The sequence below is a fragment of the Rhinolophus sinicus genome, linkage group LG01, assembly GCF_036562045.2.
Source record: "Rhinolophus sinicus isolate RSC01 linkage group LG01, ASM3656204v1, whole genome shotgun sequence".
Classification (NCBI taxonomy): Eukaryota; Metazoa; Chordata; class Mammalia; order Chiroptera; family Rhinolophidae; genus Rhinolophus; species Rhinolophus sinicus.
Genome location: NC_133751.1, coordinates 15,599,404 through 16,176,119, shown reverse-complemented (window position 1 = coordinate 16,176,119; position 576,716 = coordinate 15,599,404). Strand labels below are relative to the sequence as shown.

At 38.5% G+C, this 576,716-nt stretch overlaps 6 protein-coding genes, 2 long non-coding RNA genes, 1 other non-coding gene and 1 pseudogene across 28 annotated transcripts; 2 read left to right on the top strand and 8 right to left on the bottom strand.

Moving 5' to 3' along the window:
- Window positions 1-82,933: 82,933 nt before the first annotated feature.
- On the bottom strand, window positions 82,934-102,573 carry MRPL39 (mitochondrial ribosomal protein L39). The gene is made up of 10 exons (XM_019729846.2): window positions 102,418-102,573; window positions 101,471-101,677; window positions 99,631-99,770; window positions 97,536-97,635; window positions 96,512-96,579; window positions 94,323-94,435; window positions 90,737-90,802; window positions 89,659-89,812; window positions 85,646-85,693; window positions 82,934-83,037 (listed from the first exon to the last, which is right to left on the bottom strand). Exons 1-10 carry the CDS (start codon window positions 102,473-102,475, stop codon window positions 82,990-82,992), a joined length of 1,002 nt encoding a protein of 333 aa, XP_019585405.2. The 5' UTR covers window positions 102,476-102,573; the 3' UTR covers window positions 82,934-82,989.
- Window positions 102,574-120,238: 17,665 nt separating this feature from the next.
- On the bottom strand, window positions 120,239-130,768 carry LOC109446466 (uncharacterized). Of its 3 annotated transcripts, none has more exons than XM_074326474.1 (3): window positions 129,153-130,768; window positions 128,439-128,505; window positions 120,239-123,838 (listed from the first exon to the last, which is right to left on the bottom strand). In XM_074326474.1, exons 1-3 carry the CDS (start codon window positions 129,306-129,308, stop codon window positions 123,771-123,773), a joined length of 291 nt encoding a protein of 96 aa, XP_074182575.1. In that variant the 5' UTR covers window positions 129,309-130,768; the 3' UTR covers window positions 120,239-123,770. The 3 variants fall into 3 exon arrangements, with proteins under 3 accessions (XP_074182575.1, XP_074182564.1, XP_074182569.1); XM_074326463.1 differs by lacking the exon at window positions 120,239-123,838 and adding an exon at window positions 123,845-126,243 and having other exon boundaries at window positions 128,366-128,505; XM_074326468.1 differs by lacking the exon at window positions 120,239-123,838 and adding an exon at window positions 123,845-126,243.
- Window positions 128,395-178,483, top strand: JAM2 (junctional adhesion molecule 2). 9 transcript variants are annotated; one of them, XM_019729855.2, is made up of 11 exons: window positions 128,412-129,091; window positions 155,137-155,202; window positions 160,686-160,793; window positions 162,201-162,353; window positions 164,780-164,982; window positions 167,486-167,585; window positions 171,450-171,557; window positions 171,685-171,710; window positions 173,325-173,340; window positions 176,119-176,158; window positions 177,793-178,483. In XM_019729855.2, the coding sequence occupies exons 1-11, from the start codon at window positions 129,025-129,027 to the stop codon at window positions 177,818-177,820; spliced, it is 915 nt and encodes a 304-aa protein (XP_019585414.1). In that variant the 5' UTR covers window positions 128,412-129,024; the 3' UTR covers window positions 177,821-178,483. The 9 variants fall into 9 exon arrangements, 6 of the variants coding, with proteins under 6 accessions (XP_074182547.1, XP_019585415.2, XP_074182556.1 ...); XR_012494151.1 differs by lacking the exon at window positions 171,450-171,557 and having other exon boundaries at window positions 128,400-129,091; window positions 171,586-171,710; window positions 173,699-176,158; XM_019729856.2 differs by lacking the exon at window positions 171,450-171,557 and having other exon boundaries at window positions 128,404-129,091; window positions 171,586-171,710.
- Window positions 146,316-157,353, bottom strand: LOC141570196 (uncharacterized). Its single transcript, XR_012494164.1, has 2 exons — window positions 156,514-157,353; window positions 146,316-151,827 (listed from the first exon to the last, which is right to left on the bottom strand). It is a non-coding gene; the product is annotated as an uncharacterized LOC141570196 (long non-coding RNA).
- TRNAI-AAU (transfer RNA isoleucine (anticodon AAU)) lies at window positions 157,460-157,533 on the bottom strand. Its single transcript has one exon. It is a non-coding gene; the product is annotated as a tRNA-Ile (tRNA).
- A 4,344-nt stretch (window positions 178,484-182,827) lies between the features above and the next one.
- ATP5PF (ATP synthase peripheral stalk subunit F6) lies at window positions 182,828-192,240 on the bottom strand. 2 transcript variants are annotated; one of them, XM_019729861.2, is made up of 4 exons: window positions 192,004-192,240; window positions 188,705-188,881; window positions 183,529-183,653; window positions 182,828-182,959 (listed from the first exon to the last, which is right to left on the bottom strand). In XM_019729861.2, exons 2-4 carry the CDS (start codon window positions 188,866-188,868, stop codon window positions 182,922-182,924), a joined length of 327 nt encoding a protein of 108 aa, XP_019585420.2. In that variant the 5' UTR covers window positions 188,869-188,881; window positions 192,004-192,240; the 3' UTR covers window positions 182,828-182,921. The 2 variants fall into 2 exon arrangements, with proteins under 2 accessions (XP_019585420.2, XP_019585419.2); XM_019729860.2 differs by lacking the exon at window positions 192,004-192,240 and adding an exon at window positions 191,871-191,997.
- GABPA (GA binding protein transcription factor subunit alpha) lies at window positions 191,965-228,245 on the top strand. Of its 2 annotated transcripts, none has more exons than XM_019729849.2 (10): window positions 191,965-192,085; window positions 197,466-197,568; window positions 200,830-200,974; window positions 204,552-204,636; window positions 206,614-206,859; window positions 215,066-215,260; window positions 218,446-218,499; window positions 219,411-219,551; window positions 219,779-219,971; window positions 224,370-228,245. In XM_019729849.2, the coding sequence occupies exons 2-10, from the start codon at window positions 197,492-197,494 to the stop codon at window positions 224,596-224,598; spliced, it is 1,365 nt and encodes a 454-aa protein (XP_019585408.1). In that variant the 5' UTR covers window positions 191,965-192,085; window positions 197,466-197,491; the 3' UTR covers window positions 224,599-228,245. The 2 variants fall into 2 exon arrangements, with proteins under 2 accessions (XP_019585408.1, XP_019585407.1); XM_019729848.2 differs by lacking the exon at window positions 191,965-192,085 and adding an exon at window positions 192,439-192,577.
- LOC141570198 (uncharacterized) lies at window positions 206,849-295,404 on the bottom strand. 3 transcript variants are annotated; one of them, XR_012494166.1, is made up of 3 exons: window positions 295,262-295,404; window positions 228,396-228,554; window positions 206,849-214,031 (listed from the first exon to the last, which is right to left on the bottom strand). It is a non-coding gene; the product is annotated as an uncharacterized LOC141570198 (long non-coding RNA). The 3 variants fall into 3 exon arrangements; XR_012494167.1 differs by lacking the exon at window positions 295,262-295,404 and adding an exon at window positions 234,678-235,155; XR_012494168.1 differs by lacking the exon at window positions 295,262-295,404 and adding an exon at window positions 232,073-233,330.
- Window positions 295,405-298,686: 3,282 nt separating this feature from the next.
- Window positions 298,687-543,277, bottom strand: APP (amyloid beta precursor protein). 6 transcript variants are annotated; one of them, XM_019729863.2, is made up of 18 exons: window positions 542,695-542,951; window positions 489,490-489,657; window positions 469,930-470,059; window positions 443,071-443,183; window positions 440,934-441,127; window positions 408,431-408,633; window positions 392,982-393,149; window positions 390,645-390,701; window positions 378,673-378,806; window positions 373,017-373,091; window positions 372,133-372,291; window positions 357,968-358,096; window positions 357,013-357,112; window positions 325,431-325,652; window positions 318,076-318,129; window positions 312,109-312,209; window positions 309,150-309,296; window positions 298,687-299,904 (listed from the first exon to the last, which is right to left on the bottom strand). In XM_019729863.2, exons 1-18 carry the CDS (start codon window positions 542,749-542,751, stop codon window positions 299,803-299,805), a joined length of 2,313 nt encoding a protein of 770 aa, XP_019585422.1. In that variant the 5' UTR covers window positions 542,752-542,951; the 3' UTR covers window positions 298,687-299,802. The 6 variants fall into 6 exon arrangements, with proteins under 6 accessions (XP_019585422.1, XP_019585424.1, XP_019585423.1 ...); XM_019729865.2 differs by lacking the exon at window positions 390,645-390,701 and having other exon boundaries at window positions 542,695-542,950; XM_019729864.2 differs by lacking the exon at window positions 318,076-318,129 and having other exon boundaries at window positions 542,695-542,929.
- LOC141568044 (U6 spliceosomal RNA) lies at window positions 346,300-346,397 on the bottom strand (annotated as a pseudogene).
- Window positions 543,278-576,716: the final 33,439 nt, after the last annotated feature.

Genomic DNA, 576,716 nt, shown 5'->3' with positions numbered 1-576,716 from the left:
AGTGCCCTGCACTGGGTGGAAGTGATTACTACTGGGGAAAACTAGTGGGTGAGAGTATGCCAAGTGTTACAGACTGAATGTTTGTGTCCCCCCAAAATTCATATGGTAAGACCTTAAATCCCCATCTGATGGTATTTGGAGGTAGGGCCTTTGCAAGGGAACTAGAGTTAGATGAGATCATGAAGGGGGTGTCCTCGTGATGCCCAGACAATAATAGGGAGAGATGTCAGAGCTCTCTCCTCTTCTTCCCCTCTGTCCTCCTCCACTAACAGGCACCAAGGAAAGGCCAGGTGAGCACAGAGCAGTCATCACATTTCAGGCAGATGTCTACAAGCCATGGAGCAGGTCCTCACCGGACACTGAATCTACCAGCACCTTGATCTTGGACTTCCCCCCTCCAGAACTGTGAGAAATCCATTTCTGTCATTTCAGCCGCTAGTCCATGGTATTTTGTTAGAGCAGCTCGGGTAGAGGAGGACACGAAGGAGACAGTGTGAGATAATGCACAGAGGTGGGAATGGATCATTCGTGTGCAGAAAATGGCAGGCAGTTAAGACAGCGAGGATGTAGAATTCGTGTGAGGGAAAGCAGGGAAATATCAGAGGACCTGAATGAGAACTGGGAAGAATTCTGGAATTCCTCAGGCACCAGTTTCTTCCTAAGTGTCTAATGTTTCTGGCAGTCACTGGCCTCTGCTTTCTCTTGAAATGACCACTATTTCTAGAAGAGCGATAACAGTACTCAAATAACTAGCCAGCAATCAAAAAAGTGAAAGTGACTTCAGCTGCTCATTCAGAGAAAAGCAGAGTTCGATACTCCAATGGCAGAAGAGCAGTGAAAACACTACATCCAAGAACTCTATTATAAAGTCCCAAAAGGACCTGCACACTGAGACTGTGCAGAGAACTATTATTATAAAGAGGTACTGAGGCGTTTTTTTTCATTAACATCAGACCACAAGTTGTTGATCCTTTTGCTTTGAAATTGACCCCTAGTGATTTGCAGTTAGTTTTGGAAATGCCCTTGTTTTAGTAGATACACCTATCCCTCCAGCCCATTTCACTTTGTGATGTTATGTTTACACTGTGAGAATGATGCAGTAAATATAGCAGGTATCGCCACTACATTTTAAGTGAGATATAAGAAATCAGTGTAAATTTGTACTTAGGATATTAGGGTCACTCGTTGGTAATGGCATTTGAGATTCTTGCTATTCAAAGTCATCCACACAGCAGAAGCAGCAACAGCATCAGGTGACAATTATTAGAAATGCAGAATCTCAGATGCCACCTACTTACTGAATCAAAATTTGTATTTTAACAGGGTCCCTTCACAATTCATATGCACATTAATATTTGAGCAGTATGGACCTAGGCACTCACACAATTTTAGCATTGATTTAAGAAAACCTTCCCAACACCTCCCTGGCCCCCCAGCACACGCATCAGTTTATTACACTTTAAAAAGTGAAATACAATAACTTATCACATTAAGATTGTGGGAATGTGGGAGATAGAGATTTCTAAACATGTAAAGGCACAGGCATGTAATAGCTAGAACACACCATACAGTCATGTTCAATTGCTCTAAGGTTCCTAAACCAACAGAATAAGAGGAGAAATTAGCCAAGTTTTGATCCAAAGATAGTTAAGTCCCTGAATTCTTTATTGTTTAAGCCATCTGCTCCTGGCATAGGTAGATCTTCCAGGAGATTTCTGTATATCACAGAAAACATGAATGGCTTAGGTACACTGTGTATTACTGGCTAGGGCTCTGAGCTCCAAATATAGCTTAGCACCCCTAAACAACCACCTAATGTGGATATCCTGTGAGCCACGGGTAATAAAGATCTACCTGCTCCTTCATTCCTTTACCCTGGACTCCACACTGTTTTCTCTGAAGTAGAAGGTGGTCCAAAGCCAGACATCTTACCCAAAAATGGAAAATCTCCAAAAGAGGCAAAGCAAAACAAAAAGGGAAATAATCCAATTTGGAAGTGGGTGAGAGAAACAGAGAGAGATCAAAATTAAAAGAAAACTCCATGCTGAAGGTAAACATTAATTCCTCTTTGCTACTTCCTTCCTCATCACCCAAGTCCAATTAGTGGTCTTGTCTCATGGCCTGTATCCTTATCTTTCTCCTTGGAGATGGATGGAGGATGACAGAAGGGTTCCCTTCTAGAGCGGCTGAGTTCTCCTAGAGGTTAGAATCTATGGCCAACAGGAGCTATAAAACATATACAGCAGGAAAGCAAGCTAGCAAGCTATGGGATCAACCCCTCAACTCTCAACCACTGCTTTTATGACTTTTCTTATTTTAAAGAAGATCCAAAAGTATTGGCCAAAGTTATAGAAAATTGTCTAAACATTAAAGCCAACAATATGTCATCAAATCTCAACCTACTTTTGCCAACCGATCTCCCCTTATCTCCTTAAACTTTTCCTAAGTTCCAGTCACACAATGCTCTCATTAAACCAAGCTCATTGCCTGATACACAGTAGAGACTCAACAAAGATTTGCTGAGTGAACAAATGACTACGAGGTCAGACAATTAAGTTCGCGAACTCATCCTAGAAAGTGCTACATACCTCACTGCTGGATATCACTATGGTCACCTTCCAAGTACTCCCCTTGGGAGGCTGTGCATCGACGTCAGCGCCTAGTCCACCCTTCAAAGCGATTTTGGAACTCTTTTTCTGGAATGGCCATCAGAGCTGTCATTGTATATTACCCTTGATGTCCTGAATGTCATCAAAATGCCTTCCTTTCAATATTTCCTTTATCTTCAGGTAAAGAAAGAAGTCATTGGGGCCAGGTCAGGTGAGTAGGGATTGTGTCCCAATACAGTTATTTGTTTACTGGCTAAAAACTCCCTCACAGACAGGGCCATGTCAAATGGTACATTGTTGTGATGCAAGAGCCATGAATTGTTGGAGAAAATCTCAGGTCATTTTCATCTAACTTTCACATGCAGTCTTTTCAGCACTTCCAAATAGTAAACTTGGTTAACTGTTTGTCCAGTTGGTACAAATTCATAGTGAATAATCCCTCTGATATCAAAAAAGATTAGCAACATCGTTGCAACAGGTTCACAAACGTTGTGTGCACCTTCCCTCAGGGCGGCCAGCATCATCCCAGGTTATTGTCCTCCCTCAGCCCCACCCTTAGCAGTTTTGCTTCTTCCTCAAGGTAGACACGCATACACACACACACACACACACACACACACAGACATCTTTTCCATGAAGTACCTCCTGACCCTCTCTTCTTTGCACTCCCGGTAGAAATGGTTTATAATGCTATGATCAAGCTTGCTGTGTCCTTCATGACCCATGCTTACGACACTTCCTCTGATGAGGAAAATCAGCCCCTCCATCACAATCAACAGAAACTGATTTCATGTATTCAAAAGTTGGCTCAACCTACAGACACGATCCTATATGTTTCATGCCCTGAATGTTGCAATTCCTTCTGTTCTCTGGAACAAATAAGGTGCCTTGTTTTGTCTTTTAAGTCAACCAGAATATCTTTTCACAGGCATATTTTGCATTGTTTACTATTACTCCCCCTTGTTTTCAAAATGTAATTTTAAATCCCTTCATATATATGTGTGACCTCCATTACGTGAGCTCTACCCTTTTTTCAAAATCTGTACCTGAATTTATTTTCAAACGTATATATTGAATTTATTTATCTGTGACTACAAGGGCCTCCACCACCTTTGGGTTCAAACACAAAGCCCAGAAAGACCAGGGACTTTTGAGTTGTATTCATATATAAAAATAGAACTGAAGTATAATAGTCCTTGGCTTCTGGCTGGAGGTCAGTTCTCCGCATTTCTTTGTGTGCAGATTTTTAAGTAAAAGTTGAGTCTGTGGGCTTCTACCCACAACAATAGGTACAGCTGACAGGACCTAGAGCAAACAGGCCCTGATGGTAGTGGACCGGGCTATATGATAAGGACTAAATGAGCACATCAGACCTCTCATCCTACTTTCATGGTCTCCTCGTTATCTGCCCTCCACTGCCAAGGGATTCCAGCCATAGCTCCATCCCTGAGCTTCTCTGAGTTCAAAATGGCTTTTGTCATTTCAGGTAGGGCTTAAAGAATGAGCCCATCTGTTTGTCTAGACTCTGTCACACCTCTTTACCTTTAAAAAAAAAAGTGAAAGGGAAAAAAAGGAACAAAAGAAAAAAGGAAAGGGAATCAAAATTTTAGGATGGATTTTTTTTTCTATTTTCAAGTCTTGAACGTATTTATAATCATACTAATAGAGAAGCTGCAACAGGAAGAAAATATTTAAAGAAACAGCCAAGAGAGGAAATCGGCCATGTGCTGACACAGAATTCAGGAATGCTCTCCTCTATCCCCCTTTTATATCTGTACATGACAGTCTCCATAAAAGCAGGGAGTCTCACTGTCTTGCTAATCATATCATCACTACTTATCACAGTGAAAGCACGCAGTAAGCCATTCAAAGGAGAGGAGGGACGGAAGAGAGGAAGAGAGAAAAAGGGGAAGGAGGGAGTGAAGCATTATTTTGCCTTCATTCTATATTGCAAGAAATCTTTTCCTTTTGAGTAACAACCACAATCAAACCTACATCAAGGGATTGATCTTAGATAACCATTATAGAGGTGTATAAATATATTTTTCATATCCACGTCTTAAATGTATATTGATTTAACCAACCTCAGTACATTTGCCCTTTTTATTTCATATTTTCCCTTAGATAATCTTTACTTCTTTGAATATTTCAAAATGCTTGGTCATATTGATTGATAGTATTTCCAGAGTCACTTCCATATATGGTGGGCCTCTCAGATACTCTCTTAAAAAGGTCTTCCCTTCTCACAGTAAGGTTAACAGAAAAAGGCTAAAGAGTGTTCACAAATTCTGTGAATATGTATAGGCTCTTCTTTAGTAATTCTTGGATTTAACAGAACAACTTAGCTTTCAATACCACTGGGGGGTTGCTTATGGCATGGAAATGTATTTAGAAAATACAACTTAAAAAGCTACTGATTGAAAAAAATTCTTCTTTGAGACACAAGTTATATCAATCATCAGAAATATAGTTAGTATTGCTAAATTATTATCTGTTGTCTTGAGGGCAAAAAAAAAGTCTTCCTTGTCTGTAATTTTAAATTTAGTAAATGCCAGTGATAAATGATACATATATATGCAATGTCATGCAACATATAATTAAAATTTAAAACCATTTGAACAGAAAGAGGTTTGGAACTCAGTGAGGCAATTTATTTGAAACAATCTAAAACTTTAATGTCAGTTTTTTACAGCTCAACCACATCAACTCATAAATTTCTATTCAATATGGTGTTGAATCAGCACAGGAAGATTTTGAATAACAACATGAACCAAGACTTATCCTAAAGCACATAAATCATTTTTGACATATATGTTCATAACAACAGCCTTCAGAAGAAAAGGGAACAGTGAAAGTTCTAAGAAACTGGGCAGGAATACTTCCTAACGTTCAGTGGTTTAGATGAGTTGCTAAATTGTAAGTCGCAAAAGTATATGTAGTTGTCATAAAAAAAATAATTTTATTCACTCTGCAGACAAAAAGTCCCTTCGAACATGTTCTATTTGGGGGTAATTTTGTGACTCAAAGAATTCTTCATATTTCCCCAGGGATGCTTTAATCATTTCTTCCTTTTGCCCTTCAAAGACCTCAAAAAATCCAGTTATGTGTCATATGTGTACCACAGCCATTCAGAACGTATGTTTCCTGCCAAGTAAGAGTGGAAGAGCAGGCCTTTGTGAGCTAAATGATAGCTTCCCATATGGTTGAGGACAAGTCCCTTAAACGCAATAACTCCATAATACTCATTAAGGAATCAATATCCAAACCAAAGAATCATGGTTCTGAGAGATTTTCTATATTGCATGATTCAGCCAAAGGGCACCTTTTGGAGCAATATCTGACATCTAGGGAAATTCAAAGGAAAATATATATACATATATATATATATTTAAAAATTAACTAAGCCCATATCTTCTCAACTAAGCCAAACCAGAAAATGTCTGGATTCAGACACAGTTGCTATAACCCAAAGGAGTATTTGGAGGGGAAGTAAAAGCAATTTCTGTGTGTTCTTAAACCAGAATTCACTACAATATCCCATATAGGTCGTTTCTGGATAGGACAACAGTCTTCTCCTTCTGCACTTGCCATTATTTCTTCTGATACTTCCTCCTCTCATTCTCCACTTTTCAGAGAAAATAGTAAATCTCTCCATTATCAAAACTTTCAATTGGTTCACGAATTTAAATATAGTTTAGTCTGGAAGCATAAATTCATATAAAATGACATTCATGTATCTTGAACTTTATGCCCTGCATTTGCTACTGCTTATATTTCCAGTCTGAAAGGTGTAGCTTCTTTCTGTCAACTATTATGTTAATGCTAACTTCCACAAGTGGGCAATTGCCTCTTCCTTGTTGGTGTAAATTTCTTCTTCTGGTTGGTGGTCTGAAAGTCCTTTTAAGCTGTTAGAATTTTTCTTTCAGCCACAGCTTCTTCTGGCTTCACACAATTCTTAAGGTTCATCTCACTCATTACACTTCTTCAAGAGCATTGTCCTCCTCTGTCTGTATTCTGCTTGTTTTTCTGTTAAAATTTAAATACATCTGAAAGCCTTTTAGATGCCCCTTCATTCTTGTTAGGGATTTATGGTTGTTGTTGAGAAAGAGTCGTCTAGTCCCTCTTGAGCCACGTTATATATGCACTAGGATCCCTGATAGGGAATTACATCACTTTTTCATCTTAGCTGTATTTGAAATTAGTTTCACAAAAGGCCAGAATGACATTTCTGAGTGCCTGGAATTACACTCCCTTCATTGTTTTGATTTTCAAAACAGGGCTTTGCGTACACTGGTACCTCTGCTCTGAATGTCCTTCCTCCCCTTCTTTTTCTGGCCAACTCTCTGTCGTCCCCTGTGGAGACCTACTTAGTAATCACTTTTTCTCTAAAGCCTCCTAGTCCTCCATCTCTGGTCTTCAACATATTACACGTGCCTCTAGTAACACTTAGCACATTTCACTAAAACGAATGACCTAGAATGTGAGCTCTTGAAGGAAAGGCTATTGACCTTGAAGTCCCCAGTGCTTACACATTATATTTCCTTCATCCACTTATTTACTCATTTAATCATTCACATCAATATTTTTCAAGAGCTTACCATATGCCAGCAGTCTTTGGGGCTCCAAAGTTAGCAGTGAATAACACAAACAAGATCTCTATTCTTTGGGAGATTTTATTTTAGTAGGATGAAGCCTGATGATGAGCAAGTAGACAAATAAATAAGCAGGATAACTGTTAATTGCTATGAACAAAATACGTAAAACAGGCCAGCAACAGTGTGAAGGGAAGGGTACTATCGATAGGGTGGTGAGACAAGGTCTCTGAGGGGGGTAATGCTTCAGCTACAGTCTAAATGGCAGGCAAAAACAGCATTAAGAATATCTAATCCGGGAAATGCAAATCAAAACTATGAGAAAATATCACCTGTTAGGATAGATGTTGTCAAAAAAAAAAAAGAGAGAGACAAGTGTTGGCAAGAATGTGGAGAAAAGGGAGCCCTTGTGCACTGTTGGTGGGAATGTAGATTGGTGCAGCCACTATGGAAAATGGTATGGAGCCTCCTCAAAAAAATTAAAACTGGAGCTACTATATGACCCAGCAATTCCACTTTTGGATATGTATCCCAAAGAAATGAAATCACTATCTCAAAGAGGTATCTATACCCCTATGTTCATTGCAGCATTATTCAATAGCAAACATATGGAAACAACTTAAGTACCTATTAACAAATGAATGCATAAAGAAAATGTGTGTGTGTGAGATATATATATATGTGTGTATATACATATACACACATATATACATGTATGTATATACATATATTCATATATATATATATATATATATATATATATATATATATCACACACATATATGTATAAAATATGGAATATAATTCAACCATAGAAAAGGAAATTCTTCTTTTTGCAACAACATGCATAGACCTTGAGGTCATGATGCTAAGTAAAATAAGTCAGAAAGAGAAAGACAAATACTATATGTTCTCACTTATATGAGGAATCTGAAAAAGCAAACTCAAAGAAACAGAGAGTAAAATAGTAGTTACCAGGACCGGAGGGGTGGGGCAATGGGAGATGGTGGTCAAAGGGTACAAACTTCCAGCTATAAGATGAATCACTTCTGGGGAAGGAATGCACAGCGTGGTGACAATAATTAACAGTACTGTAGTATATACCTGCACGGTGTTAAGAGAGTCGATCTTAAATGTTATCACCACACACACACACACACACACACACACACACACACACAATGGCAATTATGTGAGAGGACAGACATGTTAACTAACCTTATTGTGCTCATCATTTTACAGTACGTATGTGCATCAAATCATCACATTGTACACCTTAAACTTACATATGTTTTATGTCAATAATACCTCAACAAAGCTGGGAGGGGGGGAGATTCTGAAATAAATTTTTAAAAAGAAGAATATGTGGACACAGAAACTCCAGGCCTTATAGCAGGAGCAAGCTTGGTGTGCCCAAGGAACAGAAAGAGGACTAAATGTGTGCATCACAGCAGGTAGGAGAGACAGAGGCAGGGAGAGGACAGAGCAGGGAAGGTCTTGAAAGCTATGGGAAAGAGTTTGGATTTTATTCTACTGCGACTGCAAGCCACTGGAGGGCTTTTTAAGTAGTGATACAGTGTAGCTCACATTTAAAAACATAATTGTTCCATATATGTTGAATGAATGATAAATTATGTTCCCTTCATTTCTATAAGAAGGGAACCTTGAATTGTTGTTTCAATATTCGAAGAAGTTGGAGAAGAAAGGTGACGCACTTATCCTGGCATCCCTCTTCCCAAAGTCTGTACTCACGTAGTTGTTTTGATCTCCAAGAATGGCTGATTCACACACTGTCCCCTTGCCCAGCATGGCCTTTCTCCCCTTGTCTTTCTGACCAACTCTTGATCATCTCTCAAAGAGACCTGCTGAGTAATCAACTTCTGAAGGCAGGACATATCATGAGGTTGGTGGGTGACAGTCATTTGTCTGTATTTATCGACTAAGTAGAGATAATACTTCAAAACTTCTACACAAGAGGGATTTGGGATCTTTTGGCCCATCTCTCGTGCTCCCTCCCCAAACCCAGCAAGACAGCAAGCAGCCTTAGTTGCTGATAAACTTTCCTTTGGGTGTGGCTCCACCAAAGTTTAAATTGGGGCAAGCAGGGTGAGGGCAAGTGAACTGAACAAAAATCCCATTGTTATCATATATCTAAGTCATAACCTCCAATCCACACTTTCTGAGTAAGAAATTTGATTATTTTGGACTCATTTGCTGACTGTCATGTCTACTCCAAAACTAGTTCTGAATTAAGAGCAAGAAAAAAAGGGTTTCAGAAATACCAGCAAGAAACAGTGTGATGTGGGTGGACAACAATAAAATAGAAAGAAGTTCAAGGACTCACTAGATATGGGATCTTGGGATAACTCTGCTTCTAGCTAGCAGTGAAACTTCAGGTCAGTCACCCAAAACTAAGAACTAACTCTTACTCTATGTCAGGCACTCATTAAGCACTACATAGATTATGTCATTAATCTTTAAAACAGTTCTGAGATAGACAGAATTATCAACCCATTTCAAAAATGAGAAACAGTAAGTCTGATAGCTGCAGTGTGCACCCAGACAGACTAACTAGAGAGACTGATGCAGCCTCGGCAAGTTTCCATTTTACTCATCTATAAAATGTGCATGGTGGACAATTTCTAAGATGTCTTTCAACTCTAAATTTCTCTGACACTCCCACTGCCTCGTCTACCTTCTCAAAGATGACACATCCACGTTCAGTGCTTTGATTTTGGCAAAACTACCCCACGTCTCTGTCATTCCCTTATGAAAGATGGGGCACCTCCTTCATGCTGGTATTTATTTCTGTGAATAGTTAGTGGAAGGCAGACTATTTAGTTTGACAATTGTAGCTGAATATTTATCCATACCTCTTAAAATGAATGCAAAGCTAATTTTATCAGGTCAACAAGTCTGACCTACATATTTTCCCCAATATTTACCAGTTCAACTCTGTCTCTTGCCAGAAGTTGATGACTGTAAAAATCAAATCCTATGTTTTGCAATATCTGTCTCTCTAACTACTTAGACAGACAGATCGTATATATATCCATAGCCTCTTTCTCTTCCTTAACAGTTATAACTTTCAACAGGAAGAACCTATTAATAGTCCATACTTACTTTTCCATCCCATACTTTAAAAATCACCAGAAACACATTGCCTCTTCCTTCTTATGTTGTTTGTCTGCATGTGACATATATGCTGACTCTATCCAACTATGATTATTTGGAACCATAGTCACATACTCCTTACCCATCGCTCTTGTTTAAAATTACTCATCCTGTTCCCCACTAAAGTCTTTGTTGTAAGGGGAGTGGGCTGATAAGTCTCGGCCCCCTTGAGTTTTCTATGAGTTATGATGGCCCTCACTTAAGAGCTGCCATCACGCCACGCATCCTCCTGGAAACTGTAGCAGAATTCTCCCATAATCTAGTATCCACTGGTCCTTTTTATTGGTGAGTTGTAGAGTACATCTTATTTTTTGAAAGTACAGATTCACACAACGGGGGATGAACCAGAGAAGTGATGGCTAGCTCTACCGAGTTCTGGTTGTTTTTCTTTTATTTCTATTCTTCCAAGATAGTGGTTACCTCTGGGGCTAGTGGGGTAATGCCTAGATGGGGGCAAAAGGGATCTCTGGGTACTGGCTATATCTGTTTTGATCTGAGTGCCGAGTACATGGGAGTGTTCCCTTGGTAAAAACTCAGTGAGTTCTACATTCTATGACACATGCACTTTCTGTATATATTTTAGAGTTTAATTTAAAAAGTTTAATAAACTGAACAAAAAAAATATATAATACATAAAACTGAAAACAACTAATTGATACCATTTATTAAGTAGTTGCTTTTGTGTCAGTTGATGTTTATCTATGTCATTTTTATACGCTCTTTATCTGCAGTAATGGAGCCAAATCCAGGATTCGAAGCAGACAGTCTGTGTGCTGGTTTGAATCTAGACTCTGCTAATTTCTAAGTATTTTTTTTTTGGGGGGGGGGGAGGGCGGGTAAGGGGGTTGTTGTTTTTCATCTATTGTTTTTATTTCCTTAATCCTCAGTTTTTTTATTCATAAAATAAAGGCAATCATAGTAGTTACCTCATAGATATGTGTTAAGTATTAAATTAGCAAATTCTTGTAATGTACTTACCATAATGCCTAACATGAAGTAAGTGCTCAATAAATCTTCACTAAATTATAGTTTCTGGTTTATCTTGCCTAGAAATGCTCACATCTTGTGAACTGAAGCATTGTGAGATAGTCCACACGCCTTTCATATTAGAAACTAAATACGAGAGCAGCATGTCATGCTCTGAACAGGAATAAATGAATGGAAGGAAGGGAGGAAGGAAGGAAGGAAGGAAGGAAGGAAGGAAGGAAGGAAGGAAGGAAGGAAGGAAGGAAGGAAGGGAGGGAGGAAGGGAGAAAGAGAGGAAGGAAGGAAATCCTAGTATGTGAAGATGGTGACGAGATAATGGTAAGAATGGGAGCGGACAAATTTAAAACTATCAAGATACAGAACTGTACACCTGAAATCTATGTAATTTTACTAACAATTGTCACCCCAATTAATTTTTTAAAAAAAGATACATCATCATCATCATATTTTTTAAAAGAAAAATTAAGGTAAGGAGTAAGAACAACCGTGCGTCTCTCTAAATCCTGAAGTTCATTACAACTTTGTATTGACTAGGCACGGCAGGCAGCATGTATAGTGAGGGGTAGCATGTATAGTGAGGTGACTCTCAGACAGAGCACTCAGATTTAAGTCACGGCTACTATATTATCATCTAGGCAAATAACTTCTCCCTTCCTCAGTTTCCTCACCTGTATGAAAAAGATACTATTAATAATACCCACTTCATAGTTTGAGGTTTAAAGCAGTTAATATTAGTAAATAACTTGGAATAGTTGGGAAAGAGAAAACACTAATAACTGTCTATGAAAGACAATACATGAATTAAATATTCAAGGTTTACTCTGGGCAAAATTATAAAGTCAAAATTTTGCACAAAGACCTCCGTGAGAAATATTCCACCCAGACCTGCCTCCTCCTTGGAATCTTTATAAAATGTAATTGTGCTATGTTTCATTCTACTCAATCTGAAAAAAAAAAAAAATGTAATCCTTTCTAATAGATAATAATGGGTGAATTTTTCTCAGAAAACATTTCTGATTTTAATAAAGTTTTCCGAAATCTGCTTTATAACCTAAAATAACATGAATGGTACAAACTTCCAGCACCATTTCTTGCCAACTGGGAGACATTTTCAATCAGAAAAATTTTGTCCTTCTAGATCACAACAAATATATGTCTACCTATGATACTCTAATTATTTAGGAGCTGTAAATTGCTAAATTAGAGTAATTTTCTCTTTGCTACCCTTTCATATCCAAATAAAGGGGGAATGTGGAGAACTAAGAGAAGGAATATGTTCTAATTTTCCTGCTAAGTTTTACTTTCCCCGGGGAATGGCCAGAAAGCTGCTATATGCAACCCATCATCTCCCAAGTTGAAAAATTCTATATTTCCCAATAGTCTGGAAGCCTACGAGATAGTCCCTTCCAGAATCCCACCCTGAATTTCCCTAATTGATTCCAGGGGCAACCACATGGCACATAAGGACATACACACGCCTACATGTGCACATGAACCCACATACACACAGGACTGCATCACCATACCTGTTCCAGCCTGACGTATATTTCCCCAAGTGAAAATAAAAAAACAACAAAACAAAAAAATCCTAATTCTGATGACCCAACATGCACAGCCTGGACCTCAGTGATAACACTGGAATCACAAAAGAATTTAATTAAAAATAGAGACCAGCCTAAGTTGCAGAATCTCGGGTTTTATTGAACACACAATGCTTAGGTATCAAGAAGTAAATAAAGTGATAACCCAAGCTCAGTTCAGAAGACCAGCCGCCCATGTGGCATGTGTTGCAACCTTCAGATTGGCTCACTTAATCTGCAGTTGTACTTTAGTCCAAAAAGGTATTGAGACTGTTATCAGTAGGTAGAAGAGTGTCTCCAACTTTAGGAAATGATTGAGTGGCGGTTAACCCCAGAGGTCCAAACCCCTGACCCTTCTCTCCCCCACCCCAGGCATCGATCACATGAATCCATCAGCGTCTGAAATCCCTATATGGGTCAGGGGCTCCAGACATTTCCTGGCACTAGGGATACTCTCCAAAGAGCCAGCATCAATACAACAAGATAGAACCAACACCAAATAATATTGAATGTCAACTATAATTGAAAATTTGTAAAAAGTAAGTAATTCCTTTTTAATTACTTATTTTTAAAAAAAAGGATCGTTCCAACACCAACTTTTCCTAGAGCACAGGCACCAATCATGGGGCAGAGAAAGAATGTAAATTCTCATCATAATATAGTCACAAAAAAATGACTAGGAAACACTCTGAACATTGGTTTAAAAGGTGTATCTGATGATGCAAACCTGCACTAAACAGTGACTCAGGAAGGACCAGATATAAGCCATCACCCATGCACAGCAGCACTTCCCAAGAAGCTGAACAAGGACAAGGCTGAAAGATGGTTCGGGACATCCAGTACAGAACTTTCTCCTTCTTTCAATCTCTGGGAAGAAAGGACTGTTGAAAAATGCTTTTTACAGCCTTTCAATATTCTGGATTTCATATGCACAGCTTACACATGGGTGTTCTATAATCACTAGGCTGTTCCAAAACTCTTAATCCTTAACGTCCCAGTGTGGTCATCTACCCTAAGGTGGACTCACTGGACAAGAGCCATTTGCGGTCAGTGTCATGTGGCCCACTCCAGTGCCTCCACACTGACTCAGCCCCTAATTACCTGCTGGCAGAAGTCCACAGCCAGCCCCATTGGCCCCATTCATTCTCTCACTAACTTCTGTGTTTTCCATCCATTCAAACTCTGATCCAACCCCCAACAGTCTCACTCCTCCGTAGACCTCTGTAATGTGAAGAAAATGCAGGGTAGGACTCTGGCTGCTGTACCTGTGGGGAAAAATCGGTAGAATTTTTGCATACCCATGGCTCAAAGCAGTGTTTCCCTTGACCTGGATGAGGCCCCTGTCCTGTGCCCTGTGCTTCCGAGGGCTCACGCTGGCCCCTTCAGCCACGCTCCTCCTAAGTCAAGAAACTGTGGAAACAAACTTGCTCCTATGGAATCTGTGCCTCCCCTGATAGACTAGACCCTGGGTATCTGGGACCCTGGAATTATCACACCCAGACATCAGTAAGCCTGTTTCTAAGGCCAAAATGAAACTCTTCACAAGATGTGCCTCCTAAAAGCAGGTGGCACCAGCCATTTTCTCCTCCCAGGAAAGAGTGGCTAAGGACTGCTGTATTTAGGGACTACTGACACAGTTTGAAGTGTTCACACATGTGGTGAGGACTCTCTCAGTACAAGAAGGTGTTAGTGCTGTGGGGAGAAGAGCAGGCAGAGGCCTGGGGCAGCTCTCAAAGTGTCAAGATGCCACCATTTTAGCATAGAACTCTGAGAAGTAAGAGAATTACAAATTCTCACCTGACCTCCCAGGTCAACAGAAAGGTGTATTTGTCAAACGGAGAGGACAGAACAAATTTTATCTAACAGATTGTTCACTTGAGTCATAATTGTTTTTAATATTTAAGCATGTGGTTTTTGGACCTCAGTTTGCACTCTTGTTTTAGAGACAATATTAGAGACAGATCTACTAAAAGGTGTATTTGCTTAAAGTTCACTGTCTTTAGAAACTAACTTCTGCAAGGGACCTACTCCTAAGAAGTCTCAAGTCACAATTAAACTCTGAAATTTCCCTAGGACCAGTAACATTTCTCTTCAAAATAATGTGGTACCTGATAAGCACTATTCCTGTAGATCTCATCCTAATGTGTCTCAGGCAATCTCCAGGACTCAGTCCTGAATCCATCACCTTTTCTGCTAGCTCTTCTCTTGTATCACATTCTAAAAATCAATTGGTGTCACTTACAGTTAAAACCAAAATAAATCCCATTGTGCTGTATTCACCTAAACATAGATATGATGGGAATAATATTAAAAATCACATCTCGCTTGCTCCCATTAAAAAGTATTATGTTATTAATGATCCTAAAAATTTAATAATTTATTATGAAAATCAAGGTAGTAAGTAAGAAAGAAATACTGAATAAACTAAAAAGGCTAGCTGAGTTTATACTGGAAAGGGCAGAGATTTAATAGAGGGATGAAATGTATAGATTGGAAAGGAAGCAGGGGGGTGTGAGAGAAACAATCTGAGAGACAGAATTGGTAGGGGGCAAGTCTGGGCAGAGTTGGAAGTGAGAGAGGAGAAAGATTCGGGAGCAGCTACTTCATGCATGAGACATGGAGAAAGACAAGCTGTAGTGGACTAAAGATGGCCACAAACATTGCCATTACTTCTTGACATTTTCGCTATTTATTGAAGAGTCTTCTTCAATTCCTTCAAATCTGTGACTTGCTTTAGCCAATAGAATGTGACAGAAGTGATCACTCAAGGCTGAGCCTCAAGTGATCTGCAGTGGTATCTTATACACATTTGTGACAATTCCTGTTAGAACCCGGCTGCCATGATGTGAGAAGCTCATATCTCACAGAGTAGCCAAAGTGAGGAGAACTGAGATGTTCTGACTGACCATCTCATTTGAGTTCTCTGTGGACCAACTGTCAGCCATGTCAATGAGCCATCTTGGGTGTTGCAGCCCAAATGAGCTTCCAAATGACTACAGCACCAGCCAACAGAACTACCGCCCAGCTGATCTCATCAACCCCGTTACTGATGTTAAGCCACTAAATTTGGAGGTGGTTTGCTACACAAAAATAGATAACCAAAATATGAAGAAAAACGATTTTTAGTACACTTAACTGGACATTATGGATATACTTTCTCTGTATTCTCAAGAGATTGTACCTAAAGATAATTAATTTGTTTTTCAGTTATTTCTAAATGTCAGCTTAGTGTTGCGATGGAGCAGTAAAACATACATGCCTTTAAACACATAACACCAACCAGAAGCTCTGAATAAGTAATACAAAAGTCATGTTTTTCATACCCATGCAAAAAATACTGGATTTTCATGCTAGCAACTCAAAAAAAAAAAAAAAGAAAAAAAAGAAAAATACAAGATAGAAAAGAAAAACAACTTGGAAAAAATCTCCAATGATACTTAAAATTTGTAGTAAATACAGATAGTCCAAATTCCACGGTTATCTCTATATTCCTCTCCAAAGAATACTACTGACCAACCATCTCACTGTAAAGCATGCAGAAATTAAGGACTTCCAAGTGGCCTACTGTCCTTAACAAAACACCAGTTCTCAGCATCTAGATCCGCGTGACTATCACTGTCTGTTAACAATCCTGGGCTCTTCAGCCGGAGGGTCCCGATGCACTGCTGAGCCTTGATTTCTCAAAGGACCCCAGGCCAGTATAGTTAAGAGAGGTTTAAAGTGCTATTCATTCCGATTTAGGTGACTATCACACACTGGGATTCTTGTCCCTCCATCCAATCCTTTTGGCCACTTGGAAATGACCACAGCTGCTATGAGTCACTGCTTTTTAATAACAGTGTGCAATGCTGCCAAGTTTGGATCAGTGGATTTGTTATTTTCTCTATGCGATTCAGATCTTTGTTTTATTTGCATCCTGGACTGCCACACCTACATGTTTAAAGATATTTAACATTAGTCATAGCAGAGCCAGATAAGGACTTAGCCATGTCTGCTTGTAAGTAGGAATTATGAGCTCATGACTGATTCAATGCATCTGCCCACCCACAGATAAATTACTTGGTGGTATCATTGAAAACACAGTCTCTCTTCTCTATGAGCAGAATGACCAGAACTCCTAACCCTAGTAGTTCTGTATCATGTAAACTAGAGTTGCCACCTTCTGCTTCCTCAGTCAAATTCTGAGGAACTCCAGGAAAGCACCAGCAACCACAATCCCAAACTGCCTCTTCAGATGTTGGAAACATCTCAGTCCATAAAGTAGGAATTAGCTAGAACCTTAGACACAGCATCAGAACAAGGGAGACTAGTAATTTGGTTCCCCTTCAGATCAATGTTATTTAAATATTTGTTCAACATTTTTTAACAGGAATATGGAGATACTCATTTTACCTTCTCAAAAATCATATACAACTTTTATTTATATTATTTGTATTATTCCAATGAGAGAATCTATTGAGGAACAGATGAAATTATTTCATATTTAAAAAATAAAGTAAACCACTATAGTTCAGTCCTGGTAAACTGGTTCTTAAACCTCATATCCACTTTCTTCCCATGCCACAGCTACTCTCATATCTCTTTTATACACAATCCCTAAAAAAGGAAAAAGAGAAACTTTTCCTCCTGACCCACTATTGTCCGTTCTGTCATCATCCTTGCCTTCAGATTATATATCATAAGAGCCCAAAAGAATCCTTCTGTCAAGTTAGCCCCCGCAAAGGGTGCAGAGAGGGATGTAATGGACCAAAGACACCAGAATGCTCTAGACAGGAAGAGGGAGATGAAAGCCTGGAAACACTCATACATGAATAATGTGTAAACCATCATATTTCACTTCAGAACTTGAGCTGCTGACAACTGCCAGCTTTGGGCCACTATCAATTAGCTGGTCTTAGAGCTGGTGACACTACCTGTAGTTATACTGTATAATTTTCATTTGCACAGCACCAAAATTCTAAACAAAGATTATATATATAATTTTTTTTCTCAAAATGTCTAATATAATGGTCACAAAATGGCTACCTCAACCTTAAGTATCACATCTATGTTCTCAATAGGCTTTATTGAACAGGAGATGCCCTATCTTAGTTCCTGGGAAGAGGTACACATTTATACAAGGTATGATAAAAATATATGATGAATGTTTAAATTTTTTTAAAAAATTATTGCAGTAAAAGACACATTGCCATTAATCCATCTCAAAATACTCTACCTCACTTTGAACACACTTATCCCATCATTGTTGTCACTTTCTGAAGCAGTTCTGGAAGTGCTCTTTCATGAGTATCTTTAACGAGCATATAAGAAACAGCCTGAGAAATGGGCAAATGGTTTCATCCTCCATCATAACAATGTTCTGTGTCACACATCACTTCTGGTATGGCAATTTCTGTCAAATAAAACATTACAGTGTGTCCTCATTCGCCTTATTCACTGGATCTGACACCTTGCAACTTCTGGCTCTTCCCCAAAATCAAAGTGACCATGAAAGGTAAATGTTTTGAATCGATTCAGGACATCAAGGCAGCCATGACAGCGCAACTAAAGACACTCACAAAAGAGGACTTCCAGAACTGCTTCAGAAAGTAGCAAGAACAATGGGATAAGTGTATTGGAAGTGAAAGAGAGTATTTTGAGGTGGATTAATGGTAATGTGTCTTTTACTGTAATAATTTTTTTTATTTAAACATTCACCATATCTTTTGATCACACCTCATATGTTACCAGTTATTACATGTTAATAATTATTTAGTGTGTGGTTTGTAGAAAGCTGAGTTAACTGGCACCAAATTTCCAATATATACCACTAGCTATTTAATGACCTTATAATCATCTCTCTGGGCAGTTGCTCCTTGTCATTCAAGGAATAAAAGAATATTCAGCATGAAAAGCAGTATCCAAGGAGAGAGAAATATAAGACAAGCAAGGAAGGAAGGGGACCTCTGTCACTGAATCAGCTTCTGCCTTGTGGTGCCCTTACCCGACACCTCAGTCATACTTAGGTGCACCCCCAATGCTTAGATGCCAGGGACAGATAGTTCAGCAATAGTGACCTGAAATATTCTAAGGTTAGCACCCCAGAAAGACTTCCTGCATTTACAAAGATCACTGCATCACTTTTAGTATAATGTCCTAGGAGATCATTGAAAATTAGCTTAGAAGATCAGAAGCCTCTTAGAAAGGTGATGTTCTAATTTCAGTAAGTATATGTTGATCTTTCCCATTATAACACCTTCACATAGAATTGCCTGGTGTTTCTTAGAAGTGTTGTTCTATTGGTAATGGAACATATAAATAAACATTCAAACAAAATAAATACCTTTCAGAATTTCTGTCATTATTTCACATTTCCAGTCATACTTTCATAATCTTGATCACAACCTTTGAATTCAAACAATTAATATGAATCTACTTAGCATAATGTTTGATACTTATTAAAATTGAATAAATAATTGTTAACATTGTTATGTTACATAATAATAATGTTATGTTATAACTTTGAGTTAAGAAGTAAACAGGAAGGAAGCCATGCTGTCAGAATCCATACCTCTTCAAATCTATACCTCTTTTTATTGCTTTTATATCCAGCATTTCATTGCTACCAAAAAACAGCTGCTCTCTGAATGTACTACCATGGCATTCCTCCTTAAATCAACTGCCACTTCACTTGATTAACCAAGAGGAGAATGACGCACTATGTCAATAAGTGTTCTGAATCACAAACATAATGTAATAGACATGGCAAACAGCAGTGAAACACATTTAAAAATCATACGGTATTTAAAAGGCACATTTAGGTCCTAAAGTGTGTCAATCTTTGGACAGCCAAACTACAAAGGTATAGTAGCTTCCCTCACTCAAAATTTACATTCTAATGGAAGCACTTTCATGTGCTAATAAGTACATCTTTTCAGGTCACTGCCAAGCCTCATTGCTTGGCAATATCATACTGTTTTAAAGACCCTAGTCTACTAGATTAAAGCGGTACACATAAATGATGGTGGTATATTTTAAGTATACCAGGAAGCATTTTCTCTTTAATAGAACTGTTTCAACATTTCTGAATCATTTGTAATTTACATGGGAAAAAAAAGTGAGCAACAAGAATGACCATAGAGATTTTCCTTAGCTTATACAGAAGGAAGAACATTCTAGCCTCAAATTCAAGATGGCTACCTCTCTGAATTCTGATAAGAATCACTATACTCTTGGTTCTACCACAGGATTTTGCTCATGGTTAACAGCTATAAATTAGCAGTCTGTCCCCAGAGTCTGTGATCTTACCTGTTATGCTGACCTATTATAAACACATGTAGTCTACCATCAAGAAACGTGCACTCTTCCTACTGAGAAAATAAAAATAAAAAATTCAGATGAAAAAAGATGTTAAGAAAACTCACAAGGTGATTAGATTGAACAGAAGAGTAAAGGACTGGTAAGTGTCACACTGTGTTAACAAGGAAAGCATTTTTATCAGAGAACACCCCACCAATGCAGATAATTTGGCAGGAAGAAGAAGCTTCTGATAGAGCAGTATGGCCTTGCAGACTATCCAGTAGCTGTAGGAACACACTTACACATCACGTGACCAACTCACCTGGGTTTGTCCAAGAGGTTCTCAAGCTTAGCACTGAAAGTTCCACGTTCTAGGAATCTCCCTTTCCTGGAAAAATCAAACAGTTGGTCATCCTAGATCCAGTGTTGTCTTCAGTCTTGAGCGAGGCAGCTGAAGGTTGAGGCAAAGAAGAGAGGTTCAGAAAAAGACAGACTTGTGTTCCAACTCTGACTCTGCCATTTACAGTAAAATTGGGGACAAGTCATTTAACCTCTGAGGCTCCATTTTCTTTATCTGTAATATGAGGAAAATTGCCCCATGATTTTTTTTTTTTTGAGAATTTAATGAGAAACCATAAAAAGTTCCTGGAAAAGTGCCTGGCATAAAGTAGTTACCCAGCAAATAGTAGGTGTTATTATAATACCATATTCCAGGAATTCTAAAATCAAACAGTAACTATATAAGCAACTGTGTCTAGACAGGGTTTTTTGTTTTTGTTTTTGTTTTGTTTTGTTTTTTGTTTTATGTGTGTGTGTGTGTGTGTGTGTGTTTGTTTATTGGGGTGGGGGCGGTGCATCTATGATCATGATTATATCAGTTTTTAAAAAGTCAATTCATCAACACAGGAAAGATGGCACCAGTCTGCCAGCTGCACAGGCAGAGGACTCCCCCTACCAGGAAAATGCTGACTGTCCTCTAGCCCCTGTCCTGAAGCTACACAACTCAGTCTGCCCTCACATGTCTTTGACATCCCCTGAGCAACTGCCCTCCATTGGAGCCCAAGTTTCTGGCAAGACTCTGAAAGGACTGCTTTGTGACCTACCAAGGCTTGTTTACCATCTGAGTGGAGTAAACTAACTAGAAACAGGTCCGCAGCCAGATACCAAGGGGAAGATGCTCTTTACCAGGTAGTCCTGGGGCATCCATACTTGGATCTGCTGAATCTTGAGTCAAGAGTTATGGCTCGTTCAGATGGCCAAAGATGTCAATCAAGTCACCCAAGTCATGAATGAACTCTTCTTTGTCAAAAGTATCCAAGAATGGGCTTTGCTCGTCACTTAAGAAAGGTAAAGCTTTCTTCCTGAAGTTAATCAATTGCTTCAAAACTTGTACTATAGAAAGCCAGTGAACTTCAGCATTTATTTCTTGACAAATCCTATTGATAAAGCATGATTCAAGGTCCTGACTCTAAGTTAAAGTGGACATGACTTCTTAAAATTACTGTCTATATTACGTGGCTGTAGAAAACAAGAAGTCAATCTGATGTGTGGAGTTTCTTTTTCAACAATGTGGTAAAGCTGGAGGCTTTGTGGAACAGCATTGTGCTTCATCTGTACCCATAGTACAAACATTTTTCTTCCAAAATTTTGCTTGGCAAAGAATTTTTCCATTATGTCAAAACTGTCCTAAGCATCTGATGCTTCCAAAGGAGGCTCTCAAATGGGCATCTGCATGTATGTAACAGAGAAACCAGGAATTGGATATACTGAGAACCATCAATGCATTTATTCAATTGCATGCTGAAGGGAACTCACCTGGCTCAGATTCCCTTAAGACCTTCTTCAAACAGAAGAAAAGCTGGTAACTCTGGATAGGGTAACACTCCTTGACAGAGATGCCACTTCACTTTTTCTTCCTCTTCTCAGACTACAGATTCCTTGACTGCTTTAGGGCAAATGGCTCCAAGGTCTGCCAGTCACAAGGCTTCTTTTGCTTGGCTATGAAATAAGCATTGTTGCAGGATGCTCTAAGTCCAGGCTGTTGGTATACATTTCTCTAGGTTTTTTTTCAAGTAGACCTATCTTCTCATGAAAATGGTCCATTCTGTACCAGGTATTCCCACAATAGACAATGCCAGTTATTCCTTTGATTTTGCTGACTTTATGGTTCCACTGAGCAAGAAACTTGCTGCACAAGAGGGACTATGCTTTTGGTGTCCATCACATTTGGGATGACCCGAAGGAAACACACTTTCTTCTACTTTATTTCCTTTGATGTTCTCCAACCTAAGCCAGGCCATATACTATGGATTGATGCTCATAATCCTAATGGAAGCTTACATTTCCCCGAGGGTGGGACCTAGCCGGACCATCAGCTCTGGTGCGTCTTTTGGAGCGGGGATTAATGTAAGACCTGGTCTTATTTTAATACAATATAAGACTGGGTAGAATAGAATAGAATAGAATAGAATAGAATAGAATAGAATAGAATAGAATAGAATAGAATAGAATACCTGGTCTTGTATAATATGATGTAGGACCAGGTCTTATATTAATCTTTTCTCCAGGAGATACATTGGGGCTGATGGTCTGGCTGGGTCTTATTTTGGGGGAAACATGGTAAAATACATATATCAAGAGGAAAGCACTTTGACAATGATGACTATTTGCTACCCAACAAAGTACAGTAATATCCAATGCAAGTCGACACTTGTGCATTCTGAAATAATTCTTTAAAAACAACATTTGAAAAAAATTATTTTTTCCACAGAGATTTTCAACTTATTTGGAAGAAGCTCAAATATGACATATATTTCATACGCTTCACTGATTCCTTGAAATCCATTCAAGGATCCATGAACACTTAAATCTAGAGAAAGACCCATTTTGCTGGAAAAGTTTTGAAAATGCTGAAACTAAAACAAGAGGGGAAAATATATTGCTTCCATTATTGTTTGAATAAAACACAAGAATTCAAAAAAGAAAAAAAAAGTCAATTCATTTGACAGGATTTCTTTGTCAAAAATCCATGCTGACTCATGCCCAATTATAAGAGCAAGCACTTTCAAAACTCACTTATGAGTAAAATTCAAATCATCTTTCGTAAAGTAAATATTTAAGTTAAGAATAAAATTGCCTACTATTCACAGAACTATTTCCTTTCAGTGGAATTTTAGGGAGAGGTACACAGAAACAAAATTATTCAAAATGTCCAATTACCTCAGTTAAACTATAATGTTTTCTGTACTAACCTAAGTTTTTATCTAATAAAGCTCCAGTTTATACTAAGCACATTTAAAAATGTTAACTGGAAGAGAACCAACATACAATCCTATGCTTTACATTCTTTAAGTTGACAAGCAATGATAGGTTTCCCAAAATAAGGTCCATTAATTCTATGATTTTAATTTTTGTATTCACAAAAAAAAATTCATGTTGCACCAGTGATTATTTTTGTGTCCTATATTGTTCTCTATATACCTACTAAAGTGAATACAATTTGCTATACTTGAATTTTTTTTATTAAAATTTATTGGGATGACAATGGTCAACAAAACTACATAGATTTCAAGTGTACAATTCTATAATACATCATTTATATATTGCATTATGTGTAAAGAAACAAAAAATCATAAACATATACTTGAATTTTTACTTACATAAACAGGAGGCATTTTTGATTAATCAATTTTAAAATTTAATCTCTGATTGTACCTCTTCTACTATACAAGATCTTCAATTCACAATCCCAACCAAGTATAGATGGAAGAGTAATGCACTGGAATCTAGTTTATCTACCTAGAAAGTCTTTTCTAGCTATTGAGTAGTATTACATTGAGTAAGAATTTTCAAATCTTACCAAAAATTTCTATTACTAAAATAATTTTTCTATTTATTTTTAAGAATTATTTTATATTTGAGCCCATAAAATTTTCAGTTCATGACATGATATAATTCAAGCTAAGTAATTAAAAGATTCTGAGAAGGAAACTTGAATTGCTCAGAGAAAGTGTGAAATCCCATGTGTTACTAAAATCAAAGACTGTCTTGATCAAAATTTTCTGAATACGTTGCAAGTGGATAATTCATTCTAAAAATTCCCCACCCACATTGTTCTCTGAAGTCCCAACCCTCCCATTCCTTAGTATAGAAAAATCGTTGGTTTCTTTTTCTCAACATGTGCTTCTTTAAAAGTCAAATATATAACATTCAATCTTGGGACATTACAGGAAGTGTGATTTAGATTCTTCTCATTACTGCAACATGACACACACACACACACACACACACAGAAACATAAAAAATCCCCTCTCCATACTGCTTATGTTCCTTCTTAAATATCAGCTAAAGAGCTGATTATATAAGTAGATTACATCAATATTTTAAGAAATAAAAGATTGCTTTTTCCATTCGTATATTTTTATATTTCATATCATGGCTTATTTGTTCTCTGTTTCCAGATTTCTGACACCTGTAGGGCCTAGGAGATGAGTCCAGGTGATACATTCAGTGACCACCCTAAGCATTTTCAAACCAAGGCTCAGAAAGTTTGAACATGTTTCACATTGGGTAGAGAAGGTTCTGAATAAAAAGTCTTCCTCTTCCTAATATATTACACTTGTACAGAGAAACATTAGATCTGTCAGATAAGTAAATATTTTACTGATCAAATTTGCTACCAATGTTACACGCAAATTACTTTACAAATGGCTGATTTGTCAATGGAACTTTGAGAGTACTAAGAGCTGCTGAGGGGACAGCTTTACTCAGACGCCTTTAAATCTTATTGTATAACCAATTCCATCTACTAAACTGAACCAGCCAAGCAAAAACAAATTCACCTGGATGCCTCAGAGAGCTCATCATAAACCTGTAGTTCAGTTTTAATCCTTAAAAGAAAAAAACAAAATTATTATACAGACTGCTGCAACTATTCTCTAGTACCCCCAGGATTTCAAACTTTCACTAACATCAAACACCCACCACCAAATAGAATCCATTTATTGGAGGGACAGGGTAAATAGGTAAGTTTCTGAGAGGGTATCTTGAGACATTTTACATTTTCAAGGTTTAACTTAACTCTTTTCTGAATTGCTGTTTATTGGCAAAAAAAACTGAAAGTCCATTAAAAACTTTCTATCCTTCCAGTTCATTTGTCTCCTTGGTCTTAGAGGTAGATAATACAACCTAAGAATAATTAAAGAAAGAAAACCAGGTCTACTTTTATTTTTTTATCTAGTACTTATTATGGTATGTATATTGTTCCTGCTGATATCCTGATACGTTTTTTTAAAATGGGGAAAAAAAATTAAAACCATGAAAGTACATATTATTTTATCATTTTTCCTCATTTATCACTTTTCATCAAAATGTTATTGTATATTTTAGAGAACCTTGAAACTGAGTTATTGTAGTCAGAAAATTTAAACATTTCTAGGTAGGTTTAATTGTTGTCAACAACAAATTTAAGGTGTAAAAACTTAATTTATAGGAATAAACATTGCTTTGCCTGTTAAAGGAAAGTGGGTGTTAGCTGTAATTAAAATAGTAGAATATAATCAAATTTTCCAGGTTGTCATTTCAGAAAGTTGATATCATCAGTGTGCATTTAGGTCATTTTTCCCATTTATTGTAAATCCAGATTTCTAATAGAATTGAATACTTAAATTGTATAGCAAAATATTCCCAAACCACTGAAAACTTCCTCACCTATAAATCCAACAGGTTTTTCTTATTTGTTGTGAAATTGTCACCTAATATTTCATGTATGTAAGTGTAAGCTAAAAGTTTCTTTACTGTTTTCACATGATTAACGACCTATGTGACTGGCATTTTCTCTTAAAATATTTTTTTCTCTACTAAACTTCCCTCTATGTGCAAACAGAAATAATCTTTATTATAAGTACTTTGCACACCTTATAAAAATTTTAAACAATAATGTGCACTGCCTCTCACACTCTCTGACTCTGTAACTCTTTCATAATCCATCTCTAACATTGTTCTTAACTGTGGTAAAGCTAATTGAAAAATAAAGCGATAAATGAATTACCATAAAATTTTAAGAACAGTGGCTATTACTGCATAACACCAAACAGGACAGTATCTGTCCTTTTTCACTGATGGAAACCATACATGGGCTCATTGCAATTACTCACTATGATTAATGGGATGGCTTGTCCAAGGACAAATGATGTGCCTAGAATTCAAAAATTGTGGTTGATAATAGATGAAAGAGAAGGCAGACCAGAAAACGTCAGGCCTGAGAGTCACCTGGGCTGATGGGTATGGAGGTGCATTAGGTGCAGAAGGGATGGGCTCAGGGGTGGGTGGGGGTTGGGTGACATGGAAGACACCAACTCCTATAGAGAGAGCAGTGTCTAGAGGAAAAAAAACAAGAAATCAGACTGTGATATCACCCAATAATAAAAGACAAGAAGCATATCGTAAGGGATCGTATGATAGACAGAATAATGCTCTCCCTAAAGATGTCCATGTTCTAGTCCCTGGAACCTGTGAATATGTGATGTTACACAGCAAAGGGAACTAAGGTTGCTATTCAGCTGACCTTAAAATAGGGAGATTTCCCCTGGATTATCTGGATAGGCCCAACATCATCACAAGGGTCCTTAAAAGTAGAAGAAGGAAATCAGAGAAAGAGATGTGACAAGGAAAGCGCATCTTGTTGTTGGTTTTGAAGATGGAGGAAGCCTTCCCTCACTCCGACGCCCCACCCCCAGCCAAGGAATGTGGGCAGTCTCTAACCACTGGAAAAAACAAGAAACCAGATTCTCCCCCAGAACCTGGAGGAAAAAATGCAGCGCAGCCAATACCCTGATTTTAGCCCAGTGAGATCGGTGTCAGACTTCTGACCTACAGAACTGTAGGATAATAAATTTGTGTTGTTTTAAGCCACTAGCAATTTCTCGGGTGGTGAGAGAAAACTAACACGGATCAGTGCCCAAGAATTGAGAGCAAACTAAAGGGATCAAACAGCGTATTCAATAAATGTTTGTTTGTTTGTTTTTTAAAAAAAGGAAAACCTGGGTGGATAAAGGAACACAGGGCAGTCAGAGCCATGTTCTGGGGTCTATCAAAAATAAGAGTCATCACCAGCCACACAATATGATGAGCACGTGATCCAGAGACTCATCTGAGCAGGCATTTGCCCTGAACTTTACCATTCTGTTGCCTGTGGGTACAATGTGTCTAGTGAAGATTATGGGTTCAAAATCAGGCTTAATCAGGTCCATAAAAAGGTGTTCAATGTCACTAATCATCAGGGAAATGCAAATCAAAACCACAATGAGATAGCACCTTGTACCTGTTAGAATGGCTATTATCAAAAGATAAGAAATAAGTGTTGGTGAGGCTGTGGAGAAAGAGGAACCCTCATAGACTGCTGGTGGGAGTGTAAATTGCTCTGGCCACTATGGAAAACAGTACGGAAGCTCCTCAAAAAATTGAAAATAGGACTACCATATGATCCAGCAACCATACTCCTGGGTATCTAGCCAAAGGAAATGAAATATCTATCTCGAAGAGGTATCTTTACTCTCAAATTCATTGTAGCATTATTTACAATAACCAATACATGGAAACAACCTAAGTATCCATTGAAAATGAATAGATAAGGAAGATGTGAGACATAGATAGATACATAGATAGATAGATAGATAGATAGATAGATAGATAGATAGATAGATAGATAGATAATGGAATATTATCCAACCATAAAAACAAAGGAAATTCTTCTGTTTGTAATGAATGAACATGAATGAAACTTGAGAGCATCATGCTAAGTAAAATAAGTCAAACAGAGAAAGACAAATACTATATGTGTAATCTTAAAAAAAAAATTAACTCATAAATACAGAGAACAGGTTGGTGGTTACCAGAGTGAGACGGTGAGAGGAGAAGAAGGGGAAATGGCTGAAGGTCGTCAAAGGGTACAAACTTCCAGTTATTAAATGAAGAAGTTCCAGGGATGTAATGTACAGCATGGTGACTATAATTAACAATACTGTACTGTACATTTTGAAAGTTGTTAAGAGAGTATATTTTAAGTTTTCACCACCAAAAAAATTGTAACTATGTGAGATACTGGATGTATTAACTAATCTTATTGTAGTAACTATTTTGCGATATATACATATATAATATCACTACATGTACATCTTAAACTTACACAATGTTGTTTTGTATGTCAACTAAATCTTAATAAAGCTGGAAAAATAAAAATCAGGCTTACTTCCCAATTCTCCAAGTTATTGTGGTAGTTGATCAAGACTAACAATATTGTAATACCTTATAGCTGCTGACCTTTAGTCCAACAATTAGCCCAATCTGAGTCCACTTTCTTCCTCCCACCACACAAAATATCTATCAGTCACACCACCTTAACATGCTCTGTATCTCCTAGGTCTTCAAGCTTACTGCTGTCTCTGCCTGGCAGGCTTTCCATGCCTCCTCCTCACTGATTGGATTTAGTCCTCTATTGTGTATTCCCATAGATGCTCATATACTCTACTTTTGCATAACATTTGTTTAGTGACTGGTATTTCCCAATGCACCTTAAACAGGAACACTGGTACAGCCCAGTAGTACAGAAGAGTGCCTGGGTCAAACATATTTATATCAATACAAATCTACCCTTGCTGGCTTAATTGGACCAAACCTGATCTCCTGGGCTGTTGCAAATGCTCCAAAAATGCAGGGATAATGTCTACCTTGCCCAGCACCCAGTACTACATCTGTCATATGATGAACACTCAGAAAATTTTTGTGGAATAGCAAACCTAAAAGACCAAAACAATAAAATCTAGGTCTTTTGAAGAAATTAATTCTTGTATTCCAATTTTCATTCCTATCACTAAGATGAGTATTTGGAGCTATGGATAGTCTCTTCAAAACTTAAAGTGATACTGGTTTTTATGCTTTCCCTTTCTGAGAGGATTAAAAAATATTATATGACCTATATTTTCATTGTTAGTATCAGAATAAACTGAAAGTATATTATATATGTGTGTACATATAAGTATATACATAAACTGTATTAGTCAGGGTTCTCCAGAAAAACAGAACCAATAGTAGATAGATGATAGTTGATAGATAGATAGATAGATAGATAGATAGATAGATAGATAGATAGACAGATAGGTAATCATAAGGAATTGGTGCACATGATTATGGAGGCTGAGAGATCCCACAATCTGTTGTCTGTAAGCTGAAGACCCAAGAAAAACAGTGGAGTAATTCCAGTCCAACTCCAAAGGCCTGAGAACCAGGGGAACCAATGGTGTAAGTGCCAGTCCAAGAGCAGAAGATCAATGTTCCAGCTCATGCAGTCAGGCACAGAGAGCCAATTATCATCCCTTACCTCAACTTTTCTTCTATTCAGACTCTCAACAGATTAGATGCTGCCCACTCAAACAGGGGAGGGTTATCAGCTGTACTTGATCTAAAGATGCAAATGCTAATCTCTCCTGAAAACATCTCAACAGACACACCCAGAAATAATGTTTAAGCAAATATCTAGGTACCCCATGACCCAGTCAAATTGACACATAAAATTAACTGTCACACGCACATTTTAATTTATTTTATTTTCAAACAGCCCTAATTTTTATTAATTTGTTTTGATTCTAAACTCAGGGAATGCTCCCTCACACTCATTTCTGAAGACTCAATGAGCAAAAGATCTTGGGATTCAGACAGCTGAATGAAGCTACACTACTGATTCCCTTTCTCTTCCAATACCACAGGAATTAAAGCATATGTAACTAAAAACTAACAAAATATGTTCACCAGTAGTGAACTCAAAGAAAGAGAGAGACAGAGAGACAGACAGAGAGAGGGGGGGAAAGGAAAGGAAAGGGAAGGAAAGGGAAGGGAAGGGAAGGGAAGGGAAGGGAAGGGAAGGGAAGGGAAGGAAAGGAAAGGAAAGGGAAAAGGAAAAGAAAAGGGAAAGGGAAAAGGAAAAGGAAAAGAAAAGGAAGAAAGAGTCTAAATATATCAATTTCTCAAAAAAAAGGTAGCCAAAAAAAAGGACTTGAAGTAGAATCGGCAGCACAGCATGTAAGTCCTACCCCTGCTCCTTCACATCCTGATCAGACTAGTCAGTCATGAAAATCATGACATTTCTAACCAATACTCCATGTGTTAGTTTTCTCTTATTACCATAACAATTACCACAGGTTCAGCAGCTGAGAACAATACACATTTATTACCTCACAGTTTTGTAAGTCAGGAGTCTGCTGAGCTCAGCTGGTTTCTCTGACCTGGGTTTCCCAGCCTGAGATCAAGTTGTTGGCGAGCTGGTCTCTTATCTGGAGGCTCTGAGGGAGAGTTTCTCTCAAGCTCATTCAGGCTGCTGACATAATTCAGTTATTTGGGCTGCAGGCTGAGGTCCCTGATTCCCTGCTGGCTGTCAGCCAGGAGCCTCGCTCAGTTCCTTAAATCTACCTGAACTCCGCATCATGTTGCCCCCTCCATCTTCAAACCAGCAACTTTCTCTCGCGTCCTCCTCCTGCTTTGAATCTCTCTGACTTCTCCTTCTGACACATCTCTTCTTCCTCCAGCTACAGAAAGTTCTCTGCTTTTAAGGGTTTATGTTATTAGATTGAACACTCTTGGATAATCCAAGATAATCTCCCTATTTCATAGTCAGTAACTTTAATTACGTCTGCAAAGTCCCATTTTCCACATAATATAACATATTCACAGGTTTCAGGGGTTAGGGCATAGACATCTTTGGGGGAGAGAAGGGACATTCTGCCAGCCACACCTCACATCTAAAAGGACCTAAATATGGCTGAACTTGGCCTACGACTAGGGCCCTCTCAGGGCCCAGGGCTAGTTCCCGGTGGCCAGCTTTGGACTGAGCCAGAGCATCACCTGGCTTCCTCCAAGGAAAACACACCCAAAGGGCAGACTGGGCAGGCACCAGAGCCCTACTAAAGCAAATCCTGCTCTGTAGGGTCAGCCCCTATACAACAGCTCCTCCACAGTAGTAGCCGCCAGTCCTCAGCCAATCAGCCCAAGTGTCAATCCCTCCCATTGACATGCAAACAGCAACCAAGGCTCAACTATGGGAGGGAGGCACACACAACCCATACAAGGGACAAACCTGGAGCACCTGGCTCAGGTGACCAGGGAGACTGTGCCATTGGGCCCCACAGGACACCTACTACATAAGGCCACTCTACTAAGACTGGGAGGCACAGCAGCCTTACATATGGTGTTTCCCAGAAAATAAGACCGGGTCTTACATTAATTTTTTCTCCAGAAGATGCATTAGGGCTTATGTTCAGGGGATGTCATCCTGAAAAATCATGCTAGGGCTTATTTTCCAGTTAGGTCTTATTTTCTGGGAAACACAGTAGGAACAAACACAGGGAGGAAGCCAAAATGGAGAGACAAAGAAAGATGTCCCAAATAAAAGAATAGAACAAAGATTCAAAAAAAGAACTAAACAAATTGGAGACAAGCAATCTGCCAGATGCAGAGTTCAAAACGCTAATTATAAGGATGCTCAATGATTTCAGGGAGAACTTCAACAAAGAGATTAGGAAAAATAAAAATGAGATAGAAAACAAAAGAGAAAGTCAGAAATAAAGAATTCGCTAGAGAGAATCAACAGATCAGATGAAGCAGAGGATCGAATCAGCAATTTAGAAGACAAGGTAGCAAAAAACACCCAATCATGATAGCAAAAAGAAAAAAGAATTTAAAAAAATGAGGATAGTTTAAGGGGCCTCTGAGACAACATCAAGTGTACCAACATTAGCATCATAGGGGTACAAGAAAGAGAAGGGAGACAGAGCAAGAAATTGAAAACCTATTAGAAGAAATAATGACAGAAAACTTCCCTAACCCAGTGAAGGAAATAGACATACAAGCCCAGGTAGCACAGAGAGTCCCAAACAAGATGGACCCAAAGAGGCCCATACAAAGACACATCACAATTAAAATGCCAAAGATTAAAGACAAAGAATCTTAAAAGCAGCAAGAGAAAAGCAGTTAGTTACCTACTAGGGAGATCCCATAAGACTATCAGCTGATTTCTCAACAGAAACTTTGCAGGCTAGAAGGGACTGGCAGAAAATAATCAACGTGATAAAAAGCTAGGACCTACAACGAAGATTACTCTACCTAGCAAAGCTATCATTTAGAATCAAAGGACAGGTAAAGAACTTCCCAGATAAGAAAAATCTAAAGGAGTTCATCACCACCAAACCAGTATTACAAGGAATCTTAGAGGGACTTAAGACCCAAAAAAATCAAAAATCAAAAATATGAATAATAAAATGGCAATAACTACATATCTATCAACAATTACTTCAAATGTAAATGGATTAAATGCTCCAATCAAAAGATAGGGTGAATGGATAAGGAAACAAGACTCTTACATATGCTGCCTATAAGAGACTCACTTCAGATTGAGAAACACATACAGACAGAAAGTAAAGGGATGGAAAAAGATAGTTCATGAAACTGGAAATGAAAAAAGGAAAAACTGGGGTAGCACAATTTTATACCAGACAAAATAGACTTTAAAACAAAGGCTATAACAAGAGACAAAAAAGGACCCAGTAATCCCACTACTGGGTGGGATCCAAAGAAAGTCAAAATGTTACTTTGAGGGGACATGTGTATCCAAATGTTCATTAGAGCATTGTTTACAATGGCCAAGATGTGGAGGCAGCCTGGGTGTCTGTCCATGGAAGAATGGATAAAGAGGAGGTGGTACATATATACAATGGAATATTGCTCAGCCATGGAGAGGAATCGGTTCTTGCCACCTGAAGTGGCATGAATGGACCTGGAGGGTATTGTGTTGAGTGGAGTATGTCAGACAAAGAAAGACAGATGTGATGTGATTTTATTTTTATGTGGAATCTAAAGAAAACAATAAACAAACAAACAAAACAGAAACTAACTCATAGAGAGAATATTTTGATGTTTGTTAGATAGGAGGGGGGTGGAGGATGGGTGAGAAACAGTAAGGGATTAAGAAATACAAATTGATTGTTACAAACTAGTCATGGGGATGTAAAGTAAAACATAGGGAATATAGTCAATAATATGATAATAGCTGTGTACAATGCCAGGTGGTTACTAGACTAGTCAGGGGGATCATTTCTTAAATTATATGAATGTCTAATCACTATGCTGTACACCTGAAATTAACATGAAATAATACTGAATATCAACGTAAATTGAAAAATTTTAAAAGCGGGGGTGGGGGGGCGCAGGGAAATGAAGGGGAATAAGAGGTTCAAATTTCCAGGTATAAAACAAACAAGTCATGGGGAATATAGTCACTAATACTGTGATAGCATAGTACGGTGTCAGATGGTTACTCGGACTTATCATGGTGATCACTTCTTTAGGTATGTAAATGTTGAATAACTATGGTATATACCTGAAATTAATATAATATTGTATGTTAGCTATATTTTAATAAAAATCTTTTTGTAAAAAAAATAGATGGATCACACACAAAAAATCAAGAAAATAAAAAGTCCAGCATTCAAACTGTAGAGCAGCAGAGGAAGTAAATATGTCAAAGGGTGGGAAGGGATGTGAGAATCCTCCCACATTCTATCAGAGCACGTAAAATTTGGGTGGACAGAGCCACCCACGCATGATTAAGCTAGAAAAAGGAACGTCATGGCAAGCATGTAAGCTACACAGGGAATGGAAGAAGGAAAGCAAGGAAGGAAGGAAGGGAGGTAAGAAAGGAAAGGAAAGAAGGATTTAGGGAGAAAGGGAAGAAACTAGCATGTAGAAAACAAGAAGTATTTTTTTTTCTTATTTCTACGTGTGTGTGGGGGGTGGGGGCTAAGGGAGAAAAAATTACCCATAGTGCTTCAAACCATTTAGAACATTAACAACAATGCTCAAACATAGATTTAAAACAACAACAAAAAATAAGAAGATTGCATGTTTAATGAAACAATTTGAGGACCTAAACAATATTATTAAAGACCCAATGGATAAATTTTTAAAAGCAGGAAACATAATACATATGGCTACAGACTGAGTCATTGACATGGAGGAAAGACAGAAATCGTCATGTTGAAGACAGATGAAAACGAGAGAAATTAAAGCAATCAGAGAGAAACTAAAAATGATGGAATCTAGGTAAAGATAGTCTGGCATAATAGATGTCTGAAGCAGAAATCCCTCCTAATAATGTTGAGATAATCCTGTTAGTGAAAAAAATACTCAATAGCACTTGTGAAAGATGGTAAGGCAGACTTTATTCAGGCATAGGGACAACCACAGTGGAATTTTTCAGTGGGAAAAAGAGATTGGGCTCAACACCGAACACAGCACAGGCAGGGGGGATTTTGCAACCAAGGAGCAGGGCAGGGGTCATTGCATGGAAGATTACTAAAAGGAAATCTCAGAGTACAGGGGACTCTGACTAAACCAACCTGACAGGATTCTTTGCTGAAGACAGGCCATGGTGATCAGACCCCCCTGGGAGGTGGTGAATCATGAGGGATCTGATCAGATATCCAGGATTAGGTAGGTTCTGGTTTAACTGACTTAAACTGGATTTTACAAGGAACGGCACAGACGGGCTTAGGAGAAGGTTCAAGAGACTGTCTAAAGTTTGGTCAAGTAAAGAATCTTTGACCTTTGCCTTGTCTTTCTATTGACAGGAGGGAAGCACTACTCAATTCTGTAAAAGGAAAAAATAGGGAACAATTTTACCTTTACTCTGTCCTTTCATTCCATTTTCTCCGTTGACAGAGTGATTTATCTGATGGGTAAATTTGGATTAAAGGTCTGGAAACAGGTGGATCAGTGCCTTTTGGCCCTTGTCTCTGATCTGCCTGTTTGTGGAGAGGTACCGCCTGCTCTCCATCTCGCCGCAAGCTGGAAGGCTGTCTGCGAGGCATGAGACAAGGAGAGTAAATCTGTCTAATTCAGGAGGAATATAATCAATCCATTTGGTGTCAGCTGTCAAGTCATATTTTCCAATTTACAATAATAAAGATAACATATTAAACTTCATTAATCTGTCTCCTAGGTCTTATTTCTTTCCTGCTTTCAAATTTAGGAGGGAAAGAAATGGGTGATAATCCAGAGAAAAATCTTTCTAAAATGAAGAAAGAATGTGACTTTGCCAAGTAAAAGAGTGTATATGTGTCAGGTACATTTGGTGCAGACGAGAGCTCACTCATAACTATCTTTTTTTAATTGATTAAACAAGAATAAAGAAATAAAAAAGTTATATATCACCACAGTAAAAGCAAATCTCTTTGAAGAGGGCATAGATATCAGGCCAAGATATCCTGAAGACAACTATTCACCAAATCCTGGGGAGGGATTTTATTTAACAGAAACGGCAAAAATGAAGACTTTTTTGTTTACTTCTTGGACATTGTACTTAGAACGCCTTTCACAATCTTCATGATTATTTAACTGTTTGTACCTATTTTTTTTTAATATGTCTGTTTTCCTTTTCTGTTTAAACAGTTAATCCAACTGGAATTTGCCTTAGTTATTATGGAAGCACAGGATGAAATTTAGTCTTTTTCTGAATTTTTAGCAACTGTCTCAAGATAATTTTTAAATGATTTATTCTGTCTTACACTGAAGTGAAATTACAACTCAACGAAGATAATAAAAATATCTATTTAGAACTACGAGTTTCACTATGCTAAATTCTCTTTAATACATCACTGATCATAATACACACAAACACCCACACATCTATTTCTGGACTTTATATTCTCTTTCTTTAGATTAACTGTGTATTCCTGGATCAGAAATACACTATTTTTATTCCTGTAGCTTTCTGGTATATTTTAATACCAAGAAGTTTAAGTCCTAGTCCTAAATACCCCCTCTCCCCAGCTCCCCCACCTCCCACACACAATTTTTTTATTTAAAATTTTCTTAGCTAGTCTTTCTCATTAAATTTTCATAATGAGCTCTAGGTGCATGAAATTGGGTTAATCATAATTCTTGGTCAATCACAGCTATTGCAATAGACCTATGTTACTTCACGTATGTGTGTAAGTATGCATTTATTCATTATTGTTGAATAATGATATGGATATTCATTAATCCATCACCCGGACCAAGAACAAGAACATTAACATTAACTTACACCTACCTATGTCCTTCTCATCCTGTTTTCCTGTTTCTCCTTCCTACGCATCTACCTGGAGACAACCACTACCCTCAATACTGTGTTTATTGTTTTCTTACTTTCTAAAACAAATTTTACATATAGGCATGTTTAATCAAACACTGTATATTTTACTTGTTTTTTTCAATGTTTTAAAACATTAGTTTTATAAATGATTTTAAAATCATTTTGTCAAATCTGTCCCTGAAAAGAATTTTACAACTTTAAATGAAATTCATATATTTACAAGTAATTTTGGGAAGAATTATTACCTCTGCAATAATGAAACTTCATACATTAGTGGTTATGACCATTGTCATTCATAAATTTATAATCTGTCCCTCTCTGTCTCTCTCTCTCTCTCTCTCTCTACCTCCTACCTCTCTGCTATTGCTATTATTGTTTTTGTTGTTTTGCTTGGTTTGTCTAGTAATTGATCCCTTTGAAGTGGGTTTTGAAGGATACACTAGAATTTGTTTTTAAATTAATAATTTCATGCTTTAATCCTTTTGCTCTATCTTCCTAATGTTCTTAGATTGCTTATAGTGTCCTCTTTTAACTTCTTATAATAAACAGCCTGTTTATTCTTCATTTTTTCTTACTTATTAAATAACATTTAAAATCCTTGAGTATAATCTTACTATTCTGGTTGTCACTCTATTCTAAATACCATATAATTGCAATTTTACTTTCCTCTAGACCTTGAAGTTACTTAAGATAATTTTTTTCCAAGTGATTGGGTCTTTAAGTCAAACTTACATTGTTAATTTCTGTTTTCCTCCATGTGTTCAGGAATTATGTCTTATAAATGTTCTGCTTTTTTATAACACATAGAGTTTATGTGTTATACTATGTGACCATGTTCTAACATTATATGAATATACTTGGCTTAAATGATACAAAAATTGCTAATATCTACATTATTTAAGTGGTTATTAGTGAAAGAGTAAGATGTCTGGAATATACTTTAAAACACAACAGCAATAACTCACTAACTGAATACACACATACATAAAGGGATAAAGATAGATGAAAAAAGGATGGCAAAAGGTGCATTTCACCCTTTCTCAATATAAATTGGTAATGGTTTTCCTTTAGATGCCAGCTTTTTTTTGTTTGCATTGACCTTTGCTCCTTCGTTAACTTTTAACTTTTTAGGTGATTGGGCTTGAATGGTATCTTTTTTTTCAACATTATCTTGTTGACATTTTAAAATCCTACATGAAATCATTGTTCTTTTAAAAGAAGCACTTAACTTCTTCATAAATATTGTTATAATTTATATATGTTATATTAATCTATCCTTTATTGCTCTTTTGGAAATCATTTCTTGTTTATTCTTTACCATATGATTCAGCTATCTATGATAGTCCCTAAAATATAGGGGGAAATGTCCTATTTTTTAAAAATTATATTTATAGTTGTTTATGCTTGTATATAATTTTTAATCTATAAATCAAAATTTCAGAATCAAGAGTGAAACTCATATATTCAGTCAACAAATAGACATGGAGCCCTTACTCTATGCCAACCACTGTGATGGGATTTGAAAAATCAAAGGACAAAAAAGATAAACCTGTCCTTGTCCATATGTCACTTAGCATCTGGTTGAAATATAAGAAATTGTACAGATGTTTACATTCCAGTATATTAAGGGCAAATATGGGGAAGCAAAAGATGCTACAGAAGTACATAGAAGAGACCAGACCTCGACTAAGATGTTCAGAGAACATTTTATGGAGGAAGCGACATCTAAGCTCAGGCCTTCAGATTGAGTGGGAGTTAGTCAAGACCTTTTCAGCCATCTTATTTAACTTAGAATGCGTTTCATCCTCACCCCTACCATCACTCCATACTGCTCAGTTGTTATTAATATGTTTCATATTTAGATATTTGCTATGAATTTAACATTTTTGCATTCTATATTTCCACTTTCAGGAGAAAATGTTGACATTTTTTCCAGATTTTTAACAAAATAAGTTAAATGTATCTTCATTTCAACTGCATTGGTCTTCATACCCTGGACTGTTAAGCCATTATCTCCCTATTCTTTAGTTATAGTTTTTCCTGGAAAACTCTGGTTAAGTATTTTTCTCTGTATCTAATTCTTCCTCTGTGTCTTTAGGAATATTACTATATTAATTACTCCTTCTTGACTGTATCTCTAGCTTTTCCACTCTTTCTAGCTCTTTTCCTTCAGCACATAAATATTCTTATCACTTTTTTCTACTTGAAAAGTCTTGCTCCTTCACTTTCTTCTGTCTTATAACTACAACCCTACATCATTCTCTTCATAGCCAAACTACTTCCTACTTGAAAAAGTTGTCTACACTTTTGTGTCCCCAATTTGTAAACACCCATCTGCTTTTCAAACCACTGCCGTAAGCCAATTTCTATCCTCACCTCTTTCCTGATACTGCTCTCTCATCAAGGACCTTCTTGTTGCCAGATTCAAAGATAAAGTTCTAATTTTTATGTTAGTTGACTTCCCTACCACACTTAACTCTGTAAAACATCTCACCCTGCCACAAAATTCTCTCCTCAGTTCGCTTTTAAGACTTTTTCATGGTTTTTCTAATTTTCTTGCCTCTCTACTTTTTCCTCTTCCTTCAGTCTCTTAAGTATTGAGGTTCTCAGACTTTTGAATAAGTCTCACTTCTCCTCTCATCTCTTCTCACACTAATACTTTTCCTAACTTGTATTATATAATCTCCATGGCATCAACTAACACTCTATACCAGTGACTCCAAACTATGTATCTGAGCTTCAGACTGTTATATCTAATTGTGCACTTATATTTCCACTTGAATATCCAATAAGCACCTTAGTTCCATGTGATCATCTTTCTCCTAATATTCTCTTCATATAGTCCCTGTGTTTTCTTCTTCTCCCAAACCAGAACCCAAAGAATCATCCTTGACTCATCCTTCTCCCTGACCCATATGATCAGGCATCAATTACTATTATTTCTACCTAGCAAATGTATACCTTCTCTGACTCCCTGCTACTGACTTAATTCAGGTTCTCGTAATTTACAGATTGGATCATTGTCAAGGTCTTCCCTTGTCTCCATTCTTACTTCACTCCAATCCATTCATTAGATTCCTCACAGAATTATTTCCCTAAAACATAAATATGATCATGCCAAAAGAACTTAGAAAAATGCTAATTAGTACTCTCAGAGAAAATAAAATAAGCTGAAAATCTAGGTTTTGTGTAATCTAAAGTTTAACACTAGGGTTTTTTTAAAAAAATACAAAATTAGAAATATACAATCAGGTACCAAAATAAATATTGCTATATGAAAAAAATATGTCACAACTTAAATGACAGAATCATAGAGATTCCAATCCCTTTCTGTTGAGATCTACTTAGCCAGAAAAGTTTTCATAGGAATGCTTCCTGATTGTAACCTAGCTTTACATTCTCACTTAGAACACTCTACAACTCCCAGCAACTTCCAGAAGTCAAGTGTTTGGTCAGCAGCTTCATGGTACTCTGGCAAAAGAAGGGGGAGAAGGTTAGAGGACAAGAAAGAGGTATTTTTAAATGTTGTTGACCAAAACTAAACATCAATAAACATTTTAGTAGAGAGAGTTGAAGATAGAGTTGAAGAAACCTCTCAAAAAAATAAGACAGAGGAAACCTCCCCCAAAAAAAGATTAGACACAAAGAGAGTTAATCCAAGTGACCCATCAGCAGACCAAAACAAGTTCCAGAAAATAAGATTAGAGACATTAGATCAGTGCAAAAGTAATTGTGGTTTGGGCAATATTTTAAAAAATCGCAATTACTTTTGCACCAACTGAATAGAACAGAAATAACTATAGAGGAGGATAATTTCCCGAGCTGAAGAAGGTCTCAAATTTTCAGATTAAAATATCCCTCCATATGCCCAGAAATTGATAAGTAAACACCCACATCTGTATATATTACTGTAAAATTTTACAATGCAAGAATTAAAGAGAAGACTCTAAACGTTCTCAGTTGGGGGGTTGGGGCCGGTGTACAAAGAAACAAGGATTAGTCCAGCACCAGACTTCTCACTAGCAACATGAGATGCTAGAATACAATCAAACATGTTTTCAAAGTTCTAAAGCAGGGATTGACAAACTACAATCCACAGGCCACATTTAGCCTGCTGCTTCTTTTGAAAATGAAGCTTTATTGGAACACGGTCAGGTTCATTCATTTACCTCTTGTCTATAGCTTCCTTTATTCTATAAAGGCATAGTTGAGTGGTGGCACAGAGACCACATGGCCTAAAATATTTACTATCTGGTCCTTTACAGAAGTGTGCTGATGCCTGCTCTAAAGAAGAATGATTCTCAGTCCTAGATTCCTACAACCTCCCAAATGATCATGCAAGCTTAGGGTAAGAAACATGTACAAATGAATCTATCATACACTGTTAGGAATTTATTAGAGAATGGAATATACAAAGTGGGGACATAACACAGGAAAGGAAAGGACACGTGATCCAGCAAATGATGCCCCTAACCTAGGAGAATTGTGAAAAAGCTGTCAGGATGACAACTGTGCAGTGAGCCAGGGGCACCTGGTCCACATTGGATTGGGAAGAGAGAGGAAAGGTCTCTAGGAAACAGAACTTGACAAACAGAATAGACAATATGGTGGAGAGACTGGGGAAAGGGAGAAATGAGGCCATGGTAAAGGCATACTGTTCAAGGAGAGAATATACAGTCGTCCCTCAGTATCCGCTGGGGGTTGGGTCCTGGACCCCCGTCCGATACCAAATCTGAGGATGCTCAAGTCCCTTATATAAAATGAAGTAGTATTGGCACAAAACCTGTATTTGCATGTAGGCTACAGCAGGGTACTCTGACACATCACTGAATTATTCAGCACAGTGCTTGCTGCTTAACAAATTCAAGTTTTGCCTTTTGGAACTGGATTTTTTTTTCCCCAAATATTTTCAATGTGAGCTTGGTTGAATCCACAGATAAGAAAGCCGCAGATATGGAGGGCCTAGTGTATTCTCTCTAATAATGTTCACTAATACTATAAATACTGACTACTGAGTTTCAATATGTGTAGCATCAACCTGTAAGCAAACCAAGATTTAATCATGGTTGCAAAACAGAAGTAAATATCATCAGTCATTACATCATTACAGTGTAAGAGTAAAAATACAGATCAAAGTTGAAGAGAGTTAAGGGGAGAGGAGACTTAAAGGAAAGCTCTTTCTCTCTTTTAAAATCTTCATCTAATACAGAGAACAAATTGATGGTTGCCAGATGGGAGGGGGATATGGGGCTGGAGGAAAAAGGTGAAGGGATTAAGAAGTACAAATTGGTAGTCACAGTCATGGGGATGTAAAGAACAGCATAGGGAACATAGCCAATAATATTGTAATAACTATGTATGCTGCCATGTGAGTACTAGACTTATTGGGGGATTGCTTCATAAATTACATAAATGTCCAACCACTATGCTGCACACCTGAAACTAATATAATACTGAATGTCAACGGCAATTGAAAACAAAATAATTTAATTTTTTTAAATAATAAAATCTTCATTTAACAAAGTGAAGTATGACTCTGATATAACAATAAAGGGATACATAGTAACGAACACAGACATGATGACAGAACCATATTGAGAAGTGAAGATAGAACCATACTCCCTGGAAAGAGGATAAGTGAGCTAAAACGTCTAAATCTGATAAAGTGACTATGATATAAATATGTAATATGGAAATGTGGTTGAAATCATTGGAAAACAGATAAAAGTGTTTAAAATGGCTCTCTGGAATGCAGAAGTAGAAATTGGAGGGATGGGGCAGAATTCATGTTTTAAAGCACAAGTCTCTCTATATTGGATGTTTTTAATGACGGGCTTAGACAATGTTTATTTTAAATGAGTATCAAAGTTGTTACTAACCTCCAGGTAATAAAATGAAATTTAAATAAAGTGAAATAAAATGCAATGAAATGGACTGCATAGAGAATAGATTCACCACTGCCATCTTCATGGAAGCTAGCTGCTACAATTGCCTCTGGGGTAAATAAAGCAAATTTGCTCCAATACTGCTTCTTTACTTCCTGCTGTACTATTATTATCAAATATACAAGATATGACAACTAAGGTCGCGAACTTGCCACAGTGTGCTTACATTAGCAATACTGTACAAACAGCTCAGTAAGGTTTCATAACCTTGGTATATCAGTGTCTCACAGCTGTGTTTGTGTCAACGTGTGGTAGTGTCTTGCTGACTAGCATTCATTGTTGTTGAGTGATTTTGTGTGCCGTCATGAGAACGTCTGAGCTTGTATTAGAACAACAAACAAATATTAAATTTCTTGTTAAACTTGGCAAGAGTGGAAGTGAAATCAGAGACATGTTAGATCAAGTTGATGGGGATAATGCCATGAAGAAAATGGCAGTGTACAAATAGATTAAACTTTTTTCTGGGGGGAGATTATACATGACTGATGAAGAGAGGTCAGGGAGGCTACTAATAAGCAGCACTGATGAAAACATTGCAAAAATTCGTCAAATTGTGCGTCAAAATCATCGGCTGACTGTGAGAAGCATAGCAGACCAAGTAAACATCGATAGAGAAACAGAAAAATCTTAACTGAAAATCTTGGCATGAGAAAGGTGTGTGCAATTATGGCCCTGAAGAAACTCAATGATGACCAAAAGCAAAGGAGAATCCAAGTTTGCCAAGACCTTTTGGAGAGGCAAGACAATGTTTTGGGCCGTGCTATCACTGGTGATAAAAATGGGTGTACCAATACAACCCTGAAACAAAGCGTCAAACTGCACAATAGAAGTCAGGCAATTCTCCATAACCAAAAAAGTTCCGTCAGTCCAAATCAAGAGTCAAAACAATGTTGCAAAACCTTTTTGATATCAGAGGGATTATTCATTATGAATTTGTACCAACTGGACAAACAGGTAACCAAGTTTACTATTTGGAAGTGCTGAAAAGGCTGCGTGAGAAAGTTAGATGACCTGAACTTTTCACCAACAATTCAAGGCTCTTGCATCACGACAATGCACCAGCTCACAAAGCACTGTCTGTAAGGGAGTTTTTAGCCAGTAAACAAATATCTGTGTTGGAACACCCTCCCTACTCACCTGATCTGGCCCCCAATGACTTTTTTCTTTACCTGAAGATAAAGGAAATATTGAAAGAAAGACATTTTGATGACATTCAGGACATTGAGGGTAATACGACGACAGCTCTGATGGCCTTTCCAGAAAACGAGTTCCAGAATTGCTTTGAAGGGTGGACTAGGCACTGGTGTCAGGGCATGGCTTCCCAAGGAGAGTACTTCAAAGGTGACCGTAGTGATAGTCAGCAAGGAGATATGCAGCACTTTTTCTAGGACGAGTTCATGAACTTAATTGTCAGACTTTGTATATTTTCTTATTTCTTATATGTCTAGTAAATTTTGTTTCAAAAATTAACACTTTTTAGATAAATGTTGTTAATATTTATCTAACTATTTTTGTAAAATATTTACATAAATATTTATGTAAAAAAACAGAAGCAATTCTTGACTCTGTTTTATCTTTCCTAGGGTTGTGGAGTTTTAATAACTTTTTTTAGTAACTTATCTGGATTTAAACTGGAAACACTTATGTCTCTGCTTAGCTTTTTAATTCTTATTTTTGTTTTTTAGACTAGTTTCCTAAAGTTTTCCATTTTATGTGAATAGGTTGGTGCTAAATCAACAATTTGGGCAGAGGTTGAGCTCAAATGCCTCATTCCCACAGGGCTTCCACCTCTGTCAATTGATTTTTGTGTTGCTTGCACACTGTATTCAAAGTTACAGCCAGTTGCCAAGTGTCCCTTGGCTTTCATTTTTCATCAGGCTCTCTCAGGTCCCCTCCATGTATGTATAATTTTATAGTCAGCCAAGAATGTATGGAGAGATTATCTCAGCCTTTCTATGGACCTCTCATTTCTAGGGTTTCCCCATTAAACTTCTGGTTGACCTACTATTCACCCCAACCAGGACCGCACTGTCAGGCTTGCAAAACTGTAGCTTTTTACCTTTGTCCCAACCATGTCCACCCCTTTGTAAAAAAGTTAAGTACTACTGTGTATTTCTAAGTTTGAAGTAGGAATGTTAGTGCGAGATAAGACTTAATGATAAGGGTTAACTTGCCCAAAGGGGAAGGAGATGGGCTCCGCAAAGCTCTGTGACAACTGGCTACATCCAGCCACTTAAGCCGATCAATCCTGGTCAAGAGTGAAGTTTAGACCTCAGAAACTCCATCTGTATTAGTTTCCTATGCTGCTATAACACACTCCCACAAACATAATGACTTAAAACAACACAGATTTATTATTTTACAGTTTTGGGAGTCAGAATTCTAAAATGGGTCAGCAGAGGTATCTTCTTTCTGGAGACTATACAGGAGAATCTATTTTCTTGCCATTTCCATCTTCTAGAAGCTGCCCACATTCCTTGGCTCATGGCCTCTTTCCTAAGCCAATAACAGCCAGTCCTGTTTTTCTCACATTGTATTACTCTGACATTAACTTCTCTGCTTCCCCCTTCTACATTTAAATGACCTTGTGATCAGAGTGGGTTCACAGAGAACAAATGAAGGCACTTAACACTCCAGCAAATTAAAGCAAGGGTTTTGTTACAAAGGATAGTAATGCAGTAATGAAGTAGAAAATAAAAACAATGACAGACTAACCCATCTAGAGCCCATATTTACACAACCTAGAGAGACAGAAGCAGTAACACTGGATGGCTAAATAGCTGCAGCAAGAAGAGTACACGTGCAGCTTCTCTCCCTGGGATGAGACAAAAATGACCTCACTATCCTCATGGCAGTGGGCTTCTTCTACCCCCAGAAGTTTCATAGTTACACAGGTAGCTATTTCTTGAGCTAAATTTGCCTGTTGCATAAAAGATTTTTTTTTTTTAATTTAAGAATATGCAACATGCACAAAAATTAACTCAAAATGAATCACAGACCATTTGATCGTAGATCAAAATGGATCGTAGACCACTAAATATAATACAAAACTATAAAACTCCTAGAGGATAACATAGAAGAAAACTTAGATGACCTTGGGTATTGTGATGACTTTTTAGATACAACCAAAGGCACAATCCACAAAAGAAAGAAATGATAAGCTGAACTTCATTAAAATTCAAAATCGCTGCGCTGTGAAAGACAATGTCAAGAGAATGAGAAGACAAGCCACAAACTGGGATAAAATGTTTGCAAAAGACATATCTGATATAAGGCTGTTATTTAAAATATACAAAAAATTATTAAAACTCAACAACAAGAAAAAAAAAACCTGATTAAAAAATGGATTGAAGTCCTTAACAGACACCTCACCAAAGAAGATATACAATTGGCAAGCAAGCACAAGAAAAGATGCTTTATCATCAGGGAAAGGCAAATTATAAAACAACAATGAGATACCACTACACACCTGTTAGAATGGCCAAAATCCAGAACACTGACAACACCAAATGCTGGTGAGGATGTGGAGCAACAGGAACTCTAATCATTGCTGGTGGGAACGCAAAAAGGAACAGCCACTTGGGAAGACCATTCGGTGGCTTCTTATAAAACTAAATGTACTTTCACCAATCCAACAATCATGCTCCTTGATATTTATCCAAAAGAGCTGGAAATCTATGTACCCACAAAAACCTGCACACAGATGTTTATAGCAGCTTTACTCATAATTTCTAAAACTTGGAAGCAACAGAGATGTCCTTCAGTAGTTGAATGGATAAACTGTAGCACATCCAGACAATGGAATATTATTCAGTGCTTAAAAGAAATGAACTATCAAGCCATGAAAAGACATTGAGGAACCTTAGATGTATATCAGTAGGTGAAAGAAGCCCATCTGAAAAGGCTATGTACTGTATGATACCAAATATATGACATTCTGGAAAAGCTGAAACGGCAGGGACACTAAAAAGATCAGTGGTTGCCAGTGTGGGGGGCAGGGGGCAGGAAATAATAGGCAAAGAACAGAGAATTTTTAGGGTAATGAAAATACTCTGAATGATACTATAATGGCAGATACGTGTCATTATGTATTTTCCTAAACCCATAGAATGTACAATGCTAAGAGTGAACTCTAAAGTAAACTATGGATTTGGGGGTGACTATGATATGTCAGTGTAGGTTCCTCAACTATAACAAATGCACCACTCTGGTGGGGGATAATAACGGGGGAGGCTGTGCATGAGTGCAGGCATGGGGGTATATGGGAAATTTCTGTATGTTCCTCTCAATTTTGCTGTGACCCTAAAACTGTTCTAAAAAATAAAGTCTTAAAAAAAAAAAACAAGAATATGCAACTTGTCCTGGATTTTCTTGTTCATCCTTAGACACATGCCTAGTAGATGCATTGTCCCCAGATATTAACTCCCTCAAAGAGTAAATTAGTGTTTGTACACAATTTATTCCTCCCTGGAAGCCAAAGTTTTTTATAGACTAACGTATATACACCTTTTCTCCATATGATATACACATCCCACAAGGAATGTGTAGTCCAATTATTTTGTTTAAAGTCTCTTGAAATAATTTTTCCATTTGCTCCTAACTTAATACACAATTAAGTTCACTTGTTTAATTTGCTTTCAATCTTTACCTATTGCTTGTTTATTTTGAGTTTTTTTTTTATATATATTTTCATAAGTCATTTGCATGACTTCAAATTCAAATTTACAAAACAAAGTGTATCGTATGGATCTCCTGTCTTCTACAGATTGACCCAATGGAAGCAGAACTTTTTGAATAGTTTTATATCATCTCCCAAGTAGGGTAACTTATAATTTCCAAGGATGGTGGTAAAGACAGCACATACATACAGCAGAAGTGTTCATTTAACAGTTAGAAAAGCAACAAGAAGAAAACAACACAGGACTTTAAGATTTAAGACTGTCAAATTTAGATTACCAAGAAGAGTGGTCAAAATTTAAAAAGTAGACAGGCGGGTTTTTCTCATCAATTTCATTTATCTCACGTCAATCGTTGTTTTTCCAATGATCAGAGGTCGGTCGTCTTCTTCCAGAAGTCATCTGTTTGTTTTGTGGATCTCGGGTTAGCAGTCTCCTTACTATCAGGAAGGCATTTGCTCATGGACTGAAATATTCCTTTAAAGTCTGAAACTCAGAGCCTTGGTGCAGCCCTTTCCTCTGTGGTTCTCAGGTGGCCTTTCTTGGATGTCTGTTTCGGAAGACTCCATCATTAGCCTGTAGCTTACAGCAGAGGCCTTCTAGCAGCGTGAAGAAGAAAGTAGGAGCCACATCACTGAACGGCCTGGATTAACTGACTGGAGTAAGTGATCAGTTAACTGAACACAGAAAAATATAGAATGGAAAAGAGAGAAGTCGTCTGTTGGGGTAATACATAAATATGGGGGCCTATATTATTTTTTTAAGGATTTAGATGATGATAAAGCATAATTACATATTAGAAAATGTTTTGTAAACCCATTGACAAATCTTTAGGACTTTTCAATTTCACCCCTAACCTACGAGCCACAAAAGTCACTAATGGATGAGGACATTTTAATCTAGAAATGAAATGTTCATATAACTCTGTTGGGTAATTATGTCAGTTATTACACAGGAGTAGCAGTATATTTCTACCCATCCTTGAAAAAAAAGGTATACACTGAAGCATATTTTTATGTATACTTTCCATGTACCTTTTGTAATTCACTGATTTTCAATGTTTGTCTCTAAACTATAGACTAGCACTTACAATATTGATGAGCTAATTTTAAAATATGGAGCATACCAAATATGTTTCAGTATTTATAGCATCCTCCTTTCATGAGGTGAGGGATTAAACCATTAATACTCCCTAGAAATTATCTGGGAAGCATCAAGGATGAATTGGGTGTCAAAGACACCTGACACTGTTATTTCTCTGAATTTAGCATCTGATCTTGCGAAGGCAACATCAAAAATTCTTGTTAGAGAAGACTGGTCCTACTAACAAAAGATAAATATAGCCTTAGCTATTTCATTAACAAAAGTGACCATGCAGTGTTTCAAAATAAACAGAGCAGACAATAAATTATAAGCATGAAGAATTTTAGTACTTCCTGAAATAAGGAGTCCTTGTTGTTTAACTTAAAACAGGCCAAGAGCATGAAGAGAAACAGCATAAAAGCACAAAGTTGACAGGTGCTCAAGAATTAAAAGAATTCACAAGATGAGGCAGAATAAACCTTTTGCTATCTGAGTAGAATATACAAAAGACAATGAATAATTATTTCTTCACGCGGAGAGCAGACTAAGATCATTTTGTAGTTATTAGTCCTTTCTTTTCTATTATACTTAAGTTTCTCTTCTATTATCAATATAGCATTTGTGTGTATGTTATATATTATATATATTTTATATATAGACAGAATAGTATACTATGAAATAACTTTTAAATAAACTTTTGCTTTAAAAACTGTAAGTACTACAACAAGATACTACAGGTAGGAGTGGGAGGGGGTGGACCTCTGTGGGGCACCCCCATGGAGAGAGTGCTTCCCGAGGCCTCCCAGGTATCTGGTGGGGGTAGGGGTCTTGCTACCATGTTTCCCCGAAAATAAGACCTAGCTGGACCATCAGCTCTAATGCGTCTTTTGAAGCAAAAATTAATATAAGACCCAGTATTATATTATATTATATTATATTATATTATATTATATTATATTATATTATACCCGGTCAGGTCTTATATTAATTTTTGCTCCAAAAGATGCATTAGAGCTGATGGTCCAGCTAGGTCTTATTTTCGGGGAAACATGGTATTAAACTGGCATCACAAGGTGACATCATCACAGCGTAGTGTGACATCACAGAGATGGACAGTTTATAGGAAGCAGTGCCTCTCTCGATGGCCACCTGCTGGAGATTTACCTCCGTCTAGACTTTTGTGACATTGCCTTCTAGACATTCTAGCAGGCTTTTGTTGGTATGTGGTGTGGAGAACATCAGAGACCTGCCCTACCAGCATCTGTAGCCCTCCATGTGACCACAAACAAACAGGGATTTCCCATGACCACCTTGGGAACCTGTGTTTGAATTGGGAGGTGAGAAGGAATATCTGTGGTCTGAACCCAAACCACTTGTGACGATTAATTTTATGTGTCACCTTGTCTAGGCCACAGGATCCAATGCTTTGGTCGAAGATTATTCTAAATGTTTTGCGAAGGTATATTTTTGGATGAAATCAGCATTTAAATCAGTAGATTTTGAGTAAACCAGATTACCACACGTAATGTAGGAGGGCTTCATCTAACCAGTTGAAGCTCTTACAGACCCCGTGAAGGAAATGGGAATTCTGCCAGCACTGTGCCTTGGCACTCAAAATGTAACATCAGCTCTGCCCTGGGTCTCCAACCTGAAAACTCTGGACTTGCCAGCCTCTGCAATCACAAGAGCCAATTGCTTAAAATAAATATATCTCATATATATACTGGGGGTGCCAAAAAAATGTATACAAGTGGACACTTTGGTCAACATTGCTCAAACAGTAGTTTTCCATAATCAGATGTGTCTGGACGCTGATGGTAACCACTTTGAGCACCTCTTGTAATCGCAGAAGTCAAACGTGACTTGTATTCATCTTTTGTTATTGGTATATATTGAGTATTATAATTTTAATACAGTTTTCCTTTCTTAAAATATGTACACTTTTTTTGGCACCCTCTGTATGTGGTATATGAGGTCTGCCAATTAAGTTTGTGAACTCACCCTAGAAAAGTGTTACATACCTCATTGCTGCATATCACTACAGTCACCTTTGAAGTACTCCCCTTGGGAAGCTAGTCCTGCACCTAGTCCACCCTTCAAAGCAATTTTGGAATTCTTTTTCTGGAATGGCCATCAGAGCTGTCGTCATATTACCCTCGATATCTGAATGTCATCAAAATGTCTTCCTTTCAATATTTCCTTTATCTTCGGGTAAAGAAAGAAGCTATTGGGGGCAAGATCAGGTGAGTAGGGAGAGTATTCCAATACAGTTATTTGTTTACTGGCTAAAAACTCCCTCACAGACAGTGCCATGTGAGCTGGTGCATTGTCGTGATGCAAGAGCCATGAATTGTGGGTGAAAAGCTCAGGTCATCTAACTTTTTCATGCAGCCTTTTCAGCACCTCCAAATAGTAAACTTGGTTACCTGTCCAGTTGGTACAAATTCATAATGAATAACCCTTCTGGAAAAAAAAAAAGTTAGCATCTCCGTTGCAACAAGTTCGCGAACTTAATTGTCTGACCTCATACATGCATATAAATATACATATAAACATCCTGTCAGTTCTGTTCCTCTTGAGAACCCTAATACACTGCTTAAATTTGCATTGAGATAATGTTAGCATTAGATCTATTATCTTGCCAATACCTCGGAGATAAGTACACAAAACCCTGAACAATTTAGGCAGGAAACTCTGAGGAAATGGTCACTTCATGAAAACCAGTTTCGCTTAAGGCAAAGACAATTTACGGCTCTGAGCATCAAGGTTTTGGTAGTGTTTCAGACAAACTCCGGCTGTGTGAAAAGCGCTGATTCTTAAGACGGAGGACCATTAGTGGGCACAGAGGTGAGCTGGATCCTAGGACCTGCCTACCCAGCACCAGGGACAGCTGTCCACTCTGCTTTGAGGCAGAAGGCATATGCCATCAGACAAGACTCCGATCTTTATCAGGCTATATTCCTCAGTTCTCTCTTACTCATCCTTGACCTCCTTTGGGTCAACGTTCTTCAGAAAGAAGCTAAATTATTTGTAAAGATACCTTAAAGTGTTTGCATTACCCTTTGAGAGACATCATGTGGATTTCTTGACTGGCTTAATCCCTGGCAGCAATTCCATTCTACTGGTAAGAGTGAAGTTTATCCTCCTAAAGGACCAGCGTTAGCAAAAGTGTGCATCCCATGGTTTTGTTTGCTTATCTGCACTGAAATTTCCCTCTTACTCTTTAGAGAACATAAAGTCAGAAGGAGAACGGTGGTCATTGTAGTGTATATTCTTAAAATAGAGGCAGGCTCAATGAATTCCAGGAATAAAAATGCGGCCATTGCAGCTGAAATACAGTAAGAATGAGAAATGCATCGGAGAGGACGTCCAGCAGGTAGGCGGGCCTCAGATGCTACAGGACTTTGAAAACCAGGTTGGAAGTTTGGAATTTCTTCTGAGTGCAATGGCTAACTTTTGCAGAGTTTTGAGTAAAAATGTAAGGTCTGAGTTGGATTTTTAAAAGATCAGCCTGGCTACCATGTTTCCCCAAAAATGAGACCTAGCCAGACAATCAGCTCTAATGCGTCTTTTGAAGCAAAAATTAATATAAGACCCGGTATTATATTATATTATATTATATTATATTATATTATATTATATTATATTATATTATATTATATGCATTACAGGAGGGAAAGGAGAAGCAATACAACCAACTAAGCAAAAAAGGATGTTGTCTTGGACTAGGGTGGTAGCAGCAGAGAAGGACAGAAGTAGGTGGAGTCAGGCTAAATGGTGTAGAGGGAGAGTCTACAGAGTTTTGTTTTGTTTTTTTAATTTAAGTTTATTAGGGTGACAATTGGTAGTAAAGTTACATAGATTTCAGGTGTACAGTTCTGTAATACATTATCTCTATCTCACATTGTGTGTTCACCACCCAGAGTCAGTTCTCCTTCCATCACCATATATTTGATCCCCTTTACCCTCATCTCCCACCCCCCACCCCCCACCATTACCCTCTGGTAACCACTAAACTATTGTCTGTGTCTATGAGTTTTTGTTCTCATTTGTTTATCTTGTTCTTTTGCTCTTTTTGGTTTATATACCCGATATCAGTGAAATCATGTGGTTCTCTGCTTTTTCTGTCTGATTTATTTCGCTTAGCATCATACTCTCAAGATCCATCCATGTTGTCATAAATGGTCCTATTTCATCTTTTCTTACCGCCGAATAGTATTCCATTGTGTATATATACCACAACTTTTTTAATCCATTCATCTATCAAAGGATATTTTGGTTGTTTCCATGTCTTGGCCACTGTAAATATAGCTGCAATGAACATTGGAGCACACGTGTCTTATGGATAAATATTTTCAGATTTTTTAGGTAGATACCCAGGAGAGGGATTGCTGGGTCATACGGTAATTCTATTCGTGATTTTTTGAGGAACATGCACACTGCCTTTCATAGCGGCTGCACCAATCTGCATCCCCACCAACAGTGTATGAGGGTTCCTTTTTCTCCACAGCCTCTCCAACACTTGTTATTATTTGTCTTGTTGATGATAGCCATTCTAACTGGGGTGAGGTGATATCTCATTGTGGTTTTATTTGCATTTCTCTGATGATTAGTGATGTTGAGCATTTTTCATATGTCTGTTTGCCATTTGTATATCCTCTTTGGAGAAATGTCTTTTCAGGTCCTCTGCCCATTTTTCAATTGGGTTGTTTGTTTTTTTTTGTTGTTGAGTTGCATGAGTTCCTTGTATACTTTGGATATTAGCCCCTTATCGGAGGCACTTTTTGCAAAAATCTTCTCCCATTCAGTTGGTCGCCTCTTTATTTTGTCGATGGTTTCTTTTGCTGTTCAGAAGCTTTCATGTTTGATATAATCCCATTCATTTATTTTAGCTTTTACTTCCCTTGCCTTTGGAGTCAAATTCATAAAATGCTCTTTGAACCCAAGGTCCATAAGTTTAGTACCTATGTTTTCTTCTATGCAGTTTATTGTTTCAGGTCTTATGCTTAAATTTTTGATCCATTTTGAATTAATTTTGGTATATGATGACAGATAGCAGTCTAGTTTCATTCTTTTGCACGTGGCTTTCCAATTCTGCCAGCACCATTTATTGAAGAGGCTGTCTTTTCTCCATTGTATGTTTTTTGCTTCTTTGTCAAAAATTATCTGTCCATACTTATGTGGTTTTATTTCTGAGTTCTTAGTTCTATTCCATTGGTCTACATGTCTATCTTTCTGCCAATACCATGCTCTTTTGATTATTGTAGCCCTGTAGTACAAGCTAAAGTCAGGGAGTGTGATACCTCCAGTATTATTCTTTTTTCTTAAGATTGCTTTGGCTATTCAGGGTGTTTTGTGTTCCAAACAAATCTGATGATTTTTTGTTCTATTTCTTTACAAAATGCCATTGGGATTTTGATGGGGATTGCATTAAATCTGTATATTGCTTTGGGTACTATGGCCATTTTAACTATGTTGATTCTTCCAATCTATGAGCACGGAATGTCTTTCCATTTCTTTGTGTCTTCTTCGATTTCTTTCAAAAATGTCTTATAGTTTTCAGCATATAGGTCTTTCACATCCTTGGTTAAGTTTATTTCTAGGTACAAAAATCCTAAACAAAATTCTAGCAAATCGAATGCAACAATGCATTAAAAAGATTATTCATCACGACCAAGTGGGGTTCATCCCAGGGGCACAAGGATGGTTCAACATACACAAATCCATCAATGTGATATATCACATAAACAAAATAAAGGACAAAAATCATATGATAATATCAATTGATGCAGAAAAACCATTTGAAAAGATACAACATCCATTTATGATTAAAACACTTAATAAAATGGGTATAGAAGGAAAATACCTTAACATAATAAAGGCCATATATGACAAACCCTCAGCTAATCTCATAATTAATGGTGAAAAACTGAAGCCCTTTGCTCTACGTTCAGGAACACGACAGGGCTGTCCCCTATCACCTCTGCTTTTCAACATAGTGTTGGAAGTCCTTGCCAGAGCAATCCGGCAAGAGAAAGAAATAAAAGGCATCCAAGTTGGGAATGAAGAAGTTAAGTTGTCACTCTTTGCAGATGACATAATGCTATATATAAGAAACCCTAAAGACTCCACCAAAAAGCTATTAGAAACAATCAACGAATACAGTAAAGTTGCTGACTACAAAATCAACGTACAAAAGTCCATTGCATTCCTATATACTAACAATGAAATCTCAGAAAAAGAAATAAAAAAACCAATTCCTTTTGCAATTGCAGCAAAAAGGAGAGAGTCTATAGAGTTTCTAACAAAGGAATGTGCAGGGTAAGAGAAAACAAGAAATCAGGTGCTTGAGCAAAAAAGTTAATGGTGGCACCAATTATTAAATGGGCAAGACTAGAGAGGAATAAATTTGGCCACAAAAATCAAGAGCTCTGAACTTTTGAACTTGAAAATTAATTTCTGTTATTCTTCAAGTAAGGGCATTCATGAGTCAATGCAATTTTATTAATACAGATATATAAATATATACTAAATAGAGTGTTCTAAATGCTTTCTTAGCATCCACAGACTCTCAGTTGGTTGACTCAAAATTGTATGCCTCTTCAGGTTACCTTTGAATATATACATTTGCTACCCTTTAGTTGGACCCCTGTCTCCTAGGAAAGTAACCTTAATTCAGGACTTATTAACTACTTTGTGTTTAACAATAAGTACTGTGCTAAGTATCATGAGGAATAGTAATTTAGTCACTAAACCATGAAGATGTCACATTTTCATTGGCAAGGCAAAAACAAACACTGATACTGCAGCTAAATAATGAAATTAAGTGATACAGTATTAAATATAAACATTAATAATAGAGAAATTTGACCATCAGTGCCATAAGAGTTGGGACAAAAAGTTTAGACTGTGGAGGCTGGAGAAATCAGGGAAGACTTTTTGGAAGAATAAATACATGGAACACCAACAGAAAGTTGTGTTCAAAAGGTAAAGTAGAAATCAGCATGTCTAAAACTCTGTTCACTAATACGTAGCAAAGATACTGGTCACTTGTTCAAAAGGGAGAATTTTAGCTACACAGTCCTTTGAGGCTTCAGTGACTATAGCATGATGAAAACTAAGGTCGTTTATCTAGTAATGGTAATCACCTGAAAGGATTTTGTCGCTGCTTCAAAAATCATTGAGCTTGGAACATACTGAATCATGTATGCTTTCTGTTAAGTACATATATTAACACTAAATCACCTTTTGGATATTTCTACACTATTTCTATTACTCATTTGTTTCTACCAGTGATAACCTTGCAACTCAAGACTAGCCCAGGTTTCCCCAGCTTTCTATCACTCTTCACGCTTCTCCCTTGGATACACTGTTCCCCACGTACTAAGCCCAGCACTGAGGTCATTCTCAAATTGTATTCAACAGAATGAACATTAGAGTTCTGTTCTTAAAACAGGCCTGGAGATGCCGAAGAGGGTGCAAAAGAGCCACTGAGATTATTTCTAATTTATCAATAAATCTCTGTAAAGAAAAAACTGGGATTATTTTATTTATATATAAGAATACAAGGAGCAAACCAAAAGCTATTACCATAGTCAATGAATGCTATGAACTCAATTCTGTCCCCCCAAAATTCATATGTTGAAGACTTAGCCCCCAAGGTGACTGTATTTGGAGATGGGACCCTTAGGACATAATTAAGGTTAAGTGAGATCATAAGAGTGTGATCCTAATCGAATAGGATTAGTAGCCTTATAATGAGAGAGTAAGAGGTCTTTCTCCCAGTGCATGCCAGGTGAGGACATGGCAGGAAGGTGACCATCTGTGAGCCAAGAAGAGAGTCCTTACCAGGAACCAAATTGTCTGACACTTTATCTTGGACTTCCCAGCCTCCAGAACTGTGAAAAAGAAAGGTCTGTTGTTTCAGCCCCTCGAACTATGGTACTGTGTTACGGCAGCCCAAGCTGACTAAGACAGTGGACATCAGAGTAGCACTGAGTTTGCAGGATGGTTCCAGGTGCCTGGTGTACACACCCTGGTCTTCAGGCAGAAATGGGACAGTGACGTGTGACAGTGCTAGTGCTTATAGTCTCCCTGGTCATTTCAGGGAGAGAAAAAAAAAAAAGAAAAAAGACAGTTGAGAGTGATTTACTATGAGTGACTCATCAATTCACCAACTGAAGCTAAGAACATTGGGCCAGGCCAGAAGAGATAAGAGCACAGGCTGAGGTCAGATACTGAGTGAAGTGAGGGGGGAGGGAGGGAATTTTCTCTACATGTGATGATGGTAGACAAGGAAGCTGAATGGTTCCCTGACAACGTTGTTCATGAACCAAGATATTTTCAGAATCTCAGTTCAGTCCTAAATTCATTACACCACATGAAACTTTCCAACAAACGATGATACCCTGGCTTTCCAAAGCATAAAAAAAAAGAAGAAATGGGCCTAGAGCAAAAAAAGTTTTCATTACCAAAGAGTTTAACCATTAAGGTTATGAAAGCAGTTATCAACAGAAGGCAGCACATATGCAGACCAAAGGATTCTCATGAGACAATTGGTGCATGCAAATGATTAGACAATTAGGACATAGCTAATCAGAGCCTGCACCTCATTGCAATTACTCTCCTATTCAATCTTTGACTTCATTCCAGTGTGCTTTGGGGGTAAGGGGTGAGTGGGAAAGATACAGTTTCAAGGTTAATTCTCTGTAATTTGTAAACTTCATCTCTTTGATGAAAAGAGATTTTTTAAAAAGGCCACTACTTTAGCTTCGGAAGGCAAAGGCATCCCACCACTGAAGAATGTCACAGGACCCCCCCTTAAACAAGTAACCTGTTTACAGAAGAAATGTGGGTGAGAAAAACAGGCTTCAGATTTGAGCCTCCAAAATGGCATAAACAGTGAAAGGAATACAAATTAAATGGATACCAAAAAAACAACTTCTGATGCCTTGTGACTGAAAAAAAAAAAAAAAAACTATTTATTAAGTCTGAACATCTCTGAGGCAACATTTTTTAGCCTTGGGCATTAATTATGGTTGCAGCACTGGTTCAGAGAGGGGGTCTAGAGGAAGCCGATTCAACCCGCTTCATCCCCAGGGACACAGAGCATCCATCCACCAGTTCACAGAGTACTGAATTACCTCCATTTTACTGTCCAACAGAGTAAAGAGTAAACTGAAACCTAGCGCTACATTAAATAAGCTGGTCCATCCTGAAATGTCGGTCTGTTTTTTCAACCACCATCTAAAAAGCATTATCCACTTTGAGAAACGTCTCTTTCTTATATTCTTCCAAAGGGCTGAGCTTCAAAATGTGTTTATTACGAAGCCCTTGGGATTTTTTTTTTATTTTTCCATGACTAATTTTTTAAGGAGATTGTAGGCTGATTCCTAACCATTCCCTGGGATTACTGTGGTGTCTGCAGAATTTCATGAACTCAGAGTGTTTTTAACAAGACTTCTTCATTGGTATGTAATTGTGCCAGCTGCCACCATCTATTTATCACTATTTATAAGTAATATAACAAGTACCGCTCTTATTTGGGAGGTCCTTGGTCTGACCTGCTCAGCTTCTGGTGGACACGAGGAGTCCTGAGGGGAGCTAAGGACTCCAGCCACATCAGCCCTGGGCACACATCTGGATGAGTTTGCTAGGGCTGCCATAACAAAGTTGCACACACTGGGTGTCTTAAACAACAGAAAGTTATTGTCTGCAGTTCTGGAGGCTAGACGTCCAAAATCAGGGAATTGGCTGGGTTTGTTCTTTCTGAGGGTTTTAAGGGAAGGATGTGGTCCAGTCCTCTGCTCTTGGCTTATAGTTGGCCATCATTCTCTGTGTCTCTTCACATCACCTCCCCTCTAGGTGTCTTTCTCTACACATGGCACTTTTTTTTTTTTTTTTAGGACACCAGTCCTATTGGATTAGGAGGCCATTCTAAGACCTCATCATAACTAATCACATCTGCAAGGACCCTATTCCCAAAGGTCACAATGTAAGGCACTGGGGTTAGAACTTCAACATATAAATTTGGGGAGACACAATTCAACCCATAACAAGATCTACGGAACAACACTGGCCCTTACTTTCTCAAGCTTTTATTTGGAGCAGGCTTTCTGTAGCCATCATCTTATTATATTTAATCATTATATCCCTGTCTTGGTCTGCTAAGGCAGCCATAACAAAATGACATAGATGGGTGACTTAAACAACAAACACTATTTTCCTCACAGTTCTAGAGGTTGGAAAATCCAAGATCAAGGTCAAGCAGGATTTGGTTTTTGGTCAGAACTCTCTTCTTGGCCTGTCCATCACCCCATCGCATACTCAAACGATCTCTTTGTACAAATGTGGAGAAAGAGCTTTGGGGTCCCTACCTTTTCTGATAAGCCCACCAGCCCAATCAGACTAGAGCCCCACCCTTATGACTTCATTTAACCTTTGTCACCTCCTCACCGGCCCTACATCCACCCTGGCAAGGTTCCCAACTCCTTTCCCCACAGCCGGCTGCCGCTTCCCCAGCTCCTGGAGGCAATCCTGGAGGAGGAGGCAGCAGGCTGTACTGTGTGGAGCCAGACACCTGGGGCCGAGCTGGGTTTGCGTCTTGCTCGGCTCCACTTGGGACTGTGCCCTAAAGCAAAGTGTTGAACCTCTCAGAGTCCCTCCCTCATATGATCGATCATAGTGAGGACTGAGAGAGTTCATACCTGTGAGGAGTTTGAGAACCTGACCTGGCACTCGGTAAATGCTTTATAAATGTTTTGTCATCATTATGACAATTCTTTTTTGAATCATAAGGAAGTGCAAAAATAGAAGCCTTCAGAAGAGAGGGTTTTAGAATGCTCCCAAGTTCCTTCACCTACCTGGGCCATTTGTAAGTTAAGTACTATGTGCTCTGACATGCGTTTAGGGGTTCTAGAAACTAATTTTCTGACATCAGCTTAATACAAACTACTCTAAACCATCTTCTGCCTTAAGGATAGAGATCCAAGTATAGGAGACACACTGGAATCCAGCAGTGGCCCTGTCTTATCTACAAAAAAGGCATGAGTCACATGATAATGAGGCTAAGTCCGTTCCTGATGTCCCCTCCTCCTCCCCACCTCCTTCCTCCCCCTTATATTTCTTTTTCTTCAAGGTCTAAAAGATTATTGAACTGAGGCTCAAGAATGAGTTACTCAACTAGGCTTGCAGTCTAAACCTACCATGTTTTAGATTTATTTTAGCCATTTCTATCCAATGTATCAAATGACCTGCTCCAGAAAAATGCCCCCCTCTTTTTGGTAGGATGGGGGAGGGTAAAGAGGGAGGCGATGAAACCCAAATTGAAAATGACTGAAGTTCTATATGCTCCAGAAATATGTCCTAAGAAGTGGGAAGGAGGGCGGGGAAGGAATGTTGGTGGGGCCACACTTAAAGAAGACGGCAGCCCTATATCCTAACATCCCCAAGTATAAATGTGGGTAACAGGCAAAGCATGAATGTACTCAAACCCCATGTGCACATCCTAAACCAAACGCTGACTCTTGAAGGGTAAAGAGGGGAGGGGGTGCATGGAGGAGTCACTTGACCGTTTCTTCCTCTGTTAGGGACGCCCGTGCCTCCAGCTGATTCCGTTGGGGACGAAAAGTCTCCCACTTGATTCTCTTTGGCTCTCTCTTCTTTCTCATCTGTAAGGTTTGTGTAAAGACCCAGACCCCCAGTTGCAAAAAAGTAGCAACTTCCCCTCCGCCCAACCGAACGCGCATTTGAATGCGTTTCCTTTTCATTAAGAACAAAGGTGGACTCCAAGCCTTACAGCGGGGAGACAGGAAAGTACACAGCGTGTGTCAAGAAAAAAAAAAAAAAAAAACAGAGAGAATGACCCACGAGAAAGGGAAAGGGGAAATCACCAATCCTCAGGGCACTGGGCTTTTTCGACTTTTCCTTTAAAAAGAAAAAAGTTTTTCAAGCTGTAGGTTCCAAGAACAGGCAGGAGGGGGGTGAGGCGGGGGTTTTACAGAAAAGGCGCATGGTCTGGTCGGTTATGAGTCACAAGCGGGTTTATAAAAGGGTCGCACGTTCGCAGGCGCGGGCTTCCTGTGCGCAGCCGAGCCGGGGCGCAACACGACCCGCCACGTCGGGCGCCTCCAGTCTGGAGACGCGAGCAGAGGCAGAGCCGAGCTCCCAGCACACGAGCACCGGAGAAGAAGGAGGCCGCCCGGCCCGGCAGGTACGCAGTCTGCTCGGGGCCTCCGCCCGCCCTCCTCTTTCAGCGGCCAGGACGCTGTGGGGCCACGGTCCTGGCGCCGGAGGACAGGGGCGGGGGATGCAACGCACGTGGCCGCGGAGCGCCCAGCCGGGCCCCGCGCGCCTGTGAGCGATCCCCGACCGAGGGGCGCTGTCGGCGGGACCTCACCCGGGACAAAAGGTCAGGTCGCTCAGGAAGTATTCCTGGGGGGAAGAGGAGAGAAGGGAAGGGAGGGTGCGAAAGACCTGGCACTCAGCTTCTCCCAGTTTCCTTAGTTAGGAGGGGAGGTACCCATGATCTGGCCCTGGACCAGCTTAGCTACTGGAGCGGCCAGACAAATGTGCAAAACACACGTAGGGGCACGGTGGCTCAGATGGGACCGGCTTCAAAACGTGTGTCTTTTCTATTTTCTTTTTTAAATTAACTAATAATATACCTTAATTTTATAAAAGTGATAGAATCATAACATGTTAAATATCAGTGTCTTCGTTTAATAGACGTGAGGACTGAGCACAAGTTCAATGAGCGTCTGTACGTATTTGCTCCCACGGTGCGTTTTCAGAGCACACTGGTTATCTTTAGTCTCACAAAAAAACCCTGGTGATTTCTGTGCTACACATTTCACGGCTCCCAAGGGTGAGCCAGGTCTTTTGAATTTTTTATCATCTAAAGCAGGCGTAATGGGATGCTTATGGATAAAATTTAACCTGGGATTACTGAAGTTGACAGCTGACAAAGATAGAAGCGAGAATCCAATCCTTAAAAACGAGGAACCTGAGGCCCAGGTTGGTAAAGTTACTTCTCCAACATCACACAGCAGATCCAGGATCCCATGAATTGAAGAGGCCAAGGGTACCTAAGGAGGCCCAAAGTTAGTTTCTATGTTGTGTCAAATAGGTAAGGTCAAGTGGAGGTATACTTTTTACATGACATTATGTAACTATTTCAAAGTCAAAGTTACTCCTTATTATCTCCATTCATTACCCTGTAAGTGCTTCTTACATGGCTTTAACATCACGTGCAACCTAAATGAACTAGGGCAGCTGAAGTTTTAATAAATCACAGGACTGACCTTTTAAAAATGAATATGCATAAAGATTTAATTACTTATCTATGTAAACAGTATTATAAACTAAGAAGTTGACACAGCAATCCTGTGCCTATTGTCTGTCTAATTTGCGAGCCCTATGATAGGAAATGGGCAGGGGAGGTGGTGTTATCCCCGTTTGCCCATGAGGGCTTGTGGCTCAGGAAAGTGGTGTTTTCTCTAGTAAGGTCACTTGGTCCTTAGTGTAAAGGCTGCTTTTAGGTGCAGATATGGGGTGTGGGACATGGGGGAGGGGAGGTGCGAACCCAGGCCCTTTTGTCTCTCAGAGCAGGCTTATTTCCATTATATTTTGCTGCCTCCCTGAGTTCTTCCAGAGGACCAAAGCACATTTAGTAATTACTTCTGCTGCGTGGACTATTCCCTAGGTTCCAGTAATAACCAAGTTCCCTCACACGGTGGGTCAGCTCCCCCCTGGCCACAGGACCGAGCTTCCTAACCACACACATTAAGAAAGAGCAACCTGAGCACTGGCTGAGACCTATACTGTTTCAAGGCAGAACAGTGACATTTGCACAAACTTCTACTCTTGTTTTTACCTGACCAGTTACAAGAAGTATGACTTACTGGTCTTTAAAAAAAAAAAATCCCTAAGTGCCACATTCCCTTTATGGAAAGGTCATTATCATACCTGCCTGTGCCAGACACGTCTAGATGCTGGAGAGGAGGCAGAAGTGAGTGAGCCCTGCCCTCATGAACCTAAAAGTTAGAGGAGAGACTCACAGGACATGGCTACGTAATTTGAAATTGTTTTAAATGCAGTAACAAATACTTAGTTAGAATGTGCTGTGAATTTTGCCATTCTTTACTTTCCAGTGGCACACATGGAAAATGAATAACCTTCATCTTTCCTCGTAGCTCATCAAATCAGTCTTCTGTGACTCAAAAATCCATCCAAAAAAGTCCTAGGTTTTAACTTTTGAGAAGTTTTTTCATCAGCAATTTTATGTCATGACTAAGATCTACCATTCAATTTAAAGGAGATTTTTCATTTTTGAGTAACAGTTCTTAACTTCTTTTCCCCTACCTCAAACCTAATGGCGGTTATTCATGCTTTTCCCAGAACTGTTTTTTTCTGTGAGTGCATCCTCACACACAATTTTGCATTCATGTCAGTGGGCTCCAGGCTTTCTTGAATCTCAGCCATGACCCTCATGGGGGTAGAGTTTCGTTATCCCTTTGGTAAACCTAAGCGGACTCAGTATTGTGAATGGTGTGTGGGCACTTTCCCTAGCACCCAGATGGAGCGCCTCTGTCCCTGACTCGCTGGCATGCCTACATTTTTGTGAGGCACTGGCTATTGCTTAGCTGAACCTATCGATTTGAACAGCTCCATGGCTTTAACGTGAGGCCTCCAGCCCACAGTGCAGAAGCCCGGTGCTGTGGGAAGAGCACCACACTGAGAACGAGGGTAGGTTTCTAGTCCCAACCCTGTGCCAATTCCTGTGCCTCGTTTTTCACATCTCTAACATGGGTGGCAGGTACTGAGTCATTTCTAAAGTCCCTTAAACTGATGAAATTCTATGATTCCAGTATGACTGCCACTTCATTTCACTTTCATATATTTCCTAAGACACAGCTGGACTATGTGAACTCACAGCCTCTATGTTCAAAGAGAGTCCGAGTTAATAAGAACCAGTATAATTCACTAGAGAATGTATGTCTGTCTTCCACTGATCTTATTGGCTTCAAAACTGTCACACATTTGCTGAAACTGGATAGAATAAGAAAACCCTGAAACATCTTTTTCTCCAAGAAAAATATTAAAATTTTAAAAGCCTCTCTTTATCCTACCTTTTCACTGACTCTATCTTTCTTACATATAGTCCTTTTCTCTAAGACTCTTAAGGAAATGCAACACTTTTAATTTGATCACTGCTGTGCAATTCTCACCTGCCACGCACCACTTAAGCAAGCTCTTTCCATCGGTCTGGCCTGTGGGCTTACAATATTCAGGGCCTCGAGCAAAACCACCCCAAGAGCAGATTTATCCTCCAGCCAACACATCACATGTCTGGGCAGTTCAGCATCCTCACTATCAACTCCACGACGCTCAGCAGCTGGAAGAACACTTTGAACCAAAGGGTGCCGTTCCCACCTTGACACACAGTGACACACTGGCCAGAAAAGGAGGTTTCACTTTGGACAAATGGCATGGTTTTTTGGCAGATGGTGACCACCTGTGCCAATTCTGAACAGTGGCCGCATGTCGGCACATGAAGTTAAGGCAGTGGCAGAAGGACAAATGACTAGTAACGAATAGCAAACAGCTGATGTAATGACTTCGTGCCGCTATGTTTGGGTAAGGTGAACCGACACAGTGACATCTGTGCCATTGACCTGTAAGGGAGGACGTTTTCCCCACAGTGTGGCTTCCTGGCTGGTTTCACCAAGACCATGCTCGTCCCCGCGGCTCGTCCTACAGCACCAGCTCGCGGCTCAGGCGCGTTTCCCAGCAGCGCTCCTCCAGACCACTGCTTAACCTGTTAGCCCGGTGTCTGAGCCTCGGTGCCCCCAGGTGTAAATGGAAAGGACCGTAACACCTACTCACTCCTAAGATCGTCAGAGGAGGAACAAACACGTGCGTGTACGTCAAGCAGTCAAACTAGAGCTGGCCCAGAGGGTAGGTACCCTGTGTAAGGGTTTGCAGTTACCAGGTCCATTTATGAGCTTGTGTATGTCAAGAAACCAGTTTGGAAAGTGGGAACCAAAGCAGTCTGAGAAAGTAAAGTGTGTGTGTACAAAGGGGTCTCTAAAAATTCGTGACAAGGTAAAAAGTTGTCTGGTTTTAAAGAGTTTCTTAACAGTTTCAGAAAGCGTTTTTCTGCTTAACTCAAAGAAACACTAATACAACACTTTAGAAAATTACTTCCAAGGAAACATTTTGATGTACCTTTTAGCAGTTACTTATGACTTAGAGATTACGACACCAAAGAATGATTTTGATTTGGCTGGTATGTGCTTTTTGATAACCTCTAATTTATATAATGTTTCAGTTATACAGTAGTAAATGTATCTAGAGCTGTACTTTTAAAACAGTAAGTGCAACACGTGATAGATGTATAGATGCAGGCACTCAGCAAGTATTCGTGACTGGTGTCAGCAGTGCCCTGGCTGACACCCATGGAGCCCTGCGGATGAGCCCAGCACCCAACTGAGTACTTTCCATTCACGGTGACCTTTTGGGTAGGTTCTATCATTATGCCCATTTTTAGAGAAGCAACTAAGACTTAAAGAGGTTAATTAACTCACCAAATATCACAAGCTCATAGCACTGCTGGGTTCAGGAATGGAACCCAGGCAAGTTGAAAACAACAATAATACTGCTAGGCCCTTCACTCAGACTCAGTAATTGTTGACATCTGCCACACTTGCTTTATTTCTCTCTGTCCCTACCCACCTATCTCTCTGTCTCTCTATGTCCATGGAGATATGCAGACCTGGCGTCTCACCTCTAAATGCTTTGACACACATCTCCTAAGAATAAGGACATGCTCCTGCACAGTAAAAACAAAGGATAGGTCATCCAAGTGTGGTTTTAAAAAACAGGAATGGAAGCTAATCTTTATCCACAACTTCAGATGATTATTGCTGGTAGTATTCTCCATATTTATCCTCTAATGATTATACTTCTCAGTAATTCTTTATAAAGATCTATGCCTGGAATCCTCTAAATGTAAATAGTCCATTATCAATCTGGAATACCAAGAAAACCTCATTCATGTATTTCCACATTTATAAGCTTCTGCTTAACACTGATTCGCCAAGAATCTGAAGAGGAGGTAAAATCTTACTGAAACGCTGAAGTACAGTGTGACGAGTGCTCTGACAGAGGATGGAGAAGACTAAGCCCCTTGGGGGAGGCAGAGAGGGAGGCTCATACCGGGAGCTGAAGGGAACGCAGTCTCCAGAAGCTGGCTGTCTACGAGAGAGAGACAGAAGGCAAGGTGGGCAGGTCCACAGGTGGGGATCACTCTGAAGTAGGTACACTAGTGGCCAAGGGCACGCATGAAGTTACATCTAGAGAGGACATCCTGAGGACCAGACATAACCCTCACTTGGTATGGGAAGCCTTGAGTACACTGCGATGGGGGTATGAAAAGTCAACGGTACCGAGTTTGCCTTGTAACACAGGGTACCCTATACACATAGCATCACAAGAAAACTAACTTTTAAACAAGCAAAATCAAACCTTTTGTGCCCAGAACTTGCTCAATTTGTCTAATGTAGTTCTCAGTGCACAAATTCTTCCTTGTTAAGGGTCATTTGGGTGTGTAGAAATAGAAGAATATGAACTGTGGCTTGTAGAAATAGGAAAGGGGATTTTTTCCCTATGATGCCAGACATATGGGATCCTGTACATATAACTAACAAACAGGTTACACATACTAAGTTCCAAAGGAAGCACTTTAGGGAAAGTCAGTATTAAGAATAAACAGTATGAATTCAAGGACACAGAAGAGATGTCCTAGAAAAGGTGACTCCTAAAGGATGACAAACACTCCAGAGTTTATAATTGCTATTACATTTCCTTTTTCCCAGGGGGAGGGAGAGAAAGAATATTGAAAATAAATTATAAATGGAAAAGAACATTATTATTAAAATCCTCCAATGGAAGTATGATATTAAAAAGTTTCAGTTGTTAGAGACATGGAAAGTCTAGTATAAATATGAACTAGGAACGAATGGCCACGATCTGAAGCAATAGACTGCATCTCTCCTCTGGGCTCTCCCCTTCCTGCGCCTTGTTTTCATCCACATTTGATAACAATTTCCCAGAGTTTCGATCCTGAATCTGAGCCAACGTTAGGTCAGGGTGTTGAGTAAGGACCCCCACTCTGATACACTGGTCGGGATGGGAAGCTGGGCTCTCGGCCGTCTCCTGCTTACTGCACAGAATGGCTCTGGGGGGAAATATTTCTAACCTGTGTTTTCCATATTCTTATCTGAAAAGTAAAGTTATTAATCATTGACTGTATTAAAACTATTGGGCAGATTACTAATTTGTAAATAAGTCCCACAAGTCGTTTCAGTAAAAACTTTCTGGTTTTAAAATTGGGAAAAGCAGAATAATCCTCTAAGGCCAATATTCTTACTTAATTGTGCATTCATAATTAAACAGTCACTCAATATAATGTTTGCATAGTGATCCTATGATATCCACATCAGCTTTCTTCTGAGACAGTTCAAGAATATGTCACACTTAGTTTTAGGTATTAATATATTATTACTAGTATATATCTTTAAAAACACTTTTTCTGAATTTTAAAATATAGAAAGGTATGTTGTGTTAGAACTATTTCATGTGCAAACCAGTCTTTTCAATAAGAAACTCCTGTTTTGGAATAGTATGTATTTTTGTTAAAGAATGCTTCATTAGAACTACCAAGAAAAGGCTTGTTAGATTTTTGTGGAAAGAAAATATCATGATATAGTGAGTTTGTAATTTTTTTCCCCAGCAATGGCTTATACAGGGAATTTTTCTTAAATGTAAAATCATCTTATCTGGATATGGGTTATTCCTGTAGAATAATCCACTTTACTTCTTTTTAGAAGATGGACATGGCCCCCGTTAATGACCATCTCATTCAGTAGCAGGCCATCCCATCAATGCCTCTTTAATGATGGCGCTCATGTGAATTCAGGAGGAAACATAATACTCTTTGTCCCATTCTCTAACACAGAAGTTGAATTAACTTTAAAATCAGTTACTGAGATGTAACAGAATAATCGTATTCTATAGAAATAAACACTCCAAAAACCAGTCATCTGCATATTTCTTTTGGTCAAAGAATATTGAAGGCCTTCATAAAGAAATTAAATACTTTATATAAGGTTTCATAGCATGTAGCAAGATTGAAACAGAGGACTGAACCAAAATTTAGGTGATACTGTTTTACATACGTAATTTGTGGCTATTTTAGGCTGGGAGTGAAAAGGATTAGCTCTCAAACTATTTGGGGTCTATCTTCATCTTTCCTCTAAATCACTCTTTATCTCCTTTAAAACTTACCCTGGGTCCTCTCCCCTCAGTCCTTGACCTCTTCTTTCAAAGGTGACTAGCTAACTAACCTAATAAACAAGTCTAAGTTGATGTGTCAATGGGAGGGGCTTCAACCCCACCCTTTTCCTCCTTCTCCAAATAACTTATTTGTGTTTCAAGAACAGCTTACCTGAAAGCTTACCTGCACCTTTGTTCTCCCACCCAAAGGAGATGGTTCTAATGGTAAGAAATTCAGACTAAGCAGAAAGGAAGGGAAGCAGTATGACAGATGTAAAATTCAGAGGGACAGGTCCTTGGGCATCATGTTTGCAGTCACCTTCATCTTTTGACCCTAGGTCAAAAGGTAATCAAGAAATTGTCATTCTAAAGATTAACTATGACAAGTCCTAATTTTCTCAAAATCTTAATTTTTACATACCTGCATTAATCTTCACTGCTTACTTTCAGGACCTAAACCAAACAGTAATTTGAGAATATAGGGAATCAGAGTTAAGCTCTGGAGGGAAATAGATTTTTTTTATGCAATTATGTTGTAAGTTGCTTTTACTGAATGGATCCAATTAAGAATCAACATTGAATCCATTTTGATGATTTTTTTTAACTGGTATGTAAGAAAATTAAATAAAAATGGGAAATATTTAAAGGAAATTATCTAAACAATAAATTTTCAAAAGCATAGTTACAGTACTTTTCACTTATTAGAATGGCTTTCGAGATAGAATTTGTATGGCTACAGCAATATTATAGGATCATGCCTTTCAGTAGAAATAAATGTACACTTTGTAACAACAAATTGATAGTTTCCAAGTATTTGTACATTTCAAGGTGAATAAAATCAGGGGTGTCTCATGGTGGCTTGGTTAAGAGATTCAACTATTATGACTTTTTTTCCAAAAAATCTTTATGGTATGCAGTTCTTTTGGTATGCAAATATTAAGGGGTTGGTGCTGAAAATAACCAGCAAAATAAGAAAATATAGAAATTTATACAATTGCAGAAGGATATAACTTATGATTCATATATCAAAAGACATCCTTACTGACAAACTTGGTACATATTCTGCTATAAATATATAGCTGATAATATCTTTCCTGGCTAATCAATAAGGTAAGAATAAAAAGATATATTGAAATCATACGGCCCTCCTCCAAAAAAAAAAAAAAAAAAAAAAAAGCCAGCCTTCAGAAATGTATAATTTAAAGTGCTGCCTTCAGTTTAATTCTCATGACCAAAGGAAGAGAAGATCTGCCATATAATTAAGGGTATCTGGCATAATTATTTATGTAGTATATATCTAGTACTTCATCTTTGTAGATTTTTAGTCAAGGTGAGAAGGAATGGTTTTGACATTCAATTACTGAGTAGTGAATTCTTTCAAGTACTACATTTAACTTGGTACCTATCCTCAGCTACTGAAAATTGTGCTATAGTAAAGCTTATATTGAAAATGGATATTGGATATTCTCAGCCTAAAAGTATTCTGGAGTATGAAGGTTTGAAATATGTCTTTAGAATTACCCTCGTCAAGACCCCCACTCTAATTTATATGGTATAATCCATATAAATTTCTTTTGTATTGCTATACATTGTAACTCATGCTTGTCACATTCTTATCCAATGGTTAGCAGCTGACACTGTTGACTGCTGCATCTAAACTGTATATCATTCTTCCACCACTCTACCACCTGGGTGGCTAAACCTATTCCAGAAAGAGCCACTTCATTTCTTACTAGCTCATGACATCGTCATCTGCCCAATGGCTTGGCTAACACACCAGCTTTTGTTGTCTGTAATCACTGAATGTCCACTTAGACACACAGCAGTTCTGTTGTCGGTTAGCTTGAGTCCCTGCAAGCCCCCACCGAAAGTGAGTACATCTTCAACATTGATGGTAAATGGTCTCTGGTCATCCTAATGTCTAAAAGTCTACTGAAGATACTTTTTAAAAAACTATTCTGGGCTATTTCCTCCTTTATTCTGTTCATTGGGATTAATGTTTGTCATCTATCATTATGTTTTAAATGAGATACAAGATTGTATAGCATATTTAGACCCACGGCTCATTTTTAGGAATTCATCATGCCTGAGCACTCTAGGTAACACAGTATGACAGTTTTTGTTTGAGCACTGAGAAGGGGGATGACTTGTGTAATGCTTTTTATTTCAGCAAACCTTTAGTTTGAACCACTAAATAAAAGCTGTTAAGAGTTTTTAACATACTATAACACATTGCAAAAAAACACTTGTTACTTTTCTGAGTACTGATTGGGCAATTCATTATGTATAGTGAAAAAAGATAAAAGAGAAAAAAGTCCAGTTATCATACTAAATGTTATTTATTTTAATACCTGTGCTCAGATATCACCTTTAAAGAACTGGAGGAAAATTTATGGGTAGAATAGTATACAAGCAATTTACCTTAAATACAGTTCAGACATATCTCTTTAAGAAAAGGTGGAATGATATTGGTTTTGGGGAGGAATTAACATTAGGATATTAATATATATTTATTATTTATTGTATCCAAAGTACTGTGGGGGGAGTCCTTATTTTTACAGTCTTTATTGGCTGAAAATCAGTAAGATGAGCTAAAATCCTGACGTGACGTCATTTAATTCAAAGCTCTTCATCATTAAACTAATTCATCTCAGAAAACAGAAAGTTAAAAAAAAAAATTACTATCAGTAAGAATGATATGTTTCCCTGGTTTGGAAATTTCCAAACCACGATATTCTGCCCTGTCAAAATATATTCATTGGGGAATTTTTAACTTGATACATTTCTTTTGAACTTAATCACAATTTTACATCTAGCTGGTTTCGTGATTAAATAAAAGAGAAGGTGATTCCCCTCTTGTACTGAAAGAGACTACATACTTGAATGATACTCTAATTTCTAGGTTCTGCTAGAGTAACACCGAAACCAGAAGCTGTAGGAGATGTCACACTATCTGAGAGAGTAAAATCATACTGTAACAGGAAGCAGCAAATTCATCTTTTTCTTATTTTAATCCACGCTTTGCCCAACACAAGTATTTTGAGACACAGCACTCTTTAAAGTCATACTTCCTTTACGTAGATCAAAACCAAAGCCACTGGGTACTGCTTTCCCCAGAGGAATCTCTAAATAGCAGGTGGGGACATTTTATGATGGATATATTTATAGGCAAGGCCTTCATTGCCTGTATCATATCTCCTTAAAAAAATAAATAAATAAAACCTCAACTATTTATTACAAAATGAAAATCTAGCCCAAAATCTACGTTTGTAAAACAGGTTAATTCAGTTTTAACTTTCATAAATCATAAAGTACTATTTTGAATATTTTGGCCTTTTATTTAAATTGTCTCAGGTGAGATATAAATCAGAAAAGACAGTCCTATGAGAACTCAGTATTAAGACCCTCCCCCCCCTTTGCATTTTAGCATTTGGGGATTTTGAAGAGTGGTTTTGTTTTTGTTTTCAAGATGATACACACGCATAAAAAATTCAGAACTACAGAATCTAAAACATAATTTTTTAAAAAATCTTCAAATACACTAAAAGGTGAAAATGTCATCTAAGTGCCAATTTCTCTACCCTTTTCAACAAATTACTTCCTAGGATTTAATGAGTTCTTTCCTTTAAAGACTACGTCTGCTTTCAGATTTACACTCTATCCAGCTTTGTAACTGTAAGTGCATACATACACAGTCATTTCTCTCTCTTGCAGGTGGCGCAAACCAGGAAGGGGAAATCTGTGGTTTCAATTCTTGATGCCTCGTCCTCCGAATGCTGGAGGCTGTATGCTGTTAATGCTAATCGTGATAGGGGTTTTTACCTCGGACTGACTCCTACATATTAGCATTAACAGGGTATGATGCCTACTACTAGCATTCGCATGGAACAAATCGCTGCCGTGGGAGGATGACAAAGAAGCATGAGTCACCCTGCTGGATAAACTTAGACTTCAGGCTTTACTACTTTTTAATGTGTTAATCATAAGCTGGTCCCTGGGATGTCCCACCTTAAATGAAGTTCTCAGAATCGGGTCATGTAAAACATTTATCAGTGTTCTGAGTGCGAACATTTTTACTTTAATCTTCAAGCCCACATCTTTGTTTTTACTTTTAAAGGAAAATGCATTCATGCCATTTTTTAATTTCAAGTTATGGTTTGTTCGTTATAACTGTGTACAAGCACTTTTAGTGATTCCACTGGAAGACATACAGACGAAAGACATTCCGAAACAAATTTCTAGAATATCTCTGTCGTCAGATATTAGGACTACTATCTTCCAGTGATATGATGGATTGTCTAGCAACATTTTTTAAAAGATTTAGAAATTGGTATTTCCCACATGTAATCATTTTCTATTTAGACAACTTCAGTTTGAAATTAACTTTTATACAAATTGAAATCTACAAAAACAGTCACAGGGATGTAAAGTACAGCACAGGGAATATAGTCAATAATATGATAATAACTGTGTATGGTGCCAGGTGGGTACTGGACTTACTGTGGTGATCACTTCATAAGGTATATAAATGTCTAATCACTATGTTGTACACCTGACACTAACATGATGTATGTCAGCTATCATTGAAAAAAATTTTTAATCAGTGTTTTTATTTGAATCTTAAGGGGGAATTGAAAGGCTATCACACTGAACTTATATTTTAAAAATGAAATATTTTTAACAATTAGCATGGTAAATTATGTCTGAGCGCTAACTTCCTGCCTTTTTCCTACAAAATACAAAGATTTCATTGAAAATTTTCATATTTGAAATTAAGTCCCAAACCTAGGTTCAACAGCTTAGCAACATAGTTATGCCGTGGGGTCAGAGGATCCACTTTTCCTCTCTAAGCCTGTTTCTTCCTCCACAGAATGGAGCTCATCCTTTACAAGGTTGGTGTGAGGCTTACACAAGAGAGAGAACTATTCTGTAAAATGTATAGTGCTACATTAATGTTATAGTAAAAATAATCCAAGAACTATTCCTCCTACTGGTAGAGAAAAAGGTAATGATTTGATTGACAGAATCTTTAAGGTTTAGATCTCTCTGCAGTTTTTCTCCATAATTAATTCTATCACTTACAAATAAATAGCTGTTATTGTTAGTGTATTGTATTACCAACCCTTCTCAACATTTTGTCCAACAGTTACATACTTTAACCGAATAAATGTCTTGAGTCTTTATTTAAAATAATTTTTTCTTATGGCCTTTTTCTTTTGCAAGATATAATCTAATTTCAGAAGTTATTTACACACACGCACACGCACACACACACAAAAGGAAAAAAAAATGGAAAAAAATAATGAGAACCCTGAGGGGACCATTCCTGACTCCTAGGACAGACACCATCTCCTCACTGAGGGTACCCCCTTGGCCTCACCCCCATTTCTGTTCAAGTTGTGTGTGCTGCCGAGATACATTCTCCTCTTAACCCCAGGAATGAACATTTGGCCCCATGGAGTCCCCATGTAGATGTGTCACATGTAGGTGTTTCTTTGGACTATTCATTTTATCTGCACTGTTGATCTACTAGAGGAGTCCCTGTTTTGAGTCCCAATTCTTCAGAACTGCACTTGCTGCATAAAGCCACAACGTCCCAGAGTGTTAGGTCTGGAATAGACTAAGCTAGTGTTGCCTTTCTGCTGTTATAGTGAAAAGCTATGACCATCAAACAGGCAGTTTAAGAAAAAGTGTGCTGTGAAATATCTTATTTGAAAAGGACTAGGATACACTGCATGAAAGGCGAGTTACTTAATCTCTCTCAGCCTCAATTTCTCATCAGTAAAATGACGAATATAGTTCATGAGGATGGTAGGCTTAAATGAAATAGTGCATGTAGAGAGCACAGTATCTATTATGCATTCTTGAAACAAATATTCGTTTTAAAACTTTGTTCATTATAACTATTTCAGTTACCTAAATCAGATGATCCACCATAGCAGATCTCCCCAAGGACACCTTATCCATAATCCCATGATAACCCAGGGAACCTAGATGATGCCAGGGTCTTCTCTGATGCCCAGCTCTCCTGGGCTTCTAGTCCCTGATCTCCTGGTCTTAGATGGAGTCCTCCTGACCATTATACTCAGTCATTCCAAAAACCCATGAGTAACACTGGGTATTTGCATTGGAGGAAAGGTTAAGTAGCAAGAAAGAGTGTGAGAGCGTGTGTGTGTATGTGTGTGTGTGTGTGACAAACTAAGGGTAGTGAAATAAAAGTAGGTTCTGTGGTAGATAGAAAAAGTAAAAAGAACCCAGTTTTGTACACAGAACTGAATTGAGGGAGGCACTCAATTATGCAAGACATGGTTTCTTTACAAAAAGAATCACAGGTCAAGAGGGTTGTCACAAATCTGATCCACTTCCCCAGAAACTTGCTGAATTAGAGACCAGGCCTTTCCTAGTCACTGTCAGCAGCCAGACAGACTCAGTAGCTTAAAAAAAAAAAAAAAAAGGGGGGAAAAAATAGAAGGAGGAAGAGGAGGAGGAGAAAAAGTGAAGTAGGGGGATTGGAAATTAGAATTTTTCTGAAAATAGAAAATGACCAGTACCTCAAATAAAGTGGGAGAACTTGAAGAGAAAAAAGCTTGAGGAAAATAATAAAGTCCATAAATGGGAGACACTCAAAAAAGAAAGAAAAAAAAGCTGACCCATTATATGGTTCTCAACCCATAATGACCAGAAAACTGTGAAACCAAACTTGTACATAAGAGTTCAGCTTCCCAATTTGGACTTCAGATTCTCTCATAGTAATAAGAATAGGAAATAATGTTCATATAAAGGGGATTTTTCTTTCCTGTTACTGCTGTGTTTTAACAAATACAAGTGTTCCAGTATTAGTCTTCACCTGGGTAACACATGTATTCTAACCACCTAAGAGATGGATTTTTCTGAGGTGGGTTCCTCAGATATCACCTAGTGATGTCTTCTCTGTCTTCCATCTCTCTTCCACCCTTCCTTGCTCTGTAATTTCCCAGTTCACTGGCATTTAGTGTACTGTACCACGATTTGTTTGGGTGTGTGAATGACTGTACTAGAGGATGTGACACCCAAGGGCCAAGCCACCATTGTGCACATTCTGATCCCACGCCAATGTTTACTGACTTCATACACCATTATTATTCCAAGTCCAACTGGAAAAAGAGAAATGAGTTTAAGTACAGTAAACATTTCACTTTATACCAATAGGCTCAAAGACGTGGTTTTTGGTAAAGAAAAGTTCATTATAGCAAACAAAGACGGCAAAGTTCTGCGCATGACGAGAGCTAGAGCAGTCGTTCTCACTTCGGGAACTTGTCAAGGCACAGGTTCCCAGGCCCCTACCCCCAACGGTTCGGATTCTGTAATGGAGCTCAGGGAACTACCTTTAATCAGGTTACCCAGGTGATCCAGATGTAAATGGAGACATTGTTTTATACCCAGAGCTACTGTTGATGTGGCAACTAGGAATGGTGCTCAGCAGATCCCTTCAACGTCTAGATGGAATGTCTGTCTCCACACCATCCACTGTGTAATGAGAGGTTCTGCAACACGGGCTGTGACGAGATGTCCTGTCATTGACCTCTTTGGAGGATAGCAGCAATTACATTTCAGGTCCCATTATCCCTCCCCACTAAAAATATCCTAACCATCTCAATAAAATCCCCCCGACTTGAAAGTCCCCCACTGAAACCAGTTACCCTGTGTTCTACCACCAGCTGCAACCAGTCAATGACCCTGTACTATCAAGGTCCAAACTACCAGCTGCTGCTTAGAGCAATAGTTAGGGAAGGTCAATGAGAAGGGATTGGGTGCCAGTTCTTGCCTCACAAACAGTGGGTTGACTAATAAAACAATCATGAAATATCACTGCCATTCTATCTCACCCTCTTGTTCCTGTGCTGCTAAGGCCTCACCAATCATTATACCCAGTCTCCACTTAGGAAAATCCTACCCTTTGCCAAATGCTCACAGCTCAGCACTTTTTGATCCCTAGCCTATGCCACACACCCAGGAAATGAACTCAGAAAAGGGTCCAAGCCAGAAGTGATCTTTCTCAGTTCTCCCAAAGTACAGTGTCTAGCTCTCCTATAAAAGTGCTTCACACTGAACCCCATGTGTTATTTTGTACATGCTGTCCTCTCTTCTAGCTCATGAGCTCCTGTAAGAAAGAATCATCATTTTAAATGTTTCTGTATTTCACTCAGCTCAGGGCCTTACTCACACTTGCTTAAATGGAATGAGAAAATGTATCCAAGTCTCCACTGACTTTGGAAACACAGCTGTTCTGACACTAGAGACTCTCTGTACTGACTTACATGTAAGTCCCGACTTGAGGACTGTTTTTCAACTTGGCTTGTATGGACTCACTACAGTCGGCTCAAGCATCAATTTGGCTTTTCCTAAATTCTGTACAACAAGAAGGCAGTCTCCATATTCACTTTAAGAAAATCCATGATTAAAAATATAAATATAAAACTGTCCTTTTTATCTCTACAGGCAGGATCGCCATAATAACACCCAACTTCTAGATCCCTTAGAAATAACACTGCAGTAGTAGCATCCCCTAAAACTAAAAACTTTCCCTTTCTGTCAATAAATTTAACCATGTATGAAATCTAAAATCTTCTCATTGAATAAACTTATCTTTAAAAGGATATTGTATTTATTATCTGTATTTATCAACTTAAAATACACATACGTCTTTGATCTAACGGATCACCTATAAGAATTTATATTACAGATCTACTAGCACATATGTAGAATCATATAAGTAAAAGCTTACTAAGTGAAGCATTACTTTAATAGCAAAAAATTAAAAATCAGCCATCAATAGGGATTAATGAAATAATGGTACACCTATAAATGGAATACTATACTGAAAGAATAGAAACAGCATATGTAACTTCTAAAATAGAAAGGAAAAAGGAAGAGAAAAATAAAGAAAATCAAATCAATCCAATATGTGGCAAGAAAGGAGAAAAAAGAATGCAAAGAAATGGTACAGTAAAGTGTATATGAATTAAAATTTATCTCTTAAAAGATAGCAACTCCAAGACAGGATTTAAACAGAAAATAACAGTTTATGCTATTATACAAAAAGCAAAAAGACAAACTTAAAACATAATGACATTTTTTAAAAGTTGAAAGTAAAGGGATAAAATACTAACAAAACCCTAATGTAATAATAGAACCAGATTTAAAAAAAAAGAGATCAAAGAAACCAGATTAGGGGACAAAAATCATTATTAGGTATACAGAGGATCCTTATTTAATGATAAAAAGAAACAACTTGTCAGCAAGTTATAAAAATCCCAAACCAGAATATGTAGTGCTAACAAAAATAGTCTCAAAATATAATAAGCAAACATTGATTTAATATTTGGAGAAATAATTAAAGGAGAAATTGTCAAATCCATAATTGTTGAAGGAGAATGGATTTAAGGGGGAGGGGAAGGTTCCTGTATGTTTTTTAAAGAGAAAACCTAAAACATAATGACATAAAATTTGAAAGGAATAGAAAAATATTTACCACTAACCTAAAGAAACTTCATGTAGATATATCAGTATCAGAAAAACAGATTTTAAGACCAGCCCACAGAAGTTGACAAGCTGATCCTACAATAACGATGACAATTTTGAAAAAGAGACTCCCCTTAGAAATCCAAATGTATTATAAAGCTATAATAATTAAAACTGTATGACAGTGGTGCAGAGATAGACAAATGGACCAATAAGCAGACCCAGGCACTTAAAATCTGATATGATTGTATGGCACAACCACGAAGAGTAGGGAGAAATTGTACAGAATAACTATCCATGTGGGGGAAGCGAGGACTCAAAATTAGATCTTCTAACTCACTCTGTGTGCAAAACTAAAATTCAAATAAATTATACAATTAAATATGAAAATTAAGACTTTAAAATAAGACAAAATACAGAAATATGCCTTATAGCTTCAAGTTAGGGAAGACTTCCTTAAATATCTTGAACACATACATATAAATCACAAAAGTAGATGAATAATTTTGTCTATGTTAAAATTAAAGACAGCACAAAGCTAAAAGGTAAGCCAGACCAGAGAAGATATTGATAGTGACAAATATTTAACTTTCTGAATATATAAAGAACTCCTTTTCGTATGAAGGGGCCACAGATCTAAAAAAAAGAAAAAACAAACAAAAAAAAAACTGGGCAAAGGCTATGCTACACACTGGTAACTCACAGAAGAAGAAACCTTAGTGGATGATAAACAAATGAAAAGATGCTCATCATCACTACGTACTCAGTATTAAACAAATTAAATTAAATGAGTTAGGATCACACACATCCACGGACCTAATATTTGAAAGTCTGCCAACGGTAAATGGCAGGAGTGGGGAACAGGAACGATCACACTGACAAGGAGTAAGCTGGTACAACTACGTGGCAACCGATAATACTTAGTCAAGTTGAACAAGCATGTTCTGCCTCTAGGCACATACCTAGAGACAACGTCAAATGTATACACACAAAGAAACATACACAAAAACATTTCCGGAAGTACTGACTGGAATACTAAAACGTCAAGACCATCCTTGATGGTCATCAATAAAAGAATGAATTAATTGTGGGATTAATCACACAGTATACAGGAAATGGAATACTCTCTACATGTATCAACCATCTCTGCATGTGTACCACACATATCAACATGCTAAATGGGAAAATATAACGCTGAGCAACAAAAGCAAATTGCAAAAGGATGTGTATCATGAAATCAATTATATTTAGTTTTAAAACACAGAAAATACTATCCACTGTAAATCATGAAGTGTAAAGACATGCCCTAACAGAACTGTGATTCTTCTTGGCAGGAAATGACATGAGGAAGACTTTTAATGGACAGGTAGAGTTTTCTTTACTTACAAACAAAAGGATCTGAAGGGAAAAGGTTAACAATGGTTACATTTGGGTAGTGACTAGATGTCAACATTCTTGGTTGCAAACAACCAGATCTTCTCTAGCAAGTTTAAGCTAAAGGAATGCCGCACAATCTCAGGCTCGGAGATCAGGTTACACAGCCCTGAAACACGCCATTACACCAGAGCCACTGCCGGGGGGGAAAAGCTGTGGAGCACAGCCTGACAACTTGCAGGGCGCCATGCAACCTCAGCCACTGCTACCTTGAAAGCCTCACGTCACTGTTGCCCTCAACAAAATGAATCCCACATGCCACTCTGTCTTCACAGCGTCACTTCCAAATGTCACACAGGTAGGTCTAATGAGTGAGCCTCTGACACCTGTCTGAGCCCTAACTGCAAGGAAAGTTAGGAAATGAACTTCCAGTCTTCTACTTAGTGAGATTAAGATTCATAAAGTGAGAAGTCATCAAACAGTGGATGTTCAAACAGTGCAAGGTGCCAAAAAGCATGAAAAATGTCCACTCAAATAGGGGTTTAAAGTATTTTCTGTACTTATTGGTATGCTCAAAATATTTCGTAACTTTTCAAGAAAAGAATTCAAAGTCTAAATCTACGAACAACAAAGGGAATAGAAAAGTTGCAGCAGACAAGAAATTTCGACTTATTTCTAAAAGACGGAAAGTGAAGTGACTAATGCGACAGTAGAGGATGTCACCACCTAGAGTACGAGTGGAGTCCATCGGAGAAAGGAGCCAACCTGCCAGCTGGGTCTAGAGGTCAGCGGAGACAGGAGACAGAAGAGGGGCTAGAAAGAGACTTGTAATGACGAGTGGGGAAAAGGAGGAGGAGGGACACGTGCTAGAGTGGGCTAATTGATTTATTTAGCAATATCTAGTCAATTTATTTAGCAATGTGTAATAGCAAAAGATAAAGGCAATTAAGAGAATGTGCAAATGACAGAAAATAAAGGCTGTTAAGACTAAACTATATACGTTGATAACAATGTCATGTCAAAGGAGTATACGTACATATAAGTTTAAGAGATTCCAACATATGTTTACTATTGACCAAAAAATCACTTGGCTAAATACACAAATAACATCAGTAAGGAGTATCCAAAAGCAGTAATGAGCTCTATAGGATAGTAACTATTACAGTAGATGCCACAAGCTCACCAAACCGGGGTGGGGAAACAGCACTGGAAAAGTCATAAAGCAAAACCTTGCCAGGTCTGTAGCTGAGAGAAACTCAGGCATCTCCCACACAACCGTTGGCGTTGTTGTTGTTGGAAGTTAGGACGTCTTTGATACTGCAAGCTGCAAACTGCATACAAGTTCCCAAAGATGCTAGAATGATGACAATTCACCAACAAAAAAAGTCTCTACTGTCCATCGAGGCAAGTTCCAACCTCTTCCTCTGAAATAATCCAATCCTGAAAAGCAGTCCTGAAACAGCGTATCTTCTGAATAGCAATCTCTTGAAACAGCAATCACTCAATATCAATCCACCTAAGGTCTGTCTTATATATCTCTTTAGATGCACCCCAGAGCCAAGTTTTATGTTCCTGCCTCCCCGCTCAAGGAATAGCCAGTTTTGGGAGGGTCCAGCAGTCAATGATGAAAAAAATATATATATATTACTTATCTGGCTGAAGGGCTAGTTTATCCGGATAAGCAATATCTACTGTTTTTGCTTGGGACCATCAGCCCAAGGTCTTCCAAAGCCTGGCAACGTGCCTGTCACGTCGTCCTGATATAACTTAGCTACCTCTTCACTTCATCTGTTGATGTGGGCAAAACAGACAGAACAAAGAGGGAATTCTCTCAACCCCTGATCAAGAATTTCTTTAACCCTAAGCTAACCATCACCTCACAGCACAGACAGAAAAGTGACCTCATCTCATGGTTTCCTGCTTGGGAGAGTGAGACCAAAAGGGGAATTTACTCAACCCCTGATCATAGCACAGAAATCACCTCACATACAGGAACAGACAAAAGCTAATAGACAAAAGCTCATATAACCAAAAAAGGCAAATTTTCCTCAACATCTACCTTACAATTCAGTCTCAAAATTTGTATTCATTGGTAATCACATGTAGTGTCTTATGTGAGAGAACAAAGAGTCAACAGACAAAATTTAACCATCACCTCACAGGCGGTCTCTCGTGAGGGAACAAAAAGCAAACCAAAAAGCTAACCATCACCTCACAACACAGACAGAACAGCAAACATCATCTCATATCTTCTACTCCAGAGAATGAGACCAAACAGAAAAACAGCCTCATCTCATGTCTCCCCTGCTCAGGAGCATGAGACCAAAGGGAGACAGAAAAACAACCTCATCCCATATCTCCCCTGCTCGGGAGAATGAGACCGAAAAGGGAATTTACTCAATCCTTGATCACAGCACAGAAATCACCTCACATGCAGAAACAGATAAAGGCTAATAGACAAAAGCTCACATCAATCAATGAAGGCAAATTTTCCTCAACATCTACCCTACAATTCGGCCTCAAAATTTGTATTCATTGGTAATCACATGTAGTCTTTTATATGAGAGAACAAAGAGTCAACAGACAAAACTTAACCATCACCTCACATGCGGTCTCTCATGTGAGGGGGAAAAAAGAAAGTCAAAAGCTAACCATCACCACACATGCAGTCTCATGTGAAGGAACAAAGAGCAAACCAAAAAGCTAACTATCACCTCACATGGAGTCTCTCATGGGAGGGAACAAAAAGCAAACAGACAAAAGCTCACATTAATCAATGAAGGCAAATTTTCCTTAACATCTACCCTACAGGACTCCAACTACAGAAGGCCCTGAATCCAGGTATTTGCCCCCAGGGAAAATATTCCAGGGATCTCAGTGGAAGAACTGTCTGGGGAGAATGAGAGCAGTCGGTATGGAAACTGACTGCCAAGCCTGAAGATCTCTTCATTCCAGCATTTAGAAAACCCCCATCATAACAGCCTGCTTCATCCTAACTTGCCTGAAACAAGAAAGACTGAGATAAGCAAAAAATCTGTCACTACAGTAAAAAAATGAACAAATGAATGCCATTATTTAAGTATCTTCAGAAAGATTCACAAAGATATACTGTATCTGTTAAACATGAACAAGACATTAGGAACAAGCAGAAGAGCTTTCAGAAAGCAAAATATGCTTGACAAAGGAAGTTCAATTAAAAAGATTAGAATACAAACGCAAGAGCGTTGAGGAGAAACATAACAGAGAGGACCAATACAGGGGATCCAAAATCCAACTTAGCAGTGTTAGAGAAACAGAGAAAAGGAAAAGGAGTCAAATTTTTCAAAACATAAAATTTCCTAGAGCTCAAGAGTCAAAATTGAGAATATCAAGAAGAATAACCAATTAAAGATCTAGACACATATAATGAAATGTCAGCATTTTATAACACCGAGAATAACAAAGTCCTAAAAATGTCCATCGTGTATACACGTGTGTGGCAGGATGGGAGGCAGGCAGACTGGCAGGATTGCAGAGAAGAGGCTACATAAAAAGAAACAAAATCAAACGGGTATCAGATTTATTAACAACAACATCAGATGCCAGAAGATAACTGAGCTTCTTTCAACGTCTTGATAGAAAATTCTAATCTAGCCAAAAAGTTGATCAAACGTAAGTTGCAAAACAAAGCCACTTCAAACATGCATGGGCTCAGCTCGTGGACACTTTTTCTTAGGGTGAAATCTACCACGGTATGACTCTAGCAGATGAGAAACTTAATCGAGGAACAGCAAGATGTGGACTCTAGGAAAAAGGAGATCTCACCCAGGGGTGAAGACATAAGATCTTCAAGTGAAACGTGTGCACCAAGCCCAGAAAACAAAGTGCTCAGACCTGAATGGGAAGAAATGTTTTGGCAAAATATTTTTAAAAGACTGATAATTAAGACTCGTCCAAGGCATGAGGCAACTGACACTCTCAGACACTGTTGTTGGGACTGTCATTTGGCAAAGCCTTTCAGAGGCTCGGATGAGGTAGCATCTGTCAGTAATTCCGGTACCAGAAATCTATTCCTACAAAATGACTTATACATGAGCAGTGCAGAGCAATACATAAGAGCATGTGAGTGAAATTACCGGGATCCAGATTCCAGCTTTTGTACTTGCCAGTTCTGTGCTGTGTCCTCGTTTACCAATTGGAAACACCTTCCCAATAGGCTGTTGTGAGGATTAAATGTAAAAGGCTTAGCACAATGGCCAGTATATAGCAAATACTCAGTTAACTTAGTAAATACTCAGTTAATCTATCTATCTATCCACAAGACACTTGCCATTTTGCCCATGGATGTTTACTGTACCACTTTAAAATAGCAAAAACCAGAAACAACTAGTATGATCCTATTTATGGTTTTAAAAGATTACATTTGTATTTGTATATATATGTATGTTTATACATGTAGAAAAGGACTGAAAAGAGAAAACATGCCAAAGTGTTACATCTGGAGAGTAGGAGGGGACAGGGTTATTTCTGTGTGAAATTTTTATTGTGAACGATCTAAATTGTTTTCTCCTTTAGAGAAAGAAAAAGTAAACACCAGTATAAATCTTAGGAAGAAAGATACTCTTTATAAGCACACACAAACATTACATTAAAAACTTTTATTTTAATTTACTATACATGTTTAAAGTTTAGAAAGTTACTAGGTAGATGCACTTCCCTCTGTAGGTTTAGTTTGATCTTCAGTTACCTGTAAAAACATGAATAGCTTTACTTTTCTAATAAATATTTAGTTTTACCCTTCACCCACCATTCAAAAATCATTCCACAGTCGTTCTCATATAATGACCTGTTTTTCTCCTTCAAGAGTAATTATTACAGAAAGTAGAAAGAGAAGAAAACTCCTAAGGCAAAGTTCCCTATATAAACTATCAAATAAAGAATAGCAATTCTATTAAAGATATAATCTGAGGCATATATCTAGGCTTCTCAAGTTTGTCATTTCATTTTTCATCTATAAAATGAAATCATTAGTATGAGAAAAATACAAGCAGCACTGCAACAAGATATTTTAAATCAATCTGTTGAAAAGTATAATTCTATTTTGAACACAGTACATTATAGGGTTAGTACAAAGAGATCTCTGTATGTGCACACTTGTACTCTCTGTCACTCAGACACATCACACAAAAAAGGCTAATCTGTACTCATCACCCCCAAACCTGCTCCACCTCACACATTAGTTATTTCGGTTAAGAGCTATCCAGCTGCCCACACCTGGCATTAGAGAACCCACAGTTCTCTCACCTGCATATTCAATCAACAGTCCTGCTAGTTCGACTTAAGTGACTCTCACAGCCATTCTCCCTGCCATGCCTGAATTTCAGAATGCCATCATCTTCTAGCCCCCTAATAAGAATGCTGGCTTCAGTGCAGCTATTTTCCACGTTGCCCTCAGAATGAGCTTTTAAACAGGAATGGCTGCCCACTCAGTTATTTCCTTGCTAAAATCTCCAGTTAGCCCCAATCACTTTCAGGAGGGGAATGTACATTCTATCTCATGGATGATGAACCCATAATACTCAATTTATAACAAACCTCTGGAGTCATCACCCACCCTACATGTGACTGTACGTTCAGATTCATCTCACATTCACCATTCTCTCCTCCATGGCTCTACACAAGCATGGGGAAAGAACCCCCAACCCACCCCCTAGTAAATTATCTGCTGGCCCACTTTTATTCATCCTTTACAACCAGATTAAGGGACACCAATTCCTGGGGACCTTCCCTAACCAACCCCCCAGCCTGGTTTAGGTCCTACTCCTCTGTATGCCAGAGCCCCACATGAACACCTAAACTATTCGCTTATGTCTAGGTATGCCATTAAATCAACTTCCTAGAGGACAGCAAGTAGATTTTGTTCTTTGTACCTATAGTTCCTGGCACAAAACTATCAATTAAGTGTGTTGGTTGAATCAAGGAACCATACGTTTTACTTACTCCCCTTAGACAACAAAACAAACAGTGGAAGAAGAAACCTGAACCAGAATAAATGTTTCAAAAACAGCTACTCACTGATTTCTACTAGCTTTCTAGGTTACTGTCTCTACTACTTTCCTGCATTTTTCCTTGCTTTAAAGTATTCAGTAATTATCACTGCTTGAGTTTCCCCAAACCATTTCTTACACACTCATTTCTTTTCTAGTTTTCATCTAAAATGATCATTATGACCAAAGAGACAAAATCATTCCATCCATTCAAATATACTTTGTTCTTATGAAAAAAAGAAAATTACATAAACTTTATGTATTATGGCTAAGTATTACCTAAACAATAAGTTCTACTTGTAAATTTATTAATACAGACTAGGTTTAAACATAATCACAAAAAATAATCAATAAATATTTATTAGGTAAACCCCACCTCCCTGTGTGCCAAATGTTGGATTCAAAATTTGGGGTTACACATACACAACAAACCCTAAATAGGTTAACAGATTGAATGTAATGTGCCAGCAAAATCAATCAGAAAGCAGTATGAGGAGGTATGTAATCAGGCAGAAATTGTACAAACGGATATTTGGTAAGAGATTACTCTGAGAATGTTTCATGGAGAGACTTGGGCGAGGATAAGCAGGGAGTAAATAGGAGGAGAAGGGGACATGCAGTCCAGACGGAAGAACTGTCATGAAGAAACAGCTCAACTTGAGAAGAAGTCGGATGCATGCTGATTAGTGCGCCTGCAAGCTTGACCAGAGTGGAAAATGAGGGTAACAAGGAAGGGTTCACGTGGCTGGATTACACAGGACAGCTATCAGATAATTTAAGTGAAAGAGTACCATTTAGCTGATGAAAGCGTGAATGGAGATAGTGGTGGTCGAGAAATATAATCATTCCTACTTATGAAATCTAATGTTAATGACACAGAATAAGCTACAAAAACACAAGAATTTAAATTTGACTTTTCAGGACATTTACACATTTAACATGTCAACAGTCAAGGCAGCTTTAAAATGTTCATTAAGTATATAAAAAATTACCGTAAGACCTAATTAACACCATTACAATCTTTAAGAACTATTACTACTATGTAGTAATATTCTTATGTCTCTTCAAGTTCTACAATATCATTTACATAACATTCAAAATTAAAATCAAAAGAGAATTACCAAGTTACAATTTTTCTCTTGCCAAAATACTACTGGAGTCAACAACCACGAAACTGCTTTAGCTATTAAGACAACCAATTACTTTTTTTCACTCTTTGTCTTTTTTTTTCCTTTGGTTGTTGTTGTTGCTTAATTTAGATGAAAATTTCTTTGTAGAAAGTACTCATTAACTGTCAAAAACACTTACCATTTTTCGAGACCTTTGCAATAGCTTATCCCATATTGTAAAATGTGCCTTGAAAAAAAAAAATTTACTATGAATTAAACAAGTAGAGTTAAAAATAAAAGGGGTTGAGTATATAGACTTCAAATAAAACAACTACGTAAAAAGTGAGGCAGTACTAATGAGGCTCAATGGTTATAAACGTGGATTAGAGTAGGGACAGAAGGTACCATATAGAACAGCTGCTTTGTTTGGCATTTAAGAAAAAAAGACTTAGGCACTGAATGTGCTATTCTTCCTCTGGCCTTAATCATCACAATCATAGAAAGCAGTCCTCATAATGGGAGCAAAAATCTGCCCCCCTTTCCCGTAGATTATGGTTCTTTCCTTAAATAGCCAATTTCAACATGCTAGAGGTTATTCTTCAAATCATAATCAATCACAGGAGAGGTTCATTAAGAACCAACTGTGACATCCTCGCACTGAAATGGCAGACCAAGAGGATTTAGCAAATTACCCCAAAGAACAAGTAAAATCTAATGAAGACAACAATAAAATTTAGAGCCAATTTCCTTAATCCTTAACAATCTTATGTAGCAGAGGATTATTAGAATGAATTAATGAAATCTGTGCAAAGCACATAACCATATCAATTTTGTTAAGTCCATCAAAGAAAATATCGAAGGATGTGGGTTAATCAGTGACTATTTCACACTGAATCAGCTGGTAAAATGTATAACAAAAGGTAAAATTACTAAATATGTACATGCAAACACTCCTGGAGAAAAGAGCAGCATGGTACACATATGTTTAGAAGGAAAACCATGGGGTCAGCCAGATGGCTCAGTTGGTTAGAGTGCGGTGCTCTTAACAACAAGGTTGTCGGTTCGATCCCACATGGGCCACTGTGAGCTGTGCCCTCCACAACTAGATGGAAACAACTACTTGACTTGGAATTGATGGGTCCTGGAAAAACACACTTAAAGAAAAAAAAAAAAAAGGAAAACTATGCCTGACTTGTACAGAAGAAACAGCTGGTGCAGAAACCTTATGGTGTGGCTAGAATATAGTGGGTTCTGGAGAAAGAGGTATGAGATGAAGTCAGAGAGGTAGGCAGGGGCCAGAGAACGTAGGACTTTACAAGACAGGGTAAGGGTTAGAATTTGATTATGAGAAGCCACTGGAAAGTTCGGGGCAGAAGCATTACAAGATTTGATTTGTGTATTAAAAGGTCATTTTGTCTCCTAAGTGGAGAATGTGCTGTAAGGAGAATGAAAACTGGGAAGGGGAGTGAAGAGTAGGAGGGACTCGGAAGAGGGAAGCAGAAGCAGATGAGATGCTACACAGTGGATGGACTCAGGGTATGTCTTAGAATCAGGAGTTGAAAGGATTTGCTGATGGAAAGGATGGGAGCATGGCTATGAGAGAAACAGAATCAAGGATTACTTCAAACAACTAGGTAAATAATGATGCCATTTTCTAAAAAGGAGAAAGCTAAGGGAAAAAATAGGTATGTAGAGAAAAATCAAACATGTAAAGAGCATGTATGCTAAAAATTACAAAATGTAAATTAGAGAGATGAAAGAAAATTTAAATAAATAAAAAGATATACTGTGTTCTTAGACTGAAGACTCAGTAAAGATGTCGATTCTCCCCAAATTGATATACAGGTTTAACATTCCTATCGAATTCCTATCGAAATTCCAGTAAGACTTGTCTATAAAGAAAAGATTACCATAAAATTAAATGGAAAGACAAAGAACCTAAAGTAGTTGAAACAATTTTTATAAAGAATAACATGGGAGCAAGTACTCTATTTCATTTCAAGACCTATTTATAGCTACAGTTATCAAATCCATGATACTGGCAGAGGGACAGACACAGATCAATTCAACAGAACAGACAACCCAGAAATAGACCCACATAAATATGTCCAACTGATTTTTAACAAGGGGGCAAAAACAATTCCATGAAGAAAGGACAGCCTGTTCAACAGATGGTGCTGGAGCAATCTGACATCCATAGGCAAGAAAAAAATGAACCTCGACCTAAATCTCACATACAAAATTTAACTCAAAATGAACCATAAGTTTAAATATAAAACTTTTAGGAAAAAGAACAGGACAGGGGGCAGCCGGACAGCTCAGTTGGTTAGAGCGTGAGCTCTGAACAACAGGTTGCGGGTTCGATTCCCTCATGGGCCAGTGTGCTGCGCCCTCCACAACTAGATTGAAGACAACGAGCTGCTGCTGAGCCTTGGAGGGGCAGCTGGATGGCTCAGTTGGTTAGAGTGCGAGCTCTCAACAACAAGATTGCCGGTTCAATTCCCGCATGGGATAGTGCACTGCACTCCCTGCAACTAAGATTGAAAATGGCGACTGGACTAGACTTGGAGCTGAGCTGCGCCCTCCAAAACTAGACTGAATGACAACGACTTGGAGCGGATGGGCCCTGGAGAAACACACTGTTCCCCAATATTCCCCAATAAAATAAAAAATAAAGAAAAAAGAACAGGAGTAAATCTTTGGGATCTAGGGCTAGGCAAAGAATTCTTAAATTTGACACCCAAAGTGTTGATATGCAAAAGCCTGTTCAGAGGATGAAAGGCCAAACTACCAAACTACAAAAAGAGAAAATATTTGCAAACTACATATCTAACAAAGGACTGGTATCTAGAATATATTTTTTTAAAACTCTCAAAACTCAACAATAAAGAAAAAACAAAAAACAATCCAATTAGAACATGGGCAAAAGACACAGACATTTCACCAAAACTGATATACAAATAACAAAGAAACACTTGAAAAGATGTTTAACACAATTAGCCAATACGGAAACGCAATTTAAAACTACAATGAGAAATTACTACCAACCCATCAGAATGGCTAAAATGAAAAATAGTGACAATATCAAATGCTGACAAGGATTTGAAAAACTGATTACTCACACAATGCTGGTGGGAGTGTAAAATAATACGGTCACTCTGGAACTCAGTTTGGTAGTTTCTTAAAAAACGGAGTCTGTGTCTACCATTTGACCCGCAATTGCACTCCTGGGCATTTATCCCAGAGCAATAAAAAAATACATTCACAAAAACCAGTACATAAATGTTCACATCAGCTTTATTCATAATAGCCAAAAGCTAGACACAATTCAAATATCCTTTAAGGGACGTATGGTTAAACAAAGTGTGGTACATCCACACCAAGGAATACTAACTACTCAACAATAAAACTGGAATGAACTAGTGGTATACTGATACACACAACAACTTGGATGAATCTCCAGAGAATAATGCCGGTGAAGCAAGCCAATCCCACAAGATTATATATGATCCCATTCATGACATTCTTGAAATGACAAAATTATAGAAATGGAGAACAGATGAGTAGTTGCCGCGGTAAGGAAGTAGGGGCGGGGCAGAGGGGAGTGGGTGTGGCTATAAAAGGCCAACATGAGGGATCCCTGTGAAGGACCTGCTCTGTATCTTCACTGTATCAATGTCCACACACGGTTGTAACATCATCCTATAGTTTTTCAAGATGTTACTATTGGGGAAACTGGGGAAAGTTACTTGAGACCTCTCTGTATTATTTGAATCTACAATTACCTCAAATCAAGTTTAATTCAAAAAGGATTAGCAAGGATGAGAGCAATATAGAAAATGAGAAGCTTTGGGTCACAAATAGATCATCAAAATTAGGGAGAAGAGCATACCAAAAGTAAGGCCAAAAGGCATTCCAGAGGCCTTACCAATGTTCACTCCAATGCTTATCAATGCACCCTCCTCTACACTAATTTGAAAAATTAAAAATGCTATCTCAATTTGATTTAATTTTTTCAACTAATGTTTCTTTTATGAATTATCTGTTCACATCCTGGGCAAAACTTTTTAAATCATAAAGCTGACTTGAACAAAATATTCGTGTCACACAATTTAATGAAAATTACAATGTCCTTCAAATTGGTATAAAAATCAAGACCATAATCCCACCCCTTCCCAAACTGGGTGACCTGAAACTTGAAGCTTTACTTACTCGTAAGTGAACAGGTAAAGAAAGACCTTGGAATCTCCGTACAAGACTTGTCTGGGTGGCGTGAAGATTGTGAACCGCTGACACTTCATACTGGAAACATATACTTGTTCTTGGAATAAGAGGGCCCTCACTCACATCAATGAAGTCACCAAATCTGATTTGATTTTAAAAATAAACAAATAAAACCTCAAAATCTGGCAATTGACAACATACTGGGGGGGGGCGGGGGGGGAATCTATTCATTCTCTTGGCTGCTATGTTCCTAACCCAGAACATTCTATAATACGTCGCTCATTTCAGTCTCTAATAGCCCTTGACATACAATCTCAAGTAAAGAGGCTAAAACTTTGAAAATTAAACTTAAAGGTTCATTTAAACCTTTTTCTTAATTAGCATGATATAACTTGAAAGATTTTTAAGACCACTGAATACATCATGCTGCGGAGCGGATCCAATGTCTAAAACGGATAACTTCTAACCTCATAAGAACTCACTGCAACCGAGTTTAGACTTCAGTATGTAGAACAGATCATGTCCAGAAAGAGCAGCTTTCTGGAGGGAAAAAAGTTAGGCCCAAATCAAGAAAACATGAGGTTGAGTAAATAGTTACAGACCATGAAGTCAATTTTGCATTAAGGCATTGTTGTACCTTTCTCATCCTTGTGTCAAAAAGCACATTCTGGTTTAACTTTACTTACATGTAATATAGGTAGCAACTAATTAGTCAGAATTCACATTTTTGTATACATATGAACATTCATGTGCAATTCATAATAATATTTTGCTCCATTTCAAAATTATCTCTAAAAAATTACATTTTTAAACAATGGTTTTCAACTCTTGAAATGCAGAAATAAAAATAACAATGAGGAACAGAAACTACAACTGTTCCCGAAGACAATTTAAAGCTTCCAGTTACCACCATATTCAAACCAACGAACAAAGCAATAGATAATAAGGTAATAAGAATAACAAGATACAAATTCATCTTTTTCAGCTGTACACTACATTCAGGTAACAATAAAGCTAAACTTAACTATAAATCAGCCTAGCAGCCAATTTCTTTATTTTCACTTACCTGTGTAACGTGACAATTCTCTCAGGGTTCTGAGATGCCTTCTCTTCTATGAAATCTATTTTATACCTAAAGAGCAGGAAAAAAAAAAAAATTCAATTATAAATATACAAAAAGGTATTGTAAGACACCTCCCTTTTCCTCCTCTTCAGCCATAGTTTTTGAAAGAATGGTTTCCACTTGAAGCCTCCTCTCCTCATCCCCAGTACACATCCCGCCTCCTTCACTCTGGCCACACAGCCTCATGACTCCACCAAACTGTTGGTCCTGTCCACCAAAGCTACAGGACCCTCCTCGGTGCCAACCTAATGGACACTTTTGGGTCCTCATTTTCTTAACACCACTGCTCAACTCCACTTCTCAAAATGCTTCTTATTTTAACTCTCTGGCCATTCTTTTTCTCCGCCTTTTCAGACCCTCTTTTCATCCTGAAAGCTTCCTTGCTGGGCTAGCTCCTTGATTGCACAGCTTTAATTATCAGTTATGCATTTAGATCTTCTCCATCTCTGCTTCTAACCCACATATCTCTTCTGAACCCTAGACTGTATATCCAAGATAACTAGGGTGTTCCCTAGCCCCTTTAAACTCCAAAATTCTCAAAACTGAACAAAATATTATCCCCTCTTTTCCCACCAAACTTGTTCTTATTCCTAGCTTAGAAAAAAGATAGCTCAGTTATTATTTTCCTAGCTTAGTAAATGACACTGCCAACCACATGTCCAAAATTTGGGAGATTTCCTTGAGTCCTTCTTTTCTCACCACACCCCATTCCATTACCAAGTCATGACAGTTCTGCCTAAATGTCTCTCAAATCTACCCATTTTGTCATTATAGCTAATAGCAGATATGGAACCTCATTGCCCAGGTTCAAATCATGACTTTACCACTTACTATCAAGAGCCTTGTCTATTCACCCCAGATGCTAAACAAACATTGTGTGTGTGTGTGTGTGTGTGTGTGTGACAGAGAGAGAGAGAGAGAGAGAGAGAGAGAGAGAGAGAGACAGACAGACAGAGACAGAGACAGACAGAGAGAGACAGAGATACTGTATGTCATGCAGGGCGGCCTGCGGGGTCTCTGCTCCCGCTCCCCACACAAGAACGCAGGATATGGTAAGGCCAAAAAGGAACACCCATGGAGCCACAGGTAGGGGAGTCATACCACTATACTCTCTCTGGTGGCTAGGTTGGAGAAACAGGAAACAGGAGCCACACAATTTGCAACCCTCACTGCGCCACTTGCAGGCTCAGCCACCATCTTCTTGCTAGCCCCCATTTTTCTGCTAGCGTAGCCACGGCAGTTATATTAGCGGCCAATGGCTCACTGGTTACAGCTGACGGCCAACTAGCCACAACTGATGGCCATCCAATCACAGTTGATAGCCATTTACTACCTGAACCAGCACCTGTCTATGTGAGGCCGAGAGCCTGGAAACTGCTTTCTAGGGCTCTGCCCCCACACCATATTTCCCCAAAAATAAGACCTAGCCGGACAATCAGCTCTAATGCGTCTTTTGGAGCAAACATTAATATAAGACTCCGTCTTACTTTAATGTAAGACTGGGTATAATATAATATAATATACAATATAATATAATATAATAAATATAATATAATATAATATAATATAATACAATACAATACCAGGTCTTATATTAATTTTTGCTCCAAAACACGCCATTAGAGCTGACTGTCCGGCTAGGTTTTATTTTCGGGGAAACACAGTAGATAGATGAGGTTGGAAAACATTAGTTTATGCAAAAATATCCACCTACTGCCACACTTCTGCCACGGCCTCCCAAGCGTTACTGAAGGAGACAATTCCCTTGAACAATTGTACATCCTGACCCACCTCTAAGAGATGCTCCTGTCCCCTGGGAGCCAAAGCCCATCACTGACCCACCACCGACCACCTAAAACTCTTCAGTCCCCTTAAACTTACCCCAAAACCATCCCCTCCCTCCCTCCACACATTTTACTAAGTTACCAAAGTCCTACAAGCCTCTCCTAGACTTTGACAGTTGAATGTTGGAAAGGGAAATCTCAGTTACATGTAATGAAAGCCTGGAATACTGTCCAATGCATATTGCACACTTATGGGGAGCACGTAAATGTAATTAGTTTGAGTTGAAATGCGCCTTAACTGTAACATACACACCAGATTCTGAAGACTCAGTACAAAAAAGAGAACATAAAATACTATTACTTTTTTATATGTTAATCACAAGGTGAAATAACATTTTACATATGTTATTTAAATAAAATATATTATTAAAATTAACTTCGCCTTTTTTTTTTTTTTTGGCTTTTCTTTTAATGCAGCCTCTAGAAAATTTAAACATGCTCACATTTAAACATGCTCACGTTAAACATGCTCATATTTCTATTGGACAGCATGGCCCTAGAATTTTACATGAGAGGTGACTTGATATATTCTGATAATCCTTTATATTCAAATAGAACTACAGAACCAAACCATTATTCTTACAGAAACGATGGTAGTTTGGTTCTAAAGTACTATTTGTACTCTAGTTCAGTTAAAATAGTATGTACCCACCGGTTTCTCAATACACTGGTTCCAGGATATGCTTAAAAATGCTTCAAGAAAAAGGGTTACACAGGCCAATACATTTGGAAAATGTTGTTTTCTAGTGCTACTTTGGGAGGCTTTAGAGTACACAAGTAAATTTTTTTTATGCCACTGTTCTCCAAATTCAGTCAAACACAGTACTTATTTTCAGCAAAATAATCAATGTCTTATGAAAGAATATGCTGAGGCATATCGTTTTGAAAAATGCCAAGCTAGAATATAGCTCAAGGAGACTTTCACAAACTAATCTAAGAATATATCTGTTATAAACTATCCCCAAGGTGGCCGGTTAACTCAGTTGGTTAGAGCTCATAACACCAAGGTTGCCAGTTCAATCCCCACATGGCCACTGTGAGCTGTGCCCTCCTTAAAATAAATAATAATAAAATAAATAAAGTATCCTCATGAGAATGTGTGCCTCAATTACTAAACACATACAGAAATTCTGCTTTGTGACCTTTAACAATATGCAGGTGCATATTTTGGCTTCAGAATCTAGTACCTATGTTGTTTTTTTTGCAATGCAGATTCCCTTTCTAATTAGTTCTAATTTCAATTACATTAATATTAAAAATTTAGTTCGGGGGTAGCTGGATGGCTCAGTAGGTTAGAATGCGAGCTCTGAACAAAAGGGTTGCCGGTTTGATTCCCACATAGGCCAGTGTGCTGCGCCCTCCACGACTCGATTGAAGACAGTGAGCTGCCGCTGAGCCACCGGAGGGGAGGCCGGATGGCTCAGTTGTTTAGAGTGCAAGCTCTAAAGAAGTAAAACAAAGTGGGAAAATTACAAAAGTGGGAAAGGGGCCTTTTCTCAGTGAAATAAATAATGAGATGAACAAAAGTAAATAAACTGGTGCAGAAAAAGAGACCTTAGAGCTAAAAATAAAAATGTCCTCCAAATATCAAATATAAAAATTCTTAAGAATTTTCCGGGTGAATTTTCTTCATTGCATATAACTTTGGGAAGTTTAATCTTACTGTAAAGGAAGTCAGCACTTACTTGTTGTGTTGAAATATTTCTAATGCCACTTTTGCATCAACTTCCAGAGTTTCAAATGGAAGATCTTTATAAATTAAAGCACAAGCATCTTTTGTGAAGGAACGTAGGTTCTCCTTAAAAATGAAAGAATTAACCTTTTGTAACAATTTACTTAAAAGCATTTCTACATAAAGCAGACAAAATTAACTGTATACTTAATATTCTAAATCTAACTAAAACAAAAAGTAAATCAAATATGTTAGGAAAGAAAGTTATGAGTTTGTAACAATTAAATATTTGGACCATAAAATGTAGGGCTAGAAATTGTTCCCAACTCCATAAAACTTGCAATTGACTTATAATTATCAGCTTGTATTAATAATTATTAAACATAATCCTACAAAGAAATTTTAATAAACATTTCATTCAAATCATACAACCATATAAAGGCATGGGGAAAAAGTTATTGTTTATATGATTCAGAAAGTTTCACTAGGAAATATAATGTTATCATTGGCCCTGTACAAAATATAGCATATTTCCAATATGATAAACTTCTGTTTAATGAAAATGTGAATTTTATACAACTAAAATGATTGATTAGTAACACACATTACCAATGTTTGAGATTTTTAATAAGAACTCTAATTGAATTTTCATTCTGATACAGAGATCACTATAATGCAAATAATTTTTGTAATAAAATTTTTTGCATAAACTTCGTTAGACTTCTTTTAGCATGAAATGATTCTTCTCCATTCTTGAAGAGATAATTTACTGTATAACAAATCCACATTCATGATTAATACAGCTGTTACCTGAATGCAACTCTCCCCTACTTTCTCTAAGCCGTGCACCCAACCCCACCCATGGAACTTGCAGGGAGCTAGTGCATTTCTTTTTTTTTTTTTAAGTTTAATCTTTAAAAAAAGGGAAAGGAGACAGCATGTTTCACAGATAATGAGAGTTGAATCTTGATCTCATGAATTTTAACCCCTCCAATAAAGAAAATTTGGGGGCAAACTTGGAAAGGAAGAAGTTACTGACACAAATCCAGAGATTATGAAAAAACAATTCGAATTCCTTCCTTGGCCTTCCTCCCTGTCTCTCTCTTCACCTCTTTCCTCTCTCCCTTTCTTTCTTCCTTCCTGTTTCACTCCTCTCTCCCTGTTGATATTAAGTAATACGGGTAGGTTTATAAAAGAAATAACTTCCAAAGCCAGAATTTAACCCTGAGTTCAAAACTCTTACTTTTAGAAACTATAGTTTTTCACTAAATCTAAGATGTACCACTAAGGCAAAAACACTATCAATTACAATAATAAGATGCCAACTATAGTAAGACACATTTGTTTCCAGAGATATTAAAATGTGAAAAAAAAATACACAGTGGAACTGATAAAATGGTACGCTATACCATCTCCCCTTTTCTGATCTCTAGACTTCCAATTGGTAAGTCACAGAGTTTTGCTCAGTTAAGAATCGGGCATTCACATATTCTCCCTAGTCATAACTCAGTCTCACGCTTGACCTGTACAAGTCGTCAGCACCCCACATGCAGAGCACCTGATCTAGACGGCCCTTGTTAGGTGGGCCCTGTTGCTACCCAAGGCCCAGACCAACAAGGAGCACCCTCATTACGAGGGCAACCCACTATGGGATGTCTAGTGAGTTGCTATTTAGTCTGTTGCTAATTGGGTTAGCTTTGTCCAACTCTGAGTCTTTAATTCACACCTGCTCTCAGTGTGGCCCTTGCACATAGGGGATCTCACAGTATGCAACAGGCAAATGAGTTTAGGACAAGTTTCCAAACTGTGCTCTGGGGATCCAAGTCTAAGGCTCCAGGCCCACCCCCACCACATCAACCAAGTAATTAAGCTTCTGTATTTTATATTCTAAGCATCTTGAAAACTCCTATCTTAAGGACCATAAGGAACAGTACAAGGAAGAAAGCATTTCAAGGAAATGTCAAGCAGGACATAAAGCTTCCATACAACTGACCACACTGTTGTGAGTACCTTCATTCATATGAGAGTTTTGTCTTAAATACAATGAAAAAGCAACAAAGATAGATAGAAAGAGAGGAAGGTAGATTGATTCATTCATTTAAATAACCTTAACATGCAGTACCATTCAACAATACTAACATAGAAATCATTCTAACACAGAAAAGTAGTCTCTAAAATTAATACTCCAAAGAGTATACTCACTTTTGTTGGCATCCACCCATCAAGTCTCCTATCCAAAACTACATCATAGCAGAAGGCTCCAGCAATTACTGTAAATCGAATCAAAACAAAAAGCAAGTCAAATCTGTTAGGGTAGAAAGTTACCAATTTGCAACAACTGAATATTTGGACCATACACGTAGGGTTAGCAATCTCCCCCAACTCTACAAATTATAATACTGTTACTATTATCCAAGCTACTTGCCAGAACTCTCCCAACTTTCCCCTAACCAAAAAATTAACTCATCTGTTAACTCCAAAACACCAGTATTTTTGAAATGTTCAAGTTTTCTTCAGAAATATTATCATAGAGATTTCAAATAATTACTAGATATAAAAATTTCCAAAGAACAAGATATTTAATAAGGAGATAAATGACTAAATGGACATAAAATGTTGAATTTTTAAATATCTCCTACATATTATATCTTTTTATTGTTTTTTTCTTCTTAGAATCATTTATTGGGCTTTTCATATATATTTGGTTGTATATATTTTCTACATTTTTTTTAATTCAAATGTGATCCTACCACACATAGTATTACAAAATCCTAGTTTTAACAAAATTATAAAAATTATGAACTCTTCCATCTCCCCAAAATGGTGTCCCTCTGGTGTCATGATCATTTCTGGTAACATGGTACCACGTAAGCATATCTTTCTCCAGAAGTCTATTTATACTCCCATTTCCTCATCCTCCACACATTTGATTTCAAAATAAATGCTTAAAGTGGTAAGAAATAAACACTGAGACAATGCAATTACATGAACTTCACATTCCAAAGAAACAGTCTCCTCTAATTCTGTTACACTCATTATTGACCTCCAATAATTAAATAGGATGAACTTTGTTACCCATAATAAACAGAATATACGTATGATGGTAATTTATATTAGAGAAAACTAGAAATTAACTCTACATAACATCAAAAACAGGTCCAAAAACATTCAAAGATTACAAATATTATTTATATTTATATTATTTATATTTATATGTGTACATTACCAGGAACTTCTGGAGCTCTGACCAAACTGACTATATATTCATCTTTGAATGCCCTCTCTATCACACAGCCCATCATCATGGCACACGAACGCCAATAAGCCTAGAATAATAAAATAGACACAAACATACACACTAAGATTCAACAAAGATTATTCAACATTAAAATTTACATTGACTTTTGATTTAGGAAGTACTTTTCAAATATCTGTCCACCCTCACCATGCAGCAACAGTTACCATCAGGCCATGACATTATCTATACCAAGCAAAACCCCTGAAAGAAAGAAGCACCAACTTTGTATTGTTAACAATGTTTCTGTGCAAGGTAACAACCAACAGACAGTTTGACTCTCTGGTAGTAACTTTATTTTTAACCCAGGATAAAGTTAACTTGTTAACAAACTTGTGCTAAAGTAAAATAAGTATATTAATATATATCTGTTTATACCATACATAAGTATGGAGGGAAAACTCCACTTTCAAGAATCATTCATGACTTCTATATGTAACATCATATACATCACGCAAGTTAAACATATATACAGCAAAGCAATTTCACTAATAACCAGGCTTTCGTTTTACTAGCATATTTTGATCCATAGTCATGCATGATATAGATATCCATGCAATGACCTTATCAGAGTTATAAATAGAAACACGAGTCCTGAACAAACCTGCCCATCATATGCCCCATACTGGCATTACTATAACTGGGCACTTGACTTTTATACGCTCTTCTCCACATCTGAGAACTACAAGAGTGAGCTCACCTGGTTGTGTGTGGCAGATTGCTCCAGAATGTATTCTATAAAACCACATAACATACACTAAAAATAAGTACAAACCCAGGCCTCGAAGGCAAGTAGCAAAATGCACTTCTTCACATATCCTACATAAATGTTTTTAATGTCTGTTGAACTTCAACGCCTAGGTTCATTTCCAGGCTCCACCACTTCCTAAACTGGTAACCTCAGTCAAGCTACTGAACATCAGTTTATTTATCTGGAAAATGGGGATAACAGCTTCTATTTTATGGGATTTTTATGACAAATGAGTTAATACCTATAAATCACCTAAGACAGTGCCTGATACATAATAAGTACTCGATAATATTACTATTACCATGTCTATCTACCATTTTCTTGTTTAAGTGTTTCATTTCAACAAATATTACTAAATATCTACTATATGTAGTATAAGGATTGGGTCCAATAAGGGACATGATCCCTGTATTTGCAGAACCAAATTAAATTTAAAATATTAAAAATTAAATTTAAATTTCATATTGTATCTAGAATTTAAATTAAAATATTTTATCTTGAGACACTAGCCAAGTACTGTAAGACCCTAGAGAAAAAAGGGATAATTCTGACAAGAAGAAACTAAGAAACTTCCACAGAGCAGATGGCATTTTAATTGAATTATCAAAGAGAAACAGGATTTTAAGAGAGGAAAGAAAACGCTCAGAGTTGAAGAAAGAGCGTAACAAAAGCAAGTAGGATAACGCAGGCTAAACCATTAGTGACCACGTCCTCCAGTGTGGCCAGAGCAAAGAGGAAGTGGAAAGATGCAGCAGGAGGTAAGTGCAAAGGCAGGCTGGGGTCAGATCACACAGGCCTAGAAAATTACATGAACAGTTGTCCTCTAGGCAAGTTCTTAGGGGTAAGGGTGTCACTTAATAAAACTCTTACAGGACTATCAAGGAAGACTTTAGTATTCAAAAAGGGAGAAGAGCAGAGAATTAAAAAATTCTTGAAATAATCCAGAGACGATGGTCAAAGCCTGAATTCCAGCAGCAGTAGTAACAGTGAGAATGAAATCACCCACAATATCAGGGGTGATCGACTAAGTGTCAGTTAAACAAAGATATAAACGTAAAAGGCATGCCATGTCGTTTTCTCAACCAAAATACTTGGAGCCACTGGTATTTTTTGAACTATGAAAATGCCTAATCTCACAAGCAAAACACAATCTAATGCAGTACATTTGATCGTGGCTATATTTGCACATTTCATACTCCACAGAAAATAGATTTTAATAAAAAGGAGAAGAAAAAGGAAAAACTGGGGCCAGGGGGAGAATATGGAGACAAATACCTTATTAACTTCTCCTGGATCACGATCTTTGAAAGTAAGGAATTTAATTTCACAGGACTTGGTCAAAGGCTTATACATGTCCCACGGCTGTCCGTCCACAAGAGCCAGAATGGACTTCCTGCAGTACCACTCACTTAAATCTAGGAATTTAAAATGGATTGAAGGTCAAAATCTAACAAAACTCAAAGTGAAAAGCTCCTTGCTTATGTGCTACATTAAGGAATAAAACAATACAAGGCAAGATTCTGCAAGCTGTCTTTTTTTTTGAGAAAAAGGTATTATATATTACCTCTGTAACCAATAAAAAAATAATACCCAACACATCCAATGCATTGTGATTAAATTACCCAAACCATTTACAAAACTCATTAAGGCTAAATCTAGTTTGAAATTCATTTGTCGATTATTAATTAATAAAACTATTTCCAAGAGCTATACTTAACATTTCAGAGAGCAGCATCATGGGTACATTTGGATATATGCACACAACTTAGAGGAAAAGGGAAAATATATAACTATACTTTCACAGTAAATCTGTTCTAGGTGGGTTTCGGGTTTTACTCCCAAACTATTTCTTACTTCCTTAATTAGATGGTTTTCGAGTACACAGCTACTCACAAAAGTAGTCAAACTACAGGGTCTAAATTATCAGACACTACATCAGTTCTATAAAGGGAGGGTCATAGCTATTCTTGCTGACTCATCAGTCCATCCAGAGTCCAACACCAGGCCTGAAATATACCAGGTACTCAGTAAGTTTACTGAATAACAAGCAAGTCTCAGGGCTGGTGATTTATAGGCTTCATCCATCTCTCCATGTGATGTGAATAACACTCATTAAGGGCCTGAGCTTTCTCTCATCCTCCTTTGTAATCCTAACACCTATCATATAGCAGAGAGTCAATACATGCCAAAAAATAAAAAAAAAAAAGCAAACAATTATCAACTACTAATTCAAATACCAGAGTAAATGAATATTGAGAATATACACTTTGTAGGCCAACTTAAGCTGATAACTAAAGTTGTTACTTAAATGGAATCATTACTGAGTTTTCCAAAAGTTTGAACAAGGCAACCAGTCATGTATATGAGTGAGCACATGGGTGTATATCTATTTGGAGGAAGGGGTGCTTTATAATTTAAATATTACCAGTTTTATCAAAGCCACTATGCAAGCATTTTGATCAAAAATAAACAACAAAAATACAGAGGCCCTGTCATCTTCATTTCCATACCAAGTCACACACCACACACAGCATCTCCCTTAAGATATGAATACAACAAACGTTTTTACTCCAATCGTTCACCCCATACACATTTCCACTTCCACATTTACCATATACATGTAAATGTAAACAAAAACACAACACACCAAGAGGCAAGTGGTAAGCAGATAAACCGATTTCAGTTAGGCTATAAAAACCAGAAAGGAAAAGGCCAAAACAGCTGGTCATCTGAGGCCAGATGGTCCATTTACCCCAAAGTCCTACAATGAGACCCCCATGGTGGGTGCTCCCATTACACCACAGTGCTGTCTAAAAGGGACAAGCTACTAGTAACAATGCTTTCAGGTCTGCCTTCTTTACCAGAAACAAGGATAGAACCCTAAATTTAGCCAGATTCAATCAAATACCAACACAATCTGTGCATTACAGTACCAACCTTGTGACACCCATAGTACCCTCGCCAGCTAAAGCGGCAGCGAACAGACAGTAAGATGCCAGAAAAAGGAGAACTTCCGGGACCCTGAGAGAGCAATTACAGCATCTTGTCTCCTCTGCACCGGTTCTCCCACACAGCTTAGGTAAGAGTCAGAACTGGATCCGGATTCGTTACTTACGCATGGCACAACTATAAGGAGTTGAAACGTTTTTATTCATCACAAACATAGTGCCAGGGTCCGTTTTCCCAACGTGTTTAACTTCAATCTTCTCGGTTCGGGGGGTTAGTGATAACTGCCTGTTTTTCTCTTTATTAAAGAGGTCATTCTGCATTTCTCTCAGTTCGGTTGGTGACAGCTGAGAAGCTGGCGATGTCGCTGTAAATCCTGTATAAAAATGACGCTGAAAATGAATGACTAGCAGAGCCGATCCCACCGTGTTCTGTTCCCGCATCACCATCCTCTTACAACAAGGAAAGAATAGGAAGCAACAGAATTTTAAACGCCATTCGTCAAAATGCGTTCAGGGGTAAAGGTAAACCACTTTCTAATATTAATCACTAAAACGCCAACGGAGGAAAACCGCTGCTGGCCCAGATCCACGCCTTTACTTTAACTCTGCTCTTTCGCCATCAGATCTCCATTTCCCACTGATTCCCTGTGTCGTGTTCCAATCTGTGCTTTACAATAAGGGGCAAAAAGAAACCAGGAAGTGGAGTCAAAACTAGACCAGTCATTGGGAAGGTGAGCAAAGTTGTCACTTTGATACGGGCTTGGGGACAACAGCAAAGCTCCGGAGACTGGAGATCCCACGCCAAAATTATCAATAGTTGGGGTGAGAAAGGCTGAACTTATTTAACGAACCCTAAGTCAGAAGGTTCGATAAGGCAAGTACGAGCATCCCAGAGGGAAAATAAGGACATATATGCACCGAACAGGGCTCCTTCCCAAAGGCGCCCCAAGCTCCTCCAGCGGCCCCGCCCCTACCTTCCCCGACCCCCTACCCCCGGGACCTGTACCCTCCGTCCTCAGCCCCACACGACTTCCCAGCACCCGCTTCCCGCCCAGTCTGGGCAGACGCCACCCTCTAAGCCTCGCTCCCCGTCCCCACGGCCGCTGACACTCACTCCAGCCAGCCCCGCCACCGGGGGCGGCCCGCCATAGCCGCAGCCCCCAGACCCCCATGGCTATCGCTTCGGTCGCGGCCGTAGGAACCGCCGCGCTCAGGTCCTATTTGGTCCTCCTGCCCCCCGGAAACTCTGAGCACGAATCCTGGGTTCCGTAGGGCAGTTCCGTTCCGGATCCGGAGCTCGGGCTGTGCGCCGCCAGTAGGGGGCGCGTTCGCGCCTCGCTGAGGATTAGCCTCTGGAAGTCTGGCATCTGGAGGCGGGGCACGTTCCAGGCGTGCAGCGGTACCCGAGAAGAGCTGGACCCCAGGGCGGCAGGTTCTCCACCCCCCAGGACTCTGCAGGGAACAAGCGTCTCCTTTGGACCCTCAGTGTCTTACACATGTCACCACCCTCCGCTGTCCGCGCGTTGGAACCCGGCCGGGTAGGCGAAGAATCCCTTGCTTCCCTCAAAGAATACTTACGGGGAGAAACATTGGGGAAAGGCCGCTTCTATTTACTCTCGCTTTTGTGGTTAGCCCGCCTGCCCGCGCCCAAGACATCTTCTAGCTCGTGGCTTAACTCCCAGTTTTGCAAGGATGAGTTTTTAGGTCGGCTGGAGCGGGTCTGCGCCGGGGTGCTCCATTTATTTAGCTCTCATGTTCACTGATATATCCAGAGTTCCCGGGAAGAGTGTGTGACACGCTCACTAGATGTTTGTTGAATGAATGAATGAATGAATGAATGAATGAATGAATGAATGAATGAATGAATGAATGAGCTAATGAATGCCCTTGCAAAAAGTTGCAGAGCGGTGTCTGATTCCTTTGTCATACCAGGATGTGACTGCTGTTGAAGTGAGCATTCCATAGGTGAAGTGTGGAACTGCTTTTATTCAAAGTTCTTTCATGCTGTGACTTAAGACAAGTTGACAATTTCAGCCCATGGCCTTTTCCGCCTCTGCTCTTTGACTTTCAATGGGAATACATCACCACCAGGAGGCAGTACTAGCTAAGGAACAAATGCTAGGCGAAGACTCCCCCAAGGGAGACTTGGGTGAAGGTGGTCCTAAGGTACAAACTTCCAGTTATAAGGTAAATACTAGAGATGTAACGTACAACATGATGAGTATAATTAATAATGCTGTATGGTATATTTGAAAGTTGCTAAGAGAGTAAATCCTAAACGTTGTCATCACAAGGAAGAGAAGAATTTTATAACTATGAGGAGATGGATGTCAGCCAATAAACTTATTGTAGTAATCATTTTGCAGCATGTACCTCAAGTCATTATGCTGTACACCTTAAACCTAAACAGTGTTGTGTTTTAATTTTAAAACTGGAATTAAAAAGACCCTGTGCCTAGATAGATCTGCCTCCTTGGCCTGAATTTTATGTTCATAACACCTGGACAGGGAAAGTGTCATTATCTTCACTTTTAAAATGAGAAATGTAAATGGCCAAGCTTGGATTTATACCTAATCTAAATTTCACTAGACCCCTTGTCATTTAAGATCCTATTTCAAACCAGGAAATATACATACATACACATAGACGTATGATGTGTATGTATGGTGTGTATCTCTTGCTTCCTCCTTAAATTTGCATACTTATTTCCTTGAAAGCTGTTTCAATGGTCTTTTAGAGTCTATCCCCATTTAACCCCATCTAGTTGCCATCAGAACATTTTGAGCAGTATTTAAACAAAGCCTCAGAACATAAATTTAAGCAAGTTTAATCATAAATCACATTAGGAGCAGTAATTGGAAGTCACAAAAATGAACTTGAAAGGACGTTAATAATGATAATGTCTAACAAACATTGAACATATGCCATTCATGCTGAATGTATCCAATCAATCATATTTATTAACCCTCACAACCTACTCACACAACAGGTATAATAATCTCCATTTTCCAGGAGAGGAAATTCAGATTTGGAGGGCTTCAGAGACCTACCCAAGGTAAAACTTTACCAGGAGTTCCCCAAATATTTCCTTACTCTAAATCTCCTTTCTTGACTCCTTCCTTATCGACCTTCTCCCAAAATCTTGATCTCACTCTCTTAAATCTTTGTCAAGTAAAAAGAATCAGGTCTGTATGAGTAAATATCTAAGATGAGCCTAGAATATTTTATTGTGCCAGAAAGCAAGAAAATACTCAAAGACAGACAGAAACATATTAAAAGCACACAGGATCCATCTTAAAAGAAGCTTCCAATTGTACAGATTTAGGACAGTTGAAATAACAAAAAGAATAATGATGAAAGATTATAACATATGTGTTAAAAATCCATTAAGTCCATGGTGGTACTCAAACATAAATGGGAGTGGAGTGTGGAGAGGAAGTTTTCTTTATAATGGAATGACAGATAATACACAGTAGGAATAATAGAATGGGGACAATCACCATTCTGCAAGTACTGATGCAATAACCAATTCAGGAAGGGATCACGTATGGATGCTAAAATCATTGCGGAAAGTTTGTTGGAAATCAAAATCTCCAGTATCTATCACCCCACAGATTCCTGAGGAACCTCAAAGGGATAAAGGAAATTGCGAAGAAGAAATCTGATGGATACCGCCTTAACAAAGTGGTCAAACATCATCACCCAAAATGGCACAATCTGACATTATTTGTGCCTCCTGGTTGTGATATAAACAACATCACCTATGTAGTATTCATACTATAAATGTCTAACCTCAGTCTAAAGAGTTATGAGGAAGAGACATCAGATATATCCAGAAAATGATACATTCTATAAAACAATTGGTCTGAATTATTCAAACATATCACTTTCATGAAAGATGGACCCAAAAAAGGTCAGGGAACTGTTCTAAATTACAGGAGACTAAAGAGACCTACAACTGATAGCTATGTATGACCCTTGCTTGGCTCTTGGGTCAGAAAGAAAAAAAAATTTTTACAAAGGATAGTATTGTGACAGAAATTTGAACATGAGCAGTATACTAAATAATACTGTATCGGTGTTATATTTATTAGACATGGTAGTATTGTGCTCATTTGGAGAAAATCCTTATTCTTAGTATATAATGTTGAAATATTTAGGGGTCCAGTATCATTATGCCTATAACTAATTCTCAAATGGCTCAGCAAAACTAGGGGCTCTGTGTGGAGAGACAGAGTAAGAGAAACTAAGCAAATGTAGCAAAATATTAACAATTGGTGAAGCTAAGCGAGGTGTCGTTTGTACTATTTCAACTTTATTCTGAAATTTTTCAAAATAAAAAGGTGATGGAATAACCACAGTAGTTTTCAACCACAAAAGTTTGCGTAGCTCACACTGCATGTTATAACATGGCAGCAGCTACAGGCCAGCTGCGGTTCCCAATTTTGTTCCAGAATCCAAGTTGTGGAAGCAGCCCCTCCTTGGGACTTGTGCTTCTGTGGCAGAAGAAAGGAAGAACAAGGACTACTCTGTGCATTGGCTCTTTAAAGCTTCTGCTCAGACTCACCTACCATTTGACCCCACTGTCCCCTGTCCCCAGCAAGTTCCACAGCCAAGCCTATTAGCAGTGGGCAGGTGTAAGCTTTCTGCAGGGGACCAGTGACTGAGGTTATAGAATTCTACTTTAGGGATGAAAGTAAGTCACGGAAATAAAGAATCCAATCGGCCATAGGAAAAGAATGAAATCTTACCATTTGCGATAACATGAATGGACCTAGAGGGTATAATACTAAGTGAAGTAAGTCAGACTGAGGCAGACAAATACTATATGATCTCACGTATATGTGGAATCTAAAACAACAAAACAAATGAACAAACAAAATAGAGACAAACTCATAGATACAGAGAACAAACTGATGGTTACCAGATGAGAGGGGTGTTGGGAGATGGGTGACAAAGGTGAAATGACTAAGTACGGATTAAGAATTACAAAATAGCCACAGAGATGTAAAGTACAGCATGGGGAATATCGTCAATAATATGATAACTAATATGATAACTATATGTGGTGCCAGCTGGGTACTAGACTTATCAGGGATCACTTTGTAAGTTATATACATGTCTAACCTGAAACTAACATACTATTGAATTTCAGCTGTAATTGAAAAAAGCTTTTTAATAATAATATCCATTTAGATAGAAAAAAATCCAATTTCACTCAGTAATTTTCCCAAGATCACAAAGATGAGATAGGACTCAAACTCAGCTCAATCTCCAAACCAGACATTTTCTTTTTTCTCACATTCATGTGTTTTTATCCAAATATTTGATTTTATATTTTCAAATGATCATCCATATATTTGTTGGAAAATCAAAAATGTATTATAAGGTCCCCAGTGAAAAGTCTCCCTGCCAGCTCTTTTCCTCATTCACAAGTTCTTACCAAAACCTCATACTGGATACTACTGTTATTAATTTCTTGTGTATCTGTGAGCATTCTTGATGTCTTTCAGCTAACCCAAATAATAGATAGACTTAAATGTGTATGGATTTTATTAGGGGAAATACCTGTGAGATAACAGAGAAGGAGCCAGGGAAGGCTGACCCCAGGTGAAGCGGAGAGGAAAGGAACACGGAGTGGAGGCTTTCTTGAGTGCCTATGCAGCCCAAAGAAGGTTTCTTAAAGGGAAGGGAGTGCCCTTGAGCCAAAGTTCACCATCAGAGGCGGCCCAGTGTCCCAGGAGCAGGCCTTCCTTAGCGTCTGCCCACTCTCAGTCTTCAGTTGGGAGCCGCCTGGGGAAAGCGGGTATGTGGCCTCAGCAAAACGTAATGATGGATTTCAGAACTCTGCAACTGGGGCTTTCGGTCAACACACACACTTTTATCAATTATACCAGGACTCAACATTCTCCACACCCACCTGGCCTGACAGATGAGGATGGACATGCTCATCCTGAGAAATGAGAGAAAAAAGCAGGTGCAACCCATGGCTTTTCTTTTTATTTCTGTGTGATATGTGGCTAAATGGTACCTTCACTCCAACATCATTCCTTACCAGCTCCTTGATGGGCTGAGGTGGCAGTGGTGTGTGTGTGTGTGTGTGTGTGTGTGTGTGTGTGTGTGTGTGCGTGTGTGTATGTTTGTGTAAGTTTCTGGTGAAATGAAACACAGTCAAGTATAAAGATGCACACGTAGTCCACTTCTACTACCACTCTTCCTTCAACCATCCCTTGTTTCCTTTTTATGCCACAAGAAAATCTTATCATGTCTTCCTCAATAGTGAAGAGGACCAAGGTACAGATCACCAAGGTATAGAGTTTCTTCTGGTTAATATTTTCTGTTTCATTTTACAAAAAAAAAAATAGTGTGTGTGTAAATTGTGTTAATAAAGTCAATTTTTATGTTTCTCACCCTTGTTAATAAATGCCAAATAATGTTTATTTAAAATAAGAATAATTCTGTAAGTCTTGAAAAAATTGAATCACAAGTTGCAGATATAGTGAGACTCATTTACTCCACCCCCTCGTTTACTGCACAGAGAAGATAAGTTACAGAAAGGCTAGTATTTGGCTCAAGGTCCTACAGAATACTAGCGTAGCTTCTGGGATAACTAGAAACACCAGGGCATGCGGAAAATGCCAAGACTCCTGAAATTGGCACGCGCTCCCTAAAATGCTCTGAATCAGCCCACGCTGCAGCAGCCTCACTAAATCCTTCATTTCATAGTTTTGTGAGCACTGCAGGAATTCTCTGCCCATTTGCTTAGGGTTTCAAAGATGTACTAATCCCTCAAACACATGTTAACATGGGTGTTCCTTGATGAGAAGGGGGAGATATATTCTTCAGAAGTGAAGCTCCTCCTTCAGCCCCCTCCCCATCCATTCCACAGCGAGAAAGCTTATTAGACTCCCTGCAAGCTCACTTCGGGTCTTCTAGAGTTGGGGTTCATGGCTCTGGGGGATGGGGTGAGAGTTGGCTAAGGTAATGCCCTTTTGGTGAAACAAGTACTTTCCTCCAGAATCCCTCTCCCTTAATTGTAAATCACTTCTTTTCCCCACTTTTTATTGTTGTTTTAAACACCTGACTTCCCCTGTCTTATTCCTTGACTCTTGGCTATGACACTTGCCTGTCCTCCCTGCTCTCCCCACCATCCAATCTTAACCTACCCTGGGGAGAACATACAAGCTGAATCCTGATCACCCAGAAGCTACCTACACCCACAAACTCACAAAATGCAGTATAGAAAGGGCGTAAAGCCTATCCTAGATCCCACATCTTCTTAGGCCTATAATCTTGGGCAAATTGGACCATAATTAATTAACCATACTTTCTTAGATCTGTGCAGTGGTGTACGTATTTTTTCACAAGAGGTTCCTAGTAGTAGAATTGCTCAGTCAAGGTTATATGTGTTTAAAATATTGATAGGTATTGCCAAAGTGCCCATCAAAGTCATTAACATACATGACAAAGCATGTACATGTTCATTATAGAAGATGGTTGAAATATTATAGTGCTAAAAGGCTACACTTTCGTGCATCTTTGAATTGGTGACTGAGGTTCAAGGTCACAACCTCTAGTCTTCCACCTTAAATAAAAAAGATAAACAAAATTGATGAAACTTCTTTCTAAGAAATAACTTTTCTGTTACATAGGCAAGAATTTTTTTAGCTGTCCTGGCATTTACCGGTTGGCATCATCACAGAAAACACAAAGTCAGAGACAATAATTTCTTACCAATCTTTGGTTCAAAGTGCTGGATTTTATCTCTAAATCCTATTATAAATACTTGTACCACACAATCACTTACATTCAATTAGAATGAGTTGATCTAACTCGACTTTTCATAAAGTTTTCCTTTAGATTCTTTCTCTCTTGTTTTTACACTTTTTTTGTTTGTTTTACATTTCACAAACAACATAGTTTTCCTAGAAAAATTCAGACATTAGGAATACAGAGAGAGTAAAGCATGAAAGTCATTCTTTCCAATCTTGCTGCATTCTATATCTATATCTCTTTATAGCTATATCTCAGATATTCTTATTTTTCAATCCATTATTTAATACCCGCTCCATACTGACATTATTCAAGTTATTCAAAAAAAGCTCCCACATAGAAGTGGCAAGGCAGTGAAATATAGGGACAACAAGAATAAAGAAATAGTAACTCTCTGAACAATTCTCTCTGTGACAACTGTGGGAGTATTTTGATAACTGTTGGCAGCAGGACGCTGCATGTGATGTGGGGAAGGAAACCTTGGCATTCAAACAAGCAAATGGTTTGGCGACAGTTTATTAAATTTCTGCCATGCTTGCAAATGCCAGTAACAATTTCTCAGACTGCAGAATTACTAGACATGACAGGTTTGAGGATGTTTTACAATTGTCATCAAACAAATCATCCTTCAGAATTAAAAATTATATGAACTCTTTTCATAATTGTCACTATTAAAACAAAAGCTCTACTGGAATTTATGAATTTAACTTGTTCATGTTGGATGTTGCCCTGTCATAGAATCAGAGGCTAAGTAAAGGCATTCAAGTAAACTTATAATCCAATCTTACCAGTAGTTTTCTATCAGACTATTAAATCTTCAGCCCCCAAATAACCCCCATTCCTTCCTAAATTTATAACTGTAAATGCCTACAGTAAAAAATATTTCAAGGGTCAATAGCTAACTTTTCACCTTCAGAACTAGATAAGAACAAAATAAACCCAAAGCTAGCAGAAGGAAGGAAATAATAAAGATTGGAGCAGAGATCAATGACATTGGAAACAGAAAAGAGAAAAATCAATGAAACCCAAAGTCGGTTCCTTGAAAATATAAACAAAATTGACAAACCTTTAGCTACATTGACTCCCGCCACCCCCCAAAAAAGAGAAAACACAAATTACTAAAATCAGAAATGAAAGAGGGCACATTACTACCAATGTTATAGAAATTAAAAGGATTATAAGGAAAACTATGAACAACTGTATGCCAACAAATTAGATAACTTAGATGAAATGAGCAAATTTCCAGACAGAAACAAACCATCAAAACTGACTTTGAAAGAAATAGAAACAAATAGAATAAGCCTATAACAAGTAAAGAGATCAAATTAATAATTTAAAACTTCCCACAAATAAAAGACCAGACAGTTGAAGGGGAATTAATACTGGTACTTTACAAACTCTTCTGGAAGATAGGAGAGGCAGGCACACTTTCCAACTCTTATGAGGCCAGAATTACCTTGATACTAAAGCCAGAAAAAGACATCACAAGAATATTGGTAGAGAAAATCCTCAACAAATAACTTGCAAACTGAATCTGCAATATATAAAAATATTATATACTGTTACCAAATGGAATTTATCCCAGGAATGCAAGGTATTTTAACATAGGAATATCAGTCAATGCAATACACTATAAAAAGGACCAAAAAAAAAAGCACGTGACAATCTCAATAGATGCAATAATGTTTATTGATTTAAAAAACAAAAGCAAACAAAAACAAAAACAAAAACCTCAAAAAACTAGGACTAGGAAATTCCTAACCTGACAAAGGACATTTATGAAAGTCCACAACTAACATTATACATGATGGTGAAAGACTGAATATTTTCCCTTAAACCAGGAACAAGAAAGGAATGTCCAGTCTTTCCACTTCTATTTAACATTATACTGGAGGTTATATCCAGGGCAATTAGGCAAGAAAAAGAAACAAATGCATGTAGATTGAAAAGGAAGAAGTAAAACTATTTCTATTTGCAGACGACATGATCTTCTATCTGGAATTCCTAAAGAATCCACTTTAAAAAGCATTAGAATAACAGAGTACAGAAAGATTTCAGGATACAAGATCAAGATACAAAAATCAATTGTATTTCTATAGTGTAGCAATGGAAATTCTGAAAATAAAATTAAGAAAACAATTCCATTTATAATAGCATCAAAAAGAATAAATCACTTAGATATAAATTTAGCAAACAAAGTATAAGATTTGTACACTGAGAACTACAAAACATCATTGAAAGAAATTAAAGATCTAAATAAATGGAAAGATATCCCAGGTTCATGGATCAGAAGACTTAATATTGTTAAGACGGCAGTACTCCCCAAATTGACTCACAGATGCAATATCATTCCTATCAAAATCTCAGCTGGCTTTTCAAGAAATTGACAATTTGATTCTAAAATTCATACAGAATTACAAGGAACCTAGAATAAAACAATCTAGAAAAAGAAGAATGAAACTGGAGGACTTATCCTTCCTGATTTCAAAGCTTACTACAAAGCTACAATAATCAAGATAATAAGGCACTGGCATGAGGATAGACATATAGAATAATGGAATAAATTGAGAGTCCAGGAATAAACCCTTACATTTATGGTCAATTGATTTTTGATATCTGTGCCAAGACACAATGGTGAAAGAATTTTTTTTTTTCAATAAATGGTGCTGGGACACCTGGATATCCACATGCAAAGAATGGAGTTGTTTACTGAGATATAATTCCCACACCAGACAACATACACAAGAATTATATTTCTGCCTCACAATATATATAAAAATTAACTCAAAATGGATTATACACCTGAATATAAGAGCTAAAACTATAAAACTCTCAGAAGAAAACATAGGAGTACATTTTTTTTTTACCTTGAGTTAGGCAGTAGTTTCTTAGATAACACACCAAAACCACAAGTCACAAAAGAAAAAATAGATAAATTGGACTACATCAAAATAAAAAACAACTTTGTGCTGCAAATCATCAAGAAAGTGAAAAGACACCCACAGAATGAGAAAAAAACTTGCAATTCTTGTATCTAACAAAGGACTTGTATCCATAATACATAAAATACACAACTCAATAACAAAAACAAAGACAAATAATCCAATTTTAAAACAGGCAAAGAATTTGAATAGCCATTTCTCCAAAGAAGACATAACAATGACCAACAAGCATGAAATGCAATGAGAAGATGCTCAACATAATTAACCATCAGGTAAATGCACATCCAAGCCAATGAGATATTACTTCATTTCTAGCAGGATGGCTATAGTTAAAAAGGCAGACATTAACAAGTGCTGGTGAGGATGTGGAGATACTGGAACCCTCACACAATTCTGGTGCGAATGTGAAGTGATATAGCTGCTTTGGGAAACAGGCTGACAGTGCCTCAAAATGCTGAACATAGAATTGTCATGTAACCTAGCATTTCGACTCCAGGACATATACCAAGTGAAATGAAAAAAACTACATCCACATGAAAAAATTGTACATGAATGTTCACAGCATCATTATTCATTATACCCCCAAAGTGGAAACAAACCAAATTGTTCATAAACTGATGGATGGAAGACAAAATGTGGTTTATCCATACAACTGAATATTATCAATAAAAGAAAGAAAGTACTGCGTTTCTCTTAGGAGGGACAAAAATGTTCTAAAACTAGGTGTGGTAGTTGCACATCCCTGTAAATATATTAAACACCATTGAATTTATACTTTAAATGGCCAAATTGGGTGGCATATGAATTATATTAATAAAACTGTTTTTAAAGATTCCTGACCAGTCTGGCTGGCCTTTTGAGAGGATGCCTGATTCCTCATCCCTTGGCCGGACACTTGACTGTCTCTTACCATCCATCAGCCTTGACATGTCCGGGAAGAAGACTCAAGGTAAGTCCTGCCAGGTCAAATCCACCCCAAACTGGCACGTAAGAGCACAGTTTCCAGGGCCAAGCTGCCTACATTCAGATTCTTCCTCTCCAATTCCTAGTCCTTGACTTTTATTAAAGTTTATTTGCACCTCATGCTTCCAATTAATCATATAAAAAACTGGAGTAATTATAATACTGCCTTGTAGCCCGCACGGATGATGAAAGCAGTTAATCCGTAGAAGGCACTATGTAAGGTCAGCTATTGTTACTGGTCATGGCCTCTTCATCCTCGGAACATCCTGGAACTCGCTCAAATCCAGATCTGGACAATTTCTGACTCTACTTCACGTGGCAAAGGCAGCAATGCTTTTGCTAGGCTCCCTAACGTAGCAGAAGGCACTAGGCCTCTTCCCTATGTGTCAGTTGGCAGCCCAGCCTTTTGGGCATCGGAAGTAGTTTTGTACATAGCCATAATGAAATGGAATTATGTATTATTTGATTTTAAAACATTCTGCATCGAGTGTGTAACAACTACAGGGGTTCATATTACCCCATTCTTAGAAAAACAATTACATGTAAAATAGATTAGGAGTATAAGGAAATGCATTTGGAGGGCAACGCATATTTGAAACACTGAAAAAAGAGCGTGTTTGCAATCTCAGTTTTAAACTGTTTACGTATTTATAATCTCATTGTTTTGTGTTCAACTTAGGTTAATTTTCCTGCTGGTATAAATCATCTCTGATAATCACTGTATATTTTATTCTCATCCATTTTCTTTGCAATCTGCAATATTCAGATGCTTGGAAAACTAGAAAATTCAACCCAGTGTGATCTTACTTAAATAAAACTTTCCATCATTTTTGTCGATGAGAATTTGGGAATATAGGTAGTGATACATAACAGAAATCCCAAATGTTGATAACTGAGTACTTAATTTATAAGCAGGTTGGCTGGTTGATTTTTACTTGCCCCAGTTTTACAAGATTTTATAGTAGTTTAGAGCAGTGGTTCTCCAACTTTTTCTCATTATACCTTCCCCAGGTAGCTTTTTTAGACATTTTTCCACAGGCCCTCGTGACATTTTAATACCATTGATATGCTGTAGATCTGTTTAAGCTTTTTTCACCCTCAACAATTAATTCCCCTACCCACTTCCTGCCCTGTCGAGGGGCAATATTGTGTCCACTGAGAATTCATGATCTAGAATATTCAGATTTTTCCATGGTAAGAAAATGTAGGATGAGCAATCTTCCTCACATGCCACTCTTTCTGCAGCTTGTTATTTTCAGTAGCAGGAAAAGATGCAGCTATTCAATCACATTGGAATATCGCCTTGTTCTTTATTGTGGTCTTTTGATCAGCAGCACCACCGCCATCTGGGAGCTTGTTAGAAAGGCAGGTGCTCAGCCCCAACTGAGACCCACTGGATGAGAACCTGCGTTTTAACAAGATCCTTGTTGAATATGAAGCCTGTTAGAGTCTGAGAAGCACCGTTTTACAGTACAGTGTACAGTCCTCTCCTTCATTGGGAAGCATTAGGATAACGTGTGAATGGAAAAAATATGTGTGGGCCCCCAAAACAATTTTTAAGTCCCCCCCCCACCGCTTACTCTCAAGTCCTGACTAATACACCCTTTCTTTCTTAAAACTCATTAAAATTATTTTTTAAACTTAAAACTGGGTGTGTTTTGTTTGTTTGTTTTTTGAGAAAGTTTGATTTTATTTACTTCTCCTAAGCAAGTGAAATCCCCACGAAGTCACGTCCCGCTGCCTTACCTCCCATTTGCCTTCTTTCCTTTGTTCTGTTTCTCCACAAAAGCAGCGGTGTTAGAATTAGTTGGAGAGAGCAACTTAAAAACAATGAAGAGAAGTTTCTGTTTTTCTCCCCTAGTGAATTGGCCTTCCAACTCTCAGTCAAGCCCTCTGTAAAATTAAACTTGTTTTGATAGCGATCATTTCTTTTGGAGCCAGTAATATAGCCAAGAGATTTTTGTCTATTTTACTATTTTGAAGAGCTAGCAAGTTAGCTTGTGGGAGAGGATACCAAATTAATTCAATACACTTTGGTTCTTTATCTATGAAGAGATTAATTTTTTATTAACTGTTTTTGTTCCATATATGAAATTTTGAAATGTGTGTGAAAGGTTTGAAATATTTCAGCCCTACTGAAAAGAAAAATGGTATACCATATGCTACTTACCCACCACCTGGGTTAATAATTTGCTACATTTTGCTTCTTCTCTTATGTATTTTTCTGAAGTATTTGAATATAAATTCAGATATATTTCACCCTTAATTTTTTTGTGTATCTTTTTTTTAATGACATTTTCTTGCATAAAAGATGAGTTATACTTAACTAAAACTTTTGAGGTTAAAACTGGAGAGATTTCCAGTGCCACAAAATTTCCATTATTATTCCCATCACTTTTTGCCCTACTAACAGGAGACAAGGAAAAAAACTTGGACCTGTTAGACTTGGTCCTAGTACCAGCCGAGACTTGATTTTTTTGGTGTTTCCAGAGGGGTTCTAACAACAGAGTTCTCTTTAATTCTAAACTATTGATGAAGATTGAGGTCAAGTTAGGCCAAAAGCCAAAGCACGCCTCATGGAAAAATGCTGTGGAAAGATTTGGCTAAATAAGTAGTTTTTTCTTGATTAAGAATCTCAGTCAACAATACTGAATCTTTTGAATGCAGAAAGAAGGAAAGGGAGTGTAGAAAAAAATGATGATAAAAGGAAGATCAGAAGAGATGAGAAAAGAAATAGTTGGTCTTATAAACTCCAATTCGAATGTCACAATCAAGCCAGCTCTTTGCTTTTAGCTCCCTAAATCCCTTTCTATTCTAACATGCTTGACTTACTAGGGTAAAATTAAGTAAACCTTAAACAATTTGTAAGAGATAGAGAGAAAGTGTGTGTGTGTGTGTGTGTGTGTGTGGGTGTGTGTGTGTGTGTATTTTAAATAGCTGGGGGCAAGAAGAGAAAAAAATCTGTAGGAGTTGAGTACAGGTTGCTTATTATATTGACAACTTGGCATGCAATATGCTATTGTTATTAGAAGACTTGTTTATTTTTTTGTTTTGAATTTGAAGACTCAAACATAAGAGTAGCCTAGTTTTATGATTGAAAATGCCTTTAAAATCACCTATTCAGTCCCATTTTCTATTATACGAGGAACTGAATTTCCAGAGGTGTTAGGTGGCATATCAAAGAGTATCTCTAGGCAAAAAAAAGTGGTGTTTGTGGAATGACCAATATATCCCCACTTTTGATTTTTCAGTACTCCAGGATGTTTAGTTCCTATTCCAGGAAGGAATGATTAAGGATGGCCATTTCTGCCGTGTGCTCTGGCCCCGTATCCTGCCTATTAAACAGAATCTACCTCACCAGGCATTTTCAGTCTCCACTGTTCCCGCCATTGTGTTTACTGGCTCCAAGCCAGCAGACAAGCATTTGAACTTCTGTGCCTGTGAGGATTCCTGCACTTCAGAGAACCACAGCCTGGCCTTCTTTACAATACTACACTTCCGCACAACACAAAAAAAAATATTTTTGAAAACTCTTCCAATTACTAGGAGTCCTCACTTCTACAATGTACTAGGCAAGCCTTAAAATTCAGTAAAACAAATGGTGAGAGGGTTTTAAAGTCTAATATGAGAAAATATGCCCTTTCTTGACTTCTCCAGAGAAACATAAATCTTGGCTTGTGTGCTGGACAGAATGTTGTCACTGCATTATCACTTGTGAAACTAAATGTTAATCTTCTGCTATTCTTCCAGTCAGCTATTTTTCATCAGGGCCAAAAAGAACATTCTAGAAAGACTAAAAATATCCACCTGGTTTAAAGGGGACAGATCCAAGAACACGGATCCAAGTAGAATTCCTACCTAAATATTTGGGAGTGAAACGCATCATTCTGTTCCTTGTCCATCCCATCGAATTTTTGCTGTAACAAGGTAAATCCAGTTTATTCATGTTCTCTAACCCCTTCCCAAAGATCTTACAGATAAAAGAATACAGTTGAGATGCTGATAAGAAGTCATTCTAGCTAAAAAATTTCATCAGCATTAAGAATATGGTTGGCAAAAAACAAAAATGAAGGTTTATGCAGATACACTGAAGAAAAACGTGTTCAGGATCCATAGTAAACACTAAATAAATTAAAAGCAGCCTGTTTTTGTGACATGTTCTCCTATTTATCTGCCTTAAGTTGGAGTACATGCTAAATTCTGTACTTCAAAAGAATGCCTTCAGGACTAGGCCCAAATAAAAAGGGCTACAGGGGAGTCAATCTTTCTTTCTGTACTCCAAGACAAATTAACCAAAATGCAAAAAATATTTTTTAAGTTATGCTTTTTGTTGTTGGCACAATGGTAGAAATACTTGCTTTCTCGGTAAATAGGCAGGTAACAGAATCCACTGCTAAGACTCAGGTTTCCTATTGCAAATGTGGCCATATGAATCAAAAACTGCCTTACATTTTTACTCACCAATTACGCTAAGGTAAAAATGAGACAAGGGTACAAATATACAAGGATGTGTATCACAGCTTTCTTTTGTTTAAATTTGCTGGGATAACATTGGTTAGTAACATATAAATTTCACGTGTACAACTTTATAATATAACATCTGTTATACTCTACTGGGGGCTTACCCCTCAAAGTCTAGTTTCCTTCCGTCACCATATATTTGACTCCCTTTACCCTCTTCATCCTCCCCCCATCCCCTTCCCCTCTGGTAACCACCATTCTTTTGTATCTATTTGTTTGGTTTTTATTGTTTATTTTATTTGTTCATTTGTTGCTTTCTGTTTTATATCCCACATATGAGTGAAGTCATATGGTTCTCCTGTTCCATCTGACTTATTTCACTTAGCATAATACTCTCAAGATCCAACCATGTTGTCAAAAATGGCCATATTTCATATTTTTAAAGTATTACATTGTATATATGTACCACATCTTCTTTATCCAGTCACCCATTGAAGTACACTTAGGTTGTTTTCATGTCTTAGCCACTGCGAATATTGCTACAATGAACATATGGGTATATATATCTTTATGAATAAGTGTTTTCAAATTTTGAGGGTAGATACCCAGAAGAGAGATTGTTGGGTCATATGGTAATTTTATTCTTAATTCTTTGAGGAACCTCCATACTGTTTTCCATAGTGGCTGCACCAATTTACATTCCTACCAACATTGTATGAGGGTTCCCTTGTCTATGCATCCTCTCCAACACTTGTTATTTCCTGCCTTGATAACAATCATTCTAACAGGTGTGAGGTGATATCTCATTGTGGTTTTGATTTGTATTTCCCTTATAATTAGAAATGTTGAGCATCTTTTCATATATCTGTAGGCCATCTGTATGTCCGCCTTGGAAAAGTGTCTATTCAGGTCCTCTGCCATTTGTTAATTGAATTGTTTGGGGTTTTTTTTTGTTGTTGTTGTTGTTGTTGAGTTGTGTGAGTTCTTTATATATTTTGGATATTAGTCTCTTATCAGAGGTGTTGTTTACAAATATCTTCTCCCATGTTGTTGGTTGCTTTTTGTTTTGTTGATGGTTTCTTTAGCACAGCTTTCTTTATAATGTTAAAAAATCAAAACAACCTAAAAGTAAATAAAATATTAATGTGTTAAATAAGTTATTATATCCCTACAGTAAACACAATGATGCCATCAGGTCTGGTGTTGCAGTCGATTGATTGACTTGGAAAGATGATTGAAACAGTGGCAATAACATGGCATTGTTGTAGAGTAAAGGTTTTAGATATAAACAGACCTGAACTCAAGTCTTCTCCTGCTATTGACAAGCTGGGTGTCCTGGGGTAATCTATTGGACCTCACTCCAACTTTCAGCTCTTTCATGTGAAGAAACAAAGGATAAAATGAAAATAGAGCTTTGCAATGAGATGCCTATATAGATAGTGAAGCTTAAAAGTCCTATGGATTTTTAAAAAGGCTTTGTTGGGTGTTATGGACTGAATGTTTGTGTTCCCTCAAAATTCACATGTTAATTCTTAATCCCAATGTGCTGGTATTTGGCGGTGGGGCTTTTGGAAGGTGATGAGGTCATGAGGGTGAGGCCCTCATCAATGGGATTAGTGTCCTTATGAGAACAGGCTAGAGAGCTAGCTAGCTCTCTCTCTGTCATGTAAGGGTACACTGAGAAGTCAGCTCTCTGCCACCGGAAGAGGGATCTCACTGGAACTCAACCATGCTGGCACCCTGATCTTCAACTTCTAACCTCTGGAACTCTAAGAAATAAATCTCTGCTGTTTATACATCACCCAGTCTACGGTATTTAGCTATAGCAACCTAAACCAGGACATTAGGTTAGAAAAACTTACAGAACAATCACACTCTTGCCAAAGATATACAGATCTATATATTTATCCAGTAGCCAAATATTTATTGAGCATTTACTAATGGATAAACGCTTTGTTAGGCAAAAGAGAATATAATAATGAGTCAAAAATTAGATGGACCCTGCCTTCATGGAGTCCACAATCTACTGCTAGTGACTGATTGTGATTAATTGAGTGTGAAATCACAGCTATGATACCAGAGAGGAAGGGGGTGATGAGAGCTGGTAATAGTAAAATTTGATCCAATTGGGAAGGGCAAGGACATTGTCTAAGGAAATGACAGTTGAGCAGAAGCAGAAGGATGAGTCGGCCTTGACTGTAAGAGATGGGGGTGAAGGAGCACAGTGCACATAACAGTTAAGAACATTAAGTCTGGAGTCAGCCAGGTGCCATTCCAAACCTCACTCTACCACCCACAAGCTCTTGAGATTCTGGGCATGTCGCTCAACCCCTCTGTCCCAATGACTTCACCTATAAAATGGAAATAAAGAATTTCCTTATTTAATATGATTGTTAGGAGGACTAAATTAGATAATGTGAAAAGCACTTAGCATAGTACCTAATATCCAGTATAGCAAATATTCAATAAATGCTAGATAGTACTAAAGAAAAAAAAGAATGAAGATTCAAGTACAAAGAGGGAATGGTATATGCAAAGATCCTGTGGGAGCTTGATGAAAAAAGGAATAAAACCCTGTTGTACAGTAGTCCCCCCTTGTCCATAGGGGATACGTTCCAAGGCCCCAATGGATGCCTGATACCTCAGATAGTACCACACCATATATATATCTCAGATAGTATACACACACACACACACACTATATATATATAGTGTGTATATATATACATATAGTGTGTGTATATATATATATATATTTTTCCTTTACATACACACCTTTTTATTTATATCTGAATTGTCAGCATCACTACTCTTGTACTCTGGGCCTTAATCAGTAAAATAAGGGTTCCTTGAACTCAAGCACTGCAATGCTGAGACAGTTGATCTGATAACCCAGATGGTTGTTAAGTGACTAATGGGTGGGTAGGGTACACAGTTTGGATACACTAGACAAAGGGATGACTCACATCCTGGGTGGGATGGAGTGGGACAGCGAGAGATTTCATCACACTACTAAGAACAGCATGCAATTCAAAAGTTACGAATTGTTTATTTCTGGAATTTTCCATTTAATATTTTTAAACCACAGTTGACCGAGAGTAACTGAAACCGTGGAAAGCAAAACTGCGAATAAGGGGGTACCACTGTATATTCTGCTTTTATTCTAAAAGCTGCTGGAAGCCACTGAAGGTTTTAAGCAGTGGCACTCCAGGGTCACCATCATTCTCCCTCTCCACCTTTGTGCTGCAGCCCCACCTGCCGACTCTCATTCTCTAGTACTTGTCACAGGGTCCTACACATGATGTTCCCTTTCCATAGACTGTTATTTCCACCTTTCTTCTCCTGCTTCCTTCAGATTCCAGCTGAAGTGTTGCTGCCTCAGAGAAGCCTTCCCTGACCTCCCAACTAGGCAAGGCCCTTATGAAAAGCTCCCTTGGTGAGCATGCTTGCTTTGCCTGACTGATGTCTATCTCCCCCACCTACATCTCCATGAGATGAGACATTGTCTGTTGTTGCACATAATTGTGTCCCCAACCTTTAGCACAGTGGCTGGCCTATAGGAGCTGCTTAATTCATAGTGGATAATGGAAGATAGAAAGGATGGAAGAGAAGGAGGGAGGAAAAATAGTGGAGAAAAATGGGGTGGGGTTGGGAAATGATGAGATCTATACTGATTTGGGGACTGTACAGGAAAAACATAATGGGTTCATTCCAGGCCTGGCTCTTTTCTTGCTGTGTGATCTTGAGTAAGTCATTTCACCATTTTGGGCCTTATCATCCTTAACTCTGAAATTATGGAGGGGGCCATGTAGGAAGGGATGGAGTTAGAAATTACCTCTAAGTTCTCCCTACGTTTTAGTTGTTAGGATTCCATGCTTGTAGACTAACTGATGCCTGTCCGTCCTTTGTTTGCCCCTGGTAAGTGTTTGTTCAATGCTAGCTTCTCCCCCAAGTAAATTCCATTTAAAAATCATTTTCATATTACCTAATTCCCTGTGAAATTTCTAATTATCATTCAACAAAGAGACCAACTATTAAGTTGATGATAAATGTGCTTTAAAAAAAAAAGAAAGCAAGCAATAATAAGTAATTTATTGATTGCTGGTGAACTTCACCTAATGGGTAGGTAGAATCACCTTAGTGATGTTATTTAATTTAGGAGCAGAGAACATGGAAGAAGGAATGTTCCTGCTTGTAGTAATTAGAACCAGGTGAGGCTACTTTTCTCTTCATCTTGGAGCACAGTTTTGTTATAATGTACCTGAAGAAAGATGTCACTTTGGGAGAGAGATGAAGGCTACATGCATGCTGGAGACACTGTGGGCTTCACTGAATATGTATATTTGGCTGGAAAGAGCTGTGGTTTGAGAACAGGCGTGAGTGTGCTTGTGGGCACGTAAGAATGGAATGTTCAAATGAGGAGTACTCCAGAAAATCATCTGAGAAAATAATGATGAGGGGTAAGTATGTAAGGAAGATCCCATTAAAGACCTTACATTCTACCCATAGGAGTTTAAAATTTATAGGAGAGGCACTTGAGAATTGTGTGGTGTTGAAAATAGAGACTTCTGCCTCTCTCTTTTCTCTAAATTGCAGTGTGGGCACAATTTCCAGCACCTTCTCCACACCCATGAGGAAAAATAACCCATTCAACACAGAAATACCAAAACCGAGATGTTGTGAGAAGTCATTCAATTTAAACCCAGCCCTCCTCTGCGTTGCTTGTTTGAAGCAATGGGCCTCAACACCTCCTCAACATTATGTAGAATTCAGAATTAGAGTGGGTGGAAAGAATGAAAAATGGTAAGAGGTCCTAAAACACCAAGTTCCCATGTTCACCTGACAAGACTGCTTACAGTGTCAGTGAAAGTGATTATGACACTTGGTGGTGGGGGAGGGACAGTATAATCATGGATGGAAAACTAGAACAGCGTTTTGAGGGTCTCCCATGGTATTTCCTCCCAACAACTTGTCCCCTGTCCCCTGAGGTAGGGATTCTTACAAGCAGAACAACAGTGAAACCAACTCCCAACCACTCATCATGAAACAGCAATAACTACTGTTATTCTTTCACCATCTGCTCTTGCTGTTTCTAGTAATTTCATTGTTTATATACTTTGGTAAATACGGAACACAAGTCTGTAAGTTTTCTCTGCAAGTTGATCAGAGACTTGCTTTCTCTATCGTCCAAGTGGCCAGTGCCTTCATCACTACTAAACACAGAAGACAATTCTCAAATCCTTTTCAGCATTCAACTCCCCTTTTGATTCCTGATTCTCTCCTGGTAACTCTCATACTTTTTGGACTTCTCTCTCTTGTGTTTTTTCCCTAGGTCTTCTGTTTTGTTTGTTTCAATGTTGTTATTAGACTTTCTTTTTTAGAGCAGTTTTAGGTTCACAGCCAAACTGAGCAGAAGGCACAGAGATTGGCCATGTACCCCTCACCCCCACACATGCACAGCCTCTCCCATTATCAACATCCCTCACCAGAGTGGTGCATTTGTCACAGCTGATGAACCTACCTTGACACATCATCACCCAGAGCCCATATTGTACCTTAGAGTTCACTCTTGGTGTGATACATTCTGTGGGTTTGGACACATGTATAATGACATCTATCTGTCATTCTTAGTACCATACAGAATAGTTTCACTGCCCTGAAAGTCCTCTGTGTTCCGCCTGTTCATCCCTCCCTCTCCCCTAATCTCTGGAAACCACTGATCTTTTTACTGCCTCCATTGTTTTGACTTTTCTAGAATGTCCTATAGTTGGAATCATACCACATGTAGCCTTTTCAGATTGACTTTTTTTCACTTAGTAATATGCGTTTAAGTTTCCTCCACATCTTTTCATGGCTTGATAGCTTTCCTTTTTTCTTTTTTCTTTTTCAGCTCTGTATATTATTTCATTGTCCTGATATACCACAGTTTATCCACTAACCTACTGAAGGATATCTTAGTTGGTTCCAAGTTTTGGCAATTATGAATAAAACTGCTATAAGCATTTGTGTGTCAGTTTTTGTGTGAACAAAAGTTTTCAACTCCTCTGAGTAAATACCAAGAAGCGTGATTGCTGGATCATATTGAAATCGGAGGCCAAACGAATCCAGGGCTCATGCTGCCTGCGCCTCTCAGCCAATAGACCGACACAGAAGTTGGGTCATAGAATAAGTGTTTATTATCAGAGCACCGGTGGTCTGAGGAGGCAGCGGGTTAACACCTCCAAAAACTGCCGTCACATTACCAGACTAGCCTGGGATATTTAAGGGAAAATCTGGACATTCCTCTAGAGGCCACGTGATGTGCCAGGGGTCTGCATGGCATCTTCCCTCAGGTGATGTGATGCTCCATCGTGGTCATCAACAAGGAGCAGTGATGGCAGTAACCTGGAAAGAATGCTAGGCCATAGAGGTTGTGATCAGTGGGTAAAGGGTATTGTGACCATAAGCAAGCACAAGTTTCAGGATAATTATCTAAAGCAAGGAACTGGGCAGGGGACATTTCAAGTTCAAACCACAAGGAGGGGGATTTTCAATTGTTAAGCTCTAGTGCAGGGAGAGGCGAGGCAGGGACATTGCAAGGCCTCTTTTCTGGGGGTCCCAACTGGGCCCTGTTTCAATAGGGCATTTTTGCAGAATGACCTCCCAAAATTCAGACCCATGTGCCCGATGCACTAGCAAGCCAAACCAGTGAAACACAGGGGCTTGGAGATAGAGAAAGGTTTATTCGATTTGGCCAAAACCAGAGGATGGGAGAGCAAAATTTCTCAAATCCGTCTCTTCCCAAAAGCAAAAGTAGGGAGTTTTTATGCAGCCAGGGAGTAGAGGGAAGTTCCAGGGAACTGAGAGACAAGTCTGTGTTTCTTTAGTCATAAATAACACTTTTTCATATCAGACTCCTGGGCGCCAGCAGCTGATCGCAGCTACCTTGGAGATATTCTTTCCTTCTGCAAAACAAACTCATAAATTCTCCTCAAGACCCTGAAGTGATCTTCTCCCACTTGACAAAGAAACAGTATATCAGCAACACAAAATTATGAGAACAAAAGGAGTGGAGGAGGAAGAGCAGTTAACATGTGAACAGTGGCCTAATTAAGAATTAAATTGTTTAATTATTCTAGCTGCCAAAAATACTAGAGGCATTAAAATCACAAGGGGCTTGGCCACAATATGTTAAATTAATTAAACAAGGGGGACATTAGACTGAGGTGGCACGAATGCTGTGATGGCTTAGGTAAGCAAACCAAAATCTAAACCTGTAAATGCTTTCAAAGTTATGAAATCAAAAAACGCTGAGGACGACTAATCACAAATAGCCAATCAGGCTGTAGGCTATAGACAGTCAAATACTTTCCTTCCTTTCTTTGCTTCCACACCTCCTCCATAGAAGCCTTTTCCCTAGCTCCTGTCAGTGAAATGCCCCTAAGGACTTCCAGTTTGATGCTGCCTATTTGAATCGATTTTTGCTCAAATAAACTTCTCAAATTTTTAATATGCCTCTGATACTATGATACAATAATATACATTTGGTCTTTCTCCTTGGTTCCTTTCACAGAGGTCCTAAAATCCCTGTAATTTACAGAGTGAGGTGGGTCTTTTGGTGGCTGAGGGCTAAACAACTTCAGGACAGGGACCAGTCACCAGAAAGATTTAGGCACAATTAGAGGGTGTAACTTTCAGTCCCACTCCCAACCGCCAAGGAGGAGAGAGGGGCTGGAGTTTGAGTTAATCACCAATGGCTAATGATCTCATCAATCAAGTCCCTGTAATGAAACCTCCATAAAAACCCCTGAACTACAGGGTTCGGGGAACTTCCAGATTGGTGAACACATCCACAAGCTGGGAGGGTGGCAAATCCCAACTCAATGGGGACAGAAGCTCCTGTGCTCAGTGCCCTTACAGACCTCGCCCCATGGTACCTCTTCACCTGGCTCTTCATTTCTACTCTTTATGATGTCCTTTATAATAAACAGGTAATAGTAAGTAAAGGGTTTCCCTGAGTTCAGTGAGCTATTCTAGCAAATTTTCAAACCTAAGGAAAATTTGTGGGAACTCACAACTTAGTAGTCTAGTTGGACAAAGGTGTAGGTATCCTGGGCACCTAATACTTGGGACTGGCATCTGAAGTGATGGCAGTGCCGTGGAACTGAGCCCTTTACCTGTCGGGTCTCTACTCATTCTGGGCCTTTAGTGTCAGAATTGAGTTGAATTGTAGGAACCCACTTGATATCTGGAAAGTTGGAAAATTGGTTGGTGTGAGGGAAGCAAAACCCACACATTTGGTGTCAGAAGTGCTGAGGGTAGAAAGAGATCGTATATGCTACGAGTATGTTTCGTTTTGTAAAAAACTGCCAAAGTGGCTGTACCATTTTGCATTCCCAGCAGCAATGAATGAGAGTTCCTTTTGCTCCACATTCTCATCTGAATTTGGTGTTGTCAGTGTTTTGGATTTTGTCCATTCTAATAGGTGTGTAGTGGTACCTTATTGTTATTTTAATTTTAATCTCCCTGATAACAAATGATGTGGAGCATCTTTTCATACGGTCACTTGCCATCTTCTTTGGTGAGGTGTTTGTTGAGGCCTTTGGCCCATTTTTTAATCAGGTTGCTTCTTACTGTTGAGTTTTAAGAGTTCTTTGTATATTTTTGATAACAGTCCTTTATCAGATATGAGTTTTGCAAATATTTTCTTCTAGTCTATGGCTTGTCTTCTAATTCTCTTGAAATCATTTTTTGCAAGCAGAAGTCTTTTAGTGAAGCCCAGTTTGTCTCTTCTTTCTTTAATTGGTGTGCCTTTGGTATACCTAAAAAGTCATTGAGGGGGTGGGGGGAAGGGTGGGCACAAAAAGTGAAGGGGATTATGAAGTGCAAACAGCCAGTTGTAAAAATAATCACAGGGATGTAAAGTACAGCATAGGGAATATGGTCAATAATATTGTAATAATGTTGTATGGGGCCAGATGAGTACAAGGCTTATCATGGTGATCACTTTGTTAGGGTACATAAATATCTAATCACTATGTTGTACACATAACATTAGTATAATATTGTATGTCAGCTACAGTTAAAAAATAAATTACAAAAATAAAAAGTCATTGCCAAACCCAAGGTCAGCTAGATTTTCTCCCGTGTTATCTTCTAGGAGTTTTATAGCTTAGCATTTTACATTTAGATCTGTGATCCATTTGGAGTTAGTTTTTTTTATGAAGAGTGTAAGGACTGTGTCTAGTTTGTTTGATTATTTATTTATTTATTTATTTATTTATTGCATGGGTCCTTGTATTGCATTTATTTTCATATATTATCTCTAGATAAATATTTACTCCTTTTTTTTTTCTGATTGATCTCATTCATTCACGGTCACAGCTTCTCCTGTCTTCTAGAAAGGTATCACATACCAGCCCATGGACTAGTTGCATCAGAACCAACAAGGGAGCTTATAAGAAGTACAGCTTTCCAGCTGCCCAAGATTGAAACTTCTGGGACTCAGAATTAAGCAAAGAATCATATTTAAGGATTCTAGGGGAATCTGATGAGCAGACAATCTTGGTGATCACTGTTCTAGGAGATGCTGATGAAATTTATATTTATGTCTTTAGTTAATCCTGAGGGTTTCCTGAGCCCTGCCTGCACCCCCAACAGAGGAACATCCTCTTACCCTTGACCTTGAACAAGACATTTAGTATCTCTCAGCCTAGTTTTCTCATCTGTAAAGTGAGAATGATAACATTTTCTCCCTTCCAGAGTTGTTAGGGGATTAAATATTGCACAATTCAGAATCCACCACTGAGAAAGCACTCAATAAAAAGCAGCTATTATTTTCTGCCCTCCTGTAACACTTATCACGTGGTATTAGAGGTCTTTCCAGATGGGACTCACTCTCGTTCTCCTTAAGACTGTGAGCTGGTTAGCAGCAAAGACGCAATCTTGTTCATCATTGTTCGTCTGTATCTGGCACATTACAGCCATTTGACAAATGTCTTGACTGGGTGACAAATAAATAACTGAGTGAATCAATTATTCAGATGGGATGTCACAGAAGTTTTTTAAAATATTCTTTTTGCGTGTGTGTATCTTTGGGGAAGAACAAGAGACATATAGTTGTGACAAGAATGAGAAAAGAGGATGCCAACAACTTCTCCTGTAAAGCATTACATCTTTCTTGTTACTGCCCAGAAAAACTGGCAGAAGTCTGTTAAATCTGTGCCCCTTTTCCTTGCTTGACTGGAGCATGAGCTTTAAAATGTTTGCCATTTTGACGTTCCTTTCTGGGCCCACTGGATGCTCTGCTCCTCTCCCCGCCTTGGGTCTGTGGGTACTAAGCTTCCGTCACTGTCACCAAGGAAACAGCAGAGATACCTCATTCCTCACAGCTCTGCATATCTAAACTCTGGTCGCCTTTGTCCACTGAGCTAGCTAAATTCTTTGTGTGCACACCACTAAATCAACTGCCTTCTATGCAGAACTTTATCCATTATTCTACTTAAAAAAAAAAAAAAAAAAAAAGATGTCTAACAGTTTCTTTTCTTGGGAATGGCTTTTGTCCAGACCTGTCAATACTCTTGAATGCACCAGACATTTTTGGTCCCTAGGAGCAAATATAAAAATTGCCTGTTTAGCCTTTGCGGTGTGGGCCATGTAAGTGCGGGTCAATTTTAAAACATGCAACAGAGCATGCATAATGGGTTTCCCTTTTAAAAGCACGGTAGACCAAAAATAAACCTGACAAAGGGCAGCTGTAGAGTTTTAACATGTGGAAAACTCCACAGGCAGCAGTTACGTAACTAGAAAGAAACATGATAAATATTTCACACTGTTACATGAACTTCCAACTCTGACACATGAAAAGCAAAGAACACACCTTAGCTCTCCAAGGAGCAAAAAGCTTACAGTGAGAAGGGGCCAAGACTAAAATCTGAGACCTGCCTTCCAGCACGAGTCTTGATTGCTTCCCGCCCCGCCTCTCCTGTCCAAGGCAGAGCGGCGAACCCCATCGCACCAGAGCGCCTCGCCGGTAGCTTCGCTCCACCGCCAGAAAAAAATTTCCCCAAATCTCCATCTCTTGGCTGAAAACCCAAAAAAGAAGTTTTGTACCAAGGAGGGGAAGAGAGAAGTTGGAGCAAGGCCGGCGGAGTTCCCTCCAGCGTGCCCCCCCGCCCCCCGGCTCCGCGCCCTGGGGACAGCTGGCAGCTCCGCGCGGGACCAGACACAAAGCCGATTAATCCCGGCGGCTCAGGGGTGGAAGGACGCCCGCCAGGGCTTCCCTTCCGCTCCTCGCCTTCTGGGGCCGGTTCATTAGGACCCAGCCAGCACCTTGTGCGACTTCCACACCCCTCCCCGCCCAAGGAAGGCCCAGACCCCCCATTCCGCGGGTTGCGGAGACCTGCCTTAGGCTGCCCGCTGAGAAAGCGCCCCTGGCCGGGGGAAACTGACGTAGCATCAGGGGCCGCCCCTCCCCTCCCTCCGCTGCACGAGTCTGTCCTGCGCTCCGGCTCCAGAAGTTCAGGGGCCCCTGCCCGGCCTCCCGCACTCCGGCCGCAAGGACCCTCAGTCTCCGAGGAGCAGACAGCTCGGCCCCAGAGAAGATGGCGAGGAGGAGCCGCCACCGCCTCCTCTTGCTGCTGCTGCGCTACCTGGTGGTCGCCCTGGGCTGTAAGTGGCTCCGTTACCTCCTCCCTCCCACCCGCTCCTGCTGGGACCATCTTCCCCAAACCTCCAGCTCTAGGCGCGGCGCTGGCGCGGGGCTGTCTCCCGGCTCCGGGCGTTGGGTCGGCCGCGGGGCATCTAACTTGGCACCCGGCGACCCGGGAATCGGCCGTGCGGACGGGCGCGGGGGCGGGGGGCCCGAGGGCTTCGGTTTCTTGCCCATAGCATCTGATTTTGTCAGTTCTAGTTAGAGAAAATTAAGGGTCCACACCAGCAGGTTCTCATCTTGCAAAGTTGGGTTAAGTTTTCCAAGACAGAGGGACGTGATTAGAATGCAAAACTCACTACACTAACTCCTTGTAAGATGCTAACATCCCAAGATGGCATCACTCGGAGGCAGGCGCGGGCCACACAAAGTACAGGAGGAGGGGACAGTTAAAACGTTTTCTGGGCTCCTGGGTCCCCATTGTGCCGGGAATATCAGCGCACTTGTGGGGCGGGGCGTGGGGGGAATTCGTGGCAGCTGAGCCAGCATTACTTTTATCCTCTCCACCTGCACATCTACATTCAGGTAAAGTCTGGTCTGGGGACTCTAGCCAAGCCGCTGTGTCCTCGGACGCCCAATAGAACGATTGTTAGAAAGATGCTTGAAGCTGAATGACTGAGTAGCGGGTGAAGGGAGGGACGTGTCCCAAAGCCAATTTCACCGGATGGTTCTAAATAGGATTTTCAAGGATTCTGAGCTCATAAATAAACCTGGAAACGCTTCCTATTGTTTTATTTTAACCGCGTTAACTTTTTAGGAAAATGGAGAAAATTACACTAGATCTTAAGCACGTAAGCAGCGAAGTCCTTTTTCTTTTTGTCGCTTTTCTTTCTCTCTTTTATCTTTCCTTTTTTAATAGAGTGAGTTATTATTGTTGCTCATCAAGTTCTGGTAATATAATACTCAAAATAACCCGCTGGATGAGTGTCTAATACCGTAATTCAAGGACTTTTCCTCACGCCCTCATTGCGGAAGTGAGTATTGCTCAGCTCAACGTGATGTGAGCTTTGTCCCTTGGAGAGGGAGGAAGGTGCAAGTTGTCGCCAGTGGAGGATAATGTGCTGACTGACCTATATTATAGAAAATCAAACCAGGAAGGCAAAGCTTCACAATAAAACCATTGTACAATTTTGAAATATCAATTCGTATCATGTTAAACATGTGCTAATGATGAAAAGCAACAAAGTGTCAGGCTAGAGGAATTGTAGCAGAACTCGTGGGAAAGTTATGTGTGCCACTGACAACCCTAAATTTAAAATAAGACCATGACTTTAGTGTAGAATTGTCACTAATTAAAAACAGAAAAAATAGGTTTACTCTGCTATTCATATTCAGTAATCAGAATAGAAACAATATACCCTACATTTGAAATTGTAGCCAAGAAACAACCAAGAGGCCAACACAGGCTTAGATAGATGGGCAGAATAACCTCTTCCTCAGGCTTTGGGTAAATAAATGTAACACATTGGCTCTTCTATCCCTGACTCCCATAGGGGATTAATTAGGAAGTGTATGGGGATCTTTTCTGTATTGTTCCTGGGATGCTAAATGTCTGGCATTGCAAGAATGTTTTCTTTGTCTTTTTTTTTTAATAAACTTTTAAAAAGTTTATAACAGTTTAGATTTAAAGAAAAATAGCAAAGACAGTATAGAGAATTTCCATATACACCACCCCCACTGTCCCCTATTATTAATATTATAATTGACAGGTTTGAGGAGTATGGAGTACTGGTGAAATATTTTGTAGAATGTCCCTTAATTGGTATTTCTCTGATTTTTTTTTTTTTTTTTCTCATGACTTGACTGGGTTTGTGGGGTATTTTTGGAGGAAGATCACAGAGGTTAAGTACCATTTTCATCGCATCATATTTAGGGTACATACTATGAACATGACTTGTCGCTGTTGATGTTAATCTTCATTACCTGGCTGACATAATGTATGTCAGGTGTCTCCATAGGTTGCCCCTTCTTTGCCCTTTCCACACTGTATTTTTTGGAAGGAAGTCACTATATACTACCAACACTTAAGGAAGAAAAGTTACTATCCACCTCCTTGAAGGTGGAGTATCTCCATAAATTATTTGGAATGCTTCTGCTTGGAAGATGTGTCTCTCCTCCTCATTCATTCATTCATTCATTTTTATGTCAGTATAGGCTCATGAATATTTATTTTACACTTTGGATTATTACCAATACTATTTTACTTTAGTGCTCAGATTATTCCAGCTATGGCCATTGGGAGTTCTTTCAGTTTGGTTCCTATGTTCCTGTGTGTGTGTGTGTGTGTGTGTGTGTGTGTGTGTGTATTTAGCACTTTTACTACTTCCTTATTTTCTGGCACCACAAAATGCTGATCTTGTATTTACGTTTCCTGCTCCAATCCTAGAAGCAGCCATTTCTCCAAAATACCATGGTTCCTTTTACTGGAGAATATTATTAGAAACCAAAATCTGGATAGTGGATAGTGGATATGCTACTCATTGCTATTAGGGTTTGTTGAAAAACAAGAATGTTTTTCTGTTTTGGGGGCTAAGGTTCACTGTACAGTGCTATTTGTGATCTATCCACTCAGGTTTCATGTCCAGATTCGAAAACAGTATACTGAAGGCTTTTGTATATATCAGACACTGTTCTAAGGACTTTCTTGTATATTCTCTCTTTTTAGGGTTTCAATAAACGAATGAGATAGAACATATCTTCAACTTACAGATAATAACCCCAAGGCTCAGGAAAGCTGTTGCTTGTCTAAACTCACTTATCTAGGCTCAAAAGAGATAGAACTAGGATTTGAAGCTCTGAGAATTTGTTCCATAGATAGCTGGATTTTACTTCTCTCCTCATTTTTCTATCTGAGTGCTTTATCCTTTCGCTTGTCTTCATTCAAGAAGAGAATTAAATGGATTTAATGGAATTAGTGGGTTTCTTATGCTCTAATTACATATTCTTCTTAATATTCATCCCAAATATAACTGTTCCAGTTTTTGTCCCAGGCCCATCATCTATAATATCATGTGTGTTCCGTTATTTCCTTTTATTTCTGTTTGTAGTCTGTCTCTTTTTGTTGTTGCTGCTGTTATTTAAACTGTGCTTTCAGTGTACCTGGTGATATATGGACATTTATTTGCGTTAGTTGAATTATCTTTTTATTTCTCACCAAAATGGAAACTCCATAAGGGAAGGAATTTCTTGATGTTTGCTCACCACTGTCTGACCAGTGCTGAGCAAAGAACTTGGTTAATAGTACGTATAAATATGTGCCTGCTGATTAGATGGGAAGGGGATAAGGTAGAGTAGATGGAAGAAATGGATGGGTGGAATTAATGAGTACAATATAAATCGTAAAGCCCTAAATAGGTGGGCTGTCAGATTTCTCTGAGTTGACATTTAAGTTGATACCTCAAAAAACAATAGAAATGGATATTCAGTATTGGGGCAGGGGAGGAAACTGTCATGCATTCTGAGATCTTTCAAAGCCAAGGACTTGAATGTGAATGAAAGCAGTGTGCTGTTCTTGACACCACATGGCTGGTAGCAGCTGGTCCTCAGATCTGGACTGGAACCCATGTGCTGACCTCGTCTGGTTAAAGTGTTTCAAGAGTCTCACCCTTAGCTGTCTACTGTCTTGGCTCAAAAAGTCCTGAGCAAGAATCCTTATGAGGCTAACAGACAGAGGAGTTTTAGTTCTTAACTGAAGAACTCTCTTTCTTATGCCATTGGCATCAAGTTTTTATTTGTTTTTTTAAGTTTTCTGTTTTGTTTTAGTTTTCAAAATTTCTCACAGCGACAGTTTGGGAAAGATTTGTGTCCCTATACAAATAGGAGGAGTGGAAAAGCCTCGCCAAGTCTTTCTCCTTTGTGTGAGGCATTTCCACTTTGCTTGCTCTCATTTTGTCACAACAGTCACCTCCTGTTTTTAATTTTAGCTTTGCTCACACTATGCAAACTTGGTAAATACCTTATTATGGACATAATCAAAGAGAACAATCGATCATTTTAAAATGTCTTTCCTTATATGTTTAAAATAATATACGTATATGGTAAATTCAGACTGTACAGAAAGGTTATAAAATAAACAATACATCTCCTTTCCAGCCCCTCTGACTTCTACTCCACTCCTTATAAGTAACCCATTCTTAAGTTTCTTGCATATAGTTTCAGAAAAACACGGGGGAAATATAGTTGCATATATGATATAGCTTCTTTAAAAATAAAAAGAACTAAAGGACTTTACCTGCACACATCAAAGCCAAACCAGACAGGAACAGGCATTTGCAGCAAAGAAAGTAAAGGTTTATTTAGGGAACTGGCACCAAACCCAGAGAAACAACTCAGTTAGCGGTCAAAGACCTGGATCCCCAATGGCGTGTAAGTTAGAGATTATAAAGAGCAAAATCACAAGACATGGCGGGTTAGGAGTTCAGGGTTGTGCTGTAAGCTGATTGGTCAGAGATAAGGTAAGGGTAATGAATCATTTCTTCAGGTCTTGAGGACAGTTCTGAGGTCTTTCCCAGTATCCCTCTGTCTGGTCTCATAGGAAAGTAGCCAGGGGGTTGTCCCACCTTAGGACTCAGGAGCTCAAACATAACTTAGGTAAAGATGTTATCTTTAGCCAGCCAGAGGTCTAGACAGTGTGACCATTTGAATCACATCCAGCTACTCTGTTCTGCTGCCTCGGGGGTTGGTGATTAGGCTAGGTCTCTGAGGGGCAGAGATAGAGAGATGGAGATAGAGATATGAGAGAGAGAGAGAGAGAGAGAGAGAGAGAGAGAGAGGATTTCTAGAGCTAGGATTCAAAACTAAATTTAATCAAAGTCAAGGACCCTTGGTTTCATGCTTACTGTTCTGCACCTTCCAACAAATCATATCATATGTAGTGTTGTGTGCCTCCTTACAAACACTTATGTTTGCTAGTGGCTGAGCCACAGCCCAAAGCCAGGTCTCACAAACAGTACTCATGATGACATCCTACAGAAGCCTTTAAATCCCTAGGCCAAAGTGCAGAGGGGCTGCTTTCTAGTTAAAACCACCAAGAGTAAGGAGTGAAACAAAGTGGTAGAACGAAACAGAGAGAAATACACTCCTAAGCCAGTGACCAAATCTAGAAAGGGAAAAATTCCAACCCAGACCCAATGAACACGTCTGGGGAAGAGGTAAGTGCCAGCACCCAGAAAGGACAGAGACACCAGCACCAGCTAAGACTCATAGACAAGTGCAACCTGGTTCTATTTTTAAAGAAGACCAAAAATGACCACAAATGAAAAAGGAACATGTTGAACTACTGGGGAAGTGCTAAATTTGAAAAGGGAGAATTGTGCTAATGTTTTAAAAACTGCTCTGTAGACACTTTCAAATAGCAAAGGATTCTAATCAGAAGTTGAACTGACACAGTGGAATAAAGAATAACTCAAGTGTAAATAGACACTAATCTATTTAGTCCTATAATCTCTTATTAATTAATGTATTATTTAATCCAATAATCTAAACATGCAGCCAGCCATATCATAAAAAGTATGACAAAAATTCTACACGAGCTGATTGGAGCCATAGAATGAGTGTACTTTGGCCCGATAGAATGCTTTTGGTCCCAGAACAAGTCAGGTTCTTTTGTGCTCCGTGTGTGTGTGTGTGTGTGTGTGTGTAAGGGAGTGAACATCTATGCCGTTTTACCTAGATACAAGGTTTCTCCTTTCCAACCTCCATCTTCTCTGTGTTGTTGTCATAGTTAAAATGTTCTCCATGTGGCCAAATGCAATTACTCTTTGAAGATCTAAATTCAAAATCCCTTACATCTTGTCTTAAGCCTTCCCAAGTCATCCATTCTTCAAAGCCAAAGTCTACTGCATATTGTCCTTCTGGTGCTCTTGGTGTGTCCCTGGTTCTCTTAGGACACTTTCTGGGTGGCCCTATTCTTTCTACCTGTACATCTCTCTGCATTGTGAGTTTGTTGAGGGCAGAGACAACACAACGTGGTGTCCCTAGCACCTAGTCTAGTGCCTGGCACATAATGGTTCTTTAATAATTAGTTCAATAGAAGTAAGTAACCAGGAGTTTGCTTATTTGTTTCTTAGCTTCATAAAAATCACATTTTACTAACAAAAATTGCAGGCCACATGTAAATAGTCTCTCGTGAATGCATAATTTTACTGCTCTCAGAACTCCCTACCCCTTACTAACCATGGCCTCTCTCGAGTTATAAGGAACCATAGAGCGTGGTCTGCATTTTAGAGTTTTGAGACATTTTACTGATTGCCTGATGCTTCCTTGTATCAGAAAAACACATAAGCTGCTCTAGAGTTACTGTTGGGAGCACTGGTCTTCTCTCTTTTTTGATTACATATCCTACTTCTTTTAGAAAGAGCATATGCCCCAACATAAATTTTTGGTTATAAATTATATACATGTATCTCTGCATCCATATGTCATATTAATTATAAAAGATACATAAAATAAATATCAAACCAATGAAATTAGTTGTTCTAATGGTGTGATAGATATATGTCTTTAATTTGTATTGGTGCCTACTAAAATAATAAAGAAAATTGTTTGATATATAGGATTTGCTTTAAAATTCCTCAACAACAAAAAGAATAAATAAAGTATGTGTGGCAAAATCTTTATAACCATTGAATTCGGATAGTAAATACAGCATATGAGCATTCTTTTCTTTATTTTGGTAGATATTTAAAACTTTTCATGATAAAAACTATTTAAATCCATAAAAACAGAAAAAAGAGCAGAGTGTGATAAATATAGTATAGAAATAATAGTATTTGTTTACTTCACACCTCTGAGTTTTCTTGTAAATTCCACCTTAGAGTCTATTTGTTTGAAGAGAAAATAAATAGATCAAAGTGAGTCTACTTGAAATATGTGAAATATCTATTCTCTCAAACTCTACACGTTAACCAAGGTGGTCAGTATAAGAAACCTAAATTCTACTGAACAGCCCCCCTTTTAATCTGTTCAGTCTATTTCACACTAATAGAAAAATAAAATTCCTTACAACAAACAAACATACACCCTATCATTAACTGGATTCCAAAATGCTGGGTTATACAACAAAGGCCGTCAGCAAATCCACTGTGTAACAGCTACATTTTTATTCATGATGTAGCGTAGACCTTTCAGTTCATTTCTTTTGAAAGGGACTGTAATATTTTATTTCCTAAAATGTAAAAGTACATATTAGATGAATGCATGTCATATTCATAGGCTCATGGCAAGAAAAGGTAAATGTAAAAGAGAGAGTTGATTAAATTCCCAAAAGTTAAAAGTTTTCTCTTGTATTTATTTAATGGCGACTGATTCAGTCAACGCTCTGGCTCTTGTAAACAACAAAAGAGAATGCTTGCAGGCTTCTTATAGGGTAAGGACGTGTCCAGCATTGGACATATCAACCAAAACACACTTCAGAACTGCTCATACTTTCTAAAATATTCATTTAATGTTCAAATCCATGTCATTGATAACTCCGTATCAAGTTTCCAATGAGTTCTTTATATTATTTCCATTCCCATAGTTCCTCTAACCCTGAAGCTCCTGAGGCTCTAAGGATTTTCTAGAGAGGACTGGTTGTTGGGACAGAATGGAAGAAATAGGGGCATCTCGCTGCCCATTAGAAGCCGCCTGGAGTCTGTGTTAGCCGCTCATGCCTACTATCAACGTAGACATTTATGTCAGAAGTTACTTCCATGCTGGATAACACTTCCCCCAAATACACCATGAATTTATGAGCAAGAGAATATAGATGTTAATAGAGGAAAGAGTTTCACTTCACCTCCCATTCCATTATCTCTTAGTTTTAGAGCAGAAGAAAGATTGTACCCCAGCCCTGTAATAAAAATTACATTTAGAGTCCTAATGTTTGAACAAGCAAGTTAGATCTCTCTTGCACCATTTCATACTTTCAACTATTTATCTTTAGCAGCAAGATAACTAAATCTGCTGAGTAATGATGAGACCAGTGATGACCAGCCTTTTTCATCATGTGGACTAGAAGGTCTGAGGAAATTTGTTTCTAATTATTAGAAGATAATAGGACAAGTAGTTTTGGAAGCAGGATACAGAAATATTTTCTTTATAGAGCAAAGTTATCTCACCAGTGAGTGTGTTGAATACAAATGTTTCTTTTCAGAAAACAGTAGATTCTCATCTTTTGCCTGAAAGAGTATGAGTTACATCATCCCAGACAGGGTGACTCAGGAACATGTTCACGCTGACTGGGATGGTGGGAAGAATCACCCTCTCTTTTTAAATTGATTAGTTTTATAAGTTATGTTTCTAAGTAGATTTGACAGTGGTACATCATTAAATTCATAAGTTAAATGTCCAGGCAAAATACCTCTACTGGAGGTTTAAAGGACCTCCTTATACTGTAAACCATAAATGTCAAGTTTGTTCACAAATCAACAAAAAGTATGATATAAATAAAATGGAGCTTGGGAACCAAAGAACTAAGATTATACCAGTTCTGCTCTTAGTAACATGGCTTTAGAAAATTTTATTTTATTATTGTCTTGTTTTCCTTATTTGTAAAATGAGGGGTTTCAGTTAATGATGATTAGAGTTTTTCATTATTTAACACTTTATGTTTTCAAACAGGAGAAAAATGTACCATACTTAGATGATGAAACTATTTTACATGGAGTTGAGAACATGTTCTAATGTTAAACTGCCACTTTCAGAGTTCTTGCTGATTAGAACACAGAATTTATTTTGAAAAGGAATAAAATATGGGTTCCAAAAGTGGTTTGGTATTTGTGGACTTGATTGTATATTATGTCTAAAGTTTCTATTTGATGCAGTAGGCCTCAGGAAGTTGCTGGATGTTTTAAGAGTGAAGCAACATACCAACAAAATGGCATTTGGGTAAACAATAATTTTGACCTTTACATACAGGGTAGACTTAGGAGGAAAGAGGTGACTAGAGCCCAGGTGGTAGGTAATTGGGTCCAGGTTTAAGGTGGCAGCTGTCAAAATTGTTTAGGAAGAATTAAATCCTGAAGACACTGAAAATAGAAATTGGTGAGATTTAGTGGTTGATTAAATATGGGAGACGACAAATCGATCAAAACAGTAATTCCAAGGTTGTAAACTTGAAGAACCAGAGAAATCATAGTATTTAAATTGAGAAGGAATGATTAGTTTCTATAATCCAGGAGGCAACAGAATATCCAACTAAAAATGTCTCTATAGACCATTGGAAAGGGGATGAAATGTGTAAATGATCTGTAGCTATCCCCTGTACTTAAGTGATAAGTAAAAATAGAAAGATTTACTCTGGGAGGAAACATGGAGGTCGATTAGTAGAGGGGCAAAGGACTGAACTCTGGAGAATATGCTCTGTTAAAGAATATAAAAGAGCAGAGACAATGAAGAAAAAGTGCCCAGGGAAATAATAGACAAACAACAGAACCAATGCCGTGGAAGTGGGTAGGAATTTTGCCAAGTCAGTGCTTAACTAGTGGCCTGAAAGAATGAAAGGAAAAAGTGAAGTCATGAGCCATCTGAGGGATTAGAAAGTAAAGAAAAATAAAATTAGTATTTGAATAGAACTTTAGGATTGACATTCACGGAATTGTATTACTTAACTCTCATGTTGACAGCCCGGTGTGGTACCTAGAACTATTTTTATTACAGTTTCATAAATGAGAAACAGGCTTAGCATATTTTTAGGGATGCACAGAGACAGACAGGATTTAAACATGTTAGAAATGCTGACTCCGAATCCTGTTTCTCTCCTGTATGGGAGATGAGGATACTAGAAAGGGTAAGGAAAGATAGAAGGCTGAGATTTTAGGACAAACGAAGGTGCTCTTTTCTGGTGTTCACTTCAGCCTATGAAGGCCCAAGAAGAGGAGAGAGGGCACCTCTGTCCTGTTACGTATAGATTTAGAATTGACATGCAGTATCCCACAGGAATACTGAAAGGATGACTAATGTTTTCTGGCATAAGGAGAGAATCATTTGAGTGTTCTGTTTAGAATGTGGTTAACAGTTTAAATATCTTAATGTGGTATTAAAATACTTTTTGACATTTAGTATATCTGTAGTATGGGTGTCTCAACATATATAAATGTCTTCCACATTCACAACTCAAACTGAATTCAGAGCAATATTAATCTGAAGGTAAGCTGTAAGTAAGCCTCTAATAAATATTGCATGATCTGAAAATATTGTTTAACTAAGTGGGGAAAATATCCAAACATGAGCAGATCCACTACTGTGAGGAATTTAGTATCAAATTTGGTCTCTCTAACAACATCACATCACAGATCATTGAAAAGGGAACTAGAAAACGTTTCCCATAATTCTCTGGCCTTTTTTCTAAAAGTTAATATTAAAAGAAAAACATTAATTTGTTTTAAGCAGAAGTAAAGATTGCTATTTATTGTGCATTTCCTAGATTTTGTATATGCATTATTTTTTAAGTTGCTATGTGCTATGTGATACTGGGACACAAGGATTTGTTTTGTTCTGTGTGTGTTTTTTTCCAGCTAATTTCTTTGGTACCATTTACCATTTTGTAATTTCTTTTGTCTTTTCCTACTTCCCAACTTCAGTTTCCATGGGAACAGGATCATTCATTCAGAAAGTTATTTGGGACTCTTTCAGAATGCTGAGTCCAATATTCCTAATTAGGCTTCAGGCACTTATAGATTAATTAATATGAGTCTGTGTGTTATATCTTTTGTTGACGTGAGAAATGTCCAAACCTGTAGAGAATTTGTTTATAATAAATAAACTCAAACGAGTTTATTTGAGCCATACTGACAACAACGGCCGGGAAGCAAAATCTCAATGGATTGAGAAAATGCTCCAGAGAATGGCAGTTTTTTGCAGCTTATTTTATACATTAAAAAAAAGGAAGAAACACAAGGGAGGAGTTACATGAAATTCATTCGTGGTAGATTAGGGAGGTGGGAGAAAGCGAAGCAGGGGAATCTTTGGGATTGGATGAAAAGCAAAATGGAGAGACATGTGCTTCTTTTACATTGGTGGGTACAGGAGGTTATGTGGGCAACAAGGTACCAATGAGGGGCTCTGTGGTAACCTGCTCTGGGGCGGTGGGAGTCTGGAAAAAGAGATTACTATGACATTTCAAAGGTATGTTATCTTAGATGCAAAATGACAATAGACAGGCTCACTGAAGGTAAAGACTGACCTTTGTCAAGGAAGCTACAGGCCTAGGGCGTGACTACGCACCATGACCCTCTTTCAGTTAGGAATTTTTATGTCCCGAGCATTCTGTGTGGTTTCTTTCAGTCTCTGTTTGTAGGCGCCACCATCCACGCCTCCCCTAAGCTTCTCAGGTTTAATATGTGGCCCCTTTTTGATCTACACTTTGAAGGTGGAGAAAACTGGGGTATGATTTCATGATAGGTTTGCATTTTCAGATATTTTTTTTTAAAGATTTAGATCAAAGAGCTTTAAAATCACTTAAAAATGTGATAGAACATGCCTGAAAAAAATTAAATATTAGTGTTTTTAAACATGCTATTCTCTTAAGGAAATTTAAGAGACACCAGTTATCCCAGTTAAACTCATCAACATTCGTTCAATGTTTCTTAGCTGAAAATGTTATCCTTTGAATGACAGCATATTGTGAGTGAGAACAATTATATTGGGCTACAATTTAGAGCAGTGAGTAAGTAAAAGTCAAGAAAGGTAAGAGAAAATAACAGAATTGAAATGCCTCCAAATTGTACAAAAACATTCTTGCATGAATCCTGTGTCCTCTCCAATTCCTCTGTGGTGGTTGTGTTGTCACCAATGGAATATAAGGCAGATCAGAGGTTTTACTCTTAAAAAATTAACTTTATGGTCATGTTACATCAGCTGTATAAGTGGAGAACATCCTCAATTTATAAACAAAACTTTCAGGTATGTGTTAACTGAGAGTAAATTCAAGGAATTCAACAGGGAATGCCCAGCAGTGCTCCAAGGGGTGTCGTGGAGTTATAGCCAAACTATTTGATACAGTGATGGGTAGGTGCTATGCATTGGCTGGGCAGGGTCCAGGCCTGATAAATATCTGTGTGCCAGATGATGGAAGAAACAGAGTATGTAAAAGATAGTTGTAATGATAATTAAAAAAAGGCTTATAAAGAGTGCTATGTCGGATAGAGGAAGGACTGACTATGTATGGATGGACATAGGAGCCGGGGAAGGCTCTACCTTTTTTGACATTTGAGTTGGGCATTGAATTATACATAGAAGCTCGCTATTTGTTAGGGGATTGTTGGAAAGAAGGGATTCTGGACAGAGAGAATGGAGTATGCAAAGGCCTATGGAGTACAAAGAACAGCGGGAGCCCCATGGTAGGTGACTTGAGCATAGGGTTTGTAGAGGGCAGTGATTGAGGGGGAGGCTGGAAAGACAGGAGCTAGTTCTGAAAGGCCATTTGAAGGAATTTGGAATTCATCCTGAAGGCAAAGGGGAAGCCTCTCTGAAGAAAGCCATGATGAGATTATATTTTAAGAAGCTAACTCCTGTGTGAGTGAGGCAGATGAATTGCAAACTGGTCCACGTCTATATTCATCCTTAGCTATCTCTCTTCTGAATCAAAGGAAGAGGAGTCTCTCCTACTGAAAGCTGATTTCTCACCTGTGTTTGTGATGTTCTTCCAGTTTCCCTGGGTCCTTTGCTTCAGCAGTTTATCCCCTCTCTCATAGGTCTTCAACTTATCTGCATTACTAGCTGTCTTATCACAGGCTGCAGACAGGCTCAACTCTCTACAGTTGTGAGAGGGAAAAAGAAAAAACCCACCCTGATTGTTTAGCTTACCTTCTTGAATCAGTGGTCTATATTTATTTTCTCCATTTTTTTTGCTGAACATCCAGCCCACTTCAGACTGCTCCTTCCCATGCCATTGCTATCATTGTATCACCAATAATTTACTAGTTCCTAAATTCACAGCCTTCTTTGACTCAAAACCTTACTTGACTTCTCTGGGACATCAGACATTGTTGATGCTTCCTCCTTGAAAGTCTGCCCATCCTCGACTTCCATGCCTCATTCTGTCCTAGTTTCTCTTATTTCTCTGATTGCCTCTTCTCTGTCTTCTCTTGGACTTCTCTTGACGTTCTCTTGGGCTTTTTCTCTCTTATTCTAGAGTTCTAACTCTAGTGCTCCATGTGCTAAATTATATTTCTCCCTTGGAAAGTCACAATGCTCCTTAGCATGTTAAAGGCTCTAAAAAGCCCTAAAATAGAGAACTTTGTTTAACTTGTAAACCCAGGGTTTCTCAATTATTTACAACCATGGAACCCCTCATCCTTCTAGGAAATGCTGAAAGTCAAAGGACAATATGAGGGAGAAGAGGCAGAAAAGGAGTATCAGAGAAGAGAAACAGGAGGGAATGGTGTCACAAAAGCCACCAAATGTGACAAATCATAAATGCTATTTAACTTTATCAAAGTGGATTGGAAAGGAAAGTTCCATGGGTAGTTAAGATATTATTTAGAGTTTTGACAGAAGAATATCCTAGAGATAGTGAGAGTTAAGAGGGGCCTTGAAGATTTTTCTAGGAAAGAATTTTAATGGAGGGGAGACAGAGCTTATGCTTCTGCCCACACTTCCCCTCCAAGTGAAGACTGTGTACAAAAGGATAAGGAAGATTAAATAAACATGTCTTTGTTCTTGAAGCTATAGACATGCCTCTGAGAAGTGTGTTCGTTAAGGTTTAAAGGGAAGTAATTAACTATGTATGGTTGTTCTAGATTAGCTTTCTTAGAACATAATAGACTATGAAACATTTCTTTTAAATTACAGTGTATTGTTGAGTCTCCAAAAGGAACTCCTAAGATATAAAGCACACTTGTATTAGACTCCCCAAAATTAATGTATTACTGTAATTCATTATAATGATTACATTAGTGAGAGTTCTCCAGAGAAATAGAACCAACAGGATGTGTACACAGTATATATATAAAGATTTATTTTAAGGAATTGGCTAATGTGATTAAGGAGGCAGTCAAGTCCAAAATCTGCAGTCTTCTAGCAGGATGGAGATCCAGAAAAATCCAGTGCTGCAATTCAAGTCCATAGGCTGTCTGCTGGCAGAACCCCCCTTCTGTTCCAGAGAGGTCAGCCTTTTATTCTACTCAGGTCTTCTTCTGATTGCATGAAGTCCACCCACAGTATGGAGGGTAATCCCATTTACTCAAAGTCCACCAATTTAAATGTTCATCTCATTCAAAAATACTCACAGAAACATCTGGAATAATGTTTGACCACATACCTGGACAATGTGGCCCACTCAGGTTGCCACAAAATTAACCATCGCAATGCTATTCTAAATTGTATATCAAAACTTTTAAAAAGCAAATGATTTTATTTAAAAAAATACAACTTCTCACTTTGTGTTACTAAGATTAGAATTGTTATTAAATGTATTTTTACTTTTAGATGACAAAGATATTTTTAAAACAAGAAGACTGATTTATGGCCTTTAAAATCATGTTTTAGGTATCTATGCAGCAAGATATTTTAGGAGATCACTCTTATTATTTTTTAACATCAAGTATATTCATATGTTTAATTTTTTGTTGAAGCATAATATGAAAATTGATTCTGCATAACAGTGTTGTGACAAACTACTTATTTATAATTTCAAATTGGCTGCTTCACAACCTTTCCTTGTTTAACTTTGTGCAGCTCATCTCTTAATTATAAAAATTAAGCATAACTCTTTGTATTCTATTTTCATTTGCTCCATAATTCACTTCCATGCATTTGGCAAATGTCTACTGACTATTACACACCTAGCATTATTCTTGGCCATTGGAATATTGGTAAGGAAAATCAAGGCCCCTGCACTCGATGCGTAAATACCTAGTATATAGTATGTTAGAAGACGATAGGTGCTATGGAAAGGAGAAAAATCAAGGTAACATTAGGGAATCAGGCGATTGGAAGGGAAAAGGTCAGGGGAAGGTGGGGTTGCGATATGAAATAGAGCAATTGGAATGGACTTCAGTAAGGAGGTGTCTTTTGAACAAAAATGTAAAGAAAAGAGGGAGTTAATAGACATCTGGAGGAAGAGTCTTCCAAGCAGAGGAAATACAGCATGGCCCGCTTTGAGGATAAACATGGAGGCCAGTGTCCCAGAAGGATGCAATAGTTGAGGATGGGAGGTCTGAAAGGCAATGAGGCGAGATGGTATTGGGCTTTCGATGCTGAGGTAAGGACTTTTACCTTTACTCTGGGGGAAACAGAACTAATTCAAGGCTGTGAGCAAAAGAGTGCCATGATCTGATTTAGCATTTTAAAGGATCACTCTAGTGGATGTGTTGATATTCAATTTTAGAAATGCCGGATAGAGTAGAAGATCAGTCAGGAGTGATCCAGGCAACAGATGATGGTACTCGGACCAGGTGGCAGCAATGGAAGTCGTGGGAAGTGGTCAGATTCTGGATGCCTTTTGAAGGTAGAGCTAATAGGATTTGCTGATGAATTGGATACGAGCTATGGTTAAGTGGAATCGTTAAAGATAACTACAAGGTTTTGGGCCAGAGCAACTAGAATAATCATTTGAGGTGGAGCAGATATGGAAAGAAAGATGAGTTTTGCGCATAATGTTTGAATGTCTGTTAAACCTTCAGGTGGTGAGGTTGAATAAGCGTTTTGATATGAGTCCATATTCAACAGAGCCATCTAGATTGGAGATATATATTTGAGAGCTGTTAGCATCACAAAGTGTTTAATGCCATGAGTGTGGATCATTAAGGAAGGAAGTATAGATAGAGAAGAGGAGATGACCCAAGATAAGACCCATCCTGGGAGAGTATGTGGGTGTAGTGAATTGTGTCAAGTTAAGGAAGTTAGGGACGGCTTCATTGTCATAAATCATATTTTACATTAGATGATGAAGTACAGCCCAAAGAGGTTGTAACATTCCCAAACATGTCATAACATTGTCATTTTCTATTTTGATGATCCATCCTAATACGTGATTGTTGTAATCATTTATGAAGCTAAATTTGCAGCACCACATTGCATACATGTGGAGTGAGTAAAAAAGGATGAGAAATAAATATTTGTAGAGAACCTACTATGTGCAAAGAACTAGGCTAAGCAATCATGTACTTTATTCACTTTAATCTGTACAACCAATAAAGAAGGCATTATTAACTTCATCTTACCTAAATGAAAACTAAAGTTTAGAAGATTGAGGCTGTAGCTTGCCCCTGGCTGTGTGACTAGTTATTCATAGCACAGGGTTTTAAACCTTGCTAGGTCTCATTTCTGCTCTATCAATTATGACTTCCTGAAGATGAAGAATGAGTCTGTTTTCATCTATAATAGACTTAGGCCACATTTATAACAGACTCTGTACTTTAATGTGTGTGCGTCTGTACTTTAATGTGTGTGTGTGTGTGTGTGTGTGTGTGTGTGTGTTTTATTTCAGATAATAATTAGTCAAAAAGCCAAGCTGTTGAAAATGGTGCTGGTGGTACAACACTATCTAGTTCTTTATCCCAATAGGTGAGAAGTCAGTGCTGATACGACCTCATCACCAACTGAAGTGCTAAGACTGACTGCATAATATCAAAATAGTTGATTCTGTCATAAGTCCAGTCATCCTACTGCTATGCAGGATAGCAAACAGCCATTTTGCCTGAATTATGTTATGACAGTTAGACTTTTGCACGCGAAATTTGGACACAGATAACTTTGTCCATCAGAAGTTGGATCTCTAATAGTACATACTCGTTTTCTGACCATTTTAGGATTCAGGTCTGAAGGTCCCACTGATTTGAATGCATGCAGATTATCTTAGGCAGTTCAAGCTGCTGTAACAAAAATAACACAGACGGGGTGGCTCAAACTACAATCGCTTATTTCTCACAGTTCTGGAGGCTAGAAGCCTGACATTAAGGTGCTGGCAGATTTGGTGTCTGCTGAATCTGCTGACTTCTCATTGTGTGCTCACATGGCTCATAGAGCTAGCTCGCTCTTTGGAGTCCTTTTTATAAGGTTATAAGGGCACTAATCCCATTTGTGAGGGTTCCATCCTCATGACCCAATCACCTCCCAAAGGCTCTGCCTCCTAATACCATCACAGTGGGGTTAGGATTTCAACATACGGATTAACGGGGGACACAAACATCCAGCCCACAATACAGGTGTTCATTAAACCATTTCTTTTACTGGTCTGGTTGACTGACCCTAAAAGTTGCATTTTTTATTTTTATTTTTTTTTAATTTTACTAGTTTCAGATGCACAAGACAAAGAAAAAATTGCATTTTTATGTTAGCTTGCAGTTGGTTGTAGTAAAACCAGTTTTGAAGTGAAAAAGTGAGTCAGAAAATTGTCTTTACCAAAAGAAAAGGGAAATTATAGTACTTGGATTTAGAGCATCAGAGAAATCAGAGTAACTAATAAGTGAACAATCTTGCCCGACAGTTGTAAAGTACTACAGTTAAAGCATGCCAAACCATTGTTTCCATGCTCTGCACTTCAAAATAAATGGTTCTCGTTCCTTTGGCTTCCTGAAGACTAATCAAAGGAAACATGAAGCAACAATAAGCTGGGAAGGTTTCCCTTAGTTTTCAAATGTCTTCTGGAAGCATTCATGGTAATAGAATGTAATTAACAACATGTATGAAATGTAAGGGACAAAGTTTTTATGAATTATCCATCAGGAGAGTTGAAAAATAAAATTCATACAATTCTCATATTTCAGGGATTGACATTTGATAGAGAGCGAGTGTACATGAGCAGGAGACTGCTAAGTTGTTGGTCATATAAAATCCTTAGTATTTTAAAGGTGGAACTATCAGGTAATGGACTCTGGAGACCACTTTATCGTGGGTGGTCAAATCTTGAAAGCTAAATAAACTCATTAATAAGGAGAAGTCCATAATTGTGTGCAGGGATGGATTATTGGTGCCCTCACTAAGAAAAATTGAGCAAAAAATTTTATTTTTTCAAATTTTACAAAATATGCTTACATTGGTAGTCTCTCGCCACCCCTCACCCCAGGGCCTTGTGAGGTGCCCATGCACGTGAGAGCCCTAAAGCTTTTAAATTCCTGGTCATTCTGCATCCCTTTATGTGTTTATTCATTCATATTTTATAAAACTTCTAATTTGGAGAAAGATTGAAAACACTAGTGCACAGTTTTCATTTGAGAAATGATAACTGCATTTGCAGATAATAAATTTAACAAATTGGTGATATTAGAGAATCTTTTTGACACTTTTTATACGAATCTCTGTAAAACACTATTTGTATTCATAACAGCATGCTGTACTTTCAAAAAATAAAAACTTGACTCCCAAAATTCACTTAGTAAGGCCAAGAAAAAAATACTCTGAAGGTATTAAGAAAATTTAAAACAAACATCTGTGTCGTGGGAGGTGGAGAATGCTTAGTAGATGGTAGAGTGCTATCTTCTCACATATGGTGCTTAAGTGGGTTTATAAATATCAAATAACTGCAGAATAACTATTGCACTCTCCCCTGACCCAAACAGCCACTGAGTAATCTGTTAGAGGACACTTTGTGCAAGAATTCTCAGATTGCCACACCTTGGTGATTCAAGAACCAGAGTTGAGAACACAGGGTCAGAAACTCTATTTTAGCTATTTGCCCACAGCTGATCAAGACTCTGGAGAAATGAGTTACATTGCCTGCTCTCAAAAATTACTTGTTTGGCAATTACCTTAGCGTGTTCATTTCTGCTGAGAAACATAACTATTAAATACTGGACTTTTAACCTTGAAAAACCATATTGAAGTTTAGGAGTTACTAACTGTAATTTCAGATTGAAAGGCAATGAATGATTTTAAATTGAAATGTCACCAAGCTCTCAAAGCTTGAGGAACCATCTCCACTGTAAGGATGTGTCAGAGACACAACCCAGACCACATGAGACAGTGAGTGGGGAGAGACCCTCAGGTTTGTCGTTCTTCACCTCTCCCATTTTAGTGCTCTCACCATTAGTGCTCTTTACATTATGTGTCTACGAGTATTCTGATATCTGACATCTTTAGTAACATTTTCTTATTTTACACTAATAAAAGTTTAGGGCCATTGTTTCTTGGCACCTTAATCTTAGGGAGCACCAATTAGAACATAGAGTAGTCAACAATCATGCCTTCCATTGAATATTTGATATTTATTGGTATTGATTTTAGAAAATGACATTTCTTCATCTTGTCTTGAAAGTCTGTTGGATTTGAGTTGACTGTTGTCATGTATTTAACATCTATAGTTAATACCACAGGTAAATGAGTTGTATTTGGCTGAGATTGTCACTTGGATAATTTCAAAGAAAGATCTCAGAATCCTAGAATGGCTTCTTTTATTTCCTCCTGAGGTGTCCATGGTAAGAAATATAACCATTGATAGCTTTGTGATGCTATTAGCCACCATTGAACACTTGAAGATGTGCTGAAGGCCATGTCTTTGAAATTTTTGAGAATTTATTTTACTGTAAGAAGCTAATTTATTTAGTTCATATCTAAAATCACCTGAAAATTTTTATTGTCTTGTTGTTTGGGTAACAGACTCCCTTAGAAATTTCCAGAAATTTCCCAATGCATATAAAGTATAGGAAAACAACTTTATATGCAGTTCTGAAACACCAATTGTCCTTCTTATATGCAGATGATTTAAAAAGCAGATATGGAGAGGGGGCATAAAATTTTGAGCAGTATATAATAAACATACAAGGTTTATTCAAATTAGTTCATTCATTCATCATAAACAGTTGCCCATTAACGCTTGTTCTGTTAAAAATGGTAACTGATTAGATACTCTCTGAATAATATCTTTACAACCCTAAGGCTTGAAAATGGATGTGAAGCCATCTGCAGAGCGTTTGGCCATACTGGGTTTGACACTACTTTCTCACAAAGCCTTGCACCGGTTGAGAATGGCAGCAGGGCAGCCACACTAACTAGATGTAGATGCACATCTTGTCTTCCCTGCATTCTAGGGCTGTGACCTTGGGCGAGCTACTTAACCTCTCTCAATGCTCACATCTGTCAAAGAGGATATTAACACAGTGGAGTCACATTTTGCTCAGATGCTAGGTTCTTAAGGGGAAAATTTATTCATAGTCAAATCACCCTTAAATTCTTTAGGTCATCATTAACTCACCAGGACATCAGTCAGGGTAGCTCTAAAGTGAAATAGTCTTTTATTTTTCCTTGCAGTTTATGTGGCTTCCTTTTCTCTGAAAATAGGGTATGAAAATCTCATTAAGAGGAAGGGCCAGAATGTCCTGTTTTTGAGAGGCTAGAAGGACATGTCTGTCTGTCTGTCTTTCTGTCTGTCTGTCTGTCTGTCTCCCTTGGCCTCCTCCTCCTCCCTCCTCCTTCCCTCCCCACCCCTCTCCTTACTCTAGACTTACTATGGTTGAATGATAGTGAGATAGATGGGTATATTATCTAACTCCTAATTCCTACCTCATTGGCTTACTTTCTATCCATATAAAATTTATCCGTAATAAATAGTGGGTGGTACTATTTTATTTGTTACTTCTAGCCCTGTGCATCATTTTTATAGTTGTTAGTGTAATAATTGTATATCAGTGATTATAAAAACCACATGGCTATTCATTTTTAGTTTTGAAAATTTACGAAATAATGTATATCCAGTTTTTATAACTAGCTTTTGTGCATGGTAGTCTCTGTAATGTATTTAAAAAACAAACCAATCTCTATAACCTGTCAATTTTTCCTACTCATGTTTTTAATTAAAAGTGTTCATTTAAACAACACTCTTATAGTAAGTTTGTTTTTAAAAGAAAAAAGTATTTATTTTTAGTCAAATCAGATTGTTTTAGATAAGTGAGAGACAATATAAGAACTTTTATTCTTACAGTTGGAGGGGAAAGGAACACAAAGGTTTCATGTGACTTGACTGGGAGTTGTTAACAGTTATGGAAATAATCATCTCTTAACCTCATATTATGAACTTCTGCCAGTGACTCTGGCACAAATCCATACTATTAAAGATGTTTTGTAACTCACTTTAAAACAATTGTTGACCTCAACCAGTGGACCTACATGACAATTGTTTGTTTTCCTATTTAACTGATTCTGGAAATGTGAAGACAAAATAAAAGTCAGTTCAAGAAAGCAGCCAACAGAGACTGTTCCTAACATCTGCTAGTGAAATGTTGATACAAACGCCAACATTTTGTCCTCATAAAAGGAGTTAGTGGGTGCAAGTTAAAAAAAATAAACTGAATTCCAAGACTAGAAAGGCTGAAACAAGGTAGAAATCTTGTAATAAGTAAATGTTTTTTAGAAGATTTAGTTTAAATAAGTTCAAAATAAGGACCACACATTTTAATTATTTTTACCTTATTAACAACAAACCTTGAAGTAAATAGAATTAGAGGAAGCAAGGTAGCTAGGAGGACACTCAAAGTGACAGAAATATTTATTCAGCTACCAAGAAATAGTACCTATTTATTAATTCTTTAAAACTAATCCTTATTATAATTTTTTTGCCTTTATTGTTTTGCCAGTTCAACCAATCCTCACTTTTTTAGTGTCTGGGACACACTTTTTTTTTTTCCTATTCAAATATATACATATAAAATGTATGAAGAACTTAATAAAATCTGAAGTTAATAGCTGTTGACACTTCTAAAGTGATTTTTGAAAAATTTAAGAAATTTTTCTCAAAGGTAGTTTAAACAAGTAGAAAAATTGAAAAGGAAGGAAATGATTTAACACAGGCCTAAGTCTTCCAGTCTCAGATTGGCCTAACGTTTGCCTCTAATGAAAGAAGACCCAAGTGTCCTGAAGAAAATAAACACTGAGTAGGCAGCGTGGTGGGTGTTTGAAAAGTTCAAAGATAGCATAATGTGGTGGGAACAAAGATTATCTTTTCCTATTTTGCCCAGGTTTTTTCCTCGACTGGTTGCTAGGGAATATGAGCCTTCACTGTTTTGTCTAAAAAGTACTAAAATAGTTCAAAAATCACAAGAAATGCCAGTCCTAATTGGAAATTCTCTGAGGGTACTAATTTACACATTGCTGAAGGAGAAAAGAGACTTTTTCAAAGTGCACTTTGAAAGTTTCACAGAATAATGGTTTGAAATGAGACTCATTGGTAAAAACATTCATATCTTTTAAATTTAGGTGTAATGTAACAAGAACACATGAAACCCTGTCTTTTTGCCAGGTCACTTAGGAGGATTCTGGCTTGGCCAGCTTAGTCTCTTCCCTTCCTCTGCTCTCGGAAGATCTGGACCCTCCCTTTGGTCTCTACAAAACTAAATCGGGGAAGGAGTGGGTGGAGACGCTGGAAAAGAAAGGCATGAGGCAGTGAGGGTGGAGTTCAGAGGAACATGGGACATATTCTGCTATGTGACAGAGTGACTGAAAAGGAGAAAAAGGATATTTTAAAAGATTGTGTGGGCCCCTTCATGGTTTTTGAAATACACAAGCCAAAGAGTTATTTTGAAATTACTCCTTGGTGGCCCTGACACCTCTCTAAGATTGAACCACATGGGTCGCTGCTTTATGCAAGTATATTTACAGCTGTCAATAAAAAGGATTAGTTCAATCCTACATTCTTCATGTACACACCAGGTTTGCCAATTTCCCTAATGAAGTTGTTTACAAATTAAAAGTATAGAACCTGAATAGTTGAATAATGTTCGACATGATATTCGAGGCCTGTAGATTTTTGAGCTTTTCTTTTCACGATTTGCTGTCCAGGCTTCTAAGGGAGAGAAAAGAAAAAAATATATATTCACAATAGCGGGTTCCTTAGGAGTGATAAAGTCTAGTACAGTGAAGGACTAATTTCCATGTTAATGTACATGTAGATAAGTAAATCAAAGAAAAGATGCTATATTGTGTGAAAGATTTTTCTCTCCTTCCCAGAAGTGTAACAGATTATTTCATAGTTTAAAAAATCTGATAGGAATTCCTCATAGGACCTTTCAAAATCCTTAAACTCATGGTTCTTTGCCTTCCTTTAGTCTATTTGTTTATTTTTATTGCTGGTTCTTCAAACCAACCTAGCTGTAAGTCTAAAGCAGTGGTTTTTCAGCCGGGTGTGATTTTCCCACCTCTATCCTTAGCATTTGGCAATATCTAGAAACATTTTTGGTTATGACTTGGGGTGCCATGGGCGGGGGATGTTACTGGCATCAAGTGGGTAGAAGCGAGGGATTCTGTAAAATATCCTACAGTGCACAGGGCAGCCCCCACAGCAAACAATGGTCCGGCCCCAATGTCAATAGTGTCAAGACTGAGAAACCCTCACCTGGAGCCTCGGCTCTGAGATTACCTTGTTGTCCTAGTTCTCCCGTCACAGCCTCTTAGCTTCCACCTGCTGTTGTGCGTCAGAGGCAGTCCTTTGCCTTCATTATAACCACCATTTTCTCAATGGTGGTTTCGTCTTCATTAGACCAATGGACCTTTCCACCTGTCATGTGCAATCTTTGTTAATGTGCAACTTTGCTCATCGTTTAGCATGCAGGGACATGATGTGTGGCCCAGGACAGTACAGTAATAAACTCAGTGGGCTTTAGGTAGAGACTGGCTAAGTTCAAATCCCACCTCCACCACTTACTACTCGTATAACCTTGGCCAAGTTTCTTACCCTCTCTGTGCCTCAGTTTCCCCACCTGAAGAAAGTGTGGATTAAAAAATGGTACCCTAACCACAGAAAATTGTTGTGAGAATTAAATAAGTTAATCCTTGTAAAGCACTGGGAACTTTGCCTAAGATCTAAATGCTTACTAAGTGTTAGCTATTGTTATTCTTTCTCAAGAGCCTACTAATATCTATCCAAGTTCTCCAACTCACTTCCTCCTCTCTACCCTTACGCTGGGGAGAAGGTATATTTTTCTGAGGATGATTTTTCTTAAAATTTTATGTAAACTGTGAGTCGTTTCCATTTCCCTTGTGGCCAGGGTTTCTAAATGTGGAAAGGCAGGAAGTATGCTGCTCTTCTTTCTCTGGTTTTAGCCACGTACATTCCCTCCTGAGGCAAAGAGCACTTGGCTGCATGAAGGTGGGGGCGGGGGGTGGGATATCCCACAACATCATGCTTGATGACACACAGCGGTCAGTCTATAGATGGAAACTGATGAGTAAATGGATGAGAAGATGGATGCATCATGGGCAATACCTGACATGAGTGACCATGTGGGATGTGGTGCCTTTCACTGTGATGGGATTTGTAGAAAGGAAACAAAGTTTGGGGGTAAACCTATGAGGTTATTTTTGCCCATGAGTTTGTGGTGCTTACAGGAAATGAAGATATAGATATTCTGTAGAAAGAAGAATTTATGGATTTATTCTCAGGAGAGAAATTAGCTGGAGGTACAGATTTAGGAATTTTGAGCAAATAAATGGTAGTTGAGTAAATGAGATTATAAGAGATTATATAGAAAGGAGTTAGTTGAGTCAGAAAAGCAGTTCCTGGAAGGAAGGATGGATGGATGGAAAGAACAAGAAAGAACCCACAAGGGAGACAGACAGAAGACTAGAAGAGAGTCATGTCACACAATCTAAGGAAGTCAACAGAGTCAGATGTCATAGAGAGATCAAGTAAGATAAAAACTGAAAAGTGTCCATTGGATATGGTGGCAAAGAGGTCATTTCTGCCTTGGTGAAAACAGAGTCTGTAGATCATATGAAGACAGAAAATAGAGAGTAGCATGAGCAGACAAACAGCATTTCTAGTAAATTGTAGAAATATGTCTTTAAGAAATAACCACCTATAAATTTTTATGATCAGTTTAATTTGGTCTTAGATTATTTCATGTATGATTTTTTTCGTGAATAATGAGAGACAACAGCTGGATTGTTTTGCCTAAATTTTTTACTCAAGGTACTCAACAAGAACATTTTGCATTATTCTTATTTTGAAATAATTAATACCAATCCAATATTATATACTTACAATACCTTCCAAAAAGAATTACTTGCCTTCAGGAACCCTTCATCAGTGTCATTTTGATCTGACCCCCTTTTACTGGATTCTTGTCATTAATATACAATAAGAGTAGTATAATTTATTTGTTCAACACATATTTATTGTGCCTTGCTTTATGTCAGGCAGTGTTCTAGGTATTCAGGCTGTATCCGAGAATGCAACATGCAAAACTCTTTCCCTGGTAGGATTTGTATTTTAGAGATAAATACTTATAGGAATAATTTAAATTATTATAAAACATGGTCATTCAATTGGACTATAGAATGATTCCCATAACACAAAGTGAGGCATATCAAATATTGAATTAGAAAGTTTTAATTCCTGGTTTTGCTACTTTGTTGCTTAAGTCTTAGTAATGTCTATTCATAAGGTATGTGAATGTATGATCACTGTGCTGTACGCCTGAAACTAATATAATATTATATGTCAATTGTAATTGAAAACTAAATTTTAAAAACTGTAAAAGAAACTAGTGTCTAGCCTGAATATTGAATTTTATAGAATAAAAAAGTATGTATAAGCACTTTTTAAAATGCAAATTTTATAAAAGGTTATGGGAATGATATCACCTCCACCATCATCATCATCTCCGTATAACTATCAGATCACATTACCCGTCATAATCACCATAGTGACTCATTTCTATATGATGTAGGTATAGTCAGGGATAAGTTTGTAAACAACTTATACCCTTGAATGGGGTGCTAAAAATTATTAGCTTTTACTTGGGGTACAGTACCCTGTGACATTCGATTGTATATTAGCTGATTTAAGGACATAAACTCTTGTTTAACAATTGGGCTTGGGAGAATGTGTTGCCTGCGGTGGGTCCTTAATAGATTCACAGGTTCTCCTTTGGGAAATGCTTAAAGGGCAAAACCACGATGCAGAAGATGGAAGAGACAAGTAACGGTTTGGATTCGTTTTTCTTATTTTGATACTTTAAAACTTATGTGTCATGAATTGTGTGAAACTGTCACCAAACTTGAGGCCAGTTTTCTTTAATATTGCATCCCATTCACACATTTAAAAATGGCCTTTCGTACTATTTTAATTATCCTATCTGTTTTAATCTTCCAGATCATAAGGCCTATGGATTCTCTGCCCCAAAAGACCCTAAAGTAGTCACAGCAATAGAGTATCAAGGTAGAGTACCTTACTGATTTTCACAGACTGTATTGTTTAAATGACTTATGAGAATGACACATGTGATACTGTCTTTCTATTTGTCCAGACCGTCTGCCTCACCTCACACTAATTCTTTTATACCTACAATGCTGCTCCGTGCTTTTTCTGCCTTGAGAACTCTTTCTCAGTGGAAATTTTGGACATTCGCTGAAAGACCTGATGTACAAAGAGGGCCTCTTATTATGTAAATTATCTGCAACAAAGCAAATCTAATTTGTGAAACTGGGAGATGGAGATTTTGCAAAGTTTCCAGCCAGCTAGATAGGGTAAATGGAAATTAACACTGCGAATACTTAACGTATTTAAGATGGCATTAATATAACCTATTTTGGGGTGCTGTTTTGTTATTTATTTTAGCTTCTTAAAATATTTATAAGGGAGAGTTGGTACTGAATGTATGTAAAGTTTCAGTTTTTGCAAGATGGAAAAGTTCTGGATATTGGTTGCCCACCAATGTGAATACACTTAACACTACTGAACTATACAGCTAGAAATTGTTAAGGTGGCACATTTTAAGTTATGAGTATATTACCGCAACTTAAAAAAAAAAAAAATGTAAAGGCTCTGATAAGCAAGAAAAAATTTATAAGGGCTTTTATAAGTTTACTTCAAATATTGTGTCAAATACTTTTTCAAAGGATCTTTTACCTAGAACGCAATTAATAATGCTAGGCAAAGAGAAGAATGACTGTTTCTTGAATATGGTGCTTGGTTAGGCCAGAGATTCTAAACATTTGAGAAACAAGTCCTGAATGCCTGATCCCTCTTTTCAGGCATGTCTTAGGTTCCTGGGTTTGGAGAGAGAGAGGCTTGAAGGAAAGAGACAAAGATTAAAGAAGAAGACCGCGATGGGTAGGAATTAAATGAATTAGTATTTAACCAGCGTTTACAATAGCACGTAATAAATGTTACATGTGCTTATTCAGTAAAAATATGCTGCGATAAAAATCAGCTCATCATTTACAAATAATAAGTCACTAAAATAATTATTTAAGTTAATCAGATTCTTTTAAGTCCTAATATTTTACATGATTAAGCTAATAAAACACTCACTCTTTATCATGACTTAGTTTTAAATGGGGAGAGGTGGGAAAAGGAAATTAATGATTGGGAATAATTTGGGAATACAGAGCGCATTTATAGGACAGATAAGCAGGGCTGGACAAGGTTCCCAAAGAGACTGGAAAGCCCAAAAGACTGAGCGTAGTGAGGAAAAGATGGGTCAGGGTGTCCACGAGGGACAAAGGAAATGAAGTTAATTTCACTTACTTTTTACTTTTCTGGAGGTTCTTCCTGTTGGGTCCATCCAGTTAGATACCATGGATGTACATCACTGTCTTCGCAGGCCCTATGGCATGATATCTGAATTAGGATGCCAAAATTATATTCTTTAGTCTTACGTTAATTTTTAAAAACTGTATTGAGGTGAAATTCACATAATGCTAAAGTGAACACTTCAGTGGCATTTAGTACATTCACAATGCTGTGCAACCCCCACTTCTGTCCAGTTCCAAAACATTTCTATCACTCCAAACTAAAACCCTGTACCATTTACATTACTTTTCATTGTGTGCTTTGTTTTAAGTGTAGAAAATCCTTTCTGTTTTATTGCAAATGTTAGTTTTATTTATCCCCAAGTATTTTCTATTTTTCAATTTTGTCTCTGCTCCTTTTAATCAGAAATTACATTTTGATTCTATTTTATATGTGCCCCAGACACCCCAACTTGGCTCTCCATAAAGCAAAAATAAATATCCTCTTCCACATTTTGGTTTTAGGATATTTTATGCAGTAACTTAATTTTAGTTAAAGTCTAAAATATTTTATGATTTGTGCATGTGTGTCTTCCACCCAACTCATTCATTTTCTTTCCTGTCTTGTCTCTCTGTCAATAAATCGTGAATTAATTCCTTCTTTTTAGTGTACTGTTCTGTATCACTTCCCATAGTGGTGCCAAAAACAGAATGAGACTGAAATGAAGGCAGTTCTGCCAGCCCCATTAATTATATAAGCAGTCTTACACAGAGTGTCCGGCCTCGAGAGCTACAAATCAGAGCCTGCTTTTCTCCAAGAAGTAATTTCTGGTAATTCTTTAGAACTACTTTAGTAGCATCAGTTCTCTCCTTGCATTATGTAAGATTTTGATTATTTATTTATTTATTTATTTATTTATTTATTTATTTATTTATTTATTTGAGGCGAGTGCAGCTCACAGTGGCCCATGCGGGGATCGAACCCGCAACCTTGGTGTTATTAGCACCATGCTCTAACCAACTGAGCTAACCGGGCACCCCAGATTTCGATGATTTTTAACTTGAGCACAGAGAATAAAATAAAAAGATACAGTTCAGAATCCTAAAAGATTAAAATTCACAATGATTCTATATGATTGCTAAAAGTGACTATTTTGCTACATGCAAAATAGTTGTTGCTAATGCTTTTTCTAAACAAAAAATTATTTTTTCTCAATTCAAATGAAACATATTTTTGGCAATGAAATAGTCATCTTAATGGAACAACTTGGTGCATATTTCTGTTTCAATATGCATTACTTTGAGAAAATACGATTTATCTCTATTATTTTCTCTGCTGTCTCAAACAGAAGTAACATTTTAGTTCAAATTTGAATGACTTTTAGGTAAATTTGTGATGGTATAAAGTGTGGATTTTTATTATGTCAAGGCAAATTTACAACTGCAACTAAGAGCAGTTTCTCATGGATGAAATTAATAATGACCATTTATGGAACACATGCTATAGGCAAAGTACCATGTGCACCCAAGTATATAAGTGCATCATCTCTCAATCCTTACAACAACTTGGCGAGATAAGTACTGTTATTATTTTTTTTTTTTCATTTTACAGATGTGAATATACTCTTCAAAAAAGTTATTTGCCCCAAATCACACACTTAGTATATGGCACAGGTCCAACTCAAAAGCCTGTGCTTTAAGCTACCATATTATGGCAGAATAACCCTAGGGCTAGATGCAGAGTTATGCTGGCCCCGAGGGTTGACTTTTGGCTGAGAAGAGAGAGGAGAATCCATGTTAGTTAGCTTCTAAGTTCACGAACTTTATCCCTATGATTCCAGTAGATCTACTGTTTCCCATAGTTCTGAAGGTCAAGATATTTTCACCTTACGATCTTGGCACTGGCTAGTGCCTTGCTTGGAACACTCCCAAAAAAACACATGGCAAATTCTAAATTCGAATTCTAGGGTATTCTAATTTGAATTCTAAGGAATTCGAATTCCCTCTTTTAAGTCTTTGGTCAAATGTTACCTTCTAAGGGAGGTGAACTCTGACTACCCTAATTTTTTAAATTGCACCCCCTCCCCCAGCACTCTGAACCCTCCTGTACTCTGATCTACTCTAGTTCCATAGCGCTCATCACCTCCTAACATACTATATAATTCACTTTGTGTTTCTTATGTGCCTGGCCCCCCCATGTAAATTGTAAGATCCAAAAGGGCAGAGATCTTTGTTTTGCTTATTGATGTAGCTCAAGAGCAATGCTGGACACAAAGTAAGTATTAAATATATTTTGGACAAATTGGATAGAACATTTCTCCACATTTTACATGGTCAGTGAGAGTGAGGCAGGAGTGGAGCCACTGCATTTAGGAAAATCATGGCTTATATTTTTGAATATACTATCTACAGAGGTTTTTCATAGAGCAATGAGGACACAAATTAGGAAGAATTGCCAAGAGGTGTGTTTGTGTGTGTGTGTGTGTGTGTGTGTGTGCGTGTGTGTGTTTAAATAAATGAAACAATATGATTATTTGAATATAAATTTATTCCTAAGAAGGAGTATGGTCTAAAAATGAATGTGGGTGTGTATTTAATTGTTGGAAACTCAACAAAATACGGGAAGGAAACCTATCTAAAACTCAAGACTCCGGAAAGTCACCACCCATTTTCCTTAATCAACAGAACAGAACTGTGTTTCCTCAGACAAGTCCCTCAGCACACATTTGTCTTTGGAGCATAACTGTAAACACATCTATAAAATGTTGTCTCCTTGTAATGTAAAACCTGCCTTTAAAACTTTAGACAGTCTTAAAAACAACTTTTGGGGTTTTTGTTCATGCCTTTCTTTGTCCTACTTTCAATTTTCTGTTATCTTTTATTCTATTTCTATATTTCTAGCAATATGTGTGTAACTAAAACACCTACAAACTACATATAACAAAGAGAAATATCATAATTATGTTATCCAGAAATCATCAATGGGTTAATATTTTCATACATATTTATACAGACTTTTTGTCCATACCTTTGTGTACATTTTTAATAAAATCTGGGATAATATTTAAGTATTACTCTCTAATCTACCATATCACGTAATATCCTGAAGACTTTTTGAAAATGTCATTAAATCTGTTTAACATCAAAATCAGAAATTATATTTGAAAAAATTTTAACATAATTCCTCTTGCAGTTAAACATACTGTGCTTTTTGGTCAAACTATGTATATGCATTGTGGGAACAAAAAATAAATCTCAGGAATATGAAGTTGAAACTCTGGAGAACCTGGCTGAAATATACTTTAAAAATATTTAGACCAGGAGGTTTCCATTTGGCAACTTAAAGCAGCTGGCAGTCAGGCGCTGGGTTTTACCCCCTCAATCATCCTGTTTAGACAGTTAAAAAGAGGAGGTTCCTGGAATTCTTTAATGATATAACTGGAGTAAATTTCTTGTAATAAAGTGACCTTAGTGAGCTACATTGAGGAAGTTAAGCTTGATGCCAAGATTAAATATTTCAATAACTTATCTGGATTGAGGTAAGGGATAGGAATCAACAATTTATCAGTAGACCACATTGGATTTGTATGACTGTATTCGTAGATGGTTATCAAAGAAGGGATCTGAGTGAGAACGTAGCATGTTGAGGGAACGTCTGTGGGTTTCCACAGTATGGCCTGGGCTGGCCTAACACGCTTTTCATAGGCACTAGGTGGGAAGCACCCTCTGCTTATCTCCAACCTTGCATTCATCACATTGGACTGAACTTATGTTATCTTTTTGCCTCTTTTCCCACCCTATAAAATCCTTGAAGACTGATACTGGAAAGAATAAGATAACTAATCATAGATGCCATTTTAAAGTACTTACTATGCACATATTATTGTATTTGAAGATTCACAAGAATTCTATGAGCTACTCTCTTATTTTACAGATAGTAACTGAGGCTCACGAATTAGGGGAAGTAGCATAGTGTCGCACAGTTATTACGTGGAAGAGCTATGATGCTTTCAGTTCAAATTTGGGTTAAGCCAACATGATACCTGTTGAGGTAATTTACAAATGAATGAACGGATGAATTGAAATATAAAGGAATAACTTAAGGATGTTAAACATTCATTGCTTAATTAAGTAAAATATAATTTCAGAGGATAATTAGCAAATAAGTATTTTTGTTGTTGTTTCTAGAGGTTATTTTAGCCTGTAAGTACCCAAAGAAGACCATTGCCTTCAGATTAGAGTGGAAGAAACTGGGGCCCAGTGTCTCCTTTGTCTACTATCAACAGGCTCTTCAAGGTAAGAAGCTGTGGACTTGAGGAGGCCAGAATGAGAGAACAAGCACCAAGTTCAGCCCAGATGCTTTAATTTTCAAATGAGAACAGGACATGGCTGATAACTGAAAATGTTTTTCTAAGTGTGAGATGAAACCAACAGTGAGTGACTGAGACCTAGAACACAACCCCAAAACCAGAGAACAGAAAACAGAAGTAGGTGAACCACTGAGGTCCTGGATCTTTCATGTCTCAGCTCAGTCCTAGAAGGTATAAAATGCAATTGTTCTCACTGGCCCAATACATTGAACTCTCAAGAGAAAAGATAATGCAGGTTTGGGATGGAGGGTCACTGCTCAGTTATAATAACTTTCCATATTTCCAGTTCTCCATCTAGAAAGCTAGGCCCTTACTGGGTAGCTTAGGGAGGGTAAATACAACTACCTTTATCCATTGCTTTCTTTTTAAATTTGTTCTACCTTTCTTTCTGCTCCGTATTCTTCCTATTGAATATATGATGAGATTTTTAATTTGAAGTGTTGATAATGATGAATGAAAAGCTATGATATCTCGGATTTGCTTCAAAATAATTCAGTGGTTAGAAGTATGGGTGAAATAAACAGGCCATGCATTGATTACTGTTAGCTGGATGATGGTACATTGAGTTTCATCTTACTATACTCTCCAATTTTGTGGATGCTTGAAATATTCCATTACTAACATTTTAGAAGTTGGAAATATAGTTTAACAAGTATCATAAACATGTTATTATTTTAAAATACTATGTATTACTTTAATTTTAAAGAACTAAACAAGCAAACAAATGTTTAAAGTTCATATAAAATGTAAAATATCCCTCTGGTTCTTATCCGTGAAGATAAGGCTATAGACTTCAAGGTGCTGATGGCCCAACTGTCTTTACTTGAATTTTCTACACTTGCCAATTCTGGCATCTGAACGTTACGCAAAACACTATTTTAATTCTGTTCATATTAATATAAAAAACTAACCAAATGAGTGTTTTTAGGACCCCTGTCACCTTTTCTTTCTGGCAGTGTCATGTGGGCCATCACACAGCACATAAAGATACTATCCCAGCTACTGAAACGAGGCTCTCCAGTATCCTTGGAAGACAGGAATATTTTTATAAGCATGTTAGGAAGGGAGTAAGGCAGGAATGAGGGTTGAACTCTTTCAAATAAAATATGGGAAGATGGGAAGATGAAACTGAATATTCTTTGGGGAACAGTATGTCATTCTAAAAGAAAGAAATTTGAAATAGCAGCACCCATACACAACTTCTAAGTTTTGACATCGAGTTTGTTAATAGGAAAAGAGATGCTCTGGTTACTGAATGAAGCGACTTGAGGGAGGTAGGATACAGAAGCTTACGTGCATTACTATTAACATCATTGTCTTCTTTTTCTAAAAGGTGATTTTAAAGATCGAGCTGAGTTGATAGATTTCAGTATACGGATCAAAAATGTTACAAGAAATGATGCCGGGAACTATCGTTGTGAAATTAGTGCCCCGTCTGAGCAAGGCCAAAACCTGGAAGAGGATACGGTCACTCTAGAAGTATTAGGTGATGTGCTTGTATCTGTGTGAACACTGTTCCCCACCCCACCCCCATCACCCAGCCCCAGGGGCGATGAGGCAACTCAGGGGCCCCAGTCAGTCAAGTTACAGAGCCCACCAGAAGCACCTCTCCTGCAAAGTCTTGGCCATTTCTCACTTCACCTCATTGGCTGCTGAAATTTTACTAGTACTAATTCACTATCACAAAATCTCTTTTTGTTTAAGATTGAGGTAAATCTTAATGGTCCTACATTGTACATAGGAGCATGTTCCCCAAGAGTTTACTTTGCAATAGCATTCAGCATATGTAGTATTTCTCCTACCACATAAAATAATATCACATGAGATGATAGAAAAGCAATAACACAAAACAGTAGATGAGGTGGAGTATTAGCAATTATTTGGTAAAGAAAGGAGATCAACATTTATTGTGCTGCTGGTATGTGTTAGGCCCTTTCACATGGGTAATTTTCCTTAATCTTCACAGACAACCTGATTGTCACAGACGAGGAAATAGAAGTTAAATTATTTTCCCAAGGCTGAATAGCTAATAAGTGTTTGGACCAGGATTAGCATCTCGATGGAGTTAATTCTAAAGCCAGTATGTGTAGTGTTTATAAGAACCATTGGTAGATATTAACAGCTCATGATGACAATCAGAGGGACATGTTCTTTTTCCTTCATAGATGTTAGTATAAACTACCCACTAAAAGGAATGAAATAACTCGTCTTCCTTTTCTTATATAGTCCAGGCTCTTTTTAAAATAATAGTAATGTCTTAGTATAGAAGAAATTCAGAAAATCTTGCAGGAGACTCAGCCGGTGTATTAGTCTTCTATTAGTTGACATTACAGATGATCACAAACTTAGCAGCATAAAACACCACCCATTTATTAGTTCACAATTCTGCAAATCAGAAGCCCAGCATGACATGGTGGGGTTCTCTGAAGAGGAGTTATTTCATTCCTTTTAGTGGGTAGTTTGTACTAATATCTATGAAGGGAAAAGAACATGCCCCTCTAATTGTCATCATGAGCTGTTAATATCTACCAATGGTTCTTATAAACACTATACATACTGGCTTTAGAATTAACTACAACCACCCATTTATTAGTTCACAATTCTGCAAATCAGAAGCCCAGCATGACATGGTGTGGTTCTCTGCCCAGGGTTTCACAAGGCTGAAATCAAGGTGTCCTCTGGGCTGGCTCTGGGGAAAAAATCCACTGCCAAGCTCATTCTTGTCATTGGCAGGTTTCAGTTCTTTGTCGTAGTAGAACTAAGGTCCCTGTTCCCCGTTGGCTATGAGCTGGGTGCCACGTTCAACTTCTAGTGCCAATGCATTCCTTGCCACGTGGCCCTCTCCATCGTCTGTCCATCAAAAGAATGTCTAGTCCTCTTGTGCTTTGAATCTCTCATTTTCCCTTTTGTGACCAGCCAGGGAAAACCACTTTTAAAGGGATCATTGTTTATGTCAGTCTATCTATTTAAGTTCCCTATCATAAAGACAGTGGATTTGGGGCCTTAATTACATTTCCAAAATCCCTTCAGAGTAGTACCTAGGTTAGTGTTTGGTGGAATGAGAGAAACTATATATAGCAGGGATGGGGCACTTCGGGGACCATCTTAGAATTTTGCCTACCACTTTAGAATTCTGGGTTTCCCTGGAGTTAAGTAACCTGGTAAAGTCTGGTTTACTTTACAAATCCCTGGGATCAAAATAACCCTAACTCAGGTATTCTCTAATTTGGCAAAGTCTAGGCAGAATAGGATTTTAGTTTAAGTATTGAGTCTGAAAAATATGCTCAGGTTTGACTTTTTTCCAATGTAGTTGGTAATAAAACATTAAAACCACTGGTGAGGAAAAAAGTAGAGGTTATTTATCTAAAAAGAATTGTTGTCCTATAAGCTAACATGATGCTTTATATTATAACAAAAGCACTCTCAGTGAGTGGCTTAACACAAAGAAGTTTCTTTCTTGCATAAGTAAAGTCTGAATAGTTGGGGCTGAGATCGTAATGGTGGCGCTATGTTATTGTACTTCATGAAATCATTGCAAACCCAAACTAATGTAGGTCTGATACCTTCAATACATGGCTTTCTGAAGTCACTATGGGTGTTGACACCTACTTGGTAGTGGGAGGAGGTGGGGAAGGAATGAAGGGAGAGTTATGCAGGAGGCTTTTATGCATCAGCCTGGAAATGGCATATATCACTTTTCCCCACATTCCATTGGCCAGAACCACGCATATGACTACATCTGGCAGCCCAGGAGCTGCCAAATGAGCTGTGAGCTCATGAAAAAAGGAAATGGGCCTCTTGAACAAATAGCCCGTCTCTATCACAGGTGTCTGATAAGTCAATCTTTACCTGGCTGTTAAAATCCTTGTTGAGCATATAAATAACCAGTACCATTTGACTGCCATCCCTCAGTGGCTCCAGCAGTTCCATCATGTGAAGTACCCAATTCTGCTCTGAGTGGAACTGTGGTAGAGCTGCGGTGTCAAGACAAAGAAGGAAATCCACGCCCTGAATACACGTGGTTTAAGGATGGCGTCCCTTTATTGTGGAATCCAAAACTTGGCTCTCAAAGCAGCAACAGCTCATACACAATGAATACAAAATCGGGAACTCTGGTAAGGTCATTTCAAAGATTGGCCTAATAACGGTTCTGCATTCAGAGGAAAAAAAAATACTGGAACTGAACTGAAGGCTAATAGAGGGCTGAGATCATTGCTTGTTAAATGGAAAGAGAAGGGGGTAGAAGGAAAGATGGTGGTCCATGCACAGTGAAGTGATGGAAAGGGCTGCTACAGGAGATGGGAAGGCAATAGAGAACCAGGGAGCTGAGCACGCAGAGGTCTGCACATTGACCTAAAGCCGACCAAGGCTGATTCATGATGATGAATCAGGCAGTTCACTACAGCAGCCTTCCTGGCCTGGAAAGGTACGCAGTGCAGTCTCATAGTTAGAATATCAGGGAAAGGCATAAAAACTTTCTTGGGGATGCCCAGCCCCCAGTGCCAGCCATGTGAGAATAGTGACTGTCACCAAACTATGGTAAGTTGTTTGTACCGTTAAACCCTTCCATGACTAGATCAACAATTGACTCTGTGACTTGACTGTTTACTCCAAATTTTCTGACTGTTTACCCCTTAAAATACTCTGATTGAAAAGTTTTCTAGGGATACTGATGGAAACCTATAAATAAGTTATTTAAGGTTAATGACACTTAAAAATAAAAGTATCTTTTACTTCTTTGCCTCTGGCTTTTCAAAGATCTTTGCCTCTGGCTTTTCAAAGCCTCTGGCTTTTTTAAGCTTGAAGCCTTTTTCTGTTGTGCAAGATAATATAACAGGTCAGTTTAAAAATGTCTGATGTCCATTAATACCGATTCACCACACCATTATCAAAACATCTTAAAGGCATGTTAATAATAATAATTTTAATGAATTTCAAAGGGGGTATAATGTTTCCTTTCATTTCTTCAGTCTACAAGCACACAAGAACTTTTAAAACAACTAGATCCTCTGGTAAATAACAAGGCATATTGATTAAGGTGTTAAATAATAAAGCACATCGATGGGTGCGACTACTCCCTGAGAAATGCCCGCTCCGGCCTCTCGGCATCAGCAGTCTCTGTCATTAGGTCCCAGTGAATTTACACTGAGTAATTGGGCAGAAAATCTGCTGTCACACTTTGCTATATTTACTTTTCTAATTTACGTTTTCTTGGAGCATGTGGTACAAGCCTGAAGGCAAGTCTGAAATTATATAGATTCTCCTTCCTCAGTTAGCCTCAACCTTTGAAGTATCTTGTGATGTCAAAAGGATTCACAGGGCAGAACTAGGATGGGTTATTTTCTAAGAAATGAACAACGGACAAAGGCTCCAGTGTCTATAGATGACAATGATGTCCTTTTAGTGACCCGGTATAATGTGCTGGAAGATCATTGTTGGTTTTAGTCTAGCTTATTGTTTACACATAACTTTGGCCTTGAGCTCATGGTGAGTAATTTAAAAGTAGTCTGTTTGGAGCTTTAATCCCACCATGTTGAAGTACACAGAAAGGAGAAGTATGTGGGTAGTGGGTAAAGAAGTGAGCGAGGAAAAGGAGTTAATAAATCAACACCTTGCTTATTTTTAGGAACATGTCTTGCATGAGGATCAAAGACAGTGAGGAGGTGCTCCTCAGAGGTTCTTGGCTCTCATAGATGCCGTCAGCACGGACCACTGTGGGGGTGTGACACGAGGGTATTGAAAGAATGATTCTGAGCACCCCTCTTATGCTCTGTGCTGGTCCTGGCAGGGTCCTTTAAGGTGTCAGGGCCTTCCTTTCAGTCTTCTTTTCTGTCTTCTTTCCAGTATTTTTATTTTCATCCCCATCTTCTTTCCTTTCTTCCTTCCTTCCTTCCTTCCTTCCTTCCTTCCTTCCTTCCTTCCTTCCTTCCTTCCTTCTTTCCAGAAATTCCCCCCAAGAGTTTAAAACTACTAGTAACAAGTATGAAACCTAATATATCAAAGTCTTTCCTTTCAGTTGCTTACCTTTCAGCAGGGCGTGGAAGGAGCAAAGGTTGGACTTCATGTTTTCAAAATTTTCAAAAATTTTACAACCAATAGAATTTATAATCCTATGAACTACATTGATTATGATTTTCCTCGGCACTACATTACTTCCTTGTAGTAACTCTGGCTCTTTGAGGAAGTGGTAATGTTTGCTGCTGCAGTGAACTCACTTGTGACTTAGGAAAGTAGATCAGCCCTTTTAGGCCAAGAAGGCCTTCACTTAGAAATGGCATTTTTTAGGAGAATTGGAAATATCTAAAATACTTACTACTACAATATGCTATAAACTTAAAAAAATGTCGTCTTCCTGACTATACCACTTTCACAGTATCACACACAAAAAAGACACTTCTCCATAAGTCGTTTTCTGTCAAATTAAATAGGAAACTTAGCTAGCTATTTAGTCTTTAAAGGCATGGAAGATGTTAAAATTCATAGTAAAGATATAGTTTTAAGTCATTGAAAAGGAAAGACAAACTTAATGCTAAAATTCAAGGGACATGGTTATTTTAGGAGTCTACTTTTACATTTATTGTTTAAAAAAATGCATTTCTTTTTTCCTGCCCCAAATAGCAATTTAACACTGTTTCAAAACTGGACAGTGGAGAATATTCTTGCGAAGCCCGTAATGCTGTTGGACATCGCAGGTGTCCTGGGAAACGAATGCAAGTAGGTAAGCATGAACTTTTGGGAGGAACAAATGGTTTGCAATTACAATGTGCAAGTATTTAGGGGTGGAAGGAGTAAGGGTTAGGAAAGATGAGTGATTGGAAGGATAAACTGGAGAGAATCTTTAAAACTAGCTTGACATAATGTGTTGCAAGGAGCAAATGTTGTTTCTAATCTAGCTCCCAAACAAGCCAAGAATATTTAGCATTATACTTTAAAAATTTTTGAGTTTTTCAAATAATTGTTTTGAAATGACGCTTGGCTGAACAATCTTCTTTCAAACAAAAGCCAATAGTCTTATAAATTAGTCAGGGTCAAGAACTCAGTATGGGGGTTCGAATTCCAGCTCTGCCACTTACTAGCTACACACTCTTGGGCAAATTATTTAATATCTGTGCCTCAGTCTCCCCAAAATGGAAATAGTAATATACCATCCTATAGGGTTGTTATGAGGATGAAAATAATATCTGAAAGTGTTAGAATAGCGCTGGCATGCTGTGAGCACTATGTAAGTGTTGACTATTTTATTTGTTATTAGGTTGTTGTTAATTTTCTTGATCCCCTAAAATACTATGCTTAGACTTACTGCAGAGTAGGCACTCAAAAAAGACATGTTGAATATAGTTATGGATCTAGGTTACTGTAAATGGTAGCTGCCATATATTATGTTATACAAAATAAGCTTCTTAAAATCCAATAAAATCAGTGCTCAAGAATCTTTTCAGATTATGTGAGTTCAGAGCAAACATATTATTTTCTTCATTTTATTTTTAATAATTTGGTTTAATTCTTTCTTGTGTGAAAGCGTGTGTTTTGAAAATGATTGTGTAATAGAGAGGGATGAGCTAAGATGGTACCCAATGGGGTTAATGGTCACTCAGGAGGGCTGCACCCCAAAGGAGAAGACTGAGGGCTCCCCTCAGTTCAGGAGCTTCTCCTCAGCTTTGTGGGGTCAGAAACTCATTTTTCCAGTGTGCTTAGAGGTATGCAGATACATGTGCAGTAACATATATTGTCTATGTGCAGTTAAACTCTTAGCATTTTTTTTTTTAAGAAAATATAATCTCATTAGACTTCAGGCTGTTCTTAGAATAAAATATTCAATAGTATATTCTAATTTCCACAAGTAAGTTTGAATTTCTGGTCTCTTTTAAGTTCAGAGGTACATATCCTCCACCAAATTCATTCAAGTGTTGACATTTATAGTCAAACATAAGCATTTGCTTAAATTATCAGAAACTATCTCTCTCAATGCTGCTTTGGAGTTATTGGAAAATTTCATTAGAACCCGTTTAAAAATTAACGCATTCGTCCAGTGTTTTCCTAACTTCATTCATTCACGTACCATCCTCATGGTTTTGACCATAACCTTGTACTCCCTACATTATTACTATTATTTTTTCTCTAAATGGTCATGTTTAATTATAAGGCCTAATTTAGCCTCATCTTAAGAAATAGTATCTGTGATATCATGGGTTTGACATCCTACTTACATGCATTTTTCCTAGCACACGGTAAATAAATATATAACGAATAAAATTTATGGTTTGTATTTTGCTGATAGTACTACCTTAATTTGAATATGATTTCTACATACCTACTCTTTCTGCATATAGGTTAGCTTAAAAGTTAAAATTAGTTTGTTTAATGCTCATCATTGATCCTAGGCGTTTCATGCCCTTGGTTTGGAATTTACATCTTTTGAAATACGTAAGAATTCATGAAATCTCATGTTCAGTTTTCTTTGTGAATTATCACTAATACTTGTAAGCAAAAGCAGAATCTGTTAACTGTCTTTAAGAAGTTCTTTTTGAAATATAGAAAGAAAGTAAATCATGGGTTTGTTAATTATCACAAGAAAACCCCACTCACACATAGCATTTTAGCAGTTTGGTTCCTTTCCGTTTGGTTACAATAAGGATGCCTTCTTTTTTATGATGGCTTTTCTTTTCTTCTAAAGAAAGAATGCAAAATGTTTTCATACGTGTTGCTACATCTTTCTCTTGAGCGAGGTGTAAGATGGTTATGTGACTTTGTCAATATCTCACAGTATATGGCAAATGGGATGAAACAACTTACCTTTAACTTACAGGTCTTCTAGCTTCCATTTCATTGAATAAAATAAAATTTATGTCATGACTTAGCACTTACAGGGCAAGACAGTTTTTTGTGTGTTTTTTTCTGTCAGAAGTTGCCTCTAGGTTGAATCCTTCATAGATGTCACATTCATTGACAAAATACAGTACAGTTTTTTTGTCATATAATAGCTCTTGGGTTGAACCATTCATAAATGTCAAATTCACTGACTACTAGAAATAAAATAGCAAGCACGGTTCGGTTCTCAGGAGTTTCATTTAGTTACTAATTTAATTTGCCTTAGATTGTGATTATTGTGGATTTTTTCCCTCTATGCTATTTTTTATCCAAGTAAATAAAAAGCTGATCTCATTGACCGACCAATGCTCAAGCAATTATGAACTGAGTTTATACTAAGCAACAGTTACTGTCTTCTACTCTGGTCAAATTACTAAGCCTTTCAAAAGATTTGTCATGGTTCCTTAAAAAAAAAAATCAGTTAATATTTCAGTGGTATCTGAGAAAATTAATAACACACTTGAATTAGGGAAAAATTTGCAGACCAGACATGTTTATGAAAAGCAGACTCACTTAAATAACATTTCTAAAAATAAATATTTCCCAAAATATGCAGTGCTTTAAAATATCTAAAATTACTGTTGAGAAAAATAATACCTAATATTTTCTCATTATTTAGTAAGATGCTAATTAATACTTACTTTAAAAATGGAGACCCCCCTTGAAGAACTGCTCTTTTAAAAAGCACTAACGTACACGTTAATCAATACATAGGAAGCATCTAAATGATGGAAGAGTGTGGCTCATGAAATCCTTGTGGAGAAGATTGAGAACTGTGATTCAAATTAAATATTTACATGGATTCACACATAGTGGGATCTCACACCCAGAGCATGGTAATAAATTGCATTGTATGAAGGGAGGTCATATATACAATGGCCTGTTACATAGTTCTTTCCCTAATAAAGTCACGTTCATCATTTTATTAGTGACTTGAATGAGAGTATTTTTGATGCAGTTCCCAACGGCAGAACTATTAACCTTGGAAGATTAATAATCTAATTCTTGGGCAACAATCTGTATCTGAAAAAAAACTTCACAAGTTGGTAACATAGTGATTTCAAACTTGGGCCCAAAAAATCCATTTGTATGAGCTTAGAGACTATTTAATAGCAACAGGAAAAAGCTTGGGGTAATTTAATTCACTTAAAATTCAATGGAATGACAGTTTAATGACATATACATAGTGGCATATATGTACACCCACACACAAGGCTATATAAATTCAAGAAGGAAGATCTTTCTGACAGCTTTATAGAACAGTGGCATGGGTTTTCTTTGGGGCTGAATGAGTTTCCATGATTTGTGAAATTGACACAGATGATCATATAGAAGAATTTTAAATAAAATTTTTGAGGGGTAGTAGTGGAATACTTGAACTCACTGAATTTCAAAGATCTCTTCCTATCTGATATTCAACCCAATGAATAATTACATCTCCAAATGAATGCAAGAGAATACCATACATTTTATTTCTGGACCATACGACTTTTTAAAATTTAAGAGTCTTGCAAAACTTAGTTCTGTTAACATTTTCAATAAATTGTGACCCATGTTCTGGAAGTGAGTTAGCTGAACAGGCTTCAAAAGCATGAAACTATCCATGTTTATTGTATAGCTGCAAATGGGAGCTTTGTTGAACTTTTCCTGTTTAATGGCTACATCTGTCCATCTATTTGACATGAATTCATGCATAGTGTATTTTGCATTCTAGATGATCGCAATGTAAGTGGCATCATAACAGCTGTAGTAATTGTGGCCTTAGTCATTTCCATTTGTGGCTTTGGTGTGTGCTATGCTCAGAGGAAAGGCTACTTTTCAAGTAAGTGACTTTTACCTTTCGTTGCTAGACAATTTCCTGTGGATACAGAGTTTTCTTAGTGAGATACCATTTCTCGTAAGAAGTTCTAACAAACTCTGGAGAATATTTTTCATTGCTTTTTCTGCAGTAGAAAATATCCAAGATGACATGCAGGTGAGTCATGGAGCGAACGGGGAGGAAAAGCAGAGCTTCCTCAGCCCAGTATTCCAGGAGACACCACAGAATATGCAAGAGGAACCCTGGAGTGGCATAGAGCAGTGATACTGAGACAGTCAATATAGATGGATATTTATCGTACATGTACATGTACTTAAGATCCTTTTAATTTAGGAATTGTATATCTCAACTGGTAAACTGATTTCTAGTTTTATGATAAAAATTTTATTGAAATAAATCTATGAAATGTTTTATCAGTATAGAACAGTTGAATATTAAATGTCAAATTTATCACAACTGTATTTAAAAAAGAATTGTTCAATAAAAACTAGATACCTATTATATTAGAGTTCCTTCTGAAGAAGGTTTTTAGATCTTTAGATTCAGACCTCTTATCACTCTAAATCCCCATTTGCAACAGGTTTGATGTAAATGAGTGAGATTGAAAAATAATCTGTTTTATTGTCTTAATGCATGTCTTTTCTCCCAGTCTTTAAAATTATCTGAGAGTTCAAAAGCTGCAGAACTCCATCAACTCTATTGGGAATAATGTATGAAGCAGAATTTGTTAATGGGATAATAAATTTATGACACGAACAAGTTTTAGACCCACTGTTTTTACAGTGAACATTGATTTTGCAATTTAGGTTTAAAATTTTTTTATACCAAAATAAAACTTAAATTTAAAAGGGGTTTCTAAAATACCTATAATTAGGTATTAAGTGTCATAAAATGTTTCCGTGAACACAGTTTCAAGGATATTCCCTATAATTAAGAAAATGGCTCTGTGAATTAATAATAGTTGTTCTTTTGTATGGCGCTCCAATCTAGTCCAGGGTAATTTTATGAATGAAACCAGTTGAGTCCCCCTGCTGGTCACAAGTGGAAGTACCAGACAGATAAGATGGCTCACTCAAAATTCTTGTCATCTGTGTCTTTATTTGCAAAGAATATCTGAGTATTTTTATTGAAGATGCGGTAAACAAATTTTCCTTAAAATGCTGAGTTAAAGATATGACTTGGGTATTAGTAGTTCATTAGCTAAGAATGTTATTCCCTTGTTTACCTGACAGAAAATCTATCCAAGAGAACCATTTTCTTCAACTTCAATTTTGAACAGGGGTTGTCAAAGTACAACCTGTGGACCAAATCCAGTCTGCCACATGTTTTTTATGGCCCATGAGTTAAGAATCATTTTTACAGATGAGCATTTGCAATCTATCTGATAACAGGGAATACAAACTTTGAACCCCAATGAACAGAAATGTTATCCCGCAAATAATAATTCCATTCTAATTAGTAGACCTGTACTTTGATGATTGGTATATTTTGAATTTTATCAATAAACATTTTGGAAGTTTGTTTTCTCTCTTATTACATGATAACCTACATAGTATCCTCAATTTTATCTCATGGCCCCAAAGCCTGAAATATTTGCAATCTGGCCCTTTACAGAAAAAAATATGCCAATGCTTGATTTAGAAGGTACAAATGCCAGCAAGTGAGAACCAAGTTTGAGAAAAAAAAAAATTAAGCTTAAACTCAGTTTTATATGAACCTGTCATACCATATGAACTCTTGTATTAATGATATATACTTATTCTTTTGTAGAAGAAGCCTCCTTCCAGTAAGTATGCTTTCTTAAAATGCATGCCTTTATCCCCTAGCAAAAAATTTTCTGTTACTCATCTGTTTAAAGTCCAAAGTGGGAAGTTGAGTTATTTGTGAAGGCTTTTAATCTATGGGAGATGACTCAAATTCATCAAGAAGTACATCCCACCTCATGCCTGCCTACTTGTCAATGCTGTTTAATTACCTGGAGAACAAATACAGCATTAATTTGACTTCGTAGGCATTTCCATAGTACCACTTTAAAAAACATATTTGCTGTAATTTGCTAAATTGAAAATTTTCAAATAAAATTTTACCTAACAGTCATTTTTCCATTTAATGAAACACCGATTCTGTGCCCAACACTGTCCTAGGGACTGGCGATACAGCAGTGAACAAAACCGGTCAAAAACCCTTCTGCTTTATGGAGCTTACCTTCTAGTAGAGAAAGACGGGAAGGTAAACAAATGTGTAAACTCCACAGTACGTCAGATTACGAGAAGTATCATGGAGAAAAAGAAAGCAGGTTAGAGAAGAGAGAATGCATGGGGGAGGAGTGGAGATTGCCCTTGTACGTGGGGTGTCCAGGATGCCTCGTTAATGAGGTGATGTTTGAGAAGGAGCCGAAGGAGCAAGTCATGTAGATATCCGCAAGAAGAGTGTGCAAGCCCAGGGGAGAGAACAAATGGAAAGACCTCGAGGCCAGGCATGTCTGGAGTATCTGAGGAATACCAAGGGGACCAGTGTGACTGAAACAGAGTGACAACAATGAAAGAGAAGACAAGTGCCCAGAACCAGTAGGGGCCAGATTATACGGAGCCCCTTCTAGGCAGGTGTAAGGAGTTTGGCTTTGGTTCTGAGTAAGATGGGAAGTCATTGGAGGGCTTTGAGCCGAGGAGTAGCCTCATCTTACTTAATTCTAGAAGCTCACACTGGCTGCTTTGTTGAGAATAAACTATAAGGTGACAAAGAGTAGAGAAAGCAGGGTGACCAGTTAGGAGACTAGTCAGTAATCTAAGATGAGGAAAACAGCAGCTGGTTCCAAAGCGGTGCTTTGGAGATGTTGAGAAATGATAGGATTCTGGATATGTTTTTAACAACATGCTGATTGATTGAATGTGGGTTTTGAGAAAAAGAGAAATCAAGGATCGCTACAAAGCTGTGAGAAGGATGGAGTTACCTTTTTGTAAGTGTACAAGATTTGAGGAGAAGCAGGTTTGAGAGTGGTGATGGGGTAGGTGGGGGAGCTCTGGAGTGTTTTGGAATTTTCATATCTGAGTCGCCTATTACACTTCCAAGTATATAGAGATAATCAGTAAGCGACTGAATACATGAATCTGGGGTTCAGGGAAACATCGTAAGTAGAGTTAGAATTTAGGAGTCATTGATGAATGGGATCACCAAAGTCCCCAGGTTATGCACACTTGACTTGTGTCTGTCCTTGTATGTACGGAATTGGCACAGCAACTTTGAGTCTGTGGGCATTCCCTTCTACTCTCAGCTGCCGTGGCTTCAGATACTTTCTCATCTCCCAAGTCCTTTGAAAACTTAGCTGCCATTGGTTTCCTGTTCCCAGACTTGCTGCTCAGTGCTGATCTGGGATCCTCCTAATAGTTCAGCACAAGCCTAGGATGAGGTTCAAGTTCTCAGGACTAGCAGTAACCAAGGGGGTGAGTTCAGAAGAGCAGAGTAGCCTGAGAGTTAGCCCCACCCGCTTCCTGACCGAGGCAACTGTGAGGATTTCCACCTTTATTAAGCTGGAAAGTAAGTGGAGGGTTTTGAGCACAGAAGAGGAATCCTCTCATCTATGGGAAAAGGCTGGCATGGCTGTGGTGAGGGAGGTTATTCTTCCCTTCGTTCACAGTGTCTGCTATGAACCCAGGCAGCAATCTGGGAGGCAGTATCTTTATTCCTACGTACGTCTCCCCTTTGTCAAATCCATGGCTCTCAAAATGTGTCAGACAATGAACTGGATGTTATATTAGTTTGTCAGGCTGCCATCACAAAGTGCCGTAGACCAGGTGGCTTAAAAAACAGAAGTTTGTTTTCTCACAGTTCTGGGGGCTAGAAGGCCAGGATCAAGCTGTCGGCAGAATTGGTGCCTTTTGAGGGTTCCGTCTGGGCCTCTCTCCTTGGCTGACAGGTGGTCTTCTCCTTGTTTTCATCTCTTCTTCCCTCTGTCCGTGATTATGTGTAAATTTCTTCTGACTCGTATAAGGACACCAGTCATATTGGATTAGAACCCATCCTAATTTCCTCATTTTAATTTAATCACCTCTTTAAAGACCCTATCTCCAAATACGGTCATATTCTGAGGTACTGGGTGTTGGGACTTCAACATTTGAATTTGGCGGGGCGGGAAGGACATAATTCAGCCCGTAACAGATGATTGGAACCTTAGTCACCACATAGAACTTTTTTCCCATGGAAAAAGTGAAATTTGAGATTATAATCTCAAGCTTTCAAAATGTTAAATGTTACTAAATTGATAAAAGTTCATAAATCTGTTTTGCATATTCCACAAAAATCTTTAGTGGACAATCAGATACCCTAGGCTACAATTAGATACCAGGACTTCACACACACTGATTATTTTGTTGCATGGCTTTCTCTGTGAACATTGTCTATAAGAAATTCAGTTAGGATTGCTGGCTTTTTTTGTACCTGGCTGAGATAAATGTTCATCTTCCTGCTGAGAAAAATCTATGGAGGTAACATTGACTAAAAGAAGATATGTATTTCAGAATTGGAAGTGATAATGTAGTAAATATTTTCTTTTATATTCCACAAACAGGAAGAGTAGTTCTGCATCTAAAGACACTACGAGTGAAAATGTGAGTATTTTTAAAGCATATTTATAGAACGGATGTGTCTAGGGCATAGGGCAAGGAAATGCAGTAATTGTGTGGAATTGATGGATTTTCACTTTCAATATACTTTGTACTAGTGTCTACCGCTGGTCTTTAGAAGGAGCTAATAAATGTTAGCTTCCATCCACTGTCTGGGATGGCATGATGAAGAAAGGAGGCTTTACCACACCATTATTTTTTCTCATGGTGTTTTCTAATATTAGTCAGCCTCTTAGTGTCGTTGGGTCTGGCATTATCAGCTCCAGCTTACAGACACGAACATTAAGACACAAATTCTTTCAAAGGATTCCAGTGGCCAAGCTGAGAGCCAGATACCTTGACTTTGCCAGCTTGACCAAGCAGATTGCTTTTGCAGATCTGTGGTTCCAGGACCTTCCTTTGGTTATTCAGAGCACTTAGAAATTTTCAGGATGTGGAATACCCTCTATTGCCGAAGGAGCATCTCAGAAATCCTTGAACAGATGCAGCTATTATCTCTCTCAGATGGTTAAGGGAATATAATTTAGACCTTTGGATCCTGGTGTGCTTTTGCGTTCATAAACACGACAGTGAAGCAGTAAACACCATCATTGCTCAGGTTATGTGCTCTTTGGATGAATATTCAACCTTGTAGATTGTTTTTCTGGACTGTAGTGTGTGGAGATGGTGAGGTGTCCCATGTTTTTAGAAGCCTAAGCCCTTTTTCATGAAATGGAGCACTGGTTCTCTGAATTCCTTACGGCTTTATGGCAGGAATTCTCACAGATTTCCTTTTTTTACTAGAGTGGGGTGGGGGCATGGACATCAGTATTTTAAACACTTAAGTGATTCCTATGGACACTAATAGTGAAGACCCATGTACTGCTCCATAGCACTTTTTCTGTTAAATCTCTTTTTAATTATCTACTCCAGAATCTGTCACAGAAGTCACTTTATTTTGTAGTTTACTACACTGAAAGCATATTATTCTCTAATCAGCAGGCAAGCAATATGTAACTCCATATTTGTTCCTACAACTTGTGGAAAATATTCCTTGAATGAAATAAAATAATCTCATCCCATCAAACAGGAAGAGATACTTTGTGGCCGAGGTGGAAGAAAAAAAGCCTTTTACTTTTTGTCCCCCTCTCAGTTGCTCTCATCAGCTGAGAGCTAGAGTCTCCAATTCTAGTTTTGCCCTAGAACAGGGTTTTTCAACCTAGACACTATTGACATTTTCTTATATTTCTCATATAAGAAATGACTATTTATCATTCTTATATAATGAATTCTTATAATTTCATGTAATTCTTCATTGTGGGGGGCTGTCCTGAGCACCAGAGAACGCTTACCAGCACCCCTGACCTCTACCCACTAAAGGCCAGTAGCATACTCCTCCTGGCAGACAAAACTCTCCTGCTCTAATTCCCACTCCTATTTTCTTACTCTTTAGGCAAAGTTTCAAAGACTGTCGCTCCTAGTATAATTACTTAATTCCCCATAACACAGATTTAATTAAATATATGTTGGTTTGTACTTGTAAGATTCTTATAGGGGATGTAGCTTTATACTCACAGGATTTATAATATTTCTTTAATTATGAATTAATATTTAAACTTGATATTTCTTTCTTTTCCTAGGATTTCAAGCACACAAAATCCTTTGTAATTTAAAAGAATTCCACCTTTGAGATATACCAAAACTACAGTGGTTATACAAGTTATTAAAAGAAAAAAAAACTGCTTTGTCTTACATTTGCAAAGAGGTACATGGAGAGATAAAATTGGTATTTCATCATACTTTTTATGACCACTCAATCACTTGAAGTTGTTAAACAAATTGTCTGTCAGCACCTAAAATACAGTCTGGCTTCTTGTGTCTGGGCTAAGTTAAAAGAAACAAAATACTCTGTAATATTCTGAGGTTTGTGCAATGTTAAATGTCCTAACTTCTAGAGAAAGTTACTGCGATGTCATATATTGATTGTGAAATTAATCCACCTAGCATGCAAATATAAACTGCATGCAACCTCTGTGCAAAAGTCTGGTTTAGAAGGTTCAGAAAATACTCTGACAGACGCAAAAGGAACCTCTGGTCTCATTTCCACCTAAATCCTCTTTTCTCCCCTAATATAATCCTTCTTCTGCTGCTCATTTATCACTGACATCCACAGAAGGGATGTGGCGGGAGTGGGTCTTACACCCAAGGATTTGCACTTTGTTTACCTTCATTTCTGAGAACCAAAAGCAACATGGAGAGAAATACCTAACGACCAGAGCTGACTCACCTGGTGTGTGCCATTGATTTCTTCATTAAACATAATTTTGAGAGAAACCCAAGTGTCTTATTTCACCCCCATAGCTGCTTGTTGCTATTTCCTTACCCTAAGAACCCTCTGAAGAGGATCAGTGACCTTGACATTGGAATTTGACAGTGGAATTTGACATTGGAGCCTACCCACAGAACCCTGCAGAGACCTTCCCTTCAGCATGGTAACTTCACATCTCTGTATAGGCCAAGTCCCCTGCTCTTATTTACGGTCAGTGGACTCCCAATCTGGCTTATCACAAAGCCAGGGGCACGGAGGGAAGAAGTGGTTGTGTGACAGGTAAAATGAGTTGAGTTCACGGTGGCTCCCTGCACTTGGCGACCCTCTTGCTCCATAGAGGGTACAGGAGAAATAGTGGCTGAAATGGAAAATGGATCTAATCATCTGGTTTCTCAGCGGATTCCCAGGCCTCCAGCTAGGGTTATAAAGTGTCAATTCCAACGATCCATTTAATAGTGAGAGCAGCCAGACCATGTTAAAGGCATTATTATTTATAACTTATTTTGATTATTCATATTAAACACAAAATATGGCGAGGGCATTTCCAGTTCTGGGCAAATTGGATGAAAAGGTCACTTGCTACCTTTGAAAACTTTGAACATGGTTAAGCTGATTTTCAAGGAGTCCATTCTTTTTGCCCAACAGGCAAAGCAAATCCTCAGGATTCACTGGACAAACAAACGCATTAAGCACTCACCAAGTATCTTGCATGCACCTGGACACTGGGTCACTGGGAAGACACCTGTTGTCAGACTGTCCCCTCATGCTTGTCTGTTGCATTCAATACTTCTCACCAATCCCCTTCAAACATTTTCCATAAAGGGCCAGATAGCAGGTATTTTAAGCCACACAGGCAATATGGCCCATTATAACTACTCAATTCTACCACTGTAGCACAAAAGCAGCCATGGACAATAAAGAAATGGTCATGTTTGTGTTCCAATAAAACTTTATTTATAAAAACAGTAAGCAGACAGAATTTGGCCCACAGTTTCCCAACCCCTGGTGGTGAAACATGAAAAAATACCAATCTATAAGCTTTTGTAAGATATTAGGCTAAATGTTGCCCATGCTTTGACTTGCTTTGGTTTGAGGAATGCTTTCCTCTTGCATTGCCAAGTGCCAAGGGGATATGTGAGTCTCAAAGATAACTTTTCAGGCATACCTACTAGCACACAAGACCAACTTCAATTTAAATGACAAATCCATTTTGTGGGGAAAAAATATGTAGTGCCTTAGCTTTACTAATAGATGAAAGCTTCTTAGCCATACAGGCCAGAGGATTCACCATATACAGTGTTAACATCTAACACTTCATGTCAAATAATAGTAAACGTTATCTTAAAATACTGTATACAGCTAAATAAAAATTGCTGTGTGAAGAATGTTTTCACTCACACAAAGGGTATAGTACTGAGCACTCATTTTCCAATTATTAAAAGTATATCTGCCTGTGCCTGGGCTTGTGTTTCCAATTGCTTTTATTTGAGGGACTTGAACAGTAACAATTGGTAAAATCCCATTATAATTCTTAGAACATTTTGATTTTATTTTCCTACAGTGAAATTGTTGTATAAGGAATAGGGCTTTAGAATCTTTAATAGAAAGTTTTGTTTTAAAATTATTGTTGCTGTTATAAACTAGGTTTATTTTTAGTTGGGGGTTTAACCTAAATCTGGAACGATTGGTTGTTTTTCAATACAGCTTTGTAAAAAACTTCATCTCACATATGGTTTTATTAAAGTTTACAATAAAAATAGCTGAACTTTGTTACACTTTTTAGCCCCATTTAACAGTGCAGGGGAAGAGTCATCCACCAATTGTTAATAAAACCCAGGAAACTACACCCTCTTACCATCTGTAGCTACAAGGCTAGTTCTTTAGCTGCCTGAGATTAACATCTCATCTCTCAGTCTGGATGCCTGCCAACCTCTCAAATGAGTGTAAAAAAATAAAAGAAAAAAAAATTCTGAAAATAAAAAGCCACAACTATTTATTGACCACTTTATGTATGTTACAGGTAGGGGTAGATGGAGGAGAGGGTCATAAAATCTCATTCATCTCAACAATATTATAAAGTGGGCAGTGTGGCGATTTTACAGCTGAAGAAACAGACTGAGGATCAGTGATTGCCAAGTTCACAGAGCTAAGTGAAGAATCAGGGTCTAATGCCCCAGGTCCATCTGATAACAGGGTATTTCCCACTAGATGTTTTGTCTCTGTGCTCCACTTTCCTTCTAGTAAATTCTCATTCTGTGGTACCACACCTTCCCTTCATCCTTAGTCATCTCTGGCCCATCTACCTCTTCCTAGTCTGTCTTCCCTTTCTCCCCTACCTAGTCTAACAGCCATGATGGGCCATTTCAGTCTCATCCACTCTCCCCTCACCACAGATGCCCAACTCGAATCTTTTTGAATACTGAAGCTAACATGATGAATACATTTAAATTATATCACTACCACTACCACCCTTCCTATCTCTAAATCTCCCCATCTTTAACCTCTCATTTATTCTTTGGCTCCATCATTCATTAACACATTTGATGATTGTCACAACTTTTTATCTCAGGTATTTGTTACTATCTCTCCTTTTTTCTGGGAACTTCCTCCCTAAAGTACCCTCTTAGTCACTATTTCAATCTCTTCTGTTCTAAAGGCTTCTTTGCCCTCTCATCTCTCCCTTCGCCCACCCCATGAATCAGTTACTGCCAGATTACCCTCTAAAACAATGTCAAGTCCTCTTTTCTCCCTTCCCCTTGCTAAAAAACCTTTCACTCTTTTCTTTACATAGTCTTATTACTGAAGTCTAAACTCTTTAGCCTGGAATTCAAGGCCTCCCAATCAGTATCTAATAAATGCTGAGTTATTTCTTTAAAATCAAAAGAGCACTTGTCAAAGGGCAATTTAAAAAGTATTGATAAAATTTCTCCATCGATTTAGTTGGAATATTAATATTGTATTCTGGTTACTACAATCCCGTTCATTTATTATGCAGTTAGACAAATTATTGCTCCACGAATTAAGGCTAGACAGAAATTATTCTTCTTATTCAACTCCTTTTAGTTATTAGGTGTTTACATCCACATAGTTCTTAAAAAGATCTTAAAATATTTTCCAAATTTTCATGTTTTAAAATTTAATTTTCTTGTTCTATAAGTGTTTGGGACGATTTTAGTAGTAACAACTGACCAGGAAATTCAAGGTAAACTATAAACTCTTATTTGTTGATACTTTCTATTTAATCTTGTTTATTTTTAATACATGCCATTATTTTTATTTGACCAAATTTGAAAAAAATGTACTAAGACATACTAGAGTATAAAATATCTACTTTCTATTAAGAAAATGCTCTCAAAACAAGTGAATACTTGTGTCAGCAACGGACCTATTTAACTTCTCTAAGACTGAGGGTAGACTGTTTTAAACCTACATTTTATGATGTTTTCAGCATTGAATGTGCTTTAAGTGCTTCTTAAAGGTGGTGTAAAAACTGAGATTTTTCTATGATCTGCAGTTAGATTAGCATCAGTAAGTAAATCAAACAAGTGTGGCGAGGATGTGGAAAAAAAGGGAACCCTCATGCACTGCTGGTGGGATTGTGAATGGGTGCAGCCACTATGAAAAAGGAAACATTTTTAAAGAAAACCTTTAAAGGCTTACTAAGACTGGTCTTCATTGACATACGTCAGAGAGATTGTCAGATATAAAAAGGCACAGATGTTTTCCTTCTTCTTTTAATATGTGAGAACTATCTAGTTATTGAAATTTTGACGTGCCTGCTATGCCACTCATCCAGCTTGTATCTGCTGGATCTTCCTTCACTTGGGCAAAATACAGCTTAATCTTTTAAAGGGAAGTTCCTTGGGAGAACCTTCCTCCCCACCAGGCACTAGCCTGCCCTCCTCTGTACAGCACTGTAACAGACTGCAACCATAAACTGTAACGGAAGAAAAGCAAAGACCTGGGTTACTGGATAAAAGCGCTTAATACAAGAGGAGATGGAAGTTAAAACAAAATGGATACTCCTGTCCGTGTTCAAAACGACACTTGCATTTCCTGAAAAAGCTATGAAAAGGATTCACTAACCCTTCCTCTTCTGGTGTAAAAACATTCCTTAGGTCGGGCTGGCTCCCCTCAGGCAGCAGGTCTCCACAATGAAAAGTGTAACCTGCACTGAGAAGAATCTGGCCGTCAACATGCAAGTTGTACTTACTTTACCCAAGTTCTCCATCTGCTTTGTTATCACCAAACGGGAAGATTTAAGAACAATGCTAAACACAATTCAACATACTCAAGCATATACCCAACATCACCAAATTTATTTGGAATCAGAATTAAACGAACAGTTGGCAGTTGTGAAATGTATGTTTATTCTGATACTTCTGATCAGTTGTACAACTTGTTTAGGACAAATTACCAGATAAATTTTACATCATTTCTTCAGGCCTGGGGTTTATCAATGACTTCAAATTTGGGATCTAAGAAGAAAAAAAGGTTCAAGCTTAGCCATACTGCAATAAAACACATTAATCGAGAGGGCTTCAATGTTTAACTCATCAATCTTCTGATTTTTCTTTTTGTAGTGAATATCTACTGTTTCTAAACATCTATATGGAAATATAACGATTGATAATGATTTATTCAGCACCTATGATGAGCCAGACTACTGACTTTAGGTCAGGACCTATTAACTATAGGTCATTTAACTACAACCATCTGATGAGGAAGAGCTTATGATTCTCCCCAAGCGTCAGATGGGAAACAGGCACCAAAGAATTACCTACGATCACACACTTCCTAAGTGGTATTGTCAGGATTCAAGATGAGGGAGTTTGATTTCACCATTTAACCTCTATGTTATGTGGTCTCTTATACCAAGAGCAAATGTTTATCCCAGAGCTTCCAAGCACACATAACTGTCCCAATAAATATACATGTAACTGTCATTTAATCCTCTAAACAATCCAAGTAAGTATAAAAAAAGTACAAATATTTTCCATTTAAAATGACCTCCCACAAGAATGAATCCATGATTAAAGAGACTTACCTTCAAATTTGAAGTCAGGGAACGTATTCATGTCTGCTTTACCATACATTTGCTTAAGCTTAAAAAGCTCCCTCTCCAAATCCTGCTGATATTCTGGACCAGTATCAACAGGTCCTCCAGACGACCTGTGTGTAAATGAGCAAGTAAAAACTCATTTTATGCACTAGTTTACAAAACCAAAATTGCTTTTCACCATCAAGTTTCAACAGATCTTTTAAAGAAATTCATGTAGGGAAATACCATGTTTCCCCGAAAATAAGACCTAGCCGGACAATCGGCTCTAATGCAACTTTTGGAGCAAAAATTACTATAAGACCCGGTATTATATTATGTTATATTATACCCGGTCTTAAAGTAAAATAAGACCGGGTATTATAGTAATTTTTGCTCCAAAAGATGCATTAGAGCTGATTGTCTGGCGAGGTCTTATTTTTGGGGAAACATGGCATAAACTTTTCCAGAAGAAAACAAGTATTTCCACTTGAATTTCAATTCAAACTATTTTAATATGACAAGGCTTCACATAAATGAGACAGCATCAAACAAACCTCTAACAGTCAAGGACTGTTAGCATCAAGGATACTTATCAAGTCAGTTTCTCTCTCAGGGTCTAAGCTGCAATGAGGAGCAACGGCCAAGTCCATGGGCTCTGGAGTCTCCGACTACTTCCGGCTGAATGTCAGCTCTACTAACTGCGTAAACTGGAGTGAGGCAGGATGCACTCTGAACTGCAGTTTCCACATCTGAAACTCAAGGTCGTCCCTAATGGTGTTCAGAGCATTATAAAGACAACGCACATGTACCACTTGCACAGTGCCTGGCACACAGTGAGCACTCAGTGCTATTACTATTATCTGACTGAAATTAGCCACCACCCAATGGCTTTTTTAAAAAGATCTTCGTAACTTTAAGTCTCCATAATAGGGGCCTAACAAAGAAACAAATTGTTTCCCACCCTTCAGAAATTTTGCCACTTAGAAGAAAAAAGTAACACGTTTATAAACATTTATGCTGTAAGGGAGTCATGAGCTTCAAAGACATAGTTTAACAAAAAGCTCCTCAAGTTGAGAGCACTATTGCTGAGTTAACCAGAAAAAAATTCATTTAAAAAAAGTGGCATTTGTGACAAATCATGCATTTGGGTCCAATTTTAATTTGACATAGCCTAAGTCTGAAAAAGCAAAGATGTGGAGGTGGGAAATCACTGGCTGTGTGTGGGGAGTACTAAGTAGTCTGGATGGCAAAGCGAGAGGGATCCAGATCACAGGAGGCCCAAAATGTTCAGCCTGGGAGTTTGTATGTCATTTGCCAAGCAATACAATGACAAAATTAGAGTTGTGCTCTGGGAAGATAAATATAGCACCATGGACCAGCAATGGAGCCAGTTAGCATACTTAATTCTTTGCACAAATTCTTCTGTGACTGTCATGTTATTGTCTGCCTATCACTGAATAATAAACAAAAAAAATTTACAACTGAAAATTCCGTCAAGGGTAATAATATTTTCACACATCTATGAAAAAGGCAAAGGGTCTTACTTATGTGACAGAATTTCCACACAAAAAATACAGAGAATTCTGATTTAAGAACTTACTAATGATATTTCTTGGCATGGACTCAATTTCCTTCTAGACTGGCATATACAATGAAACTTCTGTGATCACAGAAATGCTCTGTATCTGTGCCGTCTAACATGGTAACCACTAGTCATAGTAACTAGAGAGCACTAGAAACGTAGCTAAGGCAACTGAGAAACTGAAGTTTTATTTAAACTGAATTGTAAGTAATCAGAATTTGAATAGTCACATGTGAAAAATAGCTCTACTGAAATAAACAGTGCAATTCTTCATAGAGCCTTCAACATACACTTTGATGACTGTCGAGCTCTGGGATCCACAAGCTTTACCAACTGCTTTGAGAAGACCTAACCAGTCTCACACTGGTTTCTAAAAGATGATGGCTGATACAACTTTAGTATATACTCTTACGACAGAAAGGGGGCAGAAATCATCTGCCTCTTCAGCTGACTATAAGTCTCCCAGCCCATCTTGTTTATTATTATATCCCCAGGCTCTAGCATGGTGACGGGGACAAAGTAGTCACTCCAGGGAGACTTGTTTATTTCACTTAAAAAATACTAGGCACATTCATTTATTGAATCACTTGATCTTTATAACAGCCTATGAAACAAGTACTGTTATCGTCATTTTATGTATGAGGAATCTGAGGTACGGAGGTTAAATAACCTCCCAGGGTCATAGAGTTAAGAAGTGGCAGAGCTGGGTTCCAGCCAGCATCCATGCTCAGAGCACTTCTCCATGCTGTTGTCTGCACAAATGAATGCAGCAGACTCCTTAGATGCTGGGTATACCTAAGTATTGACTTATATGACAGGCTTTTAAGGACAGTTAAAATGCAAACAGCATCAGTACCTCCGGACAGAAGACACTCAAATTCCTCAACCAGTCCTGCACACCTGCTTATTGCATAGTGTGACTGTAGGCAAATTCTAACCGTTAGCCTAGTTTTCTCATATATAAAATGGAGATAACATCAATAAGGTTGCTGAGTTCCATAACAATGTCTTCATTTTAATCCCTTCATTCTCTCCCTCCTTAGTTTTTGAGTAATGACAAAACCTTGTTAGTCACCCAGTCTCAAAAGTCTCAGTATCTTGACTCTTTCACTTTTATATCCCCACTGCTATAAACACAAGATTCTCATCAACCAACGCTTGGATTACTACATTTTTCTAACATGTTTGTTTTCCTTCTTTTCTCATCCCAATTTCCCCAATACACTATGATTAAAATTATCTTCCTAATACAGAGTAATTTTGTTCCACCCCACCATTCTACTCAAAAACTTTTAATTGATGATAAATGCCTTTGATAAATCTTGATTGTCAAGTCTATAATCAGGGCTTCCATAATCCCTCATTCTAACCCCATGTTAGCCTTACTGCTCCCTAACTCCTCATACACTCTACAGTCCTGGGAAATAGCACGACACAATTTCCCAAATATGCTCTCTGGTTTTCATGTCTTAGCTCACACCATTCTTTATTTGTGTTTTAAATTAAAGTTTATTAAGGTAACAATTGTTAGTAGAGTTACATAGATCTCACGCGATTGTTTCCTCCTAAAAGATACCCTCCTCCGACCCCCATTTATCTAACATTCACACCAACTGTAACTGGGGGTAGACCCCTGGGTTTATCTGTTGATTTCTTTCTGTGGGTTTCAAGCTATAAGCAAAATCGTGAGTAAATTCTTCACTTTTTCTTTTTTTCAATTGGGGAATATTGGGGATCAGTGTTTCTCCTGGGCCCATCAGCAATAAGTAATTGTCCTTCAATCTAGTTGTGGAGGGCACAGCTCAGGTCCAAGTCTAGTCACCGTTTTCAATCTTTAGTTGCAGGGGGCACAGCCCACCATCCCATGTGGGAATTGAACGGGCAACCTTGTTGTTTAGAGCTCATGCTCTAATCAACTGAGCCATCTGGCCTCCCCTCGCTTGTTGTCGTCAATCTAGTTGTGGAGGGTGCAGCTCACTGGCCCATGTAGGAATCGAACCAGCAACCCTGTAATTCAGAGCTCTCGCTCCAACCAACTAAGCCATCTGACCGCCACTTCATGGTTTTTTTTAAATTAGAACAATGATCCAAAGCTGTCCATGACATTCTCAACAGGGATGAACGACCTCAAACACTGCCTTCAAATCCAAGATAAAACATTCACTCTTATAACACACTCTCTAAAATGCCTCCAGCTAGAAAGGAGCAGTTCTTCCTCTGAACTACCCAAACATTCAAAGTGCCAATATCTCAGCATTTAATCCACTTTATCTTATAGCTTTCTAAACTTGCTTACAAGCTTTCTACAGCTATCAAATATTAAGAATATTGAAACGTAGCGTGGCTTCTTTCTTTGTAGCCCAGTGTGCTTTGAATATGGTAGACAACTAAATAATTAAAAACAAAACAAACAAGCAAATTTAACTATGAACTATAAATAAATTTATGTGTAATACTTTTCCAAAAATTTGGGGGCTGAATTTGATGATGGCTAAGGTCATCATTCATCTCCAAAACTGTATGGTTCTGTAACCAAGTTTTTCCTGCACTTGCCTTATGCCACTTCAGAGTCTTCTGTCCTTTGATATTCCCAGAAAGATATATGTATGAAAAAGGCATTAAAGAAAAAATGCTATGTTTAACATTTCCCCTAAATCATGATGTCACGGAAAGGGCACTAAATTGAGTTAGAATATTTTGATCATATATTTTTCCCCCAACTAGTTTAATGACTTAAAGCTAATCAATGTCTAAAAGATTTAGTTTTTTCAAATAACAGTAGTCCCCCGTTATCTGTGGTGGATACATTCTGAGACCCCCTCCGTGGATGCCCGAAACCGTGGATAGCACCGAACCCTATACATAGTTTTTTCCTATACATACATACCTATGATAAAGTTTAATTTATAAATTAGGCAAAGAGATTAACAACAATAATAAAATAGGAAAATTATAATAATATACTGTAATAAAAGTTATGTGAACGTGGTCTCTCTCTCTCTCTCTCTGATAACTGATCCGTAACTGAGACGACTACTAAGTGACTGACTGGTAGGCAGCATATACATCATGGACACACTAACAAAGGAATGATTCACACCCTGGACCTGATAGATCAGGGCAGCAAGAGATTTCATCACGTTACTCAGAATAATGTGTAATTTAAAACCATTTATTTCTAGAATTTTCCATTTAATATTTTGGACCTAGGTTGACTGCAGGTAACTGAAATCACAGAAAGTGAAACCATGCATAAGGAGGAATTAATGTATAACTCCTAAATGAGTTACAAGATCCTATGTACTTCTATGAATTGACTCTATAATAAATGACATTATAATAAGGATACATCTTAAATGACAATAGATTTAATGGGACTCTCCCTTGGAACCCACATAAAAAAGATAAAATTTGGGACTTAAAAAAAATCAAGATCTTATTTCCTTCTTTTAGAGCACCTCATGAATCCTGTTAGGAATCACCAGCTCAGTGAAGGTCTTAGACACTTTCAAACACCAAGTAATTTTTTAATTACCATCTCAAAACTTACATACTTTTAATATTTACATTTACACCATGGTTGATTATCTACCCACTTACTGTCGCTTAGTTCTGTATTCTCTAATCTTGTCCACGAAGAGTTTCTGTACAGGATCAAGTTCCTTATTAAATGCCACTGCTGTAACACCAACATTCCTCCTCAAATGGACTGAGACTGCAGACTGAATGATAGAGGAGAACCTGAAGAGCCTCTGAAGAATCATGGTGATTCTGTTACTGAAAACAAGCAGCAGAATGTTCATATTCTTTAATATGTATGTAATTGTAAAGTGCCTCTAAATACATTATAGTGGAAATGTAATTCTACTAATTGCAACAGAACTTAAAGCACATCAAAACTCAGTGAATGCTAAGAACAGTCATGTGACCATAGCTCCATTCCCCCCTCCACTCCTCACTGCAAGTTTTTATTTCTTAACCAAAGGCTCTGGGACCTAGAAACAGTTAGGAACTCGGGCCTGTGTATGGCTCCACTAGGGTGAGATGCAGAAAGAAAACACAACATATAGGAGGGGTGTTTCTTCTCCACGAACTTAGCCTTGGACCAGAGGAAATAGTCAAGCTGCGATGTTAGAAAACTGCCCACACCCAGCAGGAAAAGGACAAGCCTGGCCCCAAAATAAACGTGCTATGTTTCCCCAACCCCCCCCCCCCAAAAAAAAAAAGGCCAAAAGAGGGCTGGGCAGGAACACTAGAGACAGTTGCCTCAGCCAGGATACTCTGCAAGTTTCTACTTCACAGACCCACAGGGGAAGAAACTGCTGTGCCTGTTAAAATGGCAGGATTCAAGGCATCCTGTAACAACCAAATCTAAGTCCAAAAGAACCAGAAAGGAAAAATAGCAACCAGCCCAAGGGAACCCACCAACAAGAGAAAATCAAGGGGTACAACCTAATCAGTGAAAACAGAATTTGTAAAGGAGGTGAAAATCTGATTTTTAAAAATAAGGACTTAAAGACTTCCAAGTCCTTCAACTCCTTGAAGCTAAAAGACATGATTTTCTAACTAAAAAATTTCAGGAGATAAATTAGAGGATGATCTCAGTTAAGACCTCATTTAGTGTCTTGAAAGATCAAAGGTAAAAAAAATTCCAAATTACAACAAATACTATATAAAAACAGGAATTCCAAAAGAAAAGGGATAAGGAGACCATAAGTAATTGGAAGAAATTTCCCTTGGATTAAGAAAGACAGTGTATTAAAGTGAAAAGGCTTACCAAACCCTATTTTGGAATGGTGATAAGATTCATACCTCAATATAGCCTTATAAAATTTCTAAACCTTCATGTGACAATCTGACATGTTACCATGACTTCCATGCCCCCCCCAAATTACCTAATAATAACAATAACAATACTCATCATCATACTAATTCTGGACTTCTGTTAAGTTATACCACTACCGCTCAAAGTGTGGTCCGTGGACCAGTGGTAGTATACAAATTGTGTTTCTGGTCTACAGTAATACAAAAATTGGGAATAAGCATTTAGAAACCTTTAAGCAATTTGACAGAATAACATATTACTGTTAAATTTAATAATAAACAATTAGAGTTTGTATTTCGTGTCTTCATTGTTTTGTCTTTCAGCTCATTTTTCTGATAATTTATTTTTATTGCATTCTTCAAAAGTATCCACAGGGTTGGGGGGCAAACGGCCCTTTTCCAGCGAGTTTGAGAAGCACTAAGCTAGAGGATAGTAGAGTAGCACTGTGCTTCTCAAACAGAGTGGGGGTCTCCTCCAGGAGATATCTGACAATGTCTGAAGACATTTCTGGTTGTACTGAACGGCGTGTTACTAGCTTCCAGTGGGTAATCACTAGGGATGCTGCCAAACATCTTATAACAATCACAATAATAACAGCCTTCCCACAACAAAGAATTATCTGGTCCAAAATGTCAATAGGGCCAAGGTTGAGAAGCCCTGGAATAGCAACTAAAAACTACCCAAAGAAATCCAACAATCAACAAAATACCCTTTACCAGCCAGGGTGAAAGCACACTATCTGAAAAAATTAAAGAATCCATCATATGTCATTCTTAAACCCCGCCAGAGAAAAACACCCGAGAAAAGACTCCAAACAAAAAACAAATGACTTTAAGGTGCTACTTATTATCATTCCCATTTTACATACAGAAACTGAAATTTAGATGTAAATCTCAACCAGGTGAAAGGTTACACAGTCGAATCTGACTGACACAAATATATTTTAAAAATTGTGCAACCTGATGTGTATTTCCCCTTCTGGCAACGTAAGGACATGCTTAACACTCAGCAATAATATCATCTAACCTTTGTTTAGCCCTCAGTATTTCACAAAGTATTTCCATATTCTCCTTGTACCCTATGGCACTACTGTTAAAAATCAGAGAAACGTGTTATTTCTCCTGTAACAGATAATAAAACTATGTCTAAGGAAAGTTATCAAATTGCTCACGTTCCCAGTTAATCTGCTCTACGTCTGATTGATTGCAATCATGTTATTCCTACTGCAACATGGTGCAATAACGACTGACCAGCCAAAGGGTAGCCCTGTCGCTGCCTCCTTAAAGCATATTCCTAAAGTCAATTTACAATCCACCTAACTTGACCTGCTGTATTTCCCTCCTGGAAACCTTGTTCGCATGCGCACTCTGGCTTCTCCCGTAGGTCAAGCACGCACCCCCTCCAACTCCCCCCAGGCAGTGTCCTGTTCCTTGGGGTTGTCGAAGTGTAAGATTGTGTAGGGGGAAAAAGAGTGTGAAACAACAGCTGCTTAACCAAGTTTTAGCACTAGCAACATTTTTAGGTTGCAAACTTGAAGACTATCACCCTTTTCCTTACGGTATACGTTCTGCTGTACACAGCTCAGAACAATCTCCTGCGCGTCCCAGTTGGGCAGGCCTGGCTGTAACTGCCCCGGGAGCATGACCTTGGGCTGCCCCAGCTGGGTTGCGGGTCCATGAACCTCCCGCCTCCCTGCAACTCGCGCCACCCTTGTTTGCCCTCAGAGCTGTATTATCAGGAATATATATTAAGTCTACCGCAAACTTCAAGGCCTAAAAACGCCGAGGTCCGCAGTGACCCCGGGCCAGGACATGAAGGTGCCTGGGACAGAAAATTGCTCTCCCCTGAAGGGCTGAGGTAATACGCTGCCGAGGCCCCATGAAGAAACTCAGAATCCTAGTCCCAAGAGGCCAAGCTAGTCCAGCTACCCGCCCCAGTCACCTTGCACTCAGTCCCGAGCTGCCAGAGTCACCACCGCCGCCACCGTTCTACTTCCGGCCCTGGCTCCGCCCCCACCCGCCTACCCGCCATCGCAATGCACTATGGGTCGCCGTTTCAGTCGGTCGACACTCACCGGACAGGAAGCGTCTCGGAGACAGTCTGCGACCGGACGGCTCTAGGTGAGACAGAAGGCAAGCAGGAGGAGGAAGTGGAGGGTAAGTGCTTCCGGGTCCCCTAGCGACGCCTCCGCCATCTTTCCTTCGCCAAACTTGACCTGCTTTTTCCCTCCTGGAAACCTTGCTATGTACGCATGCGCACTTGGAGTGGCCTTTCCATTAGTTCAATCCCTCCCGCCCCAAACCAGCGTCCTGTTCCTTGGGTTATCGAAGTGTATGAACGTACAAAGTGACAGTGTAAAACAAAGGGGACTGGGGCGTTGTACTCCCTTGTGCGACTCCGTTGCCTCGGGCGTTCGTATCGCACAACCTGCTGGGAGTTGTAGTCTTGAAACCGGAGGTGCCTGGCAGGCGGGAGGGGGGTTGGGAGTTTCGGCGCTGATTCCGCGGGAAGGGCCCAGGGGCCTCACACTTCGAGTCGCGGGAGCTGCACGTTTTACCGGGAGAGACGCTGCCCGTGGAGCCCGCGTCGCTGCTGTTCTCAGCGGGCTTTGGAGTGCGGGCGGGGGCGACAGGGTCGATTCGGAGCGGGTGAGTGCGGCCGTAGGGGAAGAGGGGAGTGCGGGCCCGCGCAGGCCCGCGTCGTTCCGGGGCCTTCTCCCCCAAAGCAGCCCCCCCGCGGCCGCCTCTGTGTTTTGTTTCCGCTGGTCCCCGGCGCTGTGACTCCCATTTCCGTTCGTGGAGACTTGAGGGAGTCGGGTGGGGAGGGGCGGGGGAGGCTGTGCGGGGAGCGGAGGGGAGGGGCGGGGGGCGCGGGGCTCTGGGAAGCCGCGTGCCCCTGGGGCCCGGGCTGTTCCTGTCACCTTTAGCTGCTCATTTCCCTCACTGTCCCCTAATCGACTGTCGGCTCTCGTCCGCAGTCTCCGCGGTCGGGATTTCAAAGGAAGATGCCAGACTAGTCTCGCCGACTCAGCGATTCGCTCTCGTTTCAAATCCAGTTGTCTTTCTAGAATTGCCCCATAGTGCCTCAAAGCCATATACATATAAATATATATGGTGTGCATTGGGTTTCTTTTAAAAAGAAGCAGCAAGACAAAGGGAAAGCGATGTGTTAATGTAGCTTGCCAACTTCTTTAGCTTTTTTGTGTACTGGACGATAAGCTGCGCGTGTTTGTATTTCGGGATTCTAGTTTGATTAGGTTAACGGCAGGGAAGACAATGCCTAATACTTATTGCATTGCAAGATAATGACTAGTAATTTAGAAATACAATAGGTCTGACTCGTGGGAGGAACAGATTTAGAACGGTTCACTTGAGGAAAGTGCAGAACTGGGCAGTCATAACATTCTTAGGTACTGCGTTGTCTTATAAACTTCAGAAGAAACTGGCCAGCTCTTTCCAAACTAAAGGAATAAACCCTCCTAGGGTTTGAGCCAGACTTTCCAAGCTTATTTATTTTTAGACGTATTCTGACTCTACGTGAACTTAAGTCAATTTTACCTAGATTGCGTATACAGGACTGTATGTTATGAGGAGTATATAGTCTTGAAAAAATAAATACTGAGCTAGATGTTAAATTAATACAAGTCATGAGATCAGATATGGGGCTGAGTACTAAATTAAAGCTGTTTAATATCCTCCCTCCAATTTCTATTTATAAAACTTCAAATCTACAGGAAAATGGAAAAATTATGCAGTGAACACCTTTGCTCGCTCGGTAGAGGGGTGGGTACCAAGTGTTAATCTTTCTCCACACTTGCTTTCTCTCTCTCCCGTTCCACATATGCACACATTATTTTTCCTCACAGATGTATGTGCTTTATTTTTTCTTGACTGCTGGCTTTGTTTTTAAAGACAAAAACGTCTTAATTTTTTCAGGTATTTATAAGTATTTTTTAACTTGAGAAAATGTGCAGTTGATCAGGCAGGTACTCCCAGATTACATTTATATATAATATATTAAATACATATTTTGTGTATATTATATATTCAAATTTTGACAAAGAATCCTGGGGAATTGGTTCCAGAAAAAGAGGAGCTAACACCCACTTATGCAATGATATCAAAGACCTGGACAATTTCCAAAACCTCTCCTTTGCTTCTCTAGGCTAAATTTAGAGAACTGAGAAAAAGATCAACTTAAAGACTATGAATGTTTTTTCCAAAAATATATGAAGTTCATTTTTTTCTTTATTCTGCACCTAGGGACTAATCTATAACTTTTTTGGAAGATCACAGGGTAAGTTTCTTTTTTTAACAACCCCCTGTTTTAGTGCTTGTATTATGGGGAACCACAGTTATCCCTGCTAGTAAGCCTTTAGGGCCATTTCTCAGCCTCTGGTTACTTCCTCGTATACTTTTGTATTTTTTTCAAAGTTTCCAGAAAATTCGCTGGTTTTCTAATTTTTTTTTTTTTTTAAAGGTTATGAAGATAGGAGTGGATCTTCTTCTAGGCCTAGAAAATTAACCAAAGATCTTCTAAAGTGCTGTTCTGCTATAAACCTTACTGTTCCTTACTTTTTTTTTTCAGTACAGAACAGTTTTTATGATTTTGTTTGTGTACATTATTTCCCTGTTTTTAACTGCTACCAAAGTTCCATGGTGTATGCTTCTTTCCCTTTTTCTTGTATCACAATACTTTCCTGCTATGGATACTTGTATTGGCTCCAGCTTCCACCTATCACCAACAAAGCTGCCGTAAACATCGTTATCAATAAATATGGGACTGTCTCTGGAATGCTTATCTAAGAGCAAGATTGCTGAGTCATAGGTATAAGTATACTTGATTTGGTCAGGTACTGCCAGAATATTTTCTCCAGAATAGCTAGACCTGTCTGTACTCCATCAAGAAAGGCGCAGAGGATTCTTATGTCCCCATGTCCCTGCTAAGTCTTTTCAGTACTTTACATTTTAATTTTTGACACACAGTATAAAGTGTTAGTTCCTTGTTTTAAATTGCATTTTTGAATGATTTGAATTTGAACATTTCTTTATATCCTTAGCCATTTTGGTTTCCCTTTATGTAAATTTTTCCGCCTATATTTTACTTGCTTTTCTAATTTGTCCTCATTTGGGGGGATTGTTATCAACTTGTAGGAGTTCACTGTCTATTCCAGTTATTAGTCCCTTTTCACTTTTGGATATTGGAAATATCTTTTTCCACACTGTAGCCTATCTGTTGAACAGAAATCTTAATTTTCATGTAACCAAATCCACCAGTTTTTTCCTTATGGTTTATTATTTGGAATTTAAGAAATTCTTTTTTATCCTTAGACCACAAAAAAATCCTCACCATTTTCTTCTTTTAGCTTTATAGTTTTACCTTTGACGTTTAAGTCTTTAAGGCATCAAGTCAATTTTATATGGTGTGTAATAGTTCTTATAACATTTTCATTTTTTCAACACGTTAATAGTGTGTTGAACACCTACCTACTAAGGGTGAGGCATTGTTCAAAGTACTTTGTATACATCGGTAAACAACCTTGTCCTACAAGATTGATACCTACTGGGTCACCACTGTTTTGCTGTAGTGGTCAGGATGACTTTCACAGCTTTACACATAGTGATCTTAAGGAATAGACTTTACTGGTGAAAGGGAAGACTTACAGGCCAAGGTCAGAAGAAAAGAAAACCAAAGTCCTTCATTCTTACTATTCCAAACAAAAGTCTGCTGGGGTCTAGGCAGCCTGCTGGGGTCTAGGCAGCCTGCTGGGGTCTAGGCAGCCTGCTGGGGTCTAGGCAGCCTGCTGGGTGTGCACGATGTGTATCTATTCTAGTGGAGAATTCCACCTTCTTATTGGCCTTTTCTTCTTACACGGGAGGTGTGAGAGCGACCTTAATGTGAGAAAGATCAGACCATTTTTGTACCAGACAGTCTAGATTTGGATGCCAGCTATTTATAGCTAATTTGGCAGAAAACCAGCTCCCCAGTAGTTGGAGATATTGGGACGTGAGGAGAGTTACAGCCCTTTCAAAAGTGGGGAAAAAGACATATTAGTTTCCTAGTGCTACTATAATAAATTACTACGATAATGTGCATATTGATAATGATTTTGTTACTTTATTTTGCTGTTTTAGAATACTGTACTTGCACTTACAAGATACGTAATTTGTAACACAAATCAAAGCTATGATTAACTTTAATTTTTTATCACTCTGCCAGTACAATGCTAATGAAGTACATCCTTTATTTTGCTAATAAAGTACAGCTGTTAGCCGAACAATTATAGTTTATTTCCATGTTGATTTTATTTAAGGTGCAGGTTTGAATCTGTTATTAAGACTAAGTTGCTGTAATATACTTAACATACTTTTCAGTTGATTTTGAAGTTATTTGAGTTAATTTATTGACTGAGACTGGGCTGAAAAATATCCCAACAAATCCAGTGGAATGATGACGTCATATCAAGCTAATAAACATCATCTAAACAAAACTAGTTTATACAAGGTATGATAAAAAATACAGTGAAGGTTTAAATTTTAAAAAATTATTACACTAAAAGACACATTACCATTAACCCCCCCTCAAAATGCTCCCTCTTACTTTGAGCACAGTTATCCCATCGTCCTTGTTGCTTTTTGAAGCGGTTTTGGAAGTCCCCTTTCGTGAGTGTCTTTAGTTGTACTGTTGTGGCTGCCTCCATGTCCTGAATCTATTCAAAATGTTTGCCTTTCATAGTCATTTTGACTTTGGGGAAGAGCCAGAAGTTGCATGGTACTGGATCCGGTGAAAAGGTGGATGAGGTTCTTATTTGACAGAAATTGCCATATACCAGAAACTGTGTGACATGGAGCGTTGTCATGATGGAGGATGATTTACGGCACACTTTAAAACACACCTTCTCAACCATAGCTCACACCCGACTGACTGCACCAAACAAGTTGAAACTTGTCACACACTGTTACTAAGGTTCAACGCGCCACTTCCCATGTTGAAGATCCCTGCCTTTCCATTGGATGGCACTCAGCGGCAGCATTCACCATATTTTTCAGTCACAAGGCTCCATGTCACACACTGCTTCTGGTACAGCAATTTCTGTCAAAAACATCACAGCGTGTCCTCATCCATCTTATTCACTGGATCTGGCATCATGCGACTTCTGGCTCTTCCTAAAGTCACAATTATTAATCAGGACATCGAGGCAGCCATGACACTGCAACTAGACACGAAAGTAGACTTCCAGAACCGCTTCAGAAAGCGGCAAGAATGATGGGATAAATGTGCTGGAAGGAAGAGGAAGTAGTTTGAAGGGGATTAATGGCAATGTGTCTTTCACTGTAACAAATTTTTTAAAAATTTATTCACTGTATTGTTTGATCATACCTCGTAAATATCATATGTGGGTTTTCTTTTTATATGTGAAGATTACTTCCTCCTCTTCTATTTAGTCTCTTTTATTTGAATTGGGTTTCTATTTCGTGTGTATCATTTCTGTTTGTGCAAATAACTTCAAAATGTGTTATACTTTAACTCTTACAGGGCTGAGCTTTTGAAATACTTCAACCATGACTAAAAGAGAAGCAGAGGAGCTAATAGAAATTGAGATTGATGGAACAGAGAAAGCAGAGTGCACAGAAGAAAGGTTGGTATTTTCTGAGTTTACCACCTTTTATGTTGTCAACATACCTAATTAAAATTAATCAAGCCAGAGTTCTTGGGGGGTCTTGTTTTGTTTTGTTTGTTCTCAACTGACGTCTGCATTTTGGGGCTTTTTCACCCCTGACTTAATGAGTTTATAGCTGAGAGGGAAAACGTTTTAAATTAAAGATAGTAATTCGCATAGCTGATAATGATTAAGCAATTGATTGTGATCATTTTTATCCCTTAGGGCACTGTTTGACTGTTTCTTTTTTTTTTTTCCTTTTGTCAGTTCTGGTTACTTTTATTTCAGAAAAAGCTTAATTCACAACCTGAACTAATTTAACAAATATCTATAAGTAACTGCTATGAACTAGTAACTATCAGGAGTATATGAATATATGAAACAGTAACCTGTTCTTATAGAGGCCACATTGCATTTGAGGAGACATACAGGTGTTTAAGTAATTATATACACAATACTAAGCATATAGAGTAGTGAAAAGTGTTAGTTCTTGGAATACTAATAGAATATTACTCCATTAAGGAAGGAGGGCAGTGGTAATAAGTTCAGAATCCAAGGGGAGAATATGGGTAGAAATAGAGGTTTGGGAGTCAAGAAGAAGGTTGAGGAAGGTTAGGGCTGTTGGTCCTACTTTACTATGTAAAGCAGGAAATGAGATAATGTGCTGAAAATAAAACAGTACTATAGTAGCGTAGGTTTGGAATAGCTAGTGGGAATGGGCAAGATTACTGAGGTTGAATAGGATGCTGAGAGTTAAGACTGCAGCTGAAATTTAAGGCCTTAATTTTTTTAAATTCATTTTATTGTGATAACAGCACTTAACATGAGATCTACCCTCAAAAGATTTTGAAATGTACATATGATACAGTGTCATTAACTATAAGCACAGTGCACCACAGATATCTAGAACTTATTTGTCTGGCATCACTGTGGTTTTATGCCAGTTGATTAGCAACTCCCCATTTTTCTGCCAGCAGGCTATGGTTACTCACATCACCTCCTCTTCTGCTCAGAGGAGAGATCTGGCTCTAGCTCAGAAGACTGTGTGTGTGTGTGTGTGTGTGTGTGTGTGTGTGTGTGTGTGTGTGTTTCATTCATTCATTCATTCATTCATTCATTCATTCATGTAACAGATTACCCCCAAACTTAGTTCTGGCTCAGGGTATGTCATGAGCTTGCGGTTAAGCTGTCAGTCTGGCTGCAGTCATCTGAAGAGCTGAATGGGGCTATCATATCTGCTTCCAAGATCACTCATGAGACTGGTGGCAGAACCACTCACTTCCTCACCACACGGGCTTCTCCGTAGGACTGCTCATGGCATGGCAGCTGGCTTGCCCTAAAATAATGGCCTGAGAGAGAATGCTCAACAAGATGGAAGCCACAGTGTCTTTTAAATAACCTAACCTAAGAAGTGATATATCACTTCTGCCTTAGTCTTTTGCTGACACAGTCCAACCTTGGTAGAAAGTGGGAGGGAATTATAAAGGGGTGTGAGTATTAGGAGGTGAAGATCATTTTGTCCATTTTGGAGCCTGACATGCATATATTTAGTTTTATTTTCCTCTCTCTCTTTCTCTCTCTCTCTCTCTCTCTCCACAAAGCCTAAAGTTTTTACTATTTGGCCCCTTATAAAAAAAACTTTGCTGATGTCTCCTGTAAGAGATGGTAGTGACCATGTTGACCTGGGGAGTAGCTGTGTAAAGGGAGCTGTTGTTACACAGCTGTAGCAGATTGTTGCTGTGCACTAATGTAGGTCGAGTGATTTGAGGTCATCCAGATTTTTTCAAGAAAAATTGGTAATTCATATTTTTGTATTAAGTCTCCCAAGGCTTAAATGGTGGCAACAAATTGTTTTAAAATGTTTTAAATGTTGAGTTCATGTAAAATAGGTCTTTAAAAAAATCTGTCTTAAAGTGGCATCTGACTTACAGAATCATTGTTAAGAAAAAAAGAAACCCACTGAGCTATAGCTGAAGAATTTGATAAAGATACAGAGAATGCCAAAAAAACACACACGTTTTAAGACAGGAAAATACTTTTAAAATTGTAATACTCTATGTATACCGATAACAAAAGATGAATACAAGTCATGTTTGACTTGTGCAATTATAAGAGGTGCTCAAAGTGGTTACCATCAGTGTCCAGACACTTCTGATTACAGCGAACTACTTCTTGAGCAACGTTGACCAAAGTGTCCACTTGTATACATTTTTTTGGCACCCCCGATATTTAGCCAAAAACCCAGTTATTTTACTTTAACTAACAACAATAATCGTTTACTGTTACTTAAAAATAATGTTTTTAATTTGAAGTAATCTATATTATAAATTTTAAAAATTTTAGAAGGAATTTAGGTTATATACATTCATTGAATGTATATATACTTGGAATTTATGTGAAAATGAAACTTGACAAATTTTTAGATATATACTGTTTTGGACAACTGCAAGTGAGATTTAAATCATATTTAAATTAAACATGTGAAACTTAATTGAATTTACCAATTCAGTAAATATTACTTGGTGTCTATCTTCTATTTGGTCCTAAATAAGGATTTACAAAAGATACGTAGAATTACTTATGAAAGATTTTACCTTTAAGGACCTTAGAGTTTCATAGAATTCAAAGTATGAAATAACGTGAAAGAGCCCTAACAGAGTTTTAAAGAAAGAATGTAATTTTTTTAAGGTGGAGCGATGCTGACTGTAACCAGTAATTTTCAGATTAAATTAAGTGGAAAGTATTTTATATAACTTCTATTTTCATATCTTATAATTTACATTTATTTATTTGTATTTATGTTGGGAAGGGAAATTGACTAGTACTGTTGACTTACAGATTTTGAGAAGACTTTTAATCTTCCTTTCTGGGCCCAAATTCTTCAAAATTACTTGAAAATCTAACAGATGCAAACATTTCCCCTTAAATATTGTATATGCAATATTTCCATGTATATACATACATACATACATACATACATACATACGTATGTATATACATAATGAAATACATTTGCAGAGGTACTTTAAATTTCAAGTTAGCATTTCTTTGTGCAATTCAGTATTCAGTTTGGCAACATTAGTTGGTTGATGAGTCTACCACTGTGAATGGTATCTATGCAGAAATGAGTTTCAAAGACCAGCAATGTTTTTTGGTATTGACTTTTGTTTTGAGCAAATTATTATTTTAATACCCAGGGTAAAAATGTAATTGTTAACCATTATATCCTTTAACATTTAGCATTGTAGAACAGACCTACACACCAGCTGAATGTGTAAGCCAGGCCATAGACATCAATGAGCCAATAGGCAATTTAAAAAAATTGCTAGAACCAAGACTACAGTGTTCTTTGGATGCTCATGAAATTTGCCTGCAAGATATCCAGGTACTTGTTTTTTATATTTGTATTTCAACATTTAAGTCTGTATCAGAAATATTTTTTGTTGGCTTTTAATCTCTATAGCTGTAGCTTTTATCTCTCTAACTAGATTTGACCTGTATTATTATAAAATTTAAGCATTTAGAAATAAAAACAATTCTTTCAGCACAATTTTCTCCATTTAAAGTTATATTTAAAAGATTGACTACTAAATCAAACATTTCGTTTTTGTTTTTTAATTCCACAAATTAAAATGAGAAGTTTAAATTTGAATCAGAGCTTAATCATAGAGTAATGGGAAGCAAATTGACCTTGGAAGCTGAAGAAGCATGTCCTCACCCTATTTGTAGATAGCTTTTAACTTCTGTGTGCATTAGTTTCCTTATCTTTAAAATGAGATAATTTTACCAAATGACCTTCCATCTTTATTTCCTCCAGCAATAAATTTTGGATAAGAATTTAAATATCAATGTTTATATTTACTGGAGTTTATTTACAGCAATAGGATTTTACCTGTGGTAGTATTATAACAATGTATTATGTTTGCAGAGTATTTATAGTCATTTTTTTTTTTTAAATAAAAGGTAGTAGCTAGATTGGATTGCTCAAATAGTTTCTCCAGACCTTCCTTGATCATACACAAGAGTTTTATACTGTTTTTCATTCCAACTTGTACTTATGTATATTGTGTCATCTTTTTTATTTTATTTTTCACTTCTCCCCCTCCTATATATTACAGAATTTTTGCTTTCATTTTTTAAAAATTAAAATCCTATGTCTACTATTGTTATATAAGATTTTGATGTACAATAAATTGAAATGTTTTAATGAAATGTGTGTATTTTAGTTGCCATTTAACCATACTTTTATATTTTCCTTTCAATAAGTCTAGTAAATGTTGGGGGAGGTAGGAAATTGCTCTTCAAAAACGGGAGAATGTTGGTGGGTCGAATATAATTTCAGGATTTAAGGTTTTCTTCTGTCAACAGTGAAAGAATAAATTAACACACTTTTTTAGGAAAGTAATTTAGCATTTAGTGTCCGTTAATCTTGAATGTGAAATAACTAGCAGTTCCCCCTCAGTGAATTGTTCGTACAGAAATGCTCACCTGCCTGAGCAAAGGTATATGTAGGAAATGTTCATTGGATGATTGTGCAGAAGCTAAAAATTCAAATTTGCCAAAAATAGGGAATTGGATAAATAAATTCTATAGATTGGAATTCGAGGCAGCCATTGACAATTGATGAACTAGAGCTATATGGGCAGTTTACATTGAATGAAAAAATAATTGCAGAACACTCCTAAATTGTCATATTTAATCTTCACATCAGTCTTTGAAGTCAGCATATTCTTAGTCACACTCTGGTGATAACACAAACAGATCTAAAGAGGTTAAACAATTTTCCCAATCCAATGTGTAGCTACAAAGGGCTGCAGTGGAATTCGAACCCAGGCCTGTGTGACTGAAACTCTTCACTTGTTTGAGGCAGACTTTTAAGAAAGTTCATATTGAATAATTCAGTGTCACTGGACTTTACCTGATTTTTCTCATATGTAAATTAAGGGGAATCTGAACTTCATCTCTTATTGTCTTTCAGCTCTAACATTTGTTGGTTTTTATAATACCTGGCCTAAGCAAAGTGAAAGTATGACCTGCAAATACCCAACCTCTCATAGATTCTCAATAAATGTTTGTTGAATAAATAGAAATATGCATAATTCATAGTACCATAGAATTCAGAGCTAACTAACCTTAGGTCTAAGTCATTTTGCGTACCACCCTGCCCCCTTCCTCTCCTCAGAAAGGACATGGAGAGCACCTTCTGTTCTCCATGTCAGTTCATGCAAACATAAACATACATTTGGAATGAGAATGCCTCCTGCTTGGGGTAATGCTTTTGTATTTTCAGGTGAATCCTGACTTGAAAGCTGGTGGAACAGCTGAGTTGCACTCTTTGAGGAGTATGACCCAAGATCAAATACCATGTTTGAGTTTTGTCCTCGTGCCAGGTCTTACTGAACTAGCTAGTGTATTCAGTACCTGAGAGCTCACTCTCAGCGTTACACGTGCCATACTTCTACTGGATCATACCAGTGTGTACCAGAGAGGGGAGAAATCTTGATATTAAGAGAATTTTTAACAGTGTCAGGGAGAGACTATTATATTAAGGAATGAAACTGCCACGTTTGACCAGTCTGTGGGAGGGGGGTTACACAGTTTGTCTGGTCCCTGATTAGGTTAGATGTGTAGTCACGTAGGGTTTTAGGCTTTATATGTATATATTTTTAATATTAGGAAATGTGTTTGTACTACTACTACAGTATTGACTGAATTCTTTTTTTTTTTTTTAAGATTTTTTTATTGGGGAAGGGGAACAGGACTTTATTGGGGAACAGCGTGTACTTCCAGGCCTTTTTTCCAAGTCAAGTTGTTGTCCTTTCAATCCTAGTTGTGGAGGGTGCCGTTCAGCTTTTAAGTTGTTGTCCTTTCAGTCTTAGTTGTGGAGGGCACAGCTCAGCTCCAGGTCCAGTTGCCGTTTTCTAGTTGGAGGGGGCACAGCCCACCATCCCTTGCGGGAGTCGAGGAATCGAACTGGCAACATTGTGGTTGAGAGGATGCGCTCCAACCAACTGAGCCATCCGGGAGGCAGCTCAGCTCAAGGTGCTGTGTTCAATCTTAGTTGCAGAGGGCACTGCCCACCATCGAGGAATTGAACTGGCACCCTTGTGGTTGAGAGCCCACTGGCCCATGTGGGAATCGAACCGGCAGCCTTCGGAGTTAGGAGCATGGAGTTCTAACCGCCTGAGCCACCGGGCTGGCCCTTGACTGAATTCTTGAGAGTGAAAGTGGGGGAGCCTTGTGACGCCAGCTGTATGATACGCAGACACACAGAGATACATATTTTTCAAGATAATTACAATGGAAGCCTGTTTTTAAACTGGTGACAGAAAATGTCTAGAAGTCAGAATTACTTTTTGTCATCAATTAGTCATTGTGTGAAATGCATTCACTGTAAAGAAATATGAAGGAAAAAAAGCAGTGATATTGAAAGGATATAGAATTATAATTAAAGATGTTCATAACTACATCAGTAGTAAAGTCATAAGTCTTTTAACTTTATTAACTTTGTGATCAGAGATTTAGTTAACCCTGATCTTAAATGTGTGTCATTGTTTACAAGGGAGATAAGGAAATATTCTATTAATAAATTTATATAAATTGTGCTCACTAATTAAACACACTTGCTTTTTCATGACAGATAAATTGTATTATCTTCTACTTTAAATACTTTTACAGAATAAACAGTTGCCTTATGGCATTATTTGAAATCCTAAACTAGACTTCAGAGCTAGAGAAAACCACCATTTAAAATCTGTTGTTTACATTGTCCTTAATTACTAACACAGTGGTTAAAATATTTTCAATTTTGGCAAATAATTAAATGATATGACAACTTGGATAATTAAATGTGTTCTTGTTTAATCAGCATGCCTCAGTAATTAAGTCCTGTTTGGTACATCCATTTTTATTAAACCAGATGATTGTGTTGAAATAATCTTATTCATTTTACCTATATTTAGCTGGATCCAGAACGAAGTTTATTTGACCAAGGAGTAAAGACAGATGGAACTGTACAGCTAAGTGTACAGGTAATTTCTTACCAAGGTAAGTTAAGTTTAGTGTAGTTATTTAAAAGTTTAGCTCATGTTTTTCTAATATGAGAACTCAATTTTATAAGTTTTAGGTATTTTGGATGGTTGTCTAAATTACTTAATGTTGTAGACAATGTTTCGATTTATTTTCTCTGTCAAGGTGACGCAGATAGGATAACACATTCTATCTAGTTTAATCAGGGAGGGATATATTGTAAGTTAGTAAATAACAGGATCACAGAGAGCGCTGAAAGAGCAGGTTCTGACTTTACAAGAATGCCTCAGCCACATGGCAGAACTGGACTGCCAAGGAATTTGCTGCCCTGCCATGACTGGTACATGCCAAATCTGAAAGCCACCACTATAGCTATCACCTTGGACCCATGCTCCCTTTTTAGTAATCCATAGTAGCCAAAAAATAGATATTATGTGCTTGCTTATCCTCTATTAACTCATTTCTAAGTAAAAGGCTCATGCCAGTGATTCTAGAGCCTAAATCACATCGGGAACTCTCACTGTAGGGAAATCTAGTCTCTGCAGGTTAGCAGAAAAAGAGGAATTTGAAAAGGGTGTTGATTGAACCAGTCAGCCATATCATCACAGCATTTCACTAATCTTTGCATAAGAACAAAAGTTAGAAAGAAAATTAGGAAACCATTTTTGGTGTTTGAATTTTAGTTTTTTAAAATGTGACTTGTTGGGATTTCTAACCAGAGTTTCAGACTAATTTTAATCTCTGAACATATATTGCTTACCACTATGTTTCACAAACCAGAGTTTTCTTCAGACTGAAAACAGTAGTTACCTACTTTTGATCCTTAATTTCCCTATGATTCACTATTGCAGGGAATAGGGAAAAAAAATGTTTGTTTTTATCTTTAAAAGCCTAGTGACCTCTCAGTGCAAGTATTCATCAAGAAGAGTTTACTTAATGAAATTTGAATAGAGGATTAAGGGATAAGTCTTAGGAAAAATATTTTTCAAAAATTCTGATTTTTTTTCATGTATATTTGAAAAAAGTGACATCTGTTTACACCACCTAATGAATGATAGCTATATATTTTTTTATAATATTGATTTTCACAGCAGTTTGAAAGTTTGTTTTTTATTTCAAATGCGTTTTGATTACATTTTGATATACATTGTAACAGAATCAGTGAGCAAACAGTAGCTGTTAAGCAGTATGATAGTTTCTTAAAACTGTCGTTTTAACAGAAGTATCTGATATATCATTAAGGGCTAGTTTATTCTATTTTGAATATCTTAAGGATTTGGGTTTTTCTTCATTCAACTGACAGTGAATGTCAGAGTTTAATGATGTGAATTCAATTTAACAAACTGTGTTTTTAAAATAATGTACTTTGTCCTTTAAAAAAAAAGTCAGTAAATAATTTGTTCAGAAGAGTAAATAGCTACTCATTTATACTCTCCCTAGTCTTAATTTTTATTTTCTATTCCACGTTGGCACTTTTTCTCCTAATGTTTGTAGGTAGGGGTGTGTGTGTGTGGCGGCAGCGGTGGTGGTGTTTATAAATCATTTCAGACTTACTGAAAAGTTGCAAGAGTAGTAAAACGCTTACTAGGTATCCTTCATCCAGATTCCCCAAATGTTAACTTTCATTGCATTTGCTTATTCTCTTCCTCACCCCCACATTTATTTTGACCTGTTTACGAACAAGTTGCAGATGTGTTTCTCTTCTGTTCCTAAATACATAAGTCTGCGTGTTTTCAAAAAACAAGGAATTCTTTTTCAGTACAATTATCAAAATCAGGAAATACTGATTGACACAATACTGTTATCTAACCTACCAAAGTTCTGTTGGATTTTTGTTTTTCTCATTTAATAGGAATCTGTTGAATTCTCATACTGCTAAAAATATTTAAAGTGGAGTTTTGCTCTACCATTTGAGAACATATAAAATAAACTAAATTTTATTTGTTAGTGCCTTTCATGTTTTCATTTAGATTTTTTTTTTAATTCACTGTTAAGGAATTGAACCAAAGCTCAACATCCTTGAAATTGTTAAACCTGCGGAAACAGTTGAAGTAGTTATCGATCCGGATGCCCACCATGCTGAAGCAGAAGCACATCTTGTTGAGGAAGCTCAAGTGATAACTCTTGATGGCACAAAACACATTACAACCATTTCAGATGAAACCTCAGAACAAGTGACAAGATGGGCTGCTGCACTAGAAGGTTACAGGAAAGAGCAGGAACGCCTTGGGATACCCTATGGTAAGAAAATACATCATTCCATGTCAGGTAGAAAAGAATTAAGCTTGACATAGAGGATGCTGGCGTGAGTATCTGTTTTCGATGTAGAATTTTTAGGAAAAACACTGATTTTCTATATTCTTTTTTGTGTGGGGGGACTAAATACTGTCCGTGATGGACAAATACGGTCCTGAGTTCTGGGAATAAAAAATACAGTCATGCGTTGCTTCACAATGGTGATGCGTTCTGAGAAATGCATAATTAAGTGATTTCATTGTTGTGCGATCATCATAGAGCGCACTTAACACAAAGCTCGATGGGATAGCCTACACACCTAGGCTATATGGTACAGCCTATTGCTCCTAGGCTGTAAATCGGTATAGCTTGTTCCTATGCTAAATACTGCAGGCAATTTTAGCACAATGGTAACTATTTGTGTATCTAAACATAAAGGTACAGTAAAAATACAGTATAAAAGGTAAAAATGGTTAACCCGTATATGGCACTTACCATGAATGGCGCTTGTAGGACCGGAAGTTGCGCTGGGTGAGTCAGTGAGTGAGTGGTGAGTGACTAGGGGAGTCTAGAACATTTCCGTACTCTACCGTAGACTTTATAAACACCATACACTTAGGCTGCACTAAATTTACATTAAAATATTTTTGTTTCTTCAATAGTAAATTAACCTTAGCTTACTGTAACTTTTATTTTATAAACTTAATTTTTTTAATTTTTCACCTCTTTTGTAATAACACATAACTTAAAACACAAACACGTTGTACAGTTATACTAAAATATTTCCTTTTTTTAGGTCTTTATTCTATAAACTTTTAAAATTAAAAAATTTGTTTTACTTTTTGAACTTTTTTGTTAAAAACTAAGACACAAACACACAGACCTAGCCAGGCCTACACAGGGTAGGGTCATCAGGATCGCTGTCCTCCATCTCCATGTCTGGTCCCACGGGAAGGTCTTCAGGGGCAGTGACACAGGGAGCTGTCCCCTCCTGTGGTAAGGCTGCCTTCTCCTGGAACGACTCCTGAGGACCTTCCTGAGGCCCTTTTTGAGGATGTGTCACTCTTTTCAGAAACGTGTCCATACTGGTTTGCTTGGTTGGTTTCTTTTTTTCATCATTGATTTGCTTGGAGCAGATAATGCACCATGAACATTCCTCTCTGTTAATGAAAACCTTTCTGTGTTGGGGTCCAAGTTTTCAGACTTTCTAAGGAGCTTGGTGAGGTCTGCAAAAGCTGCTAAACCCTTTGCTGAATTTCTTGGGGGTTCTTTTTCCTCACCCACAGTTACCTTTACTCTTGCCTCTTCTTCAGCTATGCGTTCTTGTTCCAGTTCCCTCAGCTCCTCATTGGCCGGTTCCTCAGGCACCAGCTCTAGGAGCTCCTCCAGGTCACACTCACCCACACCCACGTTAAGTTGTTCGCCGTGTCAGCCACAGCCTTGGGGATTTTTGCAGTGTTTGTACTATGACATTATGATGGCTACAGCATCACTAGGTGATAGGAATTTTTCAGCTCCATAATCTTATGGGACCACCGTCATAAATGTCCATTGTTGACCAAAACATCACATATATGTAGTACACACATATATAGTATGTGACTGTATAAAAAAAATTTTATGCCCGTAGGGTGTTCTCAGTGTAGTTGAAGAGAGAGAAGATGGATGAAAAGAGATAATTGCCAGAAAGGTAATATGTTTTTAAGCTGCCAGAAACAGGTATAAACGAAACATGCTATTAGAATCTCAGAGGGCTAATAGTGTCCTGGGGGAAAATTGGGAAAGGGTTTATTATGGACAAAGAAATTGTTGGGCAGAGAAAGACGTTCTAGATAGTAAATGTATGTGCAAAGCTGAGAAGTAGAAGTAGGAGTATACATGAATAGTGAGAAGATTTAGTAGGTAAGGCGTTATTTTGCAGCAGTATAGAACTGGTTTTGATTGATGGAAATGACAATTGAAAATGAATGTGTTAGTGGTATGTGGCGTAATTTGGGGCAGTGAGGGGAAAATGAGAATATTATTGTACTTGAGTTGTGACTACGTGATAAGGTCTGGGTTAGCCTAGACTAGGTGATTTCTGTGGGAATAGAAAGGAGGAGATACCAAAGTAGTGATAGGACTGAGCAACTGACTGATGGATTTTTGTGAAGGTAGAGATAGAGGGGAGATTGAAGTATTAATCTAACTTCTCAAGCTGGGATGGTAAAGATGTTATCTGGGACTCAGTCACATTGAATTTATATTGAAGCCATAAAAGGCTATACAGTCTCTGATGGAGAGAAAGAAAATGGAAAAGAACACAATGTTAAACATTGGTTCCTGGACCTCCTCAATATTTAGGGTTGAGGAAAAGGAAGGGAGACGTGGAATAGCTAAAGAGAGAGAAGGAAAGTAAGAACTGTATATAGTGTCACTGAAAGTAAGAGTTTTTAGATAGTCAGAAGTCTTGATGCCACCAAGAACGTCAAAGAATGCTAACAGAGTAATGGCTATTAAATTTGGTAATCAGAAGCTCATTGGTATTTTAGGTAAAAGTAACTGTACAAGTGGAGAGACAAAGCTGAATTATAAGAAATAGATGTCACAGAAATGGAGAAAATTGAGTATTAACTTTTGATGGAGGGCAAGTGGGAAGAGTGCTGGGGGAATAAATAAATAATATTGAAGGTTGAAGAGCTGGTGGTGACCTGAGTATATTTATAGATAAATGGTATGGAACTAGTAGGAGGAGAGATTAAAGAAGCAAGGAAAGGGGTCATTAATTGGAGCATAACATAAAAAAAAGAACCAAGTTTGAAGAGTGAGATCTAGCCATTCCTTAGAGATAGGATGGTTGAAAAAATTAAGTTATTTTTGACATGTGGAAGCTAGTATGTATAGTGTACTTGACCTTAGTGTTAGTACGTTTTCTCTTGAGAGGAGAATGCTGAGAAGGAAAGAAGATAGCATAAAAACAGTTCAAATAATGTTTTATAGTTTGCTAGACCTTCAACAAGAACTCTTCAGTTGTAGAAACTTTTATAGAAAGTAATGTATAAAAATGAATTATAACTCTGACAAAGTTTCTACCAAGAATGTTATTTACTTAGAATGGAAGCTCTTTTAAGATTTTGAGATTTATTAGGTATAGAAAGACTTTAAAATATCACTGGCGGTTTTTCTCATGAAATTGTTATCTACTAGAAAGTTTAGAAACTATTAATATTTTCTTAGGGAACTATCATTTTAGGTTTCTATTTCTGTACCTAAGGGTAGTTTTTTTGCTAATTGCTTAATTCCATGCAAAATTGAAATATGGTTAATTGGTCATAACTATCTTAAATCTCTTTGAAATATTAGTCCACATTGGAAAATTTCCTAAAGTTCACTTCACACACATCAATTTTATGTCTTGACAGGAGCTTAGAGTCATCTCTTCATATTTTCATATATACTTACATATATTCATATTTTTTTCCCTTCAGTTTTAAATTTTTCGGGACTTTAATTCCTTTTCCTGTTTATTTGTTTATTTATTTTTTACTATTTTACGTTAAACAACTGGACAAAACTCAAATTAATGAATTTATAGTAGTTAGAAGTCAAATTGATGAATTGTAGAGAATATTAAAACTGACTAAGAGTAAAATTAGAGTAAATATATTATTATTCTTTATTAAATAAAAATATTAAAAGATGAATATGCTGAGATTACTTTTATTTTTTCTTCCAGTTGTTTGAATAATTAAAAAGAAGGACAGATGCTCATGTTTTTGGCTCCCAGCATTGTCAGATAGTGACATTTAAAAGTATTACATGTATATTCAAAAAATAAAACAGAGATATAGTTTGTATCTAACTAGCTACCTAGTTCCATAGCTCTCCCATCACCATGGGTAAGCTCTGTCATTTATTATATATCTTTCAAGTCTGGTTTAAAGAAAGTGTTAGGAAAAAAAGTAGTTCTCTAACATGTCTTTTCTTCATTCCTACTCCCTAGTCACAACCACGTTTGCTTTGCTACTTTTAATCATTAACTTCCTAGTATAGTAGATGAGGTAAAGTTCTTTTATACTTCTCTCCCCTGCAAAACAAAATTAAACCTTGTCTTTCCCCATTTTCTTAATTTTGTTATGTAACTTTTGTCGTTAGTGATTGTGTACATTATGAGAATTTATTTCTTGCATGACCATGGTTACATTTATACAGCTTTTAGTTTTCCGAAAGTTCAAAGTTCACCTGTCTTTTAGTTGTATAGATTTCTATATATACCAAGACTTACTTCTCCCATTTCCATCAGTCTGTTTTGTGCCTATCATTTGTTTTTCCCAAATTCTCATCCATCTCTGGGTTGGATTTTTCTAGGTCTGCCACAAAGCTGTCACCCTAGGACATCATGACTTTCCTGCAGGGCTGGATCCCCCATTTTCCCTTGGATCTCCTATTTTCCTTTTTCTTCGTTTTAGTCTCTCATTTACTCTTCATTCTCTCATCCCCTTTTAATAAGTTCATTAAGAAAGGGCACCTGTGAAATAAATATATATCTACTTTTACTTTTTTGGTGTGTGTGGGGGTGGGGACCACACATATTTGAAAATATCTTTTATTCTGCTCAGGTAGTTTGAGTGTAGACTGTTAAATTGAAAACAGGGTTTTGATGACCCTGTTCCATTTTGTTACACTGTAAGGTGTTCAGCGGGGGCATTCTGATCCTAGTTCCTTTGCATACCCTATTTTTTTCTTTCTGGAAGCTGTTAGGATCGTCTCTTTATCTGTGGTCTTTAATGGGTTTAGTGGTGTGTAGTTTTTTTTTATTTGCTATAGATTTGTGGTGCATAGTGTAGCATTTCAATCTGGCCCTGCACCGTCCAATGCAGTAGCCACTCATCTCATGTGAGTACTTGAAATGTGCCTGGTCTGAATTAAAATGGCTATAAGTATAAAATACCCAGTACAAAAAAGAGAAGAATGTATAAAATCTTACCAACTTTTTAGATCAATTACATGTTAAAATGATAACATTTGGATGTATTAAGTTAAATGAAATTATTAAAGTGAATTTCATCTTTCTTTTTTAAGGTAGCTATTAGAAAATTTAAATACACAGTGGCCTGCATTATTATATTTCTATTGGACAGTGTAGTGCTGATCTAGACAATTGTATCCTTCACTCCTGGGAAATTTTTCTGAATTATTATTTTGATAATTACTTTATGTGTTTCTCTTTCTTTTTCTAGAACTCCTGTTGAATTTCCTGGGTTGATCCTACATTTGTTTTCTTCCGTTTTTCATCTCCTTATCTATTTCTACTGCCTCTGCCAATGTTTTTTAACTTTATATTACAACCTGTCTGGTTTTCAATTTATAAGGGCACTTTATTTTTGGTTGTTACTTTTCCATAGCATTGTGATCTTATGTTATGAATATCATGTTTTCTCTTACCTCTCTTGAGTATATCAATTATGGTTGGGGTAGGGTTGTTTTTGTGTGTGTGTGTGTGTGTGTTTTTAAGTTTGTTACTGCATTATTTCCGCTTTCTAGTGGTTTTTCTGTTTATTTTTGTTTGTTTAATGGTTTGATGTTAGCCTCAACTAGCTGATTACCCTTGACCATACGTAAGAGGGAATAACTTTAAAGCTAATTAGTTTGAAGTTCTGGAAGGGATTTACTGACTACAGGCTGATGAGGGTAGGGTATTGGTTTTTTCATTAAAAGATTTTCAAGTGTCATTATGTTTCGATATGTTTCCTGGGTCTCTTTAGCTTCTCTGGAGAATTGGCCAAACACTTGTCAGGAGTAGAAGGTCGAGGTGAGGATTTAGGGTTGATGTGTATGTGAGTGCTGCATTCTGGAAGTGGAACGGGACATGGAAGAGGGAGGGGGAGGAGATGGAGAGGGTCTCACTCTTTAGTGTGTAGACTCTTCTTTTTGAGGTCAGTTCTCTCAGTACCTGCTTTGTGATTCTCCCTGATCTAAAGTGTTCCGGTGTCCTCACCTCATGTGGGGATGCTTTCATTCAGTTCGGTCCTGAGAATGAAGGAGAGGCCCTGGAGATTCTAAACATACCATATACTTTAAATCGGTCCCCTCATTTGTCACTGAAACCTCTCCGGCTACCTGGAAGCACCACGACCTGAGCCAATGAGGGGGCTCTGTCAGCAGGAATACTTCCACTTCTTATTGGCATCCTCCTTGATAGGTGTTTAGGTCACAGCTTCTTCTGCTCTGCTGGATTTTCACTCTGCTTACTGTCTTCAAAACAATATGTGGAAATCTCCCAGCCTTTCTGTTGCTTCTCACTCGTGTTCCTATGAGTTTACATCTTTTAAAAATTCCTTTACTATCATTTGACTAGGTTCTTAGAGAAAAGAGACAAGGAGAACATGCATGGCCAATTAGTAATGTTAGACCAGACGTCCTGATATTATTTAGGAAAACAAATCAGACTAATTCTATTACCTCCTAACTTTTTTGACCTTGACACTTTTTGTTTATTATGTTTATGAAAAATGAGCTTTCTTGGACTTTTAAAGGGATGTGGTTTAGGATAGCTTCTCTAACTTTCCCAAAACCCTCTTCAGTTGTTTTCAAGTAGCATTAAAAAAAAATAGAACCACTTGCTTTCTTGGTTCCTGCCTGTGCCCTTACATCACTTTTATCTGGACCTTCCTTATCCTTTTCCTTCATGTTCCTGTGCTACTCAATTTCGATTACACTCCCACCAGTTTCCCCTTAGTGTGGTCCACTCTCCTGGAAGTGGTCTTGGCTCAGTTTGAAAAACTCACAGATGCTACACTGCTCCAGCCTCTTAAACCTTCCCGCAGACCTTTGTACTCAGCTACTATCGGATGGGGCAAAACTGCTTTGAGCTGCTCTTTTCACCTTGGCCTGTTGTGCTTTTAATGACTGCTTCCTGGCTATGTTCGGGTTTTCCTGCACTCACAGTGGAGAACGGGTCAGATGTCCCTTTGCTTTCGCTGCACAGATGCTGATACCATGGAGGTCTTGTGGCCCTTATTGCTTTGTCTTCACCTGCATGTATTTCAGGGTCCATGGGGGTACTTGTCACAGGGTTTTGTTGTAAATGTTCACAGATTTTTGGTTTTGCTCTCTAGTTGCTTTTGGTGACTTTTTTAATTCAGAGAAATTTAAAAACATTGTTGTCCTTTTCTCAGAATCCTCCTCCCTTAACTTCTCTGTGAAAAAATCAAATAAAAAAAATCAATTTTGTGTCTATCAGTCCTGTATTCTTAGTTGATTCGTCTTTACTGTAAACTGGCTCTTGATAAGTACCCAAATGTTATTTTCCTCTCTGTTTTCTTACTGAATGGCATGCATCTTGGCAACATATAACTGTGTTTGGGTAGATCATCTTTTCCGTGCATTAATACCTATACGAAATCAATTCAGCTAGTATTTACTAAACTTCTCTGGGTGGACTGCCCCGTTAGGCACCAGACATACAGCAGTGAAGTATTTGTATGTGTTGGCCATCCTTTTCATTTGTGAATTTAATTAGATAATTAAAAATGATGAGGAAATAAAATTATTTGACTTCACTTTTTGTAAGAGTCAACAAATATATGCACAAGGCACTGTGGTAGGTTTTGAAGATAGAATGATTTACAAGACACAGTCCTTGTATTTAAGACCTTGATGTATTATAGGGGAAGACGCTGAGTAATAGGCAATTAACATGTTGTATTGTTAAGTGCCACCATAAGGGTAAACACAGGAGCAACCAGAATTTGACAAGAAGCAAAAGGGAGGAAAGAGTATATTGTTCACATTTTGGAGACTAAATCTAGCTCCCTAGAATCCCCTTTTATTTTTTTTTTTCCCATGCACCAAATCATACTCTGCTATGAAATAATTTTTAAAACTCAGATAACTTACTCATTCCTTCCAGGATAATCATATATTTTATGCCATCTGGCCCACTGGAGAGTATTTTGCATTTTGTTTTTCTTGGTACAGTTCCAGACTAATTGATGTAGAACCAAGTGAATCCATCAAAAATTGAGATTAAAAAGGAACTGAGGAGAAAATGTAGCATAAAAATCTTTTTACTTCATATACTGAGTTTACTTACTTACTTGGGGAAAACAACCTGTCTGGATTTTATCTGTGTGTGCGTGTGTGTGCACGTGTACATGTGTTGATAAGTTAGCTGTAAATTTATATAATATCTAAGATGGAACTAACCTAATGGTGATATTTTTCTTTTTAGATCCTATACAGTGGTCTACAGACCAAGTCTTGCATTGGGTAGTTTGGGTAATGAAGGAATTCAGCATGACTGATATAGACCTCACTACACTCAACATTTCAGGACGAGAATTATGTAGTCTCAACCAAGAAGATTTTTTTCAGCGCGTCCCTCGGGGAGAAATTCTCTGGAGTCACCTGGAGCTTCTCCGAAAATGTATAAAATTAGAATTATTTTCTGTTTACATTGTAACTTAAGTTTAATTTTATTTCTTTATAACTTTGTTATTGTGATTGTTAATTGATAATAGCAATAGTACTTAACGTTTATTAACTGTATAAGGCTGTGCTAAGAGCTTTATATGTAGTGTCTTATTTAATCTCTGTATTAAGGCTGTAAATCATTACTTTTCTTATATTTTAGATAGGGAACTGAGGCTTAGGAGCCCCACAAAGTCACAGAGCTAGGGAGTGGCAGAGCCCGGATCCAAACGGGGTAACACTAGAATCTTAAATAAGATGCTGTGCCCTACTCTTAGCTCTCTCGTATGTTCTAGTTGTTGACTTCTGTTTCCCCTGTCACTTCTTCCAGGTACTGCTCATCTTCTAGAAATTTAAGATTTTTCACAGGTGACTTCCCTCTCATTCTCTTCATTATAGTGAGATTAAATCATTTAAAATTTCTTTTAATTGAATGGGATTTCAAGAGAGAAAGGAGAAGTGTAAGCTTGTAACCCACTGTCTTGATTTGGAAGCCACTGGTTATAAGTGTTTCCATGTTTTCCACAGACATTATTAGTATGATTAAGTGACTATATACAGAAATTAGGAACTACTCAGCTGTCCAACATAAAGCTCAGATAAATGTAATTTTTTTTTGGAATTTTAATCCATTTTATATTTCAGTGACTATCTGTTAAAATATCTTAGCTAAGTAACCCATTCCCTAACAGTGTTTTGTATATCACAAATGCTAGCCAGACCCACATATTTTTCAGAATGTGTAAATAGGACAAACTCTGACTTTGTTTTTGTAATGGCTATGGATGAAACAGTAATTGGTAGCGTTCTGTTCCATTTGCCCGGTAAGGGAAGGCTTTGGTGGAGGGATTTTCTATAGTCATCTACTGCTGAGGGTTTTCATCCAGGCGTCATTATCTACTATTGAACGAGACGAGAGCTCTGGAGAGAAGCTTTCCTTCCTTGTTTGTATCTATAGTTTCTCTCTTGTAGTGATTCTCTTAAATACAGGGGGAGAGGAAGATCTATGACACTAGAAGACTTACTACATTCATTACATTTATAGGGTTTATTTCCAGTTTCAGTTCTTATTAGACAAGTAAGTTGAATGTTCTGTTTGGAGGTTGGTCCTTGGCCTCACAGGTTTTCTTCTCTGCAGATGAATAAAGTAAATTATGAATCGTTTCAGGTACTTAACATGCGAACCATGTTTACTTAACACATCTTCTTGGGGGAACTCTCAAGAATAGAAAAAGAACAGGGCTTGGATTAGTTTAGTTTTTCTCAGATTCATGGTTTCGCTGTCACTTCCAGGTCAGCACTTCGTTCTGGTTGTCTCTTCCTGGTTCTCCTAGGCTTTCTCAAACTTTAAAGCTCATTCAGAGACTTTTCCTCGTACAGGGGGAGAGCAATGTGTATCTTTCCCTTTTTTTTGGTGGTAGAGTGAGTCTTCTTCAGAAGATCTCTGCTCTAGAATTGTTTTATTTTCAAAAGTAACAAAGCCCCACAGCTTAGGTAAGTGTTTCAGGGAGTTCCTTGCCTGTCCATCCATGATTCTTTGCTCTGCCCTGGCAAGGAAATCCCATCTGGTTTAGGAATCTAATGCTCAGTTCAGAATTTGGTGATGGGCAGAATGATACGTAAAGCTGTTTCTGGCAGAGTTCCCATAATTCACAAGCCTGACTTCTCAGAACAGGCTCCTTGGAGCAGTCTAGTACTCTGGCCCCTCTTGTAGAGTGAAGTCTACAGCATATATCTGAAAGGTACAATAAGCCCGGCGTATCCTGTCTCTTCCTCCTTAATGATCTGTCAAGGAGAATTTAGATACTTGTATTAGATTACCCACCAAGCCATTGCCTTTTTGTGGTTCCCTTTGTGTTGAAAGTTTTGGAGAATTTTTTTTCTTTAGGAGAGACAACAGTTCTTGGGGAGAATGCTCAAAACTAAGAATCTGGATAAAACAGTAGCATCTTCATTTACTGAAAAGTTAACTATGTCTCAGGCACTGTGCTTCTTAAAAGCAATTTCCTATAATCCTCACCAACACATGAGGTGGTGTGGTACGTGTGGGGGTATGCCACTTAAATGTTAGAAAATTAATTTTCAGGTTAGTCGAATAATTTACCAGAGTCACACAGCCAGTAACTGAGTGCTCAGATCAGAACCCACCCAGATCTATCTGAGACTAGTCCCACATAATCATTTAAACCCACAAACTCAGGAACCCCAAAGAAATCTCCCATCTGACAGGTAGGACTCACACCTCTTTTTAGTTCCCCAACTCTATGTGTCTGGAACTGGATCCCGGCATGGTACCCAAAGTAGAACTGTGTTGGGAGCCAGGACACAGGTGACTGCTGGTGGGTACAGTTGCAATTTCAAGAGAGAAGCATCATGCACTGATAGGCAGTAAATAGGCTCAAGCAATAGAGACTGGGAAGTGTGCCTCTTGTTTGAGAGGGAAAGAGTGGCATTTGAGTAGGGAACAGCAATAGGTGAGTAATGAATGGTTGTCTAAAGGGCGATATTAGGGCCTTTTCCAATGTAACTCTTCTATTGAGAGCTATATTTATAGACATATTGAATTATTTAGTTCAGTTGTGACATTTAGGAAAGCTACCGTTTTATTGAAAATTTAGCTATGTTTAAGAAGGAATGTTAAAAATTAAAGCAGTATTATTCAAAGTAGATGTTAGATCATTAAATTATGAAGATTTTTCAGATCATCTTGAGGGAGCCTTTTTGGTGATGAATGTATATCTAAATACTTGCAGCATGGTGTATATTCCCATCTCTAATCTGACCCTGAAGATTTCCATGTTTTATGTGGTTTTATGTAGGTAGATAAATAGACTTAGATATAGGCATCTACATTTAGAAAACCATGGTTCCTTGAATAGTGAACTCTAAAAGAAATTGGTGTTTTCCCTTTGTCACTTCTCTTAAAAATATCTGTTCCTTATAAAGTGACTCAAATATTTTTTAGGTTATCATGCCAGTAAATTTCAACTGTTTGATGTTTTGCTTTTTTGTTTGGTTGATTTTGGTTTTAATTGTGGAGTTTCTTTTTTAAAAATCGTGTTCATAAAGTTCAATTTTACTGGATTGGGGTTTGCATTTCTGGTTTTCAAATGAAAACAAAATTTTCTGTGTGTTCTTCAGATGTGTTGGCAAGCCAAGAACAACAGATGAATGAGATAGTTACAATTGATCAACGTGAGTATACATGCCCATAATACACAGCCCATTTATCAATAAGAAATGTTTCCTTTATTCCATATTGTGAAGTAGTAAAAAGGAAAACTAATTTTTAAATTTTTTATGAAGTATTTGAAATATACAAATAATAAAGTATAACATCTATGTACACTATAACACCATACACTATTAAGAAATAAAACTTTATATATAAAATTTACCTGTTGTATATCCTGAACTTGAAATTTGTCATTCTATGCATATTTTATATTTTTACCAACTGTGTAACTATAAACACTATAGCATTGTTTTGCACATTTAAATTTTGGGGGTAAAATAATAATATACTGTGCCTATCGTTTTATAACTTGCTTTTTTGTTTAAAAGTTGAGAACCATGTTGATACTTGCAGCTTGAGTATTATTCATTTTCACTACTGTATATTATTTTTAAAACTCTGTGAACCTCACTGAATTAGTATATTCAGAATGTATATGTGATTCTCTGGTTGTAATATCATGGGGTTTCTACCTTTTCAGTCTTACTAGGTTTACCAAAGTTGTTATATCAGAGTGGTGGAATGAGGTTGTACTCTCATAAGTAGTGAAATACGAGTTCTCATTCATCCACATTTTCTCTCAACATTTGATAAGCCATTTTTAATGAACTAATATTTTATAACTGTCCACTAAGTTATTTCAAAAATAAGACCAACTTTTATTCAGTAAGTTAAGATTCACAAACTGGAATGCAAACATACTATCTTATCCTCTGAACTTTTTTTGTAATTTTTTTTCAAAATTGTTGTAGATTAAGCCTTTTTGAAATGAGGGCTTTGTTGAGGTAATTAGCATTTTATGCTGTTCAGTAGTTTTTTTCACTGCTTGTATTAGAAGGGAAAAAAATTTTCCCCTTGTCTTTCTTTGCAGCTGTGCAGATTATTCCAGCCTCAGTGCAGTCTGCTACACCAACCACCATTAAAGGTATCAACAGTAGTGCAAAGGCAGCTAAAGTACAAAGAGCTCCAAGGATTTCAGGAGAAGATAGAAGTTCACCTGGGAACAGAACAGGTATTTCTGCATTGTCATCTGGTATTTATAAAGTTTTGTCATATTATGTATATTTGGTTTAATTTCAGTGTGAGTATGGACTACTTATCTGGCAGTGCTTAGACAGCATTTGAAAAAACATTTGTGTTCTTAGCGTGGCTGAAATAGAAACCAGAGAACCTGTTTGTTGCCTTTTGCCTTCTGTTAATTCATAGTGCTGTGGTCAATGCTTCTCCCTTTCAATTTAGGAAACAATGGCCAAATCCAACTGTGGCAGTTTTTGCTAGAACTTCTTACTGACAAAGATGCTCGAGACTGCATTTCTTGGGTTGGTGATGAAGGCGAGTTTAAACTAAATCAGCCTGAACTGGTTGCACAAAAATGGGGACAACGTAAAAATAAACCTACGATGAACTATGAGAAACTCAGTCGTGCATTAAGGTAAGCATTTATTACCGTTTATTCTTTTTTTTTAATATATCAAGCCTTTCTAAAAATGCCTTCTTATTCTAGGTATAAACATTGTTGTGTAATGATTTTAAAATACTTGTTCATAAGATGATGTTTTCTTTATATATAAAAACTAAAATTTTCAAACTTATGTTAAAAAAGACTTTTTCAAAAAATCTTTAGTAATAATTTTTAGTAGAATTTTGAGAGTTGTTTTTTAAATATTACTCTAACTTTTTTTTGTTTGTCAGGGAAAGCTTTTATTTGTCCTTCATATCTGAAGGCTAAGTTTACTGGATAGATTATTCATGACTGGCAGTTCTTATCTTTCAATATTTTGAATATGTCATCCCACTCTCTCCTGGCCTGTCACATTACTACTGAGAAATTTGCTGATAACCTAGTGGGGAAAAGTTACTTGTTTTTATCTGACTTAAAAGCATATACTACTCTGTTTAAAAACAACATGTTTTCTGTTATTTAAGTTACAGATAAAATCTATCGTTTGCATAGATGAACTGAGTGAAAACTTGAGCAAATATGCAGATATTTTCAACTTTTATATTTAGATGCAAACTGTTGACCCATTTTCCTATTTTTTTTCGCCCTACAATCTGCCTAAATCTAGTATTCATCAGTAACTAAAATGCTTCATTTTCAGTGTGCTTATCATTTAATCTCAAACACATGGCGAACTATCTAAAGATATTTTTGGTATAATCAGAATTAAAACTGTCATTTTTGATAGTTTATATGGCATACATACAAATCCCCTCAAAATTATTGATGAATTATTAGAATTAATAATTAAGATGTCGGTTCTCCTTAGATTGACCAAAATTTCAATGCAGTAACCATCTGAATAAGATTTTCCATAGAACTTGGCAAGGTATTTGTAAAATTTATTTGGGAGTAATAATGTACCACGATAATCTGAAGAAGGTTAACCTGAGTTTCACTACAAAGCTACAACAATAAGAAAAGTGTGCTGTTTGCTTAGGATAGACAAATAGACCATAGATTAGCATAGATAGCTCAAAAAGAACCAAAAATATAAGAGCATTTGATTTAAAAATGGCAGTGAAAAGAGGACATGTGGAAAAGACCTGCTTTTTAGTCAGTAGTGCTGGTACAATTGACTGTCCATATGGGAAAATAAAAATTCCTCACATCATACTAAAAATCAGTTCATGTAACTTGTAGCTTGAAATGTCAAAAGTAAAATAGGAAAGAATCTAGAAATACCTCCATGAGTTTGGTAGATGAGGAAAGACAAAACTAAAAGTACTAACCCTAATAGAAAAAAGATCAACAAATTGGACTACATTAAAATTAAAATTAATACCATCTAGTCATCAGAAGCCATCATCAAGAGAGTGAAAGGCAGGCCACACATAATCTGACATAAGACTTATCTTGAATATCTAAAGGACTCTTACAGATTAAAAGGAAAATGAAAAATGGGCAAGAGACTTAGACACTGTAGAGATTTCCCAAATGTCTGTTAAATGTATGCAGAGGTGTGCAACCTCATTAGTAATTAGGGAAATGCAATTTAAAGCCACAGTTAAATGGTACAACACATACCCCAGAATGTCTAAAATTAAAATGATTACTAGTGCCAGGAGTGTTGGTGAAGATACGAAGCAGTGGGAATGCTTCTGCACTTTTGGTAGGAATGTGAATTGTAGCCTGTAACCCAGCAGTTTCTCTCCTAAATATTTAACAAACGAAAATGTACTCATAATGTCCACATGTGCTCATAACAGCATTATTTATAACATTCAAAACCAGAAACTACCCAAAAAACAGGTTCCTCCCACTATCCAAAAGTAGAGCGTTCCTGTGAAGTTTCATAAGCCAAAATGGCATAGAGCAAAGAAGCAGTTACCATTAATTTATATGGGAGTTTCTGAGCGTTGCCAGACCCTAAAAGTAACCTACCATATCATACCAAATGACACGTGAAATCTAAAACAACACATAACACATAGTAAAAACAGGAATGCACAGAATAAATCAAGATAAAGCACAGATGCTCCCAGACAGTTCAAAGCTTCGGCAGCTTGATGCTGAGACGCTGGGTGCAGTTCCTCTGGAAGGGGCTCGGAGTGCACACTGCCTCTATAACGGCTGCTGCAAAACAAATGCTAAGCACTATTTTGCTTTTCGCCTTTTCTTTGTAAAATGGAAAATACTCTGGATGTTTTTTGATTAGCAAAAGCAGGTACTAATGCAGGTCTTCCTTAAGTGAAGGGGGAGAACGCAAACTTTCAGAATGCACAGGATACTTGTAGATGAAACGGTAGTGAATACATAAGTTGTGTCTCAGAGAATATACTGTGTATCCATAAGAATGAACTACTGCCAAAAGCACTGATATCAGTGAACCCAAAGAGTGTATACACTGTAAGTTCAAAAAACAGGAAAACTAAATTACAGCATTTAGGATGCAAGTTTGGGTGATAATATAAATAAAAGCAGTGAAATTACTATCATGAAACAAATTGGTGTTTACCCTTTAGGGGAAGGGGTGATGACTGGAGGAGCCCTGGGTGTGTGTGTGTGGGGGGGGGGGTTCTAGGGTACGGGCAGTGTTTCTGTCTCCTGACCTGAGTCATAGCTATCTGGTAATGTTCACTTTTGTGTCCTCTCTGTGTAATATATATCGCAATTTAAAAGGTTTTTAAAATAAGTTTCAAAGAAAGGGAAGAAATCATATCCATGAAAATACAGGTATTGTGTCCCTTTCCATTTTCTTAATTGTAGAGAATGAACAAACACAATGGATGCTATTATATATAGTTGTATGATTTATCTACGAGATTGAAGGAAGTATTAAGTAAAATAAACTTAATGTGTATTTTTTATCACCTCTTACCAAGAAACTGATAAGAGTATACCAACTTCATTTTCCTGCTTGAAATATAACCACTTTCCTTCATTCTCCTTTTTTCTCAAGTGTCTATTTATTACAGCCTTACATATTATGAAGAAATTTTCTTAAGAAATTGAAATGCCAGTAGCATTTTAAACTGAATGACAAGCATTTGGTGGTTTATGGGCTGAGATCTAAATTCTATATTAACGTAATTGGCACAAAAGGAAACACAGGACTGGCCAGTGTGTTATCGCTCTTAATGGGAAAGTGAATATAACTATTACACTTTTGCTGTTCTGCAACTAGAAAAAGATTACATAATTTCCTGTGTATAGGTCACTCTTTTCATTAATAGAGTTGATTAAACTGAGGGACTTTTATGATGAATCTTGCTAAGTGTGGTCATTTACACCACTGGTACTTTTGCCAATAATTGTTCCTTTTGTAATAGCTCTGTGTCAAATGGGTGCACATGGGCAGTGTAATTTTAAAATACAGGCTTCACAGTCTGCCAGCCCAGGAAAGTCTTTACTTTTTCCCCCTATTACTGGAATTGGCAGTGTATAGTGGTAAATAAAGTCTGTTTTCCAGAGTAAATATAAATCCTACTCTATTTCCATCTCCATAGAAAGCAGCAATAAACTAGACTTCTAGAGGGATTTCCCCAAATGGAAGCTGTGTAGGTTTAGGAACATTGTTCTTTATGATGTCCTGTTTCCTGTGTTTCTGTGTGTCTCTTTCTTCTAGCGCTTTTACTTATACTTCTGAGGCTCCCTATTGGATTTAGAGAATTTCTCTGAAAGGAAAGCCTGTCATAGTAACATGATGTAAGTAAAGGCGTAGCTACATAATATAGGATTTTATACAAGACAGAAAAGAAGTGGCCATTCCAACAAGCCATAGAATATATATATTAAAAATTTCTTCATACTACATGTATATGGTTAACATAGCTTATATTGTATAGAGGGCTCTGTGCCAGTCATTGTGTGCTAAGCACTTTCAAAGATAATCCTTTTAGTCCTCAACGGTTCTATGAGGGTAAGTACTGTTTTAAACCTCATTTTATAGATGAGGAATAAAAGCTTAGAGAAAATGGCTTTCTTGTGGTCACAAAGGTAATAAATAAAGATACTGGATTTTGAATCTCCGCATTCTGACTCCAAGCCCTTGTTCTTAGGTTCTGTTACTGCTTCCAAGGTTTTCTGTTTTGTTTAATAATACCTATTTTTAAATCAGTGATTTATCCTGATTGTGGAAAATATGCTTTGAAAATTTAGTACATAAAGTTTTTTAGAATTCTGAGCATTGAAATTTTAGTTAATAATGTTTGAAGTTTCCTTGGATAGTAACATCAAACATTTCTGTGTAATTTCAATGTTAATTGCTGTTATGGTGGATGCAATACTCTGCTAGGCTTCTGCTTATAAAAGTGATTGTGATATGTTGTAAGAAGGCCAAAGTCTTTATTTTTTATATAATGTTGATGTGTTTCTCTCTCTCTGAAGGTATTATTATGATGGGGACATGATTTGTAAAGTGCAAGGCAAGAGATTTGTCTACAAGTTTGTCTGTGACTTGAAGACTCTTATTGGATACAGTGCAGCAGAGTTGAACCGTTTGGTCACAGAATGTGAACAGAAGAAACTTGCAAAGATGCAGCTCCACGGAATTGCCCAGCCAGTCACAGCGGTAGCCCTGGCTACGGCTTCTCTGCAAACAGAAAAGGATAACTGAGCCCAGGACCTTCTGGGAGTTCCAGGTCTTTCTTAAATATTGGAGCAAGTACTGCTCTTACCTTTATTACTGAATTGGAATCTTCTTTTATTTCTAGACTGTACAATCTGATGCATGATTTTTTTATAAATATTTCATACTCTTGTGAATCTGGATCTTTTTACTTTGAGCATATATTTTAGAATATGTATATGTTAAAGGATCACCACAATGGCTTCAGTGTGAAGGTGGGTTCATTGTGGGATAGTTTGTGAACAGTCAGGAAAGCTGAACTGGTCAGTATTAACGTCTAGCCCGACCAAAAATAGCCAGTAGCATCTGAAGATGAAAAGTAAATGAAGTATCTGCAGGGAACAGTCTGGCTTAACTATTTTTGAAAATGTTACTGTTTCCCCTCTGCTGCCCTAGATGTCACTTTACATAGAACCGCGACATGGAGATTTTACAGCTAAAGCATGTGTGCCTCTTTCATCTAATCAGGCAGAGCCAAAATAGTCATATCAAATAAAATTATATATTAATAACTAAAATAAGAGTATCAGTTATTAAAGTAATTTATATATTTGCAGCAAAGGACAATAAGAAGCCGACTGGCAGAAGAGCAGTGCTGAAGAAGGAGGTACAGGTTTAAATCTGGCTTACCTCAAGCCACTTTTAAGGATTTTCTGTATAGATTATTCATAATGTCAGGCCAAGAATTTAAATTATTTTAAGAGAGAGGCATTTAATTCTAATAAACCAACTATTACAAAAATTCTGAAATGATCTCTGTTTTTCCAGTCAGAGATTTAAAAAACTGAAAAGTATACCTCAGCCAGAAAATTGGTTTGGTTTGGATTTCTACTTTTTTTTTTTTTTTTTTTTTTACCCTATAGTGCCGGTTTAGTGCGCAAAAGAGCTTACATAGTCATTGTGTTGCTGATGAAATGAAGACTTTAAATCAGTCAGCAGTACTTTGCCTTTCAAGACGTTAGTAAGTTACAAATACAGAGGGTGCCAAAAAAATGTATACACATTTTAAGGAAGAAAAAAAACTATTAAAATTATAATACTCAATATATACCTGTAACAAAAGATGAATACAAGTCATGTGTATACATTTTTTTGGCACCGCTGGTAGTTTAAAAAGGAAATTTTGACCTCCAGGACAGGCAGTCTTCTCTTAAAACAAAATTTCCCATTTATTTAATTTTCTCCTTTTGAATATTTGTATGTGTGAATATACAAATATCTATATACATGTCCATTTGACCATTTCCTATATAAAGATACATAAATGAAGACAGTAATATTCAAAAGGAAAGATATTTCAAAAGGTAACTCATTTTAAAAATTCTTTAATGAAGTAATTCTTATATATGAGCAACATTTTACTTACCACAAGCTGACACTAAACAGAAATGGCTAGATATGTCTTTCTTTTTTGCTTGCTTGCTTGCTCACATGCTTTCCTTGTTTTTTGTTTATTTGTTTGTTTGTTTGTTTTAAGGTATTATGTACAAATCATGATATGAGATGTTGGCAAATAGCTTCTAATCCTCTTATAGCAGAAGACTGATTCTCAAATATTACTTTATGCACCTTCTCCCTCATCATCTCCTTTAAATTCATCCCCCTAAACAGCTTTATAAGAGTCAATGCTTTTGACTAGGAGGAAAGGGCCAGGGTAATAGAGGCAGGGCGGCATTGTTAGCAGTTGTTGCTGCCAAGACTAACTAGTGGTGTGGCATGAACCACAGGAGGAGGCAGGGCTCTTAGGAACAAGGAGGAATCTACCATCTCCTTTTCTGACAACCTCAAATCATAATTTTAAGTGCTGTGCTATAGGACTACAAAGTGCAGTATTGGCCCATTTACATTACTATATTAAGACCTTTAAGACCCTGCCGTAAATATCTAAGGAAGAATAAAATTTGTGACTTTCAGTTTTACTTTTTGACAAACACATACAAAATAAACTGACATATTATTAGTATAATTTGGGCACAGTGATTCCAAGAGTATCTGAATGGAATAGCAATTTGAAATAATCAACAGAAGCTCTAGTTTCAGATAACAAATAATTGCAAAGGTTTTGCATCATCTGCTTTTGGCCTGGGGAGTTGACAAGTAACTCACAGTTTTAAGAAATAATAAAGTATATTATTCTGGTATATTATCAAAAGCTTAAATTCTTCACTTTTAGATATAAAATGCTTTTGGGGAGATACTGTTTTAATTTTTAGCCAAGATTGTAGACTTCCTTTATGTCTCAATCATAGGTATATATTTTTTTAAGATAAGAAACACCCACATTTATGTTAGATTCCTTAAGACTATTACCCTGTTTCCCCCAAAATAAGACCGGGTCTTGTATTAATTTTTGCTCCAAACGATGCATTAGGGCTTTATGTTCAGGGGATATCATCCTGAAAAATCATACTATGGCTTATTTTCCGGTTAGGTCTTATATTTGGGGAAACATGGTATTTCTTTTTTCCTTCAAGCATTCCTGAGATGCTTTAAAAAAATAAATAAATAAACAAAACACACTTTCTGTTTTCTTCCTTTGGCAGTTTTCATTTCTCATCATAATTTGAACAGAGATATACATGATTAGATGCTTTTCTTTTTTCTTCTTTGCCTCTCACTATCATTTATGCACCATAACATAGGTAATGAGACCAGTTTACCCAATTGATTTAAGATGCTTTCGTTGCTTTGTCTCAACTTATATATAAACTATTTCCCATTGTCTTTACTAAGGTTACAGTTACCAGAAAGTCAGGTAGGCTTTTGTTAAAAGATAACTTAGGGAAGAAAATATTCATGCCATTCATTCTTGGCTATGTTTCTATGAATGAATTTTCCATAGGAGAATTTACAGTGTATTCAAAGGAAGAAATAAAATTATTGGTCATATTTTGTACCTTATAAGTACAAGAATAATGAAATTTTTACTTTTGTTTTAAAACTTATTTTCCATGTGAGGTTCGTATTGAGCCAACTTTCATGGGTATCTTGCTATCCTAAAGTTTGGAAATTTGTGTCGGCATCAGAAAATCAAATAAATGAGTCAGAATTGCTATGTGTGGTTGATACTCATATGAATCAACTCATCACATTCATTTTTGAATCAGTCTATGTCAATCAATGAGGAAAAACTATTTAGTTGTTTTTTTCCCCCGATTAATGATAAAACTCAAGTATATTTCTTTAAAGGGCTGTACCTTCAAATATTTTTGTTGAGGTCTGAGGTCTATTTTTCATCTTCATCCTTTCATCCTACTGCCTTCTAAAAAGAACTAGCGTATCTTCGAAATAGCACAAATATGTTTTTAAATTCATAGTTGCAAAACATCTGTGACTAACTTAATGTCTTCATATCTAGAGGTTGTAAAAAAATACTGATATTTCAGTGATATTTCACTTGCCAGAAAAAAATATTCTCGGTCTTTTGTAAAAGGGAGGAGGATTTTTGCATACATTTTTACTCTTTAAATACAGACACTTATACTGTCATAATAACAATTATGTATTTCTTTGTGGTTTTTATTTTTTTTGTAATTTTACATAAAACAGTTATTTTCTATTTTTACTCAGATAAAAATATTTGTGCATAAAATGTAAAAATAGTAAAATGAGAAAAATAAAACTATTATACAGTATATTTCTGTGTTGTTAGAAATTTTATTCTTGCAAACAAATAGTCTCAAATTCCAGGGGTATTTGCTTGGGTGAAAATATGACAGTCCACATATGATGTATACGATGTCAGACAATTTAGTTCGTGAAGTCATAGAAAAAGTGCTACATACCTCATTGCTGAAGTACTTCCCTTGGGAAGCTATGCACCAACACCAGCACCTAGTCCACCCTTCAAAGCAATTTTGAAACTCTGGAATGGCCATCAGAGCTGTCGTCATATTACCCTTGATGTCCTGAATGTCATCCAAATGTCTTCCTTTCAATAATTCCTTTATGTGCAGATAAAGAAAGAAGTCAGTAGGCAGGTCAGGTGAGTAGGGAGGGTGTTCCAATACAGTTATTTGTTTACTGGCTAAAAACTCCCTCACAGGCAGTGCCGTGTGAGCTGGTGCATTGTCGTGATGCAAGAACCATGAATTGTTGGAGAAATGTTCAGGTCGTCTAATTTTTTCACGCAGCCTTTTCTGCACTTTCAAATAGTAAACTTGGTTAACTCTTTGTCCAGGTGGTACAGATTCGTAATGAATAATCCCTTTGATATCAAAAATTAGCAACATCGTTGCAACAAGTTCCTGAAGTTAATTTTTAGGCCTCCGTATGTCATTCCCAGATACTTTAAAACTATCAATTTGTGAGGAACAGATTTCATGAACTAAAATTAGGTGATAGAGTTTAGTCTTTTTTAAGAAAATAAATGAAATCCCATCCACAAACCCTAACTGTTTTAGATTAGTAACAAGAAATGGTAAAATAGTACTTGCCAAAAGGCTCAAGCCGGTGATTGTTAAACTAGATATTCTTAGTGAAGCCGTTCTTTTGTGTGTTAATTAAAAAGAAAACTACCTGTCCATGTTGGCTAAATAACAGGAAGAAGAATGAAAGGGGACAGGAGAAAATGGGACTTTGGTTTTGTTTATGGTCCAGCCAGTGGTCACACCACAATATAACTATAAAAAATTATGGTTTGAGTGAAATAAATTGCTTTAAAAACACACAATGTAATTTTACCTAGTTTGAAGTGATGAAAACCATCATTTAGGAAACTAATGAGGTATATTTATCTTCTATCACAAAAAAGACACTGATTTTTTGTGTGTAAGACTTAAAAGCTTAGTTTGCAAGCGAAGCACATGTTAAAAATGCTTTTACTACTAGCAAATCAACTGATTTAGAACAGTGCTTTTAAAACTTTCTGAGGTAAAGGACTTTTTATTTCCAGTTGGTTACAGACTGAAATTATTATAAAATAAAAAATGAATTAAAAGGGGAAGCGGAAAATGGAGAGTTGTTTAATGGGTACAGAGTTTCAGTTTTGCAAGGTGAAATAGTGGAGATATGTCGTACAACAGTGAATATAATTAATAATACTGAATTGTACACTAAAGCATGGTAAAATAGTAAATTTTATGGGTATTTTAGCACAATTTAAAATTTTTTAAAAAGTGAATTAACAGAATTTTAAAAATCATGTAATTCACCAAATTAACACAGGGCTGGGGGGACATGGTCATATCAATACATGCAGAAAATGGTTACAATAAAATTCAGTATCCATTCATGATAAAAACCGAACAAACTAGAATTAGAAGGGTGCTTCCTTAATCTGATGAGTATCTATGAAAAACCTACATCTGACATACGTAATGTTTTTTCTCCTAAGATTTGGCGAAAAGCAAAGAGCTACCTACTGTCACCATTTCTATTCAACACTTACTGAAGATCCAGCCTGTGAGATCAGGCTAGAACGAGAAAAATAAAATATTGTAAGAAAGAAAACTCTGTAGAAGACATGATCAAATGTTGAAAATCCTAAAGAATAAACTACTAGAATTAATGAGTTTAGTAAGGTAAAGTACAAGGTTAATATACAAAACTCAACTTTATTTCTAGCAACATATTATTGGAAATATTGAAAAGCTACCATTTACTTTAAAACATGAAATAATTAGGGACAAATATAATAAAATTTGTGCAAGACTCATCCAAGGAAAACTACACAAAATGCCAAGAGATGAAAGGAAATCTACATATTTTTTCCAACCCTACATACCTTAACTCCTTGCAATGTGACAGGTCACAATTATATTTCATTATTTTGATTTCCATTTCGTTAAAATGGAGAAGTGCCGAATGAGGTGAAGTGATTTAATTAGGATTACACAGAATGCCAGGGGCAAGGCTGAGCTAGAACCTGGTCACTTGGCTCTTAATCTAGGACCAATTCTATGCGATGTAAAAGGTTTTGGGTTTTGTTGTTCCAGTACTTGTGTGGAGAGGAGGGAGGGAGCTGGTGGACTGCAAAGCGATTGAAGATTCTTAATCATAGGCAGTAATACAAGGGAGGGTCATCTTTCAATGAATGGAAAATTGGGGCATAGTTCAAGCATAAATGAGAGAAGAACAAGTATGAAATATACCTCACTGTGTAAGAAATGCTTTATGTGTGGCATTGGTTCTCCAAACACATGAGTTGCATGTTATATCACTTACAAAGAAAAATTAGTGTACTAGAGAACTGCCTTTTTTCTGTGGTTATTTAGGATATAATTCCATTGAAACTCGATTCTGCCATTAGTGGCAACATCAATATAGCATAGGGAAATAAACAGATTGAGAATTCCAGAAATAATCTTATTGATCACATACATTTATCCACTTGATAGGGAAATCATGTCCATTTGTTGATTTTAAAAACACATTTGTGTTAAGATATTTTACCTTCCTGACACAAAATAATCAAATGTGTGTGGAATTTTTTTTTAGACTGCATGGTAAGGGGACGCCTGCAATGGCAGGCTTTACAAACTATGTGGTTTACAAAGTAACCACATAGGATGGTCTGAAAAACAAAAAATTCCTAACTAAAACCAATTCATGGCAGGTAGCCACGTCCTAGGCCAGTAGCTTCCTTGACAGAGGTCAATCTTTGAGCCTGTCACCTTTCTGCGTGTAAGATAACAGGCCTCTGGAATGACAGAGTCATCCCTTTTTATCAGACCCGTCAAGGCACACCCATCTCACCAGAGCAGGAGACCACAGAACTTAAAAATGTTACCTTGTTCCCTGAATACCATTTCTGTGTGCTGTACATGTTAATCACTAACTATCCTGTACCCGCCAATGGAAAAGAAGTGTGTGTTGCTCCATTTTACTTTTTATCCAATCCCAGAGATTAACCCACTTTGCTTTCTCCCATCTCCCCAATCTACCAATGAATTTCATGTAACCCTCCTTACGTCTCCTCCTTTGATTCTAATGTATATTTAAAAAGCTGCAAAACTGCCATTCTGCAGAGCATTTTCTCAATCCATTGAGATTTTGCTCTCCTGCAATTGTCACCAATTTGATTCAAATTAACTTATAAAAATTCCCTACAGCTTTAGACTTGCCCTATGTTGACATAGAACATGCTCAGTAGAGGGATTCTTATTTGGGTAAGGAGGGTGGACACAAGGGAAAACAGTTATTCACCATTTTCATGCTTAATTCTTTACCAGAATATATTTGATTTTCTTATGACTTCTAAAATCAATCTGAGACGTAACTTTGTAGAAACTCTTTTGCATTCAAGTATTTTCTCCCAAATAGAATGTTTAGGTTGTTAACGTTGATTGATTCCCAAACCTCATGAAAACATATCAATGGTTTAGGTTTGAAAAAGTGAAGGGGATCCAATGATCTGTGGTCTTTTAATTTTTAAGTCAAGATTTTTGGTGCAGAGTTCCAGAAATGGCAGGATTACCCTCCAGCTAAGATACTATTCAGGGACTCAAAAATTCATACTAACCTTTCTTGTTCCATAAATTGATAAAAAGCAGCTGCCATGCAGAATTCTTATGACAAGCTCTTGTCAGATTCTCAGTATGGTAGCAAAGCAATGAACTATTTGAGAGCAGTAAGCTTCAGAAGAATTTAGCAAGCGGAAATCAGGAAGCTTTCAGAGGAGAAAACATTCACCTGGGTGGGTTTAAGGGTTGAAATATTCTATGATATATATTTGATACACTTTCATGCTGCTAAAAAAACATTCTCCCTCATATTTACTTCTTCTGTAAATATTAGCTCATTGCATCGCTGTTGAGAAGTAAATAATGAAAGAAAAAAACATCTTTGCAAAGATAAATCAAAATAAGATTGTTTCCGACATTTTCATTTCTGCGTGAAGATAGCAGAATTTCCTGTGGCTATTTAGTTTTCAAGTCATTGGCAATATGTTTGAAACATAAATGATCCCAAGGGTTCTCTCTCAAATGAGAAATAGTTGAACTTGTATCATGCTGGGGGATCTGTCGAGAGTAAATTAGATACATTGTGGAAACTGGATATACTACTGAAAATCAGTAATTATCTCAGCTTGCCACATAGTCCTCCTAGGAATCTGAAGGAGTTCTTGTGTTTTGAAAAATCTTTAATCCAGGATACTTCAGGAGAAGTAAATCTTTCTATATATTTTTTCTATTGCCCCAAAAGTTGATAGCTAGAAGATCAATTTAGTGTCTCTTTTGGGGTGAAGCATGATTAAGAACTTATTTCTTCATTCTCTTCCCTCTGATTGAAAAGCTTTTGCTCTTTATCCTTCCTTTTCCTCCCACTTCTCTCTCTGGCAAAAATCTTACCATCCTTTATAGTCCTGAAGTGACCATCCCCTCCTTCTTGCACACACTGCCTTTGAAATTACACTCACCTGATCTTCCCACTTCAATGGTCCCTACTTTATTGGCTCAGGACTTACTGATTTTCAGAAGACTAGCACCGAAAGGCTGCCTTGGTCCCACCTAACAAAGTTTAAAAAGCAAGTGTAGTTACAGAACAAAGCTTAACATTACTTATAGGAATAAAGAATAACAAAGTATTGCTTATTTGCATTATTTTAAAAAATCTTACTCCTTTAAATTCCAACTAAAATGCTAACTGATTTTCTTCCTTTAAATTCTTGGAGGATTCTTTTATGACATTTAGCACAGCCTGTATTTTATGGGTTTTATCCAATTGTATTGTGAATGGTTTATCCAGTTGTATTATAAATTCCTAGGAGATAGAGAACACCCAAGATTCATGCATATTTCTAGTTCTCTTGCATTGTTGATGCCTTCCATACCTGATTTTAAATATATATATATATATATTATTTAAATATAAATATATTATTATATATATAATATATATATATATTATTAAATATATATACATATATATATATGTTTGCTTAATAAATGAATGACTATTCCAACAAAGTTTATCCAAAGTATTAAATATTAATTGTCTATTCATTTTGACAATAAATTTATTTAGGAATTTACAATTTGAATATGTGAAGGCCAACCTAAGAATCACTCATATTATTGCCAGCCTGTTTCTGAAGTATGAGTCAAAAAATATGGACTAGTTCTCACGGTTATTTCTATAATAATAAACAATTATTTTAATTATTTAAATTGGAATTTGATATGTCCTTTTTCAAATCCAGCTGGGATTATTTCTGTGGTACTTACACAAGGATTATTTGAGTAGTACTTGTAAGTAATGTAGCAAAAAATATGTCATGCTGAGGGGTTCCAGTTTCAACCTTTTCCAGTTGTGGACAGAAAAGGAGCCACATGTTAAACCTGACAAGCTCAGGAGACTGAAAATAACCATGTAGGATGGCGTGAACATAAAAATTCCTAACTAAGGTGGGCATGGCCAGAAGTCACATCTTTGGCCTGTAGCTTCCTTGACAAAGGTCAGTCTTTACCTTAAGTGAGCCTGTCTGTCGTCTTTTTGCATCTAAGATAGCATAACCTTGGAATGTCAGAGTAATCGCTTTTTCCAGACCCCCCAGGGGGCACAACCCACCACACCAGAGCAAGAAACTACAAAATCCCTCAGTGTTATCTTGTTCCCCAAATACCATCTCTATGTGCTGTAAAATGCTCTTAACTATCCTGTACGCACCAATGTAAAAGAAATGTGTCTCTCCATTTTGCTTTTTGTCCAATCCCAGAGATTTTCCCACTTTGCTTTCTCCCACCCCCTTAATCTATAACCATTGGATTTCATGTATCCTTCCTTTGATTCTAATGTATAAAATACATTGCAAAGTGGCCATTTCCCAGAGCATTTTCTCAATCCATTCAGACTTTGCTTTCCAGCAATTGTCGTCAGTTTGACTCAAACTCATAAGCTTTCTCTTAGGCTGGATGGTTTTTTCGTTGACACAGTTGATGTCACTATGGCAAAGGCATCTTAAATATCTGGCATAAAGCAGTAAAAGAAAGAAGATAGAAATCTAATAATGTGGCCGAATGGAGAGGCATATATTTTGGGGGATGCTGCTAAAATGGGGGTGGGGAACGGGGCAAAACATCTGAATGCAGTTCTTGGAATCAGAATGGCTGAGTGACTGCACTTACCTGATCTTATATTAGTCAGCAAACAAACACACGAACAAACCTATAATGAATTTGGAAGCTGCTGATATTGCTGCTCTTTGCGATGACACAACAGGGAAATCCTCCGGCTCTGAGCTGCCACGGTGCCATGATGGTAGCTTACGACAGCCTTTAGTGTTGCTTCTCTGCTCCTTAGAAAGTAGTAAACGGACCTCTTCAAGCTACATTTCTGGCAAGGGGCTGAGATACTGTCTCTCCGCCTGCAAGAAATCCAGATAACAGAGGAAATCCAAAGGAGTGGTAATGGTTCAGAGTGTCTGAAAAGTAACAGAAACTGGAATAAAAATGGCTCCAAGGTAAATAATATGTCCTTGCCTTTTCGCAGCTGTTTAGGGACTCCTGTATCTTTTCGTGTTAAGTTTACGTGGCAAGGTAAAGGCACTTACGTAACTAAACATTGTTCTTCAACAAGTATTTCCTGGGTATTTTTCCAAAATGGGAAAACAGATCTGTTTTCAGATATTATTCAGCTGTGCAGGGAGGCAAACAGATGTATTCATTAACACTCCCTGCAGAGCATATTGTGATATTCAGAAGTGGAAAGTGCTCAAGCTGAGGTTACACAAATGTTTTCTGTTATGAAACCTGCCTCCACGGGACCACAACTTTCAAGGAGAATCCCAATTTAGACCATTTCCCGTTGTCACACTTGATATGAACAGTGACTTTCCTAAGATTATAATTGCATTTTACCTTGCTTTAAAGAATGACTGTTCTGTCTTGTTGTTGCTTTGCCTAAAAATAGGAAACCTAACCTGTTTAAAATTTAATTTTCTGTATCAAGATAGTGAAGAAAAGGGTTTTGTAAAGTTGAAGGTAATTCAATGCCGTACTGTGAGGTGTCACTGGTACTAACGCCAGAACTACACACATGAACTAAGAATTACTGTTTGTGTTTTAAACCTATGAACTGGTGATAATGATGACCATGGAGGACAACATTTATCTGAAATTCTGCTCGAGAAAATTACAATTGTGCAACTGTCATGCAGGGACTCAGCTCCCGCTCCCCACACCAGAACACAGGACATGGCGAGGCCAAAAGAGAACACCAACGGAGCCATGGATGGTGGGGTTCATACCATTATAGTCTCGTTGGCAGCTGGATTGGAGACATAGGAAGCAGGCTCCACACGATGCGCAATCCGCCATCTGCTTCTCTGCCAATCAACCAACCCTTTGCTAACTGCCATCCGCGCTTGCTAGCTCAGTCACGGCAGCTACATCAGTGACCATTGGCTAACTGGTTACAGCTGATGGTCAACTAGTCACAGCTGATGCCCATCTACTACCCGAGCCCGCACCTTTCCACATGAGGTCGAGAACCTGGAAACTGCTCTCTGGGACTCTGTCCCCACAGCAACCCTTCACCACCCACAGCTTTGGGTGCTGATGTGTTATGTTGGTGAGGTCGTGCTGCCCAGAGAGAGGCCTGAGGCAGGCCTTACGGGGAAGGCACTCAGGCCTGAGATGGGGAAATCAGTCTCCCAGTTCTCTCTAGGTATTCCCAAAACAGGCATGGAAACAATGAAATGGGTTTGAAAGGCACAAACAGGACCTGGGTTTCCATGGTCTTGACCAGGGCTTGGTTGCAAATGGGCCTCGAATGGGATTTCTTGATGAGGTGACAGGAAGACACAGTTGGTTCCTAGAAACTGAGATGAGATCCTTAAAATTTTGGGATTTCATGGAAGGGAAAAAATTACGAAAACAATTCAAACGACAGTATATTGTTTTGCTAGGGCCGCCATAACAAAGTACCACAGACTGGGTGACTTAAACAACAGAAATTAATTTTCCCACAGTTCTGGAGACTGGGAAGTCCCAGATCAAGGTGTCAGCAGGGCTGGTTTCTTACGAGGACTCTCTGCTTGGCCATCCCCTCCCTTTGTCTTCATGTGGTCTTCCCCCTGGTATGTCTGTGTTCTAATCTCTTCTTATAAAGACACCAGTCATATTGGGTTAGGGTTCAACCTAATGGACTCATTTTAACTTAATTACCTATTTAAAGACGCTGTCTCCAAATAGAGTCACATTTTTGAGGTACTGAGGGGTTAGGACTCAAATATATACATTTTGGGGGAACACAATTCAGCCCATAACAAACAATAACAACAAACCCACAAAACAACTCTAGGTGGATGACACACAGTTTTAAACTTTTATTTTGCCGAATCAGGAAATTAAAAGACAACATGATTTAATCATAATTTAATAAAAGACATAATTTATTAACAGAAGAAAAGAGGTAATCAGGATATAATCAAGGAATAAAGGAGTATTCTTTAAACTGCATGCATTGACCTTTATAAACATCTCACAGATGTGTCCTTATTTTTAGGACCAGTGAAATCTTGAAATCTTTATTAGTGACTGGTGCTAATCTGCCAAAACAGAGGACAAAGTTACTGTGCCTTGGTGCCCTAACTAAAATTTGGTTCCAATAGCTTCAAAACCTTAATCACACTGGTAGAAACCTTGAGGGAAGTGAAGATCTGAATGTATCCTGAGGCCTCTGTTCTGGGGAAAGGGGCAGAAGAAATTATTTGGCTCTGCATGTATTAAACAGATGACTTAAACCGGAAAAGGAGTGCCTCAAGAGGTAGGATGGTCTGTGTAATAATAATAATAATAAGAGAGAGAGAGAGAGAGAGAGAGAGAGAGAGAGAGAGAGAGAGAGAAAGACTTGTTCTTGTTGCTTGTCTCTCTACCAGGTAGACCACAGAACACATGTAACAAATTAAAGAACAAAAATAAGAAACATACAAAGTATGTTCTCAGATCACAATGGAATTAAACTAGAAATAACAATAGAAAGATAGCTGGAAAATCCTCAACTGTTTGGAAATTGAGCAACATATTTCTAAATAAGTCATGGGTCAAAAATGAAGTCTCAAGAGATACTCAAAATATTTTGAACTCAGTGAAAATGGAAACACAATTTATCAAAATTCTCGGAGTGCAGTTCTTAGAGGAAAATTTATAGCATTAAAGGCATATATTAGAAGAGAATTATATCTAAAAATTATCTAAGCTCTCACCTTAGGAAACTGGAGAAAGAAGAGCAGTTTAGGCTAAACTAAGCAGGAAGAAAAATTTAGAACAGAAGTCATTGAAATTGAAAACAGGAGATCAATAGGGGAAATGAATGAAGCCATTTGAATAAACTAAATGAAAAACTGCACTTTAGTTAATAATATGGTATCACCACCGGTTCTGTTCAATAGTTGTGACAAATTGCTATACTAATTAATGGAAGATGTTAATAAGGGGAAACTGAGTGGAGGGCATATACTGAATTCTCTATACTATTTTTGCAATTTTTCTGTAAATCCAAAACGGTTATAAAAATATAGTGTGTTTTTTTTTTTTTTTTTAAATTAAATATATGGCTTGAGAAGTTGACCTCATTACTAAGCAAGTTGGCAGGACCTGCTTTTTAAAAGAGTTGCGAGAGTAATACTGATACCCACATATTTGGGATAGCTCAGATGACACCTGGCCAAGACTCAGGCCAGGCATATTTTGGGTTCCTTGAGTATGAAATTGTCTAAGATCTCTAAGCAGTCATCTCTCATCCATTTCCAAATGGGGCAGGATATAAATAAGTTTAGAGCTTTTAAAAAGATCAGGTGTACAAGAGACACCAAAGCAAGGACATAGGGAAAAGATAGAAAGGTTATCTCTGGAAATAGCAGTTATAAAGTGAAAGTTCAGCATGACTGGAGACTTGCAAAAACTGCTTAGGTTAACAAAAGCTGGCCTTTCTGTTTTTCCTTTTTTTTTAATAAAGTAATTTTGAAAGAAGGATAAGAGGAACATGGACCACATAAATCAGCTTTAGAAAAGATGAGGTATTATATTGCTGCATCTTCTAATTTGGGCTTCTAGGAACAGGAAGACCCCACTTAACAGGGGCTTAAACAAAATTGAAAGCTCATTTTAGTCTCCTATTAAATTTGGACGTAGACTGACCAGGGCTGGGCTTCTTCACCTACAAAATTGATGACATCAGTACCTGATTCATGGGCTGTTCTGATGATTACATCATCATTTTAACTGTTATTCAGACCGAGTGGGGGATGGGTTGGCCATACATGCGATGAACAAAAATGAGTTTCATGACTTGGGCAGAACTTTACTCTTGTGGGGACTGGGTTTATACCCCTGTGCCCTGGGATAGTGGTTAAGAGTTGAGAGCAAGATAGTCGGGAAGGTGGTTCTGGGAGGTACCACCCGTGCCCCATGGGCTAGGACAGAGGGTGGACCACTGATTAATTTTCCTACTTCAACTTCATCTTTCTTACAAACTGTGGTATATCTTTGAGATTCAGGCAACTGGTTGTATGGCAGTCTTGGTTTTCAGTATACTGTGAGTTTTTATCATTGTCAGAGATTTTTAATGCCAAGTTTTTCAGTGACTGCATTAGGAGTTGCTTTCCAGATGTAACTTTAAATTTGAAGTTCATTTTTAAAGCTCCTAAAAGGATGACTTGCTGTAAAACATGTTGACATGTTATGTTACCTAATCTTTTGTCTAATGAACATTGGGATAAATGTGTTTTCCTGATGCCAAGTCAGAGAGTGGTTAAATAGAGAGCTAATGATCTATAGGAGTTTTACTAGGTTACATCCAAGGGGTAGTGAGAAGTGGGAAACGATGGAAGAGTTCAGGAAACAAAATTTTTTGACCAATATCCACCAGCTACAGCTAAGTTACATTAGATAGGACTGCTTTTTCCAGACAGCCCAGACTTCTTCAGATATCCAGTTTACACTGCAGGTCACTTATTTTCAAACTCGTACATCCGTATATTTTCTTATTCTAATGGTGTCCTCATTTCTGGATGTGTTGTTGGCCAAAGAGCATTGACATCACGCAACTGGTCAGGCCAGAGATCATCGTTAGTTTACATGTAAGGAAACACATGACAGGAAGTTCACACAGTCCCTGAGTTTACACAGTGGATCAGTGGCAGGGACAGAGTTCTGTCTACAGCTACCTGGTTCCAAAGCCGGTGCTTTCTCCCTCATAACATACTTCCTCCCCAAAGTGCTGCGATATTTTGGCTTTCAGTCTGAGAGGCTTATGGGTTTCACTGTTTCCCTTTATGTTAAACAAGCAACTTTATAGCATTTTTTGCACAATTAGCAATGCAATAGCTAAAGACAGGGATGTGAAAAAAAAAAATCTATAAAGGATTTCCTAAGAGAAGCAGGTTTAGGATGTTTATTTTTCACAGAGCTCTCTCAGCCAATATATGTGTCGTGTATGTGTGTGTTTGCATCTATATTTAGACTCACATATATCCACACAACATCCACAAAACTCCCTTTGAAAAAAAGCACCAAAGTTCTTTTAATTGATAGCATCCAGAAGCATACGGCTTACTGCTTATAAAAGAAATAACTCTTGAACGCACTACAGGAAAATGCCAACCTTTTTATAATTGGGACCAATAGCCATGCAGGGATCTTATTCACAGTCCATGTGTCCTGTTATTTGAACAGCAGCTTGTTTAGTATAATTAGACTAAACTCATGCACCATCGTTGATATGCTAATAAGCTAGAAAAAGTATAATGAACTCTGAAAATTTCTCAAACATAAGGTTTTGAGTTATACACAGACATTTCAATTGTATTAATGTTTTAAAATTTAGAATCTTAACATTTCATTAAATACAATGTAAGAAGTGCATACGTCAAGGAAAGTTTCCACCTTGGCATGATTTTTGTCGAAGAAACTGTCAGGAGTGTCATACCGAGATAGTTTTAAAAACAGCATGAAGCTAAAACTAAAAATATGTTTTTAGAAAAAAAATAATTCCCTGTGACATGGATTTTTCTCTCTCCCCATAACCAATTGCTATAAGGAAATAAGGTGCCATTCTCCTAGCAACCTCCAAGGAATAAGATCAGCCATTCGTCTTCTGATATTTTTTTTTTTTTTGCTGCTTCTTTCTGTACCTGTTACTAGTTTGATAAAATATTTGCCCTTTGAAGTTTTAATTTTCCTCATTGGTTGTTGCCATTCTTGAGAAAGTGAAAAGACTCTGAGTCTGGATATAAATCCAGTTTTCACAAAGAAAAAAACCACAAAACACGATAAAATGTTTAGTAGGCTGTTCCTATACAGAATCTTTCAAGACACCAGCAGTTAGCCACTGTACACAATGTTGTTAAAAACTCGTATTTATCAGAGCGCATAGTTACAATGCCTTTCAACACTTTTGAAAAGCAGCAATAAAATATTCCAACCATATTTTCCCTCTTAAGTCCTTTGATCCTGAATTAATACAGAATTTTGATTTTCCAAGTGTGTGCTAACTTCACTCTTTTGGACATGCTTCTGTTCCAAACACACAGCAGTGGTAGATAAGAGTGAAGCGGAAACATAAAAAGACAGCGTTATGCTCAAAACCATAATCAAGATTACATGGATGTAGAGTAAGAACCAGCAAGAGGTACGTGAGCTGAAAACCCAAGATTGTGGTTCTGGAACCGGGAAGAGAACGGGGAGTTTGGTAAACTGTTCTACAAAAGACAGAGGCCTGAGTTAGCTCACTGTTAAAACAAAGGCTGGTGTGGATCCTCTGCCTCTGAAATATAATTCAGAATTTCTGCTACTGACCGCTGCTTGACACCAAGGGTTTCTGTGAGGACACAGGCTCATGAGTGGGAGATGCACGAAAGAAGCCACCTAGTGGCCAGCAACTGAACTGCACTATGTCCAGTGGCACCTCCGTGAAATGATTGGTTGGAAGCAATGGCCAAACCACTGGATAGTGTGGGGTGCACGAGAGAGTGAAAAGAAAAACAAAAACCACCACCAAAAATGGGACAAACCGAATATTCAGAATGCACGAAAAAGTACAATGCCAAGAACAACAACAGAAAATCATCGTGAAGTAAATGTGGTCCAGATAAATGAAAAATAATAGGCTTTAAAAAAAGAAGGCTTTAAAATAAATATTTAAAGGTTTTTAATGAAAAAGTTAAGGGAAACGTCAGAAAAAAAATAGGCATAAATGAAGCATGAATGGATGGATATGTATCATAACTACCGTGTTTCTCCCAAAATAAGACCTAGCCGGACAATCAGCTCTAATGCGTCTTTTGCAGCAAAAATTAATATAAGACCCGGTCTTATTTTACTATAATGTAAGACCAGGTCTTTAATATAATATAATATAATATAATATAATATAATATAATATAATATAATATAATATAATATAATATAATACCGGGTCTTATATTAATTTTTGCTCCAAAAGATGCATTAGAGCTGATTGTCCGGCTAGGTCTTATTTTCAGGGAAACAGGGTAATTAGAAATATTAGAAATGAAAAATGTAGTCATAAACAACCTAACAAATGGAATAAACTATTGAACATAATGGAAGAAAAAAATTAGTTAATGGAAATACTTTCCCAGAAACAGTGATTAGGTCAAAAGACTTTCCCATATCCTTGTAAGAATGTATAGAGAAAGAACATGAGGGAATGGTGGAGAAATTATATTTAAAGACAGATTAGCTAAGGTTTTCCTAGAATTGAATTCAAACATAATTTTTAAATTAAAAGAGTAGTTCAAGTACAAGACAGATGAATAAAAATAAACCCAATCAATATATATTATAACTCTCTAAAAAAACTTAAAAGTTACCAGAGAGAGACAGGTTATCCCATATTAATAACCTAAGAGTTATTATCAACAAAGATAGATGCTGAGAGACAGTGAAATAGTATCTTACATGTCCTAAAGGCAAAGGAAGAAAATTGAATCCAGAGAAAAGGCATTGGGATACAAGAAATAACTGTTAAATTTGGAAACGTAATACTTTTGTGAGAGTAATACAGACTATAAAAGTAAAATTTTCATTGTAAGCAACAAGAAAATGAAACAGCAGGAATAGGAAGCAAAATGTGGTGAGCAGAAAAAATAAAGCAAGGAAAGAAAGACAATAAGAAACTCCAAACAATTCCAGCTATATAAATAACCACTCAAAAGGTAAACAATTAAACTCACCTTTTAAAATGACCGAAATGATCAGATTGGATAAAGAAACAAAATCTAGCTGTATATTGCTAATAAGAAGCATAGTTTAGAAATTTAAAATAAAGAGATGTATAGTTATGTAAGATGTGAACACAGAGGAAGGCTGAGTGAAGGGTGTACAGGACCTCCCTATTCTTTTTTTTGTGTGTGTTGTTGCAAATTTCTGTGAATATGTAATTATTTCAAAGTAAAAAATTATGTAAAATAAGAGATGGAGAAAAGATATATCATTTAAATATCAACCTAAAAAAAGGGGTGCAGCAATATTAATATCATACAAAATCAAGTATAAGACAAAAACAATAATAATAAGAATCAATTCTTAATAACTGAAAGAACAATCCCAAGAAAATAGAATACTTATGGGCTTGACTATACCTGTAACAAAACCCAGAAATGTGTCAAGGAGAGTCTGATAGAATTATCAGGAGACATGGACAAAACTACAAATATAGTGATAGATTTTAATATAGTTCCATCAGAGTCCAATAAATTAAACCAAAAAATAGTAAGGATCAGAAGACTTACAATATAACCTTAAATTATGTTTGTTTAAGATAAACAAGAATAATCAAAAAGAAATATTAAGAAGTTGTCTCAAGAGCTAGATAAATAAATAAGGGAAGTGTAAGGACAGAAATAAAGGCAGAAATAGAAATGAATGAGATACCATTCAAAACAAGAAAAAACAGAGAGTCAAAAAACTGGAGTTGGATCAAATAAAAGAGAGAGAACAAAAATGAAAGGAATTTAGAAATCATGAATAAGTATTTTAAGCAATTTTATGCCAATAAATTTGAAAAATTACGCAACATTTGTAATTATCCAGAAAATATGCATGAAAATTAGCTCAAGAAAAGCCGAAAAACTCAAAAAACGGATAAGCATTTTAGGTTCACTGATATCATCAAAGCCTACCCTGATAAGTATTTAAATGGTGTCAAATATGAGTCTCAAATCAAAGGTCACAAAAATGCTGAGAATTGCAGGTAGTTATTTGAGACTCACACATTTCATGCATGGGCAACTATGTGTAGTTTGTTCCCCAGGAGAGAAGTAAAGCTATTTCATTTAAAGATGGTTAATTATTCTCTGATGTATCCTGGGGAATCCAGCTTATTATAAATAATACTGGAACAAGCATTTTTTTGGTCAGTAATCTTTGTCTGCAGTACTGGTTATCTGTTTAGGAGAGATTTTCAGCTGCAGAGTTTCTGGGTCAAAGTTTCACATTCTTCACCTCCAATGCCCTCACTGACGGAAAAAAGAACATCCCAGGCAGTGAGTCAGGGCACTGCAGGGGTAGTCACCTCAAGATTACACGGAGCTAGAAGAGGTTGGCTCTCAGAACTAAACCCACCACACTACACATCCTTTCTCACTGACTCACTGCCAGGAGAACAGACTTTTTCAGTCAATCTTTATGGCTAAGGAGATCACATAATTTATTGCCTGAACCTGGACTTATACTAAATTGCATGCCAGGGTGACAGATAAAACTGGGACAGTCTTGGGAAAACTGGGGATGTACTGTCACCCTAATCATGACCCACGTTGCTCCATAAATCTAACTTGACCCTCTCCATCTCTCATCCTCACCTACATCCATAGTTTTTCACTGTGCCCTCCAGGTCTGCAATCAGCAGATTCTCATACGTTCAGTCTCTTTGATAAATGTGTCTTCCATTTCCTGAATTCGCCTGAAATCTGGCTTTCCCTGTGAATACTCTTCTCTCTTCAAATCTCTCAAGTGGAGACTATTTTTTGTTCTTATACTCTTTGTATCTCAGGGAAAGAATGTGAGACTCAAAGGTCTCCTCTTTGCTTCTCACTGCCATTCCCAAACCATTTCTCCACCTTTCCTGAAGGTGGGGTGGGGAGTGGGGGGAGGGTGAGATTCACCTGCACCTTTGAGGCTTAGGCTACCTGACTTGATATTCTCCCCCCTTTTTATTGCTGTCGTCTCTGTTGCTTGTCCTCAGGTCTTGGAAACCGACCTCTGCCTGACTGTCAACCTTTATCTCCACATCGACTCCTGTCATAATGAATGGCGACTTCAACCATCAATGTAACTGATTGGATATTTAATGATACTATGTAGTTATTGTTATTTGTTTGAAATGTAATAATGTAACATGGATATGTTTTTTAACAGAGTCCTTATTTTGTACAGATGCATTCTGATATATGTACAGATATAAAGATAAGGTGTCTGAATTTGCTTTCACGATAATAGAAGATTGGCCATGAGTTGAAAATTGTTGAAGATGGGTGATATATACATGGAGGTTTATTATACCATCCCTCTGCTTTGCATATGCTAAAAGTTTTTCATAGTAAAGCAAATGAAATCTCTGTAAATGCCCCGGCCATGCCCCTCAGTTGCTGGACTTCTACTCCACTTGAACCACTCTGCATCATGGTCATACTTAACCTTGTCAACACAAATTACCACCATCAAATCTCCATTTCAAGCCCTTCACTCTCACACCACTCCTACCTGTATTTCAAACTCACTTATTCTAGTAAATTCCAACATACTCAATCGCATTAAGTTCTCCATTTCACTGACAACAACTTTCTCCCTCGTCTTCCAGTCCCTTTCTGTATTTACTTTCCTCCTGGTCTCTTAGACAACATTATGGGAAATCCTTGAAGTGCCCTCAACTCCCTTGCTTTTTCTTTTTCTTACATACTTGACTAATGAAATCCCAGCACTGGCTGAAATCTACAATCTGCCATCTTTGGGCCAATTAAAAAATGGGCAAATGACTTGAATAGATGCTTCTTCAAAGAAGATACATAAATGTCCAACAAGTACATTAAAAGATGCTCAACATCACTAATCATTAGAGAGATATCATGTCGTACCCATTAGGATAAACTATTGATACATCAACATGGATGAATTTTTAAAACATCATGCTGAATGAAACAAGCCAGAATAAGAGAGTACTTACTATATGATTCATTTATATGAATTTCTAGAGCAAACTTAATCTACAATAGTGGAAAGCAGATCAGGCCAGAGGCAGGGGCCATAAAACTGCCTGCAAAGGACACTGTTTAGGATAATGGAAATGTTCTAGAACTTCTTTTTGTTGCTGACCATATCTTCAATTAGCCTTGGAGGAAGCAAGCAAAGCTCTTTCTCCATCAAGTGGGTGAAAGCCAGTTTCCCAGATTCTGATAAAGGCAATGAAAAACAGTAAGAGATTTTCTTCCATTTTCTCCTACTAAATGTGTGGCTTTCTGTGGAAATATTGATTTGTTTCCTGACATTTTCAGTGAGGTGCTTGTAGAATTCCCACTGAAACGGTTCACACATGTGAAACCTCAGGGTCGGTGTAAGGTCTTCCTGGCTACCATTTGCTGACATTTACCCTGGATCGGGTTGTAATAATCCAGCATGATGCCAGCGTTCTCAGTCATCTTCATGACTTTTATTCCTTTTTTCCCTTAACTTCCCATCAGCTCTAAACCGTGGGTCCCTGCCTGTCTTCAATCCCATTTCTGAGTCCAGAGGGACACAGAGACTGACATAACTCACCACCAAGCCCTGGTCCATTGACAACTGCCATTGCCTGGCTTAAAGTTCGTCTTCCTGCATCTCAGAAAATTTTAGATTCATCTCATTCCCCACGGTGACCCAGGTGGTGATTGTACCAGACATGCTCTCGCCCCACCCTTCCCACAGCTGGTCTTCCTGCCAGCAACTTTGTATCCAATGTCACTGAGAAGGTGAGTCCATCCAATGTGACTCTCTTGGTTACACACTTTCAATCCTTCACTCTTTTGTGCTTCTGCAATGCCAGCTTTGCCAGCTCCCAGACCTTTCTCTGTGTTCACTCCTGGTACCATTGTTGCCAGTGGGGTCCATTCCACATTTATGCTATTCATTGTCATCAAGGCCTTCATTTCCCTTTAAAAAAACTTATTCCATACAAAAATATTTCAGAACTTTTACCCAAAGCCACTGTTGCAATTTGCCAATTGTACCTGTTATAGCAATTTTACCTAGTTTCTTGCCTGCCAATAATATGTGAGAGGGAATTTCATTGCACCCACCAGTACTGTATTACTAAGTTCAGGCTGCTGTAAGAGTGCACCATAGACTGGGTGGCTTATAAACAATAGACATTTATTTCTCACAGTTCTGGGGGCTGGAAATCAGGGTGCCAGCACAGTCAGGTTGTGATGAGGACCCTCTTCTGGATTGCAGACTGCTGACTCCTTGTTCTTCACATGACAGAAAGAAGGTGAGACAGCTCTCAGGACCATTTACAAAAACACTAATCCCATTTGTGAGGGCTCATGACCTAATTATCTCCCTGAGGCATCTCCTAATACCATCATATTGAGGGTGAGAATTTCAACATATAAATTTGGGGGGGACACAAACACTCAGTCTATCGCAAGTACTTGGGAAAGCAGTACACCCTAATGGTTCAGACAGCTCAGCCAATTACTAGTCAGATGAACCTTGATTAAATTACTTACATTTCTGTGTCTCGGTTTCCTCATTTGCAAAATGGGGGATAATAATAATACCTACTATATGGAGTCATTGCAAGTAGTAAATGACTGGCAGATGTAAAGTTTAGAGTAGTGCTTAATAAGTGACATAGGCACATTAAATCTGTGCCCATTGATAGAAGAAAATGGTTTCTGTGATGGAGGTCTGACAATAATGTTGAAAATTGATTCACGTTTTTGGCCTGTTTTCCCTTTGGGACATGCCTGTTCAAGTCCTTTTGCCAAATTATAATCGCCCATCAATGTTTTCTCATTGACTTTAAGTTCTTTATGAACTAAGACTGTTAACTGTATCTATTATTTTGTACTTCATTATTTGAAAACACATTTTCTTTTTATTTTATTTTATTTTATTAAATTTATTGGGGTGACAATTGTTAGTAAAATTACATAGATTTCAGGTGTACAATTCTGTATTATATCATCTATAAATCCCGTTGTGTGTTCATCACCCAGAGTCAGTTCTCCTTCCATCACCATATATTTGACCCCCCTTACCCTCATCTCTCACCCCCCACCCCCCTTACCCTCTGGTAACCACTAAACTATTGTCTGTGTCTATGAGTTTCTGTGAAAACACATTTTCATCTGTTATTGGTGTTTCAATTCATTTATAGCATCTTATTTTTCTTCTGTGCTTAGATAATTCTTCCCCATTATGTGAATTAAAGATTCTATTTTCTGTATTTTCTTCTTCTTCCCACCCCCAATCTGGCAACTAATATCAGTGCTTTGAGCCCTTTGGAAGCGAGTACCAGTCTTAAGAGTGCTTGTTATTCTTTTGGCAGGGGCTGTTTAGCAAATCAAACTAATGTTTCTAAAGAGATAAGTTAGAACTACACCTGGAAATCAAAGGATTTGTCTGTCATCTGGTCTTCTCAAGCAGTGAGGATATTATTTAAAAAGTGCCATAACTGTCTGAGAAAGTTGTACATTTGAAAAGCCAGATATAGTGAATCTTAAAAAAGAAGCTTCTTTCTTACGATTGAATACTACTGTTTTCTGTAGACTTCCTTCAGGAACTCAATCATCAGGAATTGTTGCTGTTGGTCCCTTTGCTTCTCTTGCTGTTTGTAAAGCAGAGCAGATCTTCTGTGTGGTGTCAATCTCACCTTCTGACAGAAGCTTCCTTATTACCTACCTGGTTCTGTTGCAGACCAGTACCTGGAGACAAATGTCTTGCCCACCATTGCCTGTAGAGTTTTGCTGTAAGTTGTCTCTAGGAAGCCATGAAAATCTGGAATTTTCCCAATGGGCAAGCCTCAGATTTCCAGCCCTCTACCTTGAGGCTTCAACAGCTGGCAGTGGAGTAACAGCCATTATTCAAGAAGTCTGGAAGGAGTTCATGTCTACTCAGGGTCATCTGACATTTGGAAGCTATGCTGGAGTTAGCCAAGATGTTTTTATCTGAAAATCATTTCTGTCTTGTCATTCTGCTTCTAGAGACTGTAAAAACAGCAAAAACTGATGAAATGTATTTTTGTTGTGGTCTACTTTCCTTTAATTAGCTACCGAATATTTTTGGCTCCATGCAAGGCTCTATCTTTGTAGCTGTGTTCTTCAGTGCTGTTCCATCTTGGTGTTTTGGGGTATGACACGGCCTTTGATACGCAATCCTTTTGTTAAGCTGCTTCACCATGACAAGTGTTCATTTTGTCCAGGATTTCTTAGTCAGTTTGGGTGAATGTCAGGCAGAGACTCTGCTGTTTCAAAGAGAAATGTTAGAGCCAACTAAGAATGAGGAAAGCTACCTTGCCAGAGTCTTTCTAATAAAAGGAGTCTTTTGTGTTAATGTGGGTGTCTGGTGGATCTGAGAATGAGTTGAGTGCCAAATATATTATTCAGAGGTTACCTTGGTTTTCAAATTAATAATCAGTCTGTTAAAGAAACACTCCCAAAGCGCTTGTTCTTAGTAGTCTTCAGATTACAAATCTTATCATTTTATTTATAAGTTTAACAAACTTTAACAATGACTCTTAAGGGGGTGTCATGTCCCCCTCCCCAAATTCATGTGTACCTGGAACTTCAGAATGTGACCTTATTTGAAAATAGAAACTTTGCAGGTGAAATTTAGGTAAGGATAAAGATGAGATTAGACTAAATTAGGACAGGCCCTGAATACAACGAGTGTCCTTAGCGAGACAGAAAAGGATACATGAGAAGAGGGTCATGTAAAGATGAGGCAGAGATTAGAGTGATGTGCCCACAAGCCAAGGAAAGCCAGGAACCACCAGAGAAGCTGGAAGAGGCAAGGAAGGATTCTCTCCTAGAAACTTCAGAGGGAACGTGGACTTGCTAACATCTTTATTTCAGGCTTTCAGCCTCCTGAACTAAGACAATAAGTTTCTGTTGTTTTCAGCCACTCAGTTTGTGGTAATTTGTTACAGCGGCCCTAGAAACTAATACAGGGGCATTTGATCTTTTGTTTCATTTATAAACTTAAACTTCTTTAAACAATTTAAACTGCAGCTTACATATTTGATTATCTTTTTAAATACTTCAATTAGGTGACAAACAAACCTTTCAAGAGACTTAAATTTTTATAACTTTAATGGTTAAAATTTATTACTATGATATGATGTATCCTAGATCCTTTTATAAATTCAACATAATATGCTCAGTAAGACTTTTTGTCATTCTTTTGAATTCAGTTTTTCATTCTCATTTAACTCATTAAAATCATGAGTTCAGATCAATGAGTCAGTTATATGTTTTAAGTCAAAATCACAAGGCTGAACTGTTTCTGGAACAGGCCAAATTCTCTTAAGCATCCTAGTTTATAAGTACCAAAAACTATGTGTATTTTTCTTCAGCACAATACAAAAAATATTAATACTACAGGGCTTGATTTTCTTAAACATTTCTAGACTTAATTCTAAAACTTTCCCCCTCAAAAAACTGGTTGAGGTGGCATGACAAGCAGAAATACTGGCCAGGATGCTGACTGCATTGACTCTTCCCCAATCCCAACCACTAAACCAGCTTTTTCAGTCACTGCATCGTGGTTTCCCAAGTCAAAGACTGTGGTTGTCATTTTCCCTGGTATATGAGGCAGGGTTCTCCAGAGAAACAGAAACTTAGATTGGTTTCAAGTTATATATTCACTAGTTGGATTATGTGATCTCCATTTTTAAACTCTCGATGCCTCAGTTTCCTCAGCTCTAAAGTGGAGATAACAATAGTATCTACTTGATGGAGTTCATTAAATGAGTTTAATGCAAGGCAATGATTAGAACAACCCGGAAACTAGGAAGCAATATCTAAATGTTAGTTATCACTTCTTTAGGACTGTTAGTAGGGAGCATACCTCTTTTGTATCCCCAATATCAAACTACAGTGTCTAGTAAATAGTGGTGCGCATAAATGTTTGTGAGTGACTTAATAGCAATTGAATGAATACAGGGAGTAACTGACGATAAGGCTTTCACCTTGTCTTCTTGCCCTGTTTATTTATTTCTGTTTTTTTTTGTTTTTTTTTTTTTTTTGTAAACTTTGGAGTTTAGGGATTAGGAGCAGCTGGCTGCTTCTGTTCATAACCCAAACACAAAAATAACTCAGCAGGTCCTAGAGGGAGATAGTAATGTCCTGTAACCACCACAGCTTAGACGGTGCAAGTTTATTTCCACACTAGCTGTTTTCATCAATGGAAATTGCTTATAACTATTTTTGAAGTGTTGGACAATGAAAAGACTGACTGCAAATCCATAATTTTCACAGCCATGCTCCTGACAATTCCCTTTACACTTATAACTAAAGAATGAAAATAAAATAAGAAATATATCCATGTGTGTATAGAAATCCCTCTGCATTTGGGAAGTCTCCAGTCAGGAATTCAATTAATTTGCTGCAATAACTTATGATTCCCTTCTCAGAGTTAACTTCCTGTTTCTCTTGAATTGCAGGCAGACTTGCAAGGTGGAAAAGGAAATCAGTGGAGTTGAGTTCACTCTGATCAACAGTCCTAGCTCTGATGGTTGCGATGGATCCACTTGGTACCAAAAGCCCATCTGCAATCTGGTAGCTTAATTTGACGTGTATTTTCCCAGAGTAACGATGTTAGGCATTAGGTTCCACAACCAGCCCAAGGAATCCTATTACTCCTACTACTTACGAAGGGTAATTTAGTATGAATAGTGCTAGAAAATCCAGCCACCATTTGTAATAATCTTTGTATGGGGTGTGTTTAGACTCTTCATTTAGGGAGCCAGAAATACATTTAGGGAATGAAATTAGGGACCACACTTCTCTCCACCCTTCACTTGCTGTCTATGAGAGTCATGATGCATTCATTCTCCACCTCAGCAGGAAGTGGCTCCTCTGGACCAGACAGAGAACGAGAATGAAAATGAGAAACAGGGGCAACAAGGAGCCCTGGAAGAGAAGAACCATCTTCAGGGTAACTAACCTCTGAACTTAGTCTGGCTTCTCGAGGTTCCCAGGGCTTGATCTACAGCATGCTACAAACTGCTGTTGTTATTGTTTCTTTCCAATTAGATCATGTGATACTTACCGTGTTTCCCCGAAAATAAGACCTAGTTGGACCATCAGCTCTAATGCATCTTTTGGAGCAAAAATTAACATAAGACCCAGTCTTATTTTAATATAATATAAGACCCGGTCTTATATAATAGAATATAATATAATACCAAGTCTTATATAATATAATATGATATGATATTATATGATATGATATGATATAATATGATATAATATGATATAATATATGAGTAGGTCTTATATTAATTTTTACTCCAAAAGATGCATTAGAGCTGATGGTCCAGCTAGGTCTTATTTTCGGGGAAACACAGTATTAAATGATGAGTTCCTAGAAGACTGATCCTTGATAAACCCGTTAGCATGATTGTCTAGCCACATTGTCTGTCATGGACTAGAGGCTATATAATTCTTGAAATTTCTCCAATTTCTAACCATTCCTGACCCATTAAGGAGAATTGTATAATTTGATAGATGCTCCTATACTCCTTTTGTCTGTCACTGAAGGAAGAATTTAGCTTTTTTGATGCATCTTGTGAATTTCATTGCAAACCATTAAATAAAAATAGAACATTTAATTCAATCCATAACCTGTAGGGAAAGACAAGCCATAAATCTGATAGGTGCTTGCTTGTGTAGACCTTAGCCTTGTAAGGGGAGGGACAACAATACCTAACAAGAAAATCTTCAGCCTGTGGTTGATTGAACCATAGACCAGCCAGTCAAGTGACTCACAATGGTGGATCCCTGACAATGGTGGATCCATGTTGGGTTTCCAGAGTACACTCACTTCAGACTGTGCACTTCATGCCTTGGTGTGTCTGAGATTCTGCTGTGTCTTTTCAGTTACTATCCCAACTCTTATCTCTTTTTTTGAGCTATGATGTCTGGGACTCAGTTTCTTGAGACAAAAATATCTTGACCAAGACACTGGAGCTAGGGTTATTGTTCAAGACAATGGGTCTTTAAAGATGAAAGAAAGTCCCAAAACAAAACAAACAAAAAAACAACGCTGTCTTCTACATTTCAGAGGAAAACGCTATACAGGCCTTTACAAGGACATGAGGAGAAGATCAGGGCTCTGAGGCCTGTAGGTACATTTATGAAGTAAGTAGTGGGGCGTGCTGGGGAAAAAAAGAAAGAAACCCTAATTTGTAGTGTTCGCTGATTTTTCAAGTATAAATACTCCAACGGTGATGATTTAAAGCTACTAATAGTTTAACAACCAATTTAGAAAATTTCTGTAAATTTAACAACAGATTATTGCAAGTGTACTGCAGATGGACTAGGGGTTGGAAAGAGAAAGATCCTCAAGGGTTTTCTCCCTTCTGTCTCTTCATTTCTCAGTTTGCCCTGAGTGGTGAGAAGTAGGATCTCAGTCAGAGGAGAATGAGTTCTCTAAAAAGTGAGTAGGGATGAAACAGCAGATAACTACTGGTACAGAGACAGTGTCCTGTCAGTAGAGAAGGTGACTAGAATATTTATTCCTAAGTAAAGAAGGTTAGTGGTATAAGCAGAAGAGACATTGGCTCTTTACCTTATTCTTGGGAGAGCCAAGAAGTGAACTTGAGAAATAAACATGGCACACTATTGGGCCCCTACTTAAATGTACTTATCCCCCGTGTACATTTCAGCCACTAGAGGCTTGATTGGGTTGATCATTTCTTCTTGTAATGTGTTACAGGCCAGTAGTTAGAACAATTCCAGAAGTACTCACATTGTGTTCTGAAGGACTTCAGGACATACCACCCCCAAAATATGCTGCTTCAGTATATTAATTATTTTGAGCTGAAGGCATTTGAAAAATAGCAAATGTGGGGAGATGTTTTTTCCGTACTCCCCTTATCTTCTTAAAGACAGAGCCTCCCAAAGGCTGTCATAAATCCCCTTTGGGAGTTTCACTGACCAGGGCAGATTGGCTCTTATCAGAAGAGAGGAGTCTAAGTGTGGCTGGTTAGTTCAGTTGGTTAGAGCGTGGTGCTAATAACACCAAGGTTGCTGGTTTGATCCCTCCATGGGCCACTGAGCTGTATCCTCCTTGAGAGAGAGAGAGAGAGAGAGAGAGAGAGAGAGAGAGACTAAATGTTGACACTACACCCCAACAAACTTTGTCACAAATTACCAAACCTCCCATCTATTCTTCTAAGGGTCCATTCATCTTTCCTAAAAATCATTTATTCTCCTTTAAGTGGCCTCCATCACTCCCCTCTCACTATTAAGACAGTGTATAAGCTCTCAGATATCACCGTTTTGGGGGATATTCACTTTTTAACCCCTGTCATGCCTCTGTACACATAATACTAAAAGTTAATAAATCTGTAAGCTTTTTGCCCTGCTGATCTACCAGTTGTCAGTTTATTTCATAGACTCACCTTTGGACCTTGGAGGGTAGAGGGAAAATACTCCCTCCCCTACAGTTCTGTAGGAATGATTTTCCCACATGCCCACTTTGTATGAATAGAACCCTCTGCAACTGTACAACATGGGAGTCCTGTGTGTAAATAACATAGAAGAATGAAACCTATTGGTTGTCTACACCTTGATGTTACTCATCGGATCCATTTTCTCATCTTAATAATATTAACCTGTGCAGAATGGAGTTTTCATTGATGGACAAGGAAGATGGTTTTTAGAAGGAATACAAAGAACACCAGCATAGATCAATCACTTTGTCTTGACTCCCATTATTGAAAACATTCTAATTGAAGTTTTAGTTTTAGAACAGATTTAGAGATACAGAAAAGCTGCGAAGGTATTGCAGAGAGTTTCCCTATATCCCACACAAGCTTCCCTATTCTTAGCATTTTGCATTAATAGGGTACATTTGTCACAATTAGTGAACCATTGTTAATATATTATCAACTGAAGTCCATACTTTCTTTAGATTTCTTTAGTTTTTCCCTAATGTCTTTTCTTTTGTTTCAAGAACCCCATCCAGGGAACCACATTACATTCAATCATCATGTCTAACGAGGCTTCTCCTGGCTATGACAATTCCCAAATTTTCCTCTTTTTTTTTTTTTGATGATCTCGACAGTTTTGAGGAGTACTAGTCAGTTATTTTGTAGAATATTCCTCAATTGAGATTTGTCTCATGTTTTTCTCGTGATTAGACTAGGGTTATGGGTTTCGAGGGGAAGACTGCTGAGGTGAAGTGCCATGTTCATCGTATTATATCAAGGTACTAACAACATAACTTGGCACTGTGAATGTTAACCTTGACCACCTGCTGAGGAAGTATTCGTCAAGTTTCTCCACCATAAAGTTACTCTTCATTTTGACTGTTACTTTTTTAATCTGGGGAACTCTGAATGCAAGGGATGCCATATGTTTCCTGATACGCTCAGTCGTTTAACCTCTGTATTGAAGCTACTTTACTTGGGATACAGTTCTTAAGCCTGGCTGACCATAAAAGTCACATTGCAGTTTTAAAAACACACATTCCTGGGTCCCACTCCCTGAAAATTCTAATTCGTTTGGACAGGGTGGCCCTGGGCAGTAACACACATTATTAACAAGCACAGGTAATTCTAATCCACTGGTCTCAGAAAACAAAACCTAAACTGTAAAGGGAAATTAAGAAATTCTGGATATACTCAGAAGTTGCCATTTCCATGTACATATGTGATGCTGAAGTAGAGGAAAATTTCCTTTGGAGTTGCCCTTTTTGGCATCATCCCAGGGCATGACATGCAATTAGTATCTAACCCAGTGCTTTCCTCCAGTTAAAAGTATTATACTTTCGTACCCTCACTGGATGGTCAGGGCCACTTTCCAATGTGCTGTGATAGCGTTTTGTTAAAACCAACATCCTACATTCATGCAACTATTTGTGGGCGCACACAACAAAAACAGATGAAGAGATATATCCTATATTGCAGTGGGAAGAAAAATATTATTTTTAAAGTAAAACCTCAACTGACTAGCCACATTGTTATCCTGTAGGGATAGCGGAATTCACCTCATGGAAAGTTTTATTCTTTGGTTTAGAAAAACTACATACTGGGCCCTTTGGTTATAAAACAAAACGACTTGGGCCAGTCTGGATTAGAGAGACAGTAACAAAGGGAACTAAACTGCTCTTCATGACAAATTAAAATGTGTCGTCTCTGGGGATGGAGAGAATGACGTGAGATGGCAACTGCTATGTGGCTTTCCTTTGACCAGGCTCCAGAAGGAGTAGGTTAGAGATCTCTGGAACTTAGGGAAGACAGGGAGGGAAGGGCTGAAGTGTCGTGATGGAAGAACGGGAGGTTAGAGGAGATAGCAAGACATTCCCTGGAGCAGGAAAGAGTGGACTGACTTTAATATCCATGCTGTCTGATTCTGCCCATTGCAAATTACTCTTTTGAACAGATAAAAGATAAATTGAGGCAGATTTAATAGTTTAAGAGTTGATTTGAGGAAAAATCGATTCATGTTGGGTGGCAACCAATCTAGCAGACAAAAAGGAGCTCTGAGGGGCTGTACAAAATGAAAGACAGAACAAGGTGGTTACACTAGGCAAAACAAGTGGGTAGGTTACTGCAAGGTTACTTTCCTTTAGGGCACAATGGTAGGGGCCTATCAGACAGATAACGTCACTCATGCTGATCAGGCGATTCCTCATTGACTGTTTTAAGTTTCCAGTTCTGGGAGAGCTGAAACTGTAACTAAGTTAAAGCTCAATTTGGTGATGGAGGGCTTAGCATAAATGACTCTATTTTGGAGTTCGTGTCTTGTTTTTAACAGTTTAATCCTTCACACACTGCAGCCTTGTGTTAGTGGGTCACATTTTGGAGCTTAGGAACCAGGCAGATCAGAGACACCTCAAGCAACATGAGGAGGTGGAATCAGAAGGCCAGATGTGCTAGAGGAGCTGGTAGGAGCACAGTTTGGCCCAAGACTCCTCAGAACTAGAGGTGAGCTGCTGGAATCTCCACGCTTGGATACATGGGCTCTGTTATTTGATCTGTAGCCATTTAATGACTGAAAGACTTAAGGACTTACGTTACTCAAAGATACCCTAAAGAGTCTCAAGTCTTCCTGCAGATCTGAACGAGAAATCTCCAAGGAAACTTTGATAACAGATGGCTATCTCCTTACAATTTTCTCCCTGATTGTATTTGCCAAGTTCTCTGTGATTCTTATTGTTAACACAGTGTTGAATTTTCAAATGAAGTGAATCGTATTTCATCCATTTATGATTTTGTTCAACTTTATCTAATCTAAACACAAAGTAGATAGCTTTCTTTTGTTTTCTATTGCTGACAGCAAATTTCTCTTGCATGGACATATTTCCTTACACAGACAAAAGAAGTTGAGGGAAGGGTGCTCGTTTAAGTTGAGGAGGATGGATAGAATGCCTGCTGTTACGTAAGAAACCAAGAAAAATTGCAAGGCAACAGAAACCAATCTACAAGCTGGCAAAAATAAGACATCAGCATGAAAATATAGATAATTCTTCCTTTAACCTTATGCTATATATTATTTGAAAATAGTGAACAGCAGGAAAGGAAAATTTGTTTTTTGATCCTCTGGGAAATTTTAATGAGGCCTTTTATGTGTGTGTTTGTGTGTTCATGGGGGGAAGGGACAATGGACAAAGGAGAACATTGTATTACAATAATTTCTTATAGACTGGTTGCTCTATTACTTCTAGCTTTGATAGCTGGAGTGGAGGCTGGTGAGAATTTTGCAAGGGTAAAGTGTTTTACGGATAACGATATTCTAAAAAATCAATGCTTTTGTTATTATTTTCATGTTTATCTCTCTGGGTTGCATATTAGTTTTCTATTGCTACTGGAACCAATTACCACAAACTTAGTGTCTTAAAACAACACAAACTCATTGTTTTACAGTTTGGGAGGTTAGAAATGTGACATGACATGGGTCACACTGGGCTAAAATCAAGGTGGCCGTAGGGCAGGGTTCCTTTCTGGAGACTATTGAGAAGAACCTATTTCCTTGCATTTTTTCAGATTTGAGAGGCCACACATTTCTTGGCTCATGGACCCTTCCTCCATCTTCAAAGCCATCACCTGATCCGTTTTTCTGTAGTCAGAGCTCCCTCTGGTTCCATCTGGGAGAGGTTCTCCACTTTGCGGACCTATGAGATTAGATTGGGCCTATCCAAATAATCCAGAATAATCTCCTCATTTCAAAATCACTGATGTAATCATACCTGTAAAGTTCCTTTGCTAGATAAGGTAACATGTTAACAGGCTCTGGGGATTAGGACACGGACATCGTTGAAGGGGTGTTATTCTTCCAACCACAGATAAACTATAGATTCCGTGTTTCAACACATCCATTTTCTCGCCAGAGTGGTGAAGAGTCACTGAATAAATTTTTTAATGTGAAGTTGTAGAGAAGCTTGTAGCAAATTAAAATTTCATGATTCCTTGTCTCCAATGAAAAAAAGTTAAGGATTAAGTCAAATTGACATCTACCTCCCACTAGTTATTCAAATTGTCTCATTTGATAGCCTCGGGATGTAACTAATGTTGAATAATTTGATTCCTCATTTGAATCTTTTCTTTGATTTACTCATTTTTATAATTGTCCTTATCTACTTCAGTTTGAAATATATATAATGGTCATGGCTAGTTTCCCGTGAAAAGAATTGGTTTGTTTTTTCAACCCATCACTGAAAGATACCTTGTTGAGCTATCAGACTAACAAAGATCATAGAAGATGCATTTGTGGTAAGATCTTCCCAGATTTAGAAAACCATGACAACCAGCAACCTCAGGAGAGGAAAAGTTGGTTTAGAAGCAGGGAATTAGGGACTGTCTTTAGAGAAAGAAAGGATCAACCAATAATCTAGATCAACACTATCCAATAGAAATATAATGTGAAAACACATGTAATTTTAAAGTCTTCAGCTGCCACATCAAAGTAAAAAGTAACAGGTGAAATCACTGTTTAAAATATATCCAAAATTTTTAATATCTCATCAATAATTTATTATGTTGAAATTACTGATATTTAAAAAAAAATTTTTTTTGTATTACAGATTTGGGATCTGGTGTATATGTTACATGTGGAGAACATCTGATTTCAGACCAGCTACATTTCAAGTGCTCACTGGCCACATGTGGCTGTTAGAGTCTACTGCACTGGACAGAGCCAAGATGTGTCTTTTACTTAAGAAGCATCTACTTTTAGGGACCTTATTCATTGAGTCCTTCACAGCATCCTGTACTCTTATATTCAAAAGTGTGACTCCCTTACAGCATATGGTAGTCACTTCTGTCTATCTCAACAGCTTGGTCCATGGGACCCTTCTCTCTTAGCCAACATCCACTAGAGAGACAGGAAAACTAGCACTCACCTCCCCAGTCTTCTTTGCAATTGCGGGTGGCCCTTTGACATTGTTCCAGTCAATGAGAGGTCAGAAGAATTATGATTAAGGGTGTTGGAGCTGGTGCTGTCCCTTCTTCCTCGTAGGGGCTCTGAATGGAACCATAGCAGCCCAAAGAATCCCCAAGACACATGCCCTGACACCATTAAATAACCGAACCAATGCTCACAGCCACCTACACCCAGCTTTTTTCTGATTAAAAAAAAAATCCTTATTCATTTAAGCCATGGGCATTGGATTTCTCTTTGACTGGCATTTTATTTCATCCCCAAGTGATACAAACTGCTCTCTGGATTCTGCTTTGCACAAATGACAATACTTCTTTACCTCCTGATGTCCTCCAGTTCTGACAACAAGGGGCACGAGAAAGACAGTGAGAAGAGAAAGGAAAAAAGACTCCACTTTTCTCTTTTTCCTCCAAGCAAGGTCGTCCTGAAATACCTAGATGGGGTTTCTATTTTCTGACTGGACCGTGATGTATTAACCCCCCTGCAGTGTCTTCTCCACATGGCAGGCAGAATAATTTTAAAATGTAGGTCACATCATATCTGAAATGGCATCCGGTGTCAATACAGATAAAAGCCAAAGTCCGGCTCTAGCCTATGTGTCCTGTGGCTTTGAGCTGCTTATCTGATCTCTCATACCACCATTCCCTCCTTGCTTACTCAGTCGTAACCACTCAGAACTCTTTAGCTTCCAAGTGAAACCAGCCTGACAGACTCTCCCCTCAGGAACTCCGTTCGGGCTTCTCCCTCTGCTTGGAATAGTCAGTCTTTTCCCAGATGCTCACCTGGCTCCATCCCTCTCTTGCTTCAGCTCTCTGCTCAGATGTCATCTGACCAGCAAGGACTTTCCTCAGTACTCATAAAAACACACATCTCTTTATCACTCTCGATCTGCTCCCCATGCTCCATTTTTCCCCCCAGCACTTTTTTCCCACCTGATGTTTTACATGCTTGGTAATTTATTTATTATTCACTCCCCTCAACTAGAATAAAACTCCATAGGGTAGGCACTTTGGCTATTTCATTCTTTGCCTTATCCCCACCACCTGGGGGATGATGCTAGGAATCACAGTACCTGAGCTAGGAATCACAGGAAAAGGATCAGGTGGGAACTACAGGCAGATGATACAGTTTTGAGTGTGGTGATTTTTGAGTTGCATATTGGATATTCCCGTGGATGTGTCCAGCTGACCGCTGGGGCCAGATGAGTCTGGGGCTAATGGGAGAGATGCAGTTAGTCGAATTAGATTTGATTAAAGCCATAGGTTGAGAGGCGAACATCCAGGAAGAGTTTACAGAAAGAGGAAAGTCAGGATGAAATTGCACAAGACACAAATATCACAGTGAGATACAAGATGGGCTTTGCAAGATATTTAGTGTCAGAATGGAGGGAATGCTGCCTCCGAAGCCATGAGAGGAGAAATTGTCCAGGGAAGGTGAGGAAATGCCTCAGCAAGGTCAAAAGACATCCCAATTAAAACGGCCCTCTTGGTTTGGAAACTAAGGAAGCTTTGTCAATGCTGATGAGTGCTTTTGTGGAATGATCAAACCAGCATTTTTTGGAAAGCCAGGTTGTCATGAATTGAGGAGTAAACAAGAGATGGGGGAGTATACACTTCTCTTTCAAGAAGAATCTCTTTGTAAGCAGGAGAGAGACGTCCTGACTAAAGGAGAGATTGAGCAAAAAAAAATTGCTTCTTTTAAAGATAAAATATTTGGATATGCCACACAGTACTGGAAATGAGCAATTGTCACTGAGGTCGGGGCTGACTCGGGACCATGCACTATACATGGGGACCATTTCCAGACTCAGTGTTGAGCACACCTGGGTCCATAGAGGTATCTTTGCTGAATTGTTGGCACCAGAGATGATAGGAAAAGCCTTTTGATGAAGTGTTCTTTTGAGACAAGTGTTCAAAGCTCCTTTGGACCCTTTTGCTGTTCGAGGCAGGGCTGACCCCTGACACACTTGTTGCTATTCAATTTTGCAAGCCTGGCACCTAAAGAACTTGCAAAGATTCACATCTTCCTCTTTTTGTGTCCTCCCTACATGCTCCAGGCCACATATTTAAACTAGATCTTTGGAATGAACAGGATAGTATTACTCAGAGTCCTCCAAGATAAATAAGCAAACTAAGTTCTAATAATTACCAGAGTGAGGTTAATAAAATTTTTAAAGGAGTGAACTTTGTTTTGTTTTTAAATATTCGGTACTCTTATCCAATTTCAGCCTCAGTAACTGTTTAATTTTTTTTGAGGGTATGTTGATATGCATTGATACATACTAGTACACCATGAGTGCATAATAATTTCACAGACCTCTGGTGGTAAGAAATGTCTCTGTATAACGTATTGTGTGTTATATTATGTTGTGCGTATAATGTGCAGTGATCTGAAGCAGGAGGACTTGTGAGTGTGGTTACAGTCTGAGTGTTTGGCCCACAGTTAACTTCTTGGGTTCTAGCAACCACACCCTGTGTGTGTTGGCATAAGAATACAGAGTGTATATTCACAATCTTACTGGTATGTCAGCAATTACATAACAGAGCTCTACTTTCACTGAAAGTAATAGCAATAATAATTCCTTCGGAGAGCTGTGCTGGAAATGACCAGAAACCAACTTTAAACAAATTCTGAAGCAATCCCTAGTCGAAAGCGTATTAGTTTCCGATGACTGCCGTAACAAATTAGGGCAAATTAGGTGGCTTTAAACACCAGAAACATAGTCTCTTACAAGTTATGGAGATCAGAAGTCTAAAATCAAGGGGTTAGTGAGGTTGGTTCTTTCTGGAGGCTCTGAAGGAGAATCTGTTCCATGTCTCTCTCTTAGCTTCTGGTGTTTGCCAACAAGCCTTAGCATTCCTTGGCTGGCAACTGGATCACTCCAGTCTCTGCCTCCATCATCTGCCGGTATTCTTCCTGTGTGTCTCTGAGTCCCCTGTGTCTTCACATGGTCTTCTGATAAAGACAACAGTCATTGGAATTAGGGCCCATCCCAATCCAGTATGACCTCATCTTAATTTGATTATATCCGCAAAGACCCTGTTTCCACTTGTGCCAGAGGTTAGGACTTTAACATATCTTTTGGGGGGGACTCGATTCAACCAACAGAAGGTTATTGAGAAATAAGTATTTAGATGAGTTCAGCAGTAAAGTCCACACTTAGCGTGCAAGGAGTAAATTTGATGTACTGAGTAACAAATTATGACTTTTGTATATTCAAGCTTTGGTCAAAGCTGGGACCTCTCTGGGAAAATTAAAAATCCCACAGATTTCTTATATCCTGAATTTTTTGGTAGTGGAAAACAGATGAACTTACTCTGTCTAGCATCAATAGCACTTTCCTCCTCTTCAAAATTGGGCAACTCTGGCCTGGAAATTGGACAGCCCAGTGGCAACAACTCTTAAAATTCCTCAAACCCCAGAAAGGCTGTCAAAACTGTTGTAATTTTTAATACACTGTACCTTGGGAGGGTAGCGTCTCCTTAATTAGAAAATCCAACTCTCAGGCTGCTCTTTTATGCACATCAAGGCTACAAAGGCATTTTCTTGATGACCCCCCTCCCCTTGGTACCCGGACTCTCCAGAATTTGTATAGCTTATTTTAGGAAATTTGCCTGACCTCAGCCTTTTGTATTTATGTGACTTGCAGATGAATAGTATTAAGGTCTTTAAAAATAAACTGATTTTTGTTTTCTTTTCTCCCAATTAGAATGATTTCGCTCTCAGAGTTATACATTACATTAAGTTTCCTTTGGCTTCATTTTGTTTCAGAATTTCTAAAACTCTTGTATTATTGTACATCTGTGTTATTATTTTCTTTGGATTCAAAGAGGTCGCAGCAGACAGAACTCTTTCCTGAACTGAATTTCTGACACTAGGGACTTGCATGGTTTGTAGCTGGCTAGAACTAATCATTTTCAGTGTACCAGCTATCATAAATAATTCGGTCTGCTAAATTCCAGTACATTGGCAGAATGGGTGAGACGTCCCTTGAAAGGAGAATTTTCAATATCAGTCTTCTTCCCCCTATATCAGGGTTCAGAAATTCCAATTAAAACATTTTGGGAAGCAGACGAAATTGGTAAGTAGTGGAATTAGACAGTGCTTTCCACACTCTCATTTCATACCGATCTGCATTTAGATGGAAGTGAAGGCTCCATTTGTATTTCCTGAAGTCCTGGTGTGTGCAGAGCAATGCATTGGAGACTGTGGAACTGACAGAGGATCTACGCTCTGATGTATCCCTACCCTCTGAGATCTTATTGCCTCAACTCCCAAGAATTGGGAGTTGACTAATTACAGGAATAGCGGAACGCTGGGAAGTGTATTAGTTTCCCTTTGCTGCTATAACAAAGTACCACACGTTTAGAGGATTAAAACAACACAAATTTATTATCTTATGATTCTGGAGGTGAGAAGTCTCATTGGGCTTAACTGACAGTATTGGCATGGCTGGATTCTTTTTGGAGGGCTCTATAGGAAAGTCTGTTTTCTTGCCCCTTGCCAACTTCGGGATCCTGCATTCCTTGGCTCATGTACCCCTTCCCTCTTCAAAGCCAGCAATGGCTGGCCAAGTCTTTCTCATAACTTATCACCTTGACATTGATTTCTTCTGGCTCCTTCTTCCACTTTAATGACTCTTGTGATTACACTGGACCAACCGAGATAATCCAGGATAATCTTACTTTGAGACCAGATGATTAGCAACCTTAGTTCCATCTGAAACTTTAATTCCTCTTGCCATGTAATTGACATATTCATAGATTCCAGGGATTAGAACCTGGATATCTTTGGGGGACCATTCTTCAGCCTACCACAGGGAACAACACATAGGCCAAGGCTCAGTTATAGGTCCTTTTCTGATCAAAAAGGTAGGAAGCTTTGTCTGGAACTGTCCTGCTAAGTAAATACACTGTACTGAATCATTCTAGCCCTGGGTAGAGTGAGGGACAACTCAAATATCAAACTAGGTCAATTTTTGCTTTATTAGCTCCACCATCTCGCCTACATCTGAACAGAGAATTGTACTAGTCTTTTCTTTCAGCTGGTCAACCTTTGATTTTAAATAGAAAATCTAAAGATATTAAGAAGGGCATCAAGCAGACATTTGATTAATTCTTAGAAACAATTTTGATCGATTCAGAGAGAAACGGACAGTGAAAGAAAAGTTCTTTCAAATGCATTCCAAGAGATTGCAGTGCGGTAATAACATCCTTTATACGCGTAATACTCTTCTTACAGAGACTGCCCGTCTTTTTCTTACAGATAATTTGGTTTTTCTATCTCTAGTAGATCTCCTGTAGAAATGCCCGCCCAGCACCCCCCCTACCTATCACATACACAACTATGGCCACACTCCCACCTCACAGAACCTGTTCTTAGCTGTACCGAGTGGGCAGCAGACCCAGTGGTCTCACCCCCGGCTGTAGTAAACACCTACTCAGTGAAGCCCATTGGATTTTCCCATCTAGGAACTTGGACTTGAGACTCAAAAACTCTGTCTGTCCAACAAAATGAGTGAGGCCTAGTGTAAACTATGGATTTTAGTTCATAACAATGTATCAATTTTTGGTTCATCAGTTGTAACCAATGTACCACACCAATGCAAAATATTAATAATAGGGGGAAATCCTGTGTGAGACGAAAGGGAGGATGGAAACTTTCAGTACTTTTCTATACTGTCTAGCCATCTCCTTTTAAGTGCCAGGTATGGGGGGAACTTAAACGCAGGCTATGAAAGAAAAATGAAGCATGAAGCTATGGAAACACATGTTTCCTTTGGGAGCACATCCAGATTTGTGATGCATATACCATGTAGGGGGCCTCTTCAAGGAAACACACACACACACACACACACACACTGAAGTGTGAAATAGAATACATTTTTGGAAGAGGCCCTGCAAGTGAGAGATCCTTAAGGTTCATTAACTAAGTGATAAATCTACCATGGCTTGTGCAAGCCGGAGCAAAGAAAGTGGGTCTTTAGAGAGAGGACGGAATGAAGTAAGCAAGTCAGAAAGGTGGAGAAAAATCATTTGTGCTCCTCATTTTCCAGTTGTTTTATTCTCTTGTGAAGCCCAGATTTGTTATTTGTGGACATTACCATCAACTTACCCTTTTTACTTTAAGTTAGTCTATTAGAACCAAGCAACCAGCAGACACAACATCCCAGTGAGGAGGGGAGAAGGAAGTTAGAAATGGTCCTAGTGTCTGGGGACCTCATTACTTAGTCCCTGCCCACATGACTCATTCAGAGAGCCCTTGAAATTCAATTCTGTCACCATTGGAGGCTGAGAAATAATGAACTGTGAGTGAACAGGGGTAGGTGTCATCAGAAGATGACACTTTTTGACAGTATGTCCAGAGGCCACTGTTCACAGTTGCTTGTTGAGACCCTCTCTTGCCTTCTACTGGAATGATTTACAATGAGGGTATTTTTGAAACTTTCCCTCCGGGAAGTTTCTTTCACTCTTTGATGTGGCGAAGGAAGCGAACAGCCTTAATTTAAGCAGAATTCAATTGTAGGTTCCTTAAGCCTACAGAGTTAGGATACAATTGGACAATGTGGCAAAAGATGTATTAACACACCTCGGAGACTTGTGAGAAAGAACGCACACAGCGAACGTTGTCTAATTATTCTGGCGCTACCCTGGGTGGCGTTGTTTTATGCTGTTGCGCTATCGTTAGCCATGGCCACTGCATTTGCTATTTAAATCCAAGGAAGTAGTTTAATCCCTTTTTCCTGTGTGTATCTTGGCAGCTGCTAACTACAGCCTAAGAGCCTACTCTCTAAGGGCAGAGAGAGAAACACGTTACATGAGCATTTTCTGTGTTCTCAATGCACTGCACATAGCAGTAAAGAATAAAACTGCACCTTCTTTTTATTTTCTTTTATAGAATTTATAGTACTTTCAGGTGAGTGTTGTGAACCTTCTATACATTAGCACAAAAGTCCTGAAAACAGCCCTCCGAAGGAGGAGTGGTCCCTTTCTACACACAGGCAACGGGAGATGGAAGCAAGGTGCATATGGCTGGGAAGTGGCAACTCTAGAACTTGAATCCAGGTTTCTCTGACTGTTGGGACCCATTGACCATCCTCTGCTCAATCCTCCATCGTACTACCAGCCAAATGCCTTCTCAGGTGGGGTCCTTGGGCACCTAGATCATGTCCTTCATCTTTGCATCTGTAACATTTATCTCAATGCCCAACTGCTCAATAAGTGCTTCTTAAATGAACTGAAGGAATGACTGCATTTTTTTTTTTAAGGGTGCCACAGCTGACAGTGGCCCATGCGGGGATTGAACCAGCAACCTTGGTGTCATCAGCACCATGCTCCAACTATATGAGCTAACCGGCCACCCCAGGAATGACTGCATTTTAACCCCAGCTTTGACTAAGTTACTCAGACTGGAGTACAAGGTGGCCACTGGGCATTTGGGGTCCTTTCTTGTGCTAGAGGTGTTTCTTGAAAGTTAATGCCTCTCCGCAAAGTAATTCAAGTAGCTTTGTGGGTCGGTTCCTCCTTGGCAAGGGCCCACCTGTAGGAATCAATGGTTGGCCTATCTAGGGGACATATTAGTCCAATGTCACTGTTTGTTTTTGAGGGACAGGCTATTGCATTCTTGTCAAGAATCAGTAATTTGCATTTTAGCTTCCTTGCTTTAGTACAGAGGGATTTGGGTTTGTGGGTGAGTGATTCGGCACTTGGTTAATCAACCATTCTACATGACATCAATGTTTTTGAATTTTTGAAGCAATTTTTGTGGATTCCTCTCTGCTTTTCTCCTGTTTAGCACCTCCTACTTGGTAACTCCATCTCCTGCTGCTTGTTCTTCTTCAATTACTCCTCCACATCCCCCTTCTGCCATTTGATAAATCTCTGGGGAAAAACTGCCGCTCAAGGTTTCTATGTTAAATGTTCTCTGGAATGGAGCTGAGTTTTCCGGGTTCTTAGTTGGGAGAAAGTGTATTTCATTATTGCTCTATTATATTTGGGCATGTTCCTAGTCTAAAATATGAGGGTGGCACTAAATTTGCACTCCCTTTTTAGGTGTATTGACTCTCAGTTATATAAGCAAGCTTAAGTGTACTTTTTTAAAGCTTCATTTTTATCAGTTTTCATGTTCCCCTTTGGTTGTCCAGGGTAACAGGTGGCCTCACAACAGTGATTGGGGTAGAAGATCTAACTTCTCTCTTGCATCCATAATTCATGAATTCTGCTGCCTTTTATGTGGGGGAGATAACACTCAACTTTTAGATTTATTCACATAAGTAACACAGAAATGACCATAGAGGCAGCGAGAGGCTGTCCTGTGATTCTAAGTGGTCTTTATTTGGCAGCATTGAGTGTGTGGGCATTGACAGATTCTAGAACTTGACTTTTTTTTTTTTTTTTTTTTTTATAGCAGCAAAATCCTTTTCTCAGTGAAAATCACATAGAAACCCAATAGGAAAAATAAATAACTGAGGAAGGAAATGCTCTCCTTCCTGGTGGGAGTCCCTCAGGGACACCCAGACAACCTCTTGGACTTGCAGACTTCAGTTGGAAACCCATTCTGCAAGGTGCCACAAAGATGAACAGACTATAGCCCCTTCCCTTTGGGAGCTCACAGTTAACTATGGGAAATGCTCTGTGCTTCCCACACAACCAGCTGTCACTCAAGGTGACAGTTGCTTTAATATTAGTAAAGTAGACTCTGAGAAGCGGCGCAGTATGACAGATGAAACCGTGGGCATTGGTTCCCTGTGGAACCACAATCCTGCTTCTTCATCTCTCACTGGGACCTTGAGCAAATGAGTGACCCTCTCTGAATCCTAATTTCTGATCTCTGAAATAAAAATACTACCTACTCAATTTTTCCAGGGTTCTAGAAATGATTAGGGATAGAAGAAGCTATGATGACTGTAAAATACTTAACTCAGTGCCTGGCTTGTTGCAGACGACCGTATTGATGAAGATCATGGTCAGGAAAATAACAGCTACTGTTGAGTGCTTTCTAAGTAGGAGGCGCAGTGCTAGTTAGAACTGGTTTTATGTTATCTCAGGGTCTTACTAAATTTCTTTGTGAGGTACCATACAGATCCAGTCACTCAAAAATGTACTTAGTGTCTTATCATTTGTGCTTTCACTCATTCGTTGGACAAATATTTATTGGGGACCTCTAAAACACCAGGCACTGGTCTAGTTTTGGGGGATACCTCCGTGATGTCTGCCCTCACAGAGCTTGCATTCTGATGGAGGAAACAGACCATAAACGGGCATATTAGTTGGAGGATGGGCCAAACAGAAGTAAATCTCCAGGAAAATAAATAATCATCTTGGCATCCAGAGGGTAGAGAAGGAGTGATTCCTGGAGCCAGACCAGGCATTGTTTATCAGGTGAAGCTATCAAAATTAAAACCTGATCATCATCTCAGAGATTTGCTTCTGTGTTAGAGATTAGAAATTGAAATTTGTCTCCTCAAAAGAGTCCTTTCACATCTCCTATGAATGCAGTGCACTGATGATCTCTGTTTCAGACTGTAAGGGGCCAGAGAAGATGTAAACTCATTAGAGTTTACCCATCTCAGTGTTTATAGTTGCCCTTAATGGACTTAAAAAATGCCATTTGGCTGTGAAAACAAGCTACCACCAGTCAGAGCCAGATGGAGATGTGGGTGCTACAGGCAGAAGAATAAGTCTGGCAGTCTTTCAAACAAAAAGTATTTAATATTTTCCAACATAAATAAAGAGGAGGCCAAGTGCTATGAAGGAAAAGGAGGGGGACACAGGGGGTCCATGCTCAGTTTCTTTGCTACTGCTCCAAGCATCTCGGCTTTGGCCTTGAACTTCTCTAAACCATGTTGCTAAACAAACTGTGCAGGTTACCACATCCACCTGAAGGTGGCTTCTGGGCCTTGTCTCACCCCTCAATTCATCAACAGCAGCTCCTCCAAGTATTCGTCCCTATCACATGGTGCATCTTCCGAGATGTACACTAGTTGGTACCTCGTTCTCCATCTCAGTTCATGTCTGGTAAGGTTTTCATTTTCCCAGGCATATTTTAGTGTCCCTTGTAGACTGAGGTCTTGGGGAGAGGTCTCAGGCCCGCTTTTCAATCTTTCTCTGGATAAGAATCTCATTTATGTGACATATTTTATCTTTCAATTCTCTAAACCTGTATTTTTTTTTATATTAAGCTTCTAGAAGGGTCCTTGGTGACTTTGTCCTGAAGTCCACTTCTATGCTCTTGTTCTCAGTTGGCTCCTAGACACCTCCTCTTCCTCTGTTGATCCCATCTATGTTCCACTGGGCTCTTGGCCTCACATCTTCCCCATGCAGTACAGTCCCCATGGCCTTGCAGTCACAGACTATATCCGTACTGCCCTGGGATCCCTGGTCCAGCCATGGTGCCGAGGGCATAACCGCACACTTGTCACCTTCTCAAACAGCAGGGAAGCCTGTGCTACCCTCTCCTGCGGGGTGAGAACCCTCTGCAGCTGGGTGTGACTCTCATAGCCAGTTCTCATCTCTTTCAACTCATTCTCATCTACTTCATCTCCTTGATTGCCTCTCTCTAACACAAATTGTGTCCTCAGGATATTGCTTTATCTGCATCCCTCTCAAGTCCAAGATACGTGTTTTTCTCTATCCGAAACCTCAGTCTAGTAAGTGTTCAAGTCAGGCAGTGCCCTCCCGCTCTCCAGGGCGGATCTCAGGCCATCACTCCACTGCCCCTTCATAAAACCCCAGCCCCCTTTCAGCCTGTGGCATCTGGATTTTCTATTGTCCACCCCTACTTTGCTCTCACTTTGGTTGTTCAATAGATTTTTTGCCCTTGACCCCAAAACTTCTCTGGTCCTACTCCTGCCATCATCCTTGGTAGAGCTGACGTGCCATCAATCACTCTAACTTCTAAGTTTCTCTGCCTACCCACCCCCAAACACTTTTTCACCCACTATTGCGTATCCACATGGCCAAGAATGATCACAGTCTGGACCTTGTCTTCAACAGAAACATTAATGTGAACATTGCACGTTCAGACAGCAACTGCTGATTTTGTTAGCTAACTTGCTTAAAAAACGCCATGGAAATAATTCTTTTCTTTCATGGGACGTAGAAGTTAGCTTTTGCTACATAATCAACTCTTCCAAAACTTAGTGGTTTAAAACGAGAACCCATTTCTCCAAGTCATGATTCTCTCTGTTGGCAATTGGGCTGGGCTCACCTGGGAAGTTCTTCAATTCTTGGCCCAGCTCGGTTGATCTCTTGGCTATGTTTTCTCACGCATCTGTGGTCAGCAGTTGCGGTGGCTAGAACTGTCTGGTTTACGATGATCACAACTGGATTGATTGGGACTGTTGGGATGACAGGAGTCTCTCTCTATGTGGCTTCTCCTGAGGCCGGCTTGGGCTTGTTTATGTGTAATTGAAGAGTTCCAAAAGCATCAAAAGAAAAAGCAGTCAAGGCTCTTGAGGTATAGGCTTGGAACTCGCACATCACTTCTGCCATGCTCTACGTATCAAAGAAAGTCATAATGCCAGCACAGATTTACAGAGTGAGAAAATAAATTCCACCTCTTGATAGGAGATGCAAAGAATTGTGACCAATTTTTCTATATACCATAAGGATTCAATTCACTGATTCTATCTGTTTCTCTTTATCACTTCCTGGTTTTACTTTCCCCCCCTTACCCAGCTTAGATGTTTGAATTCATCATTGTAACCACTCCTTTGAATCTACAACAAAATGACTTATCCTTCTTTCCATGCAGTACAACCAATTTCATAAATCTACAGCCCTAGAAAGCCATGCCTTTTTTCTGTGCCTATGTACATGCTACTGACTATTATTACTCAGGAGGGGGTGGAGGCAGAGGAAATCGTGTAACTGAGCCAAATTTAATATTTGTGGATAGAGTTTTGAGTTGTTTTAATATTCACTCTTAATATTTTCTTAAATAACCCATGGTCCAGAGGGCCTTGACCTTTTGTTTTCTTTCTCTCCCTGTTCTTCTCTACTGTAATAAAAAACTTGGGCAGACTGAGAGGGAGATGAACTCACTTTTATATCACTTCAATATTGCCATCCAGCTTTCTCCAGAGGCCATGCTGTAATTATGTTTGCTTGGTTGATAATTTCTGAAAGGCAAAATAAATTCGATAGCTGTCTCGATAAGCTTAAATAATAAGTCCAAAACTTGATATGTATGAGGCATGCCTTGAGCCCATGACTTTCCTTGGAGCTAACCCAATGACAAATGATCCTAATGGTGTAGACAAATTCACCACCATCAACAAGAAAATCATTCTTCTCTGTCCTGTGCCTTCATTCTGACATTCCTTTCTACTAGAGAGTGAGAACGTCTAGTCCCAAAGCCTATAGAAGAAGTTAGTGGTTGCCTAGCAACATTATTCCCAGCACAAGCTTGTGGCTCTCTAAGCAGAAGAAAGGGGGAAAACTTCCTTGCTCTCTCAGCAACCTCTGAGTCTCGTGTATTCTCTTATTATGTTGCTCTCTGGGCAATTAAAATCATATATGTTGATATATGTAAAAACTTGCAGACAGTCAAGTGTGAATACAAAATGGGATTATTACCACTCATTAAAACCCATTCTAATCCCCAATTTATGCAGTATCTTTGCAGCCAGGATATGAATCACTGGTGTTCAATTTCTGGTATATTCTTCTGCTACAGACAGAACTACAAATGTCAGTCCCAACAAGCAAATGAATCATCCCCTAAGTTCTTTTGTTCTTTCTTCTGGAGCTAAGTGGCATCTGTTTTGCAGTCTGTTCTTGGGTCCTGTTCTTTCACTTCCCAAAGCCCTGCAAGGTTGGTTGGTTGGAATCTGCATTTGTGATTACTCTTCTATTTGCCAGTGAAGTTTATCTACTTAGTTTATTTATTTTAGCTATTACTACACGTATTTGTTGATCCACTTTAATTCTTACTCTGTATTTTTATGTTCTTAAAACTTTTGTGTCATGCACATGCCAAGTCAACGCCAAGAGTTCTCTAAAGTCACTTGACAATGGTAAAAGCATGTAATTGTTGGGAGACACATCTCCATAGGTCACGCTTGTTTCTACCTGTCTCGTAAGCAGAGCTGTCTTTGTTCCAGTCTGTCTTCTCTAGGATGTTTGTCTTGGTAGCTAGAGACACCGTTTCCCTCCAGAGCAAAGGGAAGGTTTGCTTAGCTTGGGAAAATACAACTAATAGCCCCCTCTGGAAAAAAGGAACAAGTTTGCTTAACGCTCATTGTAAAATATATGGGTTCCGTAGGTTTGGGGCTCCTCTCCTTTAACACATTCCGTTGCTTATATAGGTGTCATCTGGCTCTCTTAACATTGTCCTGTGGGAGTTGGGTTTTGGGGAACTGGCACAAATGTCAATGCTCTAGCTACTGCTATTGCTATGAGTAATAGAGTACTTGGTCTCTGCCCAGATGTCATGTGTCTTCTGTCCACATCTCTAAAATTGTGGCAGGACAACTTGTTGGCTGGAAAGTAGGATAAAGTAGGGTGTCGGACACTTCACCGTTCTCGTCAGGATCTTCGTAGCTTGATGCTCCCTAGTTGAGCAGACATGTGTATTGGAACATATTTAAAATTGGTCTCAAGATGCATTTCTTTGAAGGAACAGGTTAGAGATTTCAGAGTACTGAGGCATCACCTGAGTTTCTACCAAGGAAGGAGCAAATTCGGGGTTCTTTTATAATAGTGCAGCTATGGTCATAGCATTTTATTTAAAAATTTTGCTTAAATCCTAATTTCCAGTAAAATTGAGTGAAAATTCCTTAGCCGGCACTCAATAGCCAAGAAAATATGGACTTGGCTTACCTTACATTTCTATATATGCTCAAAGCTTCAGAAAATGCAAATGTTGAAAGTAACTAATCGACTGCACTAGACTGTTCTTTTTATTTCTATCAGTGGATGGCACGCTAATCTACTGGCCATCCAAAACTACCTAGCAGTCCATTATTCTTCCCTTTTGTTCATCATCCACATCCAATCACTCGTGTTATATATATATCTCTAGTGTCCTAAATATATTCCCTGTTCTCAACTCTTAGCATCACAACTCTATTCATATGTCATTGAGTCATTCCCATAACTTCCTAATTGGTTTCTCCAGTTCCTGCTTGTGTATTTAAAATCCATTCTCCAAACTGGTCTCAGACCAATGTGATCCATCCAAAATACAAAACTGATGCTGTTTAAAATGCTTTGGTGGTCCCCCTTCCTACAGAGAATAAAGTCTGCGCACCTTACGATGGCCTCCATGACCTGACTATTCCATGTCTGCCCTTATGTTTATTTTTTGTTCCGTGGGAGGCAGTGTGGCTAGTGAGTAAGAACAAAGGCTCTGGAGTTGAATGTCTGTATTGTACTCTGGTTGTTTCATCTATGAGTTGAGAGACCTTGAATAAGTATAATTAATCTATGACTTAGTTCGTCCATCTGTAAAATGGAAATAAAAATAAAAACGAAAAATAAAATAATGTTTATGAAACACCTAGGAAAGTGTCTGGCACATAATAGATGTTCTATAACATTAGTTATATTCACACTGGACGGCTTGTTTCCATCATACAGCGTGTTATTTTTCGACTCTTTGTCTTGCTTTATTCTGTTTTCTTTTGCCTGAAATTTTCTCCTCTCTTCACCTATGACATGGTGGTTGAGAGCATCGGCTTTAGGGTGAGATTGAACTATATTTAAATTTAGGTAAGACACTTCTATGTATTAACTATGTGACATTGTAAAGAGTTTAGCATGGTGCTCAAACAGTGATTGTTATTATCCTACTTATCCTTCAAGACCCAACTCAGGGGAAATCACCTATGTGCCAATTATCAGGTTATTACGTTTAGCTCCAAACTCACCCTTCTGTCATTGGCCTTATGATGCTGGGGCCAGGATTCTGTGACCTGCATTTCAGCTTTGCCTTCAGGTTCCCTGTTAGACTTTACCTATAGGGGTTGGTAGAGGGAGCCTGCAGGGCTGGAGGAGGAAGTAGGGACTGCCCCTTCCTGTTGGTTTCCTGGGTGTTGCCGTCTGGCTGTCAGCTCCTATGAGCCAGCAACATTTCTTCACCTGTGATAACTCAGAGTTCTCATTTTACCTTTTCATGGGGTAGGGACTGGGGTAAATTTAGTGAGGCACTCTCCTCAGGTACAAAATTTGAGGGACACCAAAATGCTCCGGAATTCAGATTCTATTCTAGTCTAATGCAATATTTTAAAAAAATCAAAATTAAATGCAACAAAGTGATGATGAACAAAATATCAAAATTTTAGAGACCAGAGCCATACTGAGTCACACTAGAGCCTGAGGCAAAAGGAAAAATATGCTCCACTGGCTTTAATAGAAACAAAGTCATAGAAGTATTTTCTTTTTGTTTTCCCCGCTTCTTCCGTCACCACCACCCCCCCCCACTCCCAGTTCAAGCTGTGTGTAATGGGGGTCTCAGCTCCTGCTCCCCACATAAGAATGCAGGATATGGTGAAGCCAAAAAGGAACACCCACGGAGCCATAGATAGGGGCGTCATACCACTGTATTCTCGCTGGCGGCTGGACAAGACACACAAAGTAGGATCCACATGATCTGCATTCCACTGTCCACTTCTCTGCCTGCCACCCAACCAACCACCCAACCACCCAACCACCCAACCACCCAACCACCCAACCACCCAACCAACCAACCAACCAATGTAGTCATGGCAGTTATATTAGTGGCTAATGTCTAACTGGTTACAACTGATGGCCACCCAGTCACAGCTGATGGCCATCTACTACCCAAGCCAGCACCCTCCCATGTGAGGCCGAGAGCCTGGAAACTTCTCTCTGGGACTCTGCCCCCACACTCCACCCCTCCAGGGTCTCACCTCACAATCTACATGACAAGCATCTTCTGCGAGGGGCCCTGTGTCAGGAAACCAGCTCATGAGAAAATGTTTCAGTCCAGTTCAAGTAATGTCCCTCGATGTCCACCTACTTCCTGGCACAGCCAGGGTTTCAGGGTACTGCCAGTCTTTCTGGGCACAGCCAGACTTCCTGGGCACAGCCAGGGTTTCTCATAAATAAGACTGTAGTCTGTGCCTGTGTCAACTAGGGCCAAAACCCTCTGCACATTAGAAGGGAACCAATGTATGGACAGTTCTATCTGGGGCTTCCGGTCCCCGCTCATCCCCTCTGACAGGGTAACTTGTCCCCACCTCTAATCAAGCTGAAAGGAGTCGGCCTCAAAAGGCTGCATGAAGTCCTGGAGGGACACAGGTCACGCTTTCCCTGACTTCTCCTTTAGGCTTTTCCAGAATTGCTGTTCCGGATACAACTGTTTTCAAAGTTCCAACAAGAGTGCATTGGGGGACTGGCCCAGCGGTTCAGGCATTGGAGCTCCATGCTCCTAATGCCTAAGGCTGCCAGTTCGATTTCCACATGGGCCAGTGGGCTCTCAACCACAAGGTTGCTGGTTCAACTCCTCAACTCCCACAAGGGATGGTGGGCTGTGCCCCCTGTAACTAACAACAGCAACTGGACCTGGAACTGAACGGCACCCTCCACAACTAAGATCGAAAGACCAACAACTTGACTTGGAAAAAGTCCTGGAAGTACACAGTGTTCCTCAATAAAGTCCTGTTCCCCCCTTCCCCAATAAAAATCTTAAAACAAAACAAAACAAAACAAAACAAAACAGTGCATTGGGTTGTCAGTCTATTTTTTCCCGATCAACCCCTGCTGCCACGAGATCATGCCACATCTGCGTGTGTTACTCTCTGAGGCCCGCCCCTCACCCCCTTACTTTTGATTTGGGCTTACAGGTTTTAACTTCTCGGACCTCCTGTCTTAACTTCCTTTGCCACCGGCTTTCAACATCCTCTAGGGTGGCCATGGCAATTGTAACTTCATGGATCTGCTGCCCCACATAGGGCATAAGAATGGCAACCAAGGATCCAAAAGCACTCGCAGGTGCAGTATCCAAATCCAGACCTCTCATGCTGGTTATAAAACACTAGTTTTCCAGCCCCTGCATATTAGGGTTCAACATAGCATGTCTCATACCCATTTCACGGATGATTTGAGTAAGTTCAGTGTATGACTGCCATTGACTCACAGTGTCTGGCAGCTCGCCAGCCTGTCCCCATACTGTGCGTACCGCAGCAGTGAGCCACTGCATTAGAGTGTCGTTGCCCTGGTCTTGGGCCAACCTATGGCAATTTTGTAACCTTTGTCGCAGGGACAGATTCCATTTCGCCTGGGGAGCTGAGAATGCTGTCTGCCCCCTCATCCCATAAACGCAGTAGCCAAACCGATCTGGGTCTCCAGGGCACTGTCGGCACCGCCTCCCCCGCTCCTGCAACTCAGTGGGAGTGTAAGGGGTGTAGGTTGTGAACTCAGTCACAGCTGGGTTACCAGCAGCAATGCCCCCGGGGCCCAAACGTTGCTCATGCTTTACCTTTTGCTTCACTCGGGACAGAGTGTGGGGATTGGGAGCTACATTGTCTCCACTCACGTCATCCGCCTCTGCCTCAGTCTCCACTGTGGGGCTCCTCCTCTAACAGGTGGACTGAGCTTCCAGCACCTCCTCCCGGGACACCTGGTCCCACACCTGGGTTATCCCAGCAAGCACTTCCTCTGAGTTATGACACAACGTGGTGAGGACCTCCTCTAACTGGCGGTCCCGAGCTTCCAGCACCTCCCCCCAGGGCTGCTGGTCTGCACCTGAGCTATTTCATTAAGCGCATCCTCCATGTTATGACACAAGGAGGTGAGGAATATCCAGCCCCCATGGCCGACTGTACCCTACGCCTCCTCCAGCAACCGCTCAGCTAGAACCTGCAGGGCCCTCTCTACACTGGCCGGAGAGCCATCCATGTCCTCCCACCCCTCCTTGGGGGTTCAACTCCTGAGAACCGTGGCTACCGGGTACCACACACTGTGTGGGGGCCAAATGTTCTCCTGCCAAGAGTCAGACTCCATTCCTACCTGGCCGGAATCCTGCTCGCTGTGCCAGGTGTCCCATTGGGTGGAGGCCTCGGTGTAAGATGTCCGCAACTCTAGGAGCCCACAGCAGCAGCAGACCACCAAGAGGAAGATGATGCTTGCTTTGGCCAACAGGGCAGCATGCCATCCAGAGGCTTCAGAGGACTACCAATTCACCGAGGGGCCATGTTTCTCCCAAGCAGATCGTGTTTTCTGTTCCCGGCGCTGCTCCTCAGGGGTTTCCCGAGACTGAGTGTTCATATGCACAAACTGCTCTACCATCCTTCGGAAAGTTCTGGCCGGCACCATACTCTGCTCGCTGCACCTTGTGTCATACAGGCGCTCTGCTCCCGCTCCGCACATAAGAACGCAGGATATGGTGAGACCAAAAAGGAACACCAACGGAGCCATAGATGTGGGAGTCACACGTCTACATTCTTGCTGGCGGCCTGGCAAGACAAACGAAGTAGGATCCACACGATCCGCAATCCACCATCCACTTCTCTGCCTGCCAACCAACCAACCAACCAACCAACCAACCAACCAACCAACCAATGCATCACGGCTGTTACATCAGTGGCTAGTTGGCTAACTGGTTACAGCTGATGGCCAGCCAGTCACAGCTGATGGCCATCTACTACCCGAGCTAGCACCCTTCCACGTGAGGCCGAAAACCTGGAAACTGCTCTCTGGGACTCTGTCCCCATACAATTGTTTCTCAGTCTAGTTGTGTAGGACACAGCTCCCTGGCCCATGCTGGTATTATTAGCCTTGGGCTCCCCCCGCTGAGGTAACTGGTCGCCGGTCAGCGGTCGGCCACTCACAGCAGCTCATGGCAGTCCTCACCGGCTGCCAGCCTTTCATGCTGGCTGCTGGCCACTCACGCTGGCCACCGGCCACTCATGGAAGCATACGGTAGCCCATGGCAGCACACAGCAGCCCACTGCAGCTCACGCTGGCTGCCTGCCCCTCATGCTGGCCACTGGCCGCTTACAGCAGCCCACGCCGACCTCCGGCTGCTCACTGCAGCCCAGCTCCAGGGAGAGCTGTTGTTCACAATCTTAGCTGTAGAGGGCGCAGCTCACTGGCCCATGTAGGAATCTAACTGGCGATCTTGGCGTTAGAAGCACAGCGCTCCAACCACCTGAGCCACTGGGCCAGCCCAGAAGTATTTTCAAAATCCACTTCTTTGCTTATTTCATTTTCTTTTATTAAAAGAGCATAATATCATTTTATTATATGGCTATGAAAATCTTGAAATGTAATATGTATTGGCATTGAAATACTTATTCAAAATATTGCTAGTTGAAAAAGCAGCTTATTTCATTTTCAATTGAGAAAATTGCCCCGTTTGACCATTTCTCCTCTCTAAGGGATGATCTTGAATCATTTTGAATTACCTCAAGATTATATTATAATTAATTAGGTTTGGGTATAAATAAATAATTTAAACTTAAAATAACATTGTGAATTTTAAAACATCTGTTTCCCAATTTTTCAATATTTTTTCAACTACTTTAATGTTCTGGAAAAATTCACCATTTAAAAAATACAGGGTGGCCAGATGGTTCAGTTAGTTAGAGTGCGAGCTCTGAACAACCAAGTTGCCGGTTCGATTCCCACATGGGCCAGTGGGCTACGCCCTCCACAACTAGATTGAAGACAATGGGCTGCTGCTGAGCTGCTGGAGGGGCGGCCGATGACTCATTTGGTTAGAGCGGGAGCTCTCATCAACAAGGTTGCCAGTTCAATTCCCGCTTGGGGTTTTGAGCTGTGCCCCCCGCAACTAAAGAAAAAAAGCAACTGGACTTGGAGCTGAGCTGCACCCTCCACGACTGGGTTGAAGGACAATGACTTGGAGCTGATGGGCCCAATACAAAAATCAACAATAAAAAACCCCACATAAAATTGGGGTGGCCAGTTAGCTCAGTTGGTTAGAGCATGGTGCTAATAACACCAAGGTCGCTGGTTCGACCCCTGCATGTGCCACTGTGAGCTTCGCCCTCCTTAAAAAAAAAAAGAAAGAAAAGCCATAAATTCTTCCAAAAGATAAAAAATAAATAAAAATACATAATGCACATTTTTTCCTTTTGCCTCAGGCCTCAATATGATTCAGCACAACACTGCCTTTTCACTTAACTAGTTCAGAGTTTTATATTAGTTAACTATTCTTTATATTAACTTCTCTTTGTCAAAATAGCTGATGTGATTTTTCTCTCCTGAACAAATCCTGAATGATACAACCTCCAAGTAAGAAATGGGCTTCTTCTTGTTCTGTTTGCCACTCCAGAGCACTTTCCTACATTTGTCATTTGTTCATTTTCTGTTTCACATGAAATACAGTCCTCCCTCCCCTACGCATACGTTCATCTCCTCCTGTGCAAATCTAATCCCTTCTTCGAGATCCATTTCACATGCCGTGAAGTCATTCTTCATCTCCTACAAAATGAATATGTTTTCTCATTTCACTGGATCTTAGAGCAATTTAGGCATTTATGCCATCATATTCTGCCTGTTGTTATTCTTGCATATTTCTTATTTCTCCCTTACCAAACATCTAAATTTTAAATCTTTGAGGATCAGGGACAGCTCTCCTCCTCTTACTCATCTTTGATCTTTGGGGCACAGAGAGAACGGGAGACTGGGCCGTGAAGCCCTCGGCTTCTGCACAGAGGCAGAAGGCAGTAATATTAGATACTTAAATTATTTTTCTTTACATTCCCAATGCTCTAAAAGCTTTCTTCCTTTTTCTGCCATCTCTGCTCAGTGCTCAATTTTGATCTTTAAAAGGGATAATTAACTAACTCCTCTTCTCTGCTTAGCCTGCTGAGCACAGGGTGCCACTTAAAACAGTCATGAGCAATCTCTCCCGAGTTCGAAAGAGAGTGATTTCCAGGAAGCAGAAGGTCCCTGTGGGATATTCATCAGTGGGAGCCAAATCGTCCTGGTGTGAGTGGCTTTTCCTCACAGAAGAAATAGGGTGTTGGTAGAACCCATTAATAAAGGAGGCATGGAAAAAAAAAAAAAAGGAGGCATGGTAACAGTGGGGGATACTCTACTTACTTTTATGACAATAAAAGCACGCCCCACAAAATCAAAACATTAGGAATGGCCCATCTGTAGCCCCCCACAGGCTCCAACTTTGTTCTTTTAGAAAAACTCAAAGCCCACTTGACACTGGGGGTATTTTCTCAGAAGTTTGTTTGTTTATATAGTATAAAGATGATATCTTCAAGCTGGAAACGAACTGGCTTCAGACTACAAAAAGAATTTTCCAAAAACAAATCTACAAGGTCAAGTTTCAGCATCACAGAAGGGGTGATTTAGGCAAACTTGGCCAAGGACAATAGACGATGGCAGATTAAATGACTGCTGTGGAAAAGGGATTTGTGTTTAGAGACCTCAGGCAGCCCCGGGCCCTTGAGTGTGGTTGGAGCTGAGAGCTTTTCCTGAGAAGCTTGCATCTTTGTCACACTGAATAATGACCCCCTTGAAGCTCTTTGTCCCAAAATGGTAGCGGGAAGAAACAGAATAATGCAGGTTGTAGAAGAGATTCTTACACCTTGGTGTATTTATGGGCCTATTGGTGTGTGTTACTTTCCCAGACTAAGGCCACGGTTGATTTAATTCTCAGCCTAGCAGTATTATTTATTGCAGAATGGATAAAAGACCCAAAGTATCACAGTGGTTTCTAGTCCTATAAATATCACTTCAGAAGCTCGGTGGGATTGTCTTTTAGAGACACATTAGCTCTCCTGGATCACTGGATGCCCTTTGCAGTATACTGATATAGGTAAAGGAGACCCGATACATACCTAGAGAAATCCAAAGAAAATAAATCCCTATCTCCCGAGGTGGATTTCTTTCTTAGTTTGTTTTTCACTCATCCACTCATCCAACCAAGTACTAACTAAGAGCATACTATGTGCTAATACTATGCTAGGAGATGGTATGTAGCATAAATAGGAAATACATAATTGCTGCCCAGGAAACAGTCTCACCCTTCCAAACATTCAAGCCTCATGTAATTAATGTAGTCGTTGATATTTGGGAGGCTCTCTTAAAGTGATAGGGCCTCACATGAAAAGCTTTAGATGTCCTCCATGAGCTAAGTCAAAACATCAGAAATTTGGACCTGAGAGTTTCACACAAAAATTAAAGGTACTTTTAAAGTATTCTAAGTGGCTCCTTATCTTCAAAACAAAGACAAACCCAGTGGTTTCACCCAGGAGTGATTCTGCCCTCCAGGGGACATTTTCCAATGTAAAGAGACATTTTTGATTGTCATGACTGAGAAGGGGACGGTATTAGCATCTAGTGGGTTAAGAGGTCAGGCATGCTGAACAAGCTACAGGGCACAGGACAGTACCTCCAACAAGGAATTATCTGGCCCCAAATGGTAGTAAGTGCTGTTTGAGAAACTGTGTTTTTAACCAATGTAGCCATAATAACTAATTTTTTCCTATGTTTAATTAAGATGGATAACTTTATTTTGAAAAACCATATTATACTCGCTGAATTCAAACTTATACTTCACATTAACGATGAAAAGCTGTAACTGGAATTTAGTCCTGCCTGATTCTATAGCTAGTAAACAGGCAACGCCTTCTGATCTTCAACTTCCTGCCTCTAATGGCCTTAGCAGAAAAATTCTGCGCTTCTGCCCCAAGTCACCTCTCTGCCTCTTTTTCAGAAAAACTGTGTATCTATTTTAGAGGTACAGAATCTGAAAGCAAAGGTAAGGCTCACTCAAGGTCACCCAGCAGGGCTTCCACACCAGCTTTCTGCCTCTCCTCAACTGGCTCATTATTCACTCGCCCCTGAAGGGGAAATGTACAATTTAATCAAAAAAGACCACAGCCTATAGTCCACTAAGTGTGTGAAGGTTAAGTTTAATCAGGCAGGTGATTTATACTCACTTATTTCCTTTAAAACCTCTATGGAGAATTAAGAGAGCTTTCAGCTAAAATGACAAAGAAGGAAATCCAATATTTTAAAAGCTCTGCTGTTGTTATTCTTCTCCAAGTATGAAAATATTATTCATTTAAAAAGTCTGTGTGCCCAGAGAGGCTTGGATCAGAATAAATTTTTGTGAAGTCATTAACTCATCACAGTTTGATCAAACAGAAGAGTTTGGCATTGCATCTATTAAGAATTTCATAAGTGTCAAATGATCCATCTAGACCAAAGAAACTGGACTACAAAAACAAAGGTCAAGACGTCTAATGAGGATTGTAATATATCAATTGTTAGGGAGTTTCTAAAAAATGACATGAAAAGACTCGGTTTGGTTATAAGGATCGTAAATTAAAGTGACACTTTTTATAAAAGTAATGGAATTGCCAGCTTAGTCAGGCTAGTCACTTCCTTTCCTTATTCAGGAGGGGAAAATTACAATTTACATTATATATAAACCAGGAAGCATCCTCCCTGTTTCCTTCCCTCTCCCCACCCCTGCCCCTCCCTTCTTTCTTCCTACTTGCCTTTCTTTCTTCTTTTCTTTCCTTATTTTTGTGACCACCACAGTTCAAACAATGCTTGGTGTCAAAGACATACTTAGTGTATTCAACATGTCCTAAAGCCTTCAAAACGATCCAGGGAGCAGTAGCTTTTGCTAGTGATCTCATGGGGAAATGGAGATTGAGGTAGTTATATTTCAGTGCCATTTTGTGTTGAGCGTGACAAACACGTACTTGCAATTACTGCAGTGGAAGGCGAATTACTACAGACTGGGTTAGAAGTCAGTAGCTTAGTATTTGGTGATCTTCATTATCTTTACTTCTCCCCTCCTCCTCCCGTGTCATCTAGCATTGATTTGTATTCTCATCACGGGAACCTGACTCAGGATTCAGTTACGTAGTTCATGGAAAAGATCTCCAGTTTTTCTTTACATAAGTTTAAAATGTAAATGAATTTTTAGTGGTGAATAAATTTGATTTAGTGGTAAGTAAATTTCTTTTTCTTGGGTAATGGAAATCTGAGTGCCTAATTTCATGACAAGACAACTCAGCAACCAAGTGTGCTTCTTAATTATCTTTTCATCTGAATGTTGCCTGCTCTAATTTCTTTTGCTAAAAATGACATATTTAGTAACCCAAAGATATGCCTTCTAAACGTGGTTTTCCTAAAAGCTAAATAACTTAATGATGCATTTTCTTCTTTTGGCTGAAACCAGTGTTCTCTCAGTGCAATTCGTAATTGTTTTCTGTTAAAAAGCATGACTTTGTGTATTAGAATAGAATTTAACCCAGTTTAATATGCCAAGGCATGAACAATCAATTGGGATATACCCAGTGATTCAACTATATGACTCAAAGAAAACAAAGGTTAGTGGATTTCTGTCATAACTTATCATACATTAACATTAGCATTCCAGAAGACAGTTTAGTGATTCTTTGAAATAATCTGGAATTAACTAATGTAGCCCAATGTTTATCTGTCTGCATTCTGTTTTGATAAATTTATGAGTTATAGGTCCACGGCTCAAAAACACAGAGCAAAAGCTCTCAAATCTTGGAAGGGGTGGCAACAATGGTCACAGCTGGTACTGAGATATACTAAATTGCATGGATATGTTCATAAATATTTCTTTTAGTTATTTATTTTTTAGAGGGCGAAGGCCCACAGGTTTCAACACAGTCTCAAGTGTTTAATTTCACGAGCTGAAATTAAAAGCCACCTCTGAACAACTGTGTGGTAACTGAGATGTACTGTACTAACACTGGAATGTAAAGTTCATGAAAGCAGGTATTCTGTCTGTTTTGTTCACTGTTCTATCCCCGTACCTGGAACAGAGTAGGTACTCAATAAATATTTGATAAATGAAGAAGCGAATCATACAAAGACATTGGAAGAACTCAGTGTTATGTTAAAGAGCTAAAAAAGACTAAGTTGTATTTAATAAGAATTAAATGTCATTGATTTTTTTAAAAATTGTGAATCCAAATCTAATTAAGTAGAATATTCCAATGGTTAGAAACTCTAATTTTGCAAATATTTGGCTGGTTGGCAGTTTCTTCACTTTTAATTTCATCCATTGGCTCATGTTGACTAAGATCTGTACTTTTTGCTGTGTCTTATAATATCTGCTCATTTATCAATTTTCTGCAAGACTGAACAAGACTAAGCAGTTCAGTTAGAACTTCCTCTTCCCGTTGCCCTCGGAGTGACTCCTTGTGGCAAACCGTTTGAAATTTCATTTATTCATCCATATATTCATGTATTGCTGACATATTTTTCAATAAGAATGTCATGATACCCCTGCTGTTGAAGGATTTAGAAAATGTTGTAAAAGAAAATGTTTTTTTTTCTTCAAACTCTACACTCACCTCTTTTCCAGTTCTCAGATGATTTATGGTGCCACAATTTGGGGCAACAGAACATGCATTTAGTGTTAGTTTTAAACTTTTAATAATTAGAACATTGAGAATGCCAAGAAGCATAATGTGTGTATAAAAGCATTTAGAATAACGTGTATTTGTTTTTTTTAACAAATACAATTTATTAATTTTTGATTTTAAACATCCAATGATAAAAGATGCAATAGCATAGATGATAAACGACTAATGGTACTGAAAATTAAAAAGTGTATGTTAAAATACTTCATGAAAATTGTTTAACATTATTGCTGTTACAGAGATGGTAAACATTAATGAAAGTTCAAAATTAGTGAATTGAAGGGGAAATGGGCGGTTGCTTACAAGTAAGCAAGTTGGTCAGAAATGAATTACAAAGACCATGTAAAAGTATAGGAGCCCGGGGGTGGGCAGTTAGCTCAGTTGGTTAGAGCGCGGTGCTGATAACACCAAGGCTGGTGGTTTGATCCTCGAATGGACTTCTGTGAGCTGTGCTCTCCTTAAAAAGAAAAAGAAAAGAAGTATAGGGCCCAAAGATATCCAGTTTGGGCCAATTCTTCCCCCTGTAAGGCTGCTAATAAAATACATGCAACAGTGAATTTAACTTTTCTTTCTCAGTCTCTGAGTTATCTTTGTTCTTGGTGAACTGCTTCTTTCTTAGTTTATGCTTTATGTCATTTTAATCTCAACTGATTTAAATTGTGACACCTTGAGGTTTTCATTGGCAACAGCTATTGAGTCCCTGTGAGAGTATTTAACTTTTTATAAATAATGACAGGGATTATCCACAAGTATTATCTTGATAACTATCCAAAAAAAAGAGACAAGGTCATACAGACTGAACTTTTATACATCTCTGCTAACTTCTTTTAAAAGTCTTGTACCATATAATTCTGGATTTTGATCTTTTACTTTGAACAAAAATGTTCAAAGATAGAACAGAGCACTCCATATACCGTTCACCCAGCTTCCCTAATGCTAATATCTTACATATCATCACGGCATGCTTATCAAAATCAGGTACATAATGCTATCTCAAATTTAAAATAATCTGTCCTAGCTGAATGTGCCATGGCTATACTTTTCTAATCTTATCTCATTAGATCTCCATTTCTCCACTTCAGAAAAAGTGAAAAAAAAAAAAAAAGAGAGAGAGCAATCTGTTCCTAACAGGCAGCCCTGGGGGATGGACTCATCCTTCAGCTCTCTGCTTTTAGCTAGATTCTCCTTTTTCAATAGCACTGGGCTTTGGGATGCCAAATGTCATCATTTTCTCCTGGGGCTCAGAATACTGGCTGATTGTTTCTGCATTAAGAACTCTCAGAATCTTCTTGTCTGGGGCTCATATGAATAATCCAAATTTTGATCTCATGCCAGTGCATTCTATCTGCTTAATACAAGATTTATCTCCTTTCCAGTTAATACCATTCATTCATATATATATTTACATCATGGAGATAATATGTTCAGCTTTGACATTTATTTCAAGATGGTTCCAAACTCTAGCCTCTGCTTTGTTTTAGTGATTTTCATAATGCTTAGCTATGGTGACTATTTCTGAAAAAACCCCAAGGTTTATTTGAAGAGTCACATTTCTAGCTCATGGGTTCTTGTCAGTGTACTTCTTCAGCCTTGTTTTGCTCTGTGTGTGTGTGTGTGTGTGTGTGTGTGTGTGTGTGTGTGTGTGTAGAATGTGTGTGGCATCTTACAGGGAGCTGCTGGTTTGGCGTCAGTGCCATCCATCTCAGTTGTCTCCCACATCAATGGCAAACATAAGAGGGGCTTCGTGTTCTCCATGGCAACAGCCCAATCCCTCCTGAGAAGTCCTTCATCGTGGAGTACAAGAAAAATCCATTAGAAGTTTCGTGTTGACCTTTCATGCTTACAGAGGTTTGTTGGCAGGAAGTGCCTTGGTTTTCTTGATGGGAGAAATGAAGGAGAAAGCCAAATGTGAAAAGTTGAAGGATCAATTTGCTATTCAGTTTGGAAAAGATTTATTTACAAGAATCACATGTGGCCTCTCTAAGCTCTTTCTACTTACCTTACCATAGTACCCCCTCCTTACTCCAAAAATAAAATAAAACAAAGGAAGAGAAGACCTTTGAGGTCTGTTGTCTGGGTTGTTTTAATACTCATCAGAGCCTCACTGCCAGCAAAATGATTAGAAATCACTGGGTTGTATATGGTGGAGGCAACTTGAGCCTCTGGCCCATCCGAATTTAATCTAAAAGGGCTCCACACTGGTAGTTGAGAACAGATAATTACTTCATTGTCTTTTGCAGTGTCTGTGGCACTCACATTGCTTTCTGAAGGTGCCATTCTGCCACAGGGAGAGAAAAGGCAGGTCTAACAAGGCCATTCATGCCTTCCAAGTTTTCCTTTCTTTCTATCACAAGAAACATTATTCTGATTTTGTGGGTAAGATCCAATATTTTATCACACTAGGATAGAGAGAATCACCCGCTGAACAGCCAGAGTAAATATTATCCAAGTCTTGGCTGGTCTGCAAGCCCAGAACCTTCACCCTATTCTCCTCAAACCTTTGCCACCTTTAGCCAAGAATTATTTTTATTGTGTCATGTTCTTTTGTTTCCTTTATATGAATCTTATATATGAAAATTACATAGATTTGTGTGTAGTGAATTACATGTTTGCCAGACTTATCTGTATTCTTAGGGAATTTTAGGGAAGATGTAGGGGATGGTATAGAGAAAAATATTATGCAAGAGACATTGGATTGTTTAGGAAATGTCTCTGTGGAATTGAGGTCTATTATTGTTAAAATGGTGAAACCAGCAAAGGCAACACACATGAAAACAAAGCTCATGTAGTTCTGTTTGAAACTGCAAGCAGCAGGGTGCTTTTCCATTCATTACTGTCATCATAATATTTTCATCTTTTTGCCTCTGGGCATTAAAATGAAACTAATCCACCACTCCCCAAACCCATTAGCATAAATAGTAAAAAAATGAATGGTCAGATGACAGTAATAGCACTGAAATTAGTTTAGTAAAATGTAGATATAATGATAATGCTGATGTCAGAGCAGTTGGCATTATAATAAAATGAACCATTTTTAAGGACCTTAAATCTGGGTTCTTTTATATATGGCTATTGTGTGTGTGTGTGTGTGTGTGTGTGTGTGTGTGTGTTTAATAAAACATCTGTGTTCTGTTAATTTTTTATTTCTTTGGGTTTTTTTTTTGTTTGTTTTTGTTTTTGCATTTTTCTCAAAGTTTCTGATGTTAGAATTTTGTTTGCTGTCGGAGTGAGAACATTCTAATTGTTTCTCCTCTACAAAACCACGTGCTGCCGTGAAAATGAGCATCCGACAGAGATGTTGGGCAGTGTGCTGCTGAGGTTGGGCCTCCATCTGAGAAAACTGCCAAGGTGCCCTTCCTTCCAGCCTTGAGGTCTGAAAGGCAAAGCTAAGAATGTAAGCCCCTCTCAGTAGTGCGGGGACAACCAAGGTGTCCTGCCCATGGCAGCTGAGATGCATGGTGCCCCTGCAGCTTTATTTTAACTAACACAACAAAATGCTTCTTTTATCCTTCTCCAGGGAAAAAAGGGGGGTGGGTGGAGAATACCACCATGATATACATTTTCTTTCCTTACTTATTTGTTCCTGAGTTTTTGCCTTTTAGACGATAAAATCATTAGAAAGGTGTTTTTATTTTTTATTATTTTTTAAATTCCTTCTAGTAAATTATCATGAGCAATTTTGAGTCCCAAGCTAGCCTCTATGGCCCTTTCAACAATTTCACACCATGTTATACAATACATCACAGTGAAAAGTGGGAACATGAGCCAGTCTCCAGACCCACTGAAATCACATTTACATAGCTAGCTCTGTTGGGGGTGGGGTGGGGAACTTCATAGCATGAAGGTAATAATGTAGGATGATTATTTCAGTGCCCTACCTGTGTGGTCTGTTGAGAGGCGACTTTCTACTTTACCTTATTCGTACTTTGAAGTTAGTCTTTTTCTGCCATAATTTGAAAGCAATACATAATGTATTTATACAACTGGGCTGTGGCATCTTTGATGAATTTGGCCTTGGCAGTCTGACATGTACCACTGTGAAGCGTAGCACACACCTAGGAGAGAAACCAAATGATACTCTTCGGTTCTCTCTCCCACATGGGTCATTTCTCCTAGTGAGATTACCCTAGGTGTTGTTGGGTAAGTTTCCTGACCCAACTGGGGGCATCCCACACAAATGACTGGGGAGGGATGAAGCAGCAGCTGGGAACTAGCTAGATGGAGGAGACAGGGCAGAGTTATGGTGGAACTAAGACTTTGTTTTAAGGGAGGGTATTATCAGCTGTGAGATTCTATATACATCTGCCCCTGGTTCCTGGCTCAGAGCTCCTGAAACTCCTGTGATTTCCTAAGTGAGAAGAGCACCAGCACCATCTTTTGTTCCACTGAGGTGACTCTGGGTGGTTCCTGGATGGGGGCTGGATAGGGAGCTGCTCACCAGAAAGATCAAGCCATGACGAGAAGCTTGGAATTTTTAAATACCCTCAACCCTTCTCCAGAGAATGGAGAGAGGCTGGAAATGGAGTTAACAATTCATCTTGCCTACATGAGGCAGCCTCCCTAAAATCCCAATAGTATGGGTGTAGAAGAGCTTCCAGGCAGGGGAACACATCAACACCAAGAGAACAGTGCACCCCAACTCCGTGGGGATAGCAGCTCCTGCACTCAGGATCCTCCCAGACCTCACCCTAATTATCTCTTCATTTGGCTGTTCACCTGTATCCTTAACATATCCTTTAATAAATTGGTAAACATAAATGAGTGTTGCCCTGAGGTCTGCAAGCTGCTTTAACAAATTATTCAAGCCCAGGGAGTGGGTTGTTGGAACCTCCTACCTATAGCTGGTCAGTCAGAAGCACGGTGATAATCTGGGTTTCTGATCGGCCTCTCAAGTGTGTGTGTGTAGAACAATCTTAGGAAACTGAGTCCTTAATCAGTGGGACATGATGCCAGCCCTGGTAGACAGTGTCAGAATTGAGTTAAAGTGCAGGACACCCAGCTGGTGTCACAGAAAATTGCTTGGCTTGGGGGAAATCCTCCACATATTTGGTGACCAAAAGTGTCAGAAATAAGGTGTTCTGTGTGAGTAATTAAGAACACTCACAGAAGAGAAACACACAGCAGGGAAGGACTGCGTTTTTTAACTACACAGCAGGTGGGAGACTGGAGTTTTTCCTATTTATAAGCCCTAATATGGAGCCTTAGGGGAAAAAGAAATGGGTGTCCTTGAGAGCTGGTGGTGAGAGAAGTGAAGAACCCAGCACAGTTCCATGAGCTGTAGGAAAGTCACCTCACATTGTTGGATCTTAGTTTCTTTTCAGTAAAATAAAGGAATCCATGTAAATGATCCCTAATGTCTCTCTACCTTTAATACCTTTTGATTTTACGTATGTACCACTATGTTTACTGCAATGTTATTTACAATAGCCAAGATGTGGAAGCAACCTAAGTGTCCATCGGTGGACGAATGGATAAAGAAAAGGTGGTACATATATACAATGGACTATTATTCAGTCATAGAAAAAAATGAAATCTTGCCATTTGTGACAACATGGATAGATATAGAAGGAATAATGCTAAGTGATATAAGTCAGACAGAGAAAGAGAAATACCACATGATTTCACTTATATGTTGAATCTAAAAACAAAATAAACAAGCAAAACAAAAACAGACTCATAGATACAGAGAACATTTTGATGGTTGCTGGATGGGAGGGGGATTGGGAGATGGGTGAAAAAGGGGAAGGGATTAAGATGTACAAATTGCCAGTAACAAAAACAGTCACAGAAATGTAAAGCACAGCGTAGAGAATATAGTCAATAATATTGTAATAAAGATATATGGTGTCAGATGGGTACTAGACTTATGGGCTGATCACTTCGTAAGTTATATAAATGTCTAATAATTATGTTGTGTACTTGAAACTAATATACTATTACATGTCAACTGTAACTGAAAAAGAAAACAATTATTAAAAATTATTTTTTGGTCTTAAACATTTGGGCAAAATTTGTTCACTAGAGTGAGACAGGTAGCTTGAGGACCCAAGGAGTATTTTTTCATTCATGTTTTAAAGACAGCCATCAAGTTTAGTGTAATACACTCCTCTTGGAGACAAAGACACAAAATCGTTAGCCAGAAACATTTTCAGAGCCCCTCGGAAGAGTCCCGTCACCAGGCCCTGCATGCATGTTGGCCTCTGTCACGGAAAGCTCAGCAAGGACAGTGCTGAGGTCTCTGCTGAGAGTCCAGCGTTCTTAGGTTATCTTTCTGTTTGAAGAAGAATCTGCCCACTATCCAGGCAGAGCACTTATGAGTAACCAAAGCTGAAAACGAGCCAGGAGAGACCAGACATGTGATTATAAATATACTGAAATTGACAAGGTGTTGTTTTGGAACTGCTTTCAGTTAGGCCCATTGCTTTGCAGATAATTTTGCTTCCTCCATTCTTGGAGCTTATTAAAGATTCTATCCTGTACGTGCCTTTGGATGAATACTCCTGAGGTGCTTCTATTGCTCTGGGTTTGTCATTTTTCTCTCTCCTGTTAAGTATCTATATTTCATGGTGCAATTCACCACAGCTTTTATATAATTTCTAAGAGGAAGTAAAATTCTCCAGTAATAGGTGTAATTTTCATCAAACGATTGCTTTCCTTTTCTTATTGTTGGAGCTCTATCACTTGATGTGAAAGTGTTGCTGGCTATAGATAAAACCCTCTGGTTTGGAAGGATGAATAAAAACGATGAAGCAATTTTGGAGCTTGTTTTTTGCCACACAGGCTCATCAGAAACGTGTTTTCTCTGCCAGCCCCTTCCAGCCCATTTCCCCCATACTGACATGGAGGAAAATGTCATAGGAAACAGATACAGGGATAAACATTTTATTTAGGCCCAGCCAACATGCAATGAAGAATATTGAAAACTAGTTAGTCTATTCATATGACTGGATCTTGAGAAAATAAGATATACGACTTTGTTGGTTCTCTTGTTTTTATATGATATTTGAGTAAGTCATTCTCCTTCTTTCCATATCGCCTCCTCTTTGATCTTTTCTCTGTACTAGTTGCCAAAATGTGACAACACGAATCTATTCATTGAACAAATACTTATTCAGCAATCATCATGTATGAAGCACTGTTCTAGGCACAAAGAGTTCATCAGTGAATAAAATAGACAAAAAAAAAAAAAATCCCGCCTTTATGGAGTTTATATTGTAGTGAGAGGAGAGTAATAAGCAAATAAAAGTAAGGCGGTGCCAAAGAGAAAAAAGAAGGAGGAAAGGGGTGTAGGAAATGCTGGGGGCAGGTAGGGAGTTTAGTTGTAACCAGAACAGTCAGGAACAACATCGTCAAAATGACATTTGATCAATGGCCTCACGGTGACAAAGAAATAAAATGGATAACCAACCAGTGGGTTGTGATTTTTGGCCTAAACAACTGGAAGAATGGATTTGTCATTTATTGAGAAGGGAAAAGCTAAAGGAGAAGCAAGACATCTGGAGTTTGATGTTGAACATGGTAAGTGTGTGAAATCTGTTAAATATTTGAATGGAGATAGCAGCAGGCAACAAGGAATGTGCTGTTCGGGAGAGAAGTCTAGAAGGGAAAATATGAAAACAAAAACAAACAAAATATCCGCTCTACCTGAGAGAATGAAGCCACATCCTTGTACATCCTAAGCAGTCTTTCATTACCAGTTAATTATGCTAGGCAGATAAAGAAAGGGGAATGTCACCTCTACTTATTCTAATAGAATATATATATTTTCCTGATGTCGTGGTTTTAAAACATGTCCACAAGTTCTTTGACATGCTTCTCAAGAGATGGCATCCATGTCCCATCCCCTTAACCTGGGCAGACTCTTGTGACTGTTCCAATGAATCGGGTATGACAGAAGTGATGTCATGGAACTTTTGAAACTAGGGCATAAAAGGTGATACAGTTCTGCCCTCTCTTTCGGGACATTCACCTTTGGAACTCTGCCACCATGTTGGGGAAAGGCCAGGCCACATAAAGAAGCACAGGTGGAGAGGAACTGAGGCTCCCAGCTACACTCCCAAGCTGACAGTTGGCACCACTCGCCAGCCACGTGAGGGTGCCATCTTGGAAACAGATCCTCCAGCCTTGAGTTGAGCTGCCCCAGTTCTATGTGGAGCAGTCATGAGCTTTCCCTACTGAACCCCATCCAAACTGCAAATATGTGGCCTAATAAAAACTGCTGGCATGCAATCACTATTTGGGATAGTAATGGTTACTTGGAGACTTGTAAGGTCTTGAGAGTAGAATGTCTTTTTAAAAAAAAAACAAAAACACACTGTATCCCCTGGACGTTATCTAAATGCATACAGTAGGCACTCAATAACTGTTTTAAAAGAACATATGACACAAGATGAAGCAGCTGTGGCCATCTCACAAAATGAAGGAGGGAAGTTTGGGATCACTAAAAAAGGTTCCTAGTTTGAAGAAACAGTGCAGCTTAGGAAAACTCAGTTCAGGGTGGTTGAAATGGTATTCTCTGGAGCACATAAAACAGATTCTCCAAGAAAACTCACTGACGAATAAAGTTATTTGCTTTGGAAGTTACTCTAAAACCTTCTCAAATAGAGCACTGTTCGAAATGAGGCATTGCCTGCTGGTTAGCCTCAGAGCCTGTTAGTTGCTGGAGGAGATGGAGCAGAGTTTTTGTTGCTTTACGAGCCATAATGGAGCTTCACATTCTGATTGGATCTGCACATGTATTCCACAAAGTTAAATGTATATAATGAAAGCAAGGGAATTACGTGTTATTTGTGCTCCAATTTTTCCTATGTGCAGAAAATCACACCACTGCAGGGCCTTTGTTTGTGGATAAGGGAGAGGGAATAAAAGAGAAGCCCACTCAGGGATCTTCCAAGAATCCTCTGCAGGAGAATTATCCCCGAATGTCCAGCCTAATAGGAAAATAGCGTGTACAGTTCGGCCAAAATTAGTGTCTGTTTTTCACTTCATCTTGGCGATGCACAATATTACCCAGGTGCCTCTTTGTCTTGTGGTACTTTGGGAAGGCACCACATATACAACTGATGGAAGTGGGACCTTTTTGTTTGAAATCAATTTGGGATTCTGAATAAAGAGATAAGAATTAAAAATACCCTTCTCCTTTTTGGTCACTCTCCTGAGTAACTATTACCCTTATATACCATTTACTACATAGCAGACAATGTTCTAAACACTTTATGTATATTAACACATTTAATCGTCATGGCCAATGTATGAAGTATTATTATTATCTTATTTTACAAGTGAGAAAACCGAGGCCCAATTGAGTCCGAGCCTGGCTCAAATGCCTGCATTCTGGAAGCAGATACTGAACCGCCTCTTATTAAAAAACAAAAATTAAACAGACCAATTTGTGGTAAAAGAGACTGGTTCAAACATATCTTTATAATAGTAAAAAATTTACAAAAAAGATGAATATCTTTATGTTGTCATTAGAAATGGTTAATTTAGGGAATTTTTAAGTGACATGAGAATATGCACATATTAGAGCAAGTGCACATATTAAAGCTGGATATGGGTTACAGTATATGAAAAAAATGGCAAGTAAGGTAAGTGCATACATACTTCCAGTATTTTGCATTGTTAATACCTTTGTCTTAATACTTTTGTATTAACAATCTTTCTGAATGGTGGGATTATGAGTGAATCCTCTTTTTCTGCTACATTCTGTATTTTCTGCATTTGTAATCACAATGCATGTTATTAAAACAAAAATGGGAATCTGGGCCTGCAACTCAGGGAAAAGATCTAGGTTTGAGCTTCTGCTTTGCATGGTAATATTTTCCACATGGCTGAGATTACCCAGAGACGGTGTACAGAAGAGAAACAGGAGGGCTGGAACCTTGGAGCCCACCAATGGCCAAAGCAGTGATTCTTATGATCGTCATGGTTTATATAACCATGGGGGGAGGGGAGCTTACTAAAATTGCAGACTGCTAGGTCTCCCGTGATTATTTAATTAGGTCCAAGATGGGATGCAGGAAACTGCATTTTTTTTGGCAAAGCTTACAGGTAATTCTGAAGCAGGTGAATGAGAGAGACCTTTGGGAAATACAGATCTGAAAAACAGCACCCCATGACGGACTCAGGTAGGAGGCAAACAACCCAGTCATGGCCAGAGGAAGCCAACGGATTTTTGAGACAATATGTGTAAAACAAATTAAAAGCACATGTTGATACAAGTGGTTGTCTACCCTGGCTGGATATTAGAATCACCTGGGGGAACTTTTAGAACATACTAGTGTGGGGATTTGCTAGTACTGGTAGTTAAATCTCCCTCTTCGGCATTACCAAGAGGAAGAGCAACTGCAACCTGCAAATTATTTCTTGGAGGAAACACAAAATAAACAAACTCCAACAGAGTGCCCCCTGCTGGCCTGCTGCAGCCACCACAACCTGATGGGTGCAGAAATCTGGGAAGTGGAGGGGAGCAGGGCACTTGGGAAAAAATAATAGACAAAACCACTCGGAAGAGAGACAGTGAAACAATATATACATATATATAAAAATAGTGAACACACTTGGGACTTGGTAATTCAGTCCTGGCTACAGAGCGGCGGCCTGAAAGTGGGTAAGACCAGAGGTTCAGACTTGGAGAAGCCTTGAGCAGGATATATGGAGAGAAGGGAGTGTCCTGGGGGACAGGCAGTGAAAGAAAAGAAGGAAATAAGAAGCAAAATGAAGGATCCTACCGAAAACAGGAACAAAACGCATCAACTCTTTCCGTCCTCTCCGAGTCCGAACGGCAGCGATGAAAGACGTTGCACAGAAGAACCGACAGAAGGACGTGCTCTTCCCTAGGCACCCTGCCCATGAAATGAACAGGAACAGGAAACAGCAGACCATTTCCATAAGAACGACCGCAAAAAGTCCCAGGTTGTGAATAAAGATTCTCTGCTGGTGAAGCCTCCCAGCCCCCCACCCCAACAACCATAAAGTTGAGGAAAACTGTAACACAACACTCAATATTACGTAAATATTCTCCATCATGCATTTGGATACATATGGGAAACACTCTGAACAAGACATACAAAAACTAGAGCAATGAAGAAAAAATAACAGGAAGAAATGAAGCGAGAGCTGATGGAACTCAGGAAAGAAATAGGAGAAAATCACATAGTTGTATCAGTAATAAAGAACAGATAACAAGGTGCCCAAAGGGTTCAACTAAAAACATAATAGCGGGTACTGAATAATAGAAGGAAAACAACCAAGAGAATGAAAATGAGATAAAGAAAATAAAAAGGATCAGAAAGGAAGAGGTTGAAATGGAAATGAGGCAAAGGAGGCTGAAAGTTTGTATTTACTCGTGTCTCTGAAGAAGAAAATAAAAATAATGGAACAATATAAAACTCTAATTCAAGAGAAAGTTCCAGAAATAAATGAACCAAATCTACACATTGAAAGGGCTCAAGGCAGTACCTAGGAAAATTGACCATGAATAATCAATTCTGAGAAATAGCTTTGCAAAATTATTAGACTTTAAAGATTAAAAAAAACATTCTTAGGTCCTTCAGGCAAAAAATGGAAAAAAATTTACAAAGGAAAGAGAATTTTAGATTGGCCTCAGATTTCTCAAAAATAACATGCAAGGTGAGGGGAGAGCATGGAGCAGCATTTTCAAGAAATTTAAAAAACAAGTTGCCCTTCAAGTTTTGAGGTGATAGAAAATCACTTTTGAATCTGCCAGAAGTCCAGGAATTCTGAACACCTGGGCTCTTGCAGAGGAATTTACTGGAGGGTGAGCTTCATCCCATCAAAAGGTGTCTGTGAATGGAGGACTGACAGAGAGCATTTCACTTATTCGACTGTATAGCTAAGACTAACATAGGGTGGGTTCGTGGGTTGAAGAAGACTATGTAAACATTCGTGTAAAGTAGAACAAATGCAACTGAAAAAATGGGAAAGAGAAAAGGGAGACAGTAGAGTAAGAGCATTGATTGTTTTATAGGTGATACCGTGTTTCTCTGAAAATAAGACCAGGTCTTATATTAAGTTGTGCTCCAAAAGACGCATTAGGGCTTATGTTCGGGGGCTGTCATCCTGAAAAATCATGCTAGGGCTTCTTTACCGGTTAGGTCTTATTTTCGGGGAAACACAGAAGGTAGGAGTCAGAGTATCATTTAGAAAAGACAGGAAAAAGTTAAGAAAGAAGAAAAATTGAGCACTACAAAAAGCATTAGTACAAAAGTAACCACTAGAATAAAAATACAAAGCTTCCTATCACACACACACACACACACACACACACACACGCGCGCGCATACCAAGAGCCTTCCCCTGACAGAGACACAGTAAATATAAAAACGCTCAGTAATTACAACATGAGATATGACAGAATGGAGAGCAAACATAGCAGTCATATCATAAAACTGAACGGGCCTAAGTTGCCTGTTGAAAGATTTTCAAATTGGCTCATATAGCAAACACCAAACTGTGTGCTATATATGATACACATTTAAAACGCAAAGCCGAAAATAAAGTAGAGAAATATTAACCAGGCAAATGAAAACAGTATGACTGCGGGGGGTTGCAATCCTGATAGCAAAGTAGACTTCAAGGGTCCTTGACCACATGAAAGAATATCCAGTATCTAGACCATCTGGAGAATCCTTTCCATATATCTCAATTTGAGCACCAAGGCTGTAAGCCATTATCTTTTCTTTTCATAATTCTTTTCATATCCGACATATGTGCTTAACATTTTTTTTTTTTTCCATTTGCTCTAATCAGAGCTAAAGCTTGCAGTTACTGGGACTGAAGGCTGGCTTGGGACAATCATCCTATACTTTTGAGAAAGCTGGATTCCATTTCATTAGTGTCACTGGAAATATACTGCTCTATCAGGGCTAATTTTTACCCCATTAGCTACCTCTCTTTGGGTCAGGCAAAATCGAACTGTAGCTCATACATATAAATTGTCACGTGTTACACATCTTCATAGAACAGTCATGTCTAATTTGTTCTCATGAAGATAGGACATGCTCAGACGAGTTTCCACTGAGCCTGTTCATCTTGCATAGTGACATAAAATGATTTTGATCAATTTTCTGTGCTGTGTTTTAGTTTAAAAGGTTGCAATCCACAGTGAAAACGTGGTGGCTGACTGTCACGGTCACCTGGTACCAAGCACAACACTGCAAAAACACGAGTCGATGTGTTCTTAGACCTTTGAAATAATAGTTGTATAGGCTTCAAGTAAAAATCATGTACATATGACATTGTTTTAAAATATAGAGCAATGGTTCTCAAATAAGGGTGATTTTGCCCCGAGGGGCATTTGGCAATATCTGGAGACATTTTCCATTATCATCACTGGGAAGTGTCACTTGCATCTAGTGGGTAGAGACCAGGAATGTTGCTCAACAACCTGTAATGCTCAGGATAGCCCCCTACTCCCCAGAAATTATTCCCTTCAAAATGTCAATAATGCAGGGTTCAGAAATCCTGCTTTATAGAACTACCAGCTGGTCTTAATGTTTTTATTTCCCTGAAACTTTTCTCTTCATACCTTATTCAGGACTGTCATGGTCTGTCTGAATATGTGCCCCCCAAATTCCCATGTTGAAATCTTAATGCTCAATGTGATGACATTAGGAGGTGGGGCCTTTGGGGGGGGTGACTATGTCATGGGGGACGAAATCCTTGTGAACGGGATTGGTACCTGATAAAAGAGGTTCTGGAGAGGTCCCTTACTCCTACAATGTGAGGGTATAAGAAGTCTGCGACCTGGAAGAGCCTTACCCAAGCCTACTGGCACCCTGATCTGACTTCCAGTCTCCACAACTTTGAAAAATAAATTTCTGTTGTCTATAAGGCATCCAGTCAGGAGGATTTTGTTATAGTAGCAGCCTGAACGGACTAAGACACAAATTTGAGGACCAAAAAGATACATCAGCAAAGTACGTTGGACCCAATAAAACAGAATTAGGTCTACAAAGTATTTTATTAGCACCAGGAGATGCAGGTTAGTCCCAATTTCCTTCTCAAACTTGCAGCTAAGACATAATAAATATGGATGTCCACCATTAGATTACATTAGGTTTCTCCCTAGTTTTCAGATGACTAAATAACCACAAGGTTGTCACTATAAAATCATTCACACCAGAACAATGGCGCTCCTCCAAGAATGTATTTATTTACATGAAAACACCATTTTATACAAATTGAAATCTTAAAGAAGGGTTTGTCCAGGCATGCCTTCCCCATTCCCTGATTTTGTCCCCTTCCCCTTCCATTTTTGGTGTCACGAATAAAATGTTTTAGACTGGTTAAAGCAAAATGAATCTGCCTCTTTTCCCCCACCTAAAATTACTCTGAATATTTAATGTCCATTGTCATTCTTGAAAGAAAACTCTTGTCCAGGATTATTTTATTTAATTTATTTACGTAATACAGTGTAGAAAGCTATCATGGTCATAAGCAATGACTGTACAATCATCCTGCAGAAAATTTTGGGGGGGAATTCTTGGTAATTTGAGACCAGCAGAGCACTCCCTCCCCCCACCCCCCACCAAGAAAAGTGCTTACAATGAACAGGGATTCGTTTCTTTATCAAAGATCCAAAGATCCATGGACCAAAAAAATTTCAATTCTGAGCGCCTGATGTGTGCACATAAAACAGGCACAAAGGAATAAACGTATATCCTCATAATTCCTATATCACAAATATAGCAGAAGCAGCAATCTGTACAGTAAAATGCAATCATGGAAAAAAATTCTTTAAATCATTTGGAATACTTAAAAATGTTTAACTTTAAAATGCATAGTGATCAGAAAAAGAATACTTAGGCAAGAGAAGCAGCTACACTCCCACGTTCATCACATGAAGCATCCCCCATCGATTCTTAAAGCATATTTCAAGTAGGACTTAATTGGGTCACCAACCACAAGAATAATATACAACGGGCTAAGGGGCTACGTGATAAATAATCAGGAGAGAAATCTAATCATGCACTAGTTTGATACAGCTAAATTCTTTACAGTACACAAAACCCATTAATAATGTAGTGTAGAGACCAAAATGTAAAGAGAGAGAATACATTACTGATTTGTGTATTAATTCAAGTTCAGGCATCTACTTGTGTTACAGCACAGCTGTCAAAAGGCGATAATGAGTAAATAATAAAACGAAAGGGCTTGTTTTTTCCCCACATTATTCTATAAATGAACACCGATGGGTAGTGAAGCAATGGTTTTGCTGTCCAACTTCAGAGGCTGCTGCGGAGGTGGTCTAGTTCTGCATCTGCTCAAAGAACTTGTAAGTCGGGTTTTCGTAGCCGTTCTGCTGCATCTTGGAGAGGTGGCGCTCTTCTGGGGTCACAGCAGCGTCAACCTGAAAAGCAAGCACCAGAAAGACAGAGTAAAAAAAAAAAAGAAAAGCAACCCAATCTTTAAAAAGTGCACATGGAAAAGCTGTAAGAAGATATGGCGCACAGTACACTTCTTTTGCCAAGATTGCAGAACACCCACTATTTTCCTTTCTTTCTTCTGCACTGTCGGAGCTGAACGCCTGTGCCCACCAGTTACGCAGATGCTCCAAATAGCCACCAGGTGGCGCTTAAAAACCTTGACGTGCTGGCTGGGCTTGCAAAGTACTCATTGGTTGCTTCCCTAACTCAATAGTAGTAGTAACTGGATACATCTAGTGCGGAAAATATTTTTTTTTCTTCCTTGTTGGCTCAATAAAAGACAAAAAAACCACGATGGAAGACTGCTTTATTTGAAAGTGTGGTGGTAAACTAGGGAAAAAAATCCAAAAGTGTCATGAAGAAAAATTCAGCAAATTATATTGGGAGACACTCAAATCCAAATCTGGACTGTGTATCTTCCCATGTTTAGTTTAATTTGTCCCTGTTTTACTAATTTCAGTATGTTGATGACAGCTGAGAATCCTTCAATTAAAATAACGGTATATGTGTATCAAAGGTTCATTATTTGGCACAGAAAAAAGGCAAAATGCAGGAAGGACATGCAGTTCTAGATTACAGATGATTTTTTTTTTTTTAAATGAGCACTAACATACTATGTAAGTCTATCTGGCTAAAGGTTTAAAAGTAGATCCGCACTGTTGATGTGGTGCTTTATCTCTAAGATCAGGACAGCAGTTGTAAACTTCTTGTGCCCATTCCCCTCCGCCCCAACCCAACCCAACCCTCCTGCCCCCCCACTGTCAGGACAGAGCTGTGTGGGTCCATTTACTCTCTGCACACTGGGCAAGGTGTGTTTATCTCTATACTGTGGGGAGTGGCCCTTCAGGTTTCTAGTACATTTGTTGTATGGCTCACAGTGCACAGAAGACAGGAAATACTTAATTCTGCTGAATGAATAAAAGCTTAGTTTTGTTCTTCTTTAAAAATTTCTCTCCTGCAAAATCATTAGAAGATGAAGAGAACACACATTTAATCAGAACGAAGAAGCATATTTTCCAAAGAACAGTTAGGATGTAATGCACAGAAGATGGTTTTTCCTTCGAAGGGATACTTTCTATTCCACACATGATGAAACTGAGCTCCCCACACAATTTCCAGGAGAAGAATGCAGGCCTGTTCCCCACTGCTGAGTGTTGCAAAGCGACCTTCAGCTCCTTATGCAGTCCCCCTTCACTGACAGCCAATCTAGCATGGTTCTGACCCCACATTGCTATCCCACTGCAACCCAAGGCACACGAGCGGATGTGCTGGCGCTAAGACACCAGGCGTAGGAATGGAGCTGGATGTGGCACCATGACTAGACCACACTGTCTAATGAATAACTTAGACTAAAGGATTGGTGCAGTCATTATGGAAAACAGTATGAAGGTTTCACAATAGACTAAACATAGAACCACCATAGGACCCAGCAACTCCACTTCTGGGTATATATCCAAAGAAATGAAACCACGGTATCAAAAAGATATCTGCACTCCCATGGTCCCTGCAGCATTATTCACCATAGCCAAGACATGAAAACCTAGGTATCCATTGGCGGATGAATGGATAAGGAAAATGTGGCAGGCCCATGTGCATGCACACACACGATATTGTTCAGCCATGAAAAAGAAAAAGGAAATCCTGTCATTTGAAACCACATGGATGAGCCTTGAGGGCATTATGCTTAGTGAAATTAAACAGAAAAGGACAAAACTATATGATACTAATTATATATGGAATCCAAAATAACTCCCAAACTCATAAATGCAGTTTGGTGGTTGCCAGAAACAGGAGGTCGGGGTGGGTGAAGGTGGTCAAAAGGTACAAACTTCCGGTTATACGATCATTAAGTCCTGGGGATGTAACGTACAGCATGGCGACTATTGTTAACAACACTGTATTGTGTATTTGAAAGTAGCTAAGGGAGCAGGTCCCAAAAGTGAGGTGATGGGTATTGACTCAACTTATTGTGGTAATCATTTCAAAATATATACATGTATCAAACCATCATGTTATACTTCTAAAAACTAATAACTAATACAATGCATATGTCTATTATATCTCAAAACTGCAAGAGAAAAAATGATTTGTCAATATCATCTGGTTCCCCCATGGTCACTGAGTATGACCCCAAAGCCTAGGCCGATGGGTTCTTTTCTGTCTGGGCATGGGCTGGAATTACTGTCTTGGCTAATCCCAAGGCAGCGGGGGGTAGGAAGGTGTACAGCTCCCTCGTGCTGTCTATTGTGTCCTGAAGTTCCCATCCACGGAACATTCTGTCATCTTGTTAGAGTTGCCTGCATTTTCCTGCAGCAAGTCCCCAATCCTTCCAATGACAGGTCTGGGCATTTCCCCGTAGAACAAAGTCGCCAACAATCTCTTGTCAAGAGTCAGTACTCAGAGGGCACTGTTCAAAAGGACACTCAGCATCACTGTCCTTATGGGAATAATCAGAGCTCTTTCCCATCCGTTCCTCTGTTCTGCTCTGTTGTCAACAAATGAGGTCACCTAGCTTTAACTGGCCATTGTGTAATTAGCCACGGACTTATGAGTTAAACACCATCATTAAAGGTTAGCACCAGCAGAGAGATTTCACTCACTCTCCAAGTCGCTGGCCAGGACACAGCGTGTCTGCTGCAGTATGCTATTGAAACTTGGGCCTCTCTGTTCTGTGCCACCTCTTAACTGAGATTTCAAAGAACCCAGGTTAAAAAAAAAAAAAAAAAAATCTCGCAGCACAAAGCTGCTGTTTGAGTGTAGGGAAAAAAACCATAATGCTGCTTGATTGCTGACATATTATAGTTGTATCTCCTCCAGGAGCCGCATCAACCCTCACACTGGCTGTCAACAGCCATCTGCATTCATCAAGGGCCGAGGAACACCTGGCAATTTAATAGTTTATCTCCTCTTCAAAGTCCAAAGCCAAATGCTTTTGAGAGCCCTGCCAGAAATGTGAGGCTCAGAGGCTGGCATGCAATCCAGGCATCTAACGTTCCCGCCTTTTCATGGCCTCTTTCGTACTTGTAATCCTCTACCTTTGGCCACTGGGAGGGCAGCCAGTGTTCCGCCATTCCTGCAGTGGGTGCTTGGCCCTCAGACCTCAGAGGGCTAGGAAGCTACAGGAGAAAGGATTCTCTGCAAAAATGGCACCCAAGGAGTTTGGATTGCAGCTTTTTATCCCCAAGCCCTTGAAAGAGGACAGTGAAACACTGAATACTCATGTCCATGGATAAACTGAGCACTAAAGGAAGAGGGAGCTTCGGGGAAGGGGGAGCCTTCCTCGGCAGCAGGGCTCAGCGACCTGTCACTCGTGGCTAAGCGGCAGGACTGCTTGGCCGTCACGTGAGGGCCAGCCCATCACGACCCTGTGCAGACTGGGCCTCTGCACCGGCACCTCAGTATTATTTCCCTTAAAGCAGAGCTGGGGGAAGATGGAGCCTTGTTTGGGGTGCTTGTTTGGAAGGAATAACAGAACAATGAAGTCAGGGTCAGAATCCCCACCTGCACACGGGGCAGGAACAGCTGTCCCCTACCGAGATGAAATCACACAGGCTCCTGTCCTCTGAATATTCCCTCTCCCAACAGCAGACGGCAGCAGTCACTACTCGGAAGTCTTCGACTGGCTCTCGGTGCTGTGTCTTCAGCAGAGTCCCCGAGGTCCCCTGCACTGCACCCTGGTGTCACACTGTTGAGACACTCATTGCTGAGTCCACACAGCCCGATCTGCCTTGTTCTAATGGTCGTGGGTAGAACTTTCGAATACTCTTTGGCTAATGTCCTCTTCCTACTCCTTTCTCCCTGACCTTAACTCTTTGGAGCCATTTGTCCCTTCACTAAATCCATAGGAATTTATATAGCTCAACTATCACGCCTTAGGGATAAAATTCTATTTGGGTCTCCTCCATTTCCAGTTTTCCCATGTCGTCTCTAGTGTAGGTACTCTAAGCAAGCGAACACATTTTACTTTTATCCTGGATAGTACCCAGCAGGATGAGTGTTGACAGGTGTCCCTTTAATGAGTGGCACCAAGTTAGACTAAACCACAGAATCCCGACCCCGACGATTTTCTACGTCAGGTCATCGAGGTGGTAAGGAAGGGAGGATAGGAGAAACTAAAACGTACATAATGATGACAGAGCACAAGAACATCAAAGGAGCCAGTAATATGGGAAGGAAAATAAAAGCAAAGCAAAGAGCCACCAAGTGTTTGAGCCTCCACTCACCCCTCTTAGTGACCTGGTTTTCTGCTCAACTGCGTACACGTTCATCTCCTTCATTATAACTCCCTCTCTCTGTAAGCAGTTCCGTTGTTTAATGCCTACACGGAGTGCTTCTTCAGGCAGGCTCTGAACTCCTTTGCTATGCCTTTGTAATAATTTTTGATGCTTTCCTTTGGCCTTCCAATTCCTCTTCCTGTCGTTTGCTTCAAGCCATGTGCAGTGTGAGTACACTGTCACATGTTCTTATGTTTGTCTCCCATTTCACCTGACCATTCTGTCCAACTGCTCTACAACCCCTGTGTCAGTGGTGGGTACCTCCATCCTGGTGGGTCACCTACTTGCCAGGTAAAAAGGACCCCTAAGGACAGAGTCTTTTTATAATGTCACCAGTGTGAGGGCACATTCATCAGAAAAAGCTATATACTGTAACTCCATTAAAAAGCTAAATAAGCAACTCTCTGCTTATATATTTAGATCATGCATGAGATGACTGGGGGTGTGGGGAGACTTCTTGTATTCCAGTCATCAGACCTGTGAAAGAAGTTTTTTCCACCCTATAATCAGGGAATTTGTTCCCTCTGCTCCCTTAAATTTTTAAAATTGAAATATATTTAACATATAACATTATGTAAATTTAAGGTGTACAACATGCTAATTTGATACACTTATACCCTGTAATGTGATTGTCATTGTAGTGATAATTAGTACCTCTATCAGGTTAGAGAATTATCCTTTCTTTTTAGTGGTTGAAATAATTAAGTTCTAGTCTCTTAGCAAGTTTGATGATTACAATACAGCATTGTTGTCTATCATCAGTACACTGTGCATTAGGCCTCTAGGACTTATTTACTCCCTGTTGCAAGTTTGTCCTCTTAAACAACATCTGTCCTATCCTTCTACTCCGCTCCCCTTATTAAAAGTAAGGTTTCCATTTAGGAGGAGTGCAAAAAGGTACAATGTACATATTCTCAAATATCCAGTGTCAACTGAAAGCAGCTACTCACCAGAACCTAGCTACGGTCAGTGGGTTTTGCAGGACCCTATTAAAGCAGGAGCAGTGGTGGATAATTTAGCTGGCGCCAGGCTCTAATTCAGCCCCCAGAGGGGGTGGGCACATTGGGGAAACCGTGTAACCAAGGGCGACGGTGTCACCGGTTAAGGCACAAATAAAGCAGTCCTCTCCTTGGGATAGTGTGGTTAACGGCTTACAGAACGAATCTCTGGCCTTATGGCTAAGCAAACCATCAAATCAATGTTTATTGCTTATTTTTTTAAAAACCCAAACTAGCAACTGATCATTTCCAGCTGGCAACAACTCTAGGCTCGTTCTCATTTCTACATCTCTGTGATCTTCTTCTATAGGAATCTTTCCCTCTAAGAACGAGGCGCTTCCTGGAGACCAGGGCCTCACCATGATTTCTTCTTCACGCACGGATGGTGGAAAGTACGACTACATTCTGTCTGGCAGACATAGGCCAGTACAATTGGAAATACGCATTTATACGTTTTTGTTCTTAGTGAAGTAGGGTTACTCATTAATGAAGCAGGTTAATCAGAGCTGGCAATCACCTTCTTCCGGGTACTTGAGTGTTGAGAGCCTGCTAACTAGGCAGAGTGTTTGTAGGAAGATCACTTCCATTGAGTGTAGACTCTGGTAGGATCTGAGAGAAATGGGACTCTGAACCCCCACAACACTCTGTATCACCTGGGATGGGGGCGACAGCCTAGGTGCCTAGGCTGGGTTGCAGCTCTGTGTGCAAGTGCGAGCACCCCAGCTAGAGTATAACCTTGAGGGCAGGGATGGTGAACAGCACCTTAGATGAAGTTCTGGTCCAACTCTGCTCTACACAGCTCACCACAGCAATGGACAAAGTGAAGGCTGAGAAACACCAAACGAGGTGGACACTTACTCTAGAGATGTTTCTCGTTGCTCTCAAGTAGCTAGCAAAGGGAGTATGAAAAAAAGAGCTGAATAATCTCTTTACAATTTTGCTCCTTCAAGGATGGGTTAAAAATTACTTCCTTTTTTTCAGAATCGGTGTTGAAGTGTCAACTTCTTCTCTGATATTCTAAACCCAAAGAGGCTTTTCTTGGTAACCAAAAGAAATATTTAACCTAGGTAGCTATAAAAAAGGCCTAAAAGGCATAACCATAGATAACTAGTTATCTTGGAGACAAGAATGACCATTTTCTTCTCCCTACGGTTTGCTTAGACAGATAACTCAAAGGAAGGAGTGTTAACACCATGTATCAGTGAGTCTCAAAATTGACTGCACATCTGATTCAGTAAGGAAAAATTTCAACACTCAGATTCCCAGTGTCCCACTTGGAAAGTCTGGTTCCCTAGGTTTGGGGTAGGAACCTGGGACGTGTCCTTTCAGATAAGTACCCGCTAAGTCTCATGGACAACCACGGCAGACAGACCCTGCGAGAGTCTTCCTGTTCTGCCCAACATCACTGAGCTCCGTTATGGGCCAACTGTATCCCCCGAAATTCATATGTTCAAGTCCTAACCACCTGTATTGGGAAATAGGGTCTTTACAGAGGTACTTAAAGTTCAATGAGGTCATTAAGGGTAGACCCAAATCCAATACTGGTGACCGTCCTTACAAGGGGAGGAGATGAGGACACCGACATCCAGAGAGCGAAGACCATGTGAAGGCACAGGGAGGCCATGTCCAGGCCAAGGATAGAGGCCTCAGAAGAAACCAAACCTGCTGACAACTTGATCCCTGACTTCCAGCCTCCAGCACTGTGAGGAAATAAACGTCTGCTGTTTAAGCCACCCAGTCTGTGGCTTTGTTACAGCGGCCGAATAAACTAATACAGCAGGTCTTCGAATAATGTAGTTTCCTTTAACGTGGTTTCATGATAATGTTGAGATGCTGTAGTAACTTAGCTCTTGTTTATATTAACTAGCCAATTGTTAAAACTGGTTTTGTGATAGGTTGTTTAGCTTAAAGTTGCCTATCAATGATGTTAAGTGAGGAGGGCTCACTGCACAGGCTTTTGGCACTAAACCCAGGCACATTTAACTGCTGAAAAGGAAGCTGCCCCTTGATAGATTCTTCAGTCCAAGGCACATAAAACATACGACTCTATTACAGAAAATTAAAAGGGGCTTTTGAATTATTCAAGTATGAAAACACTTTTAACTCCAAACATGGAATTGAAAATTTAAAAAAATCGTTTTGAGTAGAAATGAGATCCACGGATGCTAATAATAATACATCAATAATACATCTTATGCTGTTTCAAAGGACACAAGCTTAGAAATACAATTACGAAAAGAGCAATTCCCCTCCCCCAAAATTGATGGCATTGTCATTGCTTATTTTAGGGTATCGCACTCTAGTCTGTCAATCACTCAGTTCTTTCACATCTTGCAACCTGTTTCCGGTTCATTCATTTCACTGCTCTTGAGCACATCCATGCCCATGTGGACAGGGAAAACAAGACAGAACCAGTTTCCATCAGCAGCTCCTGGAAACAAGTAGCCTGGAGATTTTAAGTGCTGAACAAAGTGAGGTTTCTGACTTCACCATGAATTTAATATATTTAAACAGCTCCTGCTCTGCTCCCCTATAAGCAAGAATGGTTTGGAACGCATTTCCTTGGGGTTGGTGAGAAGTGTAACTTGCTGGGAATATCTGAATTTTTCCTGATGGAAAAAAACAATGGAGAGGATGTGGGGAAATGTGTACTTTGACCTTGGCCCTACTTAGTATGACATTGGGTGAACACTTCTGTCTGGGTCTCTCTTTTCACCTATAAAATGAGAAGATCAATTTGATTGATCACTGAGATCTCTTTTAGCCCTAAAAATCTGATACCTCTCAAGATGTATTAAGAAACTGCAGATACCATAAGATTCCCTTCCCACCAACTGTATAGAGGGTGACAAAAAAATGCATACACTTTAAGATAGGAAAAAACTGTATTAAAATCGTAATACTCCAATATATACCAATAACAAAAGATGAATACAAGTCACGTTTGACCTCTGCAACTACAAGAGGTGCTCAAAGTGGTTACCACCAGCGTAATTTTAATACAGTTTTTTTTTCCTTTCTTAAAATGTGTATACATTTTCTGTGGCACCCTCTGTATTAAATGCATAAAAAGAACTTATTTGTACATTTTATTTTCCAATGTTTTGTCTCATGGGTTTCAGAAGTCATATTTGAACCTGGTCGCTTACACTCTTTTGTTGGTGTGACCCACTGCTTTTGTCTGTACACACTCTTGTCAGTCAGACTGGCCTCTGAGGAGAGTCTCAAGGAAGCAAAGCTGTGCAGCAACCATGACCATCACCAGTTGGTCTCTGCCTCTCTACTGCAACTACCCTAACAGCTTGAACAGCATGAATAACCTTGTATTTTCTGCTCAGCTGTTTGGTAGAATATGATTTTTTTGCAAAACTTGAAAGGTAAGACTCTTTATTGAAAATTATTATTTACTATTCCCTGGTTTTAGTTAGAGGTCAGATTATTTAAGACATGTGCACACATGCACACACACACGTACACACACACACACACAAATCCAGGAATAAATATGTTGAGGTTTAATTTTTGAAGAGGCAGCTTTCCACTTCCTTTTTCATTCTTAACTTTGGCTGTGTTTTTTTCTTCTTTTAAATGTTTGAGGATCACCACAATATTTTAAGCCAGGCATTATCATTAATAGTATTTTGATATTTCAATACCAATTTAAGAATTTGGTGTAGCAGTGTACAACCTCAATGCCCTGATTATAGTATTTATAAGTCAGAATGAATAAACAACAAAGAAAAGAGCTGCAACTTGAGTTCCATGCAGGAATATGGATTTTGTTTTTTTTTCAAAGAAGAGATACTTGGATGGCCCTTTGTCTAACGCCAAGCAAAAACATTCCCCGGTCACCTTTCTTTAACTCCCACTTGCAAACATGCTGCCAAGTTTACCTACCTCCACCACACCATGATGGATGGACGTGTACTGTTTCTTCTTCAGCATCACCAAGGTGATGACAATCACCGTTGCTATGACAACACCGCCCACCATGAGTCCAATGATTGCACCTTTGTTTGAACCCACATCTTCTGCAAAGAACACCTTGAAAACAAATCAAGAAAAGGGATTGTAAGTGTAGGAGTCATTTGCATGAGGTACGTGAAAAGTTTTAGTATAGTCAGGATGTATCTTACGCTGGTCACGCCATTATTTGATGCTTATCTGAAAAAAAAAAAATCACACATTCTGCTCACTAAGAATGACATCTGTAGTCTATAGAACAGTGTACAACGTGTGGCTTCCCCAGTTCCAGGAAGTCCACTTTCCCCCACGTGTCCCTAGAGAGGCAAAACAGAAGCCAAGAGGCCCCTGAAACACTTTGACAGGTGGGAAATTTGGTGAGAGGTGGGACGGTAGCCCTTGGATCTATCAAAAGTTGTAAAGACACGAATCATGGTTATAAAAGGAGGTCAGCGTTTTCCCAGGCACAGCAGGTTTAAAAATGGGAGACCTGATGCATGGTCACTATGCTTCAGGTGCTTTTCAAACCCACAGATGTCCTCATTTCCTTAGAGGGGCATTAATACATAGGAACAAGCATTCTGAAACAAAGGAATTAAACAGAAGAAAAGAGATGTCGTGTTATCTACTTTTATCCACAGTAATTCAGTAGGGCACTAATTAACCTTAAAAAGCATAATGCATAAAAGCCAGTTATTTCAAAGGGAAATAGTAGGCAACAAGGTAAGAATTTTAATAGTCACACATAACTCATGCTTTCTTACTATGTTATCTCCAGAATCCCAACTAAAAATGTCGCTTGAATTTGCTGTTTATATACATTAATTATAAAAGTATTTGGAGGCCATTGTAAAAAAGAAATTTATTCAGTGGGATAAATATATTGTACTATGTTCCTTCATATTGTTTATAAAAGCCAGTCATTATTTTTCAAATTTATCTACTTAAATGGAACTATAAAAGCACACTGCAACTCATGTCATCTTGTTATGTAAAGAGATGATCTCATGCCAGCTCATTTGGCCAAAGACTACTAAACATATACCACATCTGCCATATAAATTAATGAAAATAATTCCCTAAAAATTCTTGTGATATAATCTTGATAGTAAAATGACCAATTTTCATAACTAAAACTAACATCCTAGCAATCTGAAAAGGCAATTATAATATATAGCCAAAAAAAGCAAATTTCTAAGCGTTTTACTCATGGCGTATTTGCAACAAAATTAGAAACTGTTCATCATGATTCCCCTTTCTAAACAAATATGCTAGCTCAACATATTTATAAAAAGCAAAATCATTAATTAGCTAATCATACAAGTGTGAGGTAATCAGGAATAAATGCAAGTCTGGACATCTTCCCATGTCTTTATGAAAATACTGTAATTTTGTAATATTCAATGCACTAATTATAGTGCATTATCTTATCAACTAGTTCAGCAGAGGGAGCTGATTCTCCTAATTGCTGCCACTGCCATTTGTCACTGTCGCATTACAGGAGTTCGTGTAATTTCGGCGGTGGACTTTTATGACACAGGCACCAGAAAACGCAAATCTGCACATTAATCTTCTTCAGGCCCGGGCCCCGCCAACCCCACCTTTGCAGCAGGTCCCCCAGATTTCCTTTTAACCTCTTTAACATGGGCAAGTTAATCCAGTATCAGTTATTATAAAGTCAGGGGCGCTCTTGTTCTTTAGCCAGAACAAGAGCGCCCCTGATTTTATAATAACTGATACTGGATAAACCTGCCCATGAAAATCACGCCCCAAAAAGCTAAATGCCCTTTGACAAAAAAGATTATGGGAGTTGAAATGCAAATCTAAATCTCAAGTCAGTTTTTGATTTGCTCCAATTATTTAAAAGGAAAAAGAGGCATAAGTCATACTATGAAGGCATTTCTGTGGGGAGTTAATACTTGGATGTACAAATTTTATTTATAAATTTTGGAAAGACAGATTCCCCTTGAAAGAGAGAAAAGACACACACATACACACAAAATAAAATGAAAATAAGTTCGTGAGCGTGAGTACTTCTCAAGCATAATTATCATGAGGATTTTATTACCATTTCTTGTTCACCACTGAACATGTAATAAAATTGTCCTCTTAATTATTTAACCCCCTTACTGTTCTTACTGATAAATGGAGGGAACCCAAACATAATGCAGGATCTGATTTATCTGAAGCTTTTGGTAAAGGATTTTTATATAAGGACTAGAGTTGCCTGTAAAGGAGGTGGCTGCTTTTTTATTTACTCCAATTCTAACATTAGGGGGGAAAAAAGGTGCATGGGGGGTTGATTTAATCTGAAAAATAAGCTGCCCAGCCTGTTAACGAGCAGCACTGCTGGCAACATCCTGCTCACCTCCTGCCTCCACTCACCCGGGTAGAGACCCAAATATCCTAGCCAAGATCCTACCCCTCCAGGAGAACTTAACACGTGGGAGCTGGGGGAAGACCGGAACAAAGGATGAAAGGGCGTGATGAAGTAAAATGGAGAGTCACAAACGTGCACTTAAGCGAATGGTCATAAAAAGCGTTTTGTGAAACCAAGGAGTGTTCACATGCATTTGAGATTTTGATCCTTCAAATAAATCTATTATAAACCTGGTTTCCTAAAAAAAGTAGAATGGAGGTTAATTTAAATGGCTCCTACAATCGACATTAATTCTACGTTAAGCCCTCTGTGGGCTTAGCTGCCTTCGAGACACAAAGAACTTCTATATAAAGATCTTCTTTTGCTTTTCTGCATGGTTTCATGACAATTCCATAAGCAGATGTTTTATTTTTGTTTGTATCTTTTCCTTAACTGGATTTCTGGCACAGGATGGACAAGATTTAATCAGTAATTTGGCAAACAGTGGCAGGAAGAGGTAAATTATTTACATACCAGTTTTTGATGATGAACTTCATATCCTGAGTCATGTCGGAACTCTGCATCCATCTTCACTTCGGAAATCTCTTCTGTCTTAATATTTGTCAACCCTGAACCTGCATTGTACCATAAGCATTACACCATAATTAAAATGCATTCATTTTATTGATAAACGTTATAACACAAAGGTTACTAACAACTTCTTTCTAGGCCTGAAGTTAGATGAAAATAAATTAATGACATTCTTCAAGAAAAATGACACCCTGTATTTAAATCTGAACCACTACCTATTTTAAACAAAAAACAGATTAAAGGTGAAAGAAATCTGAAGTTAAGGCTTCTACTGCTTTTAAACACATGTGGGGAAAAACAGAAGTTAAATGCTAGCTGAAGGGTTGGCATGGGTTTGTTCCTGGAATATGCTGGCTTCGTTTAGAAACTTATTGTTTAAGTCTTTTTCATGCACTGTCATTCCTTTAGAAAAAATAATAAAAGCCTCTAAAAGTGAGCATTAATAATCTGGTAGAACAGAACTGCTACTTTGGGGCTTTGTTCCAATTACAAATAAATTATGTTCATGTATCGATGTAGTGAAGCATTGTAAAAATCCATTTATTAAGTGATTTAGTTGTAGATAGAGCATATCACTGGCTCAGTTGCTGAATAAAGAGCTGCAATACGTATTTTTAAAAAATGCTTCTTTGGGACTTACCGACTCTTCCTTCTCTATAAATTTGTGTATGATTCTTACACTAATTGTTATAATGAATTTCATTTTTCAAATAATAATACAAAGCTTAAAAACAAAATACAAAGTTATTTTTAAAACAAAAACTGAAAGTACAAAGTGTAAGTTTCTACACTGCAGTATTTAAGTGTCAAAAGTCAGAATTTTAGGATGAGAAGGGCTTTCAAAATCATTTCCTCTCCCATGTTCCCAACCAAGGGTCAGCTTTCAACTGCTGCTTGAACAAAAAGGAATATAGCAGTTTGCCTCCATTTCTGGATAGCTCTGCCTACTAGAACGACCTTTCTTACATGAAAACAAATCAGTTTCCCTGTTACCTGTTCAGCACCTGTTCAGAATAAGCCTAAACCCTCCTCCCACTTTATAGCCTTGGACAGATCAGATGCCCAAGGACAGACATCGTGTTCCCGCTGATTCTCCTCTTACTCAGACTCCACATTCCCAGTTCCTTCAGCTCCCATGGGACCCAATCTCTTGCTCTTTTAGTCACTCTTACCGTCTTGTCTACAAGGCGCTGTGAAACCTGTCACACACCTGGCTGAGACAGAAAAGCACAATGTCCACAGCATATCATATGTTGGTCTAACTGCACAGCCCACACAAAAAGAAAAGGAGGATAACTGGACAAGACCTTGGGTAGCCATGCTGGTCATGACATATCACTGATTCCTTGTCCAGTTGCTCACAGAGCTTCAATTTAATACCCTACCCAAAAACAGACCCAACATCAGTATCAATCTACACCTGGCTTGTAGATTGTGATGCTATTTTCTCTCCCTCCTGCCTGTCAGAACTACATTTTCTTATCCCTATCTTCCCAGCTCTTCTGCTCTGCAGCATTCCACAAAGATCATGGACAGTAGTTCTGATTTCACCCTCAAGTTCTCTTAGCTTGCCATTTATCAGGGTCATAAGGACTTGAACTTGGGTAGAGAGGGGTGACAGTTTTAAAACATATCCAAAAATTTGTTGACCCTCCTCTCTTCAAGAGGTGGGACTTAATTCCCTTTTCATGAGTGAGGACAGGATGTAGTGGCTTGCTTCTAATGAATGGAATATGGCGAAAGTAATGGTGGATGACTTCTGAGACTTGGTCAGAAGAGGCACGGTAGCTTCCTTTTCATTCTGTCCCTTGGTCTGAGGAAAGCCAGCGGCCATGCTGTGAGGACACTCAAGCAGCCCTATAAAAAGGTTCACGTGGTGGGGTCCGGCAGTCACCTGCCAACAGCCGTGTAGGTGAGCCATCTTGGAAACAGCCCCAGCAGCCCCAGGCAAGCTTCAAGTGCTCAGATGACAGAGCTTTGGGGGAGATGCCTTGACTGCAACCTGCTGACAGACCTTGAGCTGGAAGCACCCAGCTGAACCATGCTTGAAATCCTGAGCATTATAGGAATTGTAAGAAACTAAGTGTTTGTTGTGTGAAGTAGCTATGTTATGGGGTTATTTGTGACACGGCAATCGATAATACAGGAGGCTAGTGATTTCCTTTCTTGATCTATCTTGAGTTTTAATTTCCTTTTATCAGAGGGTCATTCTCTTGAATATAAATGCAAAAGACAGTTTCCCTTTTCTCTTAACTGGTCCTTTTACTGACCTCCCCAAACCCCCACCACGCCCTGCACTGGTTTCTCACCCTATCTTGAGAGTTGCCGGGCTCTCTATTTTTATTTATTTTCTTGTTTTAAATTATTAGCATTTTCTCCTAAGTTTTACCTCATTGGGCCTCTAATATTTCTGATACTAATTTTTATTGGGCCGTGACACTAACACGCTTTTATTTCTTACTGGTTGTTTATTTTTATCTTTCTACAAGCCCTTTTAAATCTGATATGCTTGTAGAACCACAGTGATTTCTTTATACTTCACTCCTTTTCTGTCATCAGGTTCTAGCAATGCAATAGTTAAAATTACATTTCTGAGATTTTTCAGAAAACTCTTTTGAATAGTCTTTTCTTTTAGCTTTATGAGACCACATAATCACATCAAAAAATAAGTAAAGAATGAGCTCTCCACTCAAAAATGTAAAAGCCCACACTATTTCTGAAAAAATACCAATAGTTTTGATCACCAAAAAAATTCAAATCCATGTATCAAGTCAGAACAACAGATAATTATAGCTTAATGGTTTATGAGACTCTCAGCAGAAAGAGTTCTTGCTATTTCCTTTTTGTACAGCATGTATAGTCCTTTAGTGAAAAGACTTTCTATACATTAAACCAATCTCACTAAAAGGGGAGAGAAATTAATAAGTTTGAACATAGGGATAATAAGCTGATATTGTATGTAATGAAATGTGATAGATTTAAATAAATCTCATGGATTTTTGCTTATAGGCTCAGTAGATGCATTTTGTGAGTTGTGCTAATTCCATTTTAAGCCCTAGTGTGACTCAGTTCTTAAATCACGGTGAGTGAGGAGAGAGCCTGTTGTTTATTTGAGGGAGGAGGGAGGCACGTCCTTCATGAAACCTCTCCCATGGCTTGGGGTCAAGGACCTGGTTTCTTTATTAGAACTGGAAAGGGTGGTAATAAATTATAGTGGAAAGAGTGAACCCTGTGAAGAGGTGCTAATGTATTTTTCTTCTTTATTCTGGTCAAATGATGTAACTTGTCCTTCAGAGCCTATTTTGCTCTGGAAATAAGCTAAGGGGACTAGCGGTAGTAGCCAGTGTGCTCAGAAATCACCCCTGATATTGCTGTGCTCCCTACCTGACTATCCTCGAAAAGTACCAGTGCCCTGGTATTTCAGATACGAAAGTCAAGGAGAAGCCCTTTTCCTTAGTCGTGATTATACAAAAACCCTTTCTTTACTTGTTTCAGAAGGACAACAGTGATTATTCAAAAACAATGCCATCACCTGAATGACATGGTATGACAATCCTGGGAAGGGTTTCAAAGTTTGGGAAATCTAAAGATATCATTTGGCACATTATACTCCAACATGCAGTCTTAAAAAGAAACCCAAACTAACGCTACAAAATGGGGAAGTTGGTGTAAATGCTTGACAGAGTCACTATAAGCTCAAAAATATAGTCGTAAATCTCCCAGCAAATAGAGCGTTTCATAAACATACCTTAACTAGAATCTTCCTCACTTCGTGTCTGAGCACTTTCCCAGTTATGGCCTTCTTCTACTGGGGGAACCCAAGCCTCACAAAGAATAATCTTGGCCTAAGCCATTCCCTCATCTGTACAGGATTATTCCCTGCTTCTTTGCCCATGCATGTGCTTTAAACCGTTCAAAGCCCTTCTCGAAGCTCATCTCAGGCAAGTGCCCAGTTAACACACCCCTTTGTTAGTACCTATCAGCTCCCCTCACAGACATCCTGGTTTATACTCCCTGCCTTTCCAATTGCATCTCATCCTTCTAAATATGCAAATTGTGTATTCCTTTATCACATTTCAAGCTCCTGAGAGCAGGGAACTTATTTAATTTCTTTCTACTCTCCACAGCATTTAGTGCATCGATCTTCGTGAAGTATCAAAATGAAATATTGCTATTGTTACAACAAAGACTTGAGATAGTCCTTCCTTCCTTCTGTACATTACCTCTAACTATTCTCTAGCTCTTCCCTTGGAACAGTATGCTATTGTTTGGCAATATATGGAAAATTCCTTTTCATATTAGATTTTTTTTTAAAAAAGAAAAAAAAAATAGACAGTGGTGGTGTCCCCACTTCTTGGATATTTCAATCAGAACATATCGGCCCAGAGTTTCCTATGTAGGACCTTAATAAAATTGGACAAATGCATACTTTGAATTCACATTGTATGCTTGCAATTGAAAAGCATCTCTTCTTTTAAAAATAACGTAGGGAACACCACGAAAAAAATGGCCTAAGGCAAATGACCACCCTGGGCTAGTCTTGGTTGCAGTTAGAATGAAACTGACCCTCAGCCTTAGGACCCACCTGTGGGCCGAACAGGATGTGAGTGTCAACTGTTGGCTCCTTGAAATTCACTTGTGTGACACTGGCAATAAGGAAGACATTCAGAGAGTCAAAGCTGTGTCTGACTTACTATAATTTAAGTCCCTCTGAAAAGCCCTGCAGGCAGAGATTCATAAAGTCAACGAAATCAGCTGTCAAGATGTGTCACTCCACTGTCCCCGCTGGACTGTGAATCACAGCACAGAGGCATGAAGACACCACAAGTCAGACTCTGAGTTCTCATCAATGACTGTGGTTGGGGACAGCAGTGGCCCGAGCCTGCACTGGCATTGAGAGGCAGGGTCTGCTCCTAGCCCCACAATAATTGTATCTGAACCAGGGGGCCTCCGTGTGTCAACATCTTCAAGTGAGGTTAATTTCCTATTCCTTGATTATTGCAGGGGGACATTATGCAGATAAAGAAAATAAACACGGAAAGGTGTGCCTTGTTACCAGAATACACAGATTTGTCAATTCAGTAACTTTTCTCCTCTTTTTGAGTCAGTGAAAACATGGGCTATCGATTGTCAGCTGGATGAGGTGCATGGAGTCAAAATCTCACATGTATGTGCTTCTGGTATGACATTATTCTCAAAGCTAAGTATGAGACATAGACAACTATAGAACAAAGAGTGAAAAAAACATTTCTGCTTAATGCTTGGGAAACTATATAAAAAAAAGAAGTATCCGTTTTGGTGTTCATGGGAATTTTAAGCAGTATGAAAAATAAAGGACGTGTACACAAAATGATGCATGTACATCTGTTGGGTCATTTTAGCCACTCATTGAGAATGAGTCTACACAACCCACAAAAGAAAAAATGTGACTGTGGCCGGGCTATGGAGATACTCCAAGTCTGATCTTTTTAGAAAGTCACATGTCCTTAAGGAACTGATGGAGGTCTGAGCCCAGTTCAGTTAGACAAGGAGCTGCCCATCATAGTAACCAAGTTGCCACTAGACAGTCTGCATCTGTGTGGGTTTCCATTTCTGAGGACAGACAGCCTCTATATAACCCTTTCCACTAAAAATAAGATGAAGGAAAAAAAAAAGTTGGAAGGGCTGTCTTTTATTGTTTGAAAAGGAAAACTCAGAAAGAAAAAAAAAACACACGAAAACAAACCAAAAACCAAGAAAAGAAGTGTAAGGAAAAGCCAAGGGAATTCTAAAAAGGGTGGTTTGCACGGTCATTTCAAATTCTATTTCTCAATAGTTGAACTTCAGCGAGGCTAATAATGAGGAAAGGGGATGGCATCTGCTCAAGCTCAAGCGCAAGATGCTAAGAGGTCAAAGGTAACCGGGTTATACCTGGTCGAGTGGTCAGTCCTCGGTCGGCAGCGGGGCGGGCATCAACAGGCTCAACTGGGCACAGGAAGCAAGAGACACGGAAAGCAAACAAGACAAATCAAGATGGTAAGTTGTGGCTCCTGAACAGAGCAGGGAAAAGCATGAGCAATACACAAGTTATAAAAAAGGAGCAGCGAGAGAAGAATCGCAGTGAGTTAATCCTGAGCATCAAGGAGTGGGCGGGGTACCACTTCAAAAGGCTTATCGCTATTGATGTGCCAATCCTACTCCTTAGTTTTCCCGTAAAAGCATTCACCAGGATTCACAGCAACATCAAAGCAGAGAGGCTGCAGCGGGCGAGGGATTTTTCTCTCAGCGAGTTTAGAGATAGTTTCTTGGCTTTTGATTAGAAATAAAATATATTATACCCAGTCCAGAAGAACAATCTTAAAGATATCTGCTTTTACCACTGTCCAACCTTGTCTTATTTTACAGTTAATTAACTACAAAAGGCCTCCGTTAAATCCTCAGGGAAACACAAATATGAATTTATCGGGAGAGGCAAGTTTCGCCACACAATCTCCCAAATAAAATCAAGTCCGTCTCAAGTTTGAGGGTAAAAGAGGTAAACCAGCAAGTGAGTCAGTGAGTCTCTCTCCCCCGCTCCCCTGTCCCTGTTTGGTTTCTATTTAATAGGTGACATACAGGTGAAATGCGAGTATTTCTTGTCACATTTGTTGACTTCCACACTTTTCCCTTTGTGAGTATTCTGGGTCCGGCCCCCAGAAAACAGTGCAAGCAGAACAACAGAGTGCACTATTGTTTACCATGAGCTGCAATTTCCAAAATGCTTCCGTTTCTCAGAAAATATGAACTTGAATTTAAACACTGGTCTTCAAAGAAACAGGCAAGGGAGAGAAACAAAACTTTTAGGCTTAATCAATGGACACGAGGCAAATGAAGCCGAGAAAGGGGGAAAAGTCTCTTCAGTAAGGTCTGAGACATAGGAAGGTGAGGAAAAGGAAGCAAATGTGTCCATGGGAAGCTTACGAGGTGTGCTCGACGAGATGGCTTTTGGATCAGCAATTTCAGGAAGAGCATCCAGCTTGCTGACGCGCACAGCCGAGGCAGGCAAAGATGGGATTATAAACCCAGATCGATTCTGAACACCACACAGTGATAGAACAGTGAGGGGAAAAGTGACAGCATGCCAAATCTTCAAAATACGAGAAAAGAATATTTCTGAGGATACGAAGGCATTTGGATGAATCAAAAGAAAAATGTGGTTTGCTCCTTTCTCTGGCAGACGGGCGGAAGCATATAAACCCATTTACAATGTTAAGTAACTGTGGACAAATGAGCACTCCTGAGGCCATTTCTTCATACGTAAAATAGGAATAATAACATCTGTATCTTCTAATTGTAGTGAGGAACAACAAAAAAATTGTAGACTTGTTTCAGAAACTCTCAAATACTCTTAAGACTGCATTTATTAAATATCCTGTTTATAAAATATTCTGTAACAAGTATTGCTACGAGGACAGGACGACTAACCTCTAGTTACTTTGTGTATTAGATTATGACATACTTCCTTCTGCAACTCACAAACACATTTGAACACTATAGTTTCTCTGTGTTTCATCTTTTTTCCCATCTGCAACCACATACAATAAGGGACTGTATTACTCCTTGTAAAATGGAGTTAATTGAAAAATTATTGCACTTTTTGAGTTTCCTCACAAGGGCCCCACACAGTACTTCAGCTGAAAATAAAAGCATACGAAAGCACACTTACAGAGCAAAAAGGTAACAAAGTGGTGACCACATTCATCAATGGTTAAACCATCAGAAACCGTATGGAACTCAGCGAAGCAGGTGAATCTGTGGTATAAATACAGGCTGAAGAGCTAGCTGATCCAGTACCAGGGTCAACTGTAATTCCACTGATTATTTTCTCTGTCATCCTGGCAAGCCACATTCTTTTCTGATTATCATGTTTTGTCACAAGTCAACAAACCGTTTTTCCAGTGCACACGTATGTGAAAAAACCTTATAAATGATTAAGCACTATTCCACAATTACTTAAAGGAACACTGAAAAGCATCAAATGTGCATAGGAAAAAGTTTGAAAGATATCACCACAAAAAGCTGTCATTAGTTATTTCTGGATGAGGAGAGTGTTCCTATAAATTTCTCTGCCTTCCCCCACCCCCAGTGTTCATGTATTATTTGAAAACAGTAATAAAATAAAACCTTTTCTTGTTTTTAGGAAGATAGAACAATAATATCTTTAGTGACTTAAACCTAGCCTGCTTTAACAATTTGAGGCTGATTCAGTATGAATTAATATTTTTTTAAAAAAGGAACCCTTGTGTTCAGTAAGCTGACATCAATACATTTTTAAAAAGACAATTACAACATCATTTCAAAAAAAGAACACCCATAGACAAGACAAGGTTGTGCATTATTTCCCAATCTACCACAAATACTTTCTAATTTTTCAAATGGACAATTACTCGTTAAACCAGAAGGTAACTTCAATACAGTGTTCAAAACATTTTACATTAGCTGTTTAGTAAATTAAAAAAAAACGGATCATCTTAAAGAGTTAAATCTGTTATTTCCTTGCCTTCAGCAGCTTTGAATCAAAACCTTCCCCACAAGAGGAGATAAACAGAATGAATGAAATTCTGGGGCTTTTGAGTTTGTTAGTTCTGGCGTTCCCTGTAATAGACCAATTTTAAGCTAAATGCTGCCTAGCACAACCTCCCTACCGGGCTTCCAATGATGGAGGAATCAGCAGGAGATCAGTTTTACACATAGATGAGAAAGGCCTGAAAGGGACCGGGTTTGCAGGTTTAATGAAAGACTTTCTTTAATCTGTTTCACCACTGACAATGATCTGCTCATTGCTTTTTTATGACTAAGTAAAAACATACCAGAGGGCAACTTCGCGTTGCAATTATAGACATACAATCCTACAAGACCTGTCGTGCCTCTTCAAGAGTATTTTATGTATGTATTATGTACAAAAAGCTGACTGCTGGCCATGGCATTCCATATTGATCTTCGAGGCTGGCTTGCTCAGGCAGTCATGAAAAATCAGAACACACAGAAGTGCTATTAACACAAATGTGTTGAGCCAGATGATTTCGTGATCCATGAGAAAAACCGTGTTATAAATAGCAGACTCACTTAAGTTTAGACCATTAGGTTTTGCGGATTGGAAAAAAAACCCCACAGAATAAAAATTTCTTCAGGGAAATCGCAGCTGGTCGAACAGCCTAAAATATTGGAAACTGTGTTTGTGATATGCTTATTTTTTCAAGGTAAATCAAAAGAATGCCTGGGTGTCTGACCCTCTCTCTGGACTTGACTGATTGTTCTTAAGAAAAACAACCCATGTTTGGTAAGTGTTTGAAGCTGTGATGATAAGGACTGCAGGAACAATGCAAGGAAATCCTCTGAGAATTGGAGGTATTTTCAATAGCTCTGTATGTGAGGACATGTCTGTAACAGTAACAAGAAACTGGGCTCTCGGGAGAGGGAGGGAGAAAAGGGAGATGGGCAGGGGAGGAAGGCTAAGATTTTAGGACTGTATCATCCACCATACGGCTTGTGATAGTCATTAATTTGAAGACTATACTGTTTGGGTCAGAGAATGAGAGTAATTCTTCTCGAGACAAGCAAGCAAACCCTCTCTAATAAAATCCTGGATCTGTTTGGAAAAAATAAAGAAAAGCCGAACATGGTACCACTGAACACGTACCATGTTGGAGGCCCTTTGCTAAGAGCTTCATCTGACCTCTATTTCATGCTTGCACCCTATTTCTGAGTTAGGAATTATCACCACTTCTTTACAGGTTAGGAAACAGCCAGAGAGGCTCTGTAAGTTGCCTACCCAGCAGAGCTGGAATTTAAACTCTGATCCACATCATTCAGATGGTGGAGGGGAATGTGGAGGTGATTCTGGATGTCACTGTGACTGTGGGCAGGAGTCGGGAGTGGGTGTGTGACTATTGGCTCCTAGTGGATGGGGGTAGGGGATGTCAGATGTTGGGCACAGGGTAATCCCACACAAATAAAAACTGTCCTGCACCCTACATGATTAGGTGAGGCCAGAACCTAACTCAGTTTTATATACAAATGTACAGCATTGTTGCACAGTTCTTATCTTATAAGCTGGATATTCCCAGAGCTTACCACTGGATCAATGGAAGGAAGATCGTTTTATTTAGAGCTCTCCTAAGAGTTATTCACTGGCTTAGAAAATCACGTCATTGCTGCTCATAGACCCCGAATCACTGAATCAACCATCCTACCCGTCTGCACCTGCATTTGTCACATCCATATAGGACCAGGGTTTCCAGTAGCCCAGCCTGAACACTTATATTTTGAAACACTTACTGTAAATTACATTCCTTGTATTGATTCACCCCCCCTAAACGCTGTCAGTCTATTTTAAGATTCATCATTAAGGAGGCTTTTCAAACTGTTATAAAGAGGGTGTTTAGTCTGATAACTGTGAGAACCTGAACTCAAGCTTTGAGATCTTAGATTTTTTTCTCCTCCAATTCTTTTATGTAAGATTTTGCTATCTATCAGTAACAGACCTTTATTTAACAATAATATCAGCTCTTTGGATGAGGCTGTTTCACATCTGGGTCAAGAATCCAGAAGCGCTCAATTTAAGGACTTTGCCAAACTGGGCATCTTGGCAACACACAAGGGGGGGGGGGGGAGAGAGAGAGAGTTCACGTTCTCACACTTGTGCGCAGGGACACTGTCTCCCAGGACAATTGCTACAATATGTGCCATCAGGAACCAATGTCCACGGGCCATTCTTGGAGCCCACTTCTGATCAGAGGTGTTTAGTCCACTGCTGCACTAGGGCATCTCCAAACTGTATTGTTCTTGGCCTTCCAAAAAGTGATCACTTTGGGGAAATCCAGCATAGTTAATCCAATCTTCTTTCTTTGGATTATTTGGCAAGAGGTGGGAGAGGGGGAGATCACAGCTTGCTTCCCAATTTGGACCAAGACTTTTTTATTTCTTATTTGATTTGGGGTGATTGTTAAGGGACAGAAGACCAGGAAAATAGTGGATGTGTTGATGATGGCATCAGGATTTTGATTTTAGTACGCTGCTTTGCTGACATGGTTCCTCTCCATTATTTCTACTTAAAAGGAACAATCAGTATCCTTCCATTTTTTCCCCCTACACAAAATGGATCAATTTGGCTACTACTTAAACTTTTTAATATATGCAGCATGCTTAAGACAATGCTTATAATTTTTAATGGAGATCACATATATGCATATGAATTCATACAACTCAAGATAAAATGCTTAGGGAATACCAAGGCAGATTTGTTTAACTGTTGGTATTATTTATCCTACTAATACGATAAACACCAAATTAAACCAATCTCATTAAAGACACCAAGGAAATATGCAGGTTGATATTCACATATAAATAAGTTAAGCTCTCAATATCTGATAGAGTGATAAAGGGAAAATTTGAAATTCAGAATATGCAGCACCTTCTAGGATGATATATAATATTTACCTATTCGATATTACATATGCTATGTGGCTAGGCTCACTGCATTTCACTAAATTTGAAAAATTAACATTAAACTAAACATACACAGTCATTTCTATAAATTCATTTTACTAGATTCCTTTGGCTTTCTAAGTCTCTTTCCACAAACTTTACCATAAACAAATGAGAATTTCTAGTCTCTTATTTGTGTGTGTGTGTGTTCATAAAAATGATTTAGTTAGGCACTGAAGTGTGTTTTATCTTACTTTTCCAAAATCAATAAATAGTGGAAAATATTCAATGGGAACATTTCATTTATAGAAACTACATATTTGAAAGACATAAAAGGTTTTAAATTATGAGAAATTGATAAGGAATTCTTTATAAATATAAGAGTATAATCTATATAAATTTTTTCATAAAAAACTAAGACTTGGACATAAATGATAAACACACATATAACATTATTTGGTATAAAGGACATTAAGGGATGTCATTTTCTACCAAAGAAAGTTTGTTTGGCTTCAGACATGTTATTTCTCCCTCAATTAAACAACTGACTGTTCTAAAGGAAACGAGGAAATCTTGTGTATATTCAATTTACAAACGAGATTGGACATTTTTCACAAATAATTCTCATTAGAGACTGAGTGATGAGGATTTTAAATGGCAAAAATGTATCTATCTATAAAAAAAATGACACAACGAGCACTCTGTTATAATTTAATAAGCAAGTCACACTGGTCTCTGGTAACTGAAGTCCTTAATTTTTTCCTCCTCTATGTAAGAATTATTTTTATCAATGGTAAAGTCTTAATTATTTTTATGTCATAAATGACACTGCTGTTCGTATCTGGTATTATTACCAGACGGAACCAGTTTTCAAATTAATAAAACAAATTTGGGGTGATTACTCCCTGTAGAAAAACAGTGTATATGAAGATTTTCTGCAATGGTTCTTTTAAAAAAAAAGCTTCTCCAGACTTAAAGTCTAATGTTGGAGTCAGATTTAGTCTGAGGAGTAGCTGACAGATTTTGAGTTACCCGTATTACGAATATCCATTTTACAAATATTGCCACCATCAAAAGTTGCTACTATAACAAAGAAAATCACAGGTAAAATCCTGTTGTATTCTTGAAAAACCTGCTATTAGTATCTCGAAATCAAGGTGGTCCTGTATTCGTAATTTTGTACTTCTGAACATGTGAAACTGACATGGAATGAAAAAACCCTAAAAGATGCTCTCTCCTCAACAGATATTATTTGAAAGTTTCTGCTAAGAAATCCCTGTGAAAGAAAGTACATCATCCATTTTGCAAATCTGTTGACAAGAGAAAATCTTAACTATCATAGGAAAAAAACATTTAGACCAATGTGCATCTTAATGTTGACAGCTACCTCATCTATAACTTTTTAAGTACAAAATTGTGGAACTCTTAGGCAAAATTACTCTTCATTTGTAAGTGGCTCTCTATCTTTGCTTTTAACATTTAATGCAATCTGAAATTTAATGCACTAGAATAAATAACCAGGGAAGACTATTTTAATGCCTTTCAAATCTCCATTTATGCAGCGTCCCCATCAAAATGTCTCCTTTCACTCTGGGAACTGTGATTTCTATAATTTCATCACTTGTCTGTTGTTTTCGAAGGTGGGCATTCTAGGCCAGTCTCATAAACACAAACTGAGTATTGTGTTTTAATTCCAGCAGCACCAAAATACCTCACAGTGAGAAAGTATTTTTTAAAATGTGTATTAAAAGTTCCCCCTTAAGAACATTGGAGAGCTGTATATATACCAGAATGTTCTTGTTCCCTCTGGGGCCTCTTACCTTCATTTTCTGTATTGGCGGGCACAGAGTCGACCGCAAAAGGATGCCAGGGCTGGAGATCGTCCAGGCTGAACTCTCCATTCACAGGAAGAAGCTCCACCGTGGTTTTGGTTTCAGTCAAAGACGGCATGAGGGCATCGTTTCCATAACTGATTCTGGGCTCACTGATCATGTTGGCCAAGACATCGTCCGAGTAGTTTTGCTCTTTCTGCAGCAGCTCATCTAAAAGAAGACAAAAGCAGGCACGATCTCACTGAGAGCCATGAGGTGGGTCCCATCATCCTCTCATTCTTACAGGCGTGAATACGAAGGCACATGGTAGCAAAGCCACTTGCGCAAAGTCATAGCAAGCAAGTGCCCAAGGTGGGATCTGAGCCCAGAGAGAATGGTTTAGACACATGCTGATGCCCTGAACCGCAGTACCTCTCCTTCCAGTGGCGAAGGACCTGGAGAGTTAAATTGCCATTTCCTCCTCTGACACAGAATCGCCTAGTAAACTATGATCACAGGGGAATCAACACTGTGCTTTGGTGTTTGCAGTGCAACGGTGGCAGTATGCAAGGTACAATTTCTTTCAAGCCAAAGGACATACCCAGTGAATCCCTAGTCTTTCTCTGAACACGTGTCAGGACAAGAGACACCTAACCGATATGCAGCCTGCTCCGTTCTTGGACTATTCTCATTGCTTTGCCTTGAACAAGCCTGCCTTCCCCAGAGGCTCCCTGTTGCAGGACCTCTGTTCTGAGGTGACAATGAAACAGTTCCCTTGCTCTTCCAGTCTCCTTTTCGGTGGGGTAAACATCCCTGCCTCCCAACATTTCTCATGTGATCTCAAAGCAAATATCCAGCCTTTCTCCTCTGCTGCTTCTCTTTTCAAAAAACGCTACCAGTTACCCCCTTTTAAAACCAACTAAGCAAAATCAACTTTATGGAACATAACTGACTTACTTAAAGTTCTTGCAGACTAGTGAAAATTCCCAAATCAAACATTTCATTATTGAGATGCATTTTTACAGGAAAGAGCATGGACTATAACCCCATATCAAGTGTGATCATTGCTTCAAACACAGGGCCCCACAGATAAGTGAATTTCCTGTTACGCTGCCAAAGATTCACCAGGTTTTTCTGTGTGATATATTTTTAAAAATTAGATACTCATAAATAGCATATGTGCTATTAACAATATTAGGCTAATCAGAATATCTCATTTTCCAACCATATACCTGTCAAGATTTTACTGTATTATATATTTCAAACCAATCATCGGTTAGTATTATTGATATAGAAAAACGAAGAAAATAAAATCATGATTTAAATTTGATCTGTAACATTTTATTATCATCCTTCACATTTTCTTTTAAATAGACAAAAAATTTACCTGAAAAAAAATTAAAATTCTGTTCAAATATATCTATTAAAACAATTTGACAGAATGGCATTAAAGCACGAGATTAATATCCCTCTATGGAGTCAGTTTTATTGCAAGATATTATTTTAAATGATGAAATCCCAAGCACATCAGTTCTCCTGAAGTCTAGTTTGAGTTATAAATTTATCCGCTGTGGCACCATTCTAAAATTCAATATTTGATGCTTGCAATGACCTTTCCCATACAGATAAAAGACCCCCATTAGATTTCTTCTGACTTTTTCATGTCTTACAGAGTCACAGGTAATGGCTAATAACATAGCAATGCCTGCTTTAATAAATTAAATGGGCATTTCTTTTACATAAATCTTATTCCTGTGACTGTTCAGCACTTACTGTACTAAAGAAGGGTCTTCTGGAATAATTATTGGTGCTTCCATGTTCATCTGAGAGGGAATAACCTTCACCATGATCCGGTCGTAGCCCCCCACCTGGTTCCATGGTGTTCTTGGTGCCGTTGTGGCATTATCATAGCTTACCCTCCTCCTCCGTGTGGAAATGTTTCTCTTTGTCCTACACACACTGTACTAAGCTTGTTCCCTGTGACTTCTCTGAATAACTCTTCTTGCTCCTTTTTTCCTAATCTCTTTGAAACTATCATTTTCTTTTTGTATCTCTTTCCTTTTTCTTTCTGTAATTCTCCACTTTGGAAATCCTATCCACTGTCAAAGCAGAGGATCTTCCTCCCTTTGGACGGACATGAAATGTATTTCCACAGCTCTGACATCTCCCTCCCGCTGTAGTTTATGTACTTATAACAATTTGCTGGATCTATTAACTTAGATCTCCCATGAATTTAGTATGTATGAAACTGCACTGAAGGCCCCTTGATCTCCTGACGGCCTTTCCATCTTCTAATCATGGCAGAACTATTCTCCCAGCCACAGGTTTGAAACATGTAGAACCATCTATATTTCTCTGACAATATTTTTAAATTCCATTTCTGATTCTCTCTTACTCATGTCCCACTCCGCCTTTCCACTACCCACCTCCCGTGAACCATCATTACCTTTGCCTGGATAATTGGGACGGTGTCCTCATTGCTCTTCCTTCTCTAATTCTTAACCCTGTCTGTTCCCCATATCTCTTCCTGATACTGAGGAATGGCTCCACCCATGTCAGTGGCCTCTCAGTTCTTTGCTGTCCACACCTGTGATAGATACTGTGATTTGCAAGAAGAAATATATGTTTGGTCCTCATTGGCAGAGTTCCTAAAACCGCTGGAATTTCTTACGTGATAAGAGCTGCAAAGGTTATCTTTTGTTAATGAGGTGACTATGGGAAAACCTGTAGGTCACCTTAGGGTTGAGGCTGGTTGCTACAAGAGCCAACCCTGTGAGAAGAGGGTTGGAACTTTCAGTCCCACTCCCCAGACTCAGGGAGAGGACAGAGGCTGGACATTGAGTTCAATCATCAGTGGCCAAGGATTTAATCAATCATGACTAGGTAATGAAGCCTCCATATACACCCAAAAGGACAGGGTTCAGAGAGCTTCCAGATGGAACTTGTGGAGATGTGGGAAGAGTGGCATCTGGGGAAACTGCGCCGTTCCCTGTACCTTGACTCTATGCATTTCTTCCATCTGGAAGTTCCTGAGTTATATCCTTTCACGATAAACTGGCGATCTAGTAAGTAAAATGTTTCTCTCTGTTCTGTGAGAGATTCTAGCAAATTAAATCCCGAGGAGAAAGTTGGAACCTCCAATCTATAGCTGGTCATCAAAAGCCCAGGTGATAATTTGGACTTGGAATGAATTGGTTGGGGGTTAGGGGGAGAAGGACGGGCAGTCTTATGGGATTGAACCCTTAACCTGTGATCTGAAGCTATCTCCCCGTAGATAGCGTTAAATTCGGTTGAATTATGGGCTACCCAGCTGGTGTCGGAGAACGGCCTGTGGTGTGGGGAAATCACCTGCGCATCGGAATTGGCACAGAACACATCTCTCACAGACTGAATGGCTTGGATGTCTTGGATTAACCCCCAACGGGACCATGCATTCCCATCAGGACACCTTTGCTCTCTGTTCCTGCTATCTGAGAAGCCCATTTCTGCTTACTAAAGTATAAGAACTCTCCAAAGCCCACCTCGAATGCCCCCTTCCTCTGCAATTCTCCTCTCACTAACTTTATAAGACAGGCATTATTATCTTCACGGGACAGGAGATGGAGGCTGGGACGTGCGAACAAATCTCAAGGTCCCATGGCCTGTCAGTGTCAGTGTTGACCTCCCCGTCCTGGGCTCACAATGCTAACCTCCCCGCATTGAGCCCCTAGCTCTCCAGCCTCCACAGTACCCGAGGAGGGGCTCACTCAGTCTCAGCACTGGAATGCTCGTTTCCTGAGGAAATGGAGAAACTAGGCAACAGAAGCATCACTGTTTCATAACGTCTCCATTCTTATAGGATTGCAAGCTGACAAACATCACTAGCCCTACGGAATGATGAATGCTTTTGTCCCTCAAATAGGCATTTTCCAGGCATGAGAGCTGGAGGGTCAGCCCATGGCAGTAAAAAAGTGGAGTAGGGAACTGTCAGTGGAAAATCTTACATCTGTAGCTCATAAAATATCCAGGGCATTTCAGGTTGTGGCAAATTGTAGTGCTGCCTTACCTCTTTTATCTCTTATATACTATTGGCAGGAAATTTCCTCCAAATGGCCATTCCAATGTTGAGCCCCATGGTGGTTAATTTTCCTGGTTTATTATATTCATTTTCAGAAAATGGGAGAATGAAATATTCAAGAAATGTTACCTTTTTTTGGCAGAGTGAAAAGCACTTAGGCTTTTTTTGGGGGGTGGGGGGAGGGATAAAATAGCAGAAATCCATGTTCCATGCCAATTTAATACAGGAGGTTTAGATACCACCACCTCTGGTTGTCTCATTTGGAACATTGAAGTCAGTGTGGATTTGGGGGACTAAAAGAGGGTAGAAATGAGGGATTTCCATTAGCTGGAGTAGGATTCAATTTTATTATCATGAACTGTCTCGGGCAGCTAGCGACCTCTTGACGTTATTAAGGGCTCAGGATTTTACCAACAGCTAACACAATTGGCACTGGGCAATTCTGCCTGTGATAAAAAATCCAGAGCCAAATATGATTATGTATGCTCATTCTGAGTGGAATTTTATCTTTGAATTTTGGGTGAGACTAATCACACAGAAACCACACTTCTATTCTATGTTGGGGGCCATGATTGATTATCCTTTTATTGTAATATTTTATTACAGTGATTTGATGGCATATATTGGGATTTCCAAAGCTTTTAAGCACCTGCATTTGCCAACTGCCATATTAAACAGTAAGTCCAGGCACATTTTTTTCCTCTAAGAGTCGTCTTTTTTTCTCTAAAAGCTAATTGTTATTGTCCAAAATTGTAGCAGTTACCTTTGGAGTCAAATGTTTTCTTCTATAATATCCAGGCACATGAGCCTTGCAATTAAAAGGGGAAATATTTAACTGAGTTCCATGATGGTAATATTTAATCTACAGTTTCAATAATACAGATATTTAATTTCAAATATTAAACATACAGCAAAAACTCCATCACGAGAACTGACTCTGGGTGGTGAACACGCAATGTGACATATAGATGATGTATTACAGAATTGTACACTTGAAACCTATGTAACTTTATTAACCACTTTCACCCCAATAAACTTTAATTAAAAACAAAAACAAAAACCCTCTATCACCTTGCCCTTTAGAAAATGTGTTGAGGATATATATTAGGTATACTTAAGAGTAAATAGAACAAAACAAAAATACCTCATCACTTAGCTATCACTGAAAATATTTTAAAGAAAGTAACATCAAAAGAAACACTCAATAGCAACTTCACCTTCAAATGGCTAAAATATTTTGTTTTTGGAGAAGCAACAGACTTCCATGATTATTCAGAGAAATAGCCTCATAAAAGAACTACTAAGTGGGAAACACGAGTTCTAGATAACTCATCTACTATTCTTCTTTAATTATTAATCCACTAGCCAAACTTTTTCTAAAATTTTAACTGCCACATTTTAGCTTTCAAGAAAAAGTTTACAAACTGACTTTAAGTTAGTTTTCTTTGACAAGCTTTGGTTGTAATTACTGGGCTACCTCTTCCATCCTATAAACAAATTGGGGGTGGGGAGGACAATTTCCTTCATATAAAGGTTTCACCTCGGCCTTGACCTGTGTAAAACACGGCTATTAAAGGTCTGATTTGGAGACTGATGTCAGCCTGAGGTCCCCTAGGCTTGCTGGTTTTTCTTTTGTACAGGATTGAAGCAGCATTGCTGTATGGCTTTTTCTATTTTCTGATTCTTCTGGTTCCTGGCATAAAATTACATATTATCGGCAGGCTTTCCTCCAAACAGAAATTTCCGTTCAACCTTATCTAACCGGGATTCTCATATGACCAATTCTTATCTTTTAAATAAATACTTACTTATACATCTGAAAAGACCTAGGATTCACACACCTCCACACAAAGCAACCCATCCCCCTCAACTGTCACAGCTGCACTGAAGCAGTTATAAAAGGGATGTCATTTTTTTCCCTATCAAGAAGCACGACTATAAATCTGTCATCCATTCTAGGCATTTTGCCCACATCAGGGCTATGAGATCAGATTTAATTTTCCAATCACAGTTCTGTGCATGTCTGATTCACAGTTCAGGATATAACTGCCACGCTGTTCATTATACTTAACGTGGCCATGGCCTCTGACACTCCCTAAGCCACGTGCTCCTCATCCATAAAATTAGGGGAGGTTCGAAGTCGCTCATTGCAGTTCCTTCCCTTTGAATCCTGTTTGCTCTTGCGATGTGGGTGTCCCCTGGGAGTGCGTTGACATACAGACTCTGAGGCCCCACCCAGGGCTAGGGAAACAGAATCTGGAGGACGTGATCCGCAGGCGATCCGTAAGCACAATATAGTCTCACCACCACCATAAGCTATACGAAGGCATCACTACACAATGGCTTCAGTGATTCCTTTCACAAAAGACAAACAGGCCTCAGAACAAGGTGGCAAAGATCCGTGTGGCCAAGACACAACACTACCAGAAGAAACCTTACTCCAGAACACCTCAAAGTCATGTTCCTAGAACCCAACTCACTGTTTTGCCTGGAAGCTAGTATTCCTGATAACAGTTCTGCACCAGAAAGCCACAGGAAAGGAACGACTACTTGTGAATTTCCTTTTTCACCAGACCATTTGTCAGGCAGGAAATTACATAGAAGCCAGGGAAGTGGTCAGGAAACAAGTCCGTGTTTTCAGACTTTGAGAAAGAGAATGTACTTACAAGTGTAGAGGGCACCAGAAGGCACGTCTCATTGCTGAACACGGGTGCGGAAGCTGCTTGAAATGCAGAACTGGGGGACAACCTCCGTCGTCCTCAAGTGGCTATTGTACATTAAGACATACTATTTTCTTTTTTCTTTTTTTTTTTCTTTTTTTAGTTTCAGGTGTACAAAACAATGTACTAGACATTTACACCCCTCACAAAGTGATAACCCCCTTCCCTAATCTACTACCCCTCTGACAGCCTATATAGCTGTTACAATTCCATTGACTATAGTCCCTATGCTGTACTCCACATTGCGTAACTATACATATATATTCAATTATAGTTGACATTCAACATTATTCAACTTCAGTCTCAGGTGTATAGAGCAGTGGTCAGGCATCTACACTGTCCATGAAGTGGTCTCCCTAATAAGTCCAGTGCCCATCTGGCACCCTACATATTTTGATTAGTGTGGGACAGCCCTACTGTGGTGGAATTGTGCCATGTTATGACATCTTGATACCATGAGATCTAGGTCACCAATGGCACCCTCCACTTCTGTGTCCTATTGCTATCCATTAGCTCACTTGATGTCCACTAACCTTTATAGTGGGATTACTACCCTCTGAAAGTGGGGCAAACTGTAACATCCACCTTGAGAAATACATCTGAAGTTATCAAAGCGGCAGAACTGAGATCTGAACCTGAAAATCTTGATTCCTTGTGCAAGCGTCTCACTATTCCATGAAAATGTCCATGTTAGGGAGAATATGGCTATTTAACTCTGATCAGTAACCAATATTATAGAAATATATATACACATCTATCATCACAAGCATGCTGCTTTACAAACATTATTTTTGATAGAATTAGAAAGTGATGAACTCAGTGATACCTTTTTTTCACAAGGAAACCAAGGGAAGAGGTTTTAGCCATAGTCCAAAGTCAGAGCTTCCTGATGGTGGAGCACCGCTGGAAAGCCAGGTGGTTCCTAGCTAGACAACCATGTACTACTCTCCCTCATCTAAGCGAGGCTTTACCTGTCACTCCCATTTGACAGCCCATCCTCAACAACAGTTTCCCTTCTGAACACCTATCCTCCTTCTTTAGATTTCTCTTTCTCTGGAAGATGGGCATAAATGAAAACTCCATGAACTGTCACTAGGTTTCACGAAGTCTGAGTCAAATTTAAGATAATTTAGGTTCCTTTGGATCTTGAGCTGTTTAAAATGGTTGAACAGTGGATTGGTTCTGCATACGCTGTCACCCCAAACATGCTTTTTCATCAAGGGTGCCAGGACTAGAATACTTCTTTGGACAAAAGTGAAACAGCCTGGTATGATGCTGCCACATTTTCCAACTTGGGGAAAAATATTATCGGCATATTATCACAAAGTAATGCTGCTCTATAAATCTAGTTATTATTTTGACCTCCAGAAAACGGGGTCAGTCGTCTTATTTTTAGGCACACTATCAATCTTGAGAAAATCTGTCACAGTCTTAAAATTCAGACTCCATGTCCGAATGCAGGTTTATTTTTCTTCAGGAGTTTCTTGGGCACAGATTTTAAATGGAGCATACTTTGTCTACTTATGGCAACAAAGTGTCCCTAGAGGGGATACAAACATGGCTACACATCACTGGTGAGCATATTCCTTATTGCAAGTGACATGTTCCTTAAGTGGGACTTGTCTGGCTTAAGACTGAGGGTGCAGAAGAAGTCCCTTTTTTATGTAAGACACATTTCCTTTTGCCTTTTGAGCCATGTAGATCAAACAACTTAGATCTACCAATGGCATCAGTCAGAAATCCAGATAAAAGTCAGCCAGGCCCCCTGGCATCTGAAAATAGAGAAAGCTCCTTCTCCATGTTTACTCGTGGAGCTTGTGCCAATGTCTCAATCCTATTTCTAACTGCATTAGGCATCTTGGTCCTGCCTGGATGGTCAGGAGCCTAAGCCATCCCAAGGGGAAAAACATTCTAAAGTTTACAAGACAAACAAAGTTTCTTTATTACAGGAACAATCGCTGAAAGTACGTTGTGTTGAGGTTATGATTCACACATATTAAAAAATGTCCTTGCTTTGAGGAAACACACTGAGAAGAATTTAAGTGTAAACGGGTAATAGTCTGCCAAGTTACTTTCAAAAGCAGGAATTTGATGCAATATTTTCAGAACTTTAAGTCTGGAATTATAATAAAATACAAAGTTCAGTACTGTGTCACTAAAACTTGTAGCAGCTTTCACCTGTATATATCTGATGTTTTCCTCTGGTCCACATATATAGTGAAAACGCATATATGACCATTAATGTAAGCAGATACAAATTAACATCCTATGCAAACTAAAATAAAAATCAATATGATTTTTATGCTTCATATCCCTTAAATATAAGTCAATTATTCATGTGGTCTTCAACCCAGGAACAGTGGTCTCTTCAGATGCTCGAGGAAAAACTTGCTATCTCGGAGTAGTTGAGAGATGTGTACTTTTATGGCTAGGCATAAGGAGTTGCAAACTAATTACGATTTTATGTAGAATTCTCTCCTCAAACCTGTCTTTAGGAGCCCACCCTTGTGGCATAAGCGAGAACTTCACTGATTCCTCCTTTATATAAAAATGTAACAGTTGGTACTCACTGCAAGAGTAACTTAAATTCAGAGCAAAAAATGTAGAAAACAAAGGAAAAAACAATAATTCACTTGCAATCCCACCACCAGAGAAAACCAAGAGTAACGTTTTTTTTAATAGTTTTATCCTTTACATAATTATTTCACCTCTTCCCATCATCACTTTATGACCTAATTTTTTCAACTGTGGTCAATGAGCATAAATTTTGCGAGGCTCCTAAAGCACGCAGAGGCCCTTGGGATTGCAAGTATCAGGTCTGAGGACAGAGATGGAATCACGAGGATGGATTTTTCTCCAGTTACATTCTATGGTACGTATTCCCCAATTTTCTGGTAGGTTGTTCTCCACAGTTGGTAGTTCTTTTTTTCTCTTTTTTACTTCTGAATAAGTTCTCAGATACTGAGTAAACTGGAAAAATGAAATAAAACCCTAGGTTTGCGCTATCTGGGTCAGGATCACATTTCATTTGTTAAAAGCTGCTGATGCTTTCAGTAAGCACAAGAAAGTACAATGAGGAAGATTAGTTTAAAAAAAAATACTCAAATAACCGTTTTACTGTTCTTGCCTACGTTTTTATAAAGGCAAAACCATTCGGGCGACGGTACACAATCTGAGCCCGTACTCCCTCGGAGCCTTCACTGCTGCGTTCGGCTGTTCTGAGCATCAATTCGTAACGTCCTCCTTTCTCCACCTGAGCTTGGCAACAATTAACAGAGAGCAGGTAGAGGTGAAAACGTCACCTTTACATCTGATCAAGGCGAAGCCCTTGCTAACCCACATGTTGTTTTCTTTGGGGAGTGAGTCACATACAGGGCACATGGCTTGTCAAACTGTGTAGACTGGATTTCAGCTCCAACTTGTACCCTCAACTGCACACGACAAAGGAGGGAGTCTGAGGGATGCCCCTAAAGCTTGGTCCTGTCCAACCTGCACACCCTCCCAAACTTGTGCAGTCTTTCTTATCTGAGTAAGAGATATCCTGGGGTAGAGCAAAGGAAACCAAAGGAATGGGAAACTGCCCCTCTCAACAGCTAGCAATCATTCTCTGCTATGCTATGAAGAAAGTGCATTCTAATTGATTCTTCTGGTAAGTGCTTGATTGATGGAATTCTATATTTAGAAGGATGGAAAGTATTGGCCAGCAGTGCTGGCTACCTCATGGTAGAAAGTAAAATTTTCAGCATCCAAACTTAATTGCAAAGAGTCTAAATATTTATGCTGATAATTTTAAGGGGCAGAGCAACGTGGATAAGATCAGCACACATGTAAATATATATATAAAGATGACGAGGGGGTGAGGTCCTGATCCTGCAGCCATCACATTCTGCTTGTGTACGGGATTGCTTATTTGAAATGTTTATTTATGCAGATTAAAAAGCCCCACACCAACCCCCTATACTCTTTCTGCACACTGGCCTGTCTGTGTGTTAACATAAAACTTGCTCTGCTGTGCACATTTCAAGAAGAGCAATGGTCCTTTCTCTTCTGCATTAGCCGACTCAAGCGATCCCTTAACAATGCATGGGGAGACCGAGCCTTGTGATGGAAAGCGCTTGGAGATGGATGGCAAGTGTCTTCCAGGAAGCAGACACTGTTAATCAGGGCAGAGGAGTGGGACAGCTTGAAAGGACTCTCGCTTTAAGGAAAATAATCTGGAGCCAAGAAAAATAAAACCAGTTTTTCATTAATGAGCTCGTTCATTCATTCATTCAACTGTTCAGCAATCCAATCATGTAGCATCGTCCAGGCCAGCACAGGAAATAACTAAGGCAATTTCTTTTTACTCAGAGCTCACGGTCCAGAGGAAAGATGTGCATAAAAATAATTCCCATACAAGTGCTATGGTAAACAGTATAGACAGAGAGAGAAAAACACAAGCTGGGAGTTTTGGGGCGGGGACAGTGACATTACAGATTTGCTAAGGACGAGAGACTGCCGTCCTGGTAGATGTCAGTGCATGTACCAAGGCACAGAGGATGAGTTTGGCAAGAGGTGGGATTCCTCCTGCTGTTGAGACACAAGGGAAGTGAAAGGAACCAGCTTCAAAAGAAGCCAGGCCTTTAAGTGTACGGGATACAGATGGCAGAGAAATACGCTGACCTGCACCAGGACGATGCAATTAAAAAAATGCAAATTATGGGAATTCTATGGGTTGAGTGGCCAGCAGTTCGTTAATGGGTCAACTGTAAAGAAAAGCGTATGGGGGGATGGGATGGGGTGGAAATCTGGGGATCATAAGATACTTAAGAGACAAGTCATCATTAAAGAACGGGGAAGAGGATAGTGGGGAAGGATGTCCACTGGAATGATCAAGCCAGAAAGACCTTTGAGGAAGGGATACAAGGAAGGACAGTGACTTTGATGGTGGTGGTGAAGGTGGTGGAGGTGCAAGGGGAGGGAGTGACTGGGACAGGGGAGAAGTGTTAACGGGTGGCTGGTAACATTTTTATTCCTGACCTGAGTTTTGTCTGTCAGAAGAGTAAATACGGGGCAGAAGTATAGGTTTTACTTATACATATTGAGTTGGCAATATTTCAACACATCATGGTGGAGATATCCTGGAGCCACTGGAAACATGGGCCTGGAGAGCTCATGTCTATGCTGAAACAGCTCCCAGAGAAGCACTGGAATAAAAATGGGAGTTTTCCAGTTTCTAGAAGAATTCTGCAGATGTTTTGGGGAAAAGGCCCACGTTAGGTTCCCCCGGAGGGATTTATTATATATGGAATTCTGCTAGATAATGAGTAGTTCCACCCACAAAGAAGTGCCATGTCCTTGTTGAAAAGTCTTTATAATGTCTAACTGTGGAGCTTATTAGCAATAACATTAGATTGGCAGTTACTGCTAATACAAGGAGCAAGGTATTTCTTATCCAAATAAAGAGTTATGGGTCTTTTTTTCCCTTAAATCATTTCAACATTCACCTCTAAGAGATGATAAAAGAAACAACAACCTTATTTTTCACTCTGCAAGAACAAAGGAGAAAATCGTGCAGGAGATGAAAACATAAGCAGATCCAACCTTTTCACTGTTTAAACTGGAAATGCTCTCCCTTCAGACGACGATGAAGTGAAATGGGGTGGTGTCACTGAGGCCAGCGCTTCTTTAAGTTACCTCATGAACTATGGAGCCTGGTGCGAGGTGTATTTCACTGAACATGCTGGAAACCGACCCCAGATGGCCCCTTCCTCACCAACAATGGGTAACCCATTTCACTGCCTGAGGCAATTGCTTTTAGGACGAAGCACAGCTTCCAGCCTCATAGGAGAGATCTTGCTCCCGTCTCTCCTTCCACACTGTGTCTAAAATCTGCACACTTTCCAGTCTCAGCACTAGACCTCATCCAAGCCCCCGATGCTTTTTTGAAAATTTACATGGAATTCCAGTAATTTCCTTTCTTTAAAATGTTATTTTCATCTCAGCACAGTTAACCTTTTCCCACCTCTACTATGCGCTGAAAGGTCTTAACTCAGAACTATTTATAACATGGTTGGTGCAAAAATAATTGTGGTTTAAGAGGTTAAAAATAAGTGTCAAAACCGCAATTACTTTTGCACCAACCTAATTAAAAAAACACACCAAACTCTGACTTCATCTCAAATTAGGAAATACTATATAGTGTTATCAATTTTGATCTCTGAGATTTCTACTCTGTCCTTTTCACATAATCAGATTACAACTATAACTGCCCTTCTCTGAATATCAAGTATTAAAACATGACCATCTTCAATGATACGTAATTAATTCACCTCAAAATGCAGAGCCCTTCCCACTAATTTACATAGTGCTCCAACAGCCTTTCTTTTTTTTAATGTGATGTAAGTGATCTTTATTTGAATATGTTTCAAGCTTCAACATCAAATTAAAAAATGATTCACATTATGGTGCATTTATACATGTCTTTTCATCTTCCAAGTGCAGTAAACATTAATTAACCCTGGCTAATTAAAACAGCCACGGTTTACAAATCTACTCATTAATCAGCCGCAAGCAAATGCAACGCATTTAAAGTCTTTCACTATTTGTACCAATTAAGGATGGAAATGATTTTTTTTCAAACGAAGAGGTCATCAATTCAAGACAAGCAGTCCTTTCACTTAAAGTTGATGTTTCAGCAAGAAACTTGGACAATATTTGAAATTTGTAGAAGTCAAAAGAAAGAAAACACAAAACCAAAAACTTCTTGTTATGGCTTGAATTGTATTCCCCAAAAAGATACGTTGAAGTCCTAGCCCCCAATACCTGTGAATGTGACCTTATTTGGAAATAGGAACTTTGCAGATGTAATCAAGTACTTGAACAAGGCAGGAGCTCAATCCAATATGGAGTAGGGTGGACCCTTCTGGAGTAAGATGGGCTCTTCTCCATACTGGAAAAGACACACACAGACAGACAGAGGGGAGAATACTATTTGGAGATGGAGGCAGAGATGGGAGTGACATATCTACAAGTCAAAGGAATGCCAAGGATTGTAGGTGGCTCCAGAAACCAGAAAAAGGAATAGAATAGATTCTCCCTTAGTCTTCAGAGGGAGCATGAGCCTGTGAAGCCCTTGATTTTGGACTTACAGCCTCCAGAATGGTGAAGAAATAAACTATTGTTTTAGGCCACCCAGTATATAGTAATTTTTTATGGCAGCCCTAGGAAACTGCACACTGCCCATGAGTGAATATTAACAATTTGATGACCACCATTTCTGGCTATAATAAACACACTGGAGTAAAATGTAGTGTCTCAGTGAGCTCTTTACTCAAGGCCAGGATGGGTAGATAGGGGAGAAGAATAAAGAGCTCTAACCTAAGAGGTTAATTTAGCCCCATTAGTGTTTTCCCTCTAAATGCCAGGAAGTGTTTAAGTGGAGAATAAATGGTTCCTTCATTTCAGCTCTCAGCTTCTCTCTCTCAACACAGGGAACGCTATCGATTCCCTTTCTTGACCATCAATGGCTGCATGTCTTATCCTGATAAGACCATGGGGATTTTGGATACCAGTGTCAACTCTTAAGCTCAGCAAGGAAGTGGAAAGACCTCAGTTTCAAACACCTTGGAAACAAAGAGGTTATGTCATATCCAATTTAAGAAGCCAGAAGCTGAGGTGTCCCTGGAAGCAAAATGCATGACTAATGCCTGGCTGGTTTAAGGTTTTACTAACTCCAGGGTGATGACAACAACTACTGTCTCTAATGCCAGAAGTGAGTCTTCTGTCATACCTACATCCAGCAACTCAAGGGGCTTAAGTTGTGACAGTGGAATCATCTATAAAATCCAGCACATCCATTTCACTTTAGGGCTTTAAGATTTGAAAGTTGGTCTTAATAAAACAATTGTCCAGTAGCCTAAGAGTATAGATAAATTATTAAAAAGACAAATTTTAAAAATCCACCAAATCTTTCCACGTCAAGTATATGCTTTATATACCAAAAATGTCTTATGACTGAAGTTCATAAGAGCAGAGTGAAAGCTGCTGAAGCGAGACCTGATTTCAATGACTTATGGTGCATAAGTAGGAAAAACACCTTACATGGCTTCCTCTGACTTTCTCATGATAAAGAACCCATGTAAACTAAATAGATGGTTGTTTTGGAATACCGAAGAGAGGGTACATTGGATCTATCCAAAAGCACGATGGAGCCAACTGTTACGGACACCCCTACCAATACATATGTTGAAGCCCTAACCCCGTATGTGACTGTATTTGGAGACACGACCTTTAAGGAGGTCATTCAAGTTAAATGAAGTCATAAGGATGGGGCACTAATCCAATAGGACTGAAGCTAAAGACACAACAGAACTCTAACTCAGGCAGAGAAAAGGCCACGTGAGGACACAGTAAGAAGGTGGCCGTCTGCAAGCCAAGGAGAGAGGCCCAAACCTGTGAAGACCTTCATCCTGGACTTCCGGCCTCCAGAACTGTGAGAAAAACAATGTTTCTGTTGCTTAAGCCACCCGACCTGTGGTATTTTGTCATGGCAGCCCAGGCTAAGACACCCATCTCGTCATACCCAGACAAAAGGAAGAGCAAAGGTCAGAAGAGCTTTTCTGAAGGATTTTTGTTTTTCTTCTTTTTTTTTTTTTGGCTTTTTTGGGTTTTTTTTTTTAAAGGAGATAATTGAAGATGAGAAAAGGAGCGTAAATTACTGATGGGTCTGTAGGAATGTGCAGGGAAGTTCATGTACCGCCCCTTTCACAGAAATTACAAGGAAATGATCTATTTCAGTGAGGTTTAAAAGTGTGCTGGACCTTTGAGGCTTTTCACTTTCTTTATATTTTATGGCCATTTGCCATGAAAGTCCTCACACGCCCTTCTCTGCTCCCTTCCTTCACTAGGCAGAAAGAAAACTCAAAATGACAGTTTCCCCATGTCTGGGACATTTCCAGTTATGTGGGCTATTCGTTTTGGGGAAATAAAAAAGGAGATGATATGTGATTTCTGTGCCAAGTCACTACATAAGACAGTTTCAGAAGCAGAGGAATATAATTTGCTTTCCTGTAAAACCCATAAAATATGTATACTATTGCTTAACAGAATGAGTTTCCTCCCAAATCTGGCACCTGGCGTTGGCACTTAGCATGCCTTTCCTTGTAAATTTTTTGGTCAATTCTCTAAGAAGACACATGCTTCCTGAGCTAACATTAGGCTCTGTGACAGTGCTCTAAGAGTAAGCTTTTACTGTTTGTCATTTATAAGGCTGACAATCCCAGGCGTATTTTGTCCATTTTCCCTTTCAGCCCTTATTAAAGTAGTATCACTTTGGAACGGAAGAGAGCCTAAATGGATAATTTCTTTAAGTGAAATTCCAGTATTAATAATACAAAGTGAAGAATCTAAAGAGGGAGGAAAAGATTTTGGTAAATAGAGTAGCAAATTTACAATTGCTGAAAAAGCCAGTAAAATAGCAAATGGGGAAAATGTTAGGAAGGATGGCATTTTCTGATGGAAGCCTGCCCTGTACTTGTATTATTCATTCCTTTAAATATAGTTAATCAAAGTTAATAAGCAGTTTATGCCAATCCCTTTTCATAGCTAGTAAGTCTTAACTTGGATAAATAAAATATAGCCATCAACTGTCACACCTAAATACATTCTCCATGTAGTTGAACTTCAAGGTTAATAATGCTTCACTACAGTATTTTCTATAATCACAGCTTTGGTAATAAGCACCACTAGAAACCACCTGGCTAATTTACCAGGATATGTTCATTTTCAATGACAATGACTGCCATTCTTCTTTGATCAAGGCCAACATTAAACATTATATAATCTAAGTCTGTAAGAATCCTTGAATTTTTGCAACTTTGGGTAATCATAAGTTTTAAAACTTCTGAATATTGAAGAAGCACATGAAGAGATAAGGAAAATGCAGATTTCCGTATGTCTGAGCTGGGGCCCAGGAATCTGTATTTTTAATAAGAACTTCTCCAAATGATTGTGCTTCACCTGGCCCCAAGAACACACTGAAAAACAAAGAATGGCTTCCAGAACAACAATGTCCACAGGGAGTTCTTTTTCCCTAGAATTTCAGAGGACTTCTCAGGGGCCTTTCACACCCAAGGGCTTAATGCAACCAAACCAAACACGTAAACAAACGCCAGATACTCTTCTCTGTCTATTGCCTGATGGCACAACACTGCAGAGAGCACAGAAGGCAGTGAAGAAGGCTCAAGGTATGACTGGAGTCAATTAAGTTCATCCCACCAGCCTCCCGTTAGTGGATTCTAAGGACCTAAAGCCCATATTAACATGACCTTACAGAAAACTAAAATATATTCAGCCTCCCACAATTCTGCTTTAATGACCCCCCCTTTTTTTTTAAAGAAAAAGCATGAAAAGAAAAGCATCTTCACACTCAAGTATTTGAAGACCTGCTTCAATTTCTGAAGGAGTTTGGCAAGCCGTGTTGACCATTTTGATAGCACATTCACAGTCTCTGATTCTGATCAAGCCACGTCATCACCCAGAATCTGTAATGTGAAAGCGGAGAGGTCTGATTCTGTTTTCCTGCTTCCTTGAAGAGGTGTTGGCAGCAGCGTGATGCAGGTCCATAATGAGTGAAGGAAAGGACCCACTCCTTCATTTCACATCAAAGAGATCTAGGAAGCACAGTCTCTCTTATATTTTCCTATAATACTTCACTTAAACATGGATGCCACGTTAATCAACAGACTATTTAGGCCTTTTTTTTGGGGGGGTAGGGAGATAACTGTTTTCATATATCCACAGAAACTCTCACCTTAATGTCTCTTCTTATACCTGAAGGAAGTCCTTCAGGTGTAAGAAGTCTCCTCCTTTAAGATGGGAAAGGCACTCAAAGTGTCGAGAAATTGGTTTTCTGCCAAAAGGAATCGGAGACATAACCTATGAACTCTAAATACATTCTGGCAGGGCCTACAGCTGGATTAAAAAGATACTTCCCATAGCCCCCACCTACTCCTACTATTCTTGAAACAGTTTTTTCCCGTTTTTCTCCTAATAACGGACATTGCCAACAGCAATTTGGAGACGGTTCAAATTTTATTCTTAGCAGACATTTAAGGGGCTATTTCTATTAATGTCACTATCCTCAAAACACTTCAGTTTGGTTGGCTTGCTCCAAATGTTCCTTCTCGGTATTAAACAAAAATTGCTAAGAACTTCTAGAACTTGTTTTTTACTGAAATTAAGTCACGTAATAAATGTGGGGGGGAGGGGAGGAGGACAGCAATAGTGTATTGCTGGGAAGTACATCCTCCCCTTTCACCACAATTACAGAGACATTGAGAGGTCTAGGGTTATGGTAGAGTGTAAAATCTTTGAAAAAGAAAACAGATGGGCTAACACTTTCACCAGTTACTTAGCTCTGGCGGCTAAGACCGCTTCCACCCAAGTTTCTTGAAATGTTGCATTTCCAGCAATAACCCCAAACTGAGGGAAATATAAACTAAAGAGGAGGCTGAGGAGGGGAAGCTCAGCCTGATGTGCATCATTCATCCTTTCTTTATAGTTATTTTAAAGGTAGTAAAATGCTTATCAAAAAAATATAAACTGTAGTGAGTATCAAGTGACAAGCAGAGGTGCCTTGCTCCACAGGTGTGCCAGTATATCCAAAGGAAGATGGTGCTAAATTATAAAAGACTGCCCATTTCAATTTATCAGGTAGAGCCAAATAGTCCCATATGACGGTTATACCCACATACTGATCAGTACTTTCTGAAAGTTCCTTTTCACTTAGTCTTATCATAACAGAGTATGACACATTTTAAAAAAATACCAATTGGATAGTTTAAAAAAATATGTTTTGACTTGTACTATTTAATCACGAGAAGTTGTGCATGTTTTCATCTATGACTGCAACAATTATGTCTCTTTTGAGTGAATTGGAGCTGTTGCATTTTATAAATTAATTGAATACAACAATTTATTTAGGTTTGCACCTTAAACGTTTTTTTGTGTGTGTGGCATATGGTTTTTATCATGTGGATTTAGAACATAACTGTAGCGGTAAATCTAATTGGCTTATTGGGGTGCTAGAATAGATCCTCACCTTAACGTTTCATAAGTTAAATTCACTCTAAATCAGTAATTCTTAAAGTTATCAGAGTCACCTGGACAGCTTGTTAAAAGAGGTTGCTGAGACCCTACCCCAATGTTGCTAATTCAGGTGGCCAAGGGTGGGACCAGACAATTTCTAACAAGTTCACAGGAGATGGTGATAATGCTGGGCCAAGGAGAACCATTGCTCTAAGGGAAGAATTCCTTGAAGAAAGGTATTTGTAGTGACTTATACCTAATAATTTGTTTCAGGAGAAACAAATGCACACGAGATTTAAGTTATACTCTCAAGAGTTTATAATTTATTCTGTGGCAATTAGTTGACATGCACATAATGAAGTGACAGTACACATGTGTAACGTATAAAACACATGATCAGAGGGCAGATGCTTTGTGCTAATCAAAGATTTAAAGCAGGGTGGATTAAATTGTAAGTTGAGGTTTAGAAGTCTGATATATCTCAATAGGCCAAGACGGGGCATGGGCATTGTAGATAGACAGAACAACAAACATGAATGTATCTAGGGCTATGGATAAAATATCAGCTTTCCTAGAAAAGTCAGGCTCATGAAGAACAACAAAAGGAGCAACTGTCTGTCCAGGGTTATTTTGAGGGTCAAATGAGTCTTAAAAAAAAAAAAGAAAGAAATAAAATCAGTCATCAAAAAGAAAACAATTGAATAATAATATAAACTTAGAAAAAATAACCACAAAATCTTTCATTACATTCTTTTGATTTCCTCTTTTATTCCCTTTCCTAAATACAGTTGAGCGGCAACAAATGAACTGCGCCTCTGAATCATGAAAATGGCTCCCCATCCTGACTTGGGAGACGATTTAATGACGTGTATGATTTGATGGGCTTCAGCCATTGACATCCACAGAGGTAAGCCTTTCACGTCTGATCCCTCGAAAACGGTGAAGACCTGGCTGAGGATTAGAACCTTATGCTTTCAGAGAAATCTCTGCTTGTCCCACACAGGAAAATGTAACAGCAATAATCATATAGAAGGCATATTGCTGTCATTTGATTTCTAAGAAAATATAGAATGTAAATGTAACACGAAGATCTTGCAAAATGCCCAGTGTAGCTGATAGTTACATCCTTCGTAAACACCTTCAAGCTGACTTAAGGATTCAAGGGAGTTGAGTCTTTGAGATTATTAAGGCTAAACGAGGGACATTTCTTGTACCCATAACATTTTCAAAGAAACGATGCTGAAGCTAAATAAATAGCTTCCAAAAACCCAGTCTTGTTTAACTTCACATCAGCAGTAATATAGAACAGGAGCCGCTGAACACAGAGGCATCAGAACAGATGCAGTGTTTAGTCTTCTTAACCAGATGTATGACCTTGGGCACATCACCGTCGCTTTGTGCCTACGAAATGACATGGCCTGAAACAGTCGGAACTAAGGTTGTTCCTTCTCCAGTAATCTTCAGTAAGTGATGGTGGAAGTTAAGGAATGGTTGTCAGATGACACTATCCAATATCAAGAGACGTGGCAGTCAACATTCCTCAACTTAATGAATGCAGCCCCTCTCTCAAATGTGTTTATCCAACATCTCCTCAAGCAGATTCTAAGTTATTTGAATAGGAAAGACTACTATACCTGCAATATATCTGGCAATGAGCACAGAATCTGCAATATGGGAGGCATTTAAGAAATAGTTACTGAAGATTCACTGTCCTTGGTTAATTCTTGGATCCCCTTGCTATTCACAATGGCAAATGATAGGAATATACTACTTTCCTTTTATTTAGGTAAACTAAATACACCTATTTTAACCATGTCTAAGTGTACAGTTCACTGGCATTAAGTACATTCCCAATATTACGCAACCATTACCACCATCTATTTCGAGAACTTTTCTTATTTCCCAAATTGAAACTCTGTACCCAATAAACACACGAATTCCCTATTCCCTCCCGACCCCAGGCCATGACAATCACCATTCTACTTTCTCTCTCTATGGAGTTATTACTCTAGATACTTCACATAATTGGAATAAAAATTATGGATGCTTCATGAATTGGCATCTCATACTTGTGCAGGAGACCTGTTAATCTTTCCTGTATCATTTCAATTGTAGTATATGTGCTGCCACTTTTGAGACCCACGAGTTCCCCCTTACAAATTATTAGATTGGTGACTAAGAACTAAGGCATTTACTTAGTGATATCTTAGGGGCAATGATAAACTTAGTTTTCTATTTATTTGACAAAAGCTATTCGACATTAGAAAACAATACCAATTTAAAATTATAACTATTAACTGTAACTATTAACAAAATTCCACATATAAAAATTTTAGAAAACTGCTTATTGGTATCATTTGGAAACTCGTAAATAGCAAGAAGCATATATGATTTTGCTAATCATTAGGCAAAAAAAAGTTTTAATGGAATAAAGAAAGTTCACATAATGAATGATTAATGCTTCAAGTTCAGCCAAATATATGACATTTTTCTTACAGTGTATGTCACATCAAAAAGGTTATGTTTGGCAACTTTCCTTTATATCAAATATATTGACCATTCATTTGAGAGGAAACTTATTTTAATTCTTTCAAGGTTCAGTCGTCATTAACAAAATGAAGACAGATATTTGCAAAAGAATAATTTAGAATTTCAAAGAGCAATCTCTCTTTCCACCTCCCCACTCTCTCTGCCCAAAACCTAGAATATGAAATTTGGTTTGCTTCTAGAGTTTCCTAAATAAAAACAGTACACAATGCTAATAAATATAATCATATTAATAGGATATGTTCCCTTTTACACTCCCAGCTCTCCACTGCTCATGCCCCAGAACGTTCCTTCATAACTTGGCAAAGCTTCAGAAGCTACCACCTCAGAGTTTCGCTTCACTATTATCGCCTCGGAAAGAGAAAAAAATGAAGAGTTAGCCAAGGCCAGACAAGCTATTTCTTCTGAGAGGTATAAAACTGCCCCTTCTTCCTTCTTTAAGATGACAATGTTATCTCTACTGGCCTTAGGAGCAGCTTTATCAAGTTCAATGTCAATGACGAAAATGAACACATAGTTCCTCTCTTTGCTCTCAAGGGTTAGGCAGACTCATCTAAATGCCACCCAAACCAAAAGTAAAGATAGAGACATGCACAAGACAATACAAGGAGTCATCGTTTGCTGCTTCAAAGGTATAAGATTGAACTCATGCGTGCATGAGCACATGTAAATGAATGTGTATAAAAAAATTAAAACACATTAAATACGCTATTTTAAATCCACTGTCTTAGGTCAATGATCTGTTAACAGAAATTGAAATTAAGTAACACCCTGGTCTTGGCCCTTTAACCATCTGTTTCTCGCTTCAAGTCCAAAGGACTCCTTCTGAGCAGTGTTTTGATTTATATCGATTCAACATTCCTTTGGACATATGCCTCATCATTTGGAATAGGTTAACAGACTTGATTACCTATTTTTGATAGGTATTATACCGACCTGTCTATGACTTACTTCTTTACATAACCCATAGTATATATGATAGGAGAGCAGTTAACAAAGAGTAACAGGGCTTACTTGGGGGAATACATTGCAAAATTTGTTTCTGAGTTGAACAGAAAGATGCAAATTAGCATTCGTTTCCAAACTGTCTCACATGCAAACACATTCATATCATTCCCAGTTAGTCCTTGTGGAAATATATTTCACAATTAATTTCAATCTGAATGCACCTCTTTATTAAGGGTGGCAAATACTATTAGAATTTTTAGTCTCCTCTTTTAAAATATGAACCCTGAAGGCAGCTGCTTGGGGAAAAAAATAACCAGCTCTTGTTCCAGTCTAAAATCATTGGTTGTTCCCAAGACTCTACCAAAATAAAATCAGGACACATCTGCTGCAGGGTTCCACGCCAGGAAGCAGTCTAGCAAGCCACCACGGTGGTCTGACTTCACTCCCCAATCATTTTAGTTAGGATTTCGATTCAAATTACAGGGCCATACATAAAAGCTGGACCGTTAATAAAAAATAAAAAAAATCTAGAACCGCAATGAATCATCATAGAAGTCGGCAGATCTTGGTGTGGGAGGCACTGCCTCAGCCTTCACCCATTTGGCAGAGATGCACACACACACACACATACACACATATATACAAATAAGAGAATGGCATGAAAACAGAAAAAAAAAACTACTGATGTGTCACAGTCATGATTTAAGGAAAAGCTCACAAAGAAATTTGTTGGCATCGCATCACAATTTAGAGTAAAAGGTTGACAGTATGCTAAATCAATTTTTCCTGCTCCTTCTAAACATTCACTCTCCTAAGCGGGGTCAAATGGAATCATCTCATCGTGGATATCCATTCAAATAGTTAATATTTTTAAAATGTCATTTTTAAAATTACGATATCAATGCCCCCCAAAATATGTCATAATATATTTTCCTATTCTGAAGATTAAAATGCTTATATGTAGTTTCACTTGACAATCTATTTTCATTTATAAAATGAGGGGTTCTATAGAACCATAAAAGACCCTGAATAGCCACTGCAATCTTGAGAAATAAGAACAAAGTGAGAGGTATCACGCAACTTGATACCAAGCTATACTGTAAGGCTGTAGTAATGAAAACAGCATGGTACTAGCATAAAAACAGACACATAGATCAATGGAACAGAACAGAGCCCAGAAGTAAACTCATGCATCTATATGGTCAATTAATTTACAACAAAGGAGACAAGAATATACGGTGTGTGTGTGGAGGGGTGGGGGGAGAAGGGGCAGGACAATCTCTTTGATAAATGATATAGAGAAAACTGGAGAGTTACATGCAAAAGAATGAAACTGTACCACTATCTTGCACAATACATAAAAATTGACTCAAAATGGATTGAAGACTTAAATGTAAGGCTTAACAATACCATAAAAGAAAATATAGGTGGTAAGCTTCTTGACATAGGTCTTGGTGATGATTTTTAGGATCTGACTTCAAAAGCAAAGCCAACAAAAGCAAAAATAAACAAATGAAACCACAACAAATGAAAAAGCTGCACAGCCAAGGAAACCCTCAACAAAATGGAAAGAGTGAATGGGAAAAAATATTTGCAAACCATATATGTGTCTGACAGGGGGCTAATATCCAAAATATATAAAGAATTCATACAACTCAATAGCAAAAAAAAACAAACAATCTGATTAAAAAATGGGAAGAAGATCTGAATAAACATTTTCCCAAAGAAGACATAGTGAGCGCCAACATGCACATGAGAGAATGCTCAACATCACTAATCATCAGGGAAATGCAAATCAAAATCACAAGGAACAAGTGCTGGCGAGGATGTGGAGAAAAGGGAACCTTGTGCATTGTGGGTGAGATTGCAGATTGGTACTGCCACTATGGAAAACAGTACAGAGGTTCCTCAAAAAATTAAAAATAGAACTAACATATGTTCTGTCAATTCCACTTCTGGGTAATTAGCTGAAGAAAAGGAAAACCCTAATTCCAAAAGATACCCCATGGTCCTTGCAGCATTATTTACAATAGCCATGATATCAAAACATTCTAAGTGTCCACTGATGGATAAATGGATAAAGAAAGATGTCATACATACACACTGGAATACTACTCAGCCAAAAAAAGAAAATATGCAATCTTGCCATTTGTGATTTTGTGGATGGGCTTTGAGGGTATTGTGCTAAGTAAATTAAACAAGTCAGACAGAGAAAGACAAACACCTTTTGATCTTACATGTTGAATCTAAAAAGCAAAAACAAACAAAAATCATGCTCACGGATACAGAGAACACAATGGTGGTTGTCTGATAGGGAGAGTGGGCAAAATAGGTGAAAGGGGTTAGAAGGTACAAACTTCCAGCTATAAACTAAATAACTCATGGGGATGTACTGTACATCATGGTGACTATAATTAATAGTACCGTACTGCATATTTGACAGTTGCTAAGAGAGGCGATCTTAACAAGATTGACTCATAACAAGAAAAGAAATTGAATGTATGATGATGGCTGTTAACTAGACTTATTGTGGTAATCATTTCAGAATGTATACAAACATTGAATCACTACGTTGTATATGAACCTAATATACTGGCATATGTCAATTATACCTTAATTTAAAAAGATAAATGAACTGAGTGGTTCTATTTTGGAAGAGTTAACTGTCTTACTAAGAAGGGGACAAAGATACGAATTTAGAGGTAGGCAGATAAACACTGGTCATACCTGTAACTCAGGTAACAATACTGTGGAAAATATGGAAAGGAGCACTGAGACTACTGTAAAACCAAAGGAGAAACACATCTTTGGTAATGTACGACACAAATATATGTTCTTGTTTCCAAACACTTATATCAGCTGTAAAATAAACAATCTACATATATTTAAAAGTAATTTCTTAAGAAAAACAGAAGAACAGAATAAGTTAAAAACTCTCTCTCACTCCACTTTTATGACTTCTTTTCCTCTTCATGCCATTCCTTGACTAACAATTATGCATAAGGATGCTTAAAACTCTGAGCAGCAATGAATGTTCCATTTTGTTGGTCTGGCAAGTGCTGTAAATATTCTATTTTAAACCTAGACTACTTTGAATTCATTAAATCCCCAAATCAATAGGTTTATTAGGAACAGAGAATGGAAACACTGTCTTTGAAATCAGCATGCTGTGTTTTCCCCAAAGAGTAAGAATATTTTATCAAGAGGCCACAGTCAGACTGTAATAAGAAATTATAAGTATTCTTTCATTAGCATGAGTTTCTTGATCTCCTGCCACATGATTTCAATCCGACCCCATTGAACATGGATTTGTTCTGCAAGAGATCCTTCCAACATCTGGTCTATAGTAATTCATATTTTTATAAATTTTGAATGCTAAAGGAAAAAAAACAGGGTAGGAAACAATTATGCCTTCCTTCCCCATTTCCTTCCTACAGCCTTTCTCATAAATTGGTCATCACGGCAGTCTGTGAAACAGCAGCCTTCTCTGAATTGCGAGTTACAGTATTTTTAGCCTTGAGGTAGCTTCAAAATGAAGCACTCTGATAAATAACCTCAGTGCCAATAGAAAGAGTAGAAAACAATCCTTTTAGCATAGATTTAAGGAAGATTACCAAGGGCAAAAAATCCAATCATTTTGAAATAGCAATTTCATAAAGCAAAGGTTGAGTTGAACAATGGGAGAAAGGAGGGGATCCTGCCTTTTTGAAGGGTTAAAAGATGATTAAAACAGAACATGGACATTGAAGGAGGCATATTTTCCTTAAAATAATGTTTCTATCATTTGCTGAATAAAAAAAGTAAAGTCCTAAACAGCTATTTTAAAGGAATAAGGGGATTTTCCCCCCTCTACAAAGAATGCCTTAAGCCTTTCTTTGCAAGAAAACTTCATAATTTGCACGCAAATAACTTTCTTTTAAAAAGGAAAACATTAAATAATAAACAACTGTGCCTGGGAACTTGCACATACTAATTCAAACTGAACTGAAACATTATTATAAAATAATAAAAGGCAAGCTTTTATAAAATGACTAACATGGCAGTTTTGATAATTCACACTTATTAGTGATGCACATTGAATAAATAGCCGTAGACTGTGGTTGACAAGACAGTCAAACCAGACAACATACTTAATAATTCATTGTCAAAATATGTGATGGGCAGAAAACCAAATAGTGTCATGGATATGATATAGAAAAATGTTATAAAATGTCACTAATTACCGTCTTTAGAACTCTGCTTTAGTCTTTATTTTGATAGCTGTACCAATTGCACCCATTTTGTCAACTGGATTAACTACAGCTTTAGAGAAAGCTGCGTCCCACGAAAAAAATTTGTTTTGTGCAATGCTACACTGGGTGCTAAAGAAGGAGCTCAGGGAGGGTCTTCTGGGTTATGAAGGAGTCAACTGATCAACCTAAGTTAAGGAGCATCTACCTTGCAGCCTGGGACGTTGCACTTCAACCCTGTCTGATGACTGATATCTATAAAGTATCAGGTCCTCTGCTGAACCCAAGGACACAAATAAGCACTCACAGGATGGGGGCGAGGGGGGACGATTGGTGGACACATAAAAAAAAGCCAATTAAGTACCAAGTAGCGTGAGGTATTAGAGGTGGATACATAGTGCTTTACACACTGAACTGAAACATTATTATACAATAATAAAAGGTTAAAGAGGTTAAGGAGAAGAAAATTCTACCTGAGAGAGAAGAATAGGTAGCAGAGGGAGCATGAATTTTGGATTTGTGCAGAGTTTGGCTCCAATTCACTTCCATCACTTTACTATCTATTAAGGGCAAGTTAGTGACTTCTCCCTAAGGTTACATTTCTTCAACTGTAGACTGGGGGTGCTATAGCTGAATTCACCAGTATTGTTGCTAGCTCATGTTTGTGTCTGTGTGAATTACAAGAAAACCTCGCTTCAAGTGGACACGGCCCAGCACCAGAGGGCTTGATTCTGTGAATGGGTTGTAGAATGAATGTCAACCCACATTTCCCCCTCCAAACCACCTGCCGCATCTATACGCAGTGGCCCGGGACCTCAAGGGTGAAGTTTCATAAAGATCTTGGACCATCAACATCATCAGTAATAGATACTCATTACTTTGCTATATGGCTGTCACTCAAATGGCAGCTCTTCTCTCTCATTGTTTGTGTAAATTAGTCCAGATTTATAGGAGCATGGACGTTTCAGTTGAGTACTGAAGGATGCCACTTTTTGAGCAAGGAAGACCTACAGGCAGGTTTTATTTGTATTTTAGCAGGGAACTCAGGCAGCTCTGAAGAGGAAGTATTTGGGTGTGAGGGGACCATGGTGAGAAAAGAGGCAGGATGACTAGAGTTGGGAGTCTAGTGCAACTCATGAAGGAGGGTTATGGGTCTGAGCTGAAGCAGTGGATGTACAGAGTAGCGATTCCACGCGAATACAAGTGGTAGTGTGCAGGATTTGAGATTGACAAGAAATCATGGAGGAGGGGGAGGAAGTGATCACAGATAAGCATAGGACACTGGCAGAACCCAAAACCGAGATTGTACAATGAGTCAATTTCAAGAGGAACAAAAAAGGTCTTTAGACATATTGACTGGAGTTGGAGAAATGTATGAAAAAACAGTGGAACATGTCACTCAGACTCAGGAGACAGGCTGTTGTTAGACCTATGGATTTGGCATTTACTGGAGTTAACAGTAAAGTAGCACAAACATAGAATTCTACAAGAAAGCACAACGGGTGACAAGGCAGGGCCAGGATTCACTGGCGTGATGAATCCTGTGCTCTAGTCAGTTACACTTTACTGTTCTCACACATTTGATGCCAATCCCCACTCTTGCTCTTCCTTCTTCCTAATGTGACTAGCTGGCTGCTGCTTCATTTTCATCCATAACAGAGGATTCTACCCTAAGAGGAGCATAAATTAACTGAAGCAGATATACCTGCATCACTGAAGATACTGGCAGTTCCTCAGGTTGGTGAAAAGCCTTCATCTCAAGAGCACCTGTTACTCTCATTTAATTAAAAACTACTGTAGTTCTCTCCAGATGTTTTACTGCATTAAATACACCCTAATTGCCCACATTTACTGGCACAAATGTTGATTTAAAAGGCATGCATTTGTAGGTACTTTCGGATCTTGTCCTTTGGCCAGAGGTTGTTTTTCTTATTTACACTAAACTGACTCCAAATTTAAAGTTTGATTATATACAAAAAGGGAGGTAAGTGCACATCAGACTAATGACAAAGCATTCAATCAGAAGCTATTAAATGTACAACACACGAACTGGAAGAAATGTGCGAATATCCTATTTAGATAGTAAGCTGAAAACCAAAAACATCTATATGGAAGATTTCAAACATATACAAAAGTAAAATAGAATACTACAAAGAACTTCCAAATATTCACCACGCAGCTTAAACAATTAGCACCTATCACCAATCTTGTCTCATCTGTATTCCTACCTTGAAAGTGAGTTATTTTTAAATGTCCTTTCAAATGAGCAACAACTACAGAAGACAAATAAACTCAATCCAGAAAAGCCATTCTCCCCAGGGAGCTCTCTTCTTTCACTTTGGTGTTAGAAGCTCAAATGGTGCATATGTCTAATTAATGCAGGTTCACTAAGGCAAGTGTCTCTTTCTATAAGAAACATCTCTTCCTATTAAAATGGAGGCAAGAAAGAGTTTCAAAAAGATTATCTTTCAGGATTTGGTGTCTAGGATACTTAGAATGACAAAAATATTAAAAATCACGTGCTCTTAATCCAACTTAGTAGTTGAACTTTTCTTTTTAAGAAAAGATTCCATGATTCTAATTATCTGACTACCCTCCCTGTCACTGGGATTTAAAATTTACTGTGCTGCCCTATTCTTGGGCATTTTGCAACACTCAAGATATCTGAGTCACCATCTGTTCTGTGGAAGTATGACTCATTAGTGGCCACTGTTTTCAGTAGTATCTTGCCGATAATTTAATTAGAGTCAACCACACCTTTCTAGTTCTCTGTAATGGCTTATTCCTCTATAGTGTGGTTGTGGGGACAGAGCCCCAGAAAGCAGTTTCCAGGCTCTCGGCCTCACATAGAAAGGTGCTGGCTCAGGTAGTAAATGCCCATCAACTGTGATTGGATGGCCATCAGCTGTGGCTAGTTGGCCATCAGCTGTAACCAGTGAGCCATTGGCCACTAATATAACTGCTGTGGCTATGCTAGCAGAAAAATGGGGGCTGGCAAGAAGATGGTGGCTGAGCTAGCAAGCGCGGATTGCAGAGAGGCGGATGCGCCAGCGAGAATACAATGATATGACTCCCCTACCTATGGCTCCGTGGGTGTTCCTTTTTGGCCTCACCACGTCCTGCGTTCTTATGTGGGGAGCGGGAGCAGAGACCCCGCCGGACGCCCCACACGACAGTGGTATTACTGACAACACCTCAGTGTTGGTCACGTATGAGAAGCTTGTTAGTAGAGCTACAAGGTGAAACTACATTCACCTAGAAGATCTGAGTGTCAGTTCACTAAGAATGTGATGATTTCTTTCATTTTTGTCTCTTCTACAACTTCCTGGAAGACTTTCTTATACTTATTTAACATCCAGCATTTTAAAGGTTCCTTAGAAATTTCTATCCTACAAATACATCTCACAAGAGTTTCATTTCTTAAAGAAACTTAACAGTGAAAAGTTAACTGAAAAACCTGGTTTTCAATCCATGATGTAGATTAAAAAGTCTACTGACTATCTTCCTAAGATCTTGCTCAACACTGAGTTCCCTCTTTTGAACAAAACCTTAGATGATATATTATCGTTTCTTTGCCAAGCGTGTACCTTGAAGTGCACTGATTTCATCTGTTAATATCCAGTACTGAACAGACCATCATCACCTGATACGTGCCAAATACTGGATAGTAATACAAACAACATTTACAAGGCAATATTAAGTTAGAAATGAAAGAGTAACACAGCTTTGGAACAAGATGTAAAAAGCAAGCCAAGTGGTGTTTCAGGCAATTGAAAGGACGAATTGCTATAATGGGTCTACCCAGCTACAACGTCCTGGGTGTTCTGATTTCAGATAAACTGCATCTATTTCCACCCCAATTAACAAAGGGCAGGATTTGTTATGGAGAGGGGTATTTCACATACATATTGCTTATTTGCTGACACTGTATGCACCAAATCTCCAGGGTTACATACATTTCTTTTATGTTGAAAGACTCATTAGCATAATTGCCATCTATGTACTTGTGTTAGGTAAAGTTAAACAATATGGGCATTTTGGGACTTTGCAAAGAATTATGTTATGGGATAATGTACTCCTTTTCCAAGAAAAATAGATATGGGAGAACTTAGTTATCCTGTTTCTCCGAAACTAAGACCAAGCCAGACAATCAACTCTAATGTGTCTTCTGGAGCAAAAATTAATATATAAGACCTGGTATTATTATATTATGTTATATTATATTATACCCAGTAAATAAGACTGGGTCTTATATTAATTGTTGCTCCAAAAGATGCATTAGAGCTGATTGTCTGGCTAGGTCTTACTTTCGGGGAAACACGGTATACGACATATTAAAGATGTCATTAGGAAAACTAGGGACATAAAAGATAGTGGGCACACATATCAATTTCCTGGTTTTGATAATGTATTATAGTTGTGTAAGATGTTACATAAGACAATACTCATGGTTATTGTGCGGGTGGGGAAAGTATCAAAGAAAGATGTGAGTTACTGAATATAACACTAAACCTCAAAGTCACAGTTTTGTGGTTTTGCTGTGCTACTTAGGATACGTGTGACATCAGGCTAGTGAGTGTTTTAACTAAGTTTGAGCTCCTTCTTCTGTAAAATGGGGATATCACGCCACTCATGGGTTACGATGATAAAGAATTAAGAGATGAAGGGTTGTCTTTATAACACTGTGAGCACCAATGCATCCTAAGGAGATATTTACAAGCCTGACAAACTTAGAAGAAAACTGGTGACAAGTATAATCCAATAACAAGTGGCTCATTATTACACAAACATACGCTAAGTCAAGATATATTCTCCCACTTTTATGAGTATGGATAGTTAAGACCTGACGCAATGGCTAAGGTAAGAGCTGGTCCCATCCCCCCAAGAAATTCACTGTCAAAGGGAATCTACTCTTTTTCTTCCCACATTATCAGAACACTGGTGATGAACTCACTTCCTTGATTCTCTCCTGTAGGAGAAAAATGGTTCTATGCACAGCATCAAAAGAACAGCTTACTTACCAACTTCATCTTGAATCTCCTCAGCCACCGCAGGTACATTGTAGAGTAGAGAGAGAGACTGGTTCATGCGTTCATAGATCACACGGAGATGTGTCATAACCTGCATCAAAAGATGACAGCTCCAGGTAAACCATCTCGGTAAACTGCAACAGCTATTTTCCTAACCATGCACGGCAGACAGACACAAACTTCAAGACGAAACTGACAAAACAAAGCATGGCTGACGCTTTTAACCTGAAAGGCCATCCTTATTTTTCTTTTTCCCTCATTTTCATTCTTTAACTTTGGAGCTGCTTTAAACTTCCCATATAAAACCAATTAAAAAGATCATGTCATCCAACTCTGCTTCCTAATATTGAGGTCCCTCAATAACCTCTCATGTCATAAATATATTTCTTCGCAAATTTGCAAATAGATGGGAACATATTTTAATTTCACTGGACATTTCATGAAAAAAAAAAAGATATACTTTAAATTCCTCTGTTTAAAGCAATGTAAAATTTCAGATTTCCAAAGGTAGATACCAGTTGTCAACCTCTGGGAAGGGAGGAGTATAAAACCTATTATTACAGGGCTTCATTTAGGCTCACATTATATGCAAACATTGTGAGTTTCTGATTGCCTACCACAATTGAGTTGAACGAATTTTAGAGGTTTTGGTTTATATACCTTTTGTTTTCTTCCTTTAAGTCATCAGAGATTTAAATGGTTCCTTTGAGGATCAGTAGTAGTAGAAACAGAAGGTTTTTACATTCCTTATTATTTTCATCACTCAGGAGCTACCAAACCACATGTTTCTCTAAGACAAGTCTTTAGAATTTACCAGGTATTAAAAGAGCGGTTGCTATAGCAGTACAACTCCCAAAGCTAATCTGGGAAGAACTAAAGATCTGATTCAAAGGCAGAGAACACGGGATTGTCAAAGCTGCAGGTGATTACCCCACTTGGTGCTTACCTGGGACCGGATCTGAGCAGCTTTCTTTGGATCCACCATGCGTACATGTTCAAAATGCTTCAGGGTGTGCTGCCTGTCTTTCTGTTCAGCACGGACATACTTCTTTAGCATGTTGAACACATGACGAGGCTGTGGGGAAAAAAAAAGAAAAAGAAAAACAAAACAAAAAACAAAAAACTTTCAGGTTGGTGCAAAATATTGCTACTTCCAATGACTTTGGGTCAGAGGTCCCACTCATTCATCCCATGGTGTGAAAGCATTGTGAGTCATCTTATTCCAATTCTCCTTTCTAAAAATCAATCCCCATTCCTTTCTTAGTAGGTAATTACTTAGTCGATTAGTCACTCTTCATTTCTACAAGATCATTTAATATTTGACGTATGATGACTGTCCTCTTTAATCAACATTTTAAACAGCAGCATTCCGCTATAATAGGACACTTGATTTTGGATCTGTCAGATTTAAGTTAGGTCCTTATATCCAGGTGCATATGAGACCACATTTCTACATGCAGAGTTTTTTTTGTTTTTTTTTCATTTTTTTTTTCATTTACTACATGATCACTCTATTCAAGATACCACTAGTGTACCAAAATGCAATCCCACCTAAAACCAACTTTTCATTCATTCTTTGGCTATACAGCTTCGATGTAGGTGATCACAACTGGGTTATTTCAAAGTGAATCTTGAATCATGAAATTATAGAGGTGGCCAGAGCCCTCCAAATTTATAATACATGCAGAGTCTTCATGGTTATTACAGCAGTAATGATGCACAAACAATCCCACCAGAAGTAGCACGTAACAGTATAACAATCAAAATGAGACAAGTAATAGGCAACTTAACCACTACTAATTTGTAGGCCAAGAAATAACTGATAAGCTCTAAGAGACGTTATATTTTCCTATGAGATAGGCCAATGTGAAAATGTAGTTATTTTACTTTCAAATTTAATTAAATTCTTTCTATGCCACCAGATTGTAATTCTTTCAGCAACAATTAAATTTCTTCTTAAGTGCTTCTATTTTTTTCTAATTGGTTCCATTTCATTTTTATTCCAATCTTACTTGAAAACATTCATTGCAATAAAAAAAAGGAAAAAGCCTCCTTTGTCTTCAACAATTCCATTGCTATATGCATTCTACCATGTGATTTTATAAAATGATTTCCAAAGATGCACATTTCTTCTTCATTAAAACAAAATAATGACCTATGGAAGTTCATGTCAGGAATAGAATTTTGGCCAGTTGGGTAAAACTCAGTTATTATTAACTTGAGTCAGGGGCACCTTGAAAATCAGTTGGAAGGTGCCGAATTTATTCCCAGACATGGGGGCGGGGATGGGGGTAGTGAGAGGTGGAGTTTGCAATATTTTATGGGATGTGCCTCCCCTTCTCCTTTTGCATAACGTACTGGCCACCTCCCTGACATCCCAGGTGGAAGTGGTACCCCTTCTCTGTGCCCCCATGAAATGCTATGCAAATCCCCATTATTGCACTTAACCCAATCTGTTAAATTATTTATGTTTCTGACTGTCCTCTTCAACTGTGAGATCCTTAATTAAGGACCAGATTTGGCCTTTCTTTATCAAGAATCATGCAGTACACAGTGCCTGGCTTCGAGAGGGGACTCTGTGCGTGGTAGCTTGCTTAATGTCCTCCACAGGTAACACAGCTATACTTAAAAAAACACATAAATACAACGAAAATAAAATAAACGTGCACTCATCTGCCTTACTTATTTCTTTTATCCTAAAAGAAATGTGCTTCTCCATCACCTCAAAAAGAGGGCAGACATCACAGCTTGAAACATAGCTTTTGGCCACCCATCATTACAATTCTCATTTGCACCGTGAAATCTGGTTGAATTTACCAATCAGAGAATGGTGTTTTTAATCTTAAAAGAAGAAAAGTAGTAAGATATAACAATTGACAAACTACATCAATAATACATAGAGGGTGCCAAAAAAGTATACACATTTTAAGAAAGGAAAAAAAAACTATGCAAATTGTACTACTCAATATATACTGATAACAAAAGATGAATGCAAGTTACGCTTGGCTTCTGCAATTACAAGAGGTGCTCAAAGTGGTTACCATCAGAGTCCAGACACTTCTGATTATGGCGAATTACTGCTTGAGCAACACTGACCAAAGTGTCCACTTGTTTACATTTTTTTGGCACCCCCAGTATACATTTTAAAAATTACAGGTTTACGCACACTAATTTGAAAAAGGTAATTTCTAAAAGGTCAGAAGAGAAAGGCTGACTTATTGATTGTGAAAGATATTTTATATGCAGGATTGTACAATCAGGATATTGCATACCCTTGATGCTCGCTTGTTATTCAAAACCAAGGCCTGAAAAACTCTCTCTAGTTCTACTGCAATTGTACTTCCCAAGTTGGAGATGAAAAGGGTTGCAACTCATTACATTTATCTGTGATGTCCCTGCTCCTTACTTACGCAGCTGACTGGCTTAATGGGCTTTTTTAGTTGCTCTATTTCATTTTTCTTCTCTTGAAAAGGCTATATTGTTTTGAAAACATTAAAAAAAAAAAAGAGCTCCTATAAAAAAATAGTTCAATTAAACCTAAGAATGACTTTTCATCATAAGACACTTTTCTACAAGGCATTTTCTGTTAGGCATTTTATCTTGAAAATATCATCAAGACCAAGCATGTGTACTGCAAGGTAACAGCTCCAAACTGGCCCCCACATTACTGCATTCAGTTAAATCTCAAATTAGAGAATGGGGAGGTAATTTCTCTTAAGTCACACCTGGGTCTCCTTTGTCTTCCTCTACCACCACAAACAACACCCATACCCACGGGCTAAGTACTAACATAAACATCAAGTTTAAAATGAATGAGAGTCTCCAAATTATGTAAGCCTCAATTTGCTCATCGGTGCAATTAAGAGAACAGTAACTTTTATAGAGTATGTGAGCATTAAAAATGTTCTGTTAGTTACTGGGCATAATGCTTAGTCCATAGCAGGTTACGCCCTTATTTCTTCTACTCACTACTTGCCTCCAACCCATGCCCTCTTTCTTTCTGCTAAACAATAATAGTCCAAAACATACTCACGGCTAATATAAATGAGACCACATTGTAAGTGCTTTATATATAGTAACTCATCAAATCTTCCTATCAACCCTTTGAGAGGTACAGCTGCTCACCCCACTTCATAGATGAAGCAAGTGAGGCACAAAGGAGGTTGAGGACTACAAGGCTGGTTACACAGCCAGTTAAGAGCTAGGCAGTGATGAAGCAAGAACAGGCAGCCCGACTCTCTGGCCCCATTGCCCATTTTTCTAATCATCAGTGACCCTGCCTTTCAAGGAAACTCAAAAATGCGCCAAGCTAAAAATAGTTCCACCGAGTATCTTACGGCATTGGAAACTGAAATAACTGAATGGTTAGAAAAGGAGTCTGTGGTAGGGAGTCCTCATCTGGATTTCCCGTTCTTATAAACTCTGAGGATATGCTGAGACATGCTAATTTCCACTCTCTTAATTGTACAGAAAACCACTCAGATTTAGCTTGGTCAATCTCGCAGTTACTTTCCTTGGTTTTTGGCACACTCTGGTATGCTTTACCTAACGCATCAGATGGAGGGAGGAGAAATAGCAAGACAGGAAGGTCCCCTGTCAATGTGTTTAGGATTACTGGAAATGATTAGATTAGAGGTATTAGCTAAAAGCTCGGCTTTTGTGACTTCCACAGATTCGAGTTCTAAATCCAGCCTTATCTTTTTTAAAGAGGGATAATTAAATGATAAATGTGTTCACATGTTTCAAATTGCTTATCTCATTTAATACTGATATTTCTTTATGTGCTTCTGAAATCTATTCCTAACGTCCCCGACAAAAAGCCCTAGTGTGACAATGAAACAGTAGCACAACAGGCTCTCATGACTCCCCAGGCCTCAGCATGACTTGCTCTGGGGAATAGAGAGCTCCAGCACGGACAAAGAGCTGAAAGAGCCCCGACCTCACCACTGTTTACATGAGCTCAGATACACACTGAGTGCATCTACACTCACAGAAGCCTTTTTCTCCTCATGCCTATGCCTCTGGACAGGAGATAATTTAAGAAGATATTATCATGCCCCTCGATAAATGAATTACAGGGTTCTGCCTGATTTATTTAATCACACTAACACATTTCTAAGACTTATGTTTAGAAATGAAAAATATAAAAATCAGATTAGCTCTTATGTTGGAGTAGGCAGATAAATCAGATGAACTAAAATGGCAATGATGTGTACACCTCAGAAAAAGCATACAATTTTTAGTTAAGAAAAACAGATGCCATTTCTCTATACTGGTAGATTTTCATTTTTCCGTTACACAGACAAACAGAGCCCTAGCTTTGGTATTTGACTTGTGCACCGATTTCCTTCAAATAAAGAAATCATTGCCTTAGAACTTGTATCCAAAACACAGATTCCAAGGCTTAAAACTAGTTATCTCTAGAGCCGTATCGTGTATTGCAGAACAGGGAATCTCATTTGTTTAGGAAGTTTTATTTCTTCATGCTAGGACAAAGATGAACTGCTTAAAACTTTAATTAAAAATGCAGAAATATTCATAGAAATGATACGAAAAAAATACCTGGTATCACTACAGAACTAGATTCTATTAAAGTAACTTAGCTATTACCATTATTATAATCCTTACATTTATTACAATCCTTACATTAAGGATTATTCATATGATTAGAAAAATAAGCATTAAGAATTTAATGGCTCACCATAAAGATACTGACAGTAAGTTCAGTTTATGAAACATGTTTTTAACCTCTATGTGTATAATTTCAATCATTCTCAAGCCTTGAAATCTTCTATAACTAGCAATTATATATATTTTTTTTGCTAAATTTCCCTTATTTCACAATTTAGATATTCTACATATTAATACTAAAATCCGGTTATATTGGCATTCAGTGGCCAATCTTATTATTAAAATTTATAGCAAAAAACAAAGGTAAAAGGAAAAAATCTGCCCCAGGGTACTAATTTATCCGATCCTTTTTATTGCCATTATTGCTTCTGAAATCGTGTTTATGCATAATTACAAAGTATCTATTTGCATCTGATGTGGCATTAAATTCACTTCACAATCGCATTGCATTTGAAAACATCATTTCAAGGGTAGGCATTACAAAAATGGATTAGACTTAACTTGAAAATAGACTTACCCTGAAGATTTCCATTTTGGAACATTAACCATTTTCCTATTTTGGAGCAAGACTATATATAATATATCTCTAGCTGTTGGCAGAGTTCCTGGCCCAATTTGGTTCCTTAAAAATATTTAATTAAATTAACAAATAACCTAGAGCTAAGATATAATTTCACAGGTAGTTCCAGTAGCAAACTATCTCCTTCATGGTATCTGAGTTGAAAATAACCCTTTCTCTACTAAGAAGAGATGCATTCTCTATTTTTATGGAACATACTGATTTCACAACCCCCGTTGATAGCCATCCAGTGATCCATTCCCTGTGCTGGGGTCCTTGAGGGAGCTGTTTGAATGGGGAACTCTTCCCAGAAAATATTTAATAGACTTTACAGCCTGTTCATGCTAGTGTCAATAAGAAGATTTGTTTCATTCATTTCAGATGTCATAGTTTGTCTTCTTATGGCTTAGGCTTTGATGTCAGATTCATGTCAGTAATTTTGAAGGAAATTTCATGGGTTTTACCTATGAGAGCAATTTAAAAAAAAAAAAAAATCAATTTCCCCACTTCTCAGATGTATTGCCTTTTTCGCTTGGTTCTTTTATGCAATTTCATAAATTTGTTGTCCCTGGACTTGGGATCAATCACACACACTTGACTGACTCAATGCCAATTATGCTTTTCATTCCACGGTTCATGCGGTAGGTATATTAAAACATGACTAGTGCAGCTCTACTGCCCCCCTCTGTAGTTTTCTGCTTGATCTAGAAATCTGGCATTTTATCCTAAGATTCTTATGCCTTAAACCATTTCCTAATGAGAAGAAATGATCTGTCAAGAGCTTTTAAAAGCTCAGGGTGTACCCCTGCCAAGGAGGAGGAAGTAAATGAATTCCTTTATGGGGAGCACCCTAACCGTTCCATGTCACTAGGGAGTAATTCAGAAAACGCTCTCCTGGAGCGTTAAATTGCACCCTCGTGGTTTCCACTAAGGACTGAGGAAGTTAATCATCTACCAAGAAGAAGCAATTCTGTTTTCAAAAATAGGTTCAGGGCCATTATTTTCAGTTCTATACCTTGGAGTTGAAGAAATCTTGAGCCTATAAATACAATGTACATAGTCTCTGTGTGCAGGTTTAATAAGCCTCTTTCTGCTTGAGACGGTCTCCGTTGAGTTTATTTTGCCATGTTGGCCCTCAACCTTTCACATGTACCCTCACTTCTGCAAGAAAAAAATTCTGAAAACAAAGCAAAACAACACCCCAAAACACAAAAACACCCCAAACGTTCGAAGCTTCCACAGGAAACTTGGGTTCACCTCTGTGTTCATCTTTACACCTAGGAGGTGAGCTAAATTTTTCAAGTCCACTGCAAAATTCATCTATATTTCTTTCTTCAGAAGAGAACTGAAATGATTTTTGGTAGTTTAAAATGAGTATAAGAAGGCAAAGCACAATTCTATGCCAAGCTGAATATAGAATTCTTGAGGAAATAGCAGCAGATGCTTGCTCCCACTCCCATTAGTGTTTCTCAAGGTTTAAGAATATGGCGGCATTAGTTCCATCCCTTCTGAAGCATATCCAGGCTACCTCTTGGCTCTGGCTTTGTCCTCTAACACAACATAGTGGCTCCCGGGGAAATCGAGTCATCTCCCACTCCTCCCCTCCTCCCTGTGGAAGCAGATGATTTCCTAATAGGAACATGGCACCAAAACCTCCATATTTCTCCCTCCTTCCTTCCTTCCTTCCTTCTTTCCTTCTTTCCTTCCTTCTTTTCTTCCCGCCTCCCTCCCCCCCTCCCTCCTTCCCTCCCTCCCCTCTCCTTCTCTCTCTCTTTTTCTAGCATCAGTAATCTTTCATTTCATTTGGAGAAACTGTAGCATGACTTTGATTATGCCCGAAAGGCAGAGAAAAGTGAAAAGTATTAGCAGATGTATACTTTGCAGGGTGGCGGGGAGAGGAGCCAGTGTGTCCTCTTGTGTAGCTAATGTAGACTTTTGGGGAAAATGCCAGCCACCAAAATCTTCCTCTTTGGGGATGGGTTCCGCACAGCGGTGGCTCTCCATGCCCTGTCCAGATATGGAGCACTTACACCAGGACTCGGAAAACTGCATGGATGGCCATTCAGGATTCACAGACCTTTCCCACAAATTTCCACCTGGACAACAATCACCTCCTGTTACTAGAGGAGGTCTCACTGCCAAAGCTGCCTGGGGAAAATGCCGCGACAGTGACTGGGGAAAGAGGTGTGTATCTTCAGGTGAGACTCTGGAATTATGTTGGAAAGAGTCACCTGTAACGTATCTTACTAAATGGGAAGCTCTGCTCTTTCCTTCCTGGGCAAGTGCAGGGCAAATCTGGAGAAATTAAATGATGAAGTAACGAGGTGTCCCAGGAAAAGAGGCAGTGTCCTCGGAGTTCCACAGACATCTATGCCACACAATATTCTTCCAGAGAAGGACGACTCCCCATCTGCAAAGCCTCCATATGTTCTATCCTAACGACATATTCTATTCTTTCTCTTCTTAGGAAGGAAGCTGTCTTTCTACTTTACAATTTCAACTCAACCTTCAATTAATCCTTTTTGCTTTTCTAATTATCGCTCACAGAAGCTAGAACACTGTTAACTGTAAAGAAGTAGAATGGTTAACCCCAGTTTGCAGACGGAGGAGGGAGAATCCTTCTAATTAAGTCACTTGTTCCAAGTGACAGATTACACAGATGGCAAACCTGGGAATTAGACAGATGCTTATAGTCTACCTTAAAATGTAGCAAATAGGGTGGTTCTAATCCTGTCACTCACAAATTAGTGCCCTTTTGTCAAAGCTGGCAGGTTTTGTAATTTTTTCCAGCATATTCTCGGAAAGAATTTCTTTTGGTTACTGTGACATACTCACAAATATGATTTGGTCTCTGCCCCCAGCTCCTGACACAGAGTTCCAAAGACTCTTGTAATTTTCTGAGTGATGTAAGTGACAGGAGAATCTTTTGTTATAAAACACGTATTTGTTGGCGGGTATGGGGTGCCATTTCGATGTGCCCAGAGAGGGTATGCAAGATCCACATCCCTTTCCTCATACCTTGCCTATGCATCTCTTCCATCTGGCTGTTCCTGAGTTCTATCCTTTATAATAGAGCACTAACAGTTAAGTAAAGCATTTATCTGAGTTCTGTGAGTTGTTCTAGTAAATTATCAAACCCACAGAGGGGACATGGGGACCCTGATTTATAACTTTTACATCAGAAGTATAGGTGACAACCTGGGAGTTGTGATTGGCTTCTGAAACGGGGGGCAATTTTCTGGGGCTGAGCCCTAAACATATGGGGTCTATACTAATGCTAGCTCTGGGTAGCATCAGAATTATTTAATGCGAGAGAAAAAAATCCCCACACATTTGGTGTCAGTGTGAAGAGTAGAGGTTAACAGTTTTTCCTTTAGGTACACAGACCACAACTATAAATTACCGAAGACAGCATAAAGAACCAAAATTTAGGACCAGACCCAAACCTCATGATTTATGCTTTTGGACCAACTTCAGCATACATTGGCTACAGAGCTGAGATCAGCTGACCTGAGAGCAAAGAAGGGCCAGAAACTGTTTTGACTCATATGTCTTCAATTCTTGCTGAGTCGAGCAGTGAAACATACTGAAGCTCTTAACGATGTACAGGGTTATTAATGCAACCCAGAAGGCAAAGCCCACAGTCACAGAAGAAATCGTAAACAAAAGATGTCTTAAAGTCCCACAGACCTTTGGAAAGATTCGTCAAACAGGCCTGAGCATCTGACAAATGCCAAATGTGACATATTCTTGACTTCTTAAGAGAGAGTTACAATAAGATGCTTGAATTTTGCATATTCATACTTGGATTTTGGTATTTTTGCTTCACACATCCTCTAACCGGTTACCATGTTCCAAAATATGCACATTTATATTTCTTTTAATTTCACCCTCTCCTTATATTCTACCTAACTACGGTGCCCTGACATACTAGAACTATTAATAATATAAGGAATCTCAAGATAAAGCTTATAAAAATCCAACTACTACCTAGGACCTTTAAATTGACCTGTGGATGAGCTTCAGAAAATGAGCAAACTCTGGGAAAGCCAGGCGTAATTCCGTGGGTGTGCATACATGTTTTTAGGGAGGTGATCCCATCCTTGCTGCTACCTGTTCTATAGGGCAAATATCTGTAATGCCAGACAGCTAAGTAAACATTGGATCATTAAATAATGTGCTGTGCATTTGTCTGAGAAAACTGAATATTTATGTTTACATAATGGGTTTTCATTTTCAGAGTTGACATGAGAATAGCTCTCAACCTGTACATACTATGTCTACATGAAGCCTTCCGGGGAACACAAAGGACATCGCGGTGCTATGTTTTGACAGCATCAGAGGAAAAGCTGTTGTGACGTCGAAGGCAGTGGCTAAGTGGGGTTCTGCTCTGGAGGGGCTCTGGGTGAGGAATATGGTCTCAGAGGCACAGGAGAGCTTTCAGGCTAATACCTTTGTTACACACTTCTTACTTTTCTATGTAACTTAGTTCAATTAAAAACAGAAAGTACTCCTGTCCCTGGTTACATCATTCCTGATGGTGTTTAGCAAAATCTGTCTGTCAAGCTTGGTAAAAATTCAAGCAAGGAAAGGAGGTAAATACCGAGAGGCATTACCAAAATAGCATGCAAACCACGCAGCATAGTTTATAGGATTTTGTTCAATAAATGTTACCCTGTTTCCCTGAAAATAAGAACTACCTGGACAATCAGCTCTAATGCGTCTTTTGGAGCAAAAATTAATATAAGATCCTGTATTATAGTATATATATTATTATATCATATTATATCATACCATATATCATATCAGTCCCAGTTTTATATTATAGTAACATTAAGACCAGGTCTTATATTAATTTTTAGTCCAAAAGACGCATTAGAGCTTTGATTGTCTGGCTAGGTCTTATTTTTGGGGAAACACGTTAATTCTCCTGTTTTTCTTTCTATCCACTGTTCATTTCCGGTCGGTCCTTAAAAGGTCTGAAGTTAATGAGTCGTCTTGCACTCACCAATTTTCATAAGTCTCAACTTTAAAATAAACAAAGGATGAATGAATGAATAATAAATATATAAGGTATAATTATTTACATTTCTCAAAGATGATTTTCAACCTAGGTGTCTTTTGACTTTTAAGTACATTCTGATCAGCTTTTCAAAATTTTGATTATGTTAAAAACTTGAGGGTAGAATGTCTTAAATATCTTAATGCTCACTCTCTTAGTATCTCCATATATTAAGAAAGCAGCAAACAATTTTTACCTTATTTACCATCCATTATATTGAGATGTAGATAGACCATGTTTACCTTGGAGATATATGAGGTATGCTATCTACATATATTCTATAAATGCTTCATATTTCTTTTGCAACCAAAAGTGATTAGCAGAAAACGAAGGGTTGAAGGGTTTTATGTTCACATAAAAATGAAAACAGCCAAGTTTAGCACCTCAATTTCCTTTCTGCTTTACAAAATGTACAACTACACCAACTTTCATGTTGGCTAAAGATTAATTTAGTCGGAACCTCCCTACGCCATCACTAGTTTGCCTGTCACAACACACCCCTTTAACAGCTGCCCTTTATTTTCTCCAGTGATTGCTTCTGATTGAACATTCATTGACCTGCTGTTAGAATTCACTAAGTAGTGCTGAGCAAAATCTCAACTTAGGGATAAAATCATGCTCCTTAATGGTAAGTCTCACACATCATCATTAATATTCTACCAAAGAATTCTAGGGAGACATTTTTAGAAATCTTGGGAAAATTTAACATTTGGCTGAATTAATCAGAAATGAGAGAGAAAAGGGTGCAAGTGCTAAAGAAACTGCCCCAGATTTTGTGTTTGCTCATTTAAATGTTGAGAGTCTGAGTGTGAAGCATCAGATATAACCATGAAATTAATTTCAGTATAAATAAGATGGCTGCAATCATGAGAATCTGGAAGAAAACAAAACTACTGGCACACAGGCACACATAGACAAACAGATACACGTGAACATGTTGCCTCGTTGTGACTTTCACACAGAAAACACTTAAATTTGTTAAAGTCAGGGTGATAATTAGGATGTTGTCTAATGGGAGATTTAGGCTAAGTATCTGTAAAGACACCAGAAATCTGAGAATTACAAAGAAAGGTTTGGTTAATCATCTCTCATCTTTAAAACATTTCATTCTTACTAATTAGGAGCTCCTAAATTTTTCCAGACCTAGGCTTACCATGGAAAGTTTATTTCAAATGTAGAAATTCCTTTCCAGCCTTTAGTTTAACTACAGGATCCCACTTAAGTCTAATTTCTCTTCAGATTACACAGAATGTTGGACAGTCGGGCAACATCGTATCATCATCTTCTCTCCATTTGTGACGAAGAACCCTGACAGTTACAAGAGGGACGGCTCAGATAGGTCTTAGCTCATACTTCATGAGGCCACAAGTGCTGAACACGAGCGCTGATCAAGTAAGAAGCCAGAAACACAGGACTGTAGAGAGCTTGTTAAGTGATGATAATTTAGATCTAAGTAAACTTAAATTTGGTAGCTTGAAGGTCTTCTAGGATAAAGTTTGGCCACGTATGATGTAACTGAAGAGGACTTTAACTTTCCTGGGGGAAAAAGTCTAACTCCTGCATTTTCCAAGGAAACTTTGAGAAAAGTGAATGAAGTGAAGGGGATGGTTCTTAGAAGAGTCACTAGCCCTCTAGAGATTAAGAGTTTATCCTGGGCGCAGACACACCTGTGTTCTATTTTTATTCCTGGGGAAAATAAAACGGTTTTAATTATTGTAATATTTGAAATATACAGAGGGTGCCAAAAAATGTATATACATTTTAAGAAAGGAAAATCTATATTAAAATAGTAATACTCAACATATACCGATAACATAAGATGAATACAAGTCAGGTGCATCCATTTTTTTGGCACCCCCGGTATATGTTAAGTAAAATTCTAAATACAATTCAAAACAATGCACTTTTGGACTGGCCATTCAGTCTATCAGCCGGCAGGCATGTAATTAATTAAAAAGGAAGTTTAGAACATAAAGCACACACAGACACGGGGACTCAGGCAAGAAATTCATGGTAGAAAAAGGAATTCTAGTTGAACCAAAACATCACCGTGTAATACTTTCAAGCTTGGGTTAAAAAATACAGATGAAAGCATGGATTAAACCCGAGCTTCAAAGACACTGTGAAAAAATCCATGTTGTTTCACATTCCTATGATTGCAAAGTCTGGGACTACATTGTAGAATGTGAGGTTAAAAGGATAACTATTCCGAAGGTGATTTCAGCTCCAGAATCTACAGAAAAAACACTCCGACTAATTCATTTCCTTATATTCAATGAACACTTACTGAAGGAATATTTCATATCTTCCAGGCATTGTGTTGAAGTATGAGATCTCAGAAACAGTTATTTATGGCTCCAATACAAGATGTGACCTTCCACAGACAATAACTTGGCAAGCTTCCAATTTATGTCTTTCAATAATAATATATAAATGTCCTCAAAAAGGGATTGAGAATTTTCTTGCATTTTCCAAAGTGCAGAGCTAAGTGCCATGTCAAGCTGTATGTTAAAATTTAAATAAAACACTCAGGCAGAGATGGTAACTTAACAAAAATGGCAGGTAACGCCACGATTGCAGGCCTGTGACTACCCAGCTCCAGTTTTAATTACATGGGAGAGTTTCATGCATTTGTAGATAAGAATTCAAACACTAAAAAAACAAGATAAAGAGTTATAGCTAAAAAGCCAACCAAGGACATAAAACAGAATTATAAAACTATTCAACTAGTCCAAATGGTGGGGGATAAAAAAGAAAAAAGAAAAAAAGGAACGGATGAGACAAATAGAAAACAAATAGCAAGATGATAGATTTAGGCATATTCATATCAATAACTTCTTTAAATGGTCTTCTCAATCAAAAAGCAAGACCCAGTTACATGCTGCCTCTAAGAAATGTACTTCAAATATAAAGACAAATAGGTGAAACAAAAGTACAAGGATGAAAAAACAATGCACTATAACATTAATCAAAAGGAAGCTATAGTAGCTTAATTAATACCAGATATAGTAATTTCATAGCAAAACATATTACCAGGGATAAAGAAGGTTGTTTCATAATGATAAGCAGGGTGAAAGAGAACCTAACAACTCTGAATGTTTATGCACCTAAAAACAGTTTCAAAAACCACAAAGCAAAACCTGATAGCATCACACGAGAAATAGGCCTACTCACAGTTCCAGTTAAAAATGCCAATATCCCTCACTCGGTCATGGACAGACCAAGTAGACATAATGTACACACATACATGTTCAACACATTCCTTATGTCCAAAGTATCCTCTCCCTTGAAGCCTTATTGATGAAATCTATGCTTGCATTGCTTGGTAAGCCTTTACGAGCACAGACCACTGAAAACCACAAACAAGGCTCCTCGCTGCTGATGTCATGACTGACTAGGGCTGCCCCCAGAGAAGGCAGCTGCTGCTCTGAGCAGGAAGTTCGAGGGCTACTTCCTCACAGTTCACTAAAAATCCTTAGAGTGCAACCAAATCTCAGCTCTTCTTGACCTCAGTTACATCACATAGAATAAGGGGGTTGGGCTAGGTTACATCTAAAGTCCTTCCAGCCTTTGTGGTTCCCTAATTTAACTCTACCATGAATGGTCATCATCCCAGGTCTATCAAAGCAAGTCAGGCCTTGCACTGGGAGTTCCTGGGAAGCCTGGCTGACTCCTCTGGGGAAAATTGTGTCTGTGGTGCTGCAATGACCCTGTGACCCTTTAACCTTCAAGATGGACCTTGTGAGTCACGTTGCTCATAGCATGTCTCCAGCTTTCTTTCTGATGGCTTTCAGTCCCCACTGCCCCGAAGCCTGCTGTCTGTGCTGGACCCTTCACGAAGCGCTGAGGGAAGTCCTACCCGAGGGGGGACGGCCTGCAGAGCGGTGATGTAGTTCTCCAGCGCCAGGCGGCGACGGTCGTTGAGCATGGCTTCCACTCTGGCCATGTGTGTCTCCACCAACTGCTGTCGCTCATTGGCTGCTTCCTGCTCCAGAGATTCCACTTTCTCCTGGAAATGCTGGAACCGCAAACACATGCTCGAGTCAATGGGGAAACGAAACAAGTAGGACGCAGAACACATTCCTGTCTTTTAAAAGGGATCTCAAATTTCGTTTTCTTCAAAGATTTCAGTCCTTTCAACATGTTGACTAATTTAGCATATTTCATGGGTTCCCTCCCTTTCCTGCTTTCAATCCTCAAACCTAATTTCTCATGGCAAATTGTTATTTTTATAGGGTCCCTGAAAACTGATTTGACTAACCATAATGTAGGATAAATTTCTGTAGTCTTGAAACTCTAAATTACACTGCATATTAAAAAAATTCCTCTCTTACTCAAAGTATTTTAATTTAAGGAAATGACCACGATAATCTCACATTTACTTAAGGTAATTTTGAGAGGGGCTCCAGTCAAAAATTCTAATTATTGCACAATTTTTGCCAGGGGAAGCAGCAGCAGCAGATTATGGCAACCAAAAAGATTTATTACTAATAAAAAGTAGATTGCAAGTAACAGGAGGCATTTTATGGAAATGAATTATAACTTGAGCTAATTGGGAGGAAATATAAGGCATGGTTTCAGCAATTTAATTACTAGACAATGATTAGCCATAGGCCAAGTTGATGAGAATAAGAACAATCACATATGAGGTTCTAGCAGACGATGGGAAACTCATAGGCACTCAATATACAGGCACTCAATTGCTGGCATGTGCTGCCCGGTGGAGAAGGGCTCAGGTTTTACCTGGATAACAGCTTTCTTATCAGCTTTAGGCAAGTTCTTTGCTTGACGTTCTGCCTCTTCCCATTCTCTCATGACCTAAAAAATAAGAAAATACTTAAATTTAAAGTCAACAGTTCTTTTTTCAAATATAATTAGATTTTATTCTAGATATGACATTTTAAACAATTATCACATTCCAGTCATACCTCCCTCTAAGATATAAATAATCTATCATAACAGTATATTGAACATAAGTGTTCACATTTATTTCAGCAATATGGCCATTTGAAACAAAGTTGGGTCTTTTTTCTTTTCCTGAGAAATGGCTGAAAGTCATTTTATTTGATGTGTACAAATGTCGACAATTCATAAAAGCCATCTATTTCCTGATCAAGGCTTTCCAACATTAAATTGAACACGCTGGTTTTAGTCTTTTGTGAAAGCAACTTATAAAATTTCAAAATGCATATTTGAAAAAATACGCATTTTGCAAAGCGGGAAAAGCATATACAATAACACATATATAATAACATTTTATGCATGTGTATACATTCCACGAACACAGTGCCAAAAAGTAGAACATATGAGAGGAAGGAAAAAACTTCAGGAAAAAAGACTTCTGTAGTCAGAAATTCTGAGATCCACCTCAGGATCTCAGGACCTGATGCGATATTAGAACCCTTGCCTTGCCAACCCACATCACAAACAGCAAAGAATGCCCTAGATCCCCCTACAAGTTCCAAGAGAGTACACATAATATATATTCTGAATGTAGCAAAAGGTATTCTTGGTAAGTAACGCTAATTTGATGACCAGGCTAATCTGTTTTGTAGGAAAATGAAGTTTCCTCTCCTCATTCTGAATGTTCACCCAGGATTTCCCCGAGACAAGTTCACTCACTGATCTGAATGCAAAGAGAAAAATGTCTGCAGCTGTGCATGTTGTCAAAAGGAAATGATTTGACATTCTTACCACATACGGCAGCGTTTTCCTTTTCAAGTGTACTTGCAGTCAAGTAGTGTTGTTTATTTGTTTGTTTGTTTTAGATTTTTGTTTTTAAAGCACAAATTATACCTGAGCTAGGTAAAATAAAGAACAAAAAGATCAAGTGAGCAAAATACCTGTCTGTAGACAGATGTTTACTTGCATACTTTGTGGACTTCTGAACCATGAAACCACTTGATTTTTGTACTATAAGAGCCTGTTATTTATAAGTATTTATCCCTATGGATTTGATTTTTCTGATGTCCCTCAAAATTGGGGGGAGGGGGAGGATGGAAAAAAAGACTTGCAATAAATAACTATTGATAGAGAAATTCTATGGGATAACACAACATCAAATCACCATGTGGGTTTTTAATTAGACACTTTACTGTTCATTAGCATTAATTTGTTGTATAAGATACAAGACAAACTTCCCCATGTTGTTTTCATGAAATTATGGAGAAAACAAGATGGAAGGAATTCTCTACTACTCTTGATGAGCATATTAAAAAAAAATGACCTAAAAAGTTCAAAGTAAAATTGGGGAAAATGCCCCATCGCTAAGAAGAAGAACAGAACACAGAAGAAAAGAACAGACTGTCCCAGATTTTCTGGTGTCTCTAAGAGTTGATTAAGTGCACCTGTGGGGAGGGAGCTATTGAAGACTATTTTTGCTTTATGGATGAGAGAAGCCTTGCAATCAAAATATTTAAATTTCCTGCTTTGAGAATGTTCACAGTGGTGGCATTCTACCATGAATTCTTCAGGCAGGAACCTCAAAATTAGGTTGAGAGAGAAGTCAAATGTTTTACTGGGATGGGAAAAACTGATTTCCCACATTACATTAAAATTTTCACCATCTCATTTTGAATATTGAGAACCTGAACTTTCAGCCTTGGGCAGAGAATTGAAAATAAGTATTCAATAGCAATAAAATAAAATTTTGATTTTCAGAGAAGGAAGGCTATAAACCAAGATCTTTGTGATTCTAAAGACCATGTTTTTGTCCCTTTGGCCCAACTGGCCATTACAAAATGGCAAATCTAGCCGGTGAGCAACTTTTACTTCTATTTGGTGAGAGGAAGAAGGGCTGTTCCTAAGATCTTGATGCTTATCTTAAAGATGATAAATTTAGAGAAAGGTCAACTTTCGTTTTGAAGAACTTCACTTTAAGGATACGTTAAAACTGCTAAATTCATAAGTAATAAGAGTCCTTATAAACTATTTGGCGTCTTATATTTACTAGGCACTATTCATAATATACAGCGACAGAAATCTACATGTTTAGAGTTATCATGAGCCACAAAAAAAACCCACATACCAAGAAAAACCCCATCCCAAAACCGAAATCCTCTGTATGTCTCAGAAAATAACAAAAACTAAAGGAACAAAAATATCAATTAAAAAGACGAATATTTTTAAATTAATAGATGATGTATTACAGAATTGCACACCTGAAATCTCTATAACTTTACTAACAATTGTCACCCCAATAAACTTTAATGAAAAAAAAAATTCTCAGGACCTGGACTTTGTGGTTGCTATAGTTTCAGGTGTATAAAACAATGCAATACTTAGACGTTTATACCCCTCACAAAGTGATAACTTCCGCCCAATCTACTACCCCTCTGACAGTGCACACAGCCGATACATTTCCACTGTCTCTATTACTTATGCCTGTACCCCTCTTCCTGTGACTATATATATGTATAGTCATACATATAAAATTATTCTTATAAAGCAATTTTCCACTGCATGCATAAAAGTATCCTATCGTCTGGATTTGTGGGTCTTCAAAGACTTGGCAGATTCATGCAGAAAAAATAACAACCAATATGTAGAGATTTAAGGGGCAGGCAAGTTCAAAGTCCCAGTCCCAGGATTCAGTACTACAGATTGTGAAGACAAATGTTGATCTCAGGCATCTCACGCTCCTATGACAGCTCCAGGGTAACATCTCTTAAGTTACCTCAGATACAGCTAATGACTAACAGATGAAGAAAACCTATCAAAACCTATATGAACTACGTCATGGGTTAAACAGATGTGCTAAAATAAAATTAAGCTACTATTCCAGGAGAGAGCAATATCTGAAACTAGTAGAGTACCTGAAATCAGTTATCTAACTTAAGATCAAAACGACCAAGTATACTGGGAAAAACAATTCAGGATTTGTACTTTTTTTCCCTCTTAAATAATGACTAATTCAGTGAGTTCAAGAAAGAAATGTAAGGTTAGTAAGGTGACTTATATAAACTTATAGGGACTAAAAGTTTGCAATCCAGCTGGAGAGATAAGATATACGTGTATATATTAAAAAAATCACTCATAAAATTGGGGAGCAAATATCTCTGTAGCATATAATGAAAAGTAAGAGCGTTGACTGCTCGCCCCATTCTGAGGACCATATGGGGTATGAGGAATGGGTGAGATTTGCCATGAGAAGTGGAAGGGCATTTCCAGGAGTCAGTGCTGAGAGCAGCGGGAAGTCCAAGGTGAGCTGAGCATGTGTGGAGCAGAGAGGCCAAACCAGCACAGCAGTTTAATGCTGCTAGTAAGACGATGCGAGCAGCTGATGTGAAGAGGAAGTAGGAAGACTGGAGTTGGGGTGCAGGGAGTTGGGGGATGAGGGAAGGCACTGGAAATACCAAGTTGAGCATTCAGTATATATTCTTGGTATTGCTCTTTTTTTTGGACTTCATTACCTCAGATATGGATTTTGAAAGCTTTAGAAACAAGACATGAGATAGAGTTTAAGTTGAAAGGATGTCATCTCAGTGGCAATAAGTATGACTCGTAGTCATCCTATGTTTTTAAAACAGTGATTACATATCAGCTTGTGGCTTTCCTAAAGAAAAATCCTATTTTCCAAAAGAATTGGCTTCAGCTGAAACCTCACGATTCCAGTCCAACTAGCTTTATTCAACTCGCTTTTAAGTTTTCATCATGGGCAGCAAGTAGAACTGCGCAAGTATTGGGATTATGTTTCTTTTTTTCCTTAATGTTACTATTCCTAAGTAGTCCCAAGTCTTATAATCACTCACCTTAAAAAAAGGAAAAAAGAAATTGTGTTGTACCTTTCTAGATACATTAGTGGTTCTAGGTTTTAAAACTTAGGCTCTATTAGTATTCAGGTTTAGTGAGGCCAACACATCAGGAGAAAACTACCACTGAAAAGAAGTCTATTGCTCATAGTTCCCAAGGCACATGTGGAAGTACCAGGGTGGGGGAGGAGGCAGAGACAGTGAGGGGAAAACGCGGAAAGAAGCCTGTATCGTGGTTTTAGCAGGAAGGAATGAGTGAAGCAGGGAAAGCAGGCTAAGTGGGTACAGGCTAGCTTGGAAAATTTGGAGGGTGCTCTGGAGTATAGGGGCTGTCCCTAGTTGTCTGGTACCTGGCCTTGGGGTGTGTAGGACAGGTGAACAGGGGTCTGGGGTAAACAAACCAGATGAAAGAAAGTAGATGGGGGTATTGATTTGGTTTGTGTATAAGAGATAGGCTTGCAGGCCAACCATTTGCCACCTCTAGGAATTGGCTAACCTTGGGTGGGGCAGTCTTCCTGGGGTTAGTAAGGCGCCAGATGTTAAATCATCAGAAAACACAAAAAATAAAAAGGCATATTGACAATAGTCTACTAATGATTTATGACGATCTTAGAAAATACATAGCAGACTATTTCATGAATCGTTTCATGTTTATCATGAGACCTTTTAAGTGTTTGTGCCAAATACAACAAAAATTTTCACACCTGATGTTTACCACAGATTACTAACTCCAAAAAAAGAATGGTTGACTTCAACCTAAGATCTGTCTCCATTCATTCATTTACTTTCCTGAAATCTGATTTGTAAATAAGTGCCAGATACATATATGGTGAATGAGCAAATGAATGAATGAAGACTGGGAAAGGGCTAAAATTCTCAGTATTATCTAACTCTAATACAACATCCAGCACCCGGAAGTAGGCGTAGCTTGTATAAATTATAGTTGATGTTACATATAAATTAGCTATGTTTTGGACACAAATTATTTTCAATTTGTTTCACAAAGAATCTACTAAAAAAATAGGATTTGAAGCACAATGTAGTGACAAGAGCACTGCCCAAAGAGCCAGAAAAGCTTCTCTGTGTTACTTATGTTGCTCTGTTCTCGAGTGGGAAACCACTCTTTTGAACTCTTATTACATTATCTATCACGTCTGGGACTAGATGAAACCATAATTGTAGTTCACTTTAAAGTTTCTATGGTCCTATGAATTAGCTTTGTAAGAAATGAAAAGTTCCAAGTTATAATAATCAGGTATTTAACATAAAAATTCTTCCACTAAAGAACATTTTAAGGGATTGTAACGGACAACACGGTGGTTCATAGGTACTACATATACACAGAGTAACAAAATCATCGAGAATGTTGTACACAGACATCTGTGTTTATAAAATCCCATTACACTACCAGCTATACCTGGATCTTTCTTAGGTGGCATGCTCAAGGAGGATACAAGAAGACCCCAAATCAGTACCCTATGACAAATTTAAAATGAAGATGTTATGTCTTGAAGGATCCGATAAAATTAAAGGCTCCTACCCACCCCTGGACATTCATCTGCCTTTGGGACCCGCAGAGACTCCGTGGCAGAGGCAAATCCAGATTTCCCCTTTATTGCCGGGCTGAAGCACGGAAGAGCCACATTTACCTGGGACATTCGCTCACGATGCTTGGCCTCCAGCCTCTCTTTGGCTTTCTGGAAATGGGCGTGTTCATTCTCGTCTCCAGGTGTCTCGAGATACTTGTCAACGGCGTCGGGTGTGCTGGCTGCTGTTGTCGGAACTATAAAGTAAAAGGGAAGGAGATGTGAGAAGAGAAACAGAATATCCAACCATTTCAAAGAAAGCCACATTTTCCGTTTATTCCAGAACCAAGAATTTAGTAAAGAAGCACATACAAGATGTTAATGCTGTTTAAGAAAATACCACGAGACAATTCGCAGCACGGTTAAAGATGTGTTTTACCCCTTTCAAGTACAGGGTGAAGGAAAATCTTGAAAACAGTCCATTTTGTGATTATAATATTATATTTAAAATTCTTTGCAAAACAAGGAGCCACAGAGCAAGAACAGCTGCTGTTTGATACAGACATGTTGTCCCAAATCTCTACGTTTTGCTGGACTAGTCTTTGTAATCTTAAAAATAAGTATCATCAATATCACACCTTAATATTCCTACAAAAACCACAGAAATCTCAAAATTAGCCTACTGCAGAATAACTGCACTTCAGAGGAAAGGTAAATCCTATATTACGTATTTTTGATAGCTTGATGAAAAAGCCCTCTTTTGTGAGAAAATATGTGAAACACTACCAGAACACTCAGAAACGTCAATAAATGCATTTTTTGAAATCACAAAATGATCTTTCTACCTTCACCCATTTGGCAATAGTGAACTGACTCGTTAGGCTACTTGTGAAAAAGAAAATGATTTCTATTTTGCTTTCCACTGATACTGCTGAGCTACATTACTGAATTTACATACTGAAGTAACATATACTGCCATATTATGTGGAAACACAAATATCCATAAAGTTGAAGGGTGTATGATAAAACAAAAATGTCTCAACTCATGAGCTGACGTATTATAATGCTTATACTACCAGTTTTCCAAAAGATTAGTAATGAGTAATGAGAATTCATAGCATTTGAGCTTATTTTTAAAAAATAAATAAATAAAGATTTTGCTTTAAAGAAACCATGTCAGCCTAAAAAGAAAAAAAGAAAGAAATTAGGTGTTTGCACTATGTTTTCAGGTCAAATCAGTTTAAGTGTTTCATTCAAAAGACAATTCAAATTTAACTATTCTTCACTAATCTTCTCAAATTATATTTGAGATATAATATCCCAAAGAGGACTTAAATGAAAAGAATTTATGGCTAGGTCATTTTGAAACTAAATTCTAAGATAAATGTCAAGAAAACAACTTTTGAAATGTTAACAATCCAGTGGTCCCAAGATTTGAACCCAAACCAGAGGCTTTTCTGTTACATAATTAAAGACTATCTTTACTTTTAAAGAGAAACGTTTGCTCTGATTTCTCCCCTTCTATTTCGATCACTGTTTAATAACTATTAAAAAAAAAAAAAAAAGGAAAAAAAAAAGCAATTTAGGTGTCTATCCAGATGCTGCTTTCAAGGGCAACGTAGGGCTATTTCTGGCATTTTTTTCAAGATACTGTGTCCACCCCTCCTCCTGCCACGAGGGTATTTTGAATCTGTTGGTCTGGGATTGGCACAGGCAGACATGGTGAAAAACATCTGTCCCCAGCTTCTGTGTAGTAGGTGTGGGAGAGAGTTCTTCAGCAGCAAAAGGGAGAAGGAAGGAAAGCACATGAGCTTTTGCTATCAGGCACACCTCGATTTCAATCACACCTTGATTTCAGTCTTTATTAGACTAGTTGTTACCCAGGGCAAGTCACTTGAGTACTCCATGCGCCAGTTTTTTCATCTATCACACCAACATTCTAGAAGTGTTGGGAAAATGAGATGTCACACCATGTGTTAGTCACTCTGCAGAGAGGGTAGCACACCGGGCACCACTTCTGGGTTAGTGTCTCCCCTTCCTCCTTTGCTCATTACATCTTAATTCAAATCTTAGAGCTTATGCAATAAGCTCTAGAAAATGAGCTACTTTTAAATCAAACCATAGAAAATGGGCTACTTTTAATTCAAAGCCCCTGAAAGTGAATTACACACAGGATCATGAAGTGCTATCTACAGAAAAAAAATTTTTTCTAAAAAATCTTCAGTCTCACACACATAAAAGGCTGAGATTTTTGAAAAGAAGTCCTTATTTTTTAAGATCGAAATATACATTTCAATTTAAAATCCTTTTTGGAGAAAAAAAAATCAAAGGTAAATGTTTTCCTGCATAAACTCACTCTGCAAATATTTTTAACTTAATCATTCCCCCAACTTGAAATGGAAATGATATTTAGCATTTAAATTTGTTTCCCATGGTTTTAATCATTTTCTCATCATTACCGGTACAGCTCAAATGAGAACAAGTTAAAGTTCTCTTGGCATAGTACAACCTGGCAGAATGACAAATAGGCAAACCATATTTTACATTTTGAATAAATTAAAATGTATAAAAATGTTTGGGGGTCTAGTCTCTGATTAGGATAGCCATCAGCTGTAAGTGTCTTCACCACAGCATGGCACCCTCTTTGGAAAAATGGAATTATAAAAGTTATTATATAAGTAGAAAGGTTCTCTAATTCTTACCGTTTGCAAATATTATCTGCTATGTTATGGAAAGGAAGTAAACATGAGAATAGTAGTCTCATTAGCCTGTAATCTCATTAGCCTAAATTGAAACAGCTTTGCAATACTAAGAATAAAAGAATAAAGAAATGAGCATGTGAGGTACATTTAACAGGATTAAGAGGATTTCAAGTATTAAAACTTTTGTAGGCACATGGAAATAAACACACACCGTGTTACATATTTATTCCATTTAATCAAGAAATATTTCTCTTCAAGTAAATCCTTGTTACTGATCTCTGTTACTCCAGCTGAGGACTTCAAGGGGAGCTCTCTTTTAATCTTTAATTCAAACTTTTTAGCCACTCATACTAACAATCCATCTCAATGAGTGTGACTGAAGTTTTCCTGTATTCATACCAACCAGCAAACCTAATCTCTGTCTAGTCAAAAACAGAAGAATGATGATACATCTTGATATTTTAAAATGAACTTAGGATTTCATTATCAATACCCTGCAGCTGGTGAGGAGGAAGGGGAGAACATTTGAAAGAGTTTGGACAGACAGCTCATCTTCCATTTCTCCAATATTCCTACGTCCTAAAAGACACTGTCATATCAGGACTGACAGCCATTTTGTGACAAAGTCCACGGCTGGCCAGAGACATCATAACAAGGACGGCAGCAGGGGCAGGAAAACCTGTGCTCTCTATCTCTACCCTTCCAAGGTGCTTCCTTTTGGGAAAGGAGAGGCTCAAGGAATAGCAGAGTATTTTCCAGGGCACATCCGAATAGAAAGCCGTATGTCATGTCTACTTAAAACACTGGTCTCTTTAACCACTTAGGGAGTGGAAATAAACTGGTTTTAGGAGGGTTTATTTTTTTATTTTTTTAAACTACCACAAGTAGTTTATACTGTTCAGACACCTCTGAGTTCCCTTAGGTACTGTGATATGGGCTCAGATTTCCAAGTTGGCCAAATAATAAAGCTTCCATTCATTAGCTAGGTCTACAGTGCAAGGCACTTCACATGTGTTCCCATTTAATACGTGGGGGGAAGGGAAAATTACCCTATTACATATACTGCACAGAGGGGAAATCCAACCATTTAACATACTCACTCGCATTCCCAGACACACACAGATAAATCTGAATTTAGGATTAGGTAAACCAAGAAAAGGCTAGAAAGTTCATCTTTAGAGTAGCAAAGGGCTAATCCGTCGAGACGTCCGGGACACTGGAAAGGATTTGTTTGGTTAATGAACAACATGAATTGGCCCAAAATATGCTTTGCTATGACACCTGTCGGTCCATTTTCTATCAAACAGCTGTCCCCGCGCTGCATGCTATGTAGTGAATGACCTCCAACCAGTGTTGAGCAGAAGCAGGATTATGAAACAGGGTCCATAGAAAGATCCCCCAGATCTTAATCTGAGGAATCTCTGAGCCCTAGGCCCTGGCTCAAATATGCTCATTCATACTTTCTGCAAGCGAGCTTACTGGGGACAGTCCTCTTTCCACAGAAAACCAGACTTAAAACTCAGGGTTAAACACCTTTAGCTCTAGGTTTTGACCTCTAGCTGCCAAATCATAAGGAGCACTCCCCCCATCATATACACGGGTTTTTGACTTTCAAATGACCCTCACACCAATTTTTCTTAGTCTCGCAACAGCCTCGTAGAATGTGGTAGGTAGGGTATTTACCTTTCAGTACTGAGCATGGATGTCTCCACATCAATACCAAACGAAAAAAATACAACAGGAAAGCAGTTCCCATTGACAGCACGTTACTGCCTCCAGGGGAACATCCTGCTTCCAAAAATTCCGTGGCATTCTGGATGAGTAATGCTTTCGATAGAAGCCTCATCCCGTTTTCCTTTTGCAACCCTGGGAGGTCAGCAGTGATCTGAGACAGTCATTGGGATGTAGACTATGCTGCCCTGAAAGTGCTTGTTCATTTCCTTAACCCTGCGTTCAACAGATAGGACAGCTTCTATTCTGTGTGAAGCAAATGGGAGAAACCCCTGAGCAAACCAAGACCCTTGCCCTCGTGGAACTATGTTCTAGGGAGAGAAATAGCAACCTTGAAAAAAAGAAATCACACTGTTAAAATGTGATTTGTATTATGCAGAAAAAGGAAAAATAGAGCAGGGTTGAGAAGAATGAGGACTGCTGGGGGAAAGGGGTGGGATGGGGGGAGACACTGCAGCAGGAGAGGGGGTAAGTGCCCAAGCCGGATCTGACTGAGAGGTGACGTTCACAGAGGAGCTGATGCCACACTTTCTAATTACCTGCTGGAAGAACACGGCAGGCACATGAAGAAACTAGTATGAAGTCCCTAAAAGAGGTGAGTGTGTCTGGAAAATTCCAGGACGAGCCAGGTCAATGGGGCCAGAGCTGAAGCAAAGGGGAGAGTAGTGAGACAGGAAGAATGGAAATGGGTGCAGATCACGTAGGGCCTTGGGGCCACGGTCAGAACTTGAGGAGCCAACTGTAGGTTGTTCAGAGGAGGGGGAAAATGGGGTGTGATCTCTCTGCCTGCTGAGGGACAAATCAGAAGGAAGGAGATCTCCCAAGAATAAAAGGTAAAAAGGAGGGTGGCTTGGAAAAGTAGCAGGGAGGTGGTGAGAGGCTCTCATGGACGGTCCCCACCCTGCCCCCAACAGGCAGGATCAGATTCACTTCTCCCTCTTACCACAAAACGCTATTACCTAAACTACAGGTAACCAAACACTGAGGGAGATACTGTTTTCACATGTCTGTGAAAGTTCATTTCAGTTTTAAAAATGATGCACCAAGGCTTGTCACAACATTTCCACTTCACATTGTAATCTATTTCTCTTTTTTTTGGGGGGGGGGGTGGGGAGGAGCAGATTTGTTTCCAGTTTATGAATGAATCCTGGTGCTATACCCAGTGTTCCTGTCACAAAATATACCACCATTATCGGGGAAACGGTGCCAATGAAACATTTCCATTCCTCTGCTTCCCCTGAGAAAACTTGATGATTACAGAGGAAATTACTTCAAAAGGTGGTGAAAACGGGTATATTACCTTCAGAATGTGGTAGAAATCATTCTCCTTTGTCCATTTGGAGAACCTCTGCATCAGACACACCATCCAATTTAGCAGCTCATGCTCCAAGGACTCATTTTAGTTATGAGGTTGGTACAAAAATAATGGTGGTTTTTGCAATTATTTTTAACTGTTTAAACTGAAATTACTTTTGCACCAACTTAATATTTTATCATCACCACACAGTACTCCATTTCATATGCATACTAAAGACGGCAAGAATGTGGAGTCAAAATGAGACATAAAAAACTGCCCCAATCATTTTGGTATTTGTTTCCTCAATCTCTAGGGTCATAATGGGCTCAGGATACAAAAATAGGAATAAGTCCATCTTCAAACAGTAACAACTGTGATCATCTATACCAGGCCACGAAGCGAATGTTTCTCTTAATTGAGGTCCATAAATGGCATTTAGTCAATATACTAACATTAGATTCTACCAAGAAAATTTGATTAGTCTACTTTTGTCAGCAGAAAGGCAGTTTATCTCTATAGCATTGACAACAGAAGATGAAAGTAAATTAACACCTATATAAGTCATTGCCTTATCACTGCAAATGCTATTTTATACAGAGCTAGCAATACTGTCCCTTGAAATGGCTATGATTTATATGAGAGGTAGCAATGAGGATAATTTATATATAGGTGAAATATAAACCTGTAAAGAAAGATTTTATGTGAAAACTTAATCTCAAAACATGGCAGAGCTTTGCAGCCTGCCACCTCAACTTAAAAAACTAAAAAAGAGGCTCCATTTCTCTAATTCCAAAACAGGTGAAATCCCTAACACACGCTAAACTCAAGTATTTATCACCCCTACCAGGTCTGAGTTAAAGAAACCATTTATAAAGTGAAAATAAAGTGTGTGATCCTTAAATGTGGTACTAGACTCTCTAAAAAAACGAACAAAGGCACTTTCCCCTGACATGCCCTTGAATCACACTTACTTTATAGTCAGTGCAATCATAGTTGGCAGGCTATCAATGCATCGTGTGGACATAAGGTAATAAAAATGTAATCTATGCTGTGTTTACTTGAGTCAAGCTACATTTCTTTTTTATGCCTTATAGACACATACCGACGTGACAATTTTGTCAAATATGTGAAATGAGCATGAAAATGAATGCTGGTGTTATTTTTATTAATAGCTATATACTACTCAACATCATGCACCAAAGTTTAAAAGCATCCTCAAGTCTGAATCTAAAAAATATATGTGAAGCAACAGTGATAAGAACTGGCATTGACAATTTCTTAAATTCTGCGTAAGTTTTTCTGTCAATCTGTTGGAAGCGATTGTCAACATCACTAATGGTGGATCATAAAGGGATGACCTGTCACAGTTGTTCAACACTCAACAGATGAGTTCAAAAGTCAAAATCTTCAATATTGTCCATTTTCATAGAAATGGTGGCAATAAAAGCCAGGTAGAACTGTTGACCTCTATGGAGGTCTTAAGGATAAAACCAATTTCATTTTATTGCAGCCTTCCATAGCAAGCTTTCCCGACACTTGTGTATTTTGCTTTATATTGTCATTTAATTCCATCATGTACTTGGTCCCATCACATCAATAAAACTGTCAAGTTATTGAAAGCAGGTATTTCGTTTACTTTACTGGAATCCCTCAAAATACCCAGCTCGCTGCCAGCACATCCTGGGGTTAAACCAGGGGTTGGCCGACTGGTCTCTCTTTGTAAATAATGTTTTATGGGACACAGCTGCATCTATTTATTTACCTATTGTCTGTGGCTGCTTTCATGCTAGAACTGCTGAGTTAGGTACCGTACTTATAACAGAGACCATCCTGTGGCCCACAAAAAGTGAAAATGCTATTTAGTCTTTTACGGAAAATTTTTGCTGAGCCTTTATTGACTTCTTTACTCTTGTTTGGAAATAGCTAAAGACTAGGGCACATTCATACTGTGTTTCCCCGAAAATAAGACCTAGCCGGACCACCAGCTATAATGTGTATAGCTTAAATTAATATAAGACCCTATCTTATTTTACTATAAGACTGGGTCTTATATAAGACCAGGTCTCGTATTAATTTTTGCTCTAAAAGACACGTTAGAGCTGATGGTCTGGCTAGGTCTTATTTTCGGAGAAATAGGGTATATACACAATGAACTTTTACTGCTCTGAGTAAATGAGCTTTTAAAATCTTAAATGATGGTTGTCTGAGCAAATCAATTCTTTTCGATGTTAGGTTTTCTCCCTATGATAGCTTGAAAGAAAAAGCCATTCTTTTTATCCTGATCATTTCTGGATACCAAAGATGTAGCTTCTGATACTTGTCGACCTAACAGATTTTTATAGGCACTGATGTGACATATAATTTAACGCACCACCACACCTTTGATGCTTTTAGTTGTTTTTAATACTGCTTGGCAGTTTTATAAAAACATCATAGTTCTGTTAGTATTAGGGAATGTGGTAATGGGAAGAGTTGCTTTTTCACCATTGGAAGAGCAAATACAGCTTAAGAACAATATACGGATTAAGAACCATGGTTCAAGTCTGGCCAAAGACTAAATGGCCTTGATGTTATGACAGGATATGACAACTCTGGGGCTATGGTGGTACATTCCATTCAAAGGCCACATGGTGAGTTATCTACAGTTTGCAAATTGTGTACTTCTGAGACAACAGTCTTAGAACTCGGGGTGGGGGGGTGGTTTGGGCTGATTTAATATGTTCCAGCTCTTCTTCTGTTCTCCGGAAGTGGCCTAGTCTATTCTATTATACATGGGCCATTTAGAAATCACTCTTTACCCCTTCCCCAACCTGGCACGAGACCAGACCGACACTTATGCAGAGATCCTCTAGCCATAAACCTGATCCCAAGGTATATCCTAGATGCCAAGTAACCTGTGTAGCAAGGCTAGGTGGCCTCTCTACAGACGGTTCCCTAGAATATGCTGATACTCTGGGAAACAAGGATGACACAGAGAGAGGAGGTGGGGGCGTATATGGTGACCGTGTACGTCCAACGCAGGGTTTGGTTTGCTGGTTTATTCTCTGCTTCACCAGGAGAGTTTACATTAGAGCGAAAATACTGAGACATTTAACGAATACCACAGTCAGAACAGCAACTTCTACCTTAACTTGCAAATATCGAGAGCTAGGAGAATGGTCTAACACATTCATTTTCGTAAACATTTGTTGAGAATTGGAGGCTTCTGACATTCTAACACTTCAACATGCCTTCAAGTTGATGGAAAGCAGACCTGTTTACACCAGCCTAGTCATATCTCTGAATCAGATGTGGACACACTACTCGTCTAGAGTAGAGGTTCTCAACTGGGGGTGATGTTGGCCGCCACAGGGCACATTTGGCAAAGTCTAGAGATATTTTTAGTAATCACAGTTGGGGTGGTGTTACCAGCATGTAGTGGGCAGAGGCCAGAAATGCTGCTAAATATCCTCCACATACAGGACAGCACCCACAGCAGTGAGTTATGTGGCCCAAAATGTCAATAGCGTTGAGGCTGAGAGACCTTGGTTTAGATACTGTTTGCACCAAAACTCACTGCAGGAAAAGGAACCAGAATGGGCCATTTGTCATTCTCTTTGGTCCAAACCCTTGATTCAGTCAACTGATGAAAAACTGGCATGATGCTCTTTGTGAGATCAAATGACATTGAAGAGTCAGTTTGTTTGCCTTTTGAGATGCAATCTGATGGGGGAGTATTGGGGGGGAAATGGTCATACTTTCTGCTTGAAATGTAAATTAATCAATAAATATGTAAGTAATGTTACTGTTCACAAGCATTGCACTGAACAGACTGAATGCAAAACTTTATCATTGTCCTAAACCCAAATAGGCGGACACAAAAGTAATATCACAAACAACTCCGATCTCACAAGATACTTTATCCCAAATGGGAAAGGGATTTTTAAAAGGATTCAAATCCATAAGTTTATGAGTAAAACGAAAGCCTTACATCTCTATCCTTTCTATCTCTAGCTTAGATTCTTATCTATGGTAACAACAAAACCAAAAAAATTAGTGTCCCTTAAAATTGAAATGCTCAAAATTTGATTTTATGACAAACATTTAAAATCTGGAAATGTCTAATTATAATCTTGACAAGAAAATTATTGTATTTATAATGTAGACCATCACACGTCTTCTCCATATATACTACCTTATATCAGCTTAACTGACGAGTTTTTTCTATATCAGCTCACATTTATTATTTGACTAGAAGCCAATTCAGACTGAGAAACCCGCAAAACCAGCCACCTTTGTGAAAAGAGATACCCTCCAGTTAGCCCTAGGCTAGTGAAGGAGCCAAGCGCAAGCCCAAGCTGCCAAATCCAATGGGCTTTCTCACCTTCCTAGTTCTGGCTCATTTTCTCCAACTCCAGAATGCAACCTGCATTTGACATCCAGATGACCAGGACTTTTTCAATTCAAATGTGCAGCTTCGCTATAAATAAGATAGCAGAGCTACACAAGCTATAAATAACTAGAAATTATATGCTTTCTGTAGTCTGTTCGTACTAGCACTGCAAAACCCTTTCCTTGCTGTGACTGAACAGTCTCTGTAAGTAGATAAGAAAATATAACTGCTCATATCACACTTCATCCTCCTAGAAGAGAAAGGTGGCAGGATCCCAAACCCACTGCAAGGAGGTGGAGAAAATCACTGGGAAACAGATGATTACAAAAGATTTTCAACATCTGTTTGTAAGAGTTGAGGACGCAAGGATTTTGAAAATAAATTTATTCAAATGACGATGCTCACTTCCATTAACTAATAAAAATGGGAAAACACAATTATTTCACATGTTAAAATGAAATTAGCATGTGGGAAAGACATTTAATTTATTGACGTGTGCTACGTTCATGGGATTTACAAAAAAAAATGTTTTTAATATTCTTCATCCACTTTCCACTATCTTGTATTCTTAAAATGTGCTTCTGAACCTCAAATATAATTTTTCTAATCTAGAAAACAATGTCAGAACCAAATATTTGGCCATTTGGAGTATGGAGCACAGCCACAGGATCATTTAGGTTTCAAAGCTGCCATGTTTGATGGATGAGAACAAGTCACTAAACTCTTTAAGCCTCATTTTTTCATGTGCACAAAGGAAATGAGGAAAACACTCACAAAATGTAGCTGAGAAAAAATAAACAATCCATGAAAATGCCTGGTAAAATGCAACAGACCATGCAGATCAATGCATTATCAATCTTACATTGTAATATTTGGTTTTCTTCATCCTTCTATGTCTACTCCTTGCCAAACTTTCGATGTTCTTAAAAAAAAATGCTTTTTCACGATCATAGGAAATATCTTTAGAGTGGTAGTAAAAACCACATCCTTCAAAAGTTATACATACTTTGAATACATTTGAATTGATGGAGGCCATTAAAAAACTTTCTGGTCTATGATAAAATCTTTTCTAAATTACATTATTCTCCAAATATAACTTATCTTTAAAAAAAAGATAATTGATTTCATCAATTTTGAGACTAGATTTTTTTTTTAGGATAATATAGATACATGTTAATTTTCATTACATTTAAGCTACAACTGAAATCGGTTCGCTTCTTTCAGCAACAACCACAAGCATCAATATACCATCCTTAATTTAACTCTGGATAAATTTATTTCTGGATATAATCCAAATTTTAAACTGAGTAACTGTGTGTTTGACACCATATTTTTAAACTAAGTTAGACTCATGCCAAGTGAAATCATCACAAAGCACAGACATTGTAAGGTAGGCTGATATAACATTTCTTCATAGTAAACTCATTCTCTACATCTTAATGATAAAATCACAAGTTGGGCACCTCTGTCCCACTGGTTGTGCATTCAGGGAGAGGAGGAAGAGATAGTTCTTTCACTTCCTAAAGTGTAACAGCTGTCTTACCACACACACAATTGAAGCCAGTACATATGGATCAGATCCGTAGTTAGTACATTGCATGCATACTGAATATTTTTCAGGGAAGTAAGTCACTTATTAACATGGCCTCTTGTTAAATTGTGCCATCTTGTTAGCTTTAGAAAATAAAACAGTGATACCAAATAAAACACAATAGTAATTCTGTATATATGTCATTTTATAGAATCACGCTAAATAAAAAGGAAACTAGAAATAGAAGCAGCTTAGTCAATGCCCTTGGCCCGACATCTGAAGTTACCTGGCAAAATCAGATATAATTAATTATGAGCAAGGCAATGGAAATAAACATTTTATGAAAAGATAGGTGTTTAAGAAACAGAACCATGCAAAAAAGGTGATGATGCTGGAGTTATAGTCCAGCCATGCAATGTCCTCCTCCCCTCCTCCCCTCCACTCAAGTGCATGATGACATACGTTTAACAGGATCTTGGGGAAGAGGCTCCTGGGTAGTCTTGAGTAAACTTTGGGACACTATGGAAAAAATAAAAGAACATAACTAAAAACAAAAATAGAAACATGGGAATGATGGCTGAAACTCACAGGATTCCACTAACCAAAGAAGAAAACAAAATCACTGAATTAAAAATAAAAACTAAACAGATACCCTAGTTTTGGCTCCGGAAACCAAAGTAAACATATAAACCTAAGCTATAGCTCCACAATAACATCTTAGAATGCTGGATATTTTTGCCTCTGATAGTACACCCAAGTACCCTGTTGAAGGCTTTCTTGCTCCCATCCTTACTCTTTAGTGCCAAGCATCATCAATTCCTTTCTATCCATTCTTCATGGCTTCTCTGTTTGTTTCATCCCTTCACAGGGCAGCCTCCGCCTCTCGGTTCTAGCTAGGTGTTGAGGCTTTACTTTATTTACACTACGTGTCCATCTTTCTGACCTTCAGCCTCTCGTTTGCTTTCTTGATAAATTATTCTATAACCCACCTGCCCTGAAACAAAGTACTGATTGGCTTATCCACTACATCTTTGTTGGGAGCACCTACTTTTTACAAATCTCAGCAAAACGTGTGCATTCCAGGGCACCTTCAGAGGCTCCATCTGACCCGTGGTACCTGCTGCTTGCTCCCAGCCTGACTGAGTCAAGTCAAACTGATCAAAGGAAGAGGGTGTGTGCAGGGGCTGCTGTTGGGTTTTTTTTGGGGAGGGAAAACTTCTATTGAGGCAAATCTATCACTGCTAATAATTCTTAAAAACTCTCTTTCTTATATATAATGTACATATATATTTATACTCCAAAAAATAAATCCACCTCAGGGAAAGCGAGAAAAAAGTTGGAAATAGGCCAGAAAATCTCTGCCAGCAGCTAAACCAGTAAGAATCACTTTAACAAAAGCCCTTTGTTCAAAAGGCCTCTAGGCAGCAGAATCCGCCATTGTGTTCCATGGTACCTGACCTAATTAAATTCTTTGTTTGAAACTGAAGGAGTCTTTTGAGCTAGAAGCTGCAATCGTCCAATCAGAACCAGGAAAGATGCCCGTGGGGTTACCAGCGCTTCCACCTGTTCTCACTTCTCCTGACAGAGTGGAGTCATCTCCTACAGAAAAGACCAGCAGGAACTATTCCATCCGCTTCCACGGAGATAGGGGGCTTCACAAACAGATGGTCTTAACGGTGCAGGTCCTGTTGTTGTTTAGCTTAATCCTGGGATCACACAGGAAAACCATTTAGATCATCTCCAGGAATCCCAGCAGGACATGGGGACTATCACCCTCTCAAGAAAAAGGGAGACAAGGCAGGAGTCTCCCAAAACAAAACAAAACAAAACAACATTTTTGAATTTAATCTTTAATTGATCACGTTGAAGAATTATTTCTTGAATCCTTAAAACTTCCTCCTCGTGAACAAAAACTAAATGAGACAAAATTGGGAACTTAATGGGAAAGGCTGTTAAGAATAAAAGTCCCATATATCTGGTGTATTACTAACTACTTCCTGAGAACTACCCTTTGTGGACAAAGGTTCAAATCCCATTTAAGTCATTGTGACTTCATTTCTTTATCTCCCAGAGTTATGAAAAGCTTCAAGTTCAAGAGAATAGGCTTTGAAAATTATATTCCCCTTGCTTTCTGTCATTGCAGGTTTCTAAGGTTAAGAGTTTTCTTCTCTCTATTTCCAAGAGAAGACATGAAAACTTGGCATTGCAAATGTCCAAGTGTATGCTCAGGGCCACAGGGACATTTCCGCCCTCTGGCATTTGAAGTGCATATGCTCAGTTATGTCACATTCCCTCGTCACCACAATCCAAGTCCCAGGTTGTGAAATAACTTCAAGATACTCATCACAGCGAATATGCTTACCAATGCAACCGAAGCTTCAGCAACCAGGCTTCCAGTGGTAAACCTTATTTGCACATGAAGTGTACACGCACAGACCTGAACACACATGTACACAGACAAACATACGTATACGTTTGCAGAAAACAGCTGAGAGGACAAAACAGAGACTCCAGCTGGGCTTACAGGAAGCACTCAAAAGTCCCTAGAGATGCAAGACATATGCCCCGCAGCTAGTAAAAGAACACATCCATGGCCATGCTTTATTAGAGAGAGACGGAGATGTGTGCTCATGATTGAACATATTGGAGGAGATGCCTGGCGATTAGAGAGGCTGACAGAAATGGGGTTAGTGGTAGCAACAGACCCATCCCCAAGAGCCAGGAAAACCAATCTGTTACAAGGAGCAGTCAGTGGCGAGAAAGACGAAAGGTGGCCGGGCTTGAGGAAGATCCACTTACTGACGCTGCCACACACGGCCATGCAGTACTCCTCTGTGTCAAAGTTGTTCCTGTTGCCGCCACATCCGCCGTAAAAGAAAGGGGCGCACTTCCCTTCCGTCACATCAAAGTACCAGCGGGAGATCATTGCTCGGCATGGCCCCGTCTCGGCTTGTTCAGAGCACACCTCTAATCAGATGAGATGTGGGGAACCACATTTAGCATGAAAAGGTACCGGCTCACCGTTCATGTACACGTTTACTTTGCTAACACCATTAGTCCTCCTAGTGGTAACTTGCGCTGCGTAAATTAGGCAGGGTCTGCCAGACATTTACGGAGGAATTTAATGACCTAGCAGAATTACCTCGGAAACAAGGCAGGGCATTCCTATCTGGTTTAATGAATGTTGCTCTCAGCAGTAATAAAAGGATTCCAGCTAGAGGTGAACAGATCTTTTGCTTTTAGATTAATATTAAATGCCTCAAAGGGTCTGCACATCAAAACATTTCTTCACCATAAAAAATAAACTCTTCTTTTAAAATAACTTCGAATTAACATTAAAGGTCAAAGGATTGTGTCTGGTTAGGATGCAAATAATTGAACCTCTCACAAATATCTCATTATCTTTAATAAATGATTGTCTTGACTTGAAGTATAAAATAATTACACATAGTTTGCATATGATCCAGTTTTCAGAGACAGCCAGTCTCTCCACTGACAGACTATATTTGAAAGTGTATGCAATGTCTGTGAATTGACTTAAAGTTGCTTATCTCTAATTAAAAACAAATTTTATCTGTATATTTATCTGTCCCTTGGACAATAATGTCCCAAACAATGAAACATAGTCAACCAACTCTAATTTGTTAATCCATTACATGTATTGTTTTACATTAAAACACACCTTACCTGTCAAGGTTCTTTGCCACCCACCCCACGATCAGTTTCACAACCCTTGACTGACTCAAGATGTAGTAACCTGTCCCATTCCATTTTACAGTGATTAGAAAAAGAAATCTACCTCGCATGTCTATTCCATTTTTGTTAGAAGTAACACAATTCTCCAACTTGATTTGTGCCCTGCCTAGGCTTACAGAGAGTCTGTTGATGCCATAGCACACACAAACGTCTGGCTTATTGTTAGTTTTACTAACAAGCCAGGGGGAAGCACTCTCCATGAAACCCAGAGCTTCCAAATTAGGAATAATCAACAGACTGACCCCAATCCTCCAAGACAAAAGATCCACAATGTCGATATAAAAGAAAACTACTATTTTACTTCCCTATACACACGACTTACTGCTGTTTCCAACCAAGGCCAAGAGATGATGGCAAACCTAGAAGCTGCTGCCCTCATGATGATGCCAACAGAGTTGGAGGGGCAGTCAGCACTGAGCCCCAGAAGGTGAGTGTGAGACCCTCTGCAGGAGAAATGCCCAGTTTAACAGCTATCTAAGATCATTCTGGCTTTCTTTAGATGGTTTTCAGATGGAAACATTTGGTTCCAGGAGCATCAAGTTCAATGTCACCCATAATTAAAATCATCTCATTCAATACTGTTGCTTTGAAAGTCCTTGCTCTCCAAGCTACAATGTGTTTTTAGTTTGCTTTTTGCAAAGAATCCTCCAGAACGATGAAAATCTGCCAACCAGTTGACACAAGTGTCCCATCCACTAGGCAATTCAATTTATCCCTCCAAATGAAAGAACTAGCATTCTAACTTATATAGAGTAAGTTAGCTTTGGGGGGTCTGATCACCTCTGAGTTACTGACAAGGCAGCTTCTGGGCTGCAGAGCTAAAAACCAAGCCCAGATGTGGAGTATATGACAATCACAACCACCAGCTATCGCCATTCCTAGACCTTGTCTTCTGTAGTAGTAAGTACCCACAGGTTGGCTTTTCCCTCCTTCTCTGTATCTCCTTCACCAATTTGTACACGTTCAGGTAACGCGCGATTTCTTTTCTCTAAGACATGATAACACTTCTCGTTCATCTCTTCCTCAGGCTTACTATTCCAACAAGACTGCAAGACAACGGTGCCTTCTGAGCTTCCACTTGGTGCGCACAATTCATACCACTTAAGGCACCAAATACGTGTGGTCTGACACTTGTCTGCCACAGGCCCCGTAGTATACATCACAGCTCTGCAGGGGCAGAAAACATGACTGGATGATATCTCCCATGTACTAAGTAAAAGTGGTAGAATTCCAGGTGGGTGCAAGTTAAGTAATGGGATGAAAGAATGATGATCAAGGATATAATCCATAACAGAGCTTTGCCCTTGTATATCCCAGTCACAATTTCTTACTCCTGATAAAGGCAAAACCTCCCAGTCCACAACTTAAATGAGGTTACAATATATTGCTGTTTTCTTATACCAAGAGTGGAACGTAATGGCACATTGTTTTTTTAAATTATATATATATATATATTTCTTCTGCCTCAATCTAAATGGCTATGAAACCTTTGTTACTGCTAATTTACAGAGCCCCAATCAACAAGAAAAGCATTCAGGACTCAAAATCCATTTATAAATCAACAAATAGAAAGAACTACATGAGACACACAATTTTTGTTGGAGTCTCCAATAAGAGAAGAGTCTTTATCCATCAATCTGAAAAGGCAAAGAAAAGAGTGATGCACTGTCCATTTGCAGAATGTTTTGTTGGCTCTCCTGACATTATCGGGGATGCTGAACTGACTTAGAATAGCCCCAAATAATTCCATGACTTTGATGTGTGTGGACATGGCAGGGCATAGCGATCAATCCCATGTTACTCACATACAAAAGGATATTTAACCTAATATGGTTACAGCTGGTTTAACAGTATATGATAACGTAATGTCAAATACATAACGTGTTGGGGAGTAGACATACGTGAGTCTAGAAGAACAGGGGTAAGAATGTGTCTCTGTCACTTTGGAACCTGTCAGAGACAATCACTCTATCCAGCTGGTTCTGATCTGCTGCCCCATACCAGAGCCAGCCTGGACAGGCAAGAACGCGTATCTCATTATAATCCCTCCAATTACCAGCATTGCAGATCAACCATCAAACTGGCCCTGCCCATCACTTTCCTTCTCTGACTAGAGGAGTAAAGCGGATTTCAGAGGAGACTCTGAGTGGAATGGATCATTGTTCATCTCTCACTCATAACTATATTCTTACTCAATGGAAGGGCATGTGGTGTTTGACCTCACTGAGGTCAAACTGACCTTTTCTCTAATCTTTCATCATTTCAGAAAAAATATCCATGCAGTTGAAAAGAGAACCTCTGCTTTGTCTGGGAGAGGTTGAGCACTGGGGAAGTCTTACGCTAATGCTTTTATACAGGTATTACTAAGTATTAAGGAGGTGGCTGAGGTCTCTCTGAAGAAAGGAGAAGCAGCACATACATGAGTTGAACAAGTGTTAAGGGGTCAATGTCAGCTTCATAGTTGTGATATTACACTAGAGACAGGGAAAACTGGGTGAGGACTACCCAGGATATCTTTGTTCTAATTCTTTCACCGCATGTGAATCTATAAGCATCTCCAAAAAATGGGGGGGAAAATCACACATTGAAAAACATATAAGAGGAATGCTGGGAGTTCAATTTGCCTTCGATTTCTAACCTTGTCTCTTTCCTCGAATCTCTTATCATTTCAGAGTAATTCCATAAAAGGCCTATAAATCTCAGTTTGAGAAACTTTCCTTTAAATTCCTCCCTAGTAATGGAAAATGACCAGGCAATCTACCTAATCAAGACTCCAATCAAGTAGGAGTGTTTTAAAGCATTGAGTCCTGAAATATATAATTTATAAGCTGCATGACTAGATTCAGAGGAAAAGAAACCTCAAGAAACTTTAAAAGCTTATGTTTACATTATTTTTTTGAATAGAAAAATCTCTTCCTCCTAATCTATGGAAATCTCTAAAAAATTCAGTGAAAAATGTGTCATTTTGAATACTATAACCACTCAGTGGAAAATTGTAATATCATCCATTAAAATGTAGAGCATATAAAATTAGACCTTTTATTACTGCAACCTCACACAGAATTCATGTGAAAATCAAAACTGTATTTTCCTTTTCTCATCTTCATTCTTTTCTCAAAACCTAACATAATAATATATGAAAAACTCACATTTTGAAATCATTTGTTAAACTGGTCTTTTAAATTCCAATTCACCTTTCTTTCTATTCAAAGTAAGTGTTACATGTAATAATGAGGGAGATAATCTGCCTAGAATCATAGAAGCAGAAATATTTCTCAAAGAGAATGTTTAAAGTTAGCCAGAAACATAGGCACAGAATTACATGGACATCTATGAAACGATAACCTTTATTTATTCATATTTAATTCTTAAATGTTTAAGATCACAAATTGGTTTCCTAATATTCATCTAGCTGAATTCTGCTGTCAGGGAAGGAAGGCTTATCTCTTCTTTTATAACAGCTCTATTCACTCTTGAAGACAAAAGACCATTGAATAAACTGAAATCTGAGTGTACACAAAGCAGTCTGAAAGTTTATATTATGAAATAAAAGCTCCGTATGTCTTTCATCTTCGTAAGGGAGATCCTTGCTGAGATTTGTGCTGGTTTCAACACTAAATTCCATTTTCTATAAATCAATATTGTACAAACACAAGATAGCAGCAGAGCTAGAGCTCCCGACATTATATAAGCGATTATGTAATTCACTGTTTGAAAAATAATGCTTCATCACAAAAAAATTAACTCAAAATAGATTTGAAATTGGAGCACTTTTTTTTTGGTGGACTATCAAAGTTAGAATGCTAATTTTACACCTTTTAAAAAAAATCAGCTTAAAGATAGCTGTGAAAGTGTCAACTAGGATGGGGAGAAAATCCCACTTTCAAATGTGCAAGAATTATAATGCCTTCTTAAAAAGCTAAGTAGATAAATAGATCTACTTTTCTTGATTTAAAGATTACATATTTTGCTCTTTTAAAGTAGAGTAGAAAGGGCAAATGAAAGAAGACAAATATTGTTTGACCTCACAGTCAATCAGTTGTTTAATATTAACAGTAAAATAAAATGAAAACAATGAGTGTTCAAATCTATTAAGTATGCTTATCTTTAATATATCACATAAATGTTGACATATGTTCCTAAACATTCACTCCGTTAAAAATGAAAACAAATTACCTCAATGCCATTTATATAACTTTAGTTTTCAGCCTGATTAAGTTATTGCTACGATTCTAAATACGACAATAAGGTGACACTTCATGAGCCTAAGTTATTAGAAGTTAGCTTACATTCCGTTAAGGAATTAAGTAGATAAATTTGTGCTTTATTCCTATGGAAGAAAAATTTAAAAAGTCAATATACTAGATATCTAATTATTTTTTAACAACATATTTTTCACAACCACAGATACATGTACTTTTTATGCAAAAGAGAATTTATAATACGCTTGAAAATATCAGCAAGTAGTCACTGAAAAACATGTCTAATAGAAAATTACTCTGATCATGGCAACAAATGATTAGATATTTATTACCTACTAATCATATTTTACTAAATAGAGGCATGTAAAATTAGGCAAGGAAGCTTCAACTAAAGTCTTATGACAAATCTCATGTCAGCCTCCAATATGAGTTGAAATATATAAACAAATGATGGGAACAGCTGTGCTAGTAATGAAATCACTGACTCAGTATGAAACGGCAGGTGCTAATTTGTTACGGAAATCTCTAGAAGATATCTGCAGTTTACTGAATTGTGTTGATTCTCTAAAACTATCCAATATGTCTCTAATTCCAATTATACCTGACCCTATTCTCACATCCCTCCACGATGAAACATTATTTATAAAATGGCACGTAAAGGAGATGCACTTGTAAAGCATTTAGAGCAGGGGTGTCCAAACTTTTTTCAACGGTTTTCACCAAGGGCCATATGCGGTAAAATACACAAACAGCCGGGCCACTCACTCGAGGTGAAGTACGTATTGCCTCACCTGGTTTATTTAAGTAAACTAAATATATTTTTGGAATTTGCTGCGGGCCAATTAAAAGTGGATGGTGGGCCGCCGTTGGCCCGCGGGCCGCAATTTGGACACCCCTGATTTAGAGTAATCAGTACTCTTATGTTGGTGGTGTTGCCCAGCATTCACAAAAGGGCACCACTATGACTTTTCTTGATACTTTGTTTCCTGTTTGTTATGAGAATAAACTTGTTTTTCTCTAAGCTGTGTGGCTAGTCTAAAGCACAACACAATATTACAAGAAGCGCGAAACACTGAACAAGACAAGATGTCATGTCCTTGGGTGGAAGTACGAGGAAGTAATTTTCCTCATTGACTCTGAGGCGGGGTGTGCTGGGAAACTGGATGTCTCCAGAAAAAACAAAACAACAAAACAACAAACCCCAAACATTCTGATTTATAGTATTTGCTGATTTCCATGGAGTCAATACTTCCACCATTGGTATTTCAAGCTACCAATGGTCGTGGCTCACCAAGTTCCTCAATACTTTAATAGTCAGCTTTTACAGGCTAATGGGAGTCGGCTGGGTATACCACACAAATGAGCGGAAATGGGCACAAGTGAAACTAGCAACAATAAGAGAGGTAGGTAAATTCTAAGAGTTTTCTAATTTGCTTGGTCTTAACAGTTGAACTTTTACAAAATGGCTTGGTGGGTAGACATATCAGGATTCTTTTCCACTTGGTGACACCTGATATTATATTAAGAACACCATAGAGAAGGATGGTTTGCCCTTTCAGTTTCTTATTCCCTGCCTCCACCTCCTACATCTGCACAGAATGGAGGTCACGAAACACTAGGAGACCACTGCTGAAAGTGCCATGCAAGGACCAGTAGGGCCAGCATCACCCAGGGCTCAGGACCCACTCCAGACCTATGGGCTCAGAATCCGTATGTAGCAAGTGCCTTGGGTGACATGCATGGACATTAACGTTTGAGAAGAACTGTGATCAACCATGTTTTATCTGCTGCTGAAATGTCAAAAGGAGATATATGAGATTCAATCACTTTCTTTAGAAGGTGATTTTAAGGACCAGAGGGAAAGGATTAGGAAGAAGCTGCATAGACTTTGGCTTATTAAGAGGAATGTACATATGAGGTCTGACAATTAAGTTCATGAACTTGTCCCCATGTGCTCACATTGGCAGCACTGTACAAACAGCTCAGTAAGGTTTCATAACCTTGGTATATCAGTGCCTCACAGCTGTGTTTGTGTTGACGTGTGGTAGTGTCTTGCTGAGTGGCGTTCATTATTGTTGTTGCGTGTTTTTGTGTGCTGTTGTGAGAATGTCTGAGTTTGAATTAGAGCAACGAACAAACATTACATTTCTTGTTCAACTTGGTAAGAGTGGAAGTGAAATCAGGGACTTGTTAGTCCAAGTTTAGGAGGATAATGCCATGAAGAAAATGGCAGTGTACAAATGGATTAAACGTTTTTCTGAGGGGAGAGAATGTGTCACTGATGAAGAGGGGTCAGGGCAGTCAGTAATGAGCAGAACTGATGAAAATATTGCAAAAATACATTGAATTGTGTGTCAAAATTGTCGGTTAACTGTGAGAAGCATAGCAGACCAAGTAAACATTGATAGAGAAACAGTTAGGAAAATCTTAACTAAAAATCTTGGCATGAGAAAAGTGTGTGCAAAAATGGTCCCAAAGGAGCTCACTGATGAACAAAAGCAAAGGAGAGTCGAAGTTTGCTAAGAACTGTGGGAGAGTTAAGACGATGTTTTGGGCCATGTTATTACTGGTGATAAGACATGGGTGTGCCAATATGACCCTAAAACAAAGTGTCAAAGTGCACAATGGAAATCAGCCAGTTTTTCGCGACCAAAAAAGTTCCACCAGTCCAAATCAAGAGTCAAAACGATGTTGCTAATGCTTTTTGATATCAGAGGGATTATTCATTATGAATTTGTACCAACTGGACAAACAGTTAACCAAGTTTACTATTTGGAAGTACTGAAAAGGCTGCATGAAAAAGTTGGACGAAAATGACCTGAACTTTTCACCAACAATTCACAGCTCTTGCATCATGACAATGCACCAGCTCACATGGCACTGTCTGTAAGGAAGTTTTTAGACAGTAAACAAATAACTGTATTGCAACACCCTCCCTATTCGCCAGATCTGGCCCCCAACGACTTCTTTCTTTACCCAAAGATAAAGGAAATATTGAAAGGAAGACATTTTGATGACATTCAGGACATCAAGGGTAATACGACGACAGCTCTGATGGCCATTCCAGAAAATGAGTTCCAAAATTGCTTTGAAGGGTGGACTAGGCGCTGGCATTGGTGCACAGCTTCGCAAGGGGAGTGCTTCGAAGGTGACTGTAGTGATATTCAGAAATGAGGTATGTAGCACTTTTTCTGGGATGAGTTTGTGAACGTTAATTGTCAGACCTTGTAAGTACATAGTAAAAAGGTATGCCTATAACAGTGACATGCATGTTTCATGAACAGCTCTCTTATTTTCTTATTTGCTAGATTTTTTTCTTTAGGTTTGATCTCTTTTCCCTAATTGCCAACTCTTCATTGTGTACATACATGCAATTGTTGTGTCTGAGACATTTGCATACTTTTTGAACAGCCAACTGATTGGGAAAAGACATGAGAAAGACTAATCTTTAAAAATCCACTTTCTGGCTTTTAATTGATTTGGGCTGAAAATGTTTATTTTTAATAAATGCAGGCATAATTGCATTAAAATGTCTTTAGCATTTTATCTCCACTATTCCATTGATTTTGAGGTGTTTGGTGTACTCTTTGAGGCCAAGTGAAGCATGGCACGGAGACGCTTCTTTCCACTATTCTAACATTAAATTAAAGTACCTTGACACAAATAAAACAATATAGAAATGGAAGAGGAAAAGTAACTAAGCACTCCTAGTCATGGACTATTTCAAGCAAAACGAAGTTGAAAACTAAATTTTCTATGTGACAAGGCAGATCTTTGCAAATATATTAAACCACTGATTCTACACTTCATGGCATACAAATTGCATCTCAATAAATTTTCTACTAAAAAATAGAAAATTATAAATGTATGAACACACACAACTTTTTACATGGCTCTGTTCCTCACTCTCAACTTTTAAATAACTTAAGTATCTGAGTGGGCTTTCTAAATTGGGACCACTAAACTACGAGAAAGAAGCGTCTCCGTGCCATGGTTCACTTGGTCTCTATGAAAGAGTACACACCAAACACCTCAAAATCAATGGCTGCCATGCCATCGGATACTACAAAATAACAGGCTGCCACCTGTTCCATCTAGGCCTGGTGCTGACACTAGTCCTCTCAACATCATTAGAAAGGATGCTGCTTTCCGGTGCAGGAACAGGAGTGGCCCTTAGAACACAGAGGTGAAGTCTTCCTCGAAAGGGGACCCATTATCCTCTTACTGTGTTTCCAAACATACCATGGAGTTTTGAATATGTTTTGGGGCGGAGGACTGCACTGAGGCCTCCAACACAAGAATGTGCGTACATTTTCACGTTTGTAGCAAGTCACGTTCACAGTTTCCCCCCAAAGCTGTGAAATGTTAAATATGAATGATAAGCAAGAATCTTATTAGTGAATTACAGGATACCTTGTGTCACATCCATTACAGACAGGTAACATCAGAGATGTGCGAATTAGACTAAGCTTTGTTTCCTCTATCCTTGAGATCAATGCCAGCCACTGATTTATGAGTCATTCTATTTGGTGCCCCATTAACTGGCAAATCCCTATTCTCCTTTAAAAATCACTCAAATGCCCACTTCTCGGCAATGCCTTAGTGGAAGGCCAAGCACTTCCCTCTGGCGTGCTGCCAGAATTCCTTCCTAGTCAGGTCGGAGAGTCTTGTTTTTCCTTAGGAGTGAGTGTGCAGGTATGGCTGGAAGCAACTTGAGCGCGCCCGCCGTGTCCGTATGCCTGTGTGCCCAGCAACCAGTGCAATGGCCAGTATCTAGGACTGTCTAGTCGGCACTGATGCAAGGTCCAGTAGAAAATCCCATAGTCTTCCTCCCAGATTGATGGTTACCAGAGGGAGAAAACCAATAATTTCATTCTGTGGTGTTTAGACCTAGCCCAAGGCAAGGAACATTTAGATCAGACTTTTAAACGTCATCATCATAAGTGATGCTTAAAGAGTCACCTACCTCAGTGTCTCTGTCCACTTAATAGATGAACTTCCAAGAGGTTCGAATAACCCGTAAGAAATGACACGCACTTTTGAAATGCAGTGGCATTTAATACTATCTTGGTTCACTTTTCAGTGGGACATAAAATTTAACTGCAGATATCCTACTACACAATATACATCCATAAAAAACATTTTGACCCAGAAACAGATTTTAAGCTGGTTTTCACTCTTAATAGGTCTAGGAACTTCACCTCTATTATACCAGTAGGTACAGATATGTCACAGTGATGCTTTTTATAATTAAGATGGCAATCTGTTATCTTTAGCATTCCTAATTGGTAGTAAGCTTTAGTTCTCTGGAGGATCCGAATGACGCCTGTAACCATGACAACCAAAGCACCCTGTTAATTGAGTACTTACCAGTAACTACTGTTTCCCAGTAAATAACTTGATTTAATCTTCACAAAATGCTTAAAACGAGGAAGGTATTGTTAAACCCCATTTTACAGTGGGAAGCGATGAGGCTAAAAGTTTGTTTGATTGATACAAATCTACCCAGTTAGTAAGTTGTAGAGCCAGGATTGAACTGTGGGCAGCCTATTCTTATAAAACGAACTAAAACAGCATGTGTCAGGCACTGTGTCAAGTACCTAACGTGGATCATCTAAAGTAATTTGTGCAATAAACTCGCAACATCCTATTAGCCTCTGTACCATACATATGAAACAAACAGACTTACCACGGTTACTTAACTGGACCAACGCCATACAATTACTAAAAATTCTCTCTTAAATGCTATCTATACTAGTCTGCCTCTAACCATAATAAAGCTACCTTAATGACATTAACTTGGTATGATAGTATCTGAAACATAAAGAACTTCATATTTTCTCCCTAATAGTAGCAGAGGTTTTCTATAGAGGCCCAGATAGTACACGTTTTCAGCTTTGTAGGCCATGTGGTGTCTTCTGCCATTTCCCCACTCTGCCTCTGTAGCAGGAAAGCAGCCATAGATAACACGTAAACAAATGGGGTTTGCTGATTCTGGATGATTATTATTTAAATAAGAATTCTAAAGTTTAGTCAATGCTCAGTGTGAAACATAGTAACATGACTATATGCCTGTAGCAAAGGACTACACATTTATAAGGAAGCACAGGTTAAACTGAAACAGTGTGTATTTATAAACAAAAGGACAAGGAAGATTTTGACATTAGTGTCACAGAAATACCCTGGCCCATCTGGGTCCAAATCCTCACCACTACCAGCTTTGCGGCTTTGGGCAATTTAAACAAAATCTCTCTAGGCCTTAGATGTCTTGGCTTTACGTGGGGAAGTAAGCTTTCTACTACACAACACAGTTACAAGGATTAAAAGATAGAACTACTACCCTAAAGAGCAAAGGAGGTGGTGATTCTGAAAACCCAAGAATTCCAGCCCAATCTGCCACAACACAGTACTAGCTAAACCCCCCCCTGCCCCATTACATCTGCCATAGCAGCAGAGAGCCTAGCCATCAGCAGGGGCATAAGTAACAGTTGCTGAACAAATGAACATAAGCGGAAAAACAGAGTTCCTTACTCTGGATGGACCAAATTGGCTAGATTAAATCAAAGATTATGTCATTTACTACAATACTCATGTATAATTAATTTAGACCACATGGTTGGGTCAGAAATTATCCTGCTGTCTGGGGTTTATGAAGAGTATTCACTACCCAAAACACAGAAAATTAGGAGCAAGGGTCTAAATATACTATTGTATTCAAATTAGTATTGGCTTATCCCATTGGATCCATATCCAAGTTTTTCTTAACAACCCAACACAATGAACCTTGAAGCCAGATGGCTGCTTCAGTGAGCTCACTTTCAAACAATACCTTTCTCTACAGGAATCAGTAACACCGTTAAAACTGACTCCTTCCACTTTGGTGTCACTGATGCTAATACAAAATGGCTGGAAATTTTATGACCCGACTGAAATATCCTACATTTTTCTTCCCTCTGCTGATGGCTCTTAAATTTCAGAAAAGTATTGCATTTTCTCTTATGAAGCACATTAAAGCATCGTATTAGTAGCAATATATTGGTAATGAAAAAACAATTTTCTTATTAAGTATGGTTGAAAATCACATTTTCTCTCGGGCACTGAAACATTAACATTGAAAACTAGATTATAAGTCTTTTTTCATTATCTCTTCCTCAGAAGTCACTTCTGATTTTTATTTTCAGTGCAGGGGCTGGCTACTTGAAATTAGAGTTTTACAAAGTTAGCATTGCCTTTGCTCTTCATCAGGAAAGGCCCATAACTCACCTTCTATACCAAAGAAGGAAGGAAAAGGGGCTTCGTGGAGGGAAAGGGCTCTATATAGCTGGTCCCTTTAATGGTGGCATCTAATTCGTCTACTTCTATATTAGAACTAGCTGGGAATACGGAACGCTCTCTGATATGTTATGGTAACATGTTTCCCTTCTTAGGCCGCTTTTCCCAGAAAGACTTGCCTCAGTTGTAGCTTTTGCCCATTTCAGGAGTCTTAGATGAGAGTGGATGAATTTCCACTAAAAGCTCTTCTATTTCTGGCATTAACATGTGGGACCTCTAAATGGCTGCCAGGTATGTATTTTTAGAAAGTCACTTTCATCCTCTTCTTGCCATCAACATCATTAATTTGTTATCTTTTAAGGCTATTTCTTTTCATATCTCTAGCCTGGAGATTTTTATAATAATGAAATTCTCTTTTAAGGGCCTTTGTCTTTCTATAGAATATACTGTCACATATATATGTCCTTCAAGTTCTATCTTACTGTCTAATAATGGTACATTTACAGAAAACTGAAGCAAAAAGAACTGGACGTAATTTAGAACATAAGACCTTACTAGCGCCAAGAGAATTCTGTCTTGGTCTGAACTATGGGCTTAAGTTTATATGGCATCCTCTTATTGAAATACATGAGTTGCCTCACTTTCTGTTCACCCACACCCCCCTCAATAACAGTAACGTCAAAGCAAAAGCTCTTCATTGTTTCTACCAGAAAAATCTCAACACATAGTAGGTCTTGAATTCATCACCCTGAGTCAACGTCCATACTTGCCAGCCTGGCTTAAAGGTCTCCACATTTGAGTCCCAACCTAATTTCTTGTAACTACTCTGCAAGATGTCTGCTTACTTTATATTGGACTGATGCTGTGTCTCAAGCATGCTGCATGCCATGTATATTCTGGTAGCATCATACTGGTTTTGCTATTCCTACAGACTCTAAAATACCCTATCACAAAATCCAGTGATAGACATGACACAGCCCTTCCAGCTCTACTTCAAATGCCTTCTCCAATCAATCTCTTACTCTTTGAAGTAGGCTATGGGCCCATTGTTCTTACTATGCAGATGACTTTGTATTTCTTTGACTTCTCTTTCCTTCTAGATTTTCACATCCATGAGGATCAGCCATCCTGTGTGTTCTCATCATACAATCCACTGAGCCTAGCAAATGGCTTAAACCAACATTAAAAGCTAATGTTGAAAAGTGGACACTGATCATTGTGTAAACAGCTGTCTTGATGGAAATCACAAGAATGTCAACCCCACTGCAAATTATTAGCTGTTGTAATTTGCATTCACATGCCTTTTAGATTTCAAAAGGAAAAGCTCTGAAAAATGTCTTTCCCTGCTAGGAAAATTGAAGCTAACAAGTTCATTTGGCCACATCTGTCACAGATGGCCCTATAAGGCATATGAAAAATGCCCTGGGAAAGGATTCCATAGGTATTTAAAAACAATGCCTCAAAGTGTGCATTTACTTACATGTATATCTACTTACACAAGCACTTATGTGCTAAATTGAATAAGAAGTTATTAAGTAGGGAATGATAAACCATCCATCATGTACTGTATCTTTTTTTTTTTAAGACTATGTGATACAATGGATTTTAAGTGAATTCTGAGCATTCAATTCAGAATAATCTCAGTTTTAAAAGTTAAAGAAATGCAGAACCTCAGAAACACTATGTTAAGTGAAAGAAGACAGACACCAAAACACCATATATGACCTCACTTATATTAAATGTCTAGAAAAGGCAAATCTGTAGTGACATAAAGTAGGTAGTTGTTGCTTGGGGCTGGTGGTGAGAACAAGGATTAACGGTCACTGGTGTGTGTTATTGGGATGATGAAAATGTTCTAGGACTGACTGGATGATGGTGATGGCTGCACACTTTGGTAAATTTATTAAAGCCACTGAATCACACGCTTATACACTTAAAATGAGTGAACTTTATATGTAAATTGTACATCAATAAAGTTATAAAAATGCAATGAAGAGAAGATACCACAGTGATCATTAGGAATCTCGAGGCAGAGAAAGCATCCCATTTTAAGCTCCAGTTTAACAACAGAGCTGCAATAATTTTACTGTAATAAAAGTGAAAGAAAGACTTACATTGTTATAACATTTGTGGGTAGACTTTAAAAGTATTTGTAGTACACTGAAATTCACCAAGTGCCTCCATATTCATTCAATCTAATCCTAGGACTATCTTTTTTTTTTTTCCCCTGTAAAACATATAAATACCCTTAGAGAAAATCAACCCATGAATTCACTAGTTGTTACGATAACACTTGGTTGTAAAGTGTAAACTCAAATGCTTGCCTTTGTTTCATTGAGAAAAAAGGGAAGTCTTTTACTTCATTCAGTTCACAACATTCCCATGAGGAGCATTAATTAAACAGAAAAAGAAAGTTTAAGGTATTAACACTACATCTACATCTCGAAGAAAGCACTGTCCCTTCCCCGATAAAATAAAGGCAATACAAATCAACCAAGTGAAATCTTACAGCAAAAAAATAATGTGATACTCACCAAATATCCTTCTTCTTTAATGAAATCTAATTGCAACTACTTCCTCAACTAAGATTTAACTGAACTTTCTCTAAGGCACGATACTAACTAAAATCCAGTCCTTGCCCTCCAGGAACTCATAGCGTATGTGGTGGAAGAGGCAACAGGCGATGGAGTATAAGACATCCCCACCGCCAGGGGAATGAATACCCAGGTCACCTACCTAATCCAGCCTTTGTCAAAGGACACGACACCTGGTTTGGTGGCGCGTAGCAGAACAAGTTGGCATTTGCTAAGCAGCCCGCACAAGGTACAGAACGGGACTTCACATCGTGTGAAATGAATTGTTGGACTGCTTGTTAACCAAAGGATTCAACAAGCATTAAGAATTGTTTTGAATTTTATTTTTGGTTGGGAAGGCAGTGGTGGAAGGTTAGATAGAAACTTCAAACTCTGCTGTTTTCGTTTTCCCTGAGAAAGACTATCCCAGCCCACAATGGGTTACCTCGGACCACCTCTTCCACAGATTCTGTGGTGGTGGTGGTGGTGGTGGCAATGCTGGTGGTTCGCTCCGTGGCCTCTTCATAGGGTTCCTCAGCCTCTTCCTCCACCTCCTCACCGTCCTCGTCGTCCTCATCATCCTCAGCTTCTTCTTCTTCCCCGTCAGTCACTTCCTCCTCCTCCGCTACCTCCACGACTTTGTCTTCACTGGAGCAGGAAAGAGAAGTAACAGTAACAGTCATTTCAACCAGTTTCAGGAAAGGAGAAAAAAGCAACGATAAGGAATTTTGGAAATCTGAATGGGAACGTGGCACTGAATTGAACACACACCCAAGGCGTGAAAAGCCAGTGGGTTACAGTATGATCCCAGCTCAGTCGGTCCGCAACTTTCTACCTTTGTGCACAGCTCTTCTTAGTTTATGCAGTTGCAAACAGAGGATACCATGATTCCAACTATATAGCATTCTGGAAAAAGTCGAAATTATGCAAATCGTAAAAAGTTCAGTGGTTGCTAGGGGTTCAGGGTGAGAAGAGACAGATGAAGAGGCAAAGCTCAGGGGATTTTTTTAGGGCAGTAAAGTTACTCTGTAAAATACTGTAACCGTGGATACACAACACCATACATTTGTCAAAACCAATAGAACATACAAAAAAGAGAACTCTAACATAAACTACAAACTTTAGTTAATGTATCAATTGGGTCAAATGTACCATACTAGTGCAAAATGTTAACAGAGGAAATGGAGGGTGGGGGCCATGAAAGACGGGGTAGTGGGGAGCTCTCTGTACTTCTTGCTCAAATTGTCTATAAACCTAAAACTTCTGTAAAAAGTAAAGTTTATTAAATAGGGGGCATGGGGGACAACAATACAAGTTGGAGCTTACTGTATTATAGGGATGACTTCTCATAATGTACGTGAAAATACCATGAAGCATCTGCATAGTAAATACTCAAGAAGAGTAGGTGGAAATTGGTTCAGATGTTGCTATTGAAAGTTTAAACTGGAAACGGAGGGGGAAGAAGAAACTGGCTTCAATAAATCTGTAGTACCCAGTGGTCAGTCATGCCTACTAAAACGATAGTTCTGTAGGTCTTACCAGTTGTGTAAGTTTTGCAGAATATCAGGTATTTCAGTGGTTCTTAAATTTCACAGTATCAGAATCACCTGGAAAGCTTATTAAAACAGTGATCACTCTGCACCAGGCCCAGAGTTTCTGACTCAGTGGGTCTGGGATGGGACCTGAGGATTTGCATTTCTAACAAGGTCCCAAACAATGCTGATGCTGGTGGTCAGGGAACAATATTCAGATAACCAGGGCAATACTATGCAATGCTGAGACTACTGGTAACAGATAGCCAGTAAGTCACAGTGTAACTGGAGAGGGGATCAGAAAAAGTGACGCATGGTGGTAAAAAATTGGCAAATTTGGATGGCAAAAAAAGGGCATGTCTGGAACAACATTAGAACGTTCTAGTAAAATATCCTTTATGGCAATCATGTACCTGCTAGAGCAGACGTCGTCAAGGGCATTTGAAAAATGATAAATGAAAACTGGAAAAGTGTTAAGTCATGAAAGTATATCCCATTCCACCTGGCCAGACAGGAGATATAGATGATCCTTACTTGATTGGATGACAAAACCAAGACAGGAAAAAGAGCTAGATGTGGAAGAAGATTTCAACATATCAGGAGTATCTGCCAGGGTCTTTATTTGACAAGGAGCACCATAGCAACAGGACTGAGGGCAGTGGTTTGACATTTACGCTTCCCCTGAAAAAAGAGACAGCACAGGAGTATTCCTCCCCGATGCTGCTTCTTGCCTACAAGAGGCTTATTGAGGAAGAAGGCAGAGGAACCTGGAGAGTTTGTGTCAGACACAACCTCCATGGAATGCTAGTGTGAGTTAGGCAGGGTCTAGGAAATCGGATTTTTAACATATGAGAGAAACAGAACAGATTTCCATCATCTAGGAAGACAGAAAAGACGACGGAAAAAAGCTTTCAAAAACTGGCCGTCCCACAGAACAGCCACAACTAACTTTGCTGAGGACGAAAAAGGGAAAGATATTTGGCGAGGTGCATACAGCACAAGACAGAATTTCCTTATTAACTCAGAACTGAAAGAACTTGAATATATGAAAGATCCATAAATATATGAAAGATAAGTATGACCCCCAGTGGGAAGCCTTCTGATTCCGATTCAATATGATACAAGGGCTAATGAGTGAAAACACACAAAGAGGGTGAAGCATGTGGCTCAAGAAAAGACAAAGGAGAAATGTATTAAACAAAAACACTGACAATAATTAATTATTAGTGCGTCAATAAATGAAGAGTTAATACAGAAAACCTTATTTGGTTATTTTAACATTTTCTACACCACAGAAATCTGTTCTCTTTCCCTACTACGTTTGAAAGCTAATTTCCACAAGAAGTAGGTAAGAAGAAGAGGAAGGAAAAAACGTTGGTATTGATAATCAGATGGTATAGCCTTCATCTGCTCAGAGACAAATGGGGTGCAATCATTGATTTCTTGATTGCCCGAATTCTTGCACCAAAATCTACCACCTGAGTCAACATCTCAACAGAAGCCTAAACTTAACAGGTGCTCTGATGCCCCAAATTTTGCCCAGTTTGCTTCTGTCTCATTTTTCTATAGCGTCTCAATGTCATACCACTTGTGAAAAGAATAAAGATGACTCAATGCATGTCATCAGCCAATTTACTGTGTGCAAGCTCTCTTCTGTAGTCAATAAAATCATAGGTACCGATGCTATTTAGTTCTCCAAGTTAAGCGGAAAATTCAGATAAAACCAGGGAGAAAAATCAAATCAAACCAGTATTCTCCTGAAACCATGAATGTGCATGCTGTCACGAGGCATGTACGGAGTGACAGGATCCAAGTACGTGATTCAGGGTTCAGACAGCACTGTGCTTCCAGGGGGGGCAGTGCAAACACGACCCTGGGCACCCCCAGGAACTTCCCTACACCTCCTCTGTTATGACTAGAATGTTGCACTTACAGCTCCAAACAGAAAACGTGCCTCCAATAACAGCTGTGTTTAAAATGATCTGCATTCTGGTATGCGTCTAGCCACGAACAAGAGCGAAATAGTTTTATGCCCGTCATCCATCACTACATCTGCCTGAGCAATTTACTGGCATAATAACAAGGAACAGAGACACATAATAGTTCAGCTGGAGGAGGAATTAAATTACTAGGCCTAAGAGAACTCGGGTCCTGATTACCATAGCTTTGATTTCTAGAATTAAATTTAAATGTCCATGAATCCAATTATTTATGTGAACACTATTAAAACAGTAGCACACAGTTATGTTTTAATGATGTTGCCTCTTCCTAAAGAATGCCAAACATGCCAACATTACAACTTCCAATATCAGTTTTCATAAACAGCAGGAAAGACAAAAAGGGGGAAAATTACTTTTCCACCTCTGCTTCAGTTGCTGGCAAGTTTTGTTCTGTGATGTGACTAAGGCGACCAGGTTTTGCAAAGCGGATCACAGGGCAAGAAGACGCAAAAAGGGGCCAGTTTAGGGAAATGTCATAAAGCATCATAAAGCGATTTCCTTATAAAAATAAACAATCAAACAAGTCACAACAAAATAATACCTTGGGAACACGGTAAAATATTCATGTCACATTCACACATTTTAGCGTCTGTCAATTTATGGTAGATGGACTTTACAGCTTTTAAATTCCACTCATGAGAAACACTTCTAAAGAATGAGGGTAGTATCTGAAAATGCTGAGCATCTCAGAAGTATGTGAATTTAATAAGGAGGTTAAAGGGTCAATGGGACATTACTATGAGGAAATAAATCACTGCTGATAAAATTTTGTGTCAGCATGCAAGACTTTAGGAGGTGAAGGATATACTAGATCATGAAGGTGATTCTCCTTGTATTTCTAAATAAAATCTGACCTTGATAGAATTCCCTTGCATTTGCCTTCCCTGACATTCTCTTTAGACAGTGAGAAATTTTGATTCACATACCGGTGTTAACTGCTTTTTGTTTTAAGTCATGCAAAACAATTCACCATTTGCATTCTCTAAACAAGCTGTCTCCTTCCAAAGTCTCTCTTAAGACTGATGTTTTTCTTACCCTTTGTAGGACAAAGGAGAGGAAATGGCAGAGAGAAAGCTGATTCCCATGGTTTATGTGAATTGGACAATCAGGAGACCTGAACTACTGCAGTGATGAGGGGAGAGTGAAAACAGAACAGCTGTGAGTTCCCAAAATGCAACCACCAACCAGGGGAAACCAGAGGGGCAAGTGTCAGCAAGAAGATGCTCAGACACTTATGTGCTGGTCTAGAAAGGGGAAGAAAGAGTCACCCAGGGTTGGGAATAGAAAGAGAAAATGAAAGAAAATTAAAAAAAAAAAAAAAAAAGGAAAGAAAGGCAGACAGTTCTTCTCCTTTCGGTCCCAGCTCTTACAGTTGCCAGTTTAACACGGAGGGTACAACGGCTGGGTAAGACAGTGTGTCCCAGAGGAAAGCAATGTTTGGAATTATTGCTGTTAAATGAAGAAACTAGAAATTGCCAGAAAAATGAGAGAAAATATAAAAGAAGCTTATTCGCTGTGATTCCAAGTAAACGTTTCAAGATGAGGAGAGCTAAGGAAAACAAAACAAAACAAAACAGAACCCACCATCTGATTCTATTTATATCACCTATGAAAATGCATTCCTCAGCACTGACAAAACTCAGGGGTGTTCCACTGTGGCAAGTGGGGAAGGTTAGTGACGGAGGGAAAGGGTAGGGCAGTCTGGGGGCTGGCAAGGCTGTGTTTCAGCCTGATTGTCAGCTATCTGGCTGTGTTCCATTTTGAAAATTCATCCAGCTGTATACCTGTGTAGGGGTTCAGAACGAGTCACCCCAAGATGCGTCTCTGTGGTATGTGGACTGTTTTGAGCTAAAGGCAACTGAGACCCTGCAGCTCAAGGGAAACATCTGCTCCCTTTTCCTCCACCCATCATGGTAAGAGCACCAAAAATGACTTTTTACATATCCCTAGGGCAGGGCAAAGTTCTAATTAGTGAATATCTGTTCTTCTTATTGTCCTGCGATGACCTCCCCCACCTCTGAAGCCCCAAGGTGACATTAAACTCAGAATGTCATATATACCCATTTTCCTTTTCTGTCATGAATGTGGAGCCTCTGACTCTCTCAAGTATTATATGTGGGGTTTACATGCCTACCTATGTTAGATTTAGTTATTTTCTCTTGCTAATCTGTCTCGTCTATATGATCATTAGATCAGCAGAAAGAACCTTGAGGGGAGAGCAAAGTTTCTTCCTCCCCCACACCTGTGAAATGTACATTTCTGTTCAGGTACCTTACAGTTCAGTAAAAAGGACTGAAAGGGAGAGTAGACTGCTGGTGTAATGAATGTCTCACTTCTCTGAAACATGCTAACGGACGCTCGAGAGTAAGACCTCTTTTAGTTGATAAAATTGTATTTTCAGAGCCGCCAAATCTGAAAAAAATATACCTCCTCTCCAAACTCTCCATTCCATAAGGACACAGAAATGAGGGGCTTGAGGGAAAAAAATGATTATGAGGTGTGTCTGTGTGTGTACTGATATTTTAATTTACAGCTCTTTCAGTCATGGCCTCACTAATTACGGTTAGTTAAGTAACCGATTTTCTAAATTAATTCAATCATTAATTCAGATATTCTGTAAATGAATTTTATGCTCAATCATGACATGTTTTGATGATTACTAAAAAAGAAGTTACCTACCTTTAATGTTGTAGTATTAGAATCTGTTAACTATAGGTAAAACTGATCCTCATAGATTTCTCTTTTGCAGTCTACTGAGTTTCAGTATAGTTGTTTTGACAATTCTTAGGTAGTGGGTATTATTATTATCATCATCTAAATGTAAATTTTAAACTTTATTATAGAGAAATCATAGATCCTAAAACATTTATGTGAGGATTCTAACTTGAGGGAATAGTGCCTCTCAGGTCCCTTCCAACTCTGAAATTCGTAGAGGTGCTAGATTCCAGAATTTTGGACTTGTACTTGCATTCTGAGCTTGGCCATGACAGTTACATTGCCTGCCTACCTCCCAGAAAGGCTGTCTCTCCACTGAGCAAAAACTGCTCAGTTTGCAGTAAAATACAAGGCAGAGTGTCTTACTTAATGGTTGAACTACAAGAATGACAGGGTCCACAGGTACCAGTACCTTTATTCCCCACAATCACTCTTTCTTGGTCATGTTTCATTGGCCTTCATTTAACTTGTGTATCCAGGAATGGGAACAGTCTTTAATAGCAGCCAATATCGGCTCATCTGTGGCCCAGGCTAGCAAGGGCAGGCTGGGTCAAAACATGGATTTTGGAGCCTCCATGCCCACCACCTTTGGTAGTCGGTATTAATTTTTCAGTTAAAGGATCTCTAAGAATTTGACTAACTTTCTCTCCTGACAGATATCCTATAGCAGAAATTGTCCATAAGCTACCCCAAAGCCATTCCCAACTCCCATCCCTTCCTTGACCAGAGAAAGAAAGACCTATTCTGTGTCGTGACTCCCTTGCAGCTAGTGAAGGTCATATGAATGACACATTTCCAATAATCAGAAGTCCAGAGGACACCTGCTTGTTATTCCAGGGGGGTCTTCTAAGGAATATGTTTATGGATGAGAAGGTTTATATTCAGTGGTCAGAGAACTTTAGTTCATTTTACTTTCTTGCTACCTGGAAGGGCAATAGCCATCTCTCAATATTGAGATTATAAACATTAAACAGCAGAAGCTGATAAGGATGGCAGGGTGAGCTGGCATCTTTGCATCACTACACCATCCTAGGGATCCCTACCACCAATGGTGGATGTTCTATCATTTGTAGCTAAAGGCATTCCTTGCAGACAGTTTACAAACCAAACTGGGGCCTGGGTTACAGGCTCCTACTTTAGAATGATAAGGACAAAACTGAGACAGTGAAAATTCATGACTCAGGCAAGTAAGGGTGAGCTATAGATCACAATCTTAATCTGAAATTAAGATGTATCATAATTCTTATACATTTAATCAATGCCTATTCTGGGGAAAAAATCTACACTAATTACTGTATGAGTAACAGACATACGGTATACTAAATGCTTTAGAAAATCAAAGGAGAAAGTGATTCTGGCGAGCTAGAGGTGTCTGAGCTGGAAAGATGTGAAACGTGGGTGTGAGGATGAGGCAGAGATACCCATCTGATACAAAATCAGGAATAAAAAGTACATAAGCTTGACTCCACCAAAATTTCACACAGGCACTGAGTTTTAACAGTGAGGTAGGCTAAATTGCAGAGGCCAGGTATTCAGATATTTTTTCTTTAGTCAATGGACAGTTATATATTTGAGTTGAAAGGGGTATACAACAATGGATAATGAGCAAAACATGGTAATGCATGAATTCCTTCCTCTATCAAACCATTCTATTAAGTGCTTCTCTATACCATATACTAGTCAGTCAATTAACAATATTGACTGTGCTTTAATTAAGAGTCAGGTGCAACAGTAGGCACTAGGGTAGACAAGTGAGCATGACAAAGTGTCTGATCTTTTTGAACATATATTTTAGTGGGGAAGGCACAAAAAGAGCAAATATGAAAGAAAATAGATGTGTGTGGGGGACAGAGGTAGCATTTCAAATAGGGTGGTCAGGGAAGGCCACTTAGAAGGGGTCATGGGAACTGAGACATGAAATCCTGCAAGTCTGGGTGGGTGGATGGTTAAAGCAGGAGTACGAGCAAGTGCAAAGGCCCTGGCATACGGACAAGACAAGCTTAGCACGGCCACGACAAAGAGCCAGTAAGCTTAGGAGGGAGCGAATAAGGGGGACAAGTTAAGGTGGCGGAGGCAGGCAGGGCGTACACATTTACATAATGTGCCACAGGAATCACTCCATCAGATTCAAGGTGTAAATTGTTAGGTGTGGTTGTGGTTGCTGAATGGAGAGTGGACCCTAGGGAGAGAAGAGTGGAAGCTGGGAAGCTTGTTAGGGACATTGTGACAGGGGCTAGAGACACAGTAGGGAGTGAGGGTAGTTCAGGAGGCTAACAGCCAAAAAGGCAGCGACATCATCACCCACATACATGTAAAATTACAACCATGATAACAATTATCAATTGCTAGAAGATACGAATGAGATCTGACCAGATCTGGGGTATACAGTGAGGCATCTACGAGGAAGTAAGGGATGACCGTGATGTAACCTTAAAGAGGCCCTTAAAGGTAATGAAGTCTGGGAGCTGAAGACAGCTGTGCACCAAGCTGAGCAGGGAGAACATGTGCAAAGGTCCTGTGGCAGGAGGGAGGAAAACCCAAGCATCTGAAATGGATTCAGCTGATAAGAACACAAAGAGTGCTCAACGAAGGTTAAATGAGCAATGGCATGGACAAGGCATGGCAAGCTATGGCCTCTGATTTGTTTTTGTAAATCCTGTGACCTAAGGGTGGCTTTTATATTTTTAAAAAATTGTATAAAGAAAAGATTTAACAGAAATGGCATGTGGCCCACAGAGCCTAAAGTGTGTACTATCTGGTCCTTTACAGAAAATTCACTGACCCCTGGCAAAGAGGGTGGACTATGGGGTAGGGTAGTTATGGGAAGAGTGTGAGACTGTGCTTTGTTCTGATTTGAAACAAAAAAAGATATAATAAAACCAAGTGAAAGGCCTCTAGGCTGCCCAAATTCTCAAATTCTAGAGCAGAAACAACAGTGATCCCTGCCTCTTGCCTCCTTCAGAGCCAGTAGAATGCAGGGTCCGAGGAGGCAGGGGTTCCTACAACATGGTGGAGCGGTTAGAAGTATGAACTCTGGGGCCACACTGCCTAGACTTGAATCCTGGTTCTTTGACCTTGAGCAAGTTACTTAACTTCTCTGTGCCTCCTTAGCCTCATCAGTGAAATGGCAAACTCATAAGAGCACCTTCTTTTACAGGGGTGTGATGAGGGAGAAAAGGGTTTATATTTGTAATGCACTTAGAACAGGACCTGACCCACAATAAGTACCATGTAAGAGAGAAAACAAAGGCCACACACATGGTACTTGGTACAACACCTGAAAGAATATGCTCAAAAAGCATGTTAAATGAATGGCATCATGACGATATACTACTGAAATACTCCTCCAGAACACTCCAAATTGATGTATTCTATGACAATTACATACAGTTTGGTTTTCTTCTTTATTAGAAAACATGAAAGATTTAGATGTTAGGTAGCCCTAGGAAAGATCTTAAGAAAGAGAATACAGAATTCCTTCATCTCTAAAGTAAAAACAAACCGAAAAAAACAGAACGGTATCATAGATTATATTTTCAGAATCCTTGTATCACAGGGCACAATATGTTAACAGAATATTAACAGATATTAACAGAACACTACAGAATCCAGTATTAATTTCATCTGTGCATTGGTTGCTAAGATTCTTGCCCATTCCAAGAATCAAATTAATTGTATTCGCTAAAAGGTGCTAGGCATGAAAGAAAACTTAGAGAAGATGATAAAACTGACAGTTTAGTATAAAATCAACTTCTCTTCACAACAACTTGTAAACAAACTCTGCTCTGTTTAATTGAGTGAACTTCTAAAGTATAGGACTGACATAAAAAAAGGTAAGAGAAACATCACCAAGCTTTTGTGTAAACCTGTAGTACGTGGACAGAACATCTGAAAAATAATTTCTCTTTTCTCCACGATGTGAGTACATGCTTATAGGTAGAAGAATATTCCGACAAATAGAGAAAAACATTGGAAATATAAATAATATCTCAAGACATGAGACAAATCAAAGCATGGGTCAGCTTATAGGAAAACTGGCACAACTTCAGCACATCGGTATTGGGATATAAAAAGGTCTGTTCTGAATCTTAAGCATTAAGGATGATACATAGAGTCCGGTGGGAAAAAACAAGCCATGAAGGTCATTTCTGGAGCTCAGGGAACATCTGACTATGAATCCAGTATCTGCTACTGAAAAAATTATTGTTAATTTTATGGGTGAGATGGTGTCACTTGAGCTCTGCAGAAAAACGTCCTTAGGTGTTAGAGATAGAAACTAAAGTACTTAGTATACTTTCTTTCTAAACTTTACTTTAAATCATAAGAAGTTTATTGAAAGGGGGAAAATGATATTCTGGCAAGACTTAAGAAATACTGTGTGTGGAGTATAATTATACTTATAGTAAAAAGTTAAATTGCTTTTTTTAAAGACTATCTTGGAGGCAAGAAAAGCCATATATAATCCAAAGCAGGTTCTTTTCCTGACAGCTTTATGGACCATCTAGGATTAAGGAGAAACACCCAAATAAAAAGTTTCAGAGTCACTTTAAACTCTTGATACGTGACACAAAATCTTCCTTCATCAGATGCTATGTCAGAAAACTATGAAAGAGCGAATTCCTCATATCTAAAGATGTGACTGTTGCTACTGTGTTTTCCCGAAAATAAGACCTAGCTGGACCATCAGCTCTAATGCGTCTTTTGGAGCATAAATTAATATAAGACTTATAGTAAAATAAGACCGGGTCTTATATAATATAATGTAATGTAATATAATACTGGTTATAATATAACATAATATCGGGTCTTATATTAATTTTTGCTCCAAAAGACACATTAGAACTGATGACCTGGCTAAGTCTTATTTTCGGGGAAACACGTAAGTATCAGTGATCTGTATACATGTTGGAGGGAGAGTTGAAAATATATGATTTTTAGCCACTTAACATATTTGAATGTGTTCTGGGTTTCAGAGAGTGTTCTACACACTAAAGTTCTTGCTGGGGATAAAACAAAAAATTCCCTGCCCTCTTGGTACTTATATTCTATTAGAGGGAAGCGGCAGAGATAATAAGAAACCAAACCAAAGACATTATACTATCACATTACGTGCGACAAATGCCATGGAGAAAATGAATGCAGGAAAGCTAGATAAGGTAAGATAAGTTACGCTGGAGGGGGCAGTTGGAGGACTGTTATAATTTTTAAAGAGAGTGTAAGATAAGATGTCCTGAAAAGGGAAATTTCAGCAAAAGCTTTGTGCCTAACATCTTTCCCAATGTGTCTGTACACATGGTGGCACCTTACGGAAACTGTAGAGATACCTGGTCTCAGGTAGTGCCCCGTTCGCAGAAGAAATAAATACAAATGCCCCCATCCTCAGGTGGTTCCAAGTATCATTTATCCTTAAAGGAAAACAAGCCACAGGCTCCCTTGCCTGTTTATTCTGAGAGCTTGAAATAAGTATTTTTCAATTGCATGGTAAAGGTTAAGACATAAGCAGGGAAGAACAAACGTGGCCTGCTACTATCACAAACGGTCTTGGGTTAGCCACAATATTTTGGGAAAGCATGTTTGGAGAGGAGAGGTGAAACTTTCAGTTCATTTTTCTTCAGTGAGTTAAACGTTTCCCTCTTCCAATATGTCTACTTCCTTGCCTTGGTAAGTATATTTTTATAAAAGTATCGGTAGTTGACTCCTGAGAAATCTGTAGAGTCAAATATCGTGTACGGACACTCCTTGTACAATATGACAAATGTAGAAGGTACAGGTCAAGGAAATAAGAATGAAGTACATGATTTTTTAGGCCAAACTGCTGGTAACAGGTGTTGCTGTAAATTCTTTTCCTTTTCTCAAGATAAAAATGACACTGCGATATACTGCAGTTAACTGGATATTCTAGCTTTCTGGGTCCTAGAGAGGGAGCTATGGTGTGGTATTTAAAGGCACATTTTCAGAAGACACCTATCAACTCTGATGTGACTGGGCAAGTGACTTCCTCTGTTGTGACTTAGTTTCTTCATCTTTAAAATGGGATGATAACATTACCTACCTCAGCAGAGGCGCTGTCAATGTGTGTCAAGCACAAGGTAAGAGCTAAAGACTGTTACTTATTTGCTATTAGACGATGGCTTAATTTATAACATAAATGTTTTCTTTTTCCTTTTTAATGTCATTAGGTTTTGAAAATTGTATAAGTATCATTTGCTTTTCATATACAATGTTTTCCTTGGAGTTTATTATTTCAGAAAAACAATCTACGAAGAACTACTGTTTATTAGCACTATGCCTAGCAAAATTCTAGTCGCTAACCACAGACTCAGAGTCCTGCAGAAACGGACATGTAAACACACATAAAGTGGGACTGTGAGAGAGATACGCACATTAACTGTAATGGATTAAAAAAAGGAAGTCTGCTAAGAGAGCCTGGGAGGGACTGGCTGAGGAGCTAACAGGTAAACTGGAAACTGATGAATGAATAAAGTGGCCCTGGAGAAACAGGGCACAGCACCTATGAAAACATGAAGTGTCTGCAGGTTCTGCAAATAGCTCCATAAGGCTGGAGGTGGGACACCGGGAAGTGAGTAGACTGTGGCCACGGACATATTGTAAGGGCCCAGTTTATCCTTCATCTACTAGTGACTCAGAACCTACCAGAAGTGCTCGAAGCAGAGGAGTGGCATGATCAGTTGTATTTCAACAAGTATGAGCTGGCAGAAGCAGGACAGATAGGTGGGGGAGTGACAGGTGGGAGGGGGAGAAGGCTCTCCAGAAGCCTGGCCAAGGAGCATGAGGGAAGGCAGAGCTCTGAGAAAATAAAACGACAGAACCGGTGACCGTCTGGATGAAGGGGGTTAGTGAGAGGATGAAGCTGATGCTTTGAGATGGGGTGAAGAATGGTTACTAATGGTAACAGAGGATGCAGCAGGAAGAACGGATGGTGAGGAATGGAGTTAAGGGGCTTCAGCTCCAACAGATTTCAGATGCTGTTAAGATACTGCTAGAGAGGCCTCCAGCTCACAGCTGGAAATGAAGGACTAGATATTTGGGCCACAAATACACAGATCTGGGAGGCACTGTTTTTCTATTTTCATTAAGTAAACAGCACTACACATTTTTGCTGTTGTTTTTCAAAACTGAAGAGCTACCGTTTTTGAAAGACCACAGACAATGGGCCAGATGAGCCGCTCACTTTCTGCATTGCTAATATGTCCCATTATGAAACAATATGTAACTAGAAACAGAATCCAGCCTTCTGAAAGTTAGTTACGCCATTCCTCCCTGCTTCCCCTTTTCCCCCATAAGTACAATTCAGGCTCATTTCCAAATTCAGAGTTTGATGTAAAAAATTCCCCGAGAAGATATTTTCTACTATCGACTAAAGAGTGTAATGGGGAACATTCTACTATATTTAAAATAACAGTATAAGAAAAGTCATTCAACAAATGTTAGTGGGTATCGACTATGCAGCAGACATTTTGCTAGATCTGAGGCTCTAAATCAGAAAAGGGTGAGGCCCTGCCCTCAGGGAGCTTACATCCTATTGGGGGAGAGAAAGAAGATAAGCAAAGAAAATACTAGAAGGACTAGTTAGTTTCAGGACCAACTAAATAGGCTGCTAAAATTGAGAATATTAGGAGGAGGCTGTTTTGAAAAGAATGATCAAGGGGAATTCATTTTGAGAATTTAACAGCAAAGGTGAGGGTGAAGATGGAAAAAGAAAACAAAAACAAACAAACAGAAAAAAACAACAACAACAAAATGCACCAAATGCTAGGGAAAACCATTATAGAGAGAGATTCATCAGTCTCAGGGTGTGGAACGCTCATATGGCATGGAAGTTACTTGAGGGATGGTAGAGAGGAATTGAGTCAAATTCATTAATATCATTAAAGAGAAAACCACAGGCCCCAAAGACAAGTGACTTGTGCTAAAGCCTATGACAAGAAACCTAGGCTTAACACCTGACCCAAATGCAATTTCAACCTTCTCCAGGAATGGAATCTTAGTTGGTCAGCCTGAAATTTCCTGGTCCGTACCAACGAGGTCATCTGTCCAATAGGCCCTCTCCATCCTCCACTGGTGTCCCCATCCCCCTAAGGAAGCTGAGGTGATCTTCACGATAAGATCCCTGTGTTCCCCTAAGGGAAGGTAACCTTGCCTGAAACAATCCGTCCTCTCCTTTTGCTAATAATTTTCTTGTCCTGCCTCATTTCTATCTGTAAAAGCCTTCCATATTGTATAGCCTCTCAGACCACCTCTCTACTTACTAGATGGCATTCTGCCTAATCCATGAATCCACCAATAAAGCCAATTAGAGCTTCACATTTACTCAACTGCATTTTTGTTCTTTAACAACACTTACACAGAATGTAGACAAGCGCCTGGCACAAAGCACATGTTCGATAATTGTTCCTATTAACAACATCCTCACCCTCCCAACAAAGGGCTTCGTTGCTTTTTCTCTGTGTATTTGGTACTAGAAGCCACCAGCACAGTTTAATCTGAGGAGCTCTATGATCAACTTGATGTAGACATGTTCATTCCACACACTGGCTGCTGTCTAGAGAATGGCTTAAGGTGTGTATGTGGGAAAGGTCGGCTGTACAGCAGAGAGACAATCGGAGCAGAAATTAGAAGGATACTGCAGTAACTGCAGCAAGAAATAATGGTAGTTTAGACTAGGCTTATTCAGCAGTCTCTGCGATACAATCCGAGACCCCCAATGGATGCCTGAAACAGTGGATATTGCCAAAACCTATATATACTATGGGTTTTTCCTATCTATACCTATCTACAATAAAGTTTAACTTATCAGTTAGTAAGAGACTACTGACAATAATAAAATAGAACAATTATAATAATTATAATAATAAAATAGAACAATTATAAGGATATATTGTAATAAAAGTTACGTGAATGTGGTCTGTCTCTCAAAATGTCTTATTGTACTCCCCTTTCTCCTTGTGACGATGTGAAACGATACAATGACTACGTTACGAGATGAAGTGAGATACTCAGAACAGCACACAACTTAAAACTTAAGAGTTGTTTATTTCTGGAATTTTCCATTTAATATATTTGGCCACTGTTGACCATAGGTAACTGAAACTATGGATATAGGGGGACTACTGTCCTGGAAAAGATGGAGAGAAGTGCGTGAGTCCAGAACTGACAGGATTTGTGGACGGGACAGTATGAGTCCCAGGTTCTTGGCTCTAACTCCTAAGAGGGTGTGGGACCATTTCTGAGACAGAACAGCTTTGAAAAATCCAAGATGTGAACCAGGGAGTGTGGGAATTAAGGACTCTCTCTTGGACATGTTAGGATTCAAATGCCTATTAAATAACCAAGCAGAGTCTGGCCTGGAGAAACTAACCTTGGCCTACTTGACTTAAAATTAGTATTTAAAGTCAAGGGCATAGATTACAGCACCCTGGGGAGGGGGAAGTCGAATAAGAAAAATACTATAATAATCCAAAAGAGATAACCAGAGTTAGGAATTTAAGCAACAACATTAAAAACAAAACAAAACAGTGATGGCAAGATAGTTGAAAACAGAAGAACAAAAAACCTCAAAGCCTTGTGCAAAGAAGGTACAGGAAAGACAGGCTGGAAATGACAATGACAGACACGTTACATAAGATACAGGTCTTCTGAGAAATAGCAAAGGTAATGGGTTCTAAGGGCTTATTCACTTTCAGGTGCTGTCTATGGACATTTCTATCCTATGAATGTTTAGATTACTGAGCCCCAGGCCCTCTGGGCCTGTCTGTACTAGAACCTTGATTAGGCAGGTAAAGACGTTAGGAGGAAAAGCACTACCTTATTTGTTTGTCAACCAATAACAATGACAGAGCATAAGCACATTCAGTCCTATTTAGGGGTCATGGCTGAAGATCACAGATGTTCTAAACAGTATAGTATTTGAGACAGAGGTGGGGGCCATACAGAGTCTATTTACCAACGTGCACGTGGGCAGAATATTCCCAAATGGAAGTTAGAAAGGCTACCGTGTTATGAACGGTCTATGCACTGGTACTGATAAGTGTGTTTCAGCCCCGGCAGTGAGGTGTGCATGAGGCTGGACTCCAGGGAGATCAGGTACATAGAGATGCCATAAAAGTGTGGCCTCGGCATCCTGTTCCTTTATGATTGGTTCTACCCTCAATAAATTTAAATGCAATGTTGCTATCCTGTGATTCCCTTGTACACATTTTCATAAAACCAAAGTGCTTCCACATGTATACAACTCTGTGGCCCCGATTTTCCAAAAATAGTTAACTATAAAATTCTTCCGAGAACTACTTGAGGCTAACCGACTAACACCCAATGGATGTACAATCACTTAAAGGGAAACAAATGAACAGCATGCTCCAGGAGGTAAAAGATGAAAACTTTGAGATATGTTCCTTTACTAGTCAAGTTTAAGATACCATAATTCTCCTACAACCGTTTCTGAAATATACTATGAATATAAAATTGAAGGTCTTCAAATATATAGAACTTGAAAGTAGAATGACTGTACTGCGATTTGAATACCTACTGAATTTCTATTCAAAATGTCCAAAAGAGCCCACATCAATTGCACATTCATTTTCTAATCCTGGGAAATCATATTTTCTAATATCTTTTGCTTACCTAACATAAAAAAGACTCCTACTTAAATTTGTAACAAGAATATCAACAGTTGTTTAAGATGAAAGCTTATTTTAATAATGTTCTCCACCTCATCTAGGACAGAAAGTGTTTACGGAGTCATTAGCTATTATTATTGATGATAATGATTACAAGTCCTATGACAAGGCCTTCCCTCTTAAAGACCTAATCAAGAGGGAACATGTAATGATAGCCATGATTATCTAACCAGAGATGCAAGATCCGTCATTATGCCAAAAGGAGAGCTTTTCTATCTCACAGCGGTTGGTAATGGGGGGAGAGGAACTCCACAAAGGAAACATTCAGTCCCGCGCTGGCCTGCTCTCACTTAACAATTCCAGTGTGTGCATTATAAACAAGTCCACTGTACTTTTTAGTGCAGCAGGCTTCCATCTCTATTATTTAACTCAGTTCTGAAAGCAAGTACTGCTCTAAGTTACTGCCATTTTTCCCTTGTTAGAGGTAAAGAAACCGACTCAAAAAAATCTTAGGTTGAAAGCATACTTGAAACCTTTGTGAAGATATTTTTGAAGCAAGAATCATCTTATTACGAACAAGTCCTTTGTTTCCTAAACTACTTTGGGTACATCTATTACACTGGATTTCTACAGAAATGTCTTTCTATACAGAGTAGCGCTATCATTAAATGATCATAAATGCAATACTGTACTTTCCTTCACGATGATAATCTCTTTTCCAGTTTGGTAGCTAACGTTAACTTTTTTAGTGCCCAACAACATAAATCTCATGACTAGTGGTACTGGAGCAGCTGGCAAAAAGAGGCAGTATATATCTACCACACACTTTGAAAAGAGTAACAGCTCTTTTCATCAGACTGCCAATGGGTCCTAAGAAAACAATGGAAGACCAAATTCAACCAACAGTAAACAATGGCCTCCAACGCGAAAGAAAACTTCAATTATACGGTAGAAGAAGACACAACAGCAAATCATTTATGTAGTTTGAATTACTGTGGCTTTCAATAAAATGGTGATATCCTATAAATACATTTTCAAGTAACTTCAAATACCACCCTATACTTTTGAATATCCTTGGGTAGTCCATTCCAAAATTACACATTATACTTTACTAAAACAATACCGTCAATGCACAAACATTTATAGCCTATTATGTTCTCAATACTCTGTTCTCTTTACCACTATTTATATGGTATAACATGTTTGGTAGAAACAGGACTAAACGACAACAATGAACATCCATTCATCCGTTGTATCTCCAACAGCGTGAAGATAACCAGATTTTCTGTGCCCTTCATTTATTTTTTAACTTGATGACAACTGCATAAAGAATAATAAAATGTAGAGCTGAAGAAACCACTACTTCTGGGATTATTTAAAAACATATACATATTCCTAATTCGTACTTTCAGTTACCTTCACAAAGTATATCAAGATGATATTAAATAGTATGATATTGGTTTATGTAAATACCATTAGGGAAAGAGGTTGGGGACAATAAAAAATTACAGGTATAATGCTCTTATTTTCTACAATCATCTTATTAATTAAAGGTAACCATAGCATCCGATACAAGTAAAATCATACCCGTTTAAAGTTGGTTCAATATGACCAGTGATAAAGTTTAACAAAAAGAAAATATGCCTGTCTTTATGATATGTTGTGTGCAGGAGAGAGAGAGAGAAAGAGAGAGAAGAGGAGTAGGAGAGAGTTTAAATAAATAATGTCATCAATACCAAGGGTATGTTTAATATGCTCATATTGTTTTCCTCAATTACAAAAAAAATAATTTATTTATAGAACATAAAACAAATATATACAAAATGATTGAAAAAATATTACTAATAGTAACTTCAATACTTTATAAAATATTTAGTTTGAACTACTGAATTTATTTAATAGCAATAAACTACTTTAAAATATTATAGCTTTACGTTTGTTATTAGTTGTTATTTGTACATTAGTTATTGCATATTTTAATTAAGATTGTACTGCTAATGATTCATTTCATATAGGAAACATGCTATGGGTTAAGTAAGGAAACAATTTCATTTCAGATAAGTGAGCCTATCTTTGAAGGAAGGAAAGGCTACTAAAGTACAGAAAACCAGTGAGGGCCATTTCAAAACAAACGAAACATCAATGGAACATGATGATGGGGAATATATAAAAGTCAACATATATAAAATTCAGCTTCAGCTAAGTGAAATAATACCACGTCTATAATTTCACATGAAAACACTGCAAATGGAGGGTGGAGAGAGAAGCTCAAGTTTGTTCCTACTTAGGAAAAGTTTATGTTTACTCTCTGCTCAAAGGAAAGTTTTGAGTATCTCTATATTATTTTCTACATGATTGACTTCATTCCAATACAAATACTGCCTATTAAAACTTTGCTGAGTTCTCTGTGATAAGTTCTGGGTACTAGGTTAGACTGAGAGGGAGACGTCACGTACTGCAGTTTGACTTCTGATTTTAGGACTCCTGGAAGCCAACTTACATAAAACTAACTTCCAAATAAAGACCCGCATGCAACTGATTGTTACCAAGGATTTGAAGAGCCACATAGCTCCAGTAAAGGACACCTCTATAGGTATCACATGCTGAATCTTGAGGCCAAAGGAAAAAAACAAAAACAAAACAAAAAACAAAAAGGAGTGGTTGCCAATGAAGATAATCCCCAGATACTGGTTTGAACAAGGAGTTTGTGTTTGGGCATACGACTGTCAGAAACCAGTTAAAATCAGAAGGACTTGTATTTTCTTCCTCTTTCCCTACTATTTTTATAACCTAGGAAATTCGGACAGTTTAATTAAAAGATATTAGAGGGATAAAGAGAGACCTTTTATGCCTCAGTGGCATAAAATTCTCAGCACCAAATGATCCAATTCTCCAAATAACTCTTACAGATGAATTGCTCCCCAGTATTTCTCATCCAGCCATATCCTGTTACTAGGGCAGCTTGTGCCATTAGGTGCTTAGCAAGCATGTGATCACTGCCATTGCCACATGTAGCTCAGATGGCAGCAACCCAGCCCTGCACTTCAAAGGCATCTGCACTTCCAGCCGTCACCTGCCTGCAAACCAAAACACACCCCACTGGTTTGGCCATACATCTGTAATCTGGTTAAGGCTATTAAAGTGTTTTGTGCTTCTTATTGACATACATGCGGTCCAAGCTTATTAAATACAGAAACTCAGCATTTTTTATTAAAGCTGGCAGCCAGTTCCCTCAAGAGAAAATGCAAGCTTCTGCTACTCTCCTATTCATCATTTTCAAATTAGTTTCCTCATTTCAGTACAAGACTCAGTGATACAGTTACAGCCTCAACCAGTACTAGAAGCTGCCAACCCAGCATCGTGACCATTACGTCTCAAAGCCACAAAGCGTTTCATCAAATCCATTCTTACTTGACTCTTCCACTGGCAAAGACTAACGGATGTCATTTATCGTTTGTATAATTCACTTGTAATCCTCTAAAGTTATTTTCCCCCTTGACCAGTGGATACCACTTGCTCAAAATGCAAGAAGAAAAGCAGCTGATGATTATTATATATTCAAAGAATTTTGACTCCAGAGATCCAAGTAAGACGTAAAGTCAAATAACGCTCTCTCTAGAAGAGCAAACAAACTCTCTCACAACCAACTTTAAAGACAAAGTACTGACCCACTAACAGTCATACATTCTCACAACAGCCTCAGCTCACATCCCAGACTCACTGGAAGCCAACATGTTATAACTTATCATGTGATTCAATCATAGGCGTTCACATAGGACAAAGAATGTATTTGTAAAATGCACCCTCCATACTACCAACTGGTGATTACTTTCTGAGAAAAGTTCTTGGAGCACTCAGACCACAGTTAAATTGGCTTTCAACTATACCTAGCAGTGTGCCACTTACAAATGAAATGTTAACAAGAGCTTTTTATGCTGACTGCAATAATGACCATGATCAAGATTTCACCCCATATGCTGCACATCAATCAGTATGTGTGGGTCTCTGCTCAAGTTTCTGGGAAATGACAAGTCATGGGCTACCTCCAGCATTATTAGCAACCTCCTTGTTTCTGGAACAAAGTGGAGACCCGAATCCCTAGGGCTTAATACAAGAATTAAAAAAAAAAAAAAAAAGTCTCATGATCGTGCTCATGTAGGATGCAAAATGTTATGTCAAGCCACAGAGACTGGATCTGCAAAAATCCTAGTAGGACTATATCAGCAAATATGCAAAACAAAACAATGGTGTACAGACTGGGAATGTTCAGTATACACCCCAATCTTCAAGAAAGGAGAACCCAAGGACGGCATTAACTGGAGGACCACTGCTCTAATTTCCCATGTAAGTGAAGTGATGCTCCAGGTGATACAACGAAGGCTTCTACCTTATATGGGGCAAGACACGGAGGATGTTCCAACTGGATTCAGAAAAGGAAGACACACTCGACATGGAACTGCGAGCATTCTTTGGACATTGCAGTGCTCCAAAGGATTTCGGGTCAGGCTATGTTTCACAGACTACAGTAAAGCCCTGACTGCTTCAGTTGTGAAAACCTGTGGGTTGCTCTGAAGGAAATGGTGGCACCTCAGCATTTGACTGTCCTGATATGTATAACCTGTATTGTGGACAGGAAGCCACTGTCAGGACAGAATATGGAGAGACATGGTTTCCTACAGACAAAGCTGTCAGACAAGGGTGCATTTTATCTCCCCATTTGTCTAATCTGTACACAGAACATACACGAATGACTGGGCTAGACAGAGGAAGGAGTGAAAACTGATGGATGAAATGTCAATATATTAAGATATGCAGATGACACCATCTGATGGGCAGAAAGCAGCAATGATATAAAAATAACATCTGATGAAAGTGAAAGAAGAAAGTGCCAAAGCAGGACTGCATTTGAACGTCAACAAGACAAAAGTCATGACTACAGAAAAAATACACAACTTTAACAAAGACAATGAAGACATTGGAATTGTTAGATTTTGCTTATTTTGCTTCAGTCATCAATTCAAATGGAGATTGTAGGCAAGAAGTCAAGAGAAGCCTGGGACTCAGAAGGGCAGCAATGGAAGGATGAGGAAAGATCACCAAGAACGAAGACGTGTCGTTAGAGACCAAGGCTAAGATCCTCCACACCCTCGTATTCCCAATTACTATGTACGGATGTAAACACTGGACAGTGAAGAAGTCTGATGGGGGGAAGAAAATGATTCCTTTGAAATATGGAGGAGCGTTTCGTGGCTACCCTGGACTGCCAGCAAGATGAACAAGCGGGTCCTAGATAAACTCAGCCTGAAATATCGCTGGAGGCAAAAACAACAAAACGGAAGCTGTCCCACTTCAGGCACATCGTGAGAAGGCAGCGTTCTTTGGAAAAGACAAGAACGCTGGGAAAAATAGAAGGCAGTAGGAAAAGAGGAAGGCCAAATATGCGATGGAGTGATTCCATAAAAGCAGCACAGGCATACATCTACAGGAGCTGAGCAGGGCTGAGGACAGGACACTGTAGACATCACTCATTCACACGGTCTCCAGGACTTGGAGTCGACTCAACGGCACAAAACACACACTTGCTGTTATGTTTAGAAGGTCTGTTTTGTCAGACATTTCCATCAGGACAAAAACTCTATTCCAGATCCATATTTCTGGGTTGTTTGCATTTTTGTACATAGGAGATCAGGGTGAGGCAAAAGCTTGGAATGGAAGATTTTTTTTTTTTGGAAAGAATCATCTCCCAGTACTGAGGAAACCTCTAAACCAGTTTCTCAACCTTGGCTCTATTGACATTTCTTTGTTGTGGGGCTGTCCTATGATATTTGTATGTTTAGCAATGTTCTTGATCTCTACGCATCAAATGCCAGGAGCACGTCCCAGCTATAACCACTAAACATGTCTGTATACATTTCCAAAGGTCCCTTGGACAGCAAAATCACCCAAAGTGAAGAACCATTGCTCTAAACTGATGTTTATTTATTAATTTATAAATCACACAATGTCTGCCAACAGCTGATGGAGTTGTGCTACTAGTCTCATGACGGTAACTTGTACTTCCTGAAATTTTTGCCTACTGTTACTTTTACTAAAGTTCCAATTTCACACGAGGGAACAAAACATGCTTGCTAGTACAAGAAAGCCAACTTAAAAATGAACTTTTATCCAAAAGCTCAACTAGAGATGAATCTTACCTTCACTTATAACTGTAATTTCAATTCATTTTATTCTATTTTATTTCATGTTTTTAAGCAATGAAAAGATATTTAAGAAGTAGTAACTACAGTAAAAGGGTTAAGCAGTTGTAATAAATATTCCAGAGCTCCCAGCATTCTCCCCCACCAAAGTTCCTAGCTTTAGAGACTCCTGATATAATTTCACTTAATTATTGCTTGTCTGGAATGATATTCCTTAGCTTTTGTTTTAAAGCCCAATCAGTTTAACCTTGAGTTACAATTATGTCTGTGTATGCATTTGACATGGATGTCGATTCAATTCAGCTCAAATATGTGTTGAGCACCTACCTTGTAGAAAATTACACTAAGTATTTTAATGTATAAAGTCACACAAGACACAAGTCTCATAGTAAATATAAACTCCTGATAAGCAGGATACACTATTTACCCTCAAAACACCATCAGCGTCCACTGGACATAATTTTACCTTTTGAATTTCATTTTGAATGGTTTCATCAACTTGTAACCACATTTAGTTGACAATTTTGATTTTTATACTCTGTTAGTGTAAAATCTGTTAGTGTTATTTTTTAAAAATCGAACAAAACTCGATCCTGTAGTTACCATCTCAATCCACTGGAACTTTTTATATCGCTAAGGGTTTTTCGAACAACATTTTCTTATTTATATCACCCCACAAGAATTATTTCATCATTATTCATTAACTATGTCCAACTATGCTAAGGAAGATTAAATAATATGACAATGAAACAATAAAGGAATTGTCTAAAAGGATGATGTAACAGGCAAGTTATTGCAGTTTTATTACTGTGTTCCCCAAATACTCCATCATCTTTCAAGAAAGTATATAAGAAACCTAGAGATTTTCATTGAATATAACTGAAAACCAAAGAAAGTCATTTTCCACATTGGCAAACAGGAGAAAATTGACAGGGGATACTTCACAAATATTAGACAAATCCGAAGAGGGATGAAATTGATCACATAAGCAAAACCTCATACCGTGAGTCTTCAGATGATACCCTGGATGAATTTTCTCAAGCTCAGGAAGTAAAAAGTGAGCAACGATTTTTCTAAGAACAAAGGGAACAGTATTCTCATTCACTTAGCCGTTCAACAGGAAGGATGACATCATTCAATATTTTGCAAAAAAAAAAGCAGGAACCAACCACTGACAGTGGCCTCTCCTCTTTTATGATGCTTGTGCAACAAATTGTATTGTTTGTAGAACAAAATTTTTTGATACAGTTCAGAAGTAGACAAACATCAAAGGTAGAAATGTCTATAAAAGTGATTAGAAGTAAAGAATCAATGCAGACGTGGAAAAAAGGTCTAGATTTATGATTCTAATAGGTCCTCATAATCTAAACTTGAAACTATTTTGTAATTATTAATAGAAAATGAATGTCCTCTCTTCAACAAAATTATGAGCTCTCAAAGTTTTAAAAGTATTGACATTTTACAATTATCAAGTGAAAATGGAAATGCAAGAAAAAGACCAAGAAATACAATAGGCTAGAACCTAAAAAAGATGTATTTGAAATCTAAAATCAGTATTTATAAGATTGATATATTCCAGGTTCATGCATAACAGGTTGATTAGCAGCTAGTTGCATTCATTTCAGAAATCCCTACCTCAAAAACCAGAAAAAGATGGAAAAAAAATCTGAGTTTATTATATTTAATTTCTAATTCAAATTAAAATGTTTACTATATTAATTCTTATTAAAATTTCTAAAGGAAGTTATTTCTCACTGTCTCTTTATTCTTCTATAAATCATTTGTAAAATAATTTAAACACACAAAATAATAACAATAATATAAAGGGGCCACTGTACCCGGACGGTCATTGGTCCTGGGCTGGCTTTTCTGGTACAGTGATGGGCAATGTGATCATCACAACAGATTCAGCTGACTGGACTTAGTGAATGTTGTAGGAGACACAGACACACACACACACACACACACACACACACACACACACACTCAACAAAACTTCAATCAACTCAAGAAAATGCTCCTGTCCTGAACAGACATTTCTTTTTTTATTATTAGTTTCAGGTGTATAAAAGAATGTAATAGTTAGACATTTATACCCCTCACAAAGTGATAACCCCCCGCCCCCAATCTACTACCCCTCTGACATCGTACATAGCTGTTACAGTTCCACTGATTCTATTCCCTATGCTGTACTCCACATTCTGTGACATTCATTATTATTCAGCTTCAGCTTCAGGTGTACACTGCAGTGGTTAGGCACCTACACTGTCCATGAAGTGGTAATTTCTCCAAAGAGGACATAGAAATGGCCAATAGACATATGAAAAAATACTCAACATCATTAATCATCAGAGAAATGCAAATAAAAACCACAATGAGATATCATCACCTCACACCAGTTAGAATGGCTATCATTAACAAGACAAATAGTAACAAGTGCTGGAGAGGCTGTGGAGAAAAAGGAACCCTCATACACTGTTGGTGGGAATGCAGATTGGTGCAGCCACTATGGAAGGTAGTGTGGCGTTTCCTCAAAAAATTAAGACTAGAATTATCATATGACCCAGCAATCCCTCTCCTGGATATAAAGCCAAAAATCTGAAAACATTGATTTATAAAGATATATGTGCTCCGATGTTCACTACAGCTTTATTTATGGTGGCCAAGACATGAAAACAACCAAAGTGACCTTTGATAGATGAATGGATAAAGAAGATGTGGTACATATACACAATGGAATACTATTCTGTCATTAGAAAAGATGAAATAGTGCCATTTGTGACAACATGGATGGAGCTTGAGATTATTATGCTAAGTGAAATAAGTCAGACAGAAAATGTCGAGAACCATATGATTTCACTGATATGAGGTATATAAAATTGAAAACAACAAAGGAACAAGACAAACAAATAAAAAAACGAAAACTCAGGTACAGACAATAGTTTAGTGGTTACCAGAGGGTAAGGGGGGTGGGGACTGGTAGATGAGGGCAAATGGGGTCAAATATATGGTGATGGAAGGAGAACTGACTCTGGGTGGTGAACACACAATGGGATTTATAGATGATGTAATACAGAATTGCACACCTGAAACCTATGTAACTTTACTAATAATTGTCACCCCAATAAACTTAAAAAAAAAAGAAAATGCTCCTGAGCTATAAAATACAACACACACACACACACACACACACACACAACACACACACAAATCTTCAAAGAAGGGCATGAGGTGATAGAGTCAAAAACAATCTTCATCTGGATCTATCTTAAATGGCTTTATTTTTCTTTAATTAAAAGGAAAATAAAAAAAGATCATCTAATTATCTAGGAATATACACTATTTTACTTCTCAGCACTTTCCAATAATGATTGCAACCCTAAAAACAAGAAAATATATCATTCAAGAGCCTGTTTTGAAAAAAATGTCACGACCTACTCCCAAGAGGAAAAGTGCTAATTATAAGAATTAGAGGTTCTTCCCTTTAGTCATTTGCTTTACAAATTCAAGAAACTCCTGCGGACTGTGTGCTGTCAGTGGGATTCTGCAGTTCCAGGAGAGGAAAAACTCACCCTCCAGGTCCTCACTCCCAAGGCTCGGCTTGTCTGACAGGCACAAGTTAGTTTTCCAAATGAACTCTCCTATGGAAAAATTCTTACCCATCATGGCTGGACTCTGTGTATATTAACATAAATAAGCTACGTTACTGATCGCATAAATAGATATTCTGAGGTGGTCTGAGAACTTAATCACTACAACATTGGAGAGAGAAATACTGAGTTATTTACAAATGACTTTGGGAACAATAAATGCTTTGTCTATACTTAATCCTTTAAACGACATACATGTTTTCAAAGAAGTCATAAAACTGAGCACATCTCACAAAGAATGTTTCTCTAAATGCCTCATTAGCAGTAGGAAAACACTCATCTCCTACCGAGACAAATCTCATTAGCTACCAATCAACAAAGTGTATTAAACTGTGGATCAAATTTCTTTTCAGACTTCCCCTTCTTTTTCCCTTTCTTAAAGAATTCTCCCATAGCATCCCCTGAGGATATTTTAAGCAAGTGTGTTAAACACCTATTCTGATTCTGTATTTTAAGTGTCACAGGAGGGCTGTTTCCTAGAACTGAGAAGCCATCAGCTGGCAGGAGCCCAGCTTGTGTGCAGGTCAGTGATGCAACATCTCTCTCACTTTGTCCACTGACTTTCACGGTTGGAAATGAAGGACACACCTGCCCGTAGGACTAACAGAAAAACGAGTTCAAAAATGAAGTGATGAAAGTGACCTGATATCCTAGTTATATTACATTCAAACCAATTCTTTTACACCTTAGAAAAGATGAACAGTCACAAAACTTAATAAAAATTTAGAGTTCAACCTTAGAATATAATGCTGGGTACAGCCACCATTTGTCTTAATGGAAAATAAAAAGTAATTAGAAATTTCAAGTATTTAGAAGTACATTGTCCAATACATGAAGCACTTCAAAGGTGGCTAGTGCAAAATGAGATGTTCTGTAACTGGAAAATATGATCTAGATTTTTCAGACCTCATATGAAAGAAACAAAAAAATGTGAATTATCTCAACAACTTGTTCATATTGGTTGCATGTTAAAATTATAATATTTTGAATATATTAGATTAAATATAGACACTATTAAAATTAAATTTACCAGTTTCTTTTTGGAAAATGTGGGTCACACTATATTTCTATTAAACAGCTTTGAGTTAAACACTAGAGGTCCTATAACATGCACTTATGGATCACAAAGTCCTTTCCAAAAGCTATGAAAAAAATTAAAAGCGAGCAACTCAATTTGGCTATTATTTCTTGAAGGCCAATGTGCAAGACATACCTGGTACATAAGTTTTAATTTAGAGTCTAGTACATAAAAAGAGATACAAATATAATTAATTGCAAGAGAAGTCACAGTACTAACATGTGTTTTAAGGATACAAAAAAAAAAAAAAGGTAGCATAGCAAGAAAAGTAATACTGCAAGGGGTGACCATTAAAAAAGTGTATCTTTTTGGGGTGAACACTAAAAAACATAAACAGGATTTTACAGGTCATGGTAAGATGTAGCACTTTAGAATTGAAAATTATCTTTGTGGTACGTTAACAACATTTAATGAAATAGGAAAAACATTTCAGAAGGGACAGAAAGGTGGGAACAAAAGCCCAGAGAAAGAAAAGGCCAACGGCTTTGGGGTGACAGTAGATAAAGTGAGGTATGTGTGTAAGGCTGAAAATGCAAGCTGAGGTCAATTCATGAGAGTTTTGAAGGGCCAGCTGGAGAACTTGGATTTTACTATAGGCCTCAGGAACTATCAAGTATTTCCTACCAAGTGTCAATAGCAGCGAGAACATGTAACAGGCATATTGCTACGGCATGGAGAATTATCTCGGGAGAGAGGTAAGGCTTGGGGGACAGGTAAAATGAATTCCAAGTAACAGGAATATAAGTCAGCGTATGAACGAGTCCTACAAGAATACAAACAAGTACGGGGTAACAGAAGAAAGTGAGGCATTGATGTAGTAAGGAGTGATCAAGGAAGGTAGTCTCGTAGGAAGTATACGATGACCTCAACTCAGGCCGGGGCAGTGCAGGAAACAGCAGGTTTGTAGGTAGAGGTGAAGGAGCAAATGATAAGGGAGACTGGAAATGCAAGAATGGTTGTATGGGTTGCAAATAAGCATATGAAAAGATACTACACATCGTATGCCATTAGGGAAACACAAATTAGAACAGTGAGATACCACCACACACCTATTAGAACGGCCTAAATTCAGAACACTGATGACACCAAGTGCTGGTGAGGATGTGGGGCAGCAGGAACTCTCATCCATGGCTGGTGGGATGGCAAAGTGGTGCAGCCACTTTGGAAGCCAAGTTTGTCGGTTTCTTATAAAACTAAACATACTCTTACCATACAGTCCACCAGAAATGCTCCTTGGTATTCAACCAAAGGAACTAAAAACTTCAGTTCACACAAAAATCTACACACAGTTGTTTATACAGCTTTATTCATAACTGCCCAAACTTGGAAGCAATCAAGATGTACTTTAGTAGGTGAATGGATAAATGGTGGTACATCCACAATGGAATATTATTCAGCACCAAAAAAACAACAAAAAAAACAACAACATCAAGCCATGGAAGAACCTTGAATTCATATTACCAAGTGAAAGAACCCAATTGGAAAAGACCAAATACTGTATGATCCAAACTATATGATATTCTGGAAAAGGTGAAACTCTGAAGACAATAAACTCTGAAGACAACAGAAACATCAGTAGACGCCAGGGGTTGGGAGTGTGCAAAGGATGAAAAGGTGGAGGAGAGAAGATTTCTAGTGAAAATGTCTGTATGGCACTATAATTGATACATGTCATTACACATCTGTCTAGACCACAGAATCCACAACACCAAGGGTGAACCAAAATGTCAACTCTGGACTTGGGTAACAACTATGTGTCAATACAGGTTCATCAACTGTAACAAATGTACCACTTGGGTGAGGGATAGGGATAATGGGGGAGGCTGTGCATGTGTGGAGGAAGGAGGGGTATAGGAACTCTCTGTACCTTCTCTTCAATTTTGCTGTGAACCTAAAACTGCCCTTAAAAATATAGTCTTAAGTAAATTAAAAAATATAAGAAAGATAAAGGAGGTAATCAAGTTCAAACACAACCGGATCATAAAAGGAAAGGTAAGAAACAAGGGATGGGAGAAGGTACCGAGAGACAATGAGGCATGTGAAAAATTGACTAATTTATTCAACAAACATGTACTAAGCAACTACCCAATGCCAAGTGCCATGATGCAGAAATTCACCATGAATGAGTGCGAAGAGGTCATCTGCAGAGCATGAGGGAGAGGGGTGCTGGGATCCAAGGGAAATGGAGTTGGCTTGCATCAACTACTTTGTGGAAGGTGATAGGTCACCAGATAGCGATATTAGGTGCATCCAGAAACATTAAGATCCCAGCTGATGTTACAGCATGAATAAGAAATAAACTGGTAGGGTTACATGACTTGATACATCAACCTTAGAAAAGTCAGAAGCAATTAAAAAGAGAAATTAATTTTTCCCAGATATGGAGCATTGACAAAAATACGTTTAGAAAATGTGAAGGGTATCAAGTCCAGGATATATGAATAAGCATGTAACAATGGTTAGCCATGGAGTCCATACTGATTATAAATGACACACACACAAAAAAGTGATAATGGTAAAAGCCTTGTTTAGGTGATTATGAGGGAAGGATAAAACTCAGTAGGATCTGATGAGCTACATTTTAGGTGTAAGATCAGAAAGATCAGGGTCAGAGAGGAATGTCACAGCTGGAAATCCTAAGTGATTACAGAGTCCAAGGGATGACTGCGTAGGATACACAGCGGAAATGGAACGTAAGTAAGAGCAACTAGGAAGGAGCTGGCTAGCGTTTCAACTGGTATCAACTTGGACAGTGATATAACTAAAGACAGAAATAGGCAGTGCGACTACATGACCTAGTTTGTGTGGGTCCTTTTCTTTACGAATACGGTCCTTGTGTGAAATCTGGTTGGGATAATAAATTGTCTCGTTGCCCTAGTAGTAAGTAATACAGTACAGGAAAAGAAAAAAGAAAAAACAGTGTTAAAGAATAACATACTAGTGTCTTATAATTTGGTGACTGTAACAAAGAGGACAGATAGTGGTATAAACAGAGATAGATAGCAAAGAAGGGAGTTCCTGAATGACAGTCATAGATAAATGAGGGACTCAGGGCTAGAACCAGAAGCTCTGTGGATCTCTTTCCAGGACTGGTAAGAAGGAAAAAGGCCACTGAGAGGGTTTCATAAGAGATGATGTTAGCAATATTTTCAATTAGCTCAGTAAGTTACAAGGGTGTAGGACAAAAAGATGAACACACATTGAAATCTATTCACAATAAAAAAGGTTTCATAAGACATAAAAAATGAAATTACAATAGAAAGAGGGCCTGGTAAAAGCCCGTCTCTCTCAGGATAAAGCAATAATACCTATTTTTAATTACAAAAGTCCCTTGTATATGAATGGTCACGAATGGCGGGTCACCAAACTTGACTCAGGGCTACAAGTACACAGCTAGCTAGCTCTGCATATTTTTAACAGCAGCCATAGAACTTGCTTGGTTTATTCACAATTTTTGGTTTGCTTGCTAAGTATACAGTCAATTCAATAATGGGAAGTAAGTGATCAAGTTTCCAATAGACTTGAAACAAAGAAAATGGCTGTCCAACTTCAAATTTCCCTATATAAAACTGGTTGCACTGGCATGCAAGAACTTGTTCAATAAGTCACTGAAACTTTCAAATCTAGATGTGACTGAGGAAGAATATGAAAAAGCTACAAAAACAGTTAAGAACTAGGCAACTCCAACTTTCAGAAAAGTGGCGATTAAACCCAAACCAATGGACTTTCCTACCTCTGGCACATGGAACACAGGTGAGGGCACTGGCCATGGCCCAGACCACAACCAATTATTCCATGGGGAAAAACTCAGAAGCTTTCCCACTGGCAAATCCTGTTCTTACTGATGCTTTCTCCCCTGGGAGAAGAGGAGTTTATACTATTTAACTTTCAAACTTTTGTAACTATAAAGAAGTATTATTGTAAGCATACAGCTGACTTTTCATTATTTCTTTCTTTTGTGTTTAATAATTTATTTCTTTGTTTGTTTTATGTAGTTTTGTGCCTGCTACAGGGAACACGATTTTTCTAAACTTAGTAAAGAACACAAAAGAGCTTAATTAACAAAAAGAGAGTCATGATGAAATTGGGCAATGAAGCCTGGCATTATCAGCTGATAAGGAATGGCAACTAGGGCTCCTCAACATACCTAAATCCTTATATGTTTGTAAAATATATTTGAATTTTTGTAGAATTATTTTTTAAATTCTACAAAATAAGATTATTAAAAAAAGGATCTGACTACATAAAAGTCAGAAAATTTTATATTAATAGCTATAAGTCTTACAATTCAGATTTACTCTTCTATTTGGAGATCTGTGATACTAGGGAGTATCTGAGAGAACACGGAAGGAAGAGAAGTCATATAATTATCATCACCTTTTGGGGGATGATAAAGCATGAAATTGATGACTGAAACAGATGGCCTTTCTGACCCAAAGATTCTGGTTTTATTGTTCTATTATCTGAATGTAGGTGTTGGCCTTATAATTAAAAATAAGAATCTCTAAATTATAGGATTATGATCCCCAAGAAAAAGAGGTGAAAATATATTTCTTAACAATAATGAAATCAAAGACAAAAAACTTTATGTAACATTTACGGATGCCTCTGACTTCATTCCAAAGGAAAAGATGATAAAAGGTCCAAAACAAAAACAAAAACAAAACAAAACAAAACAAAACAAAAACCCTCAAATATCCACAAAAACAAAAAAGAAAACCAAACCCAAACCTTTCTTAACACTATTTCAGATTGAGCTAATGATTGATGAAACAATCCCAAAATACTGTTTAAAAAAATATTTCCGACTTATAGATCAAAACAGAATGTCATGTCACTCAGATTTCAATTTTCTGTAGATTTACAACTGACCTACTATAATATCAGTATAATTTTGATCCCAACTCTCGAGATTAAAATACAATAGTTAAAATTAACTCAGTGATGGCTGATCAATTCTATTAAAATTAAACAGGACCACATGGTTAGATTTTTTTTTTTTCCGTAAAAGCAAACTTTGGCGGGAGTGGGCAGAGATCCGTTTAATGAGAAGGAGAAAGATACACTTATAGGAAAAAACAAAGCCCTATGCCGGATATTTTAGCATCTGTGAGGGCCGGAACACAAAGGTCACCTTACCTCCCATCTGGATAGTCTGTATCTGCTCCACCCCACCAGACATCGGAGTCATCCTCTTCCGCGTCGGCTGAATCGATAGTGTCACTTTCCTCGGCCAGCGGGCAACATACAAACTCCACCCCTCGGAACTTGTCAATCCCACAGGGCAGCAGCATGCCGTAGTCATGCAAGTTGGTACTCTTCTCACTGCAGGTCTAGACAAGGGAGAGGGAAAACGGTGAGCGTGGGAGAGGAGATGTGTTTCCTTGTAAGAAAATCTCGAATATAAAAATCAACACAGAGACCCAATCTACCAAGAACCAATTTTATAATAGAAAAAATCATTTGCTTTTGGAGTGTTGGAAATTTACACCAGTTTCTTTAGCACAGGCTACTTGGTATGCTTAGTGTTTAACTGGATTCCTTATAAGGATATGTTGTTATACTATAGAAATTAAGGAAAAGAATGGGAATGGAAAGTAATTGGGAAATAGGATGTAGGAAAAGCCTGCACTGGTGAATACATATCAGAGAATCGATGCTTTCTGGCTGCATTAGTGCATCAGGAAACAGTGATGGATGGCTCCTGGTATGTCCCCAACTCACTTCCACCTCCATTACAGATGGAAGTTTCTCTCACTTGGACCTGACTTGTTCTAGAAATTCTAACTCTTGGCTCACTTCCAGAATAACAGTCCTGGGAAGAGAAGAAATTATTCTCTGCTATAAATCAGAAAATATAGTCATTAGAGATTTCTCATTCAATATATTTTTGCTTTCCTGGGATTTGCTAAATTTGCACAAACCTAGATTACCATAAAGCTTTGAAAGCATCCACTGGTAACAGAGGAAACATTAATAATTCAACACATATATGTAAACAATGAAAATATTACAGAATGTATTTTTCACCTCATAGGAATTAGAGTCATTTTGTTTCTTTGTAACAAAAATTTATTTTTTGAAAACTCAAGAAGAAATGAAAAATAAGGTTATCAGATGGGTAGCTAGACTTTAAACTGCCTGGTTGTTTTTTTAAGATCAATAAGCTCTTAAACCATTTTCAAAGAAAGAACACATTATTTTACACAGCTTATATTATTATATAAAAGTCTAAATTAATGCCAAAACTTAAGTGGTGGTTTTTGCCAAACAGCTTTAAGTCTATGATACAACTTACACTGAGCTAGATCAGAGTTTCTCAGCCACAGTATTGATATTTTGGACCACATAATTCTTGAGTTAGGGTGACTGTCCTGTTCACTAAAGAATGTTTAGCTGAATCTCTGGCCTCCAGACCCCCAATGCCCATAGCACCATTCCTTCCACTTGTGACAACCAAAAATGTCTCCAGACACTGTCACATGTTCCTGGGGAGGGATGGGGAGCAAAATTGACCCCATTTGAGAACCACTGTGCTAGGTAAAGGAACCTAACTCTAGGAGATTGATCTCACCACACACGCACACACACAAACCCAAAAACCAAAACAAACAAACAAAAAACCACTTATACTAGAAAAACTTCACAATATATCAAAAAGAACAAAGAAATTTTAAAGGTGGTAATATCAAAAGTGACATTTTATGCTAATTATTTTATGTCTTTTATCAGTGTTGCCAAATTCAGGGGTAAGCCAAGGCTAGGGCTGATGCCATATACTCACCACTATGGAAAAATGAAGTTGGTAGCATGGTCTGGTTAATGCAAAATTAGATAACCTCACTTACACACTGAATACTGCCTGTAGCCTTCACGTTGGTATTGGAGAAGTTACTCCTGTCCTACCACTGTATTCCCCAGTAGATAATAGGAAAAATAGGTTAAGTTATTAAAACTTTGTATGTGACAAAGAAAACAATAGGTAAATAAAAAATAATTTGAAGAAAAAGTACATTTTAAAGTTTACAGAGTATAAGATTATAGTGTCTGATTTATAAAACATGGCACAGACACATAATAAGTCTAATTAAATAGTCTTTATTTTTGACTCCTTAAAAATACTCATGGATAGGTTTTTAATTTTTTTTAAAACAATAATAATAATAATAATAAACTTATTTATCAACACAGCTGTTGCCTTGAAATACCCTCTAAAATGTCATTACCCATGTCCCTAGGAAAACTTCACTTTAAGAAAGAACGTATGGGCTCGTACCTCTTTGGCGACGGTGTGCCAGTGAAGGTGGGTTTCACAAACATCCATCCTCTCCTGGTGTAAGAATTTGCACTTGTCGGGAACGAGGAGGGCATCGCTCACAAACTCGCCAACTGCAAGAGAGGAGACGGCTTCCTGTCATTATGTCTGCATCACAGTGATCTTTTTTTTTTTTTTTTTTTTTTAAGATTTTTATTGGGGAAGGGGAACAGGACTTTATTGGGGCACAGTGACCTTATCAGAGGGATGGTATCAAGGAAGGATGAGCTAAAAGGACTCAGAAGTTAATCAGCTTTTTGAATGACCAAGTTATCAACACAGGAAAGACGAGTACCCTTGTAATGTTGAGTCCTGTGTCCTTAAGCAGCCCAGTTCTTTGCCACATCAATCTGGGTAGTGAAAACACTTCCTACATGTTTTAAGTGAAATCTTTAATTAATAGGAGTGCCTGACTGGAAAGTTAATCATACAAAGAGCTGCCATTCAATTACAACAAGGATAAAAAAAGTACAGATTGACATTGCCTAGGCAATCACTTGAGAAGAATCAATGTAAGTAATTGCCCACCCCTCTTTTTTCGACACTTCAGTTTATAAACTAATAGAAAATGTAGCATTTTTCTACTTTCTAAACAAAGTCTATATATTCATTAAACATATTTATATTTCTCACACATACACATGTAGTTTAGTTCAATTATGAAAACTGTTCCTTAGACTTTTATGACATTTTTAAACAAAATGTGTATCATGCCAATTATTTCTAGCATTGCTGGTACTGCAGATATACAGATATACATGGTGTCCAATAAGAACTCCTATTCTTATGAGGGTGGAAGTTGGATAATTACAATGTAATATGTAAGCTGTGAGCCTAATTTTTATTTGTCTTGTTCACTACAGTATCCCGAGTTTTAGTACAGATTCTGCACATAGTAGGCAATAAATATCTAGATGAATGAAGAGGTTAAATACTGTAACAGAAACGAAGAAAGGGCTGGGCCAATATAGTGAGTGAACAAATCTGCCTGGGTGCACTGGGAAAGATCTCAAAGTAGAAATAACATTAGAGGCAAGACTAAGTGGATGAGTAGGAGTACGCCATGGAAGACATGAATGGGAGCTCTGAAATACAAGGATAATATCTGTCTTGTTTAACATTCTACTCCCAATCCCTGGCCCAGTTCTGGCAAACATGATATTGCTGGATGGATGGATGGATGGATGGATGGATGGATGGATGGATGGATGGCAAAAGGTACTGCAAAATGAAGGAATCTTCTGTGCAAAGAGACAAAAGAAAGGGCAAAGCATATTTATAGAAGAAGCAGAAGTCTACTGTGGCTGGAGCACAGGGCAAGGGAAAAAGGGTGTCCAGAAGTAAATGAGACTGAAGAAATATGCTGGCCTCCAATTTCAGAGTCTAAGGTTTTGGATACCATTTTGGAGGCAACATGGGCCAAAAGATATTTTAAACAGGAATTACATGCTCAAGTTTGTTTTTCAGATCAACACTTTAATCAACTGAAGGATGGAATAGCATAGTGAGACCATGAAAGCGGGGCAGCCAACTGAGGTAGGCACTGCAATCCTTCGCAAAACATGCAAGACCAGATTTCAACCAGTGACTGCAAGTAAACACGGAAGAGAAGTTGTCCACTCATGAGCAAAAACAAGAATCTTTTTTCTTTCACAGTATGCTGCATGAAATTTTCTGAAATATACATAAAAAGTGATAAAGGGCCTGAGAAAGGGGAAAAAATACTTTTCATTCCCTTTATATAACAGGGTTCTTTAAAACTCTTTTCCCATAAAAGCATTTAAGCTTTAGTTTGTTTGTACCTCACACACGCAAGATGTCTCACGATATGTAAGTACTTATTTTAATAAACAATATTTAGATAAAAATCTAAGCAAATCACAGGGGATAAAGAACCTCTCATCTTGTGATTGATTCCTTAAGTCTTTAAGACAAGCACGTATACCCACAGTATTGTACTGTAAGTTTCAGAGAATGCAAGATTTCTGAGACACAGCGCCCCCAGAAGTTGTGGGTGGTTCTTGTTGGGGAAGGAACCCAGGATCCTGGGCACCTACTCCATGGCTCCACGTGCATCACTGCATCTCATCTCCACAACTGCTGTGTGATTTATAATATAAAACTCACTTCCTAGGTGAGAAATGCCGGCCTATAAACCTGTCTAAGGCCACCCACCCTCAGGAGATAATGACCAAATGACCCAGACATAAACATTAAGATTTAAACCATAAGGAAAGACATAACATCATAACGCAAGGATGTCACATTTGTTTCTTTTACATAGAAAACTATAAAACAACAAAAAATTAAAACCCAGATGAGATGGACAATGGACAATAAAAATAATCTCTTCTAAAGCCAATACACACTCCCCAGGTGGACTGTGCATAGTTTCTCAGGACAGACAATCCACTGGAGCTGTTAGCAGGAATACTGGATACTTGAAGCATCCCAATTTTCCAAGCCACAGGAGGCTGGAAGTGACCCATGGCAATGAAGATGCCTGCCTCATTTCTTAGCACTGCTCAGCCAACCCATATTGCCCTAGTTACAAATGTTTGAAATACTCAATGATGTTTTTCTATTTTACAAGTAATTACTGGAAAGATTACAGGCCTGGCCTGAGGCTGTTAAATCAGTTCATGAGATTATCAGAAGCAGATATAGGATACTCTCAACCTTGGCCTGAAAGAGTTCTTATGGCAAAACTGGGTATTACCTGCCACACAACATGTGTCTTATTTTATTGTCCCTTAGGCTAATTTTCTGAGGACTAGACTTCAATGCAAAGCTAAAGTCACTGAAAGATATTCACCTCAGTAAAATCTAATGTTGATCAAAAGTGCACGTATTACGTTGATTTAAAAAAGGATATTTGAATTATTTTAAATTTGCAAGATAACAGACAATTCTATTTAGTATTGTAAAGATGCTCTTAGGTTTCTAATATTCCACATAGCCAAGAAATATATACCCCTGCAAAGGAGATTGCTTTTATAAAGGATTAATACTGGTTATTTAATAAGCCCTCAAGACTAATGGCAAAATAGAAAACTCATTACATTAAATAGAAAACTCTAACATTAAAATAAAATTTAGCAATGACTGGCTTTTACAGCCTTGCTTACATTACTTCAAAATTGATAAAACATACTAGAATGTTACATCAGAAATTTTAAGCAATTAAACCACAAAAATCTGTCAAAATTTGATAATAAAGAATTAAAGAGTAGTGGTAAAAATATAATGGACCCTTTCTCACAAACTGGCTTGGTTTAATATGATTTATGTTTTCTCCCTTTTAAATTCTAAAAGAATTATTCTTAAAAATCTATGATACAACAGGGAATATATGGGGACTCTCTGTACATTCCGCTCAATTTTTTCATGAACCTAAAATTGCTCTAAAAATAGTTGAATTAAAAAAATGTTGACAGTATGCACCTGGAGTTTCCATATGGAACTGTGTGTACTTTTATTTTTAAAACAATCCTTCTGTTTATTTGGTTTGATCCTTCAGGTAATAAAAATTCTTAACAGAATTCAAGTGAAAAAAACAAAAAACAAAAATAAATTAAGTATCATAATGAGAAATTATGTTCCTGTTTATGCCAAACTTTAGAAAATTTGGCTCCATTTAATCCTAGGGGATAAATTCATCGATATATACTGTGCATATTTACCAATAACCATACAACCTGGTTTCTTGTTTTAAAAATTCACAATTTATTGCTCTCTCTCAATGTGTGTGCGTGCCTGTGTGTGTCTCCAATTGAATGAAAATGTTCAAAGCTAATGAACAAGATCTGTGTTTGGCTTCTAGACTAAAATGTCTTGGCAAGGTCAACAATGATTTCAAATTCAGTTGGGCCTCTGCAGGCCTCAATCCAATGGCTCTTTGGTGGTTCTGAGAGGACTGTCTCGCTCCAATTACCTCCTTTTGCAGACAGGAGGAAAAGCCCAGGTCAGCAGCTCGCCCACAGAGCCGACTGGTGGTGGAACAGGCCTGAAAACCTGGGTCTCCAGGCCCTACACCCAACAATGGTAACTCAACTCACTGTCATTTAAACTTTGGCCAAAATGGTTTATTTGGCAATTCCCTTTGGTTTTCTTTTTAAAGTAGACTCACTTTCAGACTATGAAGTACTTTAATGTTATAATCTATAATGCAGTTGTTTTGAGAATAAAATTAGACTTAAGTTGGCTAGGAAGCCATATAAAATAGCTGGGAATACATTCTGCTGCATAGACTAGGCCACATGATGTACAGTGGCTTAAAGACAGGATGGGATTCTTTCTCTCCTGTAAGAAGTCTGGCACTGAGGCTGGGGTGGGTGCAGATAGATATGCTATAATGCTCTCGGGGACGAGGCTATTTCTATCTTTCTGTACTGCCATCATTAGCCAGTTGGCTTTTGTGCTCCTGTTTTATGCTCACAAAATGACTACAGAAACGTAAGACTTCATGTCCAAGTTCCAGGCAGGAAACAGGAGGAACACACCAAGGGTTTTTTCGGCCCTAATGGAGCTTTGCTGTTTTGCATGGTTGGCACAGTATTCCCATTATCTACATCCTCTACGCCATTACCATATTACCTGACCACGTTGAGCTGCAAGGGAATCCCCACAAGTATTTCCGTCTGAACACACTGTCACCGTGAACAGAAAATGTGGGATTGTTTCAGAAAAGCAGAAGCGGGAATGAATATTAAACAGGCAAGTAGCAGAGTCTCTCACAAGAAAAATTCAAAGATGGGAATGTAGTTTTTAATTTCCTCATGCTGCCTTTTCAAAGGACAGATAATGCCAGCAGGAAGGTAGAAATAAGAGTAGAAGGCCCTACAACTAAAGCCAAAGGGACCATGAATCCACGCACAGGAGAAATGGGAAGGGGAAAGGGTGTCAGGGGACAGAGCAAAATTTCTCACCACAGAGACGGTGCAAGTCATGAGTCAGAGTGGTACTGACTAGACTGATGAGAAGATTCCAGAACCATGCATAGGTGCTTTAAGGCACAGAGATCTCAGATGAATAAACATGGTTTCTATGAATTCACCAGGACTAGTGTGTTGACTAGAAATGTCTGAGGTCTTTGGGTTAGGTGCATCCTCCCTTCCTTGTCTTTGAAGAGTTAAAGGCGATTCAGGAAGAGGGGTGGGGAGGGAGCAGGGTAAGAATGTTCTAGCAATGGAATTCCTGAAAAATAGCAAAGCCTCAGTTTCCTTCATGTTATGCTCCAGGCCCAGATCTGGCTCTCGAAGATAAGATGTCTGATAATTCTGGACTCCGTGCCTGGCAATGCCTTACATACTTTGTGTGCGTCGTTTCACACAGCGTGCTCAGAACCAAACAGTGGGCCAGCCACAATGATCTCACCATGTAAGAGAAGAATGTGAGACCGAGAAGTTGTAAAATCAACTCAGGTCACAAGCAGCGTAAATGTGGAGTTGGGAGAATTCAACGAGTTAATATTCATAAAGCACTCGACTCAGTGCCCATAATAAAGGTGCTGAATAAATTAGTATTATCATCTTTTATGCCCTGTATCCATTCATCAACCACTACGGTTTCACAGATTATGTGCTTATTAACGCATACTACTACACATGTGCATAGCAGAACGAGAACTGTGGGCAAATGTTTGCTCAGGCAACTTTTTTATTTTACTATTTCAGAGTCTTATTTCACAAACATTCTTTTCCTTGAGTTTACTGACTACATACTAATATTTTGTAACTTCCACATGTTAATAAACAGGCTGGAAAATTTTTCTGGGAAGAATTTGTGCTCAAGAGATGGAACGAATACTTACAGAAACAGCCAAAATATTTCTTGACAAACTTTCCGAGTCATAAAAGTTATGTTTTTTGCTTCAGAAAGTGGGTGGGTAGTTACTGGGTTCTTAAAAAGGAGGTGAGGGTGAATGAGTCGTTTTAAGAAGTGACTGAAGTTATCACCAACATTTCACGGTAACTGTTATCGGATAATAGTGAAAACAGACAGATAGCGTTCTTAAGATCAGAACTATCTGCCAAATGACAGAAACTAAGCGGATCAAGATAAAGTAAAGGCAAAAGGAGTGAAAACTGAAAGCTGAACTTAAATCCTCTCTAATTTATTAAAGAGAATGGAACCCAGCCTCACATACATACATACATAAATGGCAGGTTGAATACACGGCATAAAGAGTGTTTGAGCAAGGCTTTGAATAACACAGGTCTTAAAATGATATATATAGTGCAAAGGAGATATAGATATATATCTATATATCTATATCTATATACCTATATATAGATATATAGATATATATACATACACACATATTTCCTTTGCTCTGTCTATCTAGAGATAGGAACAAAATAAATGTTTGTAAGCAATCTTACAGCTTTCAAAAAGCCTCACATAGGTATGAGTTAATTCTGATACTGCTTGCAAATGTACGGAAATTGAACAATTAAGTAAATGGATGGTACCTTGGTGGTAGCCAGGTTTCCCATTCACTGTTGGAGTGGGAATTTACAGATAAGCAAGGAGAGGAGTTAGAATGATCCACAGGGTGATACATGAGAGTTGGAGACAAGATGAACTCAGATTTGGCTTAATGTAGATACAGATAATTAGCTATAGAAATATGTAATGTATAATACAAGCATGAGTGTACACAAATATATTGCTTCATGCTGTCAGTTGAGAGGGCCTAAGAGCAAAGACATTCCAGCAGAAAGGAGCATTCCAGGAGTCCAGACCTCAGTTTTTAAAATTATTCTCCAATTAAAGGAATCAGGGCTCTGTGGAGAAGTAGCTGATTCTAGGACAATTGGGGCACAAAATATACAAGATGAGTCTGGAGCATCTTGTTACAAGAAGAAAGAAAAAAAAGGTATGTCAAATGAGCACAGGAACCAACTGAAAGCGCTCCCAATGGCCAACGCTGGAATACTTTCATTTGAGTTGTATCAGACACAAAACAGTATTGGATTAGAACTCCAAGTATAAAATAAATATCCATAAATCCAAGTGACTGAATAAGTAAATAAATCAATTGGTGGAAAAGAGGCAAATCTCCTGTGCAAAAGAATTCTAAATACTTTATTCAGATACTCTGCCTTTGAGGAGGTGAAACTTAACTGTCTGCTCCTTCACTACGGGCTATGCACAGTGACTTTCTTCCAGCGAGTACAGTATGAATGGGGTCAAAAGTGTAACTTCACAGTGGAGAAACCTGGGAAATCAACCCCAGCTGGGTCATCAAGGTCAACATCGACACTGACATATCACATTGGTAACATGTGCCCTTGATATATGATGAAAAGGGTGCTTTACCTCTATGGTCTTCCTTCCAAATGTACCATATTAATGTAAGATGTGAATAACAGGAAACTCAGTGTGTATGTATATGATGGTGATGGTGATGGTGATGGTGGTGGTGGGGTGGGTATATGGGAACTCTCTGAAGTAGCCTCTCAATTTTTCTATAAATCTAAAACGTGAAAAAAGTAAAGTCTACTTTAAAAAAATGTAGCCTCCATATGGAAGCCTCTTTATAAAATTTTATGTAATAGGGACATAACTATTTGCGTCCACATCAACATCCTGGCCTTCAAAAGGATGTCCGTGAAATGACTGAAGCTGAAAAGAACTAGGGTTAAAAAAGCCTACTAACCTGGGCTTCTCTTCTATGGCATCTAGACAAAGCTTGGTTTTAGATTTTCTTGGTAAGTCTTTTACCCTAGTTTGTGTGATGTGTGGCACTTAAATTCTTTTAAAAACTTCAAGAATTTCAGCATAATCACACACATATTGATAGTAAAGGAAATTCTTTGCTTTCCAAGTTTAACCTTGCCTTAGATATTGAAATGCTTTCAATTCCCTTTTGACCATCAAGGCATCTCAGGCCTGATAGGATTTCTGCACGGCTGATAACAAAACGACTGGTCCATTGTGATGCTCACTACCCCAGTAAAGTGCTACAATAGTCCACAAATTCTGAATCATGGTTTCCCCACCCACCAACACAAGATTAGTTAAGTTCTAGGTGCTTTTACTGTTGCCTCTTTTTTTACTGCATTATTACACATGTTCTTGCTTTGATCAATAATGGGCCTTTTCTGTTTCTCATATTTGTAATAGTTCCAACATCAGTTACAAGGTGTAATTATGACAATAATGGTTGTTAAATCTCCCCAGCTCAGGGGGTTCTCAAACTTTAATATACTTCAGAGTCACCCGGGGTGCTTCATCCGACTGCAGACCCTGCCTCCCTCCAGCATCCTCCAGCACGGGACCTGATCTAAGTGTGCTGGGATGGGCCTAAAAACAGACCTCCTCCTCAGGGGACTCTTGATTCAGGTGGTTCATGGACCACGCTTTGAGAGATGATGTTTACAGCAGGGCTTCTCAAGCTTTAACGTGTACTCGAACCACCTGGGGATCTTGTTAAAACGTAGTCTCTAATTGGACATGTCTAAGGTGGGACCGATGCTGCCTTTCTAACAAGCTCCCAAGCGACTCCATTCAACTGTTCCTTCAGGTAGCAAGGGTCTACTTAGCATAATCCACTATAACTAATGTTACTAAGGGTTTTTCGGGTTTGTTTTTTTGGATTTTTTTTTTTTTTTAAGTTACAGGTTGTTACATTATGAAACACTTTTTAGATGGCTTGTTTTTTTCTTTTGTGGTAAAATACACATAACACAATTTACCGTCTTAACCATTTTTAAGTATACGGCTCAGTAGTGTTAAGTACATTCATAATGTTGTGCAACTGGTCTCTTTTCATCTTGCAAAATTGAAACTCTAAACCCATTAAACAAGTCCCCATTTCCCTCTCCTCCAATCCCCTGGCAACCAGCATCCTACTCTCTGTCTTCATGAACTTCACTAACCTAAGTACTTTGTGTGGCTTGTACTTTTTAAAAATCAAAATCAAATCTTCCATGCCTTCCTTCCATAAACGTGTGCCCTGTCCCATAGATTTGTCACTTTGGTACCATCTTAAGGATTGAGCGCCTTTTCACACATCCCTAAAAGCCAAGGTGGTCCTGTTTTGTCCTTTCTTTAATCATAGAATATTTAAAAAAACAAAAAAACAAACAAACAAACAAAAAAACGGGAGGGTGGGGAGGGTAGAAAGAGTTTGAAGCCAGAGGGAAAACAAGACGATGACTCAGGAGAATGTAGTGATTTCCCTCTACGAAAAGGTGACGCTAACAAGGCCTTCTGGTCACAGAGGTTCACATAGGATGAAGAATAAAAATCAAAACGTAACACAATGTGGTCTGATTTTAAGAGATCATTTCTGCTACCACTCGGTGTTGCTGAACACACTCTGTACCCACTTCCATGAAGGGTACAAAAGAACTGAGACAGAGAGTCCCACACCACAAGAGCACACAGTCCAATGGAACTAGAATGCAGGCCACAGAGGTAGTTTTAAATTCCTGGCAGCCCCATTAGAAGAGTGAAAGGAAACGGGTAAAATTAATTTTAGTAATATAATTTATTTAACCCAGTGTACCCTAAATTTTATCATTTCAACATATAATCAAGGTGAAAAAAAATACTGCTGAGATAGTCTAGATTCTTTTTCCCTCCAGACCAACTCTTTGATATTTGGAGTGTATTTTCTAGTGATAGCACATGTCAGTTTGGAATAGCCACATTTCAAGCGCTCATGGGGGCTAGCAAGAGGCCGCCATTGGGCAATACCAGCTTAATATTAAATTTTAGAGATCAGGAATATCTTTCAAGGAGAGATGAGCTGAAGGTGGACAGGTTGAGGTTATGGGGGAAAATCTGAATCCCAAGATGCAGTCCTAAACAGAGAAATAAACAGCAAGTTTGAATACCCTGAAAAGACTGTATCCATAGTTCTGTATGCTGTCAGCATACCACACACTGTAATCATTGAGAGGAATATCACTAGCATTCAAATAGCCCTTCTTCCCCCATTTCTCTTTTTGTAGATCTCGTATTACAATTTGTATTTACAAGTGTGTGATTAATCTGGGTGCGGATTTTTAAGGAAGGTCTCCTTTAGGTCTAAACCTACTTGTCTTTAGCCTAGTTCAGTCTTCTATGTTCTGAGATGAGCTGAAAGGCAGACATGGTAGGGCTATCATCCTAAATTTTCTGTTTTGTCTCTTGAAAATATAAGTATTCTCACTGGCTGCTTTCTCTTAACAGTGTTGGTTTTTTTTCTGAGTTATTAAAAAATTCATAACCTGATAGAATTGAAAGATGCAATTAATGAGGGTTACACATGGGCTTTTAAAAATCCACATAATTGCTAACAAAATACCAATCAGGCTGATGCACTGTGAGGTAAGAGAACCACCCGTTATTACCCAAACCGTAAGTTATACAGAGGGGTAAAAATACACAGCATGTTTTTTCCACATACTATACCCAGAACCTTATGTGTGAGGTAGGCTGTCATCAAGGAAGGAAGAGGCACTTTCACAGATAAACATCTCAACAGAGTTGTGGACCTTCACTTGGAAACCCCCGACTGTTCTTTCCAACTCATTACCATCTGACCTTGCTCCAGCAATCTTTTGCAACAGCTCTTTCAAGATCAATACCAACAAAAGCATTAGTCTCTTCTTAGCCCTGGTGTTCACTTGTTCCCTCTACCATAACACTTTCTTCCTTTCTTTAAAAAAAATAAAATAAATAAAATTATGTATTTAGTTTTTTCAGTTACAGTCGACATTCCATATTATTTTACAGCATAGTGGTTAAACATTTATGTAATTTATGCAATGATCTTAGTCTGTACCCACCTGGCACTATATATAGATCTCACTTCTACGCGGAATCTACACAAAATAAATGAACAACAAAAACAGAAGCAGACTCATGGATAGAGAGAACAAACTGACGGTTGCCAGAGGGGAGGAAAGGTGGAAGAAGGGTGAAAAAAGGTGAAGGGATTAAGAAGTAGAAATTGGTAGTTACAAAATAGTCACAGGGATGTAAAGAACAACACAGAGAATATAGTTAATAAGGGTGGCCAGTTAGCTCAGTTGGTTAAAGCGTGGTGCTGATAACACCACGGATGCTGGTTCCATCCCTGCATGGGCCACTGTGAGCTGCGCCCTCCTTAAATAAAAAGAATGTAGTCAATAATGTCACTGCCTTCCTTAAATTCAGTCTTCTCTAGCTTTCCACCTCTAACTGAGATGGCACTTGTCCCACTCACTCTCTGTCTTAAACTAATCGTTCTTTTCCTCTCACTGACTTATCTTTTAATCATTTTGATTATAAAGTCAGACTATCCTCTCTACCCTCTACTCTTACGTTCTCATTCAGATATATCACCCATGCCTAAGTATCTAACAACCTCTTCTACTCTCGGTGATGGCTTTTCAGTTGACTTTTCCCATTGCTTTGCTGGACACCCACTTAAGAAAGTATTGTTTTTAGCAAATATACTAGATTAGTATTAAGTGCCCACTGACCATTAAGTCCTGGAAATGTACCCAAAGAACAATAAACAATTCCTCCTTGGATCACAAATCTACCTTATGTGGAAGCAAGTGAAGTGAAAAGAACCAGCATTCAACATTTTGGAGGAGCCCCAAATGGTGGCACTGCTGAACCAAATTAGAATTGGTTGCAAAACCCAGGTCCCTTTTCCCACTGTGCTCTGCTTCTGCTTTCTCAATAAATTTCTATCACTCATTCATGTCCCTATCCCCATAAGCTATACCGCTGCTCCACTCAAAGTGTCCAAACTGCTGAAGTTGGACCACCTCACATCATGTCACATGTAGAAATGTTCTGAAATTCTGAAGTCCAGTAAACCACTGCCGGTGCAGACACTGTTACCTTCCAGTTCTCCCCTCTCCTTTTCATCGACTACAACTACTTATCATGACCCTACATCCCTGGACCCTTCATCACTCATGAGGTTGGCAGAGGAGGTTTCACCGCCTTCATTCCATCTCCCGTGCTGATAACCAGCTACCATCCCCTGTGCTCATGATGCCCAGATGCAGCTGCTGCAGCCAACCTGTCTCCTGATCCCCAGCTGCCACACTATGCTCCCCGAGAGCTTATTAAGTATCCCTCCTGGATTCTCTCGTGCATAGCCTAGACTTGAAATGTCTAGCTCAGGAGACAAAGGGATTGTCTCCTAATAATCAGAGGAGTAAATGTCATTCTGTATGTCAGGAGTTTTCCAGCTCAAAACTTCTCAAGAAAAAAAAAAAAAAAGAATTCATATCCTAAAAAGATATACAACCATTCAGGGCAAAAGGAAGCTGACAGAGAATGAAAAAGACAAAATTATTATATATCACGGTATTTAACGAAAGAGCTAGCCAGCCAGGAAATAATTTTGATATGGTATTTGGAATTTCACACAACCTTTTAATGGTATGAAAACATCGCCCTAAATTCCTAAGGCTTTGTTAACACAGAAAAAAGGATTAGAGTTCTGTCATTGTACCCGCAACATTATCTAGGGAAGACGGACACAATATCTAATAGAATAAAAAATATGAGTAACCATGGTTCATCAAACGGGTCAATAAAAATGTTTTAGAAATTAACCAGCTCCACTGTGAGTCGTGTTTCAAAAACCATGCGATCTTTTCAATGGGGATAGACCCAGCTAAATGAGACTCTTTCCCTCTTACCACTCCACTGTGAACTTAGAAATTGCCACTCAAATTTGTAAACAAGGCTTAGTTTCATTATTGTAAATCAATTTGCCAAGGGTTAGCATTCCTGAGAGAGCTGAAAGAATTAAATTTCTGGACTTCTAAAGAAGAAGATTTGGGGCAGGAAATTACTACGTTAAGGCTTCCAAAAGGTGCTATCACAAACTATTTATTAGAAAATTCCTCCTGGAAAATTCTGATCCCACTTTTCTAACCTGGTGTCTAAGGATGGCTTCTAGGTCAGACCCAACTGAAGTATCGGTCTACACCTGCTGATACCCACAAGTAAAAGCTAAGCAATTACTGTGAATCTCTGTAGTAATGAAACAGAAAGCCCACATTATAACAAATAAATAATGGACTTAATAAAGAACATACTGGAAATCTGTTTAAAGATAACTCAAAAAACCCTAGGAAAACCTAAGGTCTGTTCAGAGCCTTCCTCAATACATATTAAAAGCTATTTCTGTATTGACAAAATCCCCTGTGTCATACAACAGAATGAAAACACAGCTACAATTGAACCTAGTAATTTTCTTTTATCACTGCAACTTCAATCATGGATGTCAATGAAAATTTCTGTTCACTTTGCTACTTTTCTGCTTCACTGGATTTTATAATGAAAACGTCTGTTCCTTTCCCACAGAGAATAAGGGTCCTTCAAATTTTACACACCATGCAAAGAGTGAATGCGTTTGTTTAGATGCAAAAGCATTCAAATGTGTCACTACAAGCCGCAGTACATTTATGGATGCTGCCATTTAAAATTCTCTTCAGGCGTCCAATGAAGGTGCACGCAGGCTTCAACCATCTACAGGCTAGTTCTTCCCCTCTGAACACAGTGAGCCCCACCCATCTTTCCTGGCCCCCCTCACCCAGAAAGCAGGGTATTCTGCTAACGCCCATCCCATTACCTAAGCGCCCACCAAGGTCACTGAAAAAACTCCATCTGCAGCTGACCTTTCCAGGGAGCAAACATTTTGAAGAACAAGAATCCCAGGCATGGATTAGCTGAGACTTTAAATAAAACTAAATCTTCACCAGTTTTTTCAAACACAAAAAGTGTTTGAAGAAGGCAAACTCTTATTTTAGATTTAACATATATAAAGGAGGAAATTGTGTGTGATTAAGGCTTATAATTATGGGGGTCATTCTAGAGTAGCCTCCCATTCCAAATAATACAGTTTCTGTCTTTCACCCAGAATTACAAAGATGACCTAAATGTAGATTAGAGGAAAACTATACTTAGGGACTCAGTTGTTTTAACCTAGAAATACTGTGATTTATGGAAAATGCTGAGGAAAGACTTTGATTTTTGGTAAGAATACTTGGCTATCGGAATCATCTAAGAAAAGTATAAGTGATTTGCTATTTTTCTGGCCAAAACCAGACTTTCTAATAATGCAATCAGGCTAACAGGTCATGAGATGTCCATTATGTAAGCCGAAGGTGACCCAGTTAATGGTTTCATGAAGTGTTTACTCAAGGTCGCCCACAAGGAAGGCATGTCTGCCTTTCTCTCAGTCAAAAGAAGAAAGGCATTTCGCTCACTTGACCTGACACCCTTCCCACTCATGCCATTACGTGATAATTTCAGATGTTTCATGAGAGTCAGCAGAGAGAAAAACAGAAGTGGCAGTGTAATTATGGTGTGAGGAGAACGCAGTGGTGAACAGGCTTAGATAGCACTGAGACGTTCAGGAGAACAGAAAAGTGTCAGATGGATTTGACAATGTAGCAAAGAGCGCATGCACCGGGGTTGAAGGGATGGATGCCTGATCACAGCTGGCTGTGTCGAGAGTTGGAGATGAGAAAGATGAAATAGGAACAGCTGACTACCACATCAAGAAACACAGCTGTGAATGGGTAGAGCAACAGTGGGAGTTAAAGATACAGGGACAAGTGACTGACATGAGGGCCCAGAGGTCTCTGATAAACAGAGAAACATGAGGAGGCTAAAAATTACTTATGTTTAAAATGAAATAAAGGGTCTACTGACCCAAGGTATTTATGATGTCAGAGATGAGACACAATGAGGTCACAGAATGTACTGTAGAAAATATGTGCATCGGAACCCAGGCACCTAGACTCAGTGGAGAATTCCGACTAGAACAAAGGTGGAAAAGAAAAACAAGCTCAAATTATTTAAATGGAAAAACATAGAATAATATCTAGGCATACTGAACATGAGCTTATTATATGAAATATGCTTACAGCATATTGAATATCATAAGCTTCTGACTCACAATTAATTCCAAGATTTAAATAAAGAGGGAAGAGTCATATGTCCTACTCATAGGAATCTTCTAACCCAGAGCTGATAAAGATATCATACAATAAAGAAGGGGTCTTCAGCGACAGCCAAACCTTGAAGAAATAAAGAAAAACCTGATACTATATTCTGGCAAAGTAGTTAACACGGAAGGAGAAGAGGGAGGGGACTCCAACTGGGTAGCATTTTTGAAAACACACGTGCCTAATCAATGAATCAGTAGAATGGCCTCCAAATTTAATGCCCTGCAAAGATTTGAACCTCTAGAATAAGAGTAAAACCTACTCATCAAGCAGCCACTAAACACCACATTCATCACATCGTTTAATAAAGGCATTTAAATACGATAGGAATTAATGGTTAGCATACATAAATATTACCCTAACTCTTAATGTACAACATAAGAATCTGAAATACGTTTCTAAACTCCATTACCACTATAAATAATATTTAGAAGTGGGTTTCTGTTAAAACAATTCTTTATCATTAGAATTAAAAGCTGCGGATAATGAAACTATCATAAACTAAACAAATGGTATGTTTTACCTCTAAATACAGATGCCTCTGGAATATACTGGCTTTAAACTAGGCACACACGTAGGGTAGGTTAGATCCTACTTCCTAGAGAAAAGAGTTTAATGTTCTTTTATCCAGATCCAAAAACCCTCGGGTTTCTTCCTAATCTGAGATTCCTGTTTCTTCTTGGTTGTTAAATGAAATCTGCCCTTCCTCTCTTGATCAATATTGGCATATGTAAATCACATTTATGGCAATCTTAGAGGTTCTTTTAGGGACGTGCAACTGCTGCTTTACGACCTTTGTCTTCCTAGTAGTTAGGCTATTCCCTCTTTTAATTTTCCTTGCTTTTTACAATAGTCAGCTAAGGTCTCAATTCATTCATTCGATATGCAAAAAAAAAAAGAAAAGTTCCAAATTTACAGGCACTGCAGGAAAGCATTCTTGGTGTTCAGCACTGTTTAATCCCAGTACAGCTCTCCCTAATATTCTCTCCCCTCCTCAGGCCCCTAGATCCACTAATTGTACATACAACTTTCTGCCAACCTATTAACACTCTTAGGGTTTGCTATTAAAATTCAAAGATGATGAGGCGCTATATTGCCAGGTTACTACAGTTTATGGAAATGTTCCTCCAGAGTATAAACAGTTTTTTCTCTAATCCAACTGTACCATCTATTAAAAGAAATGACACAATGAAAGGATTTATCCTCATATACAGAATATACCCTGTAACAAGGACTAACAATGTGGGTATGTATGTCTTAAATTTGACTTTAGCATATTCATAACCTATTCAAGAAAAATAAAACCACACTGCCAACATTCAGATATTTTTCTGGACACCACATAAAAGAAATAAGTGAATTTAAGTTCCTTCCAAACAAAAATATGATTCTAATACTACTCCCAATTTATATAATCAACCATCTTAGTTCTATTCTAATTTTTCAACATTATGTAATGTTGAATGGGGACATTACTGTCCCCAGCTCATCCCCATACATATTTTCTAATTCATATCTTTTCCATTTCTTTGTGTATGTCTTAGGATACATACGATGCCTCTTTTAAGAAGCTTCTACCATATGCTCCAGCTCACACTACCATCTTCCTAACTCCTATTCTTACATCAATCCCACATTTTACTTACTATCTGGTGATCAAGAGGATGATTAATTAGGGTTGGAAATTTAAACAGATTTATGGTTGGAGAGGAAATTCTGGAGAAGAGGAGCCGAGTTTTAACCACGTTGAGTTTGGGTCCCTGAAAAAATACCTCTCAATAAATTAGTAGGAATGTTCCCAGAGGAACAAGAATCACAACTACAAACCTCTACAACATCGATAGTGAAACTCTGCCCTCAATTCTGTAAAATAGGTATAAAGGTAATTTTGTATATGCATAGTCATAAATTATCCGGAAGGAAAAGCAAGTATCGTGTAAAGTCGATCTATAATACTAAAAGAAAGGTCAGCTCTATTAAATCACAGTTTAGCTTTATCCAACTCAATAAGGACACCCCTTCAACAGCAACCGGACTTGCAAATTTAATTTTGAAAGAAATTTTCTACATTAAAAAAATACTTAGAAGCCTTAAATTCAACTTATATACCTACCTGATAAATTTCTCTGCAGCAAGAAGAGGTAATAAAAATCATTCACTGCCATCTCACTTAGCTGTCTTTTCTGCTATGTAGCACCATATTCCTAAACTTAAAGAGCTTAAACAGCTATTCCTTGATTTTTCCACTTTGGGTCTTCCTAGTAAGGAAGGTAAAATTTCACATTTGTCCCTACCCCCTTCACACCATTGGCCCAGTATAATTTTATTATATCTATGGTATTTGCATCATGACTAGGCCAATATTGCTCATACCTGGGCAATGACGTTTTCTTTCTTTTTATCTTGTGACTTTTTTTTTTTTAACTTTTGGTTTTTCTTTTCCTAAAGTTAACACTTGCCTCATTTTAAAATTTGCTTCATTTCCTATGCATCCATCAGTACTGCATCTTTCCCAAATTCTGCAACAGAACTCTACAATCACTCTAAGTACAGGCAGGACCATCAGGTAATAACGTCAGTGCCATTTTTTTCCTGGAGATGGTCCTCCTGGGACCCTCACCATTCTCCTCTAATCTGGACTGGCTGCTCTCCAGACTGCTGTACAGCTGTTGCTTTGGGATGTCCCTTCACCATCAGGTTTCAAAGCTAAAGCTTGAGACTCAACTGACAGGAAAAACAAGACAACAGAAAAACAAAACAAAAAAACCCAGACTCTTGGGACACATCACCAGCAAGAACTGAAACTTATCAAGGGAACTGGAAGAGAGGGAAAGTTTAATGAAGCCTCTCAGTGACTGCCGTGATAAAAGAAGGGGAACAGAATTTATCTCCAGACTCTACAGTAAAACCAATATTGAGACCCTTCTGTGTCAAGTACTAAGATGTGAACATTTCATAACATCCTTTGATACTGAAATTGAAATACAACATAAGTCACGCTTTAAATTCAGTGTCAGCTTTATGACACTTCTTACATTCATGCTTTTTTTGTGCATACTTTTTTCCTTCATGCATTTTAGTCAATTCTTTTATTAAGTACAAACATTAAATTACTTTTTTTGAAAAAAAAAAAATATTTTCCCTAACTCCTCTTCAGTATTCTTAACATAATTAACTCTTTCCTTCATAATAAACCGTTACACTTTAATAAGTATTACCTGGAGGTATTATAAGGATATATTGTGCCTAACTCACAATATTAAAAGTGAAAAATTTTAAGTCCACAAAAAATTATTTCTTAGTTTTCCCAAAGAAAGACACATATCAAAAATTTCCTGTATTTTGTGATGGCATTAAAATATGTTAACATATTTCACATGTATTTATGATAATTTTTAAATGTAGTTTACTCATTAAAATATAATGACAACGAGGATTTCATGGCAAAAGCCTAAATTAATTCCATGAATTCCATTTTTCATGTGGGATTTAAGCCACTCATCTGCCCCAAGAACCATAATAACAGTTGCCTGTACCACTCTAAATTTTTCCCTTACATTTTATATTCTTCATCTGGTTATAATTATTCATGTGGCATAAAACACAACTTTCCTTATACACAAACCGAATTATCGACTATCGTTCATTGGAAAATTATCTCCTAACTAGAACGGTAAACAAAATCAAGACAGAATCTCAAGTGTGTTACTCCTTTTGGAAAGATGAGAATTTAATCTAAAGACAAAAGGGAAAATCTGTTTCTCTGCTGGAGGGTAGGAAGTAATGGCCAGTGACACATCACCCGAAAAAGGTGCTCAGCAGTTGCCAGAGTAAAACAGTAACTTTGATGCAAGTCAATTACTTTCTTGAGTCCCCACCATACTCACTTATGATCATTTACATCAGGAAAAGAGAGAAAAATCCAGGACAAAAGACACAGCTTGAGGTTAGCTGCACATGTTATGGTTCTTCATACTAAATTTATGTTAAAACAGCAAGCTAATGATTTCCAAAAGTGAAAATAATGTGTATTCATCATATTCAGCTGGTGTGTTACTAAACTTAAAGGCATTTCTGACTTTCGGTAATAAAGTAGATGACAATGTAACCATGTGACATGAAATCTAAGTTACACATGACTTTAAATTCAGAATATGCTTTTCATGAGTTCAGATAATAGTAAATATGGAGGTCATAACTCACTTGTATGAATACCCTATAATAATCTCAATCTTTTTTGATTTTCATATTTGTTTCTCTTGGAGAGAGCCACTGTACATATACAATCAGTAGTCCAACTCAAACAGTGATGGTATTTCATATAAAAATGGCAAAACTGAATAACCAGAGCATCGGGAATTCCTGAGTTTCTACTCACCTTTTTTTATTATTGAATTATTAGCATAAAAAAAGACCTACCCCTCAAAAATTCTAACCTTACTTGCCAAATAGCAAAAGTTAAGTACCATGGGTATACATAAAAGAGGTACCCCATTTCCCCGAAAATAAGACCTAGTCGGACAATCAGCTCTAATACGTCTTTTGGAGCAAAAATTAATATAAGACATGGTTTTATATTATATAAGATCTGGTCTTAATAGTAAAATAAGACCGGGTCTAACATTAATTTTTGCTCCAAAAGACGCATTAGAGCTGATGGTCCGGTTAGGTCTTATTTTTCGGGAAACACAGTATATATTCAATACTGGCCTGAAAATAAAATATAAATTTAGACATAAATTTAAATTAAAAATAACAATAGTATCTATCATCAATAAAAACAACAAGGCTTTTTAAATACTACTACCCTATTATGACCAATGACCTTTTCTTCCTGAAAACAATGAACCATGTTCCATACATATCCTTTAAGGTCATACCTTCGGGTATAACTTTGCTCACCCTTTGTCTAAATACCTAAAATTTAGACAGTCTCTATTTTTGCCCTAGTCCTTGAAATCCTGGCTGAAATGCTACTTCCTGCTAAGTCTTCCTTAGCTAGAATTCCTCAGCTAGAATTCTTCCTTACCCACTCCTATACTACAGACTCTTAAAGAGGAGGGAGCTTATTTCACCTATCTCTACAGCCACACACAGAGGTAGTCAATAAATACTTACACAATGAATAAATTATCAGTCATTTTGTAGCATTTATTTCTATATGAACAGTCAATCCAGTATTTCCCCAAGATGAAAATTTAGAAAAAAAGTTATTTTAACTAGTCCCTTCATTACTAACAAATAATAGCAATTATGGTATTTGTTTTTTTTGTTTGGTTTTTTGTTCTTTTTCTCTATCAGTAAAGAAGAAAAACATAGCTAAATATAGATGTATCTTTAAACTCAGGATCACAAATCAGTACTGAAAATGTCCTCCATATTTTCATATGTAAATAAATACCACATTTATTTTATTAAAGAAACTAGAAGATTTGCAGCTAATAAATTATTACAAAAAAAGAAATGAATGTGAAAAAGAAACATCTACCATGATGTTTATCATAGCATCATTTATAATGAAGGGGACCAAAAGTATTGCCTTTTGGGATACTGATTTTTAAGGCGGTTATTAAGAAAAGGCTCAGAAAGAACATCTGACCCTCCCCACTTTCCTGCCTAAGAAACTCAGAAAGACCTACACAGGAAGGAAATCAGGATGTTCACCTTAGAAACCTAATTTGAACTGAGAAGGGTGGATGGGAGAGCATCAAACAGGAGCCCATTTACTAGATTACCTCTGTCTCACTGTTTCTGAGTTGCCTAGCAAAAATTTACCTGCCACATATGGTCCACTCTTCCTCAACTACCGTGAATCACCCATTCTCTGTTTTGAAACCTACCCACCTTTTCTCTTTCGTCCAAAATGACACACGCATATGTGCCCAGTTTAATCTCACTATCTTTGGAATTTTAATTTTCATGGTTATGTGAGTTCCCCATGTATTAAAATTTGACTTTCTCCTGTTCATCTGTTTCTGGTAATTATTAGCCCAGCTAGAAGAACTTAGAAGGTGTGAGGAAAAGTATTATTTGTAGCCCCCACAATAACCACGACCACAACAAAATAAAGGAAATTGTCTAAATAACACAAAATAAGGGATAGTGCATGTTGTAATGATAGTTTAAAATTGTATTTTCCAAGAATATTTAATTTCATGAATAAAGTATTATAAAAATGTTAGGTGAAAAAAAGTAGGTCACAAAAATAGGAAATAAGAATTACACAATGTTAAAATAATAAAAACAAAAAAAAATTGTAAAAAAAATGTAGACTGAAAGGAAGCCAAATGATTTGGGTTATTTCTTGGCTGTGGTTACATTTTCTTAACATCCTGCAATGAGCATGTATTACTTTTGTAACCAGAGAGATTTATTTTAAGAACGCCATGGCAATTCTTAGCATGTACTACAAATGAGATGCCCATTAACCTCCCTATTCACTTTTCAGTGTATTACTGAGGAGCACTGGAACACTGTAATATCAAATAAACTGAGATTTCTTTCTTATGCCTATCATCTGGGACCTGCAGATGAATTTTGTGTTTTAATAAAACACTAACAACAGGGAACACCCATATGGCATAACGGCAAATTTTCAAAAAGTGTTGTTTTCCTTTATAATGACTCATGTTACTTAATGACTCTTGAATCTATCTCCAGTTAAAAAAAAACCTCAAAATTAAACAGTTAACTAAGTAAATCATTCATGCCATGATGACTCTTATCCCAGACAACACATAAGTTGTTAAAAGTCCCAGAAAGAAGATGTAATAGCAGGTACAATAATTAAAAGAAGAAGATGAAACTAAACTGGAGCCAACAAAAACCACTAAAGTTTTCTTTTCAAAATCTGATTTATGAAAAAAAAAATCTTTTCAACTTTAGAAAGCAAATCAAGCTAGAGCCAATTAAGTAGAGCCAATGGGAGCTGGGAGAGAGGGGAAGGAGGTTTACTCATTGGTTTTGATGGATTATCCACGTAGAAGGAAATAATTTCTATAGGTTTTCCTGCTTAACCAAATGGAAAGGGGCTTCACTTTCTAAGTCCTTCCCTACCCAGAAGGAATCTGCAAGATCAATGCAATTTCTTCCCATTCAACAATCCACTCTGAAACAAATTTTGAAAAAAAAATAATTAAGCAAAATTCAGGATTTTTCTGAAAAATTAGTGATGATTAATGCTGCTTAAATTTGGTTGAAAATAAGACTGGTGACATTTTCTTTTAATTTAGCAGCATAGTGTTTTTTAAAATAAATATTTTTACATATTTTCCCATAAGAAGTTATTCTTACTGTATAAAGCTCATAACACACAACTACCAATAGATAAAAACAATGACCATTTGGTGTGTCTTTCAAGCCGTTTGACTTTTTTTCAACTATCACAATCTGATGACTGATACGAAATTTTACATACTAGTTACATATGCATAGCCCATCTTTTTCTGATGGCAAAAGCTACCTGTTTGTTATAGAAATGAATAGAAAAATGTTTAAATAAAAAAAATCACCTGTAATCCTACTGTTTGGAGATAAACACTGGGAAGATCTCTTTTCCATGCCTATTTTCTTTTTGTAAATCAGATTCTATATACTAGTTTGGAGGTATGACTAATTTGGAATATTCAAAATCCCACGTGGAAGACCACATAAAAAGGGATCTGGTGATTAGTTGTCCCTGATAAAGAAATGTCCAGGATTTCTGGTCATTCCTTATGAGAGCATGACACAGACAACTTTAAAAACACAGAACATTCAAGAAGTTGTATCCCTCAGGTGTGCAGAAGCCAGGCTCATCACGCATCATTCCCATGGTTTGTATGTGCAACCCCGGCATATGCATATGCCAGGACTTCATAAGTGGTTGGATCTACAGTGTGCAGAGATCAATGAAGACCGAAGGAGCCACAGATACCGATTCACTATTACAGTGAATTACTGTGCTGGCACATCAGGGCATTTACAGGATCCTGAAAGGCTACAACAAAAATGTTCTCCCATCCCCACCCCCATTCTTAAAATTAGGTGAAGTCTTATGTAAAATTCTTGAATACTGTTCTGCTGTATGAGTGTCTCAAGAGAATTGCTGTTTAGCATCAATCCAAAAACCTACTCTGCTACAGTATCTATAAGAATACCCAAATACACCCTTTTCACAGTAAGGAAGACTAAGATAGTGTAGCTAATTCACACAAAAGCAACCACCAAAAACCAAGGTACGCTTGTTCCTAAAATTTCAGTAAAACAATATAATTCAAAATTAAGATGAACTGGGGCCGGTCCAGTGGCTCAGGCAGTTGGAGCTCCGTGCTCCTAACTTCAAAGGCTGCCGGTTTGATTCCCACATGGGCCAGTGGGCTCTCAACCACAAGGTTGCCAGTTCAACTCCTCGAGTCCCGCAAGGGATGGTGGGCTCTGCCCCCTGCAACTAGCAACGGCAACTGGACCTGGAGCTGAGCTGCGCCCTCCACAACTAAGACTGAAAGGACAACAACTTGAAGCTGAATGGCACCCTCCACAACTAAGATTGAAAGGACAACAACTTGCCTTGGAAAAAAGGCCTGGAAGTACACACCATTCCCCAATAAAGTCCTGTTCCCCTTCCCCCAATAAAATCTTTAAAAAAAAAACAAAAATTAAGATGAACTGAATACCTTCAATTTCTCATCTGACCATATCTGAATAGTTTCATGGTCATTATTACTTATATGTTTGGAAAGTCTTGACAAAAATAAAATCAAATGACATTTAAGACAGTAATTCTTTAACTTCTAATTCTTTTGGATTAATCTATTAATTAACCCGACTTTGCCCCCGTAAATCAACAGTAATTTATCTTACACAATGCACCTTGCCTATACCAGACAGAGATAAGTGCAGAAGGGTGTCCATTTCAATACTGGACCTATTACACCATAAAGAGTATTCATTCAAATGGAAAGGGGTTCAAAGCGTTGCAAAGAAAATATTATCCTTGAGTAATGACAATGATATGCTTGAATCCCACATGGAATAATTAATGAAATGTTCGTATGATTAAGACAGATCTTACAGGCTGGGTCCAGAGGCACAATCAAAAGCAAAGGGTGAAATGAGAAAGCCAACTCACTCTCAAGGGAAATCATCCACTCCATGGGAAGAAAATGGCAATAGCAATATAATACACTTTCTCCATCTAGACAAGGAACGCCAAGATATTGTACAGCAAGTATCCCCAGGGCAAATGCATGGATTAGAGAAAAATAACCCAGAGAAACACTGGATCCTACATCTGACAGAAAGGTCAGGAAAGTTGCATGCTACACATAACAGGCATTTTTCTCTCTTCATGCTGTCTTGTGAATTTTGATATGCTTCATGTTTAAGACAATTTTATTTTGTGTTCTCAGTAGTGCCCTTCTGAGAATTAACTTGTTAAATAATCTCTTTTGTCTAAAGGATATGTTTGCGTACAGCCAGAGAGTTTAGAGGGTCCTTATGCTAATGCTGAACAGTAATTCTCAGTTCAAGCAGCAAGTAACACATCAGACTGTTTGTTGCCTATTACAACCGTAACGTGGAAAACATTACTGCATGGAGATTTATCCCATTCCAGGGTCACGGTTGTCTTCTTTACAAACACAACATCTGTTGTTGAGTTTTATAAAAAGTGCTCTTTATTGCCTCTAACTCACAGCCTTTCCTCTGTGATTTCATTTTGTAAATCAGGTGGATATTTGCTCTAATATAACTTTGTGTTACTACTGTAAGGAACACTGGGTTAAGAATTGAAAGATCCTGGATGCTGGTCGCGATTCTACCACTAACAAGCCGTGTAAGTTACAGGAAGAGTTTCAATCTCACTGACTCTCAATATTTGTCCCTGTGAAGTGAGACTACTTAGGATGAAGTTTCCCTCCATGCTGCATAACAGTTTATCATGAAGAAACTAAATATTTTGACAGTTAATCATAGCATTATCATAAAGTTTTCTGATTTCATATTTAGATCTGAAGACATTTTACACATTTCTTGTTCCTTTTCAGTGTTTTCTTCCTTTGAGCTTTGAGGAACTCTTGCCACAGGAGTAGAGTTTTTCAGAGATGGGGAGGTGTCTGGGGTCAGGGCAGGGAGAGGGGCTGGTATAGGGGACACAATCAAAATGGGGTCAAAGGATATTTGCTACAACTAAGTGGCTCTAGGTAGTGAATTATAATCTTCACGTGGATTCTATCTTTTAGTCAAGTCTAATAATTCTGAATAAAATTATGAAGCAGAATGTTTTAAGCGAAATGATATGCGGTCACGTCTGAAACAAAACTCCAGTCATGAGTGTCACATCAGGGGTCATAAGCGATAATGCTTAGCCAAAGACCTAGCGTGTCTTCCCAGTGAGCTTAGAGTCTATAGAGAATGTCTGTGAAACATTTCATAGACTGGATAAGTGAGAACCAACAGAAACAAATCATTAGCAAGGCTTGCCCCACTCAAGTAACTACTTCGTGATCTGCTTCCTAACTTGTGCTGAATTATATGGTCTCTTGGTGTAAAATTAAGTTAGTTCGAAATATATAATTCCTGGAGACAACTGACCTCTATATTTTCTTGAAGTAAGAGTTCTGTATCTAGTATTTAAACATCACTTATTTTCATATTATTAAATCACTTCTTGACTAGTCAGACAGAAAAGGTTGGGAGGCCTTGTAAATTATTTAGGAACAAGGAAACTTGAATTATCAAATGTTTAAGAATTAGCTTTTCCAACTCTTTTCATCAATTTAATTACATTGTGAGTATTAACTCCACCAAATGAAATGTTCATTCTAATGTCCAGTGTTTTCTATTGTCTCCAATTACACGCATGCATAAGTAACCCATAAGTAACTGGTACATTCTTATGCCATTCATGTTTGACCGAGTATTATACAGAGCCCCAGAATCTTCCGTAGTTCTCCTTACTTTCTAAGTGTGCTGTTGGGACTTTTTAAAAGATCCCTTGTAGTCGTGACAAGCAGCCATCGGAATGTACGTCAATATTTGTCCTCATCCTCCATATATAGATCTCCGTGTCCTTATTTACCACCATTCTACTAATGAGTAAATTCGTAGCAAACATCTAGAGGCCAGCTATCACATCAGCGACTGGTGATTTCTACAGTGTCTGCTTACATAAAAATATCAACAAGCAAGAGACTAATAACCAAGAGAGATTAAACATGGAGTTTGACAATGTTTCTACAGGGAAAAAGTATAATATCGCAAAAAACAACGCGATTTTTAAAATAAAAAGTTAAAGTAAAATTTGTGGTCGGTGAGAGAAACACACATTTAAACCTTGGCGATCAAACTGTTTCCTCTACTTTGGTATGAGCGGAAAAAAAATTCCCTAGCTATGGCCAAAAAGGAAGAGTAGTCAGTTGTAGGGAAGAGATTCAGGAATTAGCAAACTGCTGGAGCTTCACATTTGTTTCTTTCTTCCATGAAGAAATTACTGTTCTTGTCTATGTGAAGAAACACATAAGGCCTTAATTCTACACATCTAGATAGTCAGTGTACATGAGAATCACCTACGGGATTGGTAAAATTAAGATTCCTGTGCTCCACCACCAGGCGCTTTCATTCAGCCGTCCTGGGATCGGTCCAAGAACTTGTAATTTTGAAAAACACACGGTAAATTCATTCTGTGCCAGGAAATTCAAAAACACGTCTCCTGTACTGTCGGAACACAGGCTACCTGAACAGTCCAAAGTGCTACACAGAGAGGCAATATGCTGAACGAAGAGTCTGTGCATTTGAGCTAATCAGAGCCTCCTCCTTTCTCATCCCCAAATATTAATATCAGGGCCATCGACCCCAGCTCCGTGGCTGGCCGGCTCACCTAAGCAGCGGTAGGGAATCACGATGTGGCCGTGGGTCTTGCACTGCTTACGGCCCCTCTTGCACCAGTTCTGGATGGTCACTGGTTGATTGGCTTCTACCACATTGGTGATCTGCAGTTCAGGGTAGACCTGGGGAGCACACAAAAAGGATACATCGTTACCTGAGTCCGGGGCTCGGCTGGCATGAGCAAGCACTTGATAACCACCAATGCTGTTATTTGAAGGTATCCCCAACACTCAAGCCTGTTCTGAGGCTGATATAGCTTAAGAAATTCAGGGTAAAGAAAAAGACGTAAGTGACAAGCACTCCATTATTCCACTCAAAACATTAAGCAATGTGACTTTATTTTATTGCGCCCATGCAGGCTTAAAATATTGTTTTTCCAGGGGAGATAAAAGAGAAACAGGGGGAGAGGGACCTGTTCGAAGCATGGGGCAATTTTCAATGCTGAGTAGACTGGTGTGAAGATGATAATCTGAAATGTCCTAAATAGATGTTGTAGTCGATATACCTGGGGATATTATTACCTTTACAGAAATTCAACCCACTCCTATCTCTTAATAATTAGGAAAATATTTTACACAAAGGATATGACACATAACAAGCTTTCTAGATAAAAATCCTTTTCTTTATTCAAAGTAATTTACATAAGAATAATTTATCAAATGGTTATCAGAGCTGTCATTTAGATTAGAAAATGTATTCATGAATCTCTTCCCTTGAGAACTAACCACAACCCTTTGCTTTGATTACCGTTCTCAATAAATCATGGTGTTTGCTGAGCACTTGGAATGACACATGAAATTTGGATCAACTGAGATGTATTTGTGAAATAGCAAATCATTTCTATTTATGAATAACCAGTAGAGATTTGAAAGAAAATGTAATCATAAAAATATCTAAAATGAGCATTCTCTTGCATAAATCTTGCATTTCACCAGGGGTTCTGGTTTGCCAGAGAAGCACAGTGAAGAGAGGGAAGCATGAGGCTGGAGGGTATAAGCAAGGGAATGGTTATAACGATGGGTCATGAAATCTAAAGAGGAAGGAAGTGAGAACACGAAAGGAGTGAAACACAGCAAAAAGGCTGTCATATGAGTCTTGGTGTGAGCTACCGAATTTTGGCAAAAAGGTACCGAAGAAAGTGAAGAGATGAAAAGTAGTACCTGGAGAGTCACCGAGTTAAAATTAAGACTTTGGAGGAGGAGATACAGTTATTGGTCATTGCAAAGTGTGTGATACGACCACCAGAGGGAACGGCTGATGAAGAATGATGAAGGCAAGATGGCTGAAGGAATGAAAATCATGGACCTGAGAAACTGGAATAGTAGAAGGATCATGGAGGTTGATAGAAAAAGCACTTAAAAATCATGAAATGAGCAGCTGTTTGGATGACAGAAAGCCAGGAGCTAACACCGTGAAAGAGAAGGGAGAGTGTCGCTGAGGACCAAAGATGGCTAGATGACAAGCAGAGGACAGGGGTGATGTAGCTGAAGGGGGCGTACGCCACAGCTGGTGTGGGGGGTTGTTTCAGGGAGCAGGGGGAGAATGGTTTGGATGTGAAAATGTGGAGGAAGGAGGACCTCTCTAGGCGCCATGCCCTGAGGACTGAGAGAAAAGACACCTAGTACCTGAGAAGGACACAGGCAACAGTGGCTCTGGGAGAGAACCAGGTTTCAGAGCAAGAAGATGGTGTCCACAGTGTGGGGAAGTTTGCTGCTGATGGTCAGTGACATTCAGAGAGCTTGCCATGATCCTGTCTTTATTTAAAATGCTGATTTTTGTTGTTGTTCACTGTGAATTTTTTGCACTAATGTTTCTTTTTTTTAAAGACAGCATTAAAATATTATCTAATCTTGATTCCTGAGTGCCTCACTCACCTCACCTTAGTCCCTGACCTGAGATAAATCAGTAGGAAAAAAAAAAAAAAAGGCAATGAGAACAGATAAAAACTGTGGGACATTCAGACAATTTAGAGCTGAAAAGAAATGACCTATCCAACCAGGAAAAGATGTGGAGGAACCTTAAATATGTTGGGGCCCAAAGCAGGCCGCCCCCAAATATCCCACAATGGCATATTAATTATTTCGAATTAAAATCGCTTGAGAATCAAGCAGGAGTGGGAGAAGTTCTCTGACTCTCCTCTAGCTCCCTAAGTGCAGAAGATTAATCTCCATGTAAAAAGTCCCTCCCTGCTATACTCGTAAGAGAGCTAAGGAGCAGACTCAGGAAGAGACAGCCTTGTCTCCAGAGAGGATCCAGAGCTGAGAAGCTAATATAAACAAACACTTGTGAGTTTTATTAATTTACTGCCCCAAGCCTACTTTCTACTTAAATTCCTTACTAACATGTACTCCCAAACCTATGCTTCTTGTCATGCCAAATCTCCACTAATTTATTGTTTGTTTCTGTGAAGGACGGATAAACAGCCTGCTCCACTTCTCTCACAGAGTTATCCTTTTAATTCTCCCTTGTACACGTGAGAAAACGTGGGGTTTTCTCCTGTTATTCCACCTGGGGTCAATTTATTAGTAGCCCAGTCAGAAGAACTCCAGAGGGGCGGAAGGGGGCATTCCCTCTCCCCTGCAAATGACTATTACTAAGCGAAAGAAGCCCATCTAAAAAGGCTCCCTACTGTATGATTCCAACTACATGACATTCTGGAAAAGGCAAACTTTCGAGACAGTGAAAAACACCAGTGGTTGACAGGGATTGGGGGGGCAGGGATGACTATAAGGAGCACAAATGATTTTTTTAGGGCAGTGAAATTATTCTACATGATACTACAATACTGAATACGTACATGTGTCCAAACTCAGAGAATGTACAACACCAAGCGTAGACCCTAATGTAAACTGTGAACTTTGGGTGATGATGTGTCAATGTAGGTTCATCAATTTTAACAAACGTACCACTCTGGTGGGGGTGCTGATAATGGGGGGGAGGGCAGGTATACATGGGCAAGCTCTTGTACTTTCCTCTTAATTTTGCTGTCAACCTAAAACCGCAGTGAAAAAGTCTGTTTTTTTAAATAATTAAATATAAAAATAAGGCACTGATGATCAGTGTAGCGTGGGATAAATTCAGTGGTGAAAGCATATGCCATGAGAACATTAAAAAAAAGATATCTAAATCAGAATTCTGGGGTGGGGGGAAGGGTTTTAAGAAAGTTACTCTTCAAAAACAATGCCCGTAACTTAGCTTCCAATGGAAACAGCTGCCTTCTCTTTATTTTATTTTGTAGTTAAGTATCTTAACACTACCCTGCATGCATTTCAGTCACAGATAATGCTCAACTTGAAAATGCCACTAAAAATTTAATATCTTCATGGCTTTTTTTCTATAGGATGAAAGGTAAAGTGGTCCTTTGCATAGGAATAGAATTCTCCCACCACCTTTCTTTGTTTATTATATTGCAAAAGTACAACACTCATGAGTCATCAACTCTGTGACACTAGAGAGCTTGACCTGAGGGACACGGCTTGATGTGCAGTAAAGTGTGAGCTACTGCATTCTTCAAAAGGGGTTCCAGCTGCCACTTCACAGAAATACTATCCCTGCTGAGAATTTTCCCAGGAGCTTTATGCTTTCTATAAATCCTGTGGCAGGCAGTGAAGTCACATTGTCTTCTTTTCAACTCAAAACCAAAAATCTGTTTGCAAGGTACAAATTGAGAAATTGGAAAAAAGGGTCACTGGTTCAACGGCACACCATCTTCAGTTCCCTATGGTAATATTTGGGGCAACGGAGCAGTAATTTATTCTGTGGCAAATTTTCTAGCAACAGGGATTCTCCCCCAAAGGTCACTGCAGCTTCACGGAGGGGATCAGCCAAACATAGAATTTACTTAAGTTCTCACCACAAAAATCTAGGGCATATATATGTGTTATTTCCTGTGTTTCAACTTCTCTCTCCAGAACACTGACGACAATTGTTAATATGCAGATTGATGAGATTATGAAATTTGAACTGTAAATCCCATGCATAGTTTACCTACGGCCCTATGATGAAATGGCAGCAGTAACGTCAAGCCGATTCACCTACTTTTATTCAGAAACAAGGACGTATTCATTTGCACCTGCCAAAGAAAATAACATTTTGCTGTCCTAAAGTCAGGTTTATTGAAAAAGGGGAGGAACATCAGCAATTAAGGTAACAACATTTCTTCTGAACGCAGCAAGTCCCAGTTAGTCAAAGTGATGACCACATTGGAACAAGCAAACTGCGACTCAGAAAACATTTAATAAAAAAAAAAAATGAAGGGTTCTGACAAAAATTCCAAGTACTACACACCTTAAGAAGATTCAGTATATGACCAGGGACAAATAAACAGTTTATGTGGAAACGATAGCATAGCTCAGAGTTTTTGGCAAGGGTAAAAATGAACTAGACATGCAAAAGTGTTCGTGGCTAGTTAAGTCCCTGACTTTTCGCCATAATTAATGACAAGCATCAGTTCAATGTGTTATATTTTCTTTGCTGCATCTCAAATCATAACATAGGAAATAAAAAGATCTGAATTCCTTCAGCTGTTTAATTTGCATATTTTCCAACACATGCAATAGATTTATTGCTAACACAAGAAGCACTGCTGATAATTTGCTCATACAGCAAATCGCCTCTTTTATATGGCCCTCTTTTCTAAAATGTTTCCTCTGTAAACCCCAATTATGAGGAACTATTTTCTTTACTGTTAAAATAAGACTTTAGAGAACTATAAGCTATATTAATAAAAACTTAAAGCAGAAGCAAATCCAGGCCTATGTCAGTTAAACTTGAAAAGCAAACTGTCCTCAGTTCCTACAAATCTTCCTGGATGACAGCTGCATAGAGCAGTTACTGAATAAATACATACACTATGCTTCTAATACACTCTCACCTAAGACCCTTACACCACACTGCACATCCCAAGCCCTTTAGGGGCCCCCACGTGGACAAACCTCCTGCACTCCAAGTATAATACGATGATAATCCCCCTCTGCTACTTCAGGAATGCCTTCTGGTATCTATCACACTGTGCCTCAGGTATCTGTACCATCTTCCCAGTGAAAATGCTCTCTCCTAAAGGGCAGGAAACAATAATTTGGCTCCCTGTCACCTCCTTATGGCACCCCACATCCATTATCTTTGCTTTAAGGCTATATCATAAGGCTGCCAAGCCCGTACCCCTTCCCTGGGGTCCCCCAGCACCCAGCCTTCTGAAGGCGTACTCATTACTCATCAGTGAGTACTTGAGCTCTGCAGCTCCATCCGTAGAACTGATTAGAGCTGGAAGAAGGCAAACTGTAAACAGCATTCTCTTCCTCAAGAGTTTTGAACTGGCACATACACGCTCTAGTTAAATGAGGGGAACACCTGACTGGCAGGCAGGGGGAGTCACGGCCAGAGCTGGTGCTTATCAAAACCAGCAGGTGAAAGGGAACTAGGGACCTGGAAGCAGCAGCTGGGTTCAAGGAGGAGAAGAGGAAGACGGGCAGCGAGAGTGACGCTAAGGTGAGTGAGACAGACCAACAGGACAGAGGATCAGAGGGGCTGACACACTGCTCCAGGTGGCATGGCATGTCCTTTTCAATATTCCCTGTTTAAACAGAAGCTACTTTGGTAGCTTTATTGAGAACAAAACCCAAGGAAATGGCTTAGCTCCTGTGTTGGTTTACTAATACTCTCTCCTGGATCCCTTCAATCTCTGCATCAAAGCATTCTATCCAACTACTCTTATCTGATCACCGGCCACTTTCCACCTCCCACAACCACTTTCTACCTCCTATGCCACTTCTGTGCCCTCCTGCCCTGTCAGACGATGCACTCCTTGAAGGCAGGGACAATGATTCACTTTTGGGTTCTCTCAACAGCAGCCAAAGCCGTGATAGCCCAAGACGTGCCTGACAAATATTGAATGAATATTTCTGGGTGAGTTCAGAATCCTTTATTGGAGGGAAGTTCGGTATATATTAACCTCCCACTGGGCATTATTAATGTATCTCTTAAATCAGCTAAATAATATAGTTAGATTCTGAGTTGTTGAGAAAAATGAGCGTCTCAGTGCCTTCCAATATTATTCTTCCAAGTTTGATGTGGCAACTTATACAAATAATAGAATCTTATATAAGAAGCAGTAGACTAATGTTAATAAATATACAACTGAGAACTATGCTTAGGAATAATTAAAAGTCAGGCTCTCACTTAGGCTAAGAGGGCCCATCCCCTGGTCCAGAAATCTGAAAAGCAGCCTCCTCTTTTGGCCATAGAAACACTCTTTATTTTTGAAAGCTAATGTATCAGTGCATGAACTTTTCTTAAAAAGGAGAGCTGAAGTAAATCCAAATATTAACAGCCAGGAGAACGGTAAAGTAGAAACAATTTTAGATCCTTAGTCGAAGGCTGTAGTTGATAGCCTAGGTGGTTTTTGCTCACTACAGAAAAATACTTTAAAACTTGGTTACCACCAGAATGCTTTCATTCTAAATTTTAAAAATCTAGAAAACTTTCTCTCTCTCTCACTCTGGCTATCCAAATTAGAAATACATTAATCTCAGACAAGATGACATTTAAGTTGTTAAATATGCAAAGCAAGAAAAACACTGATGATATTTAAGAAAGCCAACCAAAATGTAGTAATATATATAGAAACATAAAAATATTTCTTTAAGACATGTTGTCAGAGTCTTACAGAAATTTTCCTATCCCTAATATTAAGAGCAAATAGGGGAACCCTCTTAGTCCTTTTTGCAAACAAGATACCTGGGATAAAGGATTAATGCCAAAAGTCTTACTTACACATGACTAAATTCCAAAAGACTAAGGATATTTCAAGAACACAAAGTCAAATGTGGTTAGGAAAAAGCCCGAAACAGTTAATGTGCAGGCCAATGGGTCTGTTACTAATTCTGAAAATAATGTGCTAATTATGGTTCTTTCTAGTCATTCAACTTTTGAAATCAATTTTAAGCAACGTCTCAAGGAAATTTCTTTTTTGAAAAAAGTGCTAACAATTATGTAGTGTTAATAAAATGGCAGTTTAAACATGTAAGTCAGAAGTTAATAAATAACATTCATCTTAGTCAATTTACAGCTCTGCCAATGGAACGAGCAACACCTCTCCACAAGGGGTTTTCCAAAAATAATGCAGACCTTGCAGGAGGCAAGATAAAGAACTTGCCTTCTGGACTTATCCAGGAACAAGAGTGACTAGATTTGATAATTATTGAAGATGAGTGATAGGTACAGGGTGCATTCATTATACCATTCTTTCCACTTTTCATATACGCTTGAAATTTTGAATTAGAAAGAATGAAAAGTAGAAAACTAGCCCAGCAGAAACAGAGTCAAATTTCTAAATTTACATTGCATTTAAAAAAAAAAAAAAAAAAACAAGTACAAAAACAAACCAAGATCCCAATAGTATATTCTGATAGTCACTGGCACTTAAGAACATATACCTAAAACAAAGAATCAAAAACTCTATAGCAGGGGCGGCCAGTTAGCTCAGTTGGTTAGAGCGCATGTTCTTAACAACAAGGTTGCCAGTTCAAATCCCGCATGGGATGGTGGGCTGCGCCCCTTGCAACCAGATTGAAAATGGCGACTGGCCTTGGTGCTGAGCTGCGCCCTCCACAACTAGATTGGTGGACAACGACTTGACTTAGAGCTGATGGGTCCTAGAAAAAACACACTGTTGCCTAATAAATTTTTTTAAAATAAACAAAAAAAACTCTACAGCAAAATGGTGCAGAGGTAGCCTAATCATGGGCTAGCTTCATCTGAAAGCTCTTACATGTCCGTTTCCTTCTCAAAGAACATATCCAAGAGGAGAATAAGGAACATATATAATAACTGAGGATTGGCTATGTGCCAGAGAGTTTTCTTGCAAGTGTTTTATGTGTAGCAAGTCATATAATTCACTATCAGTTAGCAATCGCTCCATTTCCTAGGAGATGAAATCGATGGAGCTGGACATACCGAAAGTAGCTGTCATTTCTGAACACTCAAGGAGGACATTAATTGTAAGTGTAACACTACTAACACGTTAGCATACAAGCCCAAACAAAGTCTGTCCTAAACAATACATTTGTTTCTGGATTAAAATGATGAACTTCCTCCTTTAAACATGTCTGGCATACAAAGAAAAAGCCTATCAAACTGTTTTCAACATAAATTCTTTTAATAATAGTTAGGGATATCGAAAACAGAGTAACTTATTTAATTGAGAAACAGAACTAGAAACCAACTGAAAATGTTCTCCGCTTAGGAATTTAATGAGGTGCTGAGAGGGAACGTGCAGCTGATGAAACACTACTGCAATAATGGGAAGTGTGAGTGGTGCTGTTTGCACAATGACGGCCTCCTGGAAAAGCAAGGGGCATATAAGGCTGTGGGGCATTGCCTATTTCCCAATAATGTGGCCCAAGTCTGTTTTTCACACTGTGTATAAATACATTGTTATATATGTACAATTATATTCAGAGCTGGAAAATATTGTCCAAGAACCTTGTTTGATCTCATTCTTATTCTGAAGTGCTGAATGTAAAAACAAATGGCGGGGTGGGGGTTGGGGGGTGGACAGCGGAGCACACCAAAAGAGATAGGACACAAATGAGACAACACAAACAGATGTGTACACATGTACATATAAGCCTAGATTCTCATTCTTGGCCAATTTATGGCCGATTTTCTTATTTTTAAAATATCCAAACACTACAATTTTATTTGCTAAGTATACCTCAATAGAGCTAAAAAGCAAAAGAAAATTTACTCCAGGAAAAAAAAATTTAATACACAAAATGTCAAATATAAAAGTCTGTAGTATATTACTACAAATATGTAATAATGGAATACGCATATAGGCAGTAACGACGAAATGTTGAATCAAACATTAATTTGATAACATGATAATTGTGTGAAAAAAATCCAAACTGGTTTCATCCCTTTTAGCTCTAAACCCTAGGATTTGTGAAAGCAATCACTATATTTATACAGGCCATTAAAGCATACGATATATCCATTCTCATATATAGGTAGCTGGATTCCTCGATTTGAAAATTGCTTCACCGAATAGGAATTTTTGGATCTTTCCCAAACCACAACACAATGTACATGGGCTTGTGATTTGTGGATCAATTGAAAGCCTACAAAGCTGGACAGCACACAGCAAAACCAAAATGGCCAAGTGTGTACCACAGCTTCTGCCACAGCACCATGTACAGTAGACCCTCAAAGTTGGTTAGATTAAAAAGATCGCATGCGTTGTTTGTTTGTTAAAATTAATTTTAATTCCACATTGCTATGGAATGAAAACAAGGCTGAGAACCAACTCTTGTCTGGGAATCCCACGTTCGGTTACAGGTTTTAGAGGAGAAAGTTGGGCAAAGTTAATGGCTTTGTTCAACTCATCGAACAGGCCATTTTTGTTTTGTGTGGGTGCTGGCCTGCTCTGTTCAATGATCCTACAAATTCATAGACAAAACAATGGTTCATTTAGAGGAAGAACATTAAAGAAACAGAAAACACATATCGTTAGCTGTGGAAAAGAAAACACTCAGGGAAAAGCGAGTGTACCCATAATCTAATAGAAGAGATGACACACAAAGCTTCATTCACCTGTCTAACTTTCCCAGCTGGAATCTCTGCCACTGCTTGAGGCTTCACCTGTTCCAAACTCCCTCCAGAGACCTGCCCCCAGGGTGAGTTAGCAGAGCCACTGACACCTGCTCCAAGCCCCTACCTCACACTAGGTGCTCTTGAAGTTAGGGATACAGAGCGGGGGCGGCAGGACCTACATTGTTTTATGTTCTCTCCTTAAGAGGAGAAAGAACGGTGCTGAGACTCATACTTGTCATTTAATTCGACAGTGTTTAACTTTTATAACACACATCTGCATGTTCTTATCATAAAGGGAGACTTGTGCTAAGACTGGTGAAGCAACTCGCCTGGGCTGCTCAGGTTATCAAAGAGCAAAGGCTGGATTTGAGCGGAGGTCTGTCCAGTGGCAAAGGCCGTGTTCCCCCCACTGCACTTGACCCCAAAGGCTCCCTTTTCACAGCATCTCGTATACAGTGAGGTGGATGAGCGGGGTGATCTTGAATGTTCCTTTCTGCGCTAACATCTTGAGATTTGAATTCCTTGCTCTCCCCAATCCAACCTACCCTTGGACACAGGCTTATACTTCTAAAACGTGTCTTGCCCAGAAAACACTCGTGCTAAAAACAATCCCATAGCTCATTCTTATCTCTAGGATCACACTCCAAATCGAGAGACTTACAACCAAGATTCCTCTACTTTGCAGCCTGTTCCACCTTTCCACTCTTCTAACTTCTTTTTTCAATTATCTAATTGAATATTTTCAATGTGTGATCGAAAAATTAGGTGAATACTGCTACCGAGTGCCATCCAACAGAAAGGCAGGGAGCTTCAATACGGGAAGTGGTGCGTTGAACCTTAGGTCACAGTGTGTGACAAGTTTCAACTTGTTGGGTGGAGTCAGTCGGGTGTGAGCTACGGTTGAGACAAGGTGTGCTTTAAAGTGTGCTGTAAATCATCCCCCATTACAATAACACTATGTGTCACACATTGCTTCTGATATATGGTAATTTCTGCCAAATGAAAACATTACAGTGTGTCCTCATCCACCTTATTCAGCAGATTTGGCACCATGCAACTTCTGGCTCTTCCCGAAAGTCAAAATGATTCAGGACATCGAGGCAGCCACGACAGGGAAACTAAAGACACTCACAAAAGAGGATTTCCAGAACTGCTTCAGAAAGTGGCAAGAACGATGGGATAAGTTGTTTGAAGTGAGGGGGAGTATTCTGAGGGGTATTAATGGTAATGTGTCTTCTACTGTAATACATTTTTGAAAATTTAAATATTCACTGTATTTTTTATCACATCTTGTATATAAGTTTCTTACCAGCCAAAAGTGGTGTCTTGCCGCCACTCAGCAACACATGGCACAAAATCCTATCCTGACTGAATACATGCAATAAATATTTGCTAAATTTGGGAAGGAACAAGATCCTTTAGATGAAAAATCAAAAGACACTTCCAATGTTTTCTTCTCCCATCCCCAAGCCTTTGGTTTAAATAAAACAATGTTTTAAAAAATGTTTTTCATTTCATTTATGAGGACAGTAAAATCTAAAACTTCTCATTTTTGTTCCTAGGCTTTAATATGTTTCAAGGAGAATATTATCCTAGTTTTGTTCTATTTATATTTATACGACTTCCGGTTCCTTAGGCCAATGTTTGGGTACTGAAACAGTTCATTAAGGCAAGTGGCCACTTTAGGCTGTTAAATGATGAATAATTTATATAGTTATTTTCAAGTTGTTTCCGTGATGGCAGCACTTTCTGCATCTAGTATAGAATGAAGGGAAGAAGCTGCTATTGAAAGGACCACAGAGGAAAATAATAATTGAGGGAATGTCTGTTGTGATCATCTGTGATTATACACAAACTATCCCAAAACTTAGTGGCTTCAAACAATAAATATTTCTTATCTCAGTTTCTGTGGGGTTAGGAACCTGGAAGTGGCTTAGCTGAGGGTTCAGAATGTCAGCTGCGGTCACATGAAGGCTTGATTAGGTTACAGGATCCACTTTCAACTGCTTCACTTCCATGCCTGTCCAGCTGGCTATTGGCAGGAGGCTTCAGTTCCTTGCCATGCCCGTGCCCACAGTGCTTCTTGGTGTCCTTATGACATGGCAGCTGACTTCCGCTATGGCAAAAGTATGCAAGGTAGAAGCCACAGGTCTTTAATGACCTAACCTCAAAAGTCACACACCATGATTTCTGTAATATCTTGTTGGTTTTACGAGCTTGGACAATTAAGTTCGCAAACTGATCCTATAAAAAGTGCTACATACCTCATTGCTGAATATCACTATGGTCACCTTCGAAGTACTCCCCCTGGGTAGCTATACACTGATGCCAGCGCCTAGTCCACCCTTCAAAGCAGTTTTGGAAATCTTTTTCTGGAATGGCCATCAGAGCTGTCATCATATTATCCTTGATGTTCAGAATGTCAAAAAAAAAAAAATCTTCCTTTCAATATTTCCTTTATCTTCAGGTAAAGAAAGAAGTCATTGGGGGCCAGACCATGTGAGTAGGGAGGGTGTTCCAATACAGTTATTTGTTTACTGGCTAAAAACTCCCTCACAGACAGTGCCGTGTGAGCTGGTGCACTTGTGATGCAAGAGCCATGAACTGTTGGTGAAAAGTTCAGGTCGTCTAACTTTTTCACGCAGCCTTTTCAGCACTTCCAAATAGTACACTTGGTTAACTGTCCAGTTGGTACAAATTTGTAATGCATAACCCGTTTGGTATCAAAAAAAGTTAGCAATATTATTGCAACAAGTTCGCGAATTTAATTGTCCAAACTGTTCTTATATGTCAGCCCTGCACATTGTGAAAGGCCTGCACATGTAGACACGACTCAGAGGAGGGAGGCAAGTATCACGGGGAGTCATCTTGAAAACTAACTACTATGTAATAATTTGGACTATCTCACAATTCTGTGGGTTGACTGGGCGATTCTTCTTTTTCACACAGTGGTGTCAGCTAGAGTACTTTCAGGGAAGATTGCAAAGTCCAACCTAGCCTTGCACACATGGCTGGTGCAGGCAGCTGGCTGGGAACTCAGGTAGGGCTACTGATTGAAACCCTCTGTTCTCTCCCATTTGGACTTGTCCACATGGCTGCCTTCCCAGAGCACAAAAGAAATTTCTTTGCCTTCTTAAGGCTTATACCCAGAACTGAACCTGTGTCACTCCCACTCCATTCTACTGGTTAAAGCAAGTCTTACGTCCAACCAATATTCCAGGGGAGGGTATAACTTCTGGAAGGCATAATTCCTCAGAAGCAAACCTCGTGTGAGCAGGTAGAGAGCAAACTCTGCAAGCTCTCTGGTCTCTTCTTATAAGGGCACTAATCCCATCACGAGGTGCCCACCCTCATGATCTCATTTAACCCCAATTACCTCCCAAAGGCCCCACTTCCAAATACCATCATGTTAGAGGTTACGGCTTCAATATATGAAATGGGGTTGGGAGGACACAAGCATTCGTATGATAGCAGTCCTCAATACACATTTGATGAAGAAAAGAAAGAAAATCCTCAAATTGTGCTGACTGTGCTAATAAAAGAAAAATACAAAGAAAGGCAAATATTTGAACGAAGACTGAGCAGAAGAAGCATTACTATGAGGACCAGGAAAGAGGAGGAAATATATGGGCACATAGAATTTGGAGGATTTGGGATAAAAATGCAGATTAAACAAGTAATTGATTTAAACCATAAGTTTATCTTCCCAATAAAACTTTATAAGGGCTTATAACCAGGAACAAAGGTAAAAGACTCAATTTTCACTTTTCTCCTTAATTTTCCCCTTGACCCACGACAGGACAGAAGAAATCAGGGAGCAAAAATGATAATATTTATAATAATAACAACAAAACTAACAGCAACACATGCAAATTGAGAGGAACCTGAGACTAAGACAGACTAGATAATTCATCAAAATAATATTTGACACATCATATTAAGCTAAGTGTCAACAAGTACAACGTGCAGCTTATATGGGGAAATCCTCTGAAAAAACAAATTTAACAAGTGAGTTACACTGGTTAGCAAAAAGTCAAAATGAGGTCATGGTCATGCGTTCCATTGATTTCCTTCTGTCCTAGGTCCAGAGAATGCTAACAGCTGCCTCTCTCACTCAGCCAGCTGTCTCTAAAACATCTGTGTTTTGGTCACAACAGGGACTGAGTAAGCACAAAGAGAAAAAAATTATTCACCACGATTGGGAGAAAAATAATCAGTAAATGAGTAGCACTGTAAATGGTAACTAATAGTAAAGGTTTCTGGTTTTTTTTTTTTTTAAGGAATTTGCATAATGATAGATGACAAAATATAGTGGATAAATATCTTCATCATGCTGAACAAAAATGCTCATTAACCTGGAATTCTATACTTAATTAAGTCATTGTTCAATAAGAACACCAACTTCTGGAAATAACTAAGGTGACAGATACACAAAAAAATAAATAAATAAAAGGAGGAATCACAATAAATAAGAATAGAGATGCTCTGGTAAAAGGATTGGCTGTAAACAATAAATTCACTTAAAGAGAGAACTTCCAACTACGGGAATTATGTCAAAAGAACAGACTGTCAAATTACAATGTTAAAAATACAGAAGTAACATAATTCACAGAACCTGTGAGAAGGGGAGGCAGAAAAAATCATGAATATTATTCCCTGTGGCTTTCAAGGAATCAATCAATACTGTCAAAAATAAAAACATGGAATTAAAAAGGAAAAGAATAAAAAGGAAAACTACCATTTTCCAATAACACAAAAAATTCAATCCGACAAATTATTCATTATTCTAATTATAGAAAAGAAAAATATCAAAATACCCACAAAGTGGGAAGTAGCAAGAAGACCCTAAAATATCAATAAGGAATATTCTAGGTAGTTCACGATGCATCATTCAATAGAAAATGTCCAACTCTGTTTAAAAGTTCTGAGGAAATATTTCCCCCCACCCATACTCTCCCCAAAGCTGGTTAAAGTTAGGATGTACTATGAATTCCCTCAGCCACCCACTCTCCAACCTATAAAACTTTGCTAATCCACGGTGTTTCTAAGCCCAGTATGTTGGACTGCGATCATATTTCTATTTTGCCCCCTGCCACCTTCATCCCTTCTCCCCACACCATGCGGCTCAGGTCTGTCTGTCAAACAGTGCACACACGCACATGGCAAATGCAGGCCAGTCCCAGCACTGAGTCCTTGTGCCAAAGGGAGATGTATGACCCAGGGCCCAGCAGAATCTCTCCTTGGAATTACAGTGCGCACTGGCAGAACGTACTTGGGAAGACAAGCTACTCCCAGAGCTACTGACTGCCATCTTTCCTGGCCTCCTAGAGGAAGCCCCTCTTAGCAGGAGAAAACGAGGTGAACATAAAGAACAGGCAGAAAACAAGAAGGACCCCAACAGAGAAATTCCAGGCAGCACTGAGTTTTAGTTCCAGTATTTGAAGACTGGATGCCTTCTGGATGCCTTCGTTAAAATTGTATACACTACCCCCACCCCAAGATCCTTCCCATCTGTGGGAGAAAATATCCTCCATGTGTAAGATGTTTAGTGGGTTCCATGTGTAAGATGTTTAGTTAGTCAGAAACTGGCTCTTTAACCCACCCTTACTACTTCCCCATCTTTTCATTTCCTTTCCCTTTTTTCCTCTCCTTTCTGAGACTCAGCCACTCACTTGTCCACTGGATTCCATTTCTCCCAATATACCTTAGCCTAGTTTTCATATAATAGACACCCACCCTTCCCACAGTTTAGCTTAAAGCTTCCTTTAGGCCAAATTCCTTTCCTTTAAAAAAACCCCACAAAGACACAACAAAAAACAAAGCCTTTCCCTTTTCCTAGCACTGCCCTCAAGCTCTAGGTCTACTCTCAGAGTCCACAGATGTCTTCACCATCCATTCATGTAACCTACTGCAGTTTCACTTCTAGTCCATTGAAATTGCTATCCCAAGATCAACAACGACCTTTTATTTGCCAAATTAGAACATTTTGTTATACAACAATGTCCAAAACTTAGAAATGGGCAAAAAAGATTAGTGGGTGTCGGTCTTAGCAGTCAAATGCAGGTGTCGTCTTCCAGAGCTTGAGGGTGGTGGGGAAAGAGGCTCAGATTCTACAGGGTGTGTTCTTCTCATTCACTGGCTATCGACTATGCTATTTTAGGGCTCCATAAGGGTAGGTACTGTAGAAACAAATAGCAACGCAAGTGTTTCCTGCCCCATGCAATACAGAGCAGATGACCTCTAGTTAGTTGTAAAATGAAGTTTGTTGGAGAAAGAATTTAAATCTCTCCAAGTCAAACTGGACTAGGTAGAACACCTTTCAAGTTACCTCATAAAATAATGAATTGAATAAAATCTTCGACGGGTGCTTACTTTGCAAGAGAGTGACGATTTTGCCTTGTCAAAACCTATACTTCAACTACTTTTGGTGTACACCACGCTGGACCTGTCATCACCTCCCACGTTCAGAAACCAATCTGGCTTGACATCCAACACATAACATCTCCTAGTTCTGATCTAGGTCTCTGGCCACTGCTCCTCCACTGATGCCATTCTTTCTCTTTGCTCCCCTGAAATGCTGCCAATTCCCCAAGGTTCTTTCCCAGGACTCTTCCCCAAAGGCATCATGAGAGTGAAATGCCAGGTAGCTGGCACTTTGTTAATGTTCAATAAAAGCTATTTGGTAGTAGCACTGTGATCATTGTCGCCATGTGCCATCCTCACATCGCCTGTTTTTATCTTGCTAACATTATTTGACAAGCCTTTCTCTCCCCTAGATCCCACTTTAGGTACAGGTCCTGTGTTCTACTCATCACTGCATCCTTAGCACCCAGAGATATATACTGTTTGGTGAAGAGAGAAGCATTGGGCTCTGAAAAGGTATTCATTACCTTGCATTAAAATATTTTTCATGGAAGATGTATTAAAAACGGCCCACATAATCCTGACTCCCAACCACCAGTAAAGGTCTGGAGATCTCTTCACTGCACCTTCCCTCTCCCACTTGTTAGATCGTGGGGTCTGAGACCTTTATAGCCCCGTCATTGGTGGCATGAGGTAAAGGGGGACGGCAGCACTGGTCCATGAAAATGAAACCTAATGGAAACGTAATGCCTATGTAATTTTAAATTCCATTGAAGCCACATTAAAAAATAAAAAGAAACGGGTAAAATTCGTTTTAATAAGATACATATTTACAATTTAGTAACAGATACCTGTTTAGAACAGTATATACAAAATGTCATTATTTTACTATGGAATCCATATAAAAATTCTTGATGTGACATTTTACATTGCTTCTTTAATGTAAATCTTCGAAACATGCTATCTGTCTTTTGCGTACAGCATGCACCAGTTTGTATGCTCCACATTTCTAGTGCTCAACTGCCACATGTCGCTAGTGGCTACTGTCCTGGAGAGCACAGCAGTGGAGGCTCCAGCAGGGTAGGCCCTGATGGCAATGAGGACTTGGGGACAGAGTGACAAAGCAAGAGGATGGCTTTTAGAAACACAAATCTGTCATTCCCTTCCTTTGGAAAATGAATACCTTCAATGACTTCCTGTTGTTACAGTTAAAGACCAAATTCATTAGAAGGGCTCACAAGGCCTGATGTTTGGGCCCTTTCTTAGTCTCCAGTCTAATGTCTGTCTAATCCATCTTAAGACTCTGGCCTGTGCATCATCCTCCAAGACCTCTGTGGGCGGTGAGCTGATGCAGGCAGATAATACCAGACTTCCAAGACAAAGGAGAAACCACCAAGGTGCTTACTCCCCTCCCCTTCCACTCCACAGCCACTAACAATCTGGCAAAGAGAGACTGAGAAGAACCACTCTGTGGCTTAGCCCTGAGACAGACAACAGACTGGAACAGGAAGTGAAGCTACCCAGGCACTCCTGGGATTTCTAAGTGCGGTGGAAATCAGGGTCATTCCCAAGGTCAAGGAGAGTAATTTGTATAGGGCCGTCATGCAAATGCAAAAATATTGCATTATTCCTAAGTAAAACAAAGGGAGGAAAAATTTAGATGCAAACTCTGATACACACATGAAAAGAACCACTCAATAGAAGACGATGATGTGGTCAAAGTCACTGACTAAATTTGAGTTCTAGCCTTTCTAAAAAAAAATTTATTTCACATTCAAAATGTATAATTTGTATGTATATCCAGAAGCATGCACACAGAGTTTCAATTTACCAAGGTCATAATCTATGTGCAAAATTGTACTAGAGGAACTCTTTAGTTGAATGTGAATTTTATTTCTAAAGAATATATTTTAGAAATGTCATAAATGGGCAAAAGTGAATAATCAACCCCTATTTAATAAATAAGCAGGCAGAATGTTTTGAAAAATATATTAAATATCACTTAAATACTAATGATTTCTACTTAAACATAGAGAATTATGTTTTCACATCATGATTCATATTCCTTGAAGATAAAAATCACTTGCTATATAATATATTGGGATATGTACACGCTATTTTGCTTCTCAAAACATAAAAGTTTATATTTAGAGACTGTCCTTTCTTAGAGTGCTACCAAAAATTATATACTTGTATATACATCGTGTGTGTGCGTGTGTGTATACAGAGGGTGCCAAAAAAATGTATACACATTTTAAGAAAGGAAAAAACTGTATTAAAATTGTAATAATCAATATACACCGATAACAAGTCATGTTTGACTTCTGCAATTACAAGAGGTGCTCAAAGTGGTTACCATCAGTGTCCAGACACTTCTGATTATGGTGAACTACTGCTTGAGCAATGTGGACCAAAGTGTTAATATCTCTTAAAATGTGTGTGTGTGTGTGTGTGTGTATTTCATTACATACTCAGTTTTGATCCAAGAAGGCTACAGGAAATTTTCTAGTACATAAAAGATTACAACAACAAAAAAATGTTGCCAGGCTATCTTGCTGTTTATATGATGGGTAAGGAATTTTCCTTTTCCAAAATGCGTAAGACTAATTCCTTTAAATGTTCTTAAAACATAAATAGTCACATGTCCTAAAATAGATAAGTGTCTAGTGAGTGAGGGATAAAATGCCTGGGACTCCAATGATTTTAAACTGCATTAATAAGGAAGGAATACCCTGTATGCAACAGCAAGGAAACTAGGAAGAATTATGCAAAAGACAGAGATCTCTACATATGGAGAGGCTGTGATTTCCAGCATATAAAAGTTATGTCAAAAGAGCAAAGTGGGGGTGGGGGGGTTCTAGAAGAGGATAAATAGGGCCAAATATATGGTGATGGAAGGAGAATTGACTCTGGGTGGTGAACACACAATGTGAGATATAGATGATGTATCACAGAATTGTACACCTGAAATCTATGTAACTTTATAAACAATTGTCACCCCAATAAACTTCAATAATAAAAAAAGGGCAAAGCGCACAACAGTGCATACAGAAAGAAAAATACAAAAAAACATTCTCTTTTGCAAAAAGGATAACTCAGGAACAATGAAAATGTTTATCAACAGAGGATGGGTGGCAAGTGAGATTTCTGAGTGTAACTGTTTATAGTTTCGATGTTTTAACAATGTGAACATTTTACTTTTTCATAAAGTAAAATTAATAAGGAGGGAAAACCTAGAACTGAATACAAACAGAAATAAATGAACTAAAATATATCAAATTGGCAACATAAAAAGAGGAAATTTAATTCTAGTCACTTTTGAACACAATACCTTGTCTGTATAGCGTAGTGGGATATATTTTAAAGATAACAGAAAAATGCCAACATAGCTTATATTTTACTCAGTTGGTTTATTGATGGTCATAACATAATTTTAAAAAACATTTATGAAGGTAGTACAGCAACTAAATATTATCAATGGTATAGTGACTCATGAGGAACAAAGATTTTCACTGCAAGCAATAAAACACAAATATTTAAGAAGTTACAAAAAAAAAAATAAATGCACGTGATCCAACATGAACCAGAGGGGACTTACTTCTTGGCAGTACTGTAGGATGCCCTCCTTGGTGCCAATGCAGGTCTTGGTCCCTGATGGATCTGGCTCCCACTTCCCATTCTGCACATTCATGTGCATGTTCAGTTTGCCACAGAACATGGCGACCTGGGGTTCCGCAAGCAGGCCGGCATTGCCATCAGTGGGCACCTGAAAAAACAAAGTTTCAGTTAGTTGTAGAAATCCATAGTTCTGGGGTACAGGTCAGGGGAAGGGCTGTAAAATGGAGTGTGGAACTAGACGACACTATCAAATATAGTTCTATTCTTGCTAATTCTCAATTATGACAGGCCTGCCTTCTGCATTCCTATCAGTTAAGTATTATGGATGCTACATACATCTCCCACCACCTTGATGTCTTCTTTTTTTAACATTGAAATGAAAACATTAGCAATATTAGGAGGCATGCATTCATTGAAAAGTTTATCCATTTTCACACAGCAGATTTTTGTGGTGTCTACTGGAAGGTTCTGACAATAAAATGTTTTTCTGTAACAGATATAATCACTTTGGAGGAAACCACATTCTCATAGTAACCTCCAACTGACTCACACAAAGAACAAGGCCAGGTCCTGTGTGATGATCAGGTCTGGGGGTGACGTATGTCACCTCTCAGAGCTGAAGGCACAGTCCTAGTATGCATTACAACTTAGCAAGTGACTCCATTATAATTTTTTGAGCAGAAAGACTACTGTACAATTCACCATGCTCAAATATAACAATATGTCAGCCATTAACTGGTTTTCCCCAGAGCATTTCCTGGTTATCACACTCTCGGCTTCAGAGTACATTAAGGGTGCTGCCGTCCCATCTTCCCAACCACAGAGCAAGGAGGCAACAAGGTCTCCTGCAGGGCCCAGCAGAGCGAGTGCCCCCCTGCTGTACGGGAAGCTCTCAATAGGTCTGAGCAAGTCCCACTCCAGGCAATGCACCATTTAACAAATAACTTGGAAAGGAACGCCCTCCTGTATTTCCAAACTGTCCTGCGCATAGGTATCACCTTAATGTAAATACCAGGAGTGCCAAAAATGTATACAAGTGGGCACTTTAATCAACGTTACTCAAGCAGTACTTCGCCGTAATCAGAAGTGTCTGGACGCTGATGGTAACCACTTTGAGCGCCTCTTGAAATTGCAGAAGTCAACTCTGTTCATCTTTTGTAATCGGTGTATATAGAGTATTACAATTTTAATAGTTTTCCTTTCTTAAAATGTATATATGGCACCCTTTGTATATTTTTTAAATATAAAGATTAGCTTTACTAAATGATTCGTTCACGTACATATTTTTAAAGGGGGAAATGGAAGTCCTGAAATATCTGTACTACCTCATTTAATAGGTTCTGATATCGACAAAAAAAAATCAGCAAGGGATGAAAAATAAATTCACAGAAGTAAAAATGTTATTCAAAACCAAGAAATCAACCGACATATTAAGCAAAATAATTCCAACTTCATTAAATTGAGCTGCTGAGGAAATAAATGTATGATATCCATGCCAAGAAGAGTTAACTTCCAACAGAAGCCATTCATGGAGTAGGGAACTGGATGATTCAATAATAACTTGTATCATTAAAAAAAATCGTTCACAGGAGGAAAAAAGAAAAAGAACTAAAATTGCACTGAGAGTTTTCACTTAAAGCAACATCTTCCTGACATTTCTCCCCATGGAGAGGTAAAAATAGATCAAACATTTGTCCATTCTAGTCATCTTCACATGTGCTTTGTTCAACCACAAGAGAGGATTTACGTCTTTAAAAAATAAATAAATAAAACTTGCATTGAACCCAGCTGAGCTCTGTCACAGGCCTGAGTGCAAACTCTTGGCAAAACCTTTAAAACCATGTTTCAGGCAATCGTTTCTACATTTTCAGTTCGACTTTGCAAGGCATATATAATTACCCTGTTTTCCTGAAAATAAGACCTAGTCGGTCAATCAGCTCTAACGCGTCTTTTGGAGCAAAAATTAACATAAGACCAGGTATTATATTTTGTATTGCATTATATTATATAAGACCCGGTCTTATTTTATTATAAATGGAAGACCTGGTCTTATAGTAAAATAAGACCGGGTCTTACATTAATTTTTGTTCCAAAAGACGTATTAGAGCTGATTGTCGGGCTAGGTCTTATTTTCCGGGAAACACGGTAACAAAATTCTGCCTCTATATTGCCAGAGGAGGCCACAGTATCACATTGTCAGGAACAATAGGTGGGACCCTTCAACTCCCCAATTTGGGTCCCTTGCCACCTCCAACGACTTCTAAGCCAGAAACTGAGAGGTTCATTCTCCAAAGATGCCGAGAAGCAGCCTAAGCAGAAGGCGCGATACACTTATGTTTCAACAGCTTTCCTGAGGGAATAAGAGGAAACTCAAACGTCTTGATCCTAAAAATGAGAATGCAAATTCTGCCAATTTTATTGAAATAAGTAGCAAGACAGTAACACCGTGGAAAACTCAAATAACAATCAGATACCTATAGATAAGGCCCTAAACTAGATGCTATGGAGGATATGAAATATATTTGTAATATATATAAAATATACGAATTTATATATAAAATAAGGCCTGTGCCCTCAAGGAATTTATAATCCAGTACTGGAATCTCCACGCTTTTTTTGTCAGTGCCTGCCCCTCATGTATCAGAGTTTGTCTGTGCAACGAATAGAAGACGGGAAAAATGATGTGTGACCTCCAAGGCAAGGTCATAAAGGGAACCACGCTTCTTCCCATCCCATCACGGGATGACTTGTTGTGGGGGACGTTAGCTGCCATGGTGTGACGTCACAGTCCTGTGGAGAGGCCCCTGTGTCCCAGTGAGGAGGAAACAATGTCTCCTGTGTACAGCGATGCGAGTGAGCCTGGAAACCAACTCCAACTTCAGTCAAGCCCTCACATGACTGCAGGGCTGGCTGACATGACTGAAACCTCAAGAGAGACCTGCAGCCAGAAACACCCCGAAGACACTCCCAAATTCCTGACCCACAGAAACCGAGATAATAAATGTTTGTTGTTTTAAACCAGTAAGTCTGGGGAACCTTTTAACACAGCAATAGATACCTAATATGCTCCTTCTTTTCTCCGGCTCCACAATACATCCATGAATAGCCTTTGATCTGCTCTGGAAAAACGAACAATAAACACTTTCCTCCATTCTACTTAACCTCTGAAGCAGGAGGTGTGCAAATTTTTTCTGCAAACGGCCAGACAGTAAGTAAATATTTTAGTAGGTTGAGTGCAAAAGTAACTGCGGTTTAAAAAAGTTAAAAGTAATTGCAAAAATCGTAATTACTTTTGCACCCACCTAATAGGTTTTTGTGAGCCATACAGTCTCTGTGGTAACAATGCAAAAACAGCCTGAGACAATATGCAAAATGGGGTGTGGCTGTTTTCCAATAAATTATTTACAAAACAGGCAGTATTGGTCAGTGGGCCAGATTTGGCCAGTGGCCAGTGGGCCAGTTTGTTGATCCCTGCTCTTAACAAAGCTTCTTCCAGTTTCTTTCAATTAAATCAGCTGGTGATTTGAACACTCCTTGTTACCACCTTCTAGCCTGCTTCTTACACCCCCTGAGATCTGGTTTACATTCCCACCGGTCAACTCAAACTGCTTTCTCAAAAGTTACTCTGACTTCCTAGCTGAGAAACCAAACAGGCTTTTTCTTCAGGACCTGTCACTTTTCCCCTCTTGGCCATATATGAACTCGTCCTTGGATGTCTTTTCCCCTGGCTTCTGTCCCAGTGAACTATCCTGGCTTTCCTTACTTAGTTCTGATTATGCCATCATTAACTAGCAGTCCTCCAATCACAGCATAGGACAGTCCTAAAGACTGGGCCACAGCTTTCATCTACTTCAAAAGGTCTTGGTGATCTCACTTTCTCAACTCCTCACTGCAGAGAGGCAACCCCAAAATAACAACAATAACAATAAAATATGGCAGCGGCTAACCTTTCTTGCTTTATTCAGTAAGTCTGAGTATGTAACACATACTAGGCACTGATGTACTTCTGAGGACAAAGCAATAACTCAGGCCAAGTCCTTGACCTAACAATAAGGATGACCAACCATCATCCCAGGGTGTCTAGGGAGAAGGGGTTTCCAGGTGAGACTTTTAGTGCCCAAACCTGAAAAGTCCCTGGCAAGCTCAGACAACTGGTCACCCTACCTGACAAACACATCAAATAAATGCTTCTCCATTTTCTCCTACCTTGACTTCTAACTTCTTTTTGTTTCATCTATTTCCTGGTCATCCTTTCCTCTTCTTGACTTTACAGTTATTTTAACACCATCTGTTTGCATGTTTGTAACACTGACTAGCGAATGATAATCCTTTTCATATCTCTTCAAATGAATTGATTATGGCTGTTGTATTACTAGAGAACACCTTTAATTGTGCCCTCTTCATTTTTCCCAATGGAAGTCAAGATCAGAAAATATATGCTTCAGTACCTTTTGGGTTTTCAGCAAAATGAGATCTAATATTAAGCAGTGATCATTAACATGCCCTATTTTCTAAAGTGGAGATTGTTGAATAGTTAAAATTTTGATCCCATAATAATTAGGGCAAATTATTATACGAGAAATTTAAAAATTGGCTGTGTGTATACATCTGTTACATTTGACCTTACAAGAGGCCCTTCACAAATAAATACTTAAACCACACAATAAGACATGTTTATCAGGCAAAAATTCTTTCACAAACCAACACCAAGTGTATACAAGACGATCAGAACAATTTTGGGGGAGATACAAATTGAACCAGAAGCTCTTCTATTCTTACTGAAGACCACCTGCAAAGAATTCCACATTTTAAGTAACAAAACCCTGCTCAGTTAATTAAAACAAGACAAGTAACCCACAAGATCCTTTAAGGAAAAAGCCTGCTTGCTAGGAACAGTTCAATATCTGGCATTCAGCCAGAAGGAAACTATCCTCAGCCAAGGTGGTCAGTCGTATAGGAGATAATACTTAGCCATCCATGGGCCCAAAGGTTTACTCAAATCCCTTTTTCTGAATGAAGCCTCAAAGAAATGGCTTAATATGTACACAGGGTCCTCTGGAGGACTGGTTAGTATAGACACTCTTAAAAGTGAAACCTTTGAGTCTTACAAGTTATTTACTGCCAGTGAAAATGCATCCTGTCAACGTCATCGTAAAGAGGTATTCTTAACTTTTTAAAAACATTTCTCTTTTTCATAGAAAAGAAATGCAAATGCTTTGGTGGATGGGAAATGTAACCACTTAAATAACTTACATTTTAATGTTGTTTTCATCTTTTAACAGTTTCTCAGGTAACTCAAGGTGACTTTGCAAAAACCTAAGACAACACCTAAAAGCTTAGAACCCTGGAAGAACTGGCCATTCATGGTCCTTTCATTTCTGAGAAACTGAAGATGAAGGTAATTATTGTCAATTGAATGACTTTCCACTGACATCATGGGCCTCGAGATGCTTTCCCATGGGAAAAGTGTCCAATGACAATGAACAAAATAACTGGCTAAAACAATGGAGCATCAATACACACTGCCTCAAAATCAAGAGGCTATTTACAGAACGCTCTGCACTACAGAGCTATAAATATTCCATGTAAAAATGCTGCAACTCTTCTATAAACAATCATTTGCTACCAGAAAAATATTTAAAGGTCACAATATAGAGAATACTGAAGTGAACATGGACTTTCCAAAGCAAGTTCACTCAAAAAAAAACACACCAAAACGGCTTTTAAAAGGCTAAAGGGAAATTAAAATAAACAAATATAATCATATACACCTCACTCTGGGACAGTCTGCATAAATGAACTAGGAAACCTACAGCTAGAAGCTGCCATTTACAAGTGCAAAACCAGTTTCTCCAGCTGTTGTTCAAACTGGGTGTTCCCTCTCCCTCCAAAGTTTCTCTCTTTATTATCATCAAGGAGATCAAAATTCCTTATAGAGCAGGCTTGGCAGCATTCCTCCCCACACAGTCCCCACTAAAAGGGAAAAGGGAACAAGGAGCTCTGTGTTTCACTGGCTGCAAAGCCTCACTTGGCGAGGAAAAGCATAGATCCATAGCTTAGTTGCATCCATGGATTTATGTAATTTTAAGGTTTGTAGCTAATAAAAACCATCTGGTTTCTGCATTGGAACAGACTTCTCACCAGTCTGAATAGTTGGCCTCATATAGTGGAGAACTTGGTACTTTTTAATCAGTTCACAATTTCCTCGGGATTGGATTCTTGTACGTATAGCATCTTTTAAAAAACACAGTGATACTATTTCTATCACATCCATGGTTTCCTCCCATAAATAGTTTTTCCTTAACCTGGACGTAATTTAGCTATACCCCAGAAAAATGCTTTTAAATTTTTTGTTTGTTTATTTACGTTCTACCCTCTTAGCAAATTTCAGTTATGCAATACAGTGTTGGCCACTATAGTCACCAAGTCTAAATTTCATTTTAAAACAAATTTTGCATTTTCAATATAATCAACTGTCCTTTAGAATCACAATCTAGAAGATTTGAGAGTGAATCCCTTTCAAGAGGGAAGTAAGCATCACTTAGTACTTCATAAATTCATTTTCATTCTGCAAAGACTGTCCAGTTTTCCTTTAAATGCAAAAAAAAAAAAATCTTAAACAGAACATCTGCAATTGCCCATTTTATCTCTAACAGAGGAGAACTAAATTTAAAATTGGAACTACAGAACTGGAGGAATCTGTAAAATCATCCATCCCAACTCTAAAGAGAAGGAAAAGGCTGGTTAGGATTTGTCCAAGGTCACACAATTAGGAAGCAGAGATGGGAGCTGGACTGAGTCCATCAAGGGTTTTGTTGACGTGACCAGGCTAACTCTCAAATTAAGACAGAAAATTGCAATTTTCCAAGGTTTTCCCCTTGTGTGTGTGTGTCTGTGTGTGTGTGTGTTGAGGAAAAATGGAGAAGCTAGTCACAGCATACAGAAAAATGAAATGCAGTTACTGAAACTGTCTATACACAGCTTCAATTTACCTGTGCACAATCAGCCACGCTCATCACATCCACTTTTTGCTGCACAACTATTTCAGAGCTCAAATTTCAGGCTGAAAACGATTTGCCACCAAAGTGAATCAAGAAAGAAAAAAACATTCCTTTCAGAGACCTAATCCACATTATTTCACTCCTTGAAATTTGACATTGGGGGCACTGTTGACTTGGCTTCAAATGACAAGTTATTGCTTCTTGATGAGTACATGGCCTCTGTCGATACTGATCAAGTTAATTCTTATGTAGGGACCCATAAAATGGAGGCAGCCCCAGTGGCCTGGCCCACATCACAAATCTAAACCCAAGTCAGCCAGCAGTTAAGGGAAAGACCCGTCAAGGAAACCTGACATACACCAATCACAATTCTCCAACTCAGAAAATAGGACCTGTTAGCCTTATAAGAAAATCCATGACCCCGTACATAGCCAAACATGCCTGTTTCCACATCGCCTGTCCTAACACTCTTTAGAAAACTCACTCTTGCCCCAAATCCCTCAGAACAATCCTCCGCTGCTTGTGAGACACTACTCCCCCCACCTGTGGATTATTTACCCCTGAACAAAGGAGTGACTCATTAATAAATTTTTTTAGTTTTGTCATTTGACAATATCAATTTTTTCTTTCTGCTCTAAAGGTAGATGTTCTAAAGTTGACCCAAAACTCCTTCCATCTCCTTCCTCTCTTTCTACAACGCTGGTAAAAAATTCTTGTTGCTGATGCCCAGTAGGAAATCCAGGGTTGTCTAAACAGAATTTTTTGTTATTCAACACTCACAAAATTACCAATGTTAAAAGCATGAATTTAAAAAAAAAAAGCATGAATTTTTGCAGGCCCAAGAAAGAGTGATGTCCACTGGCCAGAAGAGACACAAACCTGGAATTTTTTTTAAAAAAGAGCTTCATGCATGGCAACCAAACTATTTGCCTAAAAAGTAGTTTTTGATTCAATTCATGTCTAAAAAAAGTTTTTGATCCAATTAATGTCTATTTAATCCTCAACACTAAATGTTCTATATTTTAACTGCATACATATATGCATGATATAGATATATATTTACGTATATATAAATCATATATATAATATATATAATTGTGTCTAATGTGCCCTTACATGGATACAGTCAAATTCTTTTCAAATCACTGATGTAGAAATGGTTTCTCTCTTTAGTTCTGTCTTTAACTGGAAGTTTTACTAGCATGTTTCATATAGCCACCATGTAACCCATACAATATCATAACATGTTTACTATTTTGACTACCTCAGTACTGCTATATCTCATCAGCCTTGACCTTCTGTACACGGAGATAGGAAAAGAGTTAACGGTAAAAATCGAAGAGTCTGCTTAGGCCTTTCCCTTCATGGTCTCATTTGACTCTCAGACTCTCAGAAGAACCAAGATAAGGCACCTCCACATCTCTTTAGATAATCAGAAAGGCTCAAAACCTGCCTAGGCGGTTATTTCAAAGTCCACACCTGCTTTTTTCATAAGAGGCCAGTTAGCATTCCAGCTACTAGTTCTCACGCGTTGTTATTTTTAAATCTTGAATGTTTTTTTCAAATAACTTTTCTCCTGTGGTAGTAGTATTTTATAGTTCTTTGCTACTGGCTTTTAAAAAAGCATTTTTAGAGCAAGTGAAGGGGGAAGCAAATCCACAGTTTAAATGTTTAACCTGCATTTCTTAAATTTAAATCACTAGATATTAACATCTAGTAACTTGGCAGCTTCCTCTTTAAGAAATCTCCCCTGAAATGCACATACAAAACTTTCTACTAAATTAGTTATTTCCTTAAATTAGAAGCAGCTAACTGAATATGCAAAGTAGGGATCTGGAATCCTCAACATTTCAACTGTCAGTGCACATTCATCAACCCTTAGCTTATTTAATCTACATTTTCTAATTTTTCAACAGTGAGCATATATCCACCTATATATATCCCTGCATATATGACTACTGTAGAATTACAGTATAGTATGTAGTGGTAGTGCTGATAGCAGTACTGCGCACACACACACACACACACACACACACACACAAGTTTACTGGTTGAGATCAATTATAGCAAATCTTAAATGACAGTGCTTTCCTAAAAATCTCATTCTAGAGCTTTTGCACTTAAGTCACGTTGCTAACAAGCTGGCCGATTCAGAAACTGGGCTCCTCAGAGATGCTAGTTTGAATGGCATTCATTGTAAAGAAATTTGATGGTAGCAAATGAACAATTTTCCAGTATGATTTTCACTAGTTCTGACAGCTCTTGCATGTAGCACATAATACAACACAGAAAAATCCAATTCTATTACTCCTCTCCATTTTAGATACAAGAGATATTCTATATATGTTCAATTTCTGAAGTTCTATTGTTTTCTAGCATATCTGGCCAAGTTCAGCTAACGCACAGGCTTGTAAGCTATAATAAATGGTTATTATTGTAAGGCACGGAATTTTGGGGTGGTTCTGGCTATGTAGCATTATCACATCGAGAGAAACTTATACAGGCATAGATTTGATAGGCATAACTAACATTAAGTGATAGAATCCGGGTTGAAAATTACTTCAGAATGTAGGAACATTTTCAAATTGAATTTTTAAAGTATATACATACAAGACTCTGTATTTTGTTTGAAATAATTTTTTGAAGTAGTACAGGACAGGAAAGGCACAGCTGGGTAGGATAAATTTCCAAAGGTTTCATGAGATAAAAATGAAAAAGGAAGGAAGGAAGCAAGGAAGGAAACAAGCTAATGCATCCTTATTCTTTACAAATAGGGAGCCCCAGATGATTATAGGAAATCTTGCTGTGTCAAATCACATCTAGAATAATGTAGCATTCACATTTTTAGATAAATACTAAATAATTACCTTGGAAGGAAACAAAATTTTATCAGGACAAATTTTATTAAGTGTTAATTTTATCAAAACAAACTTTATCAAATTGTATCCTTTTTTGGCTTGAACAACAGGAATTCATTTCCTCACTGTTCTGGAAGTTAGGAGTCCAAGTTCAAGCAGGGTTGGGTTCTTCTGAGGGCTTCTCTCCTAGGCTAGTAAATCTCCACCTTTTTTCAAATTTTATAGAAAATAGGAGAAAAATAAGGGTGGAAGACATCTGAAGGCAAATCCCAAGGACGAGCCTGAGATGTAAACGGCAATGATGGAGACTGGTTGCGAGGAACCTCCTGAGATGGTGAGTCCCAAGAGTAGCCACTTAAATAGATGGATAACCATCTATCAGGGTTTCAGAAGTGGTCCCGCAATTGGGCGGGAAGTTCGATGAGGTTAACAGCTTTCCAAAGTTTTTAAGCAGTAGGACCTAGTGCTCAAATAAAATTGTGTGAAACCCTCACAGCTGTGCAATCGTCAACTCAGCGACACACAGCTTGTGAAGCACTGGTCTGCCCGAAAATCGATTTTTCAGTCTTTTCTATCATTCACCTATGGGACTTCGTGCTCAAAAATCTCTGCTCCCTTCTGCATTTGTGCAGAGCTCTGTATTCTGGAAACCTCTCCTCCCTTACCTAGCTTAAGAAAATGACTATACTGTTGAGTACCCCGGACCTGTACTGTCTGATAGAGCGAGCAATAGCCATACGTGCTTTCTTAGCCCTTGACATGTAGCCAGTTCACATGAGGAATTGAATTTTTCATTTAATTTAAAAGTAATTAATGCACATGTAAAACTTTAAATTTGGAAAATGTATTACAGAAAAACTTTCAAGCACATTTAAAACAACTTGGGCAAGTAAATCTACTTTTTTGACTGTAATTTAATGAACCTTAAACGTCAATTTTTTCCAATGAAAATTTAGTGTCCCAATTGAGACTGTGATGACTTAGTACGAAAGATATGTTGTAAGATACCTTATTAATAATTTTTATGCTGCAATGATTATCATTGGGTTAAATAAAACATCACTAAAATTTATTTTAATTCTTTATTTTTACTTTTTTTGATGTGGCTCCTAGAAAGCTTGTAATTACACATGTGGCTTATATTTCTATCAAACAGGGCTTCCCTAAACATGGCAGACAGAAGCCAGCACAAAATTTACAACACAATAAATTGTGCTCATGTCAACATATTCCCCATTTGCCTTTTATTAATCTTATTGTATACTTGTCACTACCTCTTAGTCTTTATACACCCTTAGGAAGTCAGGACTTCAGTTTGACTGGCAGTTTGGCTGGCACAGACCACACTTATATCCAGAAACAGGATAAATATTTGATATTTAATGTATTATAGGAGATGCAGATCAGATAAGAAAATGGCTCCTCTACGGACACATGAGTCATATCTCTTGCTTTTATCTTCTAGAACTAGAGAAAAAGGATAGGAGGAAATAAGACAATAGTCTAAACACATGCAGTGATGCTTTTAAGGGGATGGAAATCAATTATTGGCTCTCTAAATCTGACTGATATTGTAGGCCTCTGAACTTTTTTTATATGCCTGTAAATAATAACCACTTTGTTTAGGTGCACAGGTTTTCTTTCTTTTATTAAATATATTTTGTTTTCACTCAATAAGCATTTCAAAGGAAATATTTAAAATCTGAGAAGTTTAATGCTATTAATTAGACCATGCCCCTTTCACAGTTTACATGTGGTTGTGAGAATACAAAATCTTTTTCTAATTACATTTCGTCCAGCAAAGGACATGAAATTTCATCACCAAACACACACGCCACTAACATCACAGTTCACCAAGCGGTATTATGTCCTTGCATCACACAGCAGTAACGGTTCTTGCCACACACAGCCCCAGCCAGCCCAGCCTGCTCTAGGAGGCAGATGTGTGTGCAGAGAAGCGGGTGGGGTGAGAAATAGGGGGGCATGGAGTTCTGGAATGCTGGGTCAAGCACTTCAGGCATTTGATACCGCACATTGAGATCATACCAGATTTCTCCCAGGTGGCATCAAACAAGTCCTGAAATTAAAGCCTCAATGTCACCTGGGTTTAGTGCCCAGACAGAGCCAAGTAAGTGGAATCATTATACGCTAAACATGTAATTTATTTTCTTGCCTGGGAATATACTATCTCCACATAATTTGCAAGCTAAATTGTTATCACTGTTCCTCTTCTCAACATAAGACTATGGAAGTTGCCATGACATTTGTGATACCTCACTCATCCCCTGGCAAATGCACTTATCATGTATGCAATATCATATTTATTATCCAATGACATGGCTCTAAAAGCGACTTTTACTTTATCAATAGCACTTATAATGACTTGCTAGAGCATAAAGCTTATGCTGACATGCCTAAGATACAAGTAAGTACAAATTCAAGTTTTTCAGTTCTATTTTTTTCCTCTTTATTTCTTCTCAACATACCCACTGCAGTGTTGACTGAAATGTATAGTATAGAAGAAAAAAAGAACCAAGGGATCATTACCTGAAGAACAGAAGTCTTTGAATAAGCTGCAGGTGGGGAAAAAACAGGAAAACAACCTTCCAAGAGAGGTAGGAGGTTTATAAAGGGAGCCACTTTATCATTTAGTTAGAACATGTACGGGGGACCATACTCACACAGCTGCCATCTTTGAGTTACCCATACTAATTGGACAAGGAAAAAAAGGGCGTATTTCTCTACCTGTTGTCAGCTCAAAAATTCCGTGTTTCCCCGAAAATAAGACCTAGCCGGACAATCAGCTCCAGTGCACCTCTTGGAGCAAAAATTAATATAAGACCCAGTCTTATTTTACTATAAGACCGGATCTTATATAATATAATATACAAGACCGGGTCTTGTATTAATTTTTGCTCCAAAAGAAGCATTAGAGCTGATTGTCCAGCTAGGTCTTACTTTCGGGGAAACACGGTGTTTTCCTTTATACCCTCTACCAGACTATCAGGCTTCAGGCCATTGTAGAACCAAGTAGGTGAGAAGACAATTAGGACTAGAATGGGGAGAGTTGGCTACTGGGATTCCTAGTCTTGGGCTGCAGTAAGGAAGCCTGTACACATATCTGGGCCTGGTTCATTCCAGACTGTCCATATCCTTTCATATCGCTATAATTTCTAGTACTAAAATGGTACGAAAATACTAATAAGGCTGACGACCTTTATAGAGATGCTCATTTTCCAGGTACGTTAAGATACAATACTGTCTTTCAGTGTACATTAAAATCTCAGAGCAGCTCTCAGGGAGATGAAGGGCAGACACATGAACCCCAGCCCTATGAAATGCTCTGGGAAGTCATTTCCCTCTGATTTCCTCCTAGCCTGAGGCAGAGCAGTTCAGCAGTTAGAGAGTCAGCAGGCTGATTATCAGCGCCAAATTTAAGGCACTTGTGTGTTTCAGCATGGGCCTGTGAGCGTCTGCTTTGTCAAATGGTACTAACCTGTCCTCACCATTAGACTGTTTTCCATTAACAGTGGAAGGATAATAATTAACAAAATGTATAAAAAAGTTCTTGAAAAGTCTTTAAAGCAAGTCACATGAGAGAAGATCGGTCAAGTGGGAAGGGTAAGAAGAGGGCATAAAAAATTCACTGCATGAAAGCTAATTGAGACAAAGAATTCAGATATGTACCATTTACTTCTTGTTCTTACCCCTTCATACATACACACATATACACGTGTTCACATTTATATATGGATAGTAAGAAGTCACTTACAATTTGTTGGAACAAGAAAGATTATAAATAAGTACATTATATGGAAAAAGAGTTCAAATATTTATATGTGAAGTGGCATCAAAGAATTCATGGTCGTAGAACTTCTTCCTTTTCAGAATATTTATAGAACAATTTCAGGAAGAGAACATGAAGTATTTATTTTTGATAAGGAGAAAGGCTATTTACATTATGTCCTTTGGTTTATTTTCTTTCAAATTTGCATTAATATTTACGTTATCTACTTTTCCCGTCTGCTTATTCTGTTTTAATTATGAGGAATTTTGGGATAGGAGAAAACTGCTATACAAACATAAAGTCAGAGAGAATATTACGTTGATGTGAAAAAATCTACAGTAACTTTCCAATAGCATGCCTGCTCACTGTTCAAACCGTATTGTTCACTTGTCAGTTTTCGCATAAGCCAGAATTGTTTCCTTCCCTCCAGGGTTATGACACTGAAGAATACTCATGGTTCAAATTTCAGGGTATTTACTTGATAAGCACAGGTAGATTATCCTTCTTAAGTAAGGCACCAAGGCGCTTCTCAAAGAAACTTTCCCTCTCTATAGCCTTAAGACACAATCAGAATTTTTCAAATTGCCTTTCCTATCAGGATAAACACTACTGGGAACTATAACACATAGGAGAAAATAATTCTGACGGGGTGGTAATAGTGAAGACTATTTCTACTTTCTTTGCCACATAAAAGAATTGGTACAGACACAATAGAAGACCAGGAGCCAAAAAAACATGTAGTCTTACTCTTCCGTTCACTTCTAATGTCAATTTCAGTGACAAAACTCCTGAGTCTTAGTTTCTTTATCTCTAAGTGAGGAGAGAACTCAAGGGCCACTTTGGGGGCCCAGATGTGATCTACATGAAGGCAATTTGAAAGTGACAATGGTCAAAGTCTGTGGGATGCTGTTACTATGAGGATGCAGTTTATGGTGGTTACTACCTGAGTATTCACCTAAGTCTTAGCTATTAGAAGAATATCTAAACACTTCACGTGAGTGCAACAGCAGTTAATAGTCATTTTTTGTTTTAAGTAAATGCAAATAAGATGGAAGATACTGCTTCACTGTCCGCCTGAGATCCTTCTTGGTCTTTATCACTTCTGTCTCTGTCTCTCCCCCACATACAAGCACTCAATATTTATGGAACGCATTAAGGAATGCCTGGCATGAAAAAAAGAAAACAATAATAAACTAGAATGTAGAAAATGTGATTATTAACAAAGGCGTGGAACGATACAAAATAAATTCCAACTTACATACCTGTGAGATTTTTTTTTCTTGTGGCACCAGGAGTAATTTCCTAATGTGAAGAAAAGAATATGCAAAAATGCAGCACCCACACCCCTGTCTTTACCAACTCCCAAGTACTACTGTGTTTCCCCAAAAATAAAACCTAGCTGGACCATCAGGTCTAATGCGTCTTTTGGAGCAAAAATTAATATAAGACCCGGTATCATATCATGTTATACCTGGTATCATATCATATCATATATCATATCATATCATATCATGTCTGGTCTTATATTATATTAAAATAAGACCAAGTCTTATATTAATTTTTGCTCCAAAAGACACATTACAGCTGATGGTCCGGCTAGGTCTTATTTTCGGGGAAACACGGTAGTGACAGCTCAACTTGTTCAAGAACCTCAGGCTTCTCTTGGGGGTAGGGGAAGAAACAACAGGGTGGAAAAAGCAAGGTGGCTTATGACTGATGTGGCTCAACAAGGTTCAGTGTTCATTTCCTGACTCTCTGATAACACATTCCTGAGAGGAGCATCATTTTGCAATTCAGGCAGCATTAAAAATAATCAGATTATCTCACTGGACTCCAAGAATGGCACAAACAGCGTGGACAGCCAGACTTCTTTAATACAGCATCCAATCGACTGTTTAAAAAATTCCTGCAGCTAAAAGCCCTCAGCAACACAAAACTAATTCTCAGAGATTTCAGCGTAACCTAACACCTAAAGTGAAGGCTAGTGTAAAAAAATACACCTGAACAAACGAAGAGGAAGAGACAGGAAATAACTGTTGAGCAGCTAAGCCAAACAGAATATGCTGATGGTTATCAAACACTTGTCCTTCCCACTTCAAATGGACAAGGTTTCAGAGTTGTTTGATTCCTAAGTCTCAGGAAAGTTCTGGCTTGATATCTTATATTAAGATAAAACATTTTCCAGGTACTGAACACATTCAAGACTGGAGATGTAGGTGTTACCCAAACATCCCTGACTTCAGTGGACATACGACACAGAGGAAAACAAGGAGCCCCCACTCACTAGTAACAGCTCTTGAAGTGATAAAGCAGTGACTGGTTTGATTTGGAGGAGGAGGAAGATGGAGTTTACATAGAGTAGGCAGACGAAAGACTGGAGCAGAAAATGTATGTATGGTGAGCGTGAGGCGAGCAAAAGTGAAACGTGGGACAGGGTTAGGTGTGAATTACTATGAATTTGTAATAAACGCCCAAAGCCACGGGAGCCACATTTCAAAGAGAGAGCAACAGCAGCTTCCCATCTGTGCATGTGGGGGATGCATGGGCGCCTGACGTCTTTCGTGGGCTCTTCCCTCTCGAAAAAAAAATATTAAAAGTTGTATTTTGATATAAAGATGGCTATGATTCAGGGTGGCTTCATTACTATTTGTTCATTATTACTGTCATTTTTTTTTCTTCTGATTTTAAAAGAAACTAAAATGGAAACATTTCTTTGGCTCCCAAAAGATATTGTTGGGCCCACAATGAATAGTGAAGTCAGCCCTAGAGCACAGGGAAGAGGGAGATGTGCCCTGACCATACCAGACTATACCTTGACCTTGACCATACCTGCACCATACCAGAAGAAGAACAAGGGCAGTGAGGGCAGAAAATGGAAGTGGCAAAGATTCTGAGGCTTGTACATGTTGAGCGTGAGGACACATGGGATGATGGTATCTGGGCGTAAGGGTACAGTACTTTTCCAGCTAACACCAGAGGTCAGAATACATCGTGCTAGAGAACTGGAGTTCATCCCGATGGGATGCAAGAAGGAAGGAAATAATCGTACTAGTCACCGCTTCCCTGATTTATTTGCAAATATCCCATTCTGCCAAGATTGCTGTGTGCCCCACGTCACACCAGGAGTTCTCGTAGGCAATACAGTAGTTCGATCCATCTACCTTTCATTATCTTGAGTGATGGAAAATTATTAAAATTTTCAAAGCTAGCAGATGTTTAATGGAGCTGTGCAGCGCTGCTCTTCTTTCATGGCACACTGGGCTAATGTCATCTGGGGAAAGAATGATCTGGAATCTTGCATTGCTAACCCATTCCTGAACTGCAGGGATGTATTTCTGACATGTCTACATTGGAATAAGCCCTAAAACAGGGAAAGAGCTTGCAATACACTCTGTATCCTGCCCTTGAGGAAGAGAGGCATTATATTGTGTTGGAAAGATTTAAGTTCTACCAAGAACTCTAACCATGGAGTGTTCACACAAGGAAAACTTTTTAAACAAATCTGTACAAATAAAACAAGAGAAGTACTCAAATGTGAACACACACACACACACACACACACACACACACACACAAGACAGCAGGTGTATTCAGGCATCCCACCTTACTGCAGTTGCTCGTGGTATATAATTCTAAGTAATAAGAATTTTAAGTAATTAAAATAAAGGTAACTTTTCAGATTTGCTAAAAGGTGTTTTACAGGCACAGTTTTTTTCTAAAGAGGGAATGACATGGGTGTACACCTAACATTGAACTCTTCTGGCCTAATGACGGTAAACTCTCAAGTATCCACACGCATTCACTTTCCTTTATAAGCATGGCCAATCTTCAGTCAAGAGTAGCTTTTACCAGCACTAATCTTCTGTATTGTTCAGCTATGCAATGGTTCTCCACTGGGGAAAGCTTGCTAACTCATATGGATTGTAAGCCACCTTGCTTTATGAACCCTACAATTTGTTTCTAGGCGGAGGCTCAAGGTTCTTGGCAAAGTTAATTGTCACAATTTGGGTGGTGCTTTTGTTGGGCAGAGGTGGGGGAGGTTACTACGTATCCTGTAAGCACAGGACAGCCTCCCCCAGACTTCCCCCAATTAAGAACTATCTGATTCAAAATGTCCATAGGGCTTAGGTTAAAATCCCTGACCTAAGCTATTTCCTTAGGGCAAAAAAGTCATGTCATACTCATCTCTATGTTACTAGGATAATACTCAGAGCAATATTGGCACTCAAATAAATACTGCTTGAACAGAAGAGATTTCCTTCCAGAACATACTGTAATAGTTAATTCAACTGAAACAATGTAAAAATTATAACTATATAAATTCTATAAAATATATAGCTCTCCTTCCACAGATGCAAATATGTATATATGTTAATTTTTAAAAGATACCCAGGATATCAAAAGTTATTAACCTTAAACAGGATAAACCAACCGCCCCTCAAGATTGTCCTATAATTATTTTGTATACAATAATAAAAAAAATAACTTTATTGTATTAACTGCCTGTGGGTCAATCTATAATACTAATATGTCAATGAAGAAGTCTTGATGATTAATTATCCAACCTACACACACACACAAAGGTGTGGCCACTGTGTCTGATGAAAATTCACAAGAAAGCAGAAAAACATACTCATAACTATGGCTCCAAGACCAAGGAACCCAGCCAGATCTCTCCCTGGGTAAAGACTTTCTCATTATAGCCAATCAAGTCATAATGAATGACTCAGACAAAGGGACAAAGGGCTAAACCACTAGAATCCCTTTAATAATTTATTAACTCTACTGGAAAAACAAGTGTATGCTAACAAATTACATACATCAAAAGACCTATGAAAAGACACAACTAAAAAAATTGTTTCCAAAAGTTTCTTCATGTCCTGTATCGGTAACTTTGAACCTGGTCGAATCCATCACTTGTCCATAGTCTACATGCCTCAGGGGACTTACAGATGGTTCAGGGTCCCTGTAGAAGGTAATGGCTGAGGGGACCCACACCTGAGGTACTAATATGTACCCTGGAATTAAAAGGAAAAGGTCAAATTCTGTGTCAGGCATTTACTGGCTGTGTACGGGAACCCAAACTCGAACATTTGATTTTTCTTTTTTAATCTCTACAATGGATATAGTAACACTCCACCTCACTAGTTATTAAGAGGATTAAAATTCAATAACATACATACAATGGATAGAAAGCAATTTGTTTTAAAAAGAGCTAACCATATTGAATGAGCTTGTATCTAGCAGGAAGAAAGAAAGAAAAAGAATTCCAATCTGAGAAACTTCCTGAGTCATCCAGAGAGACTGAACTAATGAATATATAGCACTTGAAATCTCCTGAGTGCTAGCCTCACAAAGATGTCTGCTGTTGATGCAGGAATCCTGAGAGAGGATTTTCTGCTCGAAGGAAAACGCTGACTATATAACCAGCTATGACACACTGTTTTATATAATGTCTTATGCCACATGAAACAGACAATCTTTCCTTATTTATCCGCAAGATGTCTGCCTGCCAAGTTGTTTCCAAGAGAGACAAACTAGGAATGACACTACAGCCCATGTGTCCTCAATCCCAGCCACAATCTGCAAGCTCACTGTGGCAGATCTGACTCACTAAGTCTATGCAGTATTTTTAAACCATCTAAGCTATTTCAGCTCCTTTCAAAATGTCCACTGTAAGGTTCATGATGTCCACTCTGAAAGTTTACTATCAATGAATCACAACTGGGTTAACGACATGTAGCAAATTTCAAGATGTAAGATGTCAAGAATTGTTTGATTTGTCTGCTTAGCCACAGGGAAAATTCATTTTTTTATAGTGAGCTTCTCTGATATAGGGCAATTCTGTTACAAGCTCATACCAATAAATTATTAAATATATCACTGAGTATATAAGAAATATATACTCAAAATGGCCCAGTGGAATTTAAGAAATCAGTGCTCTCAAAAACAGTTTCCAAAAGATGTTAACAGTTATTTCTTGGTAATGGGGGGAATTCTGTTGTCAAACACATATGGTGAATAGATCCTTAAAGAGGGATATTGATGGAGGCTTTGGAAAATCCTATAATAATGAAGCCAGTTTTTTTTGTTTGTTTGTTTGTTTTTGTTTTTTTAATACCAAGGTTTCCAAAGCATATTTTGGCCATGGGACCCTTTCTATTGTGGCACATTTAGGGCATGTGGAAAAGAATTTGAAAAAAGTTGTAAGATATTTGAAATGGATGATCAAGCACAATTTAACGTGGTTATTTTAAGTAAAACAAAATAAATAAAACCAAAAAGAAGCCTTAAAGGAAGTAAGAGCAGTGGGTGTCACCAGGTATCCAGTGACATGAGCAGTGAGTGTCATATCACATGACATGAGTGCATATCACAGAGCAGTGTTGTAAGCACTGCTTATCACAGAGCACTGCTTCCCTGTGGCTAAGCAGACAAACCAAACAATTCTTGACATTCTTTACAGTGATAACCAGGTATGAACTGATGATAATAAAGCATCAGATTTGGCTGTAGGCAAAATAATTATACGACGTGTAGAATACAGAACAAGAAAAGATATGGTAAGAATGAAGATGTGTTCCCAAATACCTAAAATATTTCAAAAGCAAATCATAAGCATTCAGAAATACACAAAAAGTAAAAATCAAGAACTTTATAAGGTCCCAGTTATAATGAAAAACTCCAGGTCTTTTGCCTTTTTAATTATACAGGTAAAATCAATCAAGATGGTCTGCCAAAGGAAAACTTGGCTTTTCATTTAGGAAAATAAATGTGAGGCAGTTGGTGACAGGTGCAGGTACTTAAATCATATCCTGGATTCAAAAATCACATTTGTAAACTTCAATCAAGTCATATTAAATAAAAACAATGGGTAAATAAGAATAAGAAAAGGCAGAAGACCTGGATGTCATAACTCTGAACGGAAGCACATACCTAGGGAGAGAAAACAACCAGTGCTTTTGTTTGTACAACATAGAGCATAAGTTACTGCTACTGCTTTTTCAATAGAAAATACACATTACTTCTGATTTTCCCATTTTTTTCACACAAGTGAGAGAAGTCAGCACAACTCCTAAACTAAATTTCCTTTTCTATAAAGGGAAGGTCCTTGGAGGACCTTTACAGACTTTTACACGTTTTGTGATATTGGGGAGCTCTTCTGGTGATAAATAAAAAGCACAAGGTAAGTAAAAGATAATTAATATCATACCTAAAAACCCCCTATTTCTTAAGTACTGTTTTCCTCAAATAATGTATTAAAATGTTATATTAATTTTCTCTCTAAAGAAGCTATAACGCATTCAACATCACACAAAAACTAGAGTGGTTATACCTCCAAATACAAATGAATAGACTGTAATTCATATGAAAGGTACATTTGCCAACCAAACTAGACAGAGCATATGATTCAATAATGTTTAAGACCACAGAATTTGTACTGTTATAATTGGGCCCTAACAGATTACATTTAGCAAAAAGTTTTCAAACACTTCTGAGAGAAAACTTTGTTTTAAGTTTCTGTTTGAAGAGCACCATGTTTCTTAATGTGTTTCTGGAGGTAGCATCACACTAACTTTTCAAGGAATAAGATTGCAGAAAAAAACAAAGAATTTTTTCATAAGGAGATATGCTTTATTATGACAATAGTGGCTTATAGCTGGGAAGCACACCTTAACAATTGTCTTTGAATTTTACATATAGGCTCTGAGCAAGTACCTCTCCATATTTTATATAATTCAAAAAAATCCTCAAGAAAACCTGTTTTGGATATTCATAATATTCTGTGAGACATTTTGTAACATTAAAAAACTTAGAAGTGACTCAATAGTTTGGCTAAGATTATGCTACAGGCAAGTTCCTGTTCCTAAATGTGTCAGGTCTGGACAGCACAAATATGAAGGCTTTAACACCCAAAGACTTCTTTTTAACACTTCTTTTTAGCAACTGGTATTTTTAGCAATAAGTCTTCCCTTCCTTCCTCCTTTACCACCACAGAAAAGAACAAAGCAGGGAAAAAAATTCTACTTAAACCATCTTTTAGATGGGAATTCACTACTAAGAATAAATTATATTATTTTCCTTTGAGTATATCTATTCCTGGGAAATATAAATTTATATTATCAATAAAGTACTGAAAAGGTCCATAAAATAAAACACTTCATTATTTATCCAAGAAGCACCACGGTTTCCAGCAAACTGTAACCATTTTATAGTTCACAGTGGTTCTATAAACTTTCTTTGCTGTTAAAAAATGAGTCTAGAGCAATCTAGTCAGCCAGTCACTCAAAATGTTTGTTGGCTCCTTTTACCATGCCAAAATAAAGATTATTAAACTCTTAGCAGAGACATCAACTGCGTAATGGAGGCATGCTTAAATAGAAAGGGAAATAAGAAAATGTCCACTATACTAAGTAAAATTGAAGCATGAAAGGACAATATCTTACAGCAAAAATGAGTTACTCAGTAATAATTAAAAAAAAATACCCAATCATAACAAGCTCCTCTGAATATAAAGCCTAATTTATTCACAACTGACTTGAACCAATACCTAATTCAGGTCATCAGAGAGATGCAACTAACTGTTCTCATCAGTGAGAAATATTAGTATACAATATAAACATTATATATAACATGATATGGTTGAAAGAAGGCATAGTCTGGCATCTCTAACTTTCAGAATGAGAAACAATGAAATGAAATTCAAAGTTGACACCCAGTTTATACAAATAGGTCTCTACTTCACAAGGCATAGTAAGAGTCAGGTTTTTCCCCCCGATCTTGCTTTATGAAACAAGAAAAAACACTACAAAAACTCCTGACTATATTAAGCAGCTATAAATAAAGAAGCTATCCAGCTAATCTTTATGTGACCATTAATGGATCTATCTCTGCCACTAGGTAAAGGATTAATTTTGTAAACAGGGACAACTACAAACAATAAAATTGCTTTGCCTGGTAAGAAGTTATGTCTCCTACCTAGCATTAGAGGCTCACCTGAAAATACTCAGATTAAGGAGAAAAGTTAAATTGATATTATATATGACATATGCTTGTGTTCTGACTTTAGATCAGCCTTACAATTAAATCTACACCTTGGACCCATTAGGTAATTCAGTAACTAAAACTCATTCAAATTAAAATTTACAAAAAGGCCCCAGTATACTGAATTACAGTTTTAAAATCCAAGATATAAAACACACTCCTTTTTAAGAAATTAATTGAAGTTCTCTCCTATATTAAAAGAAAAACAAACTCACCTGCTCCTGAACTACTACATAACTTACATTTACATTATGTAGTAGATGATATCTGCCTTATTACCTAAATATTTGTTTTAATGTCCACAGTATATATTTATCTCCATAAGTCCTAAAATCCACTGACATAGTGCTTGCCCAAAGAATACACAAATATTTGGTTACTTCAACTTAGTTTTAAAAAATAAGTCAATTATGTTACAGACTATAGTATTTTGAGATTTAAAACCATTTCTAAGGAAAATAATTTGTGCTGCTTCACAACAGAACCCTCCTTCTGTGCCTAGGTTAAATTCTAAGTGCAAAGACCCCAAAAGTCAAAGTGAATTGAGAATTGGCTTTATTTGATACAAGAAAGAGAATAAATGGATAAGTGATCTTCCTAGTTCATGTATTCTTCATGAGTTCACTATATATAGGTCCTTCATTTCTGAAAGTCAATGTCAAAGAGAAGCTGATAAAAAAGCTGATAGGTCCTGAATAATTGGAAGGCATCTATTAAGGCTACATATGCAGTTTTTATTAACATACTTGCCACAACATCTTGATTTTAGGACTAGCCGAGTGTTTGTGTGATGCTAGATCCAGATTAAGTTTGAATGTCTTAATTATTATTTTTTTAAATAGATTATTTTATTAGTTTTTTTTGGACTATATTGAATTTCTTTAAATGTAGTCTTTAATGATTGCTGTGGGTTTTTTTGTTTGTTTGTTTGTTTGTTTTTATTGAACTGGCAACCTTGTGGTTGAGAGCCCACTGGCCCATGTGGGAATCGAACCGGCAGCCTTCGGAGTTAGGAGCATGGAGCTCTAACCACCTGAGCCACCGGGCCGGCCCCCATGTCTTAATTATTCACTTCAATTAGTAGGAAGATCAATCATTAGAGTATGGGTTAGGTGTACAATCTTGTTCCACATCTTTTTGGCCGTTAAGTGATTAACAATAATGGAAAATGTTCCCCTTTTCAATATCAAACCAATGAGAACCAATGTATGAAAATTTTCCTCCATCAAAATAAAGATCTGTTATGGGTGACTAGATACTAAATCTCTCTTCCTGGCTCTGATCTAGAACTTGGTTAATGATTGATTTTAGACATCTATCTACAAAATAACATTCAACCTTTTATACAGACTTTACTGATGTTGGAACTCCTTTGCAGGAATTTCCAAAGGTGTTAAAGTACAGTATTTAGAGGGAAAGCAATGTTTGCACGTCTATGATTATTTACATATCTCCTTCAGTTTCTAGCCCATATTTTACACCCTCTAAAAAGTGCCATCCTAACACACACTCATAAAGAAAAATTACTGAGAATAATAAATGTGAAACCATGAATTCTTCCAACGGGAATTTTCAGCCCTTGTTAGTTAACAAAGTCTGAATGCTTTTCTTTTAAAAACAATTTGCTTTAAAACAATTTGCTTTTCACAGCAATTTCCTAAGTGTGATTCCAGGAGAAAATACAGAGTCACTCGTGTTCCCTTCAGTTCCCTACCCCTTATCCCAGAAAAATGATAGTAATAATTTTCCATAATTACTTTGTAAAAAATCTCTTGTGAATAAGTGAAAATTCAGAAAGAGACTATATGTTTTTAACATAAGATTGACCAAGACTTTCTCCCAAGACTGCTGAGCATTTCCTTTGAGTAAAGATATCTAGTATTTCTTAGAACCTAAATGTTTCTAAATATCTAAGGTATACACAAGATTAAAAATAAGATTTTCACCACTCCATTTTCAATAAAATTCTAACTCAAAATCATCCACCATCTTTAACATTTCATCACGTCTCTGTACACACAACAGTGCCCATCTCCTAACACTATTAAAGAGCGCTGGTCTCAAAGGATTGCTAATTAATAGGCAGCAAGAGACATTATCGCTTATTATAATTATGCTGTGTGCATAATCAGATAGCAAGCCAAAGAGGAAGCCAAGATTAGGATAACCTTCTTAAATTCTTAGTTTATCAAGAAGGTAAGGCAGGCGGATGATTACTGGACAGCAACACCTCACTCAAGACCTTCCCAATCTATCAGAAAAAGGAATAGGGATTCACAACAGCTACATTGGATACCTAATTCCTGTAATTTAGAACTTCAAGTACATATTAAACATAAATAATGTAATTTTATACATTTTCCTAACAAGGAATCATAGAACCATGAAAAAACATACAACATCCACAAGAGTTTTCTCCTTAATTCAATGCAAATTTAATCCAATTACTTCATAGAGACCTCTTTTATTTTAACCACCGCAAATTTTCATTTTCAATTTTCTTAGTCATATCAGGAAACATGCACACTACTTAGAGAAGTCAACACACTCAGCTATTAACTCAAACTCATGCTTATGTAAGTAAATATCTTCATTTGCCAAATGATGAGTCCTCCATTGGAGGTTAAATGCAAGCCTTACCCAGAAGACACCGGGAGTACAAGAACCCTATCTGCCTTTCCCTCTTTCTCACCCCACAAGACTTCTAACCTCCCAACTTCACCAAACCAAGAATGTTTTCCTATTACTCAAGAGGAACCGAAAAAAAAGAGGAATATCCGGAATTGTCTTTTAAAAATAGTTTCATCACATATACATCTGTGATCCTCTCATCCTGCACCCCGTTTCCTCTCTGAATGAAAACACACACACAGACATAACACAACACTCCCACACATACACCACACACACACATACCCACACAAAACACAATCATCAGGTAATCACAATAAATCTTTAAGAAATAAAAAAAGTCTTTTAAAAAAAAAAAGTTTGATGATTCTACTCCATCCTGAAGCCATCAGGCTCTAAAGAATGTTATTTTTTAGAGTGCACAAGAGTTCTTAGTCTCTCGGTAAGGTTACTGCAATGTTGTGTCCCGTGAGAAAAATGGAAATTTGATTATAAGACAAAAGTCTTACTTCTTGAATTCACCTTCAGCATCTACACCAATTTACTTCACAAATCATTTTAAAATATGGATTATCAAAGAGCAATTTATTTACCTCAGTCCACTTAATCTATTATTTCAGAAACGCTATTGTGAAAATGTGTGTTGATTACTTCCTTTCATCTAAGTTCTGAGCAACCAATAAGGCAGACATTGGATCCAGAGCTCAGGCTGGTCCTTTGCCAAAAATAAAATAAAGCTAGTTTCTAACCTAGGTTCAAGGCTTGGCCCACTCCAAGGCAAATGTGTCTTCCGCTGCTACATCTTAGAAACTAGACTGACCTTCCCACTGAGAAGCCACAAACTAGCCCTCTTAGACCACTGGTTTTCAAACTGTGTTCTCAGGAACCCTGTGTTCCTGAGAGATGTCTCAGTATTTGAGATGCCAAATAAGGAAATGGGTTTTCAAGGATTCAATGAAAGCAACTGGGGTTTTGAATCTATTTATAGATTGAGGTCCTATCTACTCTATATTTTTGTTAGAAAAAAATGAGTTATGCTGCCCTTTTTAACTCAAGTGAAAACCTGTGCCTTAAACTTTTGACTGCAAGTGTTATAACTAGAAGTAGAAATCACACTCCAAGTGTTTTCAAGTTGCAGTAAGATAATTTTCACTGTCACAAAACAAGTAGGTGGCGATGGACTGGGGAGACAGAGGCTCGCTCATCATAACCAGGAAATATTCCCCACAGGACCCCTTCCCTGCTGGGAATCACAGAACATTGCAGATGGTAAGGGCAGAAACCAAGACACCAAAACCAGACAAGTTGTCGGAGCTGCAAACTCTCATTTGGAAACTCTAGACAGAAAATATATATTTCAAATAATGTAAGTCAGGGCTTTAAAAAAATTACTTAGCAACAACATAAAAATATTCTGGTCACCCATTCCCGGGATAAATAAAAAGACAGGGGGATCCTATTTCTGTTCCTTGTTTTAGAGGATATGAGTCATGGTTATCTCTAGGATTTTACTAATGAAATGAAATAGATATTTGTTTTATAAACAAAGAGCTTCCCCTAGGGAACTCATCTTCCTCTTTAGTGAGAGTTGTCTGATAGGCATTGTAGGTATTTTTTGTGGCTCTAATCAATATTTAGAAGACTTATAAGAGCTTTCATGTATTTTACAAAGATTATCTAAATACATACCAAAACATGTACTAATGCTTGCTGGTCTTTTTCTGGTCTATACTGTTTTAATTATGAAATTTTTGTATCAAATTGTTTTAGAAACCTATGCACAGAAGTAAAATGATATATGATGCTTTGAACTTGCTTTTAAAATACTACAGAAAACAAAAAGAGTGTGTGTGTGCTCGCACATGCCCTGAAACAAGAACAAAATGTTGGGTCAATTGTTGAAGATGGATGCACCAGGGGTGCCAAAAAAAATGTATACACATGACTTGTATTCATCGTTTGATATCGATATATATTGAGTATTACAACTTTAATACAGTTTTTTCCTTTCTTAAAATGTGTATACTTTTTTTGGCACCCTATGTATGTTTGAAAGTTTCCATAAATAAAGTTTGTTAAAATCCCTTTTGAAAGATCTCAGATTATGTAAACTATACCCAAATATTATTTATGTCACAGGATCAAAATATAGGATTAAGCCAAAGGATTAAAAGAATTTATGAAATAACATGCTCTCAATTTCACAAATAATTTGTTAGTGGATAGTTTCAGTGATTACAACAATACAGTATGTGTTATTAAATATTTATCAACTGCAAACACAAAAAAGAAGTGACTCAAAAAGCAAACTTACTATCTGGTTAAAGGAAAGGAAAAGGAAGGTTTTTTTTTTCCTTGGCAAGAAATAAAGTGTTTGCAATTTTATGTAGACTAAGGGAAATGCTGTGATCCTTATACTTTTGTGTATATTGTATTACAGACTCCATGACTGTACATTTTAAAATGGTATAAAAGGCTGATCAATATTCAACTGCAGGGGCTATAAGAACCACCAGCGTGCAAGGTAAGACTGAAAAATAAGTACAGAAAAAAGGTACGTAAATGTACAAAACCAAGTAACAAGAAAAAGAATCAAAGGTGAATCTTCCTTGACCTTGAGAAAGAATGCACTTTATCCTGTAGACATATCTTCATTTCAAATGTAACTCATTATCAAATAACAGTGTAAAAAGATCATATTTTAGTTTGTGTAGGATACAAAGGATTGTTTCTTCTAGAAGCTCAAAACTTGGTCAACATTTTAGTGATTCTCAAACTGTAGTTTCCATCAGAATCAACTAGAGGGATTGTTAAATGGATGGCTGGGGCTCACCCCCAGACCACACTTTGCGAACTACAGGCTTATTCCATGATCAGTTCCTGAAAACTATCAGATTTTAAGGTCAGTCACAGTTTTTAAAAACTCCATACACATTCTATGAGAATCATTTTACTAAACGGAATTTACAGGCAGGGCAAGAATGTTTTAGGAAGAGAATTAACACTTGGTTAGAGAACTGCATTTCACAGACTAACATATTAAATCGGTATAAAATAATGTGGAAACCTCATTAGTATTTTGGTACTTATAAGCTTTCATAGTGTTGTAACTTACAAAAAGACACTATACTACCTGAGAACAGAGTTTCACCTTACCTAAACACAGACTTAAAACAATGCCTCCTTCACAGAACTCAAACAGCTGATATACTCTGTGCCAAGCATCTAACTAACTGGTCCGTTTGAATCTGGGGAGAGCTGGCTCTAAACATCTTCAGTTACATCAGCAGCTGTGGAATGCTCCCTACCATCCACAAACTGTTGCTGCAGTGACCACAACGGCCCCAGGTCAGCGCTTCCACCCTTGGCTGGATGAGTCAACGGTCAGAACTCACCCAACTACCACCAGGTACAGCAAGGCCATGTTATTTAGGCGTGGATCATAGGCACCCGCCAAGTTAGCAGCAACAATGGACAACCACAGCCTGGGGATCGAAAATCAATTTCCCTTTGTAAATTTCTTAACCCAAAGCCCAGTGTCCGGGTGCCAGGGGAGGGATAGATCCTAGACAACTAACTGTTGGTCAAACTTCCACCTAAGGTTTACCAGTGATTTAATCCCCACTAACTGCTTCCTCCAAATTAGGCCTTTGAAAAACAGCTAGAGTCAAGATGACAGCTCAGATTTCAATAAATTCGAAGTCTACTGCAGAATGAGAATAGTTTTAAATTAATCAATGATAGGAAACTGTTAGGCAGATGATAGCTGACATGGTTGTTATTAAGTGAGCGGGTAGCATAACACCTTTAAAAATGTAGTTTTTAAAAAATACCGGGGGTGCCAAAAAAATGTATACAAGTAGACACTTTGGTCAAGCAGTAGTTTGCCATCATCAGAAGTGTCTGGACGGTGATGGTAACCACTTGAGCACCTCTTGTAACTGCAGAAGTCAAACGTGACTTGTATTCTTCTTTTGTTAGCGGTATATATTGAGTATTACGATTTCAATACAGTTTTCCTTTCTTAAAACGTGTATACATTTTTTTGGCACCCGCTGTAGCAGTAGACTGCATTACCTTTTGACGGGTTTTCGGTGCTGGTGTCAATTCATAGACTCTCCTTTAGTTTATACTCAAATTATCTATTGAAAGAATGGCAATAGATATTGCAAACACGGGTGTTACTGGGCTAAAGGTTCTTAAGTTTCTTTCTAGCTTTCACACTAAAAGTCTTAGGAAACAACTGATTTACGCAGGCATTCTAGAGTAGAAATGACAGGGGATTTGGAATCAGACTGCAATGCACAGACTTTAATTTTAACACCTAATTGTGATTCTGGACAAAACGCTATGATATGGGTTCCTCACCTGTAAATTAGGGGATTAAATAGTAGTATCTACCTCTTAGGAATACTATGGGAATTAAATGAGCATGTAAACTGTTTAAGGAGCACAAGCAGAGATGTTAATGATGACATGTAAATCTGAAGTTGAAAATACCACCAGAGTCAAATGAAAACTTTAAGAAAATTGCCTATCATTTGTCCATTGTATAAGCCTTGGAAGTGTGTATTAATAGAAGCCACAAATTAACTTAATGTTTTATGAATAGCCTGACTGTATTTTACAATTTCCTGATTTTTTGCCTACATTTTGGGCACAGCCACATTACAAGAAAGAAAACCACAAAACCAAGAAAAGAAAATAGACTGCATTGAATCTTCTATTGAAAAATAGATCTGCAAGTGAGGGTTATGGATGATGCTATTCTTTTACTTTGGGGACAAGGCAGAGGGTTAAAAAGGTTACATGGTGTCACTTACAAACATGGATGTGTACATGGTCAGAGCCACTGAAAATGTTTGACAAATGTTATGAGCCAATCACTAATGCTGGCTTACAGCAACAGTAATAGTATTTACTGAGCATATAGTATGTCCTAAGGGCTGTATTATTTCTTTTATTCCTCTCAGCAACCCTAGAACTTAGGTGTTTTCCTAGTAAATCCCACTTTACAGATAAAGAAACGAAGAGTTTCCAAAAAGAATATACACAATTACAACATGAAGAATTTCACAAAGCATTCCAGAATTCAAGAAAGGCAACGAACTGCTTCGCTGGATCTGTGAAAGGCTTTGGACCTACAGAAGGCTGACACCTCACAGATATGCAATTGTGTGTGCCCAGTTAGGTAACCTCCACCTGGCTACTAGAGCATAGTGTGACACCTGGTCACACTGTATAACCTATCGGCAAAGCTGCAAGATGGAAGGAGAAGAAATGGGATCAGATGTTAGGTCCGAATGATAGGGTACACCAAAGGAATTTTGGCAACCATTAACATGATTATGGTGATGTTTCATTATAATACATTTGGGGGTATAAGTAGCTTGAGAAACACCCCCAGGGCTTCCTTAAAGCTGACAGGATCCATGTTGAACCGGAGAAATATTATGGTGGCCAAGCTGAGCATGTTGAGGACCTAGGGAAATTGTAAAAGCTGCACCACCAACACCTCTAGCTGATGCCTCCGATGGGCTCTGCTAAGAATGTCGCTGCTAGTTTACTGTAGTTAACTAACACTTCTCTAACCTGGGCATAGCATGTGCTCATTTTCACCAAGTGTCATACTCACTTTTCTGCAGATACGTTTCAATCCTATTAGATGTTCCCCCAGTCAAAATTTAGATACTGTCACTCAGCATCAGAAAGAAAAGTAATAGAAATAAAGAAAAATAAGGAAAAGAATATGAAAAATAAGAAAAACATACCCTACCTGTATTTCAGGATTAGGAAAACTTAAGGTAAAATAGTCAATACTGGAATCTTACAAAAAGAGGTCAATAGTGTTTTTTTTTTAAATCACTGAAGTTAAAAGAAATTTTAAAATATTCAAGGTCAAAGACAGCTTTAGAAAAATTCATGTCACTTTACATGGCATAATACTGGCAAGTAAATTCTTATAACCAATAGGAAATGGGAATGAATTATGAAAGAAGTGTTGATCCATAAAATGGGCCGGAAAATCAATTTTAAAATAGAAGAAAATGCTTAAATGTTAAATATTTAAACAAAGAAAGAAAGAAAGAAAACAACAAATAACAAAGATGCCTTAAAAAATAATGGTGTCTTGAGTCAAAAGTTATTGGTTATTTTGACTTTACAAAAAGCTACAGACACTCTAGTTAAGTCACTTCTAAATTAAGTATCAGAAACCTGGATTCCAAATTCAGCTTTATTGTTTACTATGATTTCAGGCAAATTATGCAGCCTCGCTGAACCTAATTTTGTTCATATTTTATTATTAGATAGTATTTGCCCTATCTTTCTTATGAAGCTATAAAGAACATCAAATTAGTAAATGAGTTTATACTAAAAACACCTTTGTAAATTGGAAAGGATGTTCTCCAAGTTTCATATTTGGTTTACAATGTGATGTACAGATGATACCATCTCACTTTACTATCTTAATTCAGTATGATAATTGCACAGATATTTTCTATCTTAGGCAATCTGTGTACTTTATTATAATCTCCCATACCCCAAAACAGTCATTAAAACATTCATTATTAACTTAGGAGTGTCTCTGATTAAACCTTAAATACTTATAATTTTCTATTTGTCAAGAAAACATAAAGACAAATATTTATCATGGTAAATTCTTTTCAATAACTTTCTGGGTTAAAATGCAGAAAATATAACAAATATCAGTATAAAATTCAGCGGGAGAAAGAATATTTCCATTACAATATTTTTCTCTAGCTTAGCATGTGAACTCCATAGCTGTCATGGTGTCAATCTGAGAAGCAATAATATAAGCACCAACACTAGAAATTTTGGATTGAAGGAGTTACTTCTTGATGTTCAGTGTAGGGCAAATGAGCCTGAAGTAATCATTCTCGTTTCCATTGCTTCTAAAAGCAAGTTTTGTATGAAAATCAGTTACCCATGAAAATAGATGAAATGACCTAGTTTTCTGATACAATAAAACTTGCTATTTTCAACTTTATAAAAGTAACGTTCCTTAGAACAACTGGGAGAATTCTAGATATCACATCAAAATACATGTCTTCTTAGAGATTATTGTAAATGGAATGGCATGGCTTGTGTGGAGAACGAAGTCTCTGGGGTCAACTGTTAGAAGCTGGTTGATCACCTACCAGGAATGACAGGACTAGAGAGTAATATACATCCCAAGAGGAGGGGGGACAATGTGACAGGACAACTCTCAAGTGTCTCCTTACAGTTAAGAAGGTTCAAATATAGAAAGTGACCATGTAAAGTGTGTAATAGCTTCTCCTCCTACAACCACAATCTCACTATCCACAGGCAAATTTTGTTAGATTCGCTTGAATCTTTCAGAGGATCTATGCACACAGATTGTTTTACACATAAACATTTCCATAATGTATTTTATTATGCCTGCTTTTTGCAAATTCCTTGTCACTTAACACTATTTTAAATTTATGATGGCATAATACTCCCGTTAGGCACAAACAGTGAAAAAAAACCTGTTTACTTGATAAAAGTAGTGCTCTAATAAGGTCCTCACCTGTGGGCACTTATACAGTATACCACAATATTAATTCCTAGAATTGCTAAGTTGAGATCTATGCACATAAGTTTTGAACAACAGCTCTTGAAATTTTTTGTGCCACTGGCAGTAGAAGAAAATGTGTTTCTTCACATTCTTGCCAACTCTGGCAAGACTGTTTAGTCTCTGCCAATCAATGGTTAAAAAATGTTATCTCACTGTTTTAATTTTTATTTCCCTGATTACTAATGAGATTGAGCACCTTCATAAATTTACTGGCTATGTCTATTTTTTTCTGAATACTACCTGTTAAGTTATTTGAGCTTTTTTTGGTTCATTTATTTTCTTTTAGAGTCTCATAATGAAATACTGCGTTTCCCCGAAAATAAGACCTAACCGGACAATCAGCTCTAATGTGTCTTTTGGAGCAAAAATTAATATAAGACCCAGTATTACATTATATTATATTATATTATACCCAGTATTACATTGTACTATACCAAGTATTATATTGCATTATATTATATTACATATTATATTACATATTATATAAGACCCAGTCTTATATAATATTATATAAGACCCGATATTATATATTAATTATATTATATTATATTATATTATATTATATTATATTATATTATATTATATTATATTATACCTGGTCTTATATTATAGTAAAATAAGACCAGGTCTTATATTACTTTTTGCTCCAAAAGGTGCATTAGAGCTGATTATCTGGCTAGGTCTTATTTTCAGGGAAACACGGTACATTTGGATAAAATTGTAAGATTGAATTTATTTCAAAATAACCCAGGAGGAAAAAGAGAATGGGGGGAGGAGGTATTTACAGATACAACAAGATAATAATAGATAACAAAGTTGGTATAAATTTATAATTTCTGAGACTGGGTAATAGGTACCTGGGGATTCATCATACTATTGTGTTTTGTATGTGTTTTAATTATTTTCATGATAAAAGATTTTTTAAATGCGTCACTCATTTTTCTCTTAAGATGTTCATATTTAGTATTTTTAATTGATTTGTAAGAACACTTTGTGGAATAAAGACATTTGCCCTTTGTTACAGACTCATTATAAATAATCATCCAGCTTTTTTCTATGGACAGAGAGCCTAACACTATTCAGTGATATTTTATCTCTTCCCTCTCTAATGTGGAAAACCACCTTTATCCTGCACTCTTTTTCAATATAGGTACAAGTTGATTTCAAGACTTGCATTTTGTCCCGAGTTGTCTTTACATGTGTTACGCAGTTTTAGTTTCCATATCATTACATTTTGGTTAGAGTTTTTTTTCCTGGCTATTCTCACCTAAGGATTTTCTCAGATGACTTTAAATAATTGTGTTATTATAATTTTCCTGAGTGTCTGTTCCACTTATAAACATTCCTCCCTGTAGCGCTGCCTCCCTGAGATATCAGTAGGATTCCATGTTTCTATCTGGAGTCTCATCTGTTGCATCCAGATTCTGAATTCTCTTGACATCCTGCTAGCACAGAAATGTTAAATAATTCTTTTCTCAGTGTAAAAAATATTTATTGAGCTACTGTGAAAGGTCAAACTGCCAAAAGACTGTTATAACATTTGAACACTACCCTTTAGCTAAGCCTTATTTTTATAAATAAGCGCCTGACTACAAATTCAATAAAGGAGTATGTCATAATAAGTCTGAGGCAAAGGGTTTTAAATATAAAACACTAATTTTAGTCATACGCATTTTAGTTTTACTTTACCAGTCTACAGCTTCACAGGAAGATGTGACTTCTTACAGAAGATAAATAACTGTTATATGGCTTGATTAATTTATCAGAAATAACCAGCAGAGAGCATCTGTTTTCACAGAGCAACTGTTAAATTAATCCGTGTTAAGTCGGCCTCAAAGCACTTGGATGCAGCAACAGGATGTAGGGATGTAACAGGATCGCAAAGACTAACACCTGATAGGGCCTTCCACATGCCAGGTCAGAGGGAAGAAATGGAGAAGAGGGAAAGTCTATCCTTCTACAATCAAAACATCAAAAACCCCAGCCGTCTCTTGGGTTTGTCTTGAAAAATTCGATTCCTCCCCCATCCAGTCTAACTCCCCACCCCAAAGTAAAATCTCCCCAAAACAAAAAACAGACAGCTCCATTCAATTCACACTTTGTGAATTAATGAAATGTAACCGTCACTGGAAACCACCAAAGGTACATGGTGACTTTCTCCTGCATCTAATGTCTGAATGAGTAGAAAAACTGATAAAATGTCTAGTCACACTGATAAACTGTGACTAGAAATGAACTGATAAAATGTAAACAGTCAATGCCCTCTGAGCAGGTCCAGGACAGGTAAGTCCAGTGTACTACCCTTCAGGAAGCTTCTGTCTGTGATGCTAGAAGCCAGGCATCCCTTCAGAAAAGATCTGTTACCTCCGTCCCACTCCCCTTTGAAATACAGTAAACAATCTCTTTGTTTTCGAAGAGGTTAGCAGAGGTCTTTGAAAGATAGCAACCAGGAATTTTGTAGCTGTCTCCAGCTGGTGCAAACAGCCAAGGCTGTCACTTGTGCAGGGTCACTGCTGAAAATGCCAAGGAGGGGCAGGAAAGTTAAGGAGCTGGAGAGCTGCATCCTGGATCCGCATTCTTTAGATTCCTTTCCAAGTGGTTTTGCTTCTGGTTCCAAAGACATGTTAAACTCTAACAACCAGACCACAAAGTTTATGCAGAACTTTTTTTTAAACTAAGTCATTCCTGGTTTCAGATTATCAAAAGTGTTATCGATGAAATGTTGAGATGCTAAAGCCTTCCCGCCATCTGATAGCACTGAAATGTGAAGTTAGGTAGTGCAGTGCCATAGGCCGCGAGGCCTCTTCCCCAGCCTTTGCATTTTCACAGCGGTAAAGTGGAGTCCACTTGAACATCAAGGACGGTTCTGAAGGGTCCAAGAAGGGATGTTACAAAGAGGCTTCAAATGAAAAGCAGAGCCATTATTCATTCAGGGCCAGGCTCTGGGCTTTGTGTCTTATTCTTAACTCAATTTTTCTCCAGACGAACCTATTTACAAACATTTTTTAGATGTGGACATTTAGGTTTAGAGAAGTCAAGTCATTTTCCTGTGGTCATACCTCAAGTAATTGAAAGAGTTGTAACTCAAATCCAAGAGCTGAGTGACTCCAACATCTACAGTCTGGATTCTTTTATTTGGGGTTGAGAGAAAGGGAAGGAATGGGATTGGATGGCAGGAGTGGGGGTATCAGTGGGGGAGGGGAGGCACCGCGTACAGAGATAGAAACATCAGTGATCTGGAAGTTCCTGCCGATGAGTCTGGAGGGAGGGGGGCAGTCAGAACTGAAGCCCTAATATTTACTCTTATTTCTTATCAAGCAGCCACTGTAATTAATGGCTTGCTTCCTCAAGGAGCTAATTGCGCAGGCCAAGAGGAAACACTGGCCAAAGTCCACCCGTCATTTCATTTTGCTAAAGCCAGGAGAGATAAGTGGTTGAGTGTATGGACATGGAAGACAACAGTTTAAAGCTGGTTTGTGAGCTCCCTCCCAGCTGATACTCTTGACCAGATTTTTTGGGACCAAAAAACCCATAATAAATGAAATGAGGTAAAAGTAGCTACCATAAAGGCTGCTCTTGATATAGGAAAAACACTTCACACAGTGCCTGGCTCTTAGAAAGAGCTTTATACTTGTTTTAAAATTATTATTGTTGTTGTTGTTATTGTTATTATTATTATTACAAAAGCCAAGAGAGCCTCTATTTTTACATATGCCAGAAATAGAGGTGTTTATTCCAGAACTAATAAATCTCAATATGACATGATCGACTGCCAAGTGTCTAATCCAAGTTTTTTCAGTTGGGACCAAGAAAACCATAACAAATCTATAATAACTGTAAGTCAGTAATTCTCCGTCTAAAAATTTTTAAAATACAGAGGCAAAAATGAATCATTATATACTCTCAGAGTTCTTTTAAATGTTTAGAATACAGAATGCCTTCCATAAATTCCTCTTGATTACAACACACATTCTTCTCCAAGACTGAGTAAATTCAGTATGGAAGACACTTAGCATTAGTTTTTATAAATGATTCATCAAGGCGAACACTCATTAATAAATTATGTACACGGATAATGGGATGACTGTAACAGTTCATGTACTTCCTCAGACACCCTACCATGCTCCCACCTCATAGCCTTTGCACGTATTAGTCCTTCCAGCTTGAACACTTACAAGAGAGGACAAAAAGTTTTTCCTCTAATGTCTTAGGTTCAGAACTGGGGCCATGCAAATTAACAAAAGACAGGTCAACAGGAGAAAAGACATAAAATTTGATGATGTTAATATTTTACCTGAGGGGGTGGGAGGGGAGCTTCAGAGAAAAGAAGTGAAAGCCCCCAAAAAGCAACTAGGCCTGAGAGATTATATTCTATCTGAATAAAGAACAGTAAATTGTGGATACATGAGAAGACAAAGGGGGAAAAAAAAGGGGCTTCTGAGCATGGCATTTATTATCTATATAGTTACAGTATTGTATTTATTTAAAGCAAGTAAAGAATAAATAGTCAATATACTGTTTGCTCCCAAAACCGGTAATAGGAAATAGAGTATAAAACTGGTTATCTGACCATGTAAAGGGCAGTTAATAATCAAAGATGATATGGATCTGGCTGAATGGGCTCTACAACCCTACAAAGGGATCTATGCAAGTGGCATCTCATCACACCTTGAGAAATATAAAGATAAATCTTGTTCTTTTTGTGAACTAACGTTTCTTACCTTTGGGAACTTCCTATGTTTCTGACTTCTGCTTTCATCACATAAAATCAGGAGTGACTTTAATAGCAGGGAAAGGAGGGTGCTTTATCGATATCTGTGTAATCACATAACCGAATTAATGCTCCCATGGGATGTCTCCCGTCAACTAAAATCACGATTTCACTGACATCCACATTCAAGCCTGGCTACCTGTGCCCATCAAGTCTAACCACTTCTTACACTCAAACTTCTTCCGACACAAGTGATCATGGAACTATACTAAATAAGAGGCCAAATTGTTTGAATTACTAAATCAGGTTTTCCCTATTAATCTTTGTTCATCTCTATGGTTTCTGTTCATCTCGTTTTCTTTAAATATTACATTATAGATGAAGGGCTGCCATGTTAAACACTAACTTGAGAGCCACAATTTTGATCACTCAATAAATACTTAAAATAGTAACAGGCATTTGTCACACAATCCTTCCCTACATCACTACTTTCAGTCTAACACAGGTTGGAAATGCCAAATAAAAATCACACATCAACAATTATATACCGTGTTTCCTCGAAAATAAGACCTAACGGGAAAATAAGCCCTAGCGTGATTTTTCAGGATGGCATCCCCTGAACATAAGCCCTAATGCGTCTTTTGGAGCAACAATTAATATTAAGACCCGGTCTTATTTTGGGGGAAACACAGTAACTCCCATTGCCCTAAACAGATTCAAACTTCCATTAAACATTGTATTTACAAAGAGCTTAGAATGGCATGAGATTTAGTGTTAAGAAATAAAATGCAGGCTATAAAATGGAACCTACAGATTTCAAAAACCCTTTTAAAAATGACATAAAACAGATATTCGTGGGTGGTAGGATTATGCATGTTTTCATATTTTCTCTAGGCTACCTACAAAGCGTTTATAATACTTTTCTAATTCAAAAAAATGTAACTTAAATATAATCTAACTTAAATATCATTTAAAAAATGACATTCCCAAACATTTTAAAGCTCTAAATTTCTGTTTCTCTTGGTTATATTAACTATGAAAAATATAGGGAAACTGCTGGAAAGATTACGGTGGACTTTTTAAGTTTAAAAGTGATTTTTTTTCTAAGTATAATATACAACTGTCAAAGGTAATACCGACATCCCTGTACTTTTAACTCATTCCTGCAAGCTGTGAATCCTCCAACTATTTCACACACATCAGCACTTGCAAAATGCAATTATTTTCATCATAGAATATGAAATACATGCTTAATTAAAAATCAATAGTGACTTGGTTGGTAAAGCCCAGCTACAGAAGAGAAGCCCTACGGTTTAAATAGAAACATTGTTAAGTTTAACAATAAATCTAAAATCACTAAAGTCAAAGCCATATGACTCAACTTACACTCACTTCAAACTGTTCTTACACAATCTACAACATCCAGGCTGATAAATATTTTAGGAATGAACTGAAAAACAACGTGCCACGATAAAAGTTCACCCATCATGCATTTTTATATGGTAAAACAAATACTTTACAGCAGCAGTGATCCCAGGAGCACACCAATCCCTGCCTTTTCCAATCTACCAGGACAGGAGGAAAGTTTTCCACATTTGCTTCCATTCTGAAAATAACATGCCAGAAGCACACTGGGCTTAAACTGTCAGAAAGTTATCATACTTTAAGTATAATTGGGTAAGAACTATGGGCACACTCGGGCCGCCTTCTGAAAACAAAAACAAAAACAAAGCTTAACGGCAGTGTTCCCAGAATAGATCTCATACACACAACAAAATGTGTACAGTAAGGTCTTATCGATCTTTTATTTCAGTGGGCCGCTGACATTTCAACTGGTCACACACCCTGGGTCCCAAAGGGAGACCCTCAACTCCTACTCCAATAGTGCCCACACCAAAAACAGACAAACTGATCACTGGACCCAGTATCATCTCCTATTACTATTCCATGGAGAGATTCCATAATAGATATGCCCGATAATCTTACCCGGCCCCACAGTTTTGTGCAGATCAGGCCATGCCTTCTCCAGTGGGCCCCATTTTGTTAAGGCACCTGTCCCAATGCTTAACTGAGAGCAACCACCTAGAATTAGTACATATAGAAATGGACACAGCAACATGGAACTGAAAAAGGAAGAATGAGGGTGATGAAGAAAGAAACTGGAGGTCAGAGGACAGGGACTGGGCTTTGACCCTTAATATTCTACTGATACTGGGCAACTCAACGTCTCTAAATCCTAGTTAGTTCATCTGCAAAATGAGGGGGCTTAGAAGGGTCTCGTGGCTGCTACCTGCTCCAAAACCTTGATTGTTTTCATAGACAGTAGTAGGCTGAGTCAGCCCTTCCACAGCAACACTGTCCAACATGGTACCCACTAGCCACATGTGGTGACTGGGTACTTGAAATGTAGCTCGTCCAAATTAAAATATGCTCTATGGGTAAGATTTTGAAGACATAAAATAGAGGGGAAAAAAAGAACGTAATATATTTCACGAACCATTTTTATACTGACCACATGCTGATATAATATTTTGGATTTACTGGGTACAATAAAGCATAGGTAATTAATTTCACTGGTTTCTTTCACTCTTTTATGTGGCTACTAGAAAATGTTACATTACATTCGTGGTCCCATTATACTTTTATTGGACAACATTGCTTTAGAGTCGGGCCCGGGCATTAAGTGAAGCCCAGAGGAATTCTGTGATGAAATGACATCGAAAGAGCATCTGAATGGAACACTGCCATTCCCTGGCTCTCCTCCATTAGGGCTTAGAGCTCATCATTTCTTTCAAAGCCGTGCCTTTGTTCTCTTATTTCACTCGCCAATAATGAATCAATAGCAAATAACAGTGGACCTAAAAATAATCAATGTCACTTCATTTACTCTGGGACTAAAAGCTAATTATCAACTGTGGGTTTTAAACATAATCTTAAATGTATGTACCATTATACAGGCACTTGTATGCTGTTTTTGGTTTCCTTTAAATTGAATATACATTTAAAACAATAATATAGTTTACTTTATAAAGATGACTACAATCCTTTTTTATTTAAAAAAAGCTCATTTTGTATTTAATAGGGACAACTAAAATGAACTTGCATGGATGAACTACGATTCACTGATTTCTAATTAGAAACTATTCCACTAATTATTGCAGTCTATATCAATTTATTTAATGTATTTTAAATGATCCGAGAAGCAGAGATGGTTTCTGGAGAGCCTGTTTACCTAGAAATACTACAGACTGTGAATAGAACCAATAAAACATTTATAAGATTCAGGTAAGTCCAGAGTGAATACTCAGGTATTCTCTGAACATATTCTTGAACTGCCAACTTTTTCAATTAGGTATTCTTAAATAAAGGCGTACATCTAATTGCCTACAAAAATCAACTACCAAAGTCAATAAAGCAAGCTAATTCTGCAATCCAGAGACAACTAAAGGCACACCCATTTCAAAATGGTCTTCAATTATGGCCAGTAATTATGTCAAATATTTCAGAAATATGAAAGCAGAACAAAATTTAGAATAAAATATATGTTCTTAGGAATTTTTTTAAAAGCTTATCAAATTAGATAAACTATATGACCATCAGAAAATTATGCAGGAATTAAAGAACACAATTTTCTTATATTTTCAAATTCTAATATAATTTTTAATCTCTTTAAACTTACATGATATATTTACCACTTACCCTTTTTAGGGGGAAAATTATAATTTCAAAATATGACCAAGTAATAGAAATACAGATTCAAACAAATATTGGTTACACTTTCTCATTATCAACCAACAACTATTCCAGACACATAAATCGTCCTATGTTTCTGAAGACAGTATCTAGAAAAGAGAAGATAAAATATTTTCTTGACAGATACTTCAAAATATTTTTAAAAAAAAGGAAAGAAAGAAATGCCAAGATTTAAGGTGATCAAACTTGAACTAAGCTTTTGATTATTCTTAAAGAGAACGAAGGGTTCAAAAAGAAATAATTCAGGTAATAAAGCCAAGAGCAGTTTTTGAGCAACCATGATATTTTAGACATTTTCTTTTTGATAGAATTATGTGCAATATGTCAAACTACTGGGATACATTCTAAATAAATCTTGAGGTACTATAAACTCCAAACACTCCCTAATGTTGATGATTTTATATCAAGCCTGCTTAGGACGCCAGGTTTTTCCCACATCTTTATTTCATCACATACTTTATGGTAAATACCTTCATTTGACCACTTCTAGAATAATTGAAATGAATAAGAAAATAGACAAGCAATGAATTTTTAAACGGCAGTCCCATTTTTACTGATGTAAATATATTAAGGTTATTTTTCTCTTTCCCATATTTCTTTCCATTCTGTTTTAATAACACAGGTGCACATAAACATATTTGAAAGGCTATGTGGCAACAGAAAAGAAGTTGAACGTGGTAGGCAAATCTGGCTCACAAGAGGTTCTCAATACCATGCTTTCCTAAAAACCTCAAAGTTTGTTTTTATCTGCTATTCCTTTCAAAGGACAAGCACAACAGAGTTGCTTTAGGGAAGTCTCAAGATCAAATGAAAGATAAGTTTAAAAGCAGGGAAAGAAAACTGACACTGCCATTACTGTCCACAGAGCCAGTAGAATGATCCCTTTTTCCATCATTCTGATTGGAAGCATTTCCCAGGACACAAATCTAAACCATCTTGGGTACAATGAGTAAAGGCTCAGCTCTTGGGTGTTCCTGCCATAAAAATTAAAAAAGCATTCCCCATCTCCTCCTCTATCACTCTCCAAAGAAGTGCTTCATATATACTTAACTAGTAGAAAAGGAGAAGTGGGCAAATCCCAAAAACCTACTCTAATTACTCATGGGGAATTTTTCCTTTGGTTGGTTCAGAACGGTTATCAATCTACCCATTTTCCTCTACATCCCAGAATGCCAGTTGTCACCCAATATCTTAACCTCTCCTTTATCCTTCAGAACAGTACCTGGAATGTATTCCTGGTGGCAATATTCCCAGCAAATACCCCACATGTACCAGCCTCCCTTGCAGCTACGTGATATCATCCTGCTAATGAAAATAAGAAGACACTGAGAAGTACTTCTGCAGTCTCTTAAACCTAACTGACTGAACCATTGTCATCAATGGCTAACCCCACTGTAGGAACATTGAAAAGTATCCCATTGCTGGGAAAGTGAAGTTCAAACTCATCCAGGCATCCAAAGCACTTAATCTCCTACAGTCTCCACACCATCTCTCCCACCCACATTCCCATGGATTCCCCTTTTGAATCTCTGTACCTTCACTGTTTTCTGTCAGGAAAGCTCCAGTTAAGCTCTACTCATCCTTGAAAACTAGTTTAAATGCTGCCTGCCTTCTCTATGAAGATTTCGTACATTCTTCCATTGTAGCCTTCGGCACAGTATGCCTAATTATTTCTGCATTTCTTTCTCCCCCTAACAGGCTACAAAATCCTTTAAGGCACAAACTGAGTTACTTCTCTATTTACTCAAAGCCCCACCGACATAGCAAGACTCCTGAAATTGAAATACAGAAGGCATACAGTATGTGTCAATAAAATAAATGAGGTTTTTAAAAATTCAAGGTAAGGGGGAGAAAAATATAGTGAGATAATAAATTAACAATAATAAAAAAAACAAGCAATGGAGTATATAGATGTTGTACTATAAAGTTGTACACCTGAAATTTATGTTATTAACCAATGTTACCCAAATAAATTTAATTAAAAAAAACCATAATTCCAAATCAGTGTCAATACCACAGAAGTCAATCATAAATGCCCTGAGAAAACTTGAAATAAAAGCAGAACCGAGGAACACATAATTCAAATACCCAATTAAACATCCTTCATTAACCTTTCCCCTTATCTGCTAATAGAAGAACTGATCTCTGGGCTTGGGTTTATGTTATGTTGTGTGCCACTCAGATGAATGAGCAAACAAGCAATGGGGTCATGTGTCAAACTTTTAAATAAGTACAAATAATGTAATAAAATTTTAGAAGGCTATTGTAACCAGTATCTTTTTTTCTCCAGAAAATAAAAAACAACAACAACTTACACTAACATTTCTTTTTTTTTCCTCATCTCTTTATTGGCTATTTGTGAAATTAGTAAATACAACTAAAAACACATACACACACAAGAAATACTCCCAACAAACTGAATACTTCCCACCTGTGCCCTTACAATAGAGAAAATTTGCAATGGTGCAAATTTGACCTTTGCATCCAAACCCCCCAAAGTGAAGTGAAATATTCAAATGGCAAAGGCAGTCAAGGAAAAGAATTGCCTGGAAACAAGATAGGTCTGCATCCTATCTTGTTGATTAAGGATGCTCTCCCTGCAACAAACTTCATTATCTGTCCTGGATCTCTCTGAATGGCCATGCTGACAAATTACTCTGTCCCCAGTTCCTGGGACTTGGGCTGTCTTAAGGACACTCCCTCTAGCAGCCTTTGCTTCTACTTTGTTCCAGCCATCCAGTCACATGACTAGCCTCAGAGGATTTCCTCCTCGCATACTTCACTGAACAAGTATGCAGTGATCCCAAAACTGCAATTTTGTCACAAATGTACTCTTGAAAGCAGATCCCTTCACGATTGCTCAAACTAACAGCGATATTGTAAATTGCCTTTACAGTCAAACATCCTATCAGTTAGCCAAGAACCTCCCCAACACAAAACAACTCGATGATTTTAAAAACTGACTTCTTTTTATTGGATTTAAATTTTCTGGATTCTATGGTATAAGAGGATTTAACAACAGAAAACATTAAAAAGGAGCCTGAGAAAACACTAGCTTTTCAATGCCTATCAAGTTAATAGCATATAGTGGCACTGGCTTCAAACCTTTGAACTTGAAAAGTACAATTTTTCTAGAGAACAGAAGTAACAGAATTTAATTATTTTCTTAGAGGGCCAATTTTGATCCTGGTTCATGCTAAAGTAAATAGTAAACATTGGCGTAAAAAGGCAAAAAAAGCAGCAAACTGAAAAATGATGATAATGAAATTTTCATTTTGATAGCCATTCAATTTAAGTCCAATACACAATGTTTCTTTCTAAACTCCACTATCTTATTCAAACAAAATCATTTCGAGGCACCCTCAATTGAAAGTGTCTCAAACAATCAGAGGATTGATGAACTATTTCAAGGAGGCATTTCTGAAATAAACAGCTGCAAATGACTGATCATTATTAAATTATTGACAGCATTTATAAAATCTCACAATAAAATGTTGTAGGAAAGGCTGAAAAAAATTAATCATATTTAAAAGGCATTAATTTTCTCTCTAGGCTTGGAGTTGGAAGTCATTCATAATCTGTAAAGAGAAGTTTACTCAACTGTCAAGAATCAAACACATAATTCTTTATCAATATAAAATTTCTAGCATAGTCACCAAAAATATTTATCAACTATGTTGTAAATGTAAGGCATTGTGGTAATACAATAAATTATAGGAAACAGCTTGTGATCAATATTAACTTCTCTCCCTCACCAATTTTGTTTTTACTATTTAACCATTCCATAGACCCCTGTCTCAGTTATGCTTTTATATCACAGTGAATATAGGGTTCTCTCCTCCAGATATCTAAGTTCACATTTGGGAAGTGACCAAATCAGGGGAACTACCACATAAAATATCACACCCACAACAAATTTGCACATAGCATACCCCTTACCCAACTTAATATTTTCCAAGTCCCCCCTTCCTTCCTATTCATTCTGTCTGCCCCTCACTATATATTGTAAGCTCCCACGAGGGCAGGGAACCTCAGAAATATTTGTTAAATGAAGGAGTAAACTTCTTTTCTGGGTGTGCCCATAAAAATCTAGGTTTCTCTGTGTATGAAAGTAAGCTAGTAACTTTTCTATAGAAATTTGATTTTAATTTTAAATTGCTAAATAATTTAATATGTAAGTTACCTGTGAATAAATTATTCTTAGAATGATTAATCTGCATATTTGCAAGTTTTTATGAGTTTCTTAAGACCTCATCACTTACATCTTCAAACCAATATATGTACTGCAATGACAGAACTATTTGTTTTAAACAAACCATAATAAGCAATTAAGAGAATCAGTATTGAGAATATTTGTTTTCAAATACCACTTTTCACATGATAGGTTTTAATGTTAGTCTCTGAAGAGTTAAGCTAATTTTTTTAAAAATTACCTCATTTTAAAGGCTCAATCTTCAAAGTAAATGCAGATTTTTTTGAAAGATGAAAAAAGTCAATAAATATGGTTAAGAAATAGTGCATACCTATCTTTATCATGTGTGCCTATTAATTCCATTACACAATAACTGAGTGGTGTTATTTATAAAAACAATAATTATGCTTTTGAAAATTCATTCAATAGTAAGAGCAGATATAGACAGTCCTTTTTTGGACTGATCAAGCCTGAATAGACAATACTATTTTATTTTTGATTAGAAACAAAGAATTATGTTGCCTCATTAATTTTACTGTAATCAAGCATGTGCAGACATGGAAAAACTGAACAAATGAGTTTGTGGTAACTGGGGGGGCGGGGAAGAGGTCAAGTCTAAAGCACACAAATCTAGCTCAAGGGTGGGATTAAACCTATTATTATTTTTCTTCTGGTAAAATGTCTCCACAGGGTCAAACTATATTACAGTCATTAAAGCTTTGAAATTTAACAAAGCAACAAGAGTAATAATGCATTTCTTCACTTAACACAAATGACTTTTCCTGATATAGCAGATCACTTATTCTCGTAAGTATCCTTTAAGGCTGAAAAATAATGTGTTAATCTCTAAGGATGCCTTACATTCTTCAATGAAGATAGTATGAGTGTTTCTATGGAAGTGAATTGAGTGTACAGGACAAATTATTAGATTCCCTAAGAAAGAGAATCAGGCAAAGAACAAATTCATATCAACAAACTAAATCACCAAAACAAAAAAACCCAAAACTTTTCTTGCTCAATTGAATTTCTCAGCTAAAAATCATCTCAAGTTGGGAAGAAAAAAATAAAAAGAGACCATCTGGAGATTAACAGATACAAACACTGTTTGGGACCCATCACTAACAAGACCTTCAGAATTCCAGAATTTGTTCATCTATAAAACAAGCTGTTTTTCCCCTTTATCTTGTATTCCTTGCCTCTGCTCATTGACCCTTATACATGCAGTTGTTATACCATGTCATTCGTTCTCACTGTATCTACTCTGATCAAAATGCTTATTCCAAACATGGCCAAAATACTAATTACATCCTCCCACTTGAACCCTGTTTTTTTGATTCAGCAGGACAGGGATAAATACATAAACTGGTTTAACAAAAGCCCACATAGATTCCTTGGGACTTTGCTTATTGATTCTTCAATGTGTCACATACTTCAACCACAGTAGCACCAATTTTGTGTGCTCTCAAATATCCTTAGCCTAATTTTGAAATTGAAATGGAAAAAGCTCTTCTTTTATAATGAGAAAAATATGCTGATTTTTAAAAGTAGGCTTTTAATTAAGCAGTAGATCACTACCAAGTTTTAAAGATGTGATAGCCATCATCTATCTGACTGGTAGTATCATTCATTTTATTTTGGAAACAGATTTCTTACACAAATGCTGCATTCTCAAGCAGTCTGCTTTTTGGTTTCCTCGTACTCTGATGAAGATCATTTCAAGCTTCCATTTGAAGACCAAACATCCTTTTGCTGGCATTTGAAATCTTCCATTTCTGCCCAGATTGGCAAAACTTGTTTATTCATTTTTCTAGAAAAGGTTTTGCTGAAAACTGAACCAAGCTTGTTCACAGCTCCTTGCACATAGCTGACAGTGAACTAATAGCTGAGTTAATCATCGAGCCAGCAAATAAACTAGCTCAATATTAGACATTGTGGCAAGCTGCCAGTATGCACACATTTAAAACAGATCTTTCTCATTTGCGTAAAAAAACTGCTTATGCTTTTTACACATTTCTGTGCTGTTTAAATTTTTCAATAAGGACAAATTACTTTGTTTTACAAAAAGCCAATTTGAAATAGAAAAATATATTTAATAAATAAAATTTTATAACATATTCTAAAAAATTACATCTTTGGTATGTCATTGTAAAATTTATACCAAATTCATTTGTTCTTATAAAGAACAAACTGCTAATTTCCTGTAATAGTCTTAGCTAGTCAAGTGAAAAATCATAGATTTTTAACTTTCAACTATGTGTGAGACTTAAATACATTCATTTTACATCATAATCACCATATATAGTGTAGTAACTAATACACAGTGCTTACAAGGTGCCACTGTGTTACGTATATGTACTATTTCCAGCATTTTACATATTCATATATTAACTCAATTGTCCTTAACAACCAGAAACATTGTCCCCATTTTACGTAAGAAAAAACTGAGGCACAGAGGTAGCCCACAGTCAACAGCTTAAAAGGGTCAGAGCCAAGATTTAAGCCCAGGCAATCTTGGCCTAGTTCAGGTTCTTGATCAGGGTGGGATGCTATCTTCCCTGAACATGTGAGAAATTCACATCAGCTGGTAGTGAAATCAACATAACAAATGTGGGAACAATTCCACCACTTTCCACAGAGCTGAGCTTCTAAAAATACCTCTCATCTTCCCCATTTCAACCACTGCCTTCTTTCATAAAATACTATAATCCTAGCAAAGTTCAAGCTAAATCTGTACAGCATGTTTTTTCAAAATGTAGCCACACAAACTAAATTTAAATAAAATGGCCTCATAGCTCCCTATTGCAAGATTTCACACATATGAACCTGAGTCCTCTGTAGCCACCTCACTTCAAAGAGTTAGCAAACTAATTTAACAAGCATCACTTTTTCATTGAACTATAATTGATGAATGTGCCCAGGCTTTTTTTTATTTTTTTTAAATGAATTACTTTATTCCTAGAGCAGTCATTCTAATCCAGTTTTTGGTGGATTTCTACTTCTTAAAAGATACAAGTAAAGCCTAACTATTAACAAGGATTAATCTGAAGAGGAAAATTCACCAGATTTTTTTCCCCAAAGAAAAACATTAGTGTCCTCACCGAAACGGTTATTTCTTAAGCTATCAACATTAAACTGAAGAAACAGTTACATAACATTTCCCTCTTCATTATGGTTTTCATTTGCAAGTCAGTTTGAGGGTTTAGGTACTGTTTGCTTTTTATTTTTGTAACAAAAAAATTAAATAGACATTGAATTGCTTTCATTTGCTATTTATTCAGGGGTCATGCCTATTGCTTCACCTTAGCTTCCTCTACCTGGCACCCCTCGGGCTTCCTCCAGCCACTCAGGAGGGTGTATCTGTATATTAGCTGTGACACACAGGGTGACAGCATGACAGCATGACATCACTTCCAAGGGTTTGCATAAGATGGTCTTTAGCATCAACCCACACGCCATACATTTGTATGTGGGATCCCACTAGGAGAACACTTCATGGTGGAGTCCAACACAGAGTGGTAGAAAACTACCAGCAAAAAACAAAGAAACAAAAAAACCAAATGAAAGTTTATTTTCCCCATTCGCCTCGTTGCTGCCCAGTGAACCACTTTTGTCATCATGTCCTCCCTCAATCATGGTCTTATGGAAGATACAGAGCTCTCAGATCCTGCTTTCATTTTAGCACCTTCCCTTCGGCCCCTCAACTCCTCATTCCGAATTCCCTACTCCTCTCCAGAATGTACCCTGCACCTTTCCTTTCCACCTCAGCATCTGTTCATGAACATACGTTTATAAGGATTTCTTTATGGTCTGTCTTCCCACTAGACTGGAAGCTTCATGAAGGAAAAGTCTTTGTTCACCACAATATCTTCAGAGCTGCTGGACAGAGGTTGGCCCAAAGAGAGGATCAATAAAAATGTCCCTAATGAGTAGATGCAGAGATTAATGAAATCAAATCCCACACTTGCTCATCTTTCATTGATTAAGAACCTCATCTGCACCTGGCTCTAAACCAGGGAATGGAAAGATGAAGACCATGCCCACTCCCTCAGGCGAGTGAAAGAGAGTATGTCTGGGAGGAAAAAGGTGGAAAAAGGCGTGTAAACAAATACTATAAAATGACTTACAAACCTGGCTGAAAATGAACTACCAGGAAAATTTCCAGGATTATCTCATCTTATTGTTCCTTTATTCCTTAAATATAGATGTTTACACAGTTAGCTTCAACTCAGAATTCCACTTAATCTGTATTTTCCTCTTGGTACTTAACACTTTCTATTTTCTTCTTTAATCATGTGCCAGTGTTATTTACTCTGCAAACTTCCTGGGAGCTGGAGAGTGAGGGTGGAAAGCAATGAGGTGTATAGGAACTAAAACTTACATCCTGGAGCTTTACATGTAAAGTACATTTATAAGGTTTATCTTTGTATTCGTAATTGACATAACAAGGCAGAGATCAAAGAAATATATTAACGATAGATGCTCTATAAGTCTCTTAAGGTAATACATTTCCCCATCTAGATCAAATTTGCAGAAACAATGCGAATTTCTACTGAATCTGATTATGCTTCCTAAGTGATAGTTCAGTGGTCACATAAAAGCATAAAAGGCACATAATAGATATGTTTATTTCTAGAATGACTGCCAACCTTATCTTCATACAAATATCCGTATAGAAGTCTCTAGTAAGCCATAAACAGTAACATAACATAGGGATCCGCTGGCAACAGGGAGAAAGTCTTATGAACCTGTTTTCTTTCAAACCGGTATTCAATAGATCACGTTATTTATTTTTCATTTTTTTCAATCAGACATTCCTAAATTAACTTTGTGATCTATTTAGTTGCGTGTTCCTTTTCATTTTCTTAATCAGAACCACAGATCTTTATTTTCTCTGGAGTTGTTCTCTGTAGTAGTACGTAATAGCATCGTAAGTACCATCAGGCGCCTCTGCTGGTTCGGGTGACAAGAGAGAAGCTTGTGTGCCCTGCTGGTTATCATGGCTTCCCATTGATTAGCAAGAAACTCCTTAGAGATCACCATCAAATCTGAGCTTCACTATTCTGTGTGCAGGTGTCTGCCTTTAGGGCAGTACCAGTCAGTATGGGTACCATTCTACAACCTGTGAATTAGCACCACTGTCTAAGCAGATAATTGTGATTAGGTTAAACCCCCAATATAGAAAAATTAAACTTAAGAGGAATCAGGTTTAAATAAATAAATGGCAGGGCTTTTTAAACTCATACTCTATCAGGACACCAAGCAAAATCATCAACCCAGGTAATAAGGCTTCCCTCCCCCCAAAAGCTGAGGCCCCATTATCACTGCCATATTCGTTTCTTTTTTAGAGTCTGCTTTTAAAGCAGACCTATTTTCTAAACCTGACAAAAGACAGTTAACTCATGATTACATCTTTCCAGTGAACAGATACAGCTGGATAAATCCCCCTCAAACCTCATTAAAGTGAATTACCCACTATTCCACCAGCGCATTACAAAATGGACTAATGTAAATCTCACCTCCGCCCTTTGAAAATGTCCAAAAGGATGGCAGAAAGAGTAAAGCAATGCACTCAAAAGGCCAAAAAATAATCTGAATATATGCCTACACGTCGCCTTTTTATACAGAAAAAAATAATTGCTCAAAAAAGTTAAATATTAACGTTTTGACAAAAGCTTCAAATATAAATGTTATGATGATTTTAATTACTTAATTTGTGTTTTAATGTGTAATTAGGAAGACAAATAATTGTAGGTGTAAATTTAAGTCATCAGAGAAATGAGAGTTCCCTTAACTAATGCATTTTTTTAAATGTGGAAAGCCTTCTTCAAACTCTTAAAAACAATTTCTCTTAACTAGCTTAGCCCTAAGGTGATTCCCCAGCCAAGTGCAGGTAAAAAAAAAGAAGAAAAAAAAAAAGCAGAAGGGAAGAAAGTTCAATGACCTTGTAAATTAGCGAACAAAAAACTGTAATGGTGTGATAGTCTGTATAGCCTCAGTGGAATTACAGGAAAACACTTGTCCGGAAATTGCTTTTTTGAAAAACTACCATGAGGTAGGGGAACAGGAGGGGAAAAAGAATGGGGAGGGGAGGTTGCAAATGGTAAAATAGCGGACGGGAACCCACCGATGCAAAATACAACCTCCTCTGTCCCGACAGTCACGCAGACTTCTACGCATCTTTAGATTAAAAAAAAAAATAGTCATTATGCACAGGTGTTAGCTCCATGTTCGAGAGTTGAATGGGGAAGACTTGTTATACACCTAGTGGTGGGTGGATTTCACCAGGCTGCAGCCTCCATACAGCTTTTCTTTGCTGCACTGCAGAGGCGCCATCTTCTCCGTCTTAATCTTCACTCAATTCAATCCTTTTATCTGCACCCTTAAAAAAAAGACTCTGAGGACCCTCCTCAACAGCCCGCGTCCCCAGTGGAAGGCTAAATCAGAGTGCCCAGCGCTGCCAGTGAGGAGGCCGCGCCTCAATCAGACAAACGCCTCCTTTGATGCACAGGAAGGGAGAGCTCGTGCCTCCCCACCACCCGCCACTGCCCTTTCCATTGCACATCCCGCTCTCCGCGTATTTCTCGCCAAGGACTTCACACCCCAACACAGAATTAGCAAGCGTCGGAGGTGAAAGGGGTGGAAAGCAGAGGAGCCCCGAGGCTCCTCCAGAGCGGCCCCAGCGGGGCGCCAGCCGCCCCCTCCCCCCGGGACAGACGCACAGCGCCAGGAAGGGAGTCGGGCGGGAGCCTTGGTGGCCCATCGCGTCCCGGGCTGGCAAGGGCGGGGTATCGCGGCTTTTGTTCCCGGAGCCCTTCTTCCTCTCCTGGAGAAGCTGAAGGTGCGAGCGAATGCCTGGGACGTCCAGGGTTGGGGAAGATACGAGGTGGCTGTGGGTCTCCGACCCCTCCCATCTCTCGAACTTACACAAAAGGGAGTCGCAGAAACATACAAAGTTTGCGTGCGGAAGGTGGTGCGCGACCCTCATAGGGGTCGCACTCAGAAGGCCGCCGCGAGCAGCCGGGAAGAGGAAGGCGGAGGAGATCTGGCAGGGAAGTGCTGGTGGGGTTGCGAAGGGAAGGTGAAATGCAGCGGAAAAGGCAAAGGGAAGCGGGGGATGGGGGCAGTTTGCCGAGTTACCCGACTCCTCTTCCCCAGGGCCCGAGAGAAAGGGAAAGGTAGCGATTAAGATTCGGGGACAGGATCCAGGGACGCTGCGTCTTCGTTTTCCCCACGTGCTCCCTCCACCTCCCCCCATCTGGAGGTCTTTCGCCTCCCCAGGTTCTCAGCCCCCGGCCGAGAGGCACGGACTAAGTCAGGGTCTGAGCTCAGGATCGCCTCCTCGCCTACTCGTCCCTGACTGTCGCTGACCCCGGCGCCCGACACCTCGGCAGCTCCCTCTCCGAGGGCCGGAGCGCGCGTCCCCAGGGCAGGGCAGGGCCGGAGGCGCTGATGCGCAGGGCGCCCGCAAGCGGGGGCGTTGGGTGCGGAGAGGAGAGGATTCCCCTCCATTGCCCCCGGCTTCTCTAGATTAGGTGGAAGACTTGGTAACCGGGTCGGCTCCCCACCTGCCCTCCCACCCCCCACCCATTTCGAAGCGCGGCACCCACCTCCAGCGCCCGAGCCGTCCAGGCGGCCAGTAGGACCAGAGCCAAACCGGACAGCATCGCGACCCTGCGCGGGGCACCGAATGCGCTGCTGTGCGAGTGGAATCCGCCGCGCCCTTGCACTGCCGGTGCCACCGTCGCCGTCTCTGGTGGTCGCCGCGATCGCGCTGCTCCGGGTGGTAGCTCTCACCGCTGCCGAAGAAACTGACCGAGCAGAAGCGCGGCGGCGGGGCTCAGAGCCCGGCAAGTCAGCTGATCCGGCCCACCCCGCTTGGCACCCGAGAGAGACCCCTAGCGGAGCCGCCGGGGAGCTGCGCGCGCTCCCCGGCCGTCTGGGGCCCGCGCCCCGGCGCCCACAGGTGCAGCGCCTCTAGCTCCCCCAGAATCCCGCACGCCTCCCAGGCAGCCAGCCAGCTGGGTCCGGGGAACAGTAGGAGGGAGAGTCTGGGGCCAGGAGAGGGATGGTGCAGGAGCGGGGAAAGGTGAGTCATAGGACGATTGGGCTTCAGAAAAGTCGGGAGCACAACCTGCCTGTTCCCGTGAGCTTGACTCATCCAACCCCGCAGGCCTCCCAGGGATGTTGTATAAAGGGCTGCTGCTGGGGTGCGTTTTTAGCTGCATTTCGGTTTTTGTTTGGTTTGGAGAAGTGGGGGAGGTGTTTCTGAAAGAGAAAGGGAACAAGGTTAAACAAAATCGAATTTCTTTGCTTATTGAGAGAGCAAAAGCCTTTTTCCCCAGTCAAAAGCAGCTAGGAGCAACTTGGAATTTCTATCTTTAGAATGAACCAAAAGGAGAAAGGAGCTGGACCTAACGAAGGGGCTGGCGACCCATTTACTTCTCCTTGAAAGAAAGAGGTGTTTTTTGTTGTTGTTTTTTAATTTTTATTTGTTGTGTTATTTTTGTTTTTTGTTTTGGGTTTTTTGTTTGTTTGTTTTAAGAGAAGGGGCTTGTCAGCAGGTTTTTTTTTTTTCTTTAAATCAGGTAGGAATGTAACATCCATTTGAGATGAGAGTAAAAGGAAAGTTAAGAGAGAAAGGGTCTGGAGAGATGATTCTTATTCGACCCCCACAACTAAGAACTTCTCACCTAGAACTTCGTTCTTGTTATTCATTGTGTCTAGAATGATCTAGAACTGTGCTGATGTATCCCCTCCTCATGATCTTAAGGAGCATAGGTCACCAAGCCTCAGGCCACAGTGGGGCTAGTGGGAGGGAAGGAAGGCAGGGACTCTAGTCTTGGAGTCATGGCTCAGCCAGTGGGCTGGCGACTTCCTTCCTGAGAAGTCAGCATTTATCCGTCACTTTCCTTAATGCTCTCTTCATCCTCCTGCCTCCCCCCAGGCATCCAGTCCTGTCCCTGGATTACTTTTTCCACTGAGTGTCCTTTGAAAGTCCTCAACAAATAATAACAAAATTTGTTATCATGCAGTATTTCTTTACATGCCTTATGTCATTAATTCCTACAAAAGTCAGTGAGGCCCTTGCTATTATGATTCCCATTTATAAGTCAAGAAGCTGAAGCTAAGGAACGTCTCCCAAATATTACAGCAAGTTAAGCGACATGAATTTGGGACGGCAGGGGAAAGCCTAAGTGACAGCAAAACCCAATTGCTTCCTATTTACCCACCATCATAATTTCCTGTCTGTCCCAGGTGTGTATGAACATTGAAGGAATCTGAATGCAAAGAGGAGTATGACTACAAGATGGGAAGGGAGCAGGACCAGCTAAACTGTTTACCTGAAAATAAGACCTAGCCGGACAATCAGTTCTAATGCGTCTTTTAGAGCAAAAATTAATATAAGACCCTGTCTTATTTAAGACCCGGTCTTATTGTAAAATAGCAATGGGTCTTATATTAATTTTTGCTCCAAAAGATGCATTAGAACTGATTGTCTGGCTAGGTCTTATTTTCGGGGAAACACAGTATAAATTTTGCAGGGTCCAGTATGAAATGAAAACGATCAGACCCATTTTTCCAAAATTAAGAATTTTAAGTTGGTGACGCAGAATGTTAAACCAACCATGGGGCTCTTCCGAGCACCAGGCCCTGTGTGACTGCATAGGTTACATTCCCATGAAGGCAGTCCTGGGAGGCAAGAAGCAATTTTTAAGAGTAAGAAACTTTTATTGAGCACATAATTCAAAAATACAGAAGTGAGGTTATAATCTATAAAAATGAAAGTACTAAGATTTATCAGTTTCCCTTTCCACTGTTGAAATTCACCACACTCACACATTCCCTAGACAAGATGTTCTCCCGGGGAAGATGATTAGCAGCTGACAATATCAGATTGATGGACAGTCCTGACATTTTCTCCAGTTCCATTACCACTCAGAGATACTGATGGCTTTTGCTTCTCAGCCACTATCTCTGTTCTGCCGTTTAATGCCATTTCCTGCCTAAGGTATCTTCCAGATCCCCTGAGCAGGAAATAAAGGAATACCCCTAGTTAGAACCCTAGCTGGAGAGAGGACCAATGACCATTGGTGGAATCTCCACAACACACCCAGCCTACACTTAAATGCGTCAATTTCTGAGATGTTCACTATCCCTTCGGACAGTGCATTCTGTCTTTGGGTGGTTCTGATTTCTATAAAGTTCTTACCCCATTCACTTTATTTAACCCTTCCACTCAGATGTCCTTCTTGTATCCCTGTGACCAAGCAGAATGTCTTTTCCACACCACTGATCTTCATATATTTGCCAGCAGTTTTCATACTGCTTCTACCTCCAGAGTCCTCTCTTTGCAAATAAACACAGGTGTTTCCTTCAACAGTTGTGCAAATGGCATGGTTTCTGGTTACTTCCATACCCTGGCCATTCTCCACTAAATGTGTTCTGGTTTGTTTCCCTTACTCCATGAGTGCTCTGACCACTGCAGTGTGGAGTACGCTATTTCCCCACCTCACTGTGCAGCCTAATGTGCACCTGATTTTGTGAACTCAGATTGGTTATACTCTGTTGGTTCTCCCAAATCTTTTTTGTGTATAGTGCTGTAAGCCGCATCTCTGTTATCCTATGTTTAGGATGTTATCTGTGCCTCCCAAATATCACCCCAAACAATCTTTTTTTAAAATTAGTTTCAGGTGTACAAAGCAACGTAATAGTTACACATTTAAACCCCTCATAAAGTGATAACCCACCCCCCAAGCTACTACCCCTCTGACATCTTATATAGTTGTTACAGTACCATCGACTATCTTTCCTATGTTGTACTCCATATCCCATGGCTATATGTACCTATATATTTAGAGTTGACATTCAGTATTATTCTATTTCAGCTCTTCTGGTCTATGGCGTTCCTTGCTCTCTCTCTTCTCCTCGTACCCATATAATGCAAACTTTCGTATGCTTGATATTGTCCCAGAGGCCCCTTAAACTCTCCTCAGTTTTTTGTATTCTTTTTTCTTCTTGCTGTTCTGATGGGTGTTTTCTGCTACCTTATCTTTTACATTGCTGGTTGGATCCTCTGCTTCATCTAATCTGTTGATTCCCTGTAATATATTCTTCCTTTCCATTATTATATCATTTATTTCTGCCTGGTTGCTTTTTACGGTTTCCACCTCCATTTTTATGAGATCACTGAACATTCTTATAACTAGTGTTTGGAACTCTGCGTCTGATCGATTGCTTATCTCCATTTCACATAGTTCTTTTTCTGGAGCTGTTCTGTTCTTTCATTGGGACATGTTTCTTTGTCTCCCCATTTTGGCTTCCTCCCTGTGTTTGTTTCTATGTATTAGGTAGGGCCGCTATGTTTTTCCAGTCTTAGTAGAATGGCCTTATGTAGTAGGTGTGTGTGGGGACAGAGCCCCAGAAAGTAATTTACAGGCTCTCGGCCTCACGTGGAAAGGTGCTGGCTCGGGTAGTGGATGCTATCAGCTGTGGCTGATTGGCCGTCAGCTGTAGCCATTGAGCCATTGGCCACTAATATAACTGCTGCGGCTACGGAAGAGAGCAGAGGAGTGTCGAGGAGAGTGGAAGAGAGTCGGTCGGTCGGTTGGCGGAAAGGCGGAAAGGCGGACGGCAGGTCGCGCATCCGGTGGGCCCAGCCTCCAGTGAGACCATAGTGGTATGACTCCCCTACCTATGGCTCCGTGGGTGTTCCTTTTTGGCCTCACCATATCCTGCGTTCTTGTGTGGGGAGCAGGAGCAGAGATCCCGCAGGCCGCCCCGCCTGAAAAATGGCGCAGCGAGCAGGGTCTCCCGCACGACAGTGTGGTATGGGTTTCAGTGGCTCAGTCTTTCTGGTCACCTGAACCATGCGCTCCAGGTGCATCCCTTGTATGGGTTGTGTGTGCCCTCCTCTTGTAGTTGAGCCTAGGTTGAAAATTGGGAGGGACTGACCCTTGGGCTCACTGGTTGTGAGGACTGGCCTTGACTACAGTGGAAGAGTTGTTGTGCAGGGGCTGATCCTACAGAGCAGGATCTGCCTCAGCAGGACTCTGGTGCCTGCCTAATCAGCACCTTGCGTATAATGTACTTGGAGATGGCTAGGTGATGCTCCAGCTCATTTTGAAGCTGGGCACTGGGGGCAACAGCCCCAGGACCACCTTGGAGGGGATCCACTGTAGGTCTACTTCAGCAACAGCCTATGCCCCACCTGAGGCCACCTAATGGGAGCCAGAAAGAAATCCACAGATGTCTGCCACCTGTGCTGTGTTTGGAAGTGCCTTTGAGAGGCCAAGCCACAAACCAAGACTGGCTGCCACTAGTGCCAGCTTAGGGCTGCTCAAGCCAGATGCTGCATATCTGGGTTGTATGAACCTTTAGAGACTCTAGGAAAGTGCAGCTTGAGCCAAGACAGGTGGTCTGTATGAAAAAGCCCTGGAAGCGGCCTGGGTGAGCCTGAAAGTTGGGCGGGGCCAGGTCTCAAATCGCCAGGGCCCAGTGAACGAAAGGCGGAGACTCAGAAATGGCCACCTGTGTTCACATGCCGGGAAGGGGGAGGGCTCAACAAAGAAACAATGGCCTCCGCCAGGCAGCTCCCCGTCCAGGAGAAAGCCACCTCTCCAGCCCCCCAGTCCCAAGCCAGACAACTCAATTCCCCACCATTTCTCCCTGCCGTCTTTCAGCTGCTGCCCCAGCACTGGAGCTCAGGGCCAGTGATTTCATTAGCGGGTAAGTCCAAGCACAGTCCCTTTAAGAGGAGCGCCTGTGAGTGCAGCCACACTGTCTCACTCAGTCACAATCTCTGCTGTTTTTCACAACCAAAAATTATGGGGACTTCTCTCCCCAGCACTGGAACCCTGGGCTGGGGTGGGGCTGGGATCTCTCGCTCCTTTTGGGGTTGGGCGGACCCCCACAGCTGAAATAGCCATCCTGATCTTTAATGATCACATAAGGGTGTGGGACCAGCCCGTTCCATGTCTCTGACCTTCCTACCAGTCTGGAGGTGGCTTCTTCTGCAGGTCCTTAGTTGAAAGGCTTCAGTTCAGCTTGATTTTAGACAATTCTCAATAAGAGTTGTTTTGTATATTAGTTGTAATTTTGATGTGGTTATAAGAGAAGGTAAACACAGTGTTTACCTACTGCACCATCTTGGTTGTCCCCCCAAACAATCTTAATTGAAGCCAGAAGATGGGCCCTGTATTAGTTTACTAGGGCTGCCATAGCAAAGTACCACAGTCTGGGTGGCTTAAACAGCAGAAATTTATTTTCTCACAGTTCAAGAAACTGGAAGTCCAAGATCAAGGTGTCAGCAGGGTTGGTTTCTTCTGAGGCTTCTCTCCTTGGTTTGCAGATGGCTGTCTTCTCCCTGTGTCTTCACCTGGTCTTCCCTCTGTGTCCTAATCTCCTTGTCTTATGAGGACACCAGTCATATTGAATTAGGCTCCACTCTAATGGCCTCATTTTAATTCTCTTTAAAGACCCTATCTCCAAATATAGTCATATTCTGAAGTATTAGGGGTTAGGATTTCAACATATGAATCTAGAGAGGGACATAATTCAGGCCATAACAGGCCGTCATTGGGAGCAGCTAGGACTTGTCCTGTAATCTTGTCACTAATCTTTGACCTTTATTACCAGTGACCAATGGTTCTGCCCTTTTTAGTTGGAAGATCACTAATTTCAACAGAAAAAAAAAGTAGACATTGAAGAGTTATCTCCATCTTGCATCAACATTGCATCATGATCCCCAGCCCCTGGCATTCCTCCCAAGATCACCCAGCTCTGAAAATAAATTAAAAAAACCTGTTACATTTTTTTTCTTAGAAAATTTTATCAAAACCTAAACGTGCGTGGACATTTAAAATCTGTATTAGTGTTCTAGAGGTGCTGTAACAAAATACCACAGACTGGGTGACTTAAGCAACATAAATTTATTTTCTCACAGTTCTAGAAGGTAGAAGTCCAAGATCAAGGTGCTACAAGGGTTGGAGTCCTCTAAGGCCTCTCTCCTTGGCTTGCAGATGGCCATCTTCTTGCCATGTCCTCCTCTGTGAGTGCGCACCCTTGGCATCTCTTTCTGTATGTCCTAAACTCCTCTTATAAGGACACTGGTTAGATTGGAATTGGGTCCACCCTAATGACCTTATTTTAACTTAATGATTTCTTTAGAAGTCCTGTTCCCAAATACAGTCGTATTCTGAGATAGTGAAAATTAGACTTCAACATAGGGGTTTCGGAGGAACACAATTCAGTTCACAATAGAACCCCTAAAATTATTCTTAAACTTTAAGTTACTCTCATCCTTGAGAGTGGATTGTTTCTACTTTTTATTCATATCCTCTTGTAACCAGAGTGCTTCTTAGGTAAGCAGAGTGCTCTCTTTAGCGGCGTGCTGGTTGAATATTTGGATTCTATGGCTACTCCGGACTTCCAATAGCATTAAGAATTATGGCACCTTCTATAGAACTGCTTTCTTGCTGGGTATTAGCTGGGATGGCAGACACTGTGACATGTTCGAGAGTTTCACATGTTTCCTAATCTGTCTTCCCTTCTAGAACCTCATGCTGATTCTTCCTTTGTAGGACAGAAGTAGATCCTGAGTTGGATTCTCTCTCATCTCTTTCTACCTTTTGTAAGACACAACAGTGTTATTAATTTCTTTCTCTCAACTGCAGCCTTCAGTATCTACAGAAGTCTAAACTGTAAATAGCAATCAACCGTTTCATAAAATCCTTTCTCCCAGTCATGGGGGCATTTTTTCACATTATAAGATTTTTTTTTTCTTTTTAATGAATAGACAATGAAATTGTAAGTGAATAATTAGCACCTTAACGTAGCTACATTTAACCACCCCTATCTCACAGACCTGCATGTAAACAGAGGGTGTGACATTTTACTTGCCCATTTTCTTAAGTTACGACTCCATCCATGGGTCTTTACTTCAGTAGTGCATCATCTATACTTTGAAAACTAGTCCTTCACTGCAGTCACTACACAAAACTACTTCAGAGACAGCCTTCAGAGTCACAAAAGTGATAGTTTACAAGTAGGTTTAGTGTATTTCAGTAGTAATTCTAAGAGACAACAAAATTAAATGTTTAACCAGGGACCACAATTGGCAGCTGGTATATAGAACTTGTTTGAAGAATGATGGTAATTCCAAGGTTGCCACGAAGACTAATGTAAAAGAATATTCCGATATTTTATGGAAGAACAAGAGAGGAGAAAGAAATAGGCCACACATGCTACCCCAGAGATTGGAAGTGTGAAAATCAATCTAGTAGCAGTATTTGCTTCTTCAGACATCTTTGGTGACAGGGCAGAAACATACTATATTTCCCAGGCTTTGAGAAACTTGACTACTATATATCAGCTTGGGAGGTAGTTATGGAAACTACTACAGCCTCCCGGTGCCAAAATTCCCCCCTCATCAGGTGGTGTGACAGTGCCTGGTTTACAATAGAAATTGCTTCTCCTTTCTTGAGAGAACAGAAATTCACAGTAGCTGTCACTGAAGTGATTGGGATAGTCCTGGCTTTGACATGGCATTGACCTTGCCAGGGGCTACCAGTTTGCACAGTGACTCTCAACCCAGTGATACTTAGGTGGGTCCCTAAGTAATGCATTGCTAATAAATGTTCCAAATTTGTGAGTGATTTACTTTTTTTAGAACCTAAATGAAAGCAGACTCATGGTTACCCTTACATCAGGCTATCCATTTCTACTCCAATATGCTGTCTAGAGTGAGAGAGAAAGGAATGGAGCTGTATAATTGGGCAATATACTAAGAATTAGACAGAAATCTGACCAGTCCCAAGGGCATGTGCCAGATATGTGAAAGATATATATCCTGTTTGCAGATGGCACAGTGTTTGGAAAGGCTGCTTGCCAGAGGCGCTGAGAGGATTAGATGGGGCTGACCACTTCCTGCAGAAGGGAGGACCATATCACATGGTCACAGAGTGTCACTCCCCATTGCAGCTGCAGGAAGCCATAGCTCACACTAGGAGTTGCCATGCCCTGTGGCCATTGCCAACACTCGGCACTGATGACAAACATCCTGGCTGAGGGATTTTACATTCCAAGATAATTAGACCTCGTTATCACTACACAAACCATACCAAGTGCTGTCCTTCATGTTCTCTTTAAGGAAAAAAAGAGTTCTAGAGACTTTGATGAGCGACTCAACTTTCAAAATCCAAGTGGAGGCTCAGGCACAGAAGTGCTACCCAATCCTAAAATAAATGAGAAGATTCCAGCAGGTAAGCCTTGAGTATTCATGAACACGTTTTGTGAAGAAACAGAATCCTGAATGTCAAAACAAACACACAAACCAAAAAATAAATAAAAACTTCATAGTTGTTCAGTATATAACTTTTGTCCCTAGGCAAACACCCAATTTTGCCATATCCCTTGGTTAACATTGTTCTGTCCACGTGAATTTATTCCAGTTAAAGTAAATATTAGCCTTGGAAATGAAAGTGTTTAGTATGGGTGGATCAATCAAATGTTTTACACTTCCATTGAGGGCATGGTAAAAAACGGATATGTTTTCTCCCCTTAAAGAGCTCATGCTTATGTGAGAAAAATATCTGGGGGGAAAAAAAGGCTTAGTGAAGAAATGTACATCAGTACGTACAATTTGGTATAAAGTATTCGTGTGTGTATGTAAATTTATCAGAAGAAAATTAGAGTTACAGACCTATAGCACTGCGATGGGTAAATTAGTGATGTGAGGAAGAGGTGTGATTTTTTTTTTTTCCCCAGAGGATTTGATACTACCTTAAGAGAAAAGAAAAAGGAGCAAGAAGGAGGATGTTTTAAGGAAGCACCATGTAAATGCACTAGAGTGTTCTTGATGGGGCTGGTAGTGGGAGTGAGCAGTGGGGGAACCTGTTAATATTAGAGACGCTGAGGAATTTAGGTCAGATGGATTGGGCAGCCGTGGGCTGCTACTCATTCCAGGTTTCCTCATCAGTCTGACATACTCTAAGATTTCTAGAGAAAGGCCTGTCATGGGGGAAAGTGTAGGGAAATTCAGAGGATGAAAAGGTTGGGATCAGGAAGAATAGGGAGAAGACTATGCCAGAGGTTCCAGGTATAACCATAGATGGGATCTGTAAACAGTTTGTGCCAAAATCATGGTTACTTGTGACTTGTGTTGTGTTAATCTTCCATGACACACATGAGGAGGTGAGAGAGGTTAACTCAGCCAGAAAGGGCCAGAGGAGGGGGGGATTTGTACCTGGTTCTTTTTCACCGGCCACCACTAATTATGATTTTATTTTTAAAAATGAGGAAAATAATACGTTGTATTTTCAGTTTGTTTGTATTTAGGAATAGGAAGTATATGCAATAGGAAGTAACTTGAATATGGTGAATGGAGACTGAAGGGAAGGTGAATGAGATGAATGTTGGAGGTGTGGTTGTGGTAGTTTTCTGTGATAATTGATGACTCATCCCCAACAGATGAGTTAAAAACTATTCAGGTGACATTAACATCATGTTACAAAAAAAGGAGATATGATTTGTGGTTACTTATAAGAACCAAATAGTCACTTGGAGATTCAGTATTTGTGAAATGAACCCTAAGTAGCCCTCTAAATACAGTGTGAGAAAGAAGTGAGTTGCAGTTATTACTCAAGGTTATTTTCCAATACATACTGCATTAGAATGGTAATTTTTGCAAAATGAAGAACAACATTCTCTAGCACAATTTCTAAACTGTGTACTGTGGAACCCTAGTTCAGCAGAGCCCTACGTATAAGTGTTACATGCCTACGTGAAAAGGGTTTTGTAATCAAGTACGTTTAAGAAATAAGCAGTGAAACAAATATCTTTACCTTGGAATGCGTACAACCCTTTAAAATGCTATCATGTTTTTTTAATTTTAAAGATCGCTCTTTATGTAGCATCCCTTTCTGTCTCCCATTTTTGTTTTTTTTGTTTTTGTGTTTGTTTGGGGTTTTTTTTTTGTATCAAATTCGGGACTAGAGTTGCATAAAGCATGTTTTAGGGAGCTCTGCATTGGAAGCATTCTGTGGACTCTTGGATTTCTTTAAGACCTTTGTAGAAATGAAGGTTTATAGTATACATTTTTATCAAAGCAGATGGGTACTTTCTACTGAGAGGTATTTCCATGCATGACCTTGAAGATAAATTAATAAAGGAAGAAAGTAGGAATATTAGGCTGACAGATATTTTTTAAGTAGGGCATAACAGATGCCCTAAAAAGCATTCTGCAAGTTTATAAAGTAGGAGTTAAAATGTGTGTTAGGTGGAAGATACTGGAGTAGAGTCTTTGAATATTTATAGTACAAACGTGCAAGTATATGACCAGCTTCTTCCCAGTTTCAGGGAGAAATGGGACAGAATCCACTTCACAATTGGGACTGCTTCTCTTTAAGTTTTCCGATGTTAAAAGGAGAAAGTATTGCTAAGTTTACAAAAATAAGCCTCGGGTTAAGACTTGAGCTCACAGCCCTGTCTTTAATCTTCTGGGGCAGGGATCCTCAAGAAACACTCAGGACCTTTACAAAGACGAGTGAGGAGTTCTAGGAAGGAGAATTGAAGGAGACAGTTATTGGATTAATTTGAAGAAGGCTTTGCTGAAATGTCTCATAAAGTATACATAGAGAGCGAAGGCATAGGTAATACAGAATTCTCTGGGTCAAAAAAAGAAATCTGAATTTCCATAGTTTTTCTAGGTTAGTCCTTATTGAAAAATTCATTTACCACTAATGGTGTCAAGTGGCCCTGTCAGCCCTCATTATTGCACCACAAAGAAAAAGAAGAAAAGATTTAGGGAGACTGGCCTCAAAAGAAATGTTGTTATTTCTGTTTTCCAACTATCAGTGAAAACAAATTCTGTTATCTAAATGTGGCCAGGCAAAAGGTCCAAATAACCTCCCTGTTCTGATGAGTTTGTGAAGTCTGGAAAGAGATACTGACTAAATAAAAAGGGCCAAGCGGGCCCACTTCCTTTTGCAAAGGAAGAGTAAAATGAGATGGAAATAAACTAGGAAAAATGGCGAAAGCACAAGTCCGGTTTTCAGATAATTCTAGAGCCCTGGCATCGACCCTGGCTTAAATCTTGGAAAATATCAAATTCAGTTTTAATTTTGGCCTACATTAGAAAATGGGTCATAGATTTGCTTAAACTCAGTTATACCATTTTGGCCTCAACTCCTTGGGAGCTACTAGGAAACTTTATATTTTTAAACAAAAAAAAATCAGATTCTACCAACATTGTTTGGTGCTTTTCCACCCAAAATCTCTAAAACAACTCCAAAAGCCTTATGCAGGCTATGTCTAGAAAACATAGACCAAAATATTAGAAACTGAGCTGGAATAACTCAAATCTATAATTCTGTCTTTTGAGTCTCAATAATTCAACACCTACAAAACGTCCATGAGAGAGATTTTTCAATCAAGATGAAGAAACTCAGACAAGTACAGGGATGTGCATTAACTCACAGGCTTATTTCTTTTTGGAATCAATCTTCAGTGAAAGATTTAGTCTCCATGAACCAAAGCACAGCACAACCTACAGCTTTACTGGTCCCTTGGGAATGAGAAGCAGTTCTCTGTAGAAGTAGTAGTTTCATCCTGATTTTTCAAGCGTGGAGCGCTCTCATCTTTCACACACTTGAAGAGAAGATGCTGGATGGCTGGCCCAGAGGACTTTGTCTTTCATTTCTGAACTCCTCTGGGAAGGAAGGATTTGATTTCACACAATTTTCCTTCAGTCTATACATGCCAGAGTGCTTCCCCCACCATCCCATAATCCCCTGGGACTGACCCTTTCATTTCCAACTCTCTTCCACTTCCTATGAGTTGAAAAAGAACCTAGAATTACAGTGTTTAGAACTGAAGCAAGTATAGTGCCCATCTAGGCCCAGCCCTTTATTTGATGAGGACTCATTGATTGAACACCTAGAGTGATGGAGTGACTTGCATTCAGCCATGTGACTACTTATTGGCCAAGGTTGGCCCTAGTCCCCTTGACTTCTTGTTCTTGTTTTAGCTTGTGAAGCTTTCCAGACCTGGTGATCTCACCAGATATGAGTAATGAAAACAGTGGGATACAGAGACCACCCATACTTGATGAAGTGGTGATATTTTTCCTCATCTAAAAATTGGTTTATCTTTCCAGAAATTTAGAGTTGGAATGAACTCAGAAATCACCTGTTTGATCCTCCCACAAACACAGGTGTCTTGCCTGCAGTATTCTTGAAATAATTATTTGGATTCAGCTTCCTTATTAGCTATTATTGAGAGATATCCTCAGGAAAAGAAATATTTCACTAGAATATTTTTGTTGTTATCTTGAGCTAAATTTTACCTTTTCTTCACTTCTATCCTTTACCCCAATTCTGCCATGTGGAATAAGGCTAAATGCAGCGAGTGACTTCCCGTTCATCCACAGGATACTACTTCAGAAGTTTAAAAACATTTATTCCGTGTTCCCCCAGGCCTCTCTTTTCTTCTCAAACCTAACCATCTGATTTTCTAAACTGTGGACTATAGGATATATTCGCCAGATCCCTCATGATGGTGAACTCTGTATGGATTCCTTTCTTCAAATGAATATATTCTCTTTATCCACTCATTTAACAGATATTTAATGATCAACAACTAAGTAGAGGAGATTTAAAAAGACAAACAAGTAAATAAGAAAACAGTGTGGTACACAATTCTACAGGCTGTGGAGAAAAAATTAAGCAGAATATGGGGGAGATGGAGAATATGTGTATGGTCAGGAGGTCAAAGGATTGCTATTGTACTATTCAGAGTGATCCAGAGTAAACTCACTGATAAGGTGACATTCATCCAAACATATAGAGGAAATGAGAGAGGAAGACTTGCAACTGCTTGGGGCAAGAGGTTGAGGACATACAGGCAGGAATAAGCCTGACTGTTTGAAGAACAGCAAGATGGCTTTGAGGCTCCAATAGAGGGAATGAGGCGGATAATCGCAGTAGGTAAGGTCAGGGAGGTTGTTATGGGCTGAATTGTGTCCCCCACCTCCTGAAAAAAAGATTCATATGTTGAAGTTCTAATCCTCATTACCTCTGAAAGTGAATGTGCTTGGAGACGGAGCCTTTGAAGAGGTAATTAAATTAAGATGCGATCATTAGGGTGGGCCCTAATCCAATATGATTGGTGTCCTCATAAGAAGAGGAGATTAGGACACAGACACACAGAGGGAAGACCATGTGATGAGACAAGAAGAAAGTGGCCATCTGCAAGCCAAGGAGCGAGGCCTGAAACGAAATCAACCCTACCAACACTTTGATCTTGGACTTCGGGCTTCCAGAATTGTGAGAAAATACATTTATGTTGTTTAAGCCACTCTGTCTATGGTACTCTGTTGAGGCAGCCCTCGCAAAATAATACAGAGAAGAAAAGGATGAAATAATGCAGGACCTTGAAGGCCATTTCAAATACTGTCAGTACATCAGGAGCCAATTTTAGGGCTTTGAGAAGAGTCCAAGGGTATTTGGAAACTTCAAGGTTGGTAAGATGAGCAGGAAATAGGAAACAAGCAAAGAAGGAAGAGCAAGTGAAGTAGGCTGAGAAAGTGGGGAGTGGTTTCCAACAACCCAAGTCAGGAAAGTGTTTCTTGAAGAGAGAATGATAATTGGGATAAATGCTGCAGATACATCAAATAAGATAAGGACCTTAATGGATTTAGAGATTCTTGGAGGATGTCATTGTAGAGGATGTGACCACTGGTTGACCTGCAAGCTGGACCCGAGCAATCACAGGCTTCTCCCCCACTTGGAATGTAGTTCTGTTTGCTATTCCCACACTAACAGCCATTCCAGGGACACAGCCTAGAGAGAACTGTGTTGTTGAGACCTTCTGGACTGAATATGTGACTGAACTCCGTTAAGGACTCTATATAAACCTTTAAGATTTTGGTGAGGGGAGTGCAGATCTACCTATCTTGCTGGTGCCCAGGGCAAGCCCCATAAGTAAGTTCCCTGGCTTGTTAAAACTGCCACCTACCAATCTGGAGTGGTCTGCCTCTTTCTTCCGTCTCTCCTTCCTCTCCATGTATGAGGGCCAGTTTCGGATTTTACCCGGGAAGCTCCTGAGCTAAGGAATCAACAGCATTGGCGAGGTCACTGTGACATTGACAAAGCGGGGTCAGGGAGTGGTGGAGACAGAAGTGTGATTGGCATGGGTTCAAGAAAGAGTTGGGGTGAAGAATTTAAGTCAGCATTTTAAAAAATATTCTTCTGAGGACTCGTGCTATAAAACAGACAAAGAAGTTGTGTGGTAGCTAACAGGGAATACATAAGAGGTGTTTTTTAATGGAAGATATTGCAATATATTATTATGCTGAGGGTAATGATCCAGTAACAAAAGAAAACTGATGAAGCTGCAGAGAGGGGATAATTGCTGAAACGATGTCCTAGAGTAGATAAGAGGGAATGGCACACAGAATACAAGTGGAGCAGCTGGTCTTAGATGGGACCAACATCCATAGCTCTATTGACCTATGTAGTAGCCACGAGCCACATGTAGCTATTTACATTTAAATTAATTCAAAATTAAATCAATTAAAATTTCCTTTCTTAGTTGTGCTAGTCTTATTTCAAGTGCTTATTAGCCACGTGTGACTAGTGACAATAGTAAAGAACAGCACCAACTTAAAGCGTTTTGATTGTCACAGAAAATCCTGTAGGACAGCTTACATGATAGTAATGGGGAAGGCAGACATATGTACAGACGCGTATGCAGGCAGCTGGGCAGAAGTGGTGCAGAGAGCTTCTGGAAGGTCTTCACACATTTCTTCTATTTTCTCAAATAGGAAGCAAAGTCGGAGGCTGAGAGGGAGGATTGGAAAAGCTATTTCTCTAGGAGATAAACAGAGTGAATGGACAAGGGGAAAATGGAAGGATTGCTGGTCAGCTTTAAAGATCCACCTTATGTAAGCAGTCTTTAAGGAGACCAGTCTGCTCCCTGTGTGTTTTTCTCCAGCCACGATCACTAGCATGGATGCAGGGCTGGAGTAGGTGGAATGTTGAAGCTGGTTTAATGAGTGGTTGGTCCATCCCAGCTGTACATTAGAATCACCTAGGGGAGCTATTAAAAAATATAGAAACCTTATCCCCACAGCAGAGGTTCTGATTGAACATTCCGAAAATGGGCCTGGGCTTTGATCTACTTAGAACTCCCAAGGTGATTCTAGTGCACAGACATGTTTGGAAACCACTGAGTTAGAGCAAGAAGGTGAAGGAAATGCACAGAGGATGGGGACCTTGGCTAATGATGGACCATGGCCTGCTCCACAGGGTGCAATGCAAGGGATTCAGGATTTGTACAGGATAGGAGATGGGATCAGATCGGGGGTGTCCAAGACTGATGGGTGATGAAGGACGAGCTGGGAATCCAGGCTTCTTGGGTGACTAGTACAGATCGGGTAGAGGGCACCATGAGGTTTGTCATGCTGGTTTAAATCAGTGCAGTTGACAGATAACACAATGCCAACCACATTGATGATTTAAACTTATTGGTATCCCCATTTAAAAAACAAACAAGTGAATTTAATTTTAATAACATATTTTGTTACTTAATATATGCAACATATTGCCATTTCAACATGCAATCATTGTCAAAGTAATTAATGAGATATTTGACATCCTTTTTGTGCACCTTGTCTTCGAAATTTGGTGTGTATTTTACGTTTACAGCACATCTCCGTTCAGAACAGATGCATTTCAAGTGCTCAGCAGCCACGTGTGCCGGTGGCTACCATAGTGGACAGTGTGGGTTAGGAGGTGGGGTAAGAATGTACATGTTGCATGATGTCCGTGGGACTTCTTTTTAGACTACAAACATACTATAATACGTTCAACTTAAATATGTATACCTATTTTTAACCGCCTGATAACTTGACATATAGCACATGACCATTCTAAAATTATTTTGATGATAACATTACATTATCGTTCACTCCACTGAGATACTTTAAAAATCTTACTTCATGGACAATATTCCTGGCAGTCACCCCCAAATTTGACATGCTTGCCTTGGGCTTCTCTATATAAGTTTGTGAAGACAAGATTACTAAGCACCCTTCAGTTGTAATGTTTTTATTATGATTGTCCAGCCAGGTGTGACTATATCCAATTATGTCCTTATCTAATCCAATATAACTTGTTGATAAAAGTGTCATGAGAATCTTAGTCATTTGCTCTGTTAAAATCCCAAAATGCCATGCCAGCCACACTTATCTAACAGAGGTTAGTCTGGCATGCGTTTCCTGGTGAATCTGCGTCAGCTACAGCTTCCAGAGTTCCCTGCTTCTTTTACTGTGTCCTTATGCAAATCTTTTAATAATGTAGTCTACAGGTTTTCTGTCATTTGTGTGGAGGTAATCTTTTCTGATTTTCTGATTGTTGAAGTTACTGCCTTTGGAGGAGAAAGGAAGATGGGAGAGTCAATGACCAATTGCCATTACAGGTGATAGCAAAGCTGGATTTGATTTATTGGACCTGAACTTAGTATTCTAGAATATTCCAAATAAGAAGGAGCTTACATTTCATGGAGGAGCAAATGACAAGAAATTGACCAATCTACTTTCAAAATTGCCAAAGGGGGGTGGATGCAGGACAGTGTCTAGATAGAAGTGCCCCAAGGAAGATGAGAGAGAGATGTGACACAGAGAGAGAAGCAGCAGAAAAAAAGAGTATCTTCAGACATCCTCCCATAACAATAACAGGATGTAGGCTAGGGAACAAACCTTGAGTAATGCCTCTGATGTCGGTGTAGCAATGTTTATAGTGCATGGCATAAGCAATCTTACATTTTAACACTGTGAACTAAACATGGCTTTACAGATGGCACCAAGTGTTGGTGGACTAGGACTGACAATTAGAATTAGGAGCAAAAGCATGTATCTTTTTCAAAAGAAACTGGCCTTGGAGTATGCTATTATTGCTTGCTCAGCTAGAACAAGATTGAAAAGCTCCCTCTTCAGACACACAACTTGAGTCGTCCCAGACCCAGGAAAAATCTTTGTCATTGCCAAGGCTATTAAGGCAAGATTTTTAAAACAGGATTTTCGCATCACTGTCCCACGCTGGAACTCTGAATCAGGTTATTTGCCTTTCTCAGACATTCCATTCTCTTCTTTCTTCCCGCTGTACTGGTGTTATGCATTTCTCCACCACACTAGACTGTGTGGATACAGATTGTGAATAGAGCTCAGATGCTGTGAATCACACATATACCTCCAACCTGGGTCTCTCAGTGCCCACAGAGTGTCACCACGGCGATTAGCTAAGCCCCATCTCTGGAAGCTCCGTCTCTGTAAACTCCGATTAGCTAAGCTCTTCCTCTGTAAAATAAAATCATAAACCTACTTCCTGGGGTTATTAGGAGACTTAGAGATGACATATACTGAGTGCTTGGCACGTACGTAATGGGCGTTCAATAAATGCTAATTTGGTATTGAAACTATGGACATGGGTTGGACAAGGACTTTTTATCTGGTTCAGCTGGTTATTGTACACACACACACAGAGACACACACACACACAGAATTCACTATACAATAGTTGGCTAAAACAGGCTAAATATTAGTGAGCTCTGGTCAGGGCCTGGGAAACTGGCCACATGAAGTAAGGGCCCAATTGGGAAAGCTTCAGCAAATGCCTTGTTAACACACTGGGAGGATTCCGATGGGTAGCCTTCAGTCTGAGATGTATTCAACTCCCCCTGTCTCTCTCTCAACAGATTTATTGAGGTATATTGCATACTATACACTTCACCCATTTAAAATGTACCCCAGTCCATTTTAGAGCGTTTCATCGCCTCTTAAACTAACCCTATACCTTTAACTATCATCTCCCTTTCTTCCCTCTCCCCAGCCCTAAGCTACTTTCTGTCTCTATAGATTTCCCTGTTCTGGACATTTCATATGAATGGAATAATAAAATATGTGGTTTTTTGTAACTGACTCTTTTCACCCAGCATAATGTTTTCAAAGTTCATCGATGTGGTAGCATCTATCAGTACTTTAATCCTTTCTATGGTCAAAGAATGTTAGTATAAATATACCACATTTTGTCTATCTATTTGTCAGTTGGTGGACATTTGGTTGCCTCCTCCCTTGTGTCCATTATGATAACACTGCAATGAATATTCACGTACACGTTTTTGTGTGGACATATGTTTTTATTTCACTTGGGTATATACCTAGAAGTGGAATTGCTGGATTTCAGAGTTCTTTGGATGTTCTTATCATGGCAAAGGTCAAGAGTTAGTGACTCTACCCTCATCTCTCTAAAACACTCTTTTGTGATAATCCTAAGTTTCTGGTTGTTTACTCACTCAGTTAATAATCACTGAGCAATTGCTGCAAATCTGATAATGTTCCGGACACTAGGCAGCTGTGGTGGGCACTTTGGGTTCCAGTCTCTTCAGGGTCTAAATGGAACCTGACAGTAGGGTAGCTACTTTTATCTGTAGCCGGCGTAATTGTAGACTACCTTATGCAGGAAAACAAATACAATACTTAACCTGCGTCTTTCTTGGTTATCTAAATAAATTACCATCATTTCTTAGAACTCTCTTAGAACCTTCTTGTTCACACTGCTTATTTGCATTCATTTCGTATGTATTAATTTCCTAATACATTCATTCAACGCAAATTTATTAAGCACCTGTACTCTGTCAATCACTGTGCTAGACTTGGTGGATATAATGACATTCCTTTCTTGTCAGAGAGAAATATACATAAATAGGTTGTTGCAGTGTAAGTAGACACAGAAGCAAGAAATGCAGTACAAGTCGTTTAGTATTGCTGAATCATAAAGTGCTTCTGGGATAAGAGAGAAATATAATTGCTTAATATGAAGGCTGCCACGGGGAATTAAGCGGAAAAAAAAAGATGAAATAATTTACAACTACCCACTAAATAGCTGTGTGACATCAGACAAGCCATTAACTTCCCTGTGCCTTGTTTAATCATGAAATGTTAAGTGGGAAATAGACTCCATGAATATGTCTTTTCTAAAGTACACATGAAGTGCTAAAAAAAAAAATAAAGCCCTAAAGAACTTTCTAATATTGCCCCAAATATAGCCAAGTCTTGGACAGATAAAACTTTATAAAATGAAGGAGCTTTGTCATAGATTTCAGGTTAAACAGACTGCAGTGAAGAACTCTGAAACAAGGAAGCAGATGAATTTCAAACCTGGCTTGGTGCCCCAGTGATGCTGACTGCCTGGAGGAGAAAATTCTCAAGCCTGAAGTTCAAGTCTGCACTTATCCTTCCCCAACTCCACCCTCCATGATTCATAAAAAGGGCACACCATTTATCTGACCTCAAATCCTGCCCTAATACTTGTTGGGAACATTTGATGTGTCTCTGCAGATTGTGGATTGTGAGCCTATGTAGTTGTTCCATTCATCTCTTCACAGATAAAGTGGTTGCTATGTGCTGCAAAATTTGGGTATTTCCAGGTTTTTAAGATCATATCGGAGGCTCTATCAGCAGCTACATCAATTTTATTCACTAGTTCCCTTCTTCCTTTTTAAAGGCTCTACATCTTTACCCTTGATCTTCATGTATTGCCTCTAGGACAAGGCAGCCATACACCAAGATATGCCAAGTTCCACGTCAGCCCTTTAATTGGGCATGTGATAGCCTTCAGAGCCTTTGCTTTCATCCATTACTCCACCTTGATAGAGCCACAAGAAAGATCAGAGAGGAGCCTTGATGTCTCTGCATAACTGTCCCCAAATGATGGACTCAGTCACAAATGTATATAAGCACAAGGGGGAAAATGAGACAGAGATGTTTTTGATTCTTCCACCCAGTTGATTCACCTGAGAGATTGTCCTGCTTCTTTAATAGCCATCTCTGTGAAAGAGGAATGAGGAGTTTATTGGCATGGGAAATGAGCAGGGTAGAAGGGGTGATGGAACCTGTGAGACACTCAATGTAAGGAGGAAGAATGAAAAAAAATGGAGGCACCCTCTGTCAGAGAACAGGTTTAAATTATGTAACTGAAGCTTGTGTTCCCAAGTTGCTCTAACATCATACAGTAGTGCGCTCTCCGTTATAGTGTTCTTTGAGAAGGGCCATTGCTAAAACAGGCTGGTTACTACGAGTGAAGGGAGACCTTACCCAGGTGAAAGCAGAACTTCACTCATGCTGGTTGACTTACATGATGCATAAGTTTCCTAACCTACCACTAGTTGTCACATCACATCAGTTGCAAAACCTACTGAAATTTGCAGTGGCTATCATTCATGGAATGCAATTTCCAGAATTGGGTTCCTAGGATAAGGCGGTATTTGGAATTTAGGATTTTGTGACAAGCACCCATTAAGCGTTCTGGTTTCATCGGCTTCATAATTCTGTAGTTGTCTAGTTACCAAATCACTGCAGTTTTATCAGTTTACGTAAAATGTTTATCTATTGCAAATGTGACTCATAAATATATTACTAAGACAATAAAACTCAACCATCAGTTCATAGGAACTTCTGTTTTTCTTTTGCAAAATTAAATATCAGAAAAGAAACCCTCTGGGAGGCCTGTGTACCCGCCCCTTAGCTGCTGTGAGTGTTTGCTGCTAAAAGCCACAGCCGCTCATCCTGACCCTTTACCTCAAGGTGGGACAATTTTTGTGGTGTCACTCTTGTCCCAAAGCTCCCTATAGGACCAGGCTGAGATCAGACATCAGCTGAAACCACCTTTAACTTCACTGCATCCCCACCCTATCCGGCGTCCTTCACGTCAGTACAAGTTTCCTCTGAAACACTCCCTTGATAAATCACTTGCATAAAGGTCTGTATGTCAGGCTCAGCCTCTAAGAATTCCCACCTAAGCATGTATGTGAAGACACTCATGAGTCCCACATGAGAGTAAATATTGAAAACTGTTAACATGATATGAACCATTTTCAGGAGAAGGACATTTACAAAGTAATAAAAAATATCTACTTAAGTATGTAAAAGTATGCATAGATGTTTGGAAATTCTGGCATACAGTGAAAGAATAATGTGAAAATTGTGTACAGTTATTGACATTCAAGTAATTGAGGCATAAAAAGTCAAAGGTTATCAATAGATGACTTCTGTCAAGAACAAATGTGTACATCCGTGAACTTGTATTTCATGATCATGACCTTGCTGGCTACGTCCTGTTTGACATTTACAGAAAGATGTGTGATAATGGGATTGATGAATTCATTAGCATTATGAATCATGTAAAAACAGAATCTTTAACACATTTTATTAAGTGTTGACTAAAAACTTTTGGTTTGGTGAGGGCAAAGATTACACAGATTTTAAATTGGGTTCCCAAAGGGCAATGGAATTGAAACAATCATATTTTACCCTAAATGATCAAGGGATGGAATGTATATCTCTCCATCACATTGTGCTATGTGGCCGGTGTGGCCAGAGGAGATTATGTAAGTCCAGAAAAGCACAAACCAGGGAATGGAAATGCCAAATGCTGAGTCAGACATAGGACAAGAAGTTCTGTTCTGATTTTTCAAAAGAAAAAGAGGACAGATTTGAGATTGAGCCTCATTCATTGATTCAACCAATATTTAAAGAGCACCTCTTCTGTGCTGGAGTCCTATGCTTGTTGCTGTGGTTACAGACATGAAAGGGCAGAAATGAGCTCCCAAGCCAAGTTTGCTGTATTGTAATCATTCCTGGTCTGACTTCCATGCTTTTTGCAAATGATTTCTGGAGTCTATAGGCTGTCTACATTTGTGTGGTTTCCTAGGGCTTTCAAATATTTAACAATGTCTGAGCTTTTCCCAATAGCTTTAAACTCTTCAGTGAATTTATATTCTAGAACTGTCACAGGGAAAGATTGATCCCCAAACTCCAACAATCCTACACTTATATTTAATGGGTAAATAGTCTTCCTAAATAGTCTGTATCTTAATTGTTTTTCCCTGAATAAAATGAAAATGCTACTTCTGTCTCTGGATAACTGATGCTGAGTGTTAGCTTCCAGATTGTAAAATTCTTTAAGACTTTTGGACACAAGAACTCCTATGTGTGAGAAATTAGGCCTGTTTGTGTCATTCATTATGGTTTAGTGTCTTGATTTATTTTTTCTGTTCAGTCTCTAACCCATCTTATTTCAGTAAACATAGAATTACTCTTTGTGACTATCTTTCCATTACATCTCATTTGTCACAACTTGGAGGATTTTATTGCAGTAAATTAAATATGTTAATAGTGTTTGTAGTTTTGCTGAGTATACCATGTTTCCACGAAAATAAGACCTAGCTGGACCATCAGCTCTAATGCGTCTTTTGGAGCAAAAATTAATATAAGACCCTGTCTTATTTTAGTATAAGACCAGGTCTTACATAATATAATATGTAATATAATACTGGGTATGATATAATATAATATGATATAATATAATATAATACAATACAATACCGGGTCTTATATTAATTTTTGCTCCAAAAGATGCATTAGGACTGATGTTCCGGCTTGGTCTTATTTTCGGGGAAACAGGGTAGTAGTTAGGATTCTGAATAAGTAGCTAGAATGTAACCTCCTAGAGAACAGGAATTTTGTTCTATCGTGCTAACCTAGCAGCTTGTTACATTTTGATGGATATTTTGATTAATTCTGAGATAAATCAATAGGAATAAATTTCCCAAGTACTTAAAAGAAAATAATGTTATGTTGTTATGTTATGTTATGTTATGTTATGTTATGTTATTAGAGCCATCGTAAGTTCTTTCATCTGTTAATGGAAGAGTGTTGTTTTTCTTTTAATAATTGTAAGGATTTTGTGTCTTTATTTTTAATAGAAATATGTAAATAAAATTTGGACGTTGGGAACCAAGTATTTTGAATTTCCTTTTTATAGAGCCACACTGTCTGAGAACTCTCACACTATTGTGCCTTAATTTAGTGTAGAAACAAATTCTTCATAGAAATTATTGTCATCACTGGAATCTTACCAGTGTGTTTGTGCCTTTGTCAACTTAATGCTTATAGAAACTCTTTAGGGGATTTAGGGGATGTTGGATTTTTAAAAATCCATTTGTACCAATTGGATTCTCTAAAGAAGAGAAGATACCTACTTTTTTTTTTTTTTTTTTTAAAAAGCAAGTTTTATGTGATGTTACAAAGACCTCTTCATTTTTGACATTCAATCTCTGAGAAAGTTAACTTACGTGGAATAAATTATATTACTTAACAAATTTCTATTCATTTTTCCACATTGCTAAAAGATTATATTCTGCAAATAATTCACATAATAAAACAGAACATAAATTATATACTTTAAGAAATATTAAAAATTCAAATAATTATAACAGGATTCATAGCTCATTTGTTCTAAATCAATACTTAAATTGTTCATTTCTAACAAAATTGTTATTTCAAAAAGAAAACCCTTAATAAGCAAAATAATTTAGTGTATATTGAAGTAACAAAGATACGTTTTATAGAAATTCTGCATTTCATGGATTCTACTTACTGCTTCTACAATACACACATTTCTACTGTTTCTTGATTCATTGGTATCCTATAAATAGCTTGAATTTCTAACATGATTTATATTACTGGGTTGGTCCTCAGGTGTGCATATCAGAAGACAAATACAGAGATGGTTGAGATTTAGCAGGCTTTTATCACTCCTAATAAAGAATACATTTACTTAGCAGGTGCAAAACTGGAACCATAAACTGAGACACTGAAATAACATGTTTGCTTAGAGTGGATCATTTCCGCACTCTTCTGTAAAATGTTTCTACAAATTTAAGACCAGATACTGACAGTTTGTTGACATGTATGAGGCCCTGTGATAAGCAAAAAAACCCAAACCCCCAAAACAAACAAAGGACTATACTAGACACTGTGAGAAAATGAAAAAGAAATTTAGAGTTGGTCATTCACAATTTAATTAAGATAATATCTTGAATACAAATGAAGAAGACAGAAGACAAGTTCAAAGGAACGTTGGATTGCTTGGTGCTTTCATTTTAGAAACTAAGATGTACTGAGGTTAAGTGATTTATCCAAAGTCATGGTTAGCTAGTGGCAGAGCTGGCTCTTGACTCTTGTCTGGTCCCTTTTTCATTGCACAGCATTTCTCCTATGACCTAAGGACACGTGCCAATTAAATGTAACTGCTTCAGGAAAACAACTGAAAAAACGGTGAACTGTAATCACATATGGGCTGAAATAGCATAAGTATATCCAAGACTGTTTGAGAGAGGAAACACCAGCCTGGACTATCCATCTCAGACTTGGCAAGCTGGAATGACAGTCTGCAACTTTATTTTTACAATTATCAATCAACTGGTATAACGAGGCAAATGCTACCAGTTCAATTTAATTATTGAATCAAATTTTTAAAAATTATAAACATGCTTAAATCTTGTACAAAAGAAAAGGGTTGTATTTTCTTCAGCCATAAAATTCTCTCCTTCTTCCTTTTGAGTAGATGTGAGACTAATTTGTTTTATAGTCAAATCTGTGTAAAAATGACCCAGAAAGGTCCAAACAAGGACTTTAACAGATCTCATTTTGCAGAGCTGTGAAGCTAAATAGAACTGTAAATTGAATGATTTCCTCAACTTCTCCTTAGGTGTAGGTTGGGGCATAGATAACAGCTAAGTCAAATTTAATTGTTCAGTTCCTCCCCATTCTCTTCATTATGTGTATCATATAATAAATTAATCGATTTTTAAATTATTTTAATCAGTTTGCTTTAATCTAAGCTCAGGATAGTGTTTAGAATATCATTAAAGGTTTGGAGACTCTTCCAGGTTATACCTATTTGTTTTGTTTTATGAGAATTAAAGTTCATGTATTGTGTACTCTTCTTAGTATATACCAAATATTTATAACCATTTGCTAGGCTTAGTTTTTTTGGGAAACAATCATGCAATTACAGGAAATTGGAAGAATAGTACAAAAAATTTTTGTGCCAATCCATTTGAAAGCAGGTTGCCAGCCCTATGCCTCATGACTCCAGAATGCCCCGATGGATTACAAACCAAGACACGCTACCTCAGAACCACAGTATAGCCATCGAAATCAGAAAATTAACATTGATGTATTACAATCATCTCACCCTCCATCTCCCTCAAGTTTCACCAGTTGTTCCAATTAAATCTTTTATAACAGAAAAATCCAGTTAAGAATCATGTGCTGCTTTTAGCTACCATGTTTCTTCAGCCTCTCTAAGTTTAAGGAAGTTCTCAGTCTTTCCTTGAGTTTCATACATTTGACTTTTGACGCTTATGGGCCAGCTATTTTGTGGCATGTCTTTCAATTTGGATTTGTCTAATTTTACCTCATGATTAAATTTATGCACCTTTGGAAGGAATATCACAAAAGTGATGCTGCTTTCTTCTCTTGCATCCTAGCCTGTCTGTGGTACAGAATTGCGACTTGTCCAATTACTGATGATATTCACTTTCATAACTAGGTAAAGGTGAGGTCTGCCAGGCTTCTTCATAGTAAATTTGCTCTTTCTTCCTAAGTAAATAAATAATATTTCATGGTGAGTTACCTTGAAACAATGCAAACATCTCATTCCTCTTCAGACTTTCAAGTTATTTATTTATGTATCTCTTTGTAGACTCCTACATGGTCTACTATTTTGTTTAATGGACTAAAATCTCTACTATCACTATTTATTTTGATGTGGAAATTGTGGTGGGAGCCACTTTGATTGTTTTTATATTCTTTTGACATGTCTCCATTATGCTTTGAACGTTTCTTTACTTTCTAGCACAATCACACATTCTAAGCTCATCTTATACTTTCCCTGTCCCATTCTAGAGCTGGTCATTTCCCCAAGGAGTCTTGTTTCCATTTAGTGAGAATAGTATTTAGAAGCCAGGATTGCAGTGCTTACCGTGCTCATTGCTTTTGGGGTGTCACTGCTCCCAGAGTGTCTGAAGGCAAAACTAAGCAGTATATTGTAATATGCGCACATACACACATATTCATTTCTTATGTTATCTATGTGCATATCCATGAGTTCATAGTTCATACCAATACCTTCAAATTCAATCCAGCACCACTGAGTCCTTTCTATTATTTTTCCATTTCAATATTTGTATCATCTTCTTTCACTGACAGTGGATCCAGTTATACTGAATATATGTACTAATTTGGTCACCCTCTATATGTAACCAAGCTTCCATTGCCTCGCTACTCCTTGGTCTACATGGATGCTCTTCTCACTCTGCCTGGGCGGCGACATCCGGTGCAGACCTCCCTTGCAGGAGGATGGCCTCTCTCTTCTAGGCTCTGTCACCCCACCATGGTAGCCTTCCTGCACAGATGTCCTTCTCACTCCCCTCAGTGTTCTGAGCTGGGCCATTCAGCCCTGCCTACCCCCAGCTCTGCTGGCCTGCTTGCTGCATTTGCTGCGCCCTGCTTATTAGACTTATAATTAAATTGTTCAGGAAGGAAAAGAAGGGAAAGGAGCATCAACTCATTCGATTTTAAAATTAAACACCAAACTTCTAAAATAGTTCAACAACTCAGGATATTATTAAAGAAGACGTATGAGGTGTATTTTTGGAAACTTGTGTATTCGTTTATAAAAATAATAGGCTTTGCTAGCAAAGTTAATCACAGCACCATGAAAGAGACAGCCTTGATCAATGACTTATAGGTGGTGGAGGGGAGACACCAATGTAATTTCAACCAAAGACAAAGCTTTAGGACATTTTTCTTCCTTCAGTCAAGATTCATTTGACCATACTTTTTTTTTTTCTTTCTTTTTTTGTAATTGTTCTATTTTAATGTCTTTGCTTCTAAGAAATGGGCCTGGATTTTGTGATTGCAAGGGACATACCGCTCTGTACTATCAATAATAAGGCTCCTAAATAATATTTTCTTGGAAATGTTAAGTCATTTTAAGTCATTTATTACTTTACAGGTCACAGAGTACCAAGCCCATTTTATATGAGGGGTGGGTATCTGCTTCCTCAAAACGTGACTGCTAGTGAGTAAGACAGGAGCAGAGCAAAGTTAACATCTTCACACAGAAGCAGGTCATGGTGGAGCTCTGGGTGGAACCACAGGGGGTGTCTGTCTAGGATTCCAGCGTTAACATGTCACTGTGTCATATCATTGATCCATGAGCATGTCTTTCCTGAGCAGCATATCTCTAAGATTTGCTCTAGTCTGTTGGGCAGATGCAGAATGCCGTTAGCTTGATAAGCCCTTACAGCTCCCGCAGAATTGTTAACAGTCTATCATGTAAAGTTCTACTTTAGAAAGATTTTTGACTTTATGGATCATTGAGTTGATAAATCAAAATGAGTCCTTTAAAGCTCTCTCGTGTTTTATCAGGTTGCTGCAGTTGCCTTGCATTCTCAATGAAACCATCTTTCCTGGAGTCCAGACACTGGGGAGGTGACCAGTGCCTCTTCCTGATGAACTGGCCAAGGCATACAAGTGTCTCCTATAAGGAAGAAAGCGAATAGTGTGAGAAGTCATTTTGTAATTATTTATAATAGAGTTGAGGTAATGTAGCTGTGGGGTCCCGGGCTATATGGAGTGGGCAGTGAGCGTTAAAGGAATTTCTCTAGCGTTCATCAGAAGACAGCAGGCTGTGATTCTCTTGATTCGTGTTGAGTATCCACATAGATATATTTCTGTAATGCCTGAAGTCAAAGAAGCCATTTTAGCTTGAAGGAAGCAGGTTTTCTGAAACACAATGGCATGTGTTCTGATCCTAAGATCATTAAGCCACCTTTGGTCTGTAATTTGGTGTTTTCAATGCAGCTAACCTCAGGAAGCGAATGTTCTGTGAAAATTGCCATTTTTTTCCAGGTAAAAACTCCCAGTACATGGGATAGCATATTGGAGGTCTGGTTTGGGGCAGACTCTTGGAGGTGAAGGGGAGCAGAGTTTGCCACCCTGAAATTTGCCTTTTTTGGGATATTGATTATTTTAAGCTGGTTATCTTTAAGAAAAAAAAAAAAGATTCAGAGAAAAACCTTTGATGTTCCCCTTAACTAAAAGAATTTTAGAGGCCTGCTCCAGGATGAGAACTATCATCACGGATAACTATAGTTTAATATGGACTAAGTGTGATAGACAGGGAGGAACCTAGCAAGATCCATTTGATCAAAGTCCACTCTGTGTCCTATTGTTAAAGATTGTCCAGCAAACATTTATTTACCAAACATTTGTGTTTCAGTCCCCAATGTGAATTGTCTTCCTGCCCTTGAAGTTCCAAATCACAACCACCCTCCCTTCTCCTTAGCTCAAGATGGCAGATAAGCCTTAACTGCCCGATCTGTCCTGGGGTGTCATATTCTTAGGGAATCCCCATATGTACATGTGTAATAAATTTGGTCATTTTCTCTTGTCTCGTGTTAATTTGATTATTAGTGCAGCCAGAAGAACTTAAGGGTAAGAGGAAAAATTAGTTTTCCTTCCCCACAAAGGCTTCATATCACGTTTGAATTTTTTTTCCAGACAAAACCAAATAATTGTAAGTTGAATGGTTATTAAGGTAATAAGCAGTTCATTGAATCTGAGATTTTGAATGGCCATCAACAATTATTTAATCTGCATCCCTTATTTTACAGAGGCTCATAGGCATTTGATAATTTACCTTAGATCAAATGGTTTCTGAGTGGATAGGATGAGACCAGAACCTACTTCTCCTGGAATTCAGTTGAATATTCTGCGACAGCATCATGGATAATATGCACTTGTCAATTTGCATAATCAGTATTTCACTTTTGTACCTTGCAGGGTCATTGTTTAAGTATGCAGTGATACACTTCCCGACCTTCAGAATTTTAAATCACTGGGCTTTAATGAAATTCCCCAGACACCTTTCAAAACTTGTGCAAAGGCCGATGGATGCCGGCATTTGGAATGTTTTGAATACCAAAAGCCAGAACTGCACAAGTAAATGACAAGAGTTTAAAAAGAATGTCTTAACAGCTAGCTGAATAAATCAACCGAAGTTGAACTGTTCATTTAACTTGTCTGTGGAAATTTTCTTCCTCAAAGTGAGAGATTCCTTGAGGGAAAGAGGGTGAGAGGTAAGCATATTCACCTCTTGCCATCTCTGGAAACAGAGTGTGCTGCATATTTATTCATATGTGCTATATATAACACAAAACTACACTTTTTAATCCAAGGAAGCCCATGTTGTGAGCACCAAACTGTTGTGAGCAGGCCGTGTCTGGGCAGGCTTAGGGCGTGACTGTCAGGGAAATTTCTGCACGAGAGAATGTACCAGCCTCTAAAGCTGGATTCCATGAAGGTGCTTCATGATTTTGGCTTGTACTTTTTTCTTCTGGGGAAATGGAATTTCCACTGTTTTCTCCTGATTGTCATCAGCTCCAAACCAATATCTCTCTGTGGCTAGACAAGGGTTTTCCTGCTTTCTTTGGGAAGGAGGTAGGACCTCATTTTCCTTTATACATCTCCTGTGAATCCCTCAGAGTCCTTGCAATCGTCCTTCCCAGGTATCACAAGTGAAGAGCTACCATCCAAACTCAGGGGGGATGACAAAGACTCTCCTCAGATGCCCTGCATCACCTAGGTCCAAGGCTGGGTGTCTGCGGCAGTGAGTGACACCCGGGGTGGGGGACACTTGTGACTGTATTCAGAGCAGCCACAGGCAGCATTGAATTCATTCTGGCCCCCTCTTGAGGGGGAAACATCAACAGGTAACGGTGCCCCTTAGACTTGTTCCTTCTGCCAGGGATGCCCTTTTCTGGCCAGAGGTGTTGGAAAGAAATGAATAATGAGAGGGCCTGGACAGAGAGGGACAACGGAAGAAGTGAAGATTGATGTGAGCTGTTTCCTGAAAGGTAAACAGAAACAAAAGGGCGTGATTTATGAAAACAATCAGAGTGAAAATGATTATATGCGGTACTCTTATGTTTTAATTTCAATTCTTATTTTTATCATTAATATTTGTATCTACATTTAGTGAATGGAAACAAGACACAAGCTTAGATTACTGCTAGAACTAGTGCTGGATAACAAACTTAAAAAAAAACCATTTATAATGGAAAATTTCAAATGTATTCAGAGAGAGAATAGTGTAATGAACCCCATGTACCCGTCACTCTGTTCTGACAATTATACAATTATCTCTTCCCAGCCAATTTTAATTTGACCCATACCCGCTCTCTAGCCCTCTTCAAATCGCTCTGAAGCAAACCCCAGACATAATACTTCATCTCTGTTAGGTTTGTCTTAATCATGTTGATGAAAGAACATCCAGACTAAGAAAAAGTCTTAGAAGAGTTTATTTGAGCCAAACTGATGACATTTGCTGGGAAGCAAAATCTCAATGGATTAAGAAAATCCTCCAGAGAATGGTGGTTTTGCAGATTATTTTATACATTTGAATCAAAGGAGGAGATGTAAGGAGGTTACATGAAGTCCGTTGGTGGTAGGTTAAGGGGGCAGGAGAAAGCAAAGCAGGGAAATCTCTGGGATTGGATAAAAAGCAAAATGGAGAGACACATGTTTCTTTTATGGATGTGGGTATAGGATAGTTAATAATTAACATTTACGGCACACAGAGATGGTGTGTGGGCAACAAGATAACAATGAGGGTTTCTGTGGTCTCATGCTCTGGTGCCTGTGGTTGAGTCTGTGAAGGTTTTGGAATGAAAATTACTCTGACATTTCAAAGGTATGTTATCCGAGGTACACAAGACAATAGACAATTTTAAAGGTAAAGACCGACCTTTGTGAAGGAAGCCACAGACCTAGGACACGACTACCCACATGACCTGCTTTAAGAAATCAGGAATTTTTACTTTCAGACCACTCTGTGGGATAAGTTTGGTCTCTGGGGTTGTAAGGCCTGCCATGTGGCCTCTCCTGAGCGTGTCAGGTTTAGTATGTGTTTTTTTTTTTTTTTTTTCTACAATAGTTTTCTTTGTTTAAATAAAGATCCATATGAATCTCACATTGCATTAGGCTGATAGACCCCTTAAGTCTCTTTTAATCTGTCATCATTCCCAGTTTCTCTTTTTTTTATGATCTTTTTGTGTTATCATTAAAAAAATAGTTTAGTTTTAAAGCAAAATATTGCCATTTAAGTTTATTCATTAGTGTTCTCATGATTAGTTTATTTGTGTTAAAAATGATTGAAAAAAACAATTTAGGTGATATTAAACAAACTTTATTTAACACTTCATGAAACAGACAGTCTCCCATTGGAGAACTGCAAAATGGGGCTGAAGACAGCAAGCTTTTACAGGATGAAAACAAAGAACAACAAAGAGACAAACAGACAATGTCTGATTGGGTGGGTCACACATTCAACCTTGTTTGGGGTGAGAAGGCCCAAAGTTGGCTTGGTGTTTGGAGACTGGCTTTTTGTATATACTGTATTTCTGGTTAAGGGGAGCTTTTACAAGGAAACAGAAATTACCGAAGTTTTAGGTTGCTGATGTGGCACCCTGGGCTGGAATGGCTCCATCTTGGGCCTAGGAAGTTATTTCAAAATTCGAAACATGATTTTGTGCTGAAGCCATCGTGCTGTTGCTCACCAGACCTGGGTTTCCACCACTCCATGCTCCTGGAGGCCGTGTTTGTTTTGCTGTGTGTGTGTGTGTGTGTGTGTGTGTGTGTGTACGTATGTGCATACACACCTGCCTTATTTGCATGTGTTGCTTGATGGTGCGAATCTTTTCATCTGATCCTGTGTTAAAATCATCTCATCATTTTGGCTTCTAGTTATTGATTAAATTCCATAGTAGCCCACTTGTTTTGTGCAAAGGCAACTACACGTAAGCACATCGACGCAGGTTCCTACCGTTGGTGAACATATGGGCTTTGGGGTGGACTGGACCCAAGTTTGAAACCTGGTGACACTGGTTGGTTGTGTCTCCTTGAGCAAGGGCTTAAGTGCACTTCTTCTCAGTCTCCTCTTAACCCTCAAGCAGTGTCATCAGGGTTAAGTGAGGCGATGTCTGAAAATTCTCAGCGGGGTGCTCCCCGCTCAGTGTGCACGCGGTGAATATGAATGTGGTGATTGCTGCTGCACTCCACTCCCAGCCATTTTCTTTTCTATGTTTTGATTTTTTTTTTGGCTTTAAAAAAAATCCAGTTTTTGATTTATAGAATAGGTGAGCAAATAATACATAGAGTTCCGTATACCTTCTCCACTCCCACCTTCCCACTTTCCCTAGTATTTTCCCTGTTATTAACATCTTGCATTATTGTGGTTCTTTTGTTACAATTATTGAATCAAATTGCTACATTATTATTAACAATAGTGCACAGCTTACATTAGGGTTCAGTTTTTGTGTTGCATTGTTCTCTGGGTTGAGGAGAAACAGAGTTTTTTACCCCAAAATGTGCCTTTTGGGGTATTGACTATTTTAAGCTGGTTATTTTTAAGAAACAAAGAAACGCAGAAAGAACCTTTGACCTTCCCCCTAACTGCCTAAAAGAATTTAGATAGAGGCCCTGCTCCAGGGAGGGAGCTATCATCATGGATAATTATAGCTTAATATGGACTAAGTGTGACAGACAAAAAGGAACCTAGCAAGGCCCATTTGATCAAAGTCCTCTCTGTGCCCCACTATTAAAGATGGTCCAGCCAACATTTATTTACCAAACATTTGTGTTTCTGTCCCCACTGCCCGTTGAAGTCCCAAACCACAACCTCCACCGACCCTTCTCCTTAGCTCGGGATGGCATATAAACCTCAATCGCCCAATCTGTCCTTGGATTCCATATTCTTATGGCACTCTTCATATATACATATGTATTAAATTTGATCACCTTCTCCTGTTTATTTGTCTCATGTTAATTTGATTATTAGTGCAGCCAGAAGAACTTAGAAGGGTAGGAGGAAATTCATTTTCTGGCCCCCACAGGCTACTGACAGATGTATGACGTCATGTATCCACCATTGCACTTTCAAACAGAACAATTTCACCACCTGAAAAGTCTCCTGTGTGCCACCTGTTCATCACTCTCTCCTTGATCCCCAGGCCCTGGCAGCCACAAGTCCTTACTGTCTCTATAAGTTTTGCCTTTTCCAAAATGTCATACCGTTGGAACCATATAGTATTTAGCCTTTTCAGACTGGCATCTTTCCCTTAGCAGTTTACTTCAAGTTTTGTTTTTTAAAAATACATATGATTTATGGTTAATGGAAAGGATTCCACACTGCATATTCTATGTGGAGATGTGGGAACTGCTTTCGATATTTGTCTGCTTCCTTCACCATATGGGGCAGATTGGAGAGCTTTTCCCTCCAGCAGTGAGCAGAAAGTAGGAAGAGAAAACCCTGGATTCTGGACCCTCTATTTGCAAGCACGTTTGGGAGTGTAGCAGACGCACGTGTGGACGTAGTGCAAAGGTTCCTACTGTGGGTCCACAGACTGGTTGCCACCTGAAAATGCAGATTCTTTCAGCCCTGGGAGTTTCTGATTCTACAGGATTGGAACAAGACCTGAAAATCTTTATTTACTGGGCTCCCCAGGTAATATTTAGATAGAGCCATTTTTTTGTTGTTGTAAAATGAACCCTAGCTTTCGTGTCAGAGGATTTGGTTTTAAGTCCTCACTCCCCATGAAAGCACCAAGAGCACCAAATATTTGTTTAGCTCCTCCTGTGTCCCAGACTCTGCACGAGGTTCTCAGT

What these genes read in the sequence shown, in the direction of transcription:
- MRPL39 (XM_019729846.2), bottom strand. Translation starts at nt 102,475, where the DNA reads ATGGGGGTCTGGGGGCTGCGGCTATGGCGGGCCGCCCCCGGTGGCGGG. An exon ending in CAGAGCTCCAGAAGTTCCTG is followed by an intron (nt 96,580 to 97,535) that starts GTAATGTACACA and finishes TTCGATTTACAG; the next exon opens with TAATTGCTGGAGCCTTCTGC. An exon ending in CTTTACCTGTTCACTTACGA is followed by an intron (nt 85,694 to 89,658) that starts GTAAGTAAAGCT and finishes TTTTTTTTCAAG; the next exon opens with GCACATTTTACAATATGGGA.
- JAM2 (XM_074326446.1), top strand. Translation starts at nt 129,025, where the DNA reads ATGGCGAGGAGGAGCCGCCACCGCCTCCTCTTGCTGCTGCTGCGCTAC. An exon ending in GGTCACTCTAGAAGTATTAG is followed by an intron (nt 162,354 to 164,779) that starts GTGATGTGCTTG and finishes GCCATCCCTCAG; the next exon opens with TGGCTCCAGCAGTTCCATCA. An exon ending in ATATCCAAGATGACATGCAG is followed by an intron (nt 171,711 to 173,324) that starts GTGAGTCATGGA and finishes ATTCTTTTGTAG; the next exon opens with AAGAAGCCTCCTTCCAGTAA.
- LOC109446466 (XM_074326463.1), bottom strand. Translation starts at nt 129,308, where the DNA reads ATGGGCAAGAAACCGAAGCCCTCGGGCCCCCCGCCCCCGCGCCCGTCC. An exon ending in CGCCGCGCCTAGAGCTGGAG is followed by an intron (nt 128,506 to 129,152) that starts GTTTGGGGAAGA and finishes TTGGGTTTTCAG; the next exon opens with CCAAGAGATGGAGATTTGGG. An exon ending in ATCAAGACTCGTGCTGGAAG is followed by an intron (nt 126,244 to 128,365) that starts GCAGGTCTCAGA and finishes ATGACTTTTTAG; the next exon opens with GTATACCAAAGGCACACCAA.
- ATP5PF (XM_019729861.2), bottom strand. Translation starts at nt 188,868, where the DNA reads ATGATTCTTCAGAGGCTCTTCAGGTTCTCCTCTATCATTCAGTCTGCA. An exon ending in GAATACAGAACTAAGCGACA is followed by an intron (nt 183,654 to 188,704) that starts GTAAGTGGGTAG and finishes ATTTACACACAG; the next exon opens with GTCGTCTGGAGGACCTGTTG. An exon ending in CCCTGACTTCAAATTTGAAG is followed by an intron (nt 182,960 to 183,528) that starts GTAAGTCTCTTT and finishes TTTTCTTCTTAG; the next exon opens with ATCCCAAATTTGAAGTCATT.
- GABPA (XM_019729849.2), top strand. Translation starts at nt 197,492, where the DNA reads ATGACTAAAAGAGAAGCAGAGGAGCTAATAGAAATTGAGATTGATGGA. An exon ending in ACAGGTAATTTCTTACCAAG is followed by an intron (nt 204,637 to 206,613) that starts GTAAGTTAAGTT and finishes TTCACTGTTAAG; the next exon opens with GAATTGAACCAAAGCTCAAC. An exon ending in AAACTCAGTCGTGCATTAAG is followed by an intron (nt 219,972 to 224,369) that starts GTAAGCATTTAT and finishes CTCTCTCTGAAG; the next exon opens with GTATTATTATGATGGGGACA.
- APP (XM_019729863.2), bottom strand. Translation starts at nt 542,751, where the DNA reads ATGCTGTCCGGTTTGGCTCTGGTCCTACTGGCCGCCTGGACGGCTCGG. An exon ending in GGCACACCGTCGCCAAAGAG is followed by an intron (nt 441,128 to 443,070) that starts GTACGAGCCCAT and finishes TCCCTTGTCTAG; the next exon opens with ACCTGCAGTGAGAAGAGTAC. An exon ending in AGGACTGACCACTCGACCAG is followed by an intron (nt 312,210 to 318,075) that starts GTATAACCCGGT and finishes GGTACAATGCAG; the next exon opens with GTTCAGGGTTGACAAATATT.